This window comes from Panthera tigris, chromosome X (assembly GCF_018350195.1).
Source record: "Panthera tigris isolate Pti1 chromosome X, P.tigris_Pti1_mat1.1, whole genome shotgun sequence".
In the NCBI taxonomy this organism is placed as follows: domain Eukaryota; kingdom Metazoa; phylum Chordata; class Mammalia; order Carnivora; family Felidae; genus Panthera; species Panthera tigris.
This window is the reverse complement of record NC_056677.1, coordinates 6,418,961-6,973,463: the sequence shown is the minus strand read 5'-3', so window position 1 is coordinate 6,973,463 and position 554,503 is coordinate 6,418,961. Positions and strand designations below refer to the sequence as shown.

Genomic DNA, 554,503 nt, shown 5'->3' with positions numbered 1-554,503 from the left:
GGCCCCGCCCGCGTCCGCTGCTAGTCCCCCAGTCTCCCTCCGCTGCTCCGCCTCCGAGCTCCCCGGGGCTCCTCGGCTACCCGCTCCTCTACCCCCGAGCCCCCGCCCCCGTCCGCTGCCGCTCCTCCGGCTCCCCCGCCGGAGGCGCCTTCTCCCCTCCGCCGCTGCTCCTCCTTCTCCTTCCCCTCGGGCTCCGCGCGCTCCTCCCTCTTCCCACTCCATCACCTCCCTCCTCCGGCCCCGCCGGGAAACCGCGCGGGGGCCAGGATGGGCGCCGCCGCGTCCGCCCGCCCCCGGGCCACCGCGGAGAGGAAAGAGGGCCGGGAGGACGGCACCCCACCCGAGCTGCAGGCGCGGCCCGCCCCGGGGCTGACTCCTGGGACCCACACAATTCCCGGGGGAGAGGGCGGTCACCTCACTTTACCCACTCCCGGGACTTGGAAGTCTGGGGGCCTCCCCTCTGCCGACTTGGGGTGGGGGAGGACAGCGCCTCGGGTCTCCCGAGTGCCCAAGACGGTCCCGCGAGGGCGGGAAATGCCCCGGAGGGGAGGCCGAGGGAGCTGGGGAGCTGGAGGAGGAAGCCGCGGCCAGTCGTCCTGGGTCGAGCTGGGAGGACACACCTGGGAGCGGGGAGCTGGGCAGGTGGCCACTTACGCATTATGGATCCCTGCCAGGAGAGCCCCAGAAGGACTGATCCGGAGTCCCCACTCTGGGCCTGGCCTCCTGACCTGCTTTGAGCTCTTCCATCGTCCAGCCTGAAGGATCTGCTAGTTTGAGCAGAGACCCAAGTAGGCCACTGCTGGGGAGGAAGCCAGGTCAATTCCTAAAACTGGAAACCTCGATGGCAGTTTATGTTCCACTCGCATCTCAAGCTGGGGAAACTGAAGTCCAACTTTGGGGCTGTCTCTTGCACCAAATGCCCCGGCTACTTAGTACTCCAGTTCCCTGGCCACAAGATTTAATGCCAGGAAATGCAGGAAAGTGGGGGGGGGGGTGGTTAAAACGCTCTTAGAGTGATATAAAAATATCTAGTAAAAAGTCAAAACAGTGATCCAAATCTGGGCACATGGGAGAAGAGACTAGAGGAAACATGCTCACAGGTAGTTTGCATTCCTTCGGCGAGATGGTTGCTTAAAAATTATTTACCCTCCACATTGTTTGTAAAATGGTAATACTACTTTCATAAGGGAGAAAGTTGTTTTTAACGACGGTGAAGGCGTGGAGACTGCTAACTGGGACATCGCTGAGGAAGGTCTTTCCTCCAGTCTTCCCACCACAACACGGAAACTTCCTTGCTCCCCAAGTATCCGCCCCCACCCAAAACGTATGTGCCGGAAATTCCACCGCTCCAGTCCTTGTAAACATGGATGCTTATTAAATGTCCAAGGGAAAGGTAGGGAGAGTAACAAAAAAAGCAAATACTTTCTGATCTTGCGCTTTCCAGGGGATGCCCAAGCGCTTTTGCCCTGACACCTTCCCTTCTGGTTGGCATGCGTTATTGCCAAGGGGGCTGCCACACACAGCCTTTTCTCTCTCATCCCGCCCACCGCGCACGCAGTCACTTTGCCTCCCAACGTGGCAGGGCTGAAGCTGCGTCCCCGCCCTCCCGGGCACGGAGTCCTTCCAGAATTTCGTGAATCTGGGTACTGTCGCTAGAAACTGCCCCGAATGGGGCTGGGGTGTGTTAGAATGAAGCTAGCGTCTAAAGAGAGAGAACACCCGCACATCGAAGGACTCATCCGAGGAAAGGCAAGAAGAGAATGTATCCGTAGAGTAGGGGTGGGGGAGGCTACATCCAGTTCGGAGCTAAGAGGCAAGAGTGGACGGGCCTTTCGCTGAGCATGGGAGCTCCCAAGTACCCAATCGGACTGTGCTGCAGACCTACTGTGTGCAGGCATCGTGCTGGGTGCTGGGATGCTGCAGAGAGCAAGACAGAGTCTGTGCACGCCCCACGCCACAAGTTGGGGATGAAACAAAGAAACAGGCAGTGAACGACTGTGACTTGTCTACAAATGAAGCCCAGGTGCCAACCTCAAATTGAGGATGCAGGGAGGCCCGCGAGACTAAAAGGAAGACGCCTCAGATGAGGAAAGTGAGGCTCAGGTCTTCAGGTTCCCAAGTTCTGGGCCCTGTCCCCTTGGCACGTGGAGCCGCTGGCCCCAAGTACTTGTCGATTTGCATAGCAGATGCCGCATCCCACCCAGATCTCCGTGGCCCCGGGCACACACCCTTCTCGGAGGATTGCCCTTGAGTCTGAGAGCTTGTGCCCACCTCCCGGGGACTGAGTCTGCCATGTGACAGCCCTGCCTCTTGCCCTGCTGGGGCAAACACCAGGGCACCGCACTCCAGAGCTCCCCCTGGGCTGCCCCCTGCCCCGGCCCACCTCCCAAACCCCCTGCAGTCAGCGCGCCCCCGCTCATCAATCACTCACATGAGAACCCCCACCTCAGGCGCCCTTCCCGGAGCCTGACCTAAGAGAGTCTGGGGCGCTTGCTCTCTTCCAAGCACTTGGCAAACAAACCGTTTGACCGTCATGACGACATCTACGGGTATCCCTAATTTCATGTGCGTGTCACAAGAGGGGAATTCAGAAAAAGGGTGACAGCCGGTTAAGACAGAGCCCCTCACTGGAGAAGCCTTATCCACATGCCCACTCGTGGCCCCTGCACCTCTCCGACTCAGAGAAGGTCGGCGGACCTGCTGCACTTCTTCCTAAATGAGCTAAGGGGAGAGGCCAGAACTCGGGGTTCCCGGGGCCTGTTTATGGCACCGTTCATCCTTTTTGACTTGTAATGTTTGCCCTAGCCAGCCTCTGGCCCTCCCCGAAGACCTGTACAGGGAGCTGGGGTGGAAGAGAAGTCGGTGGCCGAGGAGGGGACTCCTGACTCCCCAGCAGTGCCACGAATTGGGAAGAGTGGTGTGCGGGTGTGGACCGTTAGGGAGAATAAGGCCTGTCTTCCTTATAGGCGGGGTTTTCCATGTTGCACTAAAAACACAGGCACACACCGAACACTGTAGTGAAAGAAGGCTTTGGTCTGAGCTGAAGGCACAGTCATGCATTCTTTATTGCCTCTGTAAGAATTTTTTTTAAGTTCATTTATTTTGAGAGAGAGAGAGAGCATGAGTAAGGGGAGAGGCAGAAAGAGGGAGACACAGAATCGAAGGCAGGCTCCAGGCTCCGAGCTGTCCGCACAGAGCCCGACGCAGGGCTCGAACCCACGAACCGTGAGATCGTGACCTGAGCCGAAGTCGGGCACTTAACCGACCGAGCCACCCAGGCGCCCCTAATTGCCTCTATATTAAAACCACAGCCTTGCTCACGACAAAAGTGCAAACATCATAGTGACCTAGCCTCTCACCGAGATTTCTGATGGAAAAACAGCTCAGGAAAAATCCACTTGGGCTCTGGGTCATTGAGGTGGCGAATACTTGTTCTCCTCCTTTCCGACCTTCTGGGAAATCCCTTTTCTGAAACTGCTAAAATGCACTCAAGTATAGCTCGCAGAATATTTTCTTTAAAATGCTTGGGAAGGAGTCAAACCGACAGACTCTTTGCACGCCAGAGAAGCAAACGCAGAGTTGGAAGAGTTTTGCTCTTTCAGTTGGATTCCGCCTTCGCTCCCCGCACCTCTTCCCAGAGGATAATCTTTATTTTAAAAAAAGAAGGTACAAAAAAAAAAAAGGTACCAAATCGCATCTGTACACATTCAACACTTGAGAAGCTTCTAGAGAAGGGAGTACCACGAAGGCCACAATCATCATGTCTAAAATGAGAGAAATAAATACTGCCAAAGGAGTCTTGCTTACTTGTATAAACAATCAAGTGTTCTAGGAAATGACACATTGGCTAATTCTGCACATTGTGCGGGGAGGAAACCGGAAGTGGGCCGGATCGGGTCTGAAGAAGAAATGGCTCATTGTTTGGCATTCTTTAAATGCTAGAATAATTACTCAATTATGGGCACTTCCCATACATTTAAATAATGCAAATCCAACAGGCTGTGGAGGAGATCACATGTAGTTCTCGCTAATTCCCGTCTTGCTGGTTTGGGGACTGCAAAAGAAGAGAAAAATGCCAAGGTCTCCAACCCGGGACCCCTAGGCAGGCTCACGGACTGGAATGGGGACAGGGTGGGGTTATTCCCTGATATTTTATTTTGTGGCTTGATGCCTTTAGCTTTAGACGCTTATTTGACTCGTGATCAGAAAGGCTGCTGTTTAGATTCTGAGCGTGGACGGAGAGACTGGCAGCGCTGTTCCCAAATGTGTAGATGCATCCAGTTCTTTTTTTTTTTTTTAAGTTTGTTTATTTATTTTAAGAGCGACCGAGACAGTGCAAGTGGGGGAGGGGCAGAAAGACAGGGAGAGGAAGGGAATCCCAAGCAGGCTCCGCACGGTCGGCCTCGGCCGGCGTGGAGCCTGACGCGGGGCTGAAACTCACCAAACTGCGAGATCATGACCTGAGCGGAAACCAACAGTCACCCACTTAACCGACCGAGCGCCCCCATCCAGTTTTGAGATTAAGATTTGTCTCATTTCCTGATCTTCCACTCGAAAGCCATGCAGGGTGTTCTGGAAAAGTCAGCTGTGTGGATAAGCCGGGAGGTCCGTATTTGGTCGTTTTTAGTGCATCGTTCTGCTCTGCATCATTCGGCGTCTCAGCACAAAGCGGTGTTCTTAGAATTGGTCATGGCTGTCATGTTGTAGGACTCCATTTGTACCTGGGTTATTAAAATTCAGATTAAAAAAAATGTTAGACCAATTTCTCTCCCAAACTTAGAACACTCGGAACCACCCACTTCCTTCCTCTCCAAGTCTCCCCTCCCAGGGCTACATTTTTACTTCTTTTCCTTCCCAACCCGTGGGTTCTGTTCAACAAAATGCTAACGAGCCAACTGAAAATGTATCCCAGGCAAACCATAATTTTAGGAAGACACAGTTGCCATGAGCCAGCATACTACGAGATGCTTCCTCCTGGCTGGATTCTCTGGTTCAAGATTAGGACTCTGGTCCCCTGTGTCTTTGGAAAAACAGATTCTTAAACTGCAGACCTCTGCCTTATGAGCCAAGCAGAGCCGCTTGGAAGTCTCCGGCTTACAGAAACAAGAAGGAGGGTTTATGCAACACAGAGAGGAGCAGCCTCTGGGTCATGAACCATTTTTTTTTTCCACTTGCCAATACTGGTGTTACAACTTAGTCTCTTTCCTCGCACGAATGGAACAGCTTTGGAACACAGTTAATCTGGCTAGATCCTGGAGCAAAACCACAGGACGCTTGTCATACATCAGTGATTCTCGACCAGGGCCGGCCGTGGCCCCCAGGGGACATGTGGCAGTGTCTGGGGACGTTTTTGGAAGAAGGGCCCCTACTGGCATCCAGTGAGTAGGAGCCAGGGAGGCTGCTCACCCTCCCACAGTGCACAGGGTGGCCCCACCTCCCAGAGAACGATGCATCCCCCATGAGAAACCCCATAGTGTATGTGTGACTTATGATCACATCTGTACCGCCGCCTAGGCTTTATCGTGGGGAAACCAAGGCTCAGAGAATGTAAGTAACTGATCCAATGTGATCTGGCCGCTGCTAAAAAGCATCAGCCCTGAGATGGAAGTTCAGAGAAACAGAACCGATAGGAGATAGATAGATAGATAGATAGATAGACAGATAATATATAAATAAAGAGATTCATTATAAGGAATTGGTTCACATGATTATGAAGGCTGACAAGTCCCAAGATCTGCAGTCAGTGAACTGGAGACCCAGGAGAGCCAATGGTGCAGTTCCAGGCGGAGGCCGGCAGGAAAAAGTGATGTCCCAGCTCAGTCGTCAGGCAGGAGGAGTTCCCCCTTACTCGCAGAGCGTCAATCTTTCTGTTTCGTTCAGGCCCTCGACGAATTGGATGGGACCCACCTACATCCGCTTTCCTCGGTCTGGCCTGTTGATTGACACCTTCAGCTCATCCAGAAGCAACCTCACAGGCACAGAACGCCGTTTGACCAAATATCTGGGCACCTCACGGTCCGGTCACGTCAACAGACAAACTATCCATCACACGTCTCGACTCCATAAGCGGTTGTTCTGTGTCTCTACAAGTCTTTCCACTCACAGAGAGGTTCCTAAACCAGCAGCGCGGGGGAGCTCACCGTAACGCCCAGTCCAGACCCATGCGTGTGCGTCCCACCAGGTCACACACACAGAAGGGGATGGTGTTGGGGTGGGGCGGGGGGAGGGAAGAGATTTCACAATGCTGATTCCAAGAGGATCTAGGTCACGTTTTCCTTAGCTTCATAATCAGTCAAGGTTTACTGATCACGTAAGAGGTGCCCAGCCCTACTCCAGTCACTGAGCGGAGGATGGTGACAGCCACGTCCACACTCGCTCCGCACAAGCACCGCTAAGAAGCCGGGTTTGCTTGTCACGCAAGGTTAGGCCATGTCTCCGTGAAGTGCAGCCAGACTTACCTGGCACAGGAGAAGAAAGAGGCAAAAAGCCAGCCCCAAGCCGACTATGCTGTAAACAACATTTGATTTTTGGTTTGTTTCCTGTGCCTCTACCCACCCCCCCGGTCGGCGTCCCCACCTAGAACTGGCCACATAATGTGTGGTCTGTGCTTTGCGGTGCACAATGGAAATGTGGGGCCCTGTCTTACTCTGATCACGCTGCTTTCACAAAATGCCACAGACTGACTGGTTTATAAACACCAGGAATTCATTTCTTACAGTTCTGGAGACTGGGACGTCCAAGATAGGGGTGCCAGCATGGTTGAATGAGGGTCTTCTTCCGGGTCTTTGTGTCCTCCCATGGCAGAAGGGTCGAGGAAAGTCCGGCAGGTCTCTTTCTTATTTATTTATTTATGAATGGCCAAAAGGAATGTTTATTGAGCACATACCCTGCTTGGCACTGTGGAACACACTTCTTTTTTATACGCAAGAGATATTGAAATCTATGGCTTACCCTTTATATAGTTATATGGATTATACAGTTATGTATAGTTTAACCTTTACCAACCCTCTGAGAGCGGGACACCTGTGTACAACTTACCGGAGTAGGGTCAGAACCCCAATTCCTCAGTCACTAAGTCCCAGACTCTCTCCAATAGGTCCAGTGCCCTTGACTAGTTTGTTTAGGGGACGTCTGCTGTGGGGGGGGAGGGGGGCGGGGGGGGTCTGGTCCTCCCTTTAGAAAGGCTGAATTCTATGACAGCAATTTACTAGCTGTTCCTGGACGCCGCCGTCCTGTTTCCCTCACCCTGAACTGGGAGGTCTCTTTTAAAAGAACATCGACCCCATGGGGCGCCCGCGTGGCTCAGTCGGTTGCGCGTCCAACTCTTGATGTTGGCTCAGGTCATGATCCCACGGTCACGGGATCGAGACTCGGGTCAGGCTCCACGCTGAGCGTGGAACACCCTTGGGATCCTGTCTCTCCACTTCTCTCTGCTCCTCCTTCCCTCGCTCACGCGCACGCCCTCTCCCTCTCTCTCAAAATAAGTAAATCAACTTAAAAAATTAATAAAAAGAAAAGAAAAGAACATTGATCCCGTTCACGAGGCTCCATCACCATGACCTCCACACCTCCCAAAGACCCCACCTCCTAATACCATCCCCCAGGGGGGTTAGGATTCCAACATACGAATTTGGAAAGCACACAAGCATTCAGACCATGGCGGGTCCTTGTTTACGAAAACTGCGAAGAATTTCGAGAGGGTGATGGTAGAGCACTAAATCTCACTCACACAAGTCCTCTGGAGCACAGGGCCCTGTCCGTACCTTTGACTTCTAGTTGCTGTGTCCTTCGGACATTCCGAAGGGACGGCAGTTTTCAGCGATAGCACGGAAGACCGTTTTGGGGAGCGAGGCTCTGTTCCTGCAGATCAAACCACTCGTTCCGCAGGACGTCTCTGCCAAGCTGATTCCCTCCCCGAGTCTACCGTGACATCGCTGGCAAGAAGAACGTCTACTGCTCCTACGCCCTGGGTTCTCTGGTGTTGCGGGCTGAATTATGTCCCCCAAAAGGTGTGTTCAAGTCCTGCGCCTGGTACCTGTGAACGTGCCCTTATTTGGAAATAAGGCCAGCTGTAATCAGTTACATTAAGATGAGGTCATCCTGGCGTGGGGTGAACCCTCAACCACATATAACTGGCGTCCTTGGAAGAGAGAAAAGACACAGACACACAGGGAGAAGGCCATGTGATGAAGGAGGCAGACATTGGAGTGATGTTCCTGTAAAGCCAAAGATTGCCGGCAACACCGGAAGCTAAGAGACAGACACGGAACAGACGCTCCCCTCGAGCCTTCGGAGGGAGGGAGTGCGACCCGGCTGGCACCTTGCTTTCAGACTTCTAGCCTCCGGAACAGCGAGAGAAGAGATTTCTGTTGTTTTCAGCCCTCCGGTCTGCGGCGCTCTGTGACGGCAGCCCCAGGAAACTAATAAGCCTGGAAATCTGTCGGGAATCTGTAGACCTCCGTCTACAGAATCCCATGTAATGCCAGGGAATCCCAGAAAACGGAAACCCACCCTGACAGCCCCCAGAAATCCCACCAAACCCGGGAGCCCCAGGTATGTCACACTTGATTCCAAGACCACATTCCATAAACAGTAAAGGCTGACATCCAGTCCAGACGGGAAGCAAACCAGCAACGCCCACATCTGCCGTGTGTTACCCGGAGCTCGGACGTACCTTGGACCACTGGGTATCCAACCTGTAGATGAGAGAAGGGTCTCTTTGTGGAAACATTCAGCTGATCCCGAAGGGGCAGTGAGGGAATCACAAATGTGAATGAACCCCCCCTCCCCCCACCACCCCACGGACTGACTGGATCCTGACATCGAGCTTCAGTGGCTGCGAAGATCACAAAAAGGATAGCCAGGCACCTGACGGGCTTCTGTGGAAGAACACGCCGTCTATGACGCAGTCTTGCCAAAAAGTCAAACCTGAATCGGATCAAAGCCTGTAGATCTGATTACCAGCTTCTGGGAAATACAGACATCAGAGGAACACATTGACATCTTGGGGATGCTATCAGCAAAACCCCAGCTGAGGAAGCTCTACCTGACCAATGACCTTTTTTCTTCAAGAAATCAATTTCAAGGGGGACAAAAGAGAGATGGAAAGGGAGCCTGCAGGTGAAAAAGAGACTGAAGCGACGTAGCAACGAGTAGCACGGCGTGGGCTGTGTGCGAATCCGGATTTATACAGACCCAACTGGAAAAAACATCCGTGATATTTGTGGGGCAACTGGAAACGGGAACGCTCCTTGATAGTTGATGGTATTAAAGAATTATTTTTTTTAATTCGGGTTGGGTAATGGTATTTCAGTTACCGTTTAAATAGTCCATACATTTTATAAATGCATGGGAAGTGTGACATATCTAAGATTTGTTTAAAAATAATACAGGGACACCTGGGTGGCACCAGGCGGTTAAGCGTCCGACTTTGGCTCAGGTCGTGATCTCATAGTTCGTGGGTTCGCGCCCCGCGTCGGGCTCTGTGCTGACAGCTCGGAGCCTGGAGCCTGCTTTGGATTCTGAGTCTCCCTCTCTCTCTCTCTCTGCCCCTGCCCTGCTCATGCTCTGTCTCTCTTTCTCAAAAATAAATAAATGTTAAAAAATAAAAATAAAAAATAAAAATACAGGTGACGGAGAGCAGGAGTGAGTGGGTTTAAAACAAGGTCATCGTGAGTTGATAATTGTTGAAGCCGGGGATGGGTCAAGGAGGTTCATTATGCTGTTCGCTGTCACTTACATATGCTTAAAATTTCCATAATAACAAAAAAACGTTTTCATTCCATGGGAACTTTATAAAAACATCTGAGCCAATAGAATCTGAATATTTAAATATTGTATTCGTCTTGTCTCCCTGCTGTAACAAGTTACTATAAACATGGTGACCAGAAGGAATAGAAATTTATTATCTTACAGTTCCGAAGGTCTGAACTCCGAAATGGGTCTATTGTGCCAAAGTTAAGGTGTCGGCAAGGCTTTGTTCCTTCCGGAGGCGCTAGGGGAGGTCCAGTCCCCTTACCTTTTCCAGCATCTAGAGGCTGCCTGCGGTCTTTGGCTCATGCCCCCTGCCAGCAATTGGGTCCCTCCTCCAGCCTCAGTTTACATCTCACTCCTCCTTCCCTGACACTGACCTCCTGCTTCCTTCGTATGAGGACCCGTGTGATCACATTGGGTTCACCTGCATAATCCAGAATAATCTTCCCACCTCAAGACGCTTTAATTTAACCACATCTGCAAAGTCCCGTATGCCACGTAAAGGAACGTAGCTTTGGGGGATTCGGATGTGTCCGGACGTCTTTGGGGGGCCATTATTCTGCCTACCACAGACGTGATTCGGACCAGGTATTTCAGATTGACAAACACTTAACCTTTTTTCGTTCAAAACCAAGATACCCTATAATGGTTCCTGCATACCTCAACGGGGGTGATTTTACTTCCCGGGGATATCTGGCAATATCTGGAGACATTTTGGATTGTCAAGAAAGACGCGGGGCGGGGGGTGGGGGGAAGAGTGCTATTGGAATCTAGTGGGGAGAGGCCATGGACTGTAGTACTGAGGTTGAGAAATTCGGGGCAAGAAGAACAGAAGGAAAAGAGCATCTTACGTTTTCTATTGCGTTATCTACAAAGAGCAGGTGATCAGTAAACATTTGTTGAATGAGTAAAGAAGCAGCTTGCTGATCATATGCATCAAACCTTGTCAGTAAAAGGACCTCAAATTTTGGTGACCACAGCTCCGACAGAGCCATGTGAAATATTAAAACTTGAATGTAATTTGAAATATTCAAAAAAGTATGTGTTCTGCTGAAATCGCGGAGAGAGGCACCCAGGCCCTAAAATCCAAAGCCAATCTGATCAAAGCCTCTACAAAGATTCCACGGATTCCCAAGGTCTTATTAGCAGATAAAAGGGTATTTACATATCTTAGGATTCCTCAAGTGCAAAGGTCTTTGGGGCTAAAGAGAAAAGTACATATTGTGAGAACCGCTTAGATGTAAAATCCAGTCAAGGGATCCAGCTGCCAGTCCTACAAATGTCCAGGAGCGCACAGAAAAACCAAGAATGTGTACAGCTTAAAACTAAGGGTCAGGGGGGCACCTGGCTGGCTCAGTCCACAGAGCGTGCGACTCCGGCTCGGGGTTGTGAGTTTCGAGCCCCATGTTGGATGCACGGATTCCTTCAAAATAAAATCTTACAGAAACAAATCTAAACAAACAAACAAACAAAGGGTCAGGGTCTTGATTCCACCTCACAAGAAATACAGCATCGCATCGTGGACATAGCAATCATTAACAGGCTTCAGGTATCTCATTAGGGTCACTGACAAGAATCTAGCCAGAGGCCAGCCCAAATCTTGGCTGTGTGTGCAGGCTCAGTCTTGGGGTGGTAACTATCATCTGTAATGGGGACGAATCTCTGAGCTCGAGAATTTAGGAAAAGTGGAGAAACTTAAGAGAGTCAAAAATACGGGACTCATCATTGGGGTGAGGAAAGAATCTATGCCTATTTGATATTTTATGTAGTTGTACAAGTTTCAGAGACTTTCTCAGCATTGGAAACGACTGTAAAATGCATCATTGGGTAATTAATCTAAACTCTTGATTTTAGTTGAAAACTAATTTTGTATACGGTACTGGAACATTTTAAGAAAACTTAAGTTTCACTATAGGCTTAATTCGCTAGACTTAAAAGTTATTTGCACAGTTGGGAATGTATTTGCTTGTTAATTGAGACAGTTGAAGTGATGAAAAAGGAAACTACAGAACACTACATTTTTTTTGTCTTCTTTTTTTTTTTTAAGATTTTATTTTTAAGTAATCTCTAGGCCCAACATGGGGTTCAGACTCACACCCCCAAGATCAAGAGTCCCACCCCACACCGACTGAGCCAGCCAGGTGCCCCACACTAAGTTTTAAATGTACTTGAAAATTCGTGACAGTGTTTAATTAACTAAGTTTGCAAGGAAAATCAAGTATTTTCCGAAGGCCCCTTAAAAGTGGCTGCTGTTATTGGCTAGACTTAAAAATGAATTCAGAAAAAGGATAATGAGGTTTCTAGGCTGAACTTAAAAGGTTCAGGTAAACAAGGCATTTGAACCTGTAACTTAAATAAGCTATCAAATCTGTAAAACTGAATAAATCTTTTTTTGTGCATGCGCGCACGCACACACACACACATACACACACACACACACCACTTTTGAGGGCTCCGATCACCATTTCTGAAGAGCTGTACAATGTTCAAATGAATGTGCTTACATTTAAAATAGCACAAGTCCATCTTTGTGAGCCTATGGCAATGATATGAGCAAATACCAATACTGTTTACCGAATAAATTCCGCCCAAGCTCAGGACCTTACTTAGCTCTCCAGATCCTGCTTAGAGCTGATAAGGTCTGATATGATTAAAGTTGCATTCCTCCTGAGGTGCTTGTGTTTCTGTCCTTTTGCATAATCTGAATCTAATTTTCGGCCCTTGTCATGTTCTCATTTATAGATTTGTGTGTGTGTGATTGACTGTCACCTGAATAAATTAATTCACCCCTAACCAACTGGTTTATGTTCCTTACAAAGGATCAGCTTAACTGTATACTACTTTAACTAGGGGAGTGCTGATGGAGGGTCCAAATGACCCTGTTTGTAGCCAGTACGTGCTTTGGAAGTTCCCGAACTCTGTTTGAATTCCATTGTGGTCTGATTGTGCCCAACCACACTGAGAGCAGCGCCATCAGACCCCACTCCAGACCTACGACATCAGAAGCCGCTTCTTAACAAGATCCCTGGGGCGCCTGGGTGGCTCAGTTGGTGAAGCGACATCAGAATCTGCTTCTTAACAAGATCCCCGGGGCGCCTGGGTGGCTCAGTTTGTTAAGCGTCTGACTCTTGATTTCGGCTCGGGTCGTGATCTCACGGTTTGTGAGTTCAACCCGGCACACTGTCAGCACAGAGCCCACTTGGGACAGTCTGTCTCTCTCTGTCCCTTCCCCACGCTCGCACACGCTCTCTCTCCTCCCCCCCAAATACGTAAATAAACTTGGGGAAAAAAAGCAACCAAGATCCCCAGGTGATCCCCATGCACATTACAATTTGGGAAGCATTGGTCTAGACAAGAAATTCAGGTAACAGTAATCACTCTCGCAGTGATGTTGGGTTGCTTGAGTTTCACGCTCAACAGAGTACCCAGTAGCATTTGTTTGAAATGAAAAGCCACCGAGTTCCCATTCAGTTTATTCCACAAAGGTTCTCGATAAATTATTCAACTATGTGTGTGTTTGTTGTTGAGTTAATGCAAGTGGCGCTTGGGTGGTTGGAACTTAACGTCTCTGCGGAAGTCCCCTGGGGGATGGACCCGGGCTTTTGCTGTAATCATCGGAGCCCTAGCACCCTCGAGCTCCAGGAAGCACGCTAAGCTCCAGCCCTATCATCCTAGATAAAGTTCTGGGTGGATTAAAGAAGGTCACACATGCATTTCTGTTCCTTGTATCAGGAGGGGGGGTCTGTTTCTCCTCTCTGTGACTTACGTTGCCCTGTAAAACTGGGTGGAAGTGATGTTCTAAGGCGTCCATTCCCACGCTTAGGAGAATGGGCCCTTTCACTTTCTTGCTCTTGGAAGTCAGCCACCACGTGAGGAATCAGATTACTCTGAGGCCGCTATGCTATAAGGCGGCTCAAGATGGCTATGTGGCAAGGAGCACTGAGGAGCCCAACTACGTACGTTAAGGCTTCTTAAATGTTCCATCTTGGCCAGCTGTACAGAATCAGGGGCAAACAACAAAATATTGTCGTTTAAGCCATTCATTTGGGAGGTGACTTGTCAGGTGGCGGTAGATAGCTCTGACGAACGCAGACCTGCATACCAGCAACCTACCTCCTCCCCGTCACAGAGTGGGTCTGCCGAAATTAAGAGGAGCCCCTCCCGCTAGGGCAGGGTTAGAAAGGTCGGTGAGGAAGCAGTGAAAGCTGGGATGGGGCAGGGGGGCGGCGAGCTGAGAAACAGAACGTGAGCAAATACAGAAGCAATCCTGGCCTGCTCCGATGGGCCCACCTGTTCCCAGATGTGGCCAAGCAGTGGTGTCGCATCCCTTGTCTTCTGCAGTCTTCGTCGAAGCAGAGCTTCCCACAAGTAAGCGTGCAGATTGTAAGCGGAAGCCTCCGTGAATTTTTACGAAGTGAACTCACCCACTGAACTGGCACCAGATCAGCGCTCGAGATGCCCTGTCCCGGCCCCTTCCGGGCGCTGAACTGGCCGTCCCTCGGGGTTACAATCAGCATGGGGACGGTCAGGCCTGTTTTTAAATGTGCTACCACTGGGATGCGTACTCTGTGTATTTTTTTTGTTTCTGGCTTCTTCTTGTCAGCTGTACGTCCGTGGGATTCACTCACGTTGTTGTGTGTAGTTGTGGTTCATTGGATCTCCGTGACGGTATCGTTGCGTGTCTGTGTTTGGGCTGATCTTGCCTAAAACGAGGGTCAGCAAAGCTCTTCTGTAAATGGTCGGATTGCAAACCTTTTAGTCACTGCAGGCCATAGGTCTGTGTCACAACTACTCGTCTCTGCCGTTGGAGCGTGAAAGCAGCCACGGCCTAACGTATTTACACAATATGTAAACGAACGGTTATGGGTGTGTACCAGTAAGACTCTATTGACACCAAAATTAGAATTTCATAGGATAAGCCTATGTTTAGGCTTCTAAGAAACTGCCGAAGTATTTTCTACAGTGGCTGCGCTATTTTACATTCCTATTACGGAACGGTCAGGTTCCTATTCGGAACGGTCAGGTTTCTCCACGCCTCATCAGCGTTTGGTGTTGTCACTACTGTGGTTGTTTTTACATTTTAGCCTTTCTGATAGGTGTGTGATAATATCTCATCGCGGTTTTAATTTGTATTTCCCAAATGGCTAATGACGTTGAGCGCCTTTTCATCCGTTTGCCGTCTGTGTATCTTCTTCAGTGAAACCTCTCTTCACGTCTTTTGCCTAGATTTTAAACGGATCGTTTGGTGTTTAACTGTGGAGTTCAAGGGTTTGGTCGCCTGTAGTGAAGGCTTTGGGTTGCCTACCCAGCACCCGCCTACTCTCCTTCCTACCTGAGAAGAGTCCAAATATTGTTCTGCTATCCACCTCTGCCCTGCACAGCAAGTCTCTTGAAGGGAAAACCAAGTCCCTCTCCTGCTCTAAAAATCAACTCAACATGAGTAACTTGCTATCTTCTGTCTTGTTAGTCATGGCGTCAGGAAAACCAGTGTGACCCAACTCTAGCCACGCGATGGGCAGTCAGCTAAGAAGGCTGTGGGAGAAGTCTCCTCTCTTTTCAAGACAAAGGCAAGGACAATATTATTTATCTCTTCCTCTCGACACTGTCAAGTTTGGACGAGGCACCTGATACTGCTACAAATGTCTTACTCCCAGCATGCTCATTAAACTAATAGAAACGATAGCAGAGAAATGGAAAAGTCTAGGCCCACGGTAACATCATGAGGCTGAAGATTCAAGCAGCCCGGAAGACAGCTACATCTGGGCTTGCTAAAAGAGCTCTAACTTTCCTTACTGTTTGATCCAGCCGAGCCATGGTTTCTGACCCTTATGGCCCAGAACGTTCTAAGTCACAGAAAGGCTTGCCCTCCTGCACGTGGTTATTGCCAAGGATTGTAGTTCCACTGTAAAAAAAATAAATAAACAAAATAAATAAATTTTTAAGTTTATTTATTTATTTGGAGACAGAGAGAGAGAGAGAAAATCCCAAGTAGGCTCCACGCTGTCAGCACAGAGCCCGACGCAGGACTGGAACCCACGAGCCGTGAGATCACCACCTGAGCTGAAATCAAGAGTCAACCTGCGTAGTTCCACCTTTTTTTTTTTTTTTTTTTTTAAACCAACCCACGGCTACACCCTGCTCCGGTCGGTTACTATTATTGTTGGTGTTCATCCTGCGCTAACGGGGCATACGCAGGAGCCAGCGCACAGCGATTAGTCAATACACACGTGGAACATTTACAAATACAGACCTGGGAAAAGTATGCAAAGCAAGTCTGCACACATCCCCAAAGTATCAGGAGCAAGGGGACCACGTTTCTGGAGGGAAAGGCAAGCCACAGTCCAAGGGAAAACATCTGCCGAGCGCAAAACCCTCGGCCGCGCCGGTCGCCTTTCCGCCTTTCCCGGGCCGTCCCTTTCCCAGCCTTCCCCACGCGGCGCCCGGGAGGCGGGCCCTGGGAGCGGGCGCTCCGTTCCCACCGGTTTCCGGGGGGGCGGAGCCTCCGTGGGAGATCCGCCGGCCGGCGTGTGAGCTTCTGGCCCTGGCTCCGCCCCCGCGGAGGAAGCTGGCCGCGTCCCTCCGCCCCGCTCGGCTCCTGCCGAGTCGCGCGGTCTAGCGCGGCTGCGGCCGGCCGGCCGGCCGCCCTTCCCGGGCCCTGCTCGTTGCCGGCGAGTCGGAAGCTGCGGTCTGAGACCGTGCCCTCCCGCAGGCTAACCAGTCGGCCCGCCCCCGTTTCGTGGGCATCTCTGGCCGGGAAGCGCCGGAGCCCTGGTCAGAGGCACAGGATTTAGCTGAGCAACAAGCAGCAGCCAGAACACTCTCTGGAGCCGGCAGCAGCTCCCCGGTTCCCACAGGGCGACGCTCACCTGCACGCGGTGGGGGGGGGGGGGACGCACTACAAGACAGGGACCCTGAGTTAGGAAAGCCAGCTGCTCTCAGGCCTGCTAATGGCCTGCCCATCCTCCCCTCCGGAGAGATGACCTTATCTGGAATGCAAGCAAACCAGACCCCCTCAGGGGCCACAGGGGAAGGTAAGCAAAGGTCTCCCGGACCGGCAGGAGCTGGCTTTAGGATCCTGGAATGTCTCCGGGGAGGGCGATGTTCTCGATGTTCTCATCTCCATCCAGTCCAGCTCTCAAGGCCGGCTGCTATCCAATCATCCCCGAACAAGCTCGTCAGTGCCCTTTGCTCGGCAGAGCGGGACCGTGTGGAAACACCCAGAAATCCGGGGAGAACTGTTGTTGAACATCGGCCACTTCAGGCCTGAGGTTGCCCACCTTGCTGGCCGCCCTATCCCCTCACCTTTATCGAGCCCTCCTTAAATTACTGGGTTTGTGCGTTGCCACGTGCGTCTTGCAGAGACCCGGTGTGAATCAGAAATATGTATAAAACGTATACAAGTCAGCAAGAAGAAGACGAGTAACTCAAGTGCATAGTTAGCAAAGGCCATGGGTAGGGAATTCGCAAGAGACAAACCTTGCTGGCCAGTGACCACGAGTAAATGCCTCATCTCCGTGATGCTTAAAGCTACGGGTCCTACCACACAGTGGAGGTGGGGAAAGGGGACACTCCTTCAAGGCTGGCTGACCTGGGGGCACTTGGCTGGCTCAGCTGGAGAAGGCTGTGACGTTTGATCTCGTGGCTGTGAGCGTAAGCCCCACGGTGGGTGTAGAGATTATTTAGATAAATAAATAAACTTTAAAAGAATAATAATTAAAAAAGACTGGCTGACCTGGAAACCACAGTCATTCGGCAGTGTGACTCAGCAGGACCCCGTAGGGCTGAAGAGGCTCGCCCCTTTGAATCGGCCCTTCTTCTTGGAATGCCAAACTCAGCTCAGCATGTTCGAGTCTTCTCCTCGCCCCTAGAGAGACTCCTGTCCACCTGCCCCATCACAAAAAGCAGTGATTGTCAGTTATTAGAACCAACCTACATGATTATCAAGGGGGGAATGTGTTAATGAATTCTATTTATAAATGATAATATCTTGGGGCAGTTAAACTTACCTGGGTCTATATCAACTTGAGTAAATCTCAAAATCACAATATTAAGTGAATAAAGGATATGCCCTCGTGATTCCGTTTACGTGTAGAATTTTAAAACTCAGAACACTACTATGTTGTTTACGGAACATATTTTTGCAATTAAAGTGTGAGATCAAGGATTGGAAAAATAAACATCATGTTAGAGGTGACTATTGGGATGAAGGATAGAAATGAACTGGCCAGAGGGACCTTCAACTCTACCTATAAACTTTTCTTTCTTAAAAATATCTGGGGGCGCCTGGGTGGCTCAGTTGGTTAAGTGTCCGACTTGGGCTCAGGTCATGATCTCATGGCTCGTGGGTTCGAGCCCCGCATCAGGCTCTGTGCTGACAGCTCAGAGCCTGGAGCCTGTTTCGGATTCTGTGTGTCCCCCACCCCCACCCCGCCCCTCCCCTGCTAACTCTGTCTCTTCTTCAAAAATAAATAAACAGTTAAAAAATTAAAAAAAAAAATCTGAAGCAGGGGCACCTGGCAGTGGAGCGTGTGACTCTTGATCTCAAGGTTGTTAAATTCGAGCCCCACACTGGGTGTAGAGATTACTTAAAATCTTTTAAAAAATATCTGAAGCAGAGATGGCAAAAATTAACATGTATCAAATCTGAGCAGTGATTAATTGGGTGACCATTCTTTTTCCTTGTGTATTTTGTACATGGGAAATCTTTTGTAATTTAAAGATGGTTAGAACAGCCTGAATGAGGGGCGCCTGGGTGGCTCAGTCGGTTAAGCGTCCGACTTCAGCTCAGGTCATGATCTCGCGGTCCGTGAGTTCGAGCCCCGCGTCGGGCTCCGTGCGGACAGCTCAGAGCCTGGAGCCTGTTTTGGATTCTGTGTCTCCCTCTCTCTCTCTGACCCTTCCCCGTTCATGCTCTGTCTCTCTCTGTCTCAAAAATAAATAAATGTTAAATAAATAAATAAATAAATGTTAAAAAAAAAAAAAAAAAGAACAGCCTAAATGACCAGGGTAAGTCAGTTAAGCAAGGTACAATGTGTCCACCAGCTGGAAGACCATGCCACCTTTAAAAACCACCATGTCAAAGAATTTAGGGAAACAAGGAGATCCTCAAGAGACATTTGGTGCGAAAGGGCAGATTACAAAACAATTGTATGGGTGGGCACATTTTATTTAAAAACTTCCTCTTTCCTTCCTCTTTCCACCACGCACCTATAAACATGAAGATAAATGCCAGATTGTCAACTTTGGCTACATATGAGGAGTGTGACCATAGGTGACTCGTGTTTTCTCCTATATATCAATTTTTACCATGACTACACATTTTATCATGCAGATAAACAATCTAATGAACAATTTGCTTGTGCAAGTAACACGTCAAAATAAATAACCAGGGGCGCCTGGGTGGCTGAGTCGGTTAGGCATCTGACTCTTGATTTCGGCTCAGGTCATGATCTCACGATTCATGAGATCAAGCCCTGAACCTCACTCTGAGCTGACAGCAAGGAGCCTGCTTGAAACTCTCTCTCTTCTTCTCTCTCTGCCCTCTCCCGCTTTCTTTCTCTCTCTCTCTCAAGAATGAACAAATAAACATAAAAAAAACTGGTGAACTAACAGCAGCATTCAATTTCAGTCTGAATACTTTCAACGCATTTTTGCTATTTGCTGTGCTTATGCCGCCCTCTCGTGGAGAAATGGAAGAATGCTCCTGAATGTAGAGGCATTTCTAAAACCCCAAAGCGTTCTTCGCATAGTGATAAAGATATCATATATAATAATATTATTAAAAACTGACACATGCTCGGGGCGCCTGGATGGCTCAGGGTCCAACTCTTGATTTCAGCTCAGGTCATGATCTCACGGTTCATGGGATCAAGTCCCGAATAGGGCTCTGAGCTGACAGTGAGGCGCCTGCTTGGGATTCTCTCTCTCTGTCTCTCTCTGACTCTCCCCTGCGCGCTCTCTCTCTTTCCCTCTCTCTCTTTCTCTCTCTCAATAATGAATAAATATGAAAAAAAACCAAACTGACCGATTAACACCAGTGTTCGACTTCAGACCAAATACCTTGAAAGCAATTTTGCTATTTGCTGTGCTTATGCCGCCCTCTCGTGGAGAAACGGAAGAATGCTCATGAATGTAATTTATAAATTCCTAGTGTTCTTTACATAGTGATGAAGATATTATATATACTTTTATTATTAAAAATCGACACATGCTCATTACATAAAATTTAGAGTACCCAGGAAAGTACAACAGAAGAAAAAAATCACGCATGATCTCATTTCACCATTGGGTCAGGATTCTGAGTTCCCAGGCAGAAGAGATACAAACAAAGATCAGGGCACTATAGTTCTTTCAGTATGAAGTCTACTTTTTTTTTTTTTTAATGTTTGTTTTTGAGAGAGAGAGAGAGAGAAAGTGAGCACTAGCAGAGGAGGGGCAGAGAGAGAGAAGGACAGAGGATCTGAAGCCGGCTCTGCACTGATAGCAGAAAGCCCGAAACGGGGCTCGAACTCAGGTACCGTGAGATCATGAACTGAGCTGAAGTCGGACGTTTAACTGAGCCACCCAGGTGCCCCTAAAGTCTACTTTTCTGCTACATGGGTGCCAACTTTGAACTTGATTTTGGTATTTGAGTCTTGCTTTTTTAACCTATCATCAAGCCTCTTCATTTTTATAAATATCTAGTAATCTTGCCCTGTTTAGATACTTCGGTTGCTGCAAGCTCCTTGTTTTGTTTTTGTGTTTTTGTTTCGCTTTGGGTTTTTTTTTGGTATGATAAAATTTTCTATAATGTAAATTCCATATACATATATAGAAATATAAATATTTCTATAGTGTAAGTTCCAAACAGGGCATAGCTTGGTGGCTACATGCATTGGTAAATTTCATCGATGTTGTCAAATGGTCCTTCAGAAAGTTGCATCCCTTCGTGCTTTTCGACAAGCACATGCTTTTCAAATGAGCGTGAGTGCTCATTTACCAATCTGCCATCCTCAACACCACCGGGTGTCACCCAACTTCAATTCACTTTTGGCAATTTGCAAGGTAAGAAATTCTACTCTGTTAGCGTTTTGGTTTGCGTGTCTTCTGTGACCAGTGAGGTACAACAGCTTTTCCCTGTGTGTTGGTGACTTAGATTTCTTTGTACCCTTTTGTTTACTTCATCCTTTTTTTTTCTATTGGGTTTTTCATCTGCTTTTCTTCATCTTCCTTTTTTTTTGACATTTGATTCTGAGCTCTGTATAAATTAGGCAAATCAGCCCTTTGTCATGTATGTTGCAAATATATTTCTCGCAAATGTCATTTCATAATTCTTTCCTTCCCTCCCTCCCTCCCTCCCTTCCTTCCTTCCCTGAGCAGGGATTTTACATCGTCACATAGAAAAATTTGTAAATTCTTCCTTTTCAGTTTCTAGGCAAAGATCATTTAAAATAAGACATTTGAAGTAACTGACAAAAACTACAGGGAGCAACAGGGTATGGTTGGAACAAGAGGCTGCGGTAGCCCCGTGATGGGCAGAGATACAGACAGGGTGGGGCGTAGCCTGAGAACTCAAGTCAATGGTAGGTTTGGTCATCTCCTGAGAAGCCAAGGTGGACAGATGTCTAGAGCTGTGCTTAGAGGGCTCTGGGGACCCAAGAGGTGTTCAAAGCCACAGCCACGAGGAGGGAGCACACCTGTGAGACACCGATGCCCAATGGGCCTTTCTGGCTTGGCCAGAGGGTGAGTGGGTGGGCAGCGATACCCTTTGGGTTATGGTGAAAGTCCCTGGATATTGTAAAAAGAAAATCAGGGGGGGAGGGGCTGGGTGGCTGAGTCGGTTAAGTGTCCGACTCTTGATTTCGGCTCAGGTCATGATCTCACGGTTCATGAGATCAAGCCCTGAACCTCACTCTGAGCTGACAGCAAGGAGCCTGATTGAAACTCTCTCTCTTCTCTGCCCTCTCCCGCTTTCTCTCTCTCTCTCTCTCTCTCAAAAATGAACAAATAAACATAAAAAAAAACCAAACTGGTGAACTAAAAGCAGCATTCAATTTCAGACTGAATACTTACAACTCATTTTTGCCATTTGCTGTGCTTATGCTGCCCTCTCGTGGAGAAATGGAAGAATGCTCCTGAATATAGAGTCATTTCTAAAACCCCGAAGTGTTCTTTGCATAGTGATAAAAATATCATATATAATTTTATTATTAAAAGCTGACACATGCTCGGGGCACCTGGATGGCTCAGGGTCCAACTCTTGATTTCAGCTCAGGTCATGATCTCACGGTTCATGGGATCAAGTCCCGAATCGGGCTCTGAGCTGACAGCAAAGAGCCTGCTTGGGATTTTCTCTCTCTCCCTCTGCCCCTCCCCTGCTCTTTCTCTCTCTCTCTCTCTCAAAAATGAACAAATAAATAAACACAAAAAATTTAAAAAATAAACTGAACAATTAACAGCAGCATTCAATTTCAGGCTGAATACTTTCAAAGCAATTTTGCTATTTGCTGTGCTTATGCCGCCCTCTCGTGGAGAAATGGAAGAATGCTCCTGAATGTAGAGGCATTTCTAAAACCCCAAAGCGTTCTTCGCATAGTGATAAAGATATCATACATAAGTTTATTATTAAAAATTGACACATGCTCAGGGCACCAGGGTGACTCAGTTTGTTAAGGGCCCAACTCTTACTCTTGGGTCAGGTGCTGATCTCACTGTTTGTGGGTTTGAGCTTGGGATTCTCTGTCTCCCTCTCTCTCTGCCCCTCCCCCACTCATGCGTGTGTGCACGCGGGCCCTCTCTCAAAACGAAGAAATACATAGACATTAAAAAAAAAAAAAGAGGGGCACCTGGGTGGCTCAGTCGGTTAAGCCTACGACTTCAGCTGAGGTCACCATCTCATGATTGGTGAGTTGAAGCCCGGCATCGGGTTCTGTGCTGACAACTCGGAGCCTGGAGCCTGCTTCACATTCTGTATCTCTTTCTCTCTGCCCCTGTTCTCACTCTCTCTCTCTCTCTCAAAAATAAACAAACATTAAAACAATTTTTTTAAAAGGAAAATATGGTCAGGACGTGGAGTATGAAAAAGTAAATAAAAACCACGTATAATTTCACCACAGGCAATATTTTAGCCCATTTCCTCCCCATCTGTCTTCAGCTCATATTTAAAAAAATTTTTTTTAATGTTTATTTATTTTTGAAAGAGACAGAGACAGAGCCAGAGCTTGAGCAGGGGAGGGGCAGAGAGAGAGGGAGACACAGAATCCGAGGCGGGCTCCAGGCTCGGAGCTGTCAGCACAGAGCCCGACACGGGGCTCGAACCCGCGGACCGTGAGACCATGACCTGAGCCGAAGTCGGACGCCCAACTGACTGAACCCCCCAGGTGCCCCTTCAGCTCATATTTTTATTTTATTTTATTTATTTATTTTTATTTTATTTTATTTTATTTTTCAATATACGAAATTTATTGTCAAATTGGCTTCCATACAACACCCAGTGCTCATCCCAAAAGGTGCCCTCCTCAATACCCATCACCCACCCTCCCCTCCCTCCCACCCCCCATCAACCCTCAGTTTGTTCTCAGTTTTGAACAGTCTCTTATGCTTTGGCTCTCTCCCACTCTAACCACTTTTTTTTTTTTTCTTCCCCTCCCCCATGGGTTTCTGTTAAGTTTCTCGGGATCCACATAAGAGTGAAACCATATGGTATCTGTCTTTCTCTGTATGGCTTATTTCACTTAGCATCACACTCTCCAGTTCCATCCACGTTGCTACAAAGGGCCATATTTCATTCTTCCTCATTGCCATGTACTATTCCATTGTGTATATAAACCACAATTTCTTTATCCATTCATCAGTTGATGGACATTTAGGCTCTTTCCATCATTTGGCTATTGTTGAGAGTGCCGCTATAAACATTGGGGTACAGGTGCCCCTATGCATCAGTACTCCTGTATCCCTTGGATAAATTCCTAGCAGTGCTATTGCTGGGTCATAGGGTAGGTCTATTTTTAATTTTCTGAGGAACCTCCACACTGCTTTCCAGAGCGGCTGCACCAATTTGCATTCCCACCAACAGTGCAAGAGGGTTCCTGTTTCTCCACATCCTCTCCAGCATCTATAGTCTCCTGATTTCTTCATTTTGGCCACTCTGACTGGCGTGAGGTGGTATCTGAGTGTGGTTTTGATTTGTATTTCCCTGATAAGGAGCGACGTTGAGCATCTTTTCATGTGCCTGTTGGCCATCCGGATGTCTTCTTTAGAGAAGTGTCTATTCATGTTTTCTGCCCATTTCTTCACTGGGTTATTTGTTTTTCGGGTGTGGAGTTTGGTGATCAGCTCATATTTTTAAAGTTGGACTCACACTATACATGCATTTTCAGTTTTGCTATTCTTTGCTCTGTATTTCCGCAACCTTTCTTTATGAAAATTTCCAAATATTCAACACGGTTGAAAAAAGTTTGCAGCTAACACACGAATACTTACGGGCTAGATTCTACCCATATTTCCTTTCCCACATGTCTATCCCCACGCGCATCCCTGTATCCATCGATCAGTCCATCTTATTCTTGCACACGTCTGTAAACACGTCTCAGAGACTAACTAGTCTTCGTACGTGTGGATATTGCCCCTTTTTTCCACTTAACTACTTATCATCGATACTTTGCTTAGAATGACATTGAGTCAACGCGTTCATCTAGGAAGCCTGAACAACTTTGCAAGATACGTGCAGCCTTCCCATCTGGGGGGTACATTGAGAGTGCGTTGCTTTTGTGAAAGGACTTCATTTTTTTTTCTAATGTTTATTTTTGAGAGAGAGAGAGAGAGTGAGCATGAATGGGGGAGGAGTGGGGGGGGGGACAGAGGATCTGAAGCAGGTTCTGCGTGAACAGCAGTGAGCCGATGTGGGGCTAGAACCGACGAGCTTCGAGATCGTGACCTGAGCCGAAGTCGGAGGCTCAACCGACTGAGCCACCCAGGTGCCCCAACTGTGTTCACTATTTAAAAACTCACAGCAAGAGTGAAATACGTCAGGCAGAGAAAGACAGATGTCATAGGTTTTCACTCCTATGTGGAACTTGAGAAACTTAACAGAAGACCATGGGGGAAGGGAAGGGGAAAAAATAGTTACAAACACAGAGGGAGGGAGGGAGGCGAACCATAAGAGACTCTGAAGCACAGAGGACAAACTGGGTGGGTGGGGGGTGGGAGAGAGGGGAAAGTGGACGATGGGCATGGGGGGGGCGCTTGTTGGGATGGGCCCCGGGCGTTGTACTCAAGTGCCGAATCAGGGGAATCTACCCCCCCCCCAAACCAAGAGCGCACTGTTACCTAACTTGACAACAAATTATATTAAAAAAAAAACAAACCCACAGCAAAATTCCAGCCGCTGGTCCCTACATTCCAGCCGCCAGCATTTGTTGAGGACTCGCGGTGCTTCACATGCTGCCCTAGGCACCGGGAGGCCACCTGCAGTCAAGACTGGAGGTCAGAGCACACTGACGAGGGCAGCACTCACGCGCGGGCGAGGGGCGGTGAGGGCTTCGGGACCGATGGCCGGATGCGGTGGGAGTGAAGGGCAGGGAGCGGGTGGCGGCAAAGGGGACGCGCCGGATTTGTGGGACCCTTCCCACATTTGGCGCTGGGGAGGGGGCCTCACGGCGGGTTAGCATTTGGGAAAGGTCCTTCCGGCCCCCACTAAGAAGGTGCTTTTGTTACGAGTTTCTGGTGGCCGGGAACGCGATGGGGGCGAGGGAGGGGTGAGCAGGGGAGCTCCGAGGCCCGGAGCGTCGCTGCACCCGGCCTGCCAGAAGCTTCCTACACCTCCAGGCTGTCCTGAGCAAACGTGTCCCGGGAGGAGAAGCTCTCTCAGCGCGACCCGTCTTTCAGCCTTGAGAGGGACCGGGCCCGGACTCGGAAAGAGCTGGGTTCCAATTCCGTCCCCGCCACTTAGGCGTCGTGGGGCCTGGGGCCGACCGCTAAGCCCGTGTGAGCCGGGTGTGCTGCGGGACAGCACCGGCTTGTGGGAAGTGCCCGGGAAGTGGTACTGCTGTCATGGGCGTCATCGGCCTGGCCGTGGGGCCCCAAACCAGGGGAGGGGAGAGCCCGCGTTGGAGAGGCTGAGAAGGCAGGGATGGGGGGCACCGGGGACAGCGGCGCCGGTACGGACAGGACAGCCCCCGGGAGCCACGGTCCGCGGAGGGAAGACGTCCGAGGAAGCGGCGGGCCGAGAGGGAAAACACTGCCAGAGGTCTACTGCATGGGTTGGGCTGGGTTTTCGAGAGGGTGAGAGACCAGAGGAAGATGGCGGCGGAGGAGGACGCTGGGCTCACCGTGTCCTGCTGACCGCTTAGATTCCACCTCCACCTGCCTGAATAACCCAGAAAACCGCCAGAAGACTCGCAGAAGGGACTCTCTGGAGGCAGATCCCATCGAAGCAGCACCACAAGCCTGGCAGGGTGCAAGCAGCCCAGACAGGGGCCACTCCACTCCACAGTGAGTCCTGCCCCGGGAGAGGGGAAGAGAAGGTACACACCAGTCTGACTGTGGCCCCAGCGGTGGGCTGGGGACAGACATCGGGTCTGACTGTGGCCCCGCCCACCAACACAAGTTACTCCAGACAGCACGGGGGAAGTGCCCTACAGTTCCACACCACCCCAGGGACTATTCAAAATGACGAAACGGAAGAACTCTCCTCAAAAGAAACTCCAGGAAGTAGCGACAGCTAACGAATTTATCAAAACTGATTTAAGCAATGTAACGGAACAAGAATTTAGGATAATAGCCATAAAATTAATTCCTGGGCTTGAAAAAAGCATAGAGGACAGCAGAGAATCTATTGCTACAGAGATCAAGGGACTAAGAAACAGTCCTCAGGAGCTAAAAAATGGTATAAATGAGGTGCAAACTAAAATGGAGACGACCACCGTTCAGATTGAAGAGGCAGAGGTGAGAATAGGTGAATTAGAAGATAAAATTATGGAAAAAGAGGAAGCTGAGAAAAAGAGAGATAAAAAAATCCAGGAGTGTGAGGGGAGAATTAGAGAACTAAGTGATGCAATGAAACAGAACAGTATCCATATAATAGGAATTCCACAAGAGGAAGAGAGAGAAAGGGGCTGAAGGTGTACTTGAACAAATCATAGCTAAGAACTTCCCTGATCTGGGGAAGGAAAAAAGCATTGAAATCCAAGAGGCACAGAGAACTCCCTTCAGACGTAACTTGAATCAATGTTCTGCACAACACATCATAGTGAAACTGGCAAAATACAAGGATGAAGAGAAAATTCTGAAAGCAGCTGGGGATAAACATGCTCTAACATACAAAGGGAGACCGATAAGACTAGCGACGGATCTATCTACTGGCAGGCCAGAAAGGAATGGCAGGAAATCTTCAATGTGATTAACAGAAAAAATATGCAGCCGAAAATCCTTTATCCAGCAAGTCTGTCATTTAGAATAGGAGGAGAGATAAAGGTCTTCCCAAACACACAAAAACTGAAGGAATTCATCACCACTAAACCAGCCCTACAAGAGATCCTAGGGGGGATCCTGTGAGACAAAGTACCAGAGACATCGCTACAAGCATGAAACGTACAGACATCACAATGACTCTAAACCGATATCTTTCTATAATAACACTGAATGTAAATGCACTAAATGCTCCAACCAAAAGTCATAGGGTATCAGAATGGATAAAAAAAAAACAAGACCCATCTATTTTCTGTCTACAAGAGACTCATTTTAGACCTGAGGACACCTTCAGATTGAAAGTGAGGGGATGGAGAACTATCTATCATGCTACTGGAACTCAAAAGAAAGCTGGAGTAGCCATACTTATATCAGACAAACTAGACTTTAAATTTAAGGCTGTAACAAGAGATGAAGAAGGGCATTATATAATCATTACAGGGTCTATCCATCAGGAAGAGTTAACAATTATAAATGTCTATGTGCCGAATACGGGAGCCCCCAAATATATAAAACAATCACAAACATAAGCAACCTTATTGATAAGAATGTGGTAATTGCAGGGGACTTTAATACCCCACTTATAGCAATAGATAGATCATCTAGACACAGGATCAATAAAGAAACAAGGGCCCTGAATGATACATTGGATCAGATGGACTTGACAGATATATTTAGAACTCTGCATCCCAAAGCAACAGAATATACTTTTTTCTCGAGTGCACATAGAACATTCTCCAAGATAGATCACATACTGGGTCACAAAACAGCCCTTCATAAGTATACAAGAATTGAGATCATACCATGCATACTTTCGGACCACAATGCTATGAAGCTTGAAATCAACCACAGGGAAAAGTCTGGAAAACCTCCAAAAGCATGGAGGTTAAAGAACACCCTCCTAAAGAATTAATGGGTCAACCAGGCAATTAGAGAAGAAATTAAAAAATATATGGAAACAAATGAAAATGAAAAGACAACAATCCAAATGCTTTGGGATGCAGCGAAGGCAGTCCTGAGAGGAAAATACATTTCAATCCGGGCCTATCTCCAGAAACAAGAAAAATCCCAAATACAAAACCTAACAGCACACCTAAAGGAAATAGAAGCAGAACAGCAAAGACACCCCAAACCCAGCAGAAGAAGAGAAATAATAAAGATCAGAGCAGAAATAGACAATATAGAATCTAAAAAAAACTGTAGAGCAGATCAATGAAACCAAGAGTTGGCTTTTTGAAAAAATAAACAAAATTGATAAACCTCTAGCCAGACTTCTCAAAAAGAAAAGGGAGATGACCCAAATAGATAAAATCATGAATGAAAATGGAATTATTACAACCAATCCCTCAGAAATACAAGCAACTATCAGGGAATACTATGAAAAATTATATGCCAACAAACTGGACAACCTGGAAGAAATGGACAAATTCCTAAGCACCCACACACTTCCAAAACTCAAACAGGAAGAAATAGAAAACTTGAACAGACCCAGAACCAGTGAAGAAATTGAATCAGTTATCAAAAATCTCCCAACAAATAAGAGTCCAGGACCAGATGGCTTCCCAGGGGAATTCTACCAGACATTTAAAGCAGAGATAATACCTATCCTTCTCAAGCTATCCCAAAAAATAGAAAGGGAAGGAAACTTCTAGACTCATTCTATGAAGCCAGCATTACTTTGATTCCTAAACCAGACAGAGACCCAGTAAAAAAAGGGAACTACAGGCCAATATCCCTGATGAATATGGATGCAAAAATTCTCAATAAGATACTAGTAAATTGAATTCAACAGCATATAAAAAGAATTATTCACCACGATCAAGTGGGATTCATTCCTGGGCTTCAGGGCTGGTTCAACATTCACAAATCAATCAATGTGATACATCACATTAATAAAAGAAAAGATAAGAACCATATGATCCTGTCTATCGATGCAGAAAAAGCATTTGACAAAATTCAGCATTCTTTCTTAATAAAAACCCTCGAGAAAGTTGGGATAGAAGAAACATACTTAAACATCATAAAAGCCATTTATGAAAAGCCCACAGCTAATATCATCCACAGTGGGGAAAAACTGAGAGCTTTCCCCCTGAGATCAGGAACACGACAGGGATGTCCACTTTCACCACTGTTGTTTAACATAGTGTTGGAAGTTCTAGCATCAGCAATCAGACAACAAAAGGAAATCAAAGGCATCAAAATTGGCAAAGATGAAGTTAAGCTTTCACTTTTTGCAGATGACATGACATTATACATGGAAAATCCGATAGACTCCACCAAAAGTCTGCTAGAACTGATACATGAATTCAGCGAAGTTGCAGGATACAAAATCAATGTACAGATAATCAGTTGCATTCTTATACACTAATAATGAAGCAACAGAAAGACAAATAAAGAAATGGATTGCACCATTCACAATTGCACCAAGAAGCATAAAATACCTAGGAAGAAACCTAACCAAAGATGTAAAAGATCTGTATGCTGAAAACTATAGAAAGCTTATGAAGGAAATTGAAGAAGATACAAAGAAATGGAAAAACATTCCGTGCTCATGGATTGGAAAAGTAAATATTGTTAAAATGTCAATACTACCCAAAGCTATCTACACATTCAATGCAATCCCAATCAAAATTGCACCAGCATTCTTCTCAAAGCTAGAACAAGTAATCCTAAAATTCATATGGAACCACAAAAGACCCTGAATAGCCAAAGTAATATTGAAGAAGAAAACCAAAACAGTGGCATCACAATCCCAGACTTTAGCTTCTACTACAAAACTGTAATCATCAAGACAGCATGGTATTGGCACAAAACCAGACCCATAGACCAATGGAATAGAATAGAAATCCAAGAACTAGACCCACAAAAGTATGGCCAACTGATCTTTGACAAAGCAGGAAAGAACATCCAATGGAAAAAAGACAGTCTCTTTAACAAATGGTGCTGGGAGAACTGGACAGCAACATGCAGAAGAATGAAACTAGAACACTTTCTTATACCATTCACAAAAATAAACTCAAAATGGACAAAGGACCTGAATGTGAGACAGGAAACCATCAAAACCCTAGAGGAGAAAGCAGGGAAAAAACCTCTCTGACCTCAGCCACAGCAATTTCTTACTTGACACATCCCCAAAGGCAAGGGAATTAAAAGCAAAAATGAACTATTGGGACCTCATGAAGATAAAAAGCTTTTGCACAGCAAAGGAAACAATCAACAAAACTAAAAGGCAACCAATGGAATGGGAAAAGATATTTGCAAATGACATATCGGACAAAGGGCTAGTATTCAAAATCTATAAAGAGCTCACCAAACTCCACACCTGAAAAACAAAAATCCAGTGAAGAAATGGGCAGAAAACATGAATAGACACTTCTCTAAAGAAGACATCCAGATGGCCAACAGGCACATGAAAAGATGCTCAACATTGCTCCTCATCAGGAAAATACAAATCAAAACCACACTCAGATATCACCTCCCGCTGGTCAGAGTGGCTAAAATGAACAAATCAGGAGACTACAGATGCTGGCGAGGATGTGGAGAAATGGGAACCTTCTTGCACTGTCGGTGGGAATGCAAACTGGTGCAGCCACTCTGGAAAACAGTGTGGAGGTTCCTCAAAAAATTAAAAACAGACCTACCCTATGACCCAGCAGTAGCACTGCTAGGAATTTACCCAAGGGATATAGGAGTGTTGATGCATAGGGGCACTTGTACCCCAATGTTTATAGCAGCACTCTCAACAATAGCCAAATGATGGAAAGAGCCTAAATGTCCATCAACTGATGAATGGATAAAGAAATTGTGGTTTATATACACAATGGAGTACTACGTGGCAATGAGAAAGAATGAAATATGGCCCTTTGTAGCAACGTGGATGGAACTGGAGAGTGTGATGCTAAGTGAAATAAGCCATACAGAGAAAGACAGATACCATATGTTTTCACTCTTATGTGGATCCCGAGAAACTTCACAGAAACCCATGGAGGAGGGGAAGGAAAAAAAAAAAAAAAGAGGTTAGAGTGGGAGAGAGCCAAAGCATAAGAGACTGTTCAAAACTGAGAACAAACTGAGGGTTGATGGGGGGTGGGAGGGAGGGGAGGGTGGGTGATGGGTATTGAGGAGGGGATCTTTTGGGATGAGCACTGGGTGTTGTATGGAAGCCAATTTGACAATAAATTTCATATTTAAAAAAAATAGAGAGAGTGGGGGTGTATAGAGCGTGAGTAGAATGGCTGATTTCTTTTCCTGCTCTTTTAAGTCTCATTTTAGGTTCTTTGGTTCACTTAGATGGAGCAGAGGAAAAGTGGCCTCCTGGTGTTTGATCGGTGCCACGGATGGAGTCTGTCGTGGCAGGATCCCTTCGTTCCTTCGCTGAGGCCTTGAAGGGAATCTCAGCCTGGTGTGGACTCGGCCCCCGGGGGACAGCTGCGACGTGTGGGGATATTTCGGGATGTCCCGACCGGAGGGTGCTACTGGCCTCTGGTTGGTAGAAGCCAGGGATGCTGTTAAACCCTGTGCCCCGCGTGGGACAGCGTCCCGCGCCGAGCCCCCCTGCCCGAGAGTCGTGTGGTCCCCAGTGTCACCAGCGCAGGGTCGAGCAACCCAGACTAAAGAAACGTTTCTTGGGAACCTACCTCGTGCCCGCATTAGGGGCTGGGAGTGCAGGACTGAGGGGGACGGGGTCAGGCCGTGTAGCCTCTGGAAGACAGTGTGGATTGGCAAGTGACTTCAGCCTGACAGAGGGCCACCAAGGGGAGAGACAGGCCGCCGCAGGGGCCCAGGACAGGGCCTGGAAAGGGCTCTGGGGAGGGTAGATGGGGGGAAAGGAGTAACCATTAGCCGGGGAAGGTCTCCAGGAGAGGAGAGAGCTGGCCGGCAGACGACGTGGTGGCGGGGACGGTGGCTCCTGGGGCAGGGGGGCAGGGGGGGGGGGATGGCGACAAAGCACATGACAGGTGGCGGCAGGCCCCAAGGGAGAAGAGATTAAAGAGGCAGCAGCGGCAAGGCGTGGGGCTTGCTGGGAAATAGAGGACAAGCAAGTGTGGTGACTAAAGGGGACGCCCACGCACGTCCCTTGGGCAACACAGGCTGTCGGAGGCTATTGGCGCCACTCACGGCCGGACTTTGAAGATCTTGGCTGACAGACAAATACACCTGAAGCCTTCTACTTCCCGGCCACTGTGGCCTCGCCGGAGTCTGGGAAGCTGGGAGCACACCATGCCCTTTAGGGGATGTGTCTCTAGACTCCAGACAAAAGCGTGGAGGAGAACTCTTGGAAAGTCACGAGCCCCAGCTGCAAACGGGGTTCCGCTAGGACGCTGCGGGACCAGGAACAGGGAAGTTCACGGCTGCCAAGGGTATTCCCTGCAGGACTGTCGGTCGTTGAGCCAGGTGAATTTGGTAGGAATAAGTCAGGAAATGACTTAATTTTCCTCCTCCTACTACGTGGGTAGATGAACCTTGAAAACACGATGTTAAGTGAAAGAGGCCAGATACGCAAGGCCATAAATTATCGGATTTCGTTTGCATGAAATTTCCAGAGCAGGCAAGGGGGACAGAAAGGAGGCCGTGGCTGCCGGGGCCGGGAGCAGGAAGGCGAGTGGCTGCTGGTTGGGGTGGGTTTTCTTTTTGTGGGGGTGGGAATGCTCTGCAACTGCCATGATTGGTTGACTCTGTGAATACACTAAAAACCACTGACTTGCACACTTCAAATGGGTGCGTTGCACGGTATGTAGATAATAGCTCAATAAAACCTTTCTATTTATCTTCGAGATTCACACCAGGACACCATTAATTTCTGATAAACGCTCTTTGTAAACTAAGGAACAAAAGACGCTTCACTTGATGATATCTACCTTATTTTATTTTAAGTTTATTTATTTATTTTTTTTGAGAGAGTGAACGAGAGCAGGGGAGGGGCAGAGAGAGAAAATTCCAAGCGGGCTCCGCACTGTCAGCGCAGAGCCGGGTACCAAGGCTCAAGTTCGCGAACCTCAAGATCAAGACCTGAGCCGAATCCAAGAGTTGGACGCTTAACCGACTGAGCCCCCCAGGCGCCCCTGATGATGCCTATTTTAAATGAACATTTAAATCTTTGGTGAAACATGAATGCAGGTTTACCCCCCTTGGGTGAGGTGGGGCTTTTCAGAATCGCCTGTGAGGCTTTTTCCAATGAGGCCTCTTCGGCCTCAGCCCCAGCAAACCACCCCCTCTGTTGTCCCTGCTGTGAATCCCTGCATTTGACCAGTTCCCTGAAAACAAGGAACCAGACTCGAAAACTTGTCATTACCGCTGTTACGTAAGATTGTTCTGGAAGGTCTAGCCGGTCTGACATAAGTCAGGAGACAGAGAAATTAGGTATAATTATCCTAGAGGGGCACATAAGTCATTGTTCGGCTAACTTGAGTCTATGCCTTCAAAAGCCCAAGAAAACGCCTGAAAAAGCTATTCCAACCCAGCGGAAACCCCAGTTAGCCACTGGATACTAACACAAAAATCAACAGCCTTGTTGTGTACGTGCAGTAGTTGCTTGGAAATTAGAATTAAAATGAAGCCCTTTCACAGGAGTGCCTGGGTGGCTCAGTCTGTCGAGTGTCCGACTTCGGCTCAGGTCACGATCTCGCAGGTCGTGGGTCCAAGCCCCGCAGTGGACTGGCTACTTGTCAGCACGGAGCCTACTTTGGACCTTCTGCCCCCCCTCCTCCCGCTGCCTTGCTCAGCTTGTGCACTCTCAAAAATAAATAAATCTTAAAAAAAAAAAACTTTAAATAGTGAACACAATTAATCTGAATGATCGGGTCTTATTTAACAGCACTCCTTTCAATCTGCTTGATGGCTTTTGAAGAGACACAGTTAAGATTCTGTTCTCATTATTAGCACATCGCCCACCCTCCCTGCCCCTTAAAAACAACCAGTATAATAGAAGGACAGTGGCTTGGGGGGCACTTGGGTGGCTTGGCTTAGCGGTTAAGCGCCAGACTTTTGATTTCTTCTCAGGTCGTGATCTCCGGGTCCGTGAGTTCGAGCCCCACGTGGAGCTCTGCACTGACAGTGCGGAGCCTGCTTGGGATTCTCTCTCTCCCTCTCTCTCTCTGCTCCTCCCCACCCCAAATAAATCAATAAACTTTTTTTTTTTTTAAGAGCAGTTGCTTGGAAACTTGGGCCAAGACAGTCGCAGGTTATGAGTCAGTCTCACAATCTCTGCCACCTTGGAAATAGGAGGGACAGAGTTTGAACTCCACAGCCAGGCTTGTCATTTTTACAGGTCTTCCGTGTGCCAGTGCCCAGTGGGGAGGGAAGGGTCCAGAAGGGTGGAAATGGCCTACAATTGAGGCCTGTGATGTGCTAGGCATTTCATAATCTTTACACATGAGGTAAATTATTGGCCAGCTGAATGTAGATCATAATAGCCCATGATGCACATACATACTATCAGTCTCCGTAAAATTTGTTGTTAATACTTCTGTGTGTCTCTGAATATAAATATCAACCCTATCCAAAGCCCCTTGAGGGATAACGCAGCTGCTTGAGTCATCTGGCTCACGCACGGTGAGCCAAGGAGACCGCCACAGTGGAAGGAAGGGGCCCCAACTCCAGCTTGCCAGACAAGGGCTCGGAGGGGAACAAAGCAGGAAGGCCTGGGAAGGCCCGGATGCTTGAGGCTTACACACCGAATGACACCAGAGCTGTTTGACAAGAATAACTGCCAAGGCCTTTGCTTCCTGACCTGACCTCCCATCTCTGAATCTGGATCTGCTCCAGGTTAATATCAGGACAGAAAGACCTGTGAGCTCTTGTCCCCAGGGCGGTGTCTGTGGGGCAGCGTTCCCGGCCAGAAACATCCCCATCCTGATGCAGGTACATGAAGAATCTCTGGAGGGCCTTGTAAACCCACAGCTGATATCATCCTTGATGGGGACAAACTGAGAGCTTTCCCCCTAAGGTTGGGAGTGAGACAAGGAGGTCCTCTCTCACCACTTTTATTCAACACAGTACTGGAAGTCCTAGCCACAACAGTCAGACAACAAAAAAGAAATAAAAGGCATCTGGACTGGTAATGAAGAAGTAAAACTTTCACTATTTGCAGATGACATGATACTATATTTATAGAAAATCCTAAAGACTCCACCAAAAAACTACTTGAACTAATAAATGAATTCAGGGAGGTCACGGGATACATAATCAACGGACAGTAATCTTTTGCATTTCTATTCACCAATAGTGAAGCAGCAGAAAGAGAAATTAAGAAAATAATCCCATTTACAACTGCATCAAAGATAATAAAATACCTAGGAATAAACCTCACCAAAGAGGTGAAAGACCTGTGCTCTGAAAACTAGAAAACACTGATGAAAGAAATTGACGATGACACAAATGGAAAGATAGTCAATGTTCATGGATCAGAAGAACAAATGTTGTTAAATGTCTATACTACCCAAAGCACTCAACAGATGTAATGCAATCCCTATCAAAATACCAACAGCATTTTTCACAGAACTAGAACAAACAATCCTAAACTTTGCACAGAACCACACAAGACCCCAAATAGCGAAAGCCACCTTGAAAAAGAAAAACAAAACTGGAGGTATCACAATCCCAGACGTCAAGATATACCGCAAAGCTGTAGTCATCAACACAGCATGGTATGTGTACAAAAATAGACACATAGATCAATAGAACAGAATAAAGGGCCCAGAAATAAACCAACAATTATATAGTCATTAATCTTCAACAAAGGAGGCAATAATATCCAATGGGAAAGAGACAGTGTCTTCAATAAATGACATTGGGAAAACTGGACAGCTATATGCCAAAGAGTGAAACTGGACCAGTTTCTAACCATACACAAAAATAAACTCAAAATGGATTGAAGACCTAAATGTGAGACCTGTAACCATAAAAATCCTGGAAGAGAGTACAGGCATTGGCCATAGCAACATTTTTCTAGATATGTCTCCTGAGGGAAGGGAAATAAAAGCAAAAATAAACTATTGGGACTTCATCAAAATAAAAAGCTTCTGCACAGTGATGGAAACAATCAACATAACTAAAAGGCAATGTTGAATGGGAGAAGAGATTTGCAAATGATATATCCAATAAAGGGTTAGTATCCAAAATATAGAGAGAACTGACATAACACAACACCCAAAAACCAAATAACCTGATCAAAAAATGGGCAGGAGACATGAACAGACACTTCTCCAAAGAAGCCATCCAGATGGCCAACAGACATATGAAAAGACGCTCAACATCACTCATCATCAGGGAAATGCAAATCAAAACCACAAGGAGATATCACCTCACACCTGTCAGAGTCACTAAAATCAACAACCCAAGAAACAGCAGGTGTTGGCGAGGATGTGGAGAAAGGGAAGCCCTCCTACACTGTTGGTGGGAATGCAAACTGGTGCAACCACTGTGGAAAACAGTATGGACGTTCCTCAAAATGTCACAAATAGAACCACCCTACAATGTGGGGTTTATACTACTAGGTATTTACCCAAAAAATACCCAAAAAAAGGAGAATTCAAAGGGATACACGAACCCTTAAGTCTATTGCAGCATTATTTACAACAGCCAAATTGTGGAAGCAGCCCAAGTGTCCATTGATAGATGAATGGATAAAGAAGATGTGGCATATATACACAATGGAATATTATTCAGCCACAAAAAAGGACGAAATCTTGCCATTTGCAAAAACACGAATGGTGCTACAGAGTATAGCACTAAGTGAAATAAGTCAGTCAGAGAAAGACATACCATATGATTTTACTCATATATGGAATTTAAGAAAACAGACAAGCAAATAAAAAAAAGAGAGAGAGACAGAGAAGCCGAGAAAGAGATGCTTATCTATAGAGAACAAACTGATGGTCACCAGAGGGGAGGTGGGGAGGGGGATGGTGAAGGGGATAAAGACTACACTCATCATGATGAGCACTGAGCAACGTACAGAAGTGTTGAATCACTATAATCCAACACTGTATGTTAACGACACTGGAATTAAAATTAAAAAGAAACTTAATAAAAACAGACAAATGAAAAAAGATTCTATAAATAAAAAAAGGGGACACCTGGGTGGCTCAGTCGTCCGAGCATCTGGCTCTTGATTTCAGCTCAGGTCATGATCTCAGTTTGTGGGATCAAGCCCCACGTCGGGTTCTGTTTTGACGGCGTGGAGCCTGCTTGGGGTTTTCTCTCTCTGTCTGTCTCTCTGTCTCGCTGTCTCTCAAAATCAATAGATAAACATTAAAAAAAAATAGAATCCCTTGGGGCAAGAGACATGGGCGCCCTGCTGGAGATGTGTAGTTATTTTACGATCTGCTCCAAGCAGTGCCCGTCCTGGGCGGGAGGCATTGTCGAGTCATCAGAGATGCAGGGACATCAGCTCGTGGATATTGTTGTCACAATATCCATCTTGGCTAGACCTGTGTTGACACAGTTTTCTCTTACATGAAGCTAATTACTTCTCTTTAAGAGACAAACATGGGTGTGTTCGAAGGCCTTGCACTGGCTCTCAAAAGTCAGGGCTTCCTTAGACTTGCCCCGTAAGACTAAGAAAGCCTGTGTGAGACGTAGGGCTCCATAAAACCATTGAATAAAAACGTCTAAGTAGATTTAAATCCGGGAATTCACCCTAACGTAATAGGCTCTGACCAGCACTGATTATGCTGACGCTAGATCCCTGTTTGGGATTCACCAGAATTAGTCTCTCCGTCCTTGGCATTGGAGTGAAGGATCAGGGCCTCCTGGCAGATCACAGATACAGTCGTACCTCGTGTGTCCCTTTGGCTGTGGGTGTCCATTCTCTAGATGGTATCGGGGAGTTAGGAATGGGGACTGGGTGTGGGGTAATTACACCCTCCTCCTGGCGAGATGCCGCCTCCTCCCAGCAGGTCAAGACCTCGTCTTTCTTTTCTTCCTTCTACCTCTCGCAGAAAAATGTGTGTGTGTATGAGTGTGTGTGTGTGTGTGTGTGTGTGTGTGTGTGTGTGATATTCCTTCACGTGCTCACTCTAGAAGCTGGAGAAACAGAAATCTCCCTGATTCTGGTTAATACTGAGTAATGGCCAAGCTGACTGTGTCTCTGTACTTTCTTAGACTTCTCATAGACCCATATCTCAAACTGGGACAGAGACAGAATTTTGGGGGTGGATTTATCTTCCACTTGCCAAACATTTACAACAGCACAAAGGAGGGTGGGGCACTCCAAGAGAATATGATGTGTATGCAAGCCCCAAAGGGGGAGAATTTGGAAACCTGAGAGGTTGTGTTCGGCTTCCTGAAGAAGCCCCCCGGGGCAGGCTGAGGGATCCCAACATCATTTCAGACCTAGCAGAGAGACAATGGAAAATTCTCCTTTATCACTGATCATGATGACCCTGAGTGGGAACTGGAGTGACAGATAATAGTCTCTCTCTCTCTCTCTCTCTTTTTAGACGGACTTTAATTTTTAGAGCAGTTTCAGGGTCACAGAAACACAATTTTTGATTTTTTAAAAAATGTTTTTATTTCTTTTTGAGAAAGAGAGAGAAAGAGGGAGACACAGAATCTGAAGCAGCCTCCCGGCTCTGAGCTGTCAGCATAGAGCCCGATGCGGGGCTCAAACTCACAGACCGTGAGACCATGACCTGAGCCGAAGTCGGACGCTTAACCGAGCCAGCCAGGTACCCCAGGGTCACAGCAAAATTGAGGGGAAGGTATAGAGATTTCTCTCCTACTCCCTGCTCTCATACATGCATAGCCTCCCTCGCTGTTGACATCTGCCACCAGAGCAGTACTATTTGTTATAGCTGATGAACCTACGTTGACACATTGTTATCACCCAGTCTGCACTTGACATTAAGGTTCCTTCTTGGTGGTGTACATTCTGTGGGTTTGGACAAATGTATAATGGTGAGTAGCCACCATTATAATATCATACAGAATAGTTTCACTGCCCTAAATATACCCTGTGCCCTACCTGTTCATCCCTCCCGCCCCCCCCACCCCGACCCCATATCCTGGCAACCACTGATCTCTTTACTGTCTCCGTAGTTTTGCCAGAATTTTCCAGAATGTCATGTAGTTGGAATCATATAGTCTGTAGCCTTTTCAGACTGGCTTCTTTCACTTAGTAATATGCATTTAAAGTTTCTCCCTTTGTTTTCATGGCTTGGTAGCTCATTTCTTTTTGGCACTGAATAGTATCCCACGTCTGGATGGACCATTATGTATCCATTTACCTTCTGGAGGCCATCTTGGTTGCTTCCGAGTTTTGGCAACTATGATAAAGCTGCTGTAGGTTTTCGCGTGGACATAAGTTTTCAGCTTCTTTGGGTAAATACCAAGGAGCGCGATTGCTGGACCATGAGAGTCTTTTTTAATTCGGGAAGATCCCCATCTCCTGTTTTAATGGAAGGTGTGGATAATTAGAGGCTTCCTGTGAGGATAGGTTTAGGAATGATGGAACCAGATACCAAACCCTGGAAGAGGTAATGCTAACAGAGAATTCAAAATAGTTCAAAATGATGAAAGTTCCTTGAAAAACCTTGATCAGTGATTCGAATGCTTAATAACTCCATTCCAAACTGTCTCCTTTTTGAAAATAAGACTGCTGAAATGAATACCTTTCACAACTGGGAAGAATTCTGCCAAGTGCCTATTACCTGACCCAGCCCGCCTGTCCTCCCCCTCGGCCTGGGTCGGCCGGGCTTTTCTGTCGGGCCCATTTTAATGGTAGGTGCCCGTCTGCATTCGTGAAGGGTGAACAATAGCCGCCGCATTCTGATTGGTTAACCAAGGAGTGAGTCATGTTTGCAAAGCCGCCCTGCTCTTAGGTGGAGACACAGTTTCCCCAGCGGACTCGGGCCTGGCCAGCGAGATGACGAGTGGGGTCCTCTGCCTGGTCAAGAACGCGGGGCTCTTGGGCTCCCTGGCTGGCCAGGTGTGCTCCCTGGTGACGCTCTGCATCCCTCAGTGGCTGACCCTCTCCTCGGGCTTACTGGAGAGTGAGAAGTACACGCTGGGCCTGTGGGAAACGTGTGTGACTCAAGACACGGGTGGCCGTGTGTGCCAGGCCTCTGCCAGCCTGCGGGACCTGGCCACCGAAATGCTGGTGGCCCGCATCCTCATGTGTGGCGCCTGTGTCGCTGGCTCGCTCGGGCTGGTGGCCGTCCTTCTGGGACTGACATGTGTGAGGTACGGGGGCCACCAGGGAAGCTCTTTGGAGAGAAGCACGAACGTTGCAGGGGGAGCTCTGTTCTTCCTCGCTGGACTCGCCACTTTGGTGCCCGTGTCCTACATCGCCCGGGTCACCGTGCAGAGGTTCTGGGGCCCTGAGTTCCCAACCGACGTGCCCCGGTGGGACTATGGCAATGCCATGTTCAGCGGCTGGATTGGCGGATTTTTCCTTTTGACCGGAGGCCTTCTTCTGATCGCGTCACAGCTTTGTGCCAACAGATTGGCTGAAAAACCCACCTCTTTTCCTTCAAAACTGGACTTCTCAAGAAAAGTGCCTTTTGCTAAAGTAGACTTTGTTTAAAAATGGACCACCGACCGGGGCGCCTGGGTGGCTCAGTCGGCCGAGCGTCCAGCTCCTGCTTTCAGCTCGGGTGACGATCTCGCGTTTCGTGAGTTCAAAGCCCGCATCAGGCTTTGCGCTGGCAGCGCGGAGCCTGCTTGGGGTTCGCTCTCCCTCTCCCTCTCCCTCTGCCCCTCCCCCACTCACTCTCTCCTTTAAACAATGGACCGTTAACCTCAAGCTTTCTGAAGAATGTTTCCAACGCGGCACTGTTTTCCTGGTCTTTCAGAAATTGTACTACTATTTTTTTTTATTAAAGTGTAGTTGACACTTTGTTTAATCAGAAATCATACTTCTTTCTCTCCTTCTCTCTTCCTCTTTGCTTTCCCGCAGTGGATTGACTTCATTTTCATCTGTTGCTGCTCACGATTAAATACCAGCTGAAAAAGCCTCCTCGAATGGGTGAATTTATACTCCATTTTCCCACTTCAAAGTCAAGTATCACACCCTAGGAAAAGCGGGTGCCTGAAGTTCACATGCTATCGGAAAGGTGGGAGGTGAGAAGGCAATACTGAGAAAGGTGGGCAGCCTCACAACGTTAGGGAAAAGAAGGACAACACACAGTGGTGTCCTGTTTGTAGCAGTCCACACAAATTATAGCAAAGTAATCACTAAAGAGTTCATTTTTAAATATATTAATGATTCAGGGGCACCTGGCTGGCTCAGCCAGTGGAACGTGCGGCTCTGAAACGCCCAGAGTCTAAGAGACCCCCAAAAACGAACCACCAGAGTCCAGAGCCAAAGCTAAGCAGCAAGGGTCATTTATTGCAGGTTCAAACCTGGACCTCTGCGCCCCCATTGCCGGTGACGCCAAGAGGCCTTGAGAGAGGTTTTTACACCCCTTTTATAGACAGGTACAAACAAGTCATGGGGAAATCAGGAATTTTCCACGGTTACAGAGCTGCGATTGGTTGGTGTTTAAAGTTGGACACTTAACAGTATTCGATTGGTTCCTGCCTTTAGGTCAGACCACAACGGGGGGTACGGGTATCACAATGATTGATCAGGAGTACACGGATGTGCCAAGTAACAATGGTTGATCAGGAATATACGGATGTGCCAGGCAACAATGATTGATCAGGAATACATGGGCACGCCAAGCAATTGTACAGAAGCGGAACAAGCTGGTTAAGCTTGGTTAGGTTTCAGTTTCCCGTAACTTAAGCTTTTAAGTTTTAATTTTCTCAGGCCTCTCAGCTCTTGATCACGAGGTTGTAAGTTCGCTTGGCTGTAAGTTCACGTTGGCTGTAGAGATGACTTAAAGATAAAATCTTGAAAAAAATAAAATAAAATCTTAAAAAAAAACATTCTAGGCGCGCCTGGGTGGCTCAGTCAGTTGAGTGTCCAACTTCAGCTCAGGTCATGATCTCGCGGTTCACGAGTTCGAGCCCCACGTCGGGCTCTGTGCTGACAGCTCAGAGCCTGGAGCCTCTGCTTCCGATTCTGTGTCTCCCTCTCTCTCTGCTCCTCCCCCACTCGTGCTCTCTCTCTGTCTCTCAAAAATAAATCAAGGTTAAAAAAAAATTTTTTTTTAATTCTAATAATTCAGCCAGGCGTTCAAAATGACTGACCTTTGGGATCCGGCTGACAATGTTTCCCAGGGGGGGCTCTGGACTAACAGTGTCAACATTCAGTGGGGACTTGTTAGAAATGCAAATTCTTAACTCCCAAACCAGACCTACTGAATCAGAAATGCTGAGTTGGGGGTCTAGGAAATTGCGTTTTGCACGCCTTCCAGTGAAGTTTCTGATGCCCACTCACGACTGAGAAGCCCCGCTTTGCAGAGAGACCTGAGGCCTGGCGGGAAGCGGGAACACATCTGGTGTCTGAGGTTGCCTTCAACAAGGCCAGCGGCCAAGGGATCATCAAAGGTGCAGTGAGAACTGTTGGAAACCATCTCTGCTACGTCAGTCAGTTTTAGTCGGGAAAATTCTAGATATTTCGAACAGGAACGATCTAATACAGAGAATTAGGTATTGGAAGATTAGACTGGCTGGTGGAGTGAGAGTCAGGGAAAATCACTCCCAGCTATTAGGAGGTGTGGAGGCTTCTGAAATTCCAGGAAACAGCAGCTTATGTTCATAGCCACGAACATAGCCCGTGTCACCGGAGCAGGGGATTTATAGGAGGATGGACTGGAAGGTCGGGAAGAGTGGACAAGCAGAGAGGGACGACCATGGCTTAACAACAGATAGCCCCACAGGCTGAAAGTGATGGATTCTTTGCCAGATTTCTGCCCCATCTCTCAAAGCACTAGCACGGCTCACAGGAATGGCTGCCAGCAGCCATGGTAATTCATTCGTGTAGGAAACATCTATGGAGTGGCCCCCGTGTGCCACGTTTCTACCACATAGCTGGCCCCAGCTGAATCTCCTGGGAGTGGACTCTGACCCTTGCTGGACCAATCACATTCTTTCCCGAGAGACTGGCAGCTGGGGAGACAAGTCATATGTGCAACAGAGTGTGGCAAATGTCCGTGACCTCCTACTGCTCGGGATCATGGATCAGCACCAGTATATTCTTTTTCTTTTTGAGACTGGTTCAATTTCTCCTTGGATTCTGCAAACTACCCCAGGACTCTTCCGATAAGTCGTTTTGCATGTTTCCTTTTCGGTTTAGGTCAGGGCTTCTCAACTAGACATTGGGGCAGGATATGTCTCATCATAGACATTTGGGGCAGGATAATTCTTCATGCTGGGGGTTATCATGCACATTGTAGGTTGTTGAGCAGTATCTCTGGCCTCTACGCACTAGATGCCAGTAGCACTCTACCTCCTAAGTTGTGCCAATGAAAAATATCTCCAGACATTGCCAGATGTCCCCTAAGGGGACAGAGTCATCCCAGTTGAGAATCACTGACTTAGACAAACTCAAGTAAATTTCTCTTATTGAATGAAATAAGAAGAGTCTTTACATCCCTCGTATGCCCCAACATCTCTGGAAGACACGATTCCCTTACTCAGGAGATCTCAAAATTGGGTGAGCGATAACATCTACACCTGTAAAATGCCAGCAATAGTTAGATGGCTTCCGGTCTGAGGGAGACAGTCACACTAATTCCTGGCAAGATCCAAAGGGTCATGATGCTCAAGGTAGGACAAGGGCTGCTGCCCTAAAATGGGAAACCAATCCTGATATGGGGAGACTTACAGTGGCAGCTTCTGTCTATTGCCAGTAGGGTCTAGAATCAGTGTTGCAACCATGGACGTCCATGGTCTTTATCACACCTCCCTATGGTGTTGACAGGCCTTCATGCCAGGCTTCTTCCCTGGAGTTCCTTTTCTGGACTAGCTGCAGGCCTGGTTTGTAGGTGAAGAGTGACCTCATGGAACTATGTTGGCCCAACAGAAGCCACCCTCGGTGATCTCACCCATACTTTCTAGCCCTTGCTCTACCAGGGCTGGACTTTCTTCCTTCTCCCAGAGGTTCAGTCACTCAAGTCCCAGAATGCCTGGCAGCCCAATCTGTCTGCAATGCCAATCTGAATCGCACTTAACGTGAGGGAAAGTAGAAATCGGATCGGCTAGATTGTTCCTAGAAAATTCATGTTGGCCATCCAAGATCGCCATCATCCTAGGAGTTCATAAACTGTATATCTACTATCACATCCTAGTATTTTTGCAGATTATTGAATTCAAGTTTATTAGTTACCAGGTTTTAGAAATTGTTTCTTTTCCTTTTGGAAAAATCAAGCAAATGCGCTCTGCCTTCAGTTGGCACTTAGATATTTTTTTTTTTAATTACAAAAAGAGGTTTTGGGTTTTTTTTATGGTTATTTGTTTTTGAGAGACAGACAGAGCATGAGTGGGGGAGGGGCAGAGAGAGAAGGAGACACAGAATGAAGCATCTCCAGGCTCTGAGCTGTCAGCCCAGAGCCTGACGCAGGACTAGAACTCATGAACAGTGAGATCATGACCTGAGCTAAAGTCGGACACTTAACCGACTGAGCCGCCCAGGTACCCCAAGAGGTATTTTGATCCATGCCTTGGGTCGTAACCCAGTTGGACCTATGGAATACGTCCCGTGAATTAGCAAGCTACTTATGTGTCAGCCAAGATGGGACTAAAAAGATGCTTAGGTAGTGCTGTTCATAACAGAAAACAAGTAAAAACCATCAAATACCTACCAATAGGGGACTGGGATATAAATGACAGTAACAATCAAAGCCACAGTGGCAGCAGCAACAACTAATATATGTTGAGTGTTTATACATGCCAAAAAATGTTGAAAAATCTACGTGCATTATTTATTTTAGTCTCACAACAATCATAGATGAGGACAAAACAATTATTAGCCCAGTTTTACAGATGGAGAAACTGAGGGACTGAGTTAAATAAGCAGCCAAGAGCAAACTGTTAGTGGCCGTTGAAGATGCCAAGCTTCACACTATTGGCTCTGCTACCCTTTCCACTTCCTGTACCTGCCGGCGGGAATCAGATCAGACCCTGGCCTGGGGTGGGTGGCAGGGCGATGCTGGTCGTCTGAGGATTTGGCAAGTCACAGAAAGACCTGTACAGTTTATACGATGATGGGTCTGATTGATACACGTCATTTATGATACGAAAATGTGATTTTCATTTTCTACCACAAACTATAAAAATGAGCCCTGAATGTTTTTTGTGGCTTCTGGAGTGGAACTTTATATGCCAGGAGCGAGCTCGGAATTTATTCACTTCCTGGGTGAATATCCCAGGAAGAAGTCCATGTTGCGCAGGTCAGGAGGAGTCTGGGAATATCAGCTCATCAAACTTGATGAAAAGCTACAGCAGACACTGCTGTGTGTTCGCCATAACCTACTTTTCTTTTCTCCTGGGCACGTAGTTGGACTAAATTTCCCAGCCACATGGCTGGCACTAGTCGCTATTAAGTGAGCAGAAATACTGCATAGCGCTTCCAGGCCAACCTATGAAGTGCTCCATGAGCGATGCCCCATACTGCTGTCACTAGAAGCAGACAGGCCCAGAGAACTCGCCATCTACCTATTGAGGACATCTGGCTACAAGAGGGAAGGATCCGGGGCCCCTGAGTCACAACTTGGAGGAAATAGGCCTATACTGAGTTCACTCACTGTTGTTTTACCTTTTGTCAATGCTTCCCAAATGAACAAAAACTCTTGTGGGGTTTTGGCTGGAATTACAATACATGGATGAGAATGGCCAATTTACAACATCGAGTCATGACATTCATGAACATAGTCTACACCTCTGTTGAATAACTTGTTTTTCCTGACTTTAAATAAGATTCTTTTTTTTTTCCCCCATGACAGTTTTGCACATCTTTAAATGTATTCCTTGGACCACTACTGGTTTTCTTACCATTGGAAATAGTATATATTTTTTAAAAAGTTGTCACTGGCATTTAGGAATGCCATTGGGTTTTATTTTTATGTTTGTTGAGGAGCACCTGGGTGGCTCAGTTGGTTGAGCCTCTGACTTGGACTTAGGTCATGATCTCATGGTTTGTGAGTTGGTGACCCGCATTGGGCTCGCTGCTGTCAGCGTGGAACTCGCTTGGGATCCTTTGTCCCCTACTCTCTGCCCCTCCTGGACTCTCACACGTGAACGCTCTCTGTCTCAAAAATAAGTATTTTTTAAAAATTAAAAAAATTCTTTGTTTAGATATAATTTGTACACCATAAAATTCGTTCCTTTAAGGCACACAACTTGCAGAGTTTTAGTAAATTTATAGAATTGTAGGACCATAATCACAATCCAGGTTTAGACTATCCTTGTCTGCCTCAAATGTTTCCTAATGCCCACTGGTGGCCATTCCCCATTCCCACACCTAGCACCAGGGAACCACTGCTCTGTGTCTGTGTCGAGTGCTCCTTTTCTAGAAAATTCCTATAAATGGAATCATGACTATGCAGTCTTTTCTTGGATTTTCTACATAAACATGTTGCCTCGGAAAAATTACGGCTTTGTTTTGTCCTTTCCAGTCCTTCTACTTTTTTTTTTCCATCCTCTATTTGTATAGTGGTTATCCTTAACATTTTAACATATATACTCACTTAAAATCTAAAGTTGGTTGGGACACCTGGCTGGCTCGGTTGGTAGAGCATGTGACTTTAGATCTCGGGGTCATGAGTTCAAATCCCATGTTGGACATAGAGATTACACAAACAAATAAATAATTTTTTTTTTAAATCTAAAGTTAATTAATGACTCAGAATAAATAGGACATTAAAAAGATTTAGCCCTAACTATTCCTCTCCTGTCTTAAAAATTTTTTTTAACTTTATTTAAGTAATCTCTACATCCAATGTAGGCTCGAAATCACGACCCCGAGATCTAGACCTTCTTCTAACTGAGCCAGCCAGGCACCCTTTCCTCTCCTGTATTACATGCTATCTGTGAACTCCATAATATCAGCATTTAAAAATTATAACCAGGGGCGCCTGGGTGGTTCAGTCGGTTAAGCACCTGACGTCTACTCAGGTCATGATCTCACAGTTTGTGAGTTCGAGCCCTGCATCGGGCTCTGTGCTGACAGCTCAGAGCCTGGAGCCTGCTTCGGGTTCTGTGTCTCCCTCTCTCTCTGACCCTTCCTCCTTCATGCTCTGTCTCTCTGTCTCAAAAATAAAGAAACATTAAAAAAACTTTTCAGATATGCCCACGTGCTCACCAATTCCTTTGTTTATCATTACTTCTGGATCCAAGTCTTTTATTCTGGGCCCAATTACTTTCTTCCCAAAGTGCCTCCTTTTGTGAAGTTCCTTTTCTGAAAATGTCTTCATTTTGTCCTTATTCTTGAGTGATAGGTTAGTATGCATAGAATTACTGGTTGAGCATTACTTTCTTTCAGCACTTTGAGGATATTATTTTACTGTTTTTGCTCTTTCTTGAAGTCTGGTGTTTGTTGGTCTAATTATAGATCCTTTATCATTTAATTTCTGCTTTCTCTCTAGTCTCCTTTAAAAAATTCTCCTTATATCTGAAGTTTCTGCATTTTCACTATAATAGGTGTGAACCTATTTTTATTTGCCCTACTGAAGGACCCAATGTACTTCCTCAATTTGAGGACTCAGATCTTTCACTAGAAAGATCTAGAAAAATTTCAACCTCATTTCAAATGTCGCCTTTTTCAGGGCACCTGGGTGGCTCAGTCGGTTGAGTGTCCGACTTCAGCTCAGGTCACGATCTCGTGGTTCATGAGTTTCAGTCCCACATCTGGCTCACTGCTCTCAGCACCAAAGCTGTCAGCACAGAGTCTGCTTCTGATCCTCTGTCCCTCTCTCTCTCTGCCCCCCCTCGCTTGTGCTCTTGAGCTCTCTCCCCCAAAAATAAACATTAAAAAATATATATCGCCTTTTCCGTAGTCTATTTGTATTCCAGTGAAATGCCCAGAGACATACATACATCAGGCCTTCTTCCTCCACTTTCCATGCCTCTTAAGCACTCTTTTTTTTTTTTAATGTTTATTTATTTTTGAGAGAGACAGAGAGACAGAGAACGAGCAGGGAAGGGGCAGAGAGAAAGCCACAGAATCCGAAGCAGGTTCCAGGCTTTGAGCTGTCAGCACAGAACCCGACGCGGGGCTCAAAACCATGGACCTCGAGATCATGACCTGAGCCGAAGTCGGATGCTTAGCTGACTGAGCCACCCAGGCACCCCTTAAGTACTCTTTCATATTTCAACTTCCAGGCTGTGTTTCAGGCCATCTCTTCAGATTTATCCCCCAAGTTACCCATTTCTCTCATCAGCTGTATCTATCTGCCTACCTAACCCTACCATGGTGTTTCATATTTCAAAAATTACATTTCTTATTAATATTTTCAAATGTCCCCTTGGGGAGGGAAGCAAAATCACCCCAGGAGACCCTTGAGTTAAAGATAGTCAAAGACCAGGCAAATGGACGCTATGACATATTGAGCCAATACAGTTTTATTGGATAGTTTTCCTCAAAATCCTCTCAACACGCCATAGCGCTCATTAGCGAGGGTCGTTGGCTACCTGTAACCCAGAGGTTCTCGGTGGGGAGCACTTCTGCCCCCAGAGGACACTGGGAAATGTCTGGAGACATTTTTGGTCTCGACAGAAGGGGAGAGGAAGTACCCCTGGCACCTACTGGGTAGAGGCAACAGATGCGGATAAACATCCTACAAGGTACAGCATAGCCCCCCCCCAACAAACCCAGCCCCATATGTCAGTAGTGCTGAGGTTGAGAAACCCTGTGCTAACTTAACCAGTTATAATGTCTTAAAGATCTCTAAGCTCTAAACGTGATTATTTTCCTGTGTGCATGTGTGAGCTTTTTTTCCCCAGAAATCTTGCATTAAATTTTTAAATTTTAAAAGTTTATTCACTTATTTTGAGAGAGAGACAGAGAGAGAGAGAGGCAGAGAAAGAGAGAGAGAGAGAGAGAGAGAGAGAGAGAGAGAGAGAATCCCAAGCAGACTCTGCCTTGCCAGCATGGAGCCCGATGTGGGGCTTGAACTCACAAACTAGGAAATCATGGCCTGAGCTGAAATCAGGAACCCGACGTTCAACTGACTGAGCCACCCAGACGCCCCAAGAAATCTTTTTTTTAATGTTTATTTTGGGGGGGGGACGAGCGGGGGAGGGGCAGAGAGATAGGGAGACAGAGGATCTGAAGCGGGCCCTGTGCTGACAGCAGAGAGCCCAATGTGGGGCTCAAATTCATGAACGGTGAAATCTCGACCTGCACCAAAGTCAGCCGTTGAACCGACTGTGTCAGCTTATTTATAAGCTTTGACTCGGCTTAGAGTGGGTTGTGTGCAGTGACACTTGCACCTGAGTGGTTGCAATAAACAACTATTTTTTCCTGCCTTTGTTTTTTTTTTGTTTGTTTTGTTTTGTTTTAATGTCTATTTATTTTTGAGACAGAGACAGAGACAGAGCATGAACGGGGGAGGGTCAGAGAGAGGGAGACACAATATCTGAAGCAGGCTCCAGGCTCCGAGCTGTCAGCACAGAGCCCGACGCGGGGCTCGAACTCACGGACCGTGAGATCATGACCTGAGCCGAAGTTGGACGCTTAACCGACTGAGCCACCCAGGCGCCCCTTGATTTTTGGTAGCGTATGCATGCAATGTGTTTGTCTACAGATTTTAGGAAGTGAAAAGCTTCAAAGGAAGGAAGACACACCCTGAAAAACCAAATACGTTTTATTTGATGTTAAATGAGTAGATGACGACAACAATATGATATGTAGGTAGGACATTTTTTCAAGAAAGCTATTGGCAGCCATTCCGAAGAGTAGGTCCTTTGTCCAGACCTTTTGTTTTGGACATTTGCCCCCAGCCCTGGGTTTCACTTGACTCCACTGTTTTATGGAAAATGTTTCACAGGAGAACGTGGAGGCACTTATTAGCGAGAAGGTGGCAGTTGTGAGTCCTAGTGTGAATGCGTAGGAGAAGCATTTCCTTATTAGCATTTCTTTTGCAGTGGGAAAGCTAAGTCATAAAAATCCACTGTGAAATTCCAGCTTGACGTATTTTACACGAAGCAGATATCTTCTATGAAGCAAAATCGAGATTGCGCACCGACTTATTTGGATCTTTTTCAGTTGGAGTCCTTGGGAGTAGAGGCAGGGCTAATCAGAAAATGATACTCCTCAGGCTTCTGCCTCTGCCGATTAGCAGAAGGGCGTGAGGCAGGGCTTTTGCTCAGAGTGGGTAACATGAACACCTGTCCATGCAGAAGATTTTAGGGGCCTCCAAAATCCGTCTCCTGGCTATGAAGCCTGATATTCTCAACACCGTATTCGCTGTTCCACAATCTCCTGGGCAATGGGCTTTCTAATCGCGTGAAGGCAGCAGTCTTAGTTACATTAGCAAAACGAGTTTGGGGTTGACTGCCAGTTTGATGACCTCACTCTCCAGGAATAATACTTCCTTGCCAATGGAGGGCTGAGGGAATGGACCACGGGACCGGTGAGTTTGGGCAGCGTGAAGGAAACCAGTGGGATGGGAACATGCTTTTCCTGAAGACCAAATTTGAAAGACACCCTGTATCTTTAACATTTTACCCGTGGGCCATGTAGAAGGACTCCAGTGTTCAGAAGATGAGGGAATGGCAACTATTAGAAGATCCAGCCAACATTAGAAGATCCACAGCAAGAGATGAACAGTAAAAGAGGTGTGGCCAGGCAGAGTTCGGGGCTCTGAAGAAAGCCCAACATTTGCTGCCTCTTGCCAAATATTTATCACACATAGTTCGTGTTTTGTAAAGCTCATTCCCTCTTCCAAATAGTTTATGAATGTTAACACATTCGACCCTCATGACAGCCCAGTGATAGATGTACAATTATGACCCCCATTTTCTAGATGAGGGGACCGAGCACAGAGAGGTTAAGTAACTTACTCAAGGTCACATAGATAGAAACGGCCGAGGCAGGCTCTAGAGCCCTTGCCGTGGGCACAGTGCTTCCTGCCTCTCCTGATACCGGAGGGCATTTATTCACATCAAAAGAGAATCAAAAATTGACAAATTCTCTGTCAATTTTAACAATGGCCGTCTGTGGTCTTCTCTACGTCCCACAAAAAATGAAAGTGGATAGGGGCGCCTGGGTGGCTCAGTCGGTTAAGTGTCCGACTTTGGCTCAGGTCACGATCTCACAGTTTGTGAGTTCGAGCCCCACGTCGGGCTCTCGGCTGTCAGCGCAGAGCCCGCTTCAGATCCTCTGTCCCGCCCCCCCCCCTCCCCCCCCGCCTCTGCCCCTCCCCCTTTTGTGCTCTCTTTCTCTCAACGTAAATAAACATTTGAAAAGAAAAAGAGCAAAGATGTGTCCAATTTATTGAAGGAATGACACCCTGTGGTTTGGCAACACTAACCCTGCCCTTTCTTCCTTCCTTCCTTCCTTCCTTCCTTCCTTCCTTCTTCTTCTTCTTTTTCTTTCTTTCTTTCTTTCTTTCTTTCTTTCTTTCTTTCTTTCTTTCTCTTTCTTCATCTTTCTTTCTTTCTTTCTCTTTCTTTCTTCATCTTTCTTTCTTCATCTTTCTTTCTTCATCTTTCTTTCTTTCTTTCTCTTTCTTTCTTTCCTTCTTTCTTTCCTTCTTTCTTTCTTTCCTTCTTTCTCTTTCTTTCCTTCTTTCTCTTTCTTTCTTTCTTTCTTTCAATTCTTTTTTAATGTTTATTTATTTTTGAGAGAAAGAGAGTGTGTGAGCAGGGGAGAGAAAGAGAGAGAGGCACAGAATCTGAAGCAGGCTCCAGGCTCTGAGCTGTCAGCGCCGCTATCTCTGCCGTTTCTAAGTCACAACTCAGTCATTTGCTTCCCCACACGCACACGCGGTCATGTCACTGTGGCATGGGAAGAGAGACATAATGGTGGGGATGCCATTACCCATGTTGCAAGCCACCATTCACATTCAAAGGGATAAATAGGGGAGCCCGGGTGGCTCAGTCAGTGAAGCGTCCGACTTCGGCTCAGGTCATGATCTCACGATCTGTGAGTTCGAGCCTTGCGTGGGGCTCTGTGCTGACAGCTCAGAGCCTGGAGCCTGCTTTGGATTCTGTGTCTCCCTCTCTCTCTCTCTCTGCCCCTCCCCTGCTCATGCTCTGTCTCTCTCTGTCTCAAAAATAAATAAAACATTAAAAAAATTTTTTTAAAAAAGGGATAAATAAACTTAGTTAAAAAAGGCAACAGTGTTGGCACACGTGGGTGGCTCAGTCAGTTAAGCGTCCGACTTCGGCTGAGGTCATGATCTTGTGGTTCGTGGGTTTGAGCCCCTCATCGGGCTCTGTGATATCAGCACAGAGCCCGGAGCCTGCTTCGGATTCTGGGTCTCCTTCTCTCTCTGCCCCTCCCCCCACTCATGCTCTAGCTCTCTGTCTCTCAAAAATAAAGCATTAAAAAGTTATTTTTTAAAAAGCCTTTTTTAAAAGCCTTTTATAAAAAAAAAGCCTTTAAAAAGGTCTCGTTAAGACCTTCTGAATTTCAGAGGGTTTTAGGTACAAAGAAAAGTGAAATGCCTTAATTTGTTTACAGAGGAATATTTTTATCATGTTTTTGTAAGTCATAGGTTTTTTTTTAGTTTATTTATTTACTTAGAGAGAGAGAGAGAGTGCAAGTGGAGGAGAGACAGGAAGAGAGAGAGTGGGGGGGGGGGGGCAGGGAGAGAGAATCCCAAGCAGGATCCATGCCACCAGCACAGAGCTGGACACAGGGCTCAATCCCAAGAACTTAACCATGAGACCGTGTAACTCATAGATATCTTAAGAGAAACTTTTCTTAATCTGGAAAAGCAAACATTAGAGTACCAATAGTATTTCTTTTATTTATTTATTTATTTTATTTTCTTTCTTTCTTTCTTTTTCTTTTTCTTTTTCTTTTTCTTTTTCTTTTTCTAATTTTACATCCAAATTAGTTAGCATATAGTGCAACAATGATTTCAGGAGTAGATTCCTTAGTGCCCCTTCCCCATTCAGCCCATCCCCCCTCCCACACCCCCTCCTGTAACCCTCAGTTTGTTCTCCATATTTAGGAGTCTCTTCTGTTTCATCCCCCTGCCTGTTTTTAGATTATTTTTGTTTCCGTTCCCTTACATTCATCTGTTTTGTCTCTTAAAGTCCTCATGTGAGTGAAGTCATAGGATATTTGTCTTTCTCTGACTCATTTCACTTAGCATAATATCCTCCAGTTCCATCCACGTAGTTGGAAATGGCAAAATTTCATTCTTTTTGATTGCCGAGTAATACTCCATTGTGTATGTATAGACCACATCTTCTTTATCCATTCATCCATCGATGGCCATTTGGGCTCTTTCCATACTTTGGCTACTGTCAATAGTGCTGCTAGAAACATGGGGGTGCCTGTGTCCCTTCGAAACAGCACACCTGTATCCCGTGGATACATGGCTAGTAGTGCCATTGCTGGGTCGTAGGGTAGTTCTATTTTTATTTTTTTGAGGAACCTCCATACTGCTTTCCAGAGTGGCTGCACCAGTTTGCATTCCCATGAGTACCAATAGTATTTCAAACAAGAGTCACAAAAACTATAATCTTCCTCAGTTCATTTACTCCCATGTTCCTAATTCTTGTTTAGTTCAAATAAAACTTTTAGTTAGTTCTGGAAATTTTTACCTATTTCAGTAATCTTAAAGATGTGAAACACCTGTATTTGTCCTAAAAGTCCTTTTTATAAGTGTCCTTGAAGATGAAAGACGTTTTGTGAGAGAATAAGAACAATTAACTATAAATGGCAAAATCTCAGACATGGACACTGTTAACAATCTGATATGAGAGTTCATTATGATGCAGTTGACAAGGGAATTCATGATTTCTGTGACACCTAGCACTTTGATAACTAGAATATCAAGTGATGACCTTATTACCAAAACATATTAAAACTTTAGGAATTATATATATATATATATATATATATATATATATATATATATATATATTTGAACAGTTATAGCATTTATCCAAGCAATACAACCTGAGGTTCACCATTATTTGTTTGAGTTTTTTTCAAGTAACGTAACATACGAAACAAACAAGCCTAATTGGTCAAAAAGACTTCATTTACAATTTAAATCTTGGGGAATCTGTTAAAACCTTAGAAAGTTATAAAGCACATGCCTAAATAGGATCACAGATCATTACAAAACTTAAAACTTAGTTATTTATTTAACCAAGGTGGCAATAAGAGATTCAAAGGCAAATATGTATGTAGGGTTATATAGTTGTTAGCAAGACTTAGCTCCTTTAACATTGAGAAGTTTTAACTAAGTAATCAAAGACTTGATAAAGACAAAACATAAGCTTGGTTTTCCCGGCAGACAAAAAAGATACTTGTTTACATTTTTTTATTAAGAGCAGATCAATAATCCAAGAAAACTTTGTCTTTTGAACAGAGAGAAAAGCAGATTTTCAGTCTCATACTAGTGTATTTGAAAAATCCATTTATTTTAGGGGCGCCTGGGTGGCTAAGTCAGCTCAGGTCATGATCTCATGGTTCGTGGGTTTGAGCCCCGTGTCGGGCTCTGTGCTGACAGCTGCGAGCCTGGAGCCTGCTTTGGATTGTTTGTCTCCCTCTCCCTCTGCCCCTCCCCTGCTCTATCTCTCAAAAATAAACAAACATTTAAAAAAATGGAAATCCATTTATTTTAACCTTAGTCCATGCTGACCACACATAAAATTCCTTTCCAAAGATTTCCTTTCACAAACCTTCTACAACTTTCCTTTGCATTCAGATTTTGTCCCAAGCCATTTTTCTCCAAACAACCAGCGTCCTTTTGACGAAGGTCCTTCAAGTCCTTGAAACCGGCAGAGTGATCTCCCTCTAGGAGCTCAGCTGCCTCCACGATGACACTTTGCTGGGGGCAAAAGAGAACCTTGGCTTAACGTTGTTGTCCGTTGTCCCAACCTCGAGGATCCTGGAAGTCTACTTCCTTTACGAGGACTGCCCCAGGATACATGCCGGCAATCAGGCTCCAAGCCTGTGCCCCGTGGTCCCCTCGTATGCATCTGAAGGGTCTCAGGACCGAGCTTTTATTAAACGGTAGTAAACGGTGTTTCCCTAGCAACAGCTAGCCCCTCAAGGTCCTGGAAACCTTGCTTCCAGAATTCCTTAGAGACTTACTCTATCCCTGAACCCCTTCCGACCTGAGGGTAGATAATGAGTTACCCAGAAGGACCCCAATGCAGCTCTTTCCGCCCACGGGTCCTGTCCCCATGCTTTAATAAAATCGCCTTTTTGCACCAAAGACGTCTTCCAGAATTCTTTCTTGGCCTTCAGTTCCAGACGCCACAAGCCCCCCATGACCCCAAAACGTCATCAATTCTAGGACCAAATTACCTTCTTTTACCTTCAACAAAAATGTATCTCCATTCCTTATATCTTCCTTACACCTCTCCTACTTTTCTACATACAGAGTCGCTTCCCTTCTTTCCATCTGTCTTAACTATGTTTAACAGAAGAATTTTAATGCTTAGAAACCTTAATCTCCGGGCAAAACTAACTAGTAACCACTCGTGAACTGTTACAGCAGAATTCAGCAGATGGCAAATTCATCAATCGATGAAGCACAAGGCATGTTTTCCAACAGACCCAAATATCCTTTGTTTCATGTGATGAGAAGTCAAAAGCTCAAACTTATGTTTAGCAGTCAATGCTTTAGCACTTTATCTCATTTCGAAAAGACCTAGATGTCTGATGAATCCAATTTCAATTTCTCACCCAAGCAAAAACTTTAAAGTTTCAGGTTACCAAAGCCTTTGAAAGCTATCTTAACAATTACCCGCGAAAGCTTTGAGACCGGATTAACCATCACTTTAAGTCACCTTCTTGCTAGCAAATTGCAAGGGAGATGACATTAGCTTATCTGCCCTTTAGGAAACCTAGATAGAATAAAACGTCTTATATTTAATGCTGATAACTCTATTTTTAATTGGACCAACAAACTTCAGTTAGTTTAAATACCGAATTATGTTTCGCTTGCATCAGCTTAAAAGACAGTCGATTCGTTCCCCGTTGTCAGTGCTTACCTGAGACACTGGTGGGGAGATCTGAAGTGGGTGCTGACGGGAGGGTGGGAGGAGGAGCCGGTGGTGCCTCAGGCCCTGAGGATGGTAGGCAGGCCACACCCCAAGTGGTGCAGAAACAGGCGGAGGGGGGCGGAAGCGAAAGAGGTGTGGGCCCAGCAGGCGGGCTGGAGGCCGGTAAAAGTCCAGAGGACAGAGAAGGAGGTCTCCCGGTCTTAAACTCCATCAGCTCACACAGATGAGCCGGTGCAGGTTTTTCCCGCCAACAGGTGGAAATAGGCAGTCCTTGTCAAGCCAGAGAAGACAGGGAATTTCCCTGAAACAAAGGGGGTTTCCGCAGCTGCTCGGGAATATTCCTTAAAAGCCCTTTCCCGAGGTAAACGAACCACGGTTGCCTCCATTTATAGCCATTAACCCGAGAAATGAATGAAGGTCCTTCAGAAGGTCTTGAAACTCATTTTTGCCCCTTTTCTTCTACCCTTCTCCCCCAGGGCAGACCCTGCCATGGTGATCCCTTGGCCTTTTGCATCTAAAGTCTTTAGGACCCATGGGCTTGCTCTCTGTTGAGCCTGGAGGCAGAAGGGGGTCACCACTAAATTTTCACCGAAGCCAATCTAGCCACTTTCCCCCGTGACCAACAGGTGGCAAATGTGCCACTCTGTTCGTGGTCACGGTATCTCTTCTGTGAGGGGGGTGGGTTGGGCAACCCTTCCTCATAAGCATGTCGTCTGCGAGCTTCCATTTTCCAAGCAACCCGTGGTTTTGATCCACTTAGATTACACAAATCCACTTTCAAAGCCCCTGTATGTAAAGTTGGCCTTAATTAGACCTATTACAGGGGGAGATTTCACTGGGGGGAATGTGATGTTTACCGAGGAACCACTTTACAAGCCATTCTTGTAGTTGCATGGAGAATACGTGGGACTCTGTCCAAGGCCAGCCCTGAAGGTCTGGATGGGACTCAGACTTGCCATCCAGCTCCTTTCGAAGACTTGGGAAGGGAGCCAGGAACTCTTTAACTAAATGCAAAAGGGTATGATTTCCTCCCAGTTCCCAAAGCTTGAGAGCTAAGGGTGTTATGCAAATAATAGTCGGTGGAGAAAGGACATTTCCTAAAGAATGCTATTAAGATTTTACAAAATCTCCATCAGAGAGGAGGAAGAATCTGTTGCCCACAAATCTGGCCACAAAGCCTAAAGGAAGTGTCTGTTTAACATTCTAGCGGAGCACCCAGCCCACTTGGGTCCACAGGCGATGATTTTGGAACACATATTTAAATAGCTGATAGACTGGGGTGCCCGGGGGGCTCAGTATGTTAAGCGTCCGACTTTGGCTCAGGTCATGATCTCACGTGGCTCATGAGTTCGAGCCCCACATTGGGCTCTGACAGCTCAGAGCCTGGAGCCTGCTTCAGATTCTGCGTCCCTCTCTCACTCTGCCCCTCCCCCACTCGTGCTCTCTCTCTCTCTCTCTCTCTCTCTCTCTCTCTGAAGAATAAAGAAACATTAAAAAAATTTAAATAGCTGATAGACTTTTGTCACAGTGGGGCAATTTTTTCAAACACTATGCTCTCAAACAAATAAATGTTCTTTGAAAAGAAAGACATTCCAGGTTAGCCCTCTGATTTCTCTCGTGAACTCAGTATGACCCTCAGTCTGTCACTCTAGATTCAAGTGTGTCTGAGTTTTACCCATTAAGACCTTATCTTTTAGTCATTTATTTCGTTTGAGGCCATTTACGCACCTGAAGGGCTGTGGATAGCGCGAGCAATCACGCAGCACAAGTGGGAGGTGTGTGTCTCGTATACACCATATCCTCAAAGCTCTCGGTGAAATGTTTTGATGTCACCTCTCATGTGAAAGACACCCAGTGAATGTTGGGGAAAGAATTCATCAGTGAGTGAGCTCAAGGGGTTGTCTCTCTTCTAGGCCGGCCTCCAGGATGATTTCAGAATGTAATCAAATAGGGCATTAGGAGGGCTTAGGAGTTACCCTGGGAGCTGACTGGACCACCTACGAAGTTGGGGAGAAAAAGGCATTCCACAGTCCACGAAGGGCATACCTAATTGCGTGGGGTGCTGGGAGTAGTTATTTAAATTTGTAATAACAAGAGGCACCTGGGTGGCTCAGTTAGGCACCTGACTCTCGATTTCACATCGGGTCATGATCTCACGGTTCATGAGTTCGAGCCCTGTGTTGGGCTCTTTGCTGACAGTGTGGAGCCTGCTCGAAATCCTCTTTCTCTCTCTCTGTCTCAGAAATAAGTAGATAAACTTAAAAAAAAAAACAACCTAGATATATCTGGGCATCTGGGTGGCTCAGTTGGTTAAGCGTCCGACTTTGGCTCAGGTCATGATCTCGCGGTTCATGAGTTCAAGCCCTGCGTGGGGCTCTGCACTGAAGGTATGCAGCCTGCTTGGGATCCTCTCTCCCTCTCTCTGTCTCTGCCCCTCCCTGCTTGCATTCTCTCCGTCTCTCTCTCTCTCTCTCAAAATTAATAAACCACAAAAGCATGTATGAGACAATTAGGGGAATTTGAACATTGACTACACATTTGTTTCCATTAGGAAAGTATTAACTTTTTTTTGGTGTGATAATGACAGTGTGGTTATGTTATGAAAAAGGAGTCCTTATCTTTTAGAGATGTGTTTTGAAGTATTCATCAATAAAATGATACACTGCCAGGGATTTATTACAAAATGATCCAAGACTGGGGTTGGTGAGAGTCGGTGAGGATAGGGATGAAACACTATAGGGCACCTAATGAGAATTCTTGAAGCTGAGAAAATCGCTGGTCTACTTTTGAAGGCATTGGAAAATTTCCACAATAAAAACATGGAAACAGTCTCATGAGTTCAGACTCCAGAGTTGAGTTTATACTCTCAGGAGAAAAAGACAAAAATGAAAACTAACAGTGAAAACAATTTTAAAATGCCATCGGTCAACACCAAGGTAATTAAGGACTTCTTCCCCCTTACTCTAGCAATTTCACAATTAAAGGGAAAAAATGAAGCATTTACCTTGCCTTTTGTGTCTGAGCTGAATTGTAGGGAACCCAAGTAGCCACACTTGATGAGAGAAAGCTCTTCTTTACAAAAGCATTCTAGTTAATAAATCTGACAAAAATGTTCACATTAGAAAGTCACCACTCGTAATCCTTAGTGCAATCATTGATTCGCACAAAGACCATCAAAAGGTGGAAGCTGGATGAAATTTACGAGAGGGTTTGGGTTTTCCCCTTCTGGATCCACCCATCAATATTAGCATCACTAAAAAGGTAAATAACCATTTACCACCTGCTACAATGCACTCAGTCTAAGTAGGGCATCGCCTTTGACATACTCTTCCACAAACAGCTGACCTGGAATCTAATGAAGCCTTGAGATGTGACAAGTTTCATGGGAGGACGACAGACCCACTTTCTTAGGCAAATCAAAATGAAGAAAAGGAAAAAAAGGCAAGGGTGCCTGGCTGGTTCAGTCAGTGTAGCATGTGACTCTGGATCTTGGGGTTTTGAGTTTGAGCCCCACGTTCCACGTACAGATTACTTGAAAATAAAATCTTACAAGAACAAAAGGTGGAGTGGGCGCCGAAGGGGAAGTACTTTAGTCTGAGATTTAAGAGACAGAGTGTGCATCTTGTGTGGAAGAAATAAAATTGTAGAATTATTTTGGAGATATGTAACAATTCTGATTAAATATTTCATGATCACAAGGGATAACTGTTCAATTTTTTAAGGCACAGAATGACTATGCAAGGAAATGTCCATCTTTTAGATAGTGTATAGGGATGAAGGGTCATGATATCTAGGGTTTGCTTTAAAATACTCTGGAGGGGGGGCGCCTGGGTGGCTCGGTCGGTTGGGCGTCCGACTTCGGCTCGGGTCATGATCTCACGGTTCGTGGGTTCGAGCTCCGCGTCGGGCTCTGTGCTGACAGCTCAGAGCCTGGAGCCTGCTTCAGATTCTGTGTCTGCCTCTCTCTCTGACCCTCCCCCGTTCATCCTCTGTCTCTCTCTGTCTCAAAAATAAATAAACATTAAAAAAAAAAAAAGAAAGTAAAATACTCTGGAGGGGGGCCTGGGTGGTTCAGTCGGTTAGGCGTCCAACTCTCGATTTCGGCTCAGGTCACGATCTCCTGGTTGGTGGGTTCGAGCCCCGAGTCAGACTCTGTGCTGACGGTGTGGAGCCTGCTTGGGATTCTCTCTCTCTCTCTCTCTCTCTCTCTCTCTCTCTCTCTCTCTCCTCTCTCTCTGGCCCTCCCCTGCTCACATGCTCTCTCTCTCTCAAATTAATAAACAACAACAACAAAACCAACTTGAAAAAAAGGGACATGTGAGAATCACAGAAAATCTTATGTCCATAGACTAGGTTTATAGTATAGATTATTTATTCAACAATAATTGAAATTCAGACTCAGTAAGACCAACCAACAGGTGGGGAAGATTTTTTTTAAGTGAAATTTTCTTGTAAAGAACCCAAGACGTAGAAAATAGCAGATGGAAATAGTTGGCTACTTTCTGCCCACAACTACCCTTGGCATGGTCTAGAATCGTTGGAAATATTTGATAGGGCATCCTGCTAGAACTCATCACAAATGCTTGGTAATCTTGAATTTGGAAAGCCAATGCAACCAAGAGTTTATATTTCTGAAGTTTGAGGATGCACTCGGCAAGCTATGGGGCACCTGTAAAAGAGGAAAATTAATCCGCTGGACAGCATCATGATGGCACTCAGGCCTGCCACCAGAATGGCACTGCCAAGCTCCTGAGTATTGGGCTTGAAGGGTATAGAGAGAAATGGTGGGAAGGCAATACCCTCTTCATTCATCACGGAGCGGTAATTCCAGATCACAGGGATCAAGATACAGATACCAGCAGCTATGTCCAGAATTCCTGAGACAACAAGTGGACTGAAGGTGACATTCCTCTGACCACTTCCAACGCACAGATTTTTAAGTGCAAAGATGATGGAGACTCTCCCCATAAGACCTAGGATGCTGGCGACCAACAGGAGATTTTGACAAATACGAATATCCAAAGGGATGTAAGTATCATTGTAGGCGTAATGGTAACACAATGCAGATCTGTTGGTGTTGGGGACATGGTGGTAAATGCACACCTTCCACATTCCCACACAGACCACTCCGGAGTAAGAGAGAGAGGTGTTCCCTATGTGCCACACTCGCCACTCCACGAGGCCCATGGAAGTGATGGTGAGGATCCATCCTATGGTGGCTAGGGTGAAGCCTGCCGTTTGGCAGCTGTTGGCACCCAGCGGCAAGGCCATGGAAACTGCGTACTGGGGGTCTGCAAACAAATACAGAGCGTCATGAGGGTGGGGCTCCTGGGCTTGGAAGAGTGACCTCCCCACCCCCCACCGTGTGGTAAGCGGTGCTCTATTTGAGACGGGAGCCCTGCTGGCGGGAGCCCAGACCGAGTGCACTTTGTGAAGGGCCATTTGGCTTAAAATGGACAGACTTTCACACAGGCAGTTCCATTTCTAGGCATTTGCCTAAAGAAATCATTAAGACTGGGCACCAATATTTAGCCGTACGCTATGCATAATATTGAAAAATGGGAAACAAGTTCAGGTCTAACAATGGGGCTCAAATAATTCATGCTACATCCGTGAAATGGAGCCATGCGCCGTGAAACATCTAACAGGGATCGAACAAGGTGTACTCTTTTGTGCTTGGCTCTGCTCATTTTGTAGAGTGTTTTCAAGTTTCATCCCCGTTGTAGCATGTGTGAGTAGTTTCTTTTGATTGCTGAGTCCTATTCAATTGGACAAATGTTTATTCTTCCATCGGTTTTGGACATTTGGGTTGGCTCCAAGTTTGGGCTATTATGGGGCTGCTCTAAACATTTCTACGTAACACTTTGCACGGGCCTACTTTCCCGTTTCTCTCGGGTAGGTCCCTCGGAGTGGGACTAGTGGGGTGTACGATACGTGGATGTTGAACTTTTCAGCGAGTGCCCAACCGTTTCCCCAAGTGGCTATACCATTCTGCCTTCCCACCAGCAATGCATGAAGGCTCCAGTTCCTCCACCTCCTTTCTAGCATTTCACAGGCTTAGTCTTCAAGATTACATCCGTTCTTGTTCCCATTCACACATAACCAAAAGGAAGATGTTGACCATGGATCGAGCCCAAACGGGAACTTACGAAAGAGTACAGAGAACGTCACCGTGCATATAAACACAACTGGAAGTCTCTATGTGCTAAGTTAGTAAGAGACATTTTTCACTGGGTTAGCGTTGTTAAGGCTATTTGTATTGTGAAGAATCACATCTATACAGAAAAGCACACAAAATCGAAGTGTACAGCTCAGTGAATTGGCACGGGGCAAATAACCCCGTCGGCACCACCTGGTGGAGGATAGATAACGGAATCACTTCCTTACTTGTCTTTACAGGGCTTTCCTTCAGCACGGGCCCCCAAAAGTGTTGCTTCAATTCTGCCTGTTTTTCAAAACAGGGATCCTGCAGTAGGCGTTCCTCTGTGCCTGGCTTCTTTCACTCAACACTGTATTTGTGACCTTGGATTATGACTTGTTAAATGAGGTCTGGCTGTTCAAGCTTTTTAGGTACTTCTGGCATGAGCGTGATTTTTTTTTTTTTTTTAATAAAAACTATACAAAAGGCTTCATTAAGCTTGTAAAGCAATGGAGGATTAATTAATTCTGGTACATAAGTACTCTGTAATAACTCGTATTTGCACCTCACTGTCCTCCCTGGAAGGAACCCCACACACGCTCGGGGATATTAGAGTATCTTCTGTGGGACTGTCCAGAAACTCAGCTTTTGCCAGAACCCTCAGCCGTTGCAAACATCCCCAAGACCACAACAGCACCCGCAAGCAGAAGTTGACAGAGGGCTTACTGCTTGGAAGGTCTGTAGGTTCAGAGCCACACAGGGCCTCCAGAAAAGTCACCCCTGCCCACCCCAACCCCTCAGAGTCCAATTTGCAAATCAAATTGAAGACCTATACCTTATGTGTGCACTGGGTCTGAGACTAGAAGAAATTCCCTCATAATTCACATTCCTTTTCTATTCTATTGTATTTTTTGAGAGAGTAGGGTAGGGGCGGAAGAGACAGAGGGAGAGAGACGGAGAATCCCAAGCAGGTTCCTCACTGTCAGCGCAGAATTCCACATGGGGCTCGAACCCATGAACTGTGAGATCATGACCTGAGCCAAAGTCGCACGCTTAACCGACTGAGCCACCCAGGCGCCTCAATAATTCACATTCCTAGACTACTATTTCATTTCTAAATGCAAACTCTGATAGTATAAATGGAGGCATAAAGCAAGATCAAATGTAAGCTAAAAATGCCATAATCATATGTACTTAATGACAGTATTGAGTATCCAGTCATTTTTAGAAATTAAGGAATCTTGAGGCGCCAGGGTGGCTCAGTCGGTTAAGCGTCTGACTCTTGAGCTCAGGTCCCGATCTCATGGCTTGTGAGTTCAAGCCCCACGTCAGGCTCCGTGCTGACAGCTTGGAGCCTGGAGCCTGCTTCACATTCTGTGTCTCCCTCTCTCTCTGCCCCTTCCCCGCCTGCACTCTGTCTCCCTCTCTCTCTCTCAAAAATAAATATTAAAAAAATTAAAAAAAAATAAGAAACTGTACCCAGCGCTGATGGCCTGTAGAATCAGAACTTCCTAACTGAAACCCTAGAGTCTCTGAAACCTATGCCGTGTGGTCGAGAGGAACGTGACAACATTCTCGCTCTCAGGTCAATGTTATCAAGCTCCATGACCTAATGGGAAAAGTGGAGAAATTGACACGTTTGTCTTTGGCTCCAGAGGAGAGCCACGTCCAGCCATTTTTCTGGAGGTACCAGCCACAGGGACTTGATACCCCTTCACCATCAGGCAGCTGGCATCCTCTCTCCTAACGGGCCACGCCCAACCCACAATGTGATGAGACCAAGGGGACTCTGAAGGATGCCGTTGCGATAGTCTTGATCTCATCCCATCAAAGCCCCTGGCTCGCTTACTTACCGTTTACAAACCTACACATGCACTTACCTGACATTCTAAAACCCTTCAAGAAAATTGTGTTAGAATGAGGCCATTGTGACACGGGAGCTGAGTGGAAAGTATAGCCATTTTGTCTACCATTCGCTAAAAGGAAGGCCCGCCCAAGAGAAGCATAAAAGCAATGCTGTCCTCGTTAGCAATCACTCCCCTCTCCCCTCCCCCGGCCCCTGGGCCTCCATGTTTACAGATACGCCTCTTCTGGATATCTCCTATAAACAGAGTCCTACGATATGTGGCCTTTAGGTCTGGCTGCTTCCACTCAGCATAATGTGCTAGGGGTTCATCCACAGATGTATCGGGACTCCATTCCTTTTCATGGCCTGGTAGTATTCCACTGTATAGACATACCAGTTTGTTTAGCAGGTGATGGACAGTTGGGTTCTTCTCCCTTCTGGGCTACTATGAATGATGCTACTGTGAACATTAACGTGTGAGTCTCTGCGTGGATGTGTCTTCATTTGTCTTTGGCAGGAGGGGAATTGCTGGGTCACAAGGTAACTCTATGTCTAACACGTCGAGGGACCACCACATTGTTTTCTTAAGTGGCGGCACCATTTGATAATCCCACCGGCAATGTAGAAGGGCTCGAATTTCTCCACCTTCTCGTAACCTTTGTTACTGCGTGTCTGTTTGGGTTTTGATTATTGTGTATATGGAAGCACGATGTATGCTCAGTGTAAAGGAACCTTGGCGACAAGGGGCACTTTGAAAGTGAGCCTAATTGTAGTTTTCTGGCCTCGTGAAGTTTAAGACGCGACTATTCTTACCAGTCTCTGGCTCGTAACCCGAATATGATTTCCATCCCTTGCATTTAACAGAGCTTCGTGAACTCTGAAATGCTTTCCCCAAGATGGGAAACCTTCTGGTGGAGTGTTCAAGCAGGTACTAGCTTCCCGTGTGCAACGTACACCTTATACTTGCCTGAGTTCTGATATGTCTTTGGTTCAGATTAGAAAGTCTCCCTTTTTTAAATTTTTTATTTGAGAGAGAGAGGGCACAAGTCGGCAAGGGGCAGAGAGAGAGAGAGAGAGAGAGAGAGAGAATCCCAGGAGGGGCAGAGAGAGAGAGAGAGAGAGAAAGAGAGAAAGAGACAGAGAGAGAGAGAGACAGAGAGAGAGAGAGAGAGAAAGCAGGGCTTCTTACCTGAAGCAGGGCTTGTGCTTACCTGGTGTGGGACTCTAACTCACGAACCGTGGGATCATGACCTGAGCTGGAGTCAGATGCTTCACGACTGAGCCACCCAGCCACCCAGAAAGTCTTCATTTCCAAGGGTAGAACGGATGGCATATGGCTGCCTTTCCCCAGAGATAGGCAGGTTATTTATTTTCACCAGCCAAGGAGACTAAATTTGAGGGCTACACATGTTGGCTAATTGGAGAATATAAAAGAGAAAAGAGGAAGTAGATTGTGCGGACCCATGTAGAGAAGCGGCCTCAGGAGAGGTGGGCCTGTGGATGTGTGAGACAGGCTTGAAATGGGGCGACAAAACGCCAATAAAATAAATAACAATAACCTCAAAAATCCCCGTGAGGTTGTCTCACGATGCCATTACAACCGTGTCACAATACAGAGGCTGCAGAATGAAGAGAGCCCTGAAGAGTTCTAAGTGGGATTACGTGGCCCGAGGGAAAGGGTCTGCCCCTTCCACCTTCCTTAGTCTTCACCACTGAGTGACACTGATGTGGTGCCACTCGAATCCGTGTCAGAAGAGTCCAGGACCGGGCATCAAAATGTGAAAGCAACGAACAGCCAATTAATCACGGACGGTGAGCGAAACAAACACTCGTGTGGCCAAGGAGTCAAAACACAATACAAGAGGGACTGAGAAAATACAACACAGACTCGGAAAATGAAACGTGGAATTACCCCGTGATCCGGCAATCCCACCTCTTGCTCTCTACCCAACGGAAGAGACCGCAGATACCTGCACCCCCACGTTCATGTAGCGCCCTTCATGCTAAACCCAAATGTCTGTCCATGGACACATGGATAGAAAACATGTGGTCTTGACACACCATGGGACATTTATCAGCCTTGAAGAGGAGGGAAGTTCTGACACTTGTTCCAACATGGATGAACCGTGAAGACCTTACGCTGAAACAAGCCAGTCCCCAAGAGACAAATACTGTGATTCCACTTCTATGCAGTCCCTAGAGTGGGCACCTTCACGGAGACAGAGAGTAGGACAGCGGTTGCCAGGGGCTGGGGAAGAAAGGAATGGGGCAGTTAGTGTTTAACAGGGACAAGGCTTCAGTTTGGGAAGCCGAAGACGTCCTGGAGATGGGACAGTGGTGTTGACCTAACATTTTAAACGTCCATTGGACTGTACACTTAACGCATGGTAAGATGATCAAGATTATGTCCTATTGCACCACAGTAAGACACACACAACAAAGAAGGCCGAACCTCCACTGTCCAGTGACGCAGTCTCCGACGCAACGGAAGTCTAGGGAGGACGACGGCTAGCTACTGGGTCAGACGCGCAGAGCACAGGCTGTTCCTCTATCCAGCACAGCGTCCTCACTTGTCCATGGCCGGCCCCTCGGCAGGGCAGACAGGAGCACTCAGCCACCGAGCGGGCAGACAGGAGCACTCAGCCACCGAGCGTGACTGGAGCTCAGTCTGAAGGCCCTCTCCTCTCCTCAGCCTTAAACTGTGAGCGCATTCTGTCACCCATTGTCCGCGCCTTCCAAGTTCTCGGTTGCTAGGTCCCGGACTCCAAGGCAACATCCGTCTTGTAACTGATCACCGCACCTCTTTGGTTTCTTTCCTGAATCATGTATTCTCTTTGCATATCATCTTTTGGTTTTGTTTTGTTTTAGTTTTAGTTTTCTTTTTTGGCGGGGGAGGGCGGGTAATGTTTACTAATGGACCATCAAAGTCCACTTTTAAGATGTATCTGATTCAGACCTGTCTCCTACTCATTTGCTCTCTTGTCCCCCAGAAATGGTATCTAACCCACACCATCAGGAAGTAATGACAATTTTTTTTTAAAGCTATGGCAACACCAGGGCACCTGGGTGTCTCTGTTGGTTGAGTGTCTGACTTCGGCTCAGGACATGATCTCGCCATTCACGAGTTCAAGCCCTGCATCGGGCTCTGTGCCGACAGCTCAGAGCCTGGAGCCTGCTTCTGATTCTGTGTCTCCCTCTCTCTCTGCCCCTTCCCTGCTTGTGCTGTGTCTCTCTCTCAAAAATAAATAAGCATTAAAACAAAAATTTCAATTAAAAAAAAAGCTATGGCAACATATATGTGTAGGTGTTAGCAGAAGTGGTACCCACAAGGGCAAGATTCAGTTGTGAAAGACCATGGACATTTGACATATTAGGAAAGATACCCTTAATTCATGGGAAAGGAACTCCTCCTAGTTGAGGCTTGGATTACAGGCTTGTTGACACATAGTCCACGTGGGTAAAATAGCATGGAGTATGTACAATAATTCCTCATTTGTGAGAAATTGACCGAAGATTGGGAATAGCTTCAAATGGGGCTTCTGTAGACAGGAGGCTACCAAAAAATCACATAATGTCAGCTAGCCAGCACTCAGGGTACTAGATTTTATATACAAGCCAAAATTCCACCAGAATCGCTTAGTGTTTCTGTAAGGAATTTATCCCAAGCAAACAAGGAGAGATATGTAGACGTAAGTGAAACACACACCCAATGACCTTTATAACCAAGGTTACAACTGGGAACAAATAGGAAAAAATCCCATTCTGAGAATACGGTTAATGAACTATTGAGTACCTTTATAGTGGGCTATCACACAGCAATTAAACGCGATGTTAACAAATAACTAGAGGAAAATTCCCAACATTGCTAAGTATAAAGATTATTTTATTATTAACAATTTTTTTGATGTTTGTATTTACTTTTGAGAGACAGAAAGCACGGGCTGGGGAGGGGCAGAGAGGCAGGGAGACAGCAGCCGAAGCGGGCTGTGCACTGACAGCAGAGAGCCCGATGCGGGGCCTGAACCCAGGAGCTGTGAGATCAAGACCTGAGCCAAAGTCGGATGCGTAACCGACTGAGCCACTTGAGGTCACCCGATGTGGGACTTGAACGCTTGAGCTGGGAGATCATGACCTGAGCTGAAGTGAGCCACCCAGGCACCCTAAGTAAAGACTTCAACAACATGATTAGTAGACTCCTGTTTCTCGGGAGAAAAAAAGAAGGACAGGAGAGAGAGAAGAAGGGAAGACCTGTGAATATATTACGTCTCATGGCAACAGGTCTCTGACAGTGGTAGCATCTTCACCTGCACTGGATGGGAAAGAACGTTGTGGGCGTGGAATGGGATAGAGCGTGCTATGGGCCTAGTAGACTTTCATGTCTCCTGGGAAAGTCCTAGAGCTGTCACCAGGGGTGGCTGGCATGCCAGAGAGATGTCAATAGGGAAGGTGGGGCCATAGGGATGGCAGGAATGGATGTGGGGACAGTAGGCGTGTGCCCGGAGACCTACAATCGAACGCCGGCTGGTGGGGAGAAACGTCCTACTGGTGGGGAGAAAACGCCAAATATGTGCTTGGCACAGAATATTAAACATATATTGTCAGCTACGGATGTGCACGCGTACGTGCGTATGTGGGTTTTTTGTGGCTGTTGTGTATTTTCCATCTTACCCAAAGCTTATTTGGATAATCTACACAAAATTGAATTTGAAGACCGCAGTCTTATACGGAGACAGACAGACTTAGGTTTTCCCCCCACCTCTGGGGACGGGAGCCCCCTAGACCAAACACTCACAGTGCTCCATTACCACCAGTGGTGGCCATCCTTATTACTGGGTCTCTCAAGATATGCTGACATTTTGGCTGATTAAAAATATTAGAACAGGGGCGCCTGGGTGGCTCAGTCGGTTAAGCGGCCGACTTCGGCTCAGGTCACGATCTCGCGGTCCGTGAGATCGAGCCCCGCGTCGGGCTCTGTGCTGACAGCTCGGAGCCTGGAGCCTGTTTCCGATTCTGTGTGTCTCTCTCTCTGACCCTTCCCTGTTCATGCTCTGTCTCTCCCTGTCTCAAAAATAAATAAAACGTTAAAAAAAAATTAAAAAAAAAAAAATTAAATTGGGGGCACCTGGGTGGCTTGGTCAGTTCAGCATCTGACTCTAGATTTGGGCTCAGCTTATGGTCCCACGGTTCCCGAATTCGAGCCCCACGTCGGGCTCTGCTCTGCGCAGACAGCGCGGAGCCTGCTTGGGATTCTGTCCCTCTCCCTCTCTCTCTGCCTGTCCCCTGCTTGCTCTCTCTCAAAAATAAAATAAATAAATCAAAATATTAACTTTTTAAACACAGGGTGGAAGCAATCCAAGTTCAAGTACATTTGGAAACCCTGAGTGAATCTGAAAACGAGTCTTTATTGCAGGCTTCCTTGGAAACTTCACTACACTCCGAGAATCTCTTCGAGAGAAATACATAGCAGAGACACCCAGGCTCACTGGATAGTTTTCCTCTTGGCTTTTCTCTGGAGACTATCCTGCGTGCCTTTCAGTACTTAGATCCCAGGGGCTGTTCCTGTTTGGAACCTTCAAAAATTGGCACACCCCATCGGCTCCTCCCTGCTGACCTTGCGTTCTATGTCCTTTCTGGTCTCAGGCTTGACAGTAATAAAATCAAGGCACCCGCTTCCTGTGACCCATGCAACATCCCTCTATCTCCGGACACCGACGCAGAAGAGGCTGAAGGGAGAACCTGGGAGGGTAAAGGTAGAGGCAGCAAGATTGAGACGGTAATGCGACGAACTCGGTCCTTGTTTCCCTCTGTGCGTTGTCAGCAGCACGTGCTCCATGGCCCGACCTCAAGTGCCTGGCACACAGGTGTTCCATACACGGCACCCAGGAGGAGGGGAAAAAAAGGAAATCTCATGCTGCTCAGTGATCCATACTGTGTAACCGGTTTTATTTCTTCGCCCATTCAATACCTGTGTATAAATTAAGCGCCTACTCATACCAGGCACCAAGCAGGGAAGCACAGACATACACAAAACCCTGCCTTGTGCTCTGAGGGCTGAGGGTTTAGTGAGCTACGACTGACAGCCCTGAATACACCTCCACGTGGTCCTCGCCGGGACGGATCACGCCATCTAGTAGGCCTCGTCTTTGAATCTGATGACCTGGTTTATCTGGCACAGCCCTATCCTTTCGTGAAATTTGCCAAAGACATCGTCATCACGTTCTGTTAGGTCTACCATGTCATTCCTCTCCGCCTGCCTGTGTCAGGAGGTGCCCGAATGACCACTAGCCTCTGGGGAACCTGGAGGAGACGAGGAGACGAGGAGGAGAGGGTGCACTATCCAGCTTGGGTTGACTGGGATGTTTATGTGGGTCACCGGGACTCAAGATGTAGCACACACGAACGATAAACACACCGCGCATTGCTTTTCTTCTCTTAACGGGAAGTGCACAACCCAGGCTCTCAGAATGTCCGCGCTTGTAGGTACAGACCTGCAGCAGTCCCGGCAGACAGGTCGGAAAATGGAGCGAGTGTCTGGTGTCCCCATATCCCAGGCTGTCTCAGGGTACCCGACACAGCTCATCCCGTACAAGTCTGATGGGCCCGCACCAAAGACCAAGCCGTCACCAATGTGGTTCACCAGCCCGAGCACACAAGTTCTCAGGGACGCAACCCTGCACGCTGTCATCAGCGGGTCATGGAACATGGCACACAGATCGCAGAACGGCCCAGCCTAGCACCACAGCAGCACTCTCGAACTGCATTTGAACTGCCCCCAGTTAGTAATCTCTTGACCATTCCAGAACTCAAAGGAGACACGCTGAAGTCACCTGGCAGAAGCCAGAAATAAAAACAAAATGTGTGGTATTCATCCACTGAAAAAAAAATCTGACTTGTGAGTTTTTCATTCTCAGTAAATATCCACTCTAATTTTGAATAATTTTTACTTATGAAATTTGTTTCTTTAATGTTTATTTTTGCGATAGAGCAGGGGATAGGCAGAGCGGGGAGGGGGGGTAGACAGAGGGTCTGAAGCAGGCTCTGAGATGTCAGCGCGGTGCCCCACGCGGGCCTCAAACTCATGAACTGCAAGATGGTGACCTGAGCCAAAGTCGGACGCTTAACCGACCGAGCCACCCAGGCGCCCGTTGAATAATTTTTATTAAAGAGACTCTCCCCGCTCCCATCCAGCCTTGACGCCTCGCAAACCTGCTGCAGACCAGAACCCTTTCTCATCCTCCCATGCAACAGAAATCCCCGTCTCCTGTGCGGCTCTGGCAGATCGTTCAGGGAAGGCCTGTCCCTCCAAGACCAGAGAGAATGATGCACCCACAAGAGTAGACGCCTCCGCAGCACTTTTTTCCAGGCCTAGTGTGGCCTCTAAGCACATGAACAACATGTGCTTGCTTGAGCTCCCCAGGCCTTCTCCAGTGACACAGGACGAAACTCGGAGAGCCCGAGTACCTTGGTCACGGCCATACGACTAGGGAGCGGCAGGCAGAGGTGGCCTCGCCCTGGGGACGTGGCTTCTGGGTCCAGGACGCTTGAGCGCTACCCCATCAGAGCAGACGCCGGCGTGGGAGATGCAGCTCATCAGTGGCCCGAATTCTTCACACCTGGTGTCCACACTCTGCCACGTGACGACACGGCTCCTCCCACCGAAGAGGTGGGGCACATCCCACCACCTCTCTGAGTTCGGCTGTGGGGCTTGCTTTGGCAACGGAAGGTTAGCGGTGTGATATAATCAGGTATGTGGAAAAACACCTTTGTGCCCGGGTCGGTTCTCTCGTGCATCCGCCACGGACTTCCCCAGGCCAGGCTGCCGGTTCCAGGAGAAAGACGAGAGACACACGGAGCAGAGTACCATGATCGCCGCGTGTGTGAGCTCAAGAGATACCGTACTGCACACTGAGATCCCACAGTTGCTTGTTACGCAGCATCACTACGGCCACGGCTGACTGATACAACCTGTGTCCCCTGACTTTTGCCTGCCTGCAAACCGATCAGCCTTAGCTAGGCTGGCCTAAAGTTACACACATATAGAGAATCCATCCCACAATTTATCAGTGGCTTAAGAATTTGACCTATGGTGAGGACAGCTGGATTAAAAAAAAAAAAAAAAGATAGAACATAGGTAAGTCAAAGACACGCTCCATTCACTCAAGGACACATTTATTCTGTTAAAAGTCAAGCAGGACGATACGATGAGAGCTAAGTGGTAAGGGTCGAGCATGAAGTACGTACACATTTTCCACACTGGACTGCAGGATAAAAGCCACAGGCCATACCCCTGACTGAAATCTCGCCATACAGAGCATTCCACAGCTGTGTTACGACAGAGGGGGAGGAATCAGCCGCCACCTAAGAATGCCAAGGGCAAAACATTAGCACCAGATTGTTGTTGTATGCAATAACATAGCTATGTACAAAGATATGTACATCGACTCACTGGAATCTTTGGGTCCCTGCTGACTAGACGCTGAAGAGGCAAACAGGGGAAGGTACAGGACAGTGACCCCATGTGCTTCGCGGCAAGGGGGACAGAGCACTGTATATTGCTGTGTGTAAGGGAAGGTCCTCAAAAGACCTAAAAGGCTGGATAGAGACACACACCTCCTGTTACTCACATTTTACATATATATCATCAGAATGATTCACAATACTGTATTCGAGGGGAAAGATCACAGATAAATGCTTTGTCTAAATTAAAAGCAAAACACGCTGAAATTACTGTGTTTGTCCCCCTGAGGAGAATGACAGAGGTCCGTGGACAGCCAACTTGACCTTCTCTGAAGTGACCAGTTTTCACAGGAAGGGACTACAGCAGGAGGAAAGGAGGACACGTCATTGGCAGGATGGGGATTTTTTTTCAAGTCAGAAATCGCTTAATTCAATAGGACTGGAAACTTCTGAAAAGGCATAGAGCTTTCTGGCATGAGTGGATTGCCAAAAAGAGGGTTTATTGCGTGCGTTACTGAAGCTTGCCACTTTGGGACCCCCGTGGGGTGCAGAGACGTCAGTGCTGTGGCTCAGGGGTCCAGCTCCCCCCCTCTGGCTCATCAAGTACAGACAGCGGTCTGTTAAGACATTTGTGTGCACGTGTGTTCTGGGAAGGCAACCGTCGCCGCGGCCAAAGGGACGTGTCCCCACCTGTCGGAAAACTTTCATGGGAATAGGGGAAATGAGGATCCAAATGATCCCTCGATCAAACAAATGTCCGATCATCACTTCAACATGACGTCGTCCAAGGGGCTGTCCTGCCATTTACCACGCGTTTAATCGGATGAGCATCTGTGAAGAAGCTCTACATCGGCGTAGATTAAACGGAAGTTATAACCAAGCCGATGGCGGTTGAATGTCTTTCCACGTGCTTATTTTATTGCCCGTGCACACGGCCTCTGTGCTGAAGCACCCAGTTATGTTTCTTGCCCATGTACTAACCAGCTGTTTGTTCTCTTGCTTCTGAAAGTTCTTCACACGGTCTAGATCCTTTGTCATAGACATGATTAGCACATCTTTCCTCCCAGTCTGTGACTTGTCCACTGGAAACTGACAGCATGACAGTGTTTTCTTAGTGAGCAGACTCTCTTGAGAAACTTGCGATTTCAGCTGATAAACAGGGGACAGAATCTATAAACTGTGGCAGAAAAAGATCGGGTTTGGGAGTTGTAATACTCCATGGGGCCTCTGAAAGCGCAGAGAGGAAAGGTTCTTACAAGTAAATGGAAAGTAACCCTTACGGCATGGCAATAGATTTAAAGAGGCAAAAACAGAAACGTAGGCAATTGTCACTAACAACCATACGCACACAAAATAAGTGTTACAGGCAGAAGGTAATTTCAGAAATATGCTGTTGGTCTCATGAAACAAGTATCTAGCGAGCACATGACTCCTACTGGACACACTATTGACCGAGGACTTTCACTTTGCAGGAAAAGATCACTTGAACCGTGACGCCAGGACTGAAGCTCCTTGTGCTGTGCACGTGTTTTAAAGCATGCACACGATTCTTTCTGTGGCGATTTCAGGATGCGTGAAGCCAACACATAAGGTGTTCATTTCACAGTGGGTTTTTAACCACTGGGAAACCATTCCCCTTTCCAAAAGGTTAGTAACTTCTCATCATATCATCGTGGTTTTGCTGGGAGACTGAATGAAGGACGAGGAAGGGTCCACACCATCGGACGAATGGGGTACGACGGGGCAGCCCACGCTTCCCAGGGTAAGGAATCGCAGGGTAAGACGGGAGCCAGGGGTTCCCCGCTCATGCGCCTTCGAGACTCACTCAGGCTGCTTCCCGGGCGGTTGGTTCAGGATGTGAAGACGGGAGGAAGGGCACCCCTACCAGTGAGAAGGACCACTTGCATGCACTACACAGTCTATACTGCGGGAACCCGCCACCCTCCGGAGGCTGGGCCACGTGTGGTAACTGGCAAAGCAAAATGGCTAATGGTGAGATGTTCTGCTCAGCGTTCAACGGGGAAGCTAAAACACATTAAATAGACCATCGCAAACACACACGGAAGTTATTGCTTCTCTAAAGCAGCCATCCCGCTAGGGGACGACTCGGGCTGCAGGACATAAATACCGGCTGGGGTCTCCGCGTGCATCCTCCGGAACCGAGCTCAGAGGGGCACTTTCCGGCCTCCGCCAGGGAGGGCCCTCCTATTTGCCTCTTTCGGGCTGCAGGCTGTCGAACAGACACTTGAGCTGCTCTTCGCCCAGGTGTATCTTGTCTTCCAGCTCGCGCTGCTCGATGATGAGGGCAGACTTCATCTTCACGAAGTGCTCGCAGTCGGCCAGGCTCTCCTCGCTGAGGTAGCTGGCCAGGATGTCGAACACGATCCGCTCCCGGCGGTCCAGGTTCTCCTTCAGTTCCTTGGCGTCCTCGTGCTGCTGGATGAGGACCCGCTGCTTCTCGAGCAGCGATTGCTGGGGAGAGAGAGAGAGACAAGCCCGTTGAGGACCAGGGCGAGAGCAGGGGCTCCGGGCGGCCGCCGCAAGATGCCGGCCACGCTGCGGGCTGCTTCAGGGGACACCCTGACGCCAGGTTAGGGAACAGAGGTCTGACGGCCTCTGCACGGAGATACTCGGGCGCGGCTAGCCCCAGCCCTTCCTCGAGAGCTCACAGGCTCGTCCCGCCTCCCATTTCTTCCCACTGGCCTGGAACGGCTCACAGGAACAGCCTTGACGAGAAGAGCTGTCCCCGGACAGATAAGGACAGAATTCTGAGAGGCTCGAAAGGTGTAAAGGACTTAGGGATCCCATGCGCGTCAGAGGCCTGACCGTGACAACACCGAGGCAAAGGCAGCAAAAGGCGCGGATTCCGAAGAACTCGCGGAGCGGGGTGTGTACACCCTTCCGCAGGAGAAGAGCCCCTGGGCGAGCTTGCAGGGCACGCGTGAGGGAGCAAGGACAGGCAGGACAGACGCAGGGTGACGGGGGAGACTCCCCGGCTCCCCACACGGGCCCGCTCTGGGGGACACGGACGACCCCGTTCCCAAAATGTGGCACTCACAGCCGCACCGTCTCTCCGCAAAATACACACCTAACGGTCCCTGCCTTCTCTAAGTTTAACGAAAACTAAGAAAGGAAGAGATGAGTGCATTCAGTCTCCCACTGTCGGCTGGGGGAGGCTGGGGCTTCATTTCCTCCGTGTGATTTTTACTTGGGCAGCAGGACAGCCGCTCTCATTCCGCCACTTTGCAACGTGGCCACGCACAGTTACCAACAGCCACCGTGAGAGTCCAGCATGTGGCGGCTCTCTGTAAAACGCCCGCACACAGAGAGCGCGCGATGAACGTGAGCGGCCACCGTCACTAAGCAGAAACTGTCTTGGTGGGCGGGTCACTAAGCAGAAACTGTCTTGGTAGGCGTCAGGTCCCCTGCCCACTCCCGTGCAACACCGCCCTCTTCAGGTCACGCGCACAGGGAATTCTCACGCAAAGAGGAGGCAAAGCAAATCCGTTAAACCCAAAGGGAAAGGTGCTAACAGACCCTAGAAGTGTGCTTTGGATTATTAACATCGGTCCGGCTGGGGCGCCTGCACGGCTTTGTCAGGTAAGTGTCCGACTCTTGAATGTTGGCTCAGGTCACGATCTTGTGGGTTGTGAGTCCGAGCCCCGCATCAGGGGAAAGAGCCTTGGGATTCTCTCTCTCCCTCTCTCTCTGCCCCTCCCATGCTGGTGTGTGCAGGAACTCTCTCTCAAAATAAATACATGAAAACTTAAAACAAAACCAGTCAGGCTGACTAGGGACAGGAGGCTGCAGAGGCTGGGAGAGGACCTGATGGGGACATTTTCTGTCTGGAAAGATGGAGGGAGCCTCAGAAAACGTTCTGCGGTGTCTTTTAACTAGTTACTATGTTGTCTCTGAAAACCTTAGCGTCTCCAAACTTCCGCTGCCTGACGCAGATTTTCCTCCAACGCCAACCCTGCTGGAGACGGGGCCTCCTCACTGCCCCTGGCTGGGGGAATGCAACACTCCATTCACAGGGAGCCCCCGGGACGTGCTGAGGGCTCCAGAGCCTGGTACTCAGGAGGACCACGTGCGTGGTCCTTAGCGTTGGCATTCCTTCATCATCCCCAAATTCTAAATAAAGTATCTGTCCGTTCCACCCACACGGAGGGAAAGATAGATTATAGAGGAGCTGAGTTGCAAAGACCACACTAGTTGTTCACTTAAATCAATACTCGAGAACATTCCAATTATGTATAAACGAATCTCTTTCTCGTTCAAGTTTTTTTTTAAGAATATTTTTATTTTTGAGAGAGACAGAGCACACACGAGTGGGGTAGAAGCAGAGAGAGAGAGACTCCCAAGCAGGCTCTGTGCTGATAGCAGAGAGCTCAATACGGGGCTCCAACACTCGAACCACAGATCATGACCTGAGCCAGTCGGACACTCAACAGGCGGAGACACCCAGGCACCCCTCGCGTTACCTTCCTCTCCTCAGATACACGTGGCAAAGACGAGGAAATCAGAAAGTGGAATCTGAACATCACCCAAGGGTCCCGGCTATTTTGTCAATGCTTATCCAGTATGTTCAAACGGTAGTCATCAACGACTTAGCTAAGCACAGAACGACAACGTCTGCGAGCTGCGCTCGAGAACATTTAGGTCGCCTGAAAGCGCTCTCACCTAGAGTAAGGGAGAGGGCTAACTCTTCTGCTCCCCTTTCAGAGAAGGAGCCGTATTAATAATAAAGATGATCATTTGAGGGCCTACAGAGAGAAGCAAACTCCATGTTCTACTGATATTTGACCCAGGAAGTGAAGTCAACAAGGGGGCTATTACTTCCTGCATTCTGCAAACCCCCTAAGAGACACGTTCCAGGCTGCACACCTCAAGAGAGGGGGAAGAGGCAGACAAGTCCTCGACTGCTTCCAGACTGCCGTGTGCACTCCTGTTAAAAGCAGCGACAACATCACATTCCATTCTCAGTGAGACCCACTTACACGCATGGTCAAGAAAGGTGAAAGAGACTATTTCCTAGGAAGAGACGCTTATCAGTAATGATCCGTGGGAACAGGTGAGAAGATGTGAAAAGGAGCCCACAGTTCTTCCTGAACATCACAGCAGCCCTGCAGTCCCATGACCACGCCTGTCAGGCCCTGCCCACCACACCCCCCAGCACCTGTCTCCCTCAGTTACCGGCAAAGTGAGGGAGAGCCCTGGACACCCGAAGGCGTCCTGCGCTGGGAGGTGCACAGGCCGCCGCAGGGACCGCGTGAGGCTTCAGGGCACCAACTCATGACGCCCCACGCGGAACCTTCCCGCAACCACCTCCCGCCCCGCCCCCCGCCGGGTCCAGGTCAGACACGTTGTATCTACCCGATCACCAGGAGAAGTAGTGTCATCCAAATTATTGAGGGCGTTTTCTACCCTCGCCAGACGGCCCGACAGCGACAGCAGAAGGTTCACCACTTTGTCCAGGTCCCCAATGAACATCCGGAACTTGTCAAACTCGTTGGGTTTGCACACGTCTTTGGCGATGGCGTCCACCTCGTCCCCCAGTGCGCTGTTGGCACGGATGTCCTCCAGCAGGCTCTCCCGGGCTTCCCGAAGCACTTGCAGCTTGCGACTGATGCTCTCGATGAGCTCCTGCTGTAGGGCACAGGGGGGCATGCAAACACTCGTTAGGGTGACCCGACCTGGCACCTACAGCGGCTGCCCGGGCCCTGTGGTCTCACGTAAGTGACCTGCGTGGGGAAGAGTTGATTTTGCATCAACTTTCTAAGAGAGGCTTTCTAAGACCCGGGGAGGGAGAACAACTCCCGGTGAAGTCCCTGGCGTGACATTTAGACACGAAACTAACCTATTCTCCTCCTGTTAGTGTCCTATCACACAGCGATAGGTAGGCGTGGCCCCTCGAGATAAACCTCATTTCACCTTCACCTTGGCCGGGATTCTCGGGGCCCACGTGAGATTCTGTGCTTCATAGTCTGCAATCTTCCAGTGCAAGAACTGACACGTGCACAAGTTATGGAGTCTCACGCCTGCTACTGAATGGCGTGATTTAAACACATGCTCCACACACAACTGGCAACTTAAAGTTAAAACAAATAAAGGGATGTCAGTAAAATTAAAAGTCTTTTGAGAGCAACCTGACTTGAATGTGACCGAAATGCACATATATTACTAACTTTTAAAAAATATGGCAAGAAAGGGGCGTCTGGGTGGCTCAGTCGGTTAAGAGTCCGACTTTGGCTCAGGTAATGATCACGGTTTGTGGGTTCGAGCCCCGAGTTGGGCTCTGCTGACAGTTGAGAGCCTGGAGCCTGCTCTGGATTCTGTGCCCCCCCCCTCTCTCTCTGTCCCTCCCCCACTCATGCTTTGTCCCCCTCTCTCTCAAAAACAAAAGCATTAAAAAAATATTTTAGATAAAATAAAATAAAATAAATATGGCAAGATATAGTCTCAAAAGTTATCATTTTATGCGTTTTTAAGCGTACCACTCTGTGGCATTAAGTACATTCACGTCGTGGGCAACCGTGACCACCGCCCATCTCCAGAACTTCCTCATGTTACCCAACTGACACTCTGACCATTAAACGTGAGTTCCCCACCCCCCTTTTCCACAGGCCCTTTAAGTGATTGTCTTTTAAAGGGGCAAAAATAAAAAACAAAACATGTAAACCGGCCTTCCTGCTGAAGTGGCAGGATTTGAGTGGCAAAGATGCTCTGCCCCCTCTGGCAGATCTGGGGAAACGTACAGGGATGGCTCTAAAGGAACGCAGCAGGTGAGCCCAGGCTGCCAAAACCACTGTCTTCCGAGCACGGATGCCTGTGTGCCGTCAGGCCCACCCACAGCAGAAGCGCCAGGGCGTTCACCCCCACGTGCTGAACCACACACAGCCCACGTGAACCCCCGCACGCCACAGCGCCGAGGTGCACAAACCCAAATGAAGACTGCAGAATGTGAACGCTCACGTCCAGTTAGGATGTTCAGCTCAGCCTGCTGCAACAAGGGACGCCACGTATAGAAAGCGGACCTATGAAGTCCCCCCACACCGTCACCGCGTGTCCTGGGCCCTTTACAGACTCCAACCCCACAGGGAGCCGGCAGAGGCGAGCGGAGAGAAGTCACCCGCCCGGAGGGAGCGACGTCTCATCAAGCTCTCCAGGACCGTGATCCTGGCTGCACAGGGGAAAAGGAGCCCGCACCTCCAGGACTGACACGAAAGCTGAACGCGTGCCTGCGTGACAATCACCAGCCTGGCGGCTTGCGGTAGGTACCCGTACTTGGCAGGTATCAGCAGTCCTGCATGCAGGCTGAGAAGGTGCCCCGGCTTAACAGACAACAGTGGGGTAAAACCCGCCTGTCATGGGGCCGCCGGGGTGGCTCAGTCGGTTAAGTGGCCGACGTCAGCTCTGGTCGTGATCTCACGGTTTGTGGGCTCGAGACGACAGCTCAGAGCCTGCAGCCTGCTTCAGACTCTGTGTCTCCCTCTCTCTTTGCCCCTTCCCTGCTCGTGCTCTGCCTCACTCTCTCTCTAAAAAATAAGTAAACGTTAACAAAAATTCAAAAACAAAAAACGCCTGTCCCGATGACAGTTTAGGTGGGCAAAGTCACACGGCGGCACGAAAGACACGCTGAACCACGAGCAAGCCATCGCACGCTTTGCAGGAGCCGATGACGTGTCCGCTTTGTCTGCGGAGGAGACGCTGACGAGAATCCCCATCTGGCGTTGATGCGCGTGCACAAGTAAGTATGACGGTAAGTCCATGGCCTGGAAAGGCATGGGCACCGCCTGCTCGTGGTCCAATCTGCCTAGGGCTTATCGCAATGTCTGGGTATCCTGCAGATTAAGATAGCAGGCAGTTTCAGAGGAGAGCTGTCCTTGTCCTCACTGCAGATTAATCGGCATGGGTTTTCTCCTAAAACACCCAACATGGAATTTATAAACTGCTTTGGGCTTTTTCGGGTCAGGTTCTAGTTAGTCTTCCCTCACTAATTTATTTATTTTACTTATTATTTTGAGAGAGAGAGAGGGAGAGCAGAGGAGGGGCAGATACAGAGAGAGACACAGATTCCGAAGCAGGCTCCAGGCTCCATGCTGTCAGCACAGAGCCCGATGCGGGGCTTGAACCCACGAACTGTGAGATCACGACCTGAGCTACATACAGTCAGACGCTCAACCGACTGAGCCACCCAGGCGCCCCTTCCCTCACTAATGTAAAGCTGTATGTGTCTACAGTTCTGATATTTTCTCTCAGAATGTGGGCTGATGCTTGTGTCTCGGTGCGTCTGGTTACCTACCTATCTGGGGAGACGGTTTAAGTCAACTTCGAGTCCCACGGCTAAGATGGCCTTTTTCAGATACTCATAACTTGAGGGAAGAGCACAAAATGGATTGTAGGGATGGAGAACCTTCCAAATTGTCACCTGCAGGCAACCCGTAACCCGAGTGAACACCTCAAGCAATTCAGAGGATTGTGGATGTGTGAGGACCCCTAGCCAGGGCTTCTGGTAACTTTCCTGTTTCATTCTTCTTTAGCAATTATCGTGATAAAGATTTCACACCAATGCATGATACGCGCCTTCAAAACCTGCAATAACAGCTGAGCGAACTTGAAGCTGGGCGTTTTGGAAGGAGCCCAAATTCCTCTGATTCCTTTATATGTCGTGCGTAAAGTTTTAGAGGGTTTAGAAATACCCTCCCCTTCTTCCATAAAGGGCCAGACACTGACTTTCAGGGATCTTGGGACAAGGCCTGGCCCAGGAAGCATACAGATCACTGGTTATCAGCACCAGCCGGGGTGCAGCAGGCCTCACCCGCCACGTCAGATGAGCCTCGCATGAGCCCATCCGCTTGTGTTCTGCAGCACATGGCATTCAAGAGGGCCTGGGGGGAGAGCAAGTGGTGGCAGAGGCCAGCCACCCCCCCCACCCACCCTGGGTCTCACAGCAGGTGCACTTCCTGCCCCTTACCTCTGTTTCCGGTGCCCCCCGCACACCTACTTTTGTCCCCCTCTGGGCGGGGAATGAGGTCTTTTCTCTCTGGGCCTCGTGCCCACGTCTAAGTTCCAGGGAAGAACCACAACCCTCAGATTCCAGATGTTGACCATGGACCATGGAGTGTCTGCTTCTGCTGAAGAATCCCATATCTCAGTTGGGCCTCTTTCTGGGCAGAGTGTGCCTGAGCCGCCTCGGGTGTAAAAACGGATTTCGCCTTCCTGGGGTAATGCTTCCAACCAGCCACCACAATTCCCTCTCTGCATCCCTGTGTCCTCAGCCTTCTCCTAAAACACAGGGTCACCCGATTTGGCACTCGGGCTCTGTGAGCATGCAGCGATGCTGGGACCATGACAGCCAAGGTCCCTCTGGGCACGTGGGTCCACATGCGATTCGGGGTCAAGCCGCTCTACCGTTACGGCCCATCAGGTACATCCACACGGCACGGACCTCCTTCTCCCCACCGTGAACACTTTGTACAACCACACGACACAGTGTATTTGTGGGTTATGGGAAGAAGGCTGAAAAGACAGGGTGCCAGCTGCCTTTGTCAAATCAAGCCGAAAAGCAGGATTACTGAGTCACTAACACCACAGAGAACTGTGATTTACAGCATTTGCCATTTACTGTGAAATTACTCAACATTTGCATCTGGAATAAGATATGTCAGTTGGGTTAAGAATTTAATCATGCAAGGGTGCCTGGGTGGCTCAGTCGGTTGAGAGTCTGGCTTCAGCTCAGGTCATGATCTCATAGTTTGTGAGTTCGAGCCCCGCATCGGGCTCTCTGCTGACAGCTCAGAGCCTATTTCGGATCCTCTGGCCCCCTCTCTTGCTGCTCCTCCGGCCCCCAAAATAAATAAACATTAAAAAAACCCAAGAATATAATCATGCGGAGTAGGTTGGGGGGGTGCGGGGAGTAGGCTGTCAGGAGCCAAGTTCACAGGGATTCATCTCAATCCCAAAGCAGTCATCTAAGGTGAGGCAGTTGCCCAGCAACTTGAGCCTCCCAAAAGCAGAAAGAGAAAAGAGCCACCCAGATGAAGGCTGGGCAGTACCAGGGCGTGCCCCACCCCAAACTCATCACAGCACGAGAAACAAGGCCATGTCGTAAAAAGAGTCTGCCTTTGTTCGGCTCAGGTCATGATCTTGCGGTTCGCGGGTTCGAGCCCCACGTCAGGCTCTGTGCTGACAGCTCAGAACCTGGAGCCTGCTTCACATTCTGCGTGTCCCTCTCTCTCTCCCCACCCCCCCGGCTCACGTTTGGTATGTCTGTCTGTCTCTCTCTCTCAAAAATAAACATTAAAAAAGAAGAACGAAAAAAGAAAGAAATTGGATATGTGATTGGAAGCCAGATACAAGCCCAGGACTAAAATTCTTATCTTTTATTCCCTTTAATTCCCTTGAACAAAAAAGCAAATATTCCCCAAACTGAAAGTAAATTTCTCTCATGCATGGGTCACAATATTTCTTCTATTATATCTGAAATCAGCCAGTGGTGTTTTTAAACCACCAACTATACACGCATAATCTTTTGGTAAGATTTCTGTTAAAGAAAAAAAAAAAAGTGTTTGTTTTATGAAAGCAGTTTTCCAAAGTACTAAGCATATGGCAAATGCTCACAAAAGGCTGCTTCCCTCCTTTTCTTTCCCTGGTAGTATTTGACGGGCTCAAGGCCCTGGAATAAAGAGTACGTGCTAGCCTCCGAAACGGACTTTCTTTGGCAATCCCGTCATCTGTTTAATGCTAAGGCCTTCCTAAAAAACTAGGTAATCACCTAGATGCCACAGGTCTGGCGTGCTGACAGATCATGGAGATTTAAAGCTAACAGAGCAGTAATGCCATTGACACTGACAGCAGTAATGCTGTCCCTACCATGACTCCATGGCCACTCACTATGTAGTCCCTGACCTCATTTCTGACTTTATCTCCAGTCCTACCCTCCTGGTCCACATAGCTCCAGCTAAAGCCACTGCTGCTTCTCCAATGTGTCACGAGCCTACCACCTCAGGACCTTCGCAGCGGCTGGTCCCCTTCCCCCAGTGCACCCAGATATCCACACGGCTCACCCTTCACGCCACTCTAGGTTGCTGCTGTTCAATCATCCCCTGGCCGGAGCCCTCTCTAGAATCACCTTCCTTTGTTTCCCTCGATTCTTTCACTCTGTTTTGATTCTCTCACCATCCAACGTACCACATTAAACGTTGGCAAACTCTTTCCATAAAGGGGTAGACAGTAAAGATCCTCGACGTTCCAGGTGGCGTGGTCAGCTGCAACTACTCAGCCCTGCTTCTGTGGAAGGAAAGCCACCAGAGAGCGTCTCTAAATGAATAAATGTGCCTGTGCGTCAATACAACTTTGCTCACAAAACCAGGTTTGGCCCACAGGCTGCAGTGTGCCGACCCCCTACTGTGTATTTGTTTTCATGTGGGCTGAACAGAGGCTCCCCTCTGGAAAGGAAGGGCTGCGTTCTGTTTGGTCTCCTGCTGTACCCCTAAGCGCCCGGGAGTTCTAGGAGACAAGAAATGACGCTGCCTGGTGGACAAAGCACTTTACAAGCACTATGTGGGGACTGTGATCTCCTGGCTGCAGGTATTAGAACCTGATATTCAAAGAGAACAGGTAACTTGCCGAAGGTCACAGCATGAAGTCCGCAGCATTTTAACTAGGGTGGAAGGCACAGGTTACTTGGACCGTGACGTGCGGCCCCTTCTCTGCCAACGAGCACGGTTTCATTGGCAACGGCCTTTCCTACCTTCTTCACCGCCAGGTCGTGGTCCAAGTCGCTCCCCGAATCCTCCTCGGGCTCCTGCTGCTCCTGCAGATCCTTCATCTTGATCAGCAGCTCCGCCTTGGGGACCGAAGTGCTGTAGTACGTGGAACTGGTGGCCAGGGACATGGCCGCCGGCACGCTCGGCTCCTCTCTCCTACGTAAAAAGGTCAGAACCGCAACTGGCTGTGACCCTACGCGCACGTGCCCCCTTCCAGCTCACGGCCTCGGTCCCGACGAGCCAATGGGGCCGCTAACCAAAAGACGACAGCCGGGGGATGGGACCGCCAACGGGGGGGCGGAGGGGCAGCCCTTGGCTGCAGCCGTGTCTGCTCCCTCTTGCTTTGAGCCGACTCACCCCCTCTGCCCCTGTCTCGGGCATCTCACGGGCACTCCCACCTACTGTCAGTTAACGACGCGTACGGACACAACGGATATAAACAGGACAGATGTGAGCACACGCCTGTGCAGGTGGCCCACGGAATGAGACAGGTCGCAAAGCACGTTCCCCCAAACCGTGGAAATGCATCCGTTCGCTCCGTTCCACAAGCGGGAACAGAAAGCCTCCTTAGTAACTAGGACATTCAGGAGCCTTCGTGACTGACACCTGGGGCTGTGGGGGTGTCCTGTCCACCGCAGGGTGTTGGGCAGCCTCCCTGTCTCCACCCACAGGATGCCGGGAGCACCTCGCGGGGGCGACAACTAAAAACGTACCCGGACATTGCCAAGTGTCCCCTGGAGGGAGACGACGGCCCAGCTGAGAAGCGCTGTCTTCTGAGAGGCGCCTGCGGGCATCGCAGGAGCTGCGCTATCCTCACATCTTTGCCAGGCCTCAGAGTCGTCATCCCCAGCCACGGGCCTTAGCGCTTCTTTTGGGAGGGTCCCCGGACGGCCAAAACGTGCTAAGTAAGCACTGGGCAGTACTTTCGGAAACCTGCCCCCCAGAAGCAATCATGAAAACAGACACACGGAGAAGGCACTTGCCCCCTGGAGCGAACCAGATGCTAAGAGGGAGCAGAGCACCAAGCGGCCACACCGCGCCCCTGAAGGCGGCGCTTACTCACTTCTCGTCCGTGGTCCCAGGAGAGGGGACTTTGGGGAGCAGCTTTCTCCGCTGCTGGGCTTCTTCCAGCAGGTGCTCGTCTTTGGGGAAGATCCCCTCCATCAGGTCCATGGTGGTTCTGATCTTCACGCTGGGGTCCAGGATGTCGGCCAGAGACTTCTCCTTGCCCACGATCTCCCGGGCCAGCTCTTCTGACTTCAGGTCTTCGGCTGTCCTCTCCTTGGTCTTCACGTAGCTGAGCCCGGACGGAGAGGCCCCGCTGTCCTTGGCAGTGGGCGCGGGGGCTTCGGGGGGCTGGGGCGGGGGCTCGGCGCCCTGGCGGCTGTACACGCAGAAGCGGGAGTAGAACTGCTCCGAGGTGCTGAGGGTCTTGATGTGGTCTTTCTCCAGCCCGCTGGGCAGTGTGGGCAGCTCGGTGGCGCGGGCCAGGCCCTGGCGGCTCTCCTTCTCAGGCCGGCTCTCCGAGTGCACAATCTTGATGGGCACCATCTTCACAGTGGTATTGTTGTCAATCACCCGCTCGATTCTGGAAAGAGAAGAGCCGTGTGCTGAAAACGCAAAGTGAGCCCTGCCGTCGACGCCTACCCAGGAGAGAAACCCGCTGGTCCCTCACCTGCTCTTCCGGCTGGGGAACCCAGGCTCAAAGACCTTTGGCCACTGAGCTGGAAGGAGCCTCCGTGATCACAGACCCAGGACGGGGAATGGAGGTCGAGGAGGCCTGCGTTCCTGACCCTGAGCGTCTGGACACCTTTTCCATTTTCAAAATCACCCACACCCCTAGGGGAGCCGGGGGTGTATCCCTGGGCTTGCTGACTGAGAGGAGGGTGGTTTAACACGCGTTTTCATGCGGATAATAGTGCAAACATTAACAGGCCCTGCTCGGTGACATTCTCCTTTGTCGGGGGACCTGCAACAGGCTTCCTTTCACAGTTATCATTAAAGCCTTCCCTCGCTGCCTCTCCAAGCAGGGCCAGTACATACCCACGGGTGCCTGCGTGGTTCTGGGGCCGCCGGGAGACTTCTAGAAAGATTGCCTATGTTTTTTTTCTTTTAATGTTTATTTTTGAAAAAGAAAGTGCAAGTGGGGTAGGGGCAGATGGGGGAGCAGAGGATCGTTTGAAGTTTAAGCAAAAAATCCCCAGACGACTGTTAAAGATTTAAAAGTAAGCCACCTAGGGGCACCTGGGTGGCTCAGCCGGCTGAGCGTCCGATTTCGGCTCAGGTTATGATCTCACGGCTCGTGGGTTCGAGCCCCGTGTCGGGCTCTGTGCTGACACCTTGGAGCCTAGAGTCTGCTTCCGATTCTGTGTCTCCCCCTCTCTCTGTCCCTTTCCCACTCACACTTTCCTCTCTCTCAAAAATGAACAAACGTTGGAAAAACAAATACGTAAAAAAGTCAGCTACCTAGTGTTAGCACACGAGTTGAAGCATTTGTTTTGGTAGGAATGCCCATTCTGAAATCCCTCAGAGGCTAGGAATGCTTCCTCTCCTCTCTCCGCACTCCTGCTGGGGGCTCAGGGCCTGGTACACAGGGAAGGCTCAACAGCGCGTGAAGGTGGGAGCCTGCCCTGCACCCTGGCTGGCGCCCCAGCAGGCAGGAGCGCGTGCACACTCATGGTCAAGGGGTAGCTGGAAGGAGGGAGAGGCCGGACATGGAGGGAGATGAGGCGAGCAGCTCTGCTCAAGAGATCCAAGTCAGCAGAGAGCAGGGCAATTTCTTTTACATTTTTATTTCTAAAATTATTTTTGTTAATGTTTATTTATCGTTGAGAGAGACAGACAGAGCATACGTGGGGGAGGGGCAGAGACAGAGGGAGACACAGAATCGGAAGCAGGCTCCAGGTTCTGAGCTGTCAGCACAGAGCCCGACGTGGGGCTCGAACTCAGGGACCGTGAGATCATGACCCGAGGCTGAAGTTGGACGCTTAACTGACTGCCCCACCGAGGCACCCCTTTCTTTTAAATTTTTAAACGTTTATTCATTTTTGAGAGTGGGGGAGGGCAGAGAGAAGGGGATAGAGGATCGATCCAAGCAGGCTCCACGCCATCAATGCAGAGCCCGACGTGGGGCTCGAACTCACGCACTGTGAGACGCTTAGTTGGATGCTTAACTGACTGAACCACTCAGGCGCCCCAAGAACAGTATCTCTGAGCTGAGCCTAAATGACCGGCAGCTCAGGAAGCCCTGACACAGGGGGACCCTGACCCTTCCCCTGCTGACCCATCGGTAGCTGACCGTGCCTCCCTGGTTTCTTGTTCAGCCTGCAGGTCACTGGGATCGCACGCTCTCATACCAGGATTGACCGACGGGGCACACCGTGGGGACGGTGACTAATTCAGTGCACTGTGAGCGAATTTCTGGGTAGCAGCTCTTGGAGGTGGCACGGCCACCATGTGCCTCACTGAGCTTCCTAAGAACAAAGTGTACACATGTGGGTCTGGGTATAGACACTGACCCGGATTCGGGCCCTCTGCGAGCACTCATACAGCAGGGGACATGGTGCACAGGCAACCTTTTCCGACCCAAAAGACACGATGGGTGGGAACACTAAATAATGTGGGTACCCATCACCCCCCAGTATCTTCAATAGGCACTGTCCCTGTTTACTGAAATCCCTCTCAAGCTCCTGGAAAAGACAGAATGAGAAAATCAACACTGGCTTCAGGCAAGAAAAAAATGAAACCCACTCCCTACGTCCTGAGCCGACGCAGGTCACGAGCACTGTGGGAACACATGGCTGTTTCTCCGAGGAGCCCGCGGAGCTCAGACCAGCTCCCGAGAAGCGGGCGGCCTGAGGGGCCCAGGCCAGCTCGCCTGGAACAGTGTCGCACACTTGGCCCGCCACACAGACCACGTTATTGCTTCTTCTTCCCTTCAGAACGGACAACGCTGCCTCCCACTGACAGGTTATCTCAGTGGTGCCCACAGTCTGCATGACACAGAGCACAGACGTGGCCCCCAGATGAAGCTGTGGTTACGAGGCCACACTTGCGGAGATACAGGATGCGATCAGTGGTGTCCTCTCTGCTGAGTTATTTTCAAGGTGGAAAGAAAAGAACAGGGGCGCCTGGGTGGCTCAGTTGGTTAAACATCTGACTCTTCAAAAAAATTTTTTTTAATGTTTATTTATTTTTTTTATTTTTTATTTTTAACGTTTATTTATTTTTGAGACAGAGAGAGACAGAGCATGAACGGGGGAGGGTCTGAGAGAGAGGGAGACACAGAATCTGAAACAGGCTCCAGGCTCTGAGCAGTCAGCACAGAGCCCGACGCGGGGCTCGAACTCACAGACAGTGAGATCGTGACCTGAGCCGAAGTCGGATGCTTAACCGACTGAGCCACCCAGGCACCCTAATGTTTATTTATTTTTGAGAGAGAGAGAGAGAGAGAGAGAGACAGAGAGAGAGATACAGCGTGAGTGGGGGAGGGGCAGAGAGAGATAGAGGGAGACACAGAATGTGAAACAGACTCTGGACTCTGAGCTGTCAGCACAGAGCCCGACGTGGGGCTCGAACCCATGAACCGTGAGATCATGACCTGAGCCGAAGTCGGACGCTCAACCGACTGAGCCACCCAGGCGCCCCTTAACATCTGACTCTTGATTTCTGCTCAGGACATGATCTCTTGGGTCTGGAGTCTGAGCCCTGCGTTGGGCTCTGTGCTGAGAGCGTGGAGCCTGCTTTGGGATTGTCTCTCACTCTCTCTCTGCCCCTCCCGTGCTCATGCTCTTTCTCAAAATAAATCAATGAACTTAAAAAAAAGAGAACGGCTTGAGACTCTACAACAAAAAGGTCTAACAGAACTTTCTGGGATGATGGAAATAAATGGTATGTGTGCCATTAACCACACGTGGTGCAGCTGATGCACAGAATTTAATTTGTTTTTCATTAACTTCCATTCCTACGGCCACATGTGATTGTGGCTACCGTATTTGACAGCAGGGGACATCGGGGCCAGAGCATTCCCTGCTGCAGGGCTCACCTGTGCACTGCAGGATGCGAGGCGTCCCGGCCTCTGCCCGCTGGATGCCAGCAGCAACACTCGCTCTTCAGCTGCGACACCCCAAACCTCTCCAGACACAGCCAAATGCCCCCCCGGGGGCAAAGCCACCCTCCCCCAGATGGACAACCACGGCCCTAGCGAGCAAGATGAAAATTCTGCACTTCTGACCTTTCCCAGTTCTTCAAAGGCACTCTGAGAGGACGGCAAAGGGAAACATTCAGTGTTCGGGACCGGTCGGTCCTTGCCTGACCATATTTATCAACGTCTCCACGGGCACGGCAGACAAGTCCACGTCGGAAATTCTAACAGCAGCGCCATGGAGTTGAACAGGTTTTTCCTCTGCCTTTATAACATGTGTATACCAGCCCTGCTTTTCACATATGACACAGAAAAAAAATGTGTTGGGGCACCTGGGTGGCTCAGTCGGTGAAGCGTCCAACTCTTGATTTTGGCTCAGGTCTGATCTCACAGTTTGACCGTGTGAGGCCCCGCGTGAGCCCCACATGAGCCCCGCATGAGTCCTGGCTGGGGCTCTGCGGTGACAGCGTGGAGCCTGCTTGCGATTCTGTCTCCCCCTCTGTTTCTGCCCCTCCTCTGCTCACACTCTCTCTCAAAAATAGAAACATAAACCTACAAAACGTGTGGAAATACCGGACATTATGAAAAACACCAAAGTCTCCTGAAGGCGTCAGGCTTACTGCACACCGGACTCTCCAACCAGACAAGTGCTCAGGGAAAGCACAGCCCTCATGGGCAGATGCCCGGAGGGAAGGCACACACCACCGCTGGGCCTGGACCACGGGGACAGAGGACAGTCCGCACCTGCGGCACATCCCCTTTGCTCCTGGAGAACAGGGCACCCCCGCCCCGACCCCAAGTTAAAAATCCACGTGGCCCCTGGAGCTGTGGGTTGTCCCCCATGGGGTCCAGACACCGCCCACACCGCCCAGGAAAGACACCAGGGACACCTCCCGCGGGAGCCCAGGGAAGGGCAGGTGCGGGGCCAGGGCCCTACCTGGTGGAACTCTCGTCCTGGACCAGCAGGGGAGGTCTGTCCGTGAGCTTCTGCGGGGCGAACTGGGGCGAAGGGGAGCGAGAAGTCTCCATGGCGGCTGGGCGCGGGGCCCGCAGCGAGGAAGGGAGCGGGGCTTGGCGCTCAGGCCCGGCCCGGTGCCCGTCTACATGCCTCCCCGCGCGCTCGCCGTCTTCGGGCCTTTGGCCGAGGGCCGGGCGGGGGGCGCACGCGTCCGGGGCCTCGGGGGACGGCGGGGGCCCGCTGGGGGTGCCGCCGGCCAGGCCCCCCAACTGCCCGGGCTCACGCTTGGGCGGCGGTGGCGGCGGCGGCCTCCGCGGGGCTGGCTGCTTGGGGACGGGCGCGGCGCTCAAGGGCCTGGGCTCCTGCCCGCGGGTGTGCGGGGCCGAGGGCGCGCCCTCCGAGGATCTGTAGTCTCGAGGGAGGGTCCCCGCTCGGCCGCGGGCCTCCGGGGGCACCTCCGGAGCCCCCCAGGCGGGAGACGGCTGACCGAGCTGGGCCGGCGTCCGGGAGTCCTGCTGTCCTGCCGCACCGCTTGCCGGCCGTCGGACATCTGCTTGTCTACAGGGAGAAAGTGTACAAGTGAGCGCACGATGCCAAGCCGCATCTCTCCAAACCGGACTAGATCCAGATCTCGATGACCTTCTTAACTCATTTTCGGGAATGAAAGCCAGATACGTTTTCCCACACCTGTCCCCGCCGTTCGTGACGCGAGGTATCCAGTCCAAGCACACACAGGAGGCTGCATGTTGCTACCTCACGTAACAGGACGGGAAATACTAAAATCACACGCACACACTTAAGGTACAGACATGTACTTGCAGACACAAGTTGCATTGTGGGGCAAGAAAATTCACACTTTATTTATTTATAAAGGTTCAGACCTCTTAAAAATTTTTTTCAATGTTTATTTACTTTTGAGAGAGAGAAAAAGAGAGAGACAGAGACAGAGAGCGTGTGGGGGAGAGGCAGAGAGAGAGAGAGAGAGAGAGAGAGAGAGACAGAATCCAAAGCAGGCTCCAGGCTCTGAGCTGTCAGCACGGAGCCTGACGTGGGGCTTCAACTCGGGAACCACGAGATCGCGACCTGAGCCCAAGTCAGATGCTTAATGGACTGAGCTACCCAGGAGTCCCCTTTACACATTTTTGAAAACAACACTGGTGAAAAATCTCATATGGCTATATTTAGAAATATTTATTTCTTGATGTAACAGTATTTTTATGTGGCTTATTTAGGAAAATTGCCATTTACAAAAAGGCATAGAGCTTTCTAACATGAGCCTCAAATCAATTTATGAATAAAGCCTTTAAAATCAGTAGTATATTATTTTTCTCCTAAAGTTTTATTTATTTTGAGAGAGACAGAGGCAGCGTGAGTAGGGAAGGGGTAGAGAGAGAGGTAGACAGAGAATCCCCAGCAGGCTCCATGCTGCCTGCGTAGAGTGTGATGTGGGGCTTGAACTCACAAAGCCGTGAGATCATGACCCGACCCAAAAGGAAGCGTTGGACGCTTAACCGATGGAGCCACCCATGCACCCCAATCAGTCGTATATTATTAAAAAGGAGAAAAACATGGGGCACCTGGGTGGCTCAGTTGGTTGACCGTCCCACCCTTGATCCCTCGATTTTGGCTCAGGTCGTGATCCCAGGGTCAAAGGATCGAGCCCCACGTTGGGCTCTGTGCTGAGTGTGGAGTCTGCTTAAGAGTCTCTCTCTCTCTCTCTCTCTCTCTCTCTCTCTCTCTCTCCCTCTGCCCCCTCCCCCACTCATGCTCTCTCTCTCTCTCAAATAAATTTTATTTATTTTTTTTTATTTAAAAAAAAATTTTTTTTTTAACGTTTATTTTTGAGACAGAGAGAGAAAGAGCATGAAGGGGGGAGGGGCAGAGAGAGAGGGAGACACAGAATCAGAAGCAGGCTCCAGGCTCTGAGCCATCAGCCCAGAGCCCGACGCGGGGCTCGAACTTACGGACTGCGAGATCGTGACCTGAGCTGAAGTCGGACGCTTAACCGACTGCGCCACCCAGGCGCCCCTCTCTCAAATAAAATTTAAAACAAGAGACAAAAACAAAGACTTTGAGCGCTGCAGTGGCTCACTGATCATTCCATACTGCTACCCATTCCCAGCTCTACCGCCACATTCGATGCACATACGCGTGTGCTCAGTACGCACAGACGCACACGCAGGAAGGTCTCCGCAAAACCCGGACGGAGGCACACGCTCCAAGCACGTTTCTCTGCGCTGCAAGCAGCGCTCACTCACGGGCTAAGCACTCTCAACTCTGTGACAGAGCAGCCTGCCATGGCTTTGCCAGCACAGTTCCTTCCAATCTGACACAGTAAGAAAAGGAGCCTCTGAAGGACCGTTCCATTCAGGGAAGAGCAATTTGGCATTGACGAGATCACCTCAGAGCTGTTAAAGCAAACTCTAACGAGGGCAGCCGGGGGGAACCAGAAGACAGAGCACCGGTGCCCGTAAGTGACGTCCCCCTCTAACAAGCTAGGTAAGGCTTTCCCCCTCATTCCAGCACCCCCTTGGGGCCCAGGAGCGAGTCTGCCTCCTGGGATGTGATGCCCAGCCTGGGTGTTATGGATGCCCCAACCCCAGCCAGGCTGCTGCACGACAAAGTCCAGTGCCCGGCGCGTGTCCCTCTGGGAAAGGGCCCCTCAGCTTCAGCGGATGCTCTGGAGGAGAACCCTGACCATGCCCAAGTCCCTCCCCTTCCCGTCGTCAGCCAGACGGGGGCGGCTCCCCACCTTGTGCTGCCGTGAGCACAGCCACACACGGCTGGCCCCGGCCGCACCTAGAAGCTGGAAGCCGTCCACATCTGGGAGAAGTCCGAAGAGCTCAAGTCCCACAGGGGCCCTGAGAGAGGGCGGGTGTGGTCTCTGCTTTCAAGACGCTGAAGACACGGCCTCGGCTTCGAAGATGCACGGTGACAAAACAGCCAAGCAAAAGAGTTTAAAATATTAACCCAGCTTCAGAAAGTTAGATATGCAAGAAAAACATACATACTAGCTACACACTAAGAGAAACTAGAAGTTTTCAAAATAACTTTTTAATAAAAACGATTTTTTTAGATGTTTATTTTTGAGAGACAGAGAGTGAGCAGGGGAGAGGCAGAGAGGGAGGGAGACACAGAATCCGAAGCAGGTTCCAGGCTCTGAGGTCAGCACAGACCCCGACGCGGGGCTCCAACTCACAAACCATGAGATCATGATTTCAGCTGAAATCAGACGCTTAACTGACTGAGCCACCAAGGCACTCGGAGCCCTTCCTTTTTAAATGTTGAAAAAATTTTCAAGGATAGGGGCTCCTGGGTGGCTCAGTTGGTTGAGTGTCCAACTTCAGCTCATGTCATGATCTCATGGCTCATGAGTTTGAGCCCGCATCGGGCTCTATGCTGACAGCTCAGAACCCGGAGCCTGTGTCTCCCGATTCTGTCTCCCTCTCTCTCTCTGCCCCGAACCCACTCGCATTCTCTGTCTCTCTCAAAAATAAACATTTAAAAAAAATTTAAAAAATTTTCAAGGATAAAGTCAATGGTGATAGAAATGGTGATAGAAAGATCCACACAGAGTAAGAAAATAAGAAGTCTTAAGGATTTGCCAGCAAAGGCACCTAACCATTTAGCTCCTAGGAATGCCTGGAACAGTGAGTCAAGCCATACAAAGGAACATTTAAAAGGCAGCTGCATTCCAGACTCCCAGCAATTGATATGCAGCTCAGGTCACTCACTGCCATGCAGAACATGCTAATGACACGTTATCAAGGAGAAGGCTGCTCCAGGAGGAGGCTCCCAGGATACCTGCAACCCCTGAGCAGGTGGGAGCCCAGCGCCTGGGTCTGAGGCAGGGCAGCAAAGCAAAACAAACCTCATCTGGATTCTCTCTCTGCCCCTCCCCTGCTGGTGTGCACTCTCTCTCTCTCCTAAAATAAATAAATAGACTTTAAAATAAAAGCTGACGGGTGCCGGGGTAGCTTAGTCAAGTCAGCATCTGACTCTTGATTTCAGCTGAGTTCATGATCTCATGGTCGTGGGTTTGAGACCCAAGTCCGGCCCAGCACTGATAGCATGCAGTCTGCTTGGGATTCTCTCTCCCCCCAGCGCCTGGCTGTTTTCTCCTCTGCCTGCTGCCATGAAAGGTCCGAGGCAGGGCAGCGAAGCAAAACAAACCTCATCTGAAGAGGAACCCCCACCCCCCGCCCCGCCCCAAGGCCACATAAATGCTGCTCAGGACCCCAGACACCCTGTGATAGGGGCAGAAATGACCAGAAGTCCAAAAGGAGAAAGACTATATACAGACACATACATACACACACACCAAATGCCCAGGAAATCCCATCAACACTGGTATTATTCAAATCTACGTTGTTGATTTGGGGATGCGGCCGGTCAGCCCCATGTCTAACTGTGCTTTCTAGATCCGAGAAGTGACGGTTTTATTTCCAGGTTCTTTCTGCTCGTGATGAGCCCTGTTGTGGCCCTGGGTTCCTCTCTCTGGGCCACAGGTTTCTGTTCCGTCTCACACAGGCCCTCTGCTCCTGGTCACCCGTAGCCCAGGACTGCTCTCACTCTCCAATGCTTGCGTGGTTCACAGTCTCCACTCGCCTCACTGGCCTATAAGTGCCTCCACGGAGGGCAGGAGACCAGGCTATCTTCTTGAAGCCTCACAAGCAAATATTGCATGCACCATGGCACACGGTCACCCAAAATCAACGTACAAATGCACCTGCTGCTTTCAGTCACTGTGCACAATGGTAAGGAGCAAGGCTGTGTTGCTTTCCTTCCTCCCTTCCTCCCTCCCCTTTCTTTTATGTTTATTTTTTATTCTTGAGGGAGGGAGGGAGGAAGGGGGGGAGGAGAGAGGGGGGGAGAGAGAGAGAGAGAGAGAGAGAGAGAGAGAGAGAGAGAGAGAGAGAGAACAAGTGGGGGAGGGGCAGAGAGGGAGACACAGAATCCAAAGCAGCCTCCAGGCTCTGACCTGTCAGCGCAGAGCCGGATGTGGGGCTCGAACTCACAAACTGTGAGATCATGACATGAGCCGAAATCGGATGCTTAACCGACTGAGCCACCCAGGTACCCCATTTCTTTTCTTTTTTTTTCTTTTCTTTTCTTTTTTCTTTTCTTTTTTTTTTTTAAAGTTTACTTATTTACTTTGAGAGAGAGAGAGAGAGAAAGAGAGAGAGAAAGAGAAAAGAGAGAGAGAGAGAAAGAGAAAAGAGAAAGAGAGAGAGAGAAAGAGAAAAGAGAAAGAGAGAGAGAGAAAGACAGCAAGCTGGGGAGGGACAGAGAATCCCAAGCAGGCTTCACACTGTCAGCTCGGTGCCTGACACAGGGCTCGAACTCACAAACTGTGAGATCATGACCTGAGCCCAAATCAAGAGTCGGATGCTTCACGGGCTGAGTCACCCAGGCGCCCTGCGAGGCTGCATTTTCTGAGATGCAGCCAGTCAGGTTCTCAGAGAAATAACTTTGCAGGTGAACATTCCCATCATAAGTGAACATTTTTAGACTGCTCTGCAATCACTAATTAATTCAGCACTGCTTTGCAAGTAGGGTTAACCATTGTCTCCATCAAGGAAAAGAGAAACATTTCTAGCTCTCGGATGACTTACGTGACGCGTACCACAGGGTCCTCCTTTCCTATGTACTTAGAGGGACAATGAGAGGAGAGGGACACACGGTCACTTGTGACTTGGACACACATTTCCTGCTCACGGCTCTTCCTCCTGATGCACTTCAGTGTCTGAGGCCATGGTGAGGCTCTGGCCCACATTTCATTTGGGGTTTCACTAGGCAGACGCTTCCCATCACAGCACCATTTACCAGCTGTGTGACATCGGCAAGAGACAGTGTGTCACCAAGCCTCATTTCCTCACCATGGGATACCGCGGGGGGGAGCCACGCGAGGCAGAGGCGGCAGAGCCCCCCGCGCGGCGGGATCCATGTGGCGGCCCCCACCGGCCACATGCTGCGCGGAGCCCCCAACGGGAGAGTGCCCCGTGTGGCGGAGCAGACCCGAACGCAGGTCTCTGTGGCAGTACCACGTACCCCCCGCCCACGCCACGCCACGCCACGCCACAGCGCGGCACGGCGAGGCAGGGCCGCCCAGGCCTCCACCTGGGGAAGGGCATCCCCGTGGCAGCTGCTCCGGGGCGCTTATGGTACCGCCACAATCCCGTGGGATGGAACTGCCCAAGTGAACGACGGGGAGAGACAGAACAACCTTCCGGTGGAAGACAACACTCGGGTGTTTCCTCCTTTCATTTCAATATTGCGAAAAATGTTAACTCCCACCGTTCACAAAGCCAGCCCGCCGCTGACGCCAGCGACGGACAGGGTGGCTGGCGTACTGGAGACGGTTCAAGAGCAGTACTTGCGAGTGTATGGGGCAAAGCCAGGTCTACACGGGACAAAATGACTCCACAGGCCAACCGGGTAGGACTCGGAAGTGCTGCCTTCCAGGCAGAGACAGGCCTCCCAGAAGCGGTGGAGGTCGACATTCACAGTTTTAGGTGGCACACATCCATTGCCTGCGGGTATGGAGGACGGCGATTTTGCGAAGGCTGGAACCGTTTATTAGAAATCACAGCTTCTCTCCCTGTATCTGCACGGAACACCACCAGGCAGGCTGTCTCTAGAAGAACACTGCCACCGGACATTCAGACGAGCCAGGTGGCTGGACAGACACGGGACGCTCACGCCACAAGTACAAGTCTCCGGAACGAGTCCCTGGTGTCTCCGCTGATCTTTGTGTGCCCCAGGGAACTCCCAGCACACACACATGGCCTCAGTGAAGCACACGCAGGAAGGTCTTCTGTCTACACAGCACCCCTCAGGGCCAAACAAGGTGGGAAAAGGTGACGATGATGGGCAAGGCATGGAAGCGAAAGAGGCAATCGACCGATTCACTGATGAACGGACGGAAACGACTAGAAACGTCTCCAACAGCATGAACACCCAGGGATAATGGCACCACCCACTCTTTCCTTGGAAATGCCAGACTACCACAGGATTTCCCAGATGGTGAGCCCCTGGAGGCTAAAGGCTGTCTGGCTGTCGTATCCCAGTTTCCAAGTATGCAAACGACATCTACCAAATGCATGGACAGGTACACTAGTGATGAGGGAGAGAGCGGTTTCCATGAGTCCTGTCCCAATTCCGTGTCTCGCAGAATCACCTTCTGGGAGGGGAGGGGCGCTGAAATCGTTTTCAATCCAGTCATCTCTTTACTGCAACGTCTCCACTAAAGTTATTCCCTCTGCGTCAGACCCAAAGAGGCTCTCTCTTCTGTGATTCTAATGCCACACGGGGAAAGAAATCACTTTAGAAAATCAGATGAATGTTACTTCTTCATTATCTTAACAGATGGATAAAAAGACTTGCTTCCTTTGGGTTTTGTTTTTTACTTGCAGGAATTTGGGTGGTAAATAGGAATGAAGCTGAATTGAGAGGGACTGGTAAGACGTTTGTAGTTAAGTGGAGGAGAACAGATTAATAGAGAGATTCCACACACACAGAGGATCCAAATCAGAACGTACAACAAGCACAGATTTCTTGAAGGACTAGTGTCCAATCACAGAACATACTTAGATTTAGAGACTGTAGTCTGTGACCGCCCCTCAAGCATCCAACTCTGTGTTCAGAACACATGTTTTGAATCTATTCCAGGCCTCTTTCATTTCTGTGGCTAGAGACACTTGTTCCTGGTTCCAAGATGTGACACTTGGAAATTTTTGTTTGTTTTAATGTGTTTATTTCATTTGTTTTTGAGAGAGAGAGAGCGCGAGAGGGCACATGAGAGGGGGAAGCACAGAGAGGGGGACAGAGGATCTGAAGCAGGCTCTATGCTGACAGTAGACAGCCCGACATGGGGCTCAAACTCACGAACCGTGAGATCATGATCTGATGATCTGAGTCAAAGTCAAACAAACACTTAACCTACTCAGCCACCCAGGCACCCCTGAAAATCGATGAATTGTTTTGTTTTGATTGAACCAAAATCAGGCAAATTCTCTCTGCCAATGAAAGCTCCAGACCAGTAAGAAACAGGCACAAATGGACTAAAGATGACATTTTCACGTGCTCGGTTAGCAAAGTTTTCTTCAGGCATTCCGTTATCAGCTTTCCTAAAAATACGTTCTGTGCAAAGTTCAAAGTGGGCAAGCCCGATCCGAACTGCAAGGTTTTAGAACTAGCCGAACTGATCAAATCAAGATTTCAGGGGGAAGTGGGGCTGGCCAATGACACTGCTCCACTGCTGGCTATAGACTGCACTCACTGTGGTCTGCAGGCTTTAAGTAGGTGACCCGGCAGGGCACGATTAGTCTTCTGAAACCGCAGGACACAAGAGTGTGTGCCACAAGTCACCCCACAGTCCCAGCGCACCCTGCTGTCTCTTCTGATGGGCGTTGGGATCCCCTGGTCCAGCCAGGACCCCACTCTCAGCATGGGTCGGCCCAAGTCCGACCAGAAAATACCTGAAGCAGGACACACAATACAAACCACAAGAGATACAGTAAAAAGTTCTCTCTGCCTTCTGAGACCCTGGCAGCTCCTTCCGCAACTCATGGGAAGCTATTACCAGTTTGAAGCCTATCAAAGGAAACAGGGGAAACGTAATCAATGTCAGAGGCTTTTGACCCTCCCAGGCATGAGGTTATCCTGTCCATATTTCTTTCCAAGATGTGTAAAAAAGCAGCTTCCTGAACCCACCCCTCCAATTCTCAAGAACATTCTGAAGGAACGTAGGGGATGATGCTACAGAGATGCAAATCTAAGCTCTCCTCGAACTTACTCCACGAGAAGCCAGCTCGGGGCAGAGGTAGGGGCTGATGAGGACACGTACGCCTGCAAATCTGTTATCTTAGCAAAAGCCCTCCTGGGAATCTGGATGTCAAGCCAGTGCTGAGAATCTCTGCTTTATGGGACCCTCCCCTCCCAAATTCCTTCTCTCCCCTTGTTCTAACCACTTGATCTGAGTATTACAAACTATGCCTGAAGCTTTAATCCTTGGCTTGGCATGTCCTTTCGAAACCAGACGATCATCCTCTGAAGACACAGTGAGATTAAGTACCCCTTGGTACCAGCCTTGGAGGGATAAAGCCTTGATGTTTCATTCTCCACGAAGAAAGGCTTCTCAAACCCTGGGCCCAGGGGATTTGGGCCTTGGCCTGTAGTTTGTCAAACCCTGCTCTAAAAGGCAAGGCAGATATTAATTTCTAAACAATTTTAACTCCTTTTGCTAAGTACTATGAAGCGAATGCCAAGGGAGAAAAGAGGAGAGACTTTACAGAGAGGAGGGCCTGCTGAGTTCCTCTAAAGCTATGATTTTATAACTGCAATGGCTCCTTTTTAGCTATTAGTGGGAGCAATGGTCTCTTGTGAACATCCTTGGGTGAACCATGGTGAATGTTGCAACCTGTCGCTGCAAATCATTAGAAGCAGTCAGAAGGAAAAATCAGGTTAGTATCGTATTATGGCAGACACTTCATTTACCTCAATAATAGTTTCGGGAACATCTAGGCTGCGTAAGTTTTTATTAGGTATGATCTGTTCTTGATAAAAACTTAAAAGCTGCAAACATTAGGGCACAGGGAACAAGTGATACATGAATTTGGGTTTACCCTACATCTTGTGCCCTACATGTACAAGCTTTTCTCCCGAGCCACTTAAGTTTTTAAAAACACGTGTTTGTATTCCTAGAGATCTAGCTATGGATCTGGGAAGTCTTGACATTATAGAACATCTCCACCTCTATTCCTCCCCACACCCCACCACAATTTTATCTTTTATTTTTATTTTGGGAGAGAGAGAGACAGAGAACACACACATGCATGCAAGAGGGGGAGGGGCAAAGGGAGGGAGAGAGAGAGAGAGAGAAGGAAGGAGGGAGGGAGAGGGAGGGAGGGAGGGAGGGAGGGAGGGAGGGAGAGAGAGAGGGAGAGAGAGAGAGAGAGAGAGAGAGAGAGAGAGAGAGAGAATCTTAAGCAGGCTCCAAGTTCAGTGCAGAGTCTGACTCAGAGCTCGATCCCATGACCACACCACAATCTTATCAAGGTATTGTTTACACACCATAAAATTCAAGCGATGGGAGGTTTGGGTAAATGTATAGAGTTGTGTATTCACCACCACAATCAAGTCAAAATACAACTGCACTGCCCCAGAAAGTTTCCCTCTTGCTCTAAGGCACTTACTACAGCCCTGACTGAAAACCCTGTAAGGTAGTGTGTTTGTCTGCAAGGACAGCCAACTTTAGGCAGACGTAGAAGATTAAAATTCCTTAAAACTACAAGTCAGGGGCGCCTGGGTAGCTCAGTCAGTTAAATATCTGACTCCTGACTTCAGCTCAGGTCATGATCTCATGGTTCATGGGTTCAGGCCCTGCATCAGGCTCTGTGCTGACGGCGTGGAGCCTGCTTGGGATTCCTTCTCTTCCCTTCTCTGTCTGTCCTTCCCCCATTTATGCTCTCTCTCTCTCTCTCTCTCAAAATAAACATTTGGGGAAAAAAAACACCTACAAATCAAACCCTACTGAAATCATTGGGAAATGCCCATTTCAACAAATTTGAGAGTGAATCTATTCACGACTTGCACAAATTAACGTTCTGAAAGCAAAGCCACGTTGCAGTGACCTTTCCAGACTGTGAGCAAAGTATTCCATGGGAAGGATCAGCCACCCTGGGCATTTCCACTCTTCTTCTGTCCTCCCCTTGCTGCATTTTACAAACATGCGTATGCTTTAGCCACCATTAGCATGGAAAGTAGATGTGCCTGACCCTGTCCCCCAGAAACTTCTGGCTCCTCCTGCCACCACCACCAGATCAAGGCCAGACTGCATGCTTGATCTTGCAGGCTCCCTCTCATCCCTCCCAAGCCACCTGCCACTCCTCAGGGATGCATGTTCCTGCAACATACATTTTGGCCAAAGGCCCTCCCCTGCCATTTATGCCTCACGGTTTCCATATCTCTGCTTTGATCCACACTCTTCAGAATACGCCCCATGGACACCATTCCCATTTTCTTTAAGATCCAACCTTTTCCATGAAGCGTTTCCAGGACCTGTTTTTGTTTTTGTTTTGTTTTGAGAGAGAGAGACAGACAGAACGTAAACAAGGGCGGGGGGGGGGGGGGGGCAGAGAGGGAGACACAGAATCTGAAGCAGGCTCCAGGCTCTGAGCAGTCAGCATAGAGCCCGATGCGGGGCTCAAACTCACGAACTGCAAGATCATGACCTGAGCTGAAGTCACATGCCCAACTGAGGAGCCATCCAGGTGCCCCCATTTCCAGGACCTGTTGACAAACAAGCCTTTCTTCTGATGAACCCCCATAAGGATTTAATCTTTACCTGTTTGTCCCCAAACTATACTCAATTTATCTGTATTATTTCCGTTGAATATCACTTCTCCTGGATACGGTGATAACACCCACTTCTGTCCGTAGGCCTAACGCAGTGCCCTGGCACAAGGCAGGCTTCAGCAAAGACTCAGTGAGGTAACAGGAAGAAAGGAGGGAGGGAGTAAGGGAGGAGAGGAAGCCAAGGCCGGCAGGCTGATTTTCTTGGGCCTTCTGACTACCTGACATCACAGTATTTATTTCTGTAACCCTCCAAAATTCATATGTTAAATCCTAACTCCCCCTCACCCAGGGGATAGTGTTAGGGGGTGGGACGTGGGGAGGTAATTAGGGCATAAAGATGGAGCCCTCAGCAGTGGGAGAGTGCCCTTGTAAAAGAGACATGAGGGGCACCTGGGTGGTTCAGCTGGCTGACTGTCTGACTTCGGCTCAGGTCATGATCTCAAGGTTCACGAGTTTGAGTCTTGCATCGGGCTCGCTGATGTCAGTACGGAGCCTGCTTCTGATCCTCTGTCCCCCCCTCACTTGTGCGCGCTCTCTTTCTCTCTCTAAAAAGAAAAAAAAAGAGAGAGAGACACAGGAAAGCGCTTGTGGCCTCTCTCTCTGCCCTCCACCACATAAGGACACGGCAAGAACAGAGCTGTCTGCAAACCAGGAAACGGGTCTCACCAGGAACCAAGTCAGTTGCACTTCAATCTTGGATTTCCAGCCTCTGGAACTGGTGAAAAGTAAACGTCTGTTGTTTAAGCACCAAGTCTACGGTAATCTGTTATATTATTATCTTCCCTGACAACAGAGGAGAAGATCCTTCAAGGGAGATTCTCTCTGTACCTGATTCCATTTTGCAGGCTTCCTGGCACCTCACCACGTAAATACAGATCAGTAACCAGAAACATACTGATGTCACCCAAAGACCTGTCCACAGAGCCCGTGGTTCTGATCGAATACTAATTAAAACGTAGGGGCAAACACACACACACACACACACACACACACACACACACACACACACACACACACACGCACCCAGTATGCTGGAGCTGTGAGGCCTGGGAGAAGATTCCATGCCCCGACCTGGTCTTAAATGAGAGGCGGACGGCGTCAGCTCTACTGCGCAGCTGTGTCCTGACTCAGTCCTTGCAATTTCACATCACGTTGCATGAATGCTATAGAAACTGACGCAACTCACAGAAGCAGTTAGGTTTCCTTGCCCATTAAACACAATCTGAAGCCCCTCAATTTTTCAACAAAGCGATGACCATAATAAAAATATTAACTGGGGACTGAGTAGCCCTTTACTCTTTCCAATGTGTTTGTATCTATAGTTAAATGGCTTCTATGTATTTTACTTGGACGCACTTACACCCTGAGCAATCAAATGCTTTTGGGGCGGTGGGCCACAGCAAAACTCACAACAGGAACATTATAATGAACATAAAAACATCCCGATGAGGGAGAACGAAAAGGAGAAAGGCACAGGCATGGAAAAGTGCTCAAGCGAGCAGACCCTGGCAGGTACGGAAGTCTGACAGCTGTGCCTCAGACGGGCTCCTGTCAACCAGAGCAGGTGGCCGGAGGTGCTGGGGTACTGGGTAGGCGGGCCCTTCTCGATTCTTCAGCACACACAACCCTAACCCTAACGTCCATTGGCAGAGGGCAAGCATAACTGAGAAAATCCAGTACTTCTGCCTGGCCTGTGAGGACACTGCAGCCCCAGAGCCTACGTGACTTACTGATAACCTGAGCTAGGGTGTAGATATTCATCTGTGACTCCTACTCTCTGTCTACAACATCACGTGAGACACTCCTCTGAAACCCCTATGTTCTTCTCTTCCTGACCAGTTTTATCTTCTTTGCAAAAACTCTGTAGAATGTTTCAGGTGGCAGTCTACAGCTCATAGTAAGGTCACAGACCCAGAGCCCCAGATGGTTATGCTTGTGACGTCACTAACGCAAAGGCTAGTACACAACTGCCAGGGGCCAGGAGCCAGCAGGATAGGAATGGACTGTGCAAAACCACCAGGCAGGGGCAATGGCATGATTATTAAATACTTATACACAGAAAAGGACAAAACTAAGCATAACCAACCCTAAATGTCTGAAAAGCACACAACACACTTCAGGGATCTGTCTGCAACCTAAATAACAATGATCATGAAGAGAGAGGTCCTACCGCCAACAGGAAAATGAACACAAGATATGAACAGTAATGAACCAAAGAAAAAATACAAATGGCTAGACAAGACACAAACTCAACTTCGCTAGTTACTGGGCAAATGCAAGTTAAAAATGAAATTGCTCTTTTCCTGTCGAATCACAGAACTTTTAAAATGTCTGATGTGGGTGCCTGGGTGGCTTAGTCAGTTAAGCATTCGACTTCAGCTCAGGTCATGAGCTCACGGTTTGTGGGTTCAAGGTCCGTGTCGGGCTCTGTGCTGACAGCTCAGACCTTGGAGCCTGCTTCAGATTTTGTGTCTCCCCCTTTCTCTCTGCCCCTCCCCTGCTCACACTCTGCCTCTCTTTCTCTCAAAAATAAACATTACATTTTTTTTTTTTTAATTTATAGTTGGGGCACTGGCTGGCTTAGTTGGTTGAGTGTCCAACTTCAGCTCAGCTCATGATCTCAGGGTTCGTGAGTTCGAGCCCCACATTGGGCTCGTTGCTGTCAGTGCAGAGCCTGCTTCAGATCCTCTGTCCTCCTCTCTCCCTGCCCCTCCTGTTCTCTCTCAAAAAATAAATAAGCATAAAAATAAATAAATGAATGAACAAATAAATGTCTGATGTGGCCAGAGTTTTGAGAAAGCAGGACTGCCCTAGGCTACTAGGTGGTAGGGCACAAACAGCACGCACTTTATGGAAGGCAATTTGCGCGTATTTCCCAAAAGCCTACCAAGCAATTCCGTATCTAGAATTTGATCCTAGGGAAATCAGCATGCCAGAACATGAGTATTTCACAAGATGTTTGCTGCAGCCTCACCTATATAACTGTGAAAGTGTGGAAATAATCCTAAAAGTCTACAGGACCTCTACTGGACATTCGTATCTTACAATGCCACGCATCATACACAGAACTTCCTTATATATTTTTAAAGTTTTTCTTAAAAAAATTTTTTTTAATGTTTATTCATTTTTGAGAGACAGAGATAGACAGCGCAAGTGGGGTGGGGCAGGGAGAGATGGAGACACAGAATCTGAAGCAGGCTCCAGGCTCTGAGCTGTTAGCACAGGGCCCGACGCAGGGCTCGAACTCAGAGAGTGTGAGATTATGACCTGAGCTGAAGTCAGACACTCAACCGACTGAGCCACCCAGGTGCCCCTAAACTTTTTCTTTTTTAAATGTTTATCTATTTTAGAGAGAGAGAGAGAGAGAGAGAGAGAGCGCACACACAGGGACACACGAGTTGGGGAGGGGCACAGAGGATCCGAAGAGGGCTCTGTGCTGACCAAAGAACTTCCTTATATTTTTACTTTTTTGTTTTAATGTTTATTTATATTTGAGAGAGACAGAGAGAGAATGCGAACAGGCGAGGGGCACAGAGAGAGGGAGAGAGAGAATCACAGGCAGGCTCTGTACCATCAGTGCAGAGCTTGATGTGGGGATCAAATCCATGAACCTTGAGATCGTGACCTGAACCGAAACCCAGAATTGAATGCTTAACTGACTGAGCCACCCAGGCGCCCCTAGTCTCCCCATAATTTAAGAGAAAATCATTTGCTTCAGCTGTCTTTCTCTTACCACAATTGTATGTGACCCCAAATTCTCAAAATTCTATACACTGGATTGTCTAATTATTGTCACTCAGCTAAACCATATTTGGAAATGGGTTATTTACCCAATAGGCTTTAGATATATTAATTGTACATAAAAGCTTACCTTATATACTTTATTACTCTATAAAATGTCTAATATGTGAGTGTGCCTATGTTGTACACATATATACATATACGTGCATGCACGTGGATATAAATGTTAAAACACCTTCCTAGAGTTTCTAATTATTCCATCTTTAATGGCCTCTGAGTATGTTTAAGGGCCCACTGGCTAGACTTTGCAAGAGTCATTAAATAACAAATGTTATGCAAGTTATACCCCAAAGCACTTCATCTGTTAGCAGCTGCCTTTATGAGGCATTAGCACAGGACACCGGACGGGTTTGACTGTCAAGGGCACTGCTATTCCATCAACAAAGCCTGCAGGCAGGAACACCATTGGCAGACAGGAGCTCGTTTTATTTTAAATGGATCTCAAAGACATTAATGTGTGTGTGTGTGTGTGTGTGTGTGTGTGTGTGTGACTTATATTTATAGGTCTTCTTTCCCATGAATGTTGATGGCACTAAGACAATACAACCTGGGGGCTGGGTGTGTGACCTCAAGGGGGATTGCAGTGCCTGGCTTCTGTCCCTGCGAATGAAAAACTAGTATGGTCTCAAGGGACCTCAGAAATCAGTGATTCCAAACGCTTTATCCTTCCTTCCTTCTTCTTTTTTTTTAATAAGTATTTTAAAGCTTTCTCAGTCTTTTTTTTTTTCAATGTTTACATATTTGAGAGACAGAGTACAAGCGGGGGAGGGGCAGAGAGAGAGGGAGCCACAGAATCTGAAGCAGGCTCCAGGCCCCGAGCTGTCGGCATAGAGCCCGATGCGGGACTCAAACCCACGAACCGTGAGATCATGACCTGAGCCGAAGTCGGACGCTTAACCGACTGAGCCACTCATGCGCCCCTTATTATAGTTAATTAAAAAAAAAATCTCCTAAGTCCACATGAAATTTAACTTGATAGATGACACAAAATAAGAATATACTTTTTTCCTAATCTATTTTTTTCAACAGCATATGTGACATGATTTTTTTTTTATTTTTTTTTTAACGTTTTATTTATTTTTGAGACAGGGAGAGACAGAGCATGAACAGGGGAGGGTCAGAGAGAGGGCGACACAGAATCCGAAACAGGCTCCAGGCTCTGAGCTGTCAGCACAGAGCCCGACGCGGGGCTCGAACTCACGGACCGCAAGATCATGACTGGAGCTGAAGTCGGCCGCTTAACCGACTGAGCCACCCAGGCGCCCCGTGACATGATTTTTTCTCTTCTGTTGTTTTTCATGCGTTATTAAATCTTCAGTTAAAAAATAAGCTCATTTTTGGGCTACTGATTCTCTTGTATTAATTAACTTTTGTCTGTTCTTGAACCACTGCTGCACTACTTGAATTCTTGTTGCTTTATAATACATTTAAGTTCCTGTGAGGACTCGTCTTCTCCCTTATTACACTTTAAAAAATAATTTTTTGTTAAAGATTTTATTTATTTTTAATGTTTATTTATTTTTGAGAGAGACAGAGTGTGAGGAAGGGGAGGGGTGGAGAGAGAGGGAGACACAGAATCCGAAGCAGCTCCAGGCCCTGAGCCGTCAGCACAGAGCCCGACGCAGGGCTCGAACTCACGAACTGCGATCATGACCTGAGCCGAAGTCAGATGCTTAACTGACTGAGCCACCCAGGCGCCCCAAACTCCTTATCGTATGGACAAAGAAACGGAGGGTCAGAAAGGCAGCCTGCAAGTTATACCCGCGCAGCTCAGGATACACGTCCCCAGTCTCTCAGCCTGGTTAGGGATTCTTTGCACCACACGCCCCCTCGGGAGTCCACACTGCAATTCCTTCCCACTGCACTATAAGCATCCTGGATTCGAGACATGAAAGGTCAGAAGAGACTAGCTTTGCCAACGAGCACCGCCATCTCCTCTCCTACTTCCTTGTAGGACCTTTCAACGTCAGAGGTGGCATGAATCCGCAGGAACCCAACAGATTAAAAACCAGCCATACTGCACGCAAGGGCTGTGTGAATCCAGCACTTAAGCCCCGGTTTGCTTACTGTGAAGTGAACATGGTATGCAATGTGCTCAGGCCCAAGATATATGTGTGTGTGTGTGTGTGTGTGTGTGTGTGTGTGTGTGTGTATGAAAATGCTTGTGAACTTTAAGAATTAACACAAGAGATTCTGCAAATGTTTTTTTAAAGGCAAAAAACTAAGTAACTGTAGGATCTCGTCAGACCTCCAGCTCTGTCTAGAAGCTGCCCAGAAAGGACCTAATTATCTAAGGAAAAGCCAGCTAGAAAACCCAAGTGTCCACTAACCAGGGAAAGACGGGTTGATCCAGTGGACACAAAATAGCAGCCCTGGTTTCTACCACCTTGACCTTCTTTAATTTTAATGCACATAAGAGGCAAAGAATTAAAGGCCGTGAAAGTAAAGCAAACGCATTCTAAAAACCACATAACATATCAGCTTCCCAACACACCACTGAAATTCAAAGGTGGATTTGGGGGAAGCGGCCAGTCCATGTTAAACAGGGGGCAGTTAGCACAGGCTTCCCAGGGCCATGTCACTCCAGCTGGGCAAGAGATGCCTCGTACAACCTGTATGGTTAACACCAACATACATGTGCGTTCCGTTCGTGCATCTATAAGGATACCCTGCAAATTTTTAAGGGGTGTGTGTCAGCTTGAGTGTGTATGTATGTGAGAGAGAAAAGGAAACCATATTTCTTCCACCATGCATGACAAAAAGCAAATGTGGAGATGTACCTCCTACTACTGTCCGTGGAATACTTTTCTGCAACACAATAATGAAAAATATTTATAGAATACCCCTCAAAGATTCTGCTTCGCAAGGGAAATATGCCAGCCCTTCATCTGACCTGCACCCAATTTGCACATATTTTACGTGACATGTTTCATTCATTCATTCTGTAAGTCTTCAGTGTGGAAGGCGGCAGGCCATTTTATAGGTTTCTGAAAACCTTTCTTCAAACTCCTTTTCCTTTTTACTTCTCAACAGCATGGCCACTACATACGCATTTTAAAAGAACGCCTGCCCATGGGAGTCAGTAAATGCAGACTCAAACAGTGTATGCATGTGTGAGCATACACACACACACGTACATGCAGATTTTTCTCTGAAAATGGCATCCTCCCTCCAGACACAAAAGCATCTGCTAATAGCAAAGGCATTTCACAAATCTTTCTTTTACAATATAGAAGGTAAAGACTCAGAGCACACGTACAGTAAAACCTGTGAAGAAACGGCATGCCTCTAAGCTGTCACAATCACAGTGGGGAGCAAAACCTAAGACCTGCACAGTACTCAGAACCACACTGATTCCATTTTCTACATTTAGGCGTTTTTCACTGCAATTAGCAGTCTACGTGTGAATCTAGCCACAGAGCATTGTTCCATACCTAAACGTGCACACCTGATTTTGCTGCCCGCCCCCCCCCCCCCCCCCCCCCCCCGTTTCCATGTGGCCGACTCACCATTTCCTTTCAGTATCCGCAGTCAGTGCCTCGGTCATGAAAATGCTAATTTCCTACTGGCACAGAAAAAGCAAAGGCGAGACGCTGTTCACACCATGCCGGCCTTCCGCCGATCTCACGCAGAGCGATGCTCCCACATCCCAGGCTACCGGTCCCACCGGCACCATGGCTCGCAGCCCAGAATGCGGTACGGAAAGCCACTGCCTTCTCATTTCAGAGCACGTTTAGCCAACTGCCAAACCGAAAGCTGCGAAGTCTGCATGGATCCAGAAGCACAGAAGCGGCACAGGCGCGTGTCTGCACACGTACGTGCGTGCGTGCGTGCAGAGCTGGAATCTGCACCCCAACCTGCATCATTTTTCATTTCCAGGCAGCACAATAAACAAGGAAAACATTTACAGACCTCCCCGGATCTCACCCACTGTGCTGCCTGAGCTGACAACCTGCTCGTAAAGACAGGAGAACAAAAGAGACACTCGTAACTACACATGGAAGCAGCAGAGGCATGAGGCGACGGGTCCCATCCCGGGCGAGCTGCCTAAGAACAAATCCGGGAGTCTCTTACCGGCTCCCCGCTGGCTGCCTGCGCGTGGTGGAGCAGCGGGAACACGGCGGGTGCTCCCTCCAGGGACGGGGCAGCCTCACCCTGCCGCAGCCCCTGGGTCTAGCTGCCTCCGGCACAGAGGAGCCTCAAAGCCATGCTCACAGCAGCTGGCCTGTCTGTGCCTGCTGCCTCGTGATGGACAAGTTCACGCAGGCTCTGTCAACTCTAACCTCCCTGACTCAAGGCTCCCTTGTATTTCACGTTACTTCATCACCAACTCCTGACCTCAGGGGGAACATTCCCAAGGCTTCTATGCTTAGAACCCCCACCCCCAAAGACTTGCCCTTTTAAAGCTACCAAAAGGCTCGGGTGTCTTCCTCCTTACCGTTTAAAAGGAGGAAACACAGGAAAGCCTAGTGAATGTATTTTATGGAGCTTTGTCTATTTAACTATGCTAATCACATAGCATGTGCGATACACTGTTTGACCCTAAAACCGTAATAAAATCAGACAGAACAATGAAAGAAAAAACCCCACTGAAAAGCCTATTTTATATCTATCTGCATTCTCTTTATACTCTTGGGTTTATTACACACTCATTAGGAACATAATCTACCAAACAACTGATAAAGTATTTCCGGAAGTTTTACTGTGTGCAAAGCCTTCAGTGAAGAAGACAAAGAAGTCACAGGCTGACCGCGCCTTGGCTGACCGTGACTTACCAGTTCATCAGTTCACAATGATCCATATTTAAAGTCCCTGCCCTCCACCTCCCTTCCTAAAGCAGCCCAAGACCTCAGTGCTGCCCCAGTACAGGAAGCATGCTCCCACCCACCACTGGCCCTAACAGCGCCCTCCCATCTGGACAGTCCCAGCCCTCCCGAGTCTTGTGCTTACCTAACTTCAAGGTGGGTTTTCTCTTTTCAACCTGCTTCTATCAGCCTCTTCTAAATTCACGGCAGTTAGTTCTGAGTCTTGCTCATTTAACCGAGTCACACATACTACTCTGCAGTACCTACTGCTATATTCGTAAGAGTGACTTTTTCCTTTTATCCACACCTACTTATCTTCAGCACTGTGCCGACGCATTAATGTTATATCTAGGAAGCACTGAAATAAGTCTCCGAGGAAGGCTGCTGTAGGCCAGGGACATGAAGTCATCAACTGAGGTGGCCTGACGCAATGAGAATGAGAATTTAAACCTGTGTCTTCAACCCCAAAGCTTACCTTCTTTCTAGACTGCTCATGTCCACTGATTATTTACCAAGTACATGGTCCTGTTACTAAGACAAGGCAAAATTGGCCTCAGGCCACACCCTTAACACTCAGTGCACAGGGCACACCCACCCACGTAATACACGTCCAGTAAGATGGTGGCTGATTAGATATTTCACCCCACTCACTGTTCAAAAGGTACGTTCCTAATATTTACAAACTGAGTAACTCAAAATGCATTATACGAATACCATTTTGGGGGTGCCTGGGTGGCTCAGTCAGATAAGTGGCGGACTTCGGCTCAGGTCATGATCTCATGGTTTGTGACCTTGAGCCCCGCATCGGGCTCTGTGCTGACAGCTCTGAGCCTGGTGCCTGCTTCAGATTCTGTGTCTCCCTCTCTCTCTGCTCCTCCCCCACTCATGCTCTTTCTCTCTCTCTCAAAAGTAAACATTCAAACAAAAAGAAGAGCATTTTAGGGGCGCTTGACTGGCTCAGTCAGGGGAACACTGTGACTCTTGACCTCAGGATTGTGAGTTTGAGCTCCACGTTGGGGTAGAGATCACTTCAAAATAAAATCTTTTTTTTTTCAATGTTTTATTTATTTTTGAGAGAGCGCGCATGAGCAGGGGAGGGGCAGAGAGAGAGGGGGACAGAGGATCCGCAGCAGGCTCTGCACTGATAGCAGTGAGTCCCATGCGGGGCTCGAACTCAGGAACTGTGAGATCATGACCTGAGCCAAAGTCGGACACTCAACCGACTGAGCCACCTAGGCACCCCTCAAAAATAAAATCTTAAAAAAACAAGAATAAAATTTTACATAAACACTTCATTTTAGAATGGCTTTAGGGGTACCAGGGTGGCTCAGTCGGTTAAGCAGCCGACTTTGGCTCAGGTCATGATTTCACAGTTTGTGGGTTTGGGCTCCACATAGGGCTCTGTGCTGACAACTGGGAGCCTGGAGCCTGGTTCAGATTCTGTGTCTCCTGTCTCTACCTCTTCCTGGCTCACATTCTGTTTCTCTTTCTCAAAAATAAGCACACATTAAAAAAAATTTAGAATGGTTTTAGACTTACAGAAAAAATATGACAATAAAAGAGTTCCAATACACCCAACACCCAGTGTCCCCTACAATTAACAACTTACATTAATGTGCTACATTTGTGATAATTAATGAGCCAGTCTGAGGACATTAATATTAACTGCAGCCCACACTCGATTTAGATTGTTTTTTAGTTGTGGTTGCTGTTTTTAAATGTTTATTTATTTTCGAGAGAGAGAGGGAGAGTTCGTGCATGAGCAGGGGAGGGAGAAGGGCAGAGAAAGAGACAGAAAGAACGAGGGAGGGACAAAGGGAGAGGAGACAGAGAGAAAATCCCAAGCAGGCTCCACGCTGTCAGCACAGAGCCCGATGTGGGGCTCAAACCCAAGAACCATGAGATCATGACCTGAGTGGAAATTGGATGCTTAACCGACTGGGGGCACCCAGGCGCCCCCAAATTTTTTTTAACTTAATGTCCTTTTTCTGTTCCAGGACTCTACCCAGAGTACCACTTTACATTTAGCTGTGTCTCCCCAGTTTCTCCTAAGGAACAACTTCTCAGAATTTCCTTGTTCTTGACGCCCTTAACAGTTTTGAGGAATATCGCTCAGGCATTTTATAGAACATCTCCCAACAAGGATCCGTCTGATGGTTTTGTCACGATTACGCTGCAGTTATAAGATTTGGGGTAAGATCATGAAGGTAAAGTGCCATCCTCATTACATGACATCGAGGGTCATGCTGTCAACACAACTTATCTCTGCGTATCACCTGGCAGGGGCTAGCATATGTCCTTCTCTCCCTCCACCTTTCCATCCTGTCCTCTCTACACAGTGCATATTTAAAGAGCTGGGAGTTGTGTGCCACCTCCTTGAGGGCAGACAAACTACACAGATTATTTGGAACTTTTCTGCACAGACTTGCCTTTTCTCTCCCCCATTTATTCCATCATTTGTGTATATCAGTATGGACGCAAGAATATTTATTTTATACACTAGGTTATAATCCAACATTATTTACTTGTTTTAACTATTCCAGTTCTGGTCATAGGAAGCTCTTTAAGACGGCTCCTGTGTCCTTTTGACATGTGCCTACTGTCATTGGGCTTATTTAGTTCAGTGCTTTCTTACTTTTTTGGCACTATAAGACATTCCAGGCTCATTTTGCATATTCCCTGGCCCAGCCCTAAACCCAGCCATTCTCCCAAGGAGTACCGGTTGCTTTGATTCCAGAAGGTTATTGGAGATCAAGATCTGGACGTTAGTTGTGCTTGCGGAATTTTTAAAGAATGCCCTCAATGAATTATTTCCAAAGAGAAAGCACTTTTATAATACTAAGGTTTATAATTTGGGTTTTCAATATCCAAGTCAACTATGTTTACTAGAGCAAGGCATAATTATTACGGAGTCTGGGACACTCACTGGGACACTCATTGCTTGTGCTATGTTAACGGTAGCAAGACTTTACGTTATCGATATTGTTGAAATGTTGATACTATCCAAAGCAATCTACACATTCAATGCAATCCCTATCAAAATACCACCAGCATTTTTCACAGAGCTAGAACAAAGAATTCTAAAATTTGTATGGAGCCAGAAAAGATCCTGAATAGCCAAAATAATGATGAAAAAGAGACCCAAAGCTGGAGGCATCACAATTCCAGACTTGAAGCTGTATTACAAAGCTGCAATCATCAAGACTGTATGGTACTGGCACAAAAACAGACACAGAGATCACAGGAACAGAATAGAGAATCCAGAAATGGACCCACAAACGTGTGGCCAACTAATCTTTGACAAAGCAGGAAAGAATATCCAATGGAATAAAGACAGTCTCTTCAGCAAGTGGTGCTGGGAACACTGGACAGTGACATGCAGAAGAATGAACCTGGACCACTTTCTTACACCTTACACAAAAATAAACTCAAAATGGATGAAAGACCTAAATGTAAGACAAGAAACCACCAAAATCCTAGAGACAAAAACAGGCAGCAACCTCTTTGACCTCGGCTGCAGCAACTTTTTACTAGACATGGCTCCAGAAGCAAGGGAAAAGAAAGCAAAAATGAACTACTGGGATCTCATCAAGATAAAAAGCTTCTGCACAGTGAAGGAAACAATCAACAAAACTAAAAGGCAACCAACGGAATGGGAGAAGATATTTACAAATAATATATCAGATAAAGGGTTAGCATCCACAATCTAGAAAGAACTTACCAAACTCAACACCCAAGAAACAAATAATCCGGTGAAGAAATGGGCAGAAGACATGAATAGATACTTTTCCAAAGAAGACATCCAGATGGCAAAGAGACATGTGAAAAGATGTTCAACATCATTCATCATCAGGAAAATACAAATCCAAACCACACTGAGATACTACCTCACACCCATCAGAATGACTAAAATTAATAACTTAAGAAACAACAGAAGTTGGCAAGGATGCAGAGAAAGGGGAACCCTTTTGCACCGCTGGTGGGAATGCAAACTGGTGCAGTCACTCTGGAAAACAGGAGGTTCCTCAAAAAATTAAAAACAGATCTACCCTAGGACCCTGTAATTGCACTACTAGGTATTTATCCAAAGGATACAGGAGTGCTGATTCATAGGGGCACATGTACCCCAATGTGTATAGCAGCACTTTCAACAATAGTCAAATTATGGAAAAAGTCCAAACGTCCATCAACTGATGAATAGATGAAGAAGATGTGGTTTATATATATACACACAATGGAGTATTACTCAACGATCAAGAAGAATGAAACCTTGCCATTTGCAACAACGTGGATGGAACTAGAGGGTCTTATTCTAAGCGAATTAAGTCAGAGAAAGACAAATATATGATTTTACTCATATGTGAAATTTAAGAAACACTGCAGATGAACATAGGGGAAGAGAAGGAAAAATAAGGTAAAAACAGGGAGGGATGCAAACCATACGAGACTCTTAAATACAGAGAACAAACTGAGAGTTGCTGGAGGGGAGGTGGGTGGGGGGACGGGCTAGATGGGTGATGGGCATTAAGGAGGGCACTTTTGGGATGAGCACTGGGTGTCGTATGTAAGAGATGAGTCACTGGGTTCTACTCCTGAAACCATTACTACGCTACATGTTAACTAACTTAAACTTAAATAAAAAAGGGGCGCCTGGATGGCTCAGTCGTTAAGCACCCAACATTGGCTTAGGTCATGATCTCATAGTTTGTGAGTTCGAGCCCCATGTGGGGCTCTGTGCTGACAGCTCAGTCTGGAGCCTGCTTCAGATTCTGTGTCTCCCTCTGTCTCTGCCTCTTCCCTGCTCACGCTATCTCTCTCAAAAATAAACAAACATTAAAAAAAATTTTTTTAATTACAAAAAAAGACTTTATATTATAAACACTTGTAATAAATTACATACAAGTCCTGGTCTTTAACTGACACAGAACATTTGCGCTCTTGAAGAATTCCACAAATAAAAAGGGAACAGAACAAGATAAGCACCTTAGTACTTACACTCCAGAAGAACTCTTCTCCCTCGCCTCTTGGGAAGTTTTGGTGAAGCCTTGAGCCCTTCCCGAGTTGGTCATTAGGGTCTGAGGACCCTACCCCACACCATCACTGCGAGTCAGAACATCACAAAGGAGCCCATGGTTCGAGCATCCCGCACCGTCCTCTACCCCTACGCTGTGAAGGAGCCCCAGCACCTCTACTCGGTGGACCGTTCAAGCTCCAGAAGTTCAACCACCTCCCAGGAGACGAGTACAATGAAGATGACAAGAGAAATGGATCTCATGTGGCAAGAGAATCATAAAAGAAGGCTCTTTGGAATGTGTAAAGAGAGCTCCATTCATGACCTGCATTCCCAATCCTGAAAAGTACACTCACCGACAGCCATCCCTCGGCCAAACCCCAGGGCCGGCGAACCTTTCTGCCACGTTTTTCTGGAGCACAGCCACACACTCCTGTATGTACCTGCCATCGCTGCCTCCATGCTGCAAGACCTGAGCCATCACAACGTGAATAGTCTGATCCCCGAAGTCAAGAAAAGTCACTGTCTGACCCTTTACAAACTTTGTCGACCTCAGAGCTACGGCTGTATTTCTCAGACTTGAGTCATGTTCAGATTCATTTCATTTTTCAATTATTTTCAAGATTTTATTTTTGGGGTGCCAGGGTGGCTCAGTCAGTTAAGCATCCAACTTTGGCTCGGGTCATGATCTCACAGTTAGTGGGTTTGAGCTCCGGGTCAGGCTCTGTACTGACAGCTCAAAGCCTAGAGCCTGCTTCGGATTCTGTGTGTCCCTCTCTCTCTGTTCCCTCACCCCTGCCCTGTTTGTGCTCTGTCTCTCTCTTAATAAATAAATAAACATTAAATTTTTTTTTTTTAATAAATAAGATTTTAATTAATCTCTACACCACCATGCGGCTCGAACTCACAAGCCTGAGATCAAGAGTCACATGCTCCACTGACTGAGCCAGCCAGGTTCCCCCAGACTTATTTTATTTTATTTTATTTTATTTCATTTTTTTTGAACGCTATTACTACTTTTTCATTGAGGCCTTTGTTCAGAGTTGCTCCCCACTGACAACTGAGAGCTGCAGGATGATACTAAGGCAGGCACTTCCCCAGGAGATGTGGGACTCCTCGGAAGGGTCATTTATTTATTTATATATTTTTTTCAATATATGAAATTTATTGTCAAATTGGTTTCCATACAACACCCAGTGCTCATCCCAAAAGGTGCCCTCCTCAATACCCATCCCCCACCCTCCCCTCCCTCCCCCTCCCCCTCAACCCTCAGTTTGTTCTCAGTTTTTAAGAGTCTCTTATGCTTTGGCTCTCTCCCACTCTAACCTCTTTTTTTTTTTTTTTCCCTTCCCCTCCCCCATGGGTTTCTGTTACCCCCAGACTTATTTAAAATTTTTTTTTTTTCAACGTTTTTTATTTATTTTTGGGACAGAGAGAGACAGAGCATGAACGGGGGAGGGGCAGAGAGAGGGAGACACAGAATCGGAAACAGGCTCCAGGCTCCGAGCCGTCAGCCCAGAGCCTGACGCGGGGCTCGAACTCACAGACCGCGAGATCGTGACCTGGCTGAAGTCGGACGCTTAACCGACTGCGCCACCCAGGCGCCCCATCCCAGACTTATTTTAAATTAACTTATTTTTTGTGGAATCCCAGTGTTCACAGATTTTTAAAAATTGAGATAAAGTCCACATATCATACAATTCACCCCATGGAAGTATACAACTCAGTATTTTTTAGTATATTCACAGAGTTGTACAACTATCTATGCTATCTAATTCCAGAACATCCTCGCCACCCCCAGAAGAAACTCCATACCTACCACAGCAGCCATTCTCGTTGCCCCCGACCCCAAATTCCTGGCAACACCAATGTACTTTGTGTCTCTGTAGATTCTGCCGACGTATGCGATCTCACATACGGCTTTGATTATTTCTTACTGTACTGTGAAACATGTCTAAATATAAAACATTTCACTTTCTTTGTTTTCATAGCTCCTAGGCTATAAAACACAAAACAAATTTGCACGTTTTATGAGAGCAAGACTACAAAGCAAATGTTTAATCCGATGGTGGGGGGAGTTTTCTGGGAACAAACTGTTTCTCCCGTGGCCCCACCTGATACTCAGCACTACTTCTTTCCAGTTCAGCTACCGGTTTTCTGGATGTCACAGAAGGCCTCATTTCGCCCGTCGCTTTTCTTTTGACTGACAGGACAAAGAGCTCTGGGGGCCAGGCACCTTGATATCTTTTGCCGATCTAGAAGGATAGCTTAATGGATGAATGTGGACAGGTTTTTTCCTCCCCACCAGGGTCAGTTATGTGAGTGCCACTGACAATGAGACACTCCCTCGTGTACAGGGTGCGGTTACGCACATCACCCGGAATATCCTTTTATGAATTGAAGAATTAGTATGGAAACAATGACAGAAAAGTAAACGCACACGGAGAACATGCTTATTCCCAAGAACATGCTCCAAATGCTGTTTGAGAAAACCTGAAGTAGATCTATTTTTTTCAATAACTTTTTTGGTTTGTTTTTCAATGTTTATTTATTTTTGAGAGAGAGAGAGAGAGAGAGCGTGCACAAGTAGGGGGCAGAGGGGAGGGGGGAGGGAGGCAGAGAGAAAGGGAGACACAGAATCCAAAGCAGGCTCCAGGCTCTGAGCTGTCGGCACAGAGCCTGATGCGGGGCTGGAACCCACGAACCACGAGATCATGACCTGAGCCAAAGTCGGATGCTCAACCCACTGAGCCACCCAGGCGCCCCTGAAGGAGATCTATTTTTCAGGCAACCATTTTGTTACTACCCGTGCTTGTCTTCCTCCCTCGCCTTCCTTTCCTCTGAACTCTGGTGGGGGTGGCAAGGATTTCTGTATTGGGAGTGGGAGGAAAAAGGGCTACTGTGGTGGGGCTGGGGGCACAGACGTAAAACACGCCCCCGGCTCTGTGTGCTCTTCCGTGAAGTCCTGGGCAATGTGTAGTTTTAACACATACTTAGAAATATTGGGACGCAATCTCAATCGCTTAAGAGAAATAGGTGACTTTTCTTTAATTTCAGGTGTGTGGACCTTCAGCAAATGCAGGGGTTAAGCCGATTGGAGACTGGGTGCGAGAACCTGACAACCGAGCCTGTGGCAAGTGAGTGCCGAGAGCCGAGTCCCCAACTCACCCGCATCTGGCGACAACTGCATATTGGTAAGACGTACCCTTGCCCCACATGGTGGATCACGTCAAGTTATCTCATAAGTTAAAGAAAGTAAGCCTATGTCAGGAGTGACTGCTTAGTGGGTAGGTGGTTTTCTTTTGGGGTGACAAAAATGTTCTGGGATTAGATAGTGGTGATGGTTGCACAACATCACTGTAGTAAATGTCACTGAATGGCACACACTCAAATGGGAAATTTTATGTTGTCTGGATCTTACCACAAATAAATCTTTACAACCTCATTGAAGGGCGGGGGGTGGGGGGCAAGTAATTTGGAGTAACCTCAGAGACAAAGAACGGCCACTGAGGCCCTCTGGATAGAGACCTACAAGCCTGTGAGTCCTAAGGGGAGGAGGTGGAACTGAGAGCCAGACAGCGGGCCAGTCCTCACAGTCATCCTGTGGGGAGCTCAGCGTTGGTGGGCCTGGCATTCCCCAATGGTTTTCTGCACACACAATGATTTCAAAGTTCTAATATAAAAATGCCAACAAAGGAAAAGGAGCAAAGGCGAAACCTGCCATTAGGCTGCCTTATCCTGGCCCCAAACAACGTGCCTGTATTTGGCACGTCTACTGTCCAAAGTTTCTAAAAATGAATGACGCTGAATGGATGGTGGCCTTGAGGTAGGCAGGTATAGAAGGAACGCATCAACTCAGCCAGGACCCTACTGGGTCATCAGGGAGGACTCTGCGGGCCCTACACCTCGCTCCTCTCTGTGGCAAGGGTGGGGCAGAGTAAAAGAGAGAGAGAGAGAGAGAGAGAGAGAGAGAGAGAGAGAGCGAGCCCTAAGCAGGCTCCACATTTAGCACAGGGCTTGATCCCATGTCCCTGGGATCATGACTTGAGCCAAGATCAAGAGCGGGACGCTCAACCCCGACTGAGCTACCCAGGAGTCCCAGGGATGTGCATATGTTTCTAACCTGAGTTAATCACTCAGGTTTGATTAAGACATTTGGCTTCACCCACTAATGGTAGGAAAGGCAACTTAATATGGATCAAATAGAGTGCCACGCTAGGTCCCATTAGAAGAAATAGGAACTGGGGCGCCTGGGTGGCTCAGTTGGTTGGGCAACGGACTTTGGCTCAGGTCATAACCTCACAGTTTGTGGGTTCGAGCCCTGCATCCAGCTCTGTGCTGATAGCTCAGAGCCTGGAGCCAGAGGTAGATTCTGTGTCTACCTCTCTCTCTGCCCCCCTCCAACTTGTGCTCTCTCTCTCTCTAACATAAATAAACATTAAAAATAAATAAATAAATAAATAAATAAATAAATAAAAATAAGAAATAGGAACTTGGTTCTTGAGTCAAGATGGAAGGCACCTTAACTAGGCAACCAACCAGAAGAGTCTACAAAAGTTAACAGGCAGCAAAGATGATCTCCAAAGGAGGAAGAGCAGACTTTGCCAATGCCTTTGTCAAAATGAACAGCGTTAATGTAAGGAGTATTTAAATGTGTATGGCTGAGTGGGTACTTTCCCAGACCATCTCAGCCCTCAGACACAGCCTAGAGAATAGAAGCAGGCTGGGAGAACTGAAAGGAGATGGGTCTTGGTATGCTTAGATGGATTTCCGGACAAAGAAAAAAAAACACTGATGAATACCTTTATGTGCATATTCAACCAAGGTCAAGCGACAAGGGTCTGAGCTCTGAAGAGAGCGGCCAACTGGCCGGGAGAGACAAGAGGATAAAAGAGCAGGGGGTTTCTGCATCTGGGCGGCTATGGAGGTCTCTCCATCAGGGAAAGGCACGCAGCAGCCTCCGGGCTGGTTGTAGGATTCACCAGCCAGTTCTGGCGGCCACCAGGGGGCGCGCGCCCAGCACGCAGGCGCAGCTAGACGCGGGGGGGGGGGGGGGCTCCCCGGAAGAGCACCGGAAGTCATGTGACTGCCAGTTCCGGCTCCTCTCCCTGCCCGGAACTCAGAACTGCGGGCCGTCGGCTTCCCTTCCCCTCCCCACCCCTGGGCCCCCGCCCCCGCCCCGTCGGCACGCCTCTTCTGTCCTGGCTCTGGCTCTCCCGTCTTTCCTCTCCGGCCCCAAGTCCTATAACCCGCACACGCCGCCCCGCCATGTCCCTTTCAAATAACGTGAAGTCACCAGACGAAGCCAGCATGGAAGAAAGTCTGCAATCGCTCGCTTGTCCTCACTCTGCGTTCCCTAAAAAGCCATGTGGCTACAAATGCAGGGAGGAACTGGAGTTACAACCCACCAGCACCGTTCCCCCCCCCCCCCCCCCCCCGGGGCTCAGGGTTTTTTCTGCCACGCCCTTTCTCCTCTCCAGGTCGGAAGACAGAGGCCAAGTGTGTAAGCACTGCAGGCACAAAGCCCACCGCCCAGGAAGGAGGCTATGCCCAGTGCCAGCTCTGCCAGATGCTGGCTCCACCCTGGAAAACGTCCAAGCTGGAGTGTCCCCTTGTTATCCCAGCGCGGGCTGCATAATTACCCAGCAGAGCAGTCCAAAATGGAAAGCTTCAATTGCCCCTTAGCTAATTGAGGGCCAGGAAAAGCAAAGGTCTTCCCTAAAGCAACAAATGAGGAATAGATTTTGGCTGGCTAATCTCTCTTACTTTAAAATCTATTTGTAAGAAGCTTGTTTAGTAAATGAAAAATCAGGGGCGCCTGTATGGCTCAGTAAGTTAAGCTGACTCTTGATCTCAGCTCAGGTCATGAGCTCATAGTTCTGAGTTCCAGCCCCATGTTGGGCTCTGTACTGACTGCACACAGCCTGCCTGGAATTATGTCTCTCCCTCTCTCTGCCCCTCCCCTGCTCGCTCACGTGTGCTCTTTTCTCTCTCTCAAAATAAGTAAACTTAAAAAGAAAAATACATGAAAAATCAGTCTTTGCACTAACCAACCTCTGTAAGCCAAGTCACCTCTCAGGGAAAGTGTACAGGAAGGTGCCCTCAGGTGGGTTTAGCTTGTTTATGAATTTTATATTCAAGCACATTTTCCCTAAAGAGCTCAACTGCATACAGATTCAATTTTACAGTTGTTGGGATTCAGAATACCTTCTCCTCCTCCTCCTTCCTCATCTGCCCCAACAAGATACAGGTCTGCAGGTCAGTGCCAGCCCATTGGCACTCGCTCCTAAAGGCGGGGGTGGAAATGGCTGGAAGGCAGCTATGTAGACAGAACCTGCCAGCACCCACAGCCATGGTGTTCCACCCCTAGATCCCCTTTCATCACCTTTGGTCTCCAGAGCCTCCCAGAACACAGTACTCATTGAACACTCAAATTGGAGAACAATAATCGCCTATAGCATAGCTTAGCTTTCTTACAAGCTTTAAAATATGATATCGGAGGGGCGCCGGGTGGCTCAGTCAGTTAAGCATCTGACTTCGGCTCGGGTCATGATCTCAAGGTCCGTGGGTTCAAGCCCCGCCCTGGGTTCTGTGCTGACAGCTCAGAGCCTGGAGCCTGCTTTGGTTTCTGTGTCTCCCTCTCTCCCCCTCCCCTGCTTGTACTCTCTCTGTCTCAAAAATAAATAAATAAACATTTAAAAAACACGATACTGGAAAACAAGTCCACACTACCAAATTTATTTTGAGACATTTATGTCTTGATTCTCAATGTTATGCCAGGACAGAAAGACAAGTCCATTTCACTTACTATTGTATAAACTAAAATCTGAAATGACATTTAGCATGCAGAATGTACCAACGTGGAATCCTTATCCACCATAATCAAGGACTGAACCAAGGATAGGCTGGTACCTATCCATTCATCTGCCAATCCATCCTATTTATCCACCTACCTATGCATTTATCTACCCACCACCCACCCATGTCTCCACTCATCCACCTGACAACTGGTCCAGCCACCTGTCAGTCACTGTGCTCCACAGGTCCCCTCCCCAAGCTGAGCATGAACACCCAGCTGCCATTTGCTAAGCAGATGTCCTGAGGCAGGCTTGCGGCTTCCGGGAACAGTCTCATAGTGAGCATCAAGGCCCCGCGGGAGAAACGAGCTTGGCTTGTTCAAGGGATAGGAAGGTGGCAATGAGTCCTGAGCCTGGATGGGAGAGGAGTGATGAAGGGTGCCCCCCCCTACAAAAGGACGGGCACACAGGGCCTTCCAGGTCACAGTCAGGAGTTTGCATTTTATTCCAAGTGCAACTAGAAGCCATTGAATGGTTTGGGCCTTGGGACAGTTGTAATCTATCTTCCAAAACCAGTGAGGAGGCAGCTGCTGTGGTCCAGGCTGGAGATGACGAAAGCTTGCACGAAGGCGGGAACGTGATCCCAGAGAGCAGTGTGTTGCCCGAGGAAGGTGGGCCTTGGCTTGGGCAGCAAGGTGACCAGGGGAGCCGTAGCTCAGATCCGAGCCCCGGCAAGGAGGGTACCGAGGGGCAAAAACAGGATTTTGACCTCCACCCCGTTCAAAGGCACTACCAGCCATCCAGGCCAGGAGACCAGCAGGCAGCAAGGGGGTGACTCCATGAGAACTGGGAAGGGTGGGGTGCAAACACACCCACCAAGTGAGCATCAGTCCGCACCTCAGCGGGGAATGCCTCTGTGCTGCCGTTCACTTGGGCAACTCTTCAAAGTGGGATCAGTGCACCAGAAGGTGCCTGCAGTGGTTACGGGCCACCAAAAAGCCCTCCAGAGAGGTTCTGCCAAATTCCTCTCTCTTCACCAGCCACACTCAAGGATGGCCGCCTCCCTCTTCCTTTTATTTTAAATCCTCCCGCAACGGGGCGCCCGAGTGGCTCAGTCCGTCGAACACCGGACTTTTGATTTCAGCCCTGGTCATGATCTCATGGATCGTGAGTTTGAGCTCCGCATCGGGCTCAGCACTGATGGCTCGGAGCCTGCTTGGGATTCTCTCTCTCTTTTTCTGTCTCTGCCCCTCCCCTGCTCTTGCTCTCCCCACTTCAAAATAAAGAAAGAAAGAAAGAAGCAAGTAAATAAATATTTAAAAAATTTTAAATGCTCCCCTATCAGGTGTGGCCTCAGCTACTCAGTGATGGGGTGACACTTCCTGAGAGGGCCGATGTAGCAGACAGCGCTGGTTTAAGGTATAAGGCAGAAACGACATTCCTCCCAGTGTTACGGACTCACTGTATCCCCCTAAAATTTATACGCTTGCGTCCTCACCCCCAGGACCTCAGAATGTGACTATTTGGATGGAGGGTTATTGAAGAGGTAAGTAAGGTAAAGTGAAGTCATCAGAGGGGACCCTGATCCAGCCTGGTGCCTTACAAGAGATCACGACACAGACACGTGGAGGGAAGACCACGTGAGGACGCGGGGAGGAGGTGGCTGTCTGCAAGTCATGAAAAACGCCTAGGGGGAAATGAGGCTGACATCTCGAACTTGGACTTCTGGCCTCCAGAAGAGTGAGAAGACAAATTTTTTTTTTTTTTTTGTGGATGCTACCCAGTCTCTGGTATTTTGTTACGATGGCCGGAATAAGCTACTGCATCCGACTTACGAGGGACCCCAAGTCAGTGGGGGAGCAGCTTTGCAGGAAGCAGACTTGTGCTGGCCAGAATGACGGGGCTTGGAGAGCTGGTACAAAACCTCAGAGAACAGAAGCCAGGAGACTGAGGGTCGGGTGTGGGCAGGGGACGCTGCCCACCACAGGGAAAGCTGGTACTAAGTGCACGCGATTGGATTTGCTCTCATGGGAGTGGGCTGATTTCAGCTCAAACCCCCCGTCTTCCCCAGGACTCATCCAGAAGTCACCCCCATCCTCTTTCCTCCAAGATTCTGAAGCACCACGTAACTTTTCACCAAAATTATACTTTATGTGTCACCTCTTCAGTGGTTAAGTATGGGCGTCTGTCCTTCCCTCCTACACTGTGAGGTCCTTGGGGAGCAGAACCTTTGTCCTATTTATCTTTATATAGAACAGAACCTTGACCCTCACAAAAATGTTCTCTATGTGGTTTACGTAAACAAGTAACTCTTATCTTGATGCCCTACTGTTGTCTCAACAGAATACAATGAAAACCATTCATTATCCTGCCCCATTATCAGATCAGTAATTTTTTTTTTAAGATTTTATTTCTAAGCAATCTCTACGCCCAGTGTGGGGCTCAAACTCACAACCCCGAGATCAAAAGTCCCATGCTGTACTGACTGAGCCAGCCAGGCACCCCAGTAATTCATATTTTTTATAGACACACTTATATTGTTTTAAATTCATGCAGGGCACCTGGTGGCTCAGTTGGTTGAGTGTCTGACTTCGGTTCAGGTCATGATGTCACAGTTTGTGAACCCGAGCCCCACGTTGGGCTCTGTGCTGACAGCTCAGAGCCTGGACCCTGCTTCGGATTCTGTGTCTCCCTCTCTCCCTCTGCCCCTTCCCCACTTGTGCTGTTTCTCTGTCTCTCAAAAATAAATAAAACATTTAAAAAATTTATGCAAAACATTAGGTATCTTAAAATCTTTGTATTATAGGATTTTATTTTTGGTGAGCAAAAGACAGTCCTTAACCTGAGTTTTCATTTCTTTTATTCCCAGATTTAATGTTTTAAGTACATTATTTCTTACTGATATTTTGAAAAACAAACATTCTCTGAAAAAAACTGGGAATGGCTTTTCAATGCTCCTATTCTAGAATTTCATTGAGTCCTGCCACTCTTTGAAAGTGCACACAATTCTGAAAATTGCTGGGTCTGTAGCTCAAAAGCAGAAAGCTTCTGGAACTAATTTCTTCAGGGTGGTTACACAGTCCGCTAGAAGACACAGCCATGATAAATGAAGCATATGGTCCCTCCCCCTGTTCCTCTTGACCCTTTCACTATTGATAGTGCCATTTACCACACACACACACACACACACACACACACTGTACATTAGAGCTATTCATTAGGACTCTGTTCACCGCAGGGGCACTAACTCTAACCACCACACAAACCCTCTGCAGGATCAGTGAAATACATACATGGCAGGAGCACAGGGGTGAAACCAGAGCTCGCACATGCAGGGTGCACCGAGCGCTCTCACAACTGCAACACAGCCTAGAAGTGGGCTTGGAAGAAAGAGTACAGCTGGTGCTGGGTACGCGACTTACCCAGAATGTATAGTAATAAAGCTGTGATTGTGTTTCTCAGAAACTGCTCGATTCCGTAGGTGTATTATTCAGTGGCCATTCCTTCTTACCCAGGGATTCTTGGTTTTAGCCATGCAGATAATTACACAGACTTCCTACACAAAATACCACTCGTGTCCCCTCAGAGCCACATAAAGATTGGATACTCTGCTGTAAGGCTAACAGCACTCGAGTCTAAAGCCAAGTGAAATAAAACCCCAGTATAGAAGGCTCTCAAAAGCAAACATTTAAATTGGTTATTTCTGCAACAGAACCCTGAATTTTGAGGTTAAATGTTTAAATTTGAATATCACACCAATCACCAGAGATTCTCAAAGCATTAGAAAGATCTGTATTCAGTGACCCAATTGTGTAGTTTTATTTCCACTGTTCTATCAACCCTCTTTTTTTTTTTTAAATGTTTTATTTTTGAGAGAGTGTGCATGGGGGAGGGGCAGAGAGAGAGGGACAGAGGATCTGAAGCGAGCTCTGAGCTGACAGCAGCAAGCCTGATGTGGGGGCTGAACTCACGAACCGTGAGATCCTGACCTGAGCTAAAGGTGGACGCTCAACCGACTGAGCCACCCAGGTGCCCCTATCAGCCCTCTCAAAATAAGCTGATACCACAGGTCCTACAGTGTTCTACGCTTCCATCTCCCTCCCTCCTCGTGCGTATCAAGGGCGAGATGACACTATTGATTCATTTACTTAATCAGTCTAAATTCTATCCTCACTACAGTCAAACAGCTACACTGGCCACATTTGAGAACTACGGCACACAACGTGCTAATAACACTGCTACCATCCACCAGTCCTTCAGGTCCTCTTGTGGAGCCAACGGACTTGATTTCTATTTTTGAGCTCGAAATAAGCCCGATTTAGAAAGGCTGGCTCCATTCCTTTCTGACAATCTTCGCAGGCAACTCCAATTTGGAGACCACGCCCCGGCAGCCCAGCTGTGTACTAGATCATTAAAGCATCCTTTCAACGAGCATTCTGGATAAAGCATTTCATTCAAGCACATTACACTGGATTTCTCATTCTGTGAACATAAAGAACCGTACTGTACAGAAAACACAGCAGCCATTTTAAGAACCAAAAAAAAAAAAAAAAAAAAAAAAAAGCCACGATGGCATCAGAAGACATCTTCGCCCTTGAGACGCTTCTGCTGGAGGCGGCGCAGGGCTACAGGCTCTGCTCAAACGGCACCACGTCTGCAGCGGGGACGCTGAGGTGCTGGAAACTGCATCCAGTTAGCAGCCATGCTGGGTTTGGCAAAAAAACCACCAGAGGCCCAATCACGTGAACCAAGCATTCACCCACCATCGAGAAGGCCACCTCCAAGATGTCTTCTTAGCAACCCCAAATCCAGAATTCACCCACCTCGGATTAGGGCGTCCCTCCTCGGCCCGGACGGTGGCAGAAAGTTGCCTGTGCTCACCAGCGTCCCCCACTTGCTGTTGTGGTTCGATGGCAGCTTCCTGCCAAGAGCAGCACAGTGAGACACCGAATCATCAAGCTGCCTTCCTCAAGACATCTATTATTATGAACCCCCTCATTGTGGGTTTGCCCCGCGAGCCTGTGCCGCGGAGGCGAGGACGCAGCCTGCCGCCTTGTAATGACACTCAGCCACAGGGCTCACAAGCTCCGCTCTCCAAACTGTTGTTTTTTAGTATTTATTTATTTTTGAGAGAGAGAGAGAGAGCGAGAGAGCGAGCTGGGGAGGGGCTGAGAGAGAGGGAGACAGGATCCGAAGCAGGCTCTGCATGGACAGCACACAGCCTGACACAGGGCTTGAACCCATGGACCGTGAGATGGTGACCTGAGCTGAAATCAAGAGACAGACGCTTGGGGCACCTGGGTGGTTCAGTCGGTTAAGCGTCTGACATTGCCTCAGGTCATGGTCTCACCGTCCTTGAGTTCGAGCCCCGTGTCAGACTGTGCTGACAGCTTGGACCCGGCTTCAGATTCTGTCTGTCTCTCTCTCTCTCCCCTCCCCCGCTTGCACTGTGTCTCTCAAAAATGAATAAACATTAAAAAAAAAAAAAAAAGGCGCTCAACCGACTAAGGCTAGGCACCCCCTGAATATTGTGTATTGAACCTACTACTGGTTCTTTTTTAAAAAAAAATTTTTTAATGTTTATTTATATTTTGAGAGAGAGAGAGAAAGAGGCGAGATGACACTGGAATGTTTTCTTTAAATTTCCTAGAAAGCTTGAAGTCAACTTTCAGCATTAGGACTCTTACCTTATAGAAGCGCCTGGGTGGCTCAGTTAAAGCGTCTGACTCTTGGTTTCAGCTGGGGTCACGATCTCACAGTTTGTGAGCCTGCGACCCGCACTGGGCTCTGTGCTGACAGCATGGAGTCTGCTTGGGATTCTCCCCCCGCCCCTCCCCTGCTCATTCACTCGCTCTCTCTCTCAAAATAAACTTTAAAAAACTCTTTTTAATAAAAAAAATAAAAAGAATTCTCACCTTATAAAAAGTGCAACAGTTTAATGCATTGCATGTTTAATTACATTTGTTCTGGAGGAATTCAAACATATTTGAAAAAAAATACTACAAGGAACAAATATTAAAAATTTTAAAGGCCTCAGCATTTGAAGAGTGGCTATCGTGTATCATACACTGTCTTCACCCCTTTTCATTTCAGAGAACTGACCATTTTCTAGGCTTCCCCCCAAATTCTTTACGTGGTGTTAAGGTTGGGGCAAGCTAATTATGAGGAAAGACAGCCGAAGCAAGTGACGATGGGGAGGCCGGGGACTCAGGACAGGCACACGGATACGGAGTTAAATTGTCATGAATGTACCTGTTTAGTCCCCAGGTACCTTTCACACAAGTTGACACGAGAAGAGCCGGTGCACACAAACGATGCCCAAACGGCGGGACACAAGCGACACTGACATTGGGCCATCGTATTTTCAGGGCATCCTACATGTGCCTTAAGACAGCAGCCCGGGGCAGCTCTTCCTTGGTTGGGGCACAAACCTTACCTGTTTGTAGGGGTCTGTGGATGGTGAGGAACGGGACCTTCCATGAACGTACTGTGGCCTCTCGTGTTGATCCAGACCTGCGTCCAAGATGTCATCCGCTGAGTGATACCGCCCAGAACTCCTGGCTTCTAGAGCGTTTCTCTGTTCCCTCCAAGAGGCTTGATACTCAGCAAAGGTTCCAAGTCTCTGAGGTGGTTCTGGTTTTCCCATGTTCGCCGTTTTTCCGTGACTGCTGGGGTTCTCTCCAAAGGAGGTCGTGTGGGCCCTGTTCTGGAACGAAGGCTCTGCACCCTCGTACCCGTGGCCCGCTGTCCGCGGCCTCTCCAGCTTCTCCTTCGGGAATCCACAGAGTGCTTGCCTCTGCCCAGGTCTCTGGTGAATGGGTCTGCTGCTTTCCTCAAAAAACTTGCACCTGTCGGCGAATGTGCCCACGGTGTCCTCGGACGCACCCGGGTGCTGGTGGGGGCGATCGGGCCCTGTGAGCCCCACCTCGTTCATTTTCTCGGGTTCGGAGTACGATTTCAGCTTCTGTTGCACCGTGAACCGTTTCCGGCCCCCAATGCGGGGAACGTGCGGCAGGCCCCCTCCAGACGGGGACGGCTTGGGCAGGCCCCCCTCCCAGAAGTGGGGGGCGGCATCCAGATGTGTGCTGTGCTCCTCAGTCCGCGGCTCTGCTGACCCCGCGGGACGATCGGCCGGGCTGGGCTCCAAGTCGCGGCGCTTAAAGGACGTGGCCCTCAGGACCCGGGCTTGGGCCTCCTTCAGGTGGTCTTTATAGGTGCCCCGGAAGGAACCTTCTGGGGAGGCGCCGGGGACGCCTCCCGGCTCCACCTGCCAGCCGCCGGCCTCCCGAGCCGCCTCGTCGGCCCCAGCCAGCGCCACCGTGCTTCTGCTCTTCTGCAGGTTGGCTCGGCGCATCTGGACCTCGTTCCTCAGGGTGGTGGCGAAGCGGTCGCTTCTCCGGGTGGCTCTGCCCACCTGGCCATCGAACGGGGGCGGCCTTTCGGCACCAGCTCCCGGGCCGTCGTCGGGCGGGCGCGCCCCCTCCCGGGCCAGCGAGTGCAGCATAGGTGTCTTCTGAGGGGAGATCTTGCTGCTTTCTCCCGCGGCCCACAGGAAGCCGTCGGCGGCTTCCTTCCCCGCGGCTCCTGCCCAGTGGGCGGCTGTCTGTGGCTCCTCGCTTCCCATGGGGTGGCCCTTGGCTGCCTGGTCGCTCTCACGGGTGTGCGGGGCCTCCTCCTCGTGCTGGCGGATGTGACCCCAGGGCCCGTGGCCCATCGGGTGCTCAGTGGGGAGTTCGTGGGCTTCTGCGGCCCTGTCAGACTGCCAATATTCCTCGTGGGGCTGTCCCGCCTGGGCGCTTGCCTGCGGGCACTGTCTGCTGGTCACACAGTAGTAGCGGCTCTGCCCACTGCTGTCGCCCTTCTGCTCAGTGGCACCGGGCCACCTGAGCCGAGCGGGGCCGTCCTCCTGGACACGGTGGGCAGAAGGCTCCTGGCAGCCACCAGGGACGGCCACACAGTGCTGCTCCCTCAGCGACGAGGCGGCCCTGGGGCCGTCGTGACAGAAGGGACTCTCGTCACTGTACTGGCGCGGGTGCTGGCAGCCAAAGGAGGCCTGCGGGAAACGCACGTCCGTGCTGGACAGGGAGGCCTGAAGCCGGCCAGGGGCCCCCGGGAGGCCGCCCGGCCTGTGGTCAGGGGTCGGCACCCCACCGTCCAGGGGGACGTGGGGCGCAGGGCCCGAGCTCCCGACTCTCTTCCCATTGCCAGGCCGTGCCGGCCTCCACTGCTGACTGGTGGGCTCTGATCTCCAGTCACTGCGGGGCTGGGCCTGGGGTGGGCCTGGAAAGTGCTGCACACTGGCGGTGTCTGAGAGTGGAGGGCCCTGGGCCTTCTCGTGGCTCTTGGTGGCAGCGAAGCTGTCACTGCGGAGAGGGGGAGGTGGTGGAGGAGGGGAGGAAGGTGCTTTTCTCTTATCGGGGACATACCAAACCGGTCCCAAATTTGATTTCCCAGGGGTGGCCAGCTTGGTCTCAGGACTGTCCTCTGGCCTGGGGCTTCTGCTGCCGTCACGGGGGGCCCGGGGTGGCAAGTACCCGAGCCTGTCCTCCAGGCCCTGGGGGTCACTGGCAGCCTGGCCCTGCCGGCCGCCCGGCCTGGAGGCCTCCTCCAGGCCCACGTTGTGGAGGATGTTCTCTGCAGAGGACGCATCAGCCTTGGGCAAGGTGTGGTCGGGCGTGCTGGAGCTGGTGGAGAATGAGCCGTAAGCTGAGTCCCGCTTGCTCGGGCCGCCCAGGTGGTCGATGCTGCCATTGGACCTGGCGGCGGAGAGGCGTCCGGAGGGGTAGGGCTGGGAAGGGTGGTCCAGGCTGTCGACGCTCCCCAGGGAACTAAAGTGGTCAGAGGTACGCTGTAGATTCGTGTGCTCCCACGTGCCAGACAGGTCATGGGAGGAAGAACTAGGAGGAAAGAACCAGAGAGAAGAGTTTGCTTTTGAAGCGAGCAATAGTAAAGGGGACAAATGAGGAGAGCAGGACCAAGAACACAGATGGCCCCACACAGAAACGTCCAGATGCCGGGGCACCCGGGTGGCTCAGTGGGTTAAGCGTTCAACTTCGGCTCGGGTCACGATCTCATGGCTCGTGAGTTTGAGCTGCGCGTCGAGCTCTGTGCTGACAGCTCAGAGCCTGGATGGAGCCTGCTTCGGATTCTATGTCTCCCTCTCTCTCTGTCCCTCCTCTGCTCGCATTCTGTGTCTCTCTCTCTCTCTCTCTCTCAAAAATAAATTAACATTAAAGACATTTTTTAAAAAAGATTATTCTGTGACCCGTGAAAATGACAGGAAATTCACATCGCAGCACTCACAGATAAGCTATGATTGGAACACAATTATGGCCATTTGTTTACACACTGTTTGTGAATACTTCTGAGCTACAACGGCAGAGCTGGGTACCTGCAACCGACAGAGACCCATGAAGCCTAAAATATTTCCTACCTGCCCCCTCAAAGAACAAGACTGTGGACCCCGGGGTTTAGCGTATAAAAGGATTCTTCTTATGGATTACTAAAACCAAAGAAGCAATCAAATGACAGTAATTTTCTCTTTTCTTTTTAAAATTTTTTTACGTTTATTTATTTATTTTGAGAGAGAGAGAGAGAGACAGAGCAGGGGAGGGGCAGAGAGAGAGGGAGAGAGGGAGAATCCCAAACAGGCTCTGAGCTGTCAGCGCAGAGCCCGATGTGGGGCTCGAACTCACGAACAGTGAGACCAGGACAAGTCGGATGCTTAACCGAGTGAGCCGCCCCAGTGCCCCAAATAACGGTAATTTTCAAATTAAAAGGGGAAATCCAGAGATAGCGTTACTTTTCCACACCCAAATATTAAAGTACCAAGAGCTCCTCTTAACTCTCAGTTAATGGAATATTTGATAAAGGACCCAAGCCACAGGCTTTCTTAGCAAAACAAACACTGCCGTGCTCAGGGGACTCATTAACTTGACAGAGTTCACTGGAGCTGTACCTGAGTGCCAAAAATACTGGTTATGAAGCAGGATGGGGCCTAAGACAGGGAAATACAAAATCAGGTTTGTTGCTACAAGCTGGGAGATATGTTTGTTAAGGAATCAGTTATTCTATGAGGTAGTGACAGTGTATATAGGAGGCTAATGGCTCTCGATGGTAAAACTACTTATCCAAGCATGTTAAAAATGCTTCCGTGGGGAGCCTGGGTGACTCAGTCAGTTGAGCATCCCACTCTTGATTTTGGCTCAGATTACGGTCTTACAGTTTCTGGTTTCAAGCCCCGTGTGGGGCTCTGAGCTGGCAGCGTGGAGCCTGCTTGCGATTCTCTGTCTCCCTAGCTCTCTACCTATTCCCCTACTCTCTCTCTCTCTTTCTCAAAAATAAACATTTAAAAAGAGAAAAACTGTTTTCATTAAAGTTCAACAAAGCTGGAACATTCAGGCTTCAAGGTAAGAAACAAAAAACAAGAAAAACTACCACAACCCTGGCGACTTTAGGTTTGGGGAGAACCAGGATGAATGGGAAAAATGTGTGATTAGGGCAAGGACACAGGAGACCGAACTGGCGAAATCACTCTTTTTTTTTTTTTTAATTTTTTTTTTCAACGTTTTTTATTTATTTTTGGGACAGAGAGAGACAGAGCATGAACGGGGGAGGGGCAGAGAGAGAGGGAGACACAGAATCAGAAACAGGCTCCAGGCTCCGAGCCATCAGGCCAGAGCCTGACGCGGGGCTCGAACTCACGGACCGCGAGATCGTGACCTGGCTGAAGTCGGACGCTTAACCGACTGCGCCACCCAGGCGCCCCCGAAATCACTCTTAAAACAAACACAAGGGTTGGGATGAGCACTGGGTGTTGTATGGAAACCAATTTGACAATAAACTTCATATATTGAAAAAAAATAAATAAAAATAAAATTGCAACCCACTCTCCAAAAAAAACAAAAACAAAACACAAGGGGCGCCTGGGTGGCTCAGTGGGTTAAGCGTCCGACTCTTGATGTTGGCTCAGGTCACGGTCTCAGGGTTTGTGAGTTGGAGCCACAAGTCGGGCTCTGGGCTGACAGCACAGAGCCTCCCTGGGATTCTGTCTCTCCCTCTCTCTCTGCCCCTCCCCTGTTCTTGTATGCTCACTCGCTCTCTCTCTCTCTCTCAAAATAAGCAAACATTTGGAAAAGCACATCACTGACCATTTATAAAACAAACAAATGAACAAGAGAACCAACGAAAACACACAACAAGGGCTCCATCTACAAGTTCTGAGGATATGGCAGCTACCGGGGACAGTGACATTGTCCTGAAGGCAGGGGACCGTTGGCTTGTATACCCTTTCCTAAAAGGACAGAGCAGTGCCCCTCTCAGACAGAACAGGAGGCGGTTCTCCTGCACCCTCCCCTCAGTGCCCTGGAGGTGATTTCTCTGTAACATTTGAGGTCTGGGCAGCTATAAATAGTGCCCAGCACCATTCCCACACGCATGCGGGCAGCAAACGTGATTCTGTCATCAACAAACCACCAAATGGGCTTAATGGAAATCGTATTACTTTACATCACTTTGATAATGAAAATAAAAGGCCCACTTTTCACTTAACTTTTACTACTCAGTTGAGAATCTGTGGTTTTTCAAAAATACCCTGGACTCCAAATACCATCATCTCATGTCACTTTCAACAGGTCAATGCACTGAGATGTATTGCCTTCACAGAAGTACTTCAGAAGTTTGTAGCAGACCGGTGTTTACTAACGATCAAAAACTGATTTTGAGATGGTTACGTTAGCTCTACACACACAGGCACAAATGCCCTTCCATAACAGATATGCAGGCACACTCACATACACAAACACATACATTCAAGCACACACGCGCAAGCATGCACTTATACACATGTGCACACACCACACTTACAGATACACCTGTACATATACATACATATACACACTCATACATGGGCTCGCACACACCCAAAGCCACCCTGCTTAAAAAATATTAAGTTTACTTCTTTATTTTGAGGTGGGGGGTGAGAGAGGGTGAGAGGGAGACAAGAGACAATCCCAAGCAGGCTCTGCACTGTCAGCGAGAAGCCCGAAGCTGGGTTTGAAGCATGAGATCGTGACCTGAGCCGAAGTCGGACGCTCAACCCACTGAGGCAGCCAGGCGCCTCCCCGCTCTCTAAAAATTTTTTTAAGTTTATTTATTTATTTTGAGAGAGGGAGACAGAGCCATCATCCTTTTAATATGAGACTTGTGAGGACGCTGGCCACTCACCCAAGGTGGCCAGGAGAGGCCTCCTCCAGCCAACACCCCTGTGGTGTGGCCACACACCTACCTGACACATTAGCCCTTCTGGCCCTGAAATGTGGACTCCAGGTAGCCCAGAACTCCCCCTCCATCCACTGACCTACAACTCCCAGCATCTGGGTCTCCTGCTCAGTGGGAAAGCACCCCTGGGCCCCCGAGGCTGGATGGCACCCTGGCATGTGGGCTGTGAAGCCCTGATTTCCTCTATAAGGAGAGCCCTGGGGGCTGGGGAGAGGGTGTTGATGCTTAAGAGAACGGCCTGGGAGCCTCGCTGGAATACACTTGCCGAACCCTTAGGCAGAGCCTGTCTTCTCTTTCTTAAGATTTTTTAATGTTTATTTATTTTTGAGAGACAGAGAAAGACAGAGTGTGAGGGGGGAGGGGCAGCAAGAGACAGGGGGACAGAATCTCAAGTAGGCTCCAGGCTCCGAGCTGTCAGCACAGAGCCCGACGTGGGGCTCGAACTCACGGACCGTGAGATTATGACCTGAGCCCAAGTCAGAGGCTCAACCAACTGAGCCACCCAGGCGCCCCGCTTCTGCCTTCTAATGTGCACATAAAAGTCTCAGAAGAAGGGTGGTTGCTGTAGGCACATGGGTGGACGGACAGCCCTCCCACTCAGCTCAGGACCACCGACCTGGCTGGCCCAAAGGGATTCAGCCCAAAAAGGTAAGTCCCCAAGCTCCTGATTTATTAAACAACATAAATGAGAAAGCACACTTGTTCATCCTTGCCCTTGGTGTTTTAGTTTTTGTTTTCTTTTTTTTTAATGTTAATTTTTTTTTTTTTTTTTGAGAGAGAGAGAGAGAGAGAGACATAGAGAGAGAGAGAGAGAGAGAGAGACAGAGACACAAAGTGTGGGCAGGGGCGGGGGAAGAGAGAGAGGGAGACACAGAATCCAAAGCAGGTTCCAGGCTCTGAGCTGTCAGCATAGAGCCTGACATGGGGTTTGCGAACCACGAGATCATGACCTGAGCCGAAGTCAGATGCTTAACCAACTGGGCCACCCAGGTGCCCCTAGTTTTTGTTTTCAAGGCTTGGACACCTACCTACCCAGTGAAGAATTTAGACATTTCTACTGGTAATGGTGTGTCAGCAGCTTTTCCTCATCAGAAAAAAAGCCTCTGACTGTTGATTTCAGCTCAGGTCACGATTGTACCGTTTGTGAGTTAGAGACCTGCATGGGGCTCTGCGCTGACAGTGCAGAACCTGCTTGGGATTCTCTCTGTCTTCCTCTCTCTCTGCTCCTCCACCACTGGCACGGTGTCTCTCTCTCTCTCTCTCAAAATAAATAAATTAAAAAAAAAAAGAGGGGTGCCTGGGTGGCTCAGTTGGTTAAGCATAGGACTTTGACTCAGGTCATGATCTCGCCGTTCATGAATTCAAGCCCCAAATCGGGCTCTATGCTGACTGCTCAGAGTCTGGAGCCTCCTTCAGATTCTGTGTCTCCCTCTCTCTCTCTGCCCCTCCTCTGCTCACTCTTTGTCTCTCTGTCTCAAAGACAGATAAATATTAAAAAAAAAAAAAAAAAAAGAAAAGAAAAGGAAAGAAAAGAAAAGAAAATCACGCTGAAGTCAAGAAAGGTGCTGTTGTGGCAGGGCTGGGAGGTCATGGACGTTGGTGGAATGTCGAACACCATCCATCCCAGTGGGAAACAGTGCCTACCTGGGGTGGTGACGGCCGTGCCAGGAAGGACAGGAGCTGGCAGAGGGGAACGGAGATGCTGATGTGTCGGGGTGGCTATCAGAGAACTTGGTGGCATGCCAGGAGTGAGGCCTCCAGCTCAGTTCATTCTTCCTGAAAAAAACAAAAAAACAAAAAAAAACGCAGACAACTCAGGAATTGCAAATAAAGGACAACCCTGTGCCAAGACGGGAGTGAGACACAGAAATATGTTATAGCTACTCCCGCGTGACTGATAGCATTGCTTCCGGGGCTTTCCACGGTATCTGGATATGAAAAATTGTTAACTTTTATTAATGCAGAACCCATCCTAAGGCAGAGTGAGAGTCATGAGCTCCAAAATGTGAACTAAGCCTTATTCTTCAATTTTTGCTCTAAACAGGTAAATAAATCTTGTCCTCGCCTCAGCCATCAGTAGGACCCCGGAAGGACTCTTCTGTCTTTCCTGTTTCAGCATAGCTAGGCACACAGCCGTCAGCCTCCTTGAGGAGGAGAGAAGTGCAGGGGGTCCCCAGCTCAGCCGGGTCACACACAGTTTAGACCACTTCCTTTTTTTTAAAGTTTATTTATTTATTTTGAGAGAGAGACAGAGAGCAGGGGAGGGGCAGAGAGAGAGAGAGAGAGAGAGAGAGAGAGAGAGAGAGAGAGAGAATCCTGAGCAGGTTCTGCACTGTGAGCACAAAGCCCATTGCAGGGCTCCAACTCCTGCACCGTGAAATCACGACCTGAGCCAAAATCAAGAGTCAGATGCTTAACCGACTGACCCCCAGGCGTCCCTGGATGACTTCTATTTACTCACTTCACTAAGTAAACGCAGACATCTTGACATTAACTGAGACTAGCAGAGGCGCATTCATTCCTCTGAGCCTCTCAAGTGCCTGTGAAGTCAGCTAAGGGTCCCCATTGTGTGAATTCATGATGCCCTAGAACGACAGCTCTAGTCCGTTCAGCGAGGACTTGTGAACACAGTATGCAGCGTCTTCCTGGGCTCCTGCGCCCCTGTCCGCACCCTCCCATCGGTGGCTTATTCTTTTTTTGGCTACACCGCCTGGGAATGATAAGGGAGGTTCAGTCGCAAATCCCTACAGCTGCCATGTAAATGTTCACAGAGCATCCAAGAGAACGGTGGTGTGTGAGGAGAGCCACGCACCTGCTTCTCTCAGTCTCCATGTCTCCACGTCTCCAATTTGGGACAGAACTTGCTCACTGTGGCCAGTCTGCAGCTCAAGAGGCTCAAACTGAGCCTCTCTAGATGCTTGACAGAGAGCAGACATTCTTCCAGGCAGGCAAAGACATTAAAGGATATTAATGTTAAAAGCATATTAAAGAAACCCGGGGTGCTTGGGTGGCTCAGTCAGTTCAGCGTCTGATTCTTGACTTCGGCTCAGGTCATGATCCCAGCGTCATGAGATTGAGCCCCACGATGGGCTCTGGGCTGGGTGTGGAGCCTGCTTGGGACTCTCTCTCCTCCTCTGCCCTTGCCCTGCTCGTGTGTTCTAACACACACACACTCTCTCAAAACAGTAGTAAAGAGGATTAAAGAAATCTGAAGAGTATGTATAACTTAAACCTTCTGACAACTCACGGGGCGCCTGAGTGGCCGAGTCACTTAAGTGTCTGACTCTTGATTTCGGCGCAGGTCGTGACCTCACGGTTCCTGTGTTCCAGCCACGCTGACAGTGTGGAGCCTGCTTGGGATTCTCTCTCTCTCTCCCTCTCTCTCTCTGCGCCTCCCTCAAAAACAAATACATAAACGTTAAAGTAAAAACGTTCTGACAACTCATAATTAAGGAGGAAAAGTAGATGGGTGGCAAAATGTGGAATGTGTTGACTTCAGGAGTTTCCCCATGAACAAGAGCAAAAAAACAGACAACTTCATCACACCACAGAAGTAAGGGGATTGCAATCCCAAAGTGTACCTCGTCGAGTGTCTCCAAATCCTCGTGAGGAAGGTTCTGGCTACGTGAGTCTCGTGTTCAGGTGGCATTTTCTGTGCTATCGCATCAAGGATGTGTTTCATCTTCCTTTATACTTAATTAATGAAGGAAATAAACTAGACTGAGAGTGGAGGCAAAGGAAACAAATAAAAAAAGGAAGCCTGAAAAAGAAAATGCCTTATAATCTGTGGCAACATGTTCCAACCCAGCACATGGCAAGACTGGGATATGTGCTGGCTGACTTGGGGGTGGGGGGCAGCAGGGCTCCAAGAGTGCACGCACTCCCTCCTTTTTAAAAAGACAATACAGGGGTGCCTGCGTGGCTCAGTCGGTTAAGTGGCCGACTTCGGCTCAGGTCATGATCTCACAGTCTGTGAGTTCGAGCCCCGCGTTGGGCTCTGTGCTGACAGCTCAGAGCCTGGAGCCCATTTCAGATTCTGTGTCTCCCTCCCTCTCTCTCCCTCTCTCTCTCTCTCTCTCTCTCTCTCTCTGCCCCTCCCCTGCTCATGTTCTGTCTCTTGCTCTCTCAAAAACAGCTAAACATTAAAAAATAAAATAAAAAGATAACACATATAGATGCATGTCTATTTCAAGAAGACATAGTTGACAACCACAGTAGAAATTAAGAGCTTTTTTAAAAAAAAAAATCACCCAGTGAAAAGGTTGTACCTATAAGCTACACATAAGGATATTCTGGCTATTGGGGATAGTGACGTTTTCCTAAAACATAATGGGCTTTTCATCAGGTCCTTTGAATTTCCTAGTGCATGATGAATGTATTTGGGAAGGTTCCAGCTACCTTCTGTTTCTCAGCCCCTCTGACTACCTAAAACGGCTGGATTCATGCCAATAAGAGGGAGGACGACGTTCTGGACCCAAAAGTGTTCACTCAATCACAATGCTGTGAGGATGCTGGTCTGGCAGGCTGTGGGGAAAGAGCTCTCTGGCGCCACCTAGTGGTCTCACACAGCCACTGTCCCTCTGGCTGCATTTCAGACAGACCCAGATGAACAGAAACAAGAACAGATTTAAGGTCTTCATTTTCACAAGATCGTGGGCTTTCTTCTCGCACAAGATACACACTCAGGTGGCTTTAAGCCATTCAGCCGCCAGAAATGTGGGGACCCTGAGGAGTGCACGGGCCACAGGATGTGCCAGGACAGGAGAGCACAAGTCCCCAGTTTGAGGGCCTGGGTGAAACCACTATGCCGTACTTGGTTCTTAGTGGTATCCACCCTGGCCACCCGCAGAGCCATGAGCATTAGAAGTGAGTAAATGCGGGGTGCCGGGGTGGCTCAGTTGGTTAAGCATGAGACTCTTGTCTTCCGCTCAGGTCATGATATCTCACGGCTCGTGAGTTCAAGCCCCACATCGGGCTCTGTGCTGATGGTGCAGAGCCTGCTTGGGATTCTCTCTCTCTCCCTCTCTCTCTGCCCCTCCCCTGCTCCCTCTGTCTCTCTCACACACAAAATAAATAAATAAACTTAAAAAAAATTTTTTTAAATAATAAAATACAGAGGTGCCTGGGTGGCTCAGTCAGTTAAGCGTCTGACTTCAGTTCAAGTCATGATCTCACCGTTTGTGAGTTCAAGCCCCGCATCGGGATCCGTGCTGACAGCTCAGAGCCTGGAGCCTGCTTCAGATTCTGTGTCTCCCTCTCTCTGCCCCTCCCCTGCTCATGCTCTCTCTGTCTCAAAAATAAACATTAAATTTTTTTAAAGTAATAATAAAATACAATGAAATCTCAACAAAATTGTACCGACATTCTTCTCAAAGCTAGAACAAACAATCCTAAAATTTGTATGGAACCACAAAAGCCCCAAATAGCCAAAGTAATATTGAAAAAGAAAACCAAAGCAGGAAGCATCATAATCCCAGACTTTAGCCTCTATTACAAAGCTGTAATCATCAAGACGGTATGGTATTGGCACAAAAACAGACACATAGACCAATGGAATAGAATAGAGAACCCAGAATTGGACCCACAAATGTATGGCCAATTAATCTTTGACAAAGCAGGAAAGATATCCAATGGAAAAAAGACAGTCTCTTTAGCAAATGGTGCTGGGAGAACTGGACAGCAACATGCAGAAGAATGAAATTAGACCATTTCTTACACCATACACAAAGTAAACTCAACATGGATGAAAGACCTAAACATGAGACAGGAAGCCATCAAAACCCTAGAGGAGGAAGCAGGCAACTACCTCTTTGACCTCAGCCCCAGCAATTTCTTGCTCAACACATCACCAAAGACAAGGAATTAAAAGCAAAAATGAACTATTGGGACCTCATCAAGATAAAAAGCTTCTGCACAGTGAAGGAAACAATCAACAAAACAAAAAGGCAACCGACGGAATGAGAGAAGATATCTGCAAAGGACATATCGGATAAAGGGCTAGTACCCAAAATCTATACAGAACTTATCAAACTCAGAACCTGAAAAACAAATAATCCACTGAAGAAATGGGTGGAAGACATGAACAGACACTTCTCCAAAGAAGACCTCCAGATGGCCAACTGACACATGAAAAGATGCTCAACGTCACTCACCATCAGGGAAATACAAATCAAAGCCACACTGATATACCACCTCACACTGGTCAGGGTGGCTAAAATGCACAACAGGAGACTATATAGATGCTGGAGAGGATGTGGAGAAACGGGAACCCTCTTGCACTGTTGGTGGGAATGCAAACTGGTGCAGCCGCTCTGGAAAACAGTGTGGAGGCTCCTCAAAAAATTAAAAATAGAACTACTCTATGACCCATCAATAGCACTACTAGGAATTTATCCAAAGGATACAGGAGTGTTGATTCATGGGGGCACATGTACCGCAATGTTTATAGCAGCGCTTTCAACAATAGCCAAATGATGGAAAGAGCCTAAATGTCCATCAACTGATGAATGGATAAAGAAGATGTGGTTTACATATACAATGGAGTACTACTTGGCAATAAGAAAGAATGGAACCCAGCCATTTGCAGCAACGTGGAAGGAACTGGAGGGTATTATGCTGAGTGAAATAAATGAGTCAGAAAATGACAGATACCGTATGTTTTTGCTCATATGTGGATCTTGAGAAAGTTAACAGAAGAGCATGGGGGAAGAGAAGGAAAAAAATAGTTACAGAGAGGGAGGGAGGCAAACCATAAGAGACTCTTAAATACAGAGAACAAACTGAGGGTTGATGGAGGAGGGGAGAGGGGAAAATGGGTGATGGGCATTGAGGAGGGCGCTTGTTGGGATGAGCACTGGGTGTTGTATGTAAGCGATGAACCATGGGAATCTACCCCAAAAACCAAGAGCACGCTTTATACACCGTATGTTACACAATTTGACAGTAAATTATATTACAAAGATTAAAAAAAAAAAATTCCCTCTGGAAAAAAAAATAGTAAATGCAAAATGGCATACAGCAAACCAGTCCCGAATCACTCCTTCCTGTGGGATGTCTGCTACGGTCGAGACAGCCCCGAGACAAATATCGAACAGGAATGAATAGGGACGCTACCGAAAGAATGCTCCCTCCTTGGCCGCAGTCAGATGTAAGCCAACTGGAGAGACCGGTAAGGAAGCCCATTCTGGGAGGGAGAAACACAGAGGGTGATTTCTGGCCTCACAAACAGCCATGAGGGGCGAATGGGAGCGCTAGAGCCACAAAGGCCTGTGCAGCCCAACCCAGAGACGCCGAAGGTCCTGCTTCTGAGCAGGTGCTGCGGGCAGGGATGTGACAGACGGACCAGCAACGCCCCACGTTGAGCCTGGGGCTGCGCAATCCCAGAATCACTGGATAGGCAGTGGGGCTTCGTCCGTGCTCACACCGGGCCAGGGTCAGCCCAGTGTATGTAGGAAAGGGATCCTGTTTGTTGAAATGGCTGTTGATGTTTGGAATCCTTAAAACACATGCTTATTGTAGAAAATATGGAATATTTAAAAATTAAAAGGCCAAAAAGACGCCCAAGGAAAAGAAGCCATGATCTAAAGACAGCCCTCTGCATGACCTCCTCTCTGTCTCTAGACAATTTGGAGAAGCCTGCAGACTCCGTGTCTCCATTTCACTCTGCGGCCCGCCTGGTTTTGGGAGTATTCTCTCATGCCACTGTCACTCTTCCCAAATGGCACCTCTAATCAGTGCTTACTATTCCTTTCATATAAATACAGAAAAGCCATAGTACTGGCTACGAACATTTTCTGCTCCTACAGATGAAATTATTCATCCTAATGAGGGTTGTTCCCCCGAAGCCTTTCCCACAAATTACATACCAAGATTAATAAAAATTTACTTCAATTTTTAGAAATAATTTTATAAGCGAGGTAGTCTTTGGGGGATTTTTGGAAGGACAGGGTTTACACCACAAATATGAAAAATGCTAGCATATCATTTAAAATTAAGAATGAATCCAGGGCCGCCTGCGTGGCTCAGTTGGTTAAGCATCTGGCTTCAGCCCAGGTCATGATCTCATGGTTCGTGAGTTCGAGCCCTGCATCGGGCTCCATGATGACAGCTCAGAGCCTGGAGCCTGCTTTAGATTCTGTGTCCCCCTCTCTCTCTGCCCCCCTCCCCTGCTCGTGTGCACTCTCTCTCTTAAAAAAGGAATTATTAAAATAAATGCTTCAGTGAAATGTTTGTCATTCTCATAAAGAACACAATCCCTTCCTTGCCTAAAAAAAAATTTCGTGAGTGCTGGGTTATTTTCATAGCCTTTTAGAATGAAGCCAACAGGCACCACCTCATAAAACAAACAGTCTGTGCTTGGTCACCACAAGCTGCGTCAGCCTGACTGTACCGGACCCGCTGGCTGGGAGGCCGGGGAGGCCAGAGGGGGAGGCCAGGTGCCTTGGCTTTGGGTGTGCATTGTGCTGGGGGTTATGATAGGATCTGGGGCTTTTAGGCAACCCTGGGGTTGGAGAAGGCTCCTTGGCGGGAGGAAATCAATAGTGATCCGTTGGGGGCATCTTAGAGAAAAGAATCAGGGGGCCTGAGGGGGGAAGAGGCCTGGATTTCAGAGAAGGGGTGGTCTGGGCAGGACTGCAAAGGTGCCTCGGTGACCCGTGGGTGAGGGGAACAGCCCTGTGTGAAGACTTTAGAATTCAAGGAAAGGAGGGGGTACAGGCCAGCAGGGGAGGTGGAAGGTGGTGGGGGGGTTGTACACTGGAGAGGGTGACTGCAAGCACCCTTTTTAGTCCTTCAAAAGGAAACACATAAAAACCAGCACTCTACAAACACAAAATGAACCTTGTTCTGACCCAGCCAAGCCTGTGGATGACTACGTCCTGACCAGCCTCTCCCTCTGCTGGTCTGTCTACCTCCTGCCAGATCAATCTCCCAGCCACGCTGCTCTAGACAGCTCTTGCTCTCACTCCAGAACCTTCAACTGCTCACAGCTGCCACAGGAGCCCAAGCTCCCACATTCTCAGGCATCTAGCCAAGCTGTGGTCTGGAGGGTGCCCCTGGGCCAGCAGCGTGGGCATCAGCTGGAGACACATGTGGGCAGGCTGGTGGCCTTGCACTAGCCCTCCCGGCAGCTCAGAGGTAAGCTCAGGGCCAGCACCGTTCTGCCCCCAGCCACCTAGTCACCCGTCCCCCTGCAGTCCGTTTGCCTGCACCCGCTCTGCCCTTCCCTGGTATTGCCGATGTAGGACCAGATTTGCGGCTCAAACCTGGCTCAGCCTTCCAAGGGCAGGTCAGTGGCCCAGCCTCAGGTAAGACTCTGCTGCAGTCTGCTTCCCGGCCTCCTCACATCTGTTGGCTCACCACCTGTCACAGCTTTCCCAATCCAGGCCTATGAGAGCATCCTCAGCAGGCAGCTCCTGGACGGCAGCACCTAATGGTATGATTGCACGGAGCGCTTCTAACACGTTACACGAATGTATGAAGACACAGGGCCGAGCACTTGAGAAACGGCAAAGGGCTCCCTTCCCCGGCGGTGGTCAGACAACATACTGCTGTGGACGGTGATGTCATGCTGGATTGAATCCATATAGTCCTATGGGATGCGAGCCACAGAGTTCCTGCCTTTATACATGAGAAGAATTAAGATAAAAATTCCCAAATGGCCTAAAGAGCTGAGACTGATACAGGACATCAAAGCTGCATTTGGAACAAACGCCAGGCTGAGAGGCAGCATTCCCACAGGATGAAAGAGGCAGGCGCCTCTCCACGAGCCCGGGGCACCCCTGGTCCTTCCCCTTCCCCCAGTAAGGGCGGGTGCATGGTTCGTCTTTCAGCCTTCGGCGCTCTTCCCGGGTGCTTCCGCAGAGAAGCCTGTGCAGAAATGTCACATAATGGGGGCGTCTGGGTGGATCAGTCGGTAAAGCGTCTGACTCTTGATTTCGGGCCCCGTGCTGACAGCACAGAGCTTGCTTGGGATTCTGTGTCTCCCCCTCTCACTGTCTCAAATAAACATTAAAAAGATACATATATTTTTTAATGTCACATAATGAACGCAGGCAGAACTGGAGCAGACCAAAACGATTTGGTTTTTCTACTAACTTTTAAAATCTTCAGGTCAATACATCTATTCATGTAAGAAAAAAGGGGAAAAAAGACTATCTCACCCACCTGTGTTCACAGTACAGCTCCTCGAGGGACTAATGCCCGAGCAAGTTCAACTGAGTGTTTCAGAAGGGCGCCAGCCCAACCTACTGGCTACATTTCAAGAGAACGGATTTTCTGGCAAAGAAACTCAGGATATTCAAATGTGCAACCATTAGTAAAACTAATTACAAATAGCTCTAAGCATTAGCAACAGTGCTGATGAGTCATATCTGAAAGAAGTAAAAAAAAAAAAACTTTCTCTGCATGTCTTAACATATCAGAAACCATCGATATTTGCACGATAAACTTTATAAACATCACTTACACGCTTTGCAATGAAAAACAAAATCTTAACTTTGTTCCACTTTCTATTTGACTTAGAATATGAAATAACCTCACTTAATTGGAAATTCACCTGATTAAATTGCTCAAGCCATATATAATGAGCCTAAATCGGAATAGAAGCAACTTTTCCCAAAATAAAACAACTCTGATCTGCATGGTTTTCTTTTTTCTCCTGATTCCATTTAATAACAAACAATGGAAAACAGCTCCAAGACAGGGTGTCTGTCCAGCGTAAGTCTCTGGGTTTCCTCTGTCTAATAAGAAAATGAGCATTTGCAAACGGCTGTAACCCCCAACATGCTCGAAATAGAAACTTTTCCCCTGAGACTCGAACAAATGATGGCAGACCCTTCAAAAGCACAGGTTTTTGCCAACACCCCCACCAAGGCACACACCCTCCAGCAAAACACAGATATGGTTTCTGGCCCAGGAAGAGCTCCTGGGAGGGAAGCGGGGAGGAATGAAGCCTGCCGACGCCCTAGCCCTGCCTGTAACCCTGCCGCATCGCCACCCATAGCTGCTTCCAAGAACATCGGTGCCAACCAATGTCAGGGCTGCGTGCAGACCCACCTGCTGCAGGATAGCTCCAAGGAGCCAGGAGCAGAGGGGCTCCCAGCACAACACAGGGGCGGTGCGGAGTTCACTGCAGCTTAGTGGCATCCAGAAAACAAAGCAGGCTGCAAGAAATGTGCTCGTAGCGAGCACAGCTGTTGTCACTAGACTTGAAAGCCGCTTTCTTGAAATCTCTAACTCGGCCCGAAGTCTGGCTAACCCTTTCAGCCTCCAGCGAAGAACCTCTACCCTTGGGTGTTAATCTGCTCCTGAACGCAAGCTTAGGGGCTGTAATTAGAGACACAAAAGGATTTAAGGCCGCCGGCAAAGAGGCCGAAAATCACATGAACCAACCCTATCAATAATCCGGACCCGGCAAAACTACCTGCAACACCGGATGATGGTTTGAGAGTACCATAAATGATGAGGTGGGCAGGCGTGCTTCGTTGTAACCAAAACTATCTGTTCCCATACGAAGTTGAAAAAAAAAAAAAGCTAGAGCAGTTGCAAGCTTTCCAAAGTAATGGATAGCATGGTATTTAAAAGAAATTTTCCCGAGGATATTTGAAATTATATGTACATTTTAGAAGCTGAGGCTATGGTAATTTTGCCTCCAAAGAGAGAGAGGAGGACTGTGTCCCAGCACTCTTCATGCCATTTCAGTGCACATTCGATAGGATCAGAGCGCAGCAGCCTTAACCCCAGGTCTGAGCAAGACGCCCCCTTTCCCAACACGCTGTGCGCATCAGGCAGACCCTGAGCACATCTCCCGAGGCTGATCTAGTAGGATCAGGAAAATGCCACAAGTGACCCGGTTTCTGGTGTTCACCTGTTCCGAGCCCATCTTAGGCCATGGTGTACCCTCTGTGCCTGCCCAGGACAACAGCCGTGGCTGTCTGTGAAAACACGGGCACAGGAGCCACTCCAGACCCGCCCGGCAGCCCTCCCAGGGAGGTGGCGTGGACACACAGGACAAAGGTGCAGATGACGACTGTCAGCGACACAGAAGAAAAGGTTACCGCATCCGCCCCGAACTTTCCAGTGAGTAGCACTTCCTTCCTCCGCCAAGCAAAGTCGGAACAACAGAGTAGCCCGGAGGGAAGATCTAGGAAGGAGCTTTCGGCTCAGACTCTCTTCATGGCCTAACAGTTCACCTGACTCCCGGGCAGACACCCCCGCCCCCTCCCTGACCACCTGGGCATCGTGCAGGAGAACAGATGTGCACTTGGTGGGGATCACGGTTACAGGTCTCTGTTTCCAGCTGACCCCACACGGGGAGAAAGGAAGCGCTCTCTCTCTTGTGTCTGGGAAAGAAACTTCACAGGGAGAGATAAAGAGCCACTCGCACCTCCTGACTCACCTTCCCTTCCAGGCTCCTAAGCGATGACAAGATAGCACTGCCCACGGCCCAGGAAACCAGACGCCATGGCTTTGTCCAAGCGGCTCCCCTCGATCCCATCCTGCCTGCTCGCTCCCCTACTCACCACACACAACAAAACAAAACAAGCCTACGGGTAAGAGATACACTAGCAGGAAGGAGTTAGCATGTGAACCGCTGTTTCTACTCATGAAACTCTGGTTATGTAGTTTGCATAGAGGTACATTTCCCCAGAACCTCCGAGAACCACCATACCTGCACTGGCCACTCTCAGTCTTTGTCATAAATGTCAGCCCTTCTCTGGGCCTCTGAGGACGGGCTGGGAGTACAATCAAGTTAAATAAGAGTTGAGCAAGCTAATTCATCATTCGGCCATACTCTCGGGCAGGGCAACACAGGATATTTACGTGTTTGTGGTTCAGTCTATGAATAATTTACAGAGTGCCTTTTTTTTTTTTTTGAGAGAGACAGAGACAGAGACAGAGACAGAGACAGAGAGAGAGAGAGAGAGAGAGAGAGAGAGAGAGAGAGAAAGGGGGCACAAGTAAGTGAGGGGCAGAGAGAAACAGAAGCAGGGCTCACCCGAAGCAGGGCTTGAGCTCACTCGATGTGGGGACTCGAACTCACAAACTGTGAGATCATGACCTAGGCTGAAGTCAGATGCTTAACCGACTGAACCACCCAGGCGCCCCCAGAGTGCTTTTCTATAAACTGGTCGGGTTTTGTCTGTTTGTTCGTATTTTTAAGAGTACATGATCTACTTTGGAGCTGTACATAAAGTTCTAGAAAATGCTAACTGATCTGTGAGACAGAAGTCCGATAGGTGGTTGCCTGGGGACGGAGAAAGAGGAGAATGGCAGGCTTTAAACACAGATTTAAATTTCGGCAGAGAAGAATACACGTTACCAGTTCCAGAGAAATTGTTTTAAAAGTACCTACTGGTGCCTCTGTAATAAGGACAATGTAAAACTCAGTTTGAAGTTTTAGTGGTCCTTCCTCTGAGCATCTTCAGGATTTTATAGCAGTGAGTTGCCATGTGCTGGGTGACAGCAACAGACCCTAATACTAACTAATTAACCAGGTTACAGAATTTCATTCATGTTTCTGAACAAAGCACCATTTCAGACTTTTTATTTATTTATTTATTTTTTTTGAGAGAGATAGAGAGAGCAAGCAGGGGAGAGGGGCAAAGAGACTGACAGAATCTCAGCACAGAGCCAGATGTGGCTCCACCCCATGACCCTGGGATCATGACCTGAGTTGAAATCAAGAGTTGGATTCTTAACTGAGCCACCCAGGCACCCCTTAGACTTTTTTCTATTAGGCAAAAAATAATATCGACATATCGTATTAAAAATTAATACAAAGTTATTTAAAAAATTGTTGTAATACCTAAGTGTTATTAAAAGTATTTCAAATTGCACAATGGTATATGTCAAATATATATTTTTAAAAATGATCAAAATAAAGTATGTTTTCATAAAAACAGAAGTGAACAATCATTATCTTGTTATACGTATTGCTTAAAACATTAATTCCCATCTAAACCAGAAAATTATCCTGTGCACCCCTCATTTAAAGAAAACTGGACATACAGAATGCAAAAGTGGAGTTCTACACAGTGGCTCCCATCAATCCTTTGGGGCAAAAGTCTCTTCCTTCTCCCCAAGAGTCTTTTAGATAACTTGTCACTGGGGCGCCTGGGTGGCCAGTCAGTTAAGCATCCGACTTCAGCTCAGGTCGTGATCTCGCGGTCCGTGAGTTCGAGCCCCGCGTCAGGCTCTGTGCTGACAGCTCAGAGCCTGGAGCCTGTTTCAGATTCTGTGTCTCCCTCTCTCTGACCCTCCCCCGTTCATGCTCTGTCTTTCTCTGTCTCAAAAATAAATGTTAAAAAAAATTTAGATAACTTGTCACCTCCGTCAGCTAGCAGGCGCCCTGCATCTCCTCCCTGTCCCTCCACTGACCAGTTCTCTGTGGCATAGATGCTTTGCTTGGAATAGAATTCAGGTCATTCTGATATCCTTAAAGATGTTCCTCTACTTAAAAAAAAAAAAAAAAAAAAAAGCTTCTAAAGATATGGGAAGACGCCCAAATTCATTCATCATGAAAAGTGCCCATTTAAATTGCTTTGAATTTTTAAAAATGTTTATTTTACTTTTGAGATAGAGTGTGCATAAGAGAGAGAAGGGGAGGGGCGGAGAGAGGGAGAGAGAATCCCAAGCAGGCTCCACGCTAACAGCGCAGATGCGAGGCTCAACCTCACAAACCGTGAGATCATGACCTGAGCCGAAATCGAGTCAGATGTTTAACTGACTGAGCCATCAGGTGCCCTAAAAATGCGCATTTAACCAATGAAGCCATTTTCCACCCATCACATTTGAAAAGAGTACAGAACTAAACTGAAAATAACCTCTGCTAGAGTGGACCTGAGCCTGAAAAGTGGTCCGAGAAATTTGGAGGTGGCTATCACAGTTCGTGCTCCCCAAACTTCTGATTCAAGAACCCCAGGTTGGAAATGGACTGCAACGACCTGTACGTACAGGTACACGGACTCGGGTACAGAGACACCACATGCTGCAGTTACAGGCTTTCACCAGAAGCACCAGAAATATCCGTCTACAGAGGTTCTGTAGAACAGCGGAGGATCCAGACTGTGGAGCAGCGTGGGGTCGTTAAGAGAAATCGCGACTCAGACCTCAGCGCAGTCAACCCAGAACGATCTCTGCGGATACAGGCGTTAAGTGCACAAGAACGTGTATGATACAAAGAAGCCCAAGATCAGCAGTGAGTGCCAGTGCTGCTCTCCGGAGACGCACAACAGAGGTGCAAGGCCCCTGGGCCACCCAATGCCCTTCTGAGCCCGGGGAGTCGACTGCACCCTGGTGTTACTTTAAGAACTGAATAAATGCAGAATACATGTTAGCCTTAGAATATATCGTAGCCAGCACTCCAACACCCGCCTTCTTAGGGTCCTTCTTCTTGTCCCGATCACAGAGCAATAAACAGACCTTCTCTGGGGCACTGCCTAGAACAGAACAGGGTGCACAGCTGACGGTTTCCTGGGGACCAACCCTCCTGCTGACTCCTACGAGCACAGGCACACTGAACCCCCCAAAGCTTTTCCTCTTTAAAAATGCAATGAGCTGGGGTGCCTGGGGGGCTCAGCTGGTTAAAGTGTCCGACTCTCGGTTTCAGGCTTAGATCATGAGGTCATGGTCTCACGAGTTCAAGCCCTGTGCTGGGCTCTGTGCTGTCAGCGTGGAGCCTGCTTGGGATTCTCTCTCTCCTTCTCTCTCTGCCCTACCCCACTCACACTGTCTCTCTCAAAATAAACTTAATTTAAAAATTGTTTTAAGTTAAGAAAAAAAAATTTAATATAAAAAATTAAAATAAAAATACAGTGAGTTTTTTTAATGCTAGTTTTTATTGTTATAAACATAACTTGTGAGTATAATATAATTTATAAAGTTCTATAAAAGTAATAAGTAATACGTTACTTAAATGTACATTTAAAAATGTTTAAGATGGTAAATTTTTTTTTATTGCTCACCATGATAAATATACTTTTATTTATTTTTTTATTTTTTATTTTTTTTAATTTTTATCCAAATTAGTTAGCATATAGTCAACAACAACTTCAGGAGTAGATTCCTTAGTGCCCCTTCCCCATTTAGCCCATCCCCCCTCCCACACCCCCTCCAGTTACCCTCAGTTTGTTCTCCATATTTAGGAGTCTCTTCTGTTTTGTCCCCCTGCCTGTTTTTAGATTATTTTTGTTTCCCTTCCCTTACGTTCATCTGTTTTGTCTCTTAAAGTCCTCATGTGAGTGAAGTCATAGGATATTTGTCTTTCTGTGACTGACTCATTTCACTTAGCATAATACCCTCCAGTTCCATCCACATAATTGCAAATGGCAAGATTTCATTCTTTTTGATTGCCGAGTAATACTCCATTGTATATATGTACCACATCTTCTTTATCCATTCATCCATTGATGGACATTTGGGCTCTTTCCATACTTTGGCTATTGTCGATAGTGCTGCTAGAAACATAGGGGTGCACGTGTCCCTTTGAAACAGCACACCTGTATCCTGTGGATACATGCCTAGTAGTGCAATGGCTGGGTCATAGGGTAGTTCTATTTTTAGTTTTTTGAGGAATCTCCATACTGTTTTCCAGAGTGGCTGCACCAGCTTGCATTCTATTTTTAGTTTTTTGACGAATCTCCATACTGTTTTCCAGAGTGGCTGCACCAGCTTGCATTCCCAAGATGGTAAATTTTCTGTTATATGTATTGTACCACAATATCTTTAAAAATTAAAACTAAGAACAGGGGGCATCTGGGTGGCTCTGTGGGTTAAATGTCTGACTCTTTTTAAAAAAAATTTTTTTCATGTTTATTTATTTTTGAGAGAGAGAGAGAGAGAGAGAGAGAGAGCGAGCACAAGCAGGGGAGGGGCAGAGAGAGAGGGAGACAGAATCCAAAGCAGGCTCCAGGCTCTGAGCTGTCAGCACAGAGCCTGACACGGGGCTCAAACCCACAAGCCATGAGATCATGACTTGAGCGAAAGTCAGATGCTTAACCAACTGAACCACCCAGGTGTCCCATCTTTTTCTTTTAATGTTTATTTTTAAAAGAGAGAGAGAGAGACAGAGTGACAGAGAGATACAGACAGAGACAGTATGAGTGGGGGAGGGGCAGAGAAGGAGGGAGACACAGAACCCGAGGCAGGCTCTAGGCTCCGGGCTGTCAGCACAGAACCTACGTGGGGCTCGAACTCACGAACCATGAGATCATGACCTGAGCGAAGGCAGACGCTTCCGACTGAGCCACCCAGGAACCCCCTTAATCATCGGACCTTTGATCTCAGTTCAGGTCTTGGGCTCATGCCCTATGCTGGGCTGCATGCTGGCGTGAAGCATACCTAACAAACCAACTGACCAACCTTGTAAGAATGGGACATACACGGTTCTCTGACTGCTCTTATGTGTTCCACTCACCTGGACTTCGTGGGGCGCCTTCCCATGTCAGGAAACGCTGACATCGTTTGTAACAGCAGCACTTTACAGTTTGGGTGGTCTCTAATTCATTTCAGTAATTTCCCTTTGCTGAGTATCTAGGATCCCAGAAACGAAAACTGTGGGTCCAAGACCTGCCTTTTGAAACATGTCGCCAAACTACTCGCCGGAAAGTCTGTCTAACCTGTAGTCCAATCGGCATTGTATCAAATACATGCTGGTTCCCCACAATCTCACCGATGGGTCTTGCTGACTGTTAGATCTCTGCCAACAAGACAGCCAGAGCCTACCATCTCAGGGGGCGCCTCAGGGGGCGGGGGAGGGGGGCTGGCTCAGTTTGTCAGGCGTCTGACTCTTGGTTTTGGCTCAGGTCATGATCTCACAGTCCGTGAATTCAAGCCCCGTGTCGGGCTCTGCGTTGGCACAGCGGAGCCTGCTTGGGATTCTCTCTCCCTCCCTCTCTCTGCCCCCCGACCTCCTTCCCAAAACAAATAATAAATAAACATTAAAAAAAACACTACTGTCTCACTTTCAAGTAAACCCGCAGATTCCTATGAGAGACGACAGAGGGCAACCTCAATCAGCTGGGGAGCTGGTAAGGACTCCCCGAGGCAGTTGATAACACCCAGCTCACCTCTGTGGAGCACGCTTCCCTTCGCATCATCATTACTGCACTAAGCGCCACTAAATCCTAGAACACGTATCCTGCCTTAGAAAGGTTGTTAATGTGACCACAAAGGAATAATTATACAATATGACAGTGTCTCTCCTTTCTCATCCTCTCCAAAGGGCTCCCAAACTACCCATCTAAGAGTGTATTTTTCTGATTTACAGAGAGGGTAGTCTGTACCACTTGGAAATGAAGTTGTTAATTCAGTGTGGCAATGAAATAGAGTTTTTTCTTCCTTGTTTCTGAGCCTCCTCCTTGGATATGGTTTCAGTCAAAAAAAAAAAAGTGAGGGGTGCCTGGGTGGCTCAGTCGGTTGAGCGTCCGACTTCAGCTCAGGTCATGATCTTGCGGTCTGTGGGTTCGAGCCCCGCGTCGGGCTCTGTGCTGACGGCTCGGAACCTGGAGCCTGCTTCGGATTCTGTGTCTCCCTCTCTCTCTCTGCCCCTTCCCCGCTCATGCTCTGTCTCTCTCTCTGTCAAAAATAAATAAACATTAAAAAAAAATAAAAAATAAAAAGTGAATTCCTTTGGGAATAGGCTTTCAAGTCTACTTGTACTAAAAATGGAAGTAAATGCTTCAGTCCATTTATTTTTTTTTAACACTTTTAAAAAATGTTTATTTACTTATTTCTGAGACAGACAGAGAGAGAGTGAGCAAGGAAGAGAGAGAGAGAGAGACAGAGAGAGAGAGAGAGGGCGACACAGAATCCGAAGCAGGCTCCAGGCTCCGAGCTGTCAGCACAGAGCCCGACACGGGGCTGGAACCCACAAACCCATGAGATCATGACCTGAGCCGAAGTCGGATGCTTAACTGAGCCACTCAGGCTCCTGAGTCCATTTATTTTTTAAAATCTACAGTTAAACTTGAAAGAATACACTAATTCCACTTAAAAAAAAAAGAGGAGGGGCATGCAAACACTTTAGTGTGAATTAGCCAACTACAAAATGCAAGGTAGAGAATTACTTCTATTTGAAGACAAGAAATCACAAGTACCTTTATGGGGGTTCAGGGTCGCTCCTGTGCATAAAAACATCACGCCCCTCATTCTACTTTTCTAACCACTTCATGTCCTCCAAAGTTCTGCAATCTGATTTACAGGAACAGGAAGCGTGCTCCCCCCAGACCTCAGCACAGCGCTAGAAACTCCTGGTAGCTGACAAGTGTACAGGCAGCCCTGCACCATTTTCACTCAAAGGCGAAAACACAGTAGCCTGCCACCTTGTGGAAACAAGAGGTAACAACACTTCATCTGAAGCGTCAGTGCAGCTCTCTAACAGAAGAACCTACATATGCCTGAAGAAAAGAGAAAAGCATTCTAACAGGCACATAAAAAGATGCTCAACGTCACTCATCATCAGGGAAATACAAATCAAAACCGCAATGAGATACCACCTCACACCGGTCAGAGTGGCTAAAATTAACCACTCAGGAAACAACAGATGCTGGCGAGGATGTGGAGAATGGGGAACCCTCCTGCACCGTCGGTGGGAACGCAAACTGGTGCAGCCGCTCTTGAAAATAGAACTACCCTCTGACCCAGCAACTGCACTACTAGGTATTTATCCAAAGGCTACAAAAATGCTGATTTGAAGGGGCATATGCACCCCAGTATTTACAGCAGTAATATCAACAATAGCCAAAGTATGGAAAGAGCCTAAATGTCCCTCAACTGACAAATGGATAAAGAAGATGTGGTTTATGTATACAATGGAATATGTTCCATCGTGATGAAAAAGAATAAAATCTTGCCATTGGAGCAGTGTGGATGGAACTAGAATGTATGATGCTAAGCGAAATAAGTCAGAGAAAGACAAATATTATGTGATTTCACTCATAAGTGGAATTTAAAAAACACAACAGACGAACCCAGGAGAGGGAAGGCAAAATAAGATAAAAACAGAAAGGGAGGCAAACCGTAAGAGACTCTTACATACAGAGAACAAACTGAGGGTTGATCGGGGTGGTGAAAATGGGTGATGGGCATTAAGAGGGCACTTGTTGGGATGAGCACTGGGTGTCATATGTAAGCGATGAATCCCTGGGTTCTATTCCTGAAACCAAGACCACACTGTACGTTAACTAACTTGATTTTAAATCAAAAAAAGAAAAGAAAAAAGCATTCAAATTCACTTAATGTATCAAATAAACAATGCATAGTACTAGAAGAAGGCATCTTTTAAGTTTTGGATGCTGGATTCACCCTTGGCCAAGGAGTAGAATTTTGTGGTCATGCGCGCGCGTGCGCACGCGCACACACACACACACACACACACACACACACACACACACACACACACCTCTTAAGTCCAAACTGGGATTTGCTTGCAGTGATACAGATCAGCAGACCTGGCTTCACCTTTTGCTATTTTACTCACTTCTGTTTGTGAAAATGGCACGAGGCGTGGGTCTTACCTTTTCACTACCAGCTTCAGGGTTTTATGAGAGCCCTTCACCAGGCAAATCGCCTCCTGTCTAAACCCCGAGAGACCAATGTCGTTGATGCCGACGATCTCGTCCCCGGCCAGTAACTTGTCCACTGCCGCAGCTTTACTTCCTTCTTCAATCTGCAACAAAGACGCACGTGCCATGAGCCTCCAAACAAGCAAAGCAAGTCCCCAGAAGTCAGCCAGGAGCAACGTGCCTGTGACGTGTGCCGCCCACAGCTCTATGACTGGCTCTGCGATCGGCCAGGACCCCATCTAGGCCCTGAGGCTGCACGGATTCCTATTTGACGAATGAGGGACACATCCCTCACCCAGCGCTTGCCTCTGCGGGGACCTGGGCTACCTTCACCGAGGGAACAGGAAAGAGCGCATGCGCTCCGGAACACGCACGACCCAAAACGGTGGATCTAAAGATATAGGGCCCTTTTCTGGAAATCCTTTATCCAAACAATAATGATGGATTATTTTTATTATGTACTGTTTCTCATACATTAATCCCAGGCCTAGATTCTTGTAACTGCTTTACTGAGAGAGAGTTCAAATACCACAAAACTCACCCACATAAATATACAAATGAATGACTTTTTAGTATATTCACAGAACTGTGGAACCATCACGTCCTAAACCTAGAAGAAACCTGGTAGCCGTGAGCAGTCACCTCCTGATCCCCTCCAGCCCTGGCCACCACTAACCCACCTCCTGTCTCTATGCATTTGCCCTTGCTGGATAGCTCACAGAAAAAGGATCCTACAGGGGCACCTGGGCATTTCAGGTGGTTAAGCGTCTGACTCTTGATTTTGACTCAGGTCATGATCTCACAGTTTGTGGGATAGAGCCCTCCATTGGGGTCTGTGCTGACAATGTGGAGTCGGCTTGGAATTCTCTCTCTCCCTGTCTCTCTGCCCCTCCCCTGCACTCTCTCTCTCTCTCTCTCTCTCTCTCTCTCTCTCTCTCAAAATAAATGAACAATGGGGCGCCTGTGTGGTTCAGCCGGTTAAGCATCCAACTCTTGATTTTGGCTCAGGTCATGATCTCATGGTTCATGAGATCGAGCCCTGTGTCAGGCTCTGCACAGGCAGCATGGAGCCTGCTTGGGCTTCTCTCTCCCTCTATCCTTGTTCCTCCCCCACTTGTGCTCTCTCTCTTTCTCTCATAATAAATAAATTTAAAAAATTAAACATTTAAACAAATAAAAAGAATTCTGCAACATGTGGCATTTTTAAAAACGTTTATTTATTTTAAGAGAGAGAAAAAGAGAGTGCACACTCAGGGGAGAGGCAGAGAGAGGAAGAAAGAATCCCAAGCTGGCTTTATGATGTCAGCACAGAGCTCCACTCGGGGCTCAAACTCATGAACCAAGAGATCATGACCTGAGACAAAATCAAGAGCCAGATACTTAACCAACTGAGCCACCCAGGCGCCCCGAGAAATCTTGGTCTTTAAATACTAAACCTAGTTTTTTTCTATACAGTAATAATTATCTCAGCAGCAATTAACCCTGCCTGCTTTCTCTACTAGTGCTTGGCAAACTATGGCCCATGAGCGAAATCCAGCCAGATGCGCCCCCCCCCTTTTTTGTAAATAAAATGTTACTGCAATAGAACCACACCCACTTGCTTACATATTGCTACAGGACAGCAATGAGTAGCCTGGCCCACAAAGCCAAGAATATTTACTACTTGGCTTGTTACAAAACAGTTTGCCAACCCCAGTTGTATACCAAAAAGCAATTATCTTGACAAACTGCTAGGAAAACCGGTGAACAAAGTTAATGTTTGTGAGAGTATCTGTGTACAGTCTGAAAGCTCACTGCCTGACTGTTTGCCGCGGCCAACCTAACAGTTACTTACAAAGCCCTCACAAAGCAGTAGAGCAGTACATCTTTCCTCCGGGTTAAAAAACTGGGTACTAAGCAACTTACATGCCTCAGTTCTGCAAGTGAATGATAGTTGCCTCAAATCTCCGCTTAAATCTAAGGACGACGTTTGAACTCTCAGGTTAACCAAGCAATTATTCATTGCAAGTCAACACCATCGATGCAAGTAAACGACTACTTCTTTACCGAATGGATGGCTTCATATTTTTGTTAATAACTGGCTTCAAAAGTCTAGACAATTTTATCCCAACACAGTAACAGACACGTTGTAAGTAAATTTCTACCTGCCCAAGATTACACGCTCAGCCAGGTACAAAGTGCAGGTGACATTCAGTGGAGAGCTTAGGTTTTTGACACGTCCTGTGTGAGAGGCCAAGGGGTTGTCCAGGTGGAGGGTCCGTGGGCAGCTGGCTCTGGGAGAAGAGCATCCAGGGAAAGGTGGCCCACCCGTGGAGTGACCCCAAGCAGAAGATATTTAAAGATTTGAGGGGCAGGGTGCCTGGGTGGCTCAGTAGGTCAAGCGTCCAACTTCAGCTCAGGTCATGATCTTGTGGTTCATGGGTTCAAGCCCCGTGTCGGGCTCTGTACTGACTGCTCAGAGCCTGGAGCCTGCTTCCATTCTGTTTGTCTCTCTCTCTCTCTCTGCCCCTCCCTGGCTTGTGCATACACACTCACTCTCTCTCAGAAATAAATAAAACTTAAAAAAAAAACAAACCAGGGGGCTGGGGAGACTGAAGGAGGCTGCCCGGACAGAAGACAGAGCCACGGGCAGATAACCACAGAGATGGAACCCTGGATCCCCAGCAATTAGAGCGCTGGTGAAAGAGGGCACCAGGTAAACCACAGGAGATAAAGGAGAAAGGCTGAGCATCGCAGAAGCCTCCACCACCAAAGTTCACACTGACGAGGACGGCCGGCGACCCTGCCCGTGCGGGGAAAGCCCCCAGGGGAAGCTGACCAACGCTCCGGCTGGGGTCACTACCAGAGCCCGCAGCACTGTGGTGGCTGGGGTCAAGACCAGCACCTGTCCCCCAAAACAGGGACCCAGAGGCTGCAGGCCCTCAAGGCAGCATTCAAGGCGTGCCTGGGTCAGTTTCATCTCCTCTCTCTCTCTCCTCTTGGCGCTAAGTACACAATCTGGAGGGCAAAATCTAGAATACAGAACACATGCAGACGGTAACTTGGGTCTGTACCCAGTGAACTATTGCCTGAATTCCATTAGGTAAATGCTTTGGTGGCATGAGTGCAAAAAAAGCCATCTGCGTTCAGAGTTTGTACTTATTCTTTCAGTAAGCATCTACAGAGCAAGTACGATGCAAAAAACCGCTAGATACTGGACAGTGGGTCTTGCAAGATGTAGTTCCCGCCTCGAAGACATTTCTAGGCTTAGAGGCCAATGCTTCTCAACCTGTAATGTGCACACAAGTCTCCCAGGGTTTAAAATGCAGATCTGGGGGTGGCTGCGTGGCTCAGTCAGTTAAGCATCCAACTCCTGATTTCAGCTCATGTCGTGATCCCACAGTTGTGAGTTTGAGCCCTGCATCAGGCTCTGCACTGGCAATGTGGAGCCTGGTTGGGATTCTCTCTCTCTCTCTTTCTCTCTCTCCCTCTCTACCCCCCCCCCCACCCCGTCTCTGCCCCTCTTCTGCTCATGCCCTCTCTCTCAAAATAGATAAATAAAACTTAAAAAAAATGTTTTTTAAATGCAGATCTGATTCAGCAGGTCCTGGGTGGGGCCTCAACTTCTGCGTCTCTAAGACCATCCTTAACAAGCTCCCAGGAGAGGAGACGATGCTTTGAGTTGCAGTATAGAGATACAGGGACAGATAAATGAAGTACCAGACGAGTGAGAAGTCGGCTTGCCCTCTATGGTGTGGATGGACCCTCCAGGAACATTTTCACAGAGCCCATGGCATTTGGTGCAGCCTTGAAGGATGCACTTTTTGGAGACTCATCACAACACACAAGGGCCAGGTACCATGAGGAAGCCACAGAACATACAAGTTTTTTAAGTTTATTTATTTATTTAAAGGAAGAGAGAGAAACCCAAGCTGGCTCTGCACTGTCAGTGCAGAGCCCAACACGGGACTCAAACACACGAACCATGAGATCATGACCTGAGCTGAAGCCAGGAGTCGTCACTTAACGGACTGAGCCACCCAGGCGCCCCTGAATCACACATTCTAAAGGGGTTAAAATGGTGAGTTTTGTGTCAGACACATTTAGCATACTGAAAGTCACACATTCTTCTGTATCTACAAGAAAAGATCCTGACCCCACGATAAGAGTGAACAGAAGCGTCCTCCCTACAGTGATTCCCTTTGAATTGCAGTGAAAGAGAACGTCTTTAGGCAAAACCACCGTGACTAATGACCTGCAGGGTCTCACGACAGTTGTTAAGGCAGCAGGCCCTGGAGGGGACACGTCACCGGTGTCTGGCTCAGCTACCACTTGGTGGGTTTCTCCGCGTCATCCCCACAAACCCTTCTATGGACAAGTTGTGCGAGACTCCCGTGAAGCCCCGTCATGTCCTCCGGCTTCGCCGGAGACGAACACCATGTTACTTCCTCTCATCCGTAAAGACTTCTCCGGTTTCTCCTCTATAAAGGAAGACTGCATTCCAAAGCCTCCTTCAGCCTCACCCTAAGCACTCCACCTACACTTCCCAGAAAAAAAAAAATCGGTCTGGGTTTGGGAGATAAAGTAGCTGGGGCTTTACCCTCCCCCATGCACCCCCGCCCTTGGCTTCCTCCCCAAGACAAAGTTTCTCTTTGATATTTATTGTGCTCCTGGGGGAAGAAGCTGTAAAAGAAAAAGCAGCTTTGAAAACCTGCATTCTATACCCCCCCCCCAACCAACATCTCACAGCAGGTGGGATTAATTAGGCTTCAACTTGGCAAAGAACAAACCTGAAGTCGGTGCTACCTGCACAGGATAAGGACTCTGCCTGCCCGCACGTAACAGTGTATCCAAACCCAACGCTGATGGGCATTCCGTCCCGAGGGCCACACGCTACAAAGGACCGTGCTTGGCACTGTTAACCAGTAGGGGCGACCACCTACGCGTACAGAGGGTGGGAGCCACCAGCAGGGTAGTTCCGGCCGAGGTCACCTGCTCCAACCCAGAAGAGTCCCCCGCACAACGGGAGGCGGGCAGAGACAAACCCTGCCTTGCCCACGATGCGGGCCCACGTGGCACGCCCTTCACACGTACAGAACGGGAGTCCCGAGCGCCCACGCCAGTCCACAAATTCCACCCGGAGTCACTAACTGGCATTCCGTACGGCAAACCCACGCTCACCGTCCCGATGAAGTGAGATGTCCCGTGACGTAAAGAAGGCCTTACTCTTCTTATAGGAATATGTTGTCTGGAAACAGCAGTGGGGAGAAACAGTTAACGCAAGCCTTTATTTTTTATCATTTAGTTATTTTGAGAGCAAGCGGGCGAGCAGCAACGGGGAAGGGTCACAGAGAGAGAGAGAGGCAGAGAATCCAAAGCAGGTTCTATGCTGGCAGGTCAGAGCCTGACACAGGGCTCGAACCCACAAACCGTGCAATCACGACCTGAGCCAAAGTCAGACACTGAACTGACTGAGTCACCTAAATGCCCAAGAGTCATTTTGGAACAAAGTTTTCATACTTCTTGGAATGGACGTTACAGATGATCGGGAATGAAGACCCACAGAGGCAAAAGAATCGGGTCTGGGAGTGGACCAGACATACACTGAAAGGAATCGCGTCCAATGCAGGGGGCAGCACGAGGGGCAACGTTCACCTCTGTCTCGGGGGCGGAAATGCAGTTTCACAAATGGGAAGGGCCATGAACACAACTTGAAAGGAGGTGCGTGTTTCGGGGAGGACATCCCAAAGTCGGGTCTTGACGTGAAGACAGGGGCACGGGCAGGAAGCCCAGGCGTGTCACAGGAATGTCAGCCTGGCAGGGTGTAAAGCTCTCACAAGAGGGCGTTTGAAGATAAGGGCAGAAGGGAGAAGATTAGGAACTTGACCTTGAATCAGAATCTGGGACAATATCCCGTAGGCAGTGAAGGCCCAGAGAAAGCAGGCATGGAAGTAGGGAAATGATAGTATTCACGCAAGTATTTGTGGAAGATGAACCTTGCAGGCACAACACGTGAAATGAATTTCTGCCTAAGAACAAGGCGGCGATGACGAAGATCCTCACCTCCATCTTGGCGCTGGACAGAAACGAGGGCTCAAAACGACACAGGGCAGAGAACAGGAACGTGGGCAAGGACTCTAGACGCTGTGAGGGAAGACCTCACGATGTGGTCACAGATGGACACAATGGGCCAAAGGAAAGAAGCCAGTGGTGTGGAGGTGTTGTGCTCGAGTGATTCAGAAAATCACGATGGCCAGAGATCAGAATGAAAGGAGGAAAACGACACGGAGTCTAATATCCTATTTCAAAGGGCACGAATCACACGTGCAACTTATCAGTTCTACCCTCAAGAATGGTCCAGACAACAGGACCTGCATGACAAAGCAATGCCTTTTGTTAGACGGGGCAATCCCTGACGTCACCGCTTCAGGCTGCTTAATTTCGGTATTTTACTCATTCTCCCAGAACCAAAAAGCTTCGGAAAGGAAACCTGACTCATCCAGGGGAAGTATCAAGTAGTGAAATAACCTGAGTGCGTATCTCTGGTAACAGACAAGCCCATTGAAAACTGAAAACTTCCACCTAAACGTGTTGGAGACTCAAACAAGTAATAATTGCCAGCTCCCCTGTGACGAGAGAAGCCACGCAAGCCAGGCAGCCCAGCTTCTAGAAGGCTCTTCGGCATCTCGGGACCGACCGGCACCCTCTCCACGGCCAAGATGCCCGAGAGAAAGGTCATCTCGGGTGCAGGGGCGGTGAGGGAGCCCCACAGGAGACACGCAAGCTGTCAGCTAAAACCTGCACCAGCAAAAGTGGAAATGGAGCAAAACCTCTTCAAACAAACAAAAAAAAAGGGCAAACAAATGGGAAAACAGGCTGAAGGGACTGGCCAAGAAACTACAGATCTACCTGAGGAAACAGAGGAACGAAAGCTTCAGGAGAGCCCAGCCTCTGGAGAAGCAGAGGTGAAGGAAGCCCAGCCTAAGATCACACGCCACGTCTTACTGGTGGGCCCTGTCTCCTTACAGAATCCAGAGGGGAGTTTCATCGCTATTTTGGAAATGTAAGCTTTTTAGTAAGTCTGGGAATATTTTTAAGGAGGGAATCTCACCTCATCCAAGTTAAGTGTAACTTTTTTTTTTTTTAAGAGGCAAAATCATTCGCTGGTTATGTATTTTTTAGTACAACCAGGAAAGAGCAAGATATGGAATCCCAGGAGGCTCTGGCTGTCTGGGTCAGCTTAACATTCCACGGGTCAGGGGAGCAGTTTTTACAGCCGACAGTACAAAGCATGCTACGTGGCAATCTGGAGGCACGGTGGTGTATTTCGTGTGTCTCGAACACTGAAAGTTACCTCTCTCCCCACAATTCCTAAAGAAAACCATTCCCTGATCTTGGTGCGCTCAGTTCCTGAGCGTGCTAGCCCAGTTTCCCTAAACACTTTGGTTGTGTGCCGCGAAAAACCTGGAAGTTTGAACAAGTCGTGTTTAGGATGTTAAATTGTGAATTGTGAATGAGGTGGGGAGTGCTGTGATTGAACAGATTGTCGACACACAAGATGCTGATACTTATCTCTTCCTAAGGAAAATCTGCCTCCACATTTCAAGCTGTAAAGTCACCGGAATAACGGTTTACATAAGAGTGACAGACTACATCTTTTTAGGTCTTTGGTATCTGTGTTAAAAACTGTACAAAATGAGGGGCACCTGGGTGGCTCAGTCGGTTAAGCGTCCGATTCTTGATTTCAGCTCAGGTTACGATCTCACTATTTGTGATTTCAAGCCCCATGTCGGGTTCTGTGCTGACACTGTGGAGCCTAGTTGGGATGCTCTCTCTTTCTCAAAATAAATAAATAAACTTCAAGACAATCTAGACAAAATGAAATGTCTGTGTACGGATCATCAAACCACCAACAAAATCTCAATTGTGGAAAGAAAAAAAAAAAACACCTCTTCTTTTTCCTCATGGTCGACAACCAAAATCAAAAAGCAAGAGAAAAGACAAAACGATGCCCCCCTTAAACTAACAAAAGAAACCACAACCCACCTCCTGGGCTTTAGTCTCCCGGTGAGCGAGTTGGTGTTTACTCCGAGGCATTTAAGAACGCGACGGCTCGCTCTGACTATTCTAACACGTTCCTTTCAGCCTCCCTAAAAGGAGAGCTGGTCACGTGAGACCCCGTAAAAAGAAAGGCAAATGTGGCCTGCACAACGGGACCAAGGCAGGTTAACTACCGGCCAGACCCCGGCCGACGAGATACATAAAAGGAAGACACGCCTGGGTGACGAGCTCGTGCGCGGAGGGGGGATGTGGCCAACAAAAGCGTCAAGGCAGAAGTCCCACGGAAGAGGAGGACAAGATCTGGAGGCTGCACTGGACAGCCAGAGACGGAAACCGAAATCTGGAGGACGGCTCAAGCGCAATCGGCAGAGGAGGGGCTCCGCATCTGGCGGTCGGGAGTACAGCGCAGAAGCCAGGCCAGCCGCGCCAGGAGCCAAAGGAGAAGCGTTCCTCCCGAGCCCGGGCCCGGCTGCCCGCCTGCGGCCGGATGAGGCCCGAGCGGGGCCTCCTCTCTACGGGGCAAAGGTCTGGGACAGGAGGACTCTGCAAAGTCCTCAACACCACATCGTCCCTGCATCCGAGGAACAGAGGCCTACGCACGTAAGGGACGGCTTCCGGAAAGCCACATCCAAGGAGCATCTTCTAAACACCCTCGCGTGTCAGAGAGGGTTCAGGCCAGAAGGGACACGAAGACTTCCGGCTCTCACGTTGCCGGTTAGCAACGTGCCGCCTCGGCTCTAGCTCTGCCCTCCGCGGCCTCCCCTGAAGATCCCGCAGAGGGGCCCTGTGACCGCTTCTCCTTGCCGCAGGCACCAGTAAGGACCGTCAGCAGAGGGCACGGGAGGGACACCAGAAGGGGACTCCGTCACCCTTTCCACTTGCGGCCTGTCTTCCTCTATACCTGCTCCCGTGAGGCGGCAGTCACGTGGGCACGGCATCACGTGGGTGCACCCGTCACGTGGGAGAGGCCCCACGTGGGCATGGCACTCACTGGGGCTTGGCGTCACATGGCCTAGGGTCACGTGGGCAAGACAGTCAATGGGCGCGACCGTCACACGGGAGTGGAAGTCACGAGGACAAGGCAGCTGATGGACACAGCAGTCACGTGGGTGTGGCACTCATGCGAGCTCGGCAGTTAATGGGAAAGGCAGTCGCTTGGCGTGACAGCGAATGGGTGTGGCAGTCAAGGGACACGTCACGTGGGCGTGGTAGTCACGTGAGCATGGTAGTTATGGGGGCGGCAGTCACGTGGGTGCGGCATCACGTGGACGTAGAAGTTAACAGGTGCGGCAGTCACGGGAGCATGGACGTCATTGGAGGAGCAAAAGTCACGTGGGTGAGGCGGTTAATGGGCATGGCAGTAATTTGGGCTCAGCAGTTAATGGGTGTGGCAGTCACGTGGGCCCAGCATCAGACCGACGTGACCGTTAATGAGCACAGCACTCATGTGGACAGGTCAGGCAGTCACACGAATGTGATAGTCACATGGGCTCATTAGTTCACGAGTGTGGCAGTCAGGGACTCCACAGTTAATGGGCGCAGCAGTCAAGAGGAAAGTCAGTCATGTGAGCATGGCTTGACACATGTTAATGGATGTGGCAGTCACGTGGGCATAAGTCATGTGGGTGGCACAGCTAAGGGCGGCCATTAGGCCGACCCGCCAGTCACATGGGCGTTGAGTCACGTGGGCACAGCAGTCACATGAGCACGGTAGCTATGGGCGTGGCAGTCACGTGGGCAGGGCGTCAAAGGGACCCAACCCTTAATGGGCAAGGGAATCACATGCGAGGCCTTTATGGCCATCCTCCAGTCACGTGAGTGTGACAGTCACGTGGGCATGACCGTTTGGGGGCATGGCTTTCATGTGGGTGTGGCCATTATGCCCACACGCAAGTCACATGGGCGTGGCAATCATGTGAATGGGGTTGTCACGTGCCCACGCCAGTTACAGGCGTGGCAGTCAGGGACGCGGCAGTCACGTGATCACAACAGTTAATGGGCAGGGCAGTCACATGGGTGTGGCAGGTATGACCGCGCGCCAGTCATGTGGGCGTGGCAGTCACGTGAGCATGACAGTGATGGGCGTGGCGGCCACGCGAAGGTGTCAAAGGGCGCGGCACTCACGTGAACATGGCAGTCACGTGGCTCGCCAGTCACATGGCATAATAGTCACGATCGCCACATTAATGGGCGCGGCAGTCACCCGCGCGTGGCAGTCACCTGGCGTGCCCAGTAGCACGGTGGCTTCCTGGCACGTTCTGCGGATACGCTGGGGGGCGCGGGCGGCTTCTCGGCAAGTTTTAGCAGCGTCACCCCAGTGCCTTCCCCAGAGGCTTCTCCACCGGCACGCCAGCCGGCTCCGGCAGCACCCTTGCCCCGCTCCCTGCTGAGCCTCGAAGGCAGCCGGGGGCAGCCTCCCGCCCGCCTGCGGCTCTGCGACTCCGTGAGTTTGGCCCCTGCCGGGGGTACGCGGTCACACGCGCCCCACGGAGGCCTGACTCCCGGCGGGAGGGGTGGGCTACTTCTAAAGTCTTCTTCCTTCGCTCACCCGCCTCAGCCCCGGGGGTGGTGGCTGCTCCTCATAGCCGGGGTTCTGCATTTACAGTCCTCTTTACTTGTCAATTCGAGTAATTATCCATTAAGAGGTAATAATTTTTTTGTACGGGGTGGGGGGGAGCAAACCTTTCTGTAAAGAGCCGCACGGCGAGCAGTGTTTCAGTTTAGGCTTCGTGGGCCTCGCAGCCTACAGCCAGCGCTCGACTCTGTGCAACCGACAAGACAAAGAACACTGTGTTGTATGTCGCCGGTCTGCCGAATCCTGCTTTATATGAAGCATTTCCTGTCCAAATTACTGAATGGTTTGTCTCCTCTCTGGACACTGACAGATATAAATTCCCCGTGGCAAGTGCAGTAACAGACACCCGCGGGGCCCAAGCAGCAAAATTATATTACGGGCCGGCTAGGGAGCAAGGAGATGATGAGCATCAGCGAAGGATTAAAAGAGGTGGGAGTGTGGGACTCTTGCTCTCAGGATTGTGAGTTCGAGCCCCACACTGGGTGTAGAGGTTACTTAAAAAAATAAAATGTTTAGGGGCGCCTGGGTGGCTCAGTGGTTAAGTGTCTCACTCTTGATTTTGGCTCAGGTCATAATCTTGTGGTTTGTGAGTTTGAGCCCCACATCGCGCTCCGCACTGACAGCGCAGAGCCTGCTTGGGATTCTCTCTTTCCCCCTCTGCCCTTCTCCGCTTTTCGTGCTCTCTCTCAAAATAAATAAACTAAAAAAAAAAAAAAAAAAGCCTTGACTCCTCCATTTACTTAACTAGTCAACTTAAAGTCACTCATTTTTGTCTGTTTTGTCACCTAAAAAAAATAATATTTTGTAAACTCTAAAGTATTACACAAGCATATTCACAAATTATTTAACTTACCATTTGTTGGTGTAACAAGGGGAACTACCTGGCTAGGCTTCAGTGACCTAATGATTCTATTCTTGATTTTTTTTTTAAGTGTTTATTTATTTATTTTGAGAGAGCAAGTGAGAGAAAACATGGGTGGGGGAGGAGCGGAGAGAGAGGGAGACAGAATCCCAAGCAGGCTCTGCACTGTTAGTGCAGAATCCGACATGGGGCTTGAACCCACAAACCTTGAGATCATGACCTGAGCTGAAATCAAGAGTCCCAAGCTCAACTGACTGAGCCACCCAGGTTCCCCCCATTCTTGATTTTAACACTAGGAAATAAGGCTGAAGTGGTAAGGGAGAATGCTTCATTTACAATTTTCCAAGCTATTTATTTAGGTACAATAGTTTCTAAGTCCTTTCCTGAGGCTGTTTGAAAAAGGAAAAAAAAAAAAAAATCCCAAAGCTCAGTTATCCTAGATGCTATTGTTTAAACCTAACTTAAAGTTTCCTTTTTCCATTATTTAGCTATAATAGCATCACAGAAAACTTAAGTAGACAAAGCCACAGTATATAAATGATATTTTACAAAAATTTAGCCTAAGTGGATTATGTAGAAACCAGACCACAGTTCCCCCTTTTCAAAAAGCATGATTTACATGATAAATTCTCAAGATACAAATACTTGAAAATACTTGTGGTTTAAATACCACAGATTTGCAGTCAAGCAAAGGGAAAAAAAGGAACACGAATTTCCCCAGGTGGCCCTTTGAACGGGTTCAATAAGTAAAAGGTGTTTCCAACTTAGGCGTCAGTAGTGGGTCCTCTTGGTTAAAATGGGAACTACATTTTCCAGAATGTCCGTCTCTGTATGGTTCTAAGCATTAGAATGAACCTGCCCAACTATGGGAGGCAGAAGCGATACAGCAGCACTATTCTCTACCGGTGACAAGGTCTCTACAAGGTCACAGTCAGCAAGGGACGGCTGCAGAGGGGCCCAGGAGGCCCCAGGACGTCTTCACAGGCCACTGCTCCACACTGGGGCCGCGAGACCAGTGGCACGCCAGGGGGATGCCCGGCCACACCGAGGGGCCTGCCTCCCTCAGTCTTCCCAAGCCGGGTGGACATGGGTTATCAGAGGCCTTCCTGCTGCCCAACATGCCCCCTGAGGACGTTCTCCCACAATTCCATGAGCTCTAGTTCCTTTAATATGTCTTCATCATCTGTGCGGCTCCCAACGCCTACGTTCCCTGTCGCCCCCTAGCGCCCTCAGGCAGGAAAAGGGAGGGTCTGCCCCCCAGGGCGCACAGTTGCTCAGTGACGTGCACAGGAGCACAGAGTGCCTGAAAGGAAAACGGGGTCACCTGCAGCTCTTCGACGGTGCTTAAACACATGCGCCACAATCTACTCTCTTAACTGTGTTTAAGGCACGGAGCGCCTGGGTGGCTCAACTGCTTAAGTGTTAGACTTCGGCTCAGGTCATGATCTCACGGTTCATGAGTTCAAGGCCTGTGTCTGGGTGTCTGCTATCAGCACGGAGCCTGCTTCGAATCCTCTATCCTCTCTCTCTGCCCCTCCCCCACTGGTTCTCTCTCAATTAAAATTAAAAATTTTAAAAACCCTGTGTTTAAGGTGCACAGTTCAGTAGCGTTAAGTATAAACACATCGTGTATACCCCATCTCTAAAACTTCATCCTGTACAACTGACCCTATATCCGAACAATACCCCAGTCCCCTTCTCGCCACCCCCCCTGCCCCCCAGCAATCACCAGTCTTCTTTCTTTCCGGGAACCCGACTGCTCTAGACACCTTACATAAGTGGAATCATACGGTATTTGTCCTTTCGCCTGGTTATAGCTCTCAAGGTCCATCCATGCCACAGCACACGACGCATAGCAGCCTTCCCTTTTAAAGCTCAATAATATTCCCTGTACATATATGCCTTTTCTTTATTTTTTCTCAATGTTTATTTTTAAGAAAGAGAGAGACAGAGAGAGAGAGAGAGAGAGAGAGCGTGCACAAGCGGGGGAGGGGCAACGAGAGAGAGGGAGAGAAAGAGAATCCCAATCAAGCTCTGTGCAGTCAACGGAGAGCCCAATGCGGGGCTCGAACTCACGAACCGTGAGATCATGACCTGAGCCAAAGTCGGTCGGTCGCTCAACCGACAGCCACCCAGGTGCCCCTTCTTTATTCTTTCACCTGTCAGTGGACACGTGGGCTGCTTCAATGCCTGCAAGTCCTGTAGGCTACATGGATGTGACCACGTGGGATCAATGTGACCACGTGGGAAACCACACTGCATAACCTATACCTCATCAGTGTGACTGTATGTTACCCAACGGGCCCATACCACAATGTCCACACCAGCATCATCAGTGACACCTAAGACCCCAGAACAACCCAGATGTCCAAAAAGTAAACTATGGGACGGCTCATGGTGGAATACCATGTCACACTTCTCTACCTCTGACACTGGGGCTGGGTAATTCTTTGTTGTGGGGGGTCGTGCTGGGCGCAAAATATTTACTAGCAGTATCCCTGCTCTCCACCTACTAGATGCCAGGACCATCCGTCACCCCGATTTGTAACAACTAAAAATGTCTCCAGATATTACCGAATGCCCCCTAGGGGACCCCCCCAAAAAAATCACCCTTAGTTCAGAGCCACTGTTCTAGAGAAAGGATTAAGTATCCGGGACAACCATGCCAGCTCTCGTGAACATCTGCACGAAAAGCAAGACACCGCCTAAATCCCATTTTCACGCCTGCCCCGCAAACCCCATCCACCGTGGTGAGAGGCAGACAGCCTCACAGGGACAGGCTCTCTGGTCACTGGCAGCCACGCACAAGGCCCATCGGGCCAGGTGGAGCCACCGTGTTTAATGAGGCCCATCATTACCATGCAAAGCGGGCCTTGTCGTTCTGGGCACCACGGGTCCTGTCCCAACATCACACACCCGCAACTAAGAAGCCTTTGTTCTTTCTCCCCACAGAAAATGGTCTTTCTTGTCTGCGGGCTTTGCTGGCCAGGTCCCCTCCATTCAGGCCGCCGCCCCCATCATGGACATGCACACACTGTACCTGGCTCGCTCCCGTTGGACGCCACACAAGCCTCCTCCTGCCTCCGCCGCGGGACTGGCGGCCCTCCTCCTGACCTCTCCGACACCCGGGCTGCATTGCCAACCACTGCTCTGAACCCTGTTGATGGGCCTCTGCCTCTGCTTCTAGCCCCGTGGCGGGACTAGCCCGTCTTTGAGAACAAAGCCCAGGTGGCATCTTTGTTTAGTCCCTCCTATACCAACGTCTGTTGCAAGGCAGGAGGCAACACTGTGGAAAGGGCGAACAGAGGAAGGGAACCAGTGAAGATAGCCAGGTTTTTGTCTCAAGCCCTGCCTTCATCCTAAGGACCGTGGGAGGAAAACCCCACTACAGTCCTTTTTTTTTTTTTTTTTTTTTTTAACATTTATTCATTTTTGAGCCACAGAGACAGCATGAGCAGAGGAGGGGCAGAGAGAGGGAGACACAGAATCCAAAGCAGGCTCCAAGCTCCAAACTGTCGGCACAGAGCCCGACACGGGGCTCCAAATCACAGACGGCGAATCACAAGGACTCTGAAGTTGGGTGCTTAACCCAGGTGTCCCCAGTCCTGGTCTTTCAAGTCAGTCTTAGAAATCTCAAGACTGGTTGGGGCAAAACCACCCCAAGCATATATGTATGTATGCATGCATGTATATTCTAATTTATTAATTTATTTAAAGTTTATTGAGAGAGCCAGAGAGAGCACAAGCAGAGGGAGGGGCAGAGAGAGAGAGAGAAAGAAAGAGACAGACAGAAACAAAGAGACAGAGAGAGAGAGAGAAAGACACAGAGAGAGAGAGAGAGAATCCCAAGCAGGCCATACAATGTCAGCACAGAGCCTGATGTGGGGCTCGAACCCATGAACTGTGAGATCATGACCTGAGCTAAAATTGAGTCGGACGAGCCATCCAGGCGCCCCTCTCTCAGAGCTTCTGGAAACAAATGGTGGGAACATTAAGTGCCGGTTAAACAGAGATGACTGGAATTACTTAGGTTTTCAGTTTTCAAAGTAGAAAAGCAATCTCCAAGAGCTGATAGGCAATCACGAAACAGGAAAAGGAACCGCTGGACATTAGAACAAAGTGTCCCTGGCTTTTCAGAACACACGGCTGTTTATTTTTAATGGACGTTCCCAGCCTACTGCCATTTCAAAGAAACAGCGCTTGTCCCTTCAGATAACGCCGCCCCTGTGCGACCCAAGAGACGCGCTGCTCAGAGGGAACGTGGCCAAAGTTACGTTCACCTTTCCTTTGGGTAAACTCAGAGCTCCCTTAAAGCCTTCGCTTTTTGTGCTGGGTAAAATATGGATGATCTCCTCCATCACAAGGGCTGTCTTTCTGCTTGAAAAACTCTTTTTTCAGTGATGTTGGCGGTGAATGAATGTTTGTGTCCTCCCCAAACTCACATGTTGAGCCCTGATGCCCGGTGGGACACTCCCAGGCGGGATCGGGTCATGAGGGTGCAACCCTCGGGACTGGGATTAGTGCTCTTCTACTAGACACCCCACAAGCTCCGTCACCCCTTCCCTCATGGGAGGACACCGTGGAAAGACAGCTGTCTATACAGAGGGAAGAGAGCTCTCTCCAGACACCCTATCTGCCACCACGTTGAACTTGGACTTCTGGCCTCCAGAACTGCGAGAAATAACTATTTGTTTACGAGCGGCCCAGTCTGTGGTATTGTTGTTAACATTAGCCGGAAGAGACAAAGGCAGATGTCAAAGGTCCAGCCCACAGGGCCTCGCTGAGCCCTGCGGGAAGAACACGAAGCCCTGACTTGCACAGCAAGTGCTCATAAGGTCGAGAAGGGGCCGCGTGTACAAAAGATGCCGCTCGCGGAAGTGAAATCAGCACTCAGTGGGAGCAGGCCTTTTTTTTTTTTTTAATTTCTCCTAAATCTGACCATCTGGATTTTTATCGATAATTTCCCTAGGACCTCAAAGGCTGGCAGTCCTTGGCTTTTAAAAGGGAGGTGAGTGAGGGCCACCTGGGTGGCTCAGCCGGTTGAGCGTCCGACTTCGGTTCAGGTCATGATCACATGGTTCGTGAGTTCGAGCACCGTGTCGGGACCTGTGCTGACAGCTCGGAGCCTGGAGCCTGCTTCGGATTCTGTTTCCCTCTCTCTCTGTCCCTCCCCCACTCATGCTTTCGCTCTCAAAAAATAAAAAAATAAAACATCAAAACAAATTTTTAAATGAGGTGAGAAAAAAAATCATTATCAGAAGGTCACATACACGTAACCACGCACGCACCTCTGGTCGTCCTCTGTCATACACGCCTCTTCACCTGTGTCAGAAGCCACGGCAGCACGCGGGAACCCTACCCCCCAGGCGGTCTTCCTCATGTCCCTTCACCCAGCATTCTGCCACTATCCCTACCCGCATGTCCCCTCCTCCCCTCTCATGTGGGCTCCCTCAGCACTCTAGTCAAGCACTGAGTTCTCCAGGCCCGACTGTATCTTCCAGGGCGATACCCTCCCACCACTGGTGAGCATCAGTCTCTGGAGGCCAGAAGCCCTGCTCTCCCCACAGTAGGAATCCGCCACAGGAGGGGACGGCCATGTTCCCCTGCAGGGAGGGTGGCTGTGCGGTGGTCCTGGCACAGGGGACGGAAGCAGGCGTCAGCTGGAGGCCGCATCAGGGTTTTTTTGTTGTTTATTTGAGAGAGAGAGAGGGAGAGACCAAGAGGAGGGGAGGAGCAGAGAGAGAGGGAGAGAGAGGATCCCAAGTAGGCTGCATGCTGTCAGTGCAAAGCCTGATGTAGGGCTTGATCTCACGAACCATGAACAGATCAGGACCCGAGCCGAAATCAGGAGTCAGGCGCTTAACCGACCGAGGCGCCCAGGCGCCCTGTGAGGCTGCATCAGAAGCAGACACATCTGGGGCCCCCAAGAAAGAACACACGGGCCCGCAGATGCTATAGCTACCGTGCAGACAGCAGAGAGAGACCCGAAGAGCCTCGGGGCCCAGGAGGTGGCCAGCCACGGGTGGGAGCCGGCCACGCACCAGAGCTGGGTGTTCGGGCAGCACACTCAACGGTCTAGGTCGCCCATGCTCCCGTGACGTGCCTGCGGCGAGGTCCTCAGAAAACCAGAACAATCCAGCCAGAAGACATGGATGCTTTCAAATGAGTCATAATTCTTTAAATATCCAGAGCAAGGTGCCTGGTTCAGTCAGTTAAGTTTCTGACTCTTGGTTTTGGCTCAAGTCATTATCTCATGGTTCAAGAGTTCGAGCCCCACGTTGGGCTCTGCACTGACAGTGTGGAGTCTACTTGGGATTCTCTCTGTCTGTCCCTGCCCTGCAAGTATGTGATCCCTTTCAACATAAATAAAATTAAATAAATAAATAAATAAATAAATAAATAAATAAATAAATAAATGTTTTAAAATGTTATTTATTTTGAGAGGCATAATTTATCATGTCTGAGAAACAGGCTAAGAAAACCTACATGTCTTGCTTACTGATGTTCGTATTTAAGGGGCACCTGGGTGCCTCAGTCAGGTAAACATTCGACTTTGGCCGATAGCACGGAGCCTGCTTTGGATTCTGTCTCCCTCTCTCTGTGCAACCCCCACCCCCGCCCCAGCTTTGTTCTCTCTCTCAAAAATAAACATTAAACAAAATATTATATTAAAAAAAGAGTAAGACAAACTGCACATACCCTAAAGAAAAAAAAAATCCAGCAGCTATGAGGAGTCATCACATTTCTGTTTGTCTAATGCCTGTACTCTTTGATGGCAAAGACTAATGGTATAAACCACTGTAAAAAAAACCCAAACAAACAAAAAACCAGAAAAACCAAAAAAACAAAACAAAAAACCCATAAAAGAAAAAACTAAAAACCATGGATGGAAGCAGGGTTGATACGTACAAAATCTAATTGTTCTAGTATAAATGAGACTACATGAAAGCAAGTTTTTATTACACTAAACACATTCCTCAGCTCATGAGTAATATTATTTATCCACAGTGAGCTGAAGTTAGCATCAAACCAAAGTTAGCCAAACTATTATCTAATTTGGAACCCTTCTCAATCATGAAAAAGAAAAACACTGGAGATTTAAGCTACTCCAGTCCTAATGAGATTGCATAAAAATCAGAAAACTCTTTGCTGACTTTTTCCAGTGGCCAACTTGTCCAGGCAAAACCTTCAATGCTTAATGTTGTTTGTTTCTCCCAAGTTCATTCATAGCTTTGGGAGCAAATATGGAAACATTCTAAAGTCTTAAGAAAAAAAAGAGACTCAAAATAAAAGAACTTAATTCTCCTGGCACAGTAGTGGCCACAGCTTCAGCCAAGACAGAGCAAATTCAGAGCTTTTTTTTTTTTTTTTAAACCTCTTTATTTAATGTTTATGTTTGAGAGAGAGTGGGGAGGAGGGAGGGAGGGAGGAAGAGCACGAGCAGGGGGAAGGGCAGACAGAGGGGGCACAGAGAATCCAAAGCAGGCTCCATGCTGTTAGTGCAAAGCCTGACATGGGGCTTGAACCCACGAACTGTGAGATCTGAACTGTGAGAACTGTGAGAACCTGAGCTGAAGTTGGACGCTCAACTGACTAAGCCAGCCACTCAAGGAGCCCTAAATTCAGACCTTTTGGTTGTGGCTTGGGGAGGGGGGCGTACAATCTTTTACTAGATGTTAGAATATGCTGGGGTGCCTGGGTGGCTCAATACATTAAGTGTCCAACTTGGGCTCAGGTCATGATCTCACAGTTCATGAGTTCGAGCCCGCATCGGACTCTGTGCTGACAGCTCAGAGCCTGGAGCCTGCTTCGGATTCTGTCTCTCCCTCTCTCTCTGCCTCTCCCCCACTCACGCTCTGTCTCTCTCTCAAAAACAAATAAAAACATTTAAAAAAACATTAAAAAAAATATGCTTCATAGCCCACTTCCAGTTTTTCCCAAGTTAAAGATTGAATTACTCACCAGTTAACTAAACACACTGAGTTAATTTTACACGCTTAGTTTATGATACGTAAAAGTGTGCAGAGGCAAGGCACACAGGTAGGAGCCCCAACACACCTCCAGGTTGCGTACGTTGAGGATAGAGGGAGTCACCACCTCTTCCAGGGTCTCGGTGGCTTAACACAATATGGCAAAGCTCTCAGCAAAGTCATTTTTTAGGCTAGCTGCAGCCTGGTGTTATTCTGTCTCTTGTGCTTTATCCAGTCCTTTTAGGGGAAAATTTGATGTAAAGTGTATATTTGTCTGTTAGGACTGATGCGGGACTACTTGGGATTTTACAATCACTGTTCAAAAGAGCAGGGAAGCAGCTATCTCCCATGACAGACTATAAAACAAATTCTACCCAAGGATCTGGAAAACAAAGGCAGCTTAGGAACAGTGACCGATTCCAAATACAGCTAAAATATTTTACACAACAGGAAGAGGTTCTTTTCACTGTATTTGACATGTAGGACATAAGACAGAAATGCCACTTTTTCTCTTTATAAAAGAGTGAACAGCCTATGATTTGAAAAAAAAAAAATTAAAACCTAAGTGACAAAAGTCAACAATGTTCTTGCTCTCATTTAAAGAGGGGTCCTTGGGGCGCCTGGGTGGCTCAGTCAGTTAAGCATCCAACTTGAGCATCCGACCTTCAGCTCAGGTCACGATCTCATGGATCATGAGCTCAAGTTCCCCATCAGACCCTGTGCTGACAGTGTGGAGACTGCTTGGGGATTCTCTCTCTCCGCCTCTCTCCGCCCCTTCTCCACTCTCTCTCGCTCTCAAAATAAACTTGAAAAAACAAACAAAAAATGGCCATCCCTCCTTGCTTAGAGTTCATTAAAAAAAATTTTTTTTAAATGTTTATTTTTCAGAGAGAGAGAGAGAGAGAGAGAGAGAGAGAGAGAGAGAGAGAGAGAGTGCGCGAGCAGGCTGGGGAGGGGCAGAAAAGGGAGACACAGAATCCGAAGCAGGCTCCAGGCTCTGAGCTGTCAGCACAGAGCCCGACGTGGGGCTCGAACTCAGGAACCGTGAGTCCAAGTCGTACATTAACTGACTGAGCCACCACCCAGGTGCCCCTATATGTATTCTTTACAAGAGTTCTTAGGAAGCCACTGTGGCCAAAACGTGTACTTGTTCAATATGAGGGTTCCCTAAGTAAAAAATAAAGATATAAATACACCTGAGACACAGCATTGCAGGAATTTCTTCCTAACCCCTATCATCAGAGGTTTTATTACAGTATACCCAGCCAGAAGTGTCAGCAACATACAAGATTTAAAAGCACAAACCAAACTAAAGAGCCTGGGGAAGAGGGGAGGCTTTCCTTAAGGTGTATACCTTAAAAAAAGGTATAAAAAAAAGGTATAAGAAAAGAAAAGAAGAGAAAAGAAAAAAGAAAAGAAAAGAAAGACAAAGACAAAAAGACACCGGTTTCTTCCATTCCTTCATCTGGGTTACAAGTGTGGCATACTATGTGAAAACTCATCAGTGCCTATGCTTACAATGTGAACAGTGTTCTATATGTAGATTATAACTCAAAACCAAGTTGTATCGTATTTTTAAGTTTATTTATTTATTTTGATGGGGGTAGGGACAGAGAGAGAGGGAGAGATAGTACCACACAGGCTCCACACCGTCAGCGCAGCGCCCGACAAGGGTGTGGGGGGGGGGGGGAGAGAAGGGGGGGCTCAAACGCATAATCCAAGAGATCATGACCTGAGCGGAAATCACGGGCCAGATGCTTGACGGGCTAAGCCACCCAGGCGCCCCTCGCTCTCTTTTATGGGCTGAACTCTGTGCCCCAAAGACAGATGCCCAAGTCCTAGTTCCAGGAATTGGGGATGTGAGCTTATTTCGATTCAGGGTCTTTGCAGATGGACTCGATTTAAGAGGAGATCATACTAGACGAGAGTGGGCTCTAATCCAACGGCTGACGTCCTTACGAGAGGGAAATTTGGACACAGACACCCAGGAGAGAAGACCACGCGAAGACAGAGGCCGCAACTGGAGGGATGCATCCGTAACCAAGGAAGGATTGTCCCCAGGAACCTTCAGGGCAGGACGGCCACTGACACCTTGACATCTGGCCTCCAGCTTCCAGAACTGAGAGACAATAAACCTGTTTAAGCAACCTGTTTGCATCTCTGGGACAGCCCTGGGAAAGGATACATCTTCCTTTTACAAAAAGGAAAGGGTATGACCAAGATGGGAGCAAAGACCTTCTGCCACAGTGACTTAAAGGTTCCAGAATAAGACCTGGGCTTTCCCAAGAAGCCACAGGAGCTCCTCTACTGGCCGTCTGCCGTTCGGAGTCCTGGCAGGGGAATGGGGACATCCTGACCTTCCACAGGATCATGGATCCCCGTCACCCCCCCCAACCAAGGAAAGACTGAGGGGGCTCCTTTATGAACTGGTGGTACCAGGGTTAGGGTTAGGGTTAGGGTTAAGGTACCCAAGAAACACCCACATTTAAAAAAATTTTTTTAATGTTTATTTTTGCGAAAGAGACAGAGTACAAGCAAGTGAGGGGCGGGGGGGGGGGTGGGGGGGAGACACAGGATCCAAAGCAGGCTCCAGGCTCTGAGCCATCAGCACAGAGCCTGACACTGGTCTCGAACCCATGAACCATGAGATTATGACCTGAACGCAAAGTCAGACGCTTAACTGAGTAAACCATCCAGATGCCCCGACATCCACATATTTAAAGGAAAATGTTAATGTTTATTTATTTTGGAAGACAGAGAGAGCGCAAGCAGAGGAGAGGCAGAGAAGAGAGGGAGAGAGAGATCTGAAGCAGACTCTGTACTGTCAGCACAGAGCCTGAAGTGGGGCTCGAACTCACCAACTGTGAGATCATGACCTGAGCCGAAATCAAGAGTCAGTCAGGTGCTTAACCAACTGAGCCACCCAGACACCCCAAGAAACAGCCATATTATAACAGGCTTTCCTTTCCTCTTAAAACAAGTAATCTGCAAAGCCCAAGAGGTACATTCTCAGAGCTTTGAAAATACTTTCTGGATTGTTTTAAATTGCATGCGGGGGGCGGGATAAGGCAGATAATAGGACCACATCATCCACTGTTGAAAACTCACAGGCTGGATGCCAGGGACTGAAGAAAGAACTTAAATTTCCAGCTTTCCCCAGAGATGCAAACACACACTCGGGTCAAACCACTGATCTTTTCTGGGCCTTTGTTTCCTTACCCATCAAAATCAGCAATTCAATCCCGACTGTACTTCACATCTTTCAGCTTTACAATCTCAAAACTCCAATTCTACAGTCATTCTTACCCTGGGTCTAATTCAACAGTCTTGAAACCTGCAGTTCATGCAGATTTGTGCATTGGTAAGGCATGAAGTGTGTCCCAGGGGACACTGCGTGTAGCAGAAAGCAAGGCTTCAACAGACCCAGCTCAAACAAAGATTCAAGGTGTTGGCAATAAGAATTAAGCCACAGATGTTATGAAAAGGTAGCAAGGATCGAGACAGATGCTGAGCAGGACAACTCTTACACGTGGCGTACCCCTGGGGCTGCAAAGGCAGAGAGGAGGGAGAAGGGTCCTTCTTCACCTGGGTGGCTCAGTCGGTTGAGTGGCCAACCCTTGGTTTCGGCTCAGGTCATGATCTCGCGGTTTTGTGAGTTGGAGCCCCGTGTGTGATTCTAACAGTGCAGATTCCCTCTCTCTCCCTTTCTCTCTCTGCCCCTGCCCTGCTCACTCAAGCTCTCTCTCAAAAAATAAACAACAACAACAACAAAAAGCAGAGCATGGAAAATAAGTCTAGTTAATTGAATACTGCAATGAATCATCTTTAGTGGAATGTGTTGCCGGGAGGTACTGCTGGGTTTCTGCCACACAGCCTTTTCTCGGGCACTAACCTCCCCAAGGTCTGAATGGCTCGACCGCTGATGGTCACGTCCTGCACTCCAGTAGATCCCTATCTTCACGAGAGACTGCCTTTAATGAGCAGGCCCTTTCTGCAGGGCCATAACTCTTTAAATGAGCAGAATGAAGCAGTGACAGGCTTCTTATCTAATAGAGTGAACTCCTGTTAATTCAAAACTAGAAGCTGAAGGGATAAAACAGACTCTAGTCGCCTCAGCTCTAATCCCAGGCTACAACCAATAACAGTTTTACTACAGAAGGTTTTCAACCTCTTAAGTTTTTTTTTCAAATGTTTATTTACTTTTGAGAGAGAGATACAGAGCATGAATGGGGGAGGGACAGAGAGAGGGGGAGACACAGAATCCGAAGCAGGCTCCAGGCTCCGAGCCATCAGCACAGAGCCCGACGCGGGGCGTGAACTCACAAACCGTGAGATCATGACCTGAGCCAAAGTCGGACACTCAATGGACTGAGCCACCCAAGCACCCCTCGACTTTTATCTTTATAAAGGCAGAACAGAGGTAGCACAGAAAGCAGAAGCTGAAAGAATACAGTATTCCCAAAGAGTGAGAGCTGCAGTATTCTGACAGAGTGCATAGAAATTCTGTACCTTTCCACATCTCTATATGTGCATCTGAATGATGGCATCGTCTCCACACAGACCTTGTAGGAAAATGCTGGAAGAATGGGCAAGGAACTCAAACATCGGAGTGGCAAGAACTGCACTGTTGTTTAAGCTCCAGCCTGTCGGCTGACTCGTTAGCATGAGCCACACTGATCTGACCAGGTAATCCCCAGACTCTGGATCATTGAGGGCTCTGACGGGAAGGGTCTGGTTCTCAAAAGCAAAGTGAGTTCTATTACAAGGATGTAGGGAATCATGGAAACCACAGCACTGGAAACTGCCCCAGAAGGTTCCAGAAAGTAAAGAGGAGGAAAGTAGGAAGTCAGGCTCAGGGCAGAAACCGGCTGGTCAAGATGCAATGAATAAATATGTATTACATATGAATGAATATGTATTATGTATATTAAGTAGCCGGGACTACTCAGCAATACAATGAACTCTCGATCCAGGAACCTGGACAAATCTCTAGAGAATTATGCCCAGTGAAAACAGCCAATCCCATTTAGCTAGTATTCTTGAAATACAATTATAAAAACAGTGGCTAGGGCTTAATATCAGGAAGGGGCTGGAGCAAAACCAGTGCGGGTCCTCATGGTGATGGGAAGGTGCTGTATCTTGACTGTATCCGCATCAGTATCTGGTTGAGATATCGTTACTAGAGCTTTACAAGGTGCTACCACCAGGGAACCCTCTATCTTTTGACATTGGCAAATGAATGCACAGTGACTGCAAAATAAGTATTTAATTAAGAGGAAAAAGGAAAGACTGGCTAAGAGATCATGAGACTACCAGGGCTCTACCAGGGACAGGAAGCCAAGAGATTTGGTTGACCCTTAGAAGGGCATGGTGACAAGCAGGGGTTCCTCTCGACAAGACCTAAGAGTGGGGAGATTTTCGTAAGGAAATGGGGGTGCTTTGAGAAAGGGGGAACGTGAGCCAGTAAAGCAAATAGCATAGACGTCTGCACACTTCTGAGGATATGGTGAGCTCTCTCTCTGTAGCCAAGGAGCAGGGGACTAACTGTATGACCTGAAGTTGCTTTTATTATTTGAGAGAGAGAGATAGAGAAAGCACGCGACAGAGAATCCCAAGCAGGCTGCACACCGTCAGCACAGAGCCTTCCACAGGGTTTGAACTCACGAACTGTGAGATCATCACCTGAGCCCAAATCAAGAGTTGGACGTTTAACTGACTGAGCCACCCAGGCACTCCCGAAGCCTCTTTTAAAAATATTCCCAGGGCTCCTGGGTGGCTTAGTCGGTTCAGCACCCGACTTCAGCTCAGGTCATGGTCTTGTGGTCCCTGAGTTCGAGCCCCGCATCGGGTTCTGTGCTGACAGCTCAGAGCCTGGAGCCTGTTTCAGATTCTGTGTCTCCCTCTCTCTCTGCCCCTCCCCCACTCATGCTCCGTCTCTCTCTCTGTCAAAAATAAACAAACATTAAAAAAAAATTTTTTTTAAATATATTCCCATGGGGATGCAAGCTGGTGAAGCCATTCTGGAAAACAGTATGGAGGTTCCTCAAAAAACTAAAAATAGAACTACCCTATGACCCAGCAGTTGCACTGCTAGGCATTTATCCACAGGATACAGGTGTGCTGTTTCGAAGGGACACATGAACTCCCATGTTTATAGCAGCACTATCAACAACAGCCAAAGTACGGAAAGAGCTCAAAAGGCCATCGATGGATGAATGGATAAAGAAGATGTGGGGGCACCTGGGTGGCTCAGTTGGTTAAGCGTCCAACTTCGGCTCAGGTCATGATCTCGAGGTCCGTGAGTTTGAGCCCCGCATCGGGCTCTGTGCTGACAGCTCAGAGCCTGGAGCCTGTTTCAGATTCTGTGTCTCCCTCTCTCTCTGACCCTCCCCCGTTCATGCTCTGTCTCTGTCTCAAAAATAAATAAACGTTAAAAGAATTAAAAAATAAATTTAAAGAAGACGTGGTCTATACATATACAATGGAGTATTACTCTGCAATCAAAAAGAATGAAATCTTGCCATTTGCAACTACGTGGATGGAACTGGAGGGTGTTATGCTAACTGAAATGAGTCAATCAGAGAAACACAAATATCCTACGACTTCACTCACATGAGGACTTTAAGAGACAAAACAGATGAACGTAAGGAAAGGGAAACAAAAATAATATAAAAACAGGCAGGGGGACAGAAGAGACTCTTAAATATGGAGAACAAACTGAAGGTTACGGGAGGGGGTGTGGGAGGGGGGATGGGCTAAATGGGGAAGGGGCACTAAGGAATCTACTCCTGAAGTCATTGTTGCACCATATGCTAACTAATTTGGATGAAAATTTTAAAAAAGAAAAAAGAAAATTAAAAAAAAATAAATAAAAATAAAATAAAAAATAAAAAAATATATATTCCCCAAATGACTCTACCCAAGTTCCATTGATACAGCCTGTCATTCATTGTCACAGACACTCAGGAGGCTGTTAGGCACTGAGCCATGGAAAAAACTAACCGGAAGTTATGGGGATCAAAAGAATCCCAGAGCGTGATCTCTAGCACATCGCACCCATGCAGCCCCCTTCTGACCTTCTAGGCAAGCACACTATTAGGTTTTCATAGCATGGAAGGCACTCAGTTTTTATAATAAACAAGTACATTTTCCAATTTAATTGACAGCTAGACACTATATCAGTTAACACTTCACTGATACGAATTTCTTTACTTCAATGAAACACAAAGCCGTTGGAATTAGATGTCATGTCCTTCTGAGCTTAATAAGAGGTCTTTTTAGTAAGAGATTTTTAACTACAAGCTCATTCCAGTACATAATTTAATGGGCCGTTTTCATTTTTTATTTTAATTTTTTTTTTAACGTTTTTATTTATTTTTGAGACAGAGAGAGACAGAGCATGAACGGGGGAGGGTCAGAGAGAGGGAGACACAGAATCCAAAACAGGCTCCAGGCTCTGAGCTGTCAGCACAGAGCCCGATGCGGGGCTCGAACTCATGGACCGTGAGATTATGACCCGAACCGAAGTTAGCCGCTTAACCGACTGAGCCACCCAGGTGCCCCTAATGGGCCGTTTTTAAATGAACACTCCCTTGAAACTGATAAAGCCTGTCCTGCCTTATTTTCGGTTCACTGCTAGAAAGGCTTATGAATATATGATGGTAAAACTGAAATAATGACATATTGCCGGAGTTGAGGACAATTATGAAATTGTCATTTAAATCCAAATCAGAACCAGGGCACCTGGGTGGCTCAGCCGGTCGAGTGTCCAACTTCGGCTCAGGTCGTGATCTCGGGGTTCGTCCCTGGTCACGCCCCCTCACCTTACTCAAAAGCAAATGGGCAACACACGTGTGAAGCATTTGTTTTGAAAATCTTTTAAAATTCAAGAACCGTATGAAACATTTAAATAGGGTAGAAGAGAAAGACCGGATCCCCTCAAGCCACTGAAGGTTTGATAAAACAAGGAGACCCCAAGTCCATGAATTTTCATGTTGAATCACCTGTAGTCCTTCCTAAATAGGGGTCTGGGTTTTGTAAAGTTAGGAAGCTGCAGGGAATACTTAAGAACTAAGTCCAGGAGCACCTGGGTGGCTCAGTCACTTAAGCGTCTCACTTCGGCTCAGGTCGTGATCTCATAATTTGTGAGTTCGAGCCCCATGTGGGGCTCTGTGCTGACAGCCTGGATTCGGATTCTGCTTCGGAGCCTACTTCGGATTCTGTGTCTCCCTCTCTCTTTGCCCTGCTCATGCTCTGTCTCTCTCTCTCTCTCAAGAATAAACAAATAAACGTTAAAAAAAATTAAAAAACCTAAGTCCAGCTGACGGCCAGTGTCTGACTTCATACTTGTCTACCATCATCCAGCAGGAAAGTAGGAACATGCACAGTAACCTGAACCCAGAAAACAAAACTGCGTATCTTCCTGAAGTCATGACCTCTCCCCGGCACCAGTGACAGACATAAAGGGAAGTGGGGGGCCAGGAGGGGCGGGGGGCGGGGGGCGGGGGGCGGGGAGTGACAAGAAAGTGATGGCTCTTAGCAAAACCCAAGTGTGGGAGACCAGAGAACGATGTGGACACTGGCGGGGACTTCAGTCTCTGCAGTGGACAGCCCCGCAGGTGCTGTGGGGTGGGGAGGGGGGGAATGAGCCAACAAGGGACGTGAGGTTACTCTGTGCTGGAGCGGGTGGCAGGCGGGGGGGGGGGGGCAGCCCAGCCTGGACCCAAGATGTCCATCTAATGAACACGTGAGGGCCTTGGGTGTATGCGTCTCAAATGCCAGAATCGTTTGCTGATGAGCAGAGTGGCGTTCCCTTCAAGGGCTCCCAGCTGTGAGGGGGAGGAAACCACAGACCCCAGGACCCCCACCAACCCAAAACGCTCACAGAACGTACGGACCATCTGCTCTGCGTCCATCTGTTTTAAACACCAACACGCACGCTTTCATACAATGTACTGTATCCGTACCTCGTTAAACCGCATACAGCAGTCACCATTCCTTTCAACCTTGGGAAAAAGCACCCTGTCTTGTCTGTCGGCTTGTGTGTCCAAGTGCTAGCTGACAGGTTGGCCAAGTTCACTATCTGGGTGATGGTCAGCCTTGCTCTGTCTTCCCATTAGCGCCTCCACTCCAGAGGAAGATACGTGGACGGGATGGGGTGAAGGAGAGGGGGACTCAGCCCCCCACTTCCGGCAGAAGGCTCTTAAACGAGGGGCCGATAAGGACACGCTCTAGGCAGCCTGTAAAACTGACAGTCACCCCGGAGGAACTGGCCCCGCAAGCCCTTAGCGGAGGGGAGACCTCCTCTACCCCACAAAACTCCAAGAGATGCCCATGTCACATAGGAAGGGCTGGGAGGCCACCAGTACCCCCCGCGGGAGAGCCAAAGATGTGATGCCACATCTGAGGCTGCCTCTGAAACCAAGGCCATGGGAAGCTGTGTCTCCCCGGAGCGAGTCACTCACTGGGAGATTGGAAGAAAAGCAGAGCGTGTCGCAGAGGGAACGAGATCAACCAGAGGAAGCAGAGATGGTGAGCGTGTACCAGCTTCCACGGGGACCGCTCCTGCCAGCGGGCACCTCCAGCCTCTCCTCTGGCATGTTTGCTTAAGCACAGCGGGTACTCCCTGCTTCCTGGGCCCTCAGATGCCTGTGGCTTGCAGCACTGTCACACCAGCTGTCTGGGACTGTTTGGAGCTGCAGAAGATTAGGGAGGCAGGGAGAGACGCCTTCACCATGCTCCCGTGTTCTGTATTTCACACATATACACACTCTCTCTCCCTCTCCCTCTCTCCCTCTCCCTCTCTCTCTCTCTCTCTCTCTCTCTCTCTCTCTCTCTCTCTCTCACACACACACACACACACACACACACACACACACACACACACACCTAGCTTGTACTGCTGGGCAAATCTTCCAACCCCAGAGACATTCCCGTCTAAGTGGAAGCTCATTTGCTCTGGCCCTTTAGGTGATCAAGGTACGTGAATGGAACAGAAGCCGTGTGTTCCAGGAATAACAACAAAACACCCTTCACTCAATGGCTCACTCATGCAGGACACTGGCTGGGCGCTCGGCATGCGTTGTGAAACCTTCCCACCATGTGGGACATGCACCTGACCACCCTCATCGTGGAGATAAACAGATTCATGGGGTTAAAAAGTTGGTCAAAGGGCAGTTTATTCAGCTCAGAGATATGAAGTAGCTCGTTCAAGGTCATATATCTAATTAGTGGTGAACCATTAAAACATATCGTATGGGCTCCCTCTATTTCCTCTCCCGATAACCTTGTAGCAGAAGATTTTATCTCCTAGAACTTCTCTCTCAATTTTACCTCCTAGGACGTCTCTCTCTAGACACCTGACTTAACTTCAGTAACATACAAACAGCCGTGAAGAACACACAAATTTGGGGTCTGCTGTGACCCGGCAATGGACCGGTGAATTCATGAATGTAGATTTCCATCCTCACATTTGCCCCAACGCATATGGGGCATTAACCCCCCGATAACAGAAGCTTCTCAAATCCGTAAGAGATTCCTTCTCCCGCCCCTATCCTGCATTATGGGCAAGGAGAAATGCAGCTACAGATGCAAAGGTTAAAGAAAAACTATTTTAAAAGTTAATTCCAGGGGCGCCTGGGTGGGTCAGTCGGTTAAGTGTCTGACTTCGGCGCAGGTCATGATCTCCCAGTCCGTGAGTTCGAGCCCCGTGTCGGGCTCAGTGCTGCCAGCTCAGAGCCTGGAGCTTGCTTCGGATTCTGTGTCTCCCTCTCTGCCCCTCCCTCGCCTGTGCTGTCTGTCTCTCTCTCTCAAAAAAAAAAAAAAAAGTTAATTCCATTGGGACATGATTAAATCAAAGGGGAGACATCCTTAGAAGAATCAGCCACCGCTCAAGGACACCGGGGAATGCTGCGTCCAGAAGCTAACGCAGCATTTTTGCAGGACATCAGAACTCAGGCTGCAAAATCACTAGTGAGGATAAGAACAGTGATCATAGGTCAGGACTGGCCAAGGCTTGCCACACAGTCTTCTTAGGAACAGCACCCTTTATACAGCTGGATGCTGGTCGGTCACTCTCCTGAGCTACCTAATTATTCCACTAGCTACCCTCTTCCACCTTTGATCAGACTTCAATTTATCTGGAGGCCCCCAGAACACTGCATCTCTTGTGTTCATCTGTGAATATCTTAGTATGTTGATACTTTCCAGTCACCTGTGGATTCACACAGCTAGTACCAAAAAATCAATCAATCAATCAATCCTACCTCCTTTGGTGCACACTGTGTCGCAGAGCACTGTGGTCACTCACTGCAAAAGACTTGGTAAAACAGCATTTCTTTCAGAGACCAGGACGTGCCCTGCAAGTCCCTACAGTGAACATCACTCCCTGAGCACTTTATCTTGTGCTTCAAAATGAACCCCAACCTGTGAAGGGCCTCATTCCTTGCCCTTGGATTTGAATGTTGTCATTCTGGTACACCAGGCTTATTCTACAAGGAGATTTGCCTGGATTCCCGAATACTGAGCTGAGGCCAAGACAAGCACAGAACAGTAAGTACAGTTAACTGCTTTAAGAAACCAAAAACACAGGGCACCCTGGGTGGCTCAGTTAGTTAAGTGTCTGACTCTTGGCTTTGGCTCAGGTCTTGATCTCACGGTTCGTGGGTTTGAGCCGCGGGTCAGGCTCTGCACTGACAGTGCGGAGCCTGCTTGGGATTCTCTCTCTCCCTCTCTGCCCCTGCCCTGCTCATGCACGCACTCTCTCTCTTGCTCTCTCTCTCTCAAATAAAGAAATAAACATTAAAAAAAAAAAGCAACCCAAAGACAAAACCCAACAGATCAAAAGCAATATTCTATCACTTGGATTACCCTTTTATAAGGGGGAAGTTGATATGTCTTGGGGAGTCCAGATTCCATCTATAAAGTTCCATGAAAGGAAATCAACCGCAGAAGCAGCTAGCGTGCATCTGAGCACTATACTGAAGTAGTTACAAAGTGTCTGCGAGAAAACAATAAATCTTCTGGAAGGCAGACCCCAGCCACAGAGCAGCCAGGGGTGGGCTCTGAGGCAACAGATGTCAAATCTGTGTTCAAGATGGCTCATCTCTGGGGAAGGATGAAAAGGGACCACAAGGATGTCAAAGCCACTAAGAATTTTCTAAAGTCCCCTTACACACACACACACACACACACACACACACACACACACACACACACACGAGCCTGTGGTTCAGCAAAGAAAATGAGCTACTATAGCTACAATCTCCTAAACAGAAGAGTGAAAAAGCTGGACACGAATATATTTATTTCGTTTACATAAAGGTCAAATAGAGGCTAATCTATGGTGTGAAAATTTAAGACACAGCATCTTCAGGGGAGAGGTTCAGTGGCACCTGTGGGGCCTAGAACATAGAAACAGGAAAGTTCGATGTCTTGATCTGGATAATGACTAACACAGCCGTGTTCACTCCATGAAAATTCATCCAGCTGTTGTCCTTTTTTACTTTTCTGAATGCAAGTTCTACTTCACTACCAAAAGATACATATTAACAAATAAAGAGCACCTACTATTTCATAATAATAAAATAAAATAAATAAAAGGAAAATAAAATAAAAAAACAGCAATAACATTGAGAGAACATATAGGAGCTGATCCCCAGAAGTTCTTTTCTAGATGGGATCAGCTCCTTCTTGGGGTGCAGACTGGCACCTCCATATACCAATGTTAGGTTAGTGTACATCATTACCATCACAATGCGGGTGTCTGGGAGCTGCAGTCCAAGAACTGTATCCAATGACAGGACAGTTCATTCCCTAGGTAAGACGCCTAGGGCCCCTGGGGTCAAGGTTATGTTGACTGATAAAAGGCACCTCAGCAAAAGCATCAGGAAACCAGGATGCCAGCCAGCCCCCCACCCCCCGCCGCACATTTTGGCAGTTGTGGGACCGGAGACATGATGGCCAGGGGAGCTAGTGGGGGAACAGCACAGGAGAATATTCACAGAGCGGGCTACAGGGAAGTAGGAACAGGACAAAGCCAGACACCCACCACCACTGCACTGCCTTCCGCAAGGCTGGAGAAACGGACAGCTGAACACGGCAGGGCTCCCGGTTTAAACATGCACTTTCCAGCTTATGGTGAGGCATCGAGGTGAGGCATAAATTCACCTCTCGTTACTGGTTCCCTGACAGTAACCTGACAACACCAGTGAGCCCTGAAGAAACGGATGTTCGGATCATCCGTCGTTTGTCCCGATGCAAGTCACTAAATGAAACATGTTAGAGAATTCCTCTATAATTAAACCACAATAGAGCTTTAAGGGTACAGTAAGTCCAAGTCTTATAAAGTTTTCTGATCTCCTGGACAAACACTGAAAACGAGAAAGTGAGGCCGGGAGAAGCCTAGAAGCTCACAGGTGAGCCCACCCTCTGCCAAGGGGTCTGCGAGGCCGACCCCTCTGTTCTGGGTTTGTGCCCAGCACAAGAAAGGGCATCTATTCCCTGAAGCCCCCCTCCAGAGCTCCCTACCCACTTTACTGGCCGGAATGGAAACACATACCCACTACCAAAACAACAACAATAAACCACTGGAAAGACCAGTGGGCCCCCCCTAAACCAGTCAGGTCCATGCCCAAAGCCTGACACAGCCCAGGAAGGTGGGAACTAAGTGGGTACCTCGGGAGGGAACGGATGCCACAGGGGCAGCCAGTGTCCTCCGAGGAATCATGTATACATGAAACAAAGCATCAGTATCAGGCCATACAAGGTCACAAAGCAAAGCTCCAGGGGCAGCTGGGTGGCTCAGTCAGTTGAGCATCCTACTCTTTTTTTTTTTTTTTTTTAAAGTTTATTTACTTATTTGGAGGGAGAAACAGGGGAGGGGCAGAGAGACAGGGAGAGAAAGAATCCCAAGCAGGCTCCAAACTGTCAGCTCGGAGCCCGATGTGGCGCTCGAACTCACGAACTTCGAGATCATAACCTGAGCCGAAGTCAAGGGTCAGATGCTTAACTAACTGAGCCACCAGGTACCCCGAGCATCCTACTCTTGAATCCGGCTCAGGTCATGATCCCAGGTCATAGGATCGAACCCTACATCAGGCTTCAAGCTGAGTGTGGAGCCTGCTTGGGATACACTCTCTCTCTCTCTCTCTCTCTCTCTCTCTCTCTCTTTCTCTCCCTCCCTCCCTCCCTCCCTTTGCCCATCTCCTCCACTTGTGCACTCTCTCTCTCTAAAATTAAAATAAAATAAAATAAAATAAAATAAAATAAAATAAAATAAAATAAAATAAAATAAAAAATAAAATATAAAACTCAGGTACCCCAAGCATCCTACTCTTGAATCCGGCTCAGGTCATGATCCCAGGTCATAGGATCGAACCCTACATCAGGCTTCAAGCTGGGTGTGGAGCCTGCTTGGGATACACACACTCACTCACTCTCTCTCTCTCTCTCCCTCCCTCCCTCCCTCCCTCCCTTTGCCCATCTCCTCCACTTGTGCACTCTCTCTCTCTAAAATTAAAATTAAAATAAAATAAATAAAATAAAATAAAATAAAATAAAATAAAATAAAATAAAATAAAATAAATAAAATAAAATAAATAAAATAAAATAAAATAAAATAAAATAAAATAAAATAAAATATAAAATAAAATAAAATATAAAATAAAATAAAATAGGAAACATAAAAACAAAGCTCCAAGTGGAATCACAGGGAGAGCCTTTCTCTACCTGGACTAAATACTGAAAGCTCTAGGAAGACAGTGGATTTGAGGGGGTGGGTGTTTCAGATGGGGTGAGGCATGGGACCCTTGAGAGGCAGGCAGTTCTGGGCACAGGGAACACGGGAACCGAAGTGGCAGGCAGTGGCAGGCGGGTCATAACAGGGAACAACACAGAGGCTTTCTTAGTGAGTCCACAGGCTCGGAGAGAGGAAAATACAGATATCCAGGCTCCGGCAGGTGAGTGACCCTGGCCTGTTTGCCCAGATTATTTTTAAAAGTCAGCAGTCCATGAGGGAGGAGCCACTACAGTATTTCGAGCAGGGAATGAGCACAGACAGAGCTAGGCTCCTAGATGTGCTGGAGGGGGAAGACCAGCATAGGAGACTACTTTAATAACCGGGAGGGGGAGCCAGCCGGGACAGGACTCGAGGCATATAGGGACGTATCTGAGACGACGTCGCCAACTGGGATGGGAAGGGGATGGGATGGGTGAGTACAGAAGCAGAGGTTAGGTCACTGGGAGGGGGGACAAAAAATCGAGCCCAGCTCCGCATGGCCCAGGGACCGCAGGGAGAACAAGGCAGAACAAGTCACTGGAGGCAGCTGGATAAGGCACAGGGGCCACACAGAGTCCCTCGTCATCCCCCTTCCCTGAGGCTGGACGGCAGCTGCCAAGGATGATGTTTAACTCGCGGGGAAGGGCGTCTGCAGCAGACAGGGACTGGAGAGCAGAGAAAGGCAGAAACGAGGGCGAGGAGGGGCCAGGGAGGGCTGACGTGCAGACAAGGTTCACCCCTGGGCTCTGAGCCCTTTCCACTCTGGAAGCTTCCACCCCCTCATCCTTCCCCACAACTAGAGACAATAAAAGCCTTTGTTTTCAAGCACACACACACACACACACACACACACACACACGTATCTAGGAGGAGGGATGCTAGCTTGAGAGGACTCCCCTGCAGTTTCAAAGGCAGGATTGGGGTACATGCTCTGGAGAACCGTGAGCCAGTCCAGTGGCTCAGGCTGGCCGCCGGTCGGGGTGATGGGCTGCTCTCGATCTCTCTGAGACGCTCTGTGGCAACACGGCACTTGGGAAGCAGGCCTGCGGAGGAGATGCCCGGGAAGACTTCCCGGAGAAAACGTGACACTGTTACCCAGAGATGGGCCCACCTACACAAAAAAGCAACGACATGACCGCAAAAATACACAACAGCCTCAAGGGAGAGTCATGGTTCTGTGTCCTCCCGCAACAGAGCAAGGGCTGGCCAACAGGTGCACTCAGCACCTGCCCCAGCGACCGTGTGGCCTGCCACACCACAAACCGAAAACGCCACAATCTGGCTCTTAACACAGATGGCTTGCCAATGCCTGACGCTCTAGAGAAGGACCGTAATTTGTCAGCCCAACAGAATGAGATCTGCCCAGGGCACCAAGGTGGCTCAGTCAGTGAAGTGTCTGATTCTTGGTTTGGGCTCAGGCCATGATCTCACGGTTCGTGGGTTCGAGCCCCACATCAGGCTCGGTGCTGACAGCTGAGTCTGGACCCTGCTTCGGATTTTGTGTCTCCCATGCTCTCTGCCCCTCCACCGCTCACTCTCCGTCACTCTCTCAAAAATAAATTTTAAAAAATTTAAAAAAAAACAACAATATGATATGCCCTGACGACGGACAGCTTTGCTGATGTGGGGAGAAGGTGCACACGACAACGTATCAATTCAAGCCATCCCAATGCTATTCTGAAACCTAACATATTTGTAGTGTACAGAACAGAACGGAATAAATAACGTATCTATAGGACATGCTGGGCAGGCTTCCTGTTCAAAACGATGACGTCTCTACAAACGCCCAAACAGCACAGCAGCGTTGATCGCCAACCCCACCCCACCCCGCCACATCAGTCAGCTCGGATCCTACAGATGGGGTGGCTTAAACAATAGAAATACATCCGCTCTCCTTGGCCTGCAGACAGCCACTTTCCTCACGTGGCCTTCCTCTGTCTGCAAGAATCCTTGCTGTCTGTCTGTTCCTCCTCATGTCAGGACCCCAATCAGGTTAGATTAGAGCCTCATTTAATTTTGTTACCTCTTTAAATGCCCTATCACATTTTGAGGGGCTAGGAATTAGGGTTTCAATACATGAATTTAGAGGGGGGACAAAAATTCAGCCCATAACTGCACCCCAGCTGGACAATTGCAATAAAAAAGTTGCTTTGCCAGAAGAGTTAAAATTTTTTTTTAAATGTTCATTCATTTTTGAGACACAGAGAGAGACAGAGCACAGGCAAGGGAGGGGCAAAGAGAGAGGGAGATACAGAATCCAAAGCAGGCTCCAGGCTCTGAGCAGTCAGCACCCAGCCCGACGCGGGGCTCGAACCCACAAGCAGTGTGATCATGACCTGAGCCAAAGTCAGACGCTCAACCAACTGAGCCACCCAGGCTCCCACAAAAAGAGTTTCAGAAGGAAATTCCATGCTTTTCCTCCCCTGGAGTTCAAAATTTCCAAAGCAGATGTGAAAGATCTTAACTTCTAAGATTAGGAAAACTGGAAAAATCAAAGTAAAAAACATTATGGGTAATGAGAATGCTGCTTGACCTCTGTGATCTTCCTCCCCAAAAACCAGAACCTCAGTTTCACCGTGACAGAAATAGCAGACAAATGCCAGCAGCAGGGCACTCTACACAGCAGCCAACCAGCCCGGCTCAAAACGGTCAGGGTCACAACAAGGGAAGCCTGAGAAATGGTCAGTCAAGAGGAGCCCAAGGCAGCAAGAGAACGGAGTATGTTGTGGCGTGTGTTGGATGAAATCCTGGAACGGAAAAGGCATCAGAGGAAAACTAAGGAAAGCTGGGTCAAATACGAGCTTAGTGGTCACGTATCAATATTGGGTCACTGGAGAAAACTACCGCCGTTCCCTCTACCAAGGGGAAAACTGGGCGCGTGGGGCACATGGGGGTGCTCTGTGCCACTTTCGCAACTTCTCTGTAGATCACAAACTCTCCCCCAAACACAGGTTTTATTAAAAACAGCAACAATGTACTGTGTGTGGCCAGGACATGGGAAACCAGCCGCATGAGTGACCAGCACTCGCTCCTGCCTGGGGACCCCAGGAGCCCCTGTGTCCCTGAGAAGTGGGGCCGGCAGGCTGCTGGTAGTCAGGGCACGCTGGATTACGAGCCCCTACTAGGTGGGTGGATGGCACCTTGCGTTTCTGACTGCGGCGGGACAGGGTCAGAAAAGATCACAGGAGCCCTGGGGACAGAGTCCAGCTTGGTTCCTCCCCACCCCCACGCCCCAAGACAAGCCCACTCCACTCCCAGAAGAGGGAGCAGGGAAGGGAAAAGGGACAGAGGGAGGGACAGAGGACACCACCAAATTCCAGGCTCCTGCCCTCACCACCAGACATGGAATGTACAACAGCATTCCTGAGGCCGGGCAGTTTCATTTAACCAAACGACCGGACAGAAACCTGCTTCAGCTTCCTGTCTTCATGGGGTGGCGTCGGGGAGATCCCTCTGAAAACCCTGAACCACAGGCATTTGGGCCACCAAATTAGACACACACTTTACTTATTTGTTTAAAAAATGTTTTTTGATGTTTATCTTAGAGAGAGAGAGACAGAGACAGACACACAGAGCATGAGCAGGGAAGGAGCAGAGAGAGAAGGAGACACAGAATCCGAAGCAGGCTCCAGGCTCCACAATGACAGCACAGAACCCGACGCGGGGCTCGAACTCACGAACCGTGAGATCGTGACCTGAGCTGACGTCGAGCACTTAACCGACTGAACCACCCAGGCGACCCTAGGCACGCACTTTAGACTCAAGGAGGGGACCCTGTGATTCACTCTTACGAGCTCACCATGTCTGTGATTCAGGGTTCAAAGCCATCCAGCACTATGCACCAGGCAGTGTGAATTCTCTCACAAGGACCCTAGGACAGGAACCTGCCTACCGTAGTTCAAAGGAAAAATTAAGAATATCTCAGGGTGGCTCAGTCGGTTAAGTGTCTGACGTCAGCTCAAGATATGATCTCACGGCTCGTGAGTTTGAGCCCCACATCAGGCGAACTAGAGCCCTGCCTGGGGCTCTGCACTCCCAGTGCGGCGACTGTGTGGGATTCTCTCCCTCCCTCCCTCTCTCTCTCTAGCTCTTACTCACTCGTGCCCTCTCTCTCTCTGCACTCTCTCTCAAAAATAAACAAATAAAAATTTTTTAAAAAGCAGTACTTCAGTGAAATCCCTCCAAGTCTCACAAGGACCTTCAGAAATTTGTTTAAATAAAACATGTATCACAAAGTAGAACACCAGGTTAAAAGGGAAAGGGGTCCAAACTCCCTAAAACGTGACATGACTTCAACAAGAACTGAAAGCAAGAAATCCCAGGAAGTCATAAATAAGAGAAATTTCCAACACAGAATGCTCATTAAAGAAGGTGCTAGACAATTCGAGCACACCGACACACACACCCCACACGGCATCAATCAGAATATTTGAACGTAAGTATCCACTTCTGTGCCCCGTTAGAGAAAACCGGTAATTTTTGCACAGAACGCATTCTGAATAATTGCTGGAGGGGGTCCAGCAATGCCGGAAAGGAAGAGTCAGACAACACAGACTCCGCTGTTCCGGCCACCCAGGATAAGGTGCAGGGACTGCGGCCCAGGAGTCCTCAGGGTAACGAACGACGCAGCCGGCATCCTGCCACCCCCTCCAGGATATTCTCTCCTGTCCCCTCCTCTTCCTCTTCCTCGGGATTTCAGAAGGTCCAAATCGAAAGCTCCACAGGGCTTTTTCACCATGCATCACGTAAGCCAGAGGGAAAAGGCACGAAATGCGTCAGAAGGCATATGCGACACCTTACAGCCTATTTTACGCATCATAAAAATCCTTGCGCACACACTGTTTTACCAGATGTGCTGCGATGGAGGATGCCATGAATTTTGAAAAAGGAAATAAATCTTTCCATCTTCAAATGACCCTAGTTGGAAAAGCCAAGTTCTGCAAAGCTGTATACAACATTCATTTGCTTTCTTAAAAATAAGCATTTAGGGGGCACCTGAGTGGCTGAGACGATGGAGCGGCCAACTCTCGATTTCAGCTCAGGCCACGATCTCACTGTTCGAGAGCCTGAACTCCACGTCAGGCTCCGCGCTGACAGCGCAGAGCCTGCTTGGGATTCTCTCACTCATTTTCTCTCTGCCCCTCTCTCCACCAAATAAAATTTTTAAAATTTAAAAAATTTTTCAGAAATTAGAAAAAAAAAGTATTCAGTGCAACAGAGTTTTAAATTACACAAAAGCATAAAGAAGTGTGTCTGTCGGGGGAGGGGGGAGGGCACTCACCTGTATTCCCTAACTAAAAAAAACATTTACTAATCTCGACATACTCAATTTTTCTTTCTCTGTTGCATATACGTATACAACTTCTTTTTCTTTTTAATGTTTATTTATTTATTTCAGAGGGAGACAGAGCGGGAGAGAGAGACAATCCCAAGCAGGCAACTGTTAAAATAGCAGGGACAGATTTTAATCCTGAGGTTCAATTAAAATTTTTGTAATCTAATCTATTCACAAGAATTTGGGATAGAAACCAAAGATACACAGGAGTACCATTCACAGTATCTTCTGTATAAAAGACCGCCTCTAAGTGATACACGTTCTTTTAATTTTTAAAAGGTTAGCACAGCAAGAGGGCTTAGAAATAAATGTACATGGACGGGAAGATGCACAAAGCTTTTGGAGAGTGGAGTTTTCTTTCCAAATTGGTATCATGCCCTGTAGTCATCTGTCACCTTCTCCTCCTGCTCCTGATAAAACCAGGGTCTCCAAGGACCTCGAATCTGGTAGAAAACAGGTCTTATCTCAAGTGGGCAAGTCAAGTCAAGGTTGAAGTGAGAGCTCCGTGGCAGATGACAAAAATGCAGAAGTCAGAAAAGGCACAGAGCCGCCTGCCTCCATCAACAAGGAGAGGTATCTTCACAGACATTGTTCTCCTGTTGGCTCTCCTTACAGTTATGTCCTGAAATTTAATCTTTTTTAAAATTTATTTTGACAGAGACAGAGGCAGTGCAAGTAGAGGAAGGTCAGAGAGAGACACAGGGGAAGAGGGAGAGAATCCCAGCTAGGCTCCACATTGCCAATGCAGAACTCACGAACTGTGAGATCATGACGTGAGCGGAAGCCAAGAGTTGGACACTTAACCGACCAAGCCACCCAGGCACCCCTAGTTATGTTCTGAAAATTAGCCTCTGATGTTAAAAAAAAAGAAACTCACGCATCTAACGCGCAATCTGCCAATGTGACACCGGTCAGCGCAACAGAGGGAACGGGCGAATTCAACAACACAGACGATCCCCAGAAGTGTCAATCTACATATACGTACGTGAAATGTATACGTATATGTGAAACAGCTGTATACGTATGTGAAAACCTCCACTGGACCATCCGACTAAACTCTATTCTTTAAAGGCTTAAAAAAAAAAATTCCTCTCAAAGGACTTTGCAAGGCCTCATGGCTGGGTTCTAAGTAATTAAGAATCACATTAGGCCACCAAGAGTTTCAATTGTAGTTTCCAAAAACTCTCAAGTCGCTTGTTTTCTGGAGGGCTGGGGGTGTGGAGAAGCTCTTGAACTTTAGGACCAGCCAGATTAACAAGCAAGGTTTCCCTCCAGACTGGGTAAGGCTACGTGGGAGATAAGGCCACCAATCACTCAAACATGCCCCATCGAAAGCACAGGTGACCAACGGAAAGCCTCCTCCCTCCCCGTGCCACCCTGTCGATACCGAAACCCGGCACCCGTGGGCACAGACGACACGCAGCACACACACAGGTCGGTGGGACCCAGTAGAGCAGTCAGGAAGTGACAAATAATATTCAATGTAAGCAGACACGGCTCAATGATGGCTATCAACACCAAGAGCCACCTGGTGAAATTTCAGTCAAGAAAGGGATGCCACTGTTTCAATGGATCCAGCCCTGTTGCTTGGTTTCTGATTGCTTCCATAGAAGCCTAATCGTGAGCCCCTTAGCGGAGGATTGCTGTGGCCCCTGAGTGACAAAGGGGAGAAAAGCTGGCTGTGGACAAAGTGCCTGCCCTCTTTGATCAGTGTATGCAAATGTTTTCCAAAAGAAGCTGGGCCATCAAGAAGAGGTTAGCTTCAACTTCTCTTGAGGTGTTTTGGTGTTTTGTTTCCTTCTGTCTCATTTAGCTCTGGAGGGCTTAGGGTCACACTGCAAGTGTGAGAACAAACAAAGGCTCTACCATGATGCACAGCTTGCTATCCTAGACGCTTTGGTGCAAACTACTCCACCTGCCTCAACAGTCAAGACTCGATCTGTGCTGTGGGGCGGGAGGCTCCCGTGGAGGCGGCAACAAGATCCACACCTGCCTCACGGGGGTCCGCAGGAGGCCAAGTGCAGCCAAATCCCGTACTGAAATCCTGCCCCTGCTCGACACCCCACCCCCCAAGGAGCACCTCCCCACCGTCCTTGGGACCGCTGAGCCCAGTGGAAGACACCTCCCGGGCCGAGGACGACTGGGGGACCCTGCCACATCCGGGAAGGAGCTGGGGTCCCCGGGGGCCCAGGGCAGCAAGCGTCCGAGCGCCTCGTGCCAGCGCCACGCCACAGAGAAAGCAGAGCAACGGGGTGCAGGCCACTATCACGGACAGCTGAGGCTCGCCTCTGCCCAGACTGAGCCTCCCTTCCCAGGTTCCTTCCGCATCCCACCCCTCAGGAGGGCAAGACGAGACATGTGCACACCGCACCACACATTTTCAGAGAAATCTCCCTAGACAGTATGCCTCCCGAACCGCTCTCCATTTAGCTGTCAGTGTGACAAAGCTGGGGATTTTTCTCCACATTACAAGAATTCAGAGTTACTTCCTGAGGTCAGAGAGAAACGCCACGAGACACATTGTTCAAATAGTTGGCTTATTAGATTTTCTAACAGTCCTACGATGTATTAAGAGGAAAACCCCCATCCCTGCTCAGAATGGATATTCCGAGGACTTAAGTGACCACAGAGCCCGGCCACCTCCCGAGAGCACCTGTAAGACGTGGAGGACTGCCCGCGTGGAGAGCTCAACGTGTCCATCAGCTGGTGAACGGACAAACGTGGTCTGACGCCCAGGGAAACAGCGCTCGGCGAGGAAAAGGGAAGAAATGCCGGTACGCGCTCCAGCGTGGATGAACCTGGAAAAGGTCCCATCGAGCGAATGAAGCCAGACGCAGAGGCCAGAGGAGTGCAGGACTCCCGTCTGTGGGAAATGTCCAGAACAGGCCAACCTGTTCGAGGCAGAAGATTCGAGGTTGCCTGGGGCCGAGGCGGGAACACGGAGGTACAAAGGCTGCAAAGGATCTTCCGGGGTGATGGAAATGGCCCCAAACACTGGGCAGCGGTGATGGGCGCACAGCTCTGAGGGGACCGGGTCCCTGAGGTGCACACTTAATACAGGTGAATTTTATTCTATTTTCAATTATTTTTAAATGTTTATTTTTGAGACAGAAAGAGAGAGTGTGAGTGGGGGAGGGGCAGAGAGAGAGGGAGACACAGAATCTGACACAGGTGCCAGGCTCTGAGCTGCCAGCACAGAGCCCGACGCGGGGCTCGAACCCACGAACCGCAAGATCACGAGCAGAGCGGAAGTCGGGCGCTTAACCGACTGAGCCACCCAGGTGCCCCAATATGGGTGAATTAGGAAATCCTATGCCTGCATAAAGGTGTCTAAGAAAGCAGGAGGCAGGGCATGGGACCAGGGAGGAACAAAGGAACCGGCACACAGAGGGAGAACAGCAAGGGGTGGCAGGCACACGTGAGTATCAGATGTGTTTTTTGTTTTTTAACACTTACTCACTTTTTTTTTTTTATTAAATTTTTTTTTTTTAACGTTTATTTATTTTTGAGACAGAGAGAGACAGAGCATGAACGGGGGAGGGTCAGAGAGAGGGAGGCACAGAATCTGAAACAGGCTCCAGGCTCTGAGCTGTCAGCACAGAGCCCGACGCGGGGCTTGAACTCACGGACCGCGAGAGCATGACCTGAGCCGAAGTTGGCCGCTTAACCGACTGAGCCACCCAGGCGCCCCAACACTTACTCACTTTTGAGAGCGAGCATGAGGAGGGGAGGGACAGAGAGAGACGGGGACAGAGGATCCAGAGTGGGCCCTGCACTGAAAGCAGTGAACTCAACGCAGGGCTTGAACTCACGAACCGTGAGATCATGACGTGAGCCGAAGTCAGACACTCAACCAACTGAGCCACCCAGGCGCCGCGAGCATCCGATGTTCTTAGTCAGCTCTAGCCCTGCTCTGCCGGGCACCATCCGACTTTCAGGCAACACACAAGACCCTCCACATTCTGGAATAAGTGCTGTAAGGTAGGGTTTTCCAAATCCTTTTACAGACGAGGAAACAGGCAGGCAAGGGTTGGATTTTACCTGAACTCACCAGTCAAGAAATAGAGACATGGGGCAGAAGAAGCGGGACCCGAGAAGGAAGGAAAGGGGGAGGGGAGAAGGGGACACAGGACTCCCAGAAACCACAGGCTACACACACACACACACACGTGCACATATATACCAACCCGCCCCTTGTTCCTATGGGCTTCTGGTCCCTCTCCTCCATGCAACCAACCACAAAGCACAAGGTACAGGTCAAGCAAAAAAAAAAAGTGGCAGTTCAAGTCAAATTTCCTGACTCCCATCTCTAAAACAAAAATATTAGGTCACCCTATTTACAGTAAATATTGCTATTGTGTTTCTCCCCATCAGCAAGCTGTTTCCAGGGTAAGCAGGCTAAAATCTACTTTCCAGAGCAGAGACGACCTTGACTGGCCAACGAGGACACACGAGCAGCAAGCTTAATACAGCCGCCTGGTTCTTCATGCTGGCACCAGGCTGCGGGGCAGAAACCCACGGACGGGTTTGCTGTGTGTCTGCTCATGGGATGCAGGTGTCTGGGATCTGTGCTCACGCGCAGTGAGAAAACCCCAGCATACCGTCTCTGCCCCCTTCGGGACCCCTTTTCTTCCCAGAAGATGCCTATCCTAACCCCTCCCATGGTGGCTCCGGGAGGCAGTTCCAGGCAAACCTGGATATTTGCAGGGGCGGGGAAATCACAGGGAAGGCGAGATAGGAAGCGTCCCACCAGCACACAGAGGAGATGTTCCTTTGGGACATGTCCACACACACACAGGTTAGACCACAGTCCACCCTTGGTGTGGGCTTCCCCCTCCCTAACTGTTGTCTTCCTCCCTCGCCACGTCCCTTCCCCTCTCTGCTGTCCTCGGGCCACCCTCCCCAATCCAGAGCCTTGAAGCACAATTTACCACCACAGTGGACCTCCAGCCTGTGCCCTACCCCCCCAGCCCAACACCTCCCGAGCGGGCATTTCCAACCAAGCCCCGAACACCTTCCACAAAGAAAACAGAAACAGATTTCACAGGCGGTGTGGTCTACCAGATGTACGAATGCAAAGCATTTAACCACAGCTAGGTCCACCCACCGCCCCCACGCCACGGCATGGTGTGTGGGTAGGAAGCAAAAGGAAGCTGCAGAATAGGTGGAGCTGAAGGGCACGAGTGCCTGGCAGGTGCCTAGAAACCAGACAGGGCTGAATGCACAGAAGAGACGGTTCCAGGGGACAGAACGTAAAGACAGAACAACAGCAGAAGATCAACCAGCGGGGACCAGAGGACAAACCCAGAGAGGGGGTGGAGGACAAGGTTCCACACAACAGAGCTGACCGTTGTCCTCTAAGACAAGGGGCAATTTTGAAGTGCCTGGTGGCACAGTCGGTTAAGCATCCGACTTTGGCTCAGGTGACGATCTCACGGTTTGTGAGTTCGAGCCCCGCGTCGGGCTCTCTGCTGACAGCGAGGCGCCTGCTTGGGGTTCTCTCTCTCCGTCTCCTCAACTCACACTCTACCTCACTTGCTCTCTCACAATAAATAAACAAATATTAAAAAATGAAACCCAGATGGCTTGATGACTGACAAACACGTTAGCAGGCATTGATGAACACCCACCGGAACTACTCTGGAGAACAGACACACGGCACCCCCAGGGCCCACACCTAGTGTCTAACTCGCAACGGCTCCTTGTTGGCCAGTGTTCCATTGTCCTGAGGAAACCATCTCTCCACTACTGGCTTTCCCATCGCTCTCCCTTTTCTTCTGCCCCACTCCCAACAACTGGGTCATATACCACCCTACCCTGGGCTAGGGACCACAGTCCCTGGAGAAAGGGAGGGTTCCAGGCCACAGTTCTCCATGCAGCAGCACTGACACGTTGGGACAGATGGTTCTGGGTGGGGAGGGGGTGGCATCCTGTTCACTGTAGGGGGCTGAGCAGCGCCCCCGGTCTTCACCCGAGGTGCCAACAGCCACCTTCCCCTCAAGCTAGTGCGACCAAAATGCCTCCAGCATTTGCACCCCGATGCGGGGCTCGAACTCACGAGCCACAAGATCATGACCTGAGCCAAAGTTGGATGCTTAACCAATTGAGCCACCCAGGTGCCCCAGAATCTGGTTGAGAATGAAGCCAGCAGGAATGACACGGTCATATGGACAGGCCTCCTGGCATGTGTACGAGCCCCACGTCTCCTATTATGGCAGACACACCTGGGACTCCCCAGGTGGGTGAGCCCACAGGGTCCCTTTTTCCACAGAGGCTGCTGTCCATTCAATCAGAACAGCCCTGGCTCTCTCCAGTTCTTGGCTCCGATAACCACACACAGATGAGCACGAGGGGCTCTGCAATGCGAGGAACCCTTGGTATTCAAGGTCTCAGTAACCAAGTGCTCACTTGGGAGGTTCCTAATGAGGTCCCGGGAGAGGGGTGGGGGGGACATGACTAAAAAGAAACAGAGGTTCACAGCAAAGTCTGAAGCAAAAATCTGCAGATCAAATATCACTGAATATTTTGAACCATGTTCTCAGTCATCACCTAGGAGAGGGGAATTTCGGAAAGGTTGGGAAAACAGGGAATGGAATTGGCAGGCTTGCAGAGAAGCCAACTCATGATCTTAAGGGGAGAGCCAGCGAGAAAGGATTTAGTTCCCCAGGGGCGACGGGAAGCGGCCGGCGGGAGCACCCACACTCTCCGGTGAAGCCAGCCGGAGAACTGGCTGCCCCTGCGACGGTCAGCTCAGCCCTCCTCTAAGGCTGCAGCTGTCAGACGTGCCCTGCCCTAGCACACCGAGGCTGAGCAGTGCCCGAAGGTTTCTTCTGCCAGAACAATACCAGAAAACATTTGTTATCAGGAGAAAGAAAACGGTCGGGTTGAGGTGATACTGACAACGCCCTCCTCTCTTCTCCTCTCCTCTGCAAATGCTCGGTCCGTGAAAACCCTTGCATCTGGCCACCTGCTGCCCGGAAACCAGAACAAATAAGTCCTCACCCTCCCTCTGACCCCTTATGAGGTGGGCTTTTGCTAAGGCCTAGACACGAAACAGGAGACATCAAGTATTTGATGTCTTGACCTTGGCCAGGGGAACACCTGATAAATCAGCCAGGCAGGGTGAAGCTGGGGCTCGTAGTGGGTGCCTCCGCCCCACAGCGCTACACGCCCTTTAGTGTTGGACAGGCAGTGGGGCCGGTGATTCATGGCCCCGCCACACACTAATCCCCACGGTTTATGGCCTCACATCTGCTCCGCAGGCGCGCTCCTGCTGGTTCTTCCAGCTCACTAGGGAGCTCCCCGTGCTGAATACACGGCTCCCTAACTGCAGAGCCTGCCTCCATCACCAGTTCTGATGGCTGGCACACGGAATCTCACACTCTGGTTAAAGGTGAACAGCAGAGTCCCAAAAGACTCCTCAAAGACATGTATGCTGGCACACTACTCCTTTTTTATTTTTCAGCAGAGAGAGAGAGAGAGTACAAGTGAGCAAGGGCAGTGAGAGAGAGGGAGAGCAAAAGAGAGAGGGAAGTGGGGCTGACCCGAAGCAGGCCTGAGGCTCACCCGATGTGGGGCTCGAACTCACAAGCCAGGAGATCATGACCTGAGCCGAGTGGGATGCTTAACGACGGAGCCACCCAGGCGCCCTGGCACGGCATTCCTCATCCCAGGATGTGAGGGTCTCTTTCCGTCTCCCACCAACCCAATCACACTCACTTGACATAGTGTAAATAGTGTGTACGTCGCCTCTTGTACATCCAAACCCTCGGAAGCACCCGGACACGCTGCTGGAAAAACACCTGCTTATTTTCTGAAGACATCAACTACTGACCTTCAAGAACACTGGGCTGCAGTGTTCTCCCAGCTGAACCTGACACCAGAATCATGCTGCATTAGGTCTCAGGCTTTGGTTTTCTCATCCCGAAAGCATTCGCCGTAACTAACCCACCCCGATCAGAATGCCGTCATAAGCGTATTCAGGTAACTGCTGGAGCAGACAGGTGCGTACTCTTTCCAACCTGAATCATACTTTCTATCTTAAGTGCTAACTTCAGAAAATACCTTTATGATTCATCTGCAGCCAACAGCAAATTCTCAACCCTGAGACTCTGGGTCCTGGTTTCCATGTATGAAAAAAGTTTCTGGAACTAGGACTGGCTCCCAGTCTTCTAGCCCTAGAACCCTCCATGTGCTCTTGTTGTCCCCCTGAGGACTGAAGGGAAGCAAAGAGTGTGTGGCTACCTGCTGTCCGGACAAACGGTGGCTCGGTTACCCCGTCGCAGAGACAGGGCATCCCTGGGATTCCACAGCCAACGCATGGCGCTGGCCACTGCCGCCATCAACCTGCAGGATCAGCCCTCGGCCCGACAAACCAAGGGCGCCTGCTGGAAGGACATGCTGAGGCGAGGATCTGACTAGTGTTGCCTGTAATACCATCAGCAGCATACACGTGTGCCCAAAACGTGCATAAAACCCTCTAGCCCACTACTCAAACCTCCCTGATATGTCCCCAACTTTCACACGGGAAAACTGCTCAGAGACTTTCAGGGACTCTCCCAGGTCAGTGCACAAGGAGGGGTTAGCATCCGGTTTCCTAACTCCCACATGATGCTACGGGCTTGACACCTTGCTGAGGTTTTTTTGCTTGCCTGTTCAAATGGAAGTATTGCTTTGCCGTCTGTAAAGATGTGTCTGTGTTTAAGTATACACACACACAGGATTTTAAGAAAAACCCAAGCCACGACAGTCACTCATAAGGTGGAAAACAACCCTCCACAAGGTCCAGATAAGCACTCTTTAAAAAGCTAAACATCAGTGTTAGTTAATCACTGACTGCTAACCATACACTTACATACCTCGTATTTCATTTCACCTTGTCAACGCTGGAAGTACATGCATGAAAGTGAACTTGGATTCAGGGGCTTTCAAAGGAGCAGCCCCAAGTCCCAGAGCCCCACCTCCAGGGCCGTAGGGCACCGAGCCGAGCCCAGTTCACAGCTCTGCCATCCACCAACTTTGCAACTCTGGACGTCTATCCCCAAACATCTGTTCCAATAGCTATCACACGTGAAAAGTAATGAGCACTTCCTTAGAGAGATATAAGGAATAAGATAAAGCGTATAAAACTGGGTTCCCGGGGCACCCGGGTGGCTCAGTCAGGTAAGCGTCCTACCCTTGACTTCACCCAAGGTCATGATCTCTGTTTAAGCCGCACATCGGGCTCTGCGCGGAGTGCGGAGTCTTCTTGGGGTTCTCCCCCTCTTTCTCTGTCTCTCTCTCAAAAATAAATAAATAAATAAGAATAAAAAAATCAGCCTACAATCAGGATGCCATGGAGGAGCCTAAAAACATCTCGCTGGGCCCCAAACACAGATTCTGATGCTGCCAGTCCAGGGTCTGGGACAGGGCTTGTTAGTCTGCATTCTGACAAGCTCCGGGAGGAGGCGGGTGCTGCGGATTCAGGGAATCAGCACTTAGAGAATCCCTGCAACAAAGCATTTAGCCCAGCACCTGGCAGGTCCGCAACTGGGAGCCAGCACCCCATCAAATACAGCTCATCATCCCGATCTTTTTCTGCTTTAAAATCCCTCAGCCCCAGCCTCGGCACAGAGGCTGCCCTCTTACCCGTCTAGTGATCCCCGAGGCCACCAGAGCTCAGCCACTGCTGGACCCTGCTCCCCTGCCCTGGCCCAAAGGGAACCAAAGGGATTTCCTGAAGCTCGGAAAACACACCTGTTCAGGGCACCCAGGGAGCCCTCTGGCCAGGTGGACTAAATTCTGTTCTTGAGCTCTGCAGAGAACTCTTGGTACCTGGCTGTGCACCTACCAGCATGAGATAGGGCAAAAACATAAGGCTGTGATTCTCTACCTTGACTGCACCTTTGAATCTCCTGCTAAGCTTTAAATTATTATTATTTTTTTTTATTTAAAAAAAATTTTTTTTTTCAACGTTTTTTATTTATTTTTGGGACAGAGAGAGACAGAGCATGAACGGGGGAGGGGCAGAGAGAGAGGGAGACACAGAATCGGAAACAGGCTCCAGGCTCCGAGCCATCAGCCCAGAGCCTGACGCGGGGCTCGAACTCACGGACCGAGAGATCGTGACCTGGCTGAAGTCGGACGCTTAACCGACTGCGCCACCCAGGCGCCCCTAAATTATTTTTTTTTTAACGTTTATGTATTTTTCAGACAGAGAGAGACAGAGCATGAACGGGGGAGGGGCAGAGAGAGAGGGAGACACAGAATCGGAAGCAGGCTCCAGGCTCTGAGCCATCAGCCCAGAGCCCGACGCGGGGCTCGAACTCACGGACCGCGAGATCGTGACCTGAGCTGAAGTCGGACGCTCAACCGACTAAGCTTTAAAATCATCGATACCTGGGTTCATGCCGTGATTCTGACTTAATTGATCTGAGGGTGTATATCCTACTGGGCATCAATAGCTCTCCAAGCTCCCCAGGTGACTCCAATGCACAGCCCAGATTTCAGTCCACTGTGTTCGAAGAAACTCGAAGTCATCCTACCTCTCTCGGCCCCAAACCGGCAGTAACGTTTCCAGGGATCAGGTTTTACCGGAGTTTTAAGGCCCAACAGAAGCCCTAAGGCTCAGCATGCTTCCAGACTGTCCACCCTTCAGAAGCGTTTGAGCCTTGGGGGTGCCTGGGTGGCTCAGTCAGTTAGGCATCAGATTCTTGATTTCAGCAGAGGTCACGATCTCACAGTTTGTGGGACTGAGTCCCGCATCAGGCTCTACGCTGACAGTATGGAGCCTGCTTGGGATTCTCTCTCTGCCTGCCCCTTCTCCACGTGTGCATGTGCGCACTCTCTCTCTCTCTCTCAAAATAAATACATAAACTAAAAAAAAAAAAAAAAAAAAAGCAGTTGAGCCTCTAGGTAAGGCTCCCCGAATCCTGCTCATCCTGTGCAAGGTGAGAATGTATATATTGATTTTTGTTGTTGTTGATGATACTGTTTTTCAGTAATCAGTCAATAAGAGCTGAAGATAAAGTTATTCTTAGAAACAGATTTTGGAATATCACTTACATGTTACAATAAACTTATTATTCAAAAGTCTATTTCGTCTGGGTCACCCAAGTTCAGCAGTGATGCATAAGGTTGGGTGACTCACGAAAGACAACGGCTTTGCAACCCTGGACTTATATCCCCGAATATACGTACAGAAAGATGCAACATGCAAAAAGAAAAGGAACGCACCCTTGAACTTGAGAACCCATTCACTGAGTGTCCATAAGGTGTCAGGCGCTGGGCAGTGCGGTGGGGATGCTGACCCCAGGGGAACCGGGCTCCCGTTGTCAAGCCTGGGAGCTGCTCGTTGGGGAAGCTTGAGCTAAAGGGACTAGGGGCCAGGTAGAATTTTAATCAGTGTGGATACAAACACAGGAAGAGTACTGGGAGTTAACGAGCGGAACTTTCTCTAAAAAGACAGCTCGTTAATTTTCTTATCTCCAGTTGGCTTTATGGGAACAGAACACTGGAAGATTCTCACCAGTTTGTGAGACCTAAAACGCTTTAACAGTTAAATTAAAATTTCATGCTGTCATGGGATTATCTGCACAGATACATTTTCTGGAAGCGAGGATGAATTATAGGATGAACATGGTCTCTACTAAGGACAAAGAGCCACAGGACAAATTAGCCCGGTGCACAAAGTGGGCTTAAAATACATTCCGGGGCGCCTGGGGGGCTCAGTTGGTTAAGGGTCCGACTTCGGCTCAGGTCATGATCTCGCTGTTCAAGAGTTCAAGCCCCTTGTTGGTGTCCCAGCTGACAGCTCAGAGCCTGGAGCCCGCTTTGGATTCTGTGTCTCCCTCTCTCTCTCTGCTCCTCCCTTGCTTGCGCACTCTCTCTCAAAAATAAATAAACATTTAAAAATTTAAAAAAATACATTCCTCAGGATTCCTTTTGTTTTCTTTAACACAGAGCAAAGAGATTTTTTTTTTTAATTTGGAATTTTCTAGATAGAGTCCTCTAAAGCTCTTCCACAACCACTGTATTTTGACAGTTAGGACTTCTTTTTCCAAAGCTCCCGATGTGACAATAGTGAACTTTCCTGCCATTACTCCATCACATCTGAAAAAGACATACTACACTAAAAGAAGCGAAACACTCCTGTCCTGAAAGCAATCCTGAGAATTTCGGAAGGTAGCGGCCCCGGTGAGCGGCTGCCCATGCCCTGCCCCACAGGACACTCCTGGGAACATTTGCCTTGGAATGTCTCTGCCCACACTTCCCAGGTTCCGAGCCGCTCTGCAAGCTCGCTCCCAATCAGGGAAATCAGCCTCACTGACCGACCCAGCCCAGTAAGACCCCGCACAGTTCAAAAGGGCAGAATTCTTGTGTGCTGGGATCACAGAAGCACAGCAGGGCTATTGACCCACTAGCTGGCATTCCAATACCCAGAATGTTCCTCCAGCTTTCCATCATTGTTCCCCTGCTCGTGCTCTGAATTCCCGCAGCTAGCTAGGAAAGGGCTCACGCAATCACTTTTGTCCAAATGCACGATTCCTGGGGGATGGGAGAATCAATGGAAGATTTCCGGGCTTATGTATCCGGACTTGGATGTTCCCTCTCTTACTAGAAATCAATGACCCTTCAACGTTTAAACAGCTGAACAACAACAACAAAAAAGATCGGAGGGAAAACCCAGAATGTAACTAACCTCCTTTACCTAAAACCTAAATGTTGTTTCTACCTTGAAATCTGAAACATGATTTCAAAAGCGGTCATTATGTAATCAATAATATATATGTGTGTGTGTGTGTGTGTGTGTGTGTGTGTGTGTGTGTGTGTGTGTGTGTGTGTTTAACCTGTGGAACCAGATCTTACTAGGAAATAGAGGAAATAGAGTCAAGGATCAGCAGTGGTGGTCCATATCCTTTCCAACTGGCTCATTACAAATTTCACTCGCCCCATGTCCTACAGATGCTGCCGCTTTTTTTTGTTTTGTTTTTAAATATATATTTTTCAGAAAGAGAGACAGAGACAGAGCACAGTGGGGGAGGGGCAGAGAGAGAGGGAGACCCAGAATCCAAAGCAGACTCCAGGCTCTGAGCTGTCAGCACAGAACCCTATGCGGGACTTGAACTCATGAACTGTGTGTGACACCATGACCTGAGCTAAAGTCGGGTGCTCAAACGACTGAGCCACCCAGGTGCCCTGGTCCTGTCTTTCTAAGAAAACTAATACCTGATGAAGCTGTCACAGCATCCTACACACATGAACTGAAGCCATAACTACAAACATAAAATCTCATTACTTAACAATGACAATTCAAATACAATCTTGATGATTAAGAGTAACAACACATTTTTTAGAACAAGACACGGCACACAACCTATTTTTACCCTAGAGTACAATTAATTTGGCAATAGTCACACAACCAGAATGGTTATTAATCTGTGCAAAATTAAATGATTCATCTTATGAGTTACAGTTTCATTAGGGACTAATACTATTTACTAATAGTACAGCTTGGGGCTGAATTACAAGGGCAGGTCTGGCTTTAAATGCTACTACTGAAATTGGGTCCCCAAAGTTCAGGCAGCTCAGCCCAGAGCTGTTTGATATTCACTAGGTCTCCCAATGAGACTGAACCTTTTTAAAAAAGATTTTTTTTTTAATATTTATTTTTGAGAGAGACCGAGAGAGAGCAGGGGAAGGGCAGAGAGAGGGAGACACAGAATCTGAAGCAGGCTCCAGGCTCTGAGCTGTCAGCACAGAGCCTGATGCGGGGCTGGAACCCACAAACCGCGATATCACGACCTGAGAGGAAGTCAGACGCTTAACCGACTCAGCCACCGGGCACCCCTATAATTCTTATTCTTAAAAGGGAATTTTTCCAACCAGCTGCTCCTTTCCTCTACAAGCAGTTAGGACAGAGCATGGAAAATGCTCTTAGGGGCAAAGCAAGGCAAATGTTTGTTGGGAAATGGAGAGGGACAGAAGCCCACGGGCAGATGCCTGAGCCAGTGTGTTGAGACAGCACCTGCTCATTGCCCCAGTCACACCTGGGCAAAGAGAAGGGCCAAGTCCACCCTGCACACACCTGTCCCGTCAGAGCTTTCTGGAGGCCCCGCACTTCCAGAAGCCAGGACTGTCATCCCCCCCAGAGCCCCAGCCCCAAGCGGGTGGGGTGGGGAGAGGGGAGCATCACCTGTACCCACAGTTAGCACTCAGGTGCTACCACCAGCATCTATGCTCCCAGCACGAGTGTCGGGTGCCCTGCCCCCCACCGTGCCTTGGGGGTACCACTCAGATTCCAGGATTTTCCCCTATCTCCACCACTGGCAGCCAGAGGCTTCTCAATTCCTCCCCACATCCCTGAACCCATCTGCCCTTCTGCTGCCAGAGTGACCCCTGCCACCACCAGCTGCTTCAATACCTTCTATGGCTCCCAGTGTCCTTGGAGAACAGCCTGGGCTCCTGCCTGCCTCGCCCCCTGTGGCCTCTCCCGCTTCCTCCGACCTACAGGAACAGAGGCTCCCCCTGCCCAGGGACCTCCCAGCTGTCAGGGGTGACTCTCCCTGAAGAACACTGACTCTCTCCCCAGGCGTCCTGCCTGTTGGCCTGACCCAGCACGCACAGAGGAATCCTGTGATAGGCATGATGCGGGGCCAGATGCAGGCCCCTAACATGCTGCCCAGAGGGTGGGACTGGCCCAGAAGGCATCCTGGCAGTTAAGTCTTTGCAGCTCAAGAAAGAGCCCGAATGCCTCATCCCATTTCCTTTTATTCAAGGACAGCTTTACGGAGCTCTAACTCACATTCCATAAAGTCCACCTTTGTAAAGTATACAAATGAGTGGTTTTTAGTACACTCAGTGTTACAACTATGACCACTCCAGAATTCCAAGACATTTTTATCACTCCCCAAAAGAAATGCCGAGCCCATCCACAGTCACCCCCCCCCCCACACCCCCTCCTGACACCTGCCCCGTCTGCTGTCTCTATGCGTTTGCCTGGGCTGGACATTTATATCGAGGGAATCAATATGCTCTCAACTTTTTCACCGCAAACACTAAATACGCATCTGCAAATGTGGTGGGCTGTGTGTCAACTATGAACAGAAGGCCTGCATCTGAATTCCAGGAACGCTGGGCTTCAGGGTGCATGAGGTATCAGAAGTGAATCCACATTCTGGGCCCACCTTCTGTCCCCTGGCATCTCCCGCATCCCCTCTGCCGGTGCAGAGAAGTGCTGTTTTAGACGTTCCGTCTCGCTTCAGGGCACAGCGGACCGCCCGGGCCCGGTGTTAAAATGCACATTTCTGGAGCAGCATCAGCAGACTGTAGTTGCTTCTCATGCCCACGGCAGTGGGCCACAGCTCCTCAAAACAGCAGTGCTCAGGCTTTAGCCAGCTCCAGGGCGACCCGTGTGATTCCCGGCTGACCCCCCCAGTTTGGGGTTCAGGAGGTCCAGAGTGAGGGCCAAAACTGCATTTTTAACAGGTTTCCAGGTGATACTGATGCAGCCGGTCTGGGGCCACACTTTGAAAACAATCCCTTGCTGGGGGCGGCAATCCCTCCACCACCATGCCAGATCCCGGGCACCACCTGCTTTTGTAAATAAAGGTTTTATTGACACACAGCCCTTTCATTTATGTATTGTCTATGGCTGTTTTCATGCTGTAACTGCAGAGACCAGCAGTTTGAGCCACAAAACCAAAAATATTTACTCTGGTCCTGTGTGTTTGCTGTCCTCTGGTTTATAGAAGAAGATCTAAATATAGAAATCTCATGAAAAGATCTATTGTCAAGTTGAGACAGTACTTTATATAGATTTCAAAGAATGGGCCTCATATAATCTTATAAAATCCCGAGAATTCTTACACTTCAAAAATGAATCACAAAAAAGATTTTTTTTTTAAAAAAGTCACTCAGGGGCACCTGGGTGGCTCAGTCAGTTAAGCATCCAACTCTGGCTCAGGTCATGATCTTGTTCGTGAGTCTGGGCCCTGCATCAGGCTCTGTGCTGACACGTCAGAGCCTGAAGCCTGCTTCCGGTTCTGTGTCTCCTCTCTCTGCCCCTCCTCTGCTCACACTGTCTCTCAAAAATGAATAAACATTAAGAAAACAAAAAACAAAAAACAAAAAGCCTCACACAGAAAAAACAGCTATTCACTTTCGTGCTCCAAGGCCCAGGCGGGAGTCCTAGTCCTGACCACCTAATGGGCTGGACAGCAGGACCGTGGGGGTCTTGGGTTCTCACCTGTGAACACATACAGCCCTGGTCAAACCTCCTAGCAGCTTGTTACAAGTCAAGGGTCAAAAGAAAAATAAAATATTCTAAAGACAGAAAACTTTCTAAACCCTACAATGCTATATGAAGATAGTATCAATGTCCCCAACCCGAAAAGGTTAAGTTTATTGAAGACATATTTTAAGTTATTTGAGAGAGAGAGAGAAGGAGAGAGAAAGGCAGAGAGATGAGAGAGAGAATCCGAAACAGGCTCAGTGCAGAGCCTCCAATTTGGGGCTCGAACTCACAAACCAGGAGATCATGACCCGAGCCGAAGTCCAGAGTCAGAAGCTTAACCGACTGAGCCACCCAGATGCTCCAAGACAAGGGGCTTTCATTTCTGTTTGAAGCCGGAAAGAGGAGAGAGCAGGGGAGAGGTGGGGAGAGGAGCTCATCTCCCACAGGGGCGATGCCTCACTGGTCTGTTACTGCCCTTGGTCCCGGAGGGACGCCGGGGGTGTTTACGCACCAGAATCACCCGGCACTAAGACAAAGGGCATCCTCCAAGGATGGCAACAGAAGAATGGAGGTGGACAGGGCGCCGTGGAGGAGGGACGATGTTCTCCTGCGGGGAAAGCGTGTCTGCATCTGCCCAGCACTTCGCACGCAGTCCCTGCTTCTGGCAGACCTCTACCCCCGTCCACCAAATGGGGGAAATAACAATGCCCACTTCACAGAGTCATTAGAGATTCTGCTCGCTCATGCTCAGAGAGCAAACAGCAGCCGACAGAAAGGCTTCAGAAACTGTTAGCTGCCGTCCTCAGGACAAGAGAGGACGCCAGGGACCAAGGCACATTGTGTCTAGAATGTTCTGAGAGCCCAGGTGAGAGCAGGTTTGTCACAGCAGGAGTCCACATGCCATCTCATGCCATTGAGACAAAAGCCCATGAGCTTCCAAAACTGTTCATTTGAAGATTTAAAAAAAAAAAACAATTTTTTGTTTACTTATTAAAAAGGTTTTTTTTTTTATTTTTTTTTAACATTTATTTATTACTGAGAGACAGAGACACAGAGCGTGAGCAGGGGAGGGATAGAGAGAGAGGGGGAGACATAGAAGCTGAAGCAGGCTCCAGGCTCCGAGCTGTCAGCACAGAGCCCAACATGGGCTCGAACCCATGAACCGTGAGATCATGGCCTGAACTGAGGTCAGATGCTTAACCAGTTGAGCCACCCAGGCACCCCTGGAGATTTTTAAAAGTTTTAAGGTGAGGGCACCTGGGTGGCTCAGTCATTTAAGCGTGCAACTCCTGATTTCAGCTCAGGTCATGATCTCACAGTTTGTGGCTTTGAGCCCCAAGTTGGGCTCTGTGCTGGCAGTGTGGAGCCTGTTTGGTATTCTCTCTCTTCCTCTCTCTCTGCCCCTCCCCTGCACTCTTCCATTCATGAATGAATAAAATAAACTTAATTAACAACAAAAAAAGCATTAAAATTTTTTTAAGATTTAAAAAAGTGTTAGTTTTAATTTTGTTTCAGCAACCTCCAAGCCAAAAAGACCAACCCTACCCTTTTAATTTATCAGAGGTACGATGCCCCTGTGTTCTAGAAACACAAGTACCACTCCTGGGTGTGTGTGACCAGCCCGCAATGCAAGGAAAATGCCCCAGAGAACTGAAAACAGAGGTCTACACAAAGGCAGCTGTGTGAACACCCACAGCCGCATTATTCACAAGAGCCAAAAAGTGAAAACAACCAGTTGTCCATTCACAGTTAAAGATAAACAAAATGTGTTCCATCCACACAGTGGAACAGCATTCAGCCCTAAAAAGGGAGGCAACGCGGGCACGTGCGACAACGTGGATGGGTCTGGAAAACACACTCAGCTCAGCGCATGAGGCCAGACGCAAAAGGCTGCATACTATATGACCCGCTCATACCAAGTATCCACAACAGGCAACTCCATAGAAACAGGCCGTAGATGAGTGGCTGTCAGGGGCTGGGGGCAGGGAGGGAGCAGCGAGTGACAGCTAATGGATGTGGCATTTCTCTTGGGGTGATAAAAATGTTCTGGAATTATGGACAGTGTTGCCTGTACAATAAAGTAAATGTACTAAAATACACTGAATTGTTCCATGTAAAAGGGTGAATCTGAGGGTATGGGAGTTACATCTCAGTTTTTAAACATTTTTAAAAACTCGAGGTGCCTCGGTGGCTCAGTCAGTTGGGCATCCTCCCTCTCAGAGTGTGTGTCTCTCTCTCTCAAAAATAAAAACACACAAAAAATGTAAAAACTCCAGGGAAAAGAAACACAGGCTGGCCCCCCGGCCTCTGCAATGCCCCCAGTACACGCATCGGGCTTCCTCGGGCACCACACAGTCTGCCTTTAATCTGAGAACACACAAGATACCAGATTTACTTGAAGGAAGTCTCAAAGACTGAGAGATAAGGCGCCCTCCGGGCAGCGAGGACTGGAAGGAAGTCAGTGTGAGGCCACCACGTGAAGCCACAGGACAACCCTTCCCGTGGCATCAGGCCTGGGCTTGTTGGGGTCAAGCACCCGGGTACGTGTCCCTGTATGCCTGTGCCCACGCTGGCCACGAGTCAGGCCCCTGCCTCCCGGACACTTGAGGGCCACCCCCTCACCTCCTGGTGACAGGGAAGTCTGGTCACAAAGGGACTCAGACACGGTTACCACAGGGAAATGCCGCCCAGGAGGGCAGGGGAAGGAAACTCTGGGCAGGGCTTCCTTTAAACGTGGGAGCATGCCTTCTAGGACAGGGCAGGAGCCACCGTGTCACAAGCAACCCGCAAGCCAGGAAATAGCAAGTCAGTGTCAGCTCCGGGTTCTAATGCAACCGCCGTGATTTGCCTGCTTTTCCTGCTTTTACTAGGCCGCGCGGTACGTCCTTTCCAGTCTAGACCGGCACCCAGGCGGTTCTGTATTCTGGCTCTCCTTCCTCTGCCTACTCCAGGCTCGGGCTTCTGCCGTGTTGCCACGAGGCCTAGAAAGCATCATTCCTTCTTCTTCTTCTTTTTAAATGCTTATTTACTGTGAGGGGGAGAACGGGCAGAGAGAAAGAGAGGGAAAGAGAGACAATCCCAAGCAGGTTCCACACTGTCAGCGAGGAGCCGACGCGGGGCTCGATCTCACGAACCGGGAGATGATGACCCGAGCTGAAATCTAGAGTTGGACGCTCAGCCGACTTGAGCCACCCAGGCGCCCCGAGGCCTAGAAAGCATCACTCCATAGCGCCTTTCCAACAGGCACGGTCTTGTTCTTTAGAAACGCTGAAGGTCTCTCCATTACAGTCGCCCTAGACTCGCGGCCTCCCCGCGGGCCCCGTGGCCCTGGCTCATGAAGGTGCCGCTGTGCGTGACTTTTCTGGTCCTGGAGGTACTATGACCTTCACCCCCAAGTCCCACACCAGAAACAAAGCAGCAGCAGGACGCTGGCACTGTGACAGGTGTCAATTCTTGACCAGTGCCCTTTTCACCACCTGTTAGGCAATGCACTGGGGCATCAGGGGCAAGGGATGGCCAGTTTCCAACCTCAGGGATGTCCCAGTCCATCGGGCTCAAGGATGCTGCAGGGTCCTCGATTAGACAGGCCCACGAAGGCTACTGTGGGCATACTGTGTCTGGTGGGGAGGAAGGGCCAGGGGCCGCTTTGCCTGGGAGGTGGAAAAGGAACACAGCCTTCCATGAGGCCACGAGTGTCTCGGAGACAAAGCAGGACAAAAACCCTTGCAAAGCCTCAAACACCACAGGATGTTGGGGACCAGCAAACAGCTCTCCAAAGCAGCACTTGGCAATCTGGACCATGCCTCTGAGTCAGCTGTAGACCTCGTGGGGTTTTCTGTTTGTTTGTTTGTTTTGTTAAGTTTGTTTATTCTTGAGACAGAGCACAAGCAGGGGAAGGGCAGAGAGAGAGGGAGACGGAGAATCCAAAGCAGGCTCCAGGCTCCGAGCTGTCAGCACGGAGCCCGATGTGGGGCTCGAACTCGTGAACACGTAATGACAGCCCCAAGTGCACACCTTGTTAAAATGCAAATTGTGGTTCGGCAGGTCTGGGGTACAGCTTGAGGGTCTGCGTTTCTCACAAGCTTGTAGGACCATACTTTGCCTAACAAGGGCCTAAAGCACAGCCGTCCAATAGAAACACAGTTAAGAGCCACACCTAGAACTTCCGATTTTGCAGGAACTGCATTTAAGAAAGCAAAAAAGTGGGGCGCCTGGGTGGCTCAGTCGGTTAAGCGTCCGACTTCGGCTCAGGTCATGATCTCGCGGTCTGTGAGTTTGAGCCCCGCGTCGGGCTCTGTGCTGACTGCTCAGAGCCTGGAGCCTGTTTCGGATTCTGTGTCTCCCTCTCTCTCTGACCCTCCCCCGTTCCTGCTCTGTCTCTCTCTGTCTGAAAAATAAATAAACGTTAAAAAAAAAAAAAAAAAAAAAAAGAAAGCAAAAAAGTATATATGAGGTTAATTTTAGAATATATTTATCTCACCCAATGGAGCCAAAATATGATCATTTCAACAAGTATACAATATAAAGGAATTAGTAATGAGCTACTTTGACTTTTTTTTTTCCACACTAAGTCTAAGATCCAGTGTGTTTTTAAACTTACAGTCCATCTCAATTTGGCCTAGCCACATTTCAAGTGCTCAGCAGCCACATATGACAAGTGGCTCCCACACGGGACAGTGCTGGACTAAAGGGTCAGGGCAGGAGGGAGGAAAGCAGCAGATGAGGCTGGGAAATGGACAGATGCTAAAAGCCAAAAGAACCTTCTAGACCCAGCTGAGGTGTAATACGAGGGGCTCCTGAGGCCTTTCCAGGAAGAGCCTGAGAAACCACTTAGCGTGCTGGCATATCCACTGCCGGAGTTCTAGAACAGTCTGACACACAGGCCATAGGCAGTGTGCAAGAGACTGTCCGGGCACGTGACACTGGAGGCAGGGACACTGGGAGTGAGGAAGGAGCACCAACACAAGACTTTTAGGCTCCAAAGGACTTGGTGATCGGCTGGCTGTGGAAGGAGGGCAAGCCACCATGAGTGACGCTCAGATCTGGGGATGAAGCGTCGACAGGACTGGAAATCCAGGAGAGACGGAGAAAGAGGGTAAAGGTAAAGGAAGCAGAGTCATCTCCTCCTGGATCACAGGGGGTCTGCAGGGCCACTGCCACAGTCGAAGTGCACCCGTGCACGTGCACACGTGCCCTTTCAAGGAAGCGCTTGATGGTACCTAGATGCCAGACAGGAGAGACAAATAAAGGAGGAACCTTCCAGAGAAACCAACACTACAGTACATGGTGAGGGAAAGAGCCGGTCAAGGCTGTTTGTACGATGGTCACAAAGAAAGGAGACAGTAAGTCGTCTTGTGAGTAGACGTCTTCTTCAGATGGCAAGTGCAGCCACGGCGAGTCTGAGAACTGAGCTCTGGAAAACCAGACGTCTCTAGGGCACAAGAACGGCATCCTGAGTAACCAGCAGAGAACGGACAATGCACCTGTGTGGTATCAGGTGGTGATTATCGTCTCCTGCACACCAGTCACTGAGGATGGACGAGGGGGACGGAAACGGCCCCCCGACCCAACCCCAGCAGCAGCAGCTGTGAGCTCCTTGTGGCTAAATGGACACAAAACAAATACGATTCAAGCAGTAGCAGGCCTATCTTTCCGAGTCCAGATGTTTCCTTCCCAAACTTTCACTCGAGGCCCAGGACGTGTAAACATGAAGAGAAATTAAAAGAAAAGCTGCACATACCCAAAAAGCACACAGTTGTGTGGGTTTTTTTTTTTTTTTTAATGCTTATTTATTTTTGAGAGACAGAGACGGAGCATGAGTGGCAGAGGGGCAGAGAGAGGGAGACACAGAATCCGAAGCAGGCTCCAGGCTCTGAGCTGTCAGCACAGAGCCCGACGCGGGGCTCAAGCTCACAAACCGTGAGATCATGACCTGAGCTGAAGTCGGACACTTAACCTACTGAGCCACCCAGGCGCCCCTACAGAGTTGTTTTAAAGAATGACATATTTTACCAATATAGCCAGTTTTCCAGAAGTTAGGGCTTTTGAAGATCTATGTCCGTCTAAAAAAAGCTGAATAATAAAACTCAATATATTTCACAATAAAACATGTCAATTTTACTTACTTTTATAGTTTATTTATTTTGAGAGAGACAGAGACAGCACTAGTGGGGGAGGGGAAGAGAGAGAGGGAGAGAGAGAGAATCCCAAGCAGGCTCTGCACTGTCAGCACGGAGCCCAGTGCAGGGTTTGAACCCACAAAGCCATTATATCATGACCTGAGCCAAAACCAAGATTGGGACGCTCAACCCAGGCACCCCTAAAACATGTCATTTTAAAAATTCCAAGGGGCATACACAGAGCTAAGCTTCCTCTGATTCCAAAGATTGTTGATGATACAATGTTAGGAGAGTTACCTTCAAGCAATGAGTAATTCTAAAAATTTTTTTAATGTTAACATATTTTTGAGAAAGTGAGAGAGAGACAGTGAGCGGGCAGGGGCAGAGAGAGAGGGAGACAGAATCCAAAGCAGACTCCAGGCTGTGAGCAGTCAGCACAGAGCCTGAGGACCCGGGGCTCAAACTCACAAACCGGGAGTGCACGACCTGGTCCAAAGCCTCAGATGCTTAACTGATTGAGCCACTCAGGCGTCTCCAAGCAATGAATAATTAGACGTATGTGGTGTAAAGGGAAGAATTTCAGAGACAGGGAAAATGAATCAATATAGCTGTACCATCCTGTACCATCAGAAATAAGATGATTATGTTTTGGGCTACTGATCCATCATTTCCTTTATTTTCAATTTTTTCAAGACAGTTTTAATGTTGCTGCCCCAAGAAGAACAATCACTATGCTTTAAAAACGTATAAGCATATGTACAATTAGCACAGATAAGGATCTCCGTTACGAATGTACGAACATTTGCACAATTAACATAAACAGATGCAGAATTTCATCAGCTCTGGCATCTGCAAGCCAGAGGCAAGGAAGCACCTTCACCTCCTTCGCAAGTCAGGGAGGGTTGGTTACCAGTGCGGTAACCCTGTCTTCCCTCACCTGCACCCTCGCCGGGCTCCCCAGCACCTGACACAGAAGAGACCCTCCTCTCCTCCGGCTCACATCCCCACACCGACTCCACCTTCCTCCGGAGACCTCTCTGACTCGGCACTCATCTTTCTCTCTCTTTCTTTGATGGCCTAACTCATCTAAATCCTGTTCCCCAGAGGGGAGAAATAGTCTGCCATACAGGATTATAATTAATTAATCTGATAACAGCAGCCCTGCTAATGAAGATTTAACGTGTTACCCTCCCAGGCAACATCTTCTGCACTTTAACCAAGGCAGTTAAGGAAAGGACAGTTCGACTAGGAGGAAGGTCCAATCCCTGACATCATCCAGCACTTGGCCACCCACCCTCCCCTCCGGCCAGTCCCGCCTGGGTGCTAATTACCTGGACTGGGGACGCTCCCTGCCTCTGCCCTGTCCCTCCGCAGCTTCCAGACCATCATCTGCAGGGAGGGGAAGCAAACCAAGACAGGGTGAAAATTAAATTATCATCTGGGAGAAAAGCTAAAGTGGAAGGAAGCCAAAACGATGGCACACAGGTCTCATTTTATACAATAAGAATTTGGGGAATGAGCTACATGTTAATTGGACACCCAGAGTGACTCCTTCTACGAAGTGAATAATCATTCCCTCCTGCATCCAGGTAAACGAAGTGCTATATATCCTGTCTCTTAAAGCCGGGTATATTGATTACAAGGAAAAGTTTGATTTCTCTCTGGATTTCACTTGTTAGAAGGGTCTCTTATAGGGGCGCCTGGGTGGCTCTGTTGGTCAAGCGACTGACTCTTGATTTCGGCTCAGGTCACGATCTCACGATTCGTGACTTCGAGCCTCGAGTGGGGGGCTCTCTGCGGTCAGCGCAGAGCCTGCTTCAGATCCTGTCTTCCTCTCTCTCTGCCACTCCCCTGCTCTCTCAAAAAGAAACAAACATTTAAAAAGAAAAGAAAAGAAAAGAAAAGAAAAGAAAAGAAAAGAAAAGAAAAGAAAAGGTTAAGAACAGAGTGCAAGATCCAGCCTGGAACACAGGCAATGCCACTTAACAGTCGGGAAGACCTTCCCAACAAACTGGAACCACTGTGGCCACATGATGGAGAAGTGACCACTTCCAGCTCGCTGAGCAAAGCAGGCATCCTCTAAACTGGTAGCCCTCCCAGCACCTTTCAAATCTGCCGGACACCAGAAACTTATTTTCAGTAGAGGGGAGAATGACCATGTGACAAGGACAGGAACAGCCCAAAACAACCAGCTGAAGCGATGGCCTTAAAGGAGTCTCCATGGAAGCAGCCTCGCATATCACTCAGCCACAAGCAGGGCTTCCAAATAACGCTTTGGTCACCTTTGTGTGTGTGTGTGTGTGTGTGTGTGTGTGTGTGTGTGTGTGTGTGTGTTTACTTATTTTGTATTTATTTTGAGAGAGAGAGAGAGAGGCAGAGAGAGAATCCCAAGCAGGCTCCACACTGGCAGCACAGAGCCCCGATGAGGGTTTAATCTCACAAACCATGAGATCGTGACCTGAGCCAAAATCAAGAGTCGGAAATCTAACTCACTGAGCCACTCAGGTGCCCCAGCCACCCACTCAAATACCTGCAGATAGGAGGATCACGGAACATTTGCAGAGAGCATTTAACAGGGAAAAGAGAAGCCAACACAAACAAAAATGCAGCAGAGCTCAGAAACTCAAGCTATGCAGAAAGAAATCTTAAAAAAAAAAAAAAAAAACCTGCCTAATATCCTCAAAGATATGAAAGAAAAAACATGAAGCAAAATCAGTAGGGGATTAAAAAGAAAAATGAAAGGGACATTCAAGAGCAACACTAAAAACTTTGTGTAATCAGAAAAAAAGGAGAGTGCAATTGTAAAACTCAATGTAAGGACTGGAAGATAAGGTTGTGGAAACTTCCCAAGAAGAACAAAAACACAAAGATATGAAAGAAAGAGAAATGAGAGGCGCCTCGGTGGCTCAGTCGGTTAAGCATCCGACTCTTGGTTTCAGCTCAGGTCATGATCTCACGGTCTGTGGGTTCGGGCCCCGCATTGGGTTCTGTGCTGGCAGTGCATAAGCCTGCTTTGGATTCTCTCTCTCCCTCAAAATAAATAAATAAACTTACAAAAAAAAAAAATTTTTTTTCAGGCAGACAAGGTCTTCAAAGACCTGTGTCTTTAAACATATTTAAAATGTATGTGGCAGGGGGGCCTGGGTGGCTCAGTTGGTTAAGTGTCCGACTTCAGCTCAGGTCACAATCTCACGGTTTGTGAGTTCGAGCCCCGTGTCGGCCTCTGTGCTGACAGCTCAGAGCCTGGAGCCTGCTTCAGAATCTGTGTCTCCCTCTCTCTCTGCCCCTCTCCCATTCACACACTGTCTCTCTCTCTCAAAAACACATAAACATTTTTAAAAAATTATTAAAATTACTTTTCTCACAATTGGGGATGATCTGGAGGATGAATCAATGGTAACTGTATAGGAAATCAAGCAAAGAAACAAAACTACCATTAACCTCACTGAGTATGAAAACTTGCATAGGAAAAGTAATCATAGTTTGTACCACCAGGCTCAGCAGTGATAGCACTGGCCGTCAAAATATGCAAGCACTGACTCCTGTCAACTCGGGGCAAAAGTTAAAGGGGGTGATTTTGCCCCCCCAAGGGACATCTGGCCATGTCTGGGGACACATGTGGTTGTCACAGCCAGAGTGAGGATAGTAATGGCATCTAGCGGGTAGAGGCCAGGGAAGCTACTCATCTTACAATGCACGGGACAGTCCCCCCAACCCCAACAAAGAATTACTCCTGATCCTTGAACAACAAGGGGGTGAGGGGCGCTGACCACCCCCCACATGCAGTCGAAAGTAAGTGTATAACTTCTGACTCCCCCAAATCTTAACTACTAATAGCCTACTGTTGGCTGGAGGCCTGACATAAACTTTATATGTTGCACATACTTTGTATATTGTATGTATTATATACTATATACTGTATCCTTACAACCAAAAAAACGTGATTAAGAAAATCCTAAGGAAGGGCTCCGGGCTGGCTCAGTTGGTGGAGCATGCGACTCTTGACCTTGGGGTTGGGAGTTCAAGTCCCATGTTGGGTGTAGAGATTACTTGAAACTAAAATCTTTTTTAAAAATAAAGAAAATCAGAATAAAACATATTTACAGTACTGTACTGTATTAAAAAAAAAAATCCATGTGTAAGTGAATCTGCACAGTTCAAACCCGCGTTGTTCCAGGGCAACCTGTATGGGACCTTCCATGTCTACAGTGCGAAAGCTGAAAAACCCTCTTCGAACCAGAATGATGAAGTCATCAGATTGGGAGTGTGGCATGCATGGTGGGAAGAAATGGGTCTGGATGGGTGGTGGGAAGGAGGTGTGCAGAAAAAAAAGCTAAATCCCGATTTTCGATATAGTTGGAAGTCAACAGGAACAAATAACAAGTAGCAGCAATAGAGAATATAAGCAAATGCCACAAGACATCAGCCAGAAAGTTGCAGTTGTTGTCTGCAGGGAAGGGGAAAGGGCAGCAGGGAGAGCTCCGGGTACGATGACAAGCCCCAAAGAACTTTGATTATTTAAACTGTGCAAGAGCCACTTTGATGAAAATGAAAACAAAACTCAAAAAGAGACACTAACATTTCATCCCTTTCCTTCCATGAGTAAGTAAAAACGTTGCCTTTAAAGCACACAGAATCTGCAGGGCCTGGGATTTAATAATAATAATTCACAATGACAATAGAAAACCCAGGTAAAGAAAATGTTACTTCTCTGTTACAATACAGAACATCCTGCCTTTTCAGAACCACTTTATTTGTCTGAACCTAAAATAAGGTTAGTCCAATTATTATTATTTTTTTTTGATGATACCCTATTGTCCTTCTACCAAGATACATTACCCAAAGCGAAGCCTTAATATTCACACCAGCAAACAGAAGACGCTTGATGTACAAGACAATGCAAATATCTGATCTAACGAGGTAACGGGAAAACAATTCTTCCAGAACATGTCAGTGTTAGACACTGGCAACGTTTTAAAAAGACCAAAGAGAGCAATGTAGAACCCTCAGCTCTTTCAAAATTCCTTCCTGTGGATGAAAGTTTTTGGCCTGGAAGGGTGGCGGCTTGCAGAATTTCTCCTCCAAGGGTCCCCCCGCCCCCCGCCCCCCCCCCCCCCCCCCGCTCCTGACCACAGTGTTTGAAAGAAGTGAGACCTGAATAAAAAGTCTATTCGGCTTTTCAATCCTGAAATTATCTTGTCGAATGTTTACAGTGTTCCCAGTGTACAAGAAGAAAAGCTGCACAGAGGCCCTAAGAAATGCACAACTCGTTTATTTGCATGCTGACACAAAACAACTTTGGCAAGACCGCAAGTCCAAAACGCTCTCCAAACAGAAAAGCCAGCCCTTCCCAAGCAGGGCGCCCAGCTTCTGTGGCCAGGGAACAGGAAGGGAAGTTAAGAAATCCCAGCTCCTGGGGACAAGGTGAAAACGACTACTTTTAGGAGTGTTTCATTACCATGCTCGGGCAAACTAGTTTTCTTTTTTTCAAAAGACCAGTGTCTGGACACGTTAAGAACGACTTACAACTGAACCGGGAAGCCCAAATCCAACACGGTGTGGAGGTGTGCACAGCTCAAGTGCACAGCTTTTCACAGCACGGAAGCCTCTGGATTTCTAGACCTGAGGTCAGCACAATTCCCGTCTAAGGAAGAAGTCTGCACTGGCTGAAGCTCACAGCCAGCAGACCTTGGGACAGGCCATCGGACTCCCTGACTTCCTGCTCCCGCACCCAACACACCTCGGGAGGACTAAGGACGAGGAGCAGGTCAAGTGTGTGAGGCGGGGACCAGGCCAGGGTCATAGAGACACACGGGTTATGCCAGCTGGCAAGCGGGTCTACCAGCTGAAAGCGGCTTTCAGCTCAGGAAAGAAGACTCCCCTCTTTTTTTTTTCTTGTAACCACACCAATGATGCTTAAATACAAACGAGTCTCCAGAATCCCACTCCTCCTAACAACTCAGAGAAGGGTGGCTGGCCTCGGAAAGTGGCTAGGGTGGCATGATGGAGGAATAGCCAGCACGGCACCCCGGCCCTGCGTCCCCGGAGTCGGCGCAGCCTAGCCACGGGCCATTTACTGCTGTCCAGTGCCACAAAGCAGCCGCACATACTGATGCCGACGGGCCTTCACGCAGAAATCCAGAGCAAAATCCAGAAGAGCTGACGTTTGTCAGTCCCCAATCCCCTCCCATCATCAGCTCCCTCTTTCCTGAAACCTTTACTGACATCTGACAAAGAACTTGGCTGGGGTGGGGGGCAAACACAGACACGTGAGGTCGACAACTCGTCCTGACCAAGGCGACCACTATCCAACCTTTCCCGTCACCAATGACGGTGACTCAGCCGGGTCCCCTAACATGGCACCTCTTTTCAAACCACTAAGGACGGGACATCAGGCAGTCGGCACCTCCCACACCCACCCACCACTGACGGCCGGTCTTTGCCGGGAGCCTCCTGCTATCAGGAGCTCTAACAGTTTACATAGGACTTTCGCCACCTGGCTGTGTGACCTCCATCCAAAATAAGTGCCCCGATTCCCTTCCATCCTACCCTCACTATCCAAACTACAAAGGACATTTAAGGACTCTGTCTCATATCCAGACAAATGTTTTAATGGCCTGAAGCCCCCTGAGAGGGTGAGTCAGGCTGCGGGGATCCCCAGCCACAGCCCTCCCACCCTGCTCTAGGGTGGCTGTGTCCCCCCAAAGGCAACCTCAAAGTCGGCGGCTTCCCAAACGAGCTAGCCTTGGGACCACAGCAGGCCCCAATTCATGTCTTCTTTGGTGCTTCTGGCTAAGGTGAGGGCCTTCTTCAGGGAGGGACCGGAGCCCCAATCCTCCCCCCTTAGCAAACATTCCTGCCGCTGCAGGAGGCCTACTGACACCCAGCTCCTGTGGAGTGCTCCCTGACGAGTCCCCATCCACCCATTTGAAATTCTAGGCCCTCCAGTGACGTTTTAGAAATCAGGCCCCTCCCCTACCCCCACTGATGTTTTACATTTGCTGAATCCATGGAGAAAGGAACGCATAGAAACAGGGGACCACGTTACCCGGGTCCCCAGATAACCCACATCAAAATGTGGCCTCGGAAATACTAACAAGTCAAAATCTTTGTGGTTTCTTAGGACACAGACATCGTTCCTGCTCCCTCTCGGCCAGGAGCATGTAAAAATAGCAGCACTGTAATTTTCTAGCCGTCGTGAAAAGTCAAGTTACAAGCAGGAAAAGGTCCTGCGTGGATACAAACGTGGCTCCCACCTTCCAGCGGAGGTCTGGTGGGACTTCACACATGCACTTCAAATTCCAAGAATGTCATTCCCGGGAAGTTAAGTATCCCTTTGACTTCAAACTAGACCCAAAGAAAAGACCGTCTTTACCCAGTAGCCCCAATGAACGCCCAGAAACAGCACCCCGTTCCAGCTTCATTTCCTTTCTCCAGCTACAGAAGTGCAGATGAAGCAAGTATTTGTTTGACTTTTACTATGTAAATAAAGTCTATTATCAGGGCCAGCACTTGGGAAGAAAACAGCCCCTCACAAAACCACCCAAAAGGCCAGTGTCTTCACAAAGAACGAAGCATGAGCTTTGAAAGCTAAAATCCTTTTTCAAACAAAGGCGACCACACTGTTAATCTAACGAGGGCAATTCTGCCTGCAGAGGACAGACATCTGACAGTGTCTGGAGACTTTTGTTGGCTGTCACACCTGAGGGGGGTGTACCAGTGGCATCACGTTGAGTGGAGACCAGGGATGCTTCCGAACATCCTACCAAGTGCAGAACAGCCCCCACCATAGAGAAGGACACAGACCAGAGTATCGGTGGAAAGACCCTCATTTAATGGATGGGATGAAGTCATTTAATAATAGCGCTGCAAGTGTTTCCAGGACAGAACAGGTGGAACGGAGGGGAAATGGGGACATTTGGGGTCAAGAGCTGGCCCTTGGGGCCTTCTCAGGACTTGCCAGTTTTGTTATCTCAGGGCACACCGTTTAACTTCCCTTTGCCTTAGCTGTTGCATCTATAAAATAGGTTGACAGGGGTGCCTGGGTCACTAATCAGTTAAGCATCCGACTCGGTTTCACCTCAGGTCATGATCTCAGGATTCGTGAGATACAGCCCTGATGGGCCCTGTTGACAGCTCAGGATTCGCTCTCTGCCCCTCCCCTGCTCATCCCTGCTCTCTCTCTCTCTCTCAAAATAAAATTTAAAAAGTAAAGTAAAATAGGCTGACAAAACTTGATCTGAAGATTACGGACTGAACCAGCCCTGTTCTTAGCATTTCTTCCAGAGCTAAGACATGCACTCTGATGAGGCTTTCAAATCAGACCCCCATTATCATAAAAAGAGCGTGTTACCTTACACCTGATCAAGCTACCCCCACGTCAGACTCTGTTACATAGAAAATGAGTCGTATGATATCCCTAGGATCTTATCTGTAAAATATTTGATTATGAGGTGTTTTTTTTAATCCAAAAAAAACCCCACCCCTATTAGAACTATTATTTGGGCCCCCAATAACAATTGTTATGATGAGCCCCCAAAACTTTTCAGTAGCTACTGAGAGGAAGATTGACAACTTGGATTCATCCAAATTCTGTAAGTGGAACAATCTTCCGCAGTCTCTCTCACAACAGCCAATTCCCACTCTAAGTGGTTCTAAATGGACACACTTTCCTCCATCCTTTTCTAATCATGCAACAGTTCATTACCAGCTGTTGCAGGGTAAGCAAGCATAATTGATGACTTAATCCAACGGAAAGGACAGGCATGTGAAATACTGCCAATACCGTGCAACACAACAGGTAGTTAAAAATATATAATATATGGGGTCGCCTGGGTGGCTCAGTCGGTTAAGCGTCCGACTTCAGCTCAGGTCACGATCTCGTGGTCTGTGAGTTTGAGCCCCATGTCGGGCTCTGGGCTGATGGCTCAGAGCCTGGAGCCTGCTTCCGATTCTGTGTCTCCCTCTCTCTCTGCCTCTCCCCCGTTCATGCTCTGTCTCTGTCTCAAAAATAAACTTAAAAAAAATAAAATATATATATATATATATATATATATATAATATATGCATGTGTGAGCACGTACCTCTACAAGTATATCCAAGTGTACATGGGAACTTAGTACAGAAGTCCCAAACTCTCCCGAATCCTCTCCACCCCAAGTAAAGAAACCAATTTACAGTCACACTGGAGCAGCTACACAAAGTAAGCAGCAGTTTAAGGGGGAGACGGATGAGCATCTCAGATGAGAATCACAAACATTTTAGCCCTGCAAAATCCGGAAACACAATCTGGAAAGGACGAGCACACAGTGCTAGTGGCCTAGTGACAAAAACTTTCAAAACGAAGAGGAACAACACCTTGGCAAGTAGCGTGAAAGCTAACGGGCAGGCCAAATCACGAACAAACGGCCTCACGTGCCCCAAAAAGGCCCTGGTGCGTATTTACTGAGTTTTACTGCCCACCTCTTTCGGTCTAGAATGGGGTCCTTTGGACACAGGGAACAGGAGGCCAGGAAGAACACACCAGGGTTTTTAGGAAGGAGGGCGTGCTCAAGAATCCCCTTCTCCAGCTTCTGGTAAAACAACTGAATTTCAGAGTTTTTAAGTTTATTTATTTATTTTGAGAGAGAAAGAGAGCATGCAGGCTTGGGAGCGTGAGACAGAGCGAGAGAAGCCCAAGCAGGCTCCGCACAGCACAGAGCCCGATGATGTAGGGCTTGAACCCACGAACCCCTGAGGCGAAACTAAGTCTGACGCTTAATCGACTGAGCCATCCAGGCCCCCGGAATTTCAGTTTACAGTGACTTCCAGCTTTCTTATACTGTGTATGGTTAAAAGGCAAGATTTCACCTTAACTAACGTGTTACAATTTATTCCACCTACTTATAATGACAAGTCTAAGATACATTGAATTGTGTATATCTTTTTTTTTTTTTTTTTTTTGAAGAAACACATGAGATGCTAAAGACCTAATTATCGGGGTGCCTGGGTGGCTCAGTCGGTTAAGCGTCCGACTTCGGCTCAGGTCACGATCTTGCAGTCCGTGAGTTCGAGCCCCGCGTCGGGCTCTGGGCTGATGGCTGGAAACAGAGCCTGGAGCCTGCTTCCGATTCTGTGTCTCCCTCTCTCTCTGACCCTCCCCCGTTCATGCTCTGTCTCTCTCTGTCTCAAAAATAAATAAACTTAAAAAAAAAATTAAAAAAAAAAAGACCTAATTATCTTCTTAACCTTTACCATCAGAAATGCCCCGTAAAACCTTTATTAAAAAGGCACAACTTAACATTCTTTAATATGCATTTATGCAGGAAAGTGCCCTTGCGGGGCAAAGTGTGTCCATCTTTTCAAAGAACTGAATTCGTTAATGGGTTACACATTAGTCCAATTTATAACAATGATAGCCTCTTTTCCCAGTTGAACATAAATTCAGCGCGCATCTAAACAAGCCTCCTCTCAGACTCTCTGGTTCTGTAAATCTAAAAACAGGAGAAAATGTAGAACAGAAAAGTTTGGGGTCTCATTTGCTACATGCACAACAAAGCCACACCACTGCTCAAATTCATTACCGGTGGGGTGGGTTAGGAGTGACTTTATACCTTCCTGCTGCAGGGAAGCAGGAAAGCAGATAAAGAAAAACGAAACAAAACAAAACAAAACAACCCAGCAACTCACCTTCAAACTCTGGTAATAGCCAAGAATTTTTACATTTTAAAGGGAACTTTGTCCCTAGGAATGGCCTGATCCAACCCTGCCCAGAGACACTGACACTTTTAACCAGAAGAAAACAGGATGATGGGTTTGCTGTGTGTCTTCACAGATCAATACAAGTCCAGCTGGTAAATTTCAAGTTCGATTTCTGTTCTGAGACAAGAGAATTCACAGCGCTAAAGCAGCCTCCTTCCCCCACCACACACACACACCGCGAAACACATTCCTGATTAGACATATTAGAAACTTGTTATTGGAGCTCAACTCCCGCTTTTAAAAAGGACGCTGAAAGTTTCGGTACGTTTCTGCAGGTATCCAGAACGCCGTGGATCTAGGGCTGGAAGCCGAAAGTCAGTAAATATTGATGGGCTGATGGGAATCGAGAAGCTGGGATGGCGACAGCTGCTAGTCTGGCTTTCCCAGCGATAAGAGGTACAGGTTCAAGGGGTGCAGAACCAAGGGCCTACAGTGGCAAACACAGATCGGGACAGTTCAGTCCACCCCCTGGCACGTGGAGTGGGCCCTCTCCAACCTCTGGGCAGCCCCACAGGTGCAGGCCGCCGCTGGAGAAGCCGGGAGTGACAGGGGACCCAGCCAGGTCCCTTCTTGAAGGGGGAGGGGAGGGGACCCGGAACAGGAGCCATTTAAACTCTGCGCCGCGCTTAGAGTGAGCAGGGCTGGGAGCCGCCGCCGAGCGGCCGGGGTGGCGCCGGGACCACGCACCTATGCGTGTCCCGGTGCTCCGGTCCCCGCAGGTGACCCAGGCGGACCCGCGCCCCGGCGCTGGGGGCGCGATCCGCCCGCCCCTCCGGCGCCCCCACCCCCGGCGAGTCCGCCGCCCCGAGGCCACCTTTGGGTTGTCACCGTAAGGGTCCCGCAGCCGCCTCACCTTGGTGATGACCAGCGGTTCGCCGTGCTCGCGGCCGCCTTTCAGGGTGAAGCCCCATGGGGCGCCGCCGCTCAGCTGCACCTCCACCAAGCGCCCGCCGTCGGCCGCCCGCGCGTCGGCCTCGGCCAGGCGCTCGGGCCGCGCGCGGGGCTCGGCGCCCTCCATGGCGCGGGGCGCGGAGGCGGCGCGGCCGCTCAGCCCCCAGGGCCCGTCCGGCCCGCGCCCATGCAGTCGGGGGAGCCCCGGCCGGCCGAGGGCGAGGGAAGGTCCGTGCGCTCCTGCCGCCGCCGGCCAGTAGCGAACTTGCGCGGCAACTTGGGAGGAAAGTGCCGGCCGGGGCCAGGGAGGGAGCCGGGAGCGGGCGGCGCGGCGCACGGAGGAGGGCGGGCCGGGCAGGGGGCGGGGCCGGCGCGCTCCAGGGCTCGGGCCGCTCGGCGGGCAGGGGGCGGGGCGCGCGCGGGGCTCCCGGGAGCTGCCCGGAGGGTGGGAGGGCCCGGAGGGGGTGCGCGCTCCGGGACCCGTGCGGCCGCTGAGGGACGGAGGGGCCAGAGGCGCTCGGGGCGGGGGCGCCCTGGACTGGTTCCAAGGGGGCGAGGGCCGGCGCGCACACGGTGCCGGTGTCGCCGGCCAGGGATGCGAGTGCGCGCTCGGGGCTCCCCCAGGTCACCCAGAGGGTGGAAGGGGGGCGAGGGCCGGCGCGCGCACGGAACCTGTGCCGCCTGCCGTTGCGGGAGCGCGCCCCGACTCGCCCCCCTCCAAAGTTGCCCGGAGGGTGGGAGGGGGCGGAGCGCGCACTCCGGACCTCGCGCCGCTCCGTGGGGCCGAGGGGCGGCCGGGGACCGCGAGGCGAACTCCGGTCCTTCCTCCCGCGCGAGCGCAGGGCGGCCCTTGGAGGCTCCGGGCGCGCCAGCCCTCCGCCCGGGAGGCCGAGCGGCGGCAGGTGAGGCGGCGGAAGCGCCCGCGCGGGGCGGGGCGGGGCGGGCGGGCGGCGGTCCGAGTCCCCGGCGCCCTCCATCTTGGAGCGCGCGGCCGGCCCGCCGCCCCCGCCTTTGTTCGTGCCGACCGCGGGCTGCCGGCGGCCGCCCAGGTGAGGCCGGAAGCGCGGCGGGCGGCCCCCGGGCGGCCCCGCGCCGGTCCGCGGGCCACCAGCCTGCTCCCGCACGCACGTGCTTTGTCCCCGGGCGCGGACTTGGGGCCCGCGGGTCCCGGGAGTCCTCCCTGAGAGCCTCCCCCCGCCGCGCAGCCTGGGCCAAACGCTGGCCTTAGGAGGGGCCTTTTAAAGTCCGGGCAGAAGAGAAGGGCGTCTGGACTCTTCCCGTGTGGAGCTGCCTACCCTCCCACAAGGTCCCTGCTGCAGCGCCCAGCCCACATAAGGAATGTTCTTGGCTCTTCCCGGCCCTTGTAGGTACGGTCCGGGAAGTCTTTGCATTCGGACCCTGTCCTCTCGTAGGGCAGTGCCATGAGGTCTTAATGTCCCACTTCTGCATTGCCTACAAAGGAGAGGTGGTCTGAAATTACTGAAAGGGTGTGCCTCCTGCCTCTACCCCTTTTCAATTTACGTAAAAGTCCGGTATGAAGAAATACCTGTATTAGTACATGTTTGCATGCTTTGCAAAAAAAACAAAATCTTTTTATTTTATTTGTAGTTACGTCACCGGACGCTGGTGCTCGCTTGTCTCTTCAAAGCGGCTCTATCCAGGTACTTGCAGCAGATGGGGATGGAATAGACCTCAAGGACAAGCTCGGAGACCACTGGACAGAAAGAGTGAGGGGTCTCTGTCACTGTGGAGCAGAGACCAGGAACCTCACCTGTGGTCTCAGTTTCTTCAGTGGTCAAGTGAGGGATTTCCATTCTGTGACTGATGGTTTGGGGTATCATCCAGGCCACTGAAGTAAGAGCGCAAACTTCACTCCGCACTTCTGGCTCTGGGCACTGATTACTGCCCCATAAGTAACGTCCAGAATGTCTCCAGTTAGAGGAATGGGGAGATTTTCTTTGTGCAGGGAGATGTAAGGAGCGCGTGCCTGTTAGAATCCGTCTCAAGTGTACCTTGACTGCAGTGGTCATGCAAACCTGCCCAAAATGATTACATTGCACACAACTGAATAGACACAGGAGTGCACCAACGCTGAGGAAATCTAACCAAGCTTGGCAGATTGTATCAATGTTAATGTTCTGACGTGCAGGTTGCAAACGATGTCCCTGTACTGTTTTTTACAACTAAATGTGAATCTGTAATTATCTTCAGCTAAGACGTTTGATTTAAAAAGTGGATGGATCGGGACACCAAAAGACAAAGGGCCATATAAACGCACGTAGAGTTTTTGGAAGTTCCCTAGTCTCAAAACGCACCGCCCTGCCCTGTGATATATTAACTTAAATCTCAGTTAACTAGGGCTGAAATTCAGGCCACTAGATTCACTAAGCAGAGACCAAGATTTCATTGTCCCGTAAGTCACAGCCAAAGTCATCTTTAACGTTTTATGTTGATCATGTAATCAGATGACCTATCCACCGCTTGAACGGGTTATACTGTTCATTCTCAAACTTAGGTAGAGGTCGACATTTATCCTTAGTAAATTTAATTTTACTGAGTTTTTTCTTAATCTTCACATTAGGCATTCCTCCCAGCTTAGCATTATTTGAATATTTCTAAGACTGCTCTATCTATAGACATTAATAAATACAGCAGAAGGGACTGGATCAAGTCTGTGTGGCCTGCTTTGAGATAGATGCCCTCTTCCCAGACCCTCATAAATCCTTTCATTGACAGTCTTGGGTTTATATAGGTGGGCAAATCTGCCATCACACCTAGACTTCTGTATCATGTCCGTTGCATCGTTATAAGACAGTATAATGTATCTTGGAAACCATCAGTATCTTGTGACTGAAAGGCATTGCCCCAATTTATTAGCCTCGCACCCTTTTTGGAAGAGTTTAGTATGACACTGAACCAGTGTGGACTTACAGTATAATGGTTTTCTTTTCTAAGAACTCATAACTCAGCCAGATTTTCGAAGGACAGAATATATTTGTTAGCATCTAGCTTTTCTGTTAGAAAGCTAGGGACAAATAGGCTTTATGAGCCTATGTTCTTCTGGACCTGTAGACATGACCCTGTGACCCATCAACATCTAAGCATTCAGTAGCCTTGGGTATATGCCACTTTTTCAAATCTGAGGCTTCCTTTAATAGAGAAGAGACAGGTGAAACTTAAGGTCGTTCTTTTGGTGTCTGGCCAGCTCAGTCCATACAGCATGTGACTCTTAAATCTCGGGATTGTGAGTTCCAGCCCCGTGTTGGGTGTGGAGATTAGTGACAAATAAAAGTTCTTTTACTTTATTGACAGTGAAGGACTCAATCAATGAATAGAAGACCAGTTGAGCCAACTTTCAGAGATTTCATCAATAGCTAATCCTTTTTATGAAATAGAGTTCAAATTATGTGAGGGGTTTTTTGTTCTAAAAAGACACGAGGATTTGTAATCATAAAATGTAGTGGAGGATAGAGTACCAAAACTTGACCTTTCAAAGTAGTAGGTTAGTACCGTCAAGCTTTGCAGAACACCTGTGGCAATTTTTAGAGGGCAGTATTAGCCATTTTCTACTTAACCCACTGTGTACCTGAGTTAGGGTCCCTATGAATTCAGATGCTGGAGAGTCAGTCCAGGTAAGAGAGCAGCCACAGGAAAAGAGTGATGCAGTGACTTTGCCCCTCACCACCATTTGTCATCTTCTCGATTTCTACCAGCTATTATTACAAACATTGGAATTTAACTTAGTTGTAGATCTTGGCCCAGAGACAAAAGCTGAATGCTGCATCTGCATAACTGCACCCCCACTTCTCCCCCTCTCACCTCAGAAGGATTTTACCCTGGGTCTTGTTAGTTGGAGCATCTACAGATCTCTAGGGGAGAGATTTCCTCTTCTGTGGGGGGGTCTCTACCTGTGCATGGCGCCATTATCCCATTCATGTAATCCACATTGGGAGTTGGCTTTTAGCACCCAGCACCTTTGGTTGAGGAAGCAAGCAGCCACAGCAACTAAGACGTAGTAGCCACGATCCACAGGGAACCTGCTTTGTACCAAGCACATTACATAGATGGACTCAAGTCCAAAGTTTCTTGGAGCATGCATCACCCCAATTTACAGAGGAAGAAACTGAGCCCCAGAGGGGCTTAATAACTCTGCTTGAGGTTGCTGAGCCCCGTCCCAAGGGGGACTCACACACTTAGGCTCTTCTATGCACAGGGACCAGTGCTGGGCTGGGTATTGGACGGCAGTTTGCACTGAGCTAGGGAGCTGGCTCTTCTCTGTAAGACCTTTAGACACTGAGCCACCTTTTGAGGTTCCCTTGATCTCCAAATAAGAAAAAGGCTGAAGCATCCTATGTGCAAACTTTGCCTAGTAAAACTGGGTACTAATTTATGTTTGCTTGAGTTCCAATCCTGTTACCTTGGAGACGTGTTCTTTAATTTTGTTTATTCATTTTTGAGAGACAGAGACGGAGCGCTACTGGGGGAGGGGCAGAGAGACAGGGAGACACAGAATCGGAAGCAGGCTCCAGGCTCCAAGCTATCAGCACAGAGCCCGACGCGGGGCTCAAACCCATGAACTGTGAGATCATGACCTGAGCCCAAGTCAGACACTTAATCCACTGAGCCACCCAGGCACCCTTGAGATATGTCCTTTCAAATGTTATGTGTAAATGGTCACATTTCTGGCTGGTGGTTAAATACACACACACACACACACTTTTATCAGTGAATGAATTAATGAATAAAAGGCAAATTGAACCAAATGTTAGAGATTTAATTAATAGCTAATCTTTAAGAAATATGTACAGTAAAACCTTGCATTGTAAATAACTTGTTCTACAAGTGTTCCACAAGACGAGCAACTGTTTCTAATAAGTTTTAACTTGATAAACAAGCAATGTCTTACAATACGAGTAGTACATGACTCCAAATATCACACAATCACAACTGAATGGTTCTCTCTCTCTCTCTCTCTCTCTCTCTCTCTCTTTCTCTTTCTCTCTGCAGGATTGAAGGTGATTGTCTCCCATGCTCAGATGCTCAGTCTCGGGCCACGGTGTTTGGCAGAAATCAGTGATTTTTCAGAACGTTGGAAGGTGCCCAAAACTGGCATTGGCGTATTTTTTGTCACTTCAAGCACCTGAGTCCTTTGCTTTTCCATACAAAAATGAGCTTAGGAATCCTTTACTTCATTGTAGGTCAGGCTGTCTGCAGATAGAGACCCTTTCCTCTGCTGCCTTATTGCCAGTTACATTAAATACAGTACATGACAAGAGTTTATTAGTATTGTACTGTAGCCAATGTCTGTTACTAATGGTGAAAGTCTTCCAGTAACCCTCCTCTCTCTTGTCTCCTTCACATGGCCATGAAGGTTTTCAAAAGTAATTTGTTTGTTTTTCTTTATATTTTGTATTTTCTTTATTATTTTGTATTATATTACAGTATTGTAATCATTTTTGTATGAATATTTTTGGGCTGTAGAACGAATCATCTGAGTTTCCATTATTGCTTATGGGAAAACTCGCTTTGATATACAAGTGCTTTAGACTACAAGCATGTTTCTGGAACGAATTATGCTTGCAAACCAAGATTTTATTATGTATATAAAACAATGCTTTTCAAATCGGGAGTATTCAAAAAGAGCTACTATTTTTAAAGTGTTTTTTTTTTTGTTTTTTGTTTTTTTTTTTTAAGTTTATTTAAGAGGAAGCACAGGGGAAGGGCAAAGAGAGACGGAGAGAAAGAATCCCAAGCAGGCTCTGCACTGTCACAGTGTGGAGCTCCATGCCTGGCTCGAACTCCCCAATCGTGTCCTGAGTTGAAATCAAGAGTGGGTCACTGACCCAGCTGAGCCACCCAGGCGCCCCTAAAAGTGTTCATTTTCAAAATGCAGTTTTAGGGGTGCCTGGGTGGCTCCCGTCTGGTGAATGTCCAACTTTGGCTCAGGTCGTGATGTCCCTGCTCGTGGGTTGGAGTCCCGCATCAGGCTCTGTGCTGACAGCTCAGAGCCTGGAGCCTGTGTCAGGTTCTGTGTCTCCGTCTCTCTCTGCCCCTCCCCTGCTCCCACTCTGTCTCTCTCTGTCTCTCTTTCTGAAAATTAAACATTAAAAAAATTTTTTTTTAATTTTTTTTTAAGTGTATTCATTTTTGAGGGAGAGACAGAGTGGGAGCAGGGGAGGGGCAGAGAGAAAGAGAGGGACGGAATCCGAAGCAGGCTCCAGGCTCCGAGCCGTCAGCACAGAGCCCGACGCGGGGCTCGAACTCACAAACTGTGAGAGCATGACCTGAGCTGAAGTCGGACGCTTAACCGACTGCGCCACCCAGGTGCCCCTTAAAAAAATTCTTTTTTGGGGCACCTGGGTGGCGCAGTCGGTTAAGCGTCCGACTTCAGCCAGGTCACGATCTCGCGGTCTGTGAGTTCGAGCCCCGCGTCGGGCTCTGGGCTGATGGCTCGGAGCCTGGAGCCTGTTTCCGATTCTGTGTCTCCCTCTCTCTCTGCCCCTCCCCCGTTCATGCTCTGTCTCTCTCTGTCCCAAAAATAAATAAAAAAAAAAACGTTGAAAAAAAAAATTCTTTTTTAAATGCAGTTGTAGAAAGCCATTGGCTGTTTTTCACTTTTTATTTTTTTATAAAGTAGCCAACAAGAACTTCTTGAGCACTTTTAACTTGCCCAGTACTGGGGAGAGGTCGCTAAGGAATAGAAAGGATGCAGAAAATAGGAAGCATTAATTCTGGCCAATGAAGAAAATACGATAGAAAAAAGAAATTCGTGCACCGTTATGCGCAAAATGACTCTTAATTGCAGAAGTTCTGGCAGGAGACAAACCAAAGTAGAGAAGAAAAACAAAAGGAATTAATACAACTCCTAGATAAAGAGTTGTATTCCTTTGCTCCTGTGAGCAGAGGAATGTTCTTTACAGGGAAGCTAAACACGTTAGCACTGAATGCTGAAACGCTGTGGACGAGTACAGAAGCTTCCCAGTCTTGCTCCTTTTGAATGTGTCCTGAGACTCCACTCCCCATCCCAAGGGTGTGCGTACAGGGTAGGGTGAATGAGGAAGTATAAACAGCTCTGGGCTTCTGGCTGAAGTAACCGAGTCTGGTGGCTGGAGAATAGGTGAGGGTAGGCCGTAAGGAGTTTCCTTTGGGCAGGTTGAAATTTGAAATGCCTTTGGAATGCCGTGTATGTTTTCTAAGGCTATTGTAATAAGTTACCATAAACTGCTTAAGACCATGTTTTTTTCCTTCCTGGAAGCCAGAAATCTGAAATCTAGGTGTCAGCAGGCCCACACCCCCTCTGGAGGCTCTAGGAGAGAATCTGTTCCCTGGTCCCTTCAAGTGTCTGGTGGCTGCTGGCATTCTGGGCTGAATGACTGGATCAGGCCAACTTTTGCCTTTGTGATCACCCAGCCTCCTCCTCTGCCTACGTCCTGTCTCCCTCTGTTGCTCTCTTAGAAGGTCACCATGATTGCCTTTAGGGACCACCTGGAGAATGGAGGTTGCTGTCTGCATCTCAGAATCCTTAATCTAATCTGGTGTACAAAGACCCTTTTTCCAAATAAGGTAACAAATGTTTTAGGGATTCGAACCTGTTATCTTTGGAGAGCAATAGTCATCTTAACTACAGATATCCGAGTGGAAATCACTGGGGTGTTCTTGAGGTAGGGTCCCTTCCCTAAGCAATGTGGAAGAAACAAAACCTTCAAAATGAAGGAAACCTGGCTATAGGTGGACATGAAATCCCTCACGACCCTGTAACAGGAGACCACCTAATCAGACCACATGTTTGTGTGTTACCATATATGGGAGGCAAAGAGGTAGAAAATGTATAAAAACCTATGCCACATGGCATTTGGTGCTCAGTTCTTTGGGTATGAATCCACCTGAGCAGTGCTGGCAGGAATAAAGTTGCTTTCTGGAAAGAAAAGCCTCAGTGTTACAACTCTGTGCGAGAATCCTGCTACATTACGTGGGGGCTCGTGTCCGGGATTCAGAGACGGTGCTTATCCACCTCCTTTGCCGCCAGGGTACAAGCCTCTGAGTGCCAGGAGACATGGCCTTGCCTGGTGCTAAAGGACTGCTTAATCTTTAAGGAGATGAGCCCTCCCGGTGTGCCGGGGCGAGGACCCCATGTGCAGCTACAGAACCCGTGTGCACCAACGGAACCCGTGAGGCCCAGGAACCAGCTTAAGGAGAGCCGCCCATCAGACTGGTAAGAACCGGGTTCATTTTGGCAGACCTGCCCCTAAGAGGCAGAAGGGGAGCCTGATCACCTCCCAGAGTTGCCCTAGTTCCACAGAGACGAGGAATGAAGCCACAGCTCTAACGTGCTGAGTGTAGGGTGGTGGGTTGGAGTCGATGTGTGAATGAGACGGATAACAGAAAGGTTCTGACCTGACCAAGGGTCAGTGTTGAGTCTTGATCCGCGGTTCCTTGGTGACCTCATATGGCTTAAGGCGGCATCAGACTTCCTCGGGAGCGTGATCTGTATCACGGATTGAAACTGAACCCGCCAATGCTAAGAGGCTCCTGAAATATCTCTGAGAGGAGAATGGCCGGAAATGGACAAAGCGAGTGTGTATCCTCTCCAAACTGGTCCCCCACCTTCCTCTTTTTTCCCCCTTGTATGCATGAGAGTCATCTGTTAGGGGGAGGAAATGGGTGGAAAGCAGGGTAAACCAACTCCCCTAGAGTGTATGTTGAGGAATTTCAAAGAGGGATATTCAGGGAATTATGGTATGAAATTAACTCCTGGAAAGCTCTGGACATTCTGTGAAATTGATTGGCTGTCATTTGGGGCAGGCTGGCTCTCTGAGGGCTCACTTGATAAGGAACTAGTTGGCTGAGTGTTGAGGGTCATTGCAGAGGACCCAGGCCACCCAGACCAATTTCCTTACATTGACTGTTGGCAAGACCTGGTCCTGTCCCGGCCACCTTGGCTGAAACTCTGTATTGAAAAGAGCTTTAAAGTTAGGATGGCTCACGTCACAGCTTCCTCCAAATACCGGCCAGAAATTAAAAAGCCCATACTGTCGGGAGAACCTGAAGAAACCCCACCACCATATGTCCCACTGGACATCTCACTGCCACCTGTGCCTTCAGCCACTCTAGCTGCCGAAACCCCATCCGAGTCTGTCCTTAGTCTCGAGACCTCACCACCCCTAGCACCACTGGCCTCCCCGAATGTGACTGACTCACCCAGACCACCAGTCTTAAAACCACATATGCCTCCTGGAAGGTGACTAGAGAATCAGACCAGCGGAGGCGGTCCCTCCCTGTAGCCACAGCAGGGAGCCCTACTGATGCCACTGAGGGAAACCAGGAAGGCCAGATCCAAGGAGGCCAGCGTGTTTTTGTGTACCAACCCTTTACCACTACGGACCTCCTAAATTGGAAGCACCATACCCTCCTATACGGAGAAACCCCAGGCTATGATTGAGCTAATGCGGTCCATAATTCAAACCCACAAACCTACCTGGGTGACTGCCACCAACTTCTGACCCTCTTCGATACGGAGGAGCGTCGCTGGATTACCCAGGCAGCCCTAAAATGGTTAGAGGAGAATGCCCCAGCTGGGACACTAGATCCCCAGGCCTGTGCTCGGGCTCACTTCCCTGAGGAGGACCCCAAATAGGACCCAAATGACTCAAGTATAGATGGAGGGTTTGCAAGGACTGAATGGTATCCAGAAGCCCCTGGAAAGCGGGAGGAAAGGCCATAAATGTGAGTAAAACATCAGAAGTGCTCCAGGGGACCCCAGGAAAGCCTGAGACAGTTTATGAGAGACTGCATGTGGCATTTCGTCTCTATACTCGCCTGATCCAGAAGTGCCCACTCACCGGCAGATGGTTCGTGCGGCTTTCGTAGGTCGGGACCAGGGGGACATTTGGCGCGAGCTGCAAAAACTGGGAGGTTTCACCGGCGTGAATGCCAGTCAGTTGTTAGAAGTAGCAACCCAGGTGTTGGTGAACTGTCACAGCACAGAGGGAAGAACGCAGAAAGATGCGAAACAGGCAGGCTCGTTAGCTGCCGCCTCAGTGGAGCGGTCAGAATGCTCCCGGAAAGGTGCCCCGCAGGGAAAGGGTCAAAGCCAGAAAGGGGACTGGCGGGGGAAGGCCTCCCGCCAGACCAAAATTAGGGTGGAATCAGTGTACTTATTGCCGTCAGGAAGGCCACTGGAAAACTGAGTGTCCCCAGAGACCGGACCATTCTCAGCAAAGCCCCAAGCAGGAAGAAAGAGGCCATGTGGTCCAGGGCTGGTACCAACGGGCCCCAAGGCCTCATGGGGCCCCCAAAGACAACTTTGTGGGGCTAGCCACCGAGGAGGACTAGGACAGACCGGGCTGTATTTTGTTAGGCCCCCAGGAGTCCATGGTCTGAATGAATGGTGGGGGGGGGGGGCAACCCATTGACTTTATGGTGGCTACTGGAGCAAACACTCAGTAGTGACCCAACCCGTGGACCCCTCTCACAGAGACAAGCCACCATTGTGGGGGCCTCAGGCAGTCGGACGCACCGTCCCTTCCTGCTGCCTCAACGATGCAGTTTAGTTGGCCATGAAGTCATCCATGAATTCCTGTACCTCCCCGACTGCCCTGTGGCTCTAATGGGCCGTGACCTGTTGGGAAGGCTGCAGTCCCAGATAACTTTCCACTCTCTCGGACAGGCTGCTCTGACCCTACGGAAACCAGAAGCAAAGACTGTGACTCTGACGATTCCTCAAGGGGAAGAGTGGCGTCTCTGCAGTCTCAAGGAGGAACCACAACCGGTGCCTGAGCTTCCCTCTAAGATCCCAGGAGTGTGGGCTGAAGGTAACCCACGAGGCCTGGCCTGAAACATACCACCTGCGGTTGTGGAACTGAAGTCGAGGCAGAGCTCACCCAACAGAGACCATACTTTATCCCTTGCAAGGCACAGACCGGGATCCAAAAACAGCTGGAGAGACTTTTAAAGTATGGGATCCTTCGGCCGTGCCAGTCACCTTGGAACACGCCCCTCTTGCCTGTCCAAAATCCAGGCACAAATGACTCCCGGCTGGTTCAGCACCTGCAGGCAGTCAACCAGGTAACTGTCACCATACACCCAGTGGTCCCAAGCCCCTCTACACTTCCGGGGCTCATTCCTGCTGAAGCCACCTTCTTGCCCTGTTTGGACCTCAAGGATGCCTTTTTCTGCATCCACCTGGCCCCCCAGAGCCAGCTGATCTTTGCCTTCCGATGGGAGGATCCTGAAAATGGTGACACGGGCCAATTAACTTCGACCAGGTTGCCTCAGGGTTTCAAAAACTCCCCAACCGTTTCCGGCACTGCATTTGCCTCTCATTTGGAAGCCTTCCCCGCAGATCAGCATGACTGTCCCGCTTCAGTACGTGGATGACGTGCTGGCTGGGAGGTCCCGGGAGGGCTGCATGGAAGGGACTCAGCAGCTCCTTGCCCTCCTATGGAAAACCAGTTACAAGGTCTCGAGGCAAAAGGCCCAAGTCTGTCAGGAAAAGGTGAAATATCTTGGCTTCCACCTGTCCCGGGGGCAGTGCCAGCTCGGCCCAGAGAGGAAGCAGGCCATCTGCTCGATCCCGGCCCCGAACCCTGGTGCCAGGTCCGGGAGTTTCTCAGGCTGCACGTTTCTGAAGGATCGGGATACCTAACTTTTCAGTCCTGGCAAAACCCCTCTGTGAGGGGGGAAGAGAGGGAGCCCCTGATGTGGGACTCAGTACAGCAGAAGGCCTTCGAGGAAATAAAGCGAGCCCTTACTAATGCAGCTGGTTTAGGGCTCCCAGACACGACCAAGCCTTTCTTTCTGTGTGTCTGTATTGGCTGGTATTGCAGTGGGAGTCCTAACTCGGTTGTTGGGGTCATGGCATCGCCCGGTGGCATATTTCTCCAAGCAACTTGACTCACTGGCCCAAGGCCGGCCCCGCCCCCCTCCCCGGCCTACAGGCACTGGAAGCCATGGCCCTCCTGGTATCTGAAGGCTGATAAGTTAACTATGAGACAGGAATTGACAGTCTGAGTGCCACATTCAGTATTGACGTTAGTGGAGTAAAAGGGACGATACTGGCTAACCAACGCCAGGATGGTCATATATCAGGGAATGCTATGTGAGAAGCCACACGTTCACCCACAAGTAGTGCGAACCCTGAACCCCACAACCCTACTGCCTGTCGGGCCGGGCCAGCCAGACCTTGACTGCATTGGAGTCATGGATAAGGTGTTCTCCACTTGAGGGAGACTTGAGGGATCAGCCCCTCAAAGACGCCGACACTGAATATTTCACTGATGATAGCAGTTTTGTAAAGAGGGCAGAGCGTCTTGCAAGTTATTCTGTGGTGGCCCTGAATTCTGTCATTGAAGCAGAGCCCCTGCCGAAGGGGACTTGGGTGCAAAAGGCAGAGCTAATTGCGCTAACCCGTGCCCTCCCACTGGCGGCAAGGATATGTGTTAATATATACACAGACTCTAAATATGCCTTCACCACCCTCCATGTCCATAGGGCCTTAGATAAAGAGAAGGGTCTAGTAAACTCAGGACGGAAGGACATAAAATATGGTTAGAAAATCCTTGAACTCTTAGATGCTATGTGGGCCCCTAAAAGTGTGGCAGTCATGCATCGCCAGGGACATTAATGGGGAGACACCACGGCTGCACGGGGAAACTGTAAGGCAGACCGAGAGGCGAAGCTAGCAGCTTCCGAAGGAGCAGTGGAATCAGCGGCTTTAACCGCTGCACTGTTGCTTAACCCGCCGGCAGAATGGGACCCTAATTACTCACACCGTGAAAGTATGTGGTTTAAGACTGAAAATGGAAGCTACCTCCCAGGTGGATGGTGGAAATTTGAGACGGGCAAATAGCAATTCCTGAGACCCTGGTTCCAGCCTTTGTCAAGCGGTTCCATCAGGAAACTCACGTTGGCCGGACGGCCCTTGAGACAATGTGGAGCCAATATTTCTACCTCCCTCGACTCTCCGGCATAGCCCGGGCGGTATATGAGCAGTGTGAAACGTGTGCCCGGAATAATCCACATCAGGGACCCAAGGCCACTCCCGAGGTGCAGAGTGTCGGGGGAGCCCCAGTTGAAAATGTGATGGTGGACTTCACGGAGCTCCCCCGGGCTCGGGGCCATGAATATCTGTTGGTCTTTGTGTGCACTTTCTCAGGCTGGGGTGGAAGCCTTCCCTACTCGCACAGAAAAGGCACATGAAGTGTGAAGTAGCCCGACTTCTTCTAAAGGAAATTATCCCACGGTTTGGGGTCCCTTTCACTATGGGGTCAGATAAGGGGCCAGCACCCGTGGCTGAGGAGGTGCAGCTGGTGGCAGAAGGGCTAAAGATCACGTGGCAGTCACACGCGGCATACTGACCCCAGAGCTCCGGGAAGGTGGAACGAACGAACCGAACCCTGAAGCTGCAATTAAGTAAACTGTGCCAGGAAACCCACGTGCACAGGGACCGGGTGTTGCCAGAAGTCTTGTTAAGAATCAGGGGGAGCCCCAGTAAGCAAACGGGCTCTCCCCTTATGAAATCCTTTATGGGCGCCCTCCCCCAACTGTCAAGGGCGTAAGGGGGATTTCAGTGAGATAGGTAGTCTAACCCTGAGGCAGCAGATGCAGCAGACGTTTTGTGGAAAAACAGCCTATACAGTACTTCCTTCAGGCTGGTCAGGGTCGTGTGCTGGGGACTATTCGTCCCATCTTTCTTCCTGCTCCCACTTGCCAGCGGGGAACATCTGGGAGTTCAAATGTACAGAGATAGGGAGACTCAAAGGAAGGGGCGTGCCCTGCAGATTGGCAAATGGAAAGATGATGAATGGCCTCCCATGCATCTAATCCAATATTATGGCCCTGCCACCTGGGCAGAGGACGGGTCCTGGGGCTGCCGCACTCCGACGTACATGCTAAACTGCATAATCAGACTGCAAGCAGTTGTAGAATGTATAACCAATGAAACTGCCAGGGCTCTTAGCTCACTAGCCAAGCAGCAAACCAAAATGTGCAGTGCTATCAAAGTTACTTTGCCTTGGATCACCTGCTTGCTTCTGAGGGAGAAGTTTGCGAAAAGTTTAACCTGAGCAACTGCTGCCCACAGATAGATGATGAGAGAAAAGTCATAGAGGAGATCACAAATCAAATGAAAAGGGTTGCTCATGTCCCAGTCCAGACCTGGGATGGTTGGAACCCCGGGGAGGTATTGGATGGTTTTCAACTCTCGGGGGGGATTCCAAACTCTCATGGGAATTACCCTAATTTGGGGAGGGTGCTTAATCTCATCTTGCTTACCTCCCCTGGTTGCACGGTCTGTCTCCAGACTCATTGAGGCCATGGGTGAAAGAAAGACGGCCACCCATATAATGATGTTATGGAAATAGAAATCTCTAAACCAAAATTATGATCTTTGACTCAAAATAGAGGGGTCTGAGCATCAAAGTGGGGAATGTGGTAGGGTCCCTTCCCTAAGGAATGTGGAAGAAAAAACTGCCAAGATAATGGAAGGCAACCTGGCCATATGCATGTGTGACATCATCCCTCACCACCCTATAACAGGAGACCACTCATCAGACCACATGTTTGCGTATTAACATATATGGGAGACAAAGAAGTGGAAAATGTACAAAAAACTATGCCACGTGGCATTTGGGGCTCAGGTCTTCGGGAACAAACCCAACTGAGCAGTGTCGGCGGGAATAAAGTTGCTCTCTGGAAAGGAAAGCCTCATTGTCGTGACTCTGCGAGAATCCTGCTACGTTCTAAGACACAAAATGGGACTTTTCTCCTGGTTTGGAAGCATCAAGGCTAACACCCCACTGTTTGTGCTGATAGTTCCAAGTGCTCACAGGAGAGGCAGAATCCGCTGGTTATCTGCCTGCCTCGCGGGTGGTGACTGGGGAAAGCTTGTCTCACCCTCAAGCCAAATGAGAGCTCCCTCAGAAAGACGTCTGGAAGTGTAGGCCACTGCCGATCAGCAAGTTTTGTGGACATGAGCAGAAGGCATCAGAGGGGAGGAGGGCTCAGCAGTGAGTGAGCGAGCTTTCCAAGTATGCCTGAGAATGCCACTACGTAGCCAATTATCACGAAATTTACCAGCTTAAAACCGCAAACTCAGGCCTGACTCAGGACTACTACTGAGGCTAACAGAGCCAAGCAATGATTCTGAATGCTAGTGACTTCCTGGCAAGAGACAAAACAGTTTTACCTGGGGAATGAGTAGTGGGGGGTATAAATTATCTTTTATCCTTGTAGTTTTTGAGATGTAATCAAGGTCTAGATCTGGTCATGCAAATGTGTAGGCGGCCAAGTCTAGAATTCTTCTTTCTCCCTGGGGTCCCTGTATGACGTGGGGCATTGTGCTTTAAGTAAAAGCCAGGGATTTCTGGGAGGGCAGAGACCAATAGGGTAACTCCGGTTACCTATTCAAAATTAGGGGGGCTTGATGAGAGGAGGAAAAGAGGGGTAAAAAGGCAGCCACCTGCATGGGCCATGTCTGCGTTGTCCAAGTGATCCTCAGCTGAGGTCAAAGGCATAGACCTTGTGGTCACAGATCAGAACATAGTCAGTGCAGGGCTTGGGGTACCCAAGAGGATGGGAGGGTTTTTTTGTTTTTTGTTTTTTTTTAATTTTTTTAAAATTTATTTTCAGAGAGAGACAGAGGCACATGCAGCGGAGGGCGAGAGAGAGGGGGAGACACAGAATCCAAAGCAGGCTCCAGTCTCTGAGCTGTCAGTACAGATCCTGACACGGGGCTTAAACCCATGAACTATGAGATCATGACCTGACCCAAACTCAGATGCTTAACCGACTGAGCCACCCAGGTGCTCCAAGGATAGGAGTTTTGACACCAGCCTGGCCACCTTACCTTGATTTACAACGTTGTATCTGGGGAAGATTTTTTTTTCCCAATCTCAAACACGTTCTGCGACCCATCCTGCTTGTAATTTGCCAACTAACTCACAGTATAAAAACATGATACCTGAGTCCCCAATACCGTCTAGGTGGTTCTAGTGAGAGCCAACACAAGCGATTTCCAAGCTGCAAAAAATAATTCTGTACATGAGATTTCAGTGAGACATCCTTGAACATACTGCCCTTCCCAAATGTAGCATGAATCTTCTGTTCCTTCCCTATGATAGCATTCGTGTGACTGTGGAATACCTTTTTACTTCGTACTCCACATTTTGAGAGAAGAAAACCCAGAGATGCTTCTGTGAGGCTCTCCAGGAAGGCATGGGGAACTTGCATTTGTGACCAGCTCCTAAACCACACTCAGGCTGCCCTTCGGAGAGCACATCTGGAGAACCACAGAATCAAATGACATTGCCAGGAGAGTCCGCATACTGCTGGAGCTCAATAAATGTTATTCCATTCCCTCCCTCTCAGCCCCCAACACAACCACAACCACACACACACACACACACACACACACACACAGAAAGGAGCCATCTGTACTTCCTTAGAGCTGAAATAATTCGGGTGCCGTGTGGGAAGGAGGGGCCCTGGAAAGCTGGAGGAACTGTTGATTCGGATGCGGGAAATTCCTTTGCTGGCCACCGGCCAAAATACTTGTTTCAATTGACTCTTTTCTTCTGAACTTCAAGGAATGTAGAAGTATTTGGCCAGTTGTAGAAATAACAGGAAGTAACCGAGGACGGCCGTCTGAAGGGTGGTAGAATTTTTACTACAATGGACCGATTTCTTCCAGGCAGGGATAGGAAGTCTCTAAAAAATTAATTGGTCGCGATCATTCCTTACTTTTGCATAATTATACGTGTGGAAGGGCCACAGGAAATATTGTGTGAGATTAACTTCTTTAAAAATTAATTCTTCTGTTGGACGGGTGCCTGGTGGCTCAGTCGGTGAACCGTCTGACTTTGGCTCAGGTCGTGATCTCGCAGTTCGTGGGTTCAAGCCCTGCGTCGGGGTCTGTGCTGACAGCTCAGAGCCTGGAGCCTGCTTTGGATTCTGTGTGTGTGTTTCTCTCTCTGCCCTTCCCCAGCTCATGCTTGCACTCATTCTCAAAAATAAATAAACATTCAAAGTTTTTTAAAAGTAATAAATTCATCTGTTGGAACCATTTTGGGTTTACAGAGGACTTGCAAAGATCACATAGGAAGGACTTATATACCCTCACCTAGTACATTCCTCGTCATGAACTTCTAGTTGGATTTCCCCAGTCTGTACCCTAGTGTCTTTCTGTCCCCAGGACCCGACACTGCGTGTCGTCGTCTCTTTGGTCTCCCATCCTTTGTTTTGATGACCTGGAGAATTTTCTTTTTTGAAGTTTATTTGAGAGACAGCATAAGTGCCAGGGAGAGCAGGGGAAGGACAGAGAGAGGGAGAGAGAATCTCAAGCAGGCTCTGCACTGTCAGTGGAGAGCCCGACATAGGGCTGGAACCCATGAACCGTAAGATCATGACCTGTGCTGAAACCAAGAGTCAGACGCTTAACTGACTGAGCCACCCAGGCACCCCATGAGGAGGACTGGTCAGATGTTTTGTAGAATGTCCCCCAATTTAGGCTTGTCTGACGTTTTCTAAAGACTAGGTTATGGATTTGGGGGAAAACACACACATTGATGTTGTGGCCATCTCGGCACACCACATCAGGGAATACTTGACATCTCCATGGCTTGTCACTTGTGACTGTCACCTTAATACGTGGATAAGGAGGTGGCCATCAGGTTTCTCACTGTAAAGTTATAGGGAAAGTTTCCCTTTCCTGATTAGCTCGTTTAACAACTTAGGTTTTACAGTGCAAAGGTGTTCTGTGGGAAATCACATTGGTTCCATGGTTGCCACCAAGTTTGTAACTGGACAGGCTATCCTTAAGACCAAATTAAGATGCCTGAATCACACCATTGATTAAGTCAACTTAAGCACATTGAGAGAAACAGTAATTGAGAGAAACGAGTAGCTTGCAAAGGCAAAAATACATACTGTTTGGCCCCTTAAGAGTACATTTTGTGACACCTGTGACAGACTAAAGAAATGTCACAAGTTTAAGAAACTCAGGTTATACACATGGCTTACTCTGAAGGTTCAACCAAGGGCAGTGCACTGAGACCCGGAAAACTTGGCGGGAGTGGGAGAGGGGAAGAGCCATTGCATTTATATTATCAGACTCCCTCAGAGGAATGATTACCCACATTTTCTTTTTAAAATTTTTTTTTCTTAAAGTTTATTCATTTTTGAGAGACAGAGACACATTGTGAGTGGGGGAGGGGAAGAGAGAGGGAGGCACAGAATCCAAAGCAGGCTCCAGGCTCTGTGCTAACAGCTCAGAGCCTGATGTGGGGCTCGAACCCACAAACCGTGAGATCATGACCTCAGCTGAAGTTGGATGCTCAACCGACCGAGCCACCCAGGCACCCCCACATTTTCTATAGTGATGGCTTTCAATCCTGATATTGAGATGTATGCTCTAGCCCGTGTGTCAGACAAATGTTTCTGCAGTGTGTACAACCATGTTGACCTAAGGTTGTATTATCTCCCAACACGCTGTGTTTCTAACCGCAAGCCAAACCACTGGGGTTAATGTGGGTTTCCTATTCCCTGCTCAGGGCCACTTGAGTACCGGCGAAGCAGTCATTTCAAAATTAGCGAAAGTCTGAGCCTACTTTGTCCCCTTTGTTAGATATATGAGGTTTGACAGTCACGTGGGTGAAAACTGCAGAGTGTTTAATCCTCCCAGAAATCATAGTCCTCTCATTTCACTGTATTAGTGTAATGTGCTATAAAAGAAACATAAAATCTGCACGAAGTTTGAAATCTGTAACGTGTATATATACATGAGCGTCCTAACCCCCCACCTCCCCATCCCCCCATATACTTCCTTGAAAGTGCAGTTATGGTCACGTGACTTCAAATTTGGCCACCTGTGACCCCCCTCCAACTTCCCAAAAAGCGGGCTCCTTGTTGTTTCAAGGTGGTGTATTGAGAAGGTGCATTTCTATTGTCCGACCCGTTCGTCGACATCCATGGTGACAGGAAATGAATCTCTGGGTCCCCTCTGGAGGAAGTGTTTATGGTGTAATCTGCCTGGGTTTGATCCTCCCCTCCACCACCTCCATGACCTTCACAAGTTGCCCCAGCTCTTCTGCTGCCTCATACATAGAAACTAGAGATAAAAAGGTGAGCCACGAGGGCGCGATGAGAGTTAAGCAAGACGTTGAGTACTTAACCGCTGCCCGCTCATGGAAGGCAGTCAGACAATAATATTAATGTTATTTTACTTTCTTCCTCTTCTCAGAACACAAATCCCACCCCTCTCCCTTCCACGGCACCGTCTGGTCTCATCTCTTCTCAGGCTGACACTACTTTGCTCACAGACTCTTTATCTGCCTGTTGCAGAACTGAAGTTGTACTCTCACACACTATTTCTCAGTCCGAATTTCTGTGGTTTTCTCAGGGGAAAGGCAAGTTTCTTTCAGAAGCCAAGACTCCTGTTTTGTCAGGCGAGGTCAATACCCAACCCAACAACCACCACAAATCAGGCTCTTTGAGCTCTGAGCCTAGGTTCAAAACCCACTCGTTGTGTGGAATTTTGCAGAGCTACTGAATTCCCCAGCGGGGCGGAGAAAGGGGGTCAGCATCAAGAGATAAGCCACGGCAGCTCTTTTTACTCTCTTAAAGCCTTGAGCCAACCCTGAGCATTTCTGTCCGTCCCACAGGGTCAAACCAAGCAAGTTTAATTTGGGATGGAGAGGGTGGTTATCCTTCTATTCCCTTAACATATTCCTGGAGCTTGCACCTCCCTGCAGGAGGATGCCCTCAGGTGGCAGGAACTCACTCTGCCAATGCTCTTAGGGACCCCGGGATTTGAAGTGCCCTCCCGAGGGGCAGCCCTTCCTGGGTGACTGACAAGAGTTGGATGCTCCCGCGTTCTTGCACCATCAGACAACCCTGAGAGGTAGCTGTGGTGGACAGACATGAACATGCCCTCACCAGGGCACCTGGGTGGCTCAGTCAGTTAAGCGTCCAACTTTGGCTCAGGTCATGATCTCATGGTTTGTGAGTTCGAGCTGTGTCGGGCTCTCTGCTGTCAGCGCAGACCCCGCTACAGATCCTCTGTCCCCATTTCTCTCTGCCCGTCCCTCCTTCTCTCTCTCTCAAAAATAAACATTTAAAGAAAAAGATGGCCTCCCCGGTACACCCAACCAGCTGGTGTTCATACTCTGTGTATTCCTTCCATTGGGTGTGAACAGGACCCGTGACTAACTTCTAACCGACAGAATCCAGCAAAGGTGATGGGATGTCGGCTCTGTGATTCTGTTACAAAAGCTTGTGACTTCCACTTGATGAGTCATTCTTGGTGGCTTTGACGAGTCAAGGAGCCTTATTGGAAGCCTGCCTTGTGGAGAGAGCCATGTGCCAAGGAACGGAAGGTGACCTCTGGCCAACAGCCCATGAAGAAGGAAAACTTGTCATTAAACATGTAAGCAAATGCTTGGAAGCAAATATTTCCCCACTCAAGCCTTCAGGTGAGACCAGCCCGGTCAGCACCTGAACTGCAGCCATTGACAGACCCCAAAATGGAAGACCCAGCTGAACAGGGCTTGGCCTCTTAAGCTGCAGAAGCTGTGAGCAAATAAATGTGTGTTGCTGACTCCTAGTCTGGCATGTTAGGAACTTAGTGGTTATCACCTCATCCTAACACACAAAAAGCTGAACAAGCTGAAAGATCGACAACTCTTCTTAGATTTCTCAGAGAAGTAAGGTCACAGGGCGACCTGCTGCCCCCGAAATTGAAAAGATGGGCCGATGCAGAGAACCCACAACCCACTGGAGCCGAAACCCATTAGCAGAAACTTCCACAGGAGTCAGCGCCAGGATAGGAAAACCTGAACTGTAATTGACACATTGCTGGAGGCTCAGTGTAGAAGAGTCTGTGAGTCAAAACTGCAGGGGCGGGGGGGGGGGGGTGCAGGGGGGAGCGGTGTGCCTGGTGGCTCAGTTTGTTAATTGTCCAACTCTTGATTTTGGCTCAGGTCGTGATCTTGCAGTTCGTGAGTTCAAGCCCCACATTGGGCTACGTGCTGACCATGCAGAGCCTGCTTGGGATTCTCTCTCTCTTTTTCTCAAAATAAATAAATAAAAGCTGCAGGGATCCCTATGCTTCCGTGAGTTTTACCTCTTGGAGCTCTACCAGGTTCTCACTGTGAAAACTGGAGAAAAATTGCTTGTGCTTCCTGCGGAGAGAAGGGGGGGAACGCAGCCATTTTTAAATATGCCAAAGCATTCTGTTCTGAACGAGCCCTGCCCTCAAGAGAAATTCGACACCCAATTGATTGGGGTTACCAGAGCCTAACTACCATGGGGGGAATGAAATACTGAACTCCAACCTCCTCCAGACAACCTTTCTTTCCCACCTAAGGCTGGAGGGAGGGAGGGAACCCACGCCTGAGAGGCATTTATGAAGTTCACAGCCAAGGGGTATGGCTCACCACTAGAGACAGACCTAATGATAAACTGTAGAATGCATCTCCTCCTGTCTCCCTCCGACCCCCGCAACTAACAGCCTATTTACCCCGATTCTTTGCACCGAGGACATCATGCCCAGCTCTAAACAAAAAACTGTGAGGTACACACTAAAAGACCATGAACACAGTCTGAAAAGAAAAAGCAAGCCTGTGATCTGTGCTCAGGGAGGTTGGAATAAATGGGTGTTGCTTTAGGCTGCTAAGTTTGAGAAATTTGTTATGTAGCGTAGATTACCACAGTGGCCTGCACCCTCACTACAAGTCCTGTGGGATGGAACCCAAGTCACCATTCATGGGACTTTATTTGACTTGCAAATCTATGCTTGGTCTCCCTTTCATGATCACATGGTTCCAGCGCTTCCTGCCTTTCCCTGGAAACTCGTCCACATAAACCTTTCTGCACGCGACCTCACCTCACGGTCAGCACGGGAGGGTCTCAGCTGGTCACGCCGCGTCATGCTGCTGTCTGTGTGTGCACGGCATGATTTCAAACCTTTCTTTGCATCTCATATCTTTAGTCACTAAGATTGCACATTTAACCTCAGGAACTGTCCCTCCTGGTTTCTACTAACCAGCTAGGCCTTCTTTCCTGTCACTTCTTTCTTTTTTTAAGATTTTATTTTTATTTATTTTTTAAAATGTTTATTTTTGACAGAGAGACAGAGACAGAGTGTGACCGGGGTAGGGGCAGAGAGAGATGGAGACACAGAATCCAAAGCAGGCTCCAGGCTCCAAGCTGTCAGCCTGGAGCCCTATGTGGGACTTGAACCCACAAGCCACAAGATCATGACCTGAGCCGAGGTCTAGATGCTTAACCCACTGAGCCACCCAGGCACCCCTTTAAGATTTTATTTTTAAGTAATCTCTACACCCAATGTGTGACTCAAACTTACAACGTGAGGTCATGAGTCATGTGCTCCACCAACTGAGCCAGCCAGGTGTCCCTCCAGTCATTTCTAACAGTGATCAACATGCCTGTTCCTTTTAGCTCCTCAGAAAGAGAAATGCTTCTTTGTCCTGCCTGTCACCTCTTTTCCCACCAAGAACTTGTTATGGTATCGATGTTTTTTTTTTTTACTTTAGTAGGAGATAAGACATTCAAGAACATGTGTACATTCAGGACATAGTTTCAAATTGGAATGGATTTACCTTTTTTAAAATATTTATTTTGAGAGAGAGAGTGAGAGACAGCATGTGTGCACAGGCCAGGGACAGAGAGAGAGGGAGAGAGGGAGAGGGAGAGAGAAACCCAGTCAGGCTCCATGTGTGGCTTGAACCTGTGAACCACGAGAACATGACCAGATGCTTTACTGACTGAGCCATCCAGGTCCCTGGACTTACTAACTTTTGATTGAATAAATCATTTCCATCATTCATGATTTTAAAAGCACATATAAAACTGTTTTGAAGTCCAATTTGGTTGCCAATCAAGTGTGTACAATGCTTCCACAATTCTATTAAGAGATAATTTTGTGTGTACATTTAATTGTGTGTGTGTGCACTTTGAAAGCCATTCCAAAGGCAGCAGATTTATGTAAAAGAATTTGCCTTTAATTGTCCATGAGTGTGTGTTACTTGACCTCGAATACACAGCTGAGCATTGGGTCTCAAAATCATTACATTCCTTTTTGGGCATTAGAAATAATTCATTAAAAACAAAAACTCCTGGGGCGCCTGGGTGGCTCAGTTGGTTGAGCGACCGACGGGCTCAGGTCATGGTCTCGCAGTTTGTGAGTTCAAGCCCCACATCAGGATCTGTGCTGACAGCTCAGAGCCTGGAGCCTGCTTCAGATTCTGGGTCTCCCCCTCTCTCTACCCCTCCCCTGCTCACGCTCTGTGTCTCTCTGTCTCTCAATAATAAATAAATGTAAAAAAAAAAAAAACCCTCTTTTTCTTTTTGAGCTGAAAGCTCCAAATGTCAGCATACAGAATAAGGAGATTGAACTGAAAAGCTGGCATTATAGAGAGATGTCTTCAGACATGTAAATGTAAGAATAATTGTTTCTTACCATGAAGGATCGTAGAATTACTTCAGCTTGACTGCACATCCTGGAAAAGCACAAAAATGTGATTTTAGATGTAAAACACTGCCCTTGACATAACTGACCACTGAACTATTCTTAATAGTTCGTGCCTGCCCATTTATTTGTGGCTCCATTCTCTCAGTTACTAAACATTTTAACATAATAGCATTAGCTACTCGCATCATAATCATCTTTGAATGTATCTTTGTTTTCTTTTTCCTTGGCGTTTATTCCATCGTTAATGTCAGTTGCAACTTTCTATACTATTACTTTTGGTACATTTACTGCATCAGACTGTTAACAGTGGTTTTTCTCTATGGAATGACTGTGCTCCAACAAATTTAGCTGTGAATTGAAAATCAAATGTCTGTGAAGCAAATCCTGTTTTGCTTTCCATTTGAGATTTATTTAACAGCTGGCTCGTTGGCTTTCAGGGAGAAAGCATTTTAAATGATGTATAAGGAGGTGGGGTCGTTTGGGATTAGATAGGTCCCTCTCAGGGCACTGAGCCACTCACCTACACCAAAAGAGCTTCTGTTAGGACTTTGTCATAGCCCAGGCCTCTTCTTTTTTCTAGACCAGGGTGAACAGTTTTCCAGTTTCTACCTGAGAACACCGTCAGGTCATTCTCCCTTCCTCAACACAAGTCACTTTTGTTTGTCTCCCCCAGTCCTCGTCAGTCTTCTTCCTCTCCCATTTGCTCCCCTCTCCTCCCGGTTTCCTGACTTCCATCCCCGGTTAGCCCCAAACAGTTTTCTCCCCCTGGGGCTTTCAGAACCATCAGGAAGGGTGTTGCTCATCACTGCTAACCTCATGCCTCCATCCCTGCTTCGTCATTGGCATTCAGAATGCTCTTTGGCTTAGCTGGATGTTGATCAATTTCTCTGCTCTTTTGAACTAAGCCCTCCCCACACTGAAGTATGGCCTGGTTGTTCCTTTCCTTTTCAGGTTGAGATACAAGCTCCAGGACCTTGCTGCTCCAGGTAGGAGCCATTGACCAGCAGCATCCACATCTCTGGAAGCTTGCTAGAAATGCAGACATCCCGATAAGCAGAATGAGAATCCGCTTTTCAGTAGCATCTGCAACGCAATGCACATGAAACTTGATTAATTTTATTCTCAGGTCTGATCTTTAAATGTCTTTCTACTTAAGTACAATTTAATTTAAAAAATTTTTTTAATGTTTATTTTTTAGAGAGAGAGAGAGAGAGAGAGACAGAGCGTGACCGGGGGAGGTCACAGAGAGAGAGGGAAACAAATAATCCAAAGCAGGGTCCAGGCTCTGAGCTGTCAGCGGGGCTTGAACTCACAAACCCAGGGATCATGACCTGAGACGAAGTCGGACACCCAACCGACTGAACCACCCAGGCACCACAAGTACAATTTAATTTTATTTTATTATTATTTTTTTTTATTTTATTTTTTTTTAAATTTTTTTTTTCAACGTTTTTTATTTATTTTTGGGACAGAGAGAGACAGAGCATGAACGGGGGAGGGGCAGAGAGAGAGGGAGACACAGAATCGGAAACAGGCTCCAGGCTCTGAGCTGTCAGCACAGAGCCCGACGCGGGGCTCGAACTCACAGACCGCGAGATCGTGACCTGGCTGAAGTCGGACACTTAACCGATTGCGCCACCCAGGCGCCCCACAATTTAATTTTAAACTCTACTCAGTCCCTATCTCTTCCCACCCTCTTCTACCGTGTGTCTATGACTAATTGGTTTATTTGACTCTGACAGTGCCTTTGACCGTTACGTATTCTTCTTTATTAAGGCCTAGTAAACACACCCATATTTATTGGACACAGCCTGTCTCTTTATCTGCTCAGTTTGCACATGGCACTCAATACATTTCTGTTGAAATGAAAGGAATTGAAAGGCAGAGGTGCTGCTGGTCATCAGATGGGCCCCAAGCAGGGCAGGGGCTACAGCACCTGAAATCCTTTATGAGGAAGGCAGATTCTTAGCCTGGGTTCCTTAGAGAGCAGAGCCTGAGGCAAATAGTGTGCCGAAGTTTTGTGGGCAAACACCATGGAATCCCTGGACAAAAAGGAAGTAAAAGTAGGAAAGGAGGAAGAGCAAATTAAAGGTGGTACAGTTACGAATAGACTACAGATTCCTAAGAAACACAGCTGGTTGCTCAGGACCCTATACAACCTCTCCTCAGAAACTTCACAGGGCGGGAGGAAGGGGGAGCAATTTCTCTGCCAGCAACTTCTTGTGTCCCATTCCTCACTGGCCTGTTTGCCTGCCCCACTAGCTGTTAGCCTCCCTATTATTTTGGGCTTAGCCACCCGGCCTTCTGGGGTACTGCTGGTTAAGCCAGAGTCTCTGTGGGTAGACCCATAGGAGCCAAAATGGCTAGGTTGCCACCAGTTTTGAAAATAAAGTTTTACTGGAACTTAGCCACGCCCACTAATGTACATACTGTCCTCATCAGTTTAAGAGTAAAACCCACCCGAAAGGCTCCTGCTGTAGATTCAATGAGACAATGAATGTAAAACACAGAGCATTGTGCCTGCCTACTGATGCACTCTGAAAACAGTAGGTTTTTGTGAGTCGCTCTGTCCTCCCTTCTGCTGCTGCTACCAGTGTATTTCAGCAGACCATCCATCCGCCCTCCACTCTCTCCTCCACTGGATTCTGTGGCCTACCTGAGGTTCTTCCCGTGAACTCCGTCCTTTCCATTAAGACCTGTGGGTGTCAGGGGACTCACCGTGAGAAGAGTTGTCTGTGAGAGAAACCCCCTGAGCCGCTTCCAGAGGTTAGCGTAGCGGATCAAGCGGGATGACGGGCAAGTTGTGAATGGCAGAGCAAAGGTAAAGCCAAGACAACCTTTCGTGGGCAGCCCAGGCTGAAAGTGCAAGGTGGAATCCAGATGGTAAGCTGGGAGGGAGGGAGAAAAGGAGGGAGCGTGGATGCAAAAATGAACTTCACATACGTAAAGGCCCTGATTGTTACCGCACAGATACATCGGTGTTCAGGCTCAGCTGACTGTGGCTTGGCAGAATCATCTTTGCAGGTCGCACATCCACAGTACTTCCAGATGTTCCTGGAAGCATAAGGCAAGCTGACAGCCACCTCCCCGCCCCCGCCCCAGGTGGGATATGTGTGCACTCCCGGCTGCCCAAGAACAAAGGAAAGGGGAAAAACAAATGGTGAACTGATAGAGATCACCCTCCGTAGTAACGTGGGGAACAAAGGCAGACGGAAATGGCAGATAGAACTAAATTTCCTTAGAACCTGTAGCCCATTGACAAATACTTGAGGCCAGCAGAGTAAACGTTTCTCCAGGAACTCCTTACTGTCTTAATGCTAATGATTTGCTAGAGGGAAAAACAACCCTAGCTTGACAAAAGCTAGGCCTCCAAAATCCTGTGAGTCTCCTTTAGCATATAAAAATCTCACTGGAAACTTCCCCTGGACTTTACCTCCCGCAGCCCCATAGTATATAACTAGTCTCTCAAGGCCCCGGGGCAGCTCTTCCTGCCCGCGGGTCTTGTCCCCGTGCTTTAACAAAATCACCATTTTGCACCAAAGACGTTTTCAAGAATTCTTTCCTGGCCGTCGGCTCTGGACCCCAGGAACCCTACTATCTCCCCTAAAAGCCCCATCATTCCCACATCTTGCACACAGTTTGTTACGTCAGTTGCATTTCTTATACTAATTTCAAGTTATTTCGGACCGTCAAAAAAACATAGTCTCCAGTCCATCCTTCTGCAAGTTTGCTCTGAGGCCCCCATCTGGCCTAGGAATCCTCATTTATTACAATTTTCTCCCCGAGGTAACTTTACCACTGACCCTCCTGGGAGCCTCACCCGTGACTACTTGGTGCCCGAATCATCAGAGCCTGCAGGTTTGCACGTGGGAAGCAGAGAGGTGGGGTATGTGCAGTTCCGGCCCAAGGCAAAAACGGAAATGCAGTGGTACTTTTGCATGGATGGGCCATGCAAACCCTCAAACCCTCAGCATCAGGGCAAGCATACAAAGGCTCTGTTGTCATTTGTATCTTTTAAAGCACACTCCTGCACACTGTCCTCCAGAAGCAGCCTCTGCTTTCCAAGAGGAAACGAAGGAGGAGATCAATGGCCCAAGAGAGCAGGATTCATGCTTTCTAAAGGGCTGACAAATGGATGTTTGGGGAGTATTTCTCTGATGTTTTCTGCTGTTTTTACAAGCGAGTGTGCAATACCCGAGAGCAGTGCAGGTTTTGACAGCGTTGGTGGTTCCAGAATTCTATCAAAGCAGCTGCCCCTGCTAATAGACTGCCAGGTCAGATCCTTTTGAAGTGCTGGCGTTTGCAGCCCTTTGTTAAAGGCTCTGTTTCCCATCTGGCAACGCAGCCGCCTGTCTGCCTACTGTGGATTCCAACAGAGAAGGCCAGTCCTAGGGCCTTCAGGGAAGAAGGCCTAGGAGCTGAGCCCAAACTTTGCCTTTAAAATAGCAAAGCTCCTGGTGGAAAGGTAGATGAGCAGCTGGGTGGGAGGGCATGTGTTTGCATTTAAGTGTTTAATAAGTGGGGGAGGGACGAATGGGCTGCATTCCCTTCGGGTGACCGGGGAAAAAACCTTAGAGAGGGGCCCATTTGTCGAGGGGAGAGAGAAAGGGTGGCCGCTTGGGGTTTGCCAATGGGCCTATTAATTTATTAGATGGTAAATCTGGTAAGGGTTTTTTTGGTTTGTTTTAAAGGTTTGGTTAGTAAAAGCCATAACCTATAGGAGAGCTCTTTTATTGTCAGCCTTCTCGAGTTTGTTTTTAAACTTTACCCAGTATGTTGATGGTTATCATTAGTGCTGACACAATTTTGGAACTTTTAAGCACATAGAATAAAGCTTGATTTTCAATGTATAACGAAAAAAAAGTTATGAAATCTGAATGAACTTGGATAATTAAAAAAAAAACCAAACAATTACTTTTGAAAGCTAATTTAGAATGCCCAAACCTATATTGAAGCTGAGTAAACACGGAACACTGAACTGTAAGGTGCAAAATACGCGTGTGTAAACATGTCTCTTTAGGCTAAGCGCTTCCGTCTTTAAGATTTGACTTGCAACGAAACTCCTGCCGCTGGGATTGTGTCCGTTAACACCAATCGCATCAGTCACGTTGATGATGAACGTGTTCTGGCGCCTGTAACGCATCAAAATTAGGAACGTCAGGTCCTAAATAGGAAAGAGCTGGCAAATGAGGCAGGTTTGTCTGGTAAGGTCAGTTAAGACGAGGTGGCGGCTTGGGGGAAGGCTGGGTTGCAGGGAAGAAAGCCGACCTCCCTCCCGGGCCCCGGGCGCGCCTCCTTCCCCCACCTCCTTCCCCCACCTCCGGCTCGGGCCCCAGCCTCACCCTCGTGAGACCTCGTGGCGTCCGCCGAGGGCGCGCAGCCCCCACCCCGGTCGGCGCCTTCTCCGCCAGCGCGGGCGCCGGGGCGGGGGAGGCGCGGCCCCGGGCACATGATCCCCCCGCTCGCTGCCGGCCGGGCACCTGACCCAGCGGCCCGGCGGGGTCCCGGCACACCCGAGCCGCGTCCCCGAGCACGGCCCATGGCCTCCCCACGCCTGGGGACCTTCTGCTGCCCCACGCGGGACGCCGCCACGCAGCTGGTGCTGGGCTTCCAGCCCCGGGCCTTCCACGCGCTGTGTCTGGGCGGCGGCGCGTGCCGCCTGGCGCTGGGCCTCCTGCAACTGCTGCCGGGGCGACGGCCCGCGGGCCCGGGGGCCACGTCCACGTCCCCGCCGGCCTCGGCGCGCGCCCCGGCCTCCGTCCGCATCCTGCGCGCCGCCGCCGCCTGCGACCTGCTCGGCTGCCTGGGTAAGGCGCGCGGACCTGCTCGACGCCCGGGGTGGGGGAGCCCGGCCCGCGGGTTGGGGCCTGCTCGGTGCCTGGGTGAGGCGCGCGGCCCGCGGGTTGGGACCTTCTCGGCTGCTTCAGTAAGGTGCGCCGCCCGCGGGTCCGGACCTGCTCGGTGCCCGGGTGAGCGTGCGCGGCCCGCGAGGTTGGGCAGGGTGTGTACTCGGAGCACAGAGGCGGCTCCCTCGGGACCGGACCGGACGACCGAGGGACTCAGCGAAACAAGACAGGCAGTAAAAATTATGCCCAGGGGACACTTGTTTAAAGAGAAAAAACCGTTTACAGTGTTCGTTATTGCAGGCTTACTGGGGGAAACCTCAGACGGTTGCCATTAAACAAAAATCCCAGAAAATACAACGGTTCCCTAATAACTTCTGCGAGTGAGAGACTGACAATGTTCTGTGCATCCGCAACCGTTTCCCGAACGGTTTGGCAGAATCGGGAAGAAAACTTGATGTGTCTACCTCTAATACGTATAAGTACATAATTTTTTTCAGGTTTGGGTTTTCTACCACAGGCGGCCAAACTGCAGACCCCACACTAAATCCCACCTGTTGCCTCTTTTCTGTGGCCCGAAAGGTTTTTAACAATCAAAAGAAAAATACTTCGTGAAATGTTTCTGATAAATGTTCCATGAAATTTAAATGTCCGTGTCCTTCAGTGGTTTCATGGGAACACAGCCGCGCCCTGCCCTTGTGCGTTGTCTAGTGCTATCTTTGCCCTGCAAGGACAGAGGTGGATCATGGCGGAGAAATTGTGGCCCATAAAGCCTAAACCCTTTTCCAAAACCATTTGTTAGCATTTTTACTTTGGGAAAATTTCTAACTTAAATCACACAGACTGTATAAGGAACCGCCTTTGGACCTATGCTCTCACTTCATCTATACCCCATCCTGGTATCACCCACCACTGGATTAATTCACAACGACGCGGGATGGAACTAGAGTGTATTGTGCTGATTGAACTCAGGTAGAGAAAGACAGGTACCACATGAACTCACTCATATGTGGGATGAAAGAAACACAACAGATGAACGTAGGGGATGGGAAGGAGAAATAAAAATGGAGGCCAACTGTAAGAGACTCTTAAATACAGAAAACCGAGGGTTGCTGGAGGGGAGGTGGCTGGGGGGGATGGGCTAGACGGGTGATGGGCATTAAGGAGGGCGCTTGCTGGGATGAGCCCTGGGTGTCGTATGTGAGAGGTGAATCACTGGGTTCTCCCGAAACCGATACTATGCTATGTGTTAAGTAACTTGAATTTAAGTAAGTAAATTAAAAATTAAATATACATGTTACACTAGTATTGTCGCCTGAAAATAATGATGAAAGTCAATTCTTTAACGTCCCTGATGTATGTTCAGTTGTCTCATAAATGCTATTTTACAGTTGGTTCGTTCGAATCAGGATCCAGATGCTGCCCACATTTGGCAATTGGCTGACAGGCGCTGACCATTTTGGACATGTACTTTTGCTTAATTTTACTCGTGAACCTGAAGGCTGTCGATGGTATTGAAACATCCCTGAGGGGGTGGCAGCAGCTTTCACCCTGCCTTGAGCTGACATCAACGCAGGTGGCTGTCTCAGCGTGCTGTTCTCCAGTTCTGTGCCCTTGTGGTCACAGACCCTCAAGGACCTTGACTTCCAGTACATGCTGTATAACCTCTAGTCACTTTCTCAGACTCCAGGAGTCAGACAGGAAGCAGTACTTCCTTTCTCTTAGGGAATAAACCTATCTTGGTGCAGGCTAAATAAATCAGACATTGGTTTTTTTCCTGATTCTGCTGAAACATTTTGGAAAAGCATCTTTTTTTTTTTTTTTTTTTTTTAAGTTTATTTACTGGGGCACCTGCATGGCTCAGTCGATTAAATGCCTGACTCTTGATTTCAGCTCAGGTTATGATCTCACAGTTTGTGAATTCGAGCCGAGCCCCTCATTGGGGTCTGCACTGACAACGTGGATCCTGCTTGGGATTCTCTCCCTTCTTCCCTCTGCCCCTCAAAACCATGCATGAGTGCACACTTGCATATTCTCCCTCCCTCCCTCCCTCTCTCTCTCTCTCTCTCTCTCTCTCTCTCAATAAATAAATAAATAAATAAATAAATACTAAAAAAATTAATTTCTATACCCCATATGGACTTGTACCCATGACCCTGAGATAGAGTCGCACACTCTTCTGACTGAGCCAGCCTGATGCCTCTGGAAAAGCATCTTAACAGCAATTTAGTTTCTATAACTTGGATATCTAGAAATAAAGATGCACGCAGATATCTTTTGAGGATCAGTGAAATAATATTTGCATATATGCTTGTTTTTGGAAGGGAGTTGTGTGATATTGACAAATGAGCAGAAGCAGAATTCGGGGCAAGGCTTGGTGACTGACACATCACTGAAAAATACTTATGGTGCTTACCTCATAGGGCAGAGGTTTTTTTGTTTTTTTTTTCCGGTTTTATTGAGATACAGTTGACATAGAGCACTGTAAGAGTTTAAGATAGCAGAATGACTTGACATACTCATATTGTGAAATGTTTATTACAATAAGTTGACATTCATCAGCTGATATCGCTACAAAAATACATTGGGCATTTATTGAGCTCAGAGGAATGCTGTGTGCCATAAATGGTAAGCATTCTATGGAAGAAAAGCATTATTTTTGTGAGCAGTGCTTGATAACGAGAAGGTATATCTTAAACGTCTCAGTGTGCATAGTTCCTCTTTAGTGATGTATTACATGGTGTTCGTATAGTAGTGTGTTATGTAATACAAATTTCATATTGTATATAATGTACGTTTGGTAGTGTATCACACTATATTTAGATTGTATACAATTTAAATACACAGATTGTATTTGGTGACGTATTATGCAGCATATAGTTGGTAGTATAGTATGCAACGTAAGTTTGGCAGTGTATTACGTAGAATAGATTTAGTATGTTACGTATTGTATACTTAGTCGTCTATTACATAGTATATTAGTGTACATGAGCACATAGCACAAAACTTCGTACTGTTTACAATTACTTTTTAGCATTGTATTCCATAGTATATTATTATTTTTTAAGTTTATTTATTTTGAGAGAGAGACGGAGCAGGGGAGGGCAGAGAGAGAGAGGGAGAGGGAAAGAATCCCAAACAGGGTCTGCACTGGGAGTGCAGAGCCTGACGCAGGGATCAAACCCATGACCTGTGAGATCATGACCTGAGCCGAAGTCAAGAGTCGGACCCTTAACCAACTAAGCCACCCAGGCACCCCTACGGAGTATGTTATTAGAGCATATCACGTTTCTTAACAAAAAACCTTAATATATACCTTAAAGCGTGTATACTATTTTGAGGAGAATTAGGTATTTGGGTTTAATAGCAAGGAAAACTTTACAAATCGTAAACGTCAAGAGCAAATTATTGAGGAGACCTAATTTGTGAGAATCTTAATCGCATTATTTACTTATATAATTTTTTAAATGTTTATTTCTTTTGATGGAGAGACAGAATCCCAAGCCGGCTCCGTGCCATCAGCACAGAGCCCGATGCAGGGCTCCGACCCCCAAACCATGAGATCACGACCCGGGCCAATACCAAGAGTCAGATGCTCAACCAGCTGCGTCACCCAGGCGCCCCTGTTTTTTATTTTTACTTTTTAAATGTTTATTTTTGAGAGAAGTGCTCATGGAGGTGGAGCAGAGAGAGGGGGGGGGGGACAGAGGGTCTGAAGCAGGCTGGGCACTGACAGCAGAGAGCCCGATGCGGGGCTCAAACTCACAAACCTCAAGATCATGACCTGAGCTGAAGTCAGAGGCTTGACTGACTGAGCCACCCACGCCCTAAATACATTTTTTAAAGAATGAAAGAATTATCTTTTTACATTTCAGAATCGTGCTGTTTCGGTCATTTCTTTAAATGTCAGGAATGGTTAATATGTGGGTATTAAAAATATAGCCAAGAAATACCGATTGTTCACATAATTGCTTCTTCATACCAAGTAAGCAAACAACTACATTAGGCATATGATTGTGGCTAATGGTGGTTCAAGTTGAAATCAAAATTCCTGGGATTGCTTTGTGACCGAAATAATTATTCCTAGATCTTATTCTCTGTCTCTGTACACACACCGATGTGTGTGTTTCTTTCCTCCCTCGTTTCTCTCTCTCTCTCTCTCTCTCTCTCTCTCTCTCTCTCTTTTTCCATCCACCATCTACTTACTCTTAACAGAGCAGCAAGTGGGCTTTAGATCCGAATTAGGACCATTACGAAGGACAGTAGCTCACCCTTAGCCACAGTTTTGCTTTCCGCGGTTCTGGTTCCCCGCGGTCCGTTCTGGTCCGGAAGCGGTTGGTCTTCTGCCCTGTCAGAAGGTCAGTATAGCCCAACACCACATCACGGTGCCTGCATGGTTCACCTCGCTACATCTCACGTCCTCACGAGAAGAAGAGTGAGTACAGTAAGGTGTTTAGAGACCACGTTCACATGACTTCCATTACAGCGTATTATCGTTGTTTACTAGTTGTTAGTCTCTTACTGTGCCTAATTTATAAAGCAGGCCGTATCGTTGGCATGTACGTAAAGGACAAAACGTGGTCCATCTAGGATTCGGTACAATGTGCAGTTTCGGCATCAATTGCGGGGCCTGGAATGCATCTCCCGCGGGATGACTGTGTCCTCTTACTCGGTTTTAGGGATCGTCTTCCGGTCTGCAGTGTGGTTGGGATTCCCCGATTTCGTCAAGGACATCTCAGACGTGAATGGGACGGACCTTTGGCCTGCTGCGTACTGCGTGGGGACCGCAGTAAGTCCACCTGCTTGTGTTGGTAACCCTTTCTTCCCACTGTGGTCCTGTGACACTCTGTTCCTCCAAGTGTGGTCTCAGCCCACTGGAGTTTGTTCGAAATGCAAGTTCTCAAGGGCGCCTGGGTCATTTAAGCATCCAACTTGGGCTCAGGTCATGATCTCGCGGTTCGTGGGTTCGAGCCCTGCATCGGGCTCTGTGCTGACAGCTCGGAGCCTGGAGCCTGCTTTGGATTATGTCTTCCTCTCTCTGTCCCTCTCCTGCTCGTGCTTTGTCTCTCTCTCAAATAAATAAACATTAAAAAAAAAAAAAAAGAAATGCAAATTCTCAGAACCTTGGTGTGGGGTCTGTTGTGATGTTACACCCCCTGCAGGGACTTCTGACTGACACTTAAATTTGAGGACCACTGCGCTAGCATGGTTCCCCCCCTGCCCCCCACCATATGTGAGCCCACATATACAGTCCTTACCTAAGGTGGAGCTGCACTTAAAACCAGCTGGCCAAAAAGGGAAAAGAAAGGACAATGAACGTTGTTGATTTATGGGATATATATTGTGCTTAATGACATACGTATTTGTGCATTCACTTTTTAAGTTTATTTATTGAGAGAGCGGGGGAGGAGCAGAGAGAGAGGGAGACAGAGAACCCAAGCAGGCTCCGCACTGTCAGCGCAGAGCCCGACGCGGGACTTGAACTCCGGAACCGTGAGGAATCAAGAGTCGGCCGCTTAACCCACCGAGCCACCAGGCGCCCCGGAATATATTATTTCCATCTGTGTATCTCTGTTGCTCTGTGCACTGAGCTGTAGCAGAATCGTCAGCCTCTCTCCTCGTGACCGTCGCTGCTTCCCGGCTGCAGAGGGGAGCGCGGTCTCCGCCCGCACCAGAGGCTGGTCAATGTCCCGCTGCCTCTAGCAGACCGGCCCCTTCCTTCCCCTCTGCTCAGAAGACCTTTCCTGCCCACACTCCTTCGTTCTCGTTCAGAGGCACTGTCAGCCCTCACGCCGGGGAAGGCTGCGCATCTGAGGCCTTTACGTCCCGTGCCGACAAGTGTACCCGGCCAGCGGGCTTGCTAGTCCGGCGCCGCTGGGCGGACAGAGCACGGAGGCACACGCCGCCCTGGGCCACGCCCCAGCCTTGGTTTCCCAGACCGTCCACGTGTCTCCGGAGGGCTTTCATGTGCTGCTTCCTGACGTCAGAGGAAACCGGCATCTGCCCTCTCCTTTCATGGACGGGGACAATCCGGGGCCTGTTTCCAGGAGCTTTGATGCCAGGCTCTTCCTGATTACAGATATGGATCCAGCTGTTGTACGGTGCCTGCTTCTGGTGGCTGTTTTGCTACGCGGTCGACGCCTATCTGGTGATCCGGAGATCGGCAGGACAGAGGTATGTACAAGAAACGAGAGCTTTCTGCCCAATTTCTATTGTACGAAGAGGGGTCGGGGGTACCATTGAGGGCTGCAAAGTAGTTTTCAGTATGGCGGACCCAGCCAGAATGTCAGCCGGCCCCTTGAGGATTGTGTCTGGCAGCTATTTCTTAAGTTTATTTAGAGAGCGCAAGAGCGAGCAGGGGAGGGGCACAGAGAGAGGGGGAGAGAGCATCCCGAGCAGGCCGTGTGCTGTCGGTGCAGAGCCCCACACAGGGCTTGACCTCCTGAGCCGTGAGATCACGATCGGAGCCGAAATCAAGAGTCAGACGCTTAACCAACTGAGCCCCCCAGGCGCCACTCCGGCAGCTGTTTTTATAAAAAGCTGAAGGCAGATTCAAAATGAGGATTTTAAACCATGACAGCAGGTAATCTATAAATTAAATATTTGCAACTGGACACATACTAAAAGAATTGGCATGAATACAAACAGATTTTGATTGTATCTAGAGATTGGAGAAGATTCTTTGAAGTGTGTGTTCACACTTTAGGCCAAATACGGAAGCCGAACATTGGAGCTCCCGGTGGCTACCTGGTGAGAGTCCACGGTGGGTCCCATCTGTATAGGGGTCACTCACCGTGGCACCGTTGGCAAGTTTCTTAATGTGTCTGACTTCTGTTTTCCCACGTGTAGGATAGTAGCAACCGCATCAGGTCTCAGGAGAGTCCATGCGATGCTCTGTGAATGGTTGAGGAAAGTGCCTGGCACATAGTAGGCTGTCGGGCGCTGTGCCCTGTGACGGCAGCTGGGGTGAGCATGTGTGTTGGGGGAACAGAGCACCTGAGTGACAAGGGGAAGCTGGATGGCAGCATGGGACGAGTGCTCAGGTCTTCTGACGCTTCATCCAGGAAGCATGTGCCCCCCTACTTTTGCTTGGTTTTTTTTGAACTTTATTGAAGTAATCTCTGCACCTAAGGTGAGGCTTGAACTCACAACCCTGAGATCAAGAGCCACATGCTGTTCTGACTGAGCCAGCCAGGTGCCCCATGCTCTTTTGTTTTGTTTTGTTTTAAACAGTTTTATAAAGTTCACCCATTTAAGTGTATAAAATCCAAAATCCATTGTTTTTTTTAGTATATTCACAGAATCATGCAACCATCGCACCAACTAGTTTTAGGACATTTTAATCCTCACCTCCCCCCAATCTCTTTACCAGTGATTAATCCCTACCCCCCTTCCTGCCCCCACCAGGCCCCTGTCTGTAGGTTTGCCTGTTCTGGGTATTGCTTGTAAGCACATTCATTCCATATGTGACATTTTGTGTCTGGCTTCTTTGTGTTTTTTAATATATGTTTATTTTTGAGAGGGAGACAGAGAATCTGAAGCAGACTCCATGTTATCAGTGCAAAGCCTGACATGGGACTTGAACCCACGACCCGTGAGACCATGATGTGAGCCGAAGTCGGAAGCTCAACCGACTGAGCCACCCAGGGTGCCCCTTGTGTCTGGCTTCTTAAACTGAGCAAGACGTTTTCAAGCTTTACCCGTGTCGCAGTGGTGTTAGCATTTTATTCCTGTTCCTTGCTGAATAGTATTCGGCTTAGTGGATGTGCTACATTTTATCCATTTATCGGTTGATGGACGTGTGGGTTGTTTGCATCATTTTGGCTGTAAGGAATACTCCAGCGACCGCTGGTATGCAGATGTTTGTGTGGACGTGCTAGTTCATCATGTACTCAGGGGCTTTGTACCCTGGGTCACATCGTAATTCTCTAACCTTGCTAAGAAACTGCTAAAATGCTTTCCAACCTGGCTGGTTGCACCATTTTATATTGTCGGCAGCAACGTATAATGGTTCCAGTTTCTCACATTCTTGCTAATACTTGTTCTTTTCCATGTATTACTTTGGCTTTAAAATTTAGCCATGTTAGTGTGTGTGTGAATGGTATCTTCCCTGGTGGCTGGTGATGTTGAGCATCTTGTCACATGTTTAGTTGCCATTTGTATGCTTTTTTTGGAGAAATATCTGTTCAGTTCCTTCACCCATTTAATTGGTCTTTGTTATTGAGTTGTAAGAGTTCTTCATATAGATTCTAGATACAAGTACCTTATTAGATACAGGATTTACAAATATCTTCTGTTCATTGGGTTGTCTTTTACTTGATGGCAGTTTTTTAAATTTTTAAAAAATGTTTGTTTATTTTTGAGAGAGAGTGAGAGAGACAGTGTGAGCAGGGGAGAGGCAGAGAAAGAGGGAGACACAGAATCCAAAACAGGCTGCAGGCTCTGAGCTGTCAGCACAGAGCCCTATGCGGGGCTCGAACCCACGAACCGTGAGATCATGACCTGAGCCGAAGTTGGGTGCTCAACCGACCGAGCCACCCAGGCGCCCCAAGATTACTGTAATTTCTGAGGTGCCCTTTTCCCAAAGGTATTTGAAACCTGTCCCCCCAAAATATCTGAAGAGTGATCTCTGTGGTTGGTTGCACACAGTTGTTAACCGCAAAGAGAGTTACGAATTGCGTTACTTCTAGGTTAACCAGAAGGAGGAGGATCCTTTATCTGGAATATTTTGTATGAGTTCTTGCGTCAAACTTGGGAGCCAAAAAAGAGTTTTATGGTTTGAACACTTCAATTTAGGTCTCATCCATTTTATTTTATGTTTTTAAGGTTTACTTATTTTGAGAGGGGGGCGGGGCAGAGAATGCAAAGCAGGCTCCATGCTGTCAGCACGGGAGCCCAGCATGGGGCTCCGACTGTCAAACTGTGCGATCATGACCTGAGCTGAAATCAAGACACGCTTACCTGACTGAGCCGCCCAGGTGCCCAGGTCTCTGATCCATTTTCAAGATTCGAGATTTAATCTCTACACCCAACATGGGGCTTAAACTCACAACCCCAAGGTCAACAGTTGCTTGCTGCACTGACTGAGCCAGCCAGGGGCCCCTGAATAAATTCACTTTAGAAGCCAAAATTAGTAAACAGAAATCACATTTAGGCTGTAGAACACACTGGGAAACTTAAGTAGATTCTTGCTCTAAAATTGTTGATATTCCTTATGTATCATCATCAGTAACTTTGCTGTCTCTGGACTGAAGTTTAGTGTTTATTTGTGTGCTTGTTCCTTCTACCTTTTTACTTTCAGTCCTAGGCTTTTATACATGTGTACAGAACCTAGATATTCTTGGTTTTGAAAATTCTCTAGGGAAGAGAGTTAAGGTCAAGGGCAGCCGACCAGGTATATCAATGAGGATTAGTTTTGGCTACATAGAATACATAAAATAACTTTAAAGTAAATTTTCTTTCATGCCAAAGGAGGCCAGAGGTAGGCAATCCCGGGCCCTTATAATGGACATCAGGGACCCATGCTTCTTCTGTCTCTTGCTGCATCATCCTATTGTGTGACTTTCATCTTCAAGCCGTCATGGCCCAAAATAGCTCCTGGAGCTCCAGCCATCACATCTGCATTCCAGGCCACAGGAAAGAGGAAGGGGCAATGCATAAGGGGCCTGTTTTCTCCTGAGCCATTTCCCTTTAAGCAGCCTCCCTGGGGATTTTACACAACTATTCCTTTTTTGGAATGGACAGAATTTAGTTTCATGGTCACAGCTGCAAGAGGAGGTTGGATTGGAAACATAGTCTGTTAGGCAAGCATGCTGCTATTTGGCATGCCATCAAGGTTATTTTACCAAGGAAAAAGGGGAAATGGTTTTGGGTAGGCAACTAGCAGCAATGAGAAGTGTTTGACCCGGAGGCCAGTGCAAATAAGTGTGACACCTTTCTCACTCAGTTTTGGAAGGATTGGAGTTAGGGCACCACAAGAGGTGTCACAGCCAGCCAGCTGTGGAGATAAGAGGAGCCTTGGAGCACCTCCAGGAAGCTGGTTCTGTCGCAGGAGGAGGCATTGCTTCACCCCCACCCCCACCCACGGATGACTGTGGTCCGACAGGGCAGCCCGAGAGCTCTCTGGAGCGAGAAGACAGGCAGAGCCCTGAGAAACCAGGACAGGCCGTCAGGAAGCCCTCCTCATAGCCAGCAGAGTGTTTGCAACTCATTTTGGAGCACAGCGTGAGAACAGGCAGGATGGGGGGGGGGGGGGGCGGGGTTCACACTTCAGAGGATGCTGGCAGGGCCTAGCGTCCGAGGACCGGCCGATCGGATCGTGCGAGAGGCCAACAGCCAAAGATGTGAAACATTCGGATGCAAGGACAGGAGCAAGAGCAGGGGTCCGGGACTAGGAAGACTGTTGAGAGTGAAGCGGCTCTGCCATCAAAGAGGAGCAGGGATCACAGCAGAGCAGTAAGACAGGCGCTCTGTAGCCACGGAGACCCAGCCCCTGCCTCGTCATGGCAGAAGCCCTGCTTCCTGGTGTGAGGGCTCCAAGGGGCCAGAGCTGCGGGTGTGGCTCCTCTGTTAAGAGCCAGCTTGCTTCCAGAGCCCAGGGTGCGGTCGATACCTCGGTTAAGACACTGAAGCCTCCCAGGAGGGTCCCGAGGAATTCCAGGGCAGGGGGCCAGGCTTTGCAGGTATGGCTGGATTAAAGTCTGTATTCCCTTCTAGATCCTTCCAGTCCTTAGCTATTTTCTTTGGCACAGGAGAATCTTTTTTTTTTTTTTTTTTTTTTAATCCTAATCCTAAGAAATGTCATGAAGACAGATTTAGAGTTAAAATGTCAACTCCTGCGGCTCCAGGTGTGGGATGTACAGGTTTTAAACAACAGCAGAAGTTGCTTGAGATCGTGGGAAAAGCCCTAAATCGAAGTCCCGACTTGCTCTGTGAATAGGAGTGTGGGGGAAAGGGGGTCCGGGGAGGGCCCTCGCGTGCCTGGACATAAAAACGGTCTAGTGGTCACATAAAGAGATGAGCATGTTCAGCCACCGGCTGCTCTTGATTGTGGATGCATTGGACTTGAGACTCATGACCTGGTGTGGGTTCGGGGTCACATCCGTTATTAAAGTGGCGGCTGCCTGAGCAGCCGGGCCCAGTCTGACTCCCTCCCTGCTTGGCCATCTGGGGCCAGAGCACCGCTGAGTAGTCTGTGGCCACCCCCAGGCCTGCACTCGCCTGGCCTGCACCCTCCCACCTCTGCGGGCAACACCCCTGGACAACACCCCTGGCTCCCTCGGCCCAAGGTTAGGTTCTGGAATGCGGAGCTCCTGCTCTATTCAACAACCCAGGCCTTTGCAGAAAGCTGCTCCTTTCATTTCTTTCTTTGATGCAGAGCCTCTGACTTCTGGACGGGACACACCCCATCAGCTCCCAAACCCAGAGAGGTAGGGCAGGGCTGCTCCAGAACCGGTTCTAACGTGAGAGGCACAGCATGCTGGGGTCCTTTCCTTGTGGCCTTCCGGAGAACTGGCTGCGAAAAGTTGCTTCTTCCTGCAGCTCGTTGCCGTGTGCCGTCCCTTGTCTGCTTGTGGAAGGGCCCCCTTGCACTCGGATCCCTGACCGTTCCCTTGCCTACACAGCTGGTTTTCAGAGTTAAAATCCCAGTGGGTTGGGGGTGGCACTATTGGCCGGGAGCCTGGTACAGTCACGGGTGACGGTGACCGCATTCGACGGAGCCGTGGGCCCCCGTCCCGTGGCACAGAAGAGGCCGGTTAAATGCTCTTTAACAGATGGCTGTGCACCCCTCTCCCAGACCCCATCTGCAGGGCTGACTGAGTCCCTGGGGGAAAGGGAGGGGCATGTGGGAGGACAAAGACAGAGGGTAGAGATGGTCCAGGAATGTTAAGCATGCAGGGAATGGTGGGGTGTGGGGGTGGGAGGCGAGAAAGGAGAGCTCCCCGCTCTCCCGGAACATGGAACGAACCCACATTTCTTCAGAGACCTTGGTTTGCACATAGCACTAAGACCCGTGAGTTCTAGGTACAGATGCACCTTTGGGAATGTGTGGGGATAGGAACTCCTTGCTTATTGGGTGAGCTGGGTACTTAGGAGGACTGATGAGGTTCCAGTGCCTTGTTCTTGTCAAGCTTGAAAGACTCCTGTTAAGTGAAAGAAGCCAGACACAGAGGGCCACGTATTGTGTGCCACCATTTACACGGATTGTGCACAGTGGGAGAAGCCAAAGAGAGACACAGGAGGCGGGTGGTTGCTGGGACTGGGGGTGGGAGGAACTGGGACTGCCTGCGGGCACTTCCTTCTGGGGCCATAGCTGTTTCAGAACTGGGGAGAGGAGGCCGTTGCATAATGTGAAGTTGCCCAAGGCGACAGAGCCTCTCAGCTTGAACATGGTTACTTTTATGTTCCATGAATTTCATCTCAATTACAAAAGGAAAACTCAGAGGTAGAATGGGGCAGGTCTTTACCAAGGGTTTGCTCAGTGTAAGTTTTCCTGATGGTTGGGGGGCCCCAGGAGTTGGTCTGGTACTTTGTGTGGCTGGGCATCTCAGGCCAGGCCCCGCCCCCCTGATTCTGCTTCTCTCCTAGCACCATCCTGCTTTACCACATCATGGCCTGGGGCTTGGCCGTCCTGCTGTGCGTGGAGGGAGTGGTCATGCTCTACTACCCGTCTGTGTCCAGGTAAGCGGGGACTCCCTGCTCCCTGACTCATCGTTCTCTGGCGACAAATACACAGGCCCTGACGCAGAGTGGGCACCTTGCAGGTCAGGCGATTGTTCACAGACCTGCCCAGACCCGCCCTGGGGCGCTCGCTACAGTACTTGTTCCCTGGAGTTCGTTTCCCCGCCTCAGCCTCTCGCATTTGTGTAGGTGCCTGTGGGTGCAAGTATGTGCACCCAGCTTGAGGTGCGTCCTCATGTCAGGGTGTGCACCCAGCGTTAGGTGTGTTCCTCTCCACATCGATGGGGCTTCCTCATGCACACCCTTTAGTTGTTATGCTTCAGGCCAGCTTCATCTGGATGAGCAGGGGAGTTTAACATCCTAAGGATGAATTCGAAATGGCTTGGAGAAACCCAAAGATTGCTCTTAGAAGAGCTGGATCTAAGCGTTAGCTTGCTTCACTTTGCCGCTTCTCTTCCAGCTGTATTCCCGCTATCCTGAACACAGATCCAGGGAAACAGATCATCTGACATTGTCTTAGGTATTTCTTCAACGTCCTCAAAAATCTCCTCAGTGCAGTCAGTCCTCTGTAAGGGCTCACGGTCCCTCCAAGGATGTGTGCTCTAGCTTCCGATGGAAAACTGCAACAGGTGGGGACATGGTCTCTGTCTGGGATCTTAGGGCAGTGTAGACAAGGATCGCAGCCCAGCCTGAGGACAAATCTGGTCCTCTGCTTGTTTTTATAAATAAAGTTTTATTGGAACACAGTCATGCCCTTTGTTTATGCATGGTTTATGGCTGCTTTCACACTGCAGTGTCAGAGTAGTTTTGACAGAGAATGGGTGGCCCATGGAGCATGAAATACTTACGGTAAAAGTTCCCTTACAGAAAACGTTTGCTGACGCGTGGTTGGACAATTTCTCCCCCTCTTTTGACTGCTTGTAGCTACTCGGATGTCTCCAAATTGGTGTTGCCTTCTCGATGGCGGATACTCCCAAAGTCTGTGTAGATGCATCCATACAGCTGCTCTGAGGAACTTTACGAGGACAAGTATGGTGTCCGTGGCTGTTATAGTGGGGTGCGCTTAATGGTTAATAGTGGAAAGGGAGCTTTCATCACTCCCGCGAGCTTCATCCGTGGGCTCCTGGAGCCTCCTGGGAAGGTTGCACCTGAGCATGAGGGAGCCATCGCTGCGGGGCTCACTCCCAGGTGCCCCCTTGGTCCTTAGGAGGCTGCTCCCGGGCCTGTGCAAACTGCTATCCCCACTCACTCAATCATCGCTTACTTTTGTCTTTTGGTCAGAGTCATGGCTTTTCTTTTTTTCCTTTTTTTTTTTCTTTAGCAGTTTATTTTATTTTTTGAGAGACAGAGCATGACCAGGGCAGAGAGAGGGAGACACAGAATCCAAAGCAGGCTCCAGGCTCCAGGCTCCGAGCTGCCAGCACAGAGCCTGATACGGGACTGGAACCCACAACAGTGAAATCATAACCTGAGCTGAAGTCAGATGCTCAACGAGTGAGCCACCCAGGCGCCCCAAATCATGGCTTTTCTGCTGCTTGATTCTCTTTGTCCCCTCAAGCCTTTCCAGACCACATTTGAACCTGCACAGCTGAAAATGAAAACTTCCATTAAAAGGAAGGTAGCCTTGTGAGATGGTGTTGTGTTCCTTCTCATGGCGAGAAAAGGTGGCCTCGCGTTTTTCCCACCCAAGTTGTTTTGCATTCGGTCATTTTCCCCTTCTGGGCTGGACCACTCCAGGCATGTTAGAACAAGAGTGCGTGTGTGCATTTTTATCGTTCTGCCTTCTGTGGCCACAGAGGCTGTTCCCTCATCTGCTTTTGCACCTCCTACCTGGGTTGGGCCTGAGCAGTCCTCTCTCCCCTTTGCCTTTGATTCTCTCTTCCTCGTTGCTCTCTGACGTTATGCGTGTCTTCGCTCCTAGCTCCCACGTGGGTAAGCCGTGCCTGTGTGGCACTCTCCTACCCCACCTGCTGACTGACGATTCCCGTGATCCTTCAGTAGAAGTTCTGGTCCTTCCCCTGAAAAGCACCTCTGCTGTGATGGTTCTGCACAACCATGGCAACACATTTGCCTTGGAACATGAGGGCTGGGAATTTGGAGGCGCTAAAGGGGACAGACTGGATCTTATTCACAGGACTGGCCTTTTTTTTAATTGACTTATCACTTACATATCACACCCAGTGCTCATCCCAACAAGTGCCCTCCTTAATGCCCATCACCCATTTTCCCCACCCCCATCAACCCTCTATTTGTTCTCTGTATTTAAGAGTCTCTTATGGTTTGCCTCCCTCTCTGTTATCTTATTTTTCCTTCCGTTCTCTATGTTCATCTGTTGAGTTTCTCAGATTCCACATATGAGTGAAAACATGTGATATCTTTTTCTGACTTATTTTGCTTCGCATAATACACTCTAGTTCCACTCACTTTGTTGCAAATGGCGAGATTTCATTCTTTTTCATTGCCGAGTAGTATTCCATTGTATGTATATTACATCTTCTTTACCCATTCGACAGTTGATGGACGTTTGGGCTCTTTACATAATTTGGGTATTGTGGATAGCAGCCCTATAAACATGGGGGTGCACGTGCCCCTTCGAATCAGCACTTATGTATCCTTTGGATAAATTCCTAGTAGTGCAATTTCTGGGTCGTAGGGTAGCTCGGTTTTTAATTTTTTGAGGAACCTCCATAGTGTTTTCCACAGTGGCTGCACCAGTTTGCATTCCCATTTGTGTCTTTTTCTCCTTGAAGAGACCCAGTGGGGGGATTCCCCTTTTCGAGTGTCCTTTCCTATCTTTCCTTTTGTTAGCAGTGACCTTTAAAATCTCTCCCCTGTGGAATGCCCTAGAGGGCCTCACATTTACAGGACAAATAGAAACATGATTGGTCTCTCCTGTTCTTCAGTGATTGATTGATTGCTCCTTTGCAGACATAAGGTGTGAGTCACATTTCCTTCTGGCAGAGTCAGAAGTGGATTTACGCATTTGCCTTTTCTCTCTCACCCTCTGATCTCACCTTCCAGGTAAGTGTGTATATTTTAGGCAAAGCCTTGTTTTCAAGAATGGCTTGGTCCTCCTCCCTCAGGTGTGAACGGGATCCGGAGCTCGCCATCCCTCACTATGTCACCACATACTTGCCGCTGCTGCTCGTCCTGGGGGCCAACCCCATCCTATTCTGGAAGACCGTGACCGCAGGTGAGCAGCAGGGAAGCTGTCTGGGTGCATGACCAGGGCTATGGCCCCATGCCTTGGGCTCAGATAATGGCATGCGTTGTGCTCCTGGAATCATCTAGGACGCTAGACCTCATTTGTCATCCTCTAGAGACATAAGTACAATGCATTTGGAGAAAGTGAGCAGGTTTAATAAGTGAAAGCGAGCAAGCCTATCTGGTCATGGGCTACACAAGTTCTTTGCCAATGTTTAATAGCTCAAGACCAGGGCCAGTGGACTTTTCACTTCCATCTAGGCTCATCCTGGGTCTGCCCTTGGGGTGCCTTGGAGGCCCCAGGAGTGCCCGTGGAAAACTGTGGAGGTCAGATAGGAGCGGAAGGAGAGGAGTGGGGAGCCGGGCGGGGGTGGGGGGAAGGGATGGGGTGTGGCCTGAAGAGTGAGCCTGGTTACTCCTGTGAGGTGCTTGGCCTTGTGTGTTTACTCAGTTGGGCAGGAAACAGGAAGTAGAGCGCAGGAAAGGAGTCGGGTACAAATAGTAAGAACTGAGTAAGAAGGATGTTGTGAGCCAGCAGGATGCCCTGGAAAGAACTCTGAGCTGAGGCTGGGGACTTGGCATTCTGGTTCCACCCCATCCTCACGGAGGCGTGACCTGGGGCAAACCTCCAACCTGCTCAGGCTGCATGGATCTCTCCTGTGCAGAATGAGAATGAACAAGTGCACCTTGGGGCACCTGGGTGGCTCAGTCGGTGAAGCGTCCGACTTCGGCTCAGCTCATGATCTCACGGTTCGTGGGTTTGAGCCCCGCGTCGGGCTCTGTGCTGACGGCTCAGAGCCTGGAGCCTGCTTCCGATTCTGTGTCTCCCTCCCTCTCTGCCTCTGCCCTGCTCATGCTCTGTCTCTTTTTCTCTCAAAAATAAACATTTAAAAAAATTAAAAGAAAAAATAAATAAAAAGAAGTGCCCCTTAATGGAAAGGTCGGTTGATTGTAGAACTTCAAAACATTTCAAGTGCTGTGCCACTAAGAGTAGGAAATCATGTGGCTCTTTGGATCAGTTTTTTTCCTCCATGTTGCGTTTAAAAACAGTGTATTGGGGCGTCTGGGTGGTTCAGTTGGTTGAGTATCTAACTCTTGATTTTGGTTCCAGTCGTGATGCCAGGGTCATGGGATTGAGTGCTCTCTGCTGAGTGTGGAGCCTGTTTAAGATTCTGTCTCTTCTTCTGCCCCCTCCCCTGCTTGTGCACTCTCTCCCTCTCTCTCAAATAAAAAAATAAAATTAAAATAAAAACAGTATGTTAAGTACAGCAACTTTTTATACAGATTTGCATAAAAGTACTGAGTCAATTATATCAAACAAAAATCATGTATAGGTAAAGGACTGATAAGAACGACAGTAAGATACTAACAGTGCTTGTCTCAGGATAGACAATAGCTCGTTGATTTTCCTCTAACCTTTTTTAATGTTTTCCAACTTGTTGGGGCGCCGCCTGGGTGGCTCAGTTGGTTACGCATCTGACTTCGGCTCAGGTCACGATCTCGCGGTTTGTGAGTTTGAGCCCCATGTCGGGCTCTGTCCTGACAGCTGGGAGCCTGCTTCGGATCCTGTGTCTCCCTCTCTTTCTACCCCTCCCCTGCTCGCACTCTGACTCTCTCTCAAAAATAAATAAACATTAAAAAGTAAAGTATTCTCCAACTTGTCTATAATGAGAAATTTTTAATCTTTCAATGTTTCAAAACAGTGTGCATTATTTTTGTAATAGAAAATATAAACCTTCAAAAATATAGTTCTGTTTTTTAATGTTTGAGAGAGAGAATGCAGGGGAAGGGCAGAGAGAGAGGGAGAAAGAGGATTTGAAGCTGACAGAGCCCCATAGGGGACTCGAACTCATGATCTGTGAGATCATGAACTGAGCCAAAGTTGGATGCTTAACCGACTGAGACACCCAGATGCCCCTAAATATATAGATTTTTTTTAACGTTTATTGTTGAGAGAGAGAGGCAAGAGAGAGACAGAATCTGAAGCAGCCTCCATGCTGACAGCAGAGACCCTGACATGGTGCTCAAACTCACAAACTGTGAGATTGTGACTTGAGCCACCCAGGTACCCCTAAAAATACAGTTTTTGAATCGGTAAAATCCAAATAAAATTTGGAGCTTAATTAATAGTAACAGACCATTGCTAATTTCTCCCCGGTGACCAATGTGACCCTTGGTGTGTAAGATGTTAATGTTGAACGAGTCTGGGTATAGGTATGCAGAAAGTCTCTGTACTGTCTTTGCAGTCAGGGGAAGACTACAGTTCTTGGGAGGTGAACGTTTTAAAGACCCCATGTCCCATCGAGTCTGCGAGGACCCCAGCTTGGAGTGTGGGGGAAGGAACGGCCGTATCTTGGGCTGTCTCCTGCTCTTCTGCCTTTGCTTTGGGGCTTACGTCCACGTTGACTCTCTTCCCTGTCACTCAGGAGATGCGAATAATGACCATGACATGCAGTTCCCCTCTGTTTTTCACAGTGGCCTCTTTACTAAAAGGAAGAAAAGGCATTTACACAGAGAACGAGAGACGGATGGGAGCCGTGATCAAGATCCGATTTTTCAAAATAATGCTGGTTTTAATTATTTGGTAACCTTTCTTCAATTTTTTATTTTTTAATTGCCGCTGGGAAGGGATACGTAAACAACTTGCCATTTTGCTTTTCTAAGTGTGACCCGAAAGTTGCAAAGCAGAGAGTCTTTGGAAAGGAGATCTTTGAAACTGCACTAGGTGCCCTTTGAGGAAATACACGCGAGACAGGAAGGCAGGCCCACAATCTGTGAACTCCTGGAAAGATACTCACATCTCAGATTATATATAAAGCCCTCAGAACAAACAACTCCTGAGTTTAGTTTCCAGATACCGTGAACGTGCATCTGGTGTTTCGGCCCACTGCCAGGGCTAACTCTGAAATAAAACGCTGGACCACACTTTTAAAATTTACCCGTTTGTATCATTCTTGACCCCAGGATTCCTGGATCTGAGAAGATATAGGACAAGGGCACATTTTTTGGTGGGATGATTCATGGTTCCATCAAGACATATAGAGAGAGCCATTTTTCTCTAAACCTCAGTTGGCCCCCCAGTTGGCATTCTGCCCAGTTTCAGGTGCATGCTTTGAAAATAGATCTGTAACCCATGCAAAACAGATGGGAACCAGAAAACCTTTTGCTGGGGTGAATCAATACTTTGCAAAACAGGGTGTGCCTTCGTGGTGTTAATAATTGATGTGATAGGAGGAGGTTTGTTTGGACGTTGTCCTAGGCGAGATGGAAATGATCTCCCTCTCAAAATACACTCAGCTCCTCATTTTATTTTTTTTTAATTTTTTTTTAACGTTTATTTACTTTTGACACAGAGAGAGACAGAGCATGAATGGGGGAGGATCAGAGAGAGGGAGACACAGAATCTGAAACAGGCTCCAGGCTCTGAGCTGTCAGCACAGAGCCCGATGCGGGGCTCGAACTCACAGACCGTGAGATCGTGACCTGAGCTGAAGCCGGTGCTCAACCGACTGAGCCACCCAGGCGCCCCAACAGCTCCTCATTTTAAATGTCGTAGGCCTAGCAACAATAACATCAAACAGTTCACACGTGAAATAGCAAGATTTGTGCAGCTCTCCCTCAAAACGTTACATTACTCATCAAGTGAAAATTGAATTTTGAGTTATTAGCTATAACGTTAGAGCCTTACACCCGATGTGGTGTTGCGTGTTACCCTTGGAAGAAGTCGCTGATCTCTGCTTTACGCTTGAGAGAAAGAGGTCTCTTAAATTAAATCCTGGATGTGCTGGTTCCTCCATGTGCCCAAGTGGATTCCCCTCCAGGACTTGGTGGCCTTGGAGGACAGGTTTCCTGACCGCCGGCATTTAAAGATGAGTTGGGTTACGTGTTCTCTTTACCCAGGGTTCTTTTCTTTCTGACAGCTGGTTGCCAAACATCATCAACGAAAGCCTTTTATTCTATCTTGAAATGCAACCAGATATCAACGGGAGCTTTTTGAGACCTGTGAGAAATGCGGCCAAGACCACGTGGTTTATAATGGTAGGTCAACCTTGATTTAAAATTTTTTTCTTGAAAAGTAAAGTTCAGAGAGAAAAAAACCCACTCCAAAGTATGATGTGTTGTGGGTTAAATATGTAACGGTATGTACCTGTATCTGCCTTTGATGTACCAGCTAGCTAGTCTCCTTCATTGTTGGGACCGTTATTAAATGGGGACAACTCTGGTAAATCAGTTTGGCCCAGTTTTTCAGACCTTTCCAGCAGACCCAAAATATCAGAGAATTTCACTTGAAGAAATATTTCAGACTATGAAAAAGCCATAGGGACGAAGGTGTTCCTTGTAACATCATCCACGATTATTAAACTGATACGAACAGATACCACACTTGATCTTAGCCAAAAGGCCAAGAAGCGATCCCATCATCCGTGATTATAAAGTGTTATAGGCAACCCAAATGAAACAAATACAAGGAAATGGCTAAGTAAATTACACTTTTTCATCCTGGTGGAGTGTTATGTAGATGTTAACGTGACAATTATGAAATCTCTAGTATTTTGAGAATATATTTAAAAAATTCTTTAAATGTTTATTTTTGAAAGAGGTAGAGATAGAGTGCTAGCAGGGGAGGGGCAGAGGGAGAGGGAGATACAGAATCTGAAGCAGCCTCCAGGCTCTGAGCTGTCTGCATAATCCAACTCAGGACCTGAACTCAAAAACTTCGAGATCATGACCTGAGCTGAGTTTGCACGCTCAACGGACTGAGCCACCTGGGTGCCCCTGAAATCTGTAGTTTTAAGTGAAAAACGCAGGATATAAAAATTACACTAGTTACAACCACATAATAACACATGTGAAAAAAATACTGTATAGAAATACACAGAACAGTGAAGCAGCTGGGTGGCTCAGTCAGTTGAGCGTCCGACTTTGGCTCAGGTCATGGTCTCAATGGTTCATGAGTTCGAGTCCCACATCCGGCTGTCCGCTGTCAGCTTGGGGCCCGCTTCAGATCCTCTGTCCACCTCTTTCTCTGCCCCTCCCCCACTTGCTCTGTTTCTCTCAAAAATAAACATTAAAAAAATACATAAAATCGGGGCGCCTGGGTGGCTCAGTCGGTTGGGCGTCCGACTTCGGCTCAGGTCATGATCTCGCGGTCCGTGGGTTCGGGCCCCGCGTCAGACTCTGTGCTGACAGCTCAGAGCCTGGAGCCTGCTTCGGATTCTGTGTCTCCCTCTCTCTCTGCTCCTCCCCTGTTCATGCTCTGTCTCTGTCTGTCTCAAACATAAATAAAAACATTAAAAAAAATACACAAAATGGAAATAAGGTGGAAACACCATGAGTAGATTCCTCCCAGTGTTTTCGCTGTGTTGCATTTGTAATGAAAAAACAAAACTGTTAGCGGAGAGGTACACGTTGTCTTGTACGGAATTGATATTTCTGCTGCTTCCGAACTGGGGAGAATCTGACCCATGAGAACTTTATAATAAGACCAGCATTCACTGCCTCCACCTCTTTGCTTCGGTTTGGAGTTTCTCTTGGTTCCTTTGGTTCACTTCATGGGTACTTAGCACACGGAAATAGAGGAACGTCCCCTAGACTCGTTTTTAGCCTCAGGTACCTTTGTTAAATCACATTCTGACTCAGAAGCACAAGATGGAGAGCATCTCTGTGTTGGAGAGCCTAGCTGCCTGGCAGGGGTGAAAATAGGATCGGTTCGATTGCCCTGTGTCGCATGCATCCCCTCCCCCCACCCCCTCCAGCTCTCCCCTCCCCGCCTCCTCGTGAAGGTACAGCACCTAAAGCCAATCTTGGTCTTGCCCTGAAGCGGCCAACCGGGTCACTTCCAAGTGAGGCAGCCCAGTGAGCATCCGAGTGGAGTTAATGCTCAAATTCCCAGTACACAGACTGGCCGACTCGTGTCTTTTTGTCCTTCCTCCTAGGCGATACTGAACCCAGCCCAGGGATTTCTCTTGTCTTTGGCCTTCTACGGCTGGACAGGATGCAGCCTGGAGTTTCAGTCTCCCAGGAAGGAGATTCAGTGGGAATCCATGGCAACGTCTGCCGCGGAGCAGCCCTACCTGTCCCCAGATGGCTCCAGCGCACCCGGTGAGAGCCTCACTTCCAGGAAGGTGCTGCGACTCGGCGGGCACGCGTCTGACGAGGCCCTGAGCCTGTTGTCTGAAGGTGAGCCTTATCTGCCAATGCCGGTAAATTGCGGAGCTCCAGGTACGGTTCCAGGTACGGTTCCAGGTACGGTGGCTCCAGGTACGGTTCGGTGTGCCCAGCTCACGTGGGACGTTTCAGATGAAGACCCAGTCTGCCAGCGCTGGCTCTTCCCATCTGTCCTTTTCACTGAAAGACTTGAGTGCTGGGGTCTGCAGACCTCTCTGTGGTCATCAGACTGCGTTCTGTGGAATCCTAGTGTGGACGTTTAGGCGTCTAGGAAATGATTCACTTCCAGAATTTGCGTGAAATCCCGTGGGGAGAACTGCGCATACTGAAATGCTTTGGTAACCAAATACTAACCCATCCAGGCCCACAGCCCATTAATCTGTCCTCCCGGGTTAGCTCAGAGAAACATTTGCTCGCCCTCTTGGTTTCAGTGAAAACTGGCCTCACATGGGAAGAAGTGCTACCTGAAACCATCACGTTTTTGGCTCCGTCGCTGTGTGGAACTGAATTTCCAGGTTACGGTGCTATTTATTTATCAGATCAAAAAAAGAAAAAGTTAGGGGCGCCTGGATGGCGCAGTCGGTTAAGCGTCCGACTTCAGCCAGGTCACGATCTCGCGGTCCGTGAGTTCGAGCCCCGTGTCAGGCTCTGGGCTGATGGCTCGGAGCCTGGAGCCTGTTTCCGATTCTGTGTCTCCCTCTCTCTCTGCCCCTCCCCCGTTCATGCTCTGTCTCTCTCTGTCCCAAAAATAAATAAAAAACGTTGAAAAAAAAAATTAAAAAAAAAAAAAAGAAAAAGTTAGATGTTCGAGTGTGATGGAGACTGTCTTCGAGACATCAGTTTTTCGTCTCAGAGTTTTTTATGTTGACTAAAGCGGCCTCATGGATCTAATTGATTATATCTGTTTTTTTTTTTTTTTTTTTTTTTTTTTTTTTTTTACAATCCAGACTGTAACTTATGAAATAACTTCTTGCTAATAGACTACTCTCCTCCCTGTTGAGGTTCCTAATAAAGTTTTGTTTTAGCCAAAATGTTGGTGAGGAGAGGTTTGAAAATCCCCACTCTGACATCCCCAAAGTTGTAACTCGCCTGATGGTTTGTAATGTACAAGCCGATTGATCCTTTAGGTTTTTGGTAGCTATAATTTTATGGTTGCCCATGGGTTGTCTAAAAAGGAGAGCGAGAGAGATGCCTGGGGTGGCTCAGTTGGTCGAGTGTCTGATTGTTGATTTCAACTCAGGTCACGATCCGGGGGTCATAGGACCGAGCCCCATGAGTGTAGAGGCACTGAGCGTAGAGCCTACCTAAGATTTTCTCTCTGTCCCTCAGCCTCTCTCCCCGGATCATGCTCTCTCTCTCTCTCTTTAAAATAACAAATACATATTTTATTTCATTTTATGTTTTTTAAAGTTTGAGAGACAGAGCGAGCGAGCGTGCACACAAGTCGGGGAGAGGCAGAGAATCCCAAGTAGGGTCCGCACTGTCAGCACAGAGCCTGATGCGGGGCCCGAACCCACAAACTGTGAGATCGTGGCCTAAGCCGAAGTCGGATGCCCAACCGATTGAGCAACCCAGGTGCCCCCAAGACACATATGTATTATAAAAAATACAGCAAGAGAGAAGCTAAGAGAGAATGTTTAAGAATGTTGGCTGAAGGGTGCCTGGGTGGCTCAGTCAGTTGAGCATGTGACTCTTGGTTTTGGCTCAGGTCATGATCTCAAGGTTGTGACACAGAGCCTGACTTGGGAGTCGGGCTCCATGCTGAGGATGCTTTCAGTGTGTCCCCCACGCATGCGCACGTGTGCTTTCCCTCCCTCCCTCCCTCCATAAAGAAAAAAAAATGAAAAGAAATTAAGGGCAACTGAGCATGCTCTGGGACGTGGGTTCTGCTTTGCGTTCCGTCAGCGGGCACCGGGGCCGGCGGGGTGGGCCGCCGCCTCTGTTCAGCCCACATCCCGTCTGTGTGTCTGTCTTCAGAGCAGCCTCCTCAGCACTGTTGGCATTTGGGGCTGGGGGATGCCTTGTTCCGAGGGCCGACTCGGACACCGTGGGATGTGGTACGTCTGTGCCCACTCCATGCCCATCGCGCCCTCCTGATTGTGGCGACCGAGACCTCAACAACTACCCCTTGGGGGCACAGTGACCCCAGTTCAGAACCAACGTCTTAGAGTAATTAGGCTTTCAGAAAGCTTAGATCCATACATTTGCCTTCCCCAATGTGTTGTCTGAGTGAACTGCGCACGCACACACACACACACACACACGCATATGCATGCACACGTGTGTGTGAAAGCAAAGGCAAACACACCAACCAGATGGCTTTGTACGGAAATAATGTTGACATTTGAGAGTGAAGAAAATACGCAGAAGGTTGTTTGGAAGTGACTTTAGAGGGTTTGTTTTGTTTTGTTTCGCATTCCTGCAATTCAGATACATTGAAGGAGGGTTTGTTTTCAGGTGGTGAGCTTGGTTTGTTCTCAGGGCCAAAAAACATAGTGATAAATTGATAGATGGCTTCACGGAGACGGGTATCGTCTGGTTGTAATTGCAAACGTCGAAGGAAAATGGTAGTTCTGGCTAAAGCTGCAAGATAGAGGCTGTGTGTTCATCGACTTTTATTTAGTGTGAATGATTCATCAAGGCTTAAAGAACCACGGGGGGGGGGGGGGGGCGGGAGGCGGGAGAAGGGAGGGGGAATTGCTCTTAGCATAGTCCCACCTGGGGAATGAGCCAGAAATTTTTATCTTGATGCATTCAGTTTTGTTTGATTTCCGTCCTGGTGTTTTAAGTTTGTTTATCTATTTTGAGGGAGAGAGAGCGAGCAAAAGAGCAAAAGGAGGGGCAGAGAGAGAGAGGGAGAGAGAGAGAGAATCCCAAGCAGGCTCCACACGCTCAGTGCAGACCCCGACGCAGGGGCTTGATCTCACAACCCAAGTTGAAATCAAGAGTCAGATGTTTAACTGACTGAGCCACGCAGGCACCCGCCCCCCCTCCCCCGCCTGATGTTTTAAAGTGGTTGAGCCCATCTCTGGAAGTCAAGTCAAACATTAGAAATAATAATAAAAATAGTCCCAGTCTGCCCGAGCCCCAGTCACCAGCAAGGAACAGGGCCAGTCAGTAATCTTGCTCTCGTTCTCTCAGTGAGCTGTCGAGCGGGCCTGCCCCTCTGAGGTCGGGAATATGCACACAGAGCTTTTAGAGGAAGCAGACAGATCCAGTAGAGAGGTGAGCAAACGGGGCATCGATTCCTTGCGGACACTCTTAAGGCTTCCTTCCTTCCTTCCCTTCCCCCCTCCCTAGCCAAAGCCCTCAGCAAGGCTGACGTCATGGGGTGACTCACAGCCAGGAAGGAAGAAGAGTTTGTCTTTGAAATTTGAACTCCATTTGGGCGATCAGTTTATTTTTGGGAAAATAGTAGGATAAGGAAATGTGTTAAAAGTCTTTGCATTTGGGGGCACCTGGGTGGCTCCGTCGGTTGAGACGTCGGCTCAGTTCGTGATCTTGCGGTTTATGGGTTCCAGCCCCGCATCGGGCTCTCTGCTGTCAGCCTGTTGGCACACAGCCCTCTTTGGATCCTCTGTCCGCCCCCCGCTCCCCCGACCCCGCTTGTGCTCGTTCAAAAAAATAAACATTAAAAAGCACTTTGAATTTGGAGAGTTATACAAGCACCAAAGTTGCTGTTCCCTGGTGGGGTTGCCTCAAACCTGTAGCTGCAGAGAAGACTGGTCTCAGTCATATGTAGCTTTTGCCTCTGTCCTCTGCTTTTTTTTTTTTTTTAAATTGAGATAAAGGGGCGCCTGGGCAGATCAGTCGGTTAAACATCCAACTCTTGATTTCGGCTCAGGTCATGATCTCGGCTCAGGTCATGATCTCATGGTTCATGAGTTCAAGCCCCGAGTCGGGTTCAGCGCTGGGAGCACAGAACCTGCTTGGGATTCTCTCTCCCTCTCTCTCGCTGCCCCTTTCCCGCTTATGTGTGTGCTTGCTCTGTGTCTCTCAAGATGTATAAACTTAAAAGAATTTGAGGTATAATTCACATACCATGAATTCATCTTTTTAACATTAAACTTCAGTCAGTTTTAGTATATTCGCAAAGTTGTGCAACTATCTAATTCCAGAACATTTTCATCACTCCAAGAAGAAACCCTGTACCCATTTTCAACCCCTTCCCATTCTCCGCCCCACCCCCCCCAACTGCTAATCTACTTTCTCTCTGTATGGATTTACCTCTTCTGGGCATTTCTTCTAAATGGACACCTACCTACTTGTCCTTTTCTGTGTGGCTTCTTTCACTTAGCATCATGTTTTCAGGGTTTACCCACATTGTAGCTGGAGTCTGAACTTCGTTGTTTTTATGGCTAAATAGTAAATACTCCACTGTGTGGATGGAGAGGCACTTGCTTCTGGTAGTGGTGACCCATGACTGCCCACATTGCCACCAAGCCCTGTCCTGGGAGCTTTGTGGGGTGCAGGGAACAGAGACTGCAATCCTGGCCCTCAAGGATCTCACAGTCTATGGTACACAATAAAAAAGCTGGGAATAGAATAAGCAATGGAAATGCCAGTTTGAGAAAAATTTGGAGGAAAAAGAAAGCCTATAATGAATGCCTTTTGAGAAAAGTAAGGAATGCATCAGTGGTGTTTTTGTTTTGTTTTGTTTTGTTTTTGAGAGAAAGAATGACCAGGGGAGGGGCTGAGGGAGAGGGAGAGAGAGAATCCCAAGCCAGCTCCACACGTGAAGCAGGGCTGAGTCTTATGAGATTGTGACCTGAGCCAAAATCAGGAGTTGGATAGTCAACCAACGGAACCATCCAGGCGCCCCTGTCGTCGGCGTTTTTGATTATGGAAAGAACATACAAAAAGAGCGGCTGTGAGTTCAGAACTATAGTGACATGTTGTTAATTAACGTCTGTTGAGTCAGGCTTTTCGAGGAATTTCTGAAGCACAGAGTTAAGTTTGTAAAGTCCACTGACATTTGCAAAAGTGTATGGTAGAGATATAACGGAAGTGGCAGTGAGGGTTTTTGGTTCGTATCTGGTCACCCTTGGATCTTCTAACATTGCTTCTGAGATCCAGCCTAGTATTTTGTATGGTCGTCCTGTGCAGGACTTTGCATACATTACAGTAAAAACAACAGTTTCATTCAGAAATTAAATCATTTAAAGGTCTTGCTGCCTAGGATGCTTCAGCACATTCATGAAGAGGTCTACATCAGACTGTTGGCTGTCCTTACCATTGACCCCTGGGGACAAGTTCAGGATTCCCTCTAACTCTTCCCTGGTCAGTGTGCCTCTGGGGCCGTTTGGCTGCCACCAGAGAAGTCACTTCAGTTCTCCATCAGTGGTAGAGGAACCTCAAAGGCCATTCACGTATTCTTTCTAGAGGCTTCTCCAACGTGCAGTATGTGGGCACAGGCTAACAGGTGGAAAGCTGGCCGGCAGGATCCCAGGGATGATGTCCTCCTCACCTGTTGTCCCCTCTCCTACCCACCCCACCCCTCACTAAACACGGCTGTGTTTGAGTAAGTTACATGTGCACATGATACCAGCTCTGTGCATAAAGTCAGGGAAAAGCCTTTGCAAGAACTGTTTTCGTATTGATAGAGCTTGAGCATTGGGACCTGAGCAGGTGTAGAGAAAACTCGGTACACATACAAGAACAGGAACGGTGACTCTTTTTTTCTTTTTTAATTTTTTAATTTACATCCAAGTTAGCATATAGTACAACAGTGATATCAGGACTTGATTCCTTAATGCTCCCCTTACCCATTTAGCCCATGCCCGCTCCCACAGCCCCTCTAGCAACCCTTCTGTGCTCTGTATTTAAGATTCTCTTCTGTTTTGTCCCCCTCCCTGTTTTTATTTTACTTTTGCTTCCCTTCCGTTATGCTCATCTGTTCTGTATCTTAAATTCCTCACATGAGTGAATTCATATGATATTTGTCTTTCTCTGACTAATTTTGTTTAGCATAAGACCCTCCAGTTCCATCCAGGTAGTTGCGAATGGCAAGATTTCATTCTTTTTGATTGCTGAGTAATACTCCATTGTGTGTGTGTGTGTGTGTGTGTGTGTGTGTGTGTGTGTGTGTGTGTGTGTGTGTATATGTATATATGTGTGTATATACACACGTATATACATACATACGTGCCACATCTTCTTTTTATCCATTCATCCATCGATGGACATTTGGGCTCTTTCCATACTTTGGTTGTTGTCAATAGTGCTGCTCTAAACATGGGGGTGCATGTGCCCCTTCAAATCAGCATTTTTGTATCCTTTGGATAAATACCTAGTAGTACAATTGCTGGGTCATAGGGTAGTTCTATTTTTAGTTTTTCGAGGAACCTCCATACTGTTTTCAGAGTGGCTGTACCAGTTTGCATTCCCACCAACAGTGCAAAAGAGATCCTCTCTCTCCGCAGCCTTGCCAACATCGGCTGTTGCCTGAGTTGTTCATTTTAGCCCTTCTGACAGGTGTGAGGTGGTATCTTATTGTGGTTTTGATTTCCCTGATGATGAGTGATGTTCAGCAGTTTTTCATGTGTCGGCCATCTGGATGTCTTCTTTGGAAAAGTCTATGTAGGTCTTTTGCCCATTTCTTCATGGGATTATTTGTTTTTTGGGTATTAAATTTGAGAAGTTCTTTATAGATTTTGGATACTAACCCTTTATCTGCTATGTCGTTTGCAAATATCTTCTCCCATTCTGTCGGTTGCCTTTTAGTTTTGCTGATTGTTTCCTTAGCTGGAAAGAAGCTTTTTATCTTGATGAGGCCCCATAGTTCATCTTTGCTTTTGTTTCCCTTGCCTCCAGAGACGGGTTGAGTAAGAAGTTGCTGTGGCTGAGGTCAGTGAGGTTTTTGCTTTCTCCTCAAGGGTTTTGATGGCTTTCTGTCTTACCTTTAGGTCTTTCATCCATTTTGAGTTTATTTTTGTGTATGGGGTAAGAAAGTGGTCCAGGTTCATTTTTCTACATGTTGCTGTCCAGTTTTCCCAGCACCGTTTGCTGAAGAGACTGTCTTTATTCCATTGGATATTCTTTCCTGCTTTGTCAAAGATGAGTTGGCCATACATTTGTGGGTCCTTTTCTGGGTTCTCTATTCTGTTCCACTGATCTGAGTGTCTGTTCTTGTGCCAGTACCATACTGTCTTGATGATTACAGCTTTGTAGTATAGCTTGAAGTCTGGAAGTGTGATGCCTCCTGCTTTGGGTTTCTTTTTCAAGATCGCTTTGTCTATTCGGGGTCTTTTGTGGTTCGATACAAATTTTAGGATTGTTTGTTCTATCTCTGTGAAGAATGCTGGTGGTATTTTGATAGGGATTGCATTGACTGTGTAGATTGCTTCAGGTAGTATCAACGAGCATCTTTTCATGTGTTGGTTGGCCATCTGCACGTCGTCTTTGGAGAAATGTCTGTTTATGTCTTCTGCCTATTTTTTAAAAATGTTTATTCTTGACAGAGTGATGAGACAGAGCATGAGCAGGGCAGGCGCAGACAGAGAGGGGGACACAGAGTTCGAAGCAGGCTCTAGGCTCTGAGCTGTCAGCACAGAGCCTGACACGGGGCTCGAACCCACAAATTGTGAGATCATGACCTGAGCTGAAGTCAGACGCTCAACCAACTGGGCCACCCAGGCGCCCATCTTCTGCCCATTTTTTTAACTGGGTTATTTGCGTTTTTGGTGTTGTTGTATAAGTTCTTTATATATTTTGGAAACTAACCCCTTACTGGATATGTCATTTGCAAATATCTTCTCTCATTCAGTAGGTTGTCTTTCAGATGTGTTAATTATTTCCTTTGCAGTGCAGAAGAAGCCTTTTATTTTGATGAGGTCCCAATAGTTTATTTTTGCATTTGTTTCCCTTTCTTCTGGAGACCTATCTAGGAAAGTGTTGCTATTGACTATGTCAGAGAAATTAATTCCTGTGCTCTCTTTGAGGACTTTTATGGTTTCAGGCCTCACATTTAGGTCTTTAATCCATTTTGAGTTTATTTTTGTATATGCTGTAAAAAAGTGATCAAGTTTCATTCTTCTACATGTAGCTGTCCAAATTTCCCAGCACCACTTGTTGAAGAGACTGTCTCTTGCTCATTGTATATTCTTGCCTTCTTTGCTGGAGATTAATTGACCATATAGTCATGGGTTTCTTTCTGGGCTCTCAATTCTGTTCTATTGCTCTATGTGTCTGTTTTCGTCAGTACCACACTGTTTTGATTGTTACAGCTTTGTAATATATCTTGGCATCTGGGATTGTGATACCTCCAGTTGTGTTCCTCTTTTTCAAGATTGCTTGACTATTTGGGGTCTTTTGTGGGTCCACACAAATTTTAGAATTAGTCTAGTTCTGTGAAAAAAGCTGTTGGTATTTTGATGGGGATTGCATTTAATCTATAGATTGTTTTGAGTAGAGTGGACATCTTAATATTCTCCCAATCCATGAAAATGGAATATCTTTCCATTTGTTTATGTCATCTTTAATTTCTTTCATCAGTGTTTTATAGTTTTCATGATACAGGTCTTTTACCTCTTTGGTATTTTATTATTTTGGGTGCAATTGTAAATGGGATAATTTTCTTTTTAATTTTTTTAAGTGTTTATTTTTGAGAGAAGAGAGCGTGAGTGGGGGAGGGGCAGAGAGAGAGAGAGACACACACACAGAATCCGAAGCAGGCTCCAGGCTCCTAGCTGTCAGCACAGAGCCTGATGTGGGGCTCGAACCCATGAACTGCAAGATCATGACCTGAGGTGAAGTCGGATGCTCAACTGACTGAGTCACTCAGGAGCCCCAAATGGGATCATTTTCTTAATTTCTTTCTGCTGCCTCATTATTAGTGTATAGAAATGCAGTGGATTTCTGTATATTGATATTTTGCCGCATTCATTGATCAGTTCAAGTAGTTTTATGGTGGAGTCTTTAGGGTTTTCTGTATATAGTATGTCATCTGCAAATCGTGGTAGTTTTTCTTTGCCGATGTGGATGCCTTTCATTTCTTATCTGATTGCTATAGCTAAGATTTAGTACTATGTTGAATAAAATCGGTGAGAGTGGAAATCTTGTCTTGTTCTTGGTCTTAGGGAAAAAGCTCTCAATTTGTCACCATGGAATATGATGTTAGCTATGGGTTTTTTTTTTTTTTTTATTATGTTGAGGTATATTCCCTCTAAACTTACTTTGTTGAGAGCTTTTATCATGAATGAATGTTATAGGGGCACCCGGGTGGCTCAGTCAGTTAACTGGCTGACTTTGACTCAGGTCATGAGCTCACAGTTCGGGAGTTTGAGCCCCACGTTGGGCTCTGTGCTGATAGCTCGGAGCCTGGAGCCTGCTTCGGATTCTGTGTCTCCCTCTCTCCCTGTTCCTCCCTGCTCACACTCTGTCTCTCTCTCAAAAATTAACATTAAAAAAAAATGGATGTTGTACTTTGTCAGATGGTTTTTCTGTATATATTAAGATGATCATATATGTTGATGTGTGATGTATCACATTGATTTGCAGATCCCGGACAACTCTTGTGTCTGAGAATAAATCCCACTTGGAGTAAATGATTTTTCTAATATATTGTTGGATTCTGTTTGCCAGTATTTTTTGAGGATTTTTGAATCTATGTTAACCAGAGATACTGGCTTCTCATTCTCTTTTTTTGTAGTATCTTTATCTGGTTTTGGTGCCAGGGTAATGCTGGCCTCAGAATGAATTTGGAAGCTATCCTTTCTCTTCTATGTTGTCTTTGAGAATAGGTATTAACTCTTCTTTAAAGGTTTCATAGAATTTACTTGTGAAGCTATCTCATGTTAGATTTTTGCTTATTGGGAGTTTTAATGATTTTTTTTTAAAGCATTGCTTTTTAAAAATTTTATTTAAGATTTTTTTTAAGTTTATTTACTTATTTTGAGAGAGAGTATGAGAGGGGTAGGGTCAGAGAGAGGGAGAGAGAATTCCAAGCAGATTCTGTGCTGTCAGTACAGAGCCCAATGTGGAGCTCGAACCAATGAAGCAAGAGATCATGACCTGAGCCAAAATAAAGAGTTGGACACTTAACATACTAAGCCACCTGGGCGCCCATGGGAGGTAATGTTTCTAAGAATTTGTCCATTGCTTCTAGGTTGTCCAGTTTGTTGGCATGTAGTTTTTTTATAATATTCTCTTCTGTTTTGTACTCAGTGTTGTTATTTCACCTATTTCATTTCTGATTTTGTTTGAGTCCTTTTTTTTTTTTTTTTTTTTGAATGAGTCAGGCTAAAGGTTTATCAATTTGTTGATCTTTTCTAAGGATCATCCCCTGGTTTCATTGATCTTTTCTAAGGATCATCCCCTGGTTTCATTGATGTATTCTTTTTTTTTTTTTTTTTTTTTGTCGTTGTTTCTGTCCTAATCTTTATTATTTCCTTCCTTCTACTGACCTTGGGCTTTGTTTGTTCTTTTTTTTTTTAGCTTCTCTAGCTATAAGGTTAGGTTGTTTGTTTTTTTGTTGTTTTGTCAGGGAGTTTTCTTCTTGAGGTAGGCATGTATTGCTATAAACTTGCCTCTTAGGATAACTTTTGCTGCATCCCAAAGATTTGGGACTGTGTTTTCATTTTCACATGTTTCCATGTATTTGTGATTTCCTCTATGATTTCTTAGTTGACCCATTCGTTATTTACCAGCAGATTATCCAACGTCCATGTATCTGTGCTCTTTCCAGGTGTTTTCTTGTGGTTGATTTCTAGTTTCCTTGTGTTGTGGTTGCAAAAGATGCATGGTATGACCTCATTGTTTTTAAATTTGTCGAGACTTGTTTTGTGGTCTGACGTGATCTCTTCTGGAGAATGTCCCATGTGCGCTTGAAAAGAGTATTCTGCTGTGTTAGGATGGAATGTTCTGAATGTATCTGTTAGATCATCTAATCCAGTGTGTCATTCAGAACCACTGTTTCTTTATTGATTTTTCTGTTTGGGTTATCTGTGAGTCTTCGCTTTGTAAAAGTTGACTTTTTATCACATTGTTTTGGCTGTTTAGAGCTCTGTTCTTACGAAGTTTTCTCCTCGTACCATCAACCTATCTTATCAATGTATACATCTTCTTTCCTTATGTTTCCCTTTTTAAACACCTATTCTTATTTGGGGTTATGTCCACTAACCCAACTGATAAGGAGGAAGAAAGTACCAGTTAAGGCTCAAATAATTGTTTCTCTAAAGATTGCCATTTACGAAACCTATCGCATAAATTTTATAATTATATATATTCACATATATCTATTAATAAGTACATCATATATTTTTCATTAAACTATTACAACCTGATAATTTATCATTTGTTCTATATTCTGAATTTGCTATTACAATAAGCTCACTTATATTCTAATCAAGATGAGTAATGAGTAATGCCCGTTACTATTGTTACAATAACATTGATTTTATCCTCCCTCCTATACATAGATTTTAACCCCTCAGAAGATTCTTCTTGACTAAATATGTTGCTGTTAGCATTGAGTAACAAGATAGAAAATTCTTTACAAGGAGAGACCACATGTTTGGAGCACTTTCTTCTTCAGATCAGTGGGTTGATTCTCACAAATGCTCTTCGGGGAGGAGGCCACCTCACCTCTCCTCTTTCCACTGAGACCCTGAAGCTCCTTCCACTTCCCACTGTGTTACTTTGAGATTGTTTGAAAGCACGTTGAACTAATGCATGTTCACTACCAGTATCGCGATGCATTCCATTCTCCGTCTGGCATTCATACCCAAAGCTTGACCCTTCCATATGATAAGTGCTCAGTGGTTGCTTGTAATGATGATGTTACATTACAGATTTTTGATGCAAAATATGTAGGTCATGCAGGTCATGGCTAACTGAAGGCCTAACTGAAAAATAAGAGTCATTAGGTAAAAGATTGAAAGAATTCTTAATAATGTAAGTGTTGGGGTACTATGTCAATGACATCTCAGTAGAGCTGGGGAAAAAGAGTTGAGATCTTGAACATTTTGGGTGCTAAGAATGCGTAAGGAGTTATGTTCTCTGTCCTTGAATAATAGCAACGTTTATTAAGCTTATCAGAAGCTAGGTGACATATGAGGGAAGTATAAGGAATGGACTTGCCAGGCAAGACCTGTCATGGTAGCTTCAGGGAAGGGTTAGTGGCATCTGGGCAGAGGACTGTTCACTTGGCCCCATCCAGGTGAGCTGACAAGAAGCCCTGCTGGCAAACCCCACTTAGGATTTGTTTGCCTCTAACAGGGTGCTGACGATGGTAATTTTTCATAAGATCAAATAGATCGTATGCTGTGTTCAGTGGTGCTGACATTCAGTAACTCTAACTCTAGTGATAAATAATCTTACGTATTCATAGTTTGAGGGGAAAATGGGGCAAATGTTGGTAAGGAGTGGAATTCAGAAGCAAAACAGTGCAGATTTCTAGGCTGCATCTAAACTACCAAGGCAGTTCACTCTGGGCTAAAAGAGGTGCTGGCACATGTAGGGAAACAGCCCAGGCAGAGTGGTTCCCCCACAACCGACTCTGGGTATTCTACCCTAGGCCATGTGCTGCTTGCTGTAAGCGGCAGCCATGTCTTCTAAAGAAGCCATCTTGGGGTTGAGATCCGGCTTAGTCTTGGGCATCTCCTTCCTCCTATTCCCCAACTGCTTTAATAAAGGTTTCTTCAGTAACAGGGAGCTATGTGTAATGCAGAAAATACTGTTACGTGTGTGAGAAAAGGCCCAGATATGTAATTCAAAGCAGTAAACACAGGTCTCTCCATTTGTACTGTTGTGATGAATGGACTTATTTGTCCTGCTCTGAAGCATCTACAACTTTGAGGTTCGCTCTAAGGCCAATAGGCTCACCTTGAACCTCCATTAGTACATATCTGACGTGGTGTCAGGTGCTTACTAGGCACTTAATGTAAGTTAATTTGATCTTCAACAAAGGGGTTTTGAGCATCTGCTGTATGGTCAACACCGTTTTGGTCAAGGAGGGTGAGTGTTCTTGAGAAGTATCATGTATGAAACTTAGAAGTAAGACAGTGCTATTATTTTATTATTTATTATTTGTTTAGATTTTAAGTAATCTCTTCCCCCAACATGGGGCTTCAACTTAACACCCCGAGATCAAGAGTTGCATGGTTTACTGACTGAGCCAGCCAGGTGCCCCCACAGTGCTATTTTTTGTTGTGAAAAATGTGAGGTGTTAAACGCAGAAAATGCAGCTATGTATGCTGGTTTGGGGCGCATGGGTGAGAGTTTCTGGAGATGTTCAGACGTGGTGTTGCACAGGAGACCTGAATGGGAGAGGAGAAAGGCCAGAGACACAGCAGAATGTTTACATGTGGTTTGGGGTGGCCTCAGCACGACATGGTGTGATGGGTTTTCCGGATCCGGAGAGGCAGCCTGGGAACAGATGATGAAGGACTTTTGTAGATTCTGCTAAAGAGCTTACATTTTATCTGTGTCCCCAAAGGCCTACATAAGGCTTTTAAGTACAGACTGTAGGTTTGCTTAGAGGACTACCTGGTGTGGGAGAATTGATTTGATGATCATGTTTTGTGACTATAGCAAGTTTCCATTGAGGGGATCTGTGTGTAATTTCTTACGACAGTGGCATGTAAAATATCTTCACAAGGAATTGAAATTTGCCTCGGGACTAAAAGTTAAGAAAAATGGGACTTCTCACAAACCTAAAGTTGGTTGGTTTCTGTCTTAGGAACCCCAGAAAATTTTTAAATGCGGTTATTCGTTCTTTCCATATGCATTAAGCCATCCATTACTTCTCCCACAACCCCTTGCTTCTCCCACAGTTCATTGCTTCTTGCCATCTTGGCCTTTCCCACAGTCCCTTGCTTCTCTGAGTCTACTGCTTCACCACCATTACCAACTTCTCCCACAATCCTTTGATTCTCCCCAAGTCCCTTGCTTCTCCGCCATTACTGACCCTTCCCGTAATCCGTTGCTTTTTCCACAGTTCATTGCCTAGCCGCCTTTAACGGACTTTACCAGAATCCTTTGCTTCTCCTCCATCTTGGCCCTTCCCACAATCCATTGCTTCTCCCACAGTTCATTACCTAGCTGCCTTTAATGGACTCTACCAGAACCCTTGGCTTCTCCCACGATCCTTTGCTTCTCCGCCATTTTGGCTTCTCCCACAACCCATCGCTTCTCCCACAGTCCATTACTTCTCTGCCATCTTGGGCCTTCCCAGAATACATTGCTGGTCCCACAGTGCTTTGCTTAACTGCCGTTAAGAATTTCCCAAATCCTTTGCTTCTCTGCTAGCTTGACTTCTCCCGCAGTTCATTGCTTCTCTGCCATCTTGACTTCTCCCACAACACATTGCTTCTCCCACAGTTCATTGGTTTTCTGCCATGTTGGCCCTTCCCAGAATACATTGCTTTTCCCACAGTGCTTTGCTTCTCTGCCATCTTGACTTCTCCCACAACACATTGCTTCTCCCACAGTTCATTGCTTTCCTGCCATGTTGGCCCTTCCCAGAATACATTGCTTTTCTCACAGTGCTTCGCTGAACAGCCGTTAACACTCTCCCACAATCCTTTGCTTCTCCGCTATTGGCCCTTCCCACAATCCATTGCTTTTCCCACAGTGCTTTGCTGAACCGCCGTTAACGGGGTGTCCCACAATCCTTTGCTTCTCCGCCATTGGCCCTTCCCACAATCCATTGCTTCTCCCACAGTTCATTGCTTCTCCGCCATCTTGACTTCTCCCACAATCCACTACTTTTCCCACAGTTTATTGCCTAGCTGCCGTTAACGGACTCTACCAGAATCCTTTGCTTCTCTGCCGTCTAGGCTTCTCCCACAGTCCATTGCGTCTCCGCCATCTTGGCCCTTCCCACAATCCATTGCTTTTCCCACAGTGCTTTGCTGAACCGCCGTTAACGGGGTGTCCCACAATCCTTTGCTTCTCCGCCATTGGCCCTTCCCACAATCCATTGCTTCTCCCACAGTCCATTGCTTCTCCGCCATCTTGGCCCTTCCCACAATACATTGCTTCTCCCACAGTGCTTTGCTGAACCGCCGTTAAGGGAGTGTCCCACAGTCCTTTGCTTCTCCGCCATTGGCCCATCCCACAATCCATTGCTTTTCTGCCATCTTGGCCCTTCCCACAATACATTGCTTTTCCCACAGTGCTTTGCTGAACTGCCATCTTGACTTCTCCCACAAGCCACTGCTTTTCCCACAGTTCATTGCCTAGCTGCCGTTAACGGACTCTACCAGAATCCTTTGCTTCTCCGCCGTCTAGGCTTCTCCCACAGTCCATTGCTTCACCCACAGTTCATTGCTTCTCCGCCATCTTGACTTCTCTCACAATCCACTGCTTTTCCCACAGTTCATTGCCTAGCTGCCGTTAACGGACTCTACCAGAATCCTTTGCTTCTCTGCCGTGTAGGCTTCTCCCACAGTCCATTGCTTCTCCGCCATCTTGGCCCTTCCCACAGTACATTGCTTTTCCCACAGTGCTTTGCTGAACCGCGGTTAACGGAGTGTCCCACAGTCCTTTGCTTCTCCGCCATTGGCCCTTCCCACAATCCATTGCTTTTCTGCCATCTTGGCCCTTCCCACAATACATTGCCTTTCCCACAGTACTTTGCTGAACACTGTTAACAGACTTTCCCACAGTCCTTTGCTTCTTCACCATTGGCCTTCCCACAATCCATTGCTTCTCCCATAGTTCATTGCTTCTCCACCATCTTGACTTCTCCCACAATCCATTGCTTTTCCCACAGTTCATTGCCTAGCTGCCATTAACGGACTCAACCAGAATCCTTTGCTTCTCCACCACCTTGGCCCTTCCCAGAATACATTGCTTGTCCCACAGTGCTTTGCTTAACTGCCGTTAACAGACTTTCCCACAATCCTTTGTTTCTCCGCCATTATGGCTTTTCCCACAAGCCACTGCTTCTCCCACAGTCCATTGCTTCTCTGCCATGTTGGCCCTTCCCAGAATACATTGCTTTTCCCACAGTGCTTTGCTGCACCGTTAACGGGCTCTCCCACAGTCCTTTGCTTTTCCACCATCTTGGCCCCTCCCTCAATCCATTGCTTCTCCCACAGTTCATTGCTTCTCTGCCATCTTGGTTTCTCCCACAATCCTGTGTTTCTCCGCCATCTTGGCCCTTCCCAGAATACATAGCTTTTCCCACAGTGCTTTGCTGCACCATTAACGGACTCTCCCACAATCCTTTGCTTCTCTGTCATCTTGGCCCTTCCCACAATCCACTCCGTCTCCCACAGTTCATTGCTTCTCCACCATCTTGGCCCTTCCCAGAATACATTGCTTGTCCCACAGTGCTTTGCTGAGCCGCCATTAACGGACTCTCTCACAATCCTTTGCTTCTCTGCCATGTTGGCCCTTCCCAGAATACATTGCTTTTCCCACAGTGCTTTGCTGCACCGTTAACGGGCTCTCCCACAGTCCTTTGCTTTTCCACCATCTTGGCCCCTCCCTCAATCCATTGCTTCTCCCACAGTTCATTGCTTCTCTGCCATCTTGGTTTCTCCCACAATCCTGTGTTTCTCCGCCATCTTGGCCCTTCCCAGAATACATAGCTTTTCCCACAGTGCTTTGCTGCACCATTAACGGACTCTCCCACAATCCTTTGCTTCTCTGTCATCTTGGCCCTTCCCACAATCCACTCCTTCTCCCACAGTTCATTGCTTCTCTGCCATCTTGGCCCTTTGTACAATCCATTGCTTTTCCCACAGTTCACTGCCTAGCTGCTAACGGACTCTACCAGAAGCCTTTGCTTCTCCAACATCGTGGCTTCTCTCACAATCCTTTGTTTCTCTGCCATCTTGGTCTCTGCCACAACCCATTGCTTTTCCCAGTATTCATTGCCTAGCCACCGTTAACGGACTGTACCAGAATCTTTTGCTTCTCTGACATATTGGCCCCTCCCACAATCCTTTGCTTCTCTACCATCTTGGACCTTCCCAGAATACATTGCTTTTCCCACAGTGCCTTGCTTAACCACTGTTAACGAACTCTACACAATCCTTTCCGATCTTGGCTTCTCCCACAATCCATTGCTCCTCTCCCATTCTTGGCCTGTCTCACATAATCCGTTGCTTCTCCCCCACTCTCTGCCCTATTCCTTCTGACCTCTAGTCCTCACCTCCCTGAGAACCCATTGCTTTCCTTATAATCCAGTTATAATCCTTATAATTTCTGCAACGGTTCCCCACTTCTAGTACAGCCAATTCCTTCTCCCACCATTCCCTAGCTCCCCTGCAATCCAGTCCGTTCCCCACAGTTCTCTATCCTCCCACAATTTTTCCCAGTTTCTTTTTTTCTCTAACAATTCCTGTGATCCCTTGTCATTCCCACACAAATCACATTCTGCCTCTTCTCGATTGGCTCAACAGTTCTCTATTCTTCATAGTTTCATTGGTAGCACAGTTGTGTATTCCACGTTTTTCCATTCTCTCGCACAATGCTTTATTTTCCTAATTCCTTTCCCTACGATATTTTGTCACACAATTTCGTGTTTCTCCTAGAATTCCTTGTTCTCATAACTGTCTCCCCAAATTTCCTTCTCTCCCCCGTGAGCCTATGTTTTTCTCACAATTCCCTGTCTCTCCCACAATACCCTTTTTTTCCCCTCAAAATTCCTTCTTTTCTTTCACAATCCTGATGTCTTTTTTGTTTGGCACAAATCTCCATTTTCCTTGGTGATTGTTTTATACCGTGTTGCCTTTTGTTTCCTTGTTAATTTCTTTGGTCTCACGATTGCTTATCTCTCCCACAATCTAATTATTTTTCTCCTATAATCCGTTGTCACTCCCACATTCCCAATCTCTCCCACAAAACAGTTTTCCTAGAGTTTGTTTTGTCTCCCACAGTTGCCCTTTCTCTTCCATGATCCGCTGTCGTTCCCACAATACTTTATCGCTCTCACAAGTCCTTCTTTCCTTCCGTTGCCCATTTTCTCCCACAATTCGGGACTCTGTTGGCACTCACAAGTCTGTATTTTTCTCAATACTTGTGATTTTGACCACTTTTCATCTTTCTCGCAATCCTGTTTTTCCCACATTCTGTTCCTCTTTTCTCACATTAACTGTGTCTCCCGTAATTCTCCCCCATGATCTCATTTTCCCGCTATTCCCATGTCTCGTAATACTGGTTTTCCCACAGTTCCGTATTTTGTCCCCCAGTTCTTTGTCTCACATGAGCCCTCTTATTCCTACAGTTCCTGCAGTTCCCAAAAACTCCCCTTTGATGCCCGTGATCCCTGGTCTTTCCCATGATGACCTCTCCCAAGATTCTCTGCTTTAACCCCATATTCCAGCAATTCCTTTTTTTTTTTTTTTTTGAGTATGTGGGGGTGGGGCAGAGGGAGAGGAAGAGAGAGAATCCCAAGCAGACTCCATGTTCAGCTTGGAGCCCAACATGGGGCTTGATCTCACAACCATGACATCATGACCTGAGCCAACATTAAGAGTTGGGGTGCCTGGGTGCCTCAGTAGGTACATATGCAACTCTTGATTTGGGCTTGGGCCATGATCTCACCGTCTGGGGGCTCAAGCCCCACGTCAGGCTCTGCACTGACTGTGCGGAGCCTCCTTGGGATTCTCTCTGTCCCTTCCCCAGTTGCACGCCCACGCGGGCACACTTGCTCTCGCTCTCTCAAAATAAGTAAAAGAAGTTTTCTTTTTTTTTTTTTTATTTTAATGTTTATTTATTTTTGAGACAGAGAGAGACTGAACATGAATGGGGGAGGGTCAGAGAGAGGGAGACACAGAATCCGAAACAGGCTCCAGGCTCTGAGCTGTCAGCACAGAGCCCGACGCGGGGCTCGAACTCACGAGCCGTGAGATCATGACCTGAGCCGAAGTCGGACGCTTAACCGACTGAGCCACCCAGGCGCCCCAGAAGTTTTCTTTTTTTATAGTCAGAGGCTTAACCAACTGACTCACCCAGGCACCCACCCTCCCCCCCACCCTGCAATGCCATTTCTTTTTTTTTATTTTTTTTTTTTAATTTTTTTTTTTTCAACGTTTTTTATTTATTTTTGGGACAGAGAGAGACAGAGCATGAACAGGGGAGGGGCAGAGAGAGAGGGAGACACAGAATCAGAAACATGCAATGCCATTTCTTAATGAAAATCGTTTCTTTCCAGTAATCCTTTGTCTTACGCACAGTGCCCTGTCTCCCCCATAATCCTCTTCTGTCCCACAGCTCTCTTCTCGCTCAATTTCTTGTCATTCTTGCACTGCTTGGCCTCCCACGGTTCTTCGTTGATTCACGAGACTCCCCTTCTCACACGGGTCTTGCTCTCCCATAACCCTTTGTCTTTTCACACTTTATTGTTCTCGCCCAGAGTTCGCTCTGTTTTGTTTTTGGTTGTTGATTTAATACTTTTATTATTTTTAAATTCCGGTGTAATTACAGTGTCAGCTTAAGGTGTACAGCATAGTAATCCAGCAATTCTGTACCTCAGTGCTCATCACCAGAAGTGCCCTCTTAATCTCCTTCACCTGTCACCCTCCCCCGACCCACCTCCCCTCTGGTACCATCAGTTCTCTATATTTAAGAGTCTGATGTTTTTGTCCCCCCCGCCCCGTTGTTTGTTTTGTTTTTTAAATTCTATGATGAGTGAAATCATATGGTATTTCTTCTCTGTCCACTTAGCATTATACCGTCTAGCTCCATCCATTTTGTTACAAATGGCAAGATTTCATTCTTTTAATGAAATTAAATATTTTATTGTATGTATATACCATCCCTTTATTCATCTGTTGATGGATACTTGGGTCGCTTCCCTGATTTAGTCATTGTAAATAATGCTGCAATGAACATCGAGTGCATCTTTGAAAATTCGTGGTGTTTAACTTTGTGTTTTTCGGTATGGAGTTTCCTCAAAAGTTAAAAAGAGAACGACCTTATGATCCATCAATCACACTACTAGGTATTGATGTTTATTGCAGTGTTGTCTACAATAGCCACGTTATGGGAACGGCCCAAGTGTCCACTGAAACTTTGCCATTTGCAACATCAAACACGGAGCCAGAGAAGTATTATGCTGAGCGAAAGAAATGAGTCAGAGAAAGACCAGTTCCAAAAAACGCAGGGGGGTGGGGCGCCAACCAGGAAACAGGGTCTTCACTATAGAGCACAAACGGATGGTCACCAGAGGGGAGGTGCTGGGTGGGTGGGTAAAATACGTGATGGGGATTAAAGAGTGCACCTGTCGTGAGGAGTACGGAGTGTTGTACGGACGTGTTGAATCACGATATCGTACACCTGAAACTAGTATCATAGTTATGTTAACGAACTGGAATTTAAATAAAAACTTTAAAAAATATCATTGGACAACCAAAAATAAAAAAAAAACAACCAAAAACCATACTGCCCGTCCACCTTACAATTCATCATCCCCCAAGATTGTTCTTTCCCACTATTTCCTGTCTCTGCCATAATACATTTCTTCTACAGTTTCCTTCGTTCTTCCCAATACCCTTTCTCTCATAACCGTTTGTTGTTCCCACAGTTCCCCTTTCACTGCCCTGCTCTCGTCTTTCGCACGGTGCCCTATTTTTCTCACCATTCCCTTTTTCCCACAATGCCTGTCTTTCCCACAATTCCCCTTTCTCTATAATCCCTTTGTTCACATAATTGTTTTTTTAAGAGAGAGAGAGAGTGCAAATGGGGGGAGGGGCAGAGGGAGGAGAGAGAGAATCCTAAGCAGGCTCCACACTCGGCAAGGAGCCTAATGCAGGAGTCGATCCCACGACCCTGGCTGGGATCGTGACCTGAACCAAAACCAAGAGTTGGACGCTCAACCGACTGAGCCACCCAGGCGCCCCTCTCGTAATTCTGTTTCTGTCCTACAATTCGACTTCCTTTCCCATAATTCCTTGTCTCACTCACAGTCCCTGACCTCCTGCAATTCCTTCTCTCCCGCAATTCTTTTCCCATAATCCCTTTTGTCCTACAATGCCTTGTCTGTCCCACAGTTCTCCGTATTCTCCATAGCCTAGTTCTCTCCCAGTTCTCTTTCCCAGTGTCCCCACTTTCTTCCACAGTTCTGGGTTCTTCATGGTCTCTCACAAGTCTGTTTTCTTCTACAATGCTGTTTTCTTCCACATCCTGTCTCTTGTAAAATGTTGTCTCTGCTAAATACTCTGTTCTTCCCCATAATTCCTTCTCACAATTGCCCGTTTCCCACAATTGTTTCTCCCCCAATTCTCTCTCCCTTAATTTCTTATTGTCCCTGACAACTCCGTCTCTCCCCAGATTCCATCTCTCTCCCATAGTTCCTCATTCTCTCCAGAATTCCCGTTCTTTCCCATAGTTCTGTTCCCTCCTGTATCCCCTGGGGCATCCACAGTTCTCGCTCCCACAATTCCTTGTCTTACCCTTGGTTCCCTGTTGTCACTTGCTCTTCTCCTGAATGTAACACCAGGTGGCCCTGTGGATGGTACTTGCTAGGGAAGCGTGGAAGAGAGTGGGCCCGGGGCTCTGACTCTCGTGCTCCCTGGATCCAATTCAACACTTGAAGGAGATCCAGGCCCTAGTGCCCTGTGTTCTGTATGGCTCATGGGTGCCCGCTGATGGGGCTCTCTGACCGAGGGCTGCGGGCTTTCGGGGGATCCGGGAGCAACAGGTGAGGTGCCTTCCCGAATCTCAGGTCTACATGGGGCCGCGACGTCCCCAAGCACCTGTCTGGGGCTTGCAAGGGTCATTCGAGAGTCACGAGGAAGGGGGCTGGCCCTTGGGCGCCACGAGCTTGTGGGCATCTGCCTCTCCTGCAGGGACAGCTGTCAGGTACTTGCCCTTTGCACCAATGGAATTCGTCCCAATCCCCCAATAGCCTCATTGGATTATCTTCTCAGAGACTTGCTCACTCAGCCAGCGTGTTCTCTGGAGACCTTCATGAGCAGAAGAGAAGATCCATGGAGGTCTAAGCCTGCTGGACCCGCTGAAGTCCGCACAGGCAGGGCTGGACTCGGGGGCCATGGCTTCAGCATCACTGGCATCTGAGAAAGTTGTTGTGGTACAAATGGATTTCCTCTGCGGGGCCTCTGGGGGAGGATGAAAGAACCCGGAACTCTGAAAAAGCCACAGGATCCAGAGCAAGCCCCAGAGTGTGAGGTCACGGGGAAATGTCTAAAGCCCGGACCTTGATCACAAGCCACCGTGTGATATTCCCCTGCAGCCTTTGTAAGGACCGCAGAAGTCACACAGACAAGTTCCCATGAGCTCAGGGTGTCCTCACAAACAGCGGGTGACCCTGTGAAAATGCGGTCTTTTTGAAGTGCCACCGGCTTCTCCAGCAGGAATGCGGTTCTGGAAGTGTCTCTTCCCAGCTGTGCCTGGTTTCCTGGAATCCCAGGCTCACTGCCGCAAGCAGCGGGTCTCCCATCATCCTTGTCGGCACCCCAGACTCTCCTCAGGGTCCGCCTGCAGCCTCCATGGCCGGCGTGGGTCCTCCCACTGCCCGCTAAACTCACCTCTTCGTGGGGCTCATGGAACTTGTTCTCCCGGATTTCCTGTTCGCCCGGCACCGGGAGGAAGGTCGGAGTGCGGTGGGGGGAGGGCACTGCAGCACCGTGCTGGCTTTTTCTCGGTCACATCGGCCCGTCCTCCCGTAACCCAGGCCTTCCAAGGCGTTTCCGCAGACAGCTCTCCTGTTGCCTTGTCTTTTCCAGAGAACGCTAATGTTCTTTTCTTCCTTACGCGTTCCCCACAGCCGTGCACGTGTCTCTTAAGTTGTGCTGGTTCCCGCCGTTCTTTTTACTCATCGGTCCCAATTCCCCGGGACGCTGGTGCTGCACCCTGCTGATGGCAGGGCACTTGCTGCCCTGTGTTTATCCATTCAGTACTTGTTTATCGAGCACATTCCATGTGCCAGGTGCTGTTTCAGGCACTACCACGGTGAGTACGACAGGTCCCTCATCTAACGGGACTTTCCACTGTAGCAGCAGAGACAGAATGAAAAATACAAATACAAAATACAAAATATCATCTTTCGGGTAGTGAAATACCATGGAGAAAAACAGAGCCATACAGAGCAGCGGAGTGATTTCAGTTGGGTGTCCTGGATTTCTCCCTGAGGATGAGGTTCTCCCAGGGCCATTTGAATTAAGATCTGAGTGAAGTATAGAAGGGAGCCATGAGAAAATCTGGAAAAGAGCTTTACAGGCAGAAGAGATTGTGCAAAGGCCCTGTGGCAGGACTGAGTTGGGAGCGTGAGAGAGGCCAGTGTGCCTGAGCGTTGGGAGTGAACAGAGAGGGACGTGAGTGGAGACTACACTGACCGGCAAGGTCCGCTGGTGGAGGGAGTTTGGGATTTGGAGATTTTTGTGAAGGTTACTTGCCCCATGTGCAGTTGAGAAGGCCACCCTTCTTTCTGTCTTCATCTCAATTGCCCACATCCAACCTGGAATCTGGCATGTAGGAGGCACGCCTGGATACTTGCAGAATGAAAAAAGAGTTCTGAGGTCTGTTCCAAAGGACGCCCCCAGGTTCTGAAGGAAGGTGTGTTACCAGAACGACTGAATAGATCTTCAAGATTCTTCTTCTGGCAGGAATAATTCTGCTGTCCTTCACCCGCCTCTTCTTCCTGGAACCACGTGGCAGCAAGCATGAAAAGACCACTTGGAGGTGTTTTCGTGTGACAGAGGCTGGCGGTCTCCTCCGTGTGGGCCCCGTGGGGCCCTGGTGACCTTTTCACCCCCCACCCCCGTGGCAGCTGTCCCAATGGTCACCCAAGCGCGCCGTGATCCCGTGCTCCCCGGTCCGACAGCACAGGGCCCCGAAGCCCCCGTGTCGGCCCACGGTTGGTTTCCGTTTGGTCTGTGGCATCCACGCGGTTCTGCGGAGACGCACACGTGGCTGCCCAGGGCAGACGCTTAGACGCTCTTCTCCTCCCCAGGTTCCGACGCCAGCACGGTTGAAATCTATGTCACAAGCGGGTCCCGCAACGAAGATGAGGTGGAATCTGTTCCCGAACCCCAGGGAGACCTCTGAGGGGGACGTGACAGGGGTCCGGTCCCCACATCCTCAGGTTCTGCGTTTCTCACTCTTTAGAACTGCGTTCTCCCCACAAACCTTCCTGTCCTCGCCGTGTTGTAACGGTTCCTTCCCGAGGAGTAGCCGTGGTAAGAGACGCGATCCGCGAGCACGAGCTTGGGAACAGAGAGAGAATTCCTTCCAGACCAGACACAGCAGCTGCTCCCCACCCTTCTGAGGTTGCCTATAATGTAAATGCCAGACCCAGGTCCTTAGAAAAGTGAATAAAGTCGTTGTAACTGAGCTCTGGGCCTGGCTCGCATGCTGTCTGAACACCTCTAGCAAATGCTCTTGAGCAAGGCCTTGATGACATAGCCCCTGGTCCCCATGCTGTGCTGAGCAGTGACCTGGTCTAAGGACTAAGGACTCCTTGGCCCTGATAGACACCATTTCCCAGGTTAGAATCTTTGCATCAGTTGAAATATAGGTCTATCCAGGTGGATCTATAGGTATGTATTTAAAGTTTTTAAATGTATTTATGGGCAAAATATCGTCACATGTATTGGAGTTACAGGCCACGTGGGAAGATCCATAGAAAAAGCAAGGCAGTGTTTTCCCGGGACACCACAGACCGCCCGGCCATGGGACACCTCCCTTCTGGTCAAGGATGCCCTTTTGCTCTAGAAAAGCCGTCCAGGAAGCTTCTGGACTTGTACTCTTAGAGAGTCGCCTGGCCGCAGCAGCATTCGGGGCACACCTGCACTGTGGCCACGGTGCCCTGGGCATGCGCATTCCTGAGGATGGGCCCAAGCTACGTCACTCCCCCTCCTTGATCCAAAGTGTCAGAGGCGTGCGAAGGAAGCTTAGCTTTTCGGAGCGGTATGTGCCTTCTTTATCTGCCTCCGTGTGGACTCTTCAGTCCCCAGCAGCACCAGAAGCCCCTCTTCTGCTTGAGGACCCCCCCTCAACAGCATGAGGCCAGCCCTCCCCCCCACCTCCGCCTGTAGGCACAGGTACTAGCTTTCACACCTCCCTGGCCGAGCCAGTCTAGTTAGCAGCTAGCGCCCGAGGGAAAGGGCCGCAGAGAAGCAGGTCTGGAGAGGGGCTGAGGGGCCACTCCGGTGTCGTGTCCACACGTGGGCAGTGCCCGGGGCTGTGTCTGTGCGCACCTCCCCTGCATGGGCCTGGTCCTCCAGGATTCCTCAGAGGGCCCGGTATCCTCGTTTGTTCTTTTTGCCTTACGCCAGCGAGTCAGGTTCAGAGGCTTGCAAGGAAGAACCCTTTCCGATCTGATGATCCAATGACAACCCCTCCAAGATGGGGTGGCCAAGTCCCCAGCTGGCACAGCGGTTATGCCCAAGGAGGTTGTTGGGGGTGGGGGGGCCTGAACGCCAGAAGATGCGTGAATATCCCCTCACGCCTACTTGCCGGGCGGCGAGCGGGCCCGTGTGGTGGAGAACGTGCAAATGAACATCACCGACGGGCATCGAGTCCATCTAGTGAAGAGAAGGGACAACGGAGCAAACCCGGGGATAAGCCAGAAAATGACGGGCCGCTCGGTTGTAAGCAGTCTCCCTGTCAGGCTGGTTGCTGCGGGGCATCTGATTACGCTTCTGTAGATGGTGGGTGCGAAAGCAATGATCCAGTGGAGAGAAAGCAACACTGATGGGAGAGAAGTTTTCAAAAAGGTGAGGAGACCGGGCCCCAGCAGTCTGGGCTGGGACACGACAGACGGGTGGCCGGGAGTGTAGTTTGGGTGGAAAAGAGGAGGCTGTTCCCATCAGGTAGCTTTCATAGGACTTCGGTTTATCAGCCGGTCGGCTTATCATAGCACAAACACCCTCGTGAGGACTCCACTCGCTCCCCCCGCTTCCAAAATGCCCTTGCGCTCCTTTCCCACTGTGCAGTTTGAGGACGTACCCCACCCGGCTGCTTTCCTGTGGTCTCTCCCGGTGACGTGTGCTCAAGGAACACTGCGCTCCCAGTCAGAGCCCCTGTCCTCGGAGTGCGGACGCCGTGCATGGGTCCTTGCGCTCCCCCCGTGGTGCCCCACGCCCTGTCCACCCCCTTGCACGGCTTACCTTGTCATGGAGGAGACAAGATGTGGACGATGAAAAGTTCTCTGCTGAGTGACTGGAAGCTTGAGATGCCCCAATTACGTAAGTTTCCTTTATAGTAGGAAGAATCCCCCTGAGAGCTATAGGTGACCCAGCATTGTTGCTGAAGCCACCAAAGCCACACGTCACACGTGCCTTTATCCTGGGGACTCCCATCTTTCCAGGACCTTCCTACGGCTTGAGTGTGCTTCACCCCATTTCCTGAAACGTGGGAACATGCTTGGTCAACTTGGCAGGTGTTATAAAAAGAAAAGGCAGCAGGCTGAGCCCCCAGACAACACGGGGACCCCAGCCCTCTGCTTTGTTGTAGCGCAGGGTCGGGCTGGACTTGGAGGGAACGATACCATGACCTTGTCTGTGACTCCTACGGCAAAAGTACCCATACAGCACTCCCTGCCTCTCCTCGTCAACTGCCCCCTCCCTAATCCTGGGACGGCAGTGCCCAGTCGTCATGTAGCCCCCCCACCCCCCACCAATTGATCAAAGTGACAGGAAGCCCCTGCCAGATGTGCTACATTCGAGACACTGGTAGACGTCTGAACGGTAACCTGTGTCCTAAACTCACCCGTGTCCTAGGACTCGGGTTCTCCAAGTTAAAGCTAATCCTTGAATGCAGAGCCCCAGCAAAGCAAGCTGCTGATAGGAGAACACTCACTTGCTTTGAGTTTTGACCACAACCAGCCTGCAAGAAAGTAATGAAGAAACACACGAACACATGCTTCGTTTATACAACACGTTACGGTAACTGGGGGCCGCCGCTCCTCCCACATCGTGCGGTTCCGTTCCCTTGGCCCTACTTGAGCCCAGCAATCCTGCAAAGAGGCCCTCCAGTTACGGTCTTGCTGAGAAAATGCAGTTTGCTCTTCGTTCATCCATGTCACCGCGGGCCCAACCAAGAGTTAACCAAGCGAGACCCAAGAAAGCACACCCACCAAGTTCTCTCATATCAAAATAGAGCAATTTATTCAAGACACTGAGTATGATCTGTTGATTTTCTCTTGAAACAAATGAGCTACGACACACAAAGTGATTCTTCTTCTCAGAGAGCGTGAAGGTGGGTGGGGGGGTGGAGGACGACGAAACGAGGGGTGATGTGAACAGAACCGAATCTAGAAAATGCAGACAGAGGACCACATCTGGCTGTACGTCTGACACAGACAATAAAAACTGCAGAAGCCAGAATTCAAAACTGCAGTGAGTGGCGGAAGGAACATTTCTGCATTTGACAAGAAACAGGATAAAAGAAGGAAAAAAGATGGAACAGAAGGTTAAAAAACAGAGTAAAATAACAAGGAATAAAGCAGACCCTGACATTTGACAAAGTGCACTTCACTGGGCTCCGCGATCTAGTTTCAGAAAGACAAGACGGAGGTCAAGTTCCGGGTGTCGTGTGGGGTCAGAGGGTTTAGACCCTGTGGTGCAGGACATGCTCTTGGTCACTTCAAACCCCAGGACACGCTCTTGGTCATTTCAAGCCCAAGCGAAGATTCCAGGAAGGATGACTGTGTTATTCTGCTTTCAGAATCAAGGTTCAATTTGGTCACTAAGACTTCAGCGTTTACCCACCATTGTTTAAGAGCCGTAAACAATGGCAAACAGGAACTTCCCACGAGGGCCGCCCCTCGATGGTGAAGGGGAACCTCCCGGCTTGCTGGAAGTCGCCGACGTGAGGGGCTCAGTGGACAGCCGTCGTGCCGAGGGTGGGGGTGGGCCAGAGGCCTGCCCTGCGTGCTCAGGCTCCGTCCCTCTTCAGGCCCGGGAGCTCCTCTCCTGCGGCTGCTGGGGGGGGGGGGGGGGGGAGGCAGGGTTGGGGACCATCTGCCTCTGTCACCCCAGCTCCATTCTGTGCCTTGCAGCCCGTGGCTCCCAGCGGATCATTCCCACGTGATTCAGACTTATGAATCACGAGGCTAAGGCCCACATCTCCACAGGACCCCGGCCACTGACGTCCACGGGAAGCTTATCTAGTGAACCTGACAGGACATCCCACCATGACCACCCGACGTCGACTGGCTTGTGAGACACGAGCCACGTGCTGACCGTGGCCCAACCCTCAACAGCTTCTCTGCAGAGGTGACATTTTTACTTGGGGTAGGGGTCAAGACGGTGTTGGTCTGGATCCCCAGCAAACAGCGTCCCAAACCTAATGATTTCTTAGGGCAGGCGGTCGTCGTCTGCGACCTTCAAAAACGGGAATGTGACGCCACAGAACTCAGACCTTCCGGGCTAAACACTTAGGGAACGGAGCCTGAATCAAATACCCAGCTTGTACACAGAGCCCTTTTTGGTCTTCTACAGACGGGGCTTGCATAACTCGGGTATCCAAGTGGAGGGCAATGAACGATCTAGAAGGAAGAACGCACCCTGGCTGTTGCCGCCGGTCCCCGCACATTCCACGTTCTGCGGGAGGCCGCTGTCCTGCCGGCTGGATTTTGGCTTCACGGACGGACGCCACCCTCCAAACGACACCCTGTCTCACTGCTGGGACGCGCACCCAGCCGAAGCCTGCCCCCGACCGGCACCCCTGCCCCCGGGCCTGACCAGCTTCCTCGCCCCTTCGTATGCCCGCTGGGAAACAGAGGAGAGAAGAGGCCCAATCTTTCGCTCCTTCCCCGATGCTAATGTAAAAGGTCAGTGTCGGGTTAGGACGAGAGTACAAAGGGCACCTGATCCAATGAAAGGAAACTCCTCTAGGAACACAAAGCCATGTTTAATTTTTTAAAAACAGTAAAAAGATTCATTATTAAAAAAAAAAATTCTTTCTCCTGGTCTCTTGTGAGAGAAAGAAATGATGAAGACGGCAGAAATTATTAGTGATGTTCTACCTACATAATTCACCTTCAGGACTGAGAGTCTCCCTTTCCCGTTCGTTTCTGTCACTATCACACCGGGTGAGATCCCGGAGGCTTTTAGGTGAGCTGTGCCAGGACCGGTCAACCGCTCTCGGTGAAGCGGCCGTGGGTACTCAGAGCGCCGTGAACAAGAGGTCGCTAACAGGTGACAGGGAGCCCAGCTGTCAGTGTGGATGGCTTCTTCAATTCCATTTGGTTTGGGAAATGCTTCCTGGGGTCAGAGGGCACTGTTCTTGACTCCTCTCGTGCCGGCTACGAGGGTGAACACCCCAAAACGACGCGACACTCTTCTTTGAACCAAAAAGCGCCGGGATTTGCGTCTCTCGCTGCAGAAGCATCCCCCCCTGCCGACCCCCAGGACCCACCCAGACTTTTCCACCCAGATTCCTAACCGCCTTTCACGATGCTGCAGGGAACGGAAAGGCCACCTCAGACCCTGCCTGTGTCCTCCTAAGATTTGCTTAAAATATGAATCACACAAAGCTCTCTGTGTCTGATGGCCATTTTAGGATTTTAAAATTGTTTTAACATAAAAATATTTTTTTTTTCCAAAAATACTCCGGGCTCTTTCTCTTATAAGTATTTTTTTTTTTCTCCCGTAAAAAGTCCCCGTGCCCTGCCTTCTTACATAAAGCACTTATTATGCGCCGAAAGTGCCCTTGAGACCGAAGATCCGAAGCAACTATGAGAAAGGGACAGCGAGTGAGCGAGGGGCGGTGAGGGAGAGGGAGGAAGGGCGGAGGGGAGGACAAAGGGACGGGAAAGCCGACCGTCAGAGATTCTGGCATGGTGTCCACGAGGCTGCGTCTACGGAAGGCGTACTCAAACCGACACCACACCGCACGAAGGAGAGGTGGAGGGGGCACACAGTGGGAAGGAAGCAACAAACCAAAACCAGTTTCCATCTCAGACCGAAGGCCCCCGGACGACAGGATTCCAGCCAATAGAAAAACCACCGGACAAAGAAGATTCTAGAAAATAGAAAGTGTTGGGATTACAAAGTTGCGCGTTTCATCGGTACAAACTGGTCTTTGAACATCCTTTGTGAGAGCAAGTGCAGTGTCCAAATTGTTAGGGGGAAAAAAACGAACCCACCACGTGGAGGAGAGTCCCCTCCCCCACTCTTGGTTTTATCACAGCATTTTTCTTTTTTCTTTTCTTTTTTGGCACAGCTTTTTTTGTTTGTTTTCTTTTTTCTCCTCTTCGTCTTTTCTCCTCTCAACTATCAGAGCCTGTTCTGGATGGAAAGCAAACCGTGCCCCCGCCTAGCCGGTGGCTCCATGCTTCCCAGGCTGAATGTTCTGGGTGGAAACCATTCCTTCCCCCTTTGATATGACTGTGTATGTTTCTGTTTTAAACTTCTTGATGAAGATTACGAGAAAGTAGAGACTCCTGTGGCCAGGATGAACTGATTTCCAAGTACACTCTAATGCAAGTCAAGTTCGTACAGTTTTGGAGCGGAAAGAACGGTGTCTGAGCATTGCTGCTTCACGCATTCACTGCTGGTCCGTTAGAATTCTCTTCTAGAATAGTTTGTGTTTACTTTCGGAGATCTAAAACACACACCTGGAAGGAAACAGAAGGTGCCTCTTATCTTCACAGATGACAGCAAGATGCCTTTTGAGCCCCTGGACCAACTCCGGCCCGCCACCCATGTTCTGTAAATAAAGTTTTATTGGCAGCTTTAATAAAAGGCTAGTGTGTGAGCATGTGACCCAGCAACGCCAAGCAAACAGCACTACGTGGAAGCTCCAGGTCGAGGGCGATGCCAGGAACCAGTGGGGGAGGGGCGGGCTGCGTGACGGAGAGGACGACTCCAGCCCGAGCGCACAGACGATGGGAACATTTGCGGCCCTCGCGGACAGTCACCGAGCCAGCCCCACTGCTGCCCCCCCGCCTTGGGGCTCACGGCAAGGCCAAGTGCGGGAACGAACCAAGAGGCTAGACAGCTCACGGGAGCAGAACGAGACCAGGAGGCCATGCCTTTATCACAAGAGGTCAGGGTCACAAACACGGGACTAAGCTAGGACCAAGTTTCTCAGCCTCGGCACCGGTGACACCTAGAGCCAGATCCTTCCCTGCTCCGGGGGCCATTCTGCGCATTGTGGGAGGACTGGCGGCCTCCCTGCCCTCCACGCACAAGATGCCAGTAGCGACCCTGTCAAAGTAGTGACAGCCGAGTGCCTCCTGACATTGTGACAGGGCAGGATCACCCCTGTGGCATCCTCACGGGGCAGAATGTCCCTAAGAAAATGCTGGCCAGAAGGACAACCTGGGAGGGAGGAAGAGGTGGCCATTCACAGATGGTGCCAACCCAGGGGGTCAGCCCAGAAGTTTCCTTCACCAGAAGCATGTCTGTGCAGCGCCTACGTGCAAAGCTGGTCAGAGACCAGGGTCCGTCACACCCCCTGCAGCTGCACTCGGGTATCCGCTGCCCAGCGTTTCCTCTTTGTGCCCCGCCCCTCCCCTCCCCTCCCTTCCCCACCCGCCCCTCCCCGGCAAACCACAGGTGCTGCTTACAGAGCCATCGGACGCGCTGGCACCCACTTTGTCCCCTCGGGCATTCCAGCACACCTCGAAGATGCCGCCAGTGCCTCGGTAGCTGTGGACAAGACTTCCACTCTGCAAAGCAAAGCAGTCATCACTGACGACGCAAAAGGACACTCGAAACACGGACGCGGTAGCCGGGGCGCCTGGGTGGCTCTGTCGGTTAAGCGTCCGACTCCTGGTTTTGGCTCAAGTCATGATCTCGCGGTCGTGAGATGCGGCTCTGCGCTAGGCAGGAAGCCTGCTTGAGAGGTTCTCTCTCTCTCACCCTTTGCCTCTCCCTAACTCACGCACCCGCCTCGATCTCACACTCTCAAAGCAATTACACACGAAACAAAACATGGGTGGTGCAACGGGCACTCCTTTGGACGTTACCCTGAAATGTCATCACGGATACATTATCTGAGGTAGTTTTGAACACCTAGAAAGGAAAACGACTTGCAGTGAGGTCTCCAGCGGCCGTAGACACAGGCCTCTCAGACTTCCTACAAGATGGGAACGGGGGAAGGAGCAAGTCAACAGCGTTACGTATGTTTTTTTAGATTTACACGGTACCCTCTCAGGATTAGAGAGAGCTTTAAAATGTCTCAAAGAGGGGCGCCAGGGTGGCTCTGTCTGTTAGGTGTCGGACTCTTGGCTTTGGCTCAGGTCATGATCTCATGGTTCATGGGTTTGAGCCCTGGGTCAGGCTCTGCATGGACAGTGCAGAGCCTGCTTGGGATCCTCTCTCTCCTTCTCTGTCTGCCCCTCCCCTGCTCATGCTCTCTGTCTCAAAAATTAACAAACAAACGTTAACAAAATAATAACATAACAAATAAAATGTCTCAAAGAGGGGGCACCTGGCTGGCCCACTTGAGCTTGTGACTCTTGATCATGGATGGGGTTGTAAGTTCGAGCCCCACATTGGGTAGAGAGTTTACTTAAAGTCTTTAAAAACAAATAAGGGGCGCCTGGGTGGCTCGTCGGTTAAGTATCTGACTTTGGCTCAGGTCACGGTCTCATGTTCGCAAGTTCGAGCCCCGCGTCGGGCTCTGTGCCAACAGCTCGGAGCCTGGACCCTGCTTCCGATTCTGTGTCTCCCTCTCTCTCTGCCCCTCCCCCGCTCGCTCTCTGTCTCTCAAAAATAAATAAAAATGTTAAAAAAAAAGCAAATAAAATGTCTCTGAGTTTTGTGATTTCTAAAACGGGGGTGACAGGCTTTGACTTTTTGACAGCAGGCAGCACTTAACGAATGAGGTCATGTTGCAGACCCGCCCATCACGCTTTCTAGTGTTTCACCGACAGCCTCTGGCACGTTGTTCCTGGCGTGGGGCTGGGGGGTTTCTGGGAGGCCTGTCTGGGGCCGCGCAACTCGCCTTGGTGTCAGCCTGCCTGCACGTAGGGCCCACCATCGCCTCTCCTTCTGCGAGAGAACCGGTTTATGTACGGCACTTCCCGGGGAGCCTGAGGTCTCCGGGACGCCCGCACCCCCATGCCAAGTGAACTTGGCTCATCTACCCCCTTTCCCTGCCACAAGGGGCCATGGGCTGGAGAATGCAAATCCATCTGAAGGTCAACCCAGCCAAAGGGGATCAAGAAGGTGGGTCAGATTAAAAGGACAGAAGCGGGGCACATAATCCACCCTGAGATCCAACAGGCTGTTTTCAACACCTCCTACCGTAACAGCATTTGTCTTCCGTCAGGAGAGCCGAGAGCTGACTGCCCGATACAATACTCTGTACTGGGGGTGCCTGGTGGGCTCGGTTAAGTGTCTGACTCCCGATTTTGGCTCAGGTCATGATCGCAGGGCTCGGGAGTTCGAGCCTCACCTCGGGCTCTGCGCTGACAACGCAAAGCCCGCTTCGGATTCTCGGTTTCCCTCTCTCTCCGCCTCTTTCAAAAATAAGTTAAAAAATCTTCTGTACTATACCAGCTCCTGTCATTCTACTCTCTATATTCAGAATGCTATTTACCCTCAGTTATGGCTGCAGGTACTTCCAGTGGCAACACTGAACCAAACATTCTCTTTTCTGATAACACGACGACCCATCATTGACATATCCTTTGCTACCCGAACACCGTTTCAGTCAAAAACCATTAAATGGCATGAGCACAGAAAACACACTCCTTTGTGCTCCTTGGTTTGCTGCACGGAGAAGGTACTGGTGTTGGTGGGGAGCGTAGGAGGTCAGGGCCGACCTGGCACCCCTGCCCGGTAAGCTCGGACGGAAGGACGCCTCTCCCCGTCGAACCCGTGTGACCGACAGCGTTATCTCTGGAAAGGGCCGGGCGACACTTTGCTGAGATGACCGCAGGTCATCTGCAGGTGGAAGGTTTCATGCCAGGGGCTTAGAGAAAGTCGAAGACGGGGAGATCCCTTGATGAGGGGGCGGGGGGGGGGGGGGAAGGCCCACAGCCCCGCGGCGCTGAGCCCGAGGTCCGCCTGGGCAAGGCAGGGTTTGCTTCCAGGCTCCGTGTGAGGTCGCTCGTTCCTAAGCACAGACTTCCCAGTCGCCGCTCCTGGCCTGGGTCCCCACAAACGCTGTTTGGGCGTTACTTCTGGAAAGGATTCGGTCGTGGCAATCGGGGGATTACCTGAGTATTCCAGATATGCACGCACTTATCGAAGGAGCCACTGGCCAAATATTTCCCGTCAGGGCTAAAAGCTACGCTGTAGACAGGCTCCTGATGCTTGGTTAGCGTGTGGACGCAGACGCCTCGCTCCACATCCCACAGTCGGACCGTAGAATCGAACGAAGCGCTGGAAAGACGGGAGAGAAAACATCATCAGAGAAACACGCTGGCTTCTTCCTATTTCCCTAAGACACTCAACGGATCTCACGTGCTGTTTGTCCTTCCTGGCCCTGAGGTTTCGAGAGACAGTGACCGGGCATATGCCTTTTCTAAAATGTGACTTGGGCATATTGAAAAAAAGCCCATAGTTAGAAAACAAATCTTTTCTTCCTTTCTTCCGGGGCTGTTATTAAGGAAACCAGGTGACATCCACATTCATTGCTTTCTGCGTGTTCTACGGAGATGAATGATATATGCTCTTGTATAATATTTACTCGATTTCTAAAATGCTCCCTACAGTCTGGGGTGCCTGGGTGGCTCAGTCGGTTAAGCCCCCAACTTCGGCTCAGGTCGTGATCTTGAGTTCGTGAGTTCGAGCCCTACGTCAGGCTTTGTGCTGACAGCTCAGAGCCTGGGGCCTGCTTCGGATTCTGTGTCTCCCTCTCTCTGCCCCTCTCCCGCTCACGCTGTCTCTCTCTCAAAAAATAAACATTAAAAAAAAAAAAAGCTAAAAAATAAATACTCCTGCAATTTAAAACATCTATTGGGGCGCCTGGGTGGCTCAGTCAGTTGAGCGTCTGACTTCGGCTCAGGTCGTGATCTCACGGTCTGTGAGTTCGAGCCCCGCGTCGGGCTCTGGGCTGATGGCTCGGAGCCTGGAGCCTACTTCTGATTCTGTGTCTCCCTCTCTCTGCCCCTCCCCTGCTCATGCTCTGTCTCGGTCTCAAAAATAAAAACATTAAAAAAAACCAAAAACCAACATCTACTGTTAGCAACAAAGATGATACCAACAGTCTGGAAACGGAGCAACCTGAGTGACTAAAACTCTTAATCCAACAGGAATTAAAATACAGTCACATCCAAATATGCAACCACACTGTCTCGAGCTCGAATTGGACTTATTTTCAAGTTTAAAAGAACAGCATGTATCACAGAGCGGTAATCGGCTGTGCTCTCACCAGGGACTCAGGCACTGCTACGTTCCCTTTATACCTGTTCGCCGAAAGGATAATTTATGCTCGTGACACAAGAGTCCCTTTTGGGCTATCAAAAACCGATTCTCAGTGTGTTCTCGTAGTAATTTAAGTGGATTTTAGGAGAAGTGCTTGAAATAAGACAATTATGGTCTCCACGTTCTTCTGGTTTCAGTCTCTCAGCAGGTGTAGGAATTCCTTCCAGTACTTTCTAAGAGACGGCCTGTGGTCGAGCACTCGCGGCAACAAGAGTCCTTGCCGCTCGGCGAGGCCGCCACCCCCCATCCCGCTCCGTTGCAAAGAAGGAGCGTTCTTCCTGATCGACACCTGTCACCTGTGCCCACATATCCATTCTGTGCAAGCCAAGAGCCAGCCCCCGGTTGTTCTGGTAACCAAACATCCCGCCCAAGTCTCATCCCTTCCCGGTGAAGCAAACACACCCACGTGGCTTTGGACTGTGGCTCCCAGATCCCTAGGTCTCCTGGCTCAGTCTCAGAGTCTGTTGGGTTTGTTTTCTGAATGTTCTTTTTAAAACACAATACCCAGAGTAGAACATTACGTCCTGAAAGGGGTCTAACGAGCATCATGACCAACCAGTTCCGCGGACAGCGGCCTAAAGTAACGTGGCTCTGGGGAGGCCACCTCTGCATCACTTATAACCACTCTGGCCAATTGTGGCCTGACTGGTCATTCCTCTCCGCCCGATGCTGGTGTCACAACAGAAATGGTCGGGTCGGGTCTGGTGTCACAACATAAATTGTCGGGTCGGGTCCGGCGTCCCAACTGAATTCCGTTTCCTTTCCGTGTCTTCACAAAAACCTTCACCAAAGCAAGGGCTCAAAGCCCGGCCCCACGACCAGCCCCTCCCACCAACCTCATGGTTCAAATGACCCTCACCCTCCAGTTACGAGTCACCTGAGAGTCTCGCGGTGCATTCAAAGCGGGCTAGCCACCTCGTTTCCTTTGGAAGGGCGTGAGCAAACTCGCAACACCCCTCAGCAAAACTTCCTGTTCCGTTTGGATACAAAAAACTCTTACTGGCCATGTGGCGAGCTGAGACAGCGAGCAAGGCTGCTTTCAGGAACCGTGCCTGGGCTGTGGGCCGTGTGCCCTTTACCTTGCTAGCATGATGTTGGAATTTGGGTTGCTGGTGGCTGGCCCGGTGGGACTCCACTTTATGGTGTAGATCTCTTTGCTGTGGGCCTGAAGGTCATGGACACACGTATCCTGCTTCATACTCCAGATCTAGAGAACACAGCGGGAACAATGTGAGCAGACGCCGTCTCTGCAGCCAGGAATGGTTCAACATCACCTATTCCGTGAACCTAAGTCACGTGTCTGGCTCCTGGGAAGCTCGCTGCCCGGTCGGCAGTTGGCCGGCCACGCAGTGCCCAGAACAGGGGCGGACAGAGGGCTAGGGCGCCACGGGGAAGGGAAGGACTCTCAGCAGGATCCGTGACGGACACACGGACACACGGGAGTTAAGTGGGTGACAGCGACATCTAGTTAGCGATGGGGACAAAGTACAGAGGCAGGAAGAGTGTGGGGAACAACCAGGCAGAGAGGAACAGTGAGTGGAAGCTACGCACAGAGTACGCGGGTTGTGTCTGGGAGGAGACCACGTCCTTGCAGACAGCCGTACCTTTAATGTCATGTCATCAGAGCAGGACGCTAGCAGCATTCCAGAAGGATCCCATTTGATGGCGTTCACCTCGTTCTGAAAGAGCAAAGGGTTTCAGAAAGAACGGCTTGCGAGCAGATACCACAGCCCGCCACCAGGTGGCAGCAGCGCTCTGTCGTCTCCACCAGGAGCCTATTTGCCTCTCGCCCGGATGGCAAAGATGGAGACGCCGTGGCATTTCCTCTCATTTCCCCTCTTTTCCTTACTCCGCCTTTCACATTTGCATAAAAGCACAACCATGTGCCGCACGGAACCAGCCGCCTCATCTGCATTTCTCTAAGGAAAAACACAGTCTCAACTAGGAAGGGAGCCAAGTGAATTTACTCATGATTCAGGGCAGCACATAAAACCAGGAAGACCACGGTTGTTTACAAACCGACTCTGAAAATCGTTTTCCTAAGTCCTTTCACTACGGCTGTTTTCCGTCTAGATCCGTTCCAGAAACTTCTCTTCTGGGGGAGGGGGTGGGGGTGGGGATGGGGGCGGGAGGGGTGGAAGGAGATTTAAGCCAGGGCTTTAACGCAGGTTGAAGGCCACGTGACCTAAACGCACCAGCAGACGAACGCGGCCGTACAAGTGGTAACTGTTAGAGATACACCCACAGACAAAATCCTGGAGGAGGGCAAAGAGCTCAAAATCCAGAGCAAACAGCACGGAGACAAAATGCCGCAACACAGCACAGGTGCAAAGTTGTAGCGGGCGGCCGCAGGGTGCTGTGGGGGCAGAAAGGAGTGTGGCTGCAGACGGCCTTCTGGATGGGCCGGGAGGCGGGATGACCCCGAGGCCCGACCCCGAGGCGGAATCCTGGAGGATGCAGGTAGACGCAGCCCCGAGGGACACCTGACCCTGGGCTGGGGAGGGGGGCGCTGGGCCTGGCGAGCTGGGGAGCAAGCCTTCCCAGCAGGATGACTAGAGCCCCATTTGCCCAGGAGAGTCCCACCCACGCCTGCCGTCCCGGCCTGACAACTGATTTCAAACTAACAATTAACTTTCCAATCAATCTCACACTCCTAAGCCCTCTGGTTTGGGTGATAACTTTTATGGTCACGCTACTTGTAAAGGACACTGAGTTTTGAAGGGTGTGAGGCGGAGACGTGACAGGCCACATCTGTGTTCCGCGCACTATCAAGATAGCCTGGAAAAAAAGGGAGGAAGGAAGCTTGGGAGTCCCAGGGGCAGGCCACTGGCTGGGCGAAGGGAGGACAGAGGGGCCGGGCCGCAGACGGTGTTCGTGCGTGTGCACGTGTACGCGAGAAAGCGGGTCCGGGATGCCAGCAGAACCTGGTGCCCAGTGACAGGTGCTGCTCTGGGGACAGACTCAGCAGCACAGGGCAGCTAGGCTGGCTTGATCTACCCTACGGGCAGATGGCTCAGGGCCCAGGAGCGTGGAGCCGGACCCACGGACTACCCCCAGCGAGAGCCATCTGTAAATCCTCTAGGGTATGGCAAACCCCTTCCCCGGAGTGGAGTTTTCTCTCCCTACCTCCGCAACCCAAGTCATAATCACCAGAAGGCAACCAGGGTTGGCTCAGAGTCTCGGGAAGAAACAGGCTCGACTACCTTTGAAAACGTGTGATGGTGACAGAGCTCGAAGTGGGACAGCGGGAAGTCGCAAAAACTTCTATTAAAAGCTGGGGGGGGGGCGGTTTCTGGGATTAGAGAAGAGACAGAAGAGATGAGCAAGATAAAGAGCAGGGTCAGTTGACTGACACAATGAGATGTTAACAGCACAGTCGATGCCTCTGCTTTTAGAAGCAAGGACCCGTAGGGACAGAGGCTGGCAAAGGTGAGGAACGTGGAAATGACCAAGTGCTGGGGACAACGGCATCTGTGACCCTGGCAGGTCTTCCAACAGGGCTGAAGTGAACGGGGTTGTGAGGCTATAGAGATTCATCTGGAAAGGCAACGAAAAGCCTCGTGTGCCCCACTAAGGAATCTGATCACACATCAGCTGCCAGTGGAGCTTCCTGGATCGAACGTTCCTTATTTTCCACGAACTTGAGGAAAATGTTGGCCATTGCCGTTTCCAGTATTTTTTCTGTTCCATTCTCTTTTTATCTCTCTCTCTCTCTCTCCATGTCGCAAATATGCTAGAGTACTTCATACTGTTCATAGGTCATTAAGCCTCTGTTGGAAAGTTTGTTCGAGGCGTCCGAGTTCAGCTCAGGTCATGATCTTGTGGTCCGTGGGTTCGAGCCCCGTGTCAGACTCTGTGCTGACAGCTCAGAACCTGGAGCCTGCTTCAGATTGTGTCTCCCTCTCTCTCTGCCCCTCCCCCACTTGTGCTCTCTCAAAAATAAATAAATGTTAAAAAAAAAAGTTTGTTCGATCTTTTATCACTTCTTTAAATTGGCTTATTTCTACAATGTCACTTGAGGCTCACTAACCTTTCTGAAAACTCCCATCTCCTGGTTGAACCCCTCCCCCCCCCCCCCGCATTAAGATTTCCATTTCAGGGGCCAGTGGGTGGCTCAGTTGGTTAAGTGTCCAACTTCAGCTCAGGTCATGATCTCATGGTTCGTGGGTTCAAACCCCCTGTTGGGCTCTGTGCCGACAGCTTGGAGCCTGGAGCTTGCTTTGGATTCTGTGTCTTCCTCTCTCTCTGTTCCTCCCCCACTCTCACTCTGTCTGTCTCTCTCTCAAAAATAAATTTAAAAAAATTTTCCATTTCAGACATTATACCAGTCAGTTCTCAGATTTCCACTGGGCTATTGTTTTTAGAATATAGTTTTCCTTCCCCTGCCGATATTCCCCATCTATTCGTTCATTACAAGCATCCTGTCCTTTATGTCTTTGCACATTTTTGTAACTACCTTAAAGTCTTTCCTGCAGAATTTGACGTCTGACTCCTCTGACAGCCAGTCTTTTCTCCACTGCCTGCCCCCAAGTGGGTTAAATCCAACCACCAGAGATGCTACAAGAGCCCAAGCAGCAAAGGGCTGCAGGAGAATGGACTGAGTATCTCTCTCCGTATCTTTCGATCCCAGGCACTGAGGAGACGCTCACCACCTCCCAGCACGTTCTCCGGAACCAGAGCCTGTACTTACCGTGTGTCCTTGGAAGGTTTTGACGGGGCGGTCGCAGCCGAGTCTGCAGACGTGAATACACATGTCTGTGCTACAGGAGGCAAAGGTAGTGTTGTTCTGCCAGTCTACGTCGAGAGCAGGGGCTGGAGAGCAGGGGACAGCGGGAGGACATTGACATTTACCAGGTGTGCACAGAGCTCAGTTGATTTAAAACAATTAAAAGCAGAGTCTCAAGAAGCCTGATCTAGTAACACAGTAAAAAAAAAAAAAAACCTTCCCAGTGTGAACACAGCCTCTTTTCCTCATAGACCTTAAAGACACCCCCGCCTCCCCCCCCACCCCCGCCCTGCACATCTGCGGAGCGGACACTCTGGAGAGACCCCCGTGACGGTTCACGTGCCCCGTGGCACGAGAGTCCGGCTCCCCTGACACAGTGAGAAAGCGGAGGGGAGAATCTGCACCTTGCTGCTTCCAGGAACATCACTGGTGCATGGGCTGATGTGACAGATTTTAGAGAGGAAAAAGAGAAAAGCAGACGGAGAAGATTTCCTACCCTACGTTCAAGATGGCTCGATTTTTAAAAATGTCCCGCAACACATCAATGCATCCCTCAACTGCAGGGTACTGATCCCTTTGGGGACACAACTGGACGCTGGCTCAGGACTTGTGATGAACACCCCTTCTGACTCCTGGGCATTTCCTAGGGGCTCTGAGAGCCCTGTGGAGGGTTTGGGGAATGGCGATGGCCTTCCCTACACCTCACAGCTCTCTCCCTGCACCAGACCTCTCCATCGCACCACTCGGCATCCCTGCTGTCTCCTGACGCCTCCTTCTTTCTAGGAGAAAGCGGGTTAGCTTCCTCCAAGCCTCTGATCACAAAGTTTTCATCAACTGATCAATACCATAACCATGTCTCGTGTGTTTCTTTGAAAGGCAAGTTAGCAGCGGGTCGGGAGAAGAATGCAGAGGACTCAGGCTAGGCTGACAATCGGACTGCCCCTTCTCTTCTTCAGTGTTTAAGTGAGACAGGCAGGCCTCTGCAGGGGTCCACGTTCCACAGTGGGTAACCGCACGAGGCATCCCATCAGCCTCTGCGTGCGGCTCCGTCCCGGAGTGGCTGTTGTGGCTGTGTACTTGGTCGAGAGCGAGCACGGGCTTCTTCAAAAGCCAAGACCGTCCCTTTTGGTCACATCCCCGGCAGTGTTTCAGGACAGCCCCGCGGTCCCTGGGGCGCATTTCCCACGTGTACAACACAGAACGAAGGAACTGATCCCATGTGGTCGGAGTGACGCTCCCGTGAGCCTGAGAGGCAAGACCCCAGCTGCTCTCGCCTACAACACCGCCCCAGCTACATCCCGAATTCCCGGGCCACCCTCTGCACTGTGAGGGCCACGTGATTCATATACCTGGAAATAGGACACTCAGGTGGGCACTTCAGGGGACAGTGTTTACCACCTGCTCATAAAAATTAACATCCACCAGCCCTTGCCGTCCAAAGAGGGGACCCTCTGTACTTAGGTGGCTGGCCCCACCGTGAGTCGGCCGCTGTCCAGGACCCTCAGAAGCCCCAGTGTGATCTCACCATTCAGTGCGGGTGAGCGACAGGTACCAAGGCCCAGCCATTGTGGGTGTCTGCACGGCCTCCCTGCCCACAGAGGGGCCGGCGAGGTTCAACGACCAGCATTCGAGGCTCAGCCTGGCTTTCTCTGCTGTTTGTTTGTTTTTTTTAAGTGTAATTTTGAAATATTACTGTTCCCCCAGGCTCCCCCAGTGGTTGTGTTTTACAGCCCTACAGGATCAAGACCAGAAAGATGATGGTACGTGTGTGTCAGCCCATGCCGTTTCATCACACAGGCGGCTCTGTGCGACTGCCCCCCGCAGTCAAGATCCAGAGCCCTCCCTGGGGCATCCCAAAACTCTGCCTCCACTGATCTGTTCTCCAATCTAAAATCTCATCATCTCGGGCACCTGGGGGGCTCGAGTCGGTTAAGCGCCCGACTTCGGCTCATGTCATGATCACACGGTCTGTGAGATCCAGCCCCGCGTCGGGCTCTGTGCCGACAGCTCGGAGCCTGGGGCCTGCTTCGGATTCTGTGTCGCCCTCCCTCTCTGCCCCTCCCTTGCTCACGCGTGTGCGCTCTCTCAAAAGTAAACATTTAAAAAAATAACGAAGATTAAAAATTATAAACCTCAGGCATCAAAGGGCACCTGGATGGATCAGTTGGTTGAGCGTCTGACTCTTGATTTCGGCTCAGGTTATCATCCCGGGGTCACGGGATCAAGCCCTGTGTTGGGCTCTGTGCTGAGTGTGGAGCCTGCTTGGGATTCTCCCCCAACGCCCACTTCTCTCTCTCCCCTCTACAACCCCGTCCCTCTCCCTTGCTCATGCACTCTAAAATAAAAAAAATAACAATAATAAATAAAAACCTCGGGTACTGAGACTTAATGAGTTTTCTTGACAGACGGCTGTTTGCACATGTTATCACACTGGTTTTGGGGGGGGGGGCATGTCAGACGCGCCGTGTGATTCTGCTGGGAGAGGACCCTTGGAAAGGTCTGGATTTCACTTCGTTCACCTTCTGATTTTGCTTTGTATCTCTTCACTGTAATACATCTGACCCCTGAGGACATCTACCTGCTGAGTCCGGGGAGTTCTCCCAGGGAACTTCGGAGTCTGGGCGTGGTCTCAGGGAACCCCAACACAGCGTTGCCCTGGGGACGGCAGGGCAAAGACGCCCACGCCAGTTCTGCGGTCGGTGACATGCATTCCCCTGCTACCAGCTAGATTTCGTGGCCTCCTTCCTGCAATCCTTCGTGATTACTTTAAGGGACATTGAGCTGCCGTGGATTACCATTTCTGAATTCCAAAAAACAAAAAAAACAAACTCACCGGAATGAAACGGAAACTGTTGTTTGGCTTCTCCTGTGTGGGCGTCCCAAATAATTGTTGTCTGTGCTCCGCAAAACAAAAAGAAAAAGTTAGCAACTCTTCTTCACCGAAAGATTTCCCTAGAAAAATTTCACACACGACCAAAGACCGAGAACACCCCTTCCTTCTAAACTGGCACGGTCTGAAAGAGACAGAATGTGAGTCACACAGGTCATTTTTAATTATCTGGGGACTACATTTAAAAAATTTTAAAATAGGTGGGGCGCCTGGGTGGCTCAGTCGGTTAAGCGGCCGACTTCGGCTCAGGTCACGATCTCGCGGTCCATGAGTTCGAGCCCTGCGTCTGGCTCTGTGCTGACAGCTCGGAGCCTGGAGCCTGTTTCGGATTCTGTGTCTCCCTCTCTCTGACCCTCCCCCATTCATGCTCTGTCTCTCTCTGTCTCAAAAATAAATAAACGTTAAAAAAAATTAAAAAAAAAATCTTCTAAAAAAAAAAAGGAAAAAAAGATAAAAAAAAAATAGGAAAAAGAAATGGGTAAAATTAATTTTAGCAATATATTTTATTTCACTCCAACGTGGCCAAAATATTATTGTTTCAACATGCAATCAACAGAGAAACATCAATTAGATAATTTGGCATTCTGTCTTTCATCTAGATACTCTGCCTCGACTGGGGGCTATATGCTCCCTCACCCTCGACAGGGAGACGGGTTGAAAAGTGTGCAATTAAGCACCTTTCTGGCACTTTTCCAAATAAAGAGCTACAGACGCTGCCAGTCCTGACACTTCCAAGACCATCACCCCAAGAATCGGGGATCTTCGATACAGCCGAGAGTAGTCGTGACCCTGGGATCAGGCCCCAGTTCACGGGTCGAGAAACAGGAAGACAAAATGATCTCCCTCCACCCCTTGGAAAGCAAAGTAAATCCTGGATTCTTAGGAACTTACTGATCTTGGGAAGATACGCAGGGAAGGAACCAGAGGCCGCTCAATGAACACCACCGGAATTAAGTCTTAATCAACTGGAACTTTCACCTTAATTGAAACCTTTCCACCTTCCTGTCCATGGCACTTAAGAAAGATTTTGCTTTGGGGCGCCCGCGTGGCTCAGTTGATTAAGCATCTGACTTCAGCTCAGGTTATGATCTCGCAGTCTGTGAGTTCAAGCCCCGTGTCAGACTCTGTGCTGACAGCTCAGAGCCTGGAGCCTGCTTCAGATTCTGTGTCTCCTTCTTTCTGCCCCTCCCCCGCTCGCACTCTCTCTCTCTCAAAAATAGACATTAAAAAAAAGATTTAAAATAAAAACATAATAAAAAGAAATATTTTGTTTTAAGGGGCGCTTGGGTGGCTGAGTTGGTTAAGTGTCTGACTTTAGCTCAGGTTGTGACCTAGCGGTTCATGGGTTTGAGCCCCGCGTCGGGCTCTGTGCTGACAGCTCAGAGTCTGGATCCTGCCTCAGATTCTGTGTCTCCCTTTCTCTCTGTCCCTCCCCCTCTCCTGCTCTGTTTCTCTCTCTCTCTTGCTCTCTCTCTCTCAAAAATAAACATTTCAAAATTTTTTTTTAAAAATGAAAGCTTTTGTTTTAAGAAGAACTGCTTATATTTTCTATCAGCTGCAGAAATTTCCAGAGGAAACAGAGAAGTATCTTTGAAACTCGGTTCTCTAAGTTTGGGGCCAGCTCTCGACCAATTAACTTTTCTTTTTAAGATTTTATTTTTAAGTAGTCTCTACACCCAAGGTAGGGCTCGAACTCAAAACCTGGAGATCAAGAGTCATATCCTCCCCTGACTGAGTCAGCCAGGCACCCTTAGACCGATAAATGTTTTTTGTTTGTTGTTTGGTGGAATACAGCTCTTTTCCTAACGTAGCCAGTCACAAACAAGCGAGTGTAGGACCCGAAGACTAACTGAATTCATAATGTGAATTTTCATTGGCCATACAGCTCATTGCCTCCTACAGTCACAACTTCAAGTAAGGTCGAAAACCAGAAATGAATATAAAGGGGAGTCCCCGAGCAGGGACGCAAGTAAGGACGCAAAAATCTTAAAAAAATTTTTTTTAATGTTTATTTTTTGATAGATACAGAGTGCGAGCCGGGGAGGGGCAGAGAGAAAGGGAGACACAGAATCCGAAGCAGGCTCCAGGCTCCGAGCTGTCAGCACAGAGCCCGAAGCAGGGCTTTAATTCACGCCCACGAACTGTGAGATCATGACCTGAGCCGAAGTCGACGCTTAACTGACTAAGCCACCCGGGCGCCCCTGAAAAAACTTTTTAGAAGCGTGTGGGGGTCGAAGGGCAGAAGTTACTGGCAATCCAGGGCCCGTACCCTGTACCGGTGGGTCCCTAGGCAAGTCAGCGCGGGTCTCTGTGACACAGGGTGATACCACAGTGCCCGCCTCCTACCCTGGGAGCACTGAATTGGCCAACACAGGTAATAGTTAACGTGCTTGTCAAAGGTGAGCGGTCATTTGTACAAGTCATTTTCACAATCCAATCAGCAGTACTGATAGCCAGCCACGTCCCAAAGTTCCGTGTGTGTATGTGTGTGTGTGCGCATCTGTAATATGTGAAATAGAACACCTCGGAGAAAACGTGATGTTGTTCCAGGAGAACGTTTAGAGAGTCAACCATAGCACTCAGCTTGTTCAACATTAGCTACTGGGCTGCTGGGTCCGAATGAGGGGTCTACTGGCTTAGAGAGAGAGAGACTAACCCAGAGCATTACATCCCAGTGTGGGGGTCAGCACACATTTTCCATCAAGGGCCACATAGGAAATATTTTAGACCAACACCACGGCAGGGTTTGTAAGTCATGGCCATTATTTTATATTAATTCTAGAACCTGAATGAACATGAAGCGGTAACTTAACAAGGTTCTCAAATCATCCTGACGTCAGTATGAACGTGTAAAGAAAGCCTTGTAGAGGGGCGCCGGGGTGGCTCAGTCGGTTAAGCGTCTGACTTCGGCTTAAGTCATGATCTCATGGTTCATGGGTTTGAGCCCCGCGTCGGGCTCTGTGCTGACAGCTCAGAGCCTGGAACCTGCTTCGGATTCTGTGTCTCCCTCTCTCTCTGCCCCTCTCCTGCTTGTGGTCTGTCTCTCAAAAATAAAGAAATGTTTAAAAAAAAAAAAAATGTTAAAAAAAAAAAAAAAGCAAGCAAGCAAGCAAGCCCGCCCTCTGGAAACCAAACCAAAGTAGAGTATTCACACCCAGTTGACAGGTGTACAAACACAAAGTGCCGTGAGGACATGCTTTTCTTCCCCTTCTGTTTCCATTTCTTGATGATATTTCCCTACAGCAAGGACTTCAAATTCCCACCAAGTCTTAGGAATGACATGACCATCCAATCCCTGTTTTTTGGGGGTCAGGACTCCTGGCTGTTGGCGACTGAGGACACAAATCCAGAGGACGGGTTCAGACTCAGAGCCAGATGGCACCTACACCGCCTCATTCCTTGCCCACCCATGGCTTCTAGATGCACTTGGGTGCTCGTGGCCACCCGGCCTTGACCCCATCACATCCACCGGCAGCCCCGTCCAGCGGCTCCGTGGCCGTCAGGGGCGTGCCCGCTCGTGCGCGGCTCCGCTCTACTGCCGTGCTCGGAGAGGCCCGCAGCCCTTCCACAGGAAGTAACGATGTATCGAATCAGGGAAACAGAAGCCTGGCCTCTCGAGAGAAGACAGTCCGTGTTGCCAAAATGGCCCAGTGGTGAAGGGTTTCCGTCCAGTGCGTCCCACACCCCTTTGCTTGTTCAAGCGTTGCATATTTAAATGCAATTTGGGGACTTCCTGTGTCACTGAATAATGCACCTCAAAAACAGGGGTGGAAGTTTGGCACAAAGGTCTGTGGAACGGTAGACTATATTGAGAGCATACGTATTATAAATGAACAGTCAGATCAAACCCACAAAAACAAAACCGAATAAACCTCTTCTGCTATCTTAAGCAGCAGAAATTCTCAGCATTAAAAAACCAAAAAACAAACAAACAAAACCCAGGATGTGATCCAGAGATTAAAAATAAATAAGCATCTGCAGATGAGAGACACCTACGTCAAGCTGATACTCACTTTGTCTACACCAGCACTCAAAATGTAATTCCCCTTTTTGTTCCATTTCAAGGCAAAGATGGGGCCTTTGTGTTGCCCTAAGGTGCTGGCCAGGTTGCCTGTTACGTAGGGAAACAACAAACAGGTTGACTTCAAAGCCATGGTCGGCTCACTGGGTGATTCCACACTGGGGCACGCCTGCTCCCACCCCACACGAGGCAGGCCGGGCTCACCATCTTCCGTCCATATTCTCGCAAAACCATCATAGGAGCCTGTGGCCAACAGCGTCCCGTCACTCTGCGGGCCAGAAAGAAACAGACAGCACCACCAACAGCTCAGTGGGGGCAGCGTCGAAAACAGAAGACGGCCCGTCAGCTGATCCCAGGGCGAGGCCACTCTCCCAGCAGGAGCTGGCTCCCAGGGAAGGGACAGACCGAGCCTGTGCGCCTCCTGGAGCCCACACTGCTCCGAACCCACAACGTGAGGCACCGTGAGGACAGGCGCAGGAACAGGGGAAATGCTGCCACCGCTCACCCCGGTGGCACAGTTACAACCACCGTATGAGACGTGACGGTAGTGAGGCTTAAGGAAGCTTTGAAAACCGTGCCTGCACATACGGAAGCGAAAGTGTACAGAAGTCACGAAGGACCGCGGGCTTCCCACGTCCAAATGCACGTGACGCCTGCTGTCGAGACAGCGAGGGGACACGTCCCCTTCCCCGGGTCGCGCCTCACATCCCGCCAGTGGAACGGCCCCCCCCCCCCCCCCCCCCCCGGAAAACCACCGGGCTCATCTTGCTTAATGATGGGAAGATGAGCCTCTGAACCCCCAGCCAGGGGTCTGCCCGACACGGCCTTGTGAGAAGCTCTCAGGAACAGAGAGCACCCGTACCACCGGCCCCCGGGCTGGGGGTGCTCGCCAACGGGACCGCCCGCTCCCCTGTGTTTTGCAGGGGCGCCCCCCGCGGCGCTGGAGGGTCTCCGGGGGCTTAAGCGTCTGGGTGGCGGCAGGGGCTTACGTTCCAGTCCAGGGAGGTCACGTCTTTATTACTGGGGACGTCATGGCCCCCTTCTCGTATACAGTGCCTCAACACGAGCTGCGTGGAGCCCCCGTTGCTGTTTTCGTTAAGGTTCCATATCCTTGCCGTTGAGTCTCCGGATCTGCAGAATGAACACGCACATGCACTCAGCGTCCGGGTCCAGTGGAAACAAAGCCCATCAGACTTCCGGGCGGCCTACGTCAGCTATCTCTGGCCCACGGCCTGTGTCTTCTTAATCACGCTCACGGGCCGTGTTTTCCTGCTCGCCATTTTTGCCGCTCTTAGTAATTTAACGTGTCTTTGCGCTGCTCTCCACCCCACTGAGAACACAGCGTGGAAGGAGGACTCCCTCACAGCCCGGGGAAGAGAGCGGCACAGAGAGCCCCAGGCCGTGCTCCGCACACAGAAGAGGGCAGCACTTACTCCATGAGGCACAGTTCCGGAAAACATCTCGGACCCCACGGGCCCTGCAGCACCCACCACCTGGCATCCTTACCCTGAAGCTAGGAGATCGCTGACGGGGTTCCAGGCACAAATGAACACCTCGGACTCGTGGCCCCGAAGGACTGTGGCTTTGTTGGGTGGAATCTCAACGTCCCCGTCTATTTCCATTGGTTTCGAATGATTATCTGTCACAAGAGATAGGAAAAGACATGTGGCTGACCAGTATCAAAGAAACGCATTCTTGGGGGCACTTGAGTCTTAGAAACACCTTCTTTTCGTGTACTTAGTTCTATTACCTCTGACGATCGTAACTGAATCCTGGCTTTTGTGTAATGCAGTAACTGTATTGCATTTTCTTAGTTCAACACTCTCCAAATTTGGTAGAGAAATACAAATTTATTTATTCTTCCTAATTAGGGCCAGGCTAATGTCTAACCACCAGCACGACACTGGGGAACAATGACGACAGCCAGCTAGAGCCTGAAGGTTGCTCTTTTCCAGATGGGGTGACACGTGTTATCTACGAGCACCTTTTGGAGGTAACACCTTTTTTTTATTTTAAAGTTTATTTATTTTGAGGGAGAAAGCAAGCACAAGTTGGGGGTAAGGGGGCAGAGACAAAGGAAAGAGTGAGAACTCTAAGCAGGCTCCGCACTATCAGCACGTAGCCCAATGCAGGGCTTGAACCCATGAACCGTGAGCTCGTGACCTGAGACGAAGTTGGACGCTTAACCGACGGAGCCATCCAGGCGCTCCTGAGTATCACGTCTTTGTCTGTGAAGCTCCTACCGGGAGACGCCACCATTGTTGCAGAATGCCCGCCACCCCGCACCCCTGCCTGCAAACACCCTTGTATTCGTGGGGGTCCGGTGCCGTTAGCGTCCTGAAGTCACCTTTGTATCGGAGTTCTCGAGCTGAGCAGAACCGCCATGCTTTCTAAGCGGACAGGCCTCCCTGGATGAGCCACGGGATCCAGGTTCTGAATGCCCAAGGAAGCCTGGTGACCGTGGACACTGGCCGTGCTAAATGCCACCTGGAAACCATCCCGGAGGGCGGCTGTTTTCCTCCCAAGCGGCAGGAGAGGAAAGACTCTTGAAGGTCAGCATAAATACCGCCTCAGACACCACGGTCTGGTTTCAACCTGCGCTGCAGCAACATGACGCAAACTGCAGGTGGCAGCAGGCCTCACGGAATAAAGGGAACGCGGAAGGCGGAGGACAACGTGGCAGGGAGGAGGTGGCCGCGAGCTGTCAGGGATGCTCCCGGAACGAGGAAGTCAACCCAGAGGCACCCTTGGATCGAAGGCTCCGTGTGTGTGTGGCCAGTGTGCTTTAAGAAGCGTGCGTGTCTGCACGCAGCCGTGCTCCATTACATTTTCTTAGGATTTAAAAGGAATTCTGTGGCGCCCGGGGGGTTTCGATCAGTTAAGCATCTCACTTCGGCTCAGGTTGCGATCTCAAAGCTCCTGAGTTCGAGCCCCGCGTCGGGGTCTGCGCTGACAACTCAGAGCCTGGAGCCTGCTTCGGATTCTGCGTCTCCCTCTCTCTCTGCCCCTCCCCCACTTGTGCTCTGTCTCTCCCCCAAAAATAAATAAAATGTGAAAATAAATCAATAAAGAAACATAAAAAAACGAAAATAAATAAAAGAAATCCGTGCAATTTACAAGTTGGGAAAATTTCTGTCTTGGCAGACGTACGGATTTCTTAAAGTTCACCAATGCCAAATCGCTTTCCTTGACAGAAGGTTAAGAAACACACACACAAAAGCACACTTCGAACTTAGACCCTGAAGTGGTCTTTGAGTCCATGAGCCGCAGATCAGAGCAGAGTCAGGTTCTCTGGATAGGACCTCGGGCTGATCTGTGAGCTGAACCCTTCCAGCGGATCTCGGCCGAACTCACTCAGCACGGGAGGCCGAACGACAGGACCCGTGGCCTCCACAAATGAAACCCTCTTGTGTCGAACGGTAGTCACACAGTGCTTCTCGCTGCTGTACGAAAGGAGCTCTCAGAGGAGCCCAGTGCCCCAAAATCAGGGCTATGTGCGTCCAGACCGTCACATCCAAGGACCTCCCGAAAACGGTGTGAATCCCTCACGGGCAAACAGCACGCGGACAGCACAGCGCCTAAGAACGCACGGCGGGCAGATCGCGAAGAGTCTAGCCGACTCACACAGACGGAGCAGAGAAACCGCCAGAAGCTCGCCCACCCCCAGAGCCCCGCACGTACTTATCGCGTGGGCTCCGTTCTCCTCCCCGTTCACCGTGGCCTCTCCGTTCTTTGGTGGATGTTGCTGAGCAACGGCTGTCGGGGCCGCCGTGGCCGTCGTGGCCGCCGCGGCCGCGGCCGCCGCGGCCGCGGCCGCCGCACTGGCCTGCTGCTGAGCGAGCTTCTCCCGGAAGGCCTGCTGCCGCGTCTGCACCACGTCGGGCATCACCGCGTCAATCAGGGACAGGGACTCTATGGGGCGGCCGTCGAACACCGTGCCATCCTGGGGAGAGAGCATGGGGATGGCTGTCAGTGCCCGGAGGGGAGCCAGTGGGGACTGGGCGTCCACAGCAACACCCGTGGAGTCCGCAGTGGGCTGGGGACAGGTGGGCACAGTGGGGTGTAGGGGATGGCCGGGAGGAGCGGGTGTGCACAGTGGGGTGTGGGGGACGGCTGGGAGGGGCAGGTGAGCACAGTGGGGTGTGGGGGGGGCACGGCCAGGAGGGTCGGGTGGGCACAGTGGGGTGTGGGGGGGGATGGCCGGGAGGGGCGGGTGGGCACAGTGGGTGTGGGGGACGGCCGGGAGGGGCGGGTGGGCACAGTGGGGTGTGGGGGAGGATGACCGGGAGGGGCAGGTGGGCACAGTGGGGTGTGGGGGGGACGGCCGGGAGGGGCGGGTGGGCACAGTGGGGTGTGGGGGGGACGGCCGGGAGGGGCAGGGGGGCACAGTGGGGTGTGGGGGGGGTCGGCCGGGAGGGGCGGGTGGGCACAGTGGGGTGTGGGGGGGACGGCCGGGAGGGGCAGGGGGGCACAGTGGGGTGAGGGGGGGTCAGCTGGGAGGGGCAGGGGGGCACAGTGGGATGTTGTGGGGGGGCGCACATGGAGATTCTGGTGTCATGACCGACTCCGTATTGGGTAAACACCAGACTGAATTGGGGCATTAGTGCCATCTGAACCTTGCTATTTCACGACAAAAAGTGCTATGCTGGATGCAGGGGTTCCCAGCGGGGAGCGACTGTTCCCTCTGAGGGGACATGCGGCAATGTCTGAAGACATCGTGGGCTGTCCCCACTAGACAGATGTAACTGGCATCTAGTGGGTGCAGGCCGGGGACGCTGCTCAACACGCTGGACCATGTACAGGATGCCCCAGCACAGTTACCTGCCCCCACAAGGCGGCAGTGCTGAGGCTGACAAGCTGTGTGCAGGTGCTATGGCTGGTGGGCAGACCTGTGACCAACTACCCTTTTACACGGAAGAGGCAGCTCTTCAGAAACCCAAGGCCAATTTAGAGATACTAGCACAGTTCAGGATTTGATTCCTTGTGCACCCGTCTGTCCGAATTAACACCATGTGAACCTGCTGCCACTGAAATGACGTTCTGGGTTCAGGGTGTGGACTAAATCTAGCCGTGACATACGGACGACAGCACTGTTCAATTCCTACTCGTTTTAATTTAATTCCTCTTCTTCCCACAGCTTTTGATGCGCTGGCTTCTATTTGCAATGAAAAAGTTTCCACGCACACTTAAAAACACAGAAGAATGTTCTTTCCTTCCAAATCACTCCAGGAGCGCCTGGGTGGCTCAGTCGGTTAAGCGTCCGACTTCAGCTCAGGTCATGATCTCTTGGTTCGTGAGTTCACGCCCCGGGTCAGGCTCTGCGCTGACAGCTCAGAGCCTGGAGCTGCTTTAGACTGTGTGTCTCCCTCTGTCTCTGCTCCAAATATTAGTCATACAAAACTCAGTGCTTCTGGGTCGTGTCTGCTTAATGTGCAAACACGTTTCTGTACGTTCCGACCTTGAATTACCTCAGAAATCAGGAAGGCCGGAAAGACTTGAGTTTCAGCTGGACATGCGCTAAACGAAACGTGACACCAGCCGAGTTCTGGTCACGATACTATATTCAAAAACAAGCAAACGATACGAAACCCTACAAAACGTGTGAACAAGCAGCCGGTCACCTCGTCAACCATCTTCACCCTTCGGTCCCCACCACGGCGTGCCCGCTGTCGGCCAACGGGTCAGCGTGCTTCCGTATCGCCTGCCTTCTTCACATATTCATTCACACCTCAAGGGGATGACTACTCGGCCAAAAGTATCACGTGCCCAGAGTAATGAAAACACCTCCTAGTTTAAACTCTAAATGCACGTGGCCCCCCTATTTAATGACCGCAAGCCTAAGTCACCAATGAGACGACCTCTACGTTCTCCTGTACACACGTTGGAGCCGGCACTGCTGAGGAAGAGAAGCAGCCGTGAACCGTGAGGTCAGGACCTGAGCCATCCAGGCACCCCAATTCAGGTCTTCTGCCTCTGGGGTCATGCGCCCCTATTCCCACAGTTCACTGTTATGCAGGAAAAGAGACTAGATGGGACCTCGCGGGCTGGTGGAAAACCGCCTCGGGCATCCAATCTAAGATGACAGAGGAGGGGCGCCTGGGTGGCTCGGTCCATGAAGCATCCGACTGTAGCTCACGTCATGATCTCATAGTCCATGAGTTCAAGCCCCACATCCGGCTCTCTGCCGTCAGTGCAGAGTCTGTTTCGGATCCTCTATCTCCCTTTCTCGCTCTTGTCCCTCCCCCACTCGTGCTGTCCCTCCCTCCTTCTCAAAAATAAATTAAAAAAAAAATGAGGCAAGAGGAGATGACCACTGCCGGCTGAATGCACACAGGACAGGCAGAAATTTGGGTGTTTTCAAAGATGGGGTTTTTGCAAAATGGTGGGGGAACGGAAATGACAGAATACAGGATAGATTACTTCTGTACTTTTTTTAGATCTCTTTTTCATTCTGTTGTTTCAAGTTTATCTGTTTATTTTGAGAAAGAGTGAGCCCGAGCAGGGGAGGGGCAGAGAGAGAGAGAGAGGATCCCAAGCAGGCTCTGCACTGTCAGCGCAGAGCCCGAAGCGGGGCTCGAACTCACAAACCACGAGATCACGACCTGAGATGAAACCAAGAGTCGGATGCGTCACCCACTGAGTCGCTCAGGTGCCCCTCAAAGAGCTTTACAAAAGCTAGAGAGAAAGCTGAATCCGACAGGCTTGTGAGGATGAAGTCAGTTCAAAGCGAGAGACGGGACGGAGGCGATCCCGGCAGGATCCCGGGAGACGGGGAGGGCACCCACCTCATTGATGCTGATCTCGGCCTCCACATACTGAAGTCCCTTCTGCAGGATGGAGATGAGGGCAGCTGGCGGCACTAGCGTCCCATTGATGTTGGACTGGCTGATGTGGCTCTCAATACCGAACGTGAACGCCGAGTGGGAAAAACCTGCCGCGACAGAGAGGGAAGCCGGGGTTTCGCGAGGCCCGAAGGCGGCACCACCACCGAAGTCGAATGTGCCTCGTCAGCGGGGCACACGTGGCCGTGGGACGCCCAGCTTCGGGTCTGGGGAGAAGCGGAGGGACGGGCAGGGCGGAAGGGATACAACAGGGTCAGACCTGCTCGCAGGGGACGGAGACACAGCTTGAGAGGTAGAGCCATTTCGGCGTTAAGAGCCAAACAGAGCCCAGCGTGCCCTGGCTAAACGTTGTGCCAGTGCACCTCTGGGCTTCCTCTCCGCCTTCCATCAGTCCCTCCGGAGCTCCCCGTCCCCGAGTGTCCCCCGACCCCGCTACAGTGCACACAGGGCACCTGTCTTTAGTCGGGCTCCGAGCGCTCAAGGCGGCTGGGGGTAAAGGAACCACACAAGCAAACATCCGAAGAAAAGGAGGCTGTTCTGGACCCGCTGGGGTGGCTTGAGCTGTTTCATCTGATAACTGGTCGTTATTAGAGATGCCAGCTCCCCCCACCCTTCCCTCAACACTCGTCGGTCAGGGTGGTGGTTCCGGAACGCAGCAGACAACGCCGGTTCCAGGAGGGGCGGCAACAACGCAGGGCAGGGGGCAGGAGCACTCATGACCCACGTGGGGTCCTAGGGCGATGGGGAACCCGCAGTGGCCCTTCCTCAAGGACAGTAAGGGGGCATCTTACTGCTGGAGTCCGCGGCTGATGCAGCCCTTCTCCACGAGGGGGCAGCCCAGTCTGCTGGGGGTACCGCGTTCACCTTGCTCGGTGTGGGGAGGCGGGGGTGCCGGGGAGCTGGGAAGCCTTGTGGGGTGGAGGCTGTGTGATTAACAGGGACCCCTATGCTCGGCTCCCAGGCTGGGGGTGCGGTGGGGCCAAAGGCACTTGTGACTCTGAACTCTCTCACCATTTATACTGTGGGAAGAGAAGGGAGCAGTTCTGGGGTGAAGCGTCTACCTGCCGGCCGCCCTGCCCACTGTTCACACACGGCAATGCTGGAGTGTCCCCGGCGTCTGTGTGTCCCACAAGGCTGGAGCCTTCGGACCTGTCTCAGAGTTACCCCCTTGGTGTGGCTTCTCCTGGGCTGGGCCAGCCCCCCCGCTGCTTGTGGGGGTTCTGCAAACCCTGCTCCCAGGGGGGTCTCCCCAGGCAGCACGACCCATCCCTGCTGGCTCATCCTACATCCTACGTGTGGCCCTCCAGCACGGGACTCCTCGGGGTCCCTGCCGCCCTCCCTCCCGCGGCTACAAGGCCACCTTCACCCGCCACACTGACGACGGTGGCAGGGAGCAGGCCCGGCCTCCGTCGGATTCCACACGGCAGGCCCTGTGCCTCGCGCGGGCAGGACCCAAACAGCCGAGGCAATAACCACAGTGCTCAGCAGATGGGAATGTTCCTCCGTGAAAGGAGGCTTCCTGTGTGTGCGGCCTCCTCTCCTTTCTCTACTCTCCACTCCTCCTCAACCCAGGCCTGTCGGCTCCCCAGTGCCTGATTATAAAGAATATATAAAAACGTGGACTTTATTTCACAGAGTCGTATGGTAGCCGCTGTTGGTTTTACAATCCGCTGCACAGAGGCTACGAACTGCCTCGCACAACTGTAAGCACCTAACTGAGGCCGCACGGGACTGCCCCTCCGAGGCCCTCCCCACGGGCTGCCCCCGGCCTGCTCTTCTCCCTCCTCCTATGTGTCCCCCACCCCTGTGGCCATAACGCATCCCCAACCCCTCCCCCACCCCACCCCTGTGGCCATAACACAACCCCACCCCTCCCCCACCACACCCCTGTGGCCATAACGCATCCCCAATCCCCCCCCACCCCACCCCTGTGGCCATAACACAACCCCACCCCTCCCCCACCCCACCCCTGTGGCCATAACGCATCCCCAACCCCCCCCCCACCCCACCCCTGTGGCCATAACACAACCCCACCCCTCCCCCACCCCACCCCTGTGGCCATAACACAACCCCCACCCCTCCCCCACCTCACCCCTGTGGCCATAACACATACCCCCCTCCCCCACCCCTGTGGCCATAACACAACCCCACCCACTCCGGTGGCCATAACATAACCCCCACCCCCTCCGGTGGCCATAACACAACCCCCACCCCCTCCGGTGGCCATAACACAACCCCCACCCCCTCCAGTGTTAACCAGTGACTATATCCTGAGTCTCAGCCCTGCTCTCGGCCCTGCTAGAAATCTTATCTCCAAGCTTTCATCTGTCAGGTTGCCAGCAGTGCAGATGGAAAACCCCAGGTGAGTGCACAGAGCAGGAGCAAGTAGGTTCCTGGCCCGACTCGCTCTTGCCTGGGGTCTTCACCATATACCCGGGGCCACAGTGATCTGTCCGTCTTACAAACTCCTGACTCTCCCGGCCTGCTGACCCCACTCACCCGGCTCCTGCCTTCTCCTCCATCTGCGGTCTCGACCAGCTAAGGGCACGGGACACCGGATTTCGAGGGCCATTTCTTATTCTCCTGGTTGGTATCTTTAAAGGGCCTTGTGCAAGGAATTGCACGAACAATAAACATGATAGGCAGGCCTTGTGTGCTGCGTCCTCTCCGCCAGGCACCGCTCCAACAACTCGCCACGACTTCCCTTAAAGCCTCTTGGTAACGCTCTGCCTCGCTACCCCAAGTGCAACTTTCCCTTTTACAGGCCAGGTCTTGAGATCCCTCCAGGAACCCACAGGCCCCAGACACTTGGCCGGGGCTGAGATCCAAACCCGGGCAGTGGGAAACCACTCTTAGCTTCCTTGGTGACTCGACCTAAAAACATCTACTGATGCCGTAATCAGAGCACAGCACGGAGAGCAGACAAGGTTCCTAAGAAGAGGTCGATCTCAATGACTCAGGGGCAACAGCAGAAGAGAGGTCAAGCTTCTGGTGTATGTCTTAGTTTCTACAGTCGGCAGCTGTAACAAAATCCCACAGACTGAGGGAACAAACAACAGACACTTATTCCTCACGCTTCTGGGGGGTGGGAAGTCCAAGATCAAGGTGCCAGACAGACCTGGTGTCTGGTGAGGGCTGTTCTCCGGTTCATAGACGGCCGTCTTTTCCGTGTCCTCACGTGGCAGAAGGGGTGCGCTAGCTCTGGGTGGGGGCGGGGGTGGGGGCGGGGGTGGGGGTCTCCTTTAAAAGGACACGAATCCCATGCGTGAGGATTCCGTCCTCACAACCTAACCACCTCCCAAAGGCCCCACCCGCTAACACAACTGACAGCGGGGGTCAGGATTTCAACATAGGAATTCGGGAGGGGAAGCGAAATGCAGAGTATTTCCTTCCGCTGTCCCTTCTTTCTTCTCTTCCCAACACCAGCCACAGAACTGCCACTTTAAGGCACACAAAATCGCAGGTTCCAACCGCATTACTTCCTTTAACCAAACCTGGGCACTCTGTCCACTATCTCTACAGGGCAGCTGCTCAGTTGCTGTGGTTATTGCCTTACACACGAGAAGAGTAAACATTGGAGAAATTAGGTTAAGTGGTTCAAGGCTCACGCACACAATGAGCGACGCTGCAGTAAATGTCACCTCCAGACTGCATGACTCCAGGATTCGCCGTTTCACCCGCCCCCCTCCGCCGCCCCCCGTGACACCCACAAGCACAGGAACCAGAATTCTCAGCTCCTCTGGGTGGATGCCACCTCCGTTCCCAGGCGGGACACGCTGGTGGCTCCCGGTGCCGCACGGGCAACGTGTGAAGGACGAGGTGCAAGCTCACGTCTAACTCAACGCCCGTCCTTGATGTCCTTCTGCATCCGGGGGCTTAAATGCTGCCACTGAGGTTTCGTTGCCCGAGTTTCTGATCTCTCTCCGTGATAATGCTTTGCAATGTATATTGCACTTCTAGAAGGTGGCGAGGACAATGTTCAGTGAAGACGTGTTGCAAGACAGGGATGAAGCAGTGAAGATTAACCCAAGCGGCGGGAATCTAAGACTGCAAAGGGTGTGGGCGAGGGATCGTGACAATGAACTTCCCCTGCTGAAGCAAAGTGACTGAGCAGATAAAGGTATACGGGAGTGCCATGACCTTGAACACGTGTCATTGAAACTTGTGTCCCCTACTAGAGGGCACAGGAAATCATGACTGGAAACCAGATATCTTCAGAAACACATGCGGTATTGTTCCACGTCACTGCTGACACGAGTCCCTCCTATTTGCTTAGATTTACATTAGCTGCCGGGACGCCCGGATGGCTCCCTCGGTAGAACATGCAACTCGTGATCTCAGGGTACTGAGTTCAAGCCCCACGTTGGGCATGGAGACTACTTAAAAATAAATAAGTACATAAGTAAATAAATAAATAAAATCACCTTAGCTTCATTTCTTTGGGCAAATCTATGCATGACCTCTCAATGTTTTTGTTTCTTTTTGGTTTGGGGCTTTTTTTTTTTTTTTCTTTAATCCATCTGTTTTTAAGACTTCCTTCTTGCAGGAGGGCCAGGTGGAGAAAATGTCAGCAACAGGCGGACCACTGGGTCTGCCCTCGATCCCCCATGAGTGGCTGGGCCAGGTCGCTTCATTTGGCTGGGCCTCTGTTTCCTGTTCTTCGGTATGGGGTTAGCAAGGACCTCAAGGAGCTGATGAGAGAAGCAGCTGTGACAGTGACACGGCCGACACACGGTTTTGAGTCTAGAGAAGACCACGAACCCGCAGACGGGTTCTTTCTCCACCTCTCCTCATTTGTGCAGTGAGGACACTGGACGAAGCAGTCACTCGCACACTTTGCAGTCCTGACGCTCTTTCGTGGTGGAACAGAGAGATGTTCACAGGCTACGCAAGCAAGGCCTGCTTGAGCACCCGGTCTCAGGCCACGGCGCCCACGGCGCCTGTGAGAGGCGCCATCTTGGAAGACTGGCGTCTCCAGACTGGATGCCTCTCCCCCGGGGGGGCCCACACTCTACCGTGCCAGCGCTGCTCTCTCCCCAGCTGGGCTGCAAGGCTAATGAGCGCATTCACCTCCAGTCTGCCTGAGACGTAGGACTTCTGGGCTTTCTGCCTCTTCGGCTTTCCTGCAGCTTTTGACGTACGTCTTCTCCCGCCCAAGGGGACACGCATACCAACAAAGCAGTGATATCAATGACAGAGACGGAAACACTCAGGACTGGCTCAATGGCAGGTGTGGAAGTTGTTACAAACAACTTCCGAAGAACAGGAAACAGAGGCCCAGCCAAATGAAGGGGAATAGAGAGCTTGGTGGCACCTCAATGGAAGAGCTGCGTGAGTGAGGGCAAAGCATCAGTGCCCCCGCTGCCTAACCCTCAGCCGGCCGGGAGTCGTTACTGAAGCCAGCAGGCCTGCTGCCTAGGAAGAGGCATCCCCACTACCTCTCCCGACAGCAGGACTTCTCAGCCGTGGCATGACTGACATCGGAGCCACGCCATTCCTTGTCGTGGGGACCGCTGTCCTGTGCCCCACAGGGCGTTGAGTAGCACCCCTGGGCTCCCCCCACCGGATGCCAGTGGCGCCCCCCTCCCAGTCTTGACAGCCCACAGTGTCTCCAGGTACTGCCTGGTTGACCCTGCCATGCTTGAACACCAGTGACCTGAGGAAGTAACCCTCAAGAGACATGTCCGTGGTCCACTCCCATTTCCACTCGATTTCGAAACCCAACAGGTACAGAGCTGCCGGTGAAAATCAAGCCACCCTCTCTCTCTACGCGATGGGGTCACAGAATTCAGATAACACACAACGATGCGGACCAGCCATTGAGCTGAAAATATTTCCAAGGAGCAAAAAAGGGTGTGATCATGATAAACTGGGAAAGCTTTAAAATATGCACTACGTTTTAGACGAAGCACGCAAGACCTTCAAGAGTAAAGTCCTTTCCATCTTCCTCGTGAGAGAGGGAAACAGCGTGAGCATGAATTGGTCTCGCCCAACTAGGCACTAAAACGAGATTTAAAACAAACAGCGCTCGTTTTCTGTTTCTTGCCCTCCCCACACCGCTGAACCATACCTCTCTCACAAATGGCTTCCCACACCACTTGAGTTAGCCGTACAGTGAACCATTCTGCCTGCTTAATATCGGCCTGACACATCAGCAAAGCCTGCTGGATTATCACTCGCCGGCCCTTAAAAATCCTGCTGATTTGGCAGGGAGACGCAGACACGGAACGCCAGGCAGACGTGGGGTTGGTTTTCCGTCTTTAGCTGCAACAGATACCAAGGGCCCCAATCTGAGGCATCTTTGAAAGCAGAGTCTTTATTAAATACTTAATGAGCCTGGAATACAGACATCCACCCAAAGCCCACGCACGGCATGTTTATTTGGAACTGTCTCGATCGGGGGAAGGCCAAGCCTGGCCCACTGCTTGTATCTGCAAATAAAGTTTTATCGGAATAAGGCTACACCCACGAGTTGATACATTGTGTGTCACTGCTTGCGTGCGACGACGGCACAGCCAGCCGAGTATCTGCGACGGACAGGCTGGCCCACGAGGCTGAACATAGTTACAACCCGCAGCTTTATGGGAAAAGGAAGCCAACTTGTGTGTGCGTGTGCGCACGTGCGGAAAAAGAAACGTCACGGCCTCCTAGATGTTTTTCATTCCTTCCTGCTGTGGACTCGAGGTCTGTCTCCCCTCAATCCCTACGTTGAAACCCACTCCGTGAGGCAATGGTGTGAGGAGGCGGGGCCTCTGGGTGGCGATTAGGTGATGAGGGTGAAGTCTTCATGAAAGGGATTAGTGCCCTTCTATCAAAGAGGCCCCCAGAGCTCCTGTGCCCGCTTCCCGTCCGTGTGGGGTCCGCGTGGGATCCGGTCATCCCACGGAGACCATCCGCGAAGCAGGCGGCGGGCCCTCAGCAGACACCACACCTGCTGGTCCGCCGGTGTAGGACGTCCCGTCTACGAACTGTGAGAAAGCAGCCTCTGTGTAGAAGCCACTCGGTCCGCGGGATCCTGCGACCGCAGCCCAAAGGCACGGAGACCCACTTCCACTGTGCCTGACCGCGTGGAGGTCGACAGCAGCAGACGGGGCCTCCTTCTCGCTAGGCAGTGGCAGACAAAACTGTCACCCTAACGGCACCCATTCGCCACGGGGACTCCGGCTTTCCTGCTCGAAGCAGCTAGAGCCCGCAGGCTGGGCAAGCCCCGCGCCTCAGCAGGCGCCTCGAAGCCCCTCAGACGGCGCTGCGGGGCCGGGGCCGTGTCTCCGAGCTTCCCCTGGAAGGCACAGACAGGAAGCGGAGGGGGCGCCTGGGCCGGAAACACGTGCCTGCTCGGCTAGAGGATGACCCTGCTTATTCCGGTCTCTTGGTCCAGAATACTGGTTGGTGGGTCTCGAGTGAGGGCGATTCTGTCCCCCAGAGGAAGACCTTGGCAATGTCTGCAGATACGTTCGGTTGTCACAGGTGTGTGTGTGGGGCGGGGAGGGTGCTGCTGGCATCTGGCAGGTAGAGACTAGGGACGCTCAGCATCACACAAGGCACAGGACGGCTCCCATGACAGAGTGACGGGGGCCAAATTTCAACGGCCGGAGGTTGAGAAACCCTGCTCCCGAGTACCCCCTGTTCACCGCTCCTGACACCCGCTTATTAGTCACCACGGCTGTGGCCAGGCGTCCTTGCTGCCCAGAGGCCCACCTCGTCCCCTCAGGAGGAAACGGCTGCTGTCTCTCCTGAGATGCCGCGGCCCCTGCACGAAGCACTCTCTGCGTTCGTGCGTCTCCCAGCTACCAAGAAGACGCCTCCTGCCTCCAGGAAGCCCATCTGGATTCCCTCCATCACGCACAGAGCAGCCTCCTCGGGGACAGCCCCCCGCGGCTCACGACGGGTTTGTGTCAAGGAAGCTGAAGGAAAGCTAAAAGAAACCACTGCGGTGGATGTAGACGAAGGGTGGTAAGAAACTGAACAAAACGGAGTCCTTGCTATTTTCAGAGTGGAGCTTGACGGAGAAGGACAAGAATTAAGGGCGTAGGTACAACAGCAAAACAGAAAGAAAACGGGTTTTAAACAAAGAGGACGGTGCCGTACGAGGGGCAGTTCAAACAACCACCAAAGAGCACTGCTGGGCATACACACACCTGAAGAGAAAAACTATGACGTTATTTGAGAACAAGAATAAAGGTGATGATATTCGGTGCTTATTATGTGGATTGGCCCTCTCCAAGAATTAGCTCAGAGAGCTGGCAGCAGCCTAGGAGTTCGTCATATTGACTCCGTGTAAGCGATGGGGAAACTGAGTCACAGAGCAGGTAAGCGATTCCCCCAAGGGCACGCAGCCAGCAAGTGGCCATCTGACCGACTCCACGCTCTTCACTCACAACACCACACACTCCCGAAACCTCGAAATGATTCAGGCAGACTTTAGAAAAGAGGAAGAAGGTCGTCTAGTTCAGCCATACGATTTCTAGCACATCTTTTAGCCAAGTAGGTTGCAAACAAGTTCTATGTTGCAAAAACTAGGCCGAATGCTTTCTGTATTACAAAAAGCAAACAAGGATGAATTGTATCTTTCAGACACACTCCCCTGATGAGAGCTGCCTCTGGAATAAGAGTGACGGCAAACAAGCCAAATCAGACGCAGCGAGGGAGGAACGTGGTACTGTTTCTTTGCGGGTGTGAAGTCGGCACTCTTCAGCAGGTGCTACGAGGCCTGGGTCTGCCCTCCGCGGCTCTCTGGCTTCCTTTTGTGGTGACCAAACAGGCACAATTAAATGATCTCCGAGGTCTCTTTCAAACCTAGGATTCCGGGTAGAGGGAAAAAGGGACCTCACCGTCCCATCAAACCCACAGGGCTTTAATTTAAAGAGGTGACTGAGCGGCCACCCAGAGGGGTTCAGGCCATAGAAAGAATGGATCGCTTGTAAGTCCCGAAAGAAGGGGTCTCACCACACCACACGGGGCCACGTGCAGGGACCGGGAAGCCGCAGAAGACAGAGGACAGGACATTCCTGGGACTACGCTTTCACCAGTATAACGGAGAGGCAGTAGCGAGGTGGGGATGTCCCCAGGGGACGGGAAAACAGGCAGTTGAGAGTCTGTGGTTGGGAGGTTTGTAAAACGACTCGAGTGTGCCTGCGAAAGCCGTCCTGTGAGGGACAGATGAACGGCCTTGGCCGCTGGGAGGGCCCTGTGATTCGGGGGTGCCCGACGGCCACCGGCTAAAGCACGGATCCACTCTCCACGGCTCCAGGGCAGGGATTTTGCAAGAGTCATTCTGAAAACAGAACCAGGGACCGCTCATTTGTTATGGGGCACTTCCTTTCCTTTCTTCGAATATCGACATTCCTGTAACATCCCTATCCACGGGGGAATCAATATTTCCTGGATCGTAAAAGTTTGTGCAACACGACGGCAGCTGTCTGGCAAGCGGCTGTCTTCCTCTCGGGGTGGGGACGGGGGTGACTTAAGGTGGTGGGGGCGGGGCGGGAGCTGACAAAAACAGATGGAAGGGAGGCCAAGGGTCATGACATGCTGGCTGGGTCACGTAAATCAGACACACAAACACACAGACACACACACGGAGCGAGAAGCTGTCAACACAAAAGGTGACAGAATAAGAAAACACACACCCTCACATCTTTGGAAGCTCATTTGCGGTCGGTTCACTTCTCCTGTTTGGAAGGGATGGATTCGTCTCACCAGACGGTTACATCTGCTGCCCAAGAAGCAATTCTCACCGAACGAAAACTCTACTGTGACCCGTGGTAAAAAGCACAAAACTATGTTGAGAATTCTTTTGGACTGTGTCTTCATCGCCACATGTGCTCCTATGAGCTTTACATTCAATCTCTTTATATATACATGTGAATATAACACCACGTGTGTGTGTACATATGCGTCTATATAAAATCCTCAAGACCGAGCCCTCACCTTCTCCCCTAATTCTCGGACATTCTGCCACAGAAAACTTGAGTGCAGCGAGGACGTTTTTATGGGCCGCAGCCCTGTTCTAGACGACCCGCACAACATGGAATTTGGTGTAAAATGGGCCGTCTTGGACGGCGCCCAAAAGAAATACCAGAAGGACCTCGTTAAAATAGGGTTTCGCTTATAACATCTGGCCCGGACCCCAAGGGTGGCGGCTGAGTCCAGCACGGGCCTCTGACTAGTGCAGACCGTGAGGCCTGCCAAGATTTTAATATCCTCTCAACATGGGAAACATCCAGGAGGGGAAAGCATTAGTCAGGTTATAAACTAAGGTTGTTACTTCCTCCCGACAACTGGCTGGGGCAGAGGCGGCCCCGAGAGTGGCTCACAGAGCCGCCTGCGCTCAGCCTTCCAGGGTGTCGCGGGACCTCCAGGCGCAAACATACCGCCTGCTGGCACCCCAGCCCCCGCGAGTCTGAACCCTCATGGATTTGTTATTTGGAAATTGGGAAACAGACGAGCCCAGAAGCCAAGCCAGAGATTTGTAATGGAGAGCGTCATTAAAAATTACAAAAAAAAAAAAAAAATAACTTATGGGGGCACCTGGGTGGCTCAGTCGGTTGAGCGTCCGGCTTCAGCTCAGGTCATGATCTCGCGGTCCATGAGTTCAAGCCCGGCATCGGGATTGATGCCGTCTCTCTCTGTCCCTCCCCACACGCTCCCTCTCTCTCAAAAACAAATAAACGTTTTTAAAAATCTTTTTAAATTTTTAAAAAATTATGACGTGGGGAAAACACAGAGAAAGCAATCTGGAAGACAGAGGAAGTAACTCACATAAATAAGTACACTTGAATAACTAAACCTGATACAACCAGTGTTCTCATGTAGGAGAATTTCTTCCAGCCCCCTTTGTCCCTGCAAATTAGTCTGTATGTTAATTCTTACGATCGCAGAATTCCGTGTTGCTGCTTCTTTACCTAACGCAACGTAAGCACGTCCCCTGGGCGCTAAGTGGACTTGACGGCCACTATTTGGACAGATTCTCCATGTTCCCCCGTCCTTTGCTCCCACAACCTCCAGATTTACTGTCAAAGATGAATCCGTGGCTTCCACACGGACAGGGCTCCAGCCTTCAGCCGCCTGGCGCTCAGCTGCTGAACCACCTTCCCAGTCCTTTCTGGTCCTTCCTCTCATTCTGCATCCTTTGTCGCCCCCGGCAAGGGGGTCCTCCTCCCCGAACCCTCAGGGCCTTCTTCAAGCCAGCCTCTTGACTGTGCTCGACACGTCCTCCTTGGCTTGCTTGCAAAACTGTAGCTCAGGTCGCAGCTCCAATGCCACCTTCTCTCCGTGTGCTTTCCTGGGGTCCTGGGGTCCCTTCGCGTACACCTTCGGTGTTACGTTTATCAGCCTCTGACAGGCGACCGTTAACCAAAACAAGCCTCTGTCCTCATCTGTGCGTCCACACTCGCACATAGGTAGGGCAGTGCCGCTAACAAAGGACAGGCCCTCGGGAGGAGGAACCGAAAATCATGCCAACTGCTCTATTCCAGGACATCAAGGCCTCCCTGATGGCATCCAGACCTCTGATGTTATCCCAAATTCACTCGCATAGCACAGGGGTGAACATTTTCAAATCTAAGTTCTTTCTTAAATTTTTTTTAATGTTTGTTTATTTTTCAGAGAGACAGAGCTTGAGCGGGGGAGGGGCAGAGAGAGAGGGAGACACAGAATCCGAAGCAGGCTCCGGGCTCTGAGCTGTCAGCACAGAGCCCCACGCGGGGCTCGAACCCATGAGATCATGACCTGAGCCAAAGCTGGACACTGAACTGACCGAGCCACCTGGGCGCCCCGTAAAATCTAACTTATTTATTTTAACGTGTATCACGCAAATGCGACTATAGGCACATCTCAGCAACGGTTTCAGCTTAAGGAAAACATTAGTAAATGTTAATAAAGCGTGGCAAAAATGACGCGCAGACAGCTGAGGCTGGGAAATATGCACGTCGACGTGGGAGGGCGCAAAAGTCTGCAGAGGGACAGAGACGTACGGAACTTGCACCACACGCACGGGGGGCTGCAGGGGAGAGGCGGAAGGAGTGCCCGCGTTCTCTGCGGGCACACGACATCCTGGCGGCCAGGTCTGGCCCCTCACCTGCTTTTGTACAGAAAGGTGCCCTGGACCACAGCTGCTGTCATGTACGTATCTGCAGTGTCTGCTTGGGTGACAGAAAGACATGAGCAGCTGGGCCAGAGACTAAGCTGCAGAGAACGTTCTCTCCACCCTGATCTAGGAGAGAGACCTGGATGAGAGGGCAGGGCCGAGAAGGGCCGAAGAAAGCGAGCCTGGATCCCACAACTTGTTTTCTGAGGCCGGCAAAGCCCAAGACCCAAACCTGACGAGGACCCTGGGAAAGGACCTTCACACCCCAGCCTCTCTCCCTCGGGTAACCGCGAATATACCAGACCCAGCATTAACACACCAGATTCGGCAATACGGAGAAAGGACGACATGTCCGGGCCAGGCGGGGCCCATGCCAGGAATGCAGGCTTTCACGTCAGCAAGCGAATCAGTGAATTCCCCACAGTAACAGAGTCAAGAAAAATCATTCAAGAGAGGAAGATTCAGGAGCCAGATGGCCCGCTCCGAGTGCTGCCTCTGTGACTTCCCAGTGAGGGGCCTGGGGCCAGGGGCTGCCTCCTTGGGGCACTGGTTTTCTCACCTGTACACAGAAACGAAGCTGCACCTGCTTCCTGGGGGTTAAAGGTTTTCTCGGTCAAGGGCTTAGAATCCTGCCTGACACAGTGACTGTGCCCAGTAACGTCAGCTGAGTTGCTACAATGGAGCCGTGACGACGGGGACAGGAGCACCACTGGCAAGAAACGCGGAGTGGCCGGCTGGCAGACAAGCGGGTGACAGAACAGACAACGGAGGCAGGAGAGAAGATACGAGGGGAAGCTGGCAGACAATCTTTGGAGGGGAGGTCCGTGGTCAGGATGTGGCAACGGCGGTCGGCAGGATGGCATCAGGACGTGCCTGGCAGCATGAAGCCAAAACGCCAGCAGGGAAGGCAAGAGAGGCTGGGGTGCCCAATGCAGAGGTTGGGGTGCACGCCAGGACTTGGGGAGAAAGCAGCGTGCTGACTTCAGACACAGATGCGGGAGGGAAGGGAAAGGACGTCACCTTGGGGTCAGTGGCATTTACGAAGCAAGAGAGCAGCAGCGGCCCCGGTAAAGTGACATTTGGTAACTCGGGAGAGAAGGGACTCAGTGTTGTGGCCGACACTGCGTATGACTTGCTCGTCTGTGTGGAAGGAAGGACGGGAACGGCAGGAAGTTGGCGGCAAATAAGATACATGAAGGCTGGACACGTTTCAGGTCCCATTGGAGCTCAGAGGGGGCAGGCGTTAAATGTAATGGTGTCTCAACTCTGAAGACAGGCACCTTGCTAAGTGGCTGTTATGTCTCCGCGAAAAAAGGGAACTTGAGCCATCCCAGACTTCTTCACGAAGTCACGGCACACACCTCATGGGCACCTTCAAAAGAATCTAAGGGTGGTGGTTTTGGTTGTTTTTTTTTTAATGTTTGTTTTAGTTTTGAGAGAAAGAGAGAGAGCATGAGCAGGGGAGGGGCAGAGAGAGAGGGAGACACAGAGTCCGAAGCAGGCTCCGAGCTGTCAGCCCAGAGCCCGACACGGGGCTCGAACCCACGAACCACGAGATGGTGACATGAGCTGAAGTCGCACGCTTAACCGACTGAGCCACCGGGCGCCCCAAGACAATTTACGTTGTTCTTTTTTTTTTTTTTAATTTTTAATGTTTATTTATTTTTGAGAGAGACAGAGCGCGAGCAGAGGAGGGGCAGAGAGAGAAGGAGGCACAGAACCCAAAGCAGGACCCAAGCTCCGAGCTGTCAGCACAGAGCCCGACGCGGGGCTCGAACTGACAAACCGCGAGATCATGACCTGAGCCCAAGTCAGACGCTTAACTGACTGAGCCACCCAGGCGTCCCCTAAAGGGCTTTTTTGATGTTAATACCAATGGAAATTGTTTGGCAATATTGAGCAAGATACACATTTAAACAAGTGTAACTTACTCAAAAAAATTTTTTTAATGTTTATTTTTGAGAGAGAAAGAGAGAGACAGAGAGAGAGAGAGAGGAAGAGGCAGACAGAAGGGGAGACACAGAATCTGAAGTAGGCTCCAGGCTGTCAGCACAGAGCCCGATGCGGGACTCAAACCCACAAACCGCAAGATCATGACCTGAGCTGACGTCAGGTTCTCAACTGACTGAGCCACCCAGGCGCCCCTAAACAGCTATAGCTTATAAACAATCAAGCGATTTTCATTCTTTTTAAAGTGATTTTCATTCTAATTAGGCTTTTCCCCCTCTGACAAATCTATGAGCACAAGAATGGCAAATTTTGAATCTTAGCTTCTATGCACAAATTAGAACAGTAAACTCAGCAAGGACGACACAACTCGAATTGCACGGGAACCGGGGTGGTCGTGATGTGATTATGAACGTCTGGGACACGGGAAAGACCAAGTTCACGATTCCACTTTGTCACTCTGAGTGGCCTTATGACCAAACCAAAAGAACAGTTTCGCAAAACACATACACTTTTTGAACGAAGAGAAACTCCTCTGCAGCTACCAGCGTTCCAAGAGGTTTGTAACACAACAATTCCCACGCACGGGGGTGTTAAGCGGAGGACCGGGGCCCTCCAGACTGTACCGTGCAAAGGGAACACGGAGGTGCTTACGTGGTGGAGGAGTGTGAATTGCGGATGCCCCAAAGCTGGCCAGGGGAACGTTTTATTCTTTTCTATGGAGAAGGCGTGGGTATCACGTTCTCCAGCTACTTACCCGCCCCTACGTTCTCCAGTGGGTTGTTAGTCAAAGTACGACATACACGCCGATTCAGAAATGACAGATATGGGTCCACAACCCAGCTTTGAACTCTGGGACGGTGGCGGGATGAACAGCCACCCATCTGCCAAGGTTTCCTTCTGTCCCTCTCAGCAGGTGCTGCCGGCTCACGTGACGGCCGCCCAGTGAAAACCCCGCACGCCCAAGCTCGTGTGCTCAGGACACTTCGCAGGTGTCATCGCACATGCCAGGAGAATTAAGTGCCACTGAGCACATCCATGGGGACAGCACATCTGTACGTGTGAGCTTACCTTATGCTGGGCCACGCCACACACACTCTTCCCTTTTTTTTTTTTTTTTTAATTTTTTTTAATGTTTATTTTTGAAAGAAAGAGAGAGACAGAGAGCACGAGCAGGGGAGGGGCAGAGAGAGAGGGAGACACAGAGTCCGAAGCAGCTCCAGGCTCGGAGCTGTCAGCCCACAGCGTGATGCAGGGCTTGAACTCTCGAAATGCAAGATCATGACCTGAGCTGAAGTTGGACACTTAACTGACTGAGCCACCCAGGTGCCCCTTCCGTTTTCTGATGCCAATCTGTTTCTTTCTCCCCTCAGCTTTACGGAGATATAAGGGACATGTGACATCCTGTCAGTTCAAGGCGTACAATATGATGATCTGATACACACAGACACTGTGAAATGATTACCGCAGTCGGGTTGGTTAGGACCTCCATCACGTCACAGGGTTACGTTGATCTGCTGTGAGGAGAACATTTATGGATTTAGTCTCTTAGTAACTTCCAAATATAACAATACACTACTGTGAACCATAGTCACTGTGCTGTACATTATGAACTATGTCTTTTTGCTACAATGAACTGCGAGCATAACTATTACGAAGCCCTGTGAATCCTCTTAGCGAATCGCAGTGTGAGGGTGGTCGTGGGACCCCCAGAGCACCGACACAAAAGCACTGCTCACGTCCACGGCAAATAGGAAGCAGGAGCTGTTACTGTTTCGCAGGACTTCAAAAGTCCTTTTACCCGCTAGTGATATGGACAGATTATTCAGGTCTTCTTTATTTACTATGTGATGAAACTAACAGCTGCCTTTATTATTTCCAAAGCAAAGGCTACCATTACCTCAAAGAAACACTTGCCTTTACTGTTTCAGAAAGATCCTCTTTTTAAACAGGGACACACATTAGCAATGTAAAAGAGCCACTGCAGTCAAAATATATTTTTAGAGACTCAGCTGAACAATAAGCCCTGAACTTTTGTTTAAATTAAGATAGCTGAACCATTTTCAAATGATTTCCCGAATCCGTGCAAACGTGTCTTGCATAAGAAGGCATTCCACGCTTCTGAGAAACACAGTGGAGCCTACCGGATAATTTGTCAGCTGCCAGGATTACAGTGGGCAAAGCTGCTTAATCATTTTTGTAGACAGAATTATTCACAAATATTAAGAGTAGCACCCTTTTCCTGGTTATGCAACCTCTTCAAGGGGAGACAAAAAAAAAAAACTTTAAAAAAATCAGATGGAAAGGCAGCTACTCCCAACTATTTTATTATCTACTGGAGAATGCTTTGGCAGACTTTTGCCTTCCTCGAGGGCAAAAATACCCTGGAAAATTTTAATAAAAGCGAGGACTGCATTTTGCTCATTGTTAAAGTCTATTTGAGTTCTAAAGCAGAAGGAATCAAAATACAGCCCAAGAAGATAAAGTGTGAAGAAATTCGAATTCCATTTACACTCCATTTACTAATAAAAGCAGTTGGGGTGGGGGTGGGGGTGGGGCGCCTGGGTGGCTCAGTCGGTTAAGCATCCAACTTTGGCTCAGGTCATGATCTCACAGTTTGTGGGTTCGAGCCCCACGTTGGGCTCTGGGCCGATAGCTCGGAGCCTGGAGCCTGCTTCGGATTCTGTGTCTCCCTCTCTCTGCCCCTCCCCTGCATATGCTCGCTCGCGCGCGCTCTCTCTCTCTCTCTCTCTCTCTGGCTGTGACAACAGAGGGGTGGGGAGAGTTGTTGGTACCTAGTGAGTGGAGGCCAGGGAGGTGCCGGGTCCGATGCCAAACGGCCTCTCGTGACAATTACCCAGGACGAGCCAGCCAGGGAGGCAAGTCATACGGTGCCCACCCAAGTTTGCTGATTCCCAAGGATGCAACAATTTGAGCTGTGTAAGAGACAACTACTCTTCCCCTTCAGATGACTTTTCAGGATTCTGTTCCCAGAAGACTCGGAAGGTTTGTGTGGCCATCCAGTTTCAAACGACGATGGCCATTATCCGAATCCGTCATACGAAAGAACGACCCCGTCAAAGCCTGGGTCCACGGCGTGGCCAAATGACCTGCACAATTTAATTAACACGTCTTTGCTGTCTCTCGATCATTGACCACCCTCTCTCACACACATGCACACACACAACTGCAGATAATGGGAAGGGCAAAATGATGTTTTTGGTTTATTTTGGATGTTGATAATTTGGAAATACTGTGGAGTCAGGAAAAGCTGCAAAAATGGTAGAATCCCGTGTTCTGCGTCACCCTGCCTCTCCCCAGTGGTGACGTCTTATCTTGCTGTACTACAATATCAAAACCAACACGACTTCTTGTTGCCTGGTCACGAGACTGCAAACCTCCTGACCTCCGTGTGTGTGCGCGCACGTGTGTGTCCACATGCACGATCACCGCCACGGTCCATCAGCACAAGAGAACTCCCCCAAACTACCCTTTTTGCTACGTCTACGGACTTGCCATTTTAAGTTCGGTAAGTAGAACCATCCAGAATGCGGCGTTCCGATACTGGCTTGCATGAGCCAGCACATCTCCCTGGTGAGGCATCCGGGCTGTGGCACGTACCCACAGCACATCCCTTCTCATTGCCGAGAGAGCCCCCAAGGTGGGCAGCTGCATACAGTCTGCTTAGCCAGCCGCCCGCCAGGGCACATCTGGGGACGTTCCAGGATACCGCTATTACGAATTAAGCTGCTATTTTCTGTTTTTTAACGAACTGGGTTTTGTCAGACAGCAATCTAGCTTACAAATGACACTGTATGTGCCAAGGACCCGTTCCAAACTCCGTATAGTTCTATTAAAAAGCCCTTCAGGGTTGCCTGGGTGGCTCGGTCGGTTAAGCATCTGACTCCCGGTTTGGGCTCAGGTCATGATCTCACGGTGAGTTCAAGCCCTGCGTCGGGCTCTGCGCTGGCGGCGTGGAGCCTGCTTGGGATTCTCTATCTCCTTCTATCTCTGCCCCTCCCCCACTCACGCTGTCTCTCTCGCTCTCCAATAATAAATAAACTTAAAAAGTCTTTAAAAGGCCCTTAAATGTGGTATCGTCAGCATGGAATTCAAGTGGCTTCCTTACTTTCTGTTGAGATTCCAAACTCTGAAACAATCTATACATGAAACTTCTCACCTATAACATGGTGACTTATTATAAAATTGTGGTAAGATACACGTAACACAGAATGTACCGATTTTGCCATTTCTGAGTGCACAGGTCAGTGGCATTAAGTACTCTCACACTGCTTGCAAACACCCCGAGCGCACAACTCCAGAACGCTGTCATCTTCCCAGACTGTCCGCATGGAACACTAAGTCCCCACTCTGCCCTCTCGGCCCCCCGTAACCTGTGTCCTACTTTCCGTCTTTATGACTTTGTTCAGATACCTCACGTTAGCAGACCGTTAGCGCAGTATCTGTCTTGTGTCTGGCTTATGTCACTCACCATCATGGCCTCAAAGTCCATCCACTCTGTAGTAGGAGTCAGAATGTCCCCCCTTTGGTCAGGCTGAGTCACATTCTATAGTGTGCACACAGCACATTCTGTTTATCTGTTCACCCCGTCCATGGACACGGGGGTTGCTTCCACGGTAATTTTCTAAAAGAGCATTCTGGGGCGCCTGGGTGGCTCAGCTGGTTGAACGTCAGACTCTTGCTTTCAGCTCAGACCATGATCTCACAGTTTGTGAGTTCGAGCCCCGCATCGGGCTTTGCACTGACGGCACAAAACTGGCTTGGGATTCTCTCCCTCCCTCCCTCCCTCTCTCTCAAAAATAAACAAACATGAAAAAAAGAGAACATACTACTGCACCCCTAAAGGGAGGAGCTCATCTCTACAGGAAGATAGCACATCTTCCCAGGACATTCTCCAACACCCCTCCTGCTATAAGCTCATAAACCTGAGATGCTGAGTGGGGACAGAAATGACACTCAATATGAACTGCTCACTATCTTTAACCAAACAAGATTCTAACAAAATTGGAATCCTGGCGCTCTCTCTTATCCAAACAGGCTTCTTTCCTGACCTGATCCCGGGAAGTGGCTGTGTGCATACGCATGATTTTTAAACGGCTCCATAATCTTTCTGGAAAGTAAAAGCTTTTCTGTGTGTTTAGGACAGAACCACCTTTAGCTTTGTGCCGGGGCTCGCGGTTGAGAGAAAATGCCACCTAATCAATACTCACTCTCCTCTTATGTCCTAACCACACTGACATCATAGACGGGCAGCGGGGACACAAAAGGGTGCCTGCCACCTGGCCAGGGAATCTTTATCATCGGTTTTGGCCTAGAAGCTCCATGAAATGAGTGAGAAATGGCATCTGAGTTCTACTGTCAACCTTGAAAGTCTGAGTACATAATAATTCCCTATCCTTCTTGGCTGACACACACCCTAAACTATGTAAGGACGATATGCAAATAGAGAACCATGCGTAGGTTACGTAAGTCAGAGGAAACACGCCTAGTTCTACGTAGCTAGTCAACACGTGTGCAGATACGGCTCTTGAGGAAAACAGAACCCATCTAAGCTTCAGTCTTTCATTGCAGGAAACCGTCAACGCTCCCGTCTGCATGGATTGTGACGTTAACGGAGACGAGAAACACGTATAATAAACCAGCCTCTCGATGACAAATCCTGACGAATCAGGAAAGAAGTTCCGTGTATAAGGAGTCTTCAATCCTATCTGAAACGCTTCAGAATGAAGAACGAAGTTCATCTTCCTGGTGATTTGGGATATCTATCCATTTTTACCACCTACTGCAATGATAAGTTCCTTTTATTGCCTAAAATGTTTACCAGGACAGCCCTTGGGGCTGCAGGGCCTGCTAATGTAGCTGCAGGGACAAAACGCTGTGTCACCTGCATTTCTCTCCCAGCGGCAGAACCACCACCACGGTCGGCGACTGGTTTTGTGAGGCGTCTGCCCGTTCTCTGTGGCCCGTTCTCTGATGACGGTCACAAAACTCGAGGTGGGGAAATACCTGAATCCACACCCGGAGCGTTTCAGTGTCTGCCCTGCCCAGGGCCCCATCTGCAGGAACGCCGCTCTCTGCCCGGAAGGACATACAGATGGACACACGCCCAGCCCAGACGCCCAGTCGTACCCACCGGCCGCCTGGCCAGGCTGCAGACTTTTCTATTTTTATGCGTGAAGTTACGATGCTGAAGGAGGAGAAGGCTGTGCACTGTGATGCTCTCTCACTCAGCAGTTCTGGGTGAAAGTCACTGGCGAAAACCGTGACCCCGTGCAGGTTCAAGAAGGCTACTTTTAAACCCAAAGAGGAAGCTTCATCTGTGTCCTGCACGTATGTCTGCCGGGGCTAACGTCCGTTTACCGAGTTTCCAGGTAGCCCTGCAGCCCTAATCAAATCTGTAAAACGACCGACGTTTCTCAAGTGCTTTGCTGCCCAGCGAGACGGAAAAGGATGCAGCAGCGGCTCCTTTAGCCTCCACTTAGCAAGGGGTCTGCAATCCCACGCCTAGATTCTCACCCCAGAGAGACGAAAACCTACGTTCACACGAAAACACTGTACGCAGATGTCTCCGGTTGTTCCAGCCGTGATCGGGAAAAGCTGGGGACGACTCAAATGTTCTTCAACGAGAGACGGCCAAGCCAACTGCCACGCGGTCTTAAAACGGAACACTACTCACCACAGAGAACCACCGACCAGGGCATCCGACAGCGTGACCGAATCTCCCTTGTGTGACGCGGACTCTGAAGGCTACACCCCCTAGCGTTTCATCGACACGACGTTCTCACGAAGGCAAAACTACGTGCACGGGAAACAGAGCGCTGGTTGCCAGGGGCTGTGGTGGGGAGACGGCTGGGTTACAAAGGGGCCCGGGGGACTTTTTGGGGGTGATGGACTTTTCTCCGATCTCAGTTGTACTGCTGTTTACGTGACTAGAAACGTTTGGCAAAAGGTGTAAACCTGTACTTTAGAAAGGGTGAATTTTACAGCATGAAAACTATACCTAAAAAAATAAAACAGGGGCGTCCGGGTGGCTCAGTCAGTTGAGTGGCTCAGTCGGTTTCATCTCGGAGAAAATATTTTCTTTACAATTTGGACTTTGGAATGAAGCAAAAGAGGAAACACTTATGCTTTTACAAGGACTCACTGAATTCTCCCACTTTCCACACGGAGCCGGAACACATGCCAGCCTCCCACACTGGGTTCAGAAAAAAGCAGGGGCAAACAAGCCCAGATTCATCCAGGATCTGGAGATGCTGCTCACAGAAGCCTGGGCAGCCTGAGACCCTCGCAGGGCTCGCTCCCTGCCTCTATCTGGCTCAGAGTGTGAAGCGGGCCTAGGGCTGGGTGGGACGGCGCCCCATCGTCTGTGTCTCTAACAATGGCCCAGACAGCAGGAGTGACCGCACGATTAACCCCCGTGAGGCAGAGGCCGGCGGAGTCTTACCCCTCGAAGCGGGACTGCCGTAACTCAGGCAAAAGCTACCTCGGCCACTTGGGTGCTGTGGCTGACAACTCACGTTTCTCACTGCTTAACTTAAAAGCCCTCCTTACTGAGGAGGTACGCCTCACTTGGTGAAACGCTTCACTCGGTGAACCGTCTCAGTCTTGCTTTTGGCTCACGTCACGATCTCACGGTTCACAGGTTCGAGCCCCGAGTCGGGCTCTGCACTCACAGCTGACAGCAAGGAGCCTGTTGGGGATTCTCGGTCTCCTTCTCTCTGCCCCTCCCCTGCTCACATTCTCTCTCTCTTCCAGAAATAAACATTTAAAAAGAAAAATTAAAAAAAATAAATAAAAGCCTTGCTTACCAACCAGCACTCTCGTCCTTCAGGGAGCCCAGAAGCCACTACCGTGAGATGTCACAAACCAAGAGTATCTATGGAGTCCTTTTCTGGGCAAGGCCCAGAAGCAAGGCTTCAGACAACTAACGACGGTAACAAGGCATCTCCGTCTGCCTTGACGGTCGTGGGATATTCCTCTGGGTCTGGAATCTACCTCCTCACTTCCAGGTGAGGGCCAGGAAAGATCTAAGAGGATCTCAATTCTGCCGCTCGTGGGCAGACAAATGAGGTAAGCCCGTTTTGGGGACTCTTTCACAAGTCTGAAGTCACGTGACCTGGATTCTCACAACAAGGAAGGGATCATCTTCAACACACTGCCTTCCTGCCATCGGGGAGACAAATATTCCTTTGGGGATTCACAGCATCCTCACCGATACAGAGGATCCAGGACAGAAGCTGCTGGAGACAGGAGGGCCAGGAACGCGGTCCACTGGCTCGGCACAGAGAAGGCGGGCTCTCCCCTGTAGCTCAGGTGGCCGGGACTAGGAGCAACCGTGGTTCTGGGAACTTGACCCTCACTGCACCCATGAAGGTGGGCTGGAACCTGGTGGGTCTGTCCCCGTGCAGTGAGGCTAAGAGCACACAGACCAGAGAACTAGCTGTCTATCTCACTGTAAAGCCATCCCCTGACCACCTCCTCCCTCCCTCCCTCCCTCCCCTGCACCCGCCTTCTTCCACACAAGGCCTAAGGATGGGACCCTGCTGCACGAGAGGGGTTCTCGGAAACAGAGAAGCTCCTGGAGTCTTCTGGCAGGGAAAGCTGGATGGGTAGGTGTGGAGGAATGAGTCACCTATGTTCACGCAGGACTTATTTTTGAGTTGCTGGAGGTACGTGGGGGAGAGCAGAGATGCCTGAAGGAGACGTATGCTCAAGGGGTGTGTTTTCTCCCCAACCCCCTCCTCCCGTTTTAATGTTTATTTATTTTTGAGAAAGAACAAACATGAGCAGGGGAGGGGCAGAGAGAGAAGGAGACCGAGAATCTGAAACAGGCTCTACGCTGCCAGCACAGAGCCCGACGTGGGGCTTGAACCCACAAACCATGAGATCGTGACCTGAGCCGAAGTCAGATGCTCGACCGGCTGAACCAGCAGGCACCCCCAACGCCCCAACCCCGATTCTGCAGCTAGAAAGGAGACACTGAAAGGTTGAGAAGGTGCTCTCTGCATTTGATGGGCGCTCAATCAATACGTGCTTCATCAAATCTTTAGGATTTGAAATGAACATATAGAATGACCCCAAAAGGAACACTTGAATGTGGCATTTCTTCTCTCCCTGCTTTTGAACTTGTCCTTATAGGAGGACTCGGGTCGAGTCCAGGCCTTGTGGTCACGAAGCTCAAGCATGGCTTTCTTAAATACCCACGTGACATGTGGGACTGTCGGTAAGGATTGTGACAGAGAGGACAGGCGTTCACAGTTGTGACATAAAATCCATCCCAGTGATATCCTATCCATCCCGTCCCCCAACTCCCTTCCTCAGTTGCCTGGTTACGGAAGCTTTAGCCACAAACAGGAGCCGCATGTAAACACACACATGAAAAGGAAGTGTGGCCTTTCTGGGGCAGGGATGGTTTCTGTGTTTATGCAGAGGCCAGCAGCTCTCTTGCTGGGGTGCCTCGGGCCCCAGGGACCAGCCGACCCAGAACCCTCGCTCCGGGCCACACTTAGGTATCTCTCCCACACTGTTTATTCATCCTGAAGTTCAGCTCGAGATTTTACCACATATTCTGACTGTATCTTCGTGCAGAGGGGTTTTAAAAGAAAGACATCTTGGGGGCGCCTGGGTGGCTCAGTCGGTTGAGCACCCGACTTCGGCTCAGGTCATGATCTCCCAGTTCATGGACTTGAGCCCCGCGTTGGGCTCTGTGCTGACAGCTCAGAGCCTGGAGTCTGCTTCGGATTCTGTGTCTCCTTTTCTCTGCCCCTCCCCTTCTCATGCTCGGTCTCTCTCTCAAAAAGAAATATACATTAAAAATAAAAAATAAAAAAAAAACAAAGAAAGACATCTCGAATTCAGAATTCAATGCTGGAAGTCGACAGGGAAGCACATGGCTCTGAGAGTGTATCTGCTGTGTCACAGAAGAGCACCTGTGCTCAGGTGAGTAATGCCCCACAATAAGGTAGGAGATCGGTGCTAGTGACTTCCCCAATCCCTGGGGCTGAGGTCATACACGTTTTTTTCAATTTCTGTCACACTATACCTGGGACCAGCTACTCCAAGTGACCCAATCTACATGGAGGAAGAGTGTGCACCTTCCATGGAAAGTGCTAGTTGGGGTCCCCAGGCACAGATATCCAGGCTTGGACGGGGAGAGGGGTTTGTTCTATGATGCCACATGTCCAGTGAACTCCAGTACTGTGGCCCAGGTTAACCATTTTTGCACGGGAAGGGGACGCTCGTGGGGGTAAATAACTTGTTCAAGGCTCAGAGCCTGAGCCACGTGGTCTGGATGCCACACCTTGCAGGCTGACTGAGGAAGAGCCAGGACCCGGGGGCTCACATGCTGCTTGCCCCTCACTCTTGTCCATGTGTCTTTGGAAGGTGGAGGCTCGGGAACTGGTTTCCGTCTTGAAAGACCAAGTTGCGGAACATCAACGATAGGATATCAAGCGTAAAAGGCTCAAACACGTGCGAAACCAAGAGTTACGGGCTGAATTGATCCCGCCCCAAATTCCTAAGTTAGTCCTAAGCCCTGGTCCACCCCAGAAAGTGACCTTATCCGGAAACACGGTCGCTGCAGATGTTATGCTAAGATGGGTTTTTATTGGACTACAGGGAGGCCCTAATCCAGGACAGCTGTTTCCAAAAGGAGAGAAGCTCGGAAGGAAGATTTATAGAAAGGAGAAATCTGACCAATTTGGACAGGGGTGGAGGCACACAGGGAGAGGCCGTGTGACGACAAAGACAAAGACGGCCAGCAAACCACCGGAAGCTGGGAGACAGGCATGGAACAGACTCCGTCGACGGCTTCAGAAGGAACCAAGGCTGCCCACACCCTGATTTTGGACTTTGGTTCCCCAGAAACGTGAGACAACGTATTTCTGTTCAAGCCGCCCCGGTCCGTGGTACTTTGTTACAGCAGCCGGGGCAAACTAATACATCTGTATGCCCACTGCTTAGGAAGCCATCGCAGACACAGCAAGTGCAAAAACCAGGAGGGGCAGTTACCACTGAAGAGAGAGAGGGGACGACAGAGGAGAGTCGAACACAGGCGCCAACTCGTGTACCGGAAGGGGTAGGCTGTCCTCCACGAACGTCGTCGTGTACGTCTCGAGTGAAATATTTTAAAGTTCAGAAGGCAATATTCATTTTAGAAATTCATTAAAAACCTAGTAACGTGAATTTAAGAAGAATTCAGACTCTTGAGAATTCAAAAAAGCACCCACAAGCAACCCACGACACTGTGGTGAGGCTCCGCTGTGTGGGGCATCTGCGACATCGAGTAATGGGGGGATCCAGGCTCTGAGGCATCGCAGGGCTCCTCAGAGGAAAGCCAGGCCAGGCCCGGGCCTCGGGTGCTTGTCAGCCCCTCCCCCACTCCCGGAGGATAGCAGACGCTACTCACAAGGTCCACTGTGTCCGCGGGGAACACGTATCTGCCCCGGTCTTTGCTTACCGCCGAGGAATATCTTGGTCATAATCAGAAGTGCTGGAAGAAACCGGAACTACTCCTACGTTCTGGGAAACTGACAACGGTCCATTTGGGGGAGGGTTCAGGGGCTCAACAGATCACTGGGTCCAAGTCTGAGAGGTTCATAGACAGACACATTGTGACGACAGACTAGTCCACAAACGCCCTCACCGTGCAGGAAGCCCAGAGCCGCTGCTCCCTCCGCTACCCCACTCTCGACGTCCATCCCAACTGCTCTTGACCTTAACTCCAATCTGATCTCATCCGGACAGAAATATCAAGGGAAGAAAAGAACGCGCTCCCCATCCCATCCCGGGAACGGGGCGGCCCCGGAGCCTTCTCTTTTTCAACTCTCTTAATAAGAACGTCGTTTGTTTGCTTTTCTTTTCCTACGGCCTGGTTTTCCGGCCCAACGGTTGGTGGACTTGCATGTGGCATGTTGAAGAGGACTCCCCTGCTGACAGACACCCAAGCCTCTTACCTGACTCCTGGAGGTAGCGATACACCAGGAAGTTCACCTCGTCGCTGGTTATGCTCATCTTAGCCTCACCTCGCGGAGACGAGGTCTTTACGATGCGGGAGCCGCCCTCTGTTAAGACGACAGGAGAAAGTGGAGAGAGAGTGTTGAAACACTGCCTGTATTTGTGTCACTGCATCTCGCTGAGACAACTAAAGAAATAACACCCGTGACGTTATAACCATGAAGGTAATTATAACTTTGTAATAACATATATCAATATAAACGCACCCAGGACGAATGTTTCAAAAAATCAAAAAAACGAAAAAAGTGTTGGTGTATTTTACAAGGCGGGGAGAGTCAGGCACAAACCACAGTGATGAGGACAAATTCAGGGGCAACAGATAATGGAAACAAAATCTGACTTTTTTTTTTTTTTTTAATTTTTTTTTAACATTTATTTATTTTTGAGACAGAGAGAGAGCATGAACAGGGGAGGGGCAGAGAGAAGGAGACACAGAATCCAAAACAGGCTCCAGGCTCTGAGCGGTCAGCACAGAGCCCGACGCAGGGCTCAAACTCACGGACCGGGAGATCATGACCTGAGCCAAAGTCGGACGCTTAACCGACCAAGCCACCCAGGCGCCCCCCTGACTTATTTTTTTAATGCTTATTTATTTTGAGAGAGTGAGAGAGAGCGCGTGCACACAGGAAGGGGCAGAGACTGAGAGCGAGCGAGCAAGCGAGAAGCCCAAGCAGATTCTGTGCTGTCAGCACAGAGCCCGACTTGGGGCTCAGTGTCACAACGGACTGTGAGATCATGACCTGAGCTGAAACCAAGAGTCAGACCCACTGAGCCCCCCAGGCGCCCCACGAAGCCCAACTTTTTATTCACTAAAAATCACGTGTGTGCTGCGTACATGACAACGTACTTGGTAATGAGCATGACCGCGTTCCTGAGGTGCATTCTGATGGACGTGGTCAGATAGAACACTACACGCTTTTCCAGAGACACAGAAGATGGCTGAGCAGACTAGAAGTCATGTCAACACCCCTACAGCAGGTAGCCACACTGACTGGATCATACCTGTTGTTCTAGAAAAATGATTAATCAAAATACCCTTCACTTGCCGAGTTTAAGCGATAAGCTGATAGTCGCTCTGCGTATGGGCCCGTCCGTAGCACGGAGAAGAAACCAATCGTGAATGAGGAGTAAAGGGTGCACGTCCACTTGACGTCATTTCTATGAAGAAGCCACGTCTCGGGACGCTGGTGCACGGACAAAGAGGAACTCCAACTTTTGTATGTTGTCACAGAGCTCACTGCATTGGTCTGGCAGAGACCTCCGGATAGCTGGAAGGCGGGTGGAAACTTGGGGGCGGGATGGAGGGACGGGTAAGCTCCAAACGCAGATGCAGCCCAGCCACCAGGTTGTCCACAGCCCTGTGAGACCCTGAGCAGAGGACCCAGCAAAGGCGTGCCTAGACTTGGGATAAGCAATGTGTTGTTTCTGGCTGTTGCACCCGTGGTAACAGGCAGCAACAGACAAGCAACATGACTGCCTCTTGGGTTATTCCAATTCTCACTGTAGTTACCAGAATTTTGCCACTCAAAAGATGCTTATGTTGGGGCGCCTGGGTGGCTTAGTCGGTTGAGCGTCCAACTTCGGCTCAGCTTGTGATCTCGTGGTTCATGAGTTCGAGTCCTGTGTCGGGCTCTGTGCTGATAGCTCAGAGCCCAGAGCCTGCTTCGGATTCTGGATCTCCTCTCTCTGCCCACCCCCACCTTGCACTCTGTCTCTGTCTCTCAAAAATGAATAAAAAAGTTAATTTTTAAAAATGCTTATGTTTAGTTAATTTGGTGATATTCTGTGCTTTTGTATATACTGAAGAGAAACTCTGACAGCCGAAATACAGATCTGTCCTGAGATTTGTTTGAATTCTGGAAAATTCACTCATAAGACAGCATTAGGAAAATAGGAGAGGCTAAATAAAAAACTATGAGATCAGAGCATAACCACATGAAACAAAACATTACTGAGGGGAGACAATGTAACCAATAACAAAATCGTGCGCCACACAAGGCTAACACTGAACGGACTTTTGCTGATGCTGAGCTGACGTTGAGCGGGGCAGTAATGAGTCAGTTACAATGATGAATTCACTATGTGCTCAAAGGTGGGGCCACTGGCAGGTGATTAGGTCATGAGGGTGGGGCCCTCACGAATGGGATTAGCGCCCTTATATGTTAGAGACCCCCAGAGAGCTCTCATCCTTCTGCCAAGTGAGGACACAATGAGCAGATGTCATGGAGGAAACAGGAAGTGGGTCCTCACCCGATCCCAAATCTGCCAGTGCCTGGATCTCAGACTTCTAGCTCCCAGAGCTGCGAGAAATAAATGTGACGTTTAAGCTGCCCCATCTGTTGTATGTTGCCACAGCAGCGTGAGATGACTCAGACACCACCCCGAGGCACGTCGTTGTTTATTCTGTCACACTGGGTGCTTAGAGATAAGAAAAATCTGGGGCGCCTGGGTGGCTCGGTTAGTTGAGCGCCCAAGCCTCAATTTTGGCTCAGGTCACCATCCCACAGGCGTGAGGTCTTGAGCCCTGTATCGGGGATCCACACCCAGCGTGGAGGCTGCTTAACATTCTTTCTCTGTCTCTCTTGCTCTCTTTCTCTCTCTCTCTCTCTTTCTCTCTGCCCCCCCCCCCCCAAAAAAAAAGAAAGAAGCAAAATCTAATCATCAGGCTCTCAATGTCAGCATTTTAGATATGTGGAGCCAGAGGATTCTGTTATGGGGCTGTGCTGTGCACCGGAGGCTGCTGAGTGTCCTCTCTGGCCTCCACCCACTAGATGCCAGCACCAGCTCCCACCCGCCATGGTTCTGACGATCAAAAACATCTCCAGACTTTGCCAAATGGTCCGAACTGCAAAAGTGCTGCCGGTTGAGGACACTTCTGGAGAAGAAAAACCAGCACGTTGTGTTTGCAATGAAAACGAAAACGCACGGACAGAGTCGTACGCCGTGTGCCGCTAGCTGTCGCTTAAGGACGTGGCCAAGCCCCCACGAGAGATCACTGAAAACGCAGCCTAAGAGCTGGGCTTCTTCTGGCAGGCTGCGTCCAATCTTCCCACAAGATCACCGGTATTTTCATTAGAAAGTGAAACGCGGAGGGGCGCCTGGGTGGCTCAGTCGGTTAAGCGTCCGACTTCGGCTCAGGTCATGATCTCACGGTCCGTGAGTTCGAGCCCCGCGTCAGGCTGACAGCTCAGAGCCTGGAGCCTGTTTCAGATTCTGTGTCTCCCTCTCTCTGACCCTCCCCCGTTCATGCTCTGTCTCTGTCTCAAAAATAAATAAAAAAAAAAAAAAAAAAAAAAAAGAAAGTGAAACGCGGAGTTCTTCCAGCAGTCAGATCTCTTTTGGTTTCTACGGAGAAAGCGTTTCGAGACGATGCACTTGCAAGAAGCTGCTTCTCATTCCCCAGCCCCAAGTGTCTGATAAACACACACGTGTCTGCACGTGTGACCGCACAGGACCGTGGAGCAGGGGACATGACATCCATAAGACACCAGGGACCGGGGGCAATTTTTGTCAGTCCGCTCCTCTTAGCTTTCCTATCATGGACCAATTTTTCTCTCTAAATTTGTAAGTTAGGATAAGGCTTTCCCAACACAGTGTTAACTTTTTACAGGCTTTTTGACTTGTAAGCAGCAGAGAAAAGAAAACAGAAACCAGCCGTGGCCTGCAAGACAACCAGGTGAAATGTCACTTGGTCAACGACACCTGCCCTATGTCCCCCCAACTGTTCTACCTGAGCTATATAGTTTAATTAAAAAAAAACAAAAAACAAAAAACAACCCCCAAAACCCTAGTAATTGGGGGTGGCGGGTGGCTCAGTTACTTAAGCATCCAACTCTTGATTTCGGCTCAGATTATGGTCTCACGGTTGCGGGACTGAGCCTTATGTCGGGGTCTGCGCTGAATGTGGGGCCTGCTCGATTCTCTCTCCCTCGGCCCCTCTCCCGTTCTCTCTCTAAAAAAAAGCAAAACAAAAGAAAAACGAATCCTAGCAACTGGATCAATTACCCTACACACAACTGAACACCTAACTAGCTTTTAAATGATCGTTTCTTCGGGGCGCCTGGGTGGCGCCATCAGTTGGGCAGCCGACTCCTGGTTTGGGCTCAGGTCACAATCGCACGGTTTGTGAGTTCGAGCCCTGTGGTGGGCTCTGTGCTGATGGTGTGGAGCCTGCTTGGGATTCCCTCTGTCCCTCCCTTGCTCACACAGGCCCTCTTTCTCTCTCTCTCTCTCTCTCTCTCTCTCTCTATGTATATATATATATATATTTCTCTGTGTGTATATATATATATATATATACACACACACACACACACACACACACACATAAATGTGTAAAAATTAAATTACTGTTCCTTTAATTTTTTTTAATGTTTATTTTTGAGAAAGAGAGACACAGTGCAAATGTGGGAGGGGCAGAGAGAGAGAGAGAGAGAGAGAGAGAGAGAGAGAGAGACACAGAATCTGAAGCAGGCTCTGAGCTGTCGGCACAGAGCCTGATGCAGGGCTCAAACTCGGTAACAGCGAGATCATGACCTGGGCCGAAGTCAGACACTTAACCAACTGACCCACCCAGGTGCCCCTATTAAATGCTTCTTTTAAAACCTAATGAAAAAAAAAAAAAAAGGATTTACAGTAACCAGTAAAATGTACATATGTATTCTCAGACTATTCACTACAAACATGAGAACACTCTCTGAACTGACCATAAACCTAGCAGCAATATTCGGTCCACTTCAACTCGTCAACGGGTCTGATTACACTGAAATCAAGAGAAACCAACACTTAACTGGATGCTTGGTTGCCACCCCTCCAAGCAATGAACGTGAAGGCGGGGGGGGGGGGGTCGTTTTGAAGGGTTCACTTCACTTTTTTTGACTCCACGGGGCAAATGGCTGAGATTCATTGGCCAAAAGGTACTGTTTTAGACCAACCTCACCAACTTCCACTCCTAAGGCTGGGAAAGAACTTACCTATCCTCTGTTCTCCAAGACAAGACCTGAATCTCACAGATGGATGTTAGAATAAAATGATGGATCTCCCCCCGCTCCCCGAGTTCTGCTGTATAATTTCATATAAAAAAGTGCTCAGGTACTAGAGTATTCAAGTTCACCGGCTCTGAACACAGGGATGCATTCCCAACACAACGTTTCTTCCTTTTTTTCTACTTTTTAAAAATGTTTATTTATTTTTGAGAGAGAAAGAGAGACACAGTGTGAGTGGGGGAGGAGCAGAGAGAGAGGGAGACACAGAATCCGAAGCAGGCTCCAGGCCCCGAGCTGTCAGCACAGAGCCTAACGCGGGGCTCGAACCCGCGAACCGCGAGAACATGACCTGAGCCGAAGTCGGACGCTCAACCAACTGGGTCACCCAGTTGCCCCCGCCAACACAACACCTCTGATTTCAGTGTCAGCAAGGACATCCTGCCTCTCCTGTCACCCGCCTTCCCAGGTGCCATTTTCTGAGGCCATCCATAAGTGAAGACGGAAGGAAGGAGCCCTTGTCCTGTTCTTTACGAAACCCAGTCATAAGCAGTGGCTTAGGCAGTGGGAGTTTCAACGGTAGTGATACCATTTCTCAAGTCCCCCATTCCTGCCTTCGCTTAAACGTGAAATGGCTCTTGCGGATGGAAAAGATGGGTAAGGCAAGGCTGTGAACTCCTTAACATGAGCTGCTCTACATTTCCACAATTTCTACTCCAGGACAGGACGGCCTGAGTTCTCTGTATCAGACAACAGAGGTTCAATCTACATGAATGGTTCAGCTCTATTTCTCGCTCTTCTGGTTTTAATGTGGTAAAATATACATCACATACAATTTACTATCATAACCTTCCGATGTACAATTCGCTGTCACTGACTACATTCACGCTGTTGCGCAACCATCCCCATCATCATCTCCAGAACTTTCTCATCTTCCCACACCGGAACTCTGTCCCCACTGAACACTCACTCCACATTTCCCCCTCCCCCTGGTCCCTGGCACCCACTCTTCTGTCCACTGTTTGTCTTTGTAAACTGGACTCCTCCAGCTTTTTAACGTATATGCTTCAAGGTCACAAAAGTGGAACCGTCTGAAACCACCAGTTTGATTTTAAGGGGAAGAGAAAGCACACCGGGGCCACAGGTCATTTCTCGTGGGTCTTCGTGACCCCGTCGCGTCCGCTTTCCAGAAGGACAGATACACGTGGATGCTCATGCCCCTCAGAGGAGGCTGTGGGCTCCACACTCACCGGGCCAATTCAGCGTGGCCCACGTGTGCCAGTTTTCAAGGCCTTTCCCGCCACTCGTCCTTCTGCCGAAATAACAATCCCACGATGAATGAACCCCCCGACTTCACCTCGCCCTGGCTCCCTCCATCAAACACTCAGATATCTGAAGCGAGAACAGAGGTAAAGGCACATTTCACACGGGGGTGGGGTGGGGCTGAACGGTCTCCGGAGGCCTTGTGACATCGCGAATCACATCTCAGCCCTAACGCTTGCTGCGCACTTGATTCAACTGTCAGCACTGTGTGTTGTTTCCTACGTGCTCCTCCTGGGAAAGAAAGGTCTGCGAAGAGGCCGGGAAGCCTTCACACTGCAAAGCAGCAGCTCACGTCACACAAGCATGACTGGATCCTATACCGGAACTTACCGAAATCCCGCTGCAAATAACAACGCGCACAAATGGTCTGCCCGGCATTTTCTGTGTGTAAGGAGATGGTGTAAGAGGGGGTGATAGAACCAAGTTCTGGGTGTCTACCATATTCAAGGTATGGTGTTTAGAAATACTAGGGATTAAACAAATGCACACACAACCTGTCTTTAAGCTATTTAGTAAGACATCTATGCAAACAACGAAGGGCTCCAATAGTTAAGCCCCCGAAAGTATTATGGATGGCCTCCAACTTCTGAGAAGGAAAGGTCTGGCAGAGGGGAAACACAATTCCTGTTGATGAAGATGAGGTCGGGGGAGAAACATGGGAATAGGAAGAGAAAAGCTGCACAGGAGCCGTGTGTGTGTGTGTGTGTGTGTGTGTGTGTGTGTGTGTGTGTGTGTATGTGTGTGCATGCACACACGCGTGCCTGAGGGGGCTGCTATACAAGAAGGATTTTGACCTTTTATGATATACCAAATGCTCCCCCAGACCCAGCGCAGGAAGACCGCCATCTGATAAGCTGGTGTCTATGAAACGCCATCGATGTCTATTATGTTGGGTAGAAGCCGGCCTATGTCCTCTCTCCACTCTGGAAGAACACTTTTAGCGGGCACATGAGGTCTGTGCTGGCTGCAATAAGGTCAGGGTCAAAGCATGGGATTCATGCAGGACTCAGGGGGCCTGGTGGCTAAGGGCCAGAAACTCCAATTTCTAATCATAATGCTATTGCTTTCTAGCTCCAGGTTGGCAGCCAGGTGACAGGACTCTGTTTCTCATCTCCAAACTGAGGACAGCAATAGCCCCTATGCCTGGAAGAGGCTGCGAGGGTTAAACGCTTTTCTGTAAATTCTCAGAGCAGGGCCTCCTGCACAGTAGAGATCCAGGATGTGGCAGCTCGTCCTCCCATCCAGCTGACTGTGCGCATCCCCAAAGAGCGACCAAAACGGGCCTTCTGGAGGGATCGGCAGGACACCCCACCCTCACTAAATGGACTCAGAGCAGCTCTCCTGGGAACAGTTAATCGGTGATCACCAAACCCGCAAGCGGAACTTCTAAAACCCGTCGAAGAAAGCACGATGCACAGAGGCCTCACGGTGCGTATTCCTTTCCTAACATGGATGCATTGGAGATACAAGACGACTGTTTTCCTTCCTTCCTTCCTTCCTTCCTTTCCTTCCTTCCTTCCTTTTCTTTCTTCCTTCCTTCTTCTTTCTTTCTTTCTTAATTTCTTTCTTAATTTCTCTCTTTCTTTCTTTCTTTTCTTTTCTTTCTCTTTCTTTCTTCCTTCCTCTCATTCTTTCTCTCTCTTTCTTTCTTTTTTCTTTCTTTCTTAATATTTTTCATGTTTTTATTTATTTTTGAGAAAGAGTGTAAGCAGGGGAGGGGCAGAGAGAGGAGGAGACACAGAACCAGAAGCAGCCTCCAGGCTCTGAACTGTCAGCACAGAGCCCGACGCGGGGCTTGAACTCACACACAGTGAGATCATGACCTGAGCCGAAGTCGGATGCTTAACCGACTGAACCACCCAAGTGCCCCAACACAAGGCAACTTTCAACACCTCACCGGTTCGGGAACAGCATCTGTTTCCAGCCCCAGTTCTGAGAACTCCCATGGATGCTCTCCAACCGCTCCAGTTCTAGAATACAAGAAAGCTTTGGGGGCCCTGGGACAGCTCCTTGGCCTCAAACACATGGAAAAACAAAGCAAAAAATAACCCCCCAAATAGAGGGGTTCTTAATTAGGGCAGTTGTGTTTACTTTCTTGCCTGACCCAGTTGTGACATGAGGCCCCTTAACTGGCTGATCTGAGCTGTTCATTGCACGGGGAAGGCCCCAGCACTCCCTGGTTGAGCTGCTCCCAGACCAGAGCGGTGGAGGCAGGGGCAGTGGAGACCTGAGCTGTAGAGACGGGAGCGGTGGAGGCGGGGTGGTGGAGACCCAAGAGTGTGGCCCATGGCATGTCTGTGGTGCCTGCGAAGGGAAGCATGCCAGCCCATGCAGCGATTTGGGCAGAAGAGCCTTCGAGAAACCGAAGGCGAGTTTCTTCATTTTGCAATTTGATTGCAAGGTGGCAGAAACTCCTATTCACCACGGCTCCCTTCCCAAATTAGTTCAAAGTTCAGCCGCAAGAGAAATATCGTTTAAGGGTTTCGTTTTATTTAGCAGGGAGAGGGCTGCCCCAAACATCAAGTTGGAACTACCACTTGATTACCTTAAAGATATGACCACAAGGGACCTATGTGGGAGCTGGCCTTGTCCCCAGATAGAGAGCAAAACACACAGGCATTAAAGGAGGAAATTAGGTCCTAATCTGATACCATTACAGGGGAAAGTTTCTCTGTTAACAATCTGCCCCATTATGAAATAGTCTCTTAAAATCTTTTAAAGCAGCCCTTTTTCTCCAGGGATGGAAGAAAAGTTTGTCTCATTTCTCGTTCCCTATTAGCCTGCTGGCGTGGATGCTGGAAGAATCCATTGGGTTCAAGTAATCTGGAAAAGACTCAGGTCTCTGGGACCTGTCTCTCTGCAGCCCTAGGACCAAGAGCCAGAGCCACCAGAAAATCTGTTGGCAATGACCTTATCATCCAAAAGGCACTTTCTCTCTTTCTTCGTGGACATTCTGGCTTCAACGCAGTGGGTCTTAACTTGCTGATTGCTTCCCCCAGGACGTCTTCCTCCCTTCAAACGGGAACTGGGTTTACTTTTATTTTACAATCAGTGGTCAGTTTAAGAGGAAATTTTTTTTTAGTTAAAATTTTTTTTTCATGTTTGTTTATTTTTCAGGGAGAGAGACAGAGCACGAGCAGGAGAGGGGCAGAGAGAGGGAGACGCACAATCTCCAGGCTCCGAGCTGTCAGCACCGAGCCTGACATGGGGCTCGAACTTACGGACCATGAAATCATGACCTGAGCCAAAGTCGGATGCTTCACGGACAGACCCACCACCCACGTGCCCCAAATTGTTAATGCACGTATTAACATTTACATACAATCCTTTTCTAAAACCTGCTTGGGGACCAGCTTATTTTGGAGATGAAACAGACTGGTCTTATCACTTTGCATTAATTCTTTCTCCCATGTGACTGTAATTAAGCCAACGTGTAGCTGTTGAAATACTTCGCTGTTCAATGACAAGAGGGTTCAATGAATTACGGCATTTACGGTTCGACCCCAATTATAGGCAAATATACACATGGAAAATGTTGGGGGGGGGGAATACATGAAAACATGAACAGTGGTTTCATCTTGACCGCTTTCTTTCTAGACTTACCATCGTTTACCAGTGAGTATATGTATATATTATTTCACAGTAATAAAAGATACCTAAAGAAAAGATTTTCCACTCATCTCACAGTTCTTTACTTATTTGCACTCAGATGGCCCAAACCTATACATCAAATCAAACAACTATTATTTTATTACCAGAGTTACGACCAACAATATACTACCATTTAAATACGGAAATAAACCAGGGGAATGAGGTGAAGTCCCGAAAAGAATATACTTCATGACTGGGGAAAACATCTATGATACAGAGTTAGATACAAAAAAAGCAGGTTTCAAATGCACACGATGATAAATTTTGTTTTGTATACACACGTGTGCACGCACGCGCCCACACACACAAATGGAAGAGAACCCTCCAAAAGAGTCTCACATCTAGTCCTGGGGGTGGAATTTTGCTAGATTTATCTATGTGCGCTTTTTGTATTTTCCAAATTTTCTCCTATGCACATGAACTGTTTTCACATTCATTAAAATGTAATTAAAACCTGGCACAGAGTCTCCAGAAATAATCTGCATGAGAAAGACTCCGCGCTTCTAAGAAGGAAATGAGGCTTCAGGGTGGGGAGGACAGAGAGGAGGGGCTCTCTTCGTAGAAACATAATGCTGCTCTTCAGGGAATAAAAAACATCCCCGGGTGAGGCATTCAGAAAGGGCCCTTTCTGTGCTTAGCCGCCCTTCTGGGTTAATTAATGGCTTGCCGGGGCCTTCAAGTGCACGTCAAAGGCAGATGCTGACGTGACAGGAAAGGCGTCCAGTCCTTGGTCCTTGGGGTTACCTCCAAAACCATCTGTGTGCCTCCCAAGTGGCCACGGAGTCCTCTCTCAAACTCTGTGCACTTGCCACTGTATTTGCTTACACATCTCTCTCTGCCTGTCCAGGAGGAAGTCTCCCTAAAAGTGCCCAATCTAGTAACAGCAAACCACTGCGGCTTCTCGCTGTGACGGTGTGCGTCCCAAGACCAGACAATGTACAATCTCCCTTTTCTTTTCTTCCCCCCACTCTCCAGACTAAAATGCAAGTTCATGCACCCAAGATTTCCAAGCAGACTGCCTTGGAGACATAACAGTACTCTTTTTCTAATGACTTTGGTTAAAGCCAACACTTCCAATTAATCTGTACATCGATTTACAAATTTAATTATCTTCAAGACTGAGAAGTTGGAAACAGCTTCTCTACAATGTACACTAGGCCCTCAAACAGATTTTAGGAAGACATACAGGCTGGCTACGCAATCTCTAACACACTCTGACTTTCACCCACTTACACAGGATTTATTTTGGCCTTTAGAGCTCCCTTTCCTGTGTTAGGGAGTCATGGGCTCATATAACATGGCCTCTGGATTTTTGAAAAATAAACCCTGTGGCTTTCTCTATAAATATAAAAGCAGGCAATGCCTCACCCATTCACGTGGTGTAGAACTCCTAAGTCGTCATTTAACAGCATCTTTTCACGTTTCAGTTTAAATGAAGAACAAAAATATAATAAAAAAAAAACACTTAAAATATCATGACTCTAAGCATTAGATGAGAATGCAATGATCCTCCTATTTATGTCGGCAAATGTAGAACTAAATTTTTATCATCAAATGCTCTGCAACTTACATTTTCACAGCCACAGGCTGGTAAGATTTAGGGGCAGCTGTGTGGCTCAGTCAGTTAAGCGTCTGACTTCGGCTCAGGTCATGATCTCATGGTTTGTGGGTCTGAGCCCCGTGTCGGGCTCTGTGCCGACAGCTCACAGCCTGGAGCCTGTTTCGGATTCTGTGTCTCCCTCTCTCTCTGCCCCTCCCCTGCTCATGCTCTGTCTCTGTCTCAAAATTAATAAAAACATTTAAAAAATAAATAAATATAAAAGAAAAATTTTAGGGGTGCCTGGGTGGCTCAGTTGGTTAAGCATCCAACTTTGGCTCATGATCTCACGGTCCGTGAGTTGGAGCCCTGTGTCGCGCTCTGTGCTGACAGCTCGGAGCCTGGAGCCTGCCTCGGATTCTGTGTCTCCCTCTCTCTCTGCCTCTCCCCTGCTCGTTCTCTCTCTCGCTCTCTTTCTCTCTCAAAAATAAATAAACATTAAAAAAAAAAAAAACCAGGCTGGTAAGATTTAAAATTCAAAATAAAGCACTGACAGGCATAGTGAGTGGGCGTGGCAAATCTCGGTACTACTGACATTTGGGACCAACTAAGTCTCTGTGGTGGGGGCTCCCCTGAGCACCGTCGGAGGCCCAGCAGCATCCCTGGCCTCTGCCCACTAGATGCCAGGAGCGCCCTCCCCCTGAAAAACGTGTCCAGGCGTGGCCAAGTGTCCTCCCCGCTCCCTACCGCCCCGGGGAGGAGCGAGGAGCTGCCTCTGACTGAGAACCTTCCTGTCAGGGCCACTTCTCATTACATGGCGGGAAGGCCCCCAAATTCCTCAAAGCCTTCGCTCCCTGAACACGTGCAGCGCCTCTGCTAAGCGACCGCAGTTTGGCGTCTGTCTGAACCCGGTCACAGGCCCTCCAGAACCACGCTTCCGGATTACTCCAGTTCAAAAGGCACAAGTCAGAAGAGGGAGAAATACAACAGGTGCGTTCCTCCAGGCTCCAGTCCGCCGACTGCGGCCTGCAGGCCACGCCCCACCTGCTGCTTCCCCTCGTGGGGCCCGCGAGCTACGAAGAGGCTTTACATTTCTAAATGGTTGAAGAGGAAATCAAAAGAATCATATTGTATGACCCATGAAATTGAGAGGACATTCCAATTCCAGTGTCCATAAATAAAGTTTTATTGGCACTCGGCCACGTTCACTCATTTACGGGTGATCGATAGCTCCTTTTACACAAGAGCACAGTTGAGTGGCTGTGACAGAGACTGGCTGGCCCTCAAAGCCTAAACTATTTACTCTCGTCCCTGACAGAAAATGCTGCCCCTGCTCCCCGTTTCCCTGCTCCACTGAAGACGACAACCGCCCTGTCTGTTCCCAGCTTGAAAGCTACCTGTCTGCTAAGTGGAGGTGATGCCCCCAACTGTGGATGCTCTCATGAACAAACCAACCGCTTTCAAAGTGAGAGCAGGTGGGGCACCTGGGTGGCTCCTTCCCTTAAGCGTCCAGAGCCTGGAGCCTGCTTCGGATTCTGTGTCTCCCTTTCTGTCTGCCCCCACCCCCCCCAAAAATAAATAAAAAAGTTTAAAAAATTAAAATATTAAAAGTAAGAGCAGGAGACACCATTGCCACGGTCAGCTGTGAATGGCTTTCAAAGGAGCACACGTGTAGAAATTAGGTAAATCTAAGGGAGCTTATGATCAGTTGTCACTTTCTGACACACAGCACCCAACACACAGAAAGGGGATGTGATTCACAGATGATTCCCAATCTTACTCATGCACGATAGGTACTGTGGTCAGTACTCAACAGAGTGCCATTCCTCGCATCATCCCAAATGACCGTGCGCATCTTACAAACTTCCCAATGAATTATCAAAGGCTGCCAAAAAAAACCCCACACAAAACACACCAAAACAAAAAACCCAAAACCCAAAGTCATCTATAAAGCTCAAAACCAGTGCATCATACACAGTAGGAATTCAATGTAAGCTCCATTCAATGGAACCTTGTGTTCCCGAAGTACGGAGTTAAATCCCAGTCAAAACACTGATGACCAACGGACCTCTCCCAGCTTCTCTCTGACATTTAGAAGATGATTCAACTACATTTCAAAAAATACTCATGGAGAAGCCTGGCAGTTCACCACAATTCTAAACACAGCTACCATACAACCTAGCAATTCTCCTCTCTGATATATACCCAAGAGAAATGGAGACAGACGTCTGCACAAAAACTTGTACCCAAACGTTCAGAGCAGCATTATTCATAACTGAAAGGGAAATGCAACTCAAATGTCCACCAACTGATGGATCAACAAACGACATGGTATAACCCTACGATGGAATATTCTTCAGCCATAAGAAAGATTCATGCTGCAACATGGGTGAACCCTGAAAATATATTACGTTAAAGCCAATCACAAGCTCAACTTAATTAACATTTTACAAATTTTTGTTTATTTTGAGAGAACACACGCACATACACGTGGGAGAAGGGCAGGGAGAGGGAGAGAGAATCCCAAGCAGGCTCCACACTGTCAGTGCAGAGCCTCATATGGGGCTCGAACTCATTGAACCGTGAGATCATGACCTGAGCTGAAACCAAGAGTCGTACATGTAACTGACTGGGCCATCCAGGTGCCCCTACAAATTTATGTTCTCATTAGCAAACGATAATTTTCAAATATTTGAGTAAAATATCAACATTCTTACACATTTAGGGACTCCTGGGTGGCTCAGGTGGTTAAACGTCCTACTTTGGCTCACGTCATGATCCCAGGGATGGTGAGTTCAAGCCCCGCGTTGGTCTATGTGCTGAATGAAAGCACAGGGCCCACTTCAGATCCTCTGTCCCCATCTCTCTCTGCCCCTCCCCTACTCGTGTGCACATGTGCTCCCTCTCTCTCAAAAATAAACATTTTAAAAAGTATGTTAAAAAATTTTTTTTAAAGATTCTTACATGTTTACTTTGTTAAACAGTTTTGCCTTACTTGGTTTTAAACAAAAAAATACCTCAATAAGATTCTTCGGTTAAATCTAGGACTAGGATCACTTTAGTTCCAATTGAGTTTTTTTTAAAGCAATAAGCAAAAGTCTTGCCCAAATTTCCATCTTTATGTATTTAAGATTGTAAAGGTTCTGTGGGTTTTATTATTTATATGAAGAATAGAGACAGACAAAATTGCAAATATAAAAAGTAAATAATACAGGAAACACCAAAAAGTAAATAATAAAATCAAACCCTAAAATCCCACCTACCACACAATGACAACTTTTGTAGAACTGGCCATCAGGGTTAGTTTGGCACATGGGCTTCAACTCTCGGCGTCTGTTTGATTTGCTCTTCTAGAAATTTTATCATCTCCTAGATATGTAAGTAATAACCCCATGTTGTTCTAATAAGTTTTCAAGGTTAACCAGCTAGTCAATTTGCAGATACAAACAAATTACATTAAGAAACTAATAAAGTCCAGGGGCGCTTGGCTGGCTCAGTCAGTAGAGCATGGGACTCTCGATCTCAGGACTGTAAACGTGAGCCCCACGTTGGGTAGAGAAATTACTTAAAAAAAATAAAATTAGGGGCGCCTGGGTAGCTCAGTCGGTTAAGTGTCTGACTTCGGCTCAGGTCAAGACCTCAAGGTTAACGTGTTTGAGCCCCTCGCTGGGCTCTGTGCTGACAGCTCAGAGCCTGCAGCTTGCTTCGGATCCTGTATCTCCCTTTCTCTCTGCCCTTTCCCCCCACAAAATAAATAAACATTAAAACATTTTTAATAAATAAAAATAAAAATAAAAAATCTTAAAAAAAATAAACCAATAAAGCACAAAATTAAGATACAGGAGATAAAAACGTATACCCGTGTGCCTGATTATAATGAATCTCCTGGCTTAATTTTAATTCACAATGCTGACACTGGTTTTAGAAGGTGTCATGCTCTCCTGGTAAGACCCAGAAAAGTTTAGAAGAGCTGGTTCATTATCCAAAATTCATTGAAGGCAATAAAAGGCGAATTCATCATTTAGAATTAACCATATAGCCTGTAACGATTTCGTGGTGTTCCATCTACTGCCTTCAATGTCAGCAAGGAGGAGCCCCTGCAACTTGAAAACATGCCACTTTAAAACAGACAGTGTCCAGTTCTGGCACCTTCCACTTCTCCAAGGGGCTTCAGGTGAAAGGACAAAGACCCAACAGCATGTGGGTTGCTCACCTTTACGGTGACTTCATGTGTAGACCTCGGGACCAGTGAGCTCCCCAGCATCCGATCAGATAAACTGCCAACCGGCCGCCAGGACCTGCTTGGGGAGAAACGAGAAGATTTGAAGAAAAAGGTTAAAATTCTTTGGGAATGATTCACCTCTGGCCTCTCCTATTTCTTCTTTGTTTTCTTTTTCAAATCGGTGACATTGTTTTCCTTTTAAATTTCAGCTCAAGCGAAACACATTTTATGATGTTATAATCTCCATCTTCCACTTGAACACAGACTATGCAGTTTTACCTGCAAAGTGAAAGAGGGGAAGGAGAATGGCCAGTCGGTACTGAACACGTAGAAATCCTGGAAGGAAAGTCTCTAAGGAAATAATCAGTTTTGGTTCAGACAATGCTACTGCTCTCCTTTAATGATAACCAATGCCTATCTGAAATACCTTTGTTTTAGGAACTGTGTCATATGCAACCAGGAAACTAAACCATACACATCTCTAAGAGAAGAAAACACGATTTAAGGAAACTTTATAGACATTGTTCACACTAATGTTTGTAACCGTCTTGCACGCATGTCCATGGGGTACACCCTCCGGTATACTGTGCTCATCAACACACAGGAGTAACATTACAATCTCTTTTTTCCCTGGGGTGCCTCGGTGGCTCAGTCGGTTAAGCATCTGACTTTGGCTCGGGTCATGATCTTGTGGTTCGTGGGTTCGAGCTCCGCGTCGGGCTCTGTTCGGACAGCTCAGAGCCCGAAGCCTGCTTTCTCGGTCTCCTCCTCTCTCTGTCCCTCACCCGCTCATGCTCACTCGTGTGCTCACTGACTCTCTCTCTCTCTCATAAACATTAAAAAAATTAAAAAACAAAAAAAGAATCTTTTTTTTTCCTTTGGCTTCCCTAAAGTAAAGCAAAAGAAAAGCATATGGATTCAAAGCATCTCGATGTATCCATTACTGTTTCCATACATTTCAATTCCACCCGAATGCCACCATTTGCGATTCTCAAGAAGCCAGGTGTACAGCTTATAAGGGGATTTCGTATCAAAATCTTGTTTGTACGTTTCAGTCAATATAAACACTACACAGTCAACCAGAATTTACGGAACAGTATTTACCTTCTTCCTCATGAAATTTCTTTGGTTGTGAATGGATCCAGCCTCCTACATTTAAATTACCTACTACAGTCTATAAGCTCAAAATCTAAGGAAATTAACTGCCCGCTATTTTCTCTAAATTCTTGTTCAATCACCTTAAGTGATAATAAAAAGGTGCCAGGGTTAATATAATTCAATTCCACAAGTGAAGCTATGAGTAATGGTGTTTCTTATTAGTGAATGCAGAGCCTTGTAAAATGTTTTAAGGAAATTCAAGTAAATTAGTCCCACTGAGTCATGTTTATAGCTATGCTGTTCAAAGGAAGGAGGCTAAAACGATTTTATAGGTAGGGTCACAGGCCGTTAAGTTTCATTACAGTACATTTAAAAAAAGTCATAAGGATATGTAAGATAAAAGTAATAATCAGGGCAATTTAAAAAAAAACTACCACAGGGGGCGCCTGGGTGGCTCAGTTGGTTGAGCATCCAACTCTTGATTTCGGCTCAGGTCATGATCTCATGGCAGGGAGATCAAACCCTGTGTCAGACTGCACTGAGTGTGGACCCTACTTAAGATTCTCTCTCTCCCTCTCCCCCTGCCCCTCCCCTGCTCACACACTCCCTCTCTCAAACACAAAACAAAACAAAAAACCTACCACTGAAGAAGAGAGATTCAAATAAAATCCCCTTACAACTCTCTGAATAGGAATTATTCACCAGAGTGAAGCAGGCATAAAGGAATATTGATTCTGTTTATAAGATACAAATACATTTCATTCTGAAAACACTTCTGTAGTAGAAATAAAACAGGACAATACTCCTTATAGTACCTGAAGCAGAAAACAAATTATTAGTTTAGGGATTGAGTTGAAAATTACCACAGGGGGAAAAAAATAGCCTTGTGATGAAACTGCTAAATACCACAAAGTATCAAAATATGAGCAGATGTCACCACAATAAGCCCCAAATTGCTTGGGAATTAAAACGCTAAAATCCGTAATAATTCAATAAGTAATTAATATATAAACAGCTCTTATTACAAGCTGTTCAGAAAAACCTTTAGAATCAAATTCTTATTCTTTGGTCCAAAACAGATGGTAATTCACAAATTAGTGTCTTGGAATTGAAGATTATCTTTTATATATGTTGTTAGACTCAGTAAGTGTAATTAACATCATCTGTGTGTTACAAACACACAAAAAAGGGAAACTATGACTGGTTGATAACATTCTTCTGCTTATGCAACATGTCAAAATTAATTAGTTTATTGATAGAAACAACAAATTAAGATGATAAAGCCGATCTTCTAATACCTAATCATAACTGATTTTCCCATTATTGTTACCCAAATGGAACCATTACCAATAATCACCAATGGCAAAAAAGGTTCACGTCCTGCAAAGTCTGTGTGTGAAATGCCAATCATTTTAACCAATGCAACACACAAGGTAACAATAAACGCGAAAAGGACTGCACGATTTTCTGGTTGCTCCTCAGCTCTTGGCAAGGCATGGGGTAGACACATCCTGGCAGTCCGTCCACGTAGGAGGTACAGAGCCTCAAGACATTCACAGTGTTGCACAACTGTGACATCCACTCTGTCAAGTCCCAAAACATCTCCGTGGCTCCAAAAGGAAACCTTGTACTCATTAAGCACTCCCTCTTCTCCTCACTCCCTCTCCGGGCTCTGGCAACTCCAGCCTACCCTCTGTCTCTCTGGCTTTGCCTATTCTGAGCATTTCACATAAATGGAAGAAACAATACCTTCTGTGTCGGGCATCTTTCACTCGGCATCGTGTTTTCAAGGTTCAGCCATGATGCAGCCTGCCCTGGGACCTCATTCCTTTCTGTGGCTGAACAGGATTCTACTGTATGGATGAACTTCATCTTGCTCATCCGTCCATCAGTTCAAGGGCATCTTGGCTTCTGTGAACGGTGTCACTATGCACATTCGCACGCCAAGTGTTTGAGGCCCTGTTTTCCATCTCTTCGGATGTATACCGGGGAGGGGAATTGCCCTATAGCATTTTGCCTTCTTCCTCCTTTGTTGGAGCCGCATCCTCTCTAGGACTGACAGATGCCAACAGGACGGGCAGAGGGAAGGAGCTCAGCGAGCAGGGGCCTGGGGACGGGAGCCGACCGCTAGCCGGGGACAGGCAGGGAGGTCTGCACGGGGAGCAGGGTACAGGAGGGAGCCCGGGTCCCCACCAGCATGAGAGCTACAGCTGGTAAATGGCTCTGCGCGGCGAACACCGCGACAAAGAATAAGTCACTATTTCTCTGCTCGGAGCAAAGCACATTACTCTCCTGTTCAGGATCTTCACGAAGTGTCAGGCATCAGAGAAACCGGATTTGTTTTGTTTTGCCACCGCCCCTCCCCCACTCCCCCCCCCCCCCCCCAGCTTTAGCACCCAAGTTGTGACTTCAGACCTGCTCACATTCCTGGGCAGATCCATCAAGGGCCACTTGGGTTGACAATGGTTGCCCAGGTGACTTCGCAGATTTAATACTGAGACTTTGTATGGACCCAGGCACGTAATACTGAATAAAAGCATACAATTATTACAGCATATCCGTACTTTAACACAGTGGTTCTACCTGGGGCGACTGTGTCTTCCACCCCTGGATATGTCAGGCACGGTCTGCAGACGTTGTCGGCTGTCACAACCGGAGGAGGAGGAGGTCCAGTGACCACTACCGGGGAGAGACCAGGGATGCCGCTGGACATCCTACAACTCACAGGACAGCCTACCCGCAAGAAAGTCTGACTCGCGGCAAAATGTCAATAATGCCAAGGTGGAGAAACCTGAACAAAACAGATTTGAGACTCCCCGAGTTCTTCTCTCCGTGACTCCTAATTTCTACGGTGAAATACTAGAAGGTGAATAACACTTTAAGCAGGTCTTAGATTCAGAAAGAAGTGTCTAGGGGAAGCTTCCATAGACCATCATAATGCCTCCTTCCTGGTTGCCCGAGTTATAAAACAAAGCCAACAGCCCACGTGGATCACTAAGGCAAAGGGACAAAGCATATGTTCTTACTGATCATAAATTAAATGCTTGATTCTATCTCTTGGTAGAATCGAATTCAATCTGCACAATAAAGGGTGTTTTTTGTCTATTTATTTTAAGAGACAGAGCAAGTGGGGGAGGGGTAGAGAGAGAGGGAGAGAGAATCCCAAGTAGCCTCCGCACTGTCAGGGCGAAGCCCGATGTGGGGCTTGAACTCACAAACTGTGAGATCATGATCTGAGCCGAAAGCAAGAGCTGAACATTTAACCCACTGAGTCACCCAGGCGCCCCTTCAACGTGTGTTTATTTTTGAGAGACAGAGCATGAACGGGGAGGGGCGGGGGTGGGACAGAGGATCCGGAGCAGACTGTGCGCTGACGGCAGTGAACCCCACATGGGGCTTGAACTCATGAACCGTGAGATTGTCACCTGAGCCAAAGTCGGACGCCTAACTGACTAAGCCACCCAGGCGCCCTGTCGATGCGGCTGTTTTTTAAACTGCCCATGGAGCAGGACAGAGGCCTCCTACCGACAGCCAGCACCGCCTGCCAGCCACGTGAGGGAGGCACCACGGAAGCAGGTAACCCAGCCCTGGTGAAACCCTCAGAAAACCGCAGCCCCAGGGTGGCCTCTTCAGTGCCACGTCACAGGGGCCCGAGCCAGGCCCACCCTGCTGAGTCACACTGGCATTCCTCGGCCTCGGGACCCAACTCATGGTGAAGGGCAGGTCAGACACCTGACCGGGGCCAGGCGCCCTTCCTTCAGCAAGTGCGTGTGATCATTATCCACAGGCTGGGGACTGTGACGGGCAGAGCTGCGCCACGGAAGCCTAAAACCAAATGAGCTGGGGAGCCTGACAACTAGAGGTCCGAATGCACCAAAGCGACAGAACGATGTTTTCCGGGCTGTCCGTGCACGTCTGGTCTGCGTCAGCTGAGAAACGGTTCCACGATCCAATCGGATGGGACACACTGGGTTTCGTGAAGTTATTAACAAACAAGAATAGTGGTTCACGCGAAAGTGCACCTATCGTCTGCCCAGCTCTGTTCCAAGTGCTACAAACTCATTTGATCCTTTATTAAATAACGGAAGAAGCCCACCTACCAGAATCACACCGTGTTTTCAGTGCTGCACCCCAGGTCCCGCCAGCAAGCACATCACACCAGGTGACCCCACACAAGAAATATCATTCTGCTGTCACGGTTCCCTCACGGCTCGGACCTGCAGGCGGCAGGAACTCTGGGAAGCCCCTTCCTCCTCGAGCTTCACTTCGAGCTGCTCCTCCCTGTATCCCTGTATGGCCCCCCCCCGGGGTGACGACACCCCACGGCCAATACGCTGTGGTCTGCCACGCTCCCAAAGCCCTCTCCGAACGGCTTGCCAGCAATATGCTGACATTCAGAAGACAGAGCTCTGATGGACTCTGAACACGTCAGTCACTAGACCTTCCAAAAAATTGAGGTTTTCCTGTTGGAAGACTGGGTGTTCTCCAACAGAAATATGAAAACACGCTTTTCAGACTTTGGACGTATGAAATCTAAAGACGACGGTACTTGACTAAAACGAAGACAAGTGTGCCCAGATGGTAATGACCGATAAAAATAAATGTTACTTTTGATATTATAATAGTATCAAGAAATAGGGCAGTTCTAGATAAGCTTCTCCGTCGGGAATTAATCAGGCCACCATTCCCATTTCTCTTCTGACTCACTGAACTAGGAAAACGGGTACCGCGAAGTGAAAAGTCACAACGCACGGATTATTTCTTCCTATCTTCTCTCTCTCTTTTTTTTTTTTTAAAGCTCACTTTTGGAAAACCCTTAATTCGGGTGGATTAAGTGTTGCCACTGTAAGTAAAGGTTTACCTTTCTGTTAATGCATAAACCCTAAGTGAGACCCCAAAGGGACGCCTTCCCTTTTCAAGTTATGCTTATGACCTAGAAAAACTTTCTTGTATTGTTAGTGATAAAGGCTAGTAATTTTGTACATAAATTCCAAGGGGCTAACCTCTGATGTCCTTCAAAAATCAGCTTATATGTCATAAACACATAAGGTAAAAACAAGGACCACCTTAAAAGATTTTTTTTAAATTTTTTTTAATGTTTATTTATTTTTGAAGAAAGAGAGTGTGAGCAGGGGAGGAGCAGAGATAGAGAGAGACACAGAACCCGAAGCAGGTTCCAGACTCAGCCGTCATCACAGAGCCCGACACGGGGCTCAAACTCATGAGCTGTGAGATCATCACCTGGGCTGAAGTCAGACGCTTAACCGACTGAGCCATCCAGACGACCCAATGTTTGTTTATATCATTTTTTAGAGAGTGAGAGAGAGAGAGAGAGAGAGAGAGAGAGAGAAACAGACAGAGGCAGGGGGTAAGCAGAGGAGGGGCAGAGGGAGAGAGGGAGACACAGAATCCGAAGCAGGATCCAGGCTCTGAGCTGTCAGCACAGAGCCCGACGTGGGGCTTAAACTCATGAGCTGCGAGATCATGACCTGGGCTGAAGTTGGACGCTTAACCAACAAAGCCACTTGGGCGCCCCAAAACGTTTTTCTTTTAAAAATAGTCTGCAGGGGCACCTGGGTGGGTCAGTCGGCTAAGGGTCTGACTTTGGCTCAGGTCATGATCTCGCAGTTTGTGGGTCTGAGCCCTGGGCTGGGTATCGGAGCCTGCTTGGGATTGTCTCCCTGTCTCTCCCTCTGCCCCTCCCCTGCTTGCGTGCACTCTTTCTCTTTCTCTCAAAATAAACTTAATAAAACAAAATAAAGGTAAAATAAGTAAACTTAATAAAATAAAATAAAAAATAAAATAAAAGTAAAAACAGTCTGTACGGTTAAATGACAAAATTTGTCGTCCAGTGTCTATAGAAAATATTTAGTCTGAACGTTTTTGGAATTAACACTTCAGTCTGGTTATCTGTAGGCGGTAACCCTGGCTGTGCCATCAATTTTCCTGTGGCATGCATTAACCGGCCAATGGACCATTACGGCACAGGTGTGAGAAGTCTGGTAAGATCTCTGACCCATATTTGAGATGGGAAAAGCGGTCATTGTGGAAGTGTGCCCGTAAAGCTGGCAGCCAGCCCACCACTTACGGCTGATGCCCCTCTCACGAGTAATAATGTCGGTATACTGTGCACACAGACCAGAGACGTGTCCAGAGTTTTGTGCAGAACCCCATTCTCTGCGGCCCAAGCAGACAGGAGAGAGTTACCAACAGGCAAAACCAACGACCAGCGACTTTCAGGTTGCCCCAACCTGGGGGAGGGCTCGTTCTAGTGTTTGTTCAGAAGGCACAAGTTCTTAGATGTGACAACAACGTGTTTCTAAAGGAAAGCTTCCAGGATCGAGTAAGTCTGGCGAAATTGTAGGTTAAAAAAAGGTAAAACAGATCCATAAAGTGGAACAAACACCAAGCGGGATAAACTCCAGAGAAAACCCAAACAAGACGCGATCTCCTGAAAATCTGCAGTCAAAAGAAATTCTTAAAAGCAGCCAGAGGAAAAAAACACAAATTACAGCCAGAGGGAAAGAGAAAACTCACGGACTTCTTGTCAAAAACCATGCAACCCAGGAAACAATGGAATGAAATCTTCAGAGCCGAAACAATGTGTCAACTGAAAATTCTACTCTCAGACAAAACAGCTCTTAAATATGAAGAAAAAGACTCTTCCAGGCTAACAAATGCACAGACAGTTCACGGCCAATAGGCCTGTCCTGTAAGAAAAACTAATGAAAAATTAATGGACGTGCTTCAAGGGGAAGGATAAAGAGCTCAGACTGACACCTGGACATCTGGATTTGTGCAAAGGAATGATGAGCGACAGAAATGATAAATATAAAAACATTTTCTTCTGGGGCACCTGGGTGGCTCAGTCGGTTGAGCATCTGACTCTTGATTTTGGCTCAGGTCATGATCTCTGGGTTTCTGGGTTCGAGCCACACCCACACGGTCAGCGTGGAGCCTGTTTGGGATTCTCTCTTTCCCTCTCTCTCTGCCCCTCCCCTGCTCGTGCTCTCTCTCTCAAAATAAATACAACTTAAATTAAAAAAAAAAAACCACACATTATCTTCTCATTTTAAAATTTATAGGGGCATCTGAATGGCACAGTCAGTTAACCATCCAACTTTGGCCCAGGTCATGATCTCACAGTTTATGGGTTCAAGCCCCACGTTGAGCTCTGTGCTGACAGCTTGCAGCCTAGAGCCCGCTTCGGATTCTGTGTCTCCCTCCCTCTCTCTGCTCCTCCGCTCGTGCTCTCGCTCTTTCAAAAATAAACATTAAAAATATATATAAAATTTCTTTTACATATAATTGATTGCTTAATGCAAAATTAGTAACTGTACCGTGGGTTTTTTTTTTTTAATGTTTTTATTTATTTTTGAGAGAGAGAAAGAGAACACAAGTGGGGTAGGGGCAGGCAGAGAGAAGAAGACACAGAATCAGAAGGGGCTGCAGGATCTGAGCTGTTAGCACAGAGCCCGACGTGGGGCTCGAACTCATGAACGTGGGGCTTGTGAGATCATGACTGAGCCGAAGTCGGATGCTTAACTGACTGAGCCACCCAGGCGCCCCTGTATTGTGCTTTTTAAAACATATGAAAGGAAAATGTACGACAACAGTAGAAGAAGTCGGGGATGGAAGAGGAATGGAAGTAACTGTTGTTAGGTCCACATCCGTGATGTGGTACGATGTGCAAATGCAGACTGCGCGAAATTAGTGTCACTGTGCCGCCGAAGAGAGCACCAGACTCTGCCAAATTCAAGACGGATACTGCAAGCATTAGAACATTACTCTAAAAATTAAAACTGAAGTATAGCTAATGAGCTCATAGCAGAATCATGCAAAAAAAATTCTCAATTTATGCAAACATATGCAGGAACAGAGGAAAACAGAAACACAGAACGGCACAAACAGAAAACAAAAAGCCAGTGGTAAATGGTATAACCATTCTGATTAAAAGGCTGATTGTCGGACTGGATACAAAATCAAGATCAAACCACGCTGTCGTAATAAAACTGGTTTGGAGAAGTATACATTCTGTCTATGAATATATGTATGCATGTATGTATATATATTATAGTTGGCCATATATTATCGATATATATTATCTTTTGTTTTTCATGTTTATTTTTGAGACAGAGAGAGAGAGAGAGAGACAGGGAGAGAGAGAGAGGAGGAGGGAAAGAGAGAGAGAGAGAGAGAAAGAGCATGCGAACGTGAGCAGGGGAGGAGCAGAGAGAGGGAGACACAGAATTCGAAGCAGGTTCCAGGCTCTGAGCCGTCAGCACAGAGCCCAACAGGGAGCTTGAACTTATGAACCGCGAGATCATGACCTGAGTTGAAGTCCGACACTTAACCGACCAAGCCACCCAGGCACGCAGCCATATACTGTCTTTGAATATATGCATTCTGTTCAGTTGAGCATTCTCCTTTGTGATTTCTCCCACCTCTTAACTGCTTCCTGAGTCTGAGGAGGACATGCTAGGGTGAAGAAAACATGTTATATGGATGATTCCTGGACACCAAGATCACTCTGCTTTAAGAAAGCAATTCACGAAGGAAGGTAACGACACAGTGACCCCGGTCTGTCGGAGTCTGACTGTAGAGAGCCCAGACCACCGGACTCCGTAAGAAGCCTGAGCATCAACACGCTGAGGGCACATTCAGCTGTTCAATGAAGACACACATCCCAAAAGGATTAAGGAATGTAATAGTGAGAAATCACAACCTCTGCTCTTGAAGACAAGCCCAAGCTGAAGAAACACTTTGATCAGGGCGGCCAACTTGGGGCAATGGGGCAGACGGGTGCCTGGGAGCTTCCACACGGGACTGGTCCTGTTCCCCTCTCTCCAACAGGTGTTGATCCGTGATCCCAGCAAATTTATCTAAGAGTCTGTTTCATGAGAACAACCTTCTTAAGACAATAGCTGCAACGGCACGTGGTTACAATATCTCACACACAACTGGCCCGTCCTGGGGCGCCTGGGTGGCTCAGTCGGTTGAGCATCCGACTCCGGCTCGGGTCACGATCTCGCGGTTCGTGGGTTCAGGCCCCGCGTCGGGTTCTGTGCCGACAGCTCGGCGCCCGGAGCCTGCTTCCGATTCTGTGTCTCCCTCTCTCTCTGCCCTCTCCTCTGTTCGTGCTCTGCCTCTCTCAAAAATAAATAAATAAACATCAAAAAAAAAAAAAAAAAGTGCCCTGTCCCATCAAGTGAATGTATCATGAATGCTACTAATGCTTCGTTTTTAGCATGTTACTAAAACCAGAGAATTTTATGTTTAAAATAATAGCATGTTTAAAATCAGAGAAAACAATGTTTTGTATCTTTGATGAAAAAGTGCACACGCCAGGCATTTCAATAAGTATACACTGGTATATGTTACGTAAATGTTACACGTAGAGAAACACACAGAAACTCCCCAGAGTACTTATGATGAAATGTTCTTGATGTCCTCTATCATTTGTGTACTTGAGGCTTCTCTGTTTACTACCCTCCCCTTTTCTGAACCTGAGCTTAAAAGTTGGGAGACCTATCTAGACACGGCCACAGGCGGGAAATTCCAGGGCCACAGAGCAGAGGCGAGCCCACCTTTTCTGTAAACGGCCAAACAGTAAGTGACTTGAAGCCTAGCCATACTCTTGTTGTCTCTACTGAGCTGGATCCTGACACTCCGAAGCAGGAATTGACAAAGTACAAAGACACAGGGGTGGGGCTGTTTGGGTCGGCCTACGGGCGGTGGCTTGCCCACCCCGGCCTCGGCACACAACCACGCCGGGTTTAGTAAGCTGTGCACTCATAACTCTTCACTGCATTTAAACAGACAACCCACTCGTCTGGTCAGGGTGACCAGACAGCACGCAGAGAAAGAAGTTCTTTATTCCAGAAGCAAAGCAGGTCTGTGCTTTGTGACAGAGAACGACCACAGGGAAGGGGAAAGAGCAGGAGTGTGCTGTGGACGGGAGCTCGAGTCTCCGGTCCCCAGGGGCCATTCACACAGCTGCCACCAGGGATCATTGGGACAGCCGAGCAAATGTCACATCACATCGACGTGCAGATTTCAGGACCGGAGTGCTGAAATTTTGAAACTTCCCAATTCTTTCATGGATCACAGACGTGGGCAATTAAACAGAACAATCTAATCAGTTTGGGAACGCAATCTTTACTTTGCCTTTGAAAATGATTGTATTTAGGGGCGTCTGGGCGGTTCAGTCAGTTGAGTGTCCAATTTCAGCTCAGGTCGTGATCTCACAGTTGGGGAGTTCGAGCCCCGCGTCGGGCTCTGTGCTGACAGCTGGGAGCCTGGAGCCTGCTTCGGATTCTGTGTCTCCGCCCCTCCCCCGCTCATGCTCTCTCACTCTCAAAATTAAACATTTAAAAAAATAATAAAAAATGAAATAAGAAAATATTATATTTAAATACACTTCTGTTTTTAGAGTAGTTTTACGTTCAGAGCAAAATTGAGCAGAAGGTAGAGATTTCTCAAATACCCCCTGCCCTCACTCCCCCACTGCCAACACCCCCCACCAGAGGGGACATTAGTTACCATGGATGAACCTACGCGGACACGTCATTGTCACCCAGAGCGCACAGTTTACGTCAGGGCTCACTCTTGCTGCGGCGTGTTCTGTGGACTGAAGCACACGTACAATGACACGTGTCCATCATCACAGCATCCCTAAACAGTCCTCTGTGCTCTGCCCTTCCCCTCTTCCTCCTCCAACCCCTGGCAACCACCGGTGTTTTTGCTGTTTCCTTTTCCAGAAGGTCACAGAATTGGAGTCCTACAGCACATAGCCTTTTCTGATGGGCTTTTTCGCTTTGTGATGGGCATTTAAGGTGCTTCCCTATCTTTTCACGGCCTGACAGCTTGTTTCTCCTCAGCACCGAATAGAATTCCACCGTCTGGATGGAGCACGGCTTATGTATCCATCCACCTACCGAAGGCCATCTCATCTTGGTTGCTTCCGAGCTTCCGACTTTTGGCAATGATGAATAAAGCTGCCATAAACATCGTGTGCGGGCTTCGGTATGGATAGAAGTTTTCAACTCCACTGGGTAAATTTTATGGTTTTAAATGCCATTAAAATTATGGAAGTAGTGTATGCTCACGGGAGAGATTTTAAGAGGTTTTCAAAGGCAGGCAATTCTGCACCCACCCCGCCCCCCCCCAGGGCCATCTGCCCCAGGGGCAATGTCCAGAAATATTACTGGTTGTCGCAGTGTCACAAGTAGGGTGTGTGTGTGTGTGTGTGTGTGTGGGGTGCTCCTAGCATTTAATCGGTAGAGACCAGGGATACTGCTCAACACCTACAACACAAAAGACCTCTCCCCCACAAGAAAAGACTTTCCAGTCACAAACGTCAACTGAGCCAAGGTTGAGCAATCTTGATACAAAGGTAAAAGGTCAAAAGTCTTCTAAGTCACTCTGAGTTCCCGGCTTTCAGTGTATAGTAAGCTTCTTCTGTGTGTTCTGGCTTTTTTTTTTTTTTTTTTTAATGTTGTATTTATTTATATTGAGAGAGAGAGAGAGAGAGAGAGAGAGAGAGAGAGAGAGAGAATCCCAAGCTGGCTCCGCACTGTCAGCGCAGGGCCCGATGCGAGGCTTGAACTCACAAACTGCGAGATCATACCCTGAGCAGAAATCAAGAGTCGGATGCTCAACCGACAGAGCCACCCAGGTGTCCCGTGTGTGTTCTGATGTTTAACATAAATATAGTTTTCAAAGTAGAATCTTTCAATTTAGTGATGAAGGCACATGTCAGCTGTGTCCATCATTAAAATTCCTTTTTTATAATGTTTATTTATTTTGAGAGAGAAGGAGAGACAGAGAAAGGGAGGGGCAGAGAGAGAGGGAGCAAGAGAATCCCAAGCAGGCTTCATGCCGTCAGCACAGAGCCTGACACGGGTCTCAAACTCACGAACCGTGAGATCATGTCCTGAGCAGAAATCAAGAGTCAGACACTTAACCGACTAAGCCACCCAGGCGCCCCATCACTTACAATGATTTGGATGGAAGGGAGGTAGGAATTTATTTTGCACAATGAAAATAAATAGGAATTTGCAATGGATAACACCATTTATTGAAGGGATGTCTTCCGCACTCACCGAATCATCAATTTGCTTATACACAAGGTGCTCGTTACATGCGGTTCATTCGGCTAATCTTTAATACTCTGAGGTGGTCAGAAATAGATTTCGTCATTTACACCGTACCTACGAGCAACTGTGCTCAACTCGTTTTGGGATTTTCTAGATGTTATTTTTTTTCCAACCGACTCCCATCAGACTCTGCCACCGTCAGTCTCTATCAGGTGACTAGAACGTGGTGGCTGGGACAAGAGTGAGCCGTTGGCGGGCCCTGCGTTTTGCTCACATGTGCATCTCGTTATGCAAAATCCAGACCGACCCGAGTGTTCCATCAACACTGAATATCTTATTTAGAGAGATCATTCATTTAGAGATGAGAGGTCATTCCTCTGACCAAGAAAGCGGCAGAGTGTGTGGTCAGCTGGCAGTATGGAAAAAGAATTTCCCTTCCGATGCATGGAGTTTCATTCTTCAGCAGTAGAAGCCATGTCGTTGCTACATCCCCTAATTCCTGTTAAAGTTCTTACTCTGTTGGTCAGTCTGTCTTTAAGAGGTAATGCTCCCCTTATCCCATCACTGGTACCGAATACTGGCAAGGTCAGAGGCAGCAATAATCATTATTATAAATGATTGTACAAGCAAGTGAAACAGGTACAATGCAGGGTGCCTGGGTGGCTCAGTCGGTTAAGCATCCGACTTCAGCTCAGATCACGATCTCCCGGTTTGTGAGTTCAAGCCCCGCATCAGGCTCCGCGTTGACAGTGCAGAGGCTGCTTGGGATTCCCTCTCTCTCCCTCTCTCTCTGCCCTGCCCACCCCCCTCCCCCAAATAAAATAAAATTTAAAAAATATATACATACGTACAATGCACCTTAAAAGTATGTATTCTTCCATCAAGCCCAATTTCATGTCTACAGCCATTCACAAGATGAATGCCGCAACCTCTGTTGGAATTGCAACCCCTTGATCTACTTTGGGACATTTCCTTTGCGACTGACGCCGCTCACCTAATCACACTGCAGGTGTGGGCGCCACTCGGTCAGTCCCGGAAGACTGGGACCTAAAAGGACACACAGCTTGGCTCTCTTGGACATGAGGACCAAGCCATTACATCCTCTTCCTTGATGTCATGTGGCTGAATCGCGACGACACCCGTCTAGTCCTGTGTGTGATGCCTACAAATGACAGCTTGTAGCACACCATCATTTGGAGAAACACACTTCAGGCACTTCACCTGAAGTGTGACCAAGAACCTTACCATCTAATGACATCCACTTTCCCCATGATGCCGCACTCTGACCTAAGTCGTGTGGGGCAGGCAGGCAGTGCTGACCTCTGCCAGTGAATGACACAGGACACTGAAGGAGACCAGACCTCAGGGCCACAGGAGGGCCAGGCATTACATCTGTCAAGTAGAGTCGTGTTTTCCGGGGCATTTGGCTGGCTCAGTTGTAGAACATGCAAATCTTAATCTTGGGGTCGTGAGTTTGAGCCCGACATTGGGCACAGAGATTAAAATAAAAAGAAGGGGCACCTGGGTGGCTCAGTCAGTTAAGTTTCTGACTTCGGCTCAGGTCATGATCTCACGGTTTGTGAGTTCGAGCCCCGTGTCGGGCTCTGTGCCGACAGCTCGGAGCCTGGAGCCTGCTTTGGATTCTGTGTCTCCCTCTCTCTCTGCCTCTCCCCTGGTCATACTCTGTCTCTCTCTCAAAAACAAACATTAAAAAAAAATGTTTTAATTAAAAAACAAAAGGAGGGGTTGTGCCTGGGTGGCTCAGTCAATTAAGTGTCTGACTTCGGCTCAGGTCATGACCTCATTGCTCGTGAGTTGGAGCCCCATGTCAGGCTCTATGCTGACGGCTCAGGGCCTGGAACTTGTTTGGATTCTCTGTCTCCCTCTGGCTCTCTGTCCCTCCCCAACTCATCCACGCACACTCCCTCTCTCTCCTCCCCTCTTTCGAAACAAACATAAACAAAATTTTTTACATGAATAAAAATAAAAATAGATTAAAAAAAAAAGATGAGTCGTGTTTTCCCACAGTTTGAAAGGGTGACTAAGGGTGCCTGGCTGGCTCAGTCAGTAGAGCACAATCCCCTTGATCACGGTGGTCATGGGTATGAGCCCCATGTTGAGTGTAGAGATTACTTAAACATTAAAACCTTAAAAAAATATATGGAATAAATAAAAGGGCAACCAGGGGTGCCTGGGTGGCTCAGTCAGTTGAGCATCCGACTTCAGCTCAGGTCATGATCTCACGGTTCACGAGTTCAAGCCCCACACCGGGCTTGTTGCCGTCAGCCTGTCGGGGCAGAACCCTCTTCAGATCCTCTGCCCCCCATCTGCCCCTTCCCCGCTTGCACTCTCTCTAAAACAAATAAAGATTAAAAACAAATAAATAAAAGGGCGACTGAATCTTGAGACAGAAAAAAAGAACAAACGATTTCAGAACTTCTAAACTTTCTGTGAGTCAAAGAGCTCAGGTGTCGGGCAATCAGAATCCCCAGGTTCCCGAGGGCTTCTGATGGTCCCACTGATGGTCTAAGCTGGGAGGCTGACGTCACATCCCACAGAGGCACCTCATGCTGCCCAATGAGGAACACGCAGGCCAAAGAGTCCGTGTGTGGTGCGGAGGGAAACACACGGCATTTGGGTGAAGCGTCCAGGGTGCATGAGTTCAGCGTTCAGCATGGTGCTGTCCCCCACACTGTCACCATCTCCCAGTATTTCAGAAACTTTGTAAATGCACTGCCAGGAAGGGGAGAACCAGGCCATTTGGCCCTAAACCCTAACGCCCTCCCCTTTCCCCACAAGTCTGTCTCCAGTGGGCACTTTTTTTTTTTTTAATTTTTTTTTTTTAACGTTTATTTATTTTTGAGACAGAGAGAGACAGAGCATGAACGGGGGAGGGGCAGAGAGAGAGGGAGACACAGAATCGGAAGCAGGCTCCAGGCTCTGAGCCATCAGCCCAGAGCCCGACGCGGGGCTCGAACTCACAGACCGCGAGATTGTGACCTGAGCTGAAGTCGGACGCTTAACCGACTGAGCCACCCAGGCGCCCCTACAGTGGGCACTTTTAAGGGATTCTTTTTTTTTTTTTTTTCTTTAATGTTTATTTACTTTTGAGAAAGAGAGACAGAGTTCAAGTGGCGGGGAGAGGCAGAGAGAGAGGGAGACACAGAATCCGAAGCCGGCTCCAGGCTCCGAGCTGTCGGCACAGAGCCCGATGCAGGACTCGAACCCATGGACCACGGGGGCATGACCTGAGCTAAAGTCTGAGGCTTACCGACTGAGCCTCCCAGGCGCCCCGAAGGGATTCTTAAAAATAAAAGATACAGAGCCCAGCAGTTCTTGTATCAATCTGCATTTTCCTTGAAGGTCAAAGTCTTCCCTAAATTATGCTTGCCCATCTCTGTCGCACTGTACTTATATACTTAGGGCCGGCCTGAGCTGGCTTTCTCTTTTCTGAATTGCAGTGTGGCCTTTTCCCAGAAATTACACTCAGTGCTGGGAAAGGGTAGCGTCTCCTTCACCAGACAATCTGGCACTCTGGGAGAAGCATCACGGCCCTGGAGTGAGGCCGACTGTGTGTGGCTAAATCCCAGAAGCCCCCACCAAAGCTGGTGAATAACTCAATCTCCCCGCCCCCCAAAATGAGCACAGCACACGACAGTTAGACGGCACAAGTACACATATTCGAACACACGTAAAGCCAGATGCGGAGGGCGTATCGCAAACGAAGTTATGATTATAACCACGGAACAGCAATAGATCCAAACCTTGGCCACTGGGATGCTGCTATGTTCCTTTTGTTCTGTTGCTCATTTTCTCAGGCTTTTAAAGAAAAAAATATATATAAGAACCTAAAAATAATAATAAAAATAAAACAAGACGAACCTTATGTGTATTTTGCCACAATTAGAACTTTTAAATAAATAAAAAATAAAAAGTTAAGATGAACCTATAAACATTTATCCCCCTCCCTGCTCCAAAGGAATAAATTTCAAGAAGCTTCTTAACAGGGAGTAAAATAGTCATGCAAATAAAAGTGTGAGTGAATCAAGTTTTCATTTCAACTGGGACATAATCCCATTTATCTGTCGTTTTCTTATTTTTTAATGTTTATTTATTTTTGAGAGAGAGAGAGAGCGTGAGCGAGGGAGGGGTAGAGAGAGAGAGAGGGAGACACAGAATCTGAAACAGGCTCCAGGCTCCAAGGTGTGAGCACAGAGCCCAATGTGGGGCTCAAACCCATAAGCGGCAAGATCATGACCTGAGCCGAAGCTGGACACTTAACTAAGTAACCGGGCTCCCCACCTGTGGTTTTCTTAAAAGGAAACTTATTACTTTGTTCTTAAGTAACTGAACTTTATTTATTTATTTTGAGAGAGACAGAGAAAGCACAAGCAGGGGGAGAAGGACAGAGAGAGAGGGAGCACAGGCAGGACAGAGCCTAATGTGGGGCCTGAACTCACAAACCCTGAGATCATGACCTGAACCGAAATCGAGAGTTGGACGCTTAACTGACTGAGCCACCCAGGCGCCCCTCAAATAACGGTGTTTTTAAATGAGCAAGTGTGTTTGAGAAAGGAAGTGAGAATAGAGTCAGATAAGAATACAAATTGGATGAAACTGAGTGTAGATAGTATTAAATTCCGGAATAGCCTATTTAATATCTTCATGCTACACTCACCAAATGATTTCATCTGCCTACCCTCTCTCTTTTATGGATACATTTTACCAGTCCAGTGGGCAAGACTTTTCTTTGTGCAAATATAATTTCGAACACAATTTCAGAAAGAGAAAATGCCAACACCCCCATTTCCTATAAAAACTAAATATAGGAAAAACAGAATTTCAGTGTATTTTCCAGTTTAAGCTTTGCCTGATTTCCTTTGAGCCTGTTCAAATTTCTCTCAGGTCCTAAGATCACGTTCATGGAGTACAAGAAATAATATGTGGATGGACAACAGGGCATTATGCTAAGTGAAGTCAGACAGAGAAAGAAAATCCCATGTGATTTCACTTAATGTGGAATCTAATGAAACAACACAAACAAACAAGAAAAAGCGAAACCAGACCCAGAAATACAGAGAACAAAGTGATGGCTGCCAGCAGCCGGGGGGGGAGGGGTGGTCAAAATGGGGGACAGATACGTTAGATACACAAGTATAAAGGTACCTGTGGTATGGCAGGTCGTGTCCCTTAGGAAGGTCTGGGGGTGACATTTCTAACAATCAGCTAAACTCTGAACAAAGGGCTGCCCTCAAATGGTACTCCGAAGGTTTCATTAAATGAACAAAGACGTTCACGGCGAAAACCAATGCTGCTGATTTCCGGTTGTGTGAATACAACTTTTCACAACGCCGTACGCAGCCCGTGCTGTAGAGAAACGCTCTTTGCAAAAAATGTGGAAAACGCCCTACAGCTCCAAGTATGACATTTACATGGTTTTATTGAAATATCACAGATTAAAAATAGAAGACTGCCTTTTAGTAGGGTACAGACCTTGTCCAAAAAAGCGTAGGAAAAAAGTAAGTGCGTTTTGAGAAATCCTCCTCAATGTGGTTCCTCCATTACTCAGAGATTTATCTCTTCTTCACTGGGAAGAAAGAATTCCTTAAAAGACAGGCCCAAGAAGCAACTTTTGGAACGGGGAATGGAAAAGGAAATGTATCCGAAAGGGGCGAGTCTCAATACTCGGTTGGGGTTGGGGCGCCTGGCTGACTCAGTCAGTATAGCATGCGATGCTGTGAGTTCAGGGTTGTGAGTTCAAGTCCCACATTGGGTGTACAGATTACTTAAAAATAAAATATTAAAAAAACAAAAAAACCGGGTTGGGGTTTTACAGTCTGCAGGTCCGTGGGGCTTTGGCAATAAGCATTGGATGTTCACATGTAAAAAGGAGACAGAAATGAGGTTTAGAACAGTGTGATTAATAAGGTGGACAGCACGACGTTCCTATAATGACCAGTGGAAAACCCCGTGCTACATTGGCACAGTCAACAGATGTAAATGTGCTTGTCTGACTTACGATTCTTTTTTTTTTTTTTTAAGTTTATGTTTATTATAAGAGGGAGGGAGAGAGCACGTACAAGCAGGGAGAGGGGCGGAGAGGGGCAGAGAGAGACAGAGGAGAGAGAACATACCAAGGAGGCTGCGTGCTGTCAGCAAAAAACCCAACATGGGGCTCGGTCCCGCCAACTGTGAGATCATGATCTGAGCAGAAATCAAGAGTTGAACGCTCAACTGACTGAGCCCCCCAGGCACCGCTGGCTTCTTACAATTCTAACCTGTTAGAGCAGAGGTTGGCAAACTTGTTCCCAAAGGGTCCAAGAGTAAATATTTTCAGCTTCGTGGGCCATATGGTCTCTGTTACAGTCACTCCACTCTACCTCTGTAGGGAGAAACAGTCAGGGACAAGACGCGAGTCCATGGGTGTAGCTGTGTTCCAACGAAACTTTAATTATGTACAGTAACACCTGAATTTCATAGAATTTTCACGTATCAGGACATTCTTCTTTTGATATTTAAAAATGCAAAAACCACCCTTAGCTTGTTGACTGTACCGCAGTAGGGCTAAATTTAGCCCGTGGGCGTTCGCTAGCTCTTATGTTAGATAACATGAGTCATGGTTGGATGCCACTTCTATCGCATCTCGCAAAGATTACTTCAAAATGAACCTTCAGGAAAACAGTATGATAGCTCCCCCCAAAAAACTAAATATAGCATTACCATATGATCCAGCAATCCCACTTCTAGGTATATAAGAGAACTGAAAGAAGGAAGTCGAACGGATATTTGGACCCTAACGTTCGTATAGCAGCAACATTAGTCACAACGGCCAACAGCCAGAAACAAGCCACATGTCCACCGATGAACGAATGAATCAACAAAACATGTATGTGTTATATATACACACACACATATACACAAGAGGATTACTCAGCTTTTGAAAAGAATGAAATTCTGATACGTGCTGCCCTGTGGGTGAACCCTGAGGACATTACGTTAAGTGAAATCAGCTGGACACGAAAGGACAAAGCCTGTAGGATCCCACTCATGTGAAACACCTACTTAGAGTAGTTAAAGACAGACGGAAGTAGAACTGGGTAGCCTGGAGCTGGGGGATGGGCAGAAGGGAAAGGAATTATTGTCCCAAAAGGCAGAGAGTTTTAATTTGGGAGCACCCAGGTGGCTCAGCTGAGTAAACATTCGACTCCCGATTTTGGCTCAGGTCATGATCTTGAGGTTCATGGGATCGAGCCCCGAGTCAGGCTCTGCACTGACAGCCTAGAGCCTGCTTGGAATTTTCTCTCTCCCTCTCTCTCTCTGCCCCTCCCCTGCTCTTGTACAAGTGTACAAACTCTCTCTCTCTCAAAATAAACATTTGAAAAATTAATTTAGGCAGATGAAAAAGCTCTGGGAACGGATGGTGAATATGCTTAATGCCATTAAACTATATACTTAAACATGGCCAATATGGTAAGGTTTTAAAAATGTTTATTTTTGAGAGAGAGAGAGACAGACAGACAGAGCAGGAGCAGAGGAGAGGTGGAGAGAGAATCCCAAGCAGGCTCTGCCCTGTCAGCCCAGAGCCTGATGTGGGGCTCGAACTCATGAACTGTGAGATCATGACCTGAGCCGAAACCAAGAGCTGGACGCTTGACCGACTGAACCACCCAGGCGCCCCAAAACGATAAATTTTATATTATGTATATTTAGACCACGTAAAACAAAACAAAACAAAACCTCGAAGAAAATGAATCTTTAATGCAAATGTATTTCTCCCAAACACCCTACTTGTTGATTAAAAAGCAACTGACATCAAAATGGTGATGAGGGTTAAAATGGACAACGGCCAATATATCTGGAAGCTAGCAACTGAGGAATAGGTAACCACTTTCTTTTCCCGAGCCACTTTCAAACCCTTCACCATGAAATACAAAATGGACTCAGTCATATTCAGATTCATAGGTGACACGTTCAGATACTTTCTGGTGGGGCAGAGCCACAGTCTAGAAACAACCTCAGAATCTTGGTCCCTTCTGAAATATCTGAACGTTAGTCAAACCTGGAAATTCTTAGTCCAGCTTCTGTCCTCAGAGAATTTAGCTACACGGTAACAGAATGACACATTTTGGTTAGTGAAATTCATATTAATCTTTGTGGCCAGGAAATGGGATGGAAGTTGTCGTTAAATCGAGATCATAAAAGCCATTCAAGGGGCGCCCGGGTGGCTCAGTCGGTTAAGTGTCCGACTTCAGCTCAGGTCATGATCTCACAGTTTGTGGGTTCGAGCCCCACGTCAGGCTCTGTGCTGACGGCTCGGAGCCTGGAGCCTGCTTCGGATTCTGCGTCTCCCTTTCTCTCTGCCCTTCCCCCACTCACGCTCTGCCCCTGTCTCTCTCAAAAACAAACATTAAAAAAAAGATCATAAAAGCCATTCAAAAAAGAAAAAATTAACACACTGTGCCGTTATATGATGTTCACCACCGTACTTGTGGTTGTCAGCAAAACCTCACAGAAGCCTAAGAAAAATAACAGGTATTCAGATTTAATCTCGGTCACATCCTTTCTCCCCACGTCAGATGAAAACTACAAGGTCAGAATAAAAAGGACAAAAAGGAAATTTAGGCATAATTCTTAGTGGAAGCTGTTCCCCTTTAAAACAAAAAAGGAGTTAATAAGAAGATGGCATTCACAAACTTCTCTCAGAACGTTTCTAGATGGCAGGTTCACCCAATTCTGATCTCCTACGAGCCTGCGTACGTCTTTATGAAAACACAAGGGGTTATCAAATGCCTTTGGCACCTTAAGTTTCCGAAAGGGTCTTGCTGCCCTTGGGCCCCTCCCACGGACCGGGCAGGCCTGCGCTGCCATTCTCCTGCCCTGAGGAGTCACCAGGCCCCCAGCTCGAGACCCCACATGCATTTCTGGTCCTGGCCGTGCCCAAGCCACACCCATCCCACATGACCTGTCTACTTGGAGGGCACCCCGAACACGGCCTGTTCCCCTGCAACCCTCCACCCGCCCTCCCACTCAGGGAGGCGTCACTCCTGCAGCCTGCCGTCTCAATGAATGACACCTCCCTCCCACTCAGGGAACGACACCAGGCCCAACCCCTCTGGCCAGGACATCCGCTGAAGTGTCCCAAATCTGTGCTTTCCTTCCCGGCTTGACTGAGCTCTGCGAGTGGAAAGCAAGACTGCCTTCTGCCTGGGACCCACCTGGAGCCACACTACAGTCCCTTCCCCACCCAGCTGCCAGCCACCTGCAGGGGGAGTGCGGAGGCAGAGCAGGGCTTCAAGTCCAAAGCTGTCACCATTATTATGTCCCATAAGGAGCCGATGGCTGTTCCCTGTCCACGGCTCTGACCCCATCTCCCTGTCAGATGCTTGCTGCTATCACATCACGCTAGTCCGGCTGCCTTTTCACCTCTCACGTTCCCGGAGCTCGCTCCCACTGCCTGGCCTCTGCACGTGCTGTTCCCGAACTCTCCTCTGGCTCCCCCACCCTGTATCCCCCCCAGACTCCAACTCAATGGTTTTCTCTTTAAGAGGCCTTCTTACCTCTAACATGGGACCCCTTTCCTCCAAGTACCTTGGTCACATAACCCTGCTGATGCGCTTTGTGGCATGTATTATCAACTATCTTGTTTGTTTCTGCTTCTTGCCTGTCTAGGTCCACCAGGGCATCCACGACACTGAACTCAAGGGGTGTCTAACTCAACATCTGTATCCACAAAGCTTAGAGTGTCCCTGACACAACAAGAAAACGTTGGATAGCTTAGGACATAACGATGAAAACAAAACAAAACAAAACAAAAAAAACCCTTCAGAATATAGGAAGATGTATTTAACACCCAAGCTCCACCGAAGGTTGCATTTTCCGTCTGGGTGACTCATGCACCATTTTCGGGACTTGCAGGGCTTTGTAATAAACATTAATGATAACCAGAAAGTAGCGGTAGAAATAGAACTTGTGTGATATCATATCCGTCTAAATGTATACAGTTCGGAGCAGATGGCAGTACATCCCCATGTTGCCTACATATGAATTTAACATCGTTACCGCATCCAACTTACAACCAAGTTAGTCCAACACATACGTCATTACTAGACTTCGCTCTTCGCTGCAAGGTCTAGCAATTAACAGATAAATGGCCCAGTTCTCGTAAAGGAGTCCCCTACTCCCAGCCGCTCTTGACTGAGCCTTCTCACCGCCCAGCAGGCACGGATTTACACGTGCACAACTAGTTGTTTACGGAAACGAAGTTGAATCCTCTATAGAACGGCTAAGTGGGAGTCGTTTCCACAAATGTCACGGGATTAGGTGCGGGCGGGGCAGCCAAGACGACGGTGGCGATGTGGAGAGATGCCCACAACAGAATGCAATGTGCATGTGCAGCTAGGAGCTAGAAAGCCAGCAAAATGCACCGAGCGCTCTGGCTGGAATCTTCTGGGGGGCAAGTCCTGGCTGTGAATCCTCCTCACAGCAAGGGGAGGCCCACCCTCGAGGTACTGGGTACCTACAGATGACTGGTATTCACACGCTTTAGGTTAAAACAACAAAAGACGTCAGATGCGTATGCCTCATTTTTTAGGTGGCTCAGCTGATACTGACTTTTTGAATTAACGTGACAATGCTCAGGTCAGTTTGGGGGGCAGGGGGACGACAGACAACTTCTGTCTTTTCACATAAAACTGTCCACGTTCTGAGTGATAAATATCCATTTATAATGTGCGTAAATCAAACAAGTTCTTTGTGCTGACGCCATGAAGTTCTAATGAGCTAACAGTGACGGTTCAGTTTTTGGAGTCCAGAGTAGACCCCAGGTTAAATGGCTGTAACATCGTGATGTGAAATTAATGCGGTAAAATCACAAATATTCCAGACATCCGTCCCCATCCTCTAAAGCCCTTTACAAAATGACGTATCTAAGTGCCTAATATATAATGTGGGTAAATTAAGACTATTTTCACTAAAACTAGTTTCTTAATATTAGAAAAGAATCCAATTTGAAATATGCAAATTCAAATTGAAACAAGTAAATGTTCAGGGAGCCTGGGTGGCTCAGTCGTTAAGCGTCCAACTTCAGCTCAGGTCATGATGTCACAGTGGGAGTTTGAGCCCCGCATCGGGCTCTGTGCTGACAGCTCAGAGCCTGGAGCCTGCTTCAGATACTGTGTCTCCCTCTCTCTCTGCCCCTCCCCTGCTCTGGCTCTGGCTCTCTCTCTCTCAAAAATGAATAAACTTTAAGCAAAATAAAAAAAATAAATAAAAGAAGTAAACTTTCCACTTTGTTGAGTATGTTAGCTTATAAAAATTCACTTCGTGGAAATTTTTTTCCCCTAAATGCAGCTATCTGCAGAGTAAAATATGTACCTGTGACATATGGTAAATTAAAAAGAACACCTAATGCTGACCTTTGATCTAGTCCCTCAGTCTCTGCCCACCCCTCACCCCCCCCCCCCCCACCTTCAAAGAGCGACTCAAACCTCATTTCCTCCAAAGATGGTGAGGTCTAGCCTTCTTGACCCCAATAGGAATGGTTTGCTCAGTGCGTCCTTGGGCTCCGAGGGCACGAAACAACCTACTTCCATGTGCTCTGACGGGTTCGTTACATTCTGATGTGTCCTCCAGACCTAAGATCTGTAAACCTGTTTGCATTTCCCTATCTATTCCAGCGGCTGTCAACAGGGGGTGATGTTGTCCTCCCCTCCCCACCACCACCCCCCCCCCCCCCCCCCACCGGGAACACTGGGCAGTATCTGGTGACATTTTTGGTTGTTATAACTGTTGTGGGGAGCGTTAGTGGCCCCTGGTGGGTGCAGACCAGGAATGCTGCTCACCATCCCACAATCCCCCAGCACCAAGAACTACCCATCCCCGAAAGTCCATAATGCCCAGACTCACAAACCCATTCTATCTCCTTATGTGAATGTATCTGTTCTTCCTGCGGCCAGTTTTCATGTTCTGTAACACGTGTGACCTTTTTTCTTGTTCCTATGTTGTCTGCAAGGCACCCTCACTCTATGGGTGGGAACTCAATCTTCTTTGTATTTTTCCAGCATTCAAAGCCTCTTCACATGGTTACAGGCATCACTGCAGGAAGGCCAGCCGCCCAGAGAGTCTTCATCTTTCTATCTTCTAAAGCTATGGTCCTTTAAAGATCACCTTCAATGTATTTGTTTGAAACGAACAAATTTAACCGAGGACAACACTTACCATGTGCCACTCAAGTTTTATTAATTAGCAGGTCACACAATACCACTAACAACATACAGCAATTACTACAATAGATTTATATTTAGAGCATCTTCTTCATCAAGATGAAAACAGAACAAAACGAAACAAACAACCCAAGGATGGTCTGAGTCACAGAGATCTGTAAACCTGAACTTGTATTCCACCTAGAAGGCACTTTGCATGTGGACCCGCAGCATTCTGCTAGTGGAGACCAGTGTCCTCGATCAGAGCAGGCTTACTGGAGAGACTGAGAAAAATCAGACCAAAATGATCAGATTCACATGAACAGTCTCAGGATTTACGAGGCATCTATTTAAAATGCAGAAAACTGGGGCGCCCGGGTGGCTCAGTTGGTTGAGCATCCGACTTCGGCTCAGGTCACGCTCCTGTGGTCTGTGAGTCCGAGCCCCGCGTCAGGCTCTGTGCTGACGGCTCGGAGCCTGGAGCCTGCTTCCGATTCTGTGTCTCCCTCTCTCTCTGCCCCTCCCCTGCTCATGTCTCTCAAAAGTGAATAAACATTAAAAATTTTTGAAAAAACAAAATGCAGAAGACCAATCATTATTAACACGGCTTCATTGTAATGCCTGCCTCAAAAAGCAGTACCTGCCAGACAGCAAAAAACGAACCAATTTAGCCAAAAACGATTGGTCAAACTGAAACCAAATTTAAAATCTAATAGCTGCACCTCTGTATCCCCCACCGCAGCATTCCTACTGCATTTTAATGGCTCAATTACTCAAAACAGTGTCATATGGACAAAGTCCACATTTAAGTACTTGTCATCAACGTTCCTACCGCTACGTGCACATCAGGGTGTAAAAGTCGCCATAAATGTGAGGAAGTAATTCATCACCCACCGCAGCCTCGAGCGAGCGGCTGGGTCTAACTGCATTAATCTCTTCTTAATTTCTATGGGGCATAAACCTCAATTTAACGATACGATTTTCCCCGAATGGAAATTCAGCATGGCAGGTCAGGAGGGGCATTTAGAACCAATACACTGGGTAAAAATAATTATGATGATTTACAAAGCTCCCCAGAAAGCAAAAATACTATGAAAGGCTTAGAAATAATAAGTGTTCCATTTGCATACATTTTAACAGCGCTGCCACTGTAAGAAAACATAGTCTGAACTTTCCTTACTGGGTCAGAACATGCTATTAAAACAAAATCAGGGACTTATTAATCAGCTCACCTCATTCAACCTGCCATGATTACAAACCTCTCAGCAGTTTAAACGAGATCATGGTCAGGGAAAAGCATTATGTTGGCTAATTTCTACACAGACCCCAGGAGAAATCAATTTCGCTTTACAATTTTTCTAATTGGCCAAGGTACATTAAAAAGTGTGTGCGTGCACGCGCCTTTTTTTAACCGAGTACTGTTATATAACAGAAAATGGTGTTTTATGTATTCTCTGAAACAAACAAGAATTTAAATTTTTTTTTTTTTAATGTTTATTTATTTTTGAGACAGAGAGAGACAGAGCATGAATGGGGGAGGGTCAGAGAGAGGGAGACACAGAATCTGAAACAGGCTCCAGGCTCTGAGCTGTCAGCACAGAGCCCGACGCGGGGCTCGAACTCACGGACCGGACCGCGAGATCATGACCTGAGCCGAAGTTGGACGCTTAACCGACTGAGCCACCCAGGCGCCCCGAAACAAACAAGAATTTAAAAGAACATCAGTTTCTAATCACATGGCTGAGAACTATAAACCAGTAACTCAAGTACACTATAACAACATTTAAAAATAATACAAAGTTCAATACTTTTACTGTACTCTTCTTTGGTGACAGAGCTGTAATTGTTAGCATCTAACCTAATTTTTGAAAAATTACAAAATGTGATATAAGTATGATTTCATAGGCTCTCATTTTTAGAATCCTATCCGATGTGTCACACATAGCACATATATATATATTTTTAAGTTTATTTTACTTACTTGGAGAGAGACAGAGAGAGATAGAGACAGAGAGAGAGCGAACACAAGCAGGGAAGGAAGGGGCGGAGAGTGGGGGTGACAGAGCATCCGAAGCGGGTTCTGTGCTCTCTGCTGATGGCAGAGAGCCCAACGTAGGGCTCAAACTCACGAACTTCAAGATCATGACCTGAGCCGAAGTCGGACACTCAACTGACCGAGCCACCCAGGCACCGCAGCATGTATTTTTTACCCACTATAACGGAAGACTTTTTTGTCTGCTCTTTTCACTACTATCTAACATAGTTCCTGATATACACAGTAGGTGCTCAGTAAATACACACTGGTTAGTTGAATGTTTTACACCGAGATGAAGTGAACGGAAATGACGGAAGAAAATAAGTGTTCATCAAGAGCTTAATGTGTCCACATATTATGCAATATGCTATGTGGCGGATGTGGGGGGAAGATTATAAAGACAGGAGACAAAGTCCTTTCCTGTGCAAGAAGCTCGTGTATACACAACACGCACTCAGGTGGAAACGGAACTCCCAACACTGCATTAGGTTATCTCTGACCCAGGACAGGAAAAGGTAACAGAAACTCTTTCCCTTTCCTCTGGGGCACTCCATTTACTCCTCATAACATGAGCTAGATCATATTCCCATTTCGTGGACAAAGAAAGAGGTCTCTGGTCGTCACCTGGCGAAAACTCAAGAGTTAGTAGTGGGCAAGAGAGAGAGTACGTACAACTGGGCTTCAAACGATGGGAGAGAGATGTCCTTTGTAGAGGTCTTTCTGTAAACTACCTATGGCTTGGTGTCCTGTGGTCTAGAATTCCGCATGTAATGCGTGGTTGTTTTAGTAATGCCACCTTCACTAGAGCGGGCAGGGACTAGAGTGGAGTCAGCTCATCTATAGTTACCTGTTTCTGTTCATCCTTTGAGAACAGGACACCCGACTTTAGGTGGGCACATGGCCACACCCTCCCCCCAAAAGGATATGCTTTCCATGCGAATGGGTTTTGGCCAAAGGCTACGTAAGAAGTCAAACAGGAAGCTTCATGAATGCGTTCTTACAATCACAGTGGCCAGGGGCGCCTGGGTGGCTCAGTTAAGTGTCTGACTTCGGCAGGCTGTGATCTTATAGTTCGTGGGTTCAAGCCCTGAGTTGGGCTCCGTGCTGACAGCTCAGAGCCTGGAGCCTGCTTCAGATTCTGTGTCTCCCTGTCTCTCTGCCTCTCTCCTGCTCGTGGTCTCTCTCTCTCTCAAAAACATACAAACATTAAAAGAAATTTAACATTTTCAGTGCCTCAAGAAACAAATACGACGTGCTACCCCATGTTGTCTTTTTTGTTTATTTTTTCCTGGATTTGGCACCTGATCTTAATTCCTTAGAGGGTGTCACACCATGTAAACAAAGCTTGAAAAAAGCGCCTTCATCGGAAGCAGCACGCCTGGGCTTAATCCTGGACTCTGAACTGGTACCACTTTCCATCCTCGTGGCCGATCATTCAGCGTGTTTGACACTCTTTCTGTTACGTGTGTGATGAGAAAGCCCACGTTCATCTCACAGGGGTGCCGTGCGGTAAGAAAAGCGATGTGGGCGGAGGACCTGGCTCGCTCTCGGCCTTGCTTTCTCGTGGCCAACGGGGACGTGGGCAGAGGGACGGTGAGGAGGCCACGCTTGGAAATGGCCCAACACTGAGCCCAACAAATCATCAAGTTGACTCAGTCCGAGTGTACGGAAAGCTTTTCAAAGCACAAGGTCTGGGATTTGATCGTTCACCGACAGCCTCCCCTTTCAAGAACTACTTTCTCCGCTTGTTACGGGAGAACTCTGGATCCAGACCTGCACCGGCCAAGAGAAATAGAAGGTGAGCTTACATCTAACTTTTTTTAAATGTTTATTTTCGAGAGCCAGAGAGCGAGAGAGAGAACGCGCAGGCGCAAGCAGGGGAGGGGCAGAGAGAGAGGGAGACACAGAATCGGAAGTGGGCTCTGGGCTCCGAGCCGTCAGCACAGAGCCTGATGCGGGGCTCGAACCCACGAACCGTGAGATCGTGACCTGAGCCGAAGTCGGACGCTCCACCGACTGAGCCACCCAGGAGTCCCTACAGTACACCTAACTTTAAGAGTTAAACATGCAAAGAGAGACCTGTGAAGTTAATTTTCATCACTATTTAAATTTCACCCAAAATGTATCCCAAATAGCATCATTTCAACGTGTGCTCCTTATCAAAAATTACTGAGATCTCCCATGTCCCTTTCTCCATCTCCGAAATCCTCAACCACCGGGTATTTTCTACTTATGGCGCATCTCAACTAGGAAACAAATTTTCACTGGGGATACATGACTGCTACTATAGCTCAGGAAATGCAGACTCACATATCCACGTGGTTCCCAACATACTTCAAAGTTTTCCAACAACTAAATCAAGTATCGGTGTTTAAACTTATGTCAATTAAAAGGAAAGAAAACGTTAAAGTCTGTCCTCAGTGACACTGACCACGCTTCAGGTACTCCGTAACTCCGCGTGGCTAGGGGCCACCTTATTGGACAGAGCAGGTCAGCATGGCTAGTAAGAAGCCCGGGCAGCTAGCCATGCTAATCAAATCCTTTGATCATGATCTGTAGGATCGAGGGAGATGGGGAGTTTCTAGGCCACGCGATTCCTCTCTAATTGGTCCACATGCAGCGTTTTAAATCATAGGCCCACAATTCTTTTTCTCTACCAATTCCAAAGAGATTAATAAAGTATCAAAGTTTAAAACTATCTCCTCCTAAAAATAGTCTGTTTCTTCTTGAAAATTCCTTTTCATAATACGAACTAATTTTCATAACTTTAGATAGATCCTGGAGCTTAGAGTCTCACACTGGACTCTCCTATATATGAGGCCACATTTACGGCATGTGCCGTAAATCCAAATTACGTACTGAACTTCACAGATGAGATGGTACAAAAAAAAGACAAGACGTAAAATATCTTGTGGATCATTTTTTTATATGGATCACTTGTTGAAATGGATATAGAGTCAAATGGAATGCACTACTGCCTTATTACATATTAAATTATATATTGCAATATTAAGATATGTTGCAATATTAATTTCACTGGTTTCTTTCTACTTTGTGTTGTGGCTACTAGAAAGTGATATTTGTGGCTCACATTCTATTTCTACGGCACAGCACCAATCTCGATGGCTTCTCTGGTGCCTGCAGGCTCTAACATGTTGACCGTCATTGCAAGATGAAAGCAGAGTCTTTTTAGGTCACATGATTCCTGTTTCAATTGTGACCACTGCAAATTTTCATTCCTTGACATCTTTTTTATTCCTTGACCAATTCGAAACACATTAATAATCACAAATTGGGGGTGCCTGGGTGGCTCGGTCAGTTGAGCGTCCAGCTCTTGATCTCAGCTCAAGTCACGATGTCACGGTTCATGAGTCTGAGAGCCCCGAGTCAGGCTCTGTGCTGACAGCGTGGAGCTCGCTTGGGATTCTCTCTCTCTCCCTCTCTCTCTCTGCTCCTACCCCTCTCGTTCTCTCTATCACATAATAAATAAATGAAATTAAAAAAAACACACAAATCGTTCTAATTAAAGACTAGCATTCCTTTGGAAAAAAGCAATTTTCCGTCGGAAGCTATTTTTAATATAGCGAATTATTAGAATTTCCATCAGACACGTGAGCAAAGTGTTGGTGAAAGCCTATGGGTCCGAGAACGCCAAGGTCATAGCAGGCCAAGCACGTGGTGAGCAAACAGCCCAATGCTCACATCTGTGCACTTTATCCATTTTGATTTTGGATCGCCTAGCAGGTGGCACAGTGGGCTGTCTACTTCCAGGTCTCAGTTCCAGGTAAGGACCCAGCCTGGCTGCAGTTCCGTCATCTACAAAATGGGGATGAGACCACACAATACGGGCGTCCCACCCTCTGGCACGTGGTCACGGGAGCACAAAGGCAGTGAAGCTACTAATGGGCTTTGTGTGCCAGCCAACAGTATAGCTCAAATCCCAGCGGGTCGCTGATCAGGAGTGGGTGACCCTGAACAAAACATCTCAGCCAGGACTACTGTTAGTTACTCTTGCTACTATTGTTACACTGAATCTCCTTTTAGGTCTGACATTCTGCCCCTTAACTGTCAGCAGTCACTTGAAGATTTAATTCAGCCCCGCCCATCACGGGCAGCGGAGAATCAACAGCTACACATCTCAAGCATCTAGCACTGAGGTAACTGCATGTATCTCATCCACGAAGACCAACTGGGCGCCTGGTGGCTCAGTCGGTTAAGCGTCCGACTTGGGCTCGGGTCATGATCTCACGGTTCGTGGGTTCGAGCCCCGCGTCGGGCTCCGTGCTGACAGCCCGGAGCCTGCTTCGGATTCCGTGTCTCCCTCTCTCTCTGCCCCTCCCTGCTCACACTCTGTCTCTCTCAAAAATAAACAAACATGAAAAAAAATTTTTTTAAGTCACTGACCTTGAGCCACACGTTGGAATAGAAGGTAGGACAGGGCCACTACCCCTGTTCCTGATTTCCTGAGTCCTACACACTGTAGAACAAAGAAAACTCCTACTCTGGGTAGTAAACCACACAGAGGAAATGGAATCTTGAGTCCCAAGGAAATGCCCAATATTAGAGAAATACAGCCATTTCTCCATGGATTATCTCATGTACTGCAACTCGGCAGGAAATGACTCACTGAAGCCCTGGCTAGCCTCTTACCTACTCAATGTACTTTTCAGCAAAAATATACAAACGCCATTAAGAAGCTACATCTGTTACGTTGCAAAAGGGCAGCTATCCCGCCCTGATGTTATCACAGCACTGCTTTGAATAAGGAACTTCAGAGTGATTTAGAAAACAATTTCTTCCGCATCCTGAGCATATTATAAAACAGCTCAGGGCTTCAAAGGCAGCACAGAGCCTGTCACAAAATAGATACTCAATTAATTCATTTGCATAATAAGACATATGTCACACAAGTACACACACATGCACGCGTATACACACATCCCTGAGAAACACTGAACTTTGGCTAATGATAACTGGAAACAAATTGGCAAGTTTGCCAAAGTGTAATTATATTTCAACATTCTTTTATTGGCTAACATAAGAATGTCTGCTTTTCCTACAGCTGTCATTCTATAAAAATACCGTCTTTTGATAAACACACTGGCAAATATGAGCTGAATTCACTTCTTTGTGATCTTCAAACACATGGACTCGCATTAACGGGGGGTCGTAACTGTGGCACTCGAGGACACCTTTAAGGAAAGGGATCAGACAGCTAACAACAGAAGCGCACCTGAACGTATGGTACCAGTGAATTCATTTGCTAACTTCCTTCTTGCTTTCTGGATGTGTGACATGCAGCCACAGTATGTTAATTCAGTTTGGCTCAAGACACTAATGTACCAGCAAATATCAGAAATGATCCATTTAGAGGCATCTGGGTGGCTCCATTGGTTGAGCCTCCAACTTCGGCTCAGGTCATGGTCTCGTGGCTCGTGGGTTCGAGCCCTGCATCGGGCTCTGTGCTGACAGCTCAGAGCCTGGAGTCTGCTTTGGATTCTGTGTCTGCCTCTCTCTCTGCCCTTCCCCTGCTTATGCTCCATCTCTCTCCCTCAAAAATAAATAAACACTTAAAAAAAAAAATGACCCATTTAGCTGAAACTCTGACAATCCCTAAAACAATGGCATTCAAGTGAAACCCAGAAAGTGTGGTGTTCAAAAAAAGAACCCGAGATATGCCTTTTAAAATGGCTTTTGTCGGGGCGCCTGGGTGGCTCAGTAGGTTAAGCGTCTGACTTCGGCTCAGGTCATGAAGTCACAGTCTGTGAGTTCAAGCCCCGCATCGGGCTCTGTGCTGACAGCTCAGAGTCTGGAGCCTGCTTTGGATTCTGTGTCTCCCTCTCTCTCTGCCCCACCCCTGCTTCCACTCTGTGTCTCTCTGTCTCTCAAAAATAAACGTTAAAAGCAACGTATTTAAAAAATAAAAAATAAAATGGCTTTTGTCCAATTCATAAAAAAAATGCAAATGGCTGACAAACAAGATAAAATATCCCACCTCATTAGTAATCAAAGAAATGCAAAAATATACATATATAGAGAAAGATGCCGTGCATTCCCAGGTCGGTTGACCGCAATCATGCAAGCTGTTTGCCAGGGCTGTTCCCCACCCCCTTCCCCAATACTATACAATTGGAACAACGTTTCAGGACAGCAAGTTGGTAATCGATCCCAAGAGCCCCACAACTCTATTTTCAGCAATCTATCCTAAAGCCAAAACTGGAAGCAATCTAAATCTCCCAACTACATGTGTTAAATAGATTACGGTGCATGAACTTGACGGGATAGATGCAGAAAAATATTTTCATTACATGTTGGTAGATGACCAAATGCTCACTCTGTAAGGTTAAGCGGAAGACAAACATTAGGAAGCTGACTCTACAGGGTGTTACACACGCACGTTTACAAACATTTGGAAAGAAATATACCAAAATACTGACGGGGAGAGAACTTCCGTGGGTGAGTTTAGAGGCGTTCATTTTCTTTCTATGCTATTTTTTTTTTTCAACTTGCACGTCATTTTTAAAATCACCAAAGTTACCGAAAACCCTGGCAACAAAGAATTACTAGTTCCACATGTGGTGAGTATCAATAACATAACTAAGATAGCTGATGACCTATTTCTTTCTTTTCTAAGAACATCAATACGCTTTTCCTTCTATAGCACGATGTGTTGGGGAAATGCTTTTCTTCTCTAGGCATACACGCACCAACCTCCTGGGAGTCACCTTTTTGAGGTTTCATGATGCTCGAGTCTATAAATACAACATTAAATATTTACGATTGATATTTGCCGCTTCTAAAAATACAAAGAAGAGAAGGTCTCTTAACAAGGCCTCCAATTTCATTTTCTCGCTGAATTAACCAGGACCGTGCACTCTGCCCGCAGGCCCCGGGGCTCCCGGGGCCTCCTCCCTTTCCGCCGGCCCAGGGTCCCCCTGCCCGAGCGGGTACCCGTCCACTTCGTAAAAGCCCAGCGTCGGCTGGTGCCCGAGCCCGCTTATGCCAGTGGGACCTGTTACTGCCTTCGTGAACAGTAACCGAGTATCGTGTGAACTTCAACTGGGAGCGCAAAAATTTCTTTTCTCCCAAAACGACTTCGGATGCTGTGCTACGAGACCGAACCGAGAGAGGCCACCAAACAAAAATGTGTCGTCGGAGTGGCCGAAGCACAGACAATGGTGAGGAGGCGGGAAGGGGCAACAGATCCGTGGGCGATTCTGCGTGGAGAGGCTTTCATTCCACTTTAGAGAAGCCCACGCTGGAAAGGGCAGAGGGTCCATCACGGGTGTGGCTCATGAGAACGGTGGACCCAGACCCGCAGCGCAAGAGAAAGCTCTGTCCACGGCCATCAACAGGTTGGCACTGGTTACTTTAAGTTAAGACAAAACAATCGCCAGGAGGTCAGGTTTTCTGCATTAGTGATATGGCCATGTGGACGGCACATACCCTTGACAGGATGTGGCCCGAGGGCACTTGACCTGTGGTCTTTGTCCCCCAAACTCATAACCCCAGTCTAATCATGTGAAAAACAGCAGCCAAATCCAAACTGAAGAATGTTCTCCAGAATGCATGACCCAGCATTCCTTAAAATGACCACGGTCATGAAAAACAGGAATATCTGAGAGACTGTCACAGCCCAGAGAAAATAAGGAGACAAATTCAACATGGTGCCCTGGTTGGGATCCTGGGACAGAAAAAGCTCATTCGTGAAGAAAGGGGGTGAAACCTACACAAGTCTGAAATGCAATTAATAGACGTATTTCAAATAATGTATATACGAGTATCGTTTCTTTAGATTCCCTGAGTTACCCAGTGCTCTCCGGTGACCTGGCCAGCTATGGGCTTCAGTCCTCCAGGTAAGAAGGCTCATCCGTGCCTGAGGGAAACCAGCGCAGAATGGGCCCACACCTGGGAAGCATGCCGTGGCTTACTCCCCTGGGGAGAGGCCCTGCACGCACACACCAACAAACAACCCAATCTGGGTCAACAGCTGTCCCTGGGCTTTGCCACCAATAACTCCTTCACGGTTATGAGTCTGCCTCGCTGCAAATCTTCAACACGTCAAAGATCATCAGCCTTGGCAACCGTGGTGGAAACACCTACCCAATCTTATCAGGTTACGACGTTTATAGAGGTCTGTCGCTTCCACTGCTCGAAATGCCATTGTCTTTATTATTCCATTATTCTCGGCTTCCTACTCCCCCCCCCCCCCCCCCGCAACTTAACCCTTTCGGTTATTTCCGTCAGTCGGACTTGAAAAGCAGGGATGAAAATCCACCAAGGGCCACTAGCTGCAAAGATGGAAACAGTGCGGCAGCACCAAGCTTCGTGCCAAAGCAAGCGGCCACGTTTAGGGCAACAGAAGGGTTTCCAATCCACATCAGAACTTGGAAGAGCAGGGGAATAAATCCCCTGAGAGCGTCTGATCTTCTAGATGCTGACAGAGACCACCTGACCACGCTCCTGCTAAGGACGCTCTGGGGGTTAGGTCACTGGGTTCTCAGCTCTCCAGTCAGGAAAAGCACGCCCCTCTCTGGCCTGCAGCTGCCTTGCCCAGAAAACACAAGAGAATCTTAAAGCTTCCTTCTCAACTCGAAAATTTTAGAAGCCTATGAAATGTTCATTAATTCATCCTGAGTGTCCTGAATTCGTAGAATGGAATTCCTACTTACCAGGCTCATTTCTTTGTATCTGACGTGCCTTAAGCTACTGTTTATAAAGATGTTGGCCTTTATTACTCTATTCTGCCTTTACAGCCTCTCCAGGGCCTCACCTAACGTCTGGGATGCATAAGTTTTCAGTAAGTATTTGCTGAATGAATGAATGATTTTAGTGCTATATGAGCAAAGAGCAGTAAAGATGCTATCATCTTTGAAATCATGAGTAGGACATAAAATTTTGTACAGTATGGTACTGGCACAAAAATAGTCACATACATCAATGGAACAGAATAGAAAGCCCAGAAATAAGCCCACACTCATATGGTCAACTCATCTATGACAAAAGAGGCAAGAATACGCAATGGGAAAAAGACAGCCTCTTCAATTAATGGCGTTGGGAAAACCAACGTGCAAAAGAATGAAACTGGCCCACTTTCTCATACCATACACAAAAATAAACTCCAAGTAGATTAGAGACCTAAATGTGAGACCTGAAATCATAAAACTTATAAAACAACACACAGGCAGTAATCTCTTGGACATCAACCTTAGCAAGGGAAACAAAAGCAAAAATAAACAACTGGGACCACGTCAAACTAAAAAGCTTTTGTAGAGCAAAGGAAACCATCAACAAAACGAAAAGGCAACCTCCTGAAAGGCAGACAGTATTTGCAAGGGATATATCTGAAACAGGGTTAATATCCAGGGCGCCTGGATGGCTCAGTCCGCTGAGCCTCCGACTTCGGCTAGGGTCACGATCTCGCGATCCATGAGTTTGAGGCCCACGTTGGGTTCTGTGCGGACAGCTCAGAGCCTGGAGCCTGCTTTAGATTCTGTGTCTCCCTCTCTCTGCCCCTCCCCCACTCAAGCTCAAGCTCTGTCTCTGTCTCTCAAAAATGAAAAAAATGTTAAAAAAAAAAAAAAACAAAACGGGATTAATACCCAATATACATAAAGAACTCAACTCAACACCAAAAGACAAAAAACAAAAAACAAAAACAACCAAGTAATCTGATTGAAAATAGGCCGAAGACCTGAATAGACACTTTTCCAAAGAAGACATAAAGATGGCCAACAGACACATGAAATGATGCTCAGCATTTGCCAATCATCAAGGAAATGCAAATCAAAACCACAATGACATATTACCTGACACCAGTTTAATGGCTGGTTTCAGAAAGACAAGAAATAACAAGTGTTGGTGAGAGTGTGGAGAAAAGGGAACCCCTGTGCACTGTGGGTGCACATGGAAATTGGTATGACCACTGGGGAAAACAGTATGGAGTTTCCTCAAAAAAAAAAAAAAAAAAAAAAAAAAAAAGAAGAAGAAATACCATATGATCCAGTAATTCTACTCTGGGTATATACCTGAAGAAAACAAAAACAGTAATTCAAAAAGATACCTGCACCCCTGTGCTTACTGCAGAGTTATTTACAACAGCCAAGATACAGAAGCAACCTGAGTGTCTACCGACAAGTAAAGAAGACGTGATGTACACACAATGGAGTATTACTCAGCCATAAAAGAGTGAAATCTTGCCATTCATAACAACATGGATGGAGCTAGAGGGCATAATGTTGAGGGAAATAAATCAGTCAGAAAAAGAAATGCCATATCATTTCACTTACATGTGCAATCTAAAAAACAAAACAAATGAACAAAGAAACAACAATAAAAACAAAAAACAGACTCATACATACAGAGAACTGAAGGTTGCCAGAGAGGGAAGGGGCTGGGGAGGGGGGACAAAAGAGGTAAAGGGGAATAAGAGGTACTTGCACGTTATAAAATAAGTGAGTAACGGGATGAAAAGTCCAGCACAGGGAATACAGTCAATAACACTGTTATAACTCTGTATGATGACAGACTATAATGACACACAGCATAGCGAGCATTTCGTGATGTATGTAATCGCCAAATCTCTATGTAGTACACCTGGAACTCATATGAGCTATGTCAACTACACTTGAATTAGAAATACATTTTTTTTAAAATTTTTCAAGAGAGATAGAATTCTGTAAACTTTGGGAACATTGGCGGGGAGGAATCTCACTCACTTTTCTTTCGTTAACTCTGCATAGGAGACGGTAAAAGAAGGTAATTCAATTTCCCTATTGCGAAAGGGAGAGGTCAACGTTTCCTAAATGTCTTGGGGCAGAAGGTGTGTACGGAGGTGCAGAAGCGCGTCTGACAGCAACTGGAAGATTAACAGGTATACGTGGCGGACACAGGCACTGTCGAGGCTCATCCACCAGGGGCTCAACTGATGTTTTCATGTGATAGGAGGGAGAACTATGTTTGTGTGCAAGAATACAATTAAGAGCACAAAACAGGTACACATGATCGTTGTTATTTACCTCACTGCTCTGTAGTAAAGGGACAGTCTCTACATGAAGGTTCTACTGGCTCCAAAGGTTATGCCACGGACACGGCTAAAGAATTTCTCCAGCATTTCCTGACAATTGGTAATGCGGTCAAAGGAGCACTTTTCCAACCGAGACGCAAATTTATGGGTATGGAAGACAGAGCGCTGTGGTGGGCAGTCTCTTAGATGGCACCCAGTGAGCCCACCTCCTGGTATTCGAACCCTCGCATAACCCCCACAAACATTTACCGGGATTGCTCTGTGTGAGCAGAAGAATATGGCAGAATCGAGGATATGTCACTTATGCAATTAATTAGGTTACGAAAGCGCTACGGTTTCCGGCACTTTCTTTCTCTGTCTCCTTCTCCCCCCACTTCCTCTTCCCCTTTGTCCGTTTTCCTCATAGGGATCACTCACTCTGGGGGAAGTCAGGCCACGAGCAGCCCTACAGAGGGGCCCATAAGGTGAGGAACTAGAGCTTCCCTCCAACTTGCACATACAGGAGTGAACTTGGAACGGATCCTCCAGCCGGGACAACGTTCAAAGACTGCGGCCTGGGCCAACAACGTGACCGCGGCTCTTGGAGACAACCCTGAACCAGACCATCCAGCTAGTCTGTACTTGGATTCTCCTGAGTCTCAGAACCAGTGTGAGAGAATAAGTGCTCATAGCCTTCAGCTGTCGAGTGTTGGCATCATTTGTTACACAGCCATGGATAACCGATGCAGGGACTGACACTGCAGCGTGCTAGTGGGAAGAAAGGAACCTAAAGTAGAAACCAACCCCATTCATCTGCTCCCTGTCCACTCCCCCCAAGTCCATAATTACCACTTCATTCCATTTATTTGCCTTCAAGCCAGCATGCAAAGACCCAAACTAAATGGATCTATCTTGCCACCATGAAGCAGTTCTCTTTTAAGAGTAGAACCTAAATCTACTGGGCAAGTCGTTTACCTCCCAAGAATCACGCAGCCTTAGAAATGAGACTGATAATGGGCGCCCGGGGTGGCTCAGTCGGTTGGGTGTCCGACTTCGGCCCAGGGTATGATCTCGCAGTCTGTGGGTTCAAGCCCTGTGTCAGGCTCTGTGCTGGCAGCTCGCAGCCTGGAGCCTGCTTTGGATTCTGTGTCTCCCTCTCTCTACCCTTACCCCACTCACGCTCTGTCTCTGTCAAAAATGAATAAACGTTAAAAAAAAGTAAAAAAAAAAAAAAAAAGAAATCAGACTGGTATTTTCCCCCCTAAATCCCCAGCAAATAACTTGCTCCCCCCTAAGCTACGCATTTCCATGTGCAAAAGGTACAAATGGTACTTTTTATCAGATTAGAAGAAAAGTTCCAGCTTAAAGTTCTTGGTTTCCTATGAGATAACTCCTAAACTCGCCCGATATATCTTAGCAAATTCAGGACGTAAAAACGCAAGATGTGTTTTGTACCACCACAGAATAGATTTACCTGAAAGAAAGAGTCCCTTTGAGGCTTCAGACTACGTAGGTTATCTCATGTAAAAGAATTTAGATTTTTTACCTCCAAAGCAAAATTCTAGTTTCTGGTTCACTGCCCTTCTCACGAGTCTGACATTAATGCCCAGAATGGACAGAGCTGATGAGTGTGTACGTGCTCTAATTGGGACTCCAATTATGAAGTTGGATCTCGTTTGGGGAATGTCATTATGATGCGAAATCATATTCCCTGTTGTCAAAGCTGCTACTGGAAGCCGATCCTCCAGGGCCCCGAGTCTGTCTCCAAGGGGTGGAACGCGGCGACAGAGGACACCCAGGTCACCCCCTGTTTACTACCTGAAGCCACCACCGCTGCCGAGAGAGGAATTCCAAGGTCAAGGTCTCTCCTTCCACGCTCTGAGACTTGCAGATACAGAGCATTTTTGAATAGATGTGCTGTTGAACACACGTCCCTCAAAAGAGCCAGAGAGTCTAGAAAGATGTCTAACTTAACATCACAGACTCACCCACAGTATGATTTCTTTCAGAGACACTGGACAAGACTCCTCAGACAGGTCCTTGGAGGCCAGGCACCAAAACGCAAAGGGCACACAGCTGCTTCTGTCCCCGCCCACCTACGGCTCCAACAGGACGGGGGGCTACGCTCAGAACCACCAGGCCCTGGGGTCTCTCCTGGCAGCCGGGGGCCGGGAAAAGTCTGTGCCGTGTGGCCGGTTCACGGAGTATTCCGGGGGACAAGGCGGGTGGGCCCCCAGATGACATGGTCACCAGAACCCCGGCTCCTTCCTCCCGTTCAGTCGTGTGGAAAGGCCTCGTTGGGCCACGTGACAGAGAGCGGGTCTCCGAGACGTAACTCGGAGCCGGTGCACAAAGCCACGGAGTCCACGCCTGCACCTCTGTGAAACGCAGCACACAGAGCATCCTCCCCTGGGGGACAGACGGCTGGAGCCTGCAGACCGTTGGCAGAAAACGTGAAAGAGAGAGCCCAGCGAGTCAGTTCCGGCCTCTGCTTTCGACCTCATTGCTTGAATACGCTCCCCTGCAGGCAGTGCCGTGACACCGACCTGTCGCGGAGCGCTGCGCTCGGAGCGCCGCTGTATCCGCGTGCCGATTTTATTAAAGACGAGGAGTTTGTCACTGCGCTTCTTCGGCCGCGCTGCACAAACGTCTAACGGCCACGGGCGTGCGTCATGCATGGCTGGGTGGCGACCTGGGAGTACAACAGGGGGCCCGGGGGAAGAGGTGAGGCGGGATGAGACGGTGTGGGCCACAGCCACAATCGTGGAGTCAACTGCGCCTTCTGCTGCAAAAAGATCGGTTGTAGCCCTAACCCCCCTGCTGCACAACGAGGTCTTATTTGGACACGGGGTCACCGCGGATGGAATTCATCAAGACGAGGTCCCACTGGAGTCGGGTGGGCCCCTTATCCACACGACTGGTGTCCTTGTAAGAAAACGGTTGTATGAAAACTGAGGCACGTGGACAAGGCAGAGATGGACTCGTGTGTCTCCAAGTCCGGGAATGTCAGGAGTCCCTGGCGAGCACTCGAAGTGAGTCGGAGACAGAAAAGGAAGGATCCTGCCTTCTAGAGCCTTCAGAGGGTGGGTGGCCCTGGGGACACCTGGACTTCACGTTTCTGCCTCTGAACTCCAGAAGAGAAACGGACACAGGATAAATGTCTGCCGTTTTCAGTCCCCCGGTCCGTGGTTCATGGTTACGGCGGTCCCAGGACGCGGACGTGACCGCTGACGGTAAGCGGCAACCGTACCGTTCCAGCAAGTCCGCTGGGAGGGAAAGGCCCCTCTGACTGGCCTTGGTCCTGGGTTTGACTTAGCCGTTCCCCACTCAGACGGCTGCCCGAGCTGAACAGCACTTACACGTACCTCCTCCACCCTTCCCTTCGCGTCCCGGAGACACCTGGGGTTCAGGTGGGACCAGGGAGAGGGTGCACAGTTCTCAGACTACACGTCGGATCTTTTAGGGATTGTAAAACGCTGTCCACAAATGTACACCCATAAGCATTTTGTTTTATACGACTGATACCCAAATCCGTGTCCACATATGCCATTTTACGTTTCTTAAAGCAGTGCAACTTTTACCATATTTAAAACCACCAGATAATTATCCTAAAAACAGAAGTGGTGCGGTGTGGTGGGTTTCAGATGGATAAGAGAGACACTGGAACGACAGCTTAGCCTGGCCCCCAGGGTCCGTGACATCAAGCCACACAACGGATGAGACACCATTACTGTAATGAGCTCTTTCTCCAGTCCCAGTAATGAGTCCGCTTGAAGAATTAACTAGAAATTCTGAAACGGCTTCCCTGAAAGGAGAAAGACGGGTTTGCCTAGAAGAACAGCGAGCAGAGCAAATCTGGATGCCGCTTCCTCACCTGCGTTTACTTTCCCCGTTTAGCGTGTCTGAAAAGCAAAGGAATCTTCCTTTACTCTGAGATCTCTCCGGTGGACCGCTCGGCAATTTAGGCAGTGAGGCTTCTCGTTGACAACAACTGGCGGGCATGTCAACCCCATGTGGATAACGACAAACGTTCTAACATTTAATCAAGATGGAAGTCTGCCTTTAGAACCTCTGCTCCACATGCAGCCAACCAATTATTAGAATATGTAAGACACTAGGGGCAGCTGGCTGACTGGCCGGTGGACCACGTGCCTCTTGATCTCAGGGTCTTGGACCCCTATCAATCCACCTCTGCAATTCAGGGAATGAAGAAAAAAGAAAAAACGCGTGTGTACCCTGCCCATGAAGGACATTCCTCCCAGGAGATACCAACCCTCACTCATCAACCTCCAGAGAGGCCACATGTGGCCACGAATCCTAGCCCTCCTTGACCCAGAGGTCCACGTGGGCCCACGTCACATTTGCATTAGCTGGATGTAGGGGTGTCGTCCTCCAGGCCCTGAATACCCCCCTGCATTTCCCCTACAGTCTACTGCTGATGTGCTCACCCCAGAGACTCGAACTCTGGCACCACCGGAGGTAACGCCCCAGAACACTGATTTATGACCTCATTGTCTACTGAACAAAACCTCCAGTGACCTCCCCCCCCCCCCCCCCGCCCCCAACCACGCACACGTAATCAAGTCCACAGGCCCCCGGCTGGCTTGTTCCCTCCACCCAGAGGAACCTTCGTTTTCTCCTCTGGATAAACTTCCACTCTGCAGAGGTCCAGCTGAAATATCACTGCTGTCCGTAAGCCTCGTCTTTCTCCAGGGCAGAAATCAGACCCTCCGCTCTGCTCCCACAATAATAGTAACACGGTCTGGCCACATTCAGGCCTGTCCTATCCATCCAATCCAATCCCAGAAAAAATTAAGTTTCATTTATTGGTATAACTTTCCACACACGATACACAGAGGAGATACTCGGCCAGTGTTGGCTGCACTGAATTAAAATCAGGTGTAACACGGGGCGCGTGGGTGGCTCAGTCAGTCAAGTAGCCGATTCTTGGTTTCAGCTCAGGTTCTGATCTCATGGCTCATGAATTCGAGGCCTGTGTCAGCTCTTCCCTGGCAGCACAAACCCTGCCTGGGACACACTCTCTCTCTCCCTCTCTCTCAAAATAAACAAACTTAAAAAAAATCAGGCGTAATTTATAATAACGCTACAGCAAAAAGCATGGCTTTCCACGTATGTAAGGCCAACGCCGACAGGCTTCTGGGCGTCTTTGGTTTTATGAGTCACTATCTGTCACAAGGATTTCCAAAGGGGGTCAGAAATGGTCTTCAACATCACCCAGGTGGAGAGGTGAGCATCGTTCTGTTGTAACGGACTAATGCCATTCTCTGTGGTATTTTTTCCCAAGCTGTTACGTCCTGGTAGATTTCCATCAGGGGTGGTTAAAAGCAAACGAAAACCTAGCGAGCTTTACCAATCCAACTGAAAGAGGTACAGCAGCTCCAGACATTGGGACGCGGGCTTAATACGTCCATGGACAGCAGAGAGTCACAGGTTGGACAGGGGGACCTCCCTCTCCCCGGTGCTCCTATGGGGTATGTATCTGATCAACGGTCTCAGAGACAGGAGCACCTCTGCATTTTACGGATTCTCCCCCAAAAGGAAGTTTCAGGAGGACGCCCGAGAAGGCCAGTGCTCATGATCTCTACTTAAAGGAGACCGTTCAGCACAGCTACTCCCACACTCTGTTTCCAAAGCGGCACTGACGACCTTGCATCGTGCTCCGAGGTGGTGCAGGACAGCCGGCCGGCCACCATCTCCTAATTCCTCACCTGCGTCAACACAAGGTCACGTCTCAGCCACTAGAGGCTGGGAGGAAAGCACACAGTTGGTTTTTTATTAGCACCTACTGCTCTCCCACGGACCCAAGAGGGCTGATCACACCCCTGCCCGCCAGGCAGCCCCGGCGGGAAAAGGGAAAAACTCCGTTCCGAGTCTCATGGGCGTTTTCCACAGGAAGACCGCCTGGCAGTAAAGTGCAATCTCTTGGAGACTCACGTCCAGCTCTGGCCAAATAAAACCGCGGCTGTTTGTCCACATGTCTTCCCCCTCTAATTTCTGTGAGGGCACGCACACCATCCTCCTTGTGATGGAGACCGTTCTCCTCCCTCCCAGCGTGATGCACTCGGCCGTGGCACTGACAGGTTTCACTTCACTCTGGATCTGCTCGGAAAGGCTGGTCACCCAGTACCAGCTTGGGGTGATTGCTACGTCTAAAACGATGAAGATTAAGAGAACAAAAGAACTCCTTTCCTTGTATTCCAATAAAGGATATATTTTATTTTCTAATTAAGACTGTCAATCACATATCCTTGTTTTTTAATGTTTTACTTTTTGAGCGAGTGTGAATGGGGGAGGGGTGGGGGAACAGAGGAGCTGAAGCAGGCTCTGTGGTGACAGCACAGAGCCTGATGCGGGGCTTGAACTCACGAACCGTGAGACCATGACTTAAGCCAAAGTCGTAATAGGCTCAACCGAATGAGCCACCCAGGTTCCCCTGAGTCACATATTCTTATCTGCGGGCAGAATTTGTAACATATTCATGGGTAGCCTTTTTTTTTTTTTTCTCTAAGCCTTGGGGAGACTTACCACCGGGATAAACTCTGAATTACAAACAAGTCATTGAGTCAATTGCACTGGCCGTGGTAATATCCCTGGAGCCACACAAGGAAACGGAGAAAAAATACAGACCAGAGCAGAGATTTCGAGAAAAAGCTTCTGAAGACAGTCAAGTCTCAAAACTCAAAGACGCAGGGCTCACGACCTCTGACAAGGAAATCCCTCTGCTGTCGTGCCCCTGGGACCCTCTCTGTTCATCGCCGGGACCCTGCTGCACTGGGAAAGACCCTCCCCCGCCAATTCCAGCCAGGGAGTTCTGTCAAACCCGGCAGCGCTGTGCAGGACAGAAAACAGAACCTTCTAACACGCAGGGTTACAGGTGGAATCATGTCCCCCCAAAAAGATACGGTGAGGCGCCATCCCCCACTACCTCACAACGCATCCTTATTTGGAAATCGGGTCTCTGCAGAAGGAACCAAGTGAATAGGAATATTCCTTTAGGTCTGCCCTGCTGGAAACCGAGGACGTGCCATTTGAACCCTGGGCACCCTCCATGGACCGCGATCCGTGCAGAGGCCGGGACCGGGTATTAGCTTCCCAGAGGGACCTTAACAAGGGAACGCAAGCTGGGAGGCTTAACAGAAGGCACATCCGCTCACACTGTGGAGTCTGGAAGTTGGAGATCAAGCTGCCAACAGGTTCGCTCCGTGAGAGGGCGAGGGACAGGGAATCTGCTGCAGGCCCCCCTTCTTCGCTCGTGGGTAGCTGTCTCCATGCTTACGCACACCTATATCCAAATTTCCTCTTTTTATAAGGACTGGTCAGACTGGATGAGGGCCCACCCCAATTACCTCACTGACTTGATGACTTCTGTAAGACCCTATTTTCTCTTTGGTTTTTGTTTTTTTTTTAAGTTTACTTATTTATTTTCACAGAGCGGGAGAGAGAGATTCCCAAGCAGGCCCTGCGCTCGCAGCACAGAGCCTGACGCAGGGCTCGATCTCACAAACCATGAGATCACGACCTGAGCTGAAACCAAGAGTCGGGCGCTTAATGGACTGAGCCACCCAGGCGTCCTGACCCTATTTCCAAATAAGGTCATATTCTGAGGTGCCGGGAGTTGGGACTCCAACGTATCTTTTCTTGGAGTGTGGGGGGAGACGCACTTCAATCCATACCAAACAGTGACAAAGACTATTTGATTTATAAAGCCCTAAGAGCGGAGATAATTAACAACATATGCCCAGAAGGAGAACACTGTTCAGAGACGGGATTAAGTCTGCCTCCTAAATCCTTCCATGGGTTCGCTCTTCAGGAAAACCTCTGAGCCTTTCCTACCACACAACTCCTAAAGGACACATTTGACTTGAGGACTGCTAGATTGAAACATTTTCCATAAATTTTGGGCATATCATGCATTTCTTTCTTTAAAAAAACGCATTCTGTCAGGGTCTGTGGCTTGTGGCATTTGGAATATATTGTGGCCAGTGGGTAGCCGAATATGTGTGTGGGCTGGAGGACCGTGGGAGGGTGGGCATTCACCGTTGTTCCCAGTTAATATCTCCGGGAGGCAAAATGCCCACAGAATTTCATAAAGAGAATGAAAGGCAAAGAATTCTGTAGGGTCATTGAGAACTTCACTGCTAGAGGCCCTCGGTCCTGTGAAACAGGTAATTCAACTCACATTAAAATAAAGCAGCAGGCTGCTTTGAGTCCAAGTCTGTTAAAGGACATTTCTTCCTTTTCTACGGCCACTGAATCTGCATTTCTAACTTTTTTCCCCTGACTCTCCTTTCCACGTAGGTCTCCGCTCTCTTCCATAACAATTAGTCTCGTGTGACTTTTTCCTTATGAATATTTGAGAACCAATGTCAAAAATTTATAGCCACCACCCAATTATTTATAACTGGATACCGCAGCCCCACGGTTAGTGTTACAGGAAACCACGGGCCACAGGGCTTCGGGGGCGTCCAGCTTACTCCTGAGTCTTTCCCAAAGGGGTTGGGAGAGGGGTGTCTCTACCTGGGTGGACACCTGAGCCCCATGTTGCTTTCAGTGAGAGAAAACACGGTCACAGGACAACGTGGGGCACAGTAGGGATTACTACATATGCCTCCCAGGTAACCATCTGTACCTGGATTTACGTGGCAAAGTTCCACGCTGGGAAGTTTTTTTGAGGAGTCTTCATTCTTTCACACCCCTCGTGCACCTGTAATTCACATTTCCACCAGCCTCCATGAACGAGTTTAAAGTGACACCTAAAATACTTACAAGGGGCGCCTGGGTGGCTCAGTCAGTTAAGCATCTGAGCCTTGGTCTCAGCTCAGGTTATGACCTCATGGTTCGGGGGTTCAAGCTCTGCACTGGGCTCTGCACTGACAATGAGGAGCCTGCTTGGGATTCTCTCTCTCCCTCTCTCTAAATAAACAAACTTAAAAAAAATTTAAATAATGCAAAACTTATACGACCCAGACACCTCCTGGCCGCCACTGTGCGCATTTCCAGAGACCACGACGGAACTCGGGCTGGGTCAGCGGGCGGCACCGCAGGTAAGGGAGGACTGAGAAGCTCCGGGTTCCGCCTCTGCCCCTGCCACTTCCTAGGAGGCACCTGACTTGCCTGAACTCAAGTGGCCACGAACAGAGGGAAGGGCATTCAATGGCCGATCTGGACCGGTGGTTCCCAAGCAGGGCGATCATGCCACCAGAGGACGTTGGGCGATGCCTGGAAACATTCTGGGTGGTCACAAGCAGAGGGGGAAGGGTGCTCCTGGCATATACGGGGTGGACAACTGTTTGCGGTGGGGACCGTCCTGTGTACTGAAGAGCACTTAGTAGCATCCCTGGCCTCCACCCACCAGCTGTCAGGAACATCTTCGTCCACTTGTGACAACCGAAACTCTGTCCAGAGACTGCCGAATGTCCCCTGGGATGCTGAATTGCCCCTGCTGAGGAACGACAGTCCAGGCAAATGGCTGATTTCCTTGACTCCTGGTTTTCTCTGGATACTCAGATTTAGAGGGCTGGCTTGTGTAACAATTAATTATAAAAAATTTCTTGGGGTGCCTGGGTGGCTCAGTTGGCTGACTGTCTGACTTCAGCTCAGGTCACGATCTCACCATTCGTGGGTTTGAGCCCCACGACGGACTCTGTGCTGACAGCTCGGAGCCCGGAGCCTGCTTCGGATTCTGTGTCTCCCCCTCTTTCTCTCCCCCTCTACCACTCGTGCTCTATCTCTCTCTCTCTCTCAAAAATAAATAAACATTAAAAAAATTTTTTCATCTTCCCTACTAGCTGTAAACAATTTGGGAGAAGGAGCCACATCGAGACCATCTCTGGTCCAATGTTTCCAAGTAACTTTTTTTGAAGATTTCACATCTATTATTCAGTGAGAGGCCACACATTTGCCTGCAATATCCCTCGCGTTAGTTAACGCAAGTCTGTCCCCTTCCGTATGCTACACGGTCCCCTCATGATTTCGTTTACAAAATAATTTATTTTGCTGGGCCCAGGTGGATGGGGAAATGTCACAGAGTCTGGACAGGAAAAATACCCCACATGTGCGGGGTTTCTGCGTATCTGATTTTCAGCTCTCCTTAAGTTTAAGAGAATGGCTTTATGTAAACAATTAAAATTACCGTAAACCTCAGGGATCACGTCTCCCGACACAATATTGCGTGACCTCTTGATGTCCTCTTCCTAATGTGGCACCGTGTGCCCCCAGCTGTGTGCCCACCATTCGCAAGCACAGGACACCGAGGCCAAATCTGGGCCGTAAAAAACCCAGCGCTGCTGGAAACGTGTGCTGGTGACCAGCCCGCTGGGGTGCTGGTACGCTTATTAGGAAGAGTAACCTCAATTTCGAACTGTGTTCTGTGCACGGAGGGCTTTCAATTCTTAAAATGCCCTAGGGATTCAAGCCATGATTAAGAATTCCCTTTCATCTTCAATCCCCGTTCCTGAAAAGCCAGCAAGACAGTGAACAGAAGGACACCTCCTCGTCCTCGTCATGAGGGGCGAGGCAATCAGTGACGCTATTAAGGGAATTATTTATTATATGAACCCTCTAAATTGAAAAACTGAAACAACATTAACATCTGGGCGGAAAGGTATTTACATTTCAAACACGAAGTAATGAGTTCCCTGTTATCAGCAGGGCTGTTAGCCACCGTGCTGTCACCAAACAGAACCAGCGCGTAATACGCCGAGTTCCCCTTGTTCCTGGCGAACGAACCGTCACCATTCGAGCTGCTGGACCACTTCCCGGGCCAACACGGTGTTGGGCGAGCCCCACGTGTGACCGTGACAGGCGGGGATGGAAATCGGTGCGCCTTCCCCAGGGTCGCGGGGCGAGCCCAGCTGGCGCTCTGGCGACCCTGCCCAAGGCGAAGCCCCCTGGCCACTCCGGGGGCGCCCACGGCCACCCGGATTCTTGCTCCACAGCACAACGCCCGTGGTCCCATGTACAGAAGGGCACAGCCCCGCGGACAGAGCTCAGAAGACAACCCAGAGGGGAGGCACTGCGTGGTCTCCGGATGTGTTGGGTTTTGCCGTGGATACATCATCTCACAGTCCCCAAACTCCTCTGATGTGCTGGTGCTTGGGAAAGATGCAAAGCCATGACCCTTCCGTTCTGGAAGCCGACGCTACGGTCAGAAAACAGTGCAAGCTTTGAAACCTGTTGGATCACTCCTTAAAGGGTTCACTCTCTGACGGATTCAGTGTAAATCAGGGCACTGGGAAATCAGGGATGGGGCAAGCCTGGAAGCCTGCTGCTTTATGCTAATAATTCAACACAGGAAACGAAAACCACCCCAGCAAGCGCAACTCAGTGGTTCTGAGGAAAGATCTTTTCCGTCCTAAATCAGGATGAGGGCTGATGAAAATGTTTAAAATCACAATTCAGTAGACTAGCACCCCAACTCCCTGAAAGTACCGGGCTCCAAAACAAAACAATCCATTTTGCTGGAAGCAAGGATCCCTCGAAGCTAAACTCTATTTCTCAGGGGTTCTTTTTGTTTGTTTGTTTTTAAACATGTTATTTTTTGAGAGACAAAGAGGGAGACAGAGCACGAGCAGGGGAGGGGAAGAGACAGAGGGAGACTCAGAATCCGAAGCGGGCTCCAGGCTCTGAGCCGACGAGCCCGACATGGGGCTCGAACCGACAAACCTGACCTGAGCTGAAGTCGGCCACTTAATCGACTGAGGCACCCAGGCGTCCCTCTCATGGATTCTTAAGATGTCAGTTTCCAAAACCATCTCCCCTTATCTAAGACGCACCACAGAAATGGCTAAGGATAAACTCCTATAAATTCCAGGAAGAGTACATCAGGAGCACAGGCAGCATCAGTAGGGAATATTTTCCTGGAGGAATTTCCCTAAGACTAAGTATTATTAATACCAACACCATCAAATCACTGCCTCTTTATCCTCCTAGGAATCCCACGTACTCTTCTCTGCCACAAAGTGCGTCCGCACACCATCATGTTCCTTTTCAAATAAAGACACCTTGGGCTGGTGATGACAATCTCGTGCACGGACATAAACAACTGTGGATGGTGTTTTCATGGACGCTCATCCAAGCTCCTGCTGGGAGAGAGCCCTGTTTCACAAACGTGATTTAATTCACTCGGCTGCTTGCATGCCCCTTATCGGGGACGCACAGTAAGGACAGCTTTCATCAAGCCATATCCTGAGAAATATGCCTCCTCGAGTACCTACGCACCGTTGGCTCCTCTGAATCCTGTTTTAAAACCACCTCCTTTAAAGAAATTGTGGTTTATATACACAATGGAATACTACTTGGCAATGAGAAAGAATGAAATACGGCCTTTTGTAGCAACGTGGATGGAACTGGGGAGTGTTATGCTAAGTGAAATCAGTCATACAGAGAAAGACAGATACCATATGTTTTCACTCTTAGGTGGATCCTGAGAAACTTAACAGAAACCCCTGGGGGAGGGGGAAGGAAAAAAAAAAAAAGAGGTTAGAGTGGGAGAGAGCCAAGCATAAGAGACTCTTAAAAACTGAGAACAAACTGAGGGTTGATGGGGGGTGGGAGGGAGGGGAGGGTGGGTGATGGGTATTGAGGAGGGGATCTTTTGGGATGAGCACTGGGTGTTGTATGGAAACCAATTGGACAATAAATTTCAAAAAATAAAAGAATAAAAAATAAATAAAACCACTTCCTTGCTGATCCCAGCCCAGTAATGTCCCAACTTGGGAGTACTTTCTGCATCATGAGGCATGGCCAGCCCAAGAGGTGATGGGAAATTCCTGGGAGGAAGCCAAAGTGAGGGAAGGGTTCCAGGTATGAGCTCTAGGTGGTGTGTGGGCTTGGGAGAAGGGGAAGCATGGACGGGAGGTGGGTGGCTGGGGCATGAGGGAGGGGAGAGAGGGGAGGGAGGTGGCTGTGAGGTGGGGAGTAGCCGCTGGCAGGGGAGGACAGGTCAGGGGAGAAAATAAGAGAGGCCTCTAACCCTGGATGCCCAGGACTCGCCCTTAGACCAGGTTGGGGCAAGCCTTTCCTGTGGCCCCCCACGTGGTCTTAGACCTCACCACACCAGATCTCAAGATCTCAATGGCAGGTCAAGGTGGCGGCTACCTGGGGTAACAGGTGGCTCCAATCTGCTAAATGAACTTCACCTTCCTCCGTTGCAGAACGTGAACATTAGTAGCCAATACCCTTTCCATCCATTCTTCCAATGGGCTGGCTATTTTGCAAGCAGAGCACATGTGAACACACCGCTTGGTGATGGAGAGGGTTTCAATGCATTCGGGGGAGGAAACCAACCTAAGCCGTGAGCGTCCACTCCCCTCCCCATGGAGAGGTCCACAGGCTTCACATAGGTTTGTGGCTTGGGTGCCAGTCACCAGGACCCAGGACTGTGCCAAGACAGGAAAAGGAACCGGTTCTCCTTAGGTCAGTAGCTGAACCTCCATTTGTCATCGTGTTTCCTTGTTCTTTACCATTTAAAGTGTGAAAATATGACCACGTTCTCTACAATGCCGAGCACAGAACCATCACAGTCTGCTCCTTCCATCACCACCTTCGTGCCCACGTGCCCTAATTTTCTGGTGATCCATAAACACCAAGACGGGGTGGCTGCAACCCCCTAAGCCAAAAAGATGCCCTTCTACTTCTCACCACAGACATATGCATTTATTTTCCCCTCACGGAGAGATTTATGTTGATTGCATTACAATTTCCTGAGGACCAGAAAAATCCTACTTGGAAATCAGTTACAAATGGTGGCAATGAATCACTCTTAAATTCATCTTTCTACGTGGCGGGGGCTGTTCTCATGCAGAAGAGAAACACGGGTTTAAAAGGTACTGGACAAGATATATAGACACATTATGAAACGCCTTTACCTGAAATTAAAAAGTGTGAATTGCTTGAGAAGATAAGACAATGACAGATGCGGGGAACAGGACGTAGCTAAGGACACTCTGAAGCTAGCTACAAACTGCCACCAGCAGACGGTGTCAGGACAGTCAGTTAAGCCACGTCCATGGCCCACCGCAATGCCTGACTTGTAGCGCAAGTTCAGTGAAGGTCCGGTGAATGAATGAATGAATGAATGAATGAATGAATAAATGAACGAGTACTTGGTTTCACTCAGCCAGACAATATCAATTCTATTACCAGAGCTTTAAAGAGAGAAAGTACCACATCCCCAGGGCGACCTGTTCAGAAAACAGGCAACACACATGGAAACTTCGAGAGGAAACGTCTTTCCCATGAAGCACAAGATGTGACACGTAAGACAGACCCATGAGCGCTGGGGCCTCCCCAAGCCCAATGTGGGCAGCGTACCTCCTGCTCTCCTATACATTTTTTTAAGTTATTTTTATTCTGTGAGAGACAGAGAGCATGAGCAGGAGAGGGGCAGAGAGACAGGGACAGAGAATCGCACGGATTCTCACGACCCAGGAGATGATAACCTGAGCTGAAAACAAGAGTTGGACGACTAACCAACTGAGCCACCCAGGCACCCCACCCGGCACTCTTCTAAATGGTCGTACGGCCATAAGGTGGGATCTTAGCTATAACAGGGAGTGGAATTCTCACATAAGCTGTAACACGGACGGATTTTGAAAACATTATGCTCAGGGAAACACACGAGGCACAGAAGGAACAGATACTGTAAGATTTCACTTACATGAGGAACCTAGAATACACAAGTTCACGGACACAGAAAAGACAGGTTATGAGGGCTGAGGGAAGGGAGACAGTGGAAGAAAGAGCTGTCATAATGGGTACAGTTTTCTAGGGAGGATGACAGAATAGTTTCAGGTATAGATGGCTGCAGAACACAATGAATGGACCCGAATGCCACTGAACCATATACACTTATGGATGACTAAAATGCTACCAGGGGCACCTTGCGCGGCTCAGTCCGTTAAGCACCTGACTCTCGATTCTGGCTCAGGTCACAATCTCACAGTTCCTGAGTTCAAGCCCCACATCAGGTTCACGGCTGTCAGCACAAAGCCTGCTTCAGATCCTCTGTCCCTCCCCACCTTTCTCAAAAATAAATAAACATTAAAAAAGAATGTTAGGCATATTTTACCACAATAAAAAACAGGATGTGACCGGACATGAACTTTTTTTTACAATTATCGACTAGCCTCTTTGATCTGCTATAGAATTAATGAATGACCCACAGGTTAAGATCTCTATCAGCAACCAAGGGAGGTGACGCGTCCCAAGTACAAAAAGCCACAGTTACATGACGGGACATGTGACGGGACACTGCTTCTTTAAATGCCACTTAGTAAGTGCTGGGTAAAAAGGTCAACGACTCGGGCAGTAAACAAAGTGGACACGAGGAAAGAAATGAAGGAAGGATGAAGGAATAGACCAGTCGGTAATAATAAACATCAAGAAGTCGAAGATTATTAAGTAAAAAGCAGAAATAAAAGCCAGAAACAGGAGTCGGCAATAAGGGGAAAAAACAGCATCGATAGATAGAAACTTTAAAGGGAATAAAGAATTAAGAAACACATTTGTCTCATGGAACATTTATTTTATATTCCTATTCAAAATAGTTTCGATTTCCAAAATGAAATCAAAGCTGCTCCTCAGGGGACCAAGTGGCTTTGATTTACTCATGAGTAAATGAGCTGGCAGGTTCCCAGTCCCTGCTCCATGCCAGCCCCTGACCCCAGGACAGTTTCCCTTGTCTAACCTATACCAAAGGACCCATTTCCCAGACACGCTGTAGGAGGTCGCGCTGTCCTCTTAGCAAAAGACGCCTTCCTCTGGATTCCAGAAACGTCCTCTTCATCACTCAGGGACTGGCTCGGCTGTCCCCTCTCCGACCTCCAGCAGGCAGGTGCAGCCCCACATATCTATCATCATGGAGCAGAACGATGCTCAGCCAGGGGTCCTCCCTCCACATCACTCTATGTTCTAGAAGATGTCCGATGCTCCGCACCTCCCCAACCACTTGATTGCAAGCACTGAATAAATCATCCTTGAATGCGTAGATACATACGTACTTTTCAGGATAACAAAGATTTACTTTTGAAATATTTAAACATATCAGGGCCCCTGGGTGGCTCAGTCGGTTAAGCATCTAACTTCGGCTCAGGTCATGATCTCATGGTCCGTGGGTACAAACTCCGTGTCAGGCTCTGGGCTGACAGCTCAAAGCTGGGAGCACTGCTTCGGATTCTGTGTCTCCCTCTCTCTCTCTCTCTCACTCAAAAATAAATAAACATTAAATTTTTTTTTTAATATTTAAACATATCAAGACTAAAAAACAGCTTAAATCAGCTGGGATGAGAGAAAGCAGTAAATCGGGACACAGAGCACTGCATACGGGGAAAGAAAGGCAGATAGCAGACGGTGCGATTCAACAACCTGTTGTGCATTATCAAATGATGACAGGGTGCCTCAGTGGCTCAGCCGGTTGAGCATCTGACTTGGGCTCAGGTCATGATCTCAGGGTCCATGGGTTCAAACCCCATGTTGGGCTCTGGGCTGACAGCTCAGAGCCTGAAGCCTGCTTCCGATTCTCCCTCTCTCTACCCCTCCCCCGCTCATGCTGTGTGTGTCTCTCTCTAAATAAAACATTATAAAACTAAAATAAAATTATGACAGAAGATAGCATCATCGGGTTGGCCCCATGTTTGCAGAAGGGTCAGGAACCACGCTAAGCGCCTTCCCTGGAGAACTGCATTTAATCCTGCTATGGAGGGGAAAGATGCCATTCTGTGGCAGAGCCCCGAAATGAGGCTTAAAACTTGGAGCTTCCGCTCAAGGGCATGTGGAGTGAGCAGTCCCAGCTGGGAGGGCAGACCCCAAGGCTGAATCCACTGCAGGTTCCGCCACCTGTCCTGGGTCTTCCGTGTAGGGTCGCTGCTGGCCCCAACCCCCACCTTTTTCACCACCCCTGTCCCCTCAGCAACCCCCTAAAGCGCACGCGCGGGCACACACACACACACACACACACACACACACACACACTCTCTCTCTCTCTCTCTTTCTTTCTCTCTCTCTCTCCATCATGACTTGGGGTTGCCCCTGAATCTCTGAAGGAAGGCACAGCCCCACGGGACATCCTCTGCCCTGTAGGATATGCCAGCAATGCTCAAACCACGCCATCTTCTCACCCTTCCTTCTAGATTTCTACGAATGGGAAAGAGGGGCCCTTCCAGTGAGGTAGAAGATGAGACTACAGATCACACACAAGGGTGCACAGCAGTGATTTAAAACCTAGATTCACGGGCGCCTGGGGGGCTCAGTCAGTTAAGCATCCGACTTCAGCTCAGATCATGATCTCATGGTTCCTGAGTTCAAGCCCCGCATCAGGCTCTGTGCTGACAGCTCGGAGCCTGGAGCCTGCTTCGGATTCTGTCTCCCTCTCTCTCTGCCCCTCTCCCTGCTCACACTCTTGTCTCTCTCTTTCAAAAATGAATAAACATTAAAACAAAGAAAATTTTTTTTTCAACGTTTTTTTTTATTTATTTTTGGGACAGAGAGAGACAGAGCATGAACGGGGGAGGGGCAGAGAGAGAGGGAGACACAGAATTGGAAACAGGCTCCAGGCTCCGAGCCATCAGCCCAGAGCCCGACATGGGGCTCGAACTCACGGACCGCGAGATCGTGACCTGGCTGAAGTCGGACGCTTAACCGACTGCGCCACCCAGGCGCCCAAAACAAAGAAAATTTTTAAACCTAGATTCAGAATACCCCCAAAATAGCCCTACTCATAAAAAGCAAAGCAAAAAAAAAAAAAAAAAAAAAGAGAAAAAAGAAAAATCTTTTAAAATTCAAATGTGTTTAACAGATGCTGTGTTTTGAACACGAGTGGCCTTTCTTCTAAGGAGAGGAACACTACACAATGAGTTTCCTTAAAAACGAGTACATGTTCAGAATTACAATGCAAAACTAGTCTACCTCCTCCACGGCATTTTTGTTTAAACTAAATAAGGTCTCAGTTCCTATTTTCACAAAAGATAATGTTTGGATGCACATTCTCTATCAAGAAACAGAACTGCAAAAAGTTATGGTGATGCCAACCAAAACATTAGTTTTATAAAAATATACCTAAAATGATTCTTGAAAACAAAAAACTCTTCATTTTGAAGTCAGTTTAGATTTACAAAAAGTCGCAGAAATAGTACAGACTTCCCATATACCCTTCCCCCGGCTTCTCCTTGGTGTTACCATCTGACATAAACACAGCCATGATTAAAACAGAATCGGGGCACCTGGGTGGTCAGTCAGTGAAGCGTCTGACTCTTGATTTCGGCTCCGATCATGATCTCCCGGTCCACGAGTTCGAACCCCACACGGGACTCTGCACTGACAGTGTGGAGCCTGCTTGGAGTTGTCTGTCTCCCTCGCTCAACTCTCTATCTCTCTGCCCCTCCCCCACTGCCTGTCTCTCTCGCTCACTCTCCCCCATGAATACATACATACACACACAGAATCAAGATGCGTACAATACAATTAACTAAAGATCTGCACATGTCCTGTCCAAGATCCCATCCAGGACCCCTAAACACCCTACATCCTTCATATAGACTCTGCTCTATTGCCTTTCTTTCCTTGTCAGAAAGATCCAGGCACCTTGGACGAGTGCAAGTTACTTTGTAGAATGTAACTCAGTTAGGGCTTGCCCAACTCTTCTCTTGATGAGATGCGTTTCTGGCAGGAATACGAGAGAAGTGATACTGTGTCCTCTTAGGGCATCACATGGTGTCACTGGGCCTTATTCCTGTCAAGGTTAACCCTCGTCACTCGGCTCGGCTGGCGCTATCTGCTGGGTTTCTTCCCCATAAATCACTGTCGTTGTCCCTTTAGTAATTGGTAAATCTCTTGGGGTGGGAGGGGGATACTTTAAGCCCACACGAATGTTGCCTAGTGATTCTTAAATGTTATGGATACAAAAATTAACACATGGCTCACAGTGTGGAGTTCAAATGGCTAGTTCAATTTGTATCCTTTTCAGAAGGAAAACTTCCAAGAATTATTTTAAAATGTTATTTTAAAAACCGGCTCTTGAAGTCAATCACAGATGAGTAAAGCAAGAGCACACAGAACACTTAAAAATGCCGACGGATGTGTGTGTGATCAAGAGCCCAGCGGCTCACGGGGAAGAAAGGGAATCCCAAGGACACATCCTGAGCGGAAGGGTTCGGTGCACTCGGCAACCTGCTGATAACCCAACGGATGCGCCTAATCGTGGCTTGATTGTGCGTAATGTTTATCCTGACTGTGACAAAAGTTCTATTTCAAAATGATACTGTAAGGTACGTAAGTTGATGGCTAAGTTCGCTGCCAATAAACACATCCATTAAAAAGAAAACTGAGGGGCGCCCGGGTGGTTCTGTCGGTGAAGCGTCCGACTCTTGATCCCAGCCCAGGTCTTCAGGGTCGTGAGTTCAAGCCCCACACTGGCCTTTGCACTGGGTGCGGAGCCTACTTAAAAAAACAAATGATTTCTGTAAACCGAAAACTGCTTTAAAAAAAGTACATTAGTGGGGCGCCTGGGTGGCTCAGTCGGTTAAGCGTCCAACTTCAGCTCAGGTCATGATCTCACTGTCCGTGGGTTCGAGCCCCGCGTCAGGCTCTGGGCTGATGGCTCAGAGCCTGGAGCCTGTTTCAGATTCTGTGTCTCCCTCTCTCTCTGCCCCTCCCCCATTCATGCTCTGTCTCTGTCTCAAAAATAAATTTAAAAAACGTTAAAAAAAAATTAAAAAAAAAAAACTACATTAGTTTTTTTTTTAAGTTGTAATGAAAAATAAAGAAAAAATCCACATGAATGACCTGAAGTTATGAACAAACACATTGTAGATGCACCATCGTTAAGACCTCACAGCACTACCCCAGCAGACAGGTTATGTGCAAGCAATCTTGATGGCAGAAAAATAAGGGGAAGCCATGGAAAGCCCCTTGCAGATGTCCTCGCGGGGCGGTGTATACATGAGAAGAATGGCTGCGTTTAGCACGTTTAAACGAAGAAATACGCGAAAGACATCCTTAAAGTCTTTTCTTTTTTTAATGTTTGTTTATTTTTGAGAGTGAGCGTTTAGCGGGGGAGGGGCAGAGGAAGAGGAAGACAGATAATATGAAGGCTCCGCAGCGCCAGCAGAGGAGAGCCCAACGCAGGGCTCAGACCAACGAACCGCCAGATCATGACCCGAGCCGAAGTCAGACGCTCGAGTAAGTGGGCCACCCAGCTGCCCTTAAAGTCTACAAATATATGTAAAGCCTTAATTAAAAAATAGTGTTGGGGCGCCTGGGTGGCTCAGTCGGTTAAGCGGCCGACTTCGGCTCAGGTCATGATCTCGCAGTCCGTGAGTTCGAGCCCCGCGTCGGCCTCTGTGCTGACAGCTCAGAGCCCGGAGCCTGTTTCAGATTCTTTGTCTCCCTCTCTCTGACCCTCCCCGTTCATGCTCTGTCTCTCTCGGTCTCAAAAATAAATAAACGTTAAAAAAAATTAAAAAAAAATAGTGTTGGGGCGCCTGGGTGGCTCAGTCAGTAGAGCGTCCAACTCTTTGTTTCAGCTCAGCTCATGATCCCACATTTCGTGAGTTCAAGCCCCAATTCGGGCTCTGCTCTGACAGCACAGAGCCTCCTTGGCATTCTCTCTCTCTCTGCCTCTCCCCGGCTTCCACTTGCACATCCTCTCTCTCTTTCAAAATAAATAAACTTTAAAACAGTGCACAGTAGACCCCCCCCCCCCCGCCTTCTCTGCGAAGAATACATTCTGAGATCCCCCAAGAGGGTGCCAGAAACCGCTGGTGGTGTGGACCCCTGGAGAGACAACATGCTTTGTCCTCTGCCTGCATACCTATGGGAAGTTTAATCTGCAAATCAGGCACAGTAGGACAGGAACAACACCAATGAAAAAGGGACAATTATAACAATACACTGCAATAAAAGTTATGGGAGTGGGGTCTCGGCACTCTGTCTCTCAGAAGACCTTACTGTATTGCATTCATCCTTTCTCGTGATGACGGGAGGTGACAACATGCTCATGATGAGATGAGTCAGGTGAATGATACAGCATCTGGCTATCACTGACCTTTGACCTACTGTCAACACAGTTGGCCGTGGGTAACGGACAGGTGGAAAGCAAAATTGCAGACTGGGGTCAGGCAGTGGAGGGCAGGGGTGGTACTGTATTTTTTAAGCACCAACAATTACTTATTTGTTGATTGAAAGAAGCTTTTTTAAGTGTTTATTTATTTTTTAAAGAAAGAGAACGCATGCACACGCAAGAGGAACAGAGAGAGAGGGAAATGGAGAATTGAAGTAGGACCTGTGTTCTCACCACGGAGCCCAACAAGGGGCTCCAACTCACAATCCACGAGATCATGACCTGAGCCAACGTCACGTGCTTCACCGACCGAGCCACCCAGGCGCCCTTGAGCACCAACAACTTTTTAAAATAAATATAAAGGAGCATATGCACAGCCTTACAGAAACACAAAACTATCCAATATATAGTTTATGTTCTAAAGATTCAAGCAAGCATTTCTCACCAGCCCGTGTGGTCAACCGTGGTCCGTTTCCTTGGCTCGATCTGGAGCCAGACACGGGTTCTTACCTGTGCCGCTGCTCCCAAGCACCGTGACCCTGAGAAAATACACTCACTTCCCTCCGAGGAATGGGATGGTGGGTCCAAGCACCCCTCAAAGGTAACCATTCACGTGATGCACCTACCATGCCCCAGCAAAGATTTCTGGGAGCCAATGTGCTAACTAAGGAAGAACAATTCAGTGCAGGTAGATCGGGGCAGGAACCACACAATCACCACAGTGGGTTGAACCGTGTCCCCTGAAAACTCACGGTAAGGTTTTAACCTCCAAGACTTGCGAATGTGACCTTACATGGAAATCACGTCTTTTGCACATGGAATCAAATTAAGTGGAGATCATCCTGGATTAGGGTGGGCCTGAAATCCAATGACTGGGATCTTCTAACAGAAAGGAGAGATTTGGGGACAGACACACAGAAGGCGGCCACATGGAGCCAGAAGCAAGAGACCGGATGATGTGGCTCTAAGCCAAGAACACCTGAAGACCAGAAGCGGAGAGAGAAGCACGGAATAGATTCCTCCTGAGAGCCTCCAGGAGGAACCAATCTTTCCAACACCTGGATTTCAGACTTCTGAACTCCTGAGGTGTGACAGAATGAATTCTGTTGTTTTAAGTCATCCAGTTTGTGGTAATTGGCTATGGTGGCCAGAGAAATATATATATGTATTATATATGTGTGTGTATGTGTGTATATATATATATGTATTATATATATATGTATTATATATATGAATTATATACATGCGTGTATATGTATATTATATATGTGTGTTATATACATGTATTATATATATATACACACATACATACACATATATATGTGTGTATGTGTATATATACATATATCCCTTCTATGTTAAAGGTATACTCTAAAATATTTATGGGTGAAATGACACAGTGTTTTGAGATTTGCCTTAAGTTGCCCTAATTAAAAAAAAAAAAAGTGAGGGACAGATGCCGACAGTGAAGGGCACTGCGTGAAGGGCACGTGGGAGTATATGATATATCATATACGCTTTGAGTATGTTTTTGATGATTTCCGTATTAATAGGCTAAGAGTGCATACGTAATTTGCACATATAGTTTTCAGTTTATTTGAGAGAGAGAGAGAGAGATCACAAATGGGAAGGGGCAGAGGGGGAGAGAGAGATCACGAACAGGGGAGGGGGAGGGGGAGAGGGAGAGAGAGATCACGAACAGGGGAGGGGGAGGGGGAGAGGGAGAGAGAGAGATCATGAACAGGGGAGGGGCAGAGGGAGAGGGAGAGAGAGAGATCACGAACAGGGGAGGGGCAGAGGGAGAGGGAGAGAGGGAGAGAGGGAGATCACGAACAGGGGAGGGGCAGAGAGAGAGAGAGAGAGAGAGAGATCATGAACAGGGGAGGGGCAGAGGGAGAGGGAGACAGAGAGAACCCCTAGCAGGCTCTGTGCTGTCAGTGCAGAGCTTGATGCAGGGCTCGAACTCACAAACCATGAGATCAGGACCTGACAAGGGGGGATCACACTTAAAAAGCCACTAGGAAAACACTCTGTAAACATTAGCTTGCAGTTCTGTAGCAATAATGAGGGATGTGACCACACTGGCGGCCAACCTTACAACATGAACCTGCACAACGGAAGCCACCGCACAGCCTCCAGGCGCGACTGCCCTGTGGGAACCGCTTAGCCGCATTCTGGGAAAGACGGTGAAGTTTCCTGATACGTCTATTTGGCGAAGGCCGGGCCTGATTCTCATAATCCCTCCTCAGGGAACACTCTCCTGCAGCTTCACCTGAATTGCACTGGGAAGAAATGAGATTGGAGGGGCAGCCTGGAGCCAGCAGCCCTCAGGAGAAGCCCGGGCAGCATCCAAATGAAGAACCGAAAGAGAAACAGGACGTGGCTGGGCTGGGCGGTCCGCCTCCAGCAGCTCTCAGGGGGTCTCTGATTTGCTCCGCACGCACTAGGTTTCCTTGGATGTGACCCTCACGTCTCCAATTTCCTTTCAGAGTCCGGATACCTGCACATCTGCACAGCACAGGGGCTTCGCCCTCTCCCAACGACACAAGGTGCTGGCAGCCAAGCCTTCCTGGAGCACGGAGCAAAAGGAAAGTTCTGCAGAGTACGGTCTGTCAGCTGTGCACTCCCGCCATGTGGGGCCGGATCGCCCTCTGGGCTGGGGCGTCCTGAGCACTGTTAAGGCCTTGGCCAACATCCAGGGTCCGCGCCCACTGGATGCCGGGAGCACATCCCCATCGAGCCAACCAAAAATATCCTCAGACACGACCAAGTGTTGTCCAGAGGCGGGAGGCAAAAATCCTCCTTCAGTGAAAACCAGAGTCCTAAAAAATCCTCACCGAACAGCCCAATCCCTGGAACGTTCTGGGGCAAAGTATGAACTCTGCCTTTTTTTTTTTCCCTAATTTTTTTTTTTAATGTTCACTTATTTTTGAGAGACACACAGAGTGTGAGTGGGGGAGGGGCAGACAGAGAGTGAGACACAGAATCCGAAGCAGGCTCCAAGCTCTGAGCCGTCAGCCCAGAGCCCGACATGGGGCTAGAACCTGTGAACCGTGAGATCGTGACCTGAGCTGAAGTCGGACGCTCAACAGACTGAGCCACCCAGGCACCCCACAAGCATGCAACTTTCATCAGATTCACTCAGATGGCCTTTCGGGAAGATTAAAAAAAAATCTTTTTGAATAATTACAACGTCAGGCCTCACAGAACAGAGGACTTTAAAATTTTAACTTCAGTATGTTGCAATTTCTAGGCAGTCAAGACGAATGGTGCAATCATTCTCCAACAGCAAGGACAAGCGTCCCACCAGTGATAGTGGTTCGAGGATGTATCTGATTTCAACTGGCATCAAAGCCGGTTCCCAGCATGGCTCCCTTCATTTTCATGAGCTCAGTTACAGCCTCCCTCATCTCTCTGGCTTCCCTCGCTCTGCGCCCCTGGTCTGCCCTCCTCCCGGGGGAGGGAGAGAGCGGGGGTAACGCACCGCAGTGGAGAGAAGGCCGAGTTGCAGAACAGCATCCGCCCCCCGCCCGCCCCCCTCTCTTCCACATCAGCGTCCACTTCTGCCTCCCACGGGGCTTGCTGAGAGCAAAGAATCTTCCCTACGAGTGGCCACACGGGGATCCCCACATCTAAGCCGCTGGACCCAGAATCCCCAAACGTGCGGGGGACAGCCTGGGCGGCGTAAAGGAACATGACAACCGCATCTGAGCGATTCTCTTCGCCGTCACTTCCTCCCGCAGCCTCGCAAGAGGGCATCTTTGCGCATCCGTCCTCGGCTCACGCGTGGGACGGGAGAGCCAACGTAACTGCTCTCGTTCCACCTGCCGATTCTATTCAGTGAGCGTCCAGGCACGAAAGGTGAAGGCCGGTCCGTAAAAGAGGTGCAATCGATGTCCCGGAAACAGTACAGGTGCCACCCCACAGCCAGGGACAGGAAGCTCCCAGCGCACCGAATTTCAGATCGGCGCGGGCGAGGATGCCGTGGGCGGGGCTTCCCGGTGCACTGAGGGCGGACAGGAACATGGCACGTTTCAGATCCGTCACAGCTTCTCGCATCACGCTGTGGTCGGGACGGATTCTGTTAGAACGAGATGCTTCAATTCTCTGCTGAAAAGGAATTTATCCGACACCTCCCTCCCCCTGTCTGTGGTTTTACTTCCCATGGTTAGCACACACAGTAATTCACACATTTCACAAATATTTAGGTGGGGGGGGGGGGGGAGACACAATAAACTGCCTGGAACCATAACATAATGCCTGCTAGTCTTTGCTTCAAGGAATTTTACATTAAATAAGATCCAAAATCCCCCTGGGGCTTTGGGTTTGCCAGAGAGCTTATTTTTCTGAATGATTTCCATTTAACTCCTTTGACAACTGTCTTATTAAGTTGCTGACACATCTGTCCTACTTACATCTCTGGTTTTTGCAAATAGGATAAAAATCATTTCCATGGGATACAAGCATCGTGGCTTCATTTTGTAAAAACAGCATCAATATTATCTGTTTGGCAAGCCATCCGAGCTTCCTCAGGACTATCTGCAGTATCCTGAAAAGAAACGGCCAATTCAAGTCCATTCTGCCGGGCACGGTCGGGCTGCCAAAGCCGCCCCCGCATCCTATCACAGGCGACCCATTTGTCCTCAGGCACAGGGCACTGCTTGTTTTATCGCAGCGTCTCATCCCACGTCGTACGGCCAACACAGCCCCATTTCAGCCCCCCGTCTCTGGGGGTTCCTTCTCTCCCTGCTCCAGCTTGGCAGAATCGAATTTTCAGTTTCAATGCTTAAACATGTACGTGTTACTAATTACGACGCTGACCACTCGTGTTTCTCAGCATGAGAAGGGCTGGTTAGGGCTACCTCTAACCACGGCCCCTTGGTTTGGGGGGGGGCAGGAAGTGGGGGACCACCTCCAACTGCTATGTGTGTTGGGGACAGGTTTACCGGTTAGCGCTCTTACAAATTCCACCGCACCACTTAACAGGAAGTTCGAGTTCCCTTGCAATTATCCAATGAATCGTTTCTGTTCCTGCCAAAGGTTGCCAAGACTGGCTTGCAAAAGAGGACCTTTTCAAATGCTTTCTACATCTCTTGGGAGAGGCGAGTGAGCAAACTTGCTTTGGGCACTGCAGCTATCTCTCATTATGCTGGTGAACGTGCGGAGTTAAGGGTCACATTTCCCTAAATTCCATTTGAGAGAAAACCACGCAAAGGCAGGGAGTTTTGTTTTGCCACGCACTGCAGGAGACTGAACAGAGTCCCTGGTCTCCACGCACTCGGTGCCAGCAGCACCCTCCTCTGAGTTATGACAATCCAAAATGCCCCCCAGACCGCTGCCAGATGTCCAGGGAAGGGGTGGGGGCGACGACTGCAAAACTACCCACTGGAGAGTCCCTGTTCTGAAGGGGTCGGGTGCCACCTTGGTTTCCAGGTATCCACCAAAATAAAGACCTAGTTTGTACGGCGTTTCTGCAAACACGTCCCCGTCTCAAACCACCACCACGAGCCTCACTGCACTCCAGCACCAGATAAAGCTCCCAAACCATCCTCCCTGTTCAATCAGGGAGGCCCCTGGCCACATGCGCCTATTTAATCTTGGGTGAATTAAAATTAAACAAAACCCGTAACTCAGTTCCTGGGGTGCATTAGGCTCGTTTCAAATGCTCTAGGGTCCCAGGTGGCTAGTGGGTACCGCACTGAACACGCGGATGTGAATGGTTCCATCTCCGCGCAGACAATTCGGCTGGAGGCGACCCTTCGTTATCGGAGAAGCTCTTCCCTGACCTAACACCTGTGCAAGCTTCTGGACGACCTCGGGAAAACAACTGGCGGGCACCTTCAAACTAACACCACACACAGTTGGGGCTTGACGCTTGGGAAAATAAGAAAAACTGTCTTTGTGCCGACATTACGCTATTCAAAGAAATCTGGAATTTCTACAAACTGACCACTTGATCTTCACCTCGTAATTTTACACACTGCATTTTTGGGGCACCTGGGTGTTTCAGTTAGTTAAGCACCCAACTCCTTGTTTCAGCTCAGGTCATAATCTCACAGCTTCGTGAGTTTGAGCCCCGCGTCAGGTTCTGTGCTGACAGCATGGAGCCTGCTTGGGATTCTCTGTCTCCCTCTCTCTGCGCTCCCCGACGCGTGCTGTCTCTGTCTCAATATAAATAAATAAACTTACAAAAAAGAATTGCGTGTGTGTATGTATCTATCTATATTTTTTACTGAAGTATGACATAGGATGTTCTATCAGTTTCAGGTGTACAATATATTCAAGGAAAAACATTTACTCTAAATTTACATGAAAAAAGTATAAACCTGGAAATATTTAGATTGGCCTAAAATTGCAAATTTGGGCAAAAGCAAAAGGGTGGACACCTACTTCAATTACTCATCTAAGCAAGATCTGTGGACCCGTGTAAATGACCTGCCTCATTTCACTGTGTGATCCCGTCGCCTCCGACCGACCTGGCCCCAGTTTTGGTTCTGGAACTGTCCGCCATCTAGAAACCTGTTCTAGACACGGCACCCCATCTCACAGCACTGGCATCTGCTCAAATATGGAGCCACACAGACCCACACAGAGCACTTTCACGCCCACGGGTTCAACCCAACCCAGTGAAGGACACATGAGGTACTACATATGCAACAGCTTTGTTATGCTTTGCTTTGAGAGGAGCTGGGGGCAAAAAGGTCGAAACACAAAAGTACACTTATCTCTCGGGGTGCATGGATGGCTCAATCGGTTAAGTGTCTGACTTTGGCTCAGGTCATGATGTCACGGTTCACGGGTTCGGGCCCCGCGTCGTGCTCTGGGCTGACAGCTCAGAGCCTGGAGCCTGCTTTGGATTCTGTGTGTCCCTCTCTCTCTGCCTCTCCCCTGCTTGTACTCTGTCTCGCTTTGTCTGTCTCTCAACAATAAACGTTAAAAAAAAAAATTTTTTTTTAAAGTATAGTTCTCTCACATAGAACTTAAAATCCTAAAAGTAACTTTTTTTTTAAGAGGGAGAAAGAGCGTGCGTGTGAGCAGGGGAGGGGGCAGAGGGAGACAGAATCTTACCCACGCTGCACACTCAGCGTGGAGCCCGATGCAGGGCTCTGTCCCATGACCCTGGAATCTGAAATCCAGAGTTGGACGCTCCACCGACTAAGCCACCCAGGCACCCCAACAATCAAAATAATTTTTAAAATGTAAAGCTGCATCTTAAAAACCTTCCTATATCATTCTGGTAGCCACCAGTTCATTGGGTCATCTTGATCCTAGCTTGCATACATCCCCACAAAAACTTCCACTGGAATGTTCAGGGTAGCATTATTCATGTGGTCAAACGGTGGAAACCACCCAAGTGCCCGTCAACTGAGGAACAGACAGACACAACGGGGTCAATCCATACGACGGAGTGGCAAAAGGAATGAATCACTGACACGTGCTACAACGTGGATGAGCCTTGAAAACATCATGCAAAGTAAAAGAAGTCACGAAAGGCCACATAGAGTATGATTCCCTTTCTACAAAATGTCCCAAACCGGTCAATCCTGAGGGTCACAGGCTAGCAGCTGCCAGGAGCCACGGAGGAAGAAATGGGCAGCCACTGTTAAGGGGCATGGGGTTTCTTCCGGGGGCGTTGAAAATACGCTAAAATTAACATCTTGGTGAAGGATGTACAACTCTGTGAATACACCAAACACTATCAAATCAGATACTTTAAATGAATGAATGATTGCTCAGTATGGGAATTATGTGTCAATAAAGCTGTTGAAAAAACTGCCTCTGGCTAACGTTGTTCTGGCCCACCTAGCACAGGGGTGCGTGATGAACACACTAATGAAGCTCACTTATCTTTAGACAGTTAATACAGCCCAGCACAGGGCATTTCCGCTCCGATGAAGTGACGAGGTGCTGGTGGCCGGGGGACACTCAATCGCCTGTATCAACAGAGAGGTAACGTTTTCAGAACCGTTTCTGCACTTTCTAGACAGGACACGTCTTTCTTGCTGGGGACTCTCAGACAGACGGGGCAATGAGGTCCTACCCGTTCACCTGAGGCCCCTGTCCTCCATAATTCTACATAACGTGCGTCCCAGCCCAGGCGCGGGAGGCAGATTGCCAAGCAGACCTTCTTGCGTCTAAGCATCATCTTGTGGTGTGCTCGGGGCATCAGCTGAAGTCAAAGCAATGATGCCCAAACTCGATCACTTCACTGCCATTTTCAAATCCCGACGTGGCCCCGTATCCCCCATAATGATCTGCAGGTGCTTCTGTCCTCTCGATGAGGTCTCACTGAAGGCGACAGGGTGCGTGTCCTAAGATGCCTGGGAGTGTCCCCTTGATGCTGGCCCTCTCCTGCACCTGTACCCGGCCGACACACGGCCCCCCTCAACCACGAAAGAAATACACCTGACCACTTGTTTTTGCCTCTGGGGATGCGGAGTAATTCTGCCTGCATCCCAGGAGACTCCTGTGAAGGACACCGCTGAGAACTCATTCCTGGCCCACAGGAAGGCCGGACCGCAGCAGGACAGCATTAACCCCAAACCAGAGAAGACGAGCCACGAGAAATCTATCCCTAACAGGGTGATGGATTCAGCGCCAATCGGGTCACGCCAGCCCTTGCTAGCCAAGGTCCAGAATTTCTTTATTCATAGCTTAACAACTCCCCACAGCTGCAGAGTTTAGAGGTTTCAAGAGCCATAAATCCATCTGTTCTCTCCTTATCTGAATTTCATACGAGATTAATATTCTACCTACATCCGCTGACAAAGACAAATAGCTCCCGAGCACGGAATGACGATATTCTATGTAAGTAAACACTGGGAAGGGAATTCGGTGCAAACGTGGTATTTGCAACTGAAATCTGGAGTCTGAAGGAATACATACCTTGTGAGCCAAACACTGTGTGGTCACACAGAAAACTGTCTTTAAAACGGGTGTAAAAATTACTAAAGGTCATACACCCTGCCCTCTACTGCTATCAAATGCGGTGAGCTCCGTGAAATCACGAAAGCACCCAATAACGTAATTAATTTGATAAAGAAACCATAAATTAAATTTTAAATCATACTGAAAATGAATCAGCAATGTAACATAAACAAGAAATGCAGCCCACGGTCTTAGCCAGAAAACCCTCCTGCTAGGAGGACTTGCCTCACAAAGGAAGCTTTTCTTTAGGTTTACGAAACGGCAAGTGGATGACCGTCCAATTCCATCAGTTCGAAATTAAAAAGTGGACGTGCATTTTGAAGAACTCAGAAACGCCACCAAAGCACTTTGTTTTGTAAGGCAAACCGCTACAGATACTATAGACTGTGTGACAGGTTTTCAACTATTTCACGGAGCTCCATGCTCGCCCGCTACGTTTTCCACCCCCAACCAAAAACGAAATCGAATCGTTGGTGTGCAGCCATAGGAACCGTCCTGCTCCAGCCCTGGCACCCAGCGCTCAGAAGGCACTCATTATCTGCAGAACAAATGAACAGATAAATCGGCAGCAATTCTGCTGCCCTACTTTGCACCACAAGGTCAGAAGAAATTCATTCTGATTGCTGCATGTAAATAAAGTTATAAACTCATCACAGGTGAACGATACCCCTGTTAAGTAAAGAGCAGGTGGTTTAGGATTAAGTACTGCGATAATACGCGGGGACAGAGTCAGATCCCAAAGTCAGAACGCCAATTTTCACAGATGATGCTTCAACTACAGACACCACGCGGCAGAACCACCAAAAATCTTTTCACGTGAAGACTTCAACGTGCTGATCGCAAAGGGTCTCAGAAGTTGATACGCACAGAGCCAAAGTCTATACTTTTGCAGAGAAGTGAGGTCCCAGGAGGTGGGAAGAAGAAATGCCAGTCAGGGACTGTTGGCGGACGGTTACTTGTCAAAGAGAGTTGTGGCCAGAGGTACGCGAGGGGAGGGAGGGAGGCAGGAAAGAGATCTCATTTCAAGAGAGCATGGCGGGAAGTCGAAGGGTGTGGGTACCTCTCTGGACACTTCTACTCTGTGAAATACTTCTTTCACTCACTGCTCTCTCCTTTGGAAGCTGAGGGAATAAAGAAACACATGGGACAAATGTATGAAGTCATCTCAGAAGAGGACAGCTGACCCTTGAGCAATTCAGGGGGTAGGGACACCCACCCCTCACAGCTGAAAATCTGTGTAAACCTTCTGACTCCCCCAAAATGAACAGCCTACTGTTAACCAGGAGCCTTATCCATTAACATCAACACTCGATTTATACATATTTTGTATGTGATACACATTGCATACTGTATTCTTTTTTTTTTAAAAAAAGAAAAGTTTATTTTGAGACAGCGTGAGCAGGGGAGGGTCAGAGAGAGAGGGAGACAGGGAATCCCAAGCAGGCTCCACCCTGTCAGCTCGGAGTCTGACGAGGGGCTTGATCTCACAAACCAAACCATGAGAACATGACCTGACCAAAATCAAGAGTTGGAAGCTTAACCAACGGAGCCACCCAGGTGCCAACATACTGTGGGTTTTTTTTTTTATTTAAAAAAATTTTTAATGTTTATTCACTTAGAGAGAGAACAGAAGAGAAGAGAGACAGAAAGAGATAGCGTGAGTGAGCACACAAGTAGGGAAGGGCACAGAGAAGGAGAGACAGAATCCCAAGCAGGTGGGGCACCTGGGTGGCTCAGGTGGTTGAGCATCCAACTTTGGCTCAGGTCGTGATCTTGCCATGCGTGAGTTTGAGCCCCGTGTCAGGCTCTATGCTGACAGCTCAGAGCCTGGAGCCTGCTTCAGATTCTGTGCTTCCCTCTTTCTCCATCCCTCCCGTGCTTGTGCTCTGTCTCTCTTAAAATTAAGTAAACATTAAAAAAAAAAACTAACAACAACAAAAAAAGAATCCCAAGCAGGCTCCACACCATCAGAGCAGAGCCTCATGTGGGGCCTGAACTCACAAACCATGAGATCATAACCCAACCCGAGACCAAGAGTCAGGACACTTGACTGACCATGCCACCCAGGCACCCACCCCCAACATAGTATAGACTTAAAGTAAGGTGGTAAAAAGAAAATATAAGAAAATCACATGGAAAAGAAAATAGATTTACAAGACGGCACTGTATTTATCGAAAAATCCGTGTCTAAGTGGACGGCGCAGTTCAGACCTGTGTATTCAAGGGTCAACTGCAGTTCCCCAAATAGTAGAATGTTGTGTTAACTACACCTGAGGACGTGCATGAGGAAAGCTGTGGCATTTTCTGTGTGGGTACAACATGCTTTCAGCACACACCAACCAGAATCATTTGCTATGTCTACTTTTTTTTTGTTTTTCTTAAGAGAGAAAGTGAGAGAGAGCCAATGCAAGCAGGGGAGAGGGGCAGGGTGGGTAGGGAAAGAGAGAGAAAAAGAGAGGAAGGAAGGAGAGAGTTGGAGAGAGGGAGGGAGAGAGAAACAGAGAAAGAGAGAGAGAAAGAGAGAGAGAAAGGGAGAGAGGGGGAGAGAGGGAGAAAGAAAGAAAGAAAGAAAGAAAGAAAGAAAGAGAAAAAGAAAGAGAGAGAGAGAGAAAGGGAGAGAGGGGGAGAGAGGGAGAGAGGGGGAGAGAAAGAAAGAAAGAAAGAGAAAGAGAGAGAGAGAGAGAGAGAGAGAGAGAGAAAGAAAGAAAGAAAGAGAAAGAAAGAAAGAAAGAAAGAAAGAAAGAAAGAAAGAAAGAAAGAAAGAAAGAAAGAAAGAAAGAAAACAAAACAAAACCCTAAACAGGCTCCAAGCCCAACAAAGGGCTCGATCCCACAACCCTGGGATCATGACCGGAGCTGAAATCAAGAGTCGAATGCTCAATGGACTGACCCACCCAGGTGTCCCCATTTACTATGTCTAAAAAACAGTGACGGTCCAGACATAATGGATTCAACTTCAAAATATTTTTGTAAACCACTCAACCGCCCAATGATGGATGAACAGATAAACAAAATGTGGTCTCTATACACAAAGGAATATCATTCAGCCTTGAAAAGGAAGGAGATTCTGACACCTGCCAGAACATGGATGAACCTGGGAGATATTATACTGACTGAAATAAACCAGACACGAAAAGACAAATACTGTCTGATTCCTCTTATAGAGGTACCTAGAACAGGCAAATCTGTAGACACACAAAGTGGAATGGTGGGTGAGGGGCTACAGCGAGGAACTGGGATTCAGGGTTTAATGGCTCAGAGTTTTGGTTTGGGAAGATGACAAAAGTTACACAACAATGTGAACTTAATAACATTGAGAGGAAACTCAAAAATGGTTAAGACAGGGGCGCCTGGGTGGCTCACTGGGTTAAACGTCCCACTCTTTTTTTTTTTTTTTTTAATGTTTCTTTTTGAGAGAGAGATAAGAGCGTAAGCAGGGGAGGGGCAGAGAGAGAAGGAGACACAGAATCCAAAGCAGGCTCCAGGCTCTGAGCTGTCGGCACAGAGCCCGATGTGGGGCTCAAACTCATGGACCTCAAGATCATGACCTAAGCTGAAGTCAGATGCTTAACCAACTGAACCACCCAGGCACCCCTAAACATTCAACTCCTGATTTGGGCTCAGGTCATGATCTCACGGTTTGTGAGTTTGAGCCCTGAGACGGGCTCTGCGCTGACAGTGTGGAGACTGCTTGGGATTCTGTCTCTCCCTCTCTCTCTCTGCCCCTCCCCGGTTCGTGCGCTCCCTCTCAAAAATGATGAATAACCTTTAAAAAAAAAAAAAAGGATCCTTTCTCTCACTCTCTGACTTCCCTACACTCACACAAGCTCTCTCTTTCAAAAAAAAAAAAGGTTAAGATAGTAAATTATATGTCACGTGTATTTCATCACAAAAAAAAAGAATCCTTTGTAAATCTGACTTAAATAGGTATTAAGCAAAGCATGACCTTTCCATTATAGTCTTTTTGTAGGGGAGTATTTTCATGTTGAAAATAAAAATCCATTAAAAATCTGCTAACTGTGCATACAGAGGTCTTACAAAGGTGGGCAATTTGAAAAATTACATAATTATTCTAAGTAATAAATTCAGAATTACTCCTGACTATAAAGAAATCACAAATTACACAAATTATTTTCCTTGATAGATTATAAGTTAAATGAAGTTAAACAGATTTGATGCCTATGAATTATACATACGATCATGTTGTCGTAACTGTGCTTCTTAATGCAAAGAGAAACATTATTTAGGAATCGCAGTTGTGGCTAACACCTTATTCTTTTCCAAATTTGTAGTTATATAGAGTGTTGGAGTCACGGCAGGAGAGCTAAAAGTGTAACTCCTCACCACGATGCTTCACACCCATGAGCACACTGATAGTCCTACTATGAAGAAGACAGAGGGCGACAATTTACATATGCACAGTTTTGGGTCATGTCCCACACCAGCCAACCTCCACACTATCGATATCTGAGCCAGACAACTCTTTGGTGTGGGAGGGTGGGAGGGAGGCCATCCCGTGCGCTGGAGGACGTTAACAGCATCCGAGTCCTGCTCTCTAGAGGTCAATATCCCACCCACGCACACCCCAGTCCTGAAAAATATGTCTCCAGACTTTGTCAAGTGTCCCCTGGGGGGCGGGGGGCACTCTAGTTGACAAGCAGTGTCCTAAATGGAGAAACACTTGGGAACATTAAGGGTTATAGTGGAACCATTAAGAAAAACAACATACTTTGATTTATTACAAGAGACAGAAGAGTAGAGTTTTGTCAGAAACGAAAGAATTCTTTCATCATTTTGAGGACCTTTCCTAGCCATGTTACACCCAGAATCTAAATCCAAGTTCAAGAGTTTATTCTTGAGTTTAACTCATCAAGAACTTAATTAACGTCCATGTGAGTCAAAATTCCACCATGAAGAAACTCACTAGACTTTCAATCCCTTAGTTGGGAGGACGGCACACTTTTCCCAGTCTGCTTGGGCTTAAGACGAAAGGAATACCCAGCTTCTCACAAGAGAGCAGTTTTCCTGATAACCTGGAGGCAGCGTCTACGTGGCTTTGCGTGTGTGTTCTGGGCATTTGAGAAAGCAGGTGAAGACAAATGTGGTTTGAAAGGAAAGAACACTGAGTAAATCTGAACGGCAGATTGAAAGGCAGAACGGAAAGCTGAATCGTGCTATCCAACAGCACCCCACCGAGGACCCTTCATCAGCTGGAGACCACACAAGGCAACTGTTCTGCCCAATTATCCACACAGAACTGATACCTTTAAATCAAGAAGCTATGGTTCCAAGGGCACCTGTGAAGCTTTATTGCTTTTGATACAATGGATCAGCAACACCCCACTCTACCCCAGCACCCCCTAAACCCGCTGAAAGACCCCTCGGGGCACCACCTTCACCAAGTTGAGTGTGAAAACCCCCATAGGTGGGTTAGTCTGCAACATGGTGCACGGCCCAGGTGACACACACCAGAGGCCCTATCTTGTCCCTACTTCAATGTCCACTTCTAATCTATGCGAACAGGTAACCACCCTTTCAGGCTCCACGGCACCATTTCTCCGAGCCATGGCGCTCTTTGATTACAACTACCTGGGCCACTACGCTCTCCTTAGACTGTCTGAATAAAAAGGAACTGGTAGGAATTGGTCGCCCATCTCAGACTTAGACCTCAAAAAGGACAGCAATCCGAGAAAAAGGAGAAAGCCCAAGGCAAGCGTTTAGAGTAAGCCCAACACACACACACACACACACACACACACACACACACACACTCCAGTGGGCAAACAGAATACAGCCCAAAAGCAAACAGTGAGTACTTCGGGGTCCTCGATCACTTCCAGGCTCTGGACAGGGAGGGCGAGTGAGGGAAGGAGAGGGGGAGGCAGGAATGCCCACGGAGGGGCAACCGCGTGGCTCAGTCGGTTAAGCATCCGACTTCGGCTCAGGTCATGATCTCACGGTCCGTGGGTTCAAGCCCCACATAGGGCTCTGTACTGACAGATTGGAGCCTGCTTCCGACTCTGTGTGTGTGTCTGTCTGTCTGTCTGTCTCTCTCTCTCTCTGCCCCTCCCCCGCTCATGCTCTGTCTCTCAAAATCAAACATTAAAAAAACTTTTTCAAAGGCACGAGCTGTTGACACCCACAACTCGGTTGCACGTCCAGGGCCTGAGGCTGAGTGAACAAAGCCAGTCTCCCAAGGCCAGATGCCGTGTATGTAACACTCTTGACGTGACAGAATTGTACACATGGAGAACCCAGCGGCTGCCAGGCGCTGGAGAGGGTGGCATAAAGGAGTATCACGAGGAGCGTTCCCGGCGATGGAACGGTTCCGCGTCTGCGTCAAGACTCACCAGTGGCTGCACGCACAGGTGTGAGAACATTCCATACGCGGTCCATGCAAGCACACAAACGCACAAGCGCATATGACAACTGGTGAGGTCCACGGATGGCGTGCATCTGAGTCAACAGTGCCAACCCCCATTTCCTCCTGTGAGAGCTCAGGAAGATGCAAGGCGGAAGGCGGGGAGAATACTCTGGAACTCACCGTACTGTTTTTCGCAACTTCTTGCCAAGTTGAACATTAATTCACAATAGAAGCTTTCAAGATAACTGTCTGATGGATGAACAGATAAACAAAATGTGGTCTATTCATACAACGGAGTAGTACTTGGCTATAAAACGGCATGAAGGACAGACACGTGCGACAACACAGGTGAGCGTCGAAAACGGTCTGCTGGGGCACCTGGGTGGCTCGGTCGGTTGAGCGTCTGACTTCGGCCCAGGTCGTGATCTCTCAGGTTTGTGGGTTTGAGCCCCGCGTCGGGCTGTGTGCTGACAGCTCAGAGCCTGGAGCCTGCTTCGGATTCCGCGTCTCCCTCTCTGTCTGACCCTCCCCCGCTCGCGCGCGCTCTCTCTCTCTCTCAAAAATAAATAAAACATTAAAAAAATTTTTTTAAAGAAAAAGAAAACAGTCCGCTGAGTCAGGAGTCAGACACAAAGAACACACCCCACAGGGCTCTCTTCACACCCAGGAACGCGTGAATGCGCCGACACAGGAAGTAGCCGGCTGCCTGCCAGGGACATGGGGAGGCGGCAACAGCGAGCGACACTGTGACAACAGTCCGTGCAAGGCTCCAGCTACAGGCTGTGGTGCTGGGCGCACAACCCCGGGTATACACCGGAAAACTGCGGAACTGCACGCTTTCGGTGAGTCAACGGTCACCTGTGTGGATTCTCTCGATAAAGTGGTTACCAAAAACTGGCACCATCTGGCACCCAGTAGGTGTTTTTTGAGGTATTTCGTCACAATTTACTGTTCCTTCCTCCCCGTGGGGGTCACCCCTGGTGTTCTTTCAGGCCACAGGGTGCCCCTCTGATACCGATGGGCTCGCATTCCACACGTGCGTCCCGGCAGATACGAGACGGGAGTTCTACCACTAGAGCAAGTCTCCTCGGAATATTCTGTACGCAGGGGTACGCACAAAGTTCACGCCCTTTCTGTTCCTCCACCACCCCCTCAGTTCCACCAGCCTGATCTATCAGCTTTCTCCAATGAAAAAAAATAAGAGAAGAAAGCTTTCTTGTTCCTGGCTCCTCACCTCTGCCCACAGACTCGGTCCCCCATCCAGAACATACTTCTTCAGTCTGCGTCCAAACTCCACCCATCACCAAGCCCACCTGGAGTCTCCCCTCCAGGAGGAAGGTCCAGCCTTCCTCAGTGCTCTGGCACATGCCGGTAGAATTCCTCAGAATTCGCTCAGCAGGGACTGTCTACACCATCCCAGGGCCACCCGTCCACACCATGCCTTTGTGTCGCATCCCCCCACTTCGTGCACCTGTAATGCTTTCCCCCCAGAACAAGACCCATCTCACACCTCTCTGTAGACTCCGCAATACTCCAGAAGGAACAGATCCCAAGCACGGTCCTCCCAGAGGTGAAAGATTTTCCATACAAAGTGCGCTGGAAAGGACCTTCTTGACTCAAGCGGGAATTAGGCCTTTTTGTGAACTGGATGCATTACGGGGGCCAAGATGACAGTTCCAGACCCCACAAGGCCCCGTTCTAAGTGACCGGGGATTCTCTCTGCTCTAACCACAGTCCAGGCAGGGCTCAGAATGAAGGCAATCAGCCCCGCGGGGGCCTACGTCACAGGCCAGGCTGCCTCAGAGTGGTGTCCAAGCAAGGATTTTATGGAAAATGCTGGCTGGTCCTCAAGTAGCCCGTCGGTAGCCCGTCATCTTCCAGATATTTTCTGAGAAGAGCAAATAAGACTAAGGGAGCCTGTGGCAGACAAAGAGTCAAAAGCCACTGTCTGTTGTAAATCAGCCTTCTAAGGACAAATTAAGTACCTCAGAAGTGTATGCCAGAGAACAGCAGAAACGAGGCTTCTCACAAAAGCGCACACATTTTAATAATGACCTCCACTGCTGTTTCCTAAAATTTCTGACTTCCAGAAGCTAAACAAAAAAAAAGAAATGTTATGCAGACATATTTTTTCTGTGCTAGCAAAATCACCTGTTACAAGAAATCCTGAGACATCACCGTTTTCCAATACTTACAGCCAGTGCAGTACCGGAAAATATGGAGAGGTTGACAGGATATTTATTACATAATAAGCAATCCATTTTACAATTTCACTTACTCAGAGCCAAATGTAGGCAAATCCCTTCTTCCTTCGAGGGTTTATTTTGAGGCCCGCTTTCTGTCTTCGGTTACCTGTTAATGAAAAATACGCAAAGTAAGGCAAAAGCGTCCACGCAGAGACCGCTCGAGGCCAGCAGGTATGTGAATCGGGGCTATTGCAAAACCGAAATACTAATTGTGTCCAATGCCACACAAGAGCCAAGGGTGAATCTTAGGCTCCCTCCCCTCTTTAAAGCACACGATGACACTGTTCACACGGATCTGTTCAAAATGTTCATTACTGCAGAACCAATTACGATCACATCACCAGGGAATTTCAGTAACTGAAAAATCGACTCAGCTCTTACCAGACACGGTCTTCTCTACCCTCCAAAAACAAGCTAAGTGAAAACGCAGGTGTTTCTAGGTTTAGCCCAAGTCAGAAAGTTTCTCCTGACAACAACTGCCGTCCGGCCTTGTGGAAGACGGAAACAGCGCTCGGCGCCACTCCGGTCTTAGAGACGGATGGGTCTTGTGGGGTGTCCCCAACCTGGCAGTGGAAAGGGGGGAATGTGACAATGGAACAGCAGGGACAATAAACAAAGCAAATGGACAGCAAGATCATTTCGGATGACAGAACTACGGAAACCCCAGCTGGTGGCGGGACAGAGTCACCAGAGTTACGGTGGGGCCTGGGGCAGCATTCTTGGAGGAGGGAGCACGTGAGCGTGGGCGAGGGAGGCCAGGCTGCACACACAGCAAGTGCAAATGTCCTGTGGTGAGAATGATCTTGGCCAAGAGGGAGGAAGTCTGGCGGGCTGGGCACCAGAGGTTAAGAAATAACAGGTCCCAACTCCCAGAGGGCTCTGCAGCCCATGGAAAGGAAACTGATCTGGGGCACCTGGGTGGTTCAGTTGATTAAGCATCCAAGGCTCGGTTTCAGCTCAGTTCATGATCTCCTGGTTCGTGAGATCGAGCCCTGCATCAGGCTCTGCACGGGTAGTGTAAAGTCTGCTTAGGATTCTCTGCCTTTCTCTCTGCCCCTCCCTCGCTCGTTCTCTCTCTCAAAATAAAAGACACATTAAAAAGAAAAAGAAAGAAACTGATCCTACACAAGCTCCACTACACCTTATTCTTCAGCCAGCACCAGGCTTCATGAGAAAAGAAAATCTGACCCTCCTGCTATTTAAAAAACTCTCCGGGGGCTCCTGTCATGCTTAGAACGAACTCCAGACAAGCTCCTGATCAGGAGAGAGCCGCTCGTGGCCGGCACCGTGCTGGCAGGAAAGATGATGGCGAAACGGAGAGAGTGTGCCGGGTTCGAAGACCTTCTGACCTAGAGGACGTGCGAGGGGGAGGGGGGGGGAGCATGCGTGATGGGGACGGGACAAAAGAACCCAGCATGACTTCCGGGTTCAGGGTTTGGGCCCCAACTTGGAAGACGGTACCATTTCCTGGGACGCAGGACCGAGGAGAGGAAAATGGAGACTTTCTGTGTGTGACGCGGTGAAACGCTATTCCGTCTCTCAGTGGACTGTGAACGAGGTAGTTAAGCACACCCGCCCGAGCAAGCAGGAGACATCACAGTTGCAGAGTTAAGTCTGGAACTCATCCCACGACCATGACCTTCAAAACCTACGGGCCTGAATGGGAGTGCCCCAAACAGGGTTTCTCGCCCCGGGGAACCGCGGTCATTGTGGGTCAGTTCACTGTTGTTGGGGCCGCTCTGTGCCCTGAGCCGCAAGCCTGGACTCCCCGCGTCAGATGCAGGTGGCAATCCACACGCCCCACCCCCTCTGCTGTGCTAACCCAAGCTGACCCCGGCTGTTACCAGGTGTCCCCCCGGAGGGCACAAGTGCCCTGCCGAGAACCACTGGTCTACAGACCGCACGGTGTGGATGGAACCCTGACAGAAGGAGCTGTCAGTGAGAGAGGGGAGTGCAGAGAACTAGGAGGAAATCTTGGGCGGTGTGGGGTCCCTGGCGTCTAGTGACAGACCGCTCTCAAAAATCACGGAGCGACTAACAAATAACTGCCACTGAGCTGGAGGACAAGGAGGACTGCAGATGACGGGATGACAAGCAACCACACTGTCTTGTCTGCCCACGCTCGCCGCATGGAAGAAATCCAGAGAGGCTTCCTGGAGGCAGCAAAATCCCTGTTGGCCCAAGAGGCCAGGTGAGGAGGAAAAGAAAAGGGCTGCAGCTTGAGTGGTGCTGGAGGCAACAGCTGCAGGCCAGAGGGCCATGGGGTCACATGCACTCTCGGGGTGCTGGGAAAGAGGATGTGTGTAGCAAGGTGCCAGGATGCCAGAATGGGGCCGCCCTGTCCCGCATGGGGAAGAGGTGGCCACCGGGGTAAGGTGGCTCCGCGGATGGCACACTCCCGGGGGCGGGGGGGGGGGGGGCGACTCCAAAATTCCACACGAGCCACACAGTTCTGCCCAAGCAGGGACCAGGGGCACCTTGGACGAGCCAACCACATCTCTTTTCCGTTTTCTCTAAGCTTACAAGCGCTCGGGCCCCCGGTGCACGGCACTCAGAGCCCTTGACTGTGTGAAAATTGCTAACACAACTTGCCAGATGCCTGATCCGTTTTCCTACCCTGTTCTGTCTTCATCCCACAGTATCACTGTGCACACACATTGTACTGAAAGAGGGAGAAGAGGAGTGGGGAAGGAAAGTTGGGGGGGGGGGAAAGAAGGGCAGATTTACAGGTCTCACTTTGCTCCTAATTAATTATAAGCAACTCTCCCTGGACCACAGATTCCTCAGCTGTGAAATGAGGGCATTAAATTATTTATGAGGTTTTATCCACATCAAAAAATCTGAGGAACCATTTTCCTGTTGACTTCCTTTGTAAATTCTCAGGGAAAACACTTGCAAAGAACTGAACCAAGAGCGTTGCACAGGGATGCTGGGGGGGGGGGGATGCACAGGGGGGAAGAATGTGTGTGTCTGTCTGTCCCGCAGCCAACTGACCACAGAAATACATCCAAAGGCTGCCATATTGTCCCAAAGTTGCCATAATGATTAACATTTGCACCCCAGAGAAATTCAAGTTGTGCCATCGGGAAAACAATGCAAAAAATGTCAACTATGTTTTCAGAGGCCACTGAGCATGACAAAGAAGCTGCCATTTCCTCCTGAGCCCTTTCTTTTTTTAGTGAGCCCTGAGTTAACCGGGCAGAGAGCCAGGGGCTAAGCCGGGCGCTGGCAGGAGGAACCAGAGAACTGCGAACACTTCATTTGCTACGGGGTTCAAGTTCTGTGTAACGAAGCTGTTGTTTCCTGCATTACTGATACCGAATAGCATTTTTATGTATTGCCACAAATTCATTCAATAACAGTTTTTAAATCCTTTAAAGCAGCGGTTCTCAAACGGGGCTGTCTCCCACGGGACACTGGGCTTTTCTAGTTGTTGAGACCGGAGGAAGAATGTTCGTACCATCTAGTAAAGCACTCGGGATAGCCCTTCTTAGCAAAGAATTATCTGGCTGAAACATCAATCCTGCCAAGGCTGACCACACTAAGATTTCTATAATTTTATAGCAGATACATCCTATATACTTCCAAGTTCCAAAGCATTTTTATCCCTTTCAAAATAATGCATGTACACTGTTTTATGTTTTTTTTTATAACAATCCTCATAATCCACTCCAAATTGGCCTGTTTAAAAAAATTTTCTTTATTTTGAGGGGGGAAGAGGGGCAGAGAGAGAGGAGAGACAGAATCTGCTGTCAACGCAGAGCCCAATACGGGGCTCAAACTCATGAGATCATGACCTGAGCCTAGATCAAGAATCACATGCTTACCCGACCAAGCCACCCAGGTGCCCCGACATGTACATTGTTTTAAAAAATAAAATACAGGTGAGGCAAAAGGCTCCTCTCTTTACTTCCAAGCTTTTTATAGCGCCATCTATCTCCAATTCTACTTCCCAAAGCAACCACTTTCAAATCTTAGAACTGTTGGGATTACTGGCAGTGATCCTTAGTATGACTTCCCTGTTTCTAAAAGACATGCTTATAATATTTCCTATCAGCTTCAGATAATACTTATTTGATTTTCTCAAATACACATAAGGATTTTGGTTTTTTTAAATCCCCACCCTCAATTCTCTGCTTACCTGCCCACATTTTCCCAATAGTGTCATAGTTTTTGGTTAAATGTGTATTTGACAGATATTACTTTGACAATGGAATGGGCACTCCCAAACAAGCAGTATGGTATGATTACAATTCCTTTCTTATGCAAACCTTTTGTTTTCCCGGAGTTACTAATTGTGTTTGTTTTTATTTTTAGTTTTCTTTTTCTTTTTTTTTTTTCTTTGTATCCTTTGGTAATTCTTCCAGCACTGTCCACAGTCTTTTGATTCAGTTTTTCACATGATCAAAATTCTTAGATAATCTGTCACCTCTATGTGTTTCCTGTTCAATCATCCCTATATCTCCTAAATACACATCAGACCTTCTGAAATGTCTTGCCTCTGCTCCAGTCTGTAATTGTCAGCATCAGGCCTGCTATATAGACTTCATGCCTTGAAACCATAACAACATCTTGAGAATACACTGTATCTCTGTTTCTTAGGATCCCAACTCTCCCCAGTTTTAGGTTTACTCTCTAATTTTGGCCGGACACATTCTCTAGTAGATTTCAGAGAAATGATGTGTAAAAACTAAGTGTTACCTATATCCTGAATATGTATAAATATCTTTATTCTACCCTTAATTAACAGCTCATGAAGAGAGGACTTCAAAATTCTTTAAAAATTTTTTTTAATGTTTATTTATTTTTTGAGAGAGAGAGAGAAGAGGACAGAGTGCAATCAGGAGAGGAGCAGAGAGAAAGGGAAACACAGAATCCAAAGCAGGCTCCAGGCTCCAAGCTGTCATGACAGCACAGAGTCCGACGTGGGGGCTCGAACCCACAGACCACGAGATCATGACCTGGGACCAAGTCGGGCACTTAACGGACTGAGCCACCCAGGCATCCCACGACTTCAAAATTTGAGTGAACATTATCTGCACAGAATTCTATGCTCAGGCTCTTTTCTTTCCTCTTTTTTTTTAATGTTTATCTATTTTTGATAGAGACAGTGAGAGTACGAGTCGGGGAGGGGCCAAGAGACAGGGAGACAGAGGATCCCAAGCAGGTTCTGCGCTGACAGCAAAGAGCCCAATGTAGGGCTGGAACTCACAAACCGTGAGATCATGACCTGAGCTCAAGTCGGACATCTAACCAACTGAGCCACCCAGGTGCCCTGCTCAGTCTCTTTTCTATCTTCCAGTGTTGTCATTAAGAAATCTGATATCATTTTGATTCTAGATCCTTCACATGACTCTTAAATCCAGGATACTGCTTAGATATTGCCTTTACCTCTAATATTCCAAAATGACATGACAATTAGCTTTCGTGTAATAATTTTTATGTGCTTAATTTTTAAATTCAAAAAAAATTTTTTTTAATGTTAATTTTTGAGGCAGAGAGAAACAGAGCATGAACAGGGGAGGGTCAGAAAGAGAGGGACACAGAATCTGAAGCAGGCTCCAGGATCTGAGCTGTCAGCACAGAGCCTGACGTGGGGCTCGAACTCACAGACCGTGAGATCACGACCCGAGCTGAAGTTGGAACCTCAACAGACTGAGCCACCGAGGCACCCCTTTATGTACTTAATTTTTATTCTCTTTTCTAGTAACCTGGTGTGAAATCGTATTTTTTTTTCCACACTCTCTTCCTTGGAATACCTTTAGGCAAAAATCTGAATAACCATCTCTCGTCTATGTGATAGAACTTTCTGCGCTCTAGCTTCACTGACCAATAAGGTATTCATTAGCTGCATGTAGATACTAAGCACTTGAAATGTTTCTGAGGAACTGACATTTAAATTTTATTTAATTTTGGGATGCCTGCGTGGGACGCCTGGGGTGGCTCAGTTGGTTAAGCGTCCGACTTTGGCTCAGGTCATGATCTCACGGTTCATGGGTTCGAGCCCCTCATCGGGCTCTGTGCTGACAGCTCGAAGCCTGGAGACTGTTCCAATTCTCTGTCTTCCTCTCTCTCTGCCCCTCTCCCCACTCGTATTCTGTCTGCCTCTCACAAATAAACATTTAAAAGTTTTTTTTTTAAGTAAATAAGTTTTTTTTAAATTTTTAATTAAAGTACAAACAGTCACATGTGGCCAGTGGTTACCATATTAACACAAATCTAAAGACTATGACAAATGGGGAGATGGGGGGACGACAAAGGAGAAGCAGTCAGTGCCTTCAGCACCAACTCTAAGATGATATTAACCATGAGTTCAGAAGAAGGAACTGAGGGGAGCCGAGGTGGCTCAGTTGGTGAAGCATCCGACTCCTGACTTTGGCTTGAGTCATGAACTCCTGATTCGTGAGTTCGAGCCCTACATCAGGCTCCACACTGACCGTGAGGAGCCTGCTTGGGATTCTCTCCCCTCCTGTCTCTGCCCACTCCCCCCTCAAAATAAGTAAATAAACTTAAAATAGGAGGAGGAGGAGGAGAAATCGGGTATAATTTCTACATCCTCACCATTACTATTTTCACTATGAATTTCCTCATGGTCTCCTTCTTCATGAGAACACAAGCACCCTACACTACTTCTGTACAGGAGGGGGTCTAGGGGACGGAACTAAAGAAGCATACCAGAACTTTCTCTGGGCTCTCATTCATTTACTCATTCAACAAATACCACAAACATCACAAACTGTTATCCAGACATTCTATTAACAATGACCATGAGGGGTGCCTGGTTGGCTCAGTTGGATAAACGTCCGACTTCAGCTCAGGTCATGATCTCACGGTTCGTGGGTTCAAGCCCCACGTCAGGCTCTGTGCTGACAGCTCAGAGCCTGGAGCCTGCTTGGGACTCTGTGTCTCCCCCTCTCTCTGCCCCTCCCCCCTGATGCTCCGTCTCTCAAAAATGAATACACGTTAAAAAACATTTAAAAACAACAACACAATGACCACGACAGAAAACAGAACCGCAAAAACCAAAACGAAACCCAAACTGCAAAAGTCCCGAGCACCCAAGACAAACCCAATGAAGCCGTTGTTTCATCTCCATCACTGGGACCCATTTTCTTTACAGCTCAGAGCCCACAATACAGCAGGCCTGTAACAGGTGTGCATTGGAAACGAATTAAGAGCAGGATCCAAACCAAAAGAAAGTCGTTATGGTTTTTCTCAACTCTCAGGAAAAGCATGTTAAGCACTGTGGGGATCGGGAAATAAATGTTCAGGGAAAAATCATTCCTTTTTTATTTAGGGATCAATAGGGAAACACATTTTCTTCCACCTATTCTTTAGTAAGTCATTTAATATCCCTTTGTTCCCGCAAAACATGACTTTTTATTACGTTGGTAGGGTTTAGAAGTTCAGCGTGAAAGTACCAACTGTTCAAAAAGGAGAAAAACAGACACCAAACTTGATTTCCGTGATTTTCCTTTTCCTTTTTAATCTACTATGATGTTAATAACAAGCCCTTCAGGCAGAGTCAATGCTTCTCACTCACACTGATGTATCTGGATGCATACGGACGGGCACACGTATCATTCACCCACCCCCCCCACCCCAACAGAGGCAACCATACGCCGCTCACAACAAACGAAAGGCTCTTTCCTGACTCACACTATGATATACCAAGCAGATTTCATACAGAAAGACCCAAATACAGCTTGTCACGTGAAAATCTGATACAGGGTAATGGCATGACTTGACTGGGCTTATAATTATATAATCTATCTAGAACCTAGAGCCAATAGCAACGGAAAAAAAGAAACCCACAGCAAATTTTAATAAGCTATCAGTCGCACAATATTTGCTTCTAAGCAATTATTATTTAAATTAGAACGAGCGATTAGATTTCATTTAGTGACATGAAACTGATCTGATCTTCAGTGAGAGAAAAATAACCACAACATTTAAAGAAGACATATTAAAGTATTAGGAGAACATGATCTTACTTAGCAAACTGTCAGTCAACAGCCATCTGAATCCCTCCCCACAGATACAATACTAAACTGTATGAAGATAATCCTCAGGTGACTCTATTCAGTTTTTTGTTTATAGAGGGCATCGTGCATCATGAAGTAGGAAAGAATCCACTGAACCTCTTCCTCATCTCCCAAAGTACTGTCTCCACATTTTGCAGTGAGCACCGAGCATAATTTTAAATGTAATTGTCAAGCGCGTTATCTGTTCACTGAAATTATGATTAAAAGTTTCTGAACATCATACGGCCCTAGTGATCACATTTCAGTTTCTATCATTTGCAAACACCTGCTATCTCCCAGTCACCTGGAAAGGTCAATCATACTGTCTTCAATTTCAGTTAACAATGCTGCAAGCAAATCCCTTTTGTAAAACAATAACATTCTATTATTTGCTTACATACATACTCCAAAATCTGGGACACCAGTGTCAATGATCTGCTCATTTAAGAACTAAGTATTAAAACACACACACATCCACACATCTGTTTCTGGTCACCAGGCATCGTCCTTTAAGTGTTACCTCCATACTCAGGACATCAGCAAGATGCCCTACATAAAAATTCACATCAAATCGAGACTAAAAAACCCCAACACTCTTACACAAACATACTGGAGTTTCACTATAATGAAAGAAGGTGGGGGCGCCTGGGTGGTTAAGTTGGTTAAGCTTCTGACTCTTGACCTCAGCTCAGGTCATGATCTCACGGTTCGTGAATCGTGGGATCACACGGGGCCTGCTTAGGATTCTTGTTCTTTCTTTCTGACCCTCCCCCACACTCACATGCACACACTCTCTCTCAAAAGAAATAAATGAACGTTTAAGGAAAAAGAAGAAAAAAGCTGAACAACTCTTGTAAAGGTAAACCCCCAAATACCCAAGTTTCTAATCCATATGCCCCTTTGGAAACAGATGCCTTCAAAATGATTTTTAAGCCTGAGACTTTTCCAAAAATTGATTTTTTTTAAGTTTTTACTTATTTGAGGAATCTCTACACCCAACACGGGGCTCAGACTCATGATCCTGAGATGGAGAGTCGCATGCTAGCCAGGCGGCCAGCCGGACGGCCCTGGAATTTTTAAGTGTCAAATTCAACAGCTGGGAGGAGAGGCCGTTGGGAATTCTGTTGTGGTTTACACTGTGGGTCACTCCTGCCCCCAGCATTTAGACCAGAGGTTTTCTATCGGGGGTGATTATGCCCTCCCCCAGGAGACACTGGCGATGGGCAGAGACATCTTAGGTTGCTGCAACGGGGGAAGAAGGGTTCCTGGCACGTGGTAGGTAGAGACCACAGGCGCTGTTACACATCCTACAACGTACAGGTCAGTCCCTACGACAACCACCTCAAAAGAACACCACGCCCCCAGCTTCTGCCCGGGCTATGTGCAAGCCCTCCTAACCGGTTTCACACTCCCCAGCTTTGCACCCTTTGAAAGAACCATACGTCCAAGTCCAAGGACTGCATCACGGCTAACGTCTCTGCGTCACTTGTGCACGCTACCCTCTCGGCAAGCTCTCCCTGGAACCCAAGCCTGGTCCCCAGACGTGTGTCCTCCAGGCGCACTCCTCTGCTTCCACACCGGCAAGTGAGCCAGGCGATTACCAGCGCGGACACTGGGGCCAGAGGGCTCCGCGAGAACCGCCCGGCTCCCCGTGCCAGCTGCGTGCACATCCTGGGGTTGGGCATCCTCGCACCCCAGGTCCTCTTCTGCGCGAGGTGAGTAAGTGAACCCTCATGACGACGTCAGGGGTACACACCGCCCTTCATACACAAGCAGAGCAGAGAACCCTCCCTGGCACACAGCGGAAACTAGGCAAGTGTTGGCCCAAACTGCCCTTGTCATCGTAGTCCATGCATGATGCCATCAGCTCACAGCCTTGTCACGAAGCAGACGTGTGGCCGCAGATGATGACCCGGGAGTCACGCTAAGATACATGGCGTGGCCCCTGACCTGTGGGAGACCGTCGGCGCTAGCGGTGACTAACAGAGGGCAGCCGAGGCACTGAGCTGATCCCAACAAGTTATTCCCAAGCTTTCCTTCTCGTAAATCGAGAAACACAAATTATCTCTGTGCTAATTTGTAAATTTTTTTTTTAAACGTTTTATTTATTTCTGAGAGAGAGACAGAGACAGAGCATGAGCAGGGGAGGGGCAGAGAGAGAGGGAGACACAGAATCCGAAGCAGGCCCCAGGCTCCCAGCCGTCAGCACAGAACCCAATGCAGGGCTCGAACTCACAGACCGCGAGATCATGACCTGAGCCGAAGTCGGATGCTCAACCGACTGAGCAACCCAGGCACCCCCGTGCTAATTCTTTATACCTGTTTAGTGGCAGACATTGAAGAACTTTTACTTCCATAACCTCATTTTCACTTCCTGCTTTTCGACAAAAGTTATGGAGCACATCCGGGGCCCCAAGGTCCTGTTTTCAATGGAGTTTAGAGGAAACCGCCGCACCTTGCTGCCAGAGATAGAAAAAGAATTTCCGCTCCGTTCGAGGTAACTTCAAGCCGGAGAATTTGTTTTTTTAAATGGTGTGAGTTTTTTCCCAGGACAATCAAGTGATTCCAGAGTGCTGCTAATTGTTACGAATCTTTCTTTCATAAAGTGATTTTACAGAAGTTTAATTTTCAGACTTGAAAGACCTAGAAAGCTTTACCTCGGGTCCGCTGGCCAGCTGCTTTTGACCGAGCCTCCCTCACACTAAATTTAGAAATATGCTCTGCCCGATGCATTTCAGCGGGAAGCAGCCAGATTAAAATAAGATGCTACTAACACACGAGAATTCAAAAGCTGTCGTGAGCCAACAACCTCCAAGAAACCACACTGCTCTCATTCACTGAAATACTTAGTAATTCTCCACCCGGAGAAAGAAAAACACTTGAAGTGGGTTCCAAATACGCACAATGGCAAAACTAAAATAATTAACTGGGGGAAATCAGGGCAAACGGAAGGTAATGGCGCGAAGAATGAGCCAGAGCTGACAGACGAGGATGTAGGCAAAGCCTACCAGCAGACACGAGTTTACATCGGTTGCACGGAACTAAAATCGGTTTCTGGAGTTTCCTAGACATCTATTCAAAGAAACAAGTATGAGTAGATATTTGCATCCCAAAAATGAAGCATGTGCACAATTTCTCCCATGGGCCCCCGAGAGGAAGGAACGCATGCACTCCATACAACTCTATTCTCAGTCAGTGGGGTCCAGGAGACGTTTCGTCGGGCTGCTTCTTAAGATAATTCTCAATGGGATCTAATCGCACGGCACCGAAGCACAGGGAGATAAATAAATCAAGTCTGAGGGGGTACAAACAACATGGCGGCGGTGTGCACATCTGCGCGCAGCCCGCACGACTCCAAGGACACGTTTTAGACGCGCTCCAAGTCCCAACTGGGCTGCAGGTCCCCTGAGGTCACAGCAACGCACTACGGTATATAGCGAACACATTTCAATGCCAAAAAATACGCCATTTGTATCATATTGTGATTCTGTTGTTGTAGTTTGTTTTAGAGAGAGAGTGCAAACGGGGGATGGGGTGGAGGGAGGGAGGGAGAGGGAGGCGGGGGGGGAGAGAGAGAGAGAGAGAGAGAGAGAGAGAGAGAGAGAGAGAGAGAGAGAGAGAGAGAGAAAGCAGGCTCCACACTCAGTGCAGAGCCCCACGCAGGGCTCTATCCCACAACCCGGGATCACCTACGACCTGAGCCGAAATCAAGAGTCGTACACTCAACTGCCTGCACCACCCAGGTGCCCCTGTATGATCATCATTTTTAACACTTGCTTGGTAGCCCCCTGTATAGACTAGACAAATGTTTTCTCCGCTGCATTCAACTTGTTATTTTAAGCAATGCCTAATCAAATAAGTAATTTTTAAGCGTGAAAAAATTTCGAGGGCCAACTTGGGGACAAGAGAAAGCTACGCCCTCATTACCTAATGTTCAGGGAAGAAACACCCGACGGGAAGACTGCATCGTGGCAGCATGTCGGTGACACCCTGAGATTGCGTGCCCTCCCGGCCATCACGGTAGGGTCTGTAGGAATGTGCAGAACACAGCGCACACAAGAAAACTGAAAACAGCCCGGAAACCGTGCCTGAATGAGTGTGTATGAACGCACTTCCAGGCTTGCTGGGAAACAATTACAAACCATCTGGCATTAAAACTTTCCCCCGGGGGGGCCCGGGTGGCTCAGCCGGTTAAGCGTCCAACCCTTGGGTGGCTCGGGTCATGATCTCACGGTTCAGGAGATCAAGCCCCCGGGTCGGACTCTGTGCTGACAGCGTCGCCCACTACGGATTGTCGCTCTCCCTCTCTCTGCCCCTCCCCCCATCACACTCTCTCTCAAAATAAACAAACCTTTTTTAAAAAAAAAAAAAAAAAACACCTTTTTCACAAATTTGAGTTGAGAATTTCAGGACAAACTTAATGTGCTAACTATGACTCATTTCAAGACATCAACAGATCCACTTGTCTTTTGGCTTGAGAGGATTCTGGCTGATGCCTGTTGTTCAAGGTCATTAAGAACAGTGCTGGCTTTCGCTCTCAAAAGTGTCCCGATGGGGACAAGAAATTATGTGACGACTCTAGATATTAGAGACAAGTCAGCAACTGAGATTGCCTAGGTTCTGGAATGACAAACTAGGAATGTCAAGGTCCTAGACACAAGTTTCTGTAAAAAGCAGGGAGTCTTTAAACCTGGAGCTTCTGGGGCACCTGGGTGGCTCAGTCGGTTAAGCGTCCAACTTCGGCTCAGGTCATGATCTCTCACGGTTCGTGGGTTTGAACCCCACAAGGGGCTCCATGCTGACAGCTCGGAGCCTAGAGCCTGCTTCAGATTCTGTGTCTCCCTCTCTCTCTCTGCCCCTCCCCCACTCATGTTCTGTCTTCTCTCTCAAAAATAAACAAACATTAAAAAAAAAAAAACTTGGGGCGCCTGGGTGGCTTGGTCGGTTAAGCGACCGACTTCGGCTCAGGTCATGATCTCACGGTCCGTGAGTTCGAGCCCCGCGTCGGGCTCTGTGCTGACAGCTCAGAGCCTGGAGCCTGTTTTGGATTCTGTGTCTCCCTCTCTCTCTGCTCCTCTCCTGTTCATGCTCTGTCTCTGTCTCAAAAATAAATAAATGTTAAAAAAATAAATAAATAAATAAATAAAAACCTGGAGGTTCTAACATGGCGAAGTGTGTAGGAAGGGCCCTTGCTTAGAACGTGAATCGTCAAAAGAAGGTTCCTCCATCTGCTATCTTGATATAATAACGCCAACAAACATAATGACATTTCTTCCTCCCCACTCCTCGGGGACATCTGGCACTACTGTTCGCCTGTCACCAGCTACTATAATGGCCACACACCCAGATGAGTGGGTCCAGAACAACTGAGCTGGACCATAAACTCTACTGAGGGCAGGAACTGCATCTGTGTTTATTTCTTCAGTACCTGGCAAACAGCAGTCGCTCAATAAATACATGCTGAATGAGTCGACCTCTTTCTGTTTCATAACCCCTCTCTCTCAGACTGTTTCTCTGGTTCATCACCTCGTCCATTAAACACTTTCCCAGCGCTCTGTTCTTGAATCTTTTTCCTCTAGCTCTGCTCCCCTATAACACCATCTCCCGACGGCGGCCCTCTTTGTAGGTAATCCTGAAGCTCTATTTCAAGGCAGTATTTCCTCCACCTGCCTCCTATCTCCACGTGGATCCCTGCCCAGCACCTGAAGGTCACTATTTCAAATGCAATCTTCACTTTCTTCCCAGACTCGCATTACTATGTCTTTTTATACACCAAATGTTACCCTGCACCCCCAGGCCCAAACTCTGCTGCTCCCATCTTGGCCCCATTCCTTTCTCTCTGCCACCCCCTCCCCACATTCCCTCAATCAGATGCCAAGGCCTATCATTTCGACCCCATAAGCCTCTAACACTGCATCTCTCCATGTTCACTGCCACTCCCCTATATGGTACCTGGCTTCTGAAGGATTGCATACGGTTTCCCTTCTCCTGATCTTTCCCCCTGCAAATCCACAAAACTGCAGGAATCTTCCTAAAGCAGAGATCTGGTGGACCTCATTACCAGGTCCAGAGTACTGTGCTCCAGAAAACAAACCCAAGGTCATTATATGGCCTGCCGGAAGTGCTCGTTCCTACACAGCGAGAAAAGCAGGGGGCGGGGCTGATCATACCATCAGGAATAAATTATCACAATACCGTAAGCAGACAACCTGTGCTGAGCAGAGTAACACCCCTCCCCACCCAAGCTGTGCACATCCTACTGTCTACTACCTGTGAACATATCCGGTTGCACAACATGGGCGAATAAACGTGACGGATGGAATTCGGGTTACTGATCTGACCTTAAAAAAGAAGTGACAAACACACCCAAAGTAATCAGGGGACCCCTTTAAATGGGGCTGCAAAACAACCCGTGTCAGAGTGACGCAACGTGAGAAAACTTCAGCTATTTGCTGACTTTGAAGACGAAGGAAGGAGTCCTGAGCCAAGGATTGCAGGCAGCCTCGAGAAGTGGGGAAGGCAATTACAAAACAAAGCAAAACAAAGATTTTCCTCTAGAAGCTGCAGAAAACAAAGCGGCCCTGTGGATTTCTCCATTTTTGTCCAGTGAGACCCACTTTGGACTTGTGACCTCCAGAACTATAATACGTTTGTGTTGTTTTAAGCCACCGAGCTTGTGGTCACCTGTCGCAGCAGCGATCAGAAACTCACACACCCTTTTTCTTGCCGCTGAGTTCCCACCGTGCTCCAGTCATACCATCTTACGGCCCTCAGCACCCTGTTTTAGAAACAGTAGGCTATATTCCCTGTAATCACCGCAAGGGATAGTTTGAGGTCTGCGGGTTTACATTACAAGCAAGCACGGTCTCTACAGCGCCTCCCACAGGACGCTGCAGAGCCAACCAACCTCGGTGCTGTCGTCCTCCCTCCGTTAGAGCTTCCTGGCTGAAAACCTGCCTTCGTGCCAAACTTCAGCCTGTCCCTGAACTACCCCAGCGACTCTTCCCGGGCATCCTAATCTCTAGAAGCCGTGAACACATTAGGTTACGTGACATGGGCAAATGAAGGTTGCCGATGGAATCTGGAAGCACGGAACGAGGGTTAATGACCCAGAAACGAGCTTCACTACATCTGGGGACTTACCTCCCCGGACAAGTGGCACAAAACCAGGACTCAATCGGCACTCATCCTTTGGGTCCAAGCCCTGTCTCCGCAGTCCCTGAGCAAGCAGAGCCCCACAATCCTTTTTCTGTTGGAAATCACTTGTTAATCCCTTTTTGTCTCATCCATGCAGAACCACCTTTAGGACAGACTTAATACAATGCACAGATGCATACGTCCGGCCCAGCTGTTTTTTTTAAATTATTTTTTTTAATTAAAAAAAAAATTATTTTTAACGTTCATTTATTTTGGAGAGAGACAGACAGTGCCTGAGCAGGGGAGGGGCAGAGAGAGAGGGAGACACAGAATCAATCAGAAGCAGGCTCCAGGCTCTGAGCTGTCAGCACAGAGCCAGACATGGGGCTTGAACTTACGAACCGTGAGATCATGACCTGAGCCCAAGTCGGATGCTCAACCCACTGAGCCACCCAAGGCGCCCCTTAGCTTCTTTCTTTAAGGGGTTTGTGGACTCTAAGGCAGGTAATGAAAATCCCTAATTTCCTAAGTACTCAGCAGGTGACACGTGGGCATTGTAACAGAGGTTCAGAAATTTCTTTGCAAAATGATAACAAGTGTTGGTGAGGATACGGAGAAACTGGAATGCTCATCCATCATGGGTGGGAATGTAAAACAGTGCAGCCACTCTGGAAAACCATCTGGCAGTTCCTTGAAAAGTGAAACACAGAATTCACATGGCCAAGCAATTCCACTCTTAGGAATATGCCCAAGAAAAGTGAAAACATAGGTGCATACAAAAGCCTGTATACAAATCTTCAAGGCAGCTTATTTTTAATAGTCAAAAAGGGGAAAGAGCCCACATGTCCATCAAATGACAAGTGGATAAGCAAAATGTGGTCCATGCCTAATAAGAGAGTATCTTCAACAATAAAAAAAAAAAAAGCACAATACTGACTCATGCTACACCATGGATGAACTCTGAAAAGCATCATACTAAACAAAAGGAATCAGACACAAAATACACATACTGTATGACTCCATTTATTTGAAATGTCCAGAAGAGACAAATCCATAGATACACAAAGATAAGGGGTTGCTAGGTCCTGGCAGGGAGGGGAAGACGGACTGTTGGTGGACACAGGGTGTCTTTTGGGGCCGATAAATGTTCTGAAACTGCACTGTGATAATACCTGCATGACTGTGAATTTACTAAAAATCCCTGAATTGTACATCTCTAGCAGGTGAATGTTGTAAACGATGCCTCAGTAAAGCTGTTTTTCTAAAAAAAAAAAAAAAAAAAACCCTAAGATCCTTGAAACAAAGATTGCCTATGATTGTATGTATAAACACTAAACAAAATGTACTGTTACGCTGTTACTGTATGATCCAAAAACTAGAGAAATTTCCAATTTAAAAAAAAAAAAACGGAAACTTCATTTGCTCTGATAAAAAGGATTTTATACTTTAAATAAGTACATTTCCTCTAGCGTCAAAAGCATAATTGCACAATCTAACTTGGTAAGAGGCATATAGAAGGCCTTTCTAATTCAAATTATGCCTGAACAATAAATTTTATTGAATCGAGTCACATTTATACATAACATAATTTTCAGCTGCTTTGCGATGAAAATCGAAATACATAAAACGCTTCTTGTGGCAGTCACAACAGAACCCAGAAGATGAAACTCACTAGAATATCTGCTTATTAGGAGTCAGGAATACTAACACCTGAAACCCTAGTTTAAGTGGATTTTAAATTCAATATAAGTGGATTTTAAATTCAATAAGTGGATTACAAAATTCAATTTTCTGTTGTGACACATGACGAAGCTTCAAGAATGACAGTGAAATATATTTTTAAAACTGCCCAGTAGCTAATGAACCTGTTGTAGAGCTTTTCTTCCAGACAAGCGTGAACTTCAGCATTGTTAAAAAGATGTCTGTAACTCACCCACTTTAATTTCAGCTTTTTCTGTGGAGTATACTCTTCTTTTTCAGATTGAACCCTCACTATAAAATCAGAATTTTGTAGGATTATTGTTTGCCCAGGTTCTTGAAAAGAACCTGTCCAGGGGCACCTGGGTGGTTCGGTCGATTGAGTGTCCAACTCTTGGTATCGGCTCAGGTCACGATCTCATGGTTCGTGCGATCGAGCCCCGCGCCGAGCTCTGCACAGAGAGCAGAGCCTGCTTGGGATTCTCTCTCCTTGTCTCTGTTCCTCCCACGCTCGGGCGAGCCCTCTCTTTCTCTCAAAACAAACAAACAAACAAACAAACAAACAAATAAATAAAAGAACATGTTCAGATGTGGTCCGTCGTGGTAGGGTCAATGAGAAGGACAACAAACAGGTGACCCATCTCACTCCCACGGTGTGTTCTCGCTAAAAGAGGAGGAAGAGGCCATCGAGCAGAAGTCCTGGACCCTGATCTTTTGTCCACTTCTTACATGGACCCCCTGGTCCCAGTACACTCAACTCTGGACTGTTAACACCTCTGGTTTATGCACGGTGTTGGTTTCCTATGGCTGTTGTAACAAATCAGCATCAACTTAGCCGCTTCAAACTACCCAGATTTGTTCTCTGGGTTCTGGAGGCCAGATGTCTGGAGCGGGTCAGAGGGGCAGAGCCTCCTTCTGAGGCTCCAGGGCAGAGTCCGTTTCCTCAGCGCGTCCAGCGTCTGGAGGCCGCCGGCATCCCGTGGCCCGTGGGCCCCCATGCCTCCGGCCGCTGCTCCAGTGCACACCCTCCTCTCTCGGATTCTGACCCTCCTGCCTCTCTCCTCCTCCACGTGGAGGCGTCTCGGTGGCGACTGTGACCCACCCAACCAGACAACCTCCCCATCTCAAGATCCTGGAGACACGCTCACGGGTTCCAGGACTAGGACTGGGCACCTTCCGAGGGCCACTGCTCCGCCTGCCACCACGATCAAGGCCCACCTTAAGAAACGGGAAGAGCACCCAGAGTCGCCGCAGCATGAGAGAAGCACGTGGTGATGGCAGGGGAAAGAGCGGCTGGAGACGGGAGTGCTATTCTTAGGACTCTGACCAGTAGTGAGAACCGCTCTTTGGCAGGGGACTGTGGTCGAGGGGGTGGGCACGTGTGAGCTCTGCCTGGCACACTTCACAGTTCAGGCTGGCCTGGTATCAGGAACCAGAGGTGGGTGCAAACCCGGCCAGCTCCAACTCCCACGAGCTTGACCTCAGAAGGCACCAAACACTTACTGACACCTTATTCGTTCATTCCCCCAGTCACGGATACGTGGACTGGGGCTGGATGGTTTTCCCAAGACCGCAGACCCACCCAGCAGGAAGGCTGGCACCTCAATTCTAGAACGCTCCCTCTTCCGTGAACGCCACCGCCATCTTCCTCAAAGCTCAGCTCAGTCCCCAAACACCTCCCGCCCCCTTTGCCCTAAAACACCCAAACCAGAAATGTCGGATCTCGAAGGCAGGATAAACGCGACCGCAACATTTATAGACCCAGACGGAGGCCTATCTGAGGACCCCTGGACAAGCAAGGCCAAGGTACGCACCACGTGGGCAGGGGCCCACCTCATCCCGGACACCACACACCTCATCTCCTCCCTCATCTAAGGGCCCGGCACCCACATGTCCAGCAGGTCCTTACCCGGTGCCCAGTGACGTCCACACCTTCCCTGCAGCTCTGATCCCTGCAATGGAGCCTCTGGTACTTATCTGCCCCTCCGACCAGATCTGATGGTCTCACGTGCCTCTCCAACCAGACGTGAGGGTCTCATCTGCACCTCCGACCCGATCTGAGGGTCTCACCCGCCCCTCCGACCGGATCTGAGGGTCTCACCCCCCCCTCCGACCGGATCTGAGGGTCTCACCCGCCCCTCCGACCGGATCTGAGGGTCTCACCCGCCCCTCCGACCGGATCTGAGGGTCTCACCTGCCCCTCCGACCGGATCTGAGGGTCTCACCCGCCCCTCCGACCGGATCTGAGGGTCTCACCTGCCCCTCCGACCGGATCTGAGGGTCTCACCTGCCCCTCCGACCGGATCTGAAGGTCTCACCTGCCCCTCCGACCGGATCTGAGGGTCTCACCTGCCCCTCCGACCAGATCTGAAGGTCTCACCTGCCCCTCCGACCAGATGTGAGGGTCTCACGTGCCTCTCCGACCAGATGTAAGGGTCTCAAGGGGGAAAACTACGCTCCACAACTCCAGTGCCTGCTGAGCACCTGGCCTACTGTGCTCGCGAAGTGTCTGTGCCATGAATCCGTCACTCTCTGCTTTGTGACCTCCATATGCAACGCTAAACATGGAGAGAGATCCTATACACTCTCCACAAACATCCCGGAACACACGTGTTTCCCAAAACGACCATGTGCCCACACAATTCTTCCTCCACATTGATAGGGGGCTGTGTGTCTGCATCAGAGTCCTTTTCCACTGCACCCATCTCGGCTTTTGTACTGGGAAGCTCGGGTCGTGAAGCCGTAAAGGGAACACTCACAACATAATCTACTTATATGCGCAAAAGAAAACTGTTGAAATGCGCCACCCTAAAAATCAGAACATTGTAGACTACATCTTGAAAATATGAAATCCACCCTATTTTGCACCCTTGAGCAGGATGGAAGACGCCCTCGGGTCTTCACTTCACTGTCACCAACATCACCAACATATATGTGCCAATGCCCAGGAGGTTACAATACCCTGGGCAAGTGTTGGGGATCCATCCTAAAGCCGGATTCCAGGGCACACGTCCCACGGCCTGCGTCGTGTGTACAGTGAGCAGCGTTCTGTGTGTGCATGCACACATGTGATGTATATGTGTCTACGCACACACATATGTATACTATCTTATATTTAAAAACTCACAAAATGAGACTCTAAGACATTCGTTAGTCCAGAATGCTTACACTTTGACACTACGTACATTTGGGGCCAGGCCATTCTTTGTGATGCGGGCTATCCTGTGTCCTATAGGACGGTGGCAACATCCCTGGTCACACCCCGCTACATGCCAGGAACATTCCCCCCCCCCCCCCTTCGAACTATGACAACCAAAACTATCTCCAGACAGTGCCACGTGCTCCCTGGGGGACACAGCTGCCGCGGGCTGAGAATCGCCAGTCTAAACCACCAAAACGTCCCCAGACGGAACGTGGCCTGACGTTATTTAAGGCATACGGTCCTTGGAACAAGAGCAGTGTGCTTTCCCAGATTATGATGACTCACAGCCAGAATCATCCGTTCTGAGAGGTCTTATGAACGCAATACATTCTGCATCACGCTTTTCCGACCTACATTCCATCAAAATGACCAAATGATAAGCTCTCACAAAACACAATCTGTGTTTTTCCAAGCAAAAAAAAAAAAAAAGAAGAAAGAAAAAAGTCCGTATTTTACCAAGGGGATTTTGAAGAGTCTAACAAAAACCGAAATTGCTTCCTTTCATTAGCTTTCCACCGAAGCCCGCAATCAGGGAGAGCGCTCGGGAGGTGGTCCTGCATTAACCCAGATTCCATCTTCCCCACACTTGACCCACATTCTTCTAGGTTACATAAACATTGCCTCTAAATTACTGTTTATTTTCGTCCGGCTTGTGGACAAAGAATCAAATGGAGTGCTGGAAACAGAGTCTACATCAAAGCTCTCATTTTCTCCTTTTCACGGCGACTCCAAAAAGGATTTTCACGCTCGCGTCCGTCTGCCTCTTTCTCCCTCCAGCGATGGCCCAGAACCCGGGGGCAGGGCCCTGGACAACGATTTCTGGGAGCCCAGAGCCGCAGCCCCTTTGACAGGGACTGCGATCAGAAGGGACGGGTCGCTCAGTGACTGCTGGGACGGCCACACCAGGCTGGGCACGGCGAGGGAAGGGGCCGTGGCCGTCCCCTCTGCCCTGCCTTCCGAGAAAGCCGTCTGATCTGTGTGTGCCATCGTCCCGGCCGCTCTGCCCCACGCAGAAGCTCGAAGGAAATGAAAGCGTCCTTCATGCTGCTTTTAGGACCTTAGTGGGGGGGGGGGGGGGGGGGGGGGGGGCGGCGCAGTGCTCTTTTTCTCCAAGATTCCACAGGGAACTAGCTGCTGCACGTTGTTCCCAAGTCCAAACCGCGAGGTGTGCAGGTCCTACAGGTGACAGGGATCGCGAGAACAGGTCTGTGCAGGGAGCACAGGGACAGTGGAACCCTAGGTCCCCAGGGAGCCCGCCTGGTACAGGAGGGAGCGAACAACTCCCCTTGCTTTTACTTGCGAAATGCAAGCATTTGAGTGGCTTTTAGATCCTCGGTGGGCTTGGGACCCATGATCTCTGACATCTGTTTCAAAGGTCTCATTTGATGGAGCTGGAGTTGGCGGACTTTTTCTGAAAAGGCTAGAGATTGAGGCTTTTTCCCCAACCAATTAAAAATGTGAGAACCAGGGGCGCCTGGGTGGCTCTGTCGGTTGAGAGTCCAACCTGAGACTTCGCCTCAGGTCATGATCTCAAGTCCATGGGTTCGAGCCCTGCGTCGGGCTCTGTGCTAACAGCTCAGAGCCTGGAGCCTGCTGTGGATTTTGTGTCTCCCTCTCTGCCCCTCCCCGGCTCGTGCTCTGTCTCTGTCTCCCAAAAAATAAAATGAAACGTTAAAAAAAAAAAACCATGAGAACCATCGTCAGCGTGAAGTGTGCACAAAAGCAGGCAGCAAGCCAGGTTTGGCCAGGGGCGGGGGGCTGCTGTTTGAGACCCAGCCCTGGAGGAGCAGAGGCAGGCAGCCGTCACCTCCTGGTGGCACAGCCCGCGGCCCACCTCTGGGCCCGGAGAGAAGACATGATGCTGCCCAGGACGCCATGACAGAAGGCAAGAGAAGAAGGAAGGAAAATCTACACTTGCACATCTGGGAGAAAGAGGTCTTTCTGAGCCTAGAATGCGCTCTTTGTGTCGTCTGTGCTAAGAAACTCAGGCCAGGGGATAACCGGTACCTTCAAGCATGACAAAGGCATGGTATTTTGTATAAAACTGATACTGCTTAGCCTTAAGCTTTGTGTCTTATTTTTTAAGAATTTTTTAAAGTTTATGTATTTACTTTGAAAGACAGACAACATGAGCAGGGGAGAAGCAGGGGAGGGGGGGATATGGGGGAGTGGGAAGGGAGGGAGGGTCCCAAGCAGACTCCACACTGTCAGCACAGGGCCTGATGTGGGGCTCAATCCCATGAACCAAGAGATCATGACCTGAGCCGAAATCAAGAGTTGGACGCTTAACCGACTGAGTCACGCAGGCGCCCCATGCCTTTCTTTTTTATTCCTTACTTTGCATGAATATAAATCAACATTAGTGAGTGTTGTTTCCTTAGGATATTCCTCGTATCACACACACGTAAGTGTCTATATATCAAGTGATCACAAGTGGTCTCAATTGGACCTCTTTTCATCACGTCTTTGGAGAAACCCTTGTAATTCTCCAGAAGAGCACCAAAAATCCTACACACCAAGCTTAATAAATAGTGAAATACTTAATACTAAAATAGCATAGATAGGATGCTTTGCTAACCATCAGTCACAAAACCTACTTAAGAAGTTGACATTTTCTTTGTATAAATGTAAGCATTACCAACAGATCTTTGGCGGGGGAAGCGGGGGCGGGGGGGACTTTAAGAAAAGTAAACAAATGTAGCGAGGAGCCCAGAAATGCAGCAGAAAATAAAATGGATTAGGAGGCGAGTTGGAATGTGACTTTAGAGAACACCTATTCATAGAGTTTGGACTTGGGGATCATGGAAATGTTTTTATATTCAAAAATAGCCTTACTCTCCAAAGATTGGGGGCAGGGAACCACAAGAGGGGAAAAAAAAAAGGAAAGACAAAAACCACCACGCAATAGAGATAAAGCCAATTTGGCAGAATGCTAACAACAGATGAACATAGTCATAGTTTCCTGTGTGCCGAAAATGTCTTACCATATAAAGCCGAGAATAAAAAGTGCATAAACCTTGGCCAGGTCCACTGGGCCACTATTTGTCTTCAACAAAATACCAAGTGAAGTCTGTCTTAATACTGAAATGGTAGTTCAAATGTATCTTGTTACAACAAAAAGCACTGAGTTTGTGTCTGTGTCGAGCTCGACACTGACGGTTAAGCACACGCTCCCACGAGTTGTGTCTGGATCCTCCCCGTCGAGGGCTGCACAGGCATGACCGCCCCCCTCCCCCCTGCAGACCCAGGAAGGCCGGACACTGTGCAGTCAAGCTCCAGAGAGTCAGAGTGAAAAACACAGGGCCAGAATTTCTGTGGACACGAGACCATCCCAAAGCTGTGTAGCCAGGCCACCTCTCCAGAAGGCTTCACAGATCCCATGGGGCAGCAATGGTCGTATTTCCTGGGCTCTCAACTGAGCAAGTACCTTATGATTAGCAGGAGTTTGGACCATTTAAAAATAACTCACAACAGAGATGCCTGGGTAGCTCAGACGGTGAGGTGTCTGACCCTAGATTTCACCTCAGGTCATGATCTCATGGTTCGTGAGTTCGACCCCCACTTCAAGCTCCAGGCTGACAGCATGGAACCTGCTTGGGACTTTGATACTCTCTCTCCCCCTCTCCCAGAATAAATAACTTAAAATAAAAATAACTCACAACAGACTTTACATGCATTTCTTCTGCTCAGTGGTAGTAATGGCTTGAGTAACATGGTGAACACTTTTCTCAGTCTTTCTCAGGCTCTAAGCCCAGGGGTGGGGGAGAAGGCTGGTTTGGGTTTTTGTTGTTGTCTTTAAGAATAGGAGATTACAGGCGCGCCTGGGTGGCTCACTCAATTAAGCGTCTGGCTTCAGCTCAGGTCACGATCTTACGGTTCGTGAGTTTGAGCCCCACATCAGGCTCTGTGCTGACAGCTCAGAGCCTGGAGCCTGCTTCAGATTCTGTGTCTCCCTTTCTCTCTGCCCCTCCCTCGCTCATGCTCTCTCTCTAAAAAAGTAATAAACATTAAAAAAAATTTTTTTTAGAAGAATAAGAGATCACAGGGCAGCTGGGTGGCTGAGTGAGTTAAACGTCAACTTCAGCTCAGGTCGTGACCTTGCAGCTCCGTGAGTTCGCCTGGAGCCTGCTTCTGATTCTGTGTCTCCCTCTCTCTGCTCCTCCCCAGCTCTCACTCTCTAAATAGATAAATAGGTGGATACATACATACATACATACATACGTAAATGTTTAAAGAAAAATGGGAAAAAATACAGAGGGGCACAGGCAGTTCTTTCACTCACAAATGTCACATTTTCCCCGGAACGTGATATTTGCCGTGTCTGCTAACTCCAAAGGAGCTTATAGCTCACTGCTCTGGGCCCTTCAAAACCTGTAAACAAACATCCAGTAAACAAACAGCAAACGCCTGGTGATGGCAATTCCTAGTGGGAGGACTGCCATGCCGCGGGGACCGAACCCCTGCTGTCCTTGGTGTCCGGTCTGGCCCAGAGGTGGGCACACGACTGCAGTTCAACCAGCTGGATACGCACACCTATCACACGAGCGCGCGCACACACACACTTTGCATCCTGACGTAGTGACACAGGAACACTGACGTAGGGGAAGCTTCCTCCACGTTCTTGGTTACACCAGTTTGACGGGATCCAGGCACTGCTGCCCAGGGAACGCTGCTGTGTTACCTGCTTCCTGCTTCTCAGTCCTGTACAGCTGCCTGGTTTCCTCCCGCTCCCTCACGTCATCAGTTCCGACAGACTCTGTCAGCTCGACTTGGCCAGGAGCGGTCTCTGTCGTTTGAAACCAAGAGCCCGAACGGACCGTCACGCGCCCCACGAGGGGATGTACGTGTCTCCCCGAACCCCAACGTGTCCGAGATGCGTATGTATGCCACTTTACCGACAGCTTGGTTTTGATTTAGAACCAAGCTGTTGACAATGTACGTACGTGCACACACACCCATACCTGCCTATGACTACGTGTAAAACAGCCGGAAAAAATGCACGACTGTCAACAGCGGTTAACCTGTAAGTGGGGTTAGGAGGGAGAAAGAGGTTTTTACCTCTTCCTCATACCATTCGGTACCCTCTCTAAAAGTTTTACAATTTTAACTAAACAGCATGTACCGTAATAAAAATAAATGCGTACAAACCTAAAAGGAAGGCCAAACCCAGAGAATAAATGCTCACCCATGAGAAATGCTTAATCTCCTTTTGAATCTTTCTCCCTTCTTCTAAGACAATGCCCTCTGACAATATTCCCCTTAAGCCCATCTCCATCTGCGGGCTGAATTCACTGCCATCTTCAAAGAGCAAGGCAGAAATCTTGTTCTCTCACCAGAGAAAAAGAACGGAATTGCCAAACCTAGTCCTGGTAACTCAAGCCCAACACACTGACTTTCCCACATCAGGTGCCTGACACTTCAAGGATCAAAAAATTTACGAACGGATCGGTTGCACCATAATGGCCTTACGATCATTTGTTTCCACAATATTGAATCAGCACAGTTAATTATAGATAAATTCCAACCAACCCATTTTTGCTTTTTTGTTTGGTTTTGCTTTGTTCTTACGTTGCCCGATTCCCAAGCTCCGTGATGCTGGTGAGGGAGGTTCGCTTTGTCACGTACGCTTTACAGCAAAAAAGCACATTCTGCCTTTATTTCTGACTAGAAAGAAAAGCAAAATTAGGAACTGGGAAAAGACTAAGGCCACACTCACACTTAATTAAATTGGTAGAAAAAGCATTTTGGGGGACGCCTGGGTGGCTCAGTCCATCAAGCATCTGACTGTGGCTCGGGTCAGGATCTCATGGTTTGTGAGTTTGGGCCCCGTGTCGGGCTCTGTGCTGACAGCTCGGAGCCTGGAGCCTGCCTCGGCTTCTGTGTCTCCCTGTCTCTCTGCCCCTCCCCTGCTCCTACTCTGTCTCTCTCTCAAAAAAAAAAAAAAAAAAAAAAAAAAAAGAATATTAGAAAAGAAAGAGCATTTTTACATCCTTTAAACAACGAGAAGGATACGCAAAAATATTTAACAGCAACATTCCCTGGGGCTGGTCACTAAAGGAGAGGCTTTTCCAAAGAACACCCCACGTGGGAGTGAGTGAACGACCATCTTCTCTCCCGACTTCATCCCGAGTAAAAACTCATGGGACACAACCAGCCCGCCCAGCCCCCGCTGCATGAGACTTGCTTGTGATTAGCTCAGCCTGCTGTCAACTTCTAAAATGTGGGGCATCTTCTAAATCAGCACATATTTGAGGTGAACACAAATCACCCTTGGTGTCCCCTGCCTCAGCGGCTCCCACCTTCTCGGCATGAGTCCAGTTCAACCGCCACGGGGAGGAGGTGAGTTCTATAAGGAGGAGAGCACAGCAGAGAGGCTTCGACCTCAGGAAGGAGCCACGGCCTCCTGGCTTTCTCTCTGGCTCGCCTAGGTGTGGCCAGCACAAAGAACACATTCCATCACGGCCCGAGGGCCTCAGGAAGCCCGGCTCCCACGGTGATCGCGGATGGTGCCCGCGGACGGTGCCAACCAGGGTCCAGCACGCCTGACTCCCGGGACTCAGTTACCCCCCAGGGTGCTATTTCTGGTAGCTTGCAGGCCAGGCCTGATTCTTTGTCTGGGTCACACAGCTAGTGCGCGAGGCCCTCGAGACCCCGCCCCCTCCCAGGCACGTAGGAGGCGCTCAGCAAGTATCTCCCGGGACAGTGGACGGTGACGATGATGATGGGCTCCCAGGATCTCTGTCCACAGCGTGGAAAATCCCAAGACTTCTCATCGGATACCCTTCCTGGGCCGAGTTCCTGACCTGTAAATACCAGCTGCGGTCCATGTACAAACCCTGTGGACATTCTGTTCCGCTGGCAGCCAGGGATGTCTTCTAAGACCCTAGCCAGAGCCAGACCCTGTCCCCTGGCACCCTCCTCGGCCCACTGCGTTGGCCCAGTTGTGTCCTCTCAGCCCGTAGTCTGCAAGGATTACTGGAATTAACAGGGCCATGCCCTTCCCACGATCTGGAGAAACAAGGGGAGGGACAGGAGATTCACCAGCCTGGTCTTCCCCACTTGCCTGAACACATGCCGCATGCCAGGATGACATGATGTGACACGGCTCTGTGGCCACCACACAAAGGACAGCTTGGGGGGCGGGGTATCTAAACAACACAGAAGCTCTGTAACAAACCGCTTTGGGCATATTACAAGAGACGGACGAAGCAGAGCCATGAGGGTGGGAGACGGAGGCTTCCGGGGAAGGTGATACCTGAGCCAAGTTTTAAAGGATAAGCAGAAGTTAGTTACAAGGAGAAAAGGGAGTGGGGACCATCACGTGTCTAAAGACGCTAACTGGGGCGCCTGGGTGGCTCCATCAGCTGAGCGTCCGACTTCAGCTCAGATCGTGATCTCACAGTTCCTAGGTTCGAGCCCCACGTCAGAGCAGAGCCTGCTTCGGATTCTCTGTCTCCCTCTCTACCCCTCCCCAACTCGCGCCTGCGCTCTCAAAAACAAACGTAAAAACAAAATAGTAAAGAAATTAACCTTGGGTAGCCCAGGTGGCTCAGTCAGTTAAGCAGCTGACTTCGGCTCAGGTAATGATCTCGGCTTGTGGGTTTGAGCCCCGCGTCGGGCTCTGTGCTGACAGCTCAGAGCCTGGAGCCTGCCTCCGATTCTGTGTCTCCCTCTCTGCCCCTCCCTGGCTTGCGTGCTGCCTGCCCCCCCCCCAAAAATAAATTAAAAAATAAAAATAAAATAAAAAAAGAAACTAACCTTTACCAAGCGCTCATGCGCCAAAATCTCCACCTATGTCACCTCACTGAATTCATACGCCAGCCTCATAAGGTAAATGCTGTCCAACACCCCCTCCTGATTTGGAAACCAAGGTTAAGCTGGTAAGTGCCATGGCTACGCCATGGAGGGGTCTCCTTCCTCCCTGACCCCAGTCACTCTCAGACCAACGCCATCCCCGTTATACCCACGACCTTCACGGATCCGCCATATTGCCGTGAAGGTCACAAGGAGGTCCCCGTGCATGGGAGCAAACACACACGTGTCCAGACGTTCCTCTTCATCCCCAAACACAACCTACCCTTGTCCTCGCTGCAGCCACTGAAAGACATACCGCGGGAGAGAACTCAAGATGGTCATTTGACTCTCAGACTCTCTCATCCCCGTGAGCCTCACCTGCCGGTCCTCGAGCCTCCTGGTCTCTGAGCACCGGGTTCCCCTGCAGCTTCTGCACAGACAGACATCCATCCTCTTCACCGTCCCGGCCCTCCCCCCGGGCCAAGGGGAGGCACCGTGGCCCTGCTTCTCCGCAGCAGGTGCACACACAGCTTGCACCCCACCAGGCAACTCTCCCCCGCCATCTTTACCTGCCACGGGCCAATCACACAGGCCTCAGCTCCACTGGCGGATCACAAAGACACTCTGGGCTCCGGACACGCCACACCCTTCAAACAACAACAAATGCAAAATCAAATGCCATCCCGGAAACTGATACGTAAGACGGAACTGGAGCCTCCCATCAACCCTTTGCCACAAGAAGAGAAGGCTCAAGCAGGCTGACATGATCCCAACTGGGAGAGCAGCATGAATGCCATGCCGACCTCTGAGGGAGCGAGACACAGGAAACCAGACAGATTCAATCTAGTGTCCAGGCTCCATAAATCATTACGTTTCAACTATCAACGGAACCTCCAGACATCAAACACAGCACAAATATCCCAAGCTGTTAACACCTGACAAACTCCTGGAGTCAGCGTCCTGTCCCCTCCATGCCAAGGACCCTGAACTCAGATGCACTCTGACCCCCTCATGGCCTGCCCGCGGTCACAGAGAAGCCCTTTCCTTCCAAAGCCTTCAAGGCCGAAAAGTGCCACCAGGCCACCCGCTTCTCCTACGACAGGCCTCACAAACCCCCACGTGCCTTTGCAGATTCCCATCAACTAGAAGTAAGTACACACCCAGGTTCACATGGCCTATTCAGAGTGGCCAAAAGGTGGAAACCGTCCAAGCGTCTATCGATGGAGGAACGGACAAACGGCATACATCCGCATGGAATGTCACTTATCCCTAACAAGGAAAGAAATTCTGACACGTGCTCCAACACAGAATGACCCTCGAGGACCTTACGCCAAGTGAGATAAGCACGTCACAGAAAGACAAACACCGGATGATCCCACTCATTTGAGGTACCCACAGGAGTCAGATTCAGAGACAGACAGCACAGGTTGTAGGGCTGGGGGAGGGGAGGACGCAGACCACTTTCAGTTGGGGAAGACGAGAAAGTCCTGGAGATGGATGGTGCTAATGGTCGCACAACAGTGGGAATGTACTTAAAGTCACTGAACTCTACATTTGAAAATGGTTCAGACGGTAAACATTAGGTTATATATATTTTACCACAATAAAAAAAGTAAAATTTAAAATTCAGTTGTTCCATCCCACAAGCCCACCCATTTCAAGTGTTTACTGGCCACACCTGAATGGCCACCATATTGGACAGCAAAGAATGTTTCTATCCCTGCAGAAAGTTCTACTGGGCGGCATTGGTCTGGTAGCTGTTCGCTGAGTTCCCCTTGGTGAACGAACTGGGCCAGAGGTACAACTGGAAGGTGCCTTCCCTATCTTTAACTGGACTATTCTGCTATCTGGCCCTCATTCATCCAGCAAGTATTACCAAACGTCACTCCTCTTTGTGCTAGCCACTTGCTTCAACCGCTCCTGAATAAAAATTAGCAAGACATTCTTAGTAGCTGAACGCACCACAGGATGGTGGAGGAGTCCACACTTTAAAAGGTAAATCACAGCAGGGACACCTGGGAAGCTCAGTCAGTTAAGCCTCCTACTTCAGCTCAGGTCATGATCTCATGGTTTGTGAGTCGGAGCCCCACGTCCGGCTCTGCGCTGACAGCTCAGAGCCCGGAGCCTGCTTTGGATTGATTCTGTGTCTCCCCCTCTCTCGGCCCCTCCCCTGCTCGCACTCTGTCTCTCTGTCTCAAAATTAAATTAAACGTTAAAAAATGTTAAAATAAATAAATAAAAGATAAATCACTACATAACGTAACACATGGCATTTTTACCCCACAGAAACCAAATGCTAATGGTCTTTGCATTTTGTTCTTCACAGCACCCATTCTAGAATGCTCTACCCTGCTCAAGGGTTGACCCCCCAAGCCTGGTGCAGATCCCTTGTAAAGAGTCTCCACTTTCCTCTTCCCCACCCACTAGCTAATTTTCTACACCCATTTTCCTTCCCAATTCTTTTCTCCTCAAAGAAACAATCAGCCTTTTTACCTTCCCAGATGTTAATCGACATTCTGTCCTGATCCCACCCTCTCTCCAGCCTGTTCCAGACCCTACTTCACCTGCCCCCTCTTCATGTCTGGTCTCTCCTTACCCAGGATTCCAAAAGGGTCCTCATTCTGCCAACAGGCTCAACTTCCTCTTACTGTGGGGAGAAAAGGGGTTCTGTAATGTTGTCTTCTCCTTTCCAATCCACTGGGGCTTAGGAAACTACTTCAAGTGAAGGGCCACATAACGAATATTGTAGGCTTTGCAAATCACACCAGTCTGTGTCCCGTGTTGCCCTTTATCTATCTTTCACAACTCTTTAAAAATGTAAAAACCACTCTTAGCTCGCAGAGGGTGGGGTGTCACACAAAAACACCACGGGCTTGATCTCACAGTGTGCCAGCCCCGATCTACGTGTTACTCTCAGACCATTCTTTCTTCCGTACAATTTCTGATGTGGTCTGCCCCATCCAAAAACAAAAACAAAACAAGCTTAGTGGTCTCCCCTCTTCTCACTGAACAGGTTCCATCCTCCAAGGGCGGGCCTCCAAGACCTCAACTCACCCACGCACATCCCAACTGTCCGTTCGCCTTCAAACGTTTCCGCCCACCACCCGAAACAGCCTACTGTGTGCTGTCTGTGCCGCCGCGTTCGTGCCTACGCATCACGTGGGAAAGCTCTTGGCCCGCACACGACGGCTCCAAGCGTGCAGGCCACCTCCCTCGTTGACCACCGCCTTCCCAAAACTCTTCGTCTCTAGTTAAAGCGACCTTTCTGTGCTCCAAGCTTCCCTCACACACCGCGGGATCTCCCGGCGACTAGTTATTCCTGATACGCCATAGATTCACAAGCAAAATTGAAGACGTACTCTCACCTTGATCACCACTAGCCACCACCTCATCAGGTTTGCACAAACCCACGGCTGACTGGGGAATCTGAGAAGCGGTGTCATGTATCGCGTCAACTGGGACTGTCTCTCAGGAAGCACCATGCCTGACAGGTCATTGTCAAACTCATTGTTTTTGTTTTCTTGTATCATCACCGCTGTGGCCCGAATGCTTGTGTCCCCCCTAAATTCACACGTTGAAACCTAATGCCGAGTGCAATGGTATTCGGGAATGCTCGTGGGAGGTGATTAGTTAATGAGGGTACAAGCCTCATGACGGGATCAGCCTTTACAAAAGAGACCCCAGAGAGCTCCCTCACCCCTTCCACCACCTGAGGACACAACAAGAGGGTGGCGGCCTGTGAACCAGGAAGCAGGCTCTCCGGAGACCCCGAATCGGCCTACGCTGGACTGCCAGCCTTCAGAAATGTTCGAAATTGACTTCTGTTGTTCGTAAGCCCCCCGGTTTCTGGTACTTTGTCACAGCAGTCCAAGCAGACGAAGCAACCACCCTCGAAGAGAATCAAAACTCTGAGGTGTCTGGATGATCGCCGTCATAAGCAGCATCAGTTAACAAAAGATCAGGGATTAATGACCCTCCACGCAGCAGAAGCATTTTACGATGCAATACGGATCACGGTCAGGTCAAGTCCCCCTTCCACGCACTCCGCAAGTAGTTATAAAGCACCTACTATGTGCCAACACAGTGCTAGGGAGCGAAAGGCAGGAAGACGCGAATCTACTTGTAACACCAAATTCTTCAGTATGCCCGAACAAGGACGCCAAGACATTTCTGTGGCTAACGTACATAGATTACTCAAGATACCAGATGTCTCAAGGGTAAAGACCAAGATTCCTTCAGCTCCCCACCACCGCCCCCCCCCATGTTTGTGCCCTGCTCAAAGTAAGAACTGGATAAATATTAGCTACTTGGAATCAAGTTCTAAATGATTACATGAAAGGTCTCCGGTAACTCTGGAAGGAATTAGTGGACTGACCTTTCAGTAATTGCTTCAAGACCGAAAAAGAAAGAACAGTAACTCAGAGTCTCAAAACCATTCTAGGAGTCCAAATACGAGCCAGTGTTTAGTGAACAGACTTTGAACTTCACTTTCTATTCATGGGAGATAAATGGCTCTGGTCCCACCACCAGAAGAGAAATTAAAGTCACCGCTTCAGTCCAATAGCCGTAACGTGCCATCTTTGTCACCGAGATTCAATTAAGAGTCTCTGACCTCCACGTCATTTCGCTCTCTTATTCCGTTCCCTTTCTGGTGAGGCTGACTGCACCACAGTGGTGGGGAGGAGTGCCACTTGGAAGATGGGCCCTCGCCTTATTAGGCTTAGCTGTGCTTGGGTCTTAGCGCTAAGCTACGGAGGCTGCTGGGTCAACATTTATACTCGCATTCCGTGGACATTATTTTGTAATTACTACCTGTGTACAGCAAATGGAACTTATTTGACTTTACAGGCCACTCCCAATACGGCACTGACACCACATGATTAAACTGCTCCGTTCTGACGCCCGGCCAAACAACAGCCATCCCATAAACTTACAATTTGATAGCTTTAGGTAATGGCCACATAATCACGGCTGGAACACGTGCTTATAAGGTACCTTAAAAACAGAACCAGGGGCTGCCCGGGGGGCTCAGCCAGTTAAGCACCCGACTCTGGTTTTAGCTCAGGTCACGATCTCACGGTTCATGGGTTTGAGCCATGGCACTGGCAGTGCAGGGCCTGCTTGGGATTCTCTCTCTCACCTCTCTCTGTCCCTCCCCCGCTTGCACCGTCTCTCTCCTCTCTCAAAATAAATAAATAAACTTAAAAAACAAATGGTACGTGCTCGAGTATCACAGGGTAGAAGAATGCCTCACCTTGTGCCCTCACGTCACCAGTTATTAAACACAATGCACAACCGTCTTAGTGACAGGACACCCGAACTAAGAGTGCCCATGATGGCGAATTCAGGCTGATCAATTTCAAGCCATTCTAACGTAAGGAGCCAATGACTCAGAAGTGCTCAGGCCGGGGGGGGGGGGGGGGGGGGGGGGCAAAGCCTGGTGGCTCAGTCAGTTGAGCATCTGACTCTTGGGTTCAGGTCATGATCTCAGGACTTTGTGAGTTTGAGTCCCTCATCGGGCTCTGTGCTGGCAGGGCAGAGCCTGCTTGGGATTCTCTCTCTCCCTCCCCCTCTCTCTCCCCCCCCCGCCCCTCCCCCACTCATACTGTTTGTCTCTCTGAAGATAAATAAACTTTAAGAAAAAAAAGTGTTCAGGGAACACGACACATGATCTTAAACATTCACACTTCCTTCTGTACTTTCCCTAATGTCTGTCACCAGTACTCTCTTGCTGGTGTATTCAATGTGGCTCCAAGCACATCGCTACAATCATCCTATGCCCAAGACCCCGCTCTCTACGTGTTCTTTCATGGTGACACTACACAGAGGCACTCCTGGATATTGAATTTTACAGACAAGTCTATTTACAGCCAAACAAACAGAATATAAAGCTTATAAAGAATATAAAGTTCTTCGATACAAAGTGCTGAACACTAAACATGAGAGACAGACACACATCTAAACACGTAATACACAAAATCCTCTACTATTAATTTTGACAAGAAATCAGAGCCAAGTCCCCTTACGAGGGCATAATTAAAGAGTGCACAGTTATTTTCACAAAACCAGAAATCTCTCCCTGTAAGAACTCCTCATCGTATCTTTCTGGGTCCGTGTGGCTCCCGTGCGAGAGATCTGCTGGCTTAAACACCCAAGAGTGTACTGCCACCAGGGGTGCGGGCCAGCCCTCAGTGGGCTCGCGTGCTTTCCAGTTACGGTCTGGATGCAAACGTGTATGTTTCTGAGCACTTTCCCAAGAGCGCAGCGGTGGACACCCTCCACCCCGTTTCCTTCGTTCTAGGAACAGAACAGAGCCACATCTGTGTGGGCTGACCTTGCTTCCTCACAGGGGACCGGAAGGTTCCTCCACCTCCTGAATAGTAACAAACACAGCATGGCTCACACGCACACAGCACACAGAGCCAAGCCCTTTCGCGAGTGGTGGCCCCGATCCGCCAGAGACCACGAGGCTTCTGGAACTTCTGCGGTAGGAGAACGGGGACGGATTCACGTGGGATGCCTTCCCGAGGTAGGTCCGCAGAAATACCAAGCCGCAAAAACACAGAAACTCCTGCGTCCCGCCTCTTAAAAAGGGTGTCATAAAAATAGGTTAACAATGACTGAGGGCTAGCCAAGCACCAGGCCCTCTTATAAGCGGTCTAAGGGAAGTGGCTTTAAAATGTCCCAGCAAGTCCTACTGAGGATGTACCAGTGACCCCGGGTGGCGATAGCAGCAGGAGTCAAACGGGGACACGGAATCCAGTTATCCCAACTATTTAAGCAACAAAAGGAAGTACTCAACGCTGTGTTGTTTAAACAAATAATAATAAGACATTAAAAAGCACTGAGTCATACGCTTCAAATGAATAAACTGTATGGTATGTGACTTACATCTCAATAAAGCGGTTTCTTTAAAAAGCCAAGAATAGCGAAGAATGAGTGAGTGCGTCTCACTGTATGTAAATCATCCAACAGTGTAACCTGGATCAAAACAAATATTATCTTGGGGGCGTCTGGGTGGCTCAGTCGGTTAAGCATCCGACTTTGGCTTGGGTCATGATCTCACAGTTCATGGGTTCAAGCCCCGCATCGGGCTCTGTGCTGCCCCTTCCCTGCTCATGCTCTGTCTCTCTCTCAAAAAATAAAACATTAAAAAACATTTTTTAAAAATATTATTTTGTACAGAGACAGCAGGTAAAGAGAATGAGATGACAGTATGTGGCCAATAAGTAAAAACTGTATGTTGATACTTGAAAAAATAAAAAATGATTTTTTTTGAGTCAATAATTTTAAATTACAGGAGCATCAGCAAATGAAATCTGTACTCACGTCTCACGCTCATGACAATGACTTAACTGATCTTGGCTCTGCTGTGAAAAAGTCACTCTAAACGCAGGCAGACAGAATAAAACGGGTCACCCGCCATTTCTGCCTCAGCGCCTCTCAGGCTTGTCTTTAGTGCAATGAGATCACCAAACGGAAAACGCAATTTGATAAAACGCCGATTTGGGCCCTCAGGTTCCGCACGTTGCCTTGTAGTTCACTGCCATCACCCACAGCAGCCCGCTGGCCCCATCAACAGAGTCCCTCCACGTCCCCAGCACGGAGCACACGGGCACTAAAGCAGCACCCACGTGAAGTGAAGTCATCCGCAGCCGGGGACAGTCTGCGGGACGCTTCTCCTGTCAAAGCAGCTCGAGTAGGACAAACCAGAAGCAGAGCCAGTGTCCTGGTATGAATTTCTGGTACCCTGATTATTCTAGCCTGCTAATTTAGCATCCCTGACCCTCAGGTTTCCAAAACACTACGTAAATACCACACGGCCACTTGTCTTTACTTTGGGTCTTCTGTGCTCAAGACCTTCAAAACTGTCCTGACCTTGGGGCACCTAGGTGGCTCAGTCGGTTGACGTCCAACTTTGGCTCAGGTCACGATCTCGTGGCTCATGGGTTCAAGCCCCCCATCAGGCTCTGTGCTGACAACTCAAGAGCCTGGAGCCTGCTTTGGATTCTGTGTCTCCCTCTCTCTCTGCCCCTCCCGCATTTGTGCTCTTTCAAAAATAAATAAATGTTAAAAAAAATTAAACTCTTTCTTTAAAAAAAGTTAAATTTAAAAAAGAATTAAATAAATAAAAATTGTCCTGACCTTAAGTTCCCCCTCAACTAAGCAGCTGAGACATCCACGGAGGATTCCAGAGCAATCTGAGGAGTCTCTTTGCGGTTAGAACTTGAAAACTGCATTTTCTCAACATCTGAAAAAGGGAAGCGTATCTTTGCATTGAAGATTTTCACTCAGAAGGAATCTAAAAGTTCCAAAAGTTGCCTTCCTAATGTATCTTCCTGACATAAAAATACTTCTCTGAACTGTAACATTTCTGTTTACGGAATTTTTTTTTTTTAACGTTTAATTCTGAAAGAGAGAGAAAGCGTGAGCAGGGGAGGGGCAGAGAGGGAGGCAGACACAGAAACCAGAGCAGGCTCCAGGCTCTGAGCCGTCAGCACAGAGCCCGACACGGGGCTCGAACCCACAAATCGTGAGATCATGACATGAGCCGAAGTCAGATGCTTAACAGACTGAGCCACCCAGTGTCCCAAACATTATCATTTTTAAAACTGGGAGGAACCCAGGTGCCAGGCAACACTCCACGCCAATTAAACCTGCCTCTGTGGAGGTGGGAATTAAGCACCAGAAAATCTATAAAACTCCTAATCCCGGCAGGCAGCCTGGTTGAGAAGTGAGACCCAGGGAGCAGTATCTTCTCTGAGGCGGCAGAGATCAGGTTCTGTGGAAACCGCCAGTGGGAGACAGACAGGTGGGCTTGCTGGAGAAATGAACAGACACAGAACAGAAAGGTCCAGTTCAGGAACCCCACCCGGACCCAAAGGCTTCTACCTTGAACCTCCTGACATGCCCTTGTGAACGTTAGTAACAGACGCTGTGGCCCTGGCAGTTCTGGCAGGGGACAGGAGGGGAGGAAACAGAGTAACCCCTTGGGTGCACTGAGCCCCTAAGACGCCTCAGGGGAGATGTCTGGGGACAGCAGGTGACATGGCCCCACGCCCAGCAGGAAGACAAAGACTCTGGGACAAGGACACGTCACATCCACACTCAGGGCAGGGTGCCAGCCAGGACACGGGAATCCACAGAGCTGACGTCCGAAAGTAGGGGAGACCGGGCAAAAGGGACACCTGGCCACGTCATCGGGCTCTTGACCCGCCCCCCCCCCCCCCCCCCCCCCCCCCCCGTGGCTCTCCTGAATCCAGCTGCCCATCACATTGGGCCAAGTTCTTCCATCCACATCCACACACCCGTGCCTGCTCCAGGATCACCTGCAATCACTTTACAAATGGCCCCAAGAAAATGCTTTCACAGGGAGTGCTTAGATCCTCACATGGGAAACTCCAATCTTTGAGAGGAGAGGGTTGTTTTTTTTTTTTTTTTACTGTTTATTCATTTTTGAGAGAGAATGTGTGTGTGAATGCATGAGTGGGGGAGGGGGACAGAGAGACAGAGGATCTGAAGCAGGTTCCACACTGACAGCAGTGAGCCCGACGCAGGGCTTGAACTCAGGAACCATGAGATCATGACCTGAGCTGAAGTCGGATGCTCTACTGAGGGAGCCACCCAGAGGCCCCGAGAGGAGAACTATCTCTAACTGAACACACCTAGAAATGCAGTGAAAGAGTGGGGACTAAAGCAAAAGGTAAAAACGGGTCATTCAAAAATATATGTACTTTGCAGGAAAAAAAAAATCTGGAAATGTCTTCCTCTTAGTACATTTTGAGATTTGATGGGTTCAAGTCAATCCAGATAAATGACGATGAGATGGAAAGACAAGTATTATTCTTTTTTTTTTTTTAATCTTTATTTATATTTGAGAGAGAGAGCATGAGCAGGGAAGGGGAAGAGAGCGAGGGAGACACAGAATCCGAAGCAGGCTCCAGGCTGTGAGCTGTCAGCACAGAGCCCGACGCGGGGCTGGAACCCATAAACCACGAGATCATGACCTGAGTCGAAGCTAGACGCCTAACTGACTGAGCCACCCAGGCACCCTCAACAAGTATAATTCTTTAAAGCTGACAGGCCAAAGGGGTTTTCTCACCTTATTTTGAAAGAGAAATGTAAATACTTTTGAAGGAGTAAGAAAAAGAAAAAAAAAGAAACAGTACTTTTTTAAAAGAGCCTTATTTTATAGCTTTAAAGCCGTGGATAATTTAAGAACATAAAAATGTGTGATGTGGTCTGTTCATTAAAGTGTAGGATTTAGTATAAATTAAATTTTAAACTATAATTTACCCAGACAATCATTTCAAATGTAATAACTGAATTTGCTCTAATTGCTCTTAAATTGCGCTGGCAAAAATTTAAGGAAACTCTTAATTTTTGCCAATATACTAGAAGTAGGCAAACTTGAACACAGAAGAAAAACCACAAAAGCAAGTTTTCTGGGCTTTGGTGTCCTCCACGATGTCAGGAAGACCCAGAAGCTACTTACTTTAACAAAAGAAAAGGAGAAAGAGGACAGAAGAACGCTGCACTCCATTAAAATAATGTCTGGCTTATAAACACACGTTCACTTTGAAAAAGGCCCACTACACACAGGATCCTTCTCGGGTGCAGCATTTGTTTGTTTACTTACTTGGTGGAGAGAGAGAAAGAGAAGGGCGACCACACAAGTGAGGGGGCAGGCAGAGAGGGAGAGAAAGAAAATCTTAAGCAGGCTCCAGGCTCAGTATGGAGCCTGACACGGGGCTCAAACCCACGAACCGTGAGATCATGACCTGAGCCAAAGTCAAGAGTAGGATGCTTAACTGACTGAGCCACCCAGGTACCCCTCGCCTGAGGTTTTTAAAATTGCCTTTTTAATCCCAAAATGAGGAATCCATGGGGAGCCTGGGTGGCTCAGTCGGTTAAGCATCTGACTCTTGACTTCGGCTCAGGTCGTGATCTCACAGTTCATGGGTTTGAGCCCCGCGTCGGGCTCTGTGCTGAGCTCAGAGCCTGGAGCCCGCTTCGGATTCTGTGTCGCCCTCTCTCTCTGCCCCTCCCCTACTCACGTTCTGTTTTCTCTCTCAAAAATAAACATTTAAAAAATTTTAATTCAAAAAAATGAGGAATTCATACATGCTTTGCCCACATTCACGAGGTTTTCTGTTCCGTCCTGGGTTGCTGTCATTCCTCAACATGTCGTGTTGAGACATGTATCCGTTCTTCCGGCTTTTGAGGAGGGAAAGAACCTGGAATGCAGATTCTCTACAACTTCTGACACCCTGAGTCCCAAATCCCCCTGCTTACTACTTCCCAATTCCATCGGAGAGAAGGGGCGCCCCTCTACAGGTGGCCTGCGGCCGCCATCTAAACCACAAGGCTCTGGCTGTGTCACCACGCAGCCCTGCACGCTGGACCCCTGCATGCTCTGCTCTGCCATCATCAGACACAGCGTCTGGGACCTTCCTTCAGTGAACCTGAGACTCAGCATTGCAGGCAAACGACTGACTTTTGGATCTAAGAAGACTGCGGCTTCCACCGAGAGCAGAGGCAGCAAATGAGCCAGATAATAAACACCTTCGACTCTGTGGGGCCGTACAATCCACTACTGCCCGGCTCGGCCCTAAGGGACCAAAGCATACAGGTCCATACAGACAACAGTGGGTGTGGCTGCGTCCCAGGAACACTTGACTTTCAAAACGGACCACAGGAGCACTTTACCCAGACACAGAGCACTATCAAATCTTGCTTCAGGCACTTCCCCTGTGATTTAATTTTAGCAAGCCACACATGAGCTTTTCAATAGTTTTCCAAAAGAAATAAACAAAGAGATGAAAACAATCAGGAAACTTTTGACTCCGTGTTTCCATGCCAATTTCCCAAGGAATGGTCGGCAACATATTTTATCAGGGGAATGGATGCTGTAATGTGCCTGCCAAGACACCCTTTCTGGGCATCCTCCCCCCACCCCCACCCCCAGCCCCAGCCGCCCCAGAACTGTGCCCCCTGAAGCCACGCCCCAATGGGGGAGGGGGTTAGAAAGGGCCCCTTGATGGGCACCTGGGTGGCTCAGTGCTGACAGCTCAGAGCCTAGATTCTGTGTCTCCCTCTCTCTCTGCCCCTCCCCGACTTGTGCCCCGTGTCTCTCTCAAAAATAAATAAAAACATTTAAAAAAATTTAAAGAACGGCCCCTTGGGACACCTGGGTGACTCAGTCTGTTAAGCGTCCAACTCTTGATCTCGGCTCAGGAAATCATGTCCGATCTTAATCCGTCAACTAGGAACATTCCTGGCAAACTATTCTGAACTAAGATGACTTAAATAATCAAAGAAAACTTACTTTACATACATATCCATGGCTCCTCTGGCCACACAATGTCCACACACCACTCGGTCCAAAAAGACCACAATCTGGCCCTTTACACAAAAGTCTGCTGGCCCAGGTGATGGGGCACGTGACTCCTGATCTCAGGGTCATGAGTTCAAGCCCTACATGGGCATGGAGTCTACTTAAAAAAAAGTTTGCCAGACCTGACAAAAATGAACCAAAATATCCAAAAATTTTTAAAAATTTTTAGCAGTTTATTTATTTTGAGAAAGAGACAGCATGAGAAGGGGAGGGGCAGAGAGAGAGGGAGAGACAGAATCCCAAGCAGGCTCCACACTGTCAGTGCAGAGCCTGATGCGGGACTCCAACTCACAACTGTGAGATCACGACGTGAGCCAAAATCAAGAGTCACAACTGACTGAGCCACCCGGGCACCTCCAAAATTTTTTTTCAATGCACATTTAGGGTCAGTGACTAAATACAGGCTAAAGTGTCTGTGGTCCTTCTTCCTAAATAATCCCTCTCTTGGGGGGGGGGGCCTGGGTGGCTCAGTCAGTTAGGCGCCGACTTTGGCTCAGGTCTTGGTCTCAGTTTGTGAGTCTGAGCCCCGCATCGAGCTCTGTGCTGACAGCTCGGAGCCTGCAGCCTGCTTTGGATTCTCTGTCTCCCTCTCTCTCTGCTACCCCTCACTTGTGCACGCACCCGCTCTCTGTCTCTCTCTCAAAAATAAAAATGTAAAAAAAATTTTTTTTAATTTAAATAATCCTTCTCTCACATTAAAAATAAATGACGGCATCTGAGGAAATGGACCACTTCTCCAGAGGTGGAGTTGAACTGGGTATGCTTCAAACACCTGACATCTGGCAAACCTCCAACTCCACTGAATCATGGACAAAGGCTGGGGTGGGGGTCGTGGACCCCACCTCTTTCTCAGTTAGGGCTCGCCGCCCAGGATGGCTTGCCCAGTCCTGGCCCACGATGCCACCCCCAACCTCCAGGTCTCACCTTCTCTGGTTCCATCCGGTGGGAGGGCCCTTCTCAAGGTCAGAGCAAGGCCGTTCCCCCATCACCAGAGAACCGCCCCTTTGGGCACCTACCCCTCCTCGTGTGTCAACCGCACAAGGACAGGAAGCAACTCGTTTGCCCAGATGTTACTACCACCGTAGCACGCCGGGCACTGCACAGACGAAGCCACCAACAGGTATTCGCGGAGTCGATGAATGAAACGACCCATGGATTAAGAGAACACAGAATTCCACAGAAATGAAACCATTTCCTCCCAGAGCATGAGTAAAAACAAATCCATCACCTTCAGACAAGGTCAGGGAATCCAACGCCTGTCGAGAAAACACAGAGTGCTCTGAGAAATACACAGGACACACGCCAACTATTAAGAGCCCAATTCTATACGGTCCACACACTGTGGGTCAGAGGTCGGCCAAATCCAGCCCACGGCCTGTCCCACGAAGCCCACAGGCTAAGGATGGTTTCTTGCTTTGTTTTAAATGGTGAGGGGGGGGGGAATCAAAAGGGCTAATCTTTCAGGAGACAGGAAATTTATAGGAAATTCAAAGCCCAGTGGCCTCAGTGGCCTTAAGTGGGCTTTTCCTGGGACCCTGCCACACTCATTCGGTGACAAAACGTCTAGAGCTGTTTAGCACAAGGCATGGTTCCACAGAGGACCTGTGACAGTGTCCTGCCATCTGAAGCTAACACGTCTACGCTCTGGCCCTCCACAGAGAAAGGCTGCCCACCCTGTGTAGACAAGCGAGCCCAGGACTCAGAACCTAGAAATTCCATCGCAGCCTGTGCCATGCCTCTAGTGACACCAGCAGGTCCCTAAGTTCCCGCCTCAACGAAAGGAAAAGACCAGACCCCGAGGGTCACCCGCATCTCCCCCAACTTAATACTCAGGGTCCTTCTGAAGCCTGTCTGCCTCGGCTCGGGCAGGATGGAGACCCAGAAGAGGAAACACGGAGACTGCATCTCTAACAGACACATGATCTATCCCGCTAGTGCTGTTTGCTTATTTTGAACCCCGGTCCCCCTCCCGCCCCCAAAATGAGTAGACGAAATTCACTAAAACTCAGGAGCCGGACTCCTGGCAGGGGAGTCACTGGGTTTGACAAAGAGACAGTGTTCTCGTTCTCTCTCTCTCTCTCATACACATACATACACACACACACACACACACACACACACACACACACACTCCTTCATTCTGAACTGAGTGGCTCCAGCTGCACTCATTAGTCCTGTCCTTATACAGGAAATGGGACTAGAAGGGAAAACAAGGCAGGAATGTTCCCGGGTGCGCGCACATCACTAAATGCTTAAGCTTTCAATCCTCCCAGGCAGAAGGAGGAAAAATAAATCTAAGACGTCGCACACTTCATACCATATGAGGGCTTCTTTCTACCCAAAACCTCTCTGGGAAAAATTATTTTCTCCCTGCAAAAACAAATCGTGAAAAACAGAGAGCAATGCGCACATCAAAAGATTTGATTTACATAACAATTTAAATGCCCGCCAAGTTGGTATTGTCTTCTGTGTCGCATATGCTTTAAAAACCAAACGTACATTTTTGTTACAGACAAAATGGGTTATTTTCTCCTGCTCACAACCAGCTCTTAAACAGGACAGAACCAAAGGCAAAACAACACTCAGGAGGGTCTACAATTTTTCCATTAAAATCCAGATAATTTCTTTTTACAAAGCAAAAGTCTATCACGGAAACCTCAACCGGCACCTTATTAAACAACGACACACTATTTGCAGACTCTAGGGAAGGTCTAGTAACAGGAATGTGCCGTCGGTCGTGAGGGTTCCCTACAGTGCCTGCTGTTACAACACATCGTTACATTTCTAGTTATTGAGAAATTTGTTCACACTTTCTAGTTATTGAGAAATTTGTTCACGTGCCTAAGAATGCAGGATACATATAACACACATACACACACACACACACACTCACCTCAGCAATGAGGTATAATGTTTTTAGACATTCAAAGCACGTAAATTCAGTCTCTGACCTCCAGTCTAATATAGACCTAGAAAGAGTATAAAAATAACTACACTTTAAGGCAGGAACATAAATCTGTTCGAATGACACAGAGTGTTCCGGGTTTCAATGGAAGGAGAGAAGGAGGGAAGGGAGGGATCTTAAAATTCACAGGCATCATAAGATCCAGGGTGCCTGGGGGGTGCTCAGTCGGTTAAGCCTCTGACTGACTCTTGATTTCGGCTCAGGTCATGATCTCACGGTGGTGGGATCGGGTCCTGCATCGGGCTCTACATGGAGCCTGCTTAGGATTCTCCCTCTCTCCTCTCTGCCCCTGCCCCTCTCTTCTTTCTCTCTCAAAATAAATAAACTTAGAAAGAAACCCAATAAATGTCCAAGTTTTGTTTGCAGTAAATGCCCTCCTCTCCATGCCCCTGGTCCTAGAAACTACACCTCTAGAATATTCCAGGAGGCTCCAACAGTCAACTCACTTCCCTTATGGACTCCCTCTGAGTCACTGACCACAGAGCAGCCAAATCCCATCACAATGTACAGGTCGGGTCATTCCTCTCCACGGATGCCGCCCAATACTCAGGACAAGCGTTGACTTCTTAACACAGACCACAGAGTCCACAGAGTCATGGCAAAGTCTCCCGGCCGATCTCTTTCTCTTTCCCTCTCCCTCTCATCTGCTCTGGACCTTTGCAAATGCTCGTTCCTTGGCCAGGCAGCCCCTCCTCTTCACCCCTCAGGTTCCATCTGAAATGCCCCCTCCCACAACTAAGCAAGATGCCCCGACCACACGCTCTCACAGCCGATGATCTCCCCAGGATGCTCATCAGGGTTGCCACCCAAAAACCTTTGTGTGCACGTGCTGGCTTCTCTTTCCCACTCTGGCCGGGGTATGTGCACCATGGCCACACAATCCTAGTCTGTTTGGTTCACTGCCACAGCCCCGGTACCCAGGGCAGCACCGATCACACAGGACCGACCACACGTTTGTTGAATGAATGAGTAAATGAGCGGGGGAGGACGAAGAAGCCTCCAGCTAAGCGAGCATTTTCCATGGGTGGGATTTTAGTTGAAGGCGCATGCACAGAGGCAGAAGGTTCCATGTCTATCCAGAGAAAGTCGGTCTCCCCACTTGGCTGGAATGCAAGCCAGTTCAGGGGCCTCAGGGAACTTGCATGGCAGGAACAGGGGGGCAAGCACTTTGTTTCCACTAGCCTTTACCGAATTCCTCCATCAGAAACGCAGGTAACAAACCTTTGTGGAGTTAGCAGACCCCTGAGGTTTTCAGCAACAGAAACAGGAGACCTTTCTCCTATCGTGTTACAGAGGTCTCGGACACTTGCAAATACTGCTGGCACCGAATACCACTTGGAAATGCTGGTAGCAGTTAAAGTCATTGCTACGTGGTGTTACTTAAAATATTTGAAAAGAACTGGGGCACCTGGGTGGCTCCATCGCTGAGCGTCTGACTTTGGCTCAGGTCATGATCTCACAGTGAGTTCGAGCCCTGCGTTGGGATCTGTGCTGAGTGTGGAGCCTGCTTGGGATTCTCAATATCTCTCTCTCTCTCTCTCTCTCTCTCTCTCTCTCTCTCTCTCTCTCCCTCCCTCCCTCCCTCCCTCCCTCCCTCTCTCATCCCTCCCCCACCCCTGCTTTCTCTCTCAAAATAAATAAAACTTAAAAAAAAAAAAAACCTTTAAAATGTTTAAGACCATAATGAAGAACAGAAAGCAGGTCTTGAAGAGACGTTTATACACCCAGGCTCTGAGCTGTCAGCACAGAGCCCTACACGGGGCTCAAACTCACAAACCCTGAGGGAATGACCTGAGCCAAAGTCGGAGACTCAACTAAGTGAGCTACCCAGGCACCCAACTATTTTTCTTTTTTTTTTTTGGAATGCATTTGAAAATTCTATTCTGACAAGCCTCCTAGGCTTTGATGGACAGCTAAAGCAGGTCCAAACATAAAAACGAAGGTTCAGGACCGTTGTCTACAAGAAGTGGGCAAATAAGGAAGCCAGACTGTTGAGAGCCTTGGGCACAAGGAGTCCAAACTCAGCATCACCTCGTGGGGACTCTTAAGTACTTGGCCCCAAACAGGGTGCCCAGCCCTGGTGCTCTGGAGGGTCCGTCAGCAGGAGGATGAAGGGAGAGGGGAGTGGGGAAGGCAGGGGGGTGGCAGGTAGGGGCAGAAGGGCTGGAAGAGCTGGGGTGTCCACGATCTGAAGTTCACGGGCAACGAGGAAGGCATGCTTCTTCCAAGTGGGGGCAGACCACATCGCATGGCATCAGGGTGTGTGTGGCGCGAGAGCATCAGACGGCGTGAAGGCAGAGCGTGTGCGACTTTTCTTCGAAGACAGGTGACGAGCAGGAGGAAAATCGGAAATAGGGCAATCAGCGAACAGATCTAACAAACGGTTCTGTTGATTTTTTTTTCTGGCATGGTTTGCTTGTGTTTCCGGTGCGAAAAGCAAGTAAACAGTCTGTAGAACTCAGGTGAGAGGTGGTCTTTCCTCACAGAACCTACGGTTTTTAATAAATCCCGAACCACATGAGTTCCTGCTACGCTCACAAAATTAAGCCCACATTTTCAACATGTTCAGAAAACGTTGCTCACAGATGGAAACTCTGAGATGATCTTTTCCTTTCTCAAGGCTAAACGTCAATAGAGATGACCAAGGGCTTGATAAGAGTCGCTATTCGAAGACGCAGCTGGGGAGGGAAGAGAATTCAGTGGAGGTGTTTCTGCCTGGAGCTCTCCTGCCCCCTCTCCTAAACCCGAGGCGGTCAACCTCATCTCCGCACACCCGTCCGTTAGAGACGACCTTGGACCATGACTCACGACTGACGGTGAAGGTGCAGACCAGCCCCTCTGGCTCAGCACGAGGACAAAATCACAGCCCCACACTTCCTGTACCTGACGTGATTAACAGTAAGAAACAGAAGCAGTGAAACACAGGGAGCCCAGCTTTGGTTCACGGGGGCCACGACCCCCTGGAGCTTTTCTCCTCACACCAGTTCTCTGCCCTCACCTGGCCGTGGTCATGTTCAGCCTCACCGCAGCCACGCGTCCAGAGGCTCTGCTGACAGACTATCCTTCTCAGACACCGCATAAGCCCTCATCTTACCTTGTCATCAGAAGCCCAAACAATTCATAGGCACGTGTAGCTAGTATCTCCCATGTGAGACTATCCGCTTAGTGTGGAGACCATCCACTAGGTACAGAGACTATCCATTAGTGCAGAGACTAACCACGAGGTATGGACACTATCCACTAGTGCAGAAACTACCACTAGCTATGAAGACGATCCACTAGGCGTGGAAACTATCCACTAGTGTGGAGATGATCCACTAGGTACGGAAACTATCCAGTGGTATGGAAACTACCATTATGGAGACTACCCACTAGTGCGGAAACGATCCACAAGTATGGAGATGATTCACGAGGTATGGAGACAATCCAGTAGGTATGGAGACGATCCATGAGTATTGAGATGATCCACACTAGTGCAGACACGGAACATCTGCATCGTGGAAGAACGTTCTACTAGACAGCTGCTGGGGGTTAGCCCATCTCCACGTAGTCCTGCTTTGCCTTGGTATATGCCCCAGTCCACTGGTTTTTAGGAAACAAACAGCATAATTCAAATAACCTCTTAAACAGAAAGCCTCATCTGAAGCGGATTAAATGGGGGTGACTCAGATTCTAAACAATGGTGGTGATCAGGGAGGGTAAGAACAAAGAGGAAAAGAAGTGGCCGCTGGCTACCAAGTCCCCAGGCACACACCCTTTGTTCCCCAGTACAGTCTGAAAGCCTAGTTGGGTCTGGGGCATCAGAAGATCCCACCCCGCCTGGCTTCCTTTGAGTCAGGACGCCCCTGCTCTCCCAGAAAACCTTAACCTTCATATGTTAGGTTATCTCCCGGTACAGCTTTTCAGAGGTATCGTCCTCTCTGCTTCTAAATATTTTACATGTTCACTGCCTTCTCATCTGTCCCCAAAAAGAAATGCCCCTAATACCCCTAGTCTCCCAAGACTAAAACCCTGCACAGTTTTCCTCCTGCAAGAAATACAGTCCATTGGAGCACCTGGGTGGCTCAGTCGGTTAAGCGTCCGACTTCGGCTCAGGTCGTGATGTCACAGTTCATGGGTTTGAGCCCCGCGTCGGGCTCTGTGCTGAAAGCTGAGCCTGGAGCCTGCTTCAGATTCTGTGTTTCCCCTTCTCCCTGCCCCCCCCCCCCGACTTGCGCTCTTGTGTCTCCGTGTCTCTCTCTCTCTCAAAACTAAATGAACGTTAAAAAAAGAAGAAATACAGTCCACCCCCCAATCCTGTATCTTATCTCTCGAACATCTCCCTATCTGCTTCCACTCAAGCACCAAGTCTCCCTTTCCCTAAGCCCTCCTTCACCCACACTAGTTTCCCAGGCAAAGGCTACCCACTTCCGGCCTCACCTTCAGGGCTGCGGCTCTCCAAGGAGAGGTGTGCCCCCACTGCCCCGCGTGTACCCCGTCTCCCATCGGCTGCAGACCCACCGCTCCTACCCTGAAAAACACAAGTCGGACTCCCCCAAATCACCGCCAACCGTCCCACCTCTGCACCTCTGAGGGCTCTTGGCTCCTCTGCGCTCTCCTCCTCTCCTCACTCTTGCAGACATGCTCCTCGCGGGAAGGCGCCTCCTGGGCCTCACCTCCTGCCCCAGGCCACCTCATCGGCTCCCAACCCCTTTCAAACTCCTTTGCGCAGAGCGCACGGGCACTTGGGACACCTCTACTACCCATGAAATCGAATCCTGCCCTTGTCCTGTCCACCTCAACCGCAGACCCCCTGGGGGTCAAAGCGGTGTTCTACTTATTCTGGAACGGGAGGCCCCTCCGTAAATCGCTAACAAATCCAGTCCAGCGGTTCTTGGCATCCAAGAGTGATGCGTCTTGTTTGGGTTTCCGCACACATATCCCAGTTTGTAGTTGCATAAACCCCAGGCGTGGGGAGAGCGTATTCGGAGAAGCTTAAGAAATGGAAACCAGGGACAGATCAAATACCCTGATGGTGAAGGACGATTCCAGTAATTGGCCTCATCCATCAACTGCAACTACCCGAAAAACTCACTGAAAAACACCAAGCTCCTTCCAGCCTCGGCTCCTACCAAGAAATATCCCAGGCCACAGAGATCAAAGGGCCACGTGCCCATCTCCTCATGGAGTTATTTTTAGGTCTCGTCAGAGCAGGACGGGAGAAAGCAGAGATTTTCCATTCTACAATGGTGCTGGCAGCACTAAAAGTAGGTTAGCATGAAAAATTATCTGCGCTGTCAGTGCGGCTTTTAGATTCGAGCTAATTTTTAATCCCTTCTCTCCCCAACCCCCCAACCCGCTCCCCGGCCAGAAGAGGTAGCAGCCTCCAGCGCATTTTAATAATGCTTCGAGAAGTGAAGCAAGAAATAGAACGCGAGGAAGCCACTTAGCGAGGACGCCACGGCTAACGGAATACTCTGCCTTGCTACTGTGTACATCACGACGGGACAAGTTTAAAGAAGAAAGGTTGAAGTTGAAGCAGCCTCCGAATTACAAATGGGACAGAGTCCAAATCTTCACTGGTTCCTCACTCAGAACTGTTTTTCTCCCCAAAACGCTATAAAAATATGGTCAACTTCCCAGCGAGTGTAGAATGGCCCCAGAAAGCCTGCAAACGTAACTGAACTGTAAATCGGCACGGAAGTCCTACAGGTAGGACACCATAACGGGGCAAGGGTCCACCGTGGCATCGTTATTCTCAAATACACATGACGACGGGTCCGTGTGTGGCACGCCAGGTACCACGGATGAGACGGACCGACTGACATCTCCCTCCCGAGTTCTTACCCTTGTCCGGGCCTTGAAGCAACCATCAAAACCAGAGGACAAAAAGGCAAGAAACGGGTGGTCACCCTTGCACTGTGAGGCCAGCATCGCAGACAAGGTGCCAGAATGCAGGTAAGCCCCTGAGAACTGAAGACTGTCTGTGTCCGATTCCGACTCGACCACTTTCTACCTGTGGGCCCCACCTTACGACTCCACGGGGACCAGTCACGTCAGGAGCCTAGCACCCTCTTCTTGGGAGGGGGGGAGGCGGGGAGGGGGGCGGTAATCTTCAGGTGACGCGGTTCTCCAAAGCCGACAGCTCCCACAGGGGAGCTTAGCCACGCACTTCGCCCACCAACACTCCCAGCCTCTCGGTGACTGAGGGAAAGCGACAAAGGTCACTTCTAATGACCGAATCTCCCATCTTGTGCCACAACAGGGACACCCCATACCCCCTCCTCTTATACATCAGCCCTGCTCTGTTCCAACAATGCCAGCACCAACCCTTTCCACTCCCAAGGCATAAATGGTAAGGTTTAACATGTTACCTCTTTCAGGGCTATAGACATTTTAAGGGAGACAGACTTTCACATCCAACAAGTGACTCCCTAACTGTGCAATACCAGGCTCCAGCAAGCAAGGTGAAAGGGGAACAAAGTGCAAATGAGGAAGAGATGGGGAGGGGGGCGGAATGAAAGTACAGCAGGTACAGGGACAGGCCTCGAGGCAGGCAGGGATTGCAACCCTTGTTCTGTGAAGGGCCGGAGAGTAAATACTTCAGGCTTCCCTGGGCCACCGTCTATTGCTCAGAGGAGATATACGTGAATGGGTGTGGCTGTGTTCCAATAAAACTGTGTCGGACTGACATACAACTTTTATATCAAAATGTTATTCTTTTTTCGGCCACTTAAAAATCTAAAATCATTCTTAGCTCGCGGGCTGCACAAAAACAGGGAGCAGGCCAAATGCAGCCCCTGCCTTAGAGCAGGCCGGTCTCAGGCTTTGGCTCAGAGAGGTTTCTGGAATCAGACGCCGTCATTTTCTCAGGGTTCCCACGCACACAGCCGCAGCCTCTAGCCACACACCCCTGGGGGTCCTGAGAATTGTCCCACTGGAAATTGGCAGGAATCGAGGGGAAACCCTCTAGGGCTCAGAAGCGCAGCGTTGCCTCGCAGGCAACAGGGACTTTAAAGTCACAATGACCCAGCCTGCCACCAGCCCGCTCTGAGCTCCGCAGGTGGGAGTTGCACAGCAGGTACCGCACTGCCCTGGCCTCAGTTTCCCCACCTGTAAAGCGGGAAGAGTCTTTCCAATGATGTGGACTTGTAGAGGCTCAAAAGGAACTGCATAGGGTCCCCCGGTCACCGCCTGGTGGAAGGCAGACACACAAACACGAACTGGCTGTGCTAATTGTTTTGTTATTTTCAGAGAGAGACAGAAAAGAGAGGGAGAGAGAGTTCAGGTGAGCAGGATAGGGGCAAAGAGAGGAGGAGAGAAGCCCAAGCAGGCTCTGTACAGTCATCGCAGAGCCAGGCGGGGGGATCGATCTCATGAGCCATGAGATCATGACCCGAGGCAAAACCAGGAGTCGGATGCTCAGCGGACTGAGCCACCCAGGCACCCCTGGTGCTAATCGTCTTTACCTTCACATCCCATCGAGACTCGGGTACATTCCTATTCCTGCCCCAAACTCTGACCTCGGATGTCAATCCAGGGATGTGACCCCGGGGTCTCACAGTGAAGCAGGACACGTGAACTAAGCCACACTGCAGACAGCAGAGGTCAAAGGCGGGACAGGCCACTCGGGTTTCAACACAGGAAGTCACACAGAAATCCCGCCCCGCAGATTAAACACAGACACACAAGAGGAGGCTGATTTCACCGGGTGGCGGGGGTTGGGGGGGGGGGGGTCCTTCCTCCCCAGCGTTCTGGGCCTCTTCCTGGAACACTGCACCACAGCCACCATCCCTGTCCCCGGTCTGTGACCTCGGCTCTCTCCCTGCAACTGTGTACTAGTCACAGCTCACAGCACAGACGTGTGACCGCGCGTGGTAACGAAAGAGCAGAGGCTGGCTGTGTAGACAACATTTCTTCAGGACACTAAACCCTGATGGCTTTTATTTAATGGGATGTGCGATTTCAGTCATTTTCTTCTAAGCATAAGCAATGAGCCAATGCTACAAAGCTCATGGCGAGATTGCTGAGTGTTAGAGGACATAGTAAGTGACCATCTGGATGTCGGAAGCTTTTTTTGTTGTTGTTTTAATTTTTTTTTTTTTAATGTTTATTCCTTTTTGAGAGAGAGACAGAACATGAGCAGGGGAGGGACAGAGAGAAGAAAACCGAGAATCTGAAATAGGCTCCAGGCTCTGAGCTGTCAGCACAAGCCAACACAAGACTCGAACCCACGAACCGTGAGATCAGCACCTGAGCCGAAGTCAGATGCTTAACTAACCGAGCCACCCAGGCGCCCCTCGGAAGCTTTATGAAGGAACGTTTTTTTTCACTCGAAGTGTGTTTTTTGTTTAGCCAAGTGTGCGAGTGGAGAAACAGGCCATGGTGCTTCCAATTATGCGTACGATAGTGCTTTCTGATCATTTCCGAGCAAGACGCATTGGGGAGGAATCGGGAGACCGATTATCAATGTGCAGGCGGGTACCTTGTGAATTTCCCTTGCATTCTCCCTATTCTCCCTACACCGTACCCTCTATCAGTTTCATCGGTCACAGTAAGGGTGATCTGCGGTACCAGATCTTTCGGACTTTTTCCCAAGTCTGACCAGGCAGATCAAGGCTTTCCTGAGTCTGCCCTCTGCTGTGTCTATCTTGACGCTGGCCGTGGAGAAAGGCTGGGTGGCTGTACTTGTGCTTTATCTTTCCCCCGTATGTGTCCTGTCCTCAAAAGCCCGGAGCGTATTCGGCTGTGCCACTGGGTTCTTGCTGTTTCTTGTTAGTTTGTGGGAGGGGGAGGGGCGGAGGAGGAGACAGGGAAAGGAGAAAACACGAAGAGGACAGTGCTACACTTCCTGTGACAGCAGCCACGTTTTCACCGCTCACTGTGGATGGCTGCTTCCTAATTGTGGCGGCGTAGAGATGACAGATGGGGACACGTTTTCGGGAACTGGTCACTGAAAAAACCGTTCTCTCCACGCTGAAAGTTACACCGCATCTGTGCGCAAACAGGAGCTCCAACCACACAAGATCACAGCAGGTATTAGAAAAGCACTCTTGAAACTACAAACTCAAAGTACAAAAACCCCCTTTACACGGTTTTGATGAAGGGCGCCCGGGGGGCTCAGTCAGCTGAGCGTCCGACCTCGGCTCAGGTCATGATCTGAGGCTTCAAGCCCTGCACTGGGCTCGGTGCTGACGGTGAGGAGCCTGCTTGGGATTCTCTCTCTCCCTCTCTCTGCCCCTCCCCTGCTCACACTCTGTTTCTCTCTCAAAAATAATTAAAACGTTAAAAAAAAAAAAAAGTGAACAGTTTTGTTGAGCTAGGAATCACACACCATACAATTCACTCACTGGCGGTATATGATTCAACTGCTCTCAGTATATTCCCAGAGCCGGCAACCACCATCAGCAAATAACCTTGGAACACGTTCACTGTCCCGAGAAGAAGCCCTCCACTCCCACCTTAGCAGACGCTAACCCAGGCCCCGTCCCCAAGCCCCCTGTGCTAGGTAAGCGCTAACCTCCTTTCTGTTTCAATAGATACGAGACCATTGCGCCTTTTTTTAGTCCGTCCCGAGCCTCTACAGATGCTTCACAGGCGCCTTGGCATGGACCCCATTCACAACGACCATCCCTGTCTGATCGTACCCGACGGGTGTGAGCCCGTAAATGAGCCTGGCTCCGGTTTCCACGAGTCACAGAAGCTTGTGCAACCTCGCTCCACGCCTCACTCACAAGAGCTTCTCAATGCTCACACAGGAATCTACTGCACTCCATTCTTGACCAGCTTGTGTCCAAACCCCAGCGTGGGGTACACACCATTATGTGGCTCTTGGAGGTACAGTGCACCTCGTCCCCCACGTGCAGAGTTACTCAAGAGCACTTCGCTGCTCTCAGTGACCATTACCAATCCTGTTACCCTCACAGCAAGAGACGCAGGAAAGAAAAACCATCCATCCCGCCACATTCCGTGTGATGGGAGACTGGGGTCCGTGTCAACTATCACTTTACATTTCCACTCTCCCAGCAGGACAAGTGGCAAACCGCCCAAGCAGAGGAAAAGAAAGGCCCCCCAGGGGCGCCTGGGTGTCCCAATCAGTTAAGCGTCCAACTCTTGATTTCAGCTCACGGTTTGGGAGTTCGAGCCCCGCGTCGGGCTCTGTGCTGACAGTGGGGAATCTGCTTGGGACTCTTCTCTCCCCCCCACCCCCGTCCTTCCCCCACTCTCAAAAGAAACAAATTAACGCTAAAAAAAAGAGGAAGGGAATTCTGAAGTGAGGTCCTAATGGAGTAGGTAACACCCAACACAAGACTACATCCACTGAAGTGGGGGGGGAATGGGGACTGTTTCATCCATTACAAAATAAAGAACATGTGAATAAGTGAATCCAGGGCCAAGGATTTCAGGTTGTGTAACACTGGGTTTCTGCCTTCCCCATTATAATCACTTCCTGTAACTAGCAAGAGAAAGGTCTTCTGTCCCAAAATTTAATGTTCTACAGGAGTCTGCCTGGAGATTAAGGGAAAATGGTCTGTCTTACTACAGCAGTGAAAACAAAACACCGTGTGCATGGGCAGCACAGATACCTGGTTTTTAACCACCAAAAGCATCTCCCGTCTTCCTGGCCTGCTGTCACCTGTCCCGTGCACACTGGCTGCCAAAAAAGTCAAGGCGACCGCGACCGCGTGCTTCTTTCTAACCCCAACTCCTTCCATCCCCTTCTGCTATTGCTTATGCCTGTCCTTCAAATGTAACTCCCAAATGAATCCGTGCAGAAACCAGTGAACTCCCAGTGAGGGCTCAGGGCTGGTGAACTGTACCGTGCCATGTGGATTTCCCGGTTTTGATATTACACCAAGGTTATGTAAGATGCCACCATTGGAGGAAGCTGGGGGACGGCACACAGAACGCTATTTCTGCAACTTCTTGTGGGTCTGTAATTAACCAAAATAAATCACTTAAAATAAAAAAATTAAATAAATTTCTGAAAACCTGACACAGTCTCTGTTACTGAGGCACCCTCCTGGTACTTTGGAGAACTAAAAATAACAAATCCAAGGGACGTAAACGAACCCTATAAAGGTCTTCCTACTCAATAAAAACTAATTGCAATAAACACAGGCAGTGAACCAGAAAAACTCTTCCTGTAACTAGCAAGAAAAAAGGGTCCTCTATTGCATTAAAATGTAATATTCTGCAAGTATTAGAAACGAACAACCTAAAAATGAAATTGAGAAAACAGCACTCGCGAGAGCACCAAAAGGAATGCATCTGATGCTCTAAAATATGAACCATAAAGTGCCATCACTGGGGCCCCTCCCTGGATGGCCCAATCAGAGGACTCTTGATTTCGGCTCAGGTCGTGATCCCAGGGTTGTGGGATCCGGCCCCACGGGAGCCCGCTTGGGACCCTCTCTTGCTTGCACATGCGTGCAACTCTCTCTCAAAATAAATAAATAGGCTTTACTGAAAAGAAAAAAACAAAACTTGAAGATGACAGCAGGGCCAAACCCAGTAGCTACGACGCAGGATTTTAGCAACGAGTGATCATTAAGAAGTCTTTTTAAGACAATTCTTTTATTTGGATGTTTCTGATGGTTAAGCACACGCACCCATCAGACACCCATTCAATCAATCACCCATCCGTGTACCAATCAAGTATGTATTAACCGAAAGAGGAGAAGCAGCTAGGCTGTGGCAGTCTCCAGACACAACACAAACAATTTCCGAGACAACCAACAGCGGACAAGGTTCCGATTCCTTAAACCCTGCCCCAAATCACTGAACGCAAGGCCCAATCTTTTAAGCGCTTCCTTGCACCCTCTTTCGGAGATGCCCATGGTCCCCTCGAGGCAGTAAGTCAACAAGCTCAACTTTGTCCAACCACAGATGTGCACGATCTGGTGGTTACTGCCTCAAGGACACAGACTATACCTGTAAGCCCAGGTAAGGCCAAACGTCTAAGAATGAGCCTCAGAATTTATGCCACCTGAAATTGAAACGATCCGAGAGCTTACAGAACTTATCTGTACGAACTGCAGATAAGAAAAAAGCACTTTCGATTTTTTAAAACGGACTTTATCACCATCAGAAACCAACCCATCCTTTATCAGTTGGATATTTTCCATGAAATGAACATTTACTTGGTTTTAAGTCCAACGTGAGCGTTTTACTTTATACGCTGGCAGTTACATGTTCAACCAAATTATATTTAATATCGCCATCATTTCAGAACGGGTAATCATAACTGTGTTGTTTGTCCTTATAACATTTGCTCGATAACGGTATTTTTTTATTTTCTTTATTTTACATATAAAGAGAGAGCGTGAGTGGGGGATAGAGGCAGGGGGAAAGAGAGAGAATCTGAAGCAGGCTCCAGGCTCCACGCAGAGCCCGACGAGGGCTCGATCCCACAACCCCGGATCAGGACCTGACACGAAATCAAGACTCAGATGCTCAACCGAATGAGTCACCCAGGCTCCCCAGTAACAGTTTTAATACAGGACTTCAGTGTTCAGTACCCACAAAACCTGAGGAAAAGGAAGGAGCTGTCCAGAAAAAGCTCCTTTTCCCAGACTAAGGCCACCTTAAATATATACACACCAACACCTACTCGTAAACTCCATTCTTTTTTTAATACCTTGGCTCCCTTTCAATCATAATCTGGGGGAAGGAACCATCCCGACAAAACCAACCAACCAAGAATCATCAGGAGGCCCTGATGCCACTGACTGGCTTCCAGTGTGGATCAAATCACGTTTCAACTGAGGTCCAGTCGACTTCCCCAACAAGCCAGTAAGACATCAGGGTGACCCTTGTTTCAAACAATATCATTACACCTTAGAAAGATTCTACTGGGGGGGGGGGGGTGCCTGGGCGGCTCAGTCGGTTGAGCATCCGACTCTTGATTTCAGTTCAGATCATCATCTTACGGTTTCATGAGTTAGAGCCCCGTGTCGGGCTCTGTGCTGGCCACACGGAGACTGCGTGGGATTCTCTCTCTGCCCCTCCCCTCCTCACTCTGTCTCTCTCAAAATAAATAAACGTTAAAAAAAAAAAAAAAAGATTCTGTTGGGTTAACCCATCAGACACTTCCAGTACCGGACAACTTCTGATCAAAAACAACCACTTAATATGGGTGCAAAATGCTTTATATATAAACTTGTAACCGAAGGTTCGGTTTACAACTGTGGGAGTAACTGTGCAAATGCAACTCTTAAACTACGGAAACGCAAAGCGCCTTATCTCCTTTCAAGAAAGAATTTCCCAATCCACCCTGGCTTTCCTCTTCCCGGCAGCCTCGTGACTGAGCAAGGCCATCTCTCTCTTGCTCCGGGGCTATCTGGCTGGCCCACACTTCAGGAGGCGGGCTTTGAGGTCGCTAGGCTTTCTACCCGACCCTGCCTCCCACGTACCCTCTGCGTGCCTCCCGAGACGCTCTTGCAACACCTGCAGCTCCAACCCATCTCCGTGGGGCCCTGCGGACACAACTGTTGGAACGCCGATTGCTTTCAGGCTGGTAAAGTCGCTCTCAAATTAGACATAGGTTTCTGTGTCTCTGACGCACAGGGATAAACACCGTGCGTATCTCTGAACCGGCCTATCTGCTACAATTTATCTGTCACCCTGCGAGCGATACCCACGTGCTCCATGGTCACGCCAGGACACTGGAGCGGGGAAGTTGAGTCACCAGGGGCACGTGTCTCCAGCTGAGGCTGAACAAGGCTGAACTCCACCTTCTCGTTTCAGCTCCCAGACTGGAAACGAGTGTCCTTCACGGGGTCTCTGCCATGCCAAAGTCTTTCCCGTTTGCCTGCTCTCTGTTGGTGAGGACCGTTGAGAACGGCCCCAAGCCCGGGGCTTTAGTGCTGGCCGGTGTTGCCAAGGGCAAGAAGGCAGGACGTGCCTGACGGAGAAAACCCACGTGTTAGACGAGCTTTCCTAGGGCAGGAGTTACACTGCTGTTGGCTGGGAGTTTCAGTGTAAAGGAATCAACGATATATATTCAATAAGGGGTCTTTATACAGAAAAATAAGCTCACGTACGGACGTTAAGCAGAGGCTCACGGGAAGCTACCCCTGTGTTTCCCCTAGGAGCAAAGCTTCTATGAAGTTTCAGTGACTTTACAGGACATTAACTACTGTGAATACCGAGAATCCCCCAGACACACTAACCACATAAACATGTACCCATCAGAGTCCTTTCCACTCAACCTAAAAAAGACCGCAAACCATCCTACGATATCTTCACATTCCACAGACAGCCATCTGTGTGACACACTGGTGTCACCTCTCCCTTGCTCCCGTCCCCATTCCTTCCTCATTCTTTTTTTTTTTTTTTAATTTTTTTTAATGTTGACTTATTTTTGAGACACAGAGACACAGACAAAGCGTGAGCAGGGGAGGGCAGAGAGAGAGGGAGACAGAGAATTCGAAGCAGGCTCCAGGCTCCGAGCTGTCAGCACAGAGCCTGACACGGGGCTCGAACCCACAAACTGTGGGATCACGACTTGAGCCGAAGTCAGATGCTCAACCGACTGAGCCACCCAGGTGTCCCAATTCTTGCCTCTTCACACCTAGAGCTAGCTAAGCGAGCTCGGCCATGGCCCTCCTGCACAGGTGAAGTGCAGTTCAAATGAACCGGAAGGGCAGCTATGAAAGGAAAAAGCCAGAACGAGAGAGAATGAAATGACAGAGGATGGGGCTGGGAGATGAATCCTGTCCCTCTGCTGGCTGATGTCTCTGGAGCCCATCTGTCACAGCAGGTGCCCCGGCAGGCGGTCTCCTTCAATTTCCATGACTCAGCAGCCCTCGGGAGCAGCTCTGGAATGTGCCTCCATGTATAAAGTGGGAAATGGATGGCAAAAATGCAGTATTCAGGGCAAGAAGCAAATGTCGGTTACGAAACACAGCCTGTTGTTAACGCTTTCTTCCTGTTTTACGACTCCCCCAAGGCCAGATGCGGAAATGTTTCCAAGACAGCAAGTGAGCAAAAGGAAGAGGTGAAGGTGGAAATTTCTTTTGTGATCGGAGCAATGCTAACAGTAAAACCACAGCTCAACCCCTCTCCTTTCCTGGAGAACCGTCCTAACCTAAGTTGTAAAAGGACCAAGCATATCAAGCAGGAAAGAATCTTCCTAAAAAGTACCAAAGCCTACTTAAATTTGCAAAAGATTACCAATTTTCAATAAAGACTCTCAAGCAAAATATTTTAATACAAAAAAGCTAACTATTTTTTTGTTTTGTTTTGCTGTTTTTTCTTTTAAGGTTGAATGGTCTCAGGGTGCCTGGGTGGCTCAGTCAGTTAAGCGTCTGACCCCCGATTTCAGCTCAGGTCACGATCTCAAGGATCGTGAGTTCAAGCCCCACATCAGGCTCCAAGCTAGCAGTGCGTAGCCTGCTTGGGATGCTCTCTCCTCTCTCTCTCTCTCTCTGCCCCTCCCCCACTCGCGCGCGCGCACGCGCGCGCGCACACACACACACACACACACCAGGGCTCTCTCTCTCAAAATAAACATTCAAAAAAATAATAATAAAGCTGACCCCCCTCAAGGACTTTTCAGGGAAAAAAGTCCCTCCATATGTGATGCCTGACACCATGGGACAAGCTTCTATGTCCTCCAAAGAAAACTAAAATAATGTCATAAAGGTAACCATATTCCTTAGTTCTGCTTAGACTACGTGTCGGAATTTGATTTTCTCAGATAGAGTCCCAATTAGCCTTTAATTCTGTCACATCCACTTAGCTAGATAATCCAGAAGTTCTCTCAGACAGTTCTACCAAAATGGAATTTGTTGAAGGGCGCCTGGGTGGCTCAGTCGGTTAAGCGTCTGACTTCGGCTCAGGTCATGATCTCACGGGTTGTGGGTTTGAGCCCTGCATCGGGCTCTGTGCTGACGGCTGGGAGCCTGGAGCCTGCTTCAGATTCTGTGTCTCCCTTTCTCTCTGCTCCTCCCCTCCTTGCGCTCTGTCTCTGTTTCTCAAAAATAAACATTACAAAAATGGAATTTGTTGGAAGGGAGGCCTTTCCTGACTCCTGTTCAAGGCAGTTCAGTCCCTAGAAGTTCCAAGGAACACAATTATTATGGAGCACTCCTTTTCAGGTGACAAGAAGATCCTGAAGACTGCTTTCCAGTCACTGGGTTCCACCATATACAATTTTTACCACCATGAGTGGCAGCATAACTGCCCATAATTCCACGAATTCAAACAAGGGGCTGCGAAAGGTCTTGAAATCAATCATGTTGTGTCCCAGAGTGATATCAGGGAGCACGTGGCCTGAGCCCTCAGCTGGCAGGAGAAATGCGACACTACCTTTACTCTCTTGAGGACGGTATCACATGGGTGCTTAATGACCAGGTTAGGACTAAAATTCAATCATTCTGTTCCCATTTGAGGGCTCTTTCCAGGAAAACATCACTCTGTAGACTTGATGAAAAAACTGACCACCTACACGGGTCTTCTTGGATTTAATGTGGTAAAATCACAGATGAAGGCAGGATCTGATTTACATTGGTTCCCATAACCCCAACCTCCAAACAGGAGAATCAATCTATGTCCAGGAGTCTCCATTTCCCGTTGTCTGCGACACGCAGGTTTGCCACGAGGACAAGTGCGCTGCGAGAAGTCACAGCACAAAAATCACGGGCATCTCACGGCTGGTAAAGGACAGAATCATCAAAAGGACCTGGAGACGGTTCAGCCGATAATATCACTTCCTGGTTCCTTAAAACACAGTGAAGCAAGTGGAAAAGTATCACCTCTGTGGAGCACGAAGAGTTCCTCCAGAGCGCTGTGGGAAGGCAGACCTGAGACAGTGCCCTGTGGCCCTGGTAAGAAGCAGGATGCAGCTACGGGACCACTGGAGCCTCTCCGGCAATCACAGGGTCTGGGTCACAGGTCAGGAACCCAGACCACTGCCAAAATTTTATCGTCGGTCCTCGAGTGCGTATCTTCGAATACATTCCCTGCACTCCAAATGGCTTTGTCACTGTTCCTTTCTCCCCTTCATACACACACACACACACACACACACACACACACACACAACCCCCCCCCCATCTCAGCCACACTCAATTCTCCACGCCTGATGAGAATGTGAAGCCTCTTCTGCTGTGCGACAGGAATTAATACTCAAAACGTCTTGATACAGGCATGCAGAACGGAAAGTGGTGTTTCCTCCTGCACTGCTTTCCAGCTAAACTCTTTCAGCACGAGCGACATTCCCAGTGCCTCTAAAAGGGTCTGATCTGCCGCGTGGGGGTTCCTTTCCCAAATACAAGCAGCACTACTTTTTTTTTTTTAAACGTTTGTTTTTTGTTTTTTGTTTTTTTACGTTTTTATTTATTTTTGAGACAGAGAGAGACAGAGCATGAATGGGGGAGGGGCAGAGAGAGTGGGAGACACAGAATCGGAATCAGGTTCCAGGCTCTGAGCTGTCAGCCCAGAGCCCGACGCGGGGCTCGAACTCACGGATGGCGAGATCATGACCTGAGCTGAAGTCGGACACTTAACTGACTGAGCCACCCAGGTGCCCCTTTAACGTTTGTTTTAAACACGAGCCTGGGAGAGGCTGAGACAGGCTGACACAGAATCCGAAGTGGGCTCTGTGCTGACACCAGAGAGCCCAACACGGGGCTCAAACTCAGGAACCATGAGATCATGACCTCAGTGAAAATCAAGAGTCTGATGCTCAACCGATTGAGTCATGCAGGTGCCCCATGCATCTGTCTCTTGATCTCAGCTCAGGTCTTGATCTCAGGGTCGTGAGTTCAAGCCCTGTACTGGGCATAAAGCCTACAATCAATCAATCAATCAATCAATCAATCAGGGAAAGGGAAAGGGAAGAAAAGGAAAAAAGAGAACTGAAGGGTGGAACAGCCTTAATGAGCCCTGACCTCTCTGCATCCCATGAAGTCAACAAATGTCTTTTCAAAACCACTGCACCATAGATACACACAAGGAGAACCATTTCAATTATTCCCGTAACTTGCTGGTAGCCCCAACGGACGATACTTGGTTCATCTGATCATAGCAAATTCTAGGAGATACAGCATCCCCACAGCAAATGCTTCCCCAACTGGCTTTTTAAAAGAAAATACAGATTTGCTTGCTGCCCACAACAGAGGGGAGGGCCGGAGAAGCTTTAACTCGCTGTATCGTACGTTGGTACCTGCCTGCAAGCGATTCCCGACTTTTTTTCATACTTCAAACATTTCAACCACCAAAATAAAAGAACATGAGTGTGGGAGGAAGAATGAGGCGGCCTGCCTCTCAATAACACGGCTGCCTTCCTTTAATGAGGTCAAAGCTTTCTTTTTGCCACACGGCAACCAAGCATCAGCCTGCTAAGCATCGGCCCCTGAAGACTGAAGACGGGATTTATAGCAAGGTATAAAAGGCTGGTCTGTGCAAACTGGATAGATGGCCCTTAACCCCACTGTGCAACTTGGATCGCAACGGATACCGATGGCAACTGACCAATAATTACCATACATGCTCATTACTACATAGAAAAAAAAAACGAAATTTAAGGCACAGATCTTTGCTATCAAGAACTTGGCAGTCTTGCTGGTGAGGAAAGAAAATACATAACAGAAATAGTTGACAAAGGGCCACCTGGAGAAAGAAAACACTAAGCTCACAATGAAAATCTAATAAAAACCAGATTTTTCAACACCAAATAAATAGTCCGTTTATTAGCTTGAGGAACGGTAAAGAAATTAATACAACTTAAAAGACTGATACAGTACAAAATAAATGATAGAAAGTCACAGATATCAGGGGTACCTGGGTGACTCAGCAGGTTGAGCATCCGACTTTGGCTCAAGTGGTAATCTCACAATTCATGGGTTCAAGACCCACATCAGGCTCTGTGCTGACAGCAGGGAGCCTGGAGCCTGCTTCAGATTAGGTGTCTCCTTCTCTCTCTCTGCCCCTCCCCCACTCACTCTCTGTCTCTCTCTCTCTCTCTCAAAAATAAACATTAAAAAAATTTTAATAAAAAAACAATAAAAAAAAAGTCACAGATTGCAGAGAATCCCCGCCAAGACCCAGAAGTTTTAACCTGCTTCTACACAGCCCATCTGTGACATTTTCAACAACTCACTTCCCCTCCTCAGCAGGCCTCTGTATAGAAAGGATCGCCAATTCTCCCTCACAGTTGGGGCAGTCCTGCAAGAGGAGGTTCTCCAACTTGAAGGTGCACGAGAATCAGCTGGGAAGTACCTGTTTTATGCAGGGCTCGTCGGCCACTGAACACCCAGGCCCAGGCCACACCGTTCCTCGTGGAGGGCTGTCTCGTGCGTTACCAGCCCGTCAGCATCCTTGGCATCCACCTACTAGATGCCAGGAGCACCCTCTCCGCCAGTCGGTTCTGACAGCCAAGGATGTCTCCAGGCACTGCCACGTGTTCCCTGGGGACACGAGTGGACCCCCCCCCCCCCACATCCAGGGGACTCCAAGATGCAGCCAAAGAAGCTGCACGTCGAGCGAGCACCCCTGCCTCCAACACCCACGGAGCAGATTTTCCTGGACACAACCGGCTGCACCCAGCATCATCCACTGGAGTCACCCACCCCTCCCACACACAAACCCCGCTTCTGCCCTCCCTCCCCTCCTCCCCGGAATACAAATATACATTCGCTCCCTCTGCCCTGTGATTCCGCAGGACCTCCCCCTCCCCAGATGGTGGATCGGGCCTGGTCCCCTGGTTCAGTGGGGTATCAGTGGGTGTGACAGGCAGCGGTTTGGCACCGCAGAATTCCACCTCACAGCTTCTCCAATCAGGTGGAAGCGCAACCATGTGCCCCAGGGGTCCACTGGCCTCAGAATGAGATGCTCAGTTCAGTCCCAAACCCAGTCCAAAGCCTGACCTTCCTGGTTCCACCCGGTTGAGCCCAGGAGAGCCACGGGTGACCCACAGACTGCTACGCAAGAAATAAATGCTCGTTTCTGTAAGCCTCTGATTTTGGGGGTGGCTTGTTATGCAGTATGAGCACAGCAGAAAGCTGACTGATACAAATACCTCCCAAACTATTTCTGAGCAAAAACCTTCCAGTGACTCTCTTCTATCCCTACCCTCCATCTTCCTCCACCATTTTTGTGGAGACAGAAGCCCAGAGAACACGGATTCAGAAGATCCTATAAAGGCACACATAGTATCTTAGAAATCCTGGGGGCTGGGCCTCGCCTACTGGCTCTGCTCATGTCACGGTGGTCCTGTTGGGTTCCGACAGCTGACTCAGACTCTGAGACCCTAAGTCCAGGAACTGGTCCTGCCGAGACCCCCCGTGTGACCCCCAAATGGAGTGCGGAAGGGCCACCCAGCAAGTGTGGGGTTCTTGGGAAGAAGAGAGGACAACAGTGTGTCCCCAAGCTGCACCAGCAATCCTGGTTCTGTCCAAGATGGAAAACAGCTCCTGGTTGTGCTTAGATGTAAATCAAGACTCAGTGAGTGGGCTATGATCATCAGCAAAAGGTGGGCATACAAGCCAGGTTCCAGGACTCCCTCATTTCCTTTTTTTTCCCCCCATGACCTGGATATCTACTTTATTCAACAAACAGCAAACATTAAATAAAAGTATGAACCTTGCAGGCTTCAAAGGAAAAACTTAAGAGACAGAAACAAAGGATGTCAATGTGGTGGGGAGAATAATGGCCCCCGGGACTCCCATGCCCTAACCCTAGGGCCCGGGAAACATTTTTCATGGAAGAGACTTGCAGGTGTGGCAAAGTGAAGGATCTTGAGACAGGGACATGACCCCGGATTATCCAGGTGGGCCCAATGTCATCACATATGGAGAATCTTTCCACGCTGTGGTCACAGGGGATGGAATCACAGAAGAACGGTCCGACAGCCGCTACACTGCTCGGTGGCTTTGAAGATGGAGGGAGGGAACCACAAGCCAGGGAATGCAGCAGGGCCTCCAGAGGCGGGAAAGACAGGAAAACAGATTCCCCTAAGGACCTCTGGAAAAGAATGCAGTCCTGGTGACATCTTGATTTTAGCACAGGGAGAGCCACCTCTAGACTTCTCACCTCTACGTGGCATGATAAATTTGTGTCGTTCAAGCCAATATGCCGGGGCTATCTGTCACCGCAGCGATAACAAACCAATACGGTGCGTTAAAAGGAGATAAACCAGCAGAACACGCATGACCTTAGCAAGAAGCAATCTGCTGTAGGCGTGGACAAGCCAGAGAGCTGCGGCCCGTGGACGGGCTGAGAAAAATCAGCCTCCGTACGCTTCCACTCAACCCCAGAATGGTAACTGCAGTCCGACACCGACAAAGGGTTTGTAAATTCAGGGAAGTACACAATTCTAGGACTCTGCTATGGCGTAAGTCGGGGCTGTGGCTTCGGGGAGGCCCTAGAAAGAAGCCCAAGTCTAGCTGGATGGAATGCCATGACCTCAGAGCTGGAAGGAACTTCACACCACACCCTTGGAAAACTCAAGCTTCCTATGCCTCATCCCAAGAAAGGACTTGCTAAAACCCCACCCCAAAACCTCGGCGGAAGAGAGGGGTCAGCAGGTGCAGCTCTCCTTGACCGAAACTGTTGTCTATGCTGATCTTCCAGGGAAAAGATGGAAGAAGGGCAGAGAAAGGGAAGGAAGAAGGTTACAGTTTATGCCAGGCTGGAAGCCAAAACGAAACAAACAACGTTCCCTTTGTGAGCCATTTTCCAATTTAAACGCAATCAAAGAGAGGGGGAGCCTCTCTGGTTCTCTCATCCCCTAACACTCTTCCAGCTGGATTCTCACCCCTCACTCCCAGGCTTCCTGGACTACCCAGAGTTTCCACGAAACGGGTACCAAGAAACTGCCACAACACAAGCCCTAGCATGGAGGCACCCTGAAAATACTCAGTGAAAGAAGCCAGACACAAAAGACCACATGTGGCACGACTCCATTTGTAGGAAAGGTCCAGGACACGTAAATCCAGAGACAGAGACAGTGAGTGAGTGGTTGCCAGGGGCTGGGGTGGGGAGACATGGGGTGTGATGGCTTACCCGGTACGGAGTTGCTTTCTGGGGTGATGAAAATGTTACAGAATTACACAACAGTGGTGGCTGTACAGCCCTGCATATCCCAGGAAAGCCCTGAATTACACGCTTTAAACGGGAGAGTTGCATGGAATGAGAATTTCATCTCAGTAAAGCTGTCACGTTAAAAAAAGAAGAAGAAACTAAGACATTAGCTCATGATTACGAGTCACTGCAAATTTTTAAAACTGTAACCATCCCAATGAGATGAGCCTACTTAACCAGTCTGGAATCCTGCACAACAATCCACTCCACGGCATCTCTTGAGTCAAGATTCTCAGACAATGAGCTGAGGTCAGCAGCCCGAAGAAGGGAAGGTGTGACTGGAGGCAATACGGAACGGACCACAGATTCAGGGGCAAAAAGACAGAAGACATGAGGTTCGCGTCCAAGTGCACAAAGACACTTTTACAAAAAAAAGAACAGTTTGCGATAATTTAAAAACTGCTCTCTAAAATAAAAGAAGTTATCTTCCTCCCACGCCAAAAAAAAATTTTTTTTTTTTTTAAATAGAACACATGCACTGGCTATGAGAGTAAACACCTACTGATAACATCTAGGGGCTCCGAATTAGTGAATTCAGATTAGACTCTCGAAAAGGAAATTAAAAATAAAATACAGAGTGAAAATAAGATAGGGGTATTGGCTTGGGGCTGGTTGTGTTAAGTGAGAGGGCGCAGGATGCAAAACGGATAGACTGTTTCCCTGTGAGAGAAAAGACAGATGAGTGGCTACACGTCACCCTGAGGCTGCAGGGGGGACGCAGCAGCACCAGGGGCCTCCGGGCACAAGGCCTGGGTCCAAGCCACCCCATGTGGCTGGGTGCTGACCACAGTGCTGGGCCAGCTGCTCAGAAGGTAAGAAGGCATCGCTCAGGTCCCCAAAGGGTCCAGTTGGGCCAGCCCCCTGTGGACGGGGGTATCGTGGCTGGCTTCTGGGGAACATCAGCAGCCCAACCCAGCAACCCGGAGTTTTTCTTCCTTTTAGTCCTTTGGACATAAGGAAGTAAAACCCAAAAGCCCAAAGGAAAACAGTGATACCAACAACCACACAAAAATGGGAAGCCTGATGATTAAAACCACAACACTGCAAGACAAGGAACCGTGGAGAGAGAAATATCTGGAACAAGAAATAAAGCAGTAACAGCCATGGGTTATGAAGACCCACCTGTAAGGCCGTGGCTCTCGGAGTGTGTGCGGTCTAAGACGGGTGGCTGGGAACTTGTTAGAAATGCCCAGTCGCGGGCCCCAGCCCAGACTGACCAAATCAGAATTCTGGGGATCGGGCCCGGCAGTCTGTGTTTCAACACGCTCTCCAGGGGGGGGTTCTGGCAAAGGGTGAAGCTGAAGAACCCCTAGTATGACCACAAAAGTATTTATAGAAGCATTATTCTTCACAGCCAAAAAAAAATGGAACCAACCCCAATGTCCAACAACTGGTGAATGGATAAACCAACTGGTGTATCCATATCCCAAACAAGCCTACCCGGCTATAAAAAGGAATGAATTCACGGGGCGCCTGGGTGGCTCAGCTGGTTAAGTGTCCAACTCGATTTCAGCTCAAGTCATGATCTCACGGTTGGGATTCACTCTCTCTCCCTCTCTCTCTGCCCCTCCCCTGGGGCATGTTCGCATGTTCTCTCTCTCTCAAAATAAGTAAAAAAAAAAAAAAAAAAGGAATGAATTCATGACACAAGCCACGATATGGATGAATCCCCAAATCATTACGCTGAGTGAAAAAGGCCAAGCAAAACAATGAGTGCATATGGTCTAATTTCATGGATATAAAATTCTAGAAAATGCAAACTAACCAATCCAGTAATAGAAAGCCAATCAATGTTCATCCTGAAGGCAGGAGTGGAGGGAGGAGGAGATCACAGAAAGGCACAAGGAAATTTGAAAGCAATGGAAATATTATATTGATACATATAAACAGGCAGATGGATAACGTAGCTACATTACACGTAGATGTTTGTGAAACCACCACAATCAAGATAATGAGAAAACTGATTAAAGACATAATTTATATATGCCTAGTTTCCTCTACTTCAATTATACTTTAATACAGTTGTAAAAACAAAGAAAACAGATGGGAACCAAGTATAATATGATTCCACTTAGATAAAAGCACAAGACTACATATTTGCACGTGGACAGCTGAACACACTAGAGGCAGATCTATTCTGTCGCACTCGATAGACTGTTAATATTGATTATTCTGGAAGAAGAGGAGGAGGACGCTAGAACTCCACACTGCTTACATTCATGGAAATTAGCACATCATGTTGGGAAAAAGCCTGAGCTTAGAACGGGCAAACGAAACAAACAAAGAAAAGAATCAGAAAAGGGATGTTGGGAGGAGATCTTGCACTTTGGAAGGGCTAAGGAAGGCAGGTTGGGGGCAGGTAGGAGGAAGAGCACTGCCCCCCCCCCCCCAGGGGTAGAAACCAGAGCTGCAGGAAAGGGGAAGGTCTGGCAGCAAAGTACAACACAGGGAACAGGAGGCAGGTGCACAGGGTGGGTCCTGGGCAGGGGACTCCAAGGCAGATGAGCCCAAGGAAACTAAACACAGACAGTAAAGTGGAGAATGCTGGTGGAGGGCCGGTGGTCATCACGGTGGACATTTCAGGGGAACCACGGAAAATCCTAGAGAAACCAGCAGAAAGCACGCGGCCCACAGCAGAGGCCCCAAAGTGTTAGGGGTTCGGAAGTCACCCCCCTAGCCAGTCCAGAAACACGTCCCATGACAAGGTGCCTGCTGAGAGCAGCCCTTTTCCAGGTACAGACAGAATTCTCACAGTCGTTATGCAGGATCAGGCTCTTTCTCCCGCTCTTCTCAGTTCTTAGGGAAACAGATAAAGAAGAAATGTGATTCCCAGATCAAAGTCAAGGGGTGGCCCCAGCTGTCTGTCAATGTTGCAATTTCATTATTTGTAAATGAATACTTCTAAAGGGATTGAAATTTTTCCCCTGTAAAGTTAACTCCAAAAATCTTGTTTGTTCTTTGCTTTTAAAAAATCTCCATTTCCAGGATGCCTGGGTGGATCAGTCGGTTGAGCGTAAAACTCTCGACTTTGGCTCAGGTCATGGTCCTGAAGTTCGTGGGTTCGAGCCCTGCGTCAGGCTCTCCGTCTGCCCCTCCCCCACTTGCACTGTCTGTCTCTCTCTCTCTCTCTCTCTCTCACTCAAAATAATTAAAATTTTTGGGGGCACCTGGGTGGCGCAGTCGGTTAAGCGTCCGACTTCAGCCAGGTCACGATCTCGCGGTCCGTGAGTTCGAGCCCCGCGTCAGGCTCTGGGCTGAGGGCTCAGAGCCTGGAGCCTGTTTCCGATTCTGTGTCTCCCTCTCTCTCTGCCCCTCCCCCGTTCATGCTCTGTCTCTCTCTGTCCCAAAAATAAAAATAAAAAACGTTGAAAAAAAAAATTAAAAAAAAAAATAATAATAATAATTAAAATTTTTTTAAAAACTTACCAAAAAATCCCTACTTCCCTGGAATGTCCAAAGAATGAAAGATGCCTGTACCTCTTTCATAAACTCGATGGTATTTTCACTCCTTCATTGTCACAGTCTTTTTAATTTTTTTTAACGTTTATTTATTTTTGAGAGAGAGGGGGACAGACAGACAGAGAGCATGAGTGGAGCATGGGCAGAGAGAGAGAGGGAGGCACAGAATCCGAAGGAGGCCCCAGGCTGTCAGCACGGAGACCGACGTGGGGCTTGAACTCACGAGCAGTGAGATTATGACCTGAGCCAAAGTCGGATGCTTAACCGAGTGAGCCACCCAAGAGCCCCACAAAGTCTTTAGTGAAGATCTAAGTACCTCGTTTAAAACTACCCCCGGATTCAGGGGCTCCTGGGTGGCTCAGTCAGTTGAGCGTCCGACTCCTGGTTTCGGCTCAGGTCATGATCTCAGTTTGCAGGATGGAGTCCCACGTTGGGCTCCGCACAGGCGGCACAGAGCTTCCTTGGGATTCTCTCTCTCACTCTCGGTCACAGCCCTTCTCTCACTCTCTCAAAAATAAATAAGTCATGGGGCACCTGGTTGGCTCAGTCGGTTGAGTGTCCGACTTCGGCTCAGGTCATGATCTCGCGGTCTGTGGGTTCAAGCCCCGCGTCAGGCTCTGTGTTGACAGCTCAGGACCTGGAGCCTGTTTCAGATTCTGTGTCTCCCTCTTTCTCTGACTCTCCCCTGTTCATGCGCTCTCTCTCTATCTCAAAAATAAATAAATGTTAAAAAAAAAAAAAATTAAAATTAAATAAATAAATAAGTCAGTAAACATTAAAACATTAAAAAAAAAACTACCCCACGATTCAAAGCTACCACGGCAGAGGTCTTGGCCTCCACACTCCTGACCTCTCAGGCTGGGGAAGTGTTTGCTGGCACAGGGGGCCCGCCCTCTGGCACTGGAGGGTGTTTGAGAGCATCTCTGGTCTCAGCCCACGAGATGCCTGGGGACCTCGTCCCCATTTGTAACAACCAGAAATGTCTCCAGATATCGTCCGGAGTTCCCTGGAAGGAAAACTGCCCCGGCGGAGGGACAGCGAGCTGAGGTCCATCCCAGGCCCAGCTCAAACTTCCCTCCAAGCCTAATCAACAGTCAACACCATGAAAGAATCAAGAAGCAAGATGAATGGAGGGGAAATGGGCACACGTCCTGGGTCGTGTCATGGGTTCACTCGTCGGCCGAGTCCGGGAACTGAGTCCTTCACTGTCGAGGGAACTCCTTTCTCAGTTCCTACCTGTCCCAGGGGCCCTTTATGCAGGGTCCCCCGAGGCCGAACACGACTCTATGCGATGAGCTCCTCCAGATCCTGAGCTAATTACTTCCCACATGTTCTACACTGAGAGCCTGCCAAAACTCCATGACTACCCTGATTTTTCAGAAGGGGGAACTGAGGCACGAAGCCTATAATCGCTGCCTTCTCCCTCTCCTGTGGAAGGGCGGGTAAGGTTCACTAAGTCCAGCCTCACCACCTACCACGTGGCAAGCTCAACCAAGCACACGAGTACTTGTTCTGAGGAAAGGGAAATCTGCAAAGACAGAAAGGAGATTAATGGCTGCCCGTGGCTGGGAGGTAGGAGCTGCGATTGATGGCAAATGGACACGAATGACCGTACTGAGGAATGAAAATCGATTATGATGATGGCTACACAACTCCATAAATTTACTAAAAATCATTGAGTCGTATGCTTAAAATGGGTGATTTTTATGGTATGTAATTTATACCTCAATATCGTGGTTTCAGAAAATCAACTAGATGTAAGTCACATTTAAAGTTCTACGTTAAACACCACCGCAAGCGGGTGTCCACAGTAAGCAATCCAAAGGCACAGCAAACATCTACGGCAAACCCAAACAGAACACCGTAACTTCCGCACAGATCGCGGGGAGGGAAGGACAGCCCAACCTGAATCTACAATGCGTCCGAATCAATTCTCAGGACTAAACATGGCCCAACACTACCAGCTGCCCAACCCAGTGCTGTGGACAGAGACATTCCACTCGGCCGAACATCTGGGCCATCAGAAACGCACACCAAAAAATGTTCTTGTCCGTGGGGCACCTGGGTGGCTCAGTCAGTTAAGCATCCGACTTGAGCTCAGGTCGTGATCTCGTGGTCCATGGGTTCGAGCCCTGTGTCAGGCTCTGTGCTGACAGCTCAGAGCCTGGAGCCTGCCTCGGATTCTATGTCTCCGTCTCTCTCTGCCCCTCCCCTGCTCGCGCTCTATCTCTCTCTCAAAAAATAAACATCAAAAAAAAATTTTTTTAATAATTTCTTGTTGTCCAAATAGAGAACATCCAACGGAAAAGCAAACACAAGGGGAAATAGAGGAGGTTGAATGTTTAGTGTTAGATACTCAGTAGCACCCAAACTTCCCTTAGGACAAATGTCCTGCAAAATAAGGAGACCCCTAGCTTATCCCTTGCAGCCACAGAACACAGAAGCCACTAAGAAAATCAAAATTCACAAAGGAAACCTCATTCTGTGTGCCATTTTATATTTAAACATGACTGGAAAATAAAAACATACAGTCTCATTTCAAGTTCACTTTGAAAATACGTCCGGGATAATAAAAGAACAAAAATACAAAATGAAACAAGCAACTACTGAATACATGTGTACTGTACTGACGGAGATAAAAATGAAGTATTTCCATGAGCTAATCTTACTCTATATTTAGTTTTAGTATACGAATGTAATTAACCAAGGTTATATAATTTTGCTAACATCAAACTTCCAATTATAAAGCTTCACACACAATTATTTGAACGACAATTGTTTTTTTTTTTATTTCGGTGGAAAAATGAAGACAGCTAATTTTAATAACCCAATCTTCCCAAGGAAAAGTAACTGCCTTCCCTGATATAAATTATGTAAACGGTACTCCGACCAAACTATAAACTAATTTGTTTTTCTATTCTCTTCCAAAGGTTGGTGTGCCCATACATTTAATGTTCTGGTGGCTTTTATCATTTGCCCTTACTATCAGTCTCCCTGCACCCCTGCTTCACACACCTAGGCCTCACGTTCTCAAAAACTATACGCAGATTTCCGCACCTCACTGGTGTCTGAGCTACACGTTTAGGGAACAGAAGCAACTTGTGTGCGTGCCTCTAAAAACAGTCTCCCTTTACAGCCATCTTCTGCGACACAGCTCGGAAATATTCTTCAGGGCAATTTGGCAGGCAAATCATCAAATGAATAATTACTAGTGTGTCACCCAAAAACAAAGAAGAGGACTCAGGATCAGAGCTGAAGTGATTCACTGGTGTCTGGTTGACCTACTTACAACACAAAGTCAAGACGTGGAAAGACGTGGACACAGCTCAAGGAGTCTGGCTGAGAGCAAAATACTTCAACTTCTCTTTCCTCTCCAAAGAGCAAGGTGCAGGGGCAGATAAAAGATAAAGCACATTCCCAGAGACACTAATTGTAACTAATCTACTATTGGCATTTGCACGTATCGATCTCCGGAGAAGAGAGACAAAGGTTTATAACATGGGAGAGACAAAGGTTTAGAAGAACACGACAGGAAAAAAAATTCTACTTCCTGTTTCTCCTCTTTACAGTAGGTGCCTTCTATTGCCATAAAGAGAAGCAATTTTTTTTTAAGGAGATAAGTATTTCAGTTTACCAAACGACAAATGAACGTCTATGCAGATCCGTTAATGACACGTGGCATATCTGTCACGTGGCACGTAGAAATGAACAAGAAGCGTTCACCTGTAGGCTTTTGAATTCACTCGCAAGTCTCCCAGTTTCATTTTACGTACAGACTTATACTGCAAATTCAGTATTCACAAAGGGAAAAATTGATGCGAACACCAAAAATTACACAGAAAAACCAAGGATAACCTATCAACCATTTCAAGTTAAACAAACAAAAAGGCTGATGTGGAAACCCTGCAACGACTTGCGGGTTGACATTTAGTCTCATGAAAACCAAACCTTCAGCCTCCACAGCAAACGAGCTCAGACAAAAGACTTCAAGGGTGAGGAGGCCAGTCTCGGTTCTCACCTCCAGAGCTCACAGTGTGGTCTGAATCGTGAACTTAATTTTTTTAATGTTTATTTATTTATTTTGAGAGAGTGTGCATGTGCTCAAGTGGAGGAGGGGCAGAGAGCGGGAGAGGGAGGGAGAGAGAATCTCAAGCAGACTCTGCACTGTCAGCACAGAGCCAGACATGGAGCTTTATGCCACAAACATGACATCGTGACCTGATCGGAAATCAAGAGCTGGACGCTCAACCGACTGAGCCATTCAAGGGCCCCGTGAATTTTTACCTTTACTCTCTGTAACACCAGCAGTACAGCATCAACTAAAGGGAGTTTTGTCTTTAAAAAACAAACAAACAAAAAAACAACCTCTGTCATGAAATATTTCTGAAAATGTGTTAAATAACAACCGTGACCAATGAAACTTGTCTCTGGAAAAAGACCCAACAAGGAAACAGGCAGACTGAAGGTACCTAAAGACTTTCATCACAATCCTGTTCCCGCACCATCTCACGTTGGTTGTCTTCTAAGGTCTGAATCTCTTCAACAAGCCTGTTTCTCAGGAGCCCTGAGGGCAACCATCAATGAGTGCAGCTGATTTATAAACAGAATTAAGTGATTATGAAAACACTGCAGAGTCATGAAATGCGTAAAAAGCACAGCACGCACCTGCAGCGGAGATTCTGTCATCTGGTTCTAAAGCATGAATATTTTTTCAGCTTTTAAAACACACAAAATCCGACAGATCCAAGCATGCACATATACACACACACTCTGGCAGCTAAAGCCAGAGGGGGGAATACATCTGTGTCCGGGGACCCATTCAGCAATGTCTAAATGTTCTTTCATTGCACATCCTAATCAGCGAAAAAGTTTCTAACGTGTGCCCCCAACTCACGAAATTTATTTATTAACTATACACAGCACTCAACCAATTATTACATGCATTTTTCACAGACCACAAAAAGAGACATCTTCTAAGTATCAAGACACAGAGAACGTGGACATTTTCAGTTTCTTCCTACGCCCTAATAAATCTCGCTGTGCACCTGCCCAGAGAACATGAAGTCGACCCGGGGAGGGCACTTTGGGAATTAAAACCTAACACTGCCCCCAACAAAATGTGGAGATTACTGGTTTCAAGGAAATGTACTCAGAAGCCCATGAAATTTATCAGAGACTCCCATGAAATGTATAAGGCAACTCTAACCTCCAAAGGCCTCTCACCTTGTTCTCATCTGGTCTACAATCATTTCTGTCATGCACTAGACACGTAAGATCATTAATTCTTATTTTCATCAACTTCAGAGCTGGGTGTACCTCCAATGTTGTTTCTCTTGGCGAGGGCTTTTCGAAAGCATTTTGCTACAAATCCCTGGAAATGGTTGAAATTGGCACAGAATCACCCCTGCGTCTTAGAAACAAACCGAATGGGTATTTTCTCATAACCAAGTTAAAAGTTAAAGCAAATCATGTCTCCCAGACTGATCTGTGACTGTCAGGAGCTGGCCATCACTGTTGTCAAGTCGGTAACTGAATGCTTGAGTCTTTACCAACACGAGTTGGCATTAAAGCTGTGTGGGTCCCAAGTGCCTGATAAGATTCTGTTGGAAAAAGAACCTAAGGCAGGGACCCAAGTTTAATCCGTTCCCCACACGAACCAAATGGTAGAGACATCAATTCTCAACTCAACTGCTTTTATCAAATACAACGTACCACTCTGCAACCACCTGGAACCCTACTTTTTTACAACCGCCTGGAACTTTATCAGTGCTGGGAATTAGGTTTGCATACTGATGCAACAGCCTTCTGCACGGCATGACTTCGGTGACAGACTTCCTGTCCACGGTCTCGTTTCTCCTCTTCAAATGGATGTCAAGATTACAAGACAACTGGAGGAACAGCGCTGACCCGGTTAAGACTAAGTACTCCCTGCAACGCACCAGAACAGAGATCACTGCTCAGGGGTGCTGAATTTTTCTCCACTTCTTATGACCATTGATACGGTCTTACAGTATTAAAGTTTTTGTTATTTGTGATTTAATAAAATAGCATCGCATATAGTAAGCTTCTTTTTGTCCACGTTTCCACCTACTGGGATATTCAAACAAGCGGAAACGTTTGCAGAACAGAACAATACCAGAACTGAACCATACCAGATGTTTGCACAGACTCTTGATCATAGGAAGAAATGTAGCGCTGTGAGAAATGAAGTGTCCCCTTAAACTCACTCCAACTTGGGTGATGCTGGTTACCTAGTTCTCAGTAGACTTTAGGAAAGTTTTCAATTTCTTAGAAAGTGGGAAGGTAATCAGGCTTGGGGGGGTGGGGAGCCCTCAACACCTCCCTCTGCATCTGCACTCCTGTGGGGGTTGATGGGAAAGTGCTCCACGATGGCTATCTAGGGTCATATTCTGGGTTCCAGGTTCCAGGGAAGCAACGAAGAAAACACACTTTCTTCAAAGCCTTCTGGCTGCATCCACCAGAGGGGGGAAGGGGGAATCACAAGAATTCAAAGCAGACAAAGTTTTCAAGGAATAAACACTGTGAATTTTACCATAAGCATTGTTTGTGCTTTACAATGTCTCTTGAGATTGGGAAACCACAAAACGCATACAAATTATTCAGAGTCACCCAACAGCCCAAAGTATTTTCTGATTCGATGTGTACTGTGTTAAGCAAAATATATAACTAAGTTATCAACGTTAAGTCAAAATCGCCTATTTCGCTAGTGGATAGAGTGACAGTCAAAGCAGGGGACATAAATAAACACCAGTTTACTTATACTTTTTAATATAATCCTTAACCGTTCTTTTAAAAAAAAATGGGGTAGGGGCGCCTGGGTGGCTCAGTCGGTTGGGCGTCTGCCTTCGGCTCAGGTCATGATCTCATGGTTTGTGAGTTTGAGCCTGAGTCAGGCTCCGTGCTGTCAGGCTCCATGGAGCCTACTTGGGATTCTCTCTCTCCCTCTCTCTCTACCCCTCCCCCCGCTCACGTGTGCACGTGCTCTCGCTCTCTCTCAAAATAAACACTTTTTTTAAGTTTTAAAAAGATAGCTGCCCCAACACACGAGTAATATCCGTTTTCCAAATTAAAATCTCCCCACAAGATAGAAGTCTCCAGATCAGCTCACCTGCGCTCTGACTCCACCTCTAGAGGTGAGGACGCACACAGGTTTTAAACGATGTCACGCAAGCAGGCGGACCACCCAGGGCAGGATCTGGCCAAAGCCAAACACCAAGCCCATTCCTCTAGAAAACATGCCGTCTCCTATGAGACCACAAAAACTGAAATTACAGCCTAAAGCACAGGTCAACAACTACAGAGACGCACAGACATAGGAATTCATTTTATTTCTACAACAAAGTGATGCAAATACAACTATATTTTTAGCTTGTTTTCTTTTCCAATTACTACCCCCATTGGCAAAAAACGCAACAACTCCACGCGTGGGTCTTGTTTTTTGAAACCGAAGACAGGACTTTATAACTCACTGACACAGTTCACATACTAAGCATGTTTGGGGGGGTGAGGCAGAAATATTCAGGAAACGTTTTTCTGAAAGTGCATCAGAAAACATCCCATTTCAACTCATCTGGCGGCGAGGACTAACCAGTACAGGGAAAGAGCAGAAGATCTTTGGCTGCCCCAACAAGACACCTGGTATCCTGACTCCATGGCTTCCTACAAATATTAAAAAGCAGTAAGGGTTTCTTCTCCCTGCTTTTGATAATACCCACAGTGCAAACCCTGCTGTTCTGAGGCAAACACACAGGGCCATGTGTGCGAAAGTGTGAAGTTCATGTGCCATCAGAGAGAAACACAAAGGAAGGTGCTGGGAGAGTGGAAGGGTTTTCCATGAGGCATCTGATCCAGAGTTGAAACGCAATTACCAAGACCCAGTGGGCAGAGCTGTTGGGTGAGCACTTCAGTTAGTGGTGGGGGCCGGGTGACTATGGAGGGAAGCACCACAGGTGCCTTTGGGGTGATAGACTTGTACCGTATCCATCTTTTGGTGTTGGTTACACAAAGCTACGCGTGTAGCGAAATTCACAAAACTGTACACAGGAAGAGAGAATAACCAATCTTATAGAACGATATGAAAAATTATATATAAAGACGTATATATAAGCAGCAGTGAAATTCAACTTAAAGTGGGGAGGGGGTGGGGAGGAAGAGATAAGGAAAAGGAAGCAAGCGCTGGAGACCATCCTAACTAATAAAGATGCATTTGCACACCCAATTCCCAACCTCGGAGTGGAGGAAGGTATCGGCAGGCGGGGCTCCAGGCAGGATAATAATCCTATCTCCTTTAATGCCACAAGCCTGAGAAATAGATTCTATTTTCTCTCTCTCTAAATGAGAAAACGAATGCTAGAGAAAGAAACTGATCTGCCCAAAGAGGCGGGCAGCGCAAGGCAAGCTGTCTACAGACGAAGTTCCCCCCACAGCTGCGTCACCTGCCCCACGGCCACCAAGGGCCCAGAAGACACCCGTGCAGGCCAGGCCTGGTGCTCCTCTGGGCTCACTGGCGGGCTCAGGATGACCAGACACACAGCAGGACCGGACTCTAGACACTAACAGGGCACCTCTTCCAGGGGATCCTTGGAAAATGTAGATCCATGTCTGGCTGCCCCAGTTTGTGAAGTTCGAGAGTCAGAGAAGGGATGGACACAGAGGCAGCACCGAGTCCCGAGAGCGGCCGAAACTTCACTCACTCGCCCCCACGCTCACGAGCTCCTGCACAGCCTGTAGTACTGGGGTAACTTCAACTCCAGGGTGACCCCCATGTCACTGCATAAACACGAGACAGGTGCCATGTTTTCCAGAATAAGTAGCGTCAGTACACAGAAGCTGACCCAAAGTGAGACCTAGCAAATGCACGACATCCATAGAACCAAGAGGAAAAAGTCCAGAAACACGCCTTCAAGAAACACCTGCATCTGGGGTCTCTGAACTCCTGGTGTTGAGGCGGAGCTTGGGCAACGACACGACACGACACGACACACACACACACACACACACACACACACACACGGCCCTCTTGGTCTTTTCATTCCGCCTTCGAAGTGCACTCAGCCTGTCTCCTCTTCCCCTGTGAGCACTGCAAACTTCCTGTCTCAATCTGCCAGAGGATGTAATTCACTTCCTAACAGATTCCCAAAACGGACAGGTGTGCCTTGGGAACACAGAACGTGACGGGCGCCTGGGTGGCTCAGTCGGTTAAGCATCCGACTCTTCACTTCGGCTCAGATCATGATCTCATACAGGGTTCATGAGTCCGAGCCCCACACAGGCCTCTGTGCTGGCAGTGCAGAGCCTGCTTGGGATTCCCTCTCTCTGCCCTCCCCAGCTTGCACTCTCTCAAAATAAAAACCTAAAAACAAAGAAAAAAAGGGAGCACAGAACTTGATACACAGGTTTTTCTTGGTACCCACCTTCCCCCCCGCCCCCTACTCTTTCCCCAACAGGATTGTATGCGGTTTAACTCAGGGTTGGTGTCCCCACCTGGGCACCACTGGCATTTGGGTGCCCATCATTCCTCATGGTGGGGACTGTCCTGTGCAATGTAGGCTATTCGGCAGCATCCACAGACCGTCCCCCCTCCCCGCCCCCTGCAGATACCAGGAGCACCACCATGCCCTTCCCCCAAGCTGTGACAACTGAAAACGTTTCTAGACATTGCCAAACACCTTTGAAAGTAGGAGGCTGAAATGCCCTGAGAACCATGAGTTCATTCAAGATCCTAGAGCTGAGGGCTCCAAGCCCAGTTCCCATAAAGCATCCCCTGCCTTCACCTCAGAAGACGTTCCTTTCTTTTGCACCTGTGTATCACCCCATCTCCACCTCTGCTCCCGTCTGCCAAGAACAAACATAAGCAAAAGAAATGGCACCCGGCTTCCTCTGCGAAATTAAAAAACATCTTTGCCAGTGTATTAACTTTAAATTTGCCCCAATTTTGTCTTTTCTTACTGGGTTCCAGGACACGTCTGCAGTCTTCACTCACAGCAGATTCTCAATAAGCATTTAACAGCAGCGATATGGGGACAAACCTGTCCACTCAAGTGAACACAACCATGTATTTCTTTTAATGTTTATTTATTTTTGTGAGAGAGAGTGCGAGCAGGGAAGGGGCAGACAGAGAGGGGGACCGAGGATCCGAAGCGGGTTCTGTGCTGACAACAGCGAGACCAATGTGGGGCTGGAACCCCCGAACCACAAAATCACGACCTGAGCCAAAGTCAGATGCTCAACCGACTGAGCCACCCAGGGGCCCCAAGTGAACACGACCGTCTTTAGTCAAGTTCCCCGCACCCTGGTCACAAAGCCACCCGGGGAAGCGAATTCCTTGATGGCTGCGTTTTTCCCCTGAGGTTTTGAACTCATTTTCTCAGATGAGGCTCTCTTTGCCTACATAAACATGTTGACTTCGCCAGTCCCTTCCCACATCCAGTTTTTATTTTGGCTTTGTTGCGTCTCATCTGGCCGATCTGGCCAGTGTAGTTTGGTCAAACCCCAGGGAAAGGATGTGGGGGGTGGGGGAAGGCCGAGGAGGGCAAGACCCGAGGGGGAAACTCACATCCAGTCTCCCACTCAAGAGGTCAGTTACTTCCTTCAATACTAAAAATAGTTGGGGGGGGGGGGTAGTTTATCTCCAAGTTACAAAAAAAAGTGTTTACAAAATGACTTTAGCCTTGCTTCCCAATTGAAACTATATTTTATTTTATTTTTTTTTCAACGTTTTTTATTTATTTTTGGGACAGAGAGAGACAGAGCATGAACAGGGGAGGGGCAGAGAGAGAGGGAGACACAGAATCGGAAACAGGCTCCAGGCTCCGAGCCATCAGCCCAGAGCCTGACGCGGGGCTCGAACTCACGGACCGCGAGATCGTGACCTGGCTGAAGTCGGACGCTTAACCGACTGCGCCACCCAGGCGCCCCAAAACTATATTTTAAAAGTCTTTAGGGGCAGGGTGCCTGGGTGGGTCAGTCAGTTGAGAGTCAGACTTCAGTTCAGGTCCTGATCTCCTGGTTCATGAGTTGGAGACTGACAGTGAGGAGCCTGCTTGGGATTTATTCTCTATCTCTGTCTCTCATTCTCTCCCTGCCCCTCTCCACTTGTGAATAAGTGCTTCCTCTCAGGAGAGAAAGAAAAAAAAAAAAACTTTAAAAAATAAAAGTCTTTTTTTTTTAATTATTTTTTAACATTTACTTTTGAAAGACAGAGCGCGAGCGGGGGTGGGGGGCAGGGAGAGAGGGAAACACAGAATCCGAAACAGGCTCCAGGCTCCGAGTTGTCAGCATAGAGCCCGACTCACAGCTCGAACTCAGGGCTTAAACTCGTGAACCGCGAGATGACCTAAGCTGAAGTCAGACTCTCAACCGACCGAGCCACCCAGGTACCCCTATAAACAAAAGTCTTCAGGGGTGAAAGGACAACAACTTATTGTATGTTCCACGTTTTTTTTTTTTTTAAGAGGGGAAGAGAGGGCAAACGCCAGGATTAGGAAACCACCGCTGAGACAGCGTCCTGTCGCACCAAAGAGCCATCGGGGCTGCGGTCTAGGCCAGATCGGTCTAGGCCAGATCGGCCTGCCAGTGCCTCGTGCGCAGACCCCAGGAATCCGGACCCCCCAGCGGGAAGTAGGCAGGGGGCAGCCCCAGGTGAGCTGAGCTGAGCTGCTCACCAGCCCACCAGGTAACTGAGAATCAGAAGGCTTCCGTGGGCCTGGCCTCCTCCTGCGAAGACCCTTCTTCCACCTCTGGAAGACAATCAGGGACATCCTAGGTATTTCGTTAAGTACTTTCTGCCAAAAGCTGACGGGTCACGCCAGAGCCCTGAAGAAACAAAAATAAGTGAGTACAAATGGCAGAAAGGTGATCTGGGAAGTCACCTCTCTCTCTGGCAGACACAAAATTGGTTTTCCCCCCCACCCTCATTTACAAATAAAATTTCTAGCCAATTACTATAAAAAATACAAAGAGCTGTGCAAAGATCACAGCAACTAATAAAAATAACATCCTGACTCAGGGACCTGGTGTACAGGAAACAGCTAGTACTCAGCCATTAAAAAAAAAAAAAAAAAAAAAAAATACTCTTGACGATTGTGAAATCTCACTCTGTTGGAAGGATTCCTTATCTGCCTTTTTAATACGGAAGATTTTGACCTCAAGAGACTGAACCTCGAAACTAAGACTTATCAGGTCGGGGGTGGGGGGCTGAAAGCCTGTGGTATCCACAGCAAACAGAGGCTAAAACACATCACACATGGCCGCACCCTCAATCACCCACACAGGGCCTCACCGATGCTGACAAGTTGGGCTCCACCATCCCAAGGACAGTCCCCACCATCCGCGTAGGCAGGCACCTTGGGGCCTGGCTAATGGCTATACCTTTCTTCAGGTGGGAAAAAGGACGCAAGGAGATGAGAGGCTACTGGCCTCACCCAAGGTTAAACACTCAGTGGGAGACTCGGGCTTGCGGTTCCGGTTTTCTAATTCAGAACTGGTCCAAAGCACCTCAGTCCAAAATTGCTGTCAATTTCAGATCAAGATTCCATTCACTGGGGGGGCCTGGCTGGCTCAGTTGGTAGAGCGTTCGACTCTTGATCCCAGGGGGTGAATTCAAGCCCCACATTGGGCATGAAGCCCACTTTAAAAAAAAACAAAACAAAACAAGTAACAATCTATTCACTGAAATCACTTTCCTGGGTAAATCATAGCTGAAATGGGTCTTTCATTTTTTTTTAAAGGTTTATCTGTGAATTATTTCAAATTTTAACAACTTCTCCCCTCCCCCTACAAAAAGTACACCAACTTTTATTAATATTTCCTTGCAGTAACTATAGAGTAGCACCCTCTAAGAAAACTTTCCGCATGTCCTGTGCTGGCTCATATAGTGGCCACTGGCCACAGGCATCTACCGAGCATGTGAGTTATCGCTACAGGAACTCAACAGAATTGTTTATTTAGTTTTAATTAATTTGAATCTAAATATTCACATGTGGCTAGTGCTTACTATACTGGACAGTGAAACTATAGAAAGCAGTCCCTCCGCTGAGGTCGATGTTTCCTGACTCACTGGAGCCCCTGGGCCTGTATCTCTGAACAGATTTCAATGTACGTTCTCATTCGTGAATGCGTGCATGTCATTTTAAGGAACTTTAGGTCTCCAAATGTGAAAATTCGTGCTAGGTAAACAGGAAAACAGGAACTCCAAGCATAAGAGCTGGGCTTCAAGAATCAGACAATCCTTCCTCCCCTAAATGTTAGCAACTCAGTGTCCCCTACAGCAGGATGGCAAGAAGTACCACACACAGGGGCATCAAGTGCCTGTAAAATCCTCAGTGCGTGGCCTTCAAGTAACGCGTAGACAATTATTCGATTTGCTAACAGGAACAACTAAAATTTACAGGCAACTTTATAGTTTCCAGAAAACATACACACACACGTTCTTTCTTTCTCTCCCTCCCAGCACTCAATGAGCACCAGGATTTCAAGTCTCATTTCTGCACACATAGAAAGGACACTCAGAAAAGCTGCAGACCTTCAAGGTCAGCAGCAGAGTGTTAAGAGGGTGGACCCTTTCGCTACTTCAAGCCAAATGGGGACAAAGGCTGGTTTCTAGCCAAGCAAGGTGTCCTGACAGAGATGGGTCCAAGGGCTCTGTCCACCTCTCTGCAGGCTCTGGAGCCCACTGAACTCCTCCTAACGGCCCATTCAGGCAAACCTCACACGGAGGAGGGAGCCCGAAGTTCCCACAGGTAGAGATGAGATTCAACACTAACAGCACCTGCGCACCATCCTTCCCCAACCCCCTAACACATGCGAGCATTCAGGAGCACTGAGGTTTGGGAAATTTAAATGGGGGTGTTGATAATTACTGGACTGACCAAGCTGTGGATAAAAGCAGAAAGAAAAGCCAATCCCAGAGGATCCACTGACACTGGCCCCACAGGGCACAAAATCTCCCATTTTTGTCCCACAGGTGCACATTTCATTTAAGAGCTGGAATCTCCTTGAGGGCTATTTTAGCAACTGGGTCAAATGATGAACTTCAACTTTTATCCCTAGATTAGTTATCCAGCTGGGTGGTTTTCCAGGACGATCTGCAGCACATTTGAAACGTTAACATCCTTTAAAACTAAAGTGTCATCTCGATGTCTTAATTGTGCCAAACTCAACATTCTTGCCTACGCGCCCCCCTCCCCCCCCCCCATCATCTCTTTTCCAGGAATGACTAGTTGTAAACTTTTCATAAAATCGTCAAGAGCCATTTGCTACCCGGAAACCAACGCTCGGGACCTGAGGAGGGCTCTCCCCGTCCTAGCTAGAGTCCCGCCCCTCCCCTTCCAGGTTAAACTAGGGACTCAGGCGGCACTTCAGGAGAAAAACAGCCAGAAGTCGGGTAAAGCCACATGTGACAATGCAAACCAGAAACAGTCGAGGATGCGACAGCAAGCGAGTTTTTGTTTCTTTCTGGGTTCTGCTCCACAACATTACCGACTAAGAGGAGGAAGAAACACACACACACACACACACCACCGACTCTAACTTTGTGGAATTTCCAAGGCAGTTGGCTCGGAGAATGCCAGGCCGTGCAGCGAGTCCGGGCCGAGGCCTGACCGCGCGCGCAGGCGACGCACGTGAAGTCCAGGCCCTACCCCAGCGCGGGCGGGCCTCTAGCGACCCCAAATTGTCATATACCAGACGGTCACCGACACCCGAAGGCACACCCCCACGCCGTTCCGAGCACCGCCCCCCCATAGGGATAGTCCCCCTGGAGTGCACAGCTCAACACACCGAAGGGGGGCCACCCCTCCCCCCTCCACCCCCTACCCCTCCCGCCCCCCCCACCCCGCCGAGCCCGGGAGCAACAGGTCTGCACCCTCTCCAGGCCGCACTCGGCAGACCCCGCCTGACCAAGGGCGCCCCCCGCCCTCCACCCACCGATGTCGCCCCTAGCCGGGTCCCCTCGCTCGGGCCGGGGAGCTCCCGACTTCCTTGACAGTTTCTGCCTCTCGGAAACTGAGCGGCGGCCGGGCCCGCGCCGCCGCCTCGCCCGCCACTCACTCCACCGCGCGCCGCCGCGCTTCCAGCCGGTCCCGGGCGGGCTGGCCGGCGCCCGGGGATGAATGGGGCGCCCCTCCCCCACGGGGGGATCCCGCGGCGGCGGAGGTTCGCCCCGCCAGCCCCAGAAGACACAGACAAAGGGGCGCCGGGGGACAGCCCGAGCGCTTCCCCAAACTTACCGGCCGCCTCCCCTCCCCAAACAGAGCCCCCCCCACCCCCCGCGCGCCAGCCTCCGCCCGCCCCCGACGCGCCGGCACTTTGGGGAGCGGCCACATCGGGGTATTGTTCAGCCTGCAGGGAGCGCGCCGCACCCCTGCCCGAGCCCTGGGGACAGTTGGGGACCTGCCCCTCCAGAGCCCCGGCGGCGGGCGGAGCGTGCGGGCGCCCCGAGCCGCCCGCCAGCACCCCCCCACCCCCACCGGAGAAGTTTGCGCCCCCTGCCCCGCGCCCGGCCGGCCGAGCCCCGCGCACTCACCTCGCCGCCGGCAGCGCAACTTGTGGCGGCGCCGCCGCGCTCCGAGCCTCCCTGCCGCCGGCCGTCGCCGAGCCCGGGCCGTGCCGCGGCCGAGGAGGGCCCGGCGCCCCGGAGCAGCCTCGCGCCGCCCCCGGGCCGCCCCCGCCCCGCCGCCGCGAGTCCCCGAGAGGCGCGGGCGCTGGAAAGTTTCGGGTGCCGAATGGCGGCCGAGGGCGCTGCGGCGGCGGCGGGGCGGGGGCGCTGGCGGCTCCTCGCTCCCGAGAGCGGAGAGTGGGGGGGGCTGGGGCGGGAGCGGCGGCGGCGGCGGCGGCGAGAGAGGGCGGGACGGCGGGAGGGACCGGCACGGGCAGTGACCTCCGCCGGGGCGGGGGAACGGCCGCCAGCGCGCCGACCCCGGCCGGGAGGACTGCCAGGGGGGGCCGCCTCCGCCGCCCCGGCCGGCCCCTCCCCCCAAGGCCAGGGCCCCGGGGGGGGGGGGGGGGCGGGGAGGGGAGCGCGCCCCAACCCCCCCAGCCCGTCCCCTCCCCCACGGGCGGGGGAGGGGAGCCCGCGTCCATTCGGCCCCGCCCCTAAGCCCTGGGGGGGCCCAGTCCCAAACCTGCCCCTCCCCCACGGCCGGGGGAGGGGCCTCCAGGGCCGCCCCTCCCCCCACGCTGAAGGGGGTGAGAGTCCGCGCCCCCACGCAGCTTCTAGAGAGGCCGGGCGTCCTAATCCGGCCCCTCCCTCACGATGGGGGAACCTGCGACCCTACACCGCCCTCGAGTCTAAACTCTGCCCTCGCCCCCACGCCTAGGGTGGGTGAGGGGAACCCGGGCCTCTCCCTTTCCCAGTGGCCTCCCTGGGAGATGAAGGGAACACGGGCCTACCCCCACGCAGTCCTATTCCCAAACCCAGCCTTTCCCCCACTACCCAGAGGGTACAGGAATCCGGGCCACCACCCCCGCGGTTTCCAGGGGGGAAGGGAACCCAAGCCACTGCTAGTGTGTTACCCTCCCCCACCTCAAAGCAGCAGCTGCTCAGCTACCCTAACAGCCCCCTGCAACCTGCCCGAGGGTGCATCTCTCTCCAAACCGGCGGCTTAGAGGACACCCCAAAAGCCTCTTCCCCCTCCCAAAAACGTGGGGGCTCAGGCGGAGCCTCGACCTGTGCAAAACACCTCCCGGGAAAACCCAGAAATGCTCGTGGAGAAAGAAACTCAGACACACGAAGGTGGAGGCCAGGACCTCGGGTGTGGGGGCCTCTGGAGTTGGGGGTACCTGGGCTCTGGGGCCTTCTCACTCCCGACCCCCACCCCACCCCACCCATAGGCTTTGCAAAGGGTTTTACGTTGCTGAGGCTTACTTGGCCCAGCCCCGGTGCATTAAAGTCCCCAGAGCTCCTTCCTCCCTTCCAGTTTGAAGACCCCTGACCACATCGCGTCCCTTAATTCAATTAATCAGATAACCGCGCCCACCACCCAGTACTTCGGGGTCTGCTTTGTTGAATATTTTAAGATAAGTTTGCCCCTCCCTTTGGGGTATAATGAGCTTTGCGCTAAGAGCTCAGTACACTCAGCATTTTAAACCGTAACCTCACTTGCTCCTTTCTGGGACACTGGACCATTTGTTGTTCAGGTTGTAGGCGCGGGGGGACTGATGGGGGGGAGGGGGGGCGCCGGAGGTGAGTTTTTAAGGGGCTGGACCTCCATCAAAAAGGCGGACCTAAAAATCACCCGGCCAAATATTGCTGTAAAACGTCAATGATGTAAAACGACTGTTGCAACACCATTATTAGAGCACATCAATAAAAAATACACACTTACACAGTCTCCATAATTGTGAATCAGCAGAATAGATTGTGTCTTATTATGTATCAGTTGCCAATCAAGGCCCCCCAAAAGGACGTGGTGGGGCCTTCCCTTGAGCCTGCCCTTCGTTGCTCCCCGGCTCCCTGGGCTTGTGCGGACTGATGCTGAGGTATTACATGCAATCGAAAAACCAAGGGTGCAATTGAAAGCCCGAGCAAGCTCATGATGCAACCCTGCCCGGGTTACACGTGCTTCCCTTCCCCCACCGCCTGCTGGTGGGAGCGCTGCGTTTTTTCCGCCTGTAGGGTCACATTGTGGTTGATTGATTCTCCTTTCGCCTTGCTCAGTCATTCAGATTTGGAAAGTAAATAACAAGTTGACATCATTACAGCTCTCGGCTTTACGGGGACGCGGCCCTCGGCTACCGCACACTCTCGAGTAGCCGCGCAGCCAAACGAGCCCTCTGGCTTGCTGGGCTTGCCTGTCGTCAGTTGCTTGGAAATTCCGAACTAAACCTGGTGAAAAGTCCTCTTTGTATGTTTTGATTAGTTGGCAGGTGCCAATCATTTAAAGTACAGGAAAGTGGTGGAAATCCTCCAAACTATGACCGGTGTTAACCAATTTTCACAGCTGGTCTTCGGTAACTAACAAAGCAAGTGAGCTCAGAATCCATCTTGTCTCTTTGGTAACTTCCCAAAGGTCTTCTTGTAAGTTAGGAGCCTAGCTTATTTTAGGACCCCTAAGGGACTTTGTAAGACCTCAGACAGGAAAATAGACCGCCTACGTTTATCATGATAAACTGATATTCCCCTTTCTGAAATACCAGAGGGGTGGTAGGTAGGTGGCAAATTAGACTATTTAATGTGTTTTGCAGTTTTTTCAAATGTGCGTCCTATATGGTGGGAGGAAACAAGGAAAACAGGAAATAAACTAGAGCGGGAGAGGAGCTATTGCCCTGTGATAAAAGTGAAGGTATATGGGGGGGGGGGGGGGAGGGGGGCTGTGAGCAGCAGTGATTCCAGCAGGTATCCAGGGCACAAGATCTATATTCCAAACAATTATTTTTGGTTGCTGACTGGAGGTTGTTGACACGAGTCTGCTTGCACCAAATGCTATCAGTATTCCCCCCAAAACAGCAGACAAAATTTTCATTAAAAGGCAGGAGAAGCCCACCCAGATAGGCTAAACTAATTTGGCAAAGGAGCAAAGGCATTTTAATGGAGAAAGAATATCCTTTTTAACAAATGGTTCTAGAAAATTGGACATCCATATGCAAAAAAATAATAATAATAATCTAGCCAGAGACCTTATGCTTTTCACAAAAACTGACTCAAAATGAATCATACATCTAAATGTAAAAAGCAAAACTATAAAACTTCTAGGAGATAACATAGGAGAAAAATCTACGTGACCTTGAGATTAGCAATGAGTTTTTTGTTTTTGTTTTAACTTTTTAATGTTTATTTTTGAGAGAGAGCATGAATGAGAGAGAGGGGAAGAGAGAGAGGGAGACACAGAATCCGAAGCAGGCTCCAGACTCTGTGCTGTCAGCACAGAGCCTGATGTGGGGCTTGAGCTCACGAACTGGGAGATCATGACCTGAGCCTAAGTCAGATGCTCAACTGAGCCACCCAGGCACCCCAAGGAATGAGTTTTTAGATACAACATCCAAAACATGACCCATGAAAGAAAAAAATTGCTAAGCTGAACTTCAACAAAATTTAAAACATCTGCTCTACAAATCCACTGTTAAGAGAATGAAAAGACAAGTGATAGACTGGGAGAAAATATTTGCAAAATCCATATCTAATAAAGGATTGTGTCCAAGATACACAAAGAACTCTCAGAGCTCAACAACAAGAAAACAACCTAATTTAAAAATGGCAACATATCTGGAAATCTCTCACCAAAGAGATATACAAATGGAAAATAAGCATTTGAAAAGATGCTGACATATATCACTAGGAAATTGCACATTAAAAAAAATACCCTCATACATCTGTTAAAGTCACCCCCTCGACCCAAAAAATGACAACACCAAATGCTAACAGGTTGAGAAACAACAGGAACTTTTATGCATTGAGGGTAGAATGCAAAATGGTAAGGCCACCTTGGAAGGCAATTTAGTGTTTTCCAAATGCTAGACATAGTCTTACCGTATAATCCAACAATTGTGCTCCTAAGCATTTACCCAACTACATAGAAAACTTATGTCTACACAAAAGGGCACCATACACCATGGGAACTCATAATCTGCAAACACTGAAAGCAGCCAGGATGCCCTTCAGTTGCTGAATGGATAAGATGAACTGTGGAACAGCCTTACAACGGAATATTCTTCAGCAATAAAAAGAAATGAGCTATCAAGCCTTGAAAAGACACGGAGGGACTTCATGAACATATTACTACGTGGAAGAAGCTGATCTGAAAAGGCTTCACGCTATATGATTCCAACTCAGTAACACTCTGGAAAAGGCAAAACTAAAAAGATCTGTGGATGCCAGGGGTTCTGGGGATGAATGGCGAGGGGTAGACAGGTGCAGCACAGGGCATTTTGGGGGCAGTAAAACTATTCCATATTGTAACAGAGGATCCACAGTATTTTACATTTCTCCAAACACTGAGAACCACACGACATGGAGTGAACTCTAATGTTCTGAACTCTAAACTGTGGGTTTCATCGGGGCTCCCGGGTGGCTCGGTCGGTTAAGCATCCAGCTTTTGATCTCAGCTCAGGTCATGATCTCAAGGTTTGTGGGATAGAGCCCCACATCGGGCTCTGCACGGACAGCTTGGAGCCTGCTTAGAATTCTCTCTCCCTCTCTGTCTCTGCCCCTCCCCCGCCGGCTCTCTATCTCTCAAAACAAATACGATACATAAAAAAAAAAAAAGTAATGGGGCACCTGGGTGGCTTAGTTGGTCAAGTGTCCGACTTCAGTTCAGGTTATGATCTCGCAGTTTATGGGTTCAAGCCCCATGTCTGGCTCTGTGCTGACAGCTCAGAGCCTGGAGCCTGCTTTGGATTCTGTGTCTCCCTCTGTGTCTGCCCATCCCCTGCTAGTGCTCTATTTCTGTCTCTCAAAAATAAATAAACATTAAAAAAAAAAACTTAATGAATCAACGTTAACCATTTTTTTTAAATAAATGAATAAAGAGTAGGAAGAGGTATGAAACTTCTCATCAGACTTCCTGTCCGGTTTTCGTTGACTCCAGTGTCCAATGTCCCCCAGGCTCATCTGACTTTGAAAGATTCCTAACGCGTAGGCAATATTTGTCCCCACGAGCGGCCTGCTCAGAAAGCCCTGAGATTCCAGGACTGACATGCTAAATGTTGCCACGATCCTTCGTTGACATTCCTAGAGCATGTCTTAGCTTCGAGTAAACTATGAAAGGAGCTAAGTTGGAGCACGTGCTGGTGGTAGCACATGACGTGTGACTTGGAGAGGTAAACAGGAACACAGAGGACAAAGCGGTCCATCTCTCGCCATGGATGTGAGATGATGTTTGTTTATTTCAGCACTTATTTATTTTTGAGAGAGACGGAGAGAGAGAGAGCAGGGGAGGGGCAGAGAGAGAGAGGGTGACACAGAATCCAAAGCAGGCTGCAGGCTCCAGGCTCTGAGCCATCAGCACAGAGCCAGACAGAGGGCTCGAACTCACAAGCTGTGAGATCATGACCTGAGCTGAAGTCGGAGGCTTAACCGATTGAACCACGCGGGTTCCTTTTTTTAATGTGTTGCTATGGGATGAATTGTGTCCCCCTCCAAAAAAAATTCATATGTAGAAGCCCTTGGCCCCAGTCACACCTTAGAATTGACCCTATTTGGAGATACAGCCTTTAAGTGATAAATACGTTAAACGAAGTCATAAGGGTGGGCCCTTATCCAATGTGCCCGGGGTCCCTATAAGAAAAGTTGATTAGGACACAGACACACACAGAGGGAAGACAGCATGAGGACACTGAAGGAAGTCAGCCATCTACACACCCAGGAGAGAGGCCCCAGGAGGAGCTAATGCCGCTCACACCTTGATCTTGAACTTCCAGCATCCAGGTTTGGGAGAAAATAAACTTCTGTTTAAAGCACCCAGTGTGTGGTGCTCTGTTAGGCCAGCTCCAACAGACCAATGCGTGTGAGTTGCTGGGTTTTCTGTTGCTGTTCTTGTGTTATTGCTGCTGTTGTTTTTCCATCTGGAACGTCGCGTTCAGTTCACATCATTTCGATGCTGACAACACCTCGCAGTTGGTGTGGGGGTCCATGCGGGATATTGGATTTTTTTAATCTAATCTGCTGTGACGTTAGCTAACACACAGTGTATATGGTGTGCTCTTGGCTTCGGGATTAGATTCCCATGATTCATCGCTTCCATACAAATCCCAGTGCTCATCCCAACAGGTGCCCTCCTCAATGCCCATCACCCATGTCCCTCTCTCCCCTCCCCCGGCCACCCTCAGCTTGTTCTCTATATTTAAGAGTCTCTTATGGTTTGCCTCCCTCTCTGTTTGAAACTATTTGTTCCCCTTCCGGAGGGCAGGGATTTTGATCACCAATATTCAGAGGAGAAGACTAGACCTAAGATAGTAAAGGACAAGTGAGGACATCTGCAACCGTCTCTATGCCTCAGACCTTCTTTAGTAGCTCAGTGAATATTGTTTCTAAATGCTTAATGATGCCCAAAACACATAAAATAATACATAGGATTGCAAAGTAACCCGATTATGTTAAAACATAGTTATCAAAAATTTTTTTAGAAATCTCATATGGTCATGCACATGCTGCTTTCTCATTACTTCCCGTCGTAAGCCTTAGAGGTGGCTCCAAGAACTGCTGTCATTTCAAAACAGTGATGAGACCAAATCGGCTTCAATTGTAACCTGCTCTAAAAATAGATCAGACTTCTCTTGGTGACAAATTGGTAACAAATTAAAGACACTGTTAAAGCTGCTGTCATTAATCGGAGAAGAATATAGACATTCAGAGTCGTCTGAAATGCTGAATTTCAGCTAGTTAATAGTTAGCGATCCTCAAACGGCGGATCTTTCTCCCCTTGTAAGTTCATAGACGCCCTGAAATCTGTCCCTGGGATCTTCCCGCCTAGGGAGAAAGTGGAATCTTTGTTCCTCTGTTGCCCTTCCGCCTACCCGGATTCATTCATGCCCCACCACGGACCCCTCCCGTGGGAAATGGACCATGACTTAATTAAGGGGAGGTGAGTTTAAGGGCACACCAAAAACATACTCAAGATAAATAATATTATAATGCCACATTTAAAAAATCAAAATTAATGCAAAAAAAAAAAAAGCAACAAACTTCCATGGTGAGCAAAATATCAAAATGTACAATAAAGATCGGATCCGACACTGCCCGGCATACCGTGTCAGTCACTGGAAAGGAACACCTACCCAGAAAGGTGAAAGTCCCTGTTTCTGATCTAGAGCATCTGTTCTAGAACAGGACTTAGCAGACCACAGCTCCTACACCTGGGCTCCTATAGCCCACAAGCTAATGTATCCACAATGATACACTTGGAAAAGATCGAGGGGAAAAAGAATAGCGTGATACCTTGTGACATGTGAAAATTCTATGAAATCTGAATCCTGGTTCCCATGAATGAAGTTCCACAGCAACACAAAAACACCCAATCCTTTACTACTTACAGGCCAGTAAGGGCACAGTTAACTGACTGATACATACCTGATGGCCCACAAAACGTAAATAACATTGACTGTCTGGAGGGTTCCAGAAAGTTTGCGGACCCTTCTTTCTGAGAGACTGAGTGATTCAAGGCTCCTCATGTAACTTGTTAACTTCTTCCTACGAAATTGTTTGTTTTTATTATAGTGTGTTTTCAAAAAAATTTTCGGAATAAGTTAAATTAAGAAACACCTTTTTTTTCACATTTAAGAAAAAGAAGGAGAACAATGATGATGGAAAAGAAGCCCAGATTGTCTTCGGAAACCAAGCCCTTCCTGTTTGGGGACAGTGGTTGGTTCCAGAAGAGCAGACATGCCTGAAGCTTGGGCACAGCCACCCACTTGGGAAGAGGAAAGGTCATCAGAAGTGCGTGAAATGAGTGAAATGAGATGTAACCTTTTTTTTCTCAAATTTTTTAATGTTTACTTATTTTTGAGAGAGAGAGAGAGAGAGAGCGTGAGCAGGGGAGGGGCAGAGAGAGACGGAGACACAGAATCTGAAGCAGCCTCCAGGCTCTGAGCAGGGCTTGAACCCTTGAACCCCTGAGCTGAGAGATCATGACCTGAGCCGAAGTCGGACGCTTAACCGACTGAGCTGCCTAGGTGCCCCTTTTAATATTTTTTAGTGTTTATTTGTGAGAGAGAGAAAGAGGGAGGGCAGAGGGAGAGGGAGACACAGAATCTGAAGCAGGCTCCAGGCTCCAAGCTGTCATCACAGAGCCCGACACGGGGCTCGAACCCATGAACCGTGAGATCACGACCTGATCTGAAGTCAGAGGCTTAACTGACTGAGCCATACAGGCACCCCTAGATGTATCCTGATAGCGTGCACACTGGTGAGCAGAGGAAGAGCTGAGATGTTACGAGCACTCTGCTTTTTGTGTCTAACAGAGTTGTCTTACGGTTTTCCCAACACTTTCAAGATGACCTCACTGATCAATCATCATAGCAGCCCATGGACTGGTTACAAGCATATCCATTTTACAGAGGCGGCAAGCTGAGTCTCGGTTAATGGCTGTATCACTTTCCTATCGCTGCTGCAACAAATCACCACATGCCCAGTGGCTTAAAATCAACCCATCATCTGACCATTCTGGAGCTCAGAAGTCCTGAGTGTGGACCACCGTGTGAATATCAGGGCTTTGGTCCTTCCGGATGCCCAGGGGGAGATTCTGTGTCCTTGCCTTTCCCAGTGTCCAGAGCCCGCATTCGGTGGCCCAGGACCTCCTGCAACTGTTGTCCTCACATGACATCATTCCCACCTGCTGTTCCTTCACTTTTCCCTTTCCGGTTCCAAAGATCTTGCCGATTACATTGGGCCAACCTGTATCAGCCATCGCAATCTCTCCATGGCAAGCTTGTTCATTTAGTCACATCTGCAAAGTCCCTTCAGGCATGGGATGGGGCATCTTCACCAGTTCTAGGACGTTAGGTAGTGGGCAGCTATCCGGGCATGGGCTACCTTCTGTCTTCTGCAGAAGACTTGCAGAAGGTCTTAGGGTAAAAGGGAGGCAGAGCGAACTCAAACCCAGCAATTCTCATTCCCACACTCATGGTCTTTCTAACATGAACCTCATTGCCTCTCAATCAGCGAATGATTTCACAGCCCACCCGTCCCCACACCCAAAGCAAGGACAGAAAACCCTGCCCGGGCTTACTCAAAAGTGCACAGGACAGGAAAGAGTTTTAGTTCTCCCCCAAATAACACACAGCTGTCATAGGTACAAAATAACAGGAGATTATAACTTTCAAAAGACTGTTCCTCCCCCTACCTCCCTTTTGGTAACCATATTTTGTTAGAAGAAGTTACGTGCTTTTTTTTTCTCTCTTTGTTTCCACTTCTGCCTTGAGTGTTTAAAACTGGCTATAGAGAACAAGCATGGAGGGAGGCTGGTTTTATAAATAGTCGCTGCACAAACTCATCTCCCACATAGTGAAGCAGGACACCACACTGACAAAATCCAGCAGTTTCAAGAAAGGCACAGGTGAAACCAGATGGAGGTGGAATATTTGCATTTTCCTGCACTGCCTTTGTCATCAAATCTTTTTGATGTTGTTGTTTCTACAACATGAACAGCCACCTGATAAGATCAGACGTCTGTCAGTGAGCATACGCACCCCACAATTCCCCTCCTAATTGTAAACCCAAGAGAAGTGAAAACTTAGGTTCATACAAAAATCTGCACACAAATAGCTTTATTCATAGTTGCCAGAACCTGGAACCACCCAGATGTCCTTCAACAGAACCTGGATAAATGAACTATGTAGACCTGTACGATGGACCACTAATGAGCCCTAACAAGGAGCAAGCTTGAGGCCCGTGATGCGTCTCAAATGTAAATCGCTAAGTAGAAGAAGCCAGTCTCAAAGGCCAACATTTTCCATGATTCCATTTTACCTTTCAGGAAAAGGTAAAATACTGAGATCATTATTTTCCGGGGTTAGGCATGAGGAAAGATATTGACTATGGAGGGCCATGGAGGAATTTGGGGGGGGGGCGTGACCAAGCTGTTCTGTATCTTGATTAGGGTGCTGCTTACATCACTGTAAATGTTGGTCAAAACTCATAGGACTGTATTCTGAAAGGGTGGACTTTACGGAGCACCTGCGTGGCTCAGTGGGTTAAGTGTCCGATTTCGGATTAAGTCCTGATCTCACGGTTCGTGAGTTCAAGCCCCATGGCAGGCTCTGTGCTGACAGCTCGGAGCCTGGAGCCTGCTTTGGATTCTGTGTCTCCCTCGCTCTCTGCCCCTCCCCCACTCACACTCTGTCTCTCTCTCAAAAATAAATAAACATTTAAAAAAATAATAAAAATAAAAGGGTGGACTTTACAATGTGTAAATTACATCTCAAGAAGATTGACTTAGTCTGGGTGGCTCAGTTGATTAAGTGTCCAACTCTTGGTTTTGACTCAGGTCATGATCTCACGGTTGTGAGCCCCACAACAGCTCTGCACTGACAGTGTATAGCCTGTTTGGGGTTCTCTCTCTCCTCCACTCTCTCTCCCTCTCCTGTGCACACTCTTTCTCTCACTCTCAAAATAAATAAATAAACTTTAAAAAAAAAAAAGGAAGAAAAAAAGAAAATTGACTTAAAAGACAAAAAAAAAGGGTAACTCAGAAGATTCGAGGAATATACCATAAAACTCAATGAAACTAGACCACGGGGCTTTTCTGCAGTACCTATGTAAGGACGTCTTTCTGTTTGTTGTTATTTTAGTTAGATCACAGCCATTTGATAAGATCAGAAATATGTCATGTAAAATTCTTAAAATGTCCCTAAGGGAGTGGGGAAGGGAAAGATCATTTTAATGTACTTCTGAGATAATAATGAGAGTGAGTCACCTTTCTATAAGTGACTATTTCAGATAAAACTCTCCCCCCCCCACCTACCCACGGAAGCCCACACCAGCGCATAGCCATCAATCACTCAGGTGTGGGGCTGACCTGAGCAGACACAGGCTTTCCGGGGAATTGTCTGAGCGGTGGGTAAGAGCGCAGAAGGGAGGAATGCTTTTTAGAACGGGGAATCAAGAAGTGTGCTCCCCAAAGGGTACTTTGCCTTTGCATAGATCCCCTTGGATGACTAAAATAGCTTTTTCAAATGAGTAGATAATTCCAAGGTGGTTTGAATTTTTAGATGTTAATGTTCTACCCAGAAAAAAAGAAGAAAAGAAGAAGAAAAAGAAGAAGAAGAAGAAGAAGGGAAAGTTTCCTAGATGAGCCGAGAATATATTGCTGGTGATCAGCAATCTGTTCCTGATCTTACAGCTGTCTCATTCCACCCTCCACCTCTTCACATGGACTTCTTCCTCGTGTGTGTGTGTGTGTGTGTGTGTGTGTGCACCAATCTCTCTTTTCCCCTAAACGAACACCAGTCATTGGATTTGAGACCTACCCTAACCCAGTATGGCCTCGCCTTAGCTGAATTCCACCTACAAAGACCTTATTTCCAATGAAGGTCATTTTCACAGGTCCCAGGGGTTAGGATTTTTTGGAGGGGATACATTTTAACCCATTACAAACACAAATCTAAATGATGCTGCAGATGGGTTTTATAGATGTGAGGAAGGTCCGTAATCAACGACTGAGAGCAGGGGAGATTATCCTGGATAATCCGCCTGGGCCTCACGCAATCAGGTAAAAGGTCTTCAGAGCAGGGCTGAGGTTACCCCAAGAAAGAAGAAATTGTTCCTGGGGACAGCGGCTTCTGTCAGTTTCTGAGAGAATTCCAGTCTGCCTTTATTACATGCCCCACAGATTTCAGGCGTGCCTAACCAGCCCCTACAAGGGCATAGGCCAATTCCTTGCAATAACTCTCTTAGCTTGTGTCCTCTATTAGTTCTGTTTCTCGGGAGGAACGCTGACTGCTCTATCAACATGGAAGAATTGTCTGAATCTATCAGATTTATACACACAGGATCACAGAGCCTATTGGCAGCTACAAACCAAGAAACACAAATTCTTTATCTGCAGCAGTAAATTGCATGAAAATGCTTGTGACGTGCCTTCACTATAATCCAAAATATTGTGGGTGAAGATATCAAGGCATTTATAAAGACAACTAGAAATAAATCATCCTCACAGCTAAAAAATGAAAGTGGTAGTGAATGCGTTCACAAATGCTGTAACTTGTATTTCTGAGTCACTAGGTTCAGATCACGCGGAACCTTACCTCTTAAAAGTCAACTCGGCATCTTGGTTCTGCCTCAACACTAGTTAGGGTTTTCCCTGCAGCTTTCCCCTGAATATGAGTGTCTGTTGGGATGGGTTGGCAGAAGAGGCAGGACCCAGAGCTTTTCCTAAGAGGAGAGTGGATGATGAGACCCCAAGAGAGGGAGAAAGGAGGGGAGCGGGGGGCAGGATGCAGGAGATGTGGCCAGTGGGCAGAAGGTGAGGGAAGGCCAGACTGAGAAGCCACATGCTGGACGCTACCTTTTTTTTTTTTTTTTTTTTGGTGCAAAAAAGGTGGTTTTATTAAAGCACAGGGACAGGACCCGTGAGCTGCCCGGACGATTCTATTTACACGGCTGGGGTTGCTGGAAGAAAGCACTACACACCGGGAGGCTTAAACTACAGACATGGATTTTCTCACAGTTGTGGAGGCTGGAATTCAAGTTCAAGGTGTCAGCAAGGCTGGTCCCTCCTGAGGTCTCTCTCCTTGTCGTGTAGACACCACCTCCTCCCTGTGTCCTCACGTGGTCGCCCCTCTGTGCGTGCATCTGTGTGCTAATCTCTTCTTACAAGGACACCAGCCCTATGGGATCAGGGCCCATCCTACTGACCTCATTTTTACCTTAATCACCTCTTTAAAGACCTTACGCACAAATTCGGTTACGTTCTGAGGTGCTAAGAATTAGGGTTTCCATGTATGACCCTTGTGGGGGGGGGGGCACAATCCAGCCTGTAACATATGGAATGTCCAGAACAGGCAAATCCTTAGAGACAGAAAGCAGATTAGTGGTTGCCAGGGGCCGGGGGAGGAGGCAATGTGGCGGGACTGCTAATGGGCACCGAGTTTCTTTTTGAAGTGAGAAAAATGTTCTGGAACCAGATAATGGTCACACATCCCTGCAAATGTACAAAACCTACTGAACTGTACACGTTGAAAGGATGAATGTATATAATGTGTGTGTGAATTACACACCCATAAAGCTGTTAAAAACTACCCTGACCCCCGACAAACAAAATACGTGAGGGGGCAGAGGTACAAGAAGGGAGAGAGGTAGCGAGGCATCAGGTGTTAAGGATCCGGGGAGAACAGAAAAGTTTCCCTTGCGTGACTTGTTCTTATTAAGGTTTTGGAGGAAGACGCCCCCCACCCCAGGATCCCGTGACAGACACTTACACGGGCCCCTTGACCTCACTGTGAATACTCGGGACATGAGCTCTTTCCATGTCAGCCCGCTTACCACGTGGAGTCCTTCTTCACTGGGGCGCGCCCTGTGCCCTGGAGGGAGCTGAGCAGCGTACCAGGCTTCTGGCCACTCCACGCCAACGGCATCCCCTCTCCCCAGTCGGCCTCCATTCATTGACAAGGGTCCCGAGGGGTGGCGGACAAAATCGCGCTGGTTGGGAGCCCTGAGTCCCCCCAAAAAACATTTAAAAATGAAGAAGGCACGGCTTTGACTTGCACAGGGGTTTCGTGTCCTGCACACCACTGTCGTCTAGGGCGGGATCATGTTTTGGGGGCGTGGAGCCATCCTGTGCATAGTAGAGGGTCTAGCGGCGTTCTCTACTCCCTGGATGCCAGGAGGACATCCCTCCGCCCAGTCGCAAGATCAAAGCCGTGTGTAGGCATGGCTAGGTGTCCCCTGGGGCACCACTGCCCCTGGTAAGAGCCGCGGCCCTCCACCGGTGGTGGCCGAGGGACCTTCCTTGTTGTGTTCGCGGGGATGAGGCTGACCATATGTTCTCAGTTCCTACCACCCCGTGCCCGCAAGAGACAAGACAGAGCCGGTAGACCTGAGTGTGAGTGTGTGTGTGTGTGTGTGTGTGTGTCCCCAGTCAGCGTTCCATGGGCGCCTCATTCCTTGTCCTGCCCACCAGGGAAACCGTCTGTCCTTGCTTTTGTGGATTCTAATGGCTACTCTGTCACATACATTATATATATATTTGACCTTCACTTGAGACCAAGCTGCCAAAGATGTGTCATTGCGCTCCCTGCGCTGGACCCTGCAGAGCTCAGGAGTCTTGTGGCCACAGGGTTGGGCCTGTCTGTGCCCCCAGCCCCCAGCCCCCAGCCCCCAGCCCCCAGCCCCCAGCTCCCAGCTGCACTGCTGCTCACAGGCGGCTAGTGGTATCACGAGTGGTTTCAATTTCCCTTCTTTAAGCAGCCTGACAGATGGGTGTGTGTGTGTGTGTGTGTGGGTGTGTGTGTGTGCGTGTCGCAGACTGTGGGCCACTGACCATCCTCGGAGACCACACTTCTGGGTACATTGTGGTCCAACTGTATCTTGGCAAGAATGACCCACGGATGAGATGCCTGTCTTTTCAACGAAAACACCCACCAGCTGACGATGCTATCAAAACCGAGGAGGCCGGGGATCTTGAAGTTGCAGGCCTGTAGCACACTTGCAAGTTCAATTACCTCTCAGCTACGATCTCCCCCTCATGTGTGCTTTTGGCATTGTTTGCAAATTAAACCAAGAAAGCCTGTGGGAACCAGGGTGCCCGGGTGGCTCGGTTGGTTAAGCATCGGCTTTGGCTCAGGTCATGGTCTTGTGGTTTGTGAGTTCGAGCCCCACATGGGGCTCTGTGCTGACAGCTCGGAGCCTGGAACCTGCTTCAGATTCTGTGTCTCCCCCTTCATTTCTGTCCTTCCTCTGCTCGCGCTCTTTCTCTCTCTGTCAAAAATAAGCGTTTTTAAAAATTAAAAAAGAAATTATGTGCCAGTTGGCTGCCAGAACGCCCAAGTTGTCCACAGGCTATCTGAGCAAAGGCTGTGATAAGATCTGGCTCCCGTGAGACTCTCTTCCGGAACAAAGTTGAGTCTCCATGCAGTACTTGCCACAGATAGACGGCCTCTTGAAAACTTGGCAGTGGCCCTGATCTTCTCTGAGTGGACACAGTTCACCATGGAGACTAGGTCCCTGTTCCCACAGGGAGACTGACATAGAGCACCGTGTCCTGGGAATCTCCCTCCCTCCTACGAGGCCACCTCACGTGACCTCAAAATGACTTCCAGTTTTCCTCATGACACCCTCTGCGTCCCTCAGGGCAGACCCAACGTGGGTTCTATGACATGGCATCATACGGGTTCTTGGTGGTGCCGTGAGTAGGAGCCTGAGACGTAAACACAGACAGGTCCCGGCAATGTTCCTCAGAGTCCCCAGCCTTCGGCAACTCACCTCCTCCGAGTCCGACCAGGTCACGTTAGTGTCACAGGGGTGCTCCATCAAAGTCCCAGCGACCCAGCTGTTGGTGAAGCCGTGCGCCCGAGCTCTTCCCCGGAAGGCAGGAGACGGGAACGTGGGGAGTCAGGCTGGCCCCCGACAGCCTGCTGGGGGAAGCAGACCCTTCCCACGGCCGCACACGGGCAGGGTGAGGGCAATGACCCCTGGGGACCCTTAGGAGTACACAACGCAGACTTGTGTTTGGTCCAGTGAGTGTGTCTGTGTCTGCCACTTCCACAGAGCCCAGCCCGATCACACAGTCTGGGAGCAGCACAGAGCCTGGCGAGGCTCCTGCGGACCGACCCCCCAGGCGTGCCCTCCCAGCAGGCCGGTCCTTTCCCACGGGATCAGGGCCCCCGGTTAAGGAAAGCGTTTATTCAACCGTGACTGGTATTCACTGCTGTCCTCACACCGGTTACAAGTCAGCTGGGTGGCACTTTCCCAGCAAGGATGCCCTGCAGCCCGCTGACTTAGGGGACGGAGTGCAGAGTAAAACAGGGAGCAGTAGGCCGGTGCTCCAGGGACCCCAGGTCCCTGCCCTTGCCAGCCTCCGCCTGGTGTTGGCTCCGATCCCTGCTGCGAGGTAGTGAGGTTCCGGGAGCATGGGGCAGGCTGGCAGGCGCCTGGTTCGGTTGGGCCAGTGTCACCTGATTTGGGCCTGATTTTACCCAGAGCCAATTCAATGATTTACAGGGAGGAGACCTGTCGCCAGGCGTCTGCTAGGCCTGCTGTTCGGGAGGACGGGTCAACAGCCCTCTTCCCCTGGTGCGTGGAGGAAAATTCCAGGCGGTGCACACGCAGACTCTGGGTGGGGTCCGGGCCAGGACAGGGTCTCGCTGAGCTGTGCTGGGTGGATGGGCTGAGGGACACCCCTCAGGGGTTGAGGGCTGAGATGACAGCTCAGGTGACTTCCAAGCCTCACTCCCCTTCTGTCTCTCTCTTCCTTTCTCTACGTCTCTCTCCCTCTGGCAAGACTCCGTTAAGGCCTATTTCGCTTGTAACTCTTTTGCATCTAACGTGCGCAGTTCCACAGACATCCCGGACCGCCTAGAAGTTCATTCCCAAGCCAGGATGTGTCTAGGGTCCCCTGGGGGGCGGCCACCACCGGCGCAGAGGACCCTGCAGGCAGGTCCTGGAGCGGGCCCAAGTGCTCCCCTGCCCCCAGCTGGGGCTGGCCGCAGGGGGCTCCCACAGGCCACCCCGTGCAGGCACCTGGGCACCACGGGGACACAACATCGAGGAGCCTGACAGCATGGCTGCAGGCTCAGGCTTGGGCCCTGGGCACGCTGGTGCAGGGACATCAGCAACCCAACCCTGCATGGGGGTGGTTCACGAGCTTTCTCCAAGAAGCTGGAGAAATACATTTGGGCAGGAAACAGTGCTGCAGGTGGGGGAGGGACCCTCTGCATGGGGAGCGGCCAGCTCTGGCAGGGGTGAGTGCGCCAGCCCCCCAGGGAGTGGGCCTCTGCCATCCTCAGGGACCGGGGCGGGGCTGAGGGCGCCTGCTCATCAGGAGGGGATGAGCTGTCTAGAGCACTCAAGTCTCCTGTCCTTTCCTCCTCACCCCTTCCCCCTGCTGCGTGGGTCCCCTATCCCAGTGGAAGTCAGGCAGACAGCAAGGACCCCTCCCCTGGCCCACTGCTCCCTCCTCCGCCGTCCTGCTAGGGGGCCTCAGCGGAGGGATGCGGGGCAGGTGGCGAACAAAGCCGAGTTGGCCACCCAGCCCCAGCCAAACACCACACTTGGGGGAATCAGACACTACGGGTTCAAAAGCAGGAGCTGAGACTCAGTTGACAGGAACAAATACTAAAGCTGAAATGGCTCACGGAGAGGGTTCTCTCTGTCAGGCCGTCTCTCTCCCACTCAGGGAGGAGGAGACACGGGATTTGCACAGAAAGAGGGAAAAGGGGCCAAGGAACATTCCAAGGCAGCGGCCTGAGCGATGCGTGTGGCCAGTTCAGGCGGGAGCGCCTACCTCATTCCCGTCCTACCACTGGGAAAAGTCCAGTGCGCCCAGCGTCTGGCCTTCGTGACCCACGACACCTCTGGCCAGGCAGGCCCTGGACTTCAACACCTCCCACTGTGCCAGGGAGCCACAGCAAGGTCTCGCCAACCAGCAAGGTGAGTGTTCCATCGGACCGAGCCGGCTTCCAGGCTCCTGTTGGCACCCAGTTCTCCTGAGCTCGTTTGACTCGGGCACACAGCGTCCGGCATCCCTGGGCTGTGCAGGA

The 554,503-nt window shown here is 48.8% G+C and overlaps 6 protein-coding genes, 2 long non-coding RNA genes, 1 other non-coding gene and 1 pseudogene across 21 annotated transcripts; 4 read left to right on the top strand and 6 right to left on the bottom strand.

The window, feature by feature from the left end:
- The first annotated feature begins 40,063 nt into the window (after positions 1–40,063).
- On the top strand, positions 40,064–40,723 carry LOC102972664 (putative claudin-24). Its single transcript, XM_007084813.2, has one exon. It carries the CDS (start codon positions 40,064–40,066, stop codon positions 40,721–40,723), a length of 660 nt encoding a protein of 219 aa, XP_007084875.1.
- Positions 40,724–60,586: 19,863 nt separating this feature from the next.
- CLDN34 (claudin 34) lies at positions 60,587–67,000 on the bottom strand. 3 transcript variants are annotated; one of them, XM_042974305.1, is made up of 3 exons: positions 66,664–67,000; positions 62,214–62,370; positions 60,587–61,517 (listed from the first exon to the last, which is right to left on the bottom strand). In XM_042974305.1, the coding sequence occupies exons 2-3, from the start codon at positions 62,272–62,274 to the stop codon at positions 60,850–60,852; spliced, it is 729 nt and encodes a 242-aa protein (XP_042830239.1). In that variant the 5' UTR covers positions 62,275–62,370; positions 66,664–67,000; the 3' UTR covers positions 60,587–60,849. The 3 variants fall into 3 exon arrangements, with proteins under 3 accessions (XP_042830239.1, XP_042830240.1, XP_042830241.1); XM_042974306.1 differs by lacking the exon at positions 66,664–67,000 and adding an exon at positions 63,845–64,020; XM_042974307.1 differs by lacking the exon at positions 62,214–62,370 and having other exon boundaries at positions 66,664–66,997.
- A 4,358-nt stretch (positions 67,001–71,358) lies between these two features.
- Positions 71,359–228,800, bottom strand: SHROOM2 (shroom family member 2). 6 transcript variants are annotated; one of them, XM_042974108.1, is made up of 12 exons: positions 228,636–228,800; positions 155,105–155,256; positions 136,233–136,364; positions 128,746–131,206; positions 127,133–127,230; positions 90,517–91,095; positions 85,500–86,024; positions 84,421–84,592; positions 78,042–78,314; positions 74,797–75,140; positions 72,658–72,803; positions 71,359–72,569 (listed from the first exon to the last, which is right to left on the bottom strand). In XM_042974108.1, exons 1-10 carry the CDS (start codon positions 228,798–228,800, stop codon positions 74,874–74,876), a joined length of 4,824 nt encoding a protein of 1,607 aa, XP_042830042.1. In that variant the 3' UTR covers positions 71,359–72,569; positions 72,658–72,803; positions 74,797–74,873. The 6 variants fall into 6 exon arrangements, with proteins under 6 accessions (XP_042830042.1, XP_042830041.1, XP_042830043.1 ...); XM_042974107.1 differs by having other exon boundaries at positions 71,359–72,803; XM_042974109.1 differs by having other exon boundaries at positions 71,359–72,803; positions 78,042–78,311.
- On the bottom strand, positions 191,669–191,753 carry TRNAQ-UUG. The gene has a single exon. It is a non-coding gene; the product is annotated as a tRNA-Gln (tRNA).
- A 29-nt stretch (positions 228,801–228,829) lies between the features above and the next one.
- On the bottom strand, positions 228,830–230,096 carry LOC122235519 (basic proline-rich protein-like). Its single transcript, XM_042975211.1, has 3 exons — positions 229,969–230,096; positions 229,341–229,879; positions 228,830–229,164 (listed from the first exon to the last, which is right to left on the bottom strand). The coding sequence occupies exons 1-3, from the start codon at positions 230,094–230,096 to the stop codon at positions 228,830–228,832; spliced, it is 1,002 nt and encodes a 333-aa protein (XP_042831145.1).
- A 213-nt stretch (positions 230,097–230,309) lies between these two features.
- Positions 230,310–236,880, top strand: LOC107180958. The gene is made up of 3 exons (XR_001511723.2): positions 230,310–230,334; positions 233,681–233,688; positions 236,767–236,880. It is a non-coding gene; the product is annotated as an uncharacterized LOC107180958 (long non-coding RNA).
- A 20,649-nt stretch (positions 236,881–257,529) lies between these two features.
- On the top strand, positions 257,530–304,295 carry GPR143 (G protein-coupled receptor 143). Of its 2 annotated transcripts, none has more exons than XM_042975259.1 (9): positions 257,530–257,965; positions 262,681–262,790; positions 264,081–264,175; positions 270,590–270,682; positions 273,766–273,875; positions 276,362–276,470; positions 277,807–277,924; positions 279,823–280,066; positions 303,921–304,295. In XM_042975259.1, exons 1-9 carry the CDS (start codon positions 257,608–257,610, stop codon positions 304,013–304,015), a joined length of 1,332 nt encoding a protein of 443 aa, XP_042831193.1. In that variant the 5' UTR covers positions 257,530–257,607; the 3' UTR covers positions 304,016–304,295. The 2 variants fall into 2 exon arrangements, with proteins under 2 accessions (XP_042831193.1, XP_042831192.1); XM_042975258.1 differs by lacking the exon at positions 303,921–304,295 and adding an exon at positions 280,148–280,642 and having other exon boundaries at positions 279,823–280,108.
- LOC122235637 lies at positions 278,134–278,300 on the bottom strand (annotated as a pseudogene).
- Positions 304,296–307,057: 2,762 nt separating the features above from the next.
- Positions 307,058–538,836, bottom strand: TBL1X (transducin beta like 1 X-linked). 5 transcript variants are annotated; one of them, XM_042975257.1, is made up of 18 exons: positions 536,901–536,997; positions 452,645–452,718; positions 375,554–375,641; positions 364,554–364,609; positions 359,787–359,894; positions 333,720–333,865; positions 330,616–330,877; positions 328,441–328,573; positions 327,924–328,065; positions 327,139–327,202; positions 326,927–327,024; positions 322,857–322,917; positions 319,988–320,109; positions 316,902–316,976; positions 316,377–316,504; positions 314,088–314,253; positions 311,487–311,588; positions 307,058–310,532 (listed from the first exon to the last, which is right to left on the bottom strand). In XM_042975257.1, the coding sequence occupies exons 5-18, from the start codon at positions 359,842–359,844 to the stop codon at positions 310,506–310,508; spliced, it is 1,584 nt and encodes a 527-aa protein (XP_042831191.1). In that variant the 5' UTR covers positions 359,845–359,894; positions 364,554–364,609; positions 375,554–375,641; positions 452,645–452,718; positions 536,901–536,997; the 3' UTR covers positions 307,058–310,505. The 5 variants fall into 5 exon arrangements, with proteins under 5 accessions (XP_042831191.1, XP_042831190.1, XP_042831187.1 ...); XM_042975256.1 differs by lacking the exons at positions 364,554–364,609; positions 536,901–536,997 and adding an exon at positions 538,702–538,836; XM_042975253.1 differs by lacking the exon at positions 364,554–364,609.
- Positions 508,836–511,068, top strand: LOC122235535. Its single transcript, XR_006213590.1, has 3 exons — positions 508,836–509,327; positions 509,558–509,634; positions 510,762–511,068. It is a non-coding gene; the product is annotated as an uncharacterized LOC122235535 (long non-coding RNA).
- Positions 538,837–554,503: the final 15,667 nt, after the last annotated feature.

Excerpts from the sequence above, each read along its gene's own strand:
- GPR143 (XM_042975258.1), top strand. The coding sequence starts at position 257,608 with ATGATCCCCCCGCTCGCTGCCGGCCGGGCACCTGACCCAGCGGCCCGG. Across the intron at positions 257,966-262,680 it reads CGACCTGCTCGGCTGCCTGG|GGATCGTCTTCCGGTCTGCA; the intron begins GTAAGGCGCGCG and ends ACTCGGTTTTAG. Across the intron at positions 270,683-273,765 it reads TACTACCCGTCTGTGTCCAG|GTGTGAACGGGATCCGGAGC; the intron begins GTAAGCGGGGAC and ends CTCCTCCCTCAG.
- TBL1X (XM_042975256.1), bottom strand. The coding sequence starts at position 359,844 with ATGAGCATAACCAGCGACGAGGTGAACTTCCTGGTGTATCGCTACCTC. Across the intron at positions 327,025-327,138 it reads GAGAATATGGACGGAAGATG|GCAACCTGGCCAGCACCTTA; the intron begins GTGAGCCCGGCC and ends CCTACGTAACAG. Across the intron at positions 320,110-322,856 it reads ACAGTTTCCGTTTCATTCCG|CCCCTGCTCTCGACGTAGAC; the intron begins GTGAGTTTGTTT and ends CCTGCTCTCCAG.
- CLDN34 (XM_042974305.1), bottom strand. The coding sequence starts at position 62,274 with ATGCTAGAAAGGAGGTGGAGGAACTGGAGCCTTCATGCATTGCTGGTG. Across the intron at positions 61,518-62,213 it reads GCTGGTGGGAAGGCAGAATG|ACCCCCAGTACGCAGTTTCC; the intron begins GTATAGCCACTT and ends ATTTGTTTGCAG.
- SHROOM2 (XM_042974107.1), bottom strand. The coding sequence starts at position 228,800 with ATGGAGGGCGCCGAGCCCCGCGCGCGGCCCGAGCGCCTGGCCGAGGCC. Across the intron at positions 136,365-155,104 it reads CTGAAGCTGGTAGTGAAAAG|GAAGAATGAACTGAGCTGGA; the intron begins GTAAGACCCACG and ends TGTTTTTTTCAG. Across the intron at positions 78,315-84,420 it reads ACGACCTGGCGGTGAAGAAG|CAGGAGCTCATCGAGAGCAT; the intron begins GTAGGAAAGGCC and ends TGTGCCCTACAG.
- LOC122235519 (XM_042975211.1), bottom strand. The coding sequence starts at position 230,096 with ATGGCACTGCCCTACGAGAGGACAGGGTCCGAATGCAAAGACTTCCCG. Across the intron at positions 229,880-229,968 it reads AGCAGGGACCTTGTGGGAGG|GCTGCGCGGCGGGGGGAGGC; the intron begins GTAGGCAGCTCC and ends CGTTTGGCCCAG. Across the intron at positions 229,165-229,340 it reads CGGCAGGCGGCACAGGTTCC|CGGCCGCACGGGTCCCGGAG; the intron begins GTGCGCGCGCCG and ends TCCGTCCCTCAG.
- LOC102972664 (XM_007084813.2), top strand. The coding sequence starts at position 40,064 with ATGACGAGTGGGGTCCTCTGCCTGGTCAAGAACGCGGGGCTCTTGGGC.